Below are 576,716 nucleotides of genomic sequence, written 5' to 3' on the forward strand. Positions count from 1 at the left end.
TATAATATATGATGATTAAATCAAGCTAATTGGCATCTGTTGCCTGGCATAGTTGTAATGTTTGTGGTAATAGCATTTAAACTCCCTCAGCACTCTTCAAATTCATACTATAGTCATATCCACTCCACTCTCCATGTTAGGTAACAAGTATTAGAACTGAAATTCTTCCTGTCTGACTGAATGATTGCTTTGTTTGAACATCCTCTGTCTCTCTGCCTCTGCCTCTGCCTCTGCCTCTGCCTCTGCCTCTGCCTCTGCCTCTGCCTCTGCCTCTGCCTCTGCCTCTGCCTCTGCCTCTGCCTCTGCCTCTGCCTCTGCCTCTGCCTCTGCCTCTGCCTCTGCCTCTGCCTCTGCCTCTGCCTCTGCCTCTGCCTCTGCCTCTGCGTCTCTTTCTCTCCCATTTCCCCCTCCAGCCTGTGGTAGCATCACCATCTTTTTGTCTGTGGTGGTATGTTTTAGACTCCATGTAGACATGAGATCAGTGCCTGGCTTATTTGACAGAACAGAATATCCTCTATGTTCATTTTTTTGAAGGCCAAATAATATTTCAGTGTGTGTGTATGCGTGTGTGTGTGTGTGTGTGTGTGTGTGTGTGTGTGTGTGTGTATGCATGTGTACAAAACCATTTCTTTATCCTTGTGTCCATGGGTGGACACATGAATCTATACTGCCCGTTGACTACTGTGACTATGCACTGAGCATGAGTGTAGACATCTTATCCACGTACAGATATTAATTCCTTTAAGAGCAGTGGTTCTTAACCTTCCTGATGCTCCAGATTTTCAATGTAGTTTCCTCATGTTGTGGTGACCCCCAATTATGACATTGCTTTGTTGCTACTATATAACTGTAATTTGGCTACTCTTATGAATCATAATGTGAATATGTGATATGCAAACACTGTGAAAGGATCTCTTGACCCCCAAGGGGGTCATAGCCCATAGGTTGAGACCTACTCCTTTAGAGACTTGATCAGTAGTGGGGCTGTAGGATCATAAGGCGTTCTAATTGAAAACTCTCGAGAAATTTACATTCCCACATGATAATAAGTCATACTTTCGGGGACCCATTTGGCCTCTTCAGCTCAGACCTCACAATTTCCTCTACCTAAGTAAGAAGACAACTCTACCAGTTTATCATGAAGACACAGGACAGGAGTTATGACTGATGGTGGTTTGAGTTCCCTTCAGTTCTTATTTAACACTAGGAAAAGGTGAGTCTGGTCACTTAGGACAGCATGCAGAGCAGCAGTGGCCATGCGCAGTGTTGTTCTCCCCCTGTGGCACAGTTCTACTCATTAAACAATACTGTGCTAACATTTGTAATGAGCTGGTTTGCCTAGAGTCTGCCTTCTGGTCCCTAATCTATTTTCTCATAATCTCCTCTGAGAGATAAAATGCCCTGTGGGTTTCCATAGGTTAAAGTCAAATCAGGCTTTTTTGGACAACTGTCAGAATACCAGCTGGCTGCCTCGGAGGGTGATTGGAACAAGTGCACACTGTATCTTCGAAGGAAACTTCAAGAACTTTTCTCTTTACTCTCCAGTCTCTTTCAGACCATGAGTCTCATGAGTATCAGTTTATGACACTAGCATTGAGTTCATCTTCCTAAGAGTTCAGACTGTGTTTTGGGGTAGAGGTGGTAGTATTTGGGTGACACAGAACAAAGTAATTGGCTTACGATCATAACAGCTACACCAGGGAGTCAGGATATGGTTGAGTTGTGTCACAGGAGCTGGGTAGATGATAGTGTCAGGGTCCTTAGATTAAGAAATAACGGGGACTGGCATTTGGGGTATCTGTCAGTGTTGAAGCCATAGGTATCTTACAGGCTAGAGAATGGAAAAATAGATTAGGGACCAAAACCAAAAGTCAATATCTCTTGGACTAGATATTTAGCGTGATGGAAAGATTGGGGCTGAGGAAGCAGATGTGTGATTGTAGAGTAAGCACAGGTGGGAGAGGGCAAGGATGTGTGTGAGGTTGCCTGTGCAAAGTTTCAGGCATGGATTAGAGCATTCCATCCAGAGTTAGCCAGATAAGATGGGAGACACGCATTAGTCAAGGCTGCTGCTGCTGCTGCTGTGTGTGTGTGTGTGTGTGTGTGTGTGTGTGTGTGTGTGTGTGTAGTGTCTTAGTATTCTATTGCTGTGAAGAGCAACTAGCATGATAACTTTTATAAAGAGGCTGACTTATAGTTTCAGAGGCTTAGTCCAATATCATGGCAGGAAGCATGACAGCTTGCAGGCAGACATGACACAGGAGAAATAGCCAAGGTTTCTACATTTGGACCTGTAGGCAGCAGGAAAAGAGAGATGCTGAGCCTGGCTTGGGCTTTTGAAACCTCAAAGCCCACCTCAGTGACACACTTCCTTGAAAGGCCAAACGTATTCTAACAAGGCCAAACCTCCTAATCCTTTCAAATGGTATCAGTCCCTAAGCATTCAAATATATAAGCCTATGGGAGCCATTTTTATTCAAACTACCACAATAGATATGCAAGAGAGCTCCTTACACAATGATTGCATCAAAAGCATGTGAATTTGGATGCTGCTTTAGAATGCTATGGGAATGAGAGAAGAAACCTCTCCATTTTCATCACTTGTAGTATAGACAATCACCCATCAGCAAGCAACAACAGTGAGTAACAAAACTGCTATCTAGGTTAGGAGACATCTACTGATGTTAACGGGAGGCAATGTGCTAGAGTTGACAAATATCTGGGTCTGGACTGGCCATGTACACACAACATGGTGCACTTTGTAAGAGCATGAGGCACTGTTTTGTTAATGTGTCTGCAGTTCGCTCACTGTTATACAGCCTTCCATCCTGAACCAAGGACCACAGGAGAAAAGAGTCTCTTATATGAACAACTCAAAAACATCATTTCCTCTGGAATCCTGATGGGATATATTTATCAGACACTGAAAGAAGTGACTGTAGAGACAGTAATAAAGGGGTGTTTAAAGAAGTCCAGGGTAGAGTCAAGAAAAGCAAGACCTGATGAGGAAGAAGCACTCAAGAACTTTCACCTCTGGCATTGTGTTGTAGAGATAGTTCTAGAAGCAAAATCTTGAGGGAGCATGTCTGGTGTTGGGCATGGTCCCAAGGTAGAGCAGAGCACATGGCAAGAAACTGGTGTGTGTGTGTGTGTGTGTGTGTGTGTGTGTGTGTGTGTGTGTGTGTGTGTCTGTCTGTCTAGGGACCTTTTCTTCTTATTAGGAAACCACCAGGATTCTATCATGGGACTGTGCCCCATGACCTTTTTCAACATTAATCACCTTTCCAAGCTCTCACTTGTAAACACCACAGTTGGATTGGATTATGTTTCCACCCTCTTAATATTTCAAAATCAGGATTAAGTTTCAACATATGAACGTTGGTGGGGCACACCTAAGCTGTCTCTAAACAACAACAGTGGTGTCCCAAGCATGTTACCATAGCATGAGGCATGAAAAGAGGCTTTCCTGGTCTGATGAGGGAAGAACTGGGAGCAAGTATCTCTCTCTCGGTTCCTCCCCAGTTCTTCTGTCCAAGGTGCTTCCTGTGGCCAAGCAAGCATCCTGTGGCAAGATGGGGTCTACAGAGGTCAGTGGAGGGCAGGATATGGGGTGTACAGAGGTCAAGCAAGTCTAGGATATGGGGTCCAAACTGGCCAAACATGTTCATAGATGGAGTTCGTAGAGAGAGGACTTTTAGGACATGGTCAAAACAGAGAAGCATGGAGTGAAGATCTGGAGAAATAAATGAAGAATTACAGGCATCATAACATTTTTAAAGATTTTTAAAAATTTTTTATGTATATGAGTATATTGTCGCTGTCTTCAGACACACCACAAGAGGGTATTGGATCCCATTACAGATGGTTGTGAGATTCCATGTGGTTCTGGGAACTGAACTCAGGACCTCTTGAAGAGCAGCCAGTGCTCTTAACCTCTGGGGCATCTCTCCAGCCCCAACGACCATATTCTTACTTGGCTGTACCTGAAGGAAAAGTGATGTATACAGATAAATGTATCTAGTGCCTTCTTAAAGGAACTGTACCCCTCCAAACTACATGCTCCTGGTGATGTAATTTCACTTACAGTGCTAGAAAAATACTCAGGCTTGATGACTTGATACTAAATAAATGCCAGCAACTTTGATGAACATCCTTTTTTATTACACCATTATTTATTTTATTTGTTTGTGTTTGTGTGCAATGGTGACTATCGAGGGCAAAGGACCATCTGTCTTTGTTGGTTCTCTCCTTTTGTCATATGCATCTTGGGGTTGGATTGAAGTCCTCAGGATTGTCAGTAGGCCCCTTTATTTACTGACCTATCTCTCCAGCCCTGATAGGCTACTTTCAAAGTTATAGGTGAAACAGGAGAATCCTTTAAAGAGGATTAAACTTTAGATGAACACTAATAAATTATCTTGTTTCTTAGCATTATGTAAAACTATCTGAATTGCAGCATACTCTCCCTGTCAGTAGTGTGTGCTCAAAAGATTAAATACATGTCCAGAGAGCATTTTCTATTTGCATTGGAAAAATAGGTCTAATGTTTTCTGACTTGCAATAGGAAGAGAAGTCTTAACTGTGCTGAGCTGGCAAGCCTGTCCATCCCACACTAGATGCCATGTAATGTCTATATTTAATGATTGTCATGCATGCCGACAGGTGGAATGTCTGTTCTGTTAAGATGGTGCTTAAGGGTGACCATGACGACTCACGGTAGTGTTGTGATGATATGCAATCAGGAAGCCATCATTTGAATGACTAACTCAACTTAAACCACCAGGCATGAACTTAATTACTAGAATATATTATAAATAAAATAAGTGTAGTCTATTCAAGTGGTGGTTCAAACCTCCACTAATACCTAAAAGCTCAACTGCTCAAGCCCCTTGCATAAATCGCAGCATTTTCCTATCTCTTATGCACTGATTCTCATAAGCTTCGGCTCATGCCTCAATTCCTCGTAATAGCTAACATGATGGGAATATCATGCAAGTAGCTGTTATGCTGTATGCTTTTACGGAATAATGAAGAAAAATAGTCTGTAGTGTTCACTACTGACAATTTCTCCTAATATATATCAGTCTGTAGCTAGTTGAAGCTATAGATATAGAAGCCAATGGTTTGGAGGTGAGCTATGTCTTAGTAAGATTATGACTCTAAATAATGCATTACCTAGGTCACATAGTTTAGGTTAACAGAACAGTTGATTTTGTTGTTGTTGTTTGGAGCACTTGACTTGCAAAGCTGAGACTAACCACTTGGCTCATTATTTTTCTTTTTGCTGTGGCAAAAAAAATCCCAGACAGGGAAAGGTTGTGGGAGGAAAGGCTTATTTCAGCTCATAGTTTGTAGGGTGCAGCACAGACTCTTCTCTCATCGGGATGAGACGCTGCGATCAAAGCAACTTACTGCATGAGGACTTTATTTTGGCTTAAGATTCCAGAAGAATGAGTCTATTCTGTTAGGGAGGCATGGTAGCCAGAACAGGGGGAGGAAAGCTACAGGCAGAAGGTAGAAGGAGCAAACTGGAAACAGGGCAAGAAGAGAAACTTTTCAAGTCCCCAGAGATGAACTTCCTCCAGCAAGGCTTCACCCTCTAACTGTCTCCCCCACAAAACAGGGCTATGAATTTGGAATCACGTATTCAAATATCACAGCCTACTGGGGAGATAATCCCCAGTTATATCCACCAGAGAGGCAAAGGTCCAGCATCAGAAGTGTAAGGTAGCTGGCCACATTCATTGTACCAGCATCCAGGAAATATACAGCAGACAAGAAGTTGAGTAGAGATATCAAGCCTCAAGACCTGCCTCCAGTGACTCAGAGAGGGACCACCTCCTGAAGGCTTCACAACCTTCCAAAATAACACTACTCGTTAGGGACCAGGAGTTCAAACACACAAGCCTCTTAGGGTCATTTCACATTTGAATCACAGTGACAGTGTTTCAGAGAGGTCACTTCTACTGACAGAGAAAGCAAAGCCTTGGGTAGTATACACACCTCTGTGAGCAATTCTGTATGTGTTGTAGAAAAGTAATCTGTGGTTTAAAAAAACAAACAAGAGTTTCCCATCTCCTCCTCCCTACACACACCATCAATTCTGCCTACTCTGGGTGTTATGACTTAGATGGTGTTTCGTTTTCTGTTTATCCAAATGACAAAGCTCTGGAGGAGCCTTTGTGAGGTTGTGATGTGTAAGGGTTAATGAATGACCATTAGTAATTACACAGTTATCATCTTTGATGATAACAGCAGTAGCCATGGCAACATAAAGCAGTTATCGTGGGCATCTGTGACGGTGCAATAATAGTATTTCTTGTGCCAGGACACTGTGGCCCAGTGTTGGATGTGTTAGCATGCTCTTCTGAGAGGACAGAGGAGCCTTCTGGGAAGATTCGGGGCTAGGAAATGTAATGTTTAGTTTGTTCTGTCGAAAAACAAAACAAACAAAGAAACAAAAAACAAAACAAAAAAAACCCCCCAAACCCCCAAAACCAACCAACCAAACAAAAAAACCAGACCTGAGACATTCATATTCGCATACAATTCTTAAAAACATGGCACAAAATTTAGAAACTGGCAGTAATAAAATCACACAAGTGGGACTGGCAAGATGGCTCAGCGGCTAACGGCATGACCTAGAGAGGATGAGTTTGGTACCCAGCATCTATGTGAGCTGTCCCTCAACAACCTGTGACTCCAGTTCCAGTGGATCAGGTGCCCCCTGTTTTTGGTTTTAGTGGGTACCAGCACGCATTTGCTCGTTCCTCGTCATGCACACACATAAGTTAAAAATAAATCATTGGGGGAAAAAAAAAAAGCACACAAACATCTTCTGCACACCCCAAGCTCCTGTCTCTGAGTTTGAGTGGTCCTTTGCTGAAAGGTTTCTCATTTCTCAAGCTTTTGGCTTTTCAAATAATGAGATGTCTTGGGTGGGGGGGAGGGAAAGCCTGAACTTGGAATTCATGTCTGTGACACATACAACATCTACACATGGCTCGAAGGAAATTTTAGACATTTTAAATAAGTTTGCATGTGAAGCAACTTTTACGGTGTGGAACCTGACATCAGGGTGAAAGAAGATTTGTAGTCTGGATCATTGCAGATTTTGTCATTTGTTGCTTAGAAAAACCTCAGAGTGAGTGTTGCCCTAGATTCTCTGGCAGTCATTGGGCACACACAGCCTTCTAATCACATCCCCCCTCCACCCCCAATTAGATACGTATACTTAAAAAAAAAAAGTAGAACCTAAGGAAAGGAGTTTCTGCACAATCTCCATTGGAGTATCCTAAGTTGTGTCTATAAAATGTCCATGTCACAGCATTTTGTTGTCAAGGACCCTTTATCCCAGAATGAGACATAAGCTTCAAGGAAAAGACCTCAGTGAGCCCATGCTTGCAAGAATGCAGTTTGATAAAAGGCTGTTCTTAGTTTAGGTACCAGAATTTTGTGACTTTGGACAAATTCTTTACTATAGGACATGTGAAAAGTTCTGTCTTGTTATCAAGTTGCCAGGTCATTGAAAACCAATCGATGTGGCTTTTACCCACCACCCACCACACACCCACACCCACACCCACACACAAACACAAACCCTCATGCAAACAGCTCATAACTAAGTCTTTGCAGATATTTGCCTCTTGAGGTTGTGAACCTAGGGCCTCACATCGGCTCAGCACACTCTACTGCTGAGTTGCACAGCCAAACCAAGCATAACCATTTCACAATGCATCTAGGCCACACTGATATCGCTCTTCATTGCGTTGTCACTAAACTGGAGGCTTGTACAAATTGCTGATGCTCACAAGACAAAGGCTTGTGATTTGGAGGCCTCCCACGGCCCAAGTGGCCACCAGAGAGCTATCACTAAACCCTGGTAGATGTCTCTTTTGGACCAAGTGAAGATGACTCCTACGCTTATCTGCTTTCTGGGGGCTGTTATGAGGATTAATTAATGCTTCTGAGGAGCTATAATCACCATGGATGAAAGGCAGGTAGAGGACTAATGATACTTCAGAACAACGCGGCACCTTTCATCTGCAGATCTCCAAGCACTTCACAAGTCTGAATTAATTACATCAAGGTAATTGCAAGGTATAATGGCAATCACAGCAATGGTGGTAATTACCTTGCGAGTTAGCCTCAAGAATCTGATTTGAAATCAATTTCTGAACCAGCCTTCGAGTGGTATGGTTGCCCACCCCCTTCCTCTTGGTGGCTTGCACCATCGATGCCTTGCCACTACACTTCCCTGTCCACTTGAGGCCTCCTCCTCAGCAGCACTCATGGCTTCTGCCCACGCCATGGAAGGAATATACAGACTTTATCTAAAAGGGAGTTTAACTTTCTGGGTTGGTGCTTGTATTAGTGCTGGGTTTTGGAACTAGAAGGTATGTGTTAGAGAAGGAAAGATTCGTGTACCCAGTGACTGTGTTTGGGCAAATGCATCCTTATCTGTTACTAATGTAGCTTCTGCTCCTATAACTTAGAAGACGGTGGGCACTAAGTACTTGTTGCTATGTGGTAACTTACTTGAGTTTCCAAATGTTTTGTGTGTGGGGTGCTGTTATCATTATTATCTCTACTTCATAGATGGGGAAACTGAGGCATTGAACAAGTCAGTAACTTACACAGGTCACAGAGTTTGTCCTAGTCAGATCATAGAGCTGGTGAGTGGCAGAGCTTGACGTTTGTCTGGAGTAGTCTTATTCTGGGAATTGTACATGGAATCTGCAGTCTTTATTACCTCTATCTAAAGGAATCAGAAGAAGTGCTTTGCTGTTGTTATTATTTTCCTTTTGGAGACAGGGTCTTATTGTATCATCTACGATAACTATATCACCTAAGACTGACCTATCAAACTTATGATAGTGCCTCAGATTAGAGGTGCATACACCAACATGCCGGGCAAGAACAGCTAAACGGAAGAAAAGGAACAGTTCGTGTGTGTGTGTGTGTGTGTGTGTGTATGTGTGTGTGTATGTGTGTGTGTACATGTATGTGCTCATACATATAGAAGACAGATGTTCATATTCAGTACCTTCCTCAGTCCCTCTCCACTGTTTATTCTTCTCAGCAGTGACCATGGCCCATGGCTTCTCCTACCACAGTAGAAGGAGTGTTGGCTTTGCAATGGGAAACTGAATTCAGTGTTTGTATTAATGATGAGTTTTAGAACTGGAAAGAGTTCTCAGGCTCTCTCACTGAACCTGAAGCTTACCAGTTCTGCTAGACTGGCTGATTAGCAAGCCCCAAGGATTCTCCTCTCTCTGCCTCTAGTGCTGGGATTCCATGCACTTGGAGCTATGCCTGACTTTCATGTGTATTGGGTGTTGAACTCAGGTCTTCATGTTCGTGTGGCAAGTGCTTTTCTGACTGAGCCACATTCCCAGCCTCCAGTTCTATTCTTACAGAATACTTCTGCACTTTCCTTTAGTGTGGGTAAAATGTGGTTTTGGAGTAGATCAACAGGACTGGTGATGCCTTATTCCATATAAGGTGCTCATACTCAAGTATGGTATACAATGCACAATCCAAAGACGAGAGCTGCTAAAGTTTGAATGTGGTTTGTCTTCCAAAGGTCTGTGCATTGGTCCTCAGTGTAATGACATTGAGAGTCAGTAGCATGTTTGAGAAATGGAGTCTAATAGAGATGAGCCTCCCCTTCCAACAGGAATGGATCAATGCTGTTCCTGTGGACTGAGCTGGGTTTCAAGAACTGAACGAACTAGTTCTCCAGATAACAGGAAGTTATGAGAGAGCAGGCTCAGCTCCCACCTCAGCTTTCTGCAACCCTCGCTGCTTCCCTAGCCTCTTGGTCCTTCTCACTACATGTCCTCCCTCAGATGCTGCCTGGCAGCAGGTCTTCACTGGAAGTAGACATCAGTGCTACATTTCTCTCCATCCAGAACCAAGACCTATATAGGTATCATATTACTAACCTGAGAGGCTGAGGCAGGATTCTTGTGATGTTAAAGATGGACAGCTTCAAGGCCAGCCTGGGATACATAACAAAACCTATATCAAACAACAGGCATAATAATAGAATTAAAAAAAAAAACATTCTGCATCAGATCTTTTGTTATTCTTATTTTTGTTACTGTTATTTTGCAAAACAAAAGGGGGAAGGCATTTTACTCCTTGACAGTTAGCAGGAAGTTTAAAAGGTGAATGTCTAAGAACATCTACAATGTCATGGTTAACATTAAGGTATAAGCATAGAGGTCAGGTGGTTGTGGCACATGCCTTTAATCCCAGCTCTCAGGAAATAGAGGCAGGCAGATTTCTGAGCTCAAGGCCAGCCTGGTCTACAGTGTGAGTTCCAGGAAAGCCAGGGCTACACAGAGAAACTCAGAAGAAGAAGAAAAAGAAGAAGAAGAAGAAGGAGTAGGAAGAGGAGGAGGAGGAGGAGGAGGAGGAGGAGGAGGAGGAGGAAGATGTGGAAGAAAAAGATGAAGAAATTGTTCAGGCTTGTGGAGTCTCATGGACAAAAAAAGTTCTCCCAAGATCTCAATGGTCCACTCTGTGATGAAAAAGAGAGCCTGGAAATCTCTCTGCTCTTAGTGGGCATAGCCACCCTCATAGTGGGTGGAGCTTCACACCTAGTGTCTCTCTCACCAGTGATCTACAGTGAGTTTAGAATCATGTGACCCACTTATTGCCGTTTCCCTTACTATTCCTACTCCATAGAAACTATTTGGGGTTGATTCTGTTGCTAGTTTATTGCTTTTCCCTACACTTGCATATTTTGGGGTTATAGTTGGGTTTTTTCCTAATGCTTTTGAGAAATCTCCCACCAAGTCACATCTACGACACCCAATTGCAATGTCTAGACAGGTTCTATGGAAAAGCAGAGAGAGAAAGTCTGATGCTCCAGGGCTGGCTGACAGAACAACTGACATAGAGGGATCCCTCATTTCTCAAAGAAGGCTTGAGTGTATCCTCTGCTTTTTTGTCCTGAGGGCAACATGAGCTCAGCTTGACACTGTTCAGATTCTCCTGTGACCCATTCCTTCTGACCACAGGGTGACTTTAAGGTGTCTCATATTTCAGTAAATCAAGTTACCTGCCTGATCTGTTCCAGAATTACCCCAATGGGTAATTACCCTCATAGGGTGCTGTGTTAGAAGTTAGAGGTCTTAAATAGAAGAAATAATGCCCACCCAAATCCCTGACTATCTGATCGGGAACCAATTTATTCTTTGCCACAATGCACGACGTTTTTTAGTACCCGTTTAATCTTGACACTCTACTGAGGCCTCACCACTAGCAGTAAGCTCTCTGGGCAGGACCAGTGTTTATGTGAACCAGTTCTGTTCTTGGGCTCATAGCATTTGTTTGCTTATTCTTGAATTAGTTACATATTATAGATGAGTTATCAGAGATAACAAGGTACAATAAAACCAGGCACATATTCTCATATGAAGACTGGACAAGGCAATCCAGCAGGAAGAAAAGGATCCTAAAGGCAAGAAGAGTCAGAGACAACACCCCCACTCCCACCGCTAAAAATCCTACAAGAACATCAAGATACACAACTAAACGTATATTCAGAGAGCTTACGTCAGACCCATCCAGGCTCTCTGATCTCTGTGAGCCTGCTGAAGTCCTGATCAGCTGACTCTGCGGTCTGTGTTCTTACGGTATCCTTGGCCTCTCTGGCTCCTTCAATCCTTCCTCCCCTCTCTCAGCACTCCTCAAGCTCTGCCCAATATTCGGCTGTGGGACTCTGCCTCTGCTCCCATCAGTAGTTAGATGAAGTCTCTCTGGTCTCTCTGATGACAATTATGCTCAGATCCAGGGCCACAGCACATCCTGCAGCCGTGACAAAGCGTAAGTCAGAGGATTTGGGGCTGGGTTAGTGTCCCAACGCCTCCTCTTGAGGCCCCATCTAGTTACAGAGGTTGGCTAGTTCAGGCTCTGTGTCTTTGCAAAGTGGCTTCCCACCACTTATTGTGCCTATCAGCTTTAATGGAAAGACAACACTGAGTGGTTGGACTTTCTCAGCTTAGCCTAAATGCAGCTCTCCAGTGAGCTGTTCACTCCAGCTCACGAACCATCTGAGGCTACATCCTAAATTAGCAACTGCTGATGGGAAAACCCCTTGAGGTGGCTAGGCTGGGAGACCCTGTGCCTGGGACATTTTCATACTTTACAAAGTGGGCCAGGCTAACATAGTGCTAATCAGAATTTAACAGCTTGTAGCTGAATTATCTTCTGCTTTATCCATGGCATTTGCAGATGATTTAGAAATTGCCTTAGTAATTCCTCTTGGGGATGTCTTGGGCAAAATCCACTTGTCTTGGGAAGTTTCATTTCACATTCTCAGGATGGGTCTTTCTCTCCTATCATGTCTCACCCTGAACTTTGTTGGTGCTGTTTATGAAAGTAATACATGGTGAACCTTTCAGAATCAACCAAGACTTCTTATTACAGTCATTCTCAGGCTTCCGCCCTTGGCTGTTAGGATTGGTAGTAGCACCTCAGCCTTAGGAACAGAATTGGTTAATTGTCACACTGCTGGACTCTATGGAAGTGGACCAACCCTAAATCCAATTATCCTTTTAACCAATTGTTGGGCATAACTGCATCAGCCATTTGTTGTTTCTTTAGCTTCTTTATTACTTTTTTCTACATTTACTTGTTTGTTTTATTTACATGTGGGTGTGCCTCACAGTGGAAATCAGAGGACAGCTTGTGAGAGTCTGTTCTCTTCCTCCACTACGTGAGTTCTGAAGGTCTTGGCTTGGTGGCCAAGTGGCTCTACCTGCTTAGCCATTTCACTGGCTCGGAATGCAGCTTCTTGTCCCGTGAGTAACAGTAAAACTGTTCTGTTTGCTAACTCCACTCCAGATCTTTTAAGGTAACTCAGCTCTTCTCATTGAGTTCTGTGCTCTGTAGAACTGGATATAGAACCCAGAGAAGCATGTCATAGATGCTACACAAATGCTCTCTCATTGACCTCTGTCCTCAGTGGTGGCTCAATTCTGCAGTCTGCCATGATTGATATATCAGGGTTCTGTACTAGACATTTTCAGCTAATGCTCAGTTAGGCCAGGGACTCAAGAATGTCCCAAGAGAAGCAAAAAAAGTAAAGTTCTTGCCAGGTCTGTTAAAACCTGGAAAGATGGTACTGGACAGATGGCTCTCATCTGTTAAGAATGCTGGCTGCTCTTCCAGAAGGCTCAAGTTTGTTTCCCAACACCCTTATTGGAGCTCACAGCTATCTATAATTCCAGTCTTAAGGGATCCAATGCTATTTTCTGATCTCTACAGACATTCTCTGCACAGCGCACTTGTACACAGAAATACACGCAGACAACACACCCACACACCCACCCACACACACACACACCCACCCCCCTCCCCCCCACATATATATATATTAAAAGTAAGGGCTAAAACACCACCACCATCATCATCATCACCATCACAATCATCAGCACCACCACCACCACCAAAACTGGAAAAAACATGTAGTACCTTCTTCTCCTCTGCCTCTTCCCCTTTCTCATCCTTCTCTCTGTTATCATCACTTCTCCCCTGCCTTTCCCTTTCACTCTTCTCTCTCCTTGCTTGGAAAGTCAATGGCAATAAAATAAGAAAAATACCTTCTGGTCCTTATACACACATTAACAAGAAAGGAGAGAATTGCCTTTCTCTTTTTTCCTGTGTAATTGACTCACAACAGGCATTTTTTCCTTCCTCCACAAAGAAAAAAGTTTGTTTTCCCAAAAGCAGACAGCAGAGCAGACAAGAAGATGGAAAATGTCTTCTCGTGTAACATTGTAAAACCCAAGATGAGAACATCTCATTTTCTCCAAAAAAATGTATTCATATGTTTTGTCTGTATGAGTGTCATATGTATACATGAGCACGGTATGCATTCCTGTTTACCTCAAATTCATTCTGTAGATCAGGCTGGCCTCGAACTCACAGAGATCCACCTGCCTCTGACTCTCAAGTTCTTGTATCAAAGGAGTATGCTACTACCACCTGGCCAGTCTCTTGTTCTTTAACATGTTTCATTTTGCTCTGTGCCTGGGCAAACTGTGTCTCAGAGATAGTTTGCTCTGCTAAGTGTGATTTGGGCCCCTTTGCCCTGCAGGAGTGACCCAACTTCCCAGTGTCCCGTTGCCTTGAGCTCCCAGTCTAGAAGTAATGTGTCTGTTGATATGCATTGTCAAAGAGCAGTCATGGCACAGCCATGAGAGAACCGGAGTTCACTTGAGACATTCCTGAGGAGGAGTTCAAGGCCGATAAAGGCAAGGTGTGTGTGGAATAGACCTCTGTGCCCATGCAGGCGTGCCGTCCCTCCTACTGTCCACGTTCCTCTCCACAAGACACGAGGAACCTGGCAGGGAGGAGAAAGGTCAAATTCCAGATGTGTGCATGTGTGCTTCACCATTATCAGGCAGTATTCATGCGTCCACATGTAGCTGGAAGGCAGAGGTGATTTTTTTTAAGCTGAGAGAAAGGTAGGAAGTAGGGAATAGAAGAGAAATTTCGTGCATGAATTTGTAAATTCTATTTTATTTTTTAAACTGAGGCTTTGTCCGTGGTAGGCAGGTAATCTACCACTATGCCATATCTCTAGCTCTCTTCTTTTTTTAACATTGATACAGGGTTTCAGGTTTGATACAGGGTTGCCTAGGCTGGCCTTGAACTTGTACCTGCTGCCTCTGATTCCTGAGCTGCTGCAATTACCAGCCCTTGTCAGCTGTACGTTTTCAAAAGAGAGCGGGTTGAGCGTGTAGCTCAGTAGTAGAGTGACTTCCTGCCATGTGTGAGGCCCTGGGTTCTATCCTTCCACCAAAGGGGACAGGGTAGAAAAGAGAAAACACTGTATATACTATTGAAGGAAAACAAATGTTAGAACCCTTTGGAGATTAGGTTTAAGAGGGAGGTTTTTCTCACCCCATAGCTGTGAATATCAGTTACTTCTCTAAGTGACTCTGAAAGGGGAAACCCCAATTTCAAAGCACAGACAGGTGTTGTAGTAAGCTTATAATGTATTCTAGACAGGGATCTTCTCTCTCTCTCTCTCTCTCTCTCTCTCTCTCTCTCTCTCTCTCTTGAAACTTGGCGGGTGATGGTGACTAGCTATGGGTGGTGACTCATCCCAGAATAAATATACAATCCTGACCCACAGAGCTGGGTGTACCTCACTCACAGCACGGACCCAGCTAATCAGAGCCAACATCGAAGCCACCTAAACGCAAGGTGCCCTGGACTTGTTTGCTCAAAACAACTCTAAAAATTTAAAGATAACAAAACCATACAAAGTGGAGTTGTTATGTCTCTCTATGGCAAGGCTTGGCTTAGCAAATAAATAATGAAAGAAAGAAAGAGACAGAGATGGATTGGCAGTAGATGACAGAGAACTGAACACGGTACCAGACACTGGTACTTTAATAAGGGTGTGTCACCCCATTTAGCTTCCACCGCAGTTGATTAATTCTAAGGCCCAAGGTACAGGTGTGACCTGGCACAGGACATTGTACGTTGACAAGAGAAGCCAGGAAAAACTGGAGAACTTTCAATGTAAAGAAAAAACTTACCAGCTGGAATCAAGGGAGCTAGGTCTGAGTCTTCCCCTATTTACGAAGGCTTAGCTAGGAGAGCATCAGCTGACAAAGATAACAACAACAAACCAAAACCTGTCATCTTACAGCCCTGAAGAGGTGCACACATATGTATACACATGTGCACACACACACACACACACACACACACACCCCTTTGAAAGAGCTTTGAAGTGGACAAAACTTGAAGAAAAGCAAAACACCTTTAAGCATATCTTAAAATGATCTAGGAACAGTCCCTCGTTCCTTCAAGTTTCTCAAGATTGAAAAGCCAGATGGCAGTGGGCCCTGAAGGTCCCAATACAGGTACAGTCAGAACCCCTCCAGGAGGGAATCCTGAGGCAGACCATAGCAGGAGATCACAGTTTTTCTCCCTGGGCAGGATGTGGGTTTCTATGTGGAAAGGCTCCCAGTTCCCAACCACGAGGGAGCCGGCCACAGTTCCTGCACGGCATGACAACACATGCTTCCCAGCTACATAAAAGCAAATCCGAGTTTGCAAAGAAAAGGCAACTCTGTGCAGAGGGCGCAGCGTGGGAAACTCGCTTGTCTGGTTTCGCCTGGGCTCAATCTTTTGTGAGCAATTTTCTTTTCTTTTCTTTTCTTTTTTTTTTTTTCATTTTATTTTATTTACATTTAAGATGTCATCCCCTTTCCCCATTTCCCCTCCCTAGAAAACCCCTGTCCCATGCCCCCCTTTCCTTTTTGCTTTTATACAATTTTTTAAAAATGTTAATCAAAGGATTTATAAGTTTGGTAATGCTCAATCAGAAGGGTAATCCAATACCCAACCTAGATATAAAGACTATCTTTGACTGGTGGAGACCTGTGAACATCTGCCTCCATGCCCCCTTGTGAGCAATTTTCAATGTCAGCTGTACACCAAGTAATATTACACTAACCATCATCCTAACATAGGTTTCTGGTTTGGTGTAACACACACACACACACACACACACACACACACACACACACACACACATTCACATTACTTACTGAAAAACTTAAATTGACATAGTTTCTCAGATGGTCAAAGGACTTCAAGGAATTAGAGAAACATCAAATAATATTGCTTGTGTCACTCGTGTTTGAAAGTGCTATAGTCATATTTAAATAACTGGTGGTTTTTGTTTGTTTGTTTGTTTGTTTTTGAGTGTGCAGTAAAGAAAGCAAAGCGAGCTTCAACCGACTGGAAAAGTACGATCCCTGCCTTGCTGTTGGTTTTGTCTTTGTCTCTGCGTTTTTTTGTCCACCCTGAAGGCAGGTGCAGTCTGGTTTCTTTAGTTCAGGGCGCAGGGCAGAGGCTGAGGCTGTCAGACTTGAAGCCTGCAGCATTTCTGCCTCCTCGGGAAAACTGGGCCATGGGGATGTCAGCAGCCTTCCGCTGTCCTGTGCTGAGCGCACACAGGCTTCTGCACACCTTGTCAGTAGAGCTGTTTCTGGAGGTCTGCCAACTGCAGGGGCCAAGGTCAAGCAACCACCATGACTATCCACAACAAGCAAAGCCTTGGGGGACCAAGGAGGTGACAGCGGGTGGAGAGGCAGTTAGTGAGTTCCGCAGGGCTGCCGGCTGGGCTGGCTGCTGTGGCTTCCACCAAGGCAGTAAGTAGCTAGGCTGAGTGCCGGGAAGGTTTTATCTACTGATCAACACAGTGTGCCAGAGGGCTGATGGGACAGCCCATGTTGGCAAAGGCTTTCCGTGGTAGCTTGTAACTAAACGGCAGAAGAAACAAGGGGCATGGGGGTGGGGAGGGATCTAGTAACAAAGCATCAGGATCAGTTGTTCAGAGGATGAATGTTAAGCCTAGGTCTCCCCTGCACCCTACCTCGCTCTTGCTCTCGCATCGTGGCTGCTCGTGTGCATCCATCACCTCTTTCTCCCACAATGCATTTCTGCTGAGCTACTTTTAAAGTTTGGAGGGCAGGAGCAGGGTGGCTTGGGTTGAAAGCAATTAGCAAACAGGTTATGAAAATCTGACAGACTTTTTTTTTTTTAAACCAGGTACTTACTCTAAGAGTTTCTGTAAGTCGTAAAACACTTTGAGCAGGTTTTTGTGGTAAGTGTGTACGTAATTCTGAGAGTTTGTGCACCCACGCAAGCACAGATGGAGACCAGAGCCTGATGTCAATTTATCTTCCCCTACCCCTCCCTCTCTACTGCAATGCTTTGAGGTAGGTCTTTCCATGATCCTGAAGCTCACAGGTTCGGGTAGGCTGGGTGTCCAGTGAGCTCTCAGCATCTTCTCATCTCTGCCCCACAATGCTTGAGGTGCAGGCACACATAATCATGCCATGTTTTTTGTTTTTTTAAATGAGGATGCTGGGAATTTAAACCCAGACCCGTATGCTTCCAGAAAAAGTGCTCTTAGCCAATGAGCCATCTCCCCAGCTCTTGAGTATGTCTTCTAACTACCTCTCCAGTCGTTTTATTGTGAGATTGAAATAATTTATTACAACATATTTATCAGAGTGCTAAACCAGAAGAATTGAAAAGGTAAAGGCTTCAACAGATGTCTCTGCTATTGTTTGCGTGTGTATGCGAAGGATGTTTTAGCTTTTTGTGAATGCAATTAATTTGTTCTCAGTTTTTATTTTCACTTTGGATTTTCCTACCACTCCAGTAACACTTGTGTCGTTACAGTTTTAGAAGTGTTGTGATGACTAATCTCGGTTGTCAACTTGACACACCTGGGAGGAGGGAACCTCAACTGAGGGATTGCCTCAACCAGACTGGCCTGTGGGCACGTCTGTGGGGCATTGTATTCAACGATGATTGATGTGTCGAGGGCCCAGCCCACTGTGGGTGGTTCCATCCTTAGGCAGGTTTGCTTGGGCTATAAAAGTAGGTTAGATGAATGTCAGCCTAGGAGCAAGCCTGGGAGAAGCCTTCTTTCAGGGTCTCTGCTTCATTTCTTGCCTGCAGGTTTCTTCCTTGGTGTTGCTATATGAGGGTGGGGGCTGTGATCCTAAGATCAAATCAACCCTTTTCTCCCCATGATGCTTTTGGTCATTGTTTTATGACAGCAGAAGAAAGGAAACTAGTGCAGATATATTACCAGTTCCTTTTTGATATAAATGGTTATGGCTTTTCCATTATATCTTAAAAGTAGGTACTCTGTACATGTTGCCTTAACAGAAATGCTGAATGAAGAATAGATTCCTTCCTAGAGTTCAAATCAGGTAACTGTGGAAGAAAGGCCTAGATTTGACACCAAGATTCTCCAAGTGAATAATATCCTACCCATTGCTTCGTAAATGAGTTCTCCATAGGATAATGGCTTCCTTGACAGCATTCAACATAACTTGATTTGAATGAAGCTTTCCAGGAACCTAATAAGATAAAGTAGGAGAATGCCCCTTGGGTTATTGTGGGTGATAGTGTCACCCAGGGAATAGCTGTGTTTTACTGTCATTTAAAGCAGCGGTAAATTCATATTGATTGAAATAGATGCACACATGTAGCCTGCTCTTCAGTGTGTGAGTGAGCTACATCGCAGTAGAGCCTTAGAGCACTGTTGACACTCAAGCTAAGGACAGGGTTGGGATGTGACCCTGTTGGTAGAGTGCTCACCTAGTTAGCGTATTAGTCACTTGTAGCTGCTGTGACAAAACATCATGACCAAAGGCAACTTAAGGAAAAGAGAGTTTATTTTGGCTTCACATTCCAGAGGGATGAGTCCATCTTGGCAGTGTGGAGTCATGGTAACATGTGGCAGGCATGGTGATGGAGCAGGAACCTGGAAGGTGACATATTCAGATTCTAACACAAAGCAGAGAGAGTGAACTGGAAATCGGGTGACTACAAATTTCCAAAGCCCATCTCCAGTGAGACACCTTCCCACAAAGCACCACTCAGTGGGGACAAGTATTCAAAAGCCTGAGCCCATGGGAGAATGAGTTTATCATTCAAGCCACTGCATTTAGCATACAAGAAGCCTTGGGTTTGATCCCCAGTGCTGCCTAAGCCTGGTATGGTTGCTCAGACTCATAATCCCAGCACTCAAAGTGAACATAGTATGTTCGGGGCTAGCCTGGGCTACATACATAAAATGTTGCCACAGACAAACCGAGTTAAAGGCAGTAACACCTGGCAACACTATATCCCAATTTTCCTTTTTGTGCAAACCACTGAATAGAAATGACCAGGCATGGAATTCCAATTAAAATGACCAGCAGTAAAATATGATCTTTAACCTGATGAAGGTCAGTGGACCTGGAAGGTTTTTTCTCATTGACTGTTTTCCTGGTGATACTGACTTCTCATTTCATTAAAGGACCAGAAACAAAGCCCACAGGGTCATATCTCCCTCTATCCCCCTTCCTTCTGCATTTCTTTCTTTTCTGAAGACAAAGCCTCTTGAAGATTAGTCTAGCCTCAAACTCACTGTATAGTAGAGGCTAACCTTGAACTCCTGATGCTTCCATCCTTCACCTCTTAACTGCTGGGATTACAGGGGTGTGCTACTATACCCAACCACAAGCGCATATTCAGACCATTTAGTTAAATTGTCTAGCTATAAGACTGTCGTGAAAGTTGTAATGCAGATGATACAGCACGTGAAACATTAAGCCTGGTCTCAATCAAATGGTTAAGTGGGTGTGTCACAAATTTGTCATGGACCAGCAGAGTCATATTTTACTAGTGGATTGTTACTGGAGAAAGTTTGGCTCTTTGGGAAATACGTTGTCCCTTTACAGGGGATGGCTTCTGAGAAGAAGGTAAGAATAAGGAACTCAGGACCTGCCTGGGCACTGTGGCTGACACATGCTGGGACTTGAGTTTCCTGCCTTCCTCAGCTTCCATTCCCCTCTGCAGCACGTTCCTGAGCAGAGCTACTCCCTTTAGGTATAAAAGCCCATGAGTCTACATAAGCAAATTCGAACAGAGGAACCATTTGCATGTGACCAACAGGCTGCCGAGTTCACCAGAGAGATGGGTGGACAGTGCAAAAGTTAGGTTTGGGGTCTGGATTGTGCATCTATGTTGTGCTCTGAATATATGCTATTTTCCATTCTAATGGGAAGCATTCTAATGTGTAATTTACCAGGCCGTGGAAGCAAATATAAAAACAAAATAATTCCTAATACCTTTAGATTTCTTTTGTTTTGGGAAAAAACAAACTATTTTTTTTCATGTACATTATGCAAACATGACCCATAGGTTTGGGTCCTACGGGGTACCAAATATTGTAGTTGTCTGCCTCCAAAACGCATCCAATCTCATTTAGTTGCTTTGCTTCTTAAAGCGTGGTAGTCTTAAAACTTTGAACTTAATGAAAACAACACCTTAAAATCGAGTCTTGGTCTCTGCAAGGCACGTGAGCAAACTTGCAATCAGAAGAACGTGATTGTTTTCTCTTGTTTTAGATAACTAGGAAACAAGAATACTGATGGAAGTACAGCCAGGAATAGAATCCACCGTTAGTATAAAACCATTTAGTCAGATTCATTTCCATGTTTCCATTTGTGTGTTGACATTATTAAAAAAAAAAAAAAAAGCGACTCTTCAGCTAAATGTACAAGCGGGAATGGACACACAGAGCACCCAGGCATTTGGAAGGCATCTGGTTTCTCATGGCCTTCATTTGCAGGATCCCAGTTGATCTCAGGAGTGTTCCTGGGCTAATCTCTCCCAACAAAATGGGCAAGAACCAAATCCAGAGCAATAGACGGACTGAGACAAGGATCTCGCATGGCAAGTGCGGACGATAAGGCAGAAAGTCCCTTTCGTAAATCCAACAGGTAGAGAAGGTCAGGCCAGTTCTGGGGTCACCTGTGTGTCTCCTAAGATGGAGGTGTGAGCTCCCTGTGCTGGTCGCTGTTGCTGTGGTAAACATGCTGGCAGAGAGGTTTGCTTTGCAGCTGGTGTGCTCCTCTGCTCCCCTCTCCTCAGCTTCCTTGATTGGCCTCCCTTGTCCTCTATCAGTTGCCATGTCACCGAGGCAGACTGCTACACCCCTCCGCGCACAGGAGTTACTATTCTTAAAATTGCCAGTTTTTGTCTGTATTCTGATCATGCAGGGGACTCCTCCCCAAATCTGCAAAATCACCTTCATTTTTTTTTTCTTATGCATCCTTAGGAAACTAAGAAGAAATATAATCTTCATTCTTTCCTATCCAGGATTGTTCTTTATACATCAAATAATATCTGGTATCAAATGCTACCCAGCTCCAGTGAGGTCTTAAAGGGTCAACTTGTATGTACCTAGCCAGATCTTTAAGGTCCTCATCTTTGTAACCTAGTCTTTTAGGGACACCTGTCATGCCTCTAGGTTACATGTACTTTCTTTTGGAGGGAGTTTTGAGATAATTTCACCATGTGGTTCTAGCTGGCCTTGACTACACATCTTCCACTCCTGCCCAGCTGGCTCCCCCTCCCCCTTCCCCAGGGAGTGCTGAGGTTATAAGCATTTGCTACCATGCCCGGAATGACAACTGCGTGTTCTTAAAGAAGACCTGTCAGTAATTCACCTTCTCAGGTGCACCATGCTTTGGAAAAGTGGAGATGTTGAACACTTCCTTCCTCTCCCTTAAAGCAATGGTCCACTTGACCAAGTTAACTAAAGCTGTTCATGGCACTCTCAATTTACTCGCCTGTCAATTACTTATCATATTTCAGCAGTCTCCTAGAGGCAGAGTGTAAGCAGAGGTAACGGTGGGATCACTCCATTAAAAAGTGTGGTTCCAAGGCTCTGAGCATTCTCTTGTATCAACAGATAGTGGTTGGATTAGGAAGCCCAAGAGTTCAAATTACTGTTGTCTTTGTGCTGGAAATTCCACCACTGAAATTAATTTGCCTAGTATTAAACAGGGTACTAATTGCAGGCTTGGTAGGCACAATACATTTTAGTAGCACAAACTATATTATTGTGTAATTATCGTTTGCTTGTAATACATCAATTATCATTTGCTTGTAATATCATCCTATCAATTTGCCAGAATTTGGTTTTCCTTGCAATTGTTTTTTTTTTCCTATTGCTAATCAGTAACAGGCTAGCAGCTAAAAAGTAAGGCAAGCAGTGATGAAGACAGACGTACCTTCTGTGTATCAATAGCAAGGGTCGTGATCGAGAGGGGAACAGAAGTAGCAACTACGAAAAGACCACTTGTAGAACTATAACTTCAGGGTTTTGGAGAGTGATGGCTCGCAGGTCTTGCCTGAAGGAGTTGGAAGTGCAGTGCTCTGGAATTAGATCTTATGATCCAGCATGATGAGACTGGCAAGCTCCAGGGCTTTTGTCCTCTAAGCAAGTATCCCATAGCTTTGCCTGGAGTGATGGTCTTCCCTGGGGATGTGGCTGCCAATAAAGAATGCAGAGGGAAGGCAGCTCACACTGCAGGGAGGAAAGCAGCACCCAGGTGTGCTTCTCAGTGTGCTTGTTTTCAACACAAAGCAGATGTGGAAGGCGGAAAAGGCTACTGATCAAACTTTGGTTTGTTGGAGGCTTCGGAGTGTTTTTCTAACCTCATGTGAATGCAAATATACACTGGTGTCAGTAGGCCTTGGGGACTTAGCCTGAAGCAAGCAATGTCAGAAGGGACTGAAATACAGATTTTGAAACAAGTGCCTCAGCACTGTTCAATGGCATAACTGGTTGAAATATTCTGAACCCCTTGCAGGGTGTTAGATTCTCCTCCTGATGTTTTGTGTGTATTGACTCAAAAGAAAACAGTGTTTTCCTATAAAGGACTCAAGTTTTTCAGTCTTGAAAGTGATAAGTAGTAGTGGTTTTTTAAAATGTTTGATCTCTGTGGGAGGCGGTTAGAACTGGAAAGGACAGTCAAGTCAGTGTCTTATTGGGCATTTCTGGAATTAGATGCTACTTATTCTATTACTATTATCAAATGGCTTTTTAGTCATAAAGTTCTCAGAATAAATAGTTTTACTTGGGAAAATAAATAGGTAGAGAGAAAAAAATATGTAAGATTTTTTTTTCCTGCTTGCACAACCTTGTCTACCTACCTACTTACCTACCTACCTACCTACCTACCTGTCTACTGGTTGGATGCCAAAATACTTTTCGCCTTTGTTTTTAACATTTCAGAAATAATATTTATTAGGTGAGAGGGCATCACAACCACAGGATCTGTGACTGGAACGTGAACGGAAGACAATTTAAAAAGATCTGTGGCAACTGGAAAGATGGCCCAGTGGTTAGTAGCACTCACTCCTCTTCCAGAGGACCCAGGCACAGTTCTTGGCAGCCACGTGGTAGCTCACAGGCATTTGAAAGTTTGTTTCCAGAGGAGCAGATCCCCTCTTCTGGTCTCCAAAGGCACCAGGCACATCCACGGTGCATGGATTTAGACATAGGCAAAATAGCTGTGCACATAAAATGAAAGCTCACTTTAAAATATTAAAAAAATCATTGATACATCATCGTAGAATCATCAGGATGGGTCCATAGAGGGAAGGAGAAGCTTCCCTTTCAAAACCCAGAGAGGACCTTCATTAAAGAGTATAAGAGAGATCACTTCCATAGGGAGTATGAGAAGAGAGGGGCCTCAGTCTTCACTTTCCGGTGTGGATCACCAGCCACTTCTCAACAAGGGTTCCTACCCACTTCTCTATTTCCTGATGTCTAACACCACAGGGAAGCATTCAACCCAACAGCAAGGAGCTCAGCCTGGCAAAGCTGCCTAGAGAGACTCAGGCCGTCACAGATGAATGTAGAATGCCATTTTTGGTCGATGGAATGAAGAAAGAAAAAAAAGCAAAGCCAACCAACCAACCAATGAAACACTCACTTGAAAAATGAGCATCTATTTATTTAATACCCACATTTAATCAATACTTTTTTATTCTACCTATAAGATTTTTACAGATACATACATTACACCCAGACACATGTGTAAGCAAAGTGGAGGTAGTTTCATTTAGCGTCTCAAGAGTCCACCCCTGCCTTCTTTTTAAACAGCAAGGTACATATTGTCTGAATTGCCCCAATGATTCATCGTTCTTAACCAAACCCGAGAATCAAATCATCGAAGCCTCACTGAGCTCAGCCTGAGAACTGCAGCTTTAAAGATGCGGTCTCAATCCGAGGAGATGAAACAGGTGATCTCAGAGAGAAGGATCTTCCTCAGGAAGCCAAATATTGTGAGTCAAGTTGGAAAACCACTTACAGTGCTTTGGAAAGGTGCAGTCCATACACCCACCAAGAACCTTCTGGGAAGTGTCTAGCTGACTGTGACAGTGAAATGCCACAGGTCAGAAGGTACAGTTGCCCATCAAGAGAAGAATAATGATCTCTCTCTCTGTCTCTGTCTCTGTCTCTCTCTCTCTCTCTCTCTCTCTCTCTCTCTCTCTCTCTCTCTCTCTCACACACACACACACACACACACATATTCAACCCTTTATTTGTTTATCTGCATTTAGCCTCAGGACCCAAGGATCTCATACTGAAAGGATGAAATCAATGAAGGTTGTAAGTTTTGGGTGTTTTCTTCAATGAAAAATTAAGTGTTTTTATTGTTTACAATTATGTGTGTGTGTGTGTGTGTGTGTGTGTTGTGTTGTGTGTAGGGGGCATGAATGTTCAGTGGCTGCAGAGCCTAGAAGAGGACTTTGATTCCCCTGGAACTGGAGTTCAAAGTGGTTCTGAGTAGCCTGATGTAGGTGTCAGGAACTGAATCCAGGTCTACCGCAGAAATCCGCACTCTTAATGACTGAGTCATTTCTTAAGTTTTAAAGTTGGAAGTGTATTTTCTTCTTGAAAAAACTTAAAACTTTACTCAACTTTGAAGGGAAGAGAGGGAAAATGTATTTTATGACGCTTGCTAATTTATTGTTATAGTAACTAGTTTTATAATAAATTTATTAACAGGCTTTTTTATTCCAATAAGGAAATTACTGATATTCTAGTTTTTCCTTCAAATGTACAGCTGTGATGAATGTATTTGCATGTATCTTTTGCCTAGCTACTTTGACACATTAGGAAAGACAGTGAGTAGCATACAGCTTGAGAAACTTCTTTGGAATAAATATGTCGAGAAATTTTAATCAAGATGTAAGCAGCATAGTTAACCAATGCTTTTTAGTGAAGACAAGTAGAGCTGTAAACATCTTGAAGTCATGCTCATGCACGTGCTTGCTCGAGTGTGAGCGCATGCGCATGCATACCCCCCCCCCAAGTATGCTCACAGGTGCTCACGCTGATGAATTGATCTTTGCTATTGTTATATATTTTCTCTTCTCCCCACCCAAGAATACGTTTTGGAAGCTTACTTCATCAGACCTCTCCTTGTTTAATCCTCTTTCATTCCAAAGTTACCTAACTCCATTGTGTATGTGAGGTGAAAAATACCAGATACCCAACATCTGCCGTCCTGGGGAGTAGGAGTGAAAGGGGTGGGTGGAAGGAGGGGCCATGATTTCCTCATGAACTGTCTCCTACATCCTCAGAGATCCTTGTCCCTTTGTTACCATAGTTATCTCTGTCCATCTTGTATTGAGTTATTTATGTGTTGTTTCTTCATCCGGCAGCGTTCTGTTGAAATGAACTGCAATAGCTCTGGCCGCTCCTGTAATGGTTTGGATCTTAAACATACCCTAAAGGACATTTAGAGGTTTGATCACCGGCCTATGGCACATATGAGATGTAATGGAATCTTTAAAGAGACATGGCCAAAAGGAAGGAGGTTAGGTAATCAGGGGTGAGCCCTTGAGGGGGATGTGGGCACTCAGGCCTCTTTTTCTCCTCCTTGTTGTCAGCCCACTATGGGATGATCAGTTTTATTCTACCATGTATGTTCTACTGTGTTGCATCCACTCAACACAGGTAAGCCCTGAAGGAGTCAACCAAACAACACTGGACTAAAACCCCTGAAAGAGTAAGTCAAAATAAGCTACCCCCCTGTTCGATTTCCCATTCCTAATCCAGGGACTCTGTGCAGCATTGGCAAGCTGGATACCCTGTCTTCTGCTGTTCACCTTCTTCACAGCTGCTCCTATGTTTGTGGGCACCTTGTGCTCTTCTTGTCTTCTCCAGAACAACTTTGAGCATCCAAGTCACCTCTTGAAAGTGACAACGACTCACCCCATTATTAAATCTTAGTGGCGAATGCGTGAGCTCCTGACAATAGCATCCAAGAGGAAGGAGGCAGTCCCCTGGGGGAAAGGATTCTGCTTTCATTCTTAATGCATTGGCATCAGGATTAGACCATTGCTCTTTCTGTATATACCATCCATCACGAACTCCGTCCCTGTAGGCATCCAGTCTCATCCGGATTTCTCAAACCTAGTTTAGATCAGGGTGTGAGTAGGTGAGAGCATTCGAAAGAGGAAGCCCCAGGGACTTCTAGCAACCCTCTCTTCCTTGGATGCCATCTTGGTGTTCTCTGGCCTGAGACAAGTCTGGCTGACTGTTCCCATGGAATGATAGATTGGACAGCCTCAAATTACAGATCAGCACTGACCAGTGGGTAACCTATTTGTCTAACATCTCTGCTTCAGTTTCCTCATCTGATATGTGGCCTTAATAACATGACTTATGTCATAGGAGTGTGATGAGCAAATATATGTCAAAATGACAATATACACTTGGGAAACTGGGGGGGGGGGTTGTGTGCATGTGTCTGTACAGGCAGTCATATGTGGGTACACATCTGTGGGGTGTGTGTGTGTGTGTAAAGCTCAGGCCAATTAGCCCTGGCTGGCTTGCCAGTGAGCCCCAGATGTCTGTTAGTCTCTACTGCCCCTGTTCTGGGATTATAAACATGGCCCACAACACCCAGCATTTTACATGGGTTCTGGTAATCAAACGTGGATCCTTACGTTAGCTAGCATGGGCAGCTCACCTGCCCTGTGGTTTCCATCAATGGGCACTTATTACTGAATGACTTATTTGCCTTCAACATTTTTGACTTCTTTTCCCTAGAACTCTTAAGGGAGTAATCCAATGTTGTTAATGATGTGTGTTCTCTTGCTTCCCAGGGGAGACTGTATCTATCCATCAAGGATGGAGAAAAGTTGTGTCCTTGGGGACTTCTGGGACTGATGAGCTGATACCTAAGTCTTGCCCCTGTCTTTTTTCAAGTACTGTAAGAGGCAAAGACAACCAAGTTTCTACCTTTTCCACCCCACAGGCTTTTATTTGCCATCACTCTCCTGAAGAGCTGGATTCAGAAGAAGCCAAAACTCTATAGGCTGCTCTGAGGAAGTTATCAGAATTAAGAATTAAGTCAAATTGCACCAGGAAGAGACCAGCCCTGGAGATCTCTTCAGGCATCTTTCTCAGTGGGGTGGCTTATTTGTTTTTGTCACGCTTAGGCTCAAATCTAAGACTGTGAACATGTTAGGCAAGTACTTGCGTTTCATCCCATTCCCAAGTGGATTATTTAAATAGAGTATGCACACACATATGCCCCAACGAGGCGATTGGAAGACATTACAAAAATATACTGCGATCCCAAGCACAGGTGAGCCACCTATGTTGACATGCCTGTTAACATGCCATATAGTTGTGATCTATTTGAGCAGAGGAAGGCGTGACTTTTCTCCTTTGATCATTTACCAACACATACTTTTCTGCTATGAATTCCAAAGGAGAGCTGTAGTTCTGAGTACTTGTTTAGTATGAACAAGGTCTACTATGCTCCACCCCTAACACAGCCAACAGAAGACACAACTAAAACAAACAAAAGAACAAACAAACCCCGAAGAGAAATCTCTCTGAAGATCCCAGGGGCATTTCCTTAACAGGCTTGCTTTCAGGGAAGTTTTTTAGGAGGAGAAGCCCCTGAAGGCCGAGGTCAAGGACAGCAGTCATTCCTCCTGGGATCAGAGCCTTAAATATGTGTGAGGTGACTATGTGGCCTTGAGTCATCCAATATCTCTCTGTGCCTCAGTTTATCTCACATAAAATGAAGGCTTTGGGTTAAATGATCTCAGGGGAGGGAAGGAGGGGAGGGGAGAATCCTATTGTGGTCTAACCTACTGTGCCCTTTTCTGACACATGCTTGTTTATCATCACTGTTGACCATTTCCTGACTCTGAGAGATTTATCAGTCAAAGGCAAGAATGGTTGACTGATGCAAGCTACTTTTACTTTGCTCCAGAGGGCAGCTGTTGGACAGTTCTTAACAGGTGACGGTGGCTATCTTACTGATCAGTTATTCGTGTGTTTCCTTTCTTCAGCCATGTTAGTTTTTTCTTAGTTAACAATGGGAAGTGTAGAACCGCTCAGAGTCAAGTTGTATGCAGCCTTGTTTATAGTATGGATGTTGTGAAAAGTACTAAAAATGAATGAGATAGTGTTTTATTTAGTCAGTTATTCAGTGTGTGTGTGTGCTGTGTGTATGTGTGTTGTGTGTATGTTTATGGTGTCTGTGGTATATATGTGGTTTGTGTGGTGTATGTGTGGTATATATGTGGTCTATGTGGTGTGGTGTGTGTGTGTGTGTGTGTGTGTGTGCTGTGTGTATGTGTGTTGTGTGTATGTTTATGGTGTCTGTGGTATATATGTGGTTTGTGTGGTGTATGTGTGGTATATATGTGGTCTATGTGGTGGTGTGTGTGTGTGTGTGTGTGTGTGTGTGTGTGTGCTGTCTGTATGTATATGGTGTGTGTGTGGTTTGCATGGTGTATTGTGTGTGTATATGTGTGATGTGTATGGTGTGTGTGGTATATATGGTCTGTGTGGTATGGTATGGTATAGCGTGTGTGTGTGTGTGTGTGTGTGTGTGTGTATGCATGCATACAGCAATACTTTCATGGAGTCAGATGTTGCTGTCAGGTGTCTTCCTCTGTAGGTCTCCATGTTTTTGAGATATAGTCTCTCACTGAACCTGGAGTTTACTGATTTGGCTAGACTGGCTGCTAAAGGTTCCAAGGTCCATGGGCCCCGGCCTCCCCAATGTTGGGATTTTACGTACACCACACCAACATTTTCAGATTTTTACATGCAGTCATGGGATCCAAACTCAGGCCCTCATACATTTCAGCCACTGAGCCATTTCCCCAACCCCGAGGCTTTATTTTCCGCCGAAGTTGTTCAAATACCTAAGGGGTGTGAGGGATTGCCTACGGTATTTTCTGAACTCTTCTGCTCTCCTCAGTCAAAGTCTAGGGGATGAGCTCCCCAGCTGTCACTCACAAACTGAAAGGCAAGTTGAAGGCTGGAGAGGTCAGTAAATGGTAAATAATTGAGTCACGATGACACCGGGCTTCTGGGTTCTTAATGGCTGCTGTTGTTGCATATGGGGCTCATTACTTCCTAGGTGTGGTTTCCTCACCAGAGCCAGATCAGTTTATCGGAGAACTAATGGGCACATGAGATTTAATTGGTGCCGTGTGATGAGCGAGGCAACCTACTCTCCCCATTTAAAAGAAAACGACTCACTTTTGCTTGGCAGCCACACCTTCTAATTACCCCGAAATGCTTAAGACTCATTATCTTCAAAGTTTGGAGAAAGGCAGGAGAAAAAGGAGGATAAAAACAATCACCTAGAGTGGAAAACTCCCAAGGATCAAGGTCTGGTCAGCCAGCCTGGTGCTGGGCTCCATCACGGCAAGGGTAAGTTGAATTGCCACCAGGCGATCCAGGTGGCCGGTGAGCAGGAGGTGACTTTTGCTCACTCCCCGCTCCTCTTTTGAAGCAGGTATTGAGCAAGAGTAGGTGGTGAGGCTGGTGGTGGTGTGTGGGAGGTTTGACTGGGGCTGTGTAAGCACAGAAGTGGTTAAATACTGCCACCTTTCTTCCCCTGGGCAGTCTCTGTGCCAGTTCACCTCTGTGTAGGGTTGAAAGGACCTTCTGTATCTGTACACCTTGGCCTTGGGTAGCAAGCCTGCTAGGGAGTTTTATTGCTGCTGCTGGCAAGGTACCCAGCGCCATCTCTACCTTCTCCTACGGAGCTTTTCTACTTTCTCTCCGTGGACTGGTTAGCCTGGGAGGGGCAAAGCAGGGCTTTGAAAAGAGGTGGAGAGTCATGCCAGGAAACCCTTTAATCATAACCTCGGTAGCTTCCACCCTGCCCTCCCTACATGACATCAGAATTTTGGTGAGAGGTGCAGGTGATGTCACGTTTGGAGGAACTGGTCAGGCTTGCCCTCGACGGTCTTTCTCACATGCACTGTTAAGCTATTTCTTCTGGTTCCTGCATCTTGAAAAGTTGTTGTATTAGTGCTGTTTTCATTGCTGGGACAAAAATACCTGGGAGAAGTTATCTAAAAGAGGGAAAGAGTTATTTTGACTCATAGTCCTGGAGGGCTCAGTCCAGAGTCAGTTGATTTCACTGTTTGGGTCTTCACTAAGGAGCTGTAGTGTAGGGCACAGTAGAGTGGTTACTATTTCACTAGAGGGTGAGAAATGGAGATAGAAGAAGAAACTGGTATTCTAATATCCCCTGCAAGGGCAAACCTCCAATGACCTAACTTCCTCTCCTGAGAGTTCACCTTCTAATCCTTCTACTACCTTTCAATAGCAACATAGCACCCAGCCTTCATCCATGGACCTTTGAGAGAGCATTTGAGATGGAAACCATTGCAGCTATGTGTGGAGTCTTTTAAAAATAGATCAATTTCTTTATTTGTATTTGATGTGTCTGAGTGTTTTGCTCACATGCACATACCACCTGTGTGCACAGGGTCCACAAGGCTGAGAAGAGGGTATTGAACCCAAGAGACTGGAGGTATAGACAGTTGTGAGAAGCTGTGTGGGTACTGGAAAGCTGATCCAGGCCTTCTAGCAATTATGCTTACAATGGAGACACCTCTCCAGCTCCAACAGGTTTGTTCTTAAGGAGGGACATCCCATACCCTTGCACACATGTGTATTAATGAGTAGACAGCCATTTTTCCCATTACTGAATTCTGCCCTACGTGTACATCTTGAAAGCCACTGAAAAATCTATTTGAGCAAAGAGACGACCTCAAGAAAATCCTCTTGACTGCATTGTCTCGTTAACTATGGAAGTGCTTCAGCAAGTTTTAAGCACCTATTAAGAGAACCTAAGATGAAGAAAGCCAGATTCTGGTCTGGAATGAATTCACAAATCCAAGGTTTCTTTGTTTCTTTTCCCTCCTTCTCTCTCCCGGCACAGCATCCCTGCCCCCTCAGATCCGCCTCCTCTCATCCTCTCTAATTTCTTCCTCTTAGTGCTACCAACAGCATTTATTTCTTGCCACTTGTAAACTAACCAGGGAGATATTTTCTGTCTTTCAGGTAAATTTGGTTATTCTTTCTTCTTTTTTTTTTTTTTATGCCTTCTATGGAGAATAACAGAACCGAGGACAACTCTGGATTCATTTAGAGAAATATGCTCCAGAAACAGTGTCTCACTGGGACACTGGGGTCTCGGGATGTCTCATCCCAGCTACCATGCCACCACTTATTGTTCCAGTCAGCCATTCCAAGGTTTTTATTAGAGGATGCTCTGGTTAACCAAACAGGGCCTCTTGGCCTTTGAATTTTTATGCTACTTTAAAGCCTTTAAAAGGGAATGGATTTCTAAACTTCTTCTCTGTTAAAGTTAAAAAACCATTTTTAGTATCTGCTAAATGTTCATGTTGTGCTCAGCACTTAACCAATGCTGTAAATGTTACTCTAGATGGGAACCATATGACAGGGACTCCCTCCTGGAGGCTTGGGCATATGACAGGCAAACAAGGGACACTCAGCTTTTGTGTGCATGTTTAGGGTGGAGTGTGTGTGTATGTGTGTGTGTTTCAAATGCATATATATATATATATATATATATATATATATATATATATATATGCTCACATGCACATCCCCCCCAAGGCAGGATCCCACCTGAGACAGGCTAGTCTCCAATTCACTGTGCAGCCATGGATGACCTTGAAGTTCTGATCTTCCTGCCTCTAACTCTTGAGGGCTAGGGTTATAGACATGAGCCTCCATACCCAGTTTATGTGGCACTGAAGACTGAATGCAGGGCTTTGTGCATGCTAGAGAAGTAGTTTATCAACTGAGACACATCATACACACACACACACACACACACACACACACACACACACACACGTCCTTCCTTAATCTGAAGTCTTAGATCCTAAGAAAAATTTATCTGACAGAGTGAAGTACCATGAGTTTCAGTGACTTAAAACAGCAAAGAGCAGTGTCAAATCAATATTTATTGTTTTTTTACCATCTTTTACTCGCCAAATAGATAGTTCTAGCAAGTCTTTAAAAAATCTTGCTGTTATTTGACAATTTCATATATGTATCAAATATAGTTTGATCATTTCAGACCCCCTCCCATTACCCTCTCTTATTTCCACCTTCTCATAGAAATCTCTTCTTAAAAAGTTCTTAGTGGGTTCAATTAGGGTGGGACTTGGGATTAATTTATGGAGAGTCAGAAGTTTAAGGATGATTACACCTCTGAAGAAAAAGATTTGTCCTTCCCAAGGGATCACTAGTTGATTGGCTGGTTTTAAAATTTGAGGAGCGGTCTTGTCCTGTAGTCATTGGCCTTAGTGTTGTCGCCCTGCCTCAGCCTCCTGAGCATAGAGAATACAGGCTTGCCCCCACCCTTTATTGATTGATTAAATAATTGCATGAGGTGTGTGGTTTATGACCTTACTGAAGTCAATGTGGTGAGCTTTGTCTGGCCCTCTGTCCAAATATTTCTTGCATTCCTGATTTGATACCCCAGAATGTCTTTTAGGGACAACCGAGGCCTACCCTCTTTTAAGTTTCCAGTTTCTTCTGTACTGACTGAGGAAAAGACAGATGTGCAGTGCCAGGGCCTTGCCTCAGTTTCCCCACTATCTTCTGCAAGATGTCATTGCAAAACCCAACATCTCTACTGTGCCCTCAAAATCACGTCCTTCTGTTTCTGTAATTTGCTCTTTTAGTTTACGTGTTTCAGGTTTGATAGGGCTGATGCTGGCTTCGTTTAGGACACAGAGGGGCAAATCCGAAGCAGAATGACAGAATGCTTGCCTACCATGTGCAAGGTCCTGGGTTCCAGCTCCCGTACCACAACATGACAACGAACAACCTAGGATTTACCCATACACCTGTAATTTATATGAAAGGATCATTACTGTCAACATTGGGAAGTTACATGGGTGCCTACATGCTGGTTGGGAGCTCACACAACATGTAAGAGAATTATGTTACAGTTTCATATCATTTAGTCATTTAACAACATTTATTGAGACCAGGTATGTGATAAATGCAATATCAGACACTGAACATGTTAAGGGGAAGACAAATGGGGTGACCATAAAAATAAGAAGTAATCAAAAGAAGCAGGTTGTGTCCTTAACACTGCTGAGCTCTGTGTTAGGTGTTGCAATCAGTGTGGGACGCTCTCTCTCTTGTTTCCTTAATAGCTTTATGAGAGAACTCTGTCTAATGAATGATGGATGCTCTGGGGTGAATGCTTAGTCTCCCCAAATTCATACTTTGAATCTTAATCTCTCTAACATGGTCATATTAAGAGGTGGGGGTCTTTGGGTGGTGGTTAGGTCACTAGAGTTCTACTCTTACGAATGGGATTATTGTTGTTACAAAAGAGGTCTAAGAGCCAAGGAGATGGCTCAGCAGGTAAGCTTGGCCACCCATGTGATAGAAGGAGAGAACTGACTTATTCAGGTTGTCCTCTGCCACAGATACACTATGGCATGTACACACACACACACACACACACACACACAGAGATACACAAACATGTCATGCCATACATATGAATACACACACCGACACACATATATACATGGACACATGCAGACATTCATATATTTGTACACACACATGCACACAAACAGATATACACAAACACATCATGCAAACACACAGAGATATATACATACACACATGTAGACATACATATACATACATATACTTGTACACACACATGCACACATACACACATATACACACACAGACATACACGGACCTACAATGCACTACATAAGTATAAAAAAATAAATTAATATAAGAGGACTATGGGAGGACACCCTCCCTTTCCACCCCGTGAAGACACACAAATTTGCATTCTATGAGAACCAGGCTCTTGCCAGATACTGTCTGCTGGTGTCTTGGTCTCCCTTGCATCCATATGAAGCTTCTGTCAAGGCAGTGCCTGTAGACTAAGTCTAAAGTTTGTACTAAGTGAGCTGTTTCCAAAAGGAATTTCTCCAAATACAGAGCATCTGCGGATCTCTGTAGAGGCTGGGGCTCGAAACTAAATGAAGCAAAAAACCTGCATTGACTTGGTTGGGACATTAAGAATGTTTCTGAAGAGGGTGCAGAGGAGGAAACTGTAGAGCAAGCCATCTTGGTGATGATCTAAGTGGGTGGAGCTGAACGATGGTAGAGATACAGGAAAAGGCAGTTCTATTGGTTCACAATAGTTTTATTGGAATTAAAAATGTGAAAAACATCTTTTTTTTTTTTTTTTTTTTTGCAGAGGGATGTGGCTACGACGCTCGGGAGAACTTGTATGAAGTAGGTTTGTGCTCTAGTGTTTCTTAGATGGTACGGCTTGTGGGTGATAATACTGGCTCTTTAGGAGAAGGGATATATCTAAGTGGAACATTGAGAATACAGCATGGCTTCTCTTGGCTGCTTACAGAAGAGATTAAAGGAGGGAAGTGAGTCAGAGGTGAGTTTAAAATCAAAAGGGAAGCAGAGCTTAAAGACTTGGAAACTATTCAGCCTGGATGTATTATCACAGATGAGATGGACATTGGGAGGTAAGTCCCAGGAGTGGACACGAGGGTCCTCGTGGATGGCTCTAGGCTGTCTGCCAAGAGAATGGAAAGGTAACTTGGAAAGTATCCAGGATAGCTTCCAGGTTGCCTTTCCAGTCTCTGGCCCTAAGTGTCAGATCCTCAAACACGAAAATCTCATTGTATCCTTGCAACCCCAAAGCTCTCTGAACTATCAACTTGTATTCCAGGCCCAGTACACATTTGTCCTCCGATGGAGGACATAGGGATAACTTTGCATGGCACCAAGTCTTTAGGAGCTGGGCTTCTTCCACCCAGATGTCAACGAATACCAGGAAGGATTCATAACGGAAGCAGAGAGATGGCGCAGGGGTGGATCATTATGGAGAGCCCTTCAACCCCTGGAAACACCCTCCCATCTATAAAAATCTGTTCAAATCCTCAGATCTGTAAAGCCATCAGCATGTAATTGTTGTCTGGGAGTAAAGATTTGTCTTTATCCAAAGGTAAAGATCATCACTTGGTTGTGCTTTCTAAGTGATGGGGCAGATTTACCTGGAGGTTTGATAGTTCAACTCCTACCCAGCCAATTTCCCCAAGTTGGGACTTGGATTCACAGCTTTAAAGTTCAACATGGTTTGTCCTATTAAGTTTGTATTCTGTTTTCCTTTTTGGGGTGGGGAATGCGTGTCGTGTTCTAGTCTTATCATTGCAGTTGAGAGCGTGCAACATGATTAGTTTCGCAGACTCTCAGCTGGAGGGCATTGCCTCAGGGTGAGCTGTACCTCCGGTTTCAGCTGTAAATGCCTTCAGCCAAATTTGGATGACATTTCAAATGTCAGTTTCTCAGTGGATGCTGGAGCATGTTAAGAAATCGAGACAAAAGCCATCATATTTTATAAATAAGAAACATGTAAGTTTGGGAGGTCAAGGCTGGGATGCTATGGTCTAAATGGCTTTGTTTTTTTGGAAGCCCCATGTAGAAAGACAGGTAGATGGAAGTATCTACCAATAGGTCCTCCCCAGATACAGGATCAGCTAGTAATTTTGTGCTAGACTTTCCCTTCTCCAGAATGGTGAGTAACAATCACACATATTTATAATACTACTTTCATACTGTTACACTCTGGGCCTCGGACTCCTGAGAAGGAGATACAGGCGAGAGTTCAAGATAAACATGGAATAGCAGATGTTGGATTTTTTTCTATATGATACAAGTTCATTCTCTCTCTCTCTCTCTCTCTCTCTCTCTCTCTCTCTCTCTCTCTCTCTCTCTCTCCTGAGACAGGGTCTCACTCTGAAGCCCAGGCTAGCCTCAGACTTAGAGTAATCCTCCTGTTTCATTCTCTGAAATGCTGGGATTATGGGTGTAAGACATTACACCTAGCCAACATCCTGTCTGAAAGAATCCTCCGGCCCTCTGCTGTGGCTCTGTTATACAGACATGCTCTTGTGTGAGCAGCAAGGAGCACGTGGTCACTGTTGATTAGAGTCATTTTATCCTCCAGTGTGCATTTCTAGGTCATGAAGCAAAATGGAAGAGAAAATACCTAGGGGGAAAAAAAAACCCTCTACAGCTGAGCAGAAATGAATGTACGTGAATAACAATAACAAATTTAGTCAGTTTTATAGTACTGATGTGTAGACTGTTCACACCTTGTTTTTTTGGTATCATATTTATTTATCATTATTCTTGATGTATTGACTGACTGAAACAGAACTTTGTTGTGCGGTTTAATGTTGGGTTTGAACTCACCCTTCTCCTGCCTCAGTGCCTCGGGTACTGAAATTACAGATGTATCCCTCCAGTTGTGTTTGATGTAAAATGAAGGGCTCAGGCTGAAGCAGTAAACTGTTAATCCACTTTTTACTTCCTGACTGGGGTAGCGTGATTCACTTGCCCCAATGCTCTGGAGTCTCCAAATAAAAGACATAAATGTGCAGTGTTATTTTTTTAGTATGCTTTAACTAGCTCAATGGTTGGACAACTCCTAAACCTCCGAGTGGCTAGCACACACTCCCCTCTGTTATTCCTGAGTTAACACTTTCTAAAATCTATACTTTATTTCTGATACTCCAGACTCAATCAGGGGAGTAGCCCCTGGGGCCGCTTTCCCCTGATTCTTACCTGGTTGGTTCTCTGTCTTCCACAGGTCTCATGTTTGTATCCTCTTCCTTTCTTCTACCCTGGCGATTCTCCTTCTTCTTGTCCCACATTTCTTCTCTGATAATCCTCAAAGTCCCACCTTTGTCCCCCTTCCCAACCATTGGCTGCTGGCTCTTTATTGACCAGTCAAAAAAACAACTGTTGGCAGGGCCCCACAACACGTGTGAAATCCCATGTAAGCACAAATCAAATGCCCAATACCAGGTTAATGCTTTTGTATGGATACTGCCTTTGCAGCTATGAATTACACAGCATTAACACAGATATCAACTCCATCGTCAGAGGCATAGGTTCCCTAATAAAAACCTTTCAGAATTAGTTATCTCCCAATAGGCTCCTTCCAGTAGGTGTAGGCCTCCAATGAGCTTCTTTCAGGAGCTTTTTGAGTGTACCAGCCCCTAGGTCCAGAATGTCTGTATAAATGACAAGCCTTAGCTATGGCTTGGTTGCCCAGTCCACCTTCATTTCTGTCACCATATCCTTGAAAAACAATAAACAAAACAAACAATATTTCTTTCTGGTATTTCATCTTTCATTTCCATGACTCTGTGCCTGTTCCAGTTTTTCCCCCACAAAGATTACACTGCTGACCCATTGGAAGAGGATTTTATAAATCATCTCTCTCACTAAATTGTCAAGTAAAGAGCAAAGAAAAACCAAAACAAACAAACAAAAAAACTCTTACTTGTTTACTTGAAGGAATCTCTGAGGTTTCTTCTAAAAGAAAACCATGATCTAGCTTTTCTTCAATGTATGTATATTTATGTTTTTTCCTATTCCAATGATATGCAGGCATCAAAATAGCAGTTTCAAAGCTCATTCAGCAAACAGTTACTGACCACGTACTGCAGTCTAAAATTACCTAAAATTAAAGCTCTTTCAAGAATCTGTTCAGCATGGGAAAAATAAAAACCTGCAGATAAAATGACAAACAGGAGACTTTAAAGAAAACCTTCTGCCTCTAACCAGCCTCCCCTTTTGCCTGCCATCACATGGAGGAAAAAAATTAAATAATATCTATACCAATCAAATCACTATCCTAATGGATTCATGTACCAAAGACATTACATTAAACTCAACAAAGTCCAAATAGCAGCTGAGCTCAGAGGTTTCGTGCAGTCCAAGAGATTTCTGTGCAGTGTGCAGGAAGCCCGAGTATAAAATCAAGCATCACAAAGATGTGGCTCTTGTGTCTGTCCATCAGATCTTCCTGGATTTGTCTGTCTTTCCTCTTCTTACTCATGGGCACACGAAGACACACTTTTCTAAATTATGATGTATCTTCACAGGGCAAATGGATTTCTTTTTCCAAATCTCTCTAACTGGTTGTAGTTCATTCATCCACAACTAGAGAAATGGTCAACACAGCTTCATCTCTGCGAGGACACCAATTAATGGACACAGCATGGTGCTTGTTTTGTTTGCAATGGAGTAAGCATGTGGGTGAGCTATCCTTAACACCCTCGGCCATGCCAACTTATCAATGGGGAAGGTAAAGACGATGCTCACAGGACAAATTCCTTTTTCCTTAAACACGACTTCTTTTAAAAACATGCAGTTGAACGCACCCTACAGTTAGCAATGACTTTTTTTTATATGAATATGATTGCCTGACATTCACAGCATCTAGTCACAGAGAGAAGTTTGCTCAGAGGTGAAGAGAAGAGCCATTCTCCAAAGGACCCCCTTCCATCTTGCACACCAGAGAGCTGTCCTGTTTGGTCTGCTCCTCTCTGATGAGCAGACCAGCTCGGAGTTCATTCTGCTGAATGGCATTTAGGTTTAGGCATTAAATAGTCTATGTCAGCACCTGAGGGTTCCAATCATTTTCAATAAATCATAAGAATTGAACATCGATGTGAGATTATACTACCACTAAGAAAATGCATGTTTATGTGTGTGTGTGTATAGACATAGAGACACCTCCCACTGACACCAGAGTAGTCACTGCCTGATGATTTTGATGATTAGGATTGACTCAGACTCCAAACAAACAAGAGGACAAAATGTGTGGCCCTCCAAACACACACACACACACACAAACACACACACACACACACACACACCACACCACACCAGAAAAATACATTGTCAGTCTCAGAAAGTGGTCCAAAACAGCTTCAAACAGAGTTTCATCATCAAAATCATAACAGAAATCTATATCCTTCAATAAGATGAAATACTTCAAGCTTTTAAAACTTAAACTTAGGTCCAGCAAGATTTCTGTATCTGTAGGTGCAACCAAGCTTATGTGTGAGGTTACCATCATCCATGGCAGCAAAGTCATAAAAAAAGTCGGACCCTGCTCGGGACTAAGGAGCCCAGTTTTCTACAACACAATTTTTTTTTTACACAATAACAATTTGCAAATGGAATAAGAGATCCCTGAAATTCTACTCTTCTTGACTCAGATATCCTTCTTAGCCTGGACACATCATAAAATGCTAATGTCCACAGGCTTCGAGGAAGGTTAGTGAGGCAAAAACATGTCAGGAATCACAGGATAAGTCAGGACACTCTGGTACAACCCAGAAATATTTCAGTTATATAATGACAAGACAATACTCTCTCCTTAAATTTGCCTCATTCACATTCAGGATGCTTTACACTCGATAAATAATAAACTTCCATAACCCACAACTGACATTTCTAAGTCCCTCCCTCGCAAGTACAAAATTTTGAAGAATCAGATCTTGTCATAACTAAAAATCATGTATTCTGGGAGCTAGTTCTGAATTGAGTACAGACATAAAAAGATAAATGGTAAAACGCATCTGCTCACTTTCTGCTAAGGGCTGAATTGTGTTCACCTCTCCACTCACAAACTCTCGGGCTGAAGCTCTAACTGGTGTTGTGGGATAAAAAGGTAATTAAGGCAATCCTACAGAACTAATGTCCTAAAAGGAGGAGGAACAAACAACTCCTTCTCTGTCATGTGAGGCACAGAGCAAAGGTTCCGTGTGTAGAGTAGAAGAAGGACTCTCACTAAAGCCATGCCTTAATCGTAGACTTCCCAGTCTACGCTTGGAACAACAAGACATTAGTGCTGTCTACACATCTAGTCTGATTTTATTATTGTTACTTATTTTTGAATAAGGGTCAGACAGACTTCTAGCAAGATTCTTTTGTTTTTTCAAAGGCATCCACTCAAATCATCTAATTGTCTTTGTTAGTAATTCCAGAACTCTCCCAGACTGTATGTTCAACCATTAAGGATTTGCCTAAGAGAGTAGTAGAGAGCGTGGAGAAGTTCCTTTAAGGTTAGAGTCTCACAGAAGCTTCTGGACATGGAAAGTGGTGGTGGCTGGATAGAGCTTGCCTGTCCAGAGGTGGTGCTGTGTATGCGTATGTGTGTGTGTGTGTGTGTGTGTGTGTGTGTGTGTTGGGGATAAGATTCTTATGATTCTTTTGGGATACTGAGGCATAAAGGCCAATGTGTGTATGTATATATGTGTCTGTGTCTGTGTCTTGTCTGTGTCTGTGCTGTGTCTGTGTCTGTGTCTGTGTCTGTGTCTGTGTCTGTGTCTGTGCTGTGTCTGTGCTGTGTCTGTGTCTGTGTCTGTGTCTGTGTCTGTGTCTGTGTCTGTGTCTGTGTCTGTGCTGTGTCTGTGCTGTGTCTGTGTCTGTGTCTGTGTCTGTGTCTGTGTCTGTGTCTGTGCTGTGTCTGTGCTGTGTCTGTGTCTGTGTCTGTGTCTGTGTCTGTGTCTGTGTCTGTATCTGTGCTGTGTTTGTGTCTGTGTCTGTGCTGTGTCTGTGTCTGTGCTGTGTCTGTGTCTGTGCTGTGTCTGTGCTGTGTCTGTGTCTGTGCTGTGTCTGTGTCTGTGCTGTGTCTGTGTCTGTGCTGTGTCTGTGTCTGTGCTGTGTCTGTGTCTGTGCTGTGTCTGTGCTGTGTCTGTGTCTGTGCTGTGTCTGTGCTGTGTCTGTGTCTGTGTTTGTGCTGTGTCTGTGTCTGTGCTGTGTCTGTGTCTGTGTCTGTGTCTGTGCTGTGTCTGTGTCTGTGCTGTGTCTGTGTCTATATGTGCCCATGTGTGTTGGTCACACAGAAATTCACTGTAGCTTATATAGATCTTGAGCTATAAAATGATACATATACTGCCATCTGTGGATCTCTTTTAGGTCCCAGCCCCACGTTTTCACTTTAAGCAATGAAGTATGTCCTACAGAGGCAGAAATTCCAAGCTGGACCATTTTGGACAAATGGGAGATTTATTTATACAGCAGAGACATCTTAGGGATCTCGACCAAAGCAGGAAGATCCACATGTCAAAGATGCTGTCACAATTATTTTTGGAGTTGACTAGTGTTCCTTTCAGCTAGCTGCTACCCTGGGTCACCCTGACCACCTAGCAGAATTATACCCTTCCTGGTTAGAGAACCAGGACCTAATGGTGCTTGACAGCAGAGCCACCCCCTCTGAGCAGCCTAGTAGATTCATGTCCTTTGCCACTGGGATGGGCCCTAATTGCTGCGATCATAGTGAACAGATTCGAACAGAAATGTATTTCTCAGCAAACCTAACGTCTGATGATATTAGGGACGCATAATTGTCTTTCCTGCAGTTTCTAAGAAGTCTGGTTAGGACATTACTCATCTTTGAGCACTACTGTAGCTAACCTCTACTCTGTGAAACTTAGTACTTCCTAAGAGAGTTTAGCAGATCTCTTATGATAACAATTTCTTACTCCCAGTTTCTCTTACGTCAGGTACGTGACACGTGTGGATGCGTCCATGCCTGTGGACCAGAAGACAATCATGGGTTGTTGTTCCTCAGAAGCTAGCCATATTGCTTTTAGAGACAGGGTCTTTTACTGTCCTAGGCTCTCTGGTTAGACTGGGCTGATTTTTTCACTGTCCCTGGGCATTCCCCTGTCTCCACCTCCCTAGTACTGGGATTTCAAGTGTACATCACCATGCCTGGCTTTTCCTGGTCACTTCTTAGGCTCCAGTTCAGACTCTCATGCTTCCAAGGCAGACTCTTTGCCTACTGAGCAAACTCTCAGAGTCAGGAAAGATATTTAAGAAGCACCCACTCACCTAATTGCATTAGTATAAGGATTTTTATAGTGCTAGGAAAGGGGGGATTTCCTTATGTTATCTTTCTCTGTTGTGTCCAGCAGTAGCCCGTATCAGGTCGTCATCTACCTCTCCCTTTCCTGCCTTTCTAAACACAGCTCCTGGGTATAACTAAATCTTCTGATGCTGTGTGAGCAGCAGCAGCACAAGATGAGCCTTGAAGAGTTTTGTACAATACAAGAAGGTTGTGCATCTGTTTGTGAACGGAATCAGACAGCTTTTTGTTCTGGCAAGTTTGTTTTGTTTTGTTTTTTGTTTTTGTCTCCATCATTTTGTTTTGGCTTTGGTCTTATCCATGTAGGCAATAGGTTTGGAAAATTCCAAGCACTTTCTTTGTCTTAATTAGATGGCACCGTGATGCTCACTGTAATAGGTAATAGTTGATGTTAATCAAGACAAGCAACTTTCTAATTGAATTGATAAACCAATCAGTCCCCTAAGGCGTTTTATTGCAAACTATGTAGAGTAAGAAGAATCACATGTATTTGTACAATATGGTGAAAATTAAAAGTAAAAAAAATATGATTTGTAACTGTAATTTAAAACATTGGACTTTTTTTTATCAACAGTAATTATCATCAGTGCTTCTCTGGGGAAATTGCTTGTAAAATTTATTTTGGTGGCGCATAAGCCTAAAATTAAACAAGAAAACACATATCTATATTTTTGAAGGAACCCTCTATACATTGGGTTATTAGTTTAAATGGAATTGTCTTTGTTCATATGGTTATTTTGGTCTGTAAGAAATCTATACTGCCCTCAAATGCTTGGATATTAATCTAATCAATCCTGTTATGCTTATTTTTTTTTTTTTTTAATGTTTGGGTGTGAACAGAGAGTTTTAAGCAAGTTCTAGTGAGGAGAGGAGGGAGGGTGTATTCAAGGAGATGGCCTTGGATGGGGGCTCTTGGAGCCTGGATGGTGTTGAGCGGGCGGGAACTGGGTCAGGGGACAGGGTTGGGGGTGGGGGCAGGGGCAGGTGTCTCATTGAGTTCTCTGTGTGCTATGAAGCTCTACAGTACAGAGATTCTAAACCCAAACCCCTCCACACTGGCTTCACTAAAGCCTAGACCATTCACTGGCTTAAGGTTTTGTGCAGGTCCAGGAAGGACGGATAACTTGCCAAGTTAACAGGTTTTTGCGGCTTGGGTGGTGGCGAATAAAGATTGTTAACATGATAGGATTTAGAGTAACCCTGGAAACAAATCTCTGGGCATGTCTGTGAAGGATTTTCCAGATTATGCTAATTGATGTGGGAAGACCTTCTCTAGAAGTGGGTGGTACCATTTTGTGTGCTGTGTGTAGCTGCTCCGCAAACCAATAAAAAGAAGGTGCGTTAAGACACCCAAGCTCCTGACTCCACCCAGGAGCAATGCATGCCACTAGGGTCAACCAATATGTGATAGAATTCGGGGAAAGATGGGGTATGTGATGGAGAAAGAGAAGCGAAGCGGTTCACGTGTTCATGTGCTGTGGAGAGAGATGGAGCAGGAGAGTCAGCAGTGACGAGGAACTGGCTGATATGGAGAGTCTCCGCAACGACCTGAGGCCATGGTGATGTCCAGCCCAGGCTGCTTCCAAGGGCCATGTCTGGGTCTGTGGCCCTACCTCAGCCTGGAGTCTGTGTTGACATCTGTGACTCGTATTTGTGATCGAGGGATGTCCTGATGCTTGTGGTCTGGGCTGCAAATAAAGTGTATCTGGAGAACGAGAGAAGGCCGAGGTTGATAGGCGAGCAGGTCGTTCCCAAAGCGGTTGCTAAGATCTTTTTTCTTATTTAAATTTTTATTTTTATTTTATTTTACTTTATTTTATTTTGGTGGAGGAGGTTACAAGGGTGGAAGGAGGATACAGATAGACTGGAAAATGAGTGGGATTGGTGTGCATGGTGTGAAATTCCTAAAGAATCAATTAAAAATTATGTTAAAAAAGAGGAGAAAGAGAGCTGAATCATCTCCGTCTTCTCTCTCTTCCTCCTGACGGAGATATGATGCGAGCAGCTCCCTTATGTTGGCACCGCCTTCCTGGCTGTAGATCCCCTTGTTCTAATTAGGCTTACCATTTCTATGATGAAACACTGTGACCAAAAAGCAACGTGAGGAGGAAAGGGTTTATTTGGCTTACACTGCTACATGTTTGTCCAACATTGAAGGAAGTCAGAACAGGAACTCAAACAGGGCAGGAAACTGGATGATGCAGAAGCCGTGGAGGTGGTACTGGTTACTAGCTTGCTCAACATGGCAACATGGCTGGCTTGCTTATTCTTTCTTATAGGACCCAGGACCACCAGATAGGGTGATACCTCCATTGACTGAAAGGGTCTACCTGGAGGTAACAAAGCTGTCTCACAAATAAGAAAGATTGGTAGTTGTTAGCTTACTTTAAAAAGCCAATTAGTACAAGGTAAATCACCATGAGCGTTCACAGGCTCCTATCCCCTAATAAGCCACAGCAATGCTGAGAAGAATCTCAGAACGAACAAGCAAACCACTGTGTCTTTGATATCCAGTGAAGAGGCAACAGTGTGACATGCGCAGACTGACTTCCGCCTGTCAGGAGCAGCCTCCCGGGTACCATGGGGTTACACCTCCCTTCCCTTTCACTCCCTTTCACAATCTCCCCTTGTTTAGTTTTGAAGCCTCTCCAGAGGTGGCTTATCTCAACATAGCTGACATTTAAATGTTTACATTATGTCCACTGATCTTCCTCTTTTAAAAAAGTATTTCGAGTGAAAAACTGTGTTGGAGACGAACTTTCCATGACACGGGACAGAGCTCAACTTCATGTAGAAACAAGCTGTGAACCATGTGAATGGACCTGGTGGGTTAGCATCCTGTCAGCTACAGAATGGGACTCAAAACCAAGGATGCAGGGAGACAGCTTAAGACTAAAGATTCAAGCAGTGTATTGTTTTGGAAGTACCGTGTCACGGTACTGCAGAGGGGAGACAGCATGGGGGTGGGTATCCAGGCCTTTGTCAGGCAGGTAAAATCTTGGAAGGGCCCCACCCTATTGGTCAGCACAATAGGCTGGGCTTCCAATTCTCATATAAATTAATCTATTGCATTCCATAATGCCCCATAATAAAGTCTTTAAACTATCCAGTGCAGTTATTTTTTGATTTAAAAGAAGTGAACGTGATGGTCAATTTCTCTAACAATGGTTTGCCAGACACAGAAGTGTGGTTCATTTCACTGCACTTAGAGGATGCAAACCCCACCTCCCCATTGACTCCAGCCAAGCCTGAGTGGCTTCCTTGCCCATAAATGAGAGGTAAGAAGGGAATCCTGTCAAGAGAACAAAAGAGTAGACACAAATCACTTGGCAAGGCATCAATGCCCCAGAGTGTGGGTTCCTTCCTTATGTGCAGAGATTTCAGAGGAACTGGAATAAAACTCCAACAATGGATGGTACTGCAGTTGCATTTGTGAAAGAAGTACTTCAGCTTCAGCACTGTTTTTGAATTTCTGAAAATCATCTATCCATCGGAATGCCATGAATATTGTTATATATTCCTGTAGGATGGAGCAATGGCTTCGTAGTTAAGAACACGTACTGCTCTTCCAAAGAACTGGAGTTTAGTTTCTAGTACCCCCGTTAAGCTGCTCACAAATAACTGTAATTCCAGCTTAGGGGGATTCGATACCCTCTTCTGGTCTCTGTGCACCCACTTGAATGTGTGCTTATGTAAGTATACATACACACACACAAATGCATACACGTACATACACACACATAGACACACACACTCACCACATAAATAAGAGATAAAAGAAATCACATAGATAAATAAATAAATAGGTTAATATATCCTTTTCACAAATATTGCAAATGTAATAGATTCTGAATAAAATAAACAGGAGGTAGGTGTAGGTCTGGTGCTTTGTGGTCTGGGGTATTATCCCTTGTCTGAAGTTGATGGGGCGGAGTGTTAGTCTTTCGAGTTGGGGATAGCCTCCAGGGGTGTCTGTACACTTGGATGTTCGGGGAAATGGATTAGTTACCACCTGTAAGTTGCTTACCTTATGGTTTTTGCTGAGTGTTGGGCTGTATACTTTACCTCTGTTAGGCAGTACAGTTTGACTAATGGATGGGTAACAGGAAAGAGTGTAAGGGGAAGTCACTGTTAATGTGCCCCCTACCGCTTTTATTACAGTGGCACCACAGTAGTTAAGGTTGAACAGCTGTTTCCGTTATGAACTCCTATTCTAGGGGTTTATAACTAAGCTGTAAAAACTTGCTCCAGGCTAAAACTCTGCTTATCGGGTCTTAGCCTGGGAGAATTTTTTTCCTCTATGTTTTTATTCTTTAAAAAGAAGAAATCATTTCATCCATGTAAAATAATCTAAAACTATAAACTATTTTTTTTAAAAAAAAAGGTCTGATTTTTATCATCTTAATTTGCAGATGTTGTATTATGTGACAATAACATTTCTTCTGTTTCAGAATTAGGCTTTCCAAAGATATTTATCAAACATCCTATATGGATTATACAGTACTTTCCTAAGAACATTTTTTTTTAGGTCATAAAATAAATCACCATGCATTAAAATATCAATGTTGGGTTTATTTTAAGACTAATTAATTTGCTCATTGAACAGGCTATCAATTGAGAATTGGTATTTCTACAACTGGTGAGATCACTTTGCTGTTTTTAGCAGATCAGCAAATTGACACATTGAGGTGACAATCCGTTATTAAGTCAATGAGCACATGGTAATCCATGTACCCAGAAGTCCTTTAGCAGAAACACAGAGGCTTGTTTACCTAGTGTCTTAGTTTGCTTCCTGTTGCTGTGATTAGCACCGTGACCGAAAGCAACCTGGGGAAGAAAAGGGTTATTTTCTCTTGCAACTTTCAGTCACAGTCCAACAGTGAGGAAGGTCAGGGCAGAGAAACTCAAGCAGAAACCTGGAGGACAGGCCTGCAGCAGATGCCATGAAGGAATGCTGCTTACTGACTTGCCATCCATGGTTTTTTTCTTTGTTATACAACCTAGGGTCACCTGACCTAGCCTACAGTGGCTGGACCATCCCAATACCAATCATTAATCAAGAAAATACCCCATATACTTGCCTATAGTCCAATTTGATGGATGCAATCCCTCAGTTGACATTTTTTTTTCTTTCTAGATGATGCTAGCTTGTGTCAAATAGACAAACATTAGCCAGTACAATTGACTCCTTGTCAACTAGACACACACACACACACACACACACACACACACACACATCACTACTGAAATATAACCTTTCTTGTCTTGTTTGTCCCTATGATCTTATGTTGATATCACAATGTTAAGTCCAGTTTTAAAAAACCCCACAGTCTTTTAGAATTTCAACATTTTTAAAGTCTAAGATCTCTTTAAAAATCTAAAGTCTCTTAATTGTGCATATCTAGAAAAAAATTACTTTCTTATAGTGAGAAGGAAGAACTAGAGCCCAGTTGTTATTAAATCAAAGGAAAACCCTAGTCCAGAGTGTGACTAGTCCAGTGTCTAATATCTGGGACTCAGACTCTTCTGGGCTCCAAAGAACCTGGGCAGGTCCACCGTTTCATCTCTGCCCCCCACCACCTGTCTTTGTAGGCTTAAGCCAGCTCCACTCCACAGCTGCTGCTGTCCTTGGTGGTCTTGGTGTCTACCACAGTAGTAGATATCAAACAAATTACAATAGGAGTCTCAGTGTACTTAAGAAAAAAAAGCCACAATTAACATCTCAGGAAGTTTCTGATATAACTTTTAAACCAAGCATGGTGCTGCACACGTATAATCCTACCACTTGAGAGGCTGAGGTAGGAGGATCACCTGTTCCAGGCTGGTTTGGGTCATGTGAGACTCTCATTTAAAAAAAAAAAAAAGAATTCTAGGTTTGAGGAGACTAAGGGAGCAGGAGATGTCAGTCATTAAACAGGTGTTTGTTCGAAACCACAGAGAAAGGAGCACATCACCCCTTTGTGGTCCTGTGTGTAGGTACAAGGGGAGATCAGAAGGCAGACAAAGAGGATACAGCTGTGGCCGAGGCACATGGGAAGGACCGATGGAGTAAAGAACCAGGCTGGCGTGGACGATTTTAGTGGCCTGTAAGCACAGTTACTCCTTCATCAAGGGTGTTAGATTTCAGAGCTGCAGGGCATTCAAACTCAAAGGCATGGTTGCAACTTCTAGATGCTTCACTGTGAGGTGGAGCACTGAGTCCTGGGCTGGAATGCATCTGCCTCTCAGTTTCTACCTTGCTGTAAAAGGGATAATGGGATAATGGCTACTGTGTTTTCCTCCCCATTGCAGCCTACACTTAGCTTCCTAATCTCTGTGTGACCCTGGAGGAGTTACTAATCCTCTCTGAGCTTCTCCATTCTCTTGGTTTTTTTTCTCTCCTTCTTCCTCTTCCTTTTCTCTTTTCCTCTTGTTCTTTTTCCAACCTTCTCCTTCACTTCCTCCTCCTTCTGGTAAGATGAAAGTGGTCTCCATCACAATATTTCTGTGTGAAGTAAATGAAAGCCTCCATGGAAAGCAAGCAGCTCCAGCTGGCACATAGCCAACACCGCACAAATAGTTGATATTTCTAAAACCTAAATTTCCTGTTCACCAGAATGGCCATTGCAAGAGTCTGTAGATCTGGATTACTGTGAATATGAAAAAAAAAGGCCCTAAATCTGGTTGTACAGGGAGCTGTGTTCCCACTTCTGTAGGAGTCATGGGCAGTTATTAACACCGTTTGGTCTGTTACCCTGAACACACTACATAATAGGAAGATTGCCTCACCAAGTCCTGGCCCAATAGCAAGATACCCAAAGGAGGGGCTACCAGACAGGCTACTGTCCTTCCAACTGTGCTTCTCCTTTATCCACTCATTTTAGCTCTGGAAGTCACTTACGGTAGGATAAAATTTTTCCTGGACCTGACTACCCTGGAACCACGACAATAAATGCACACTCTGTGTATCTGAACAGTGTAGAGGTTTTTGTTTTTCTTTTTAAGCAAGGTGTCCAAAACATTTCTAAGAAACATTGTTTCAGCGGCCAGCATTCTTGAGGTTGACCAGCATCCTCCCTGCTCCTCTGAATGCACCCCTAAATCTCCAGGACAGGTGAGCACAACCTGGCCAGGGACAGAGTTGTTTCCTGCCCTCCGCACGCTCTCTTTAGTCACCCTGGGACCTGCCAAATGCGTTTCCCAGGAGGAAACAGTTACTGTCGATGCAGAGTCTGTTTCCATGCAATATACAAAGAGTGTGTCGGTGGCCCTGCTCTCCACTTCTCACCTTATCTGGAGTTATGTGCTTGGATAAATGTTTAAAAATTATACACTGGGCTGGGCAGTGGTGGCACACGCCTTTAATCCCAGCACTTGGGAGGCAGAGTCAGGCAGATTTCTGAGTTTGAGGCCAGCCTGGACTACAGAGTGAGTTCCAGGACAGCCAGGGCTACACAGAGAAACCCTGTCTTGAAAAAAAAAATTATATACCGGCTTCCCCAGCTATAATGAGGTAGTTTGAAATCAAGGGAGGAAGTGGGTGTTTTCTTCTGGGTGAGGGAGTCGACATTCTTCCAATAGTTTAACACACCTGACAGGAGTGCTCAGGCAGATGTCAAGAGACTGATGGGCTTCAAAGCCCCACTATGGCAAGGTATGTCAGAAGTCTTGGAACCACAGCTTCCGGCTCCAGGCAGACGTCCCCACTGGACAGTGGTCATAGCTGATAAGTGTGTATTCTGGGCACCAGAGCCATTATGCTTTCTCTTAGACATCTTCCATCCTCCGAGCCCCAAGTAAAAGGGCTCCAGACTGGAAGGGAAGTCAGAGATTTAGGGGAAGTAGGAGAAAGTTCAAAGGCAAGAAGGAAGAGAGGTGAAATGAGAAGTAGAAAGAATAAGTCCTACGCAGGTTAGTGTGGGGAGACCAGATCACAGGTTTGTAAAAAGGAGCTCACGAATTCCGTACTGATCTTAGAAGAATTGTGTTAACAGCAAGGGGCACAAAGGGACTAAACACATAGACATCAGGAGTTTGGGAAGCGCTGTAGTGAACTAAGAAGATCTTACAGGAGAACCGGGTTCAGCAGAGAGGGCAAAGAGGCTCCAAACAATTAGAGCCCCACTATCAACTTCAGCAAAGCTTTCTTGGATCATGGAAATGTATGCACAAGATTCTCCCTTCAGATTTCAGCCAGGGCAAAGAGCAAATATTCCTGAATTCTTTTTTTTTTTTTAAGTTGTTTTCTATCAAGTGACTCAGAGCCCAAATTATTTGTGTGTGTTCATATGCATGTGTATGTGTGGTATATACATGTATTTGTGGATTATGCAGTACGTACATGTGTGTGGTATATGCATGGGTGTATATTGCATGTGTGACAGACATATACATTTGTGTATGTGCATGTATGTGCACGGTTCTTGTCTATGCAAGCTTGCATGGAGGGCAGAGGGCAAAGTCGGTGACATCGGTGTCTTCCTCTATCATTATTCACACACACACACACACACACACACACACACACACACACACACACACACTTCATAGAGTTAGGTTCTCTCACTGAGCCTAGAGCTTACTGATTATCTAGGTTGAATGGCCCACAAGATCCCTGGGATCCACTTGTTTCTGCCCACCCCCAGCAGTAGAGTAATAAAAGCACGCCATGCCCAGCTTTGAAATGGGTGCTAGAGATTGGAACTCATGTCTACACCATTCAGTAGTAAGTAGTTTACCCACTGAGGCATCTCTCTAGCATCTTTGTGTGCTTTTTAATGAGTTGTTTAAAAATTAAATACATCACCTCAAGATGTGATGCTAACTGTACATCCTTGCATGCTCTGGAACATTCTCAAGGAGAGTCAGAGGGATGAAGACTTTAGATGGTATAAGACCAAGCGAAGAAGTGTGAGAGGACAAAAGTCTTCTAGAAACATGTGACTTCTTATATGACAAATTTTCCAGGAGTTCGGACAATAAGAGAGAGAGAGAGAGAGAGAGAGAGAGAGAGAGAGAGAGAGAGAGAGAGAGAGAGCATTCTAGTCCCCAGTCTATTCCACAGCTGACTGGCACATACATAGACCAGACCCATCAGCTGGCAGAAAGCAAAGAAAATATTCTCAGTGGTCACAGTGAGTCTAAGGACACCGTGAGGCAGGGGAGAGATCGCTATCTTTGGGAAGGGGTGTATTACAAATGGCAAGAGCCAATCCACATCCACAATCCAAAGGGATGATTTTCTTCTATTGATCTGATCTTGGGCATGGAAAGGTAGAACGATTTTCTTCTCTATTTTCAACAGTCCTTTCCCGGCTGAGATCTCCAAGAGATGGCCTATCAAGTCTTACCTTCTTTCTCCCTTACTTTATTTTCAGTGGCTCCCGGCCTTGTCTGTAGGCTGTGAAGTAAGTTGAATGTCTCAGTTACTCCATGCTGAGCACCAGAGATCTAGGAGCAGATGGGTGCTATCACCTGTTCTATGCATCAAATGGGTCACTGCCAATTCTTATATACCAGGGATAAGCAAGGGAAAAATGCACAGTGTTACTTGGCATGGAGCCTTCTGCACCAATACCCAGGGACCTGGGAGACCTGCCTACTGTTTCAATGCTTGGAATTATGATCAGTTGGCACCTGGACTGGGCAACGTGGGAGGAGCTAATAGTTTAAGGACTTGGAACTCTCTCCAGGGACCATCTGTTCAGGTTTTCCTTGGTCTTGTTGTGACATTCCTCTCTCCTGGGTACAGGACAGGACCTCTTCTGGGATAAGAGCTTTATGACCCTCTGTCTTTCACAAGTTAGAGATATCCCTTATGGCCAACTCTTCCACAAGGAAAAAAATAGGTAGAGGGTGTTGGAATAGTTTTTCTGCGTTTCATGGCTGGTTTGTGGAGATGGCTATTATGGTTTCTAGACTCGAGGAAAGGAATTTTAATTTGGCCTATGATGTGGAAAAAAGAGTGTCAGGAGAAAGAAGGTGGCAGAAGGTCAGAGAAAGACTTGGCTAGGAAGGCCTCCTCTGTCCTTCTGTCTGAAGAACTTAGCATACCACTTTGGGGTATGAGTTTTTTCACTCCTAATGACTTATGGGTTTTGTATTTTCGACGTACCAGGGGCCCCCGGGACTGGTGAGGCCGGTGGTATTTCCTTTCATCTTGGTTCACTCTTGTGAGTGCGGCAAGTTCACAACACGCCCCTTCCTTTCCCTCCCAACAAAGCATGCTGGAAGGCAATCAGTGAAACTGATCTTAATGAAAGGGATCATTTGCATATAAACAAGTTTAATTACTTAGAATTTTTTTATTAATAGTGGGTTATGACTAGTAGTGATCATGTCGGTGTTCTGCAACACTGGATTAGAGTGAGAAAAAATAAACAAAGACAAAGACCTACTGAATATCTGAACATGTTATAGAACAAGTCGAGAAGCTTGTGAAGCAGGTTTTTTTTTTTTTTTTTTTTTTTCTATTAAAAAGGATGCATAATTTTGTGGGAAATTCTGGGAATTTTTGGATAAATTTGATTATAGGAAAAGGAAGGTTGTAAATTTTATAGGATATAGGAATTTACCCTTTATTAGGTAGTCATTCTACCTAGTATGCACGTCTACTCTAAAATTAACATTCCGATGGAGGAAGGTACAGGAATAATGAAATAAAGCCTTTTAGGGTCTAATTTAAAAAAGATTCTTGATTAAATTGTGTTATAAAAAAATACTTTGTATTAGTGGTTAATGAAAGGCCAGGCCCTGCACTTGCTGGCTTTTGTGTAGTGGTTCTCAACCTGTGGGTTGTGACCCTTTTAGAGGGGCACCTAAGACAATTGAAAATGCAGGTATTTACATTTCAATTCTAAAAAGTAGCAAAATTACAGTTATGATGTAGCAGTGAAAATAATGCTATGGTAGGGAGGTTGCCACAACCTGAGGAATTTTGTTAAAGGGTCACAGCATTAGGAAGGTTGAGAACCACTGCTTTAGTGTGATGTCTGAAATGTACCTCCCATTCTGTGTTAAAACCCTCTGTATCTACTACAGCACCCTCACAGATTACGTAGTTGTCGGGAGTTCTAAATCTCTATTAGCCAGCTATCTGCTTTACATGGTATCTCAAGACCATGACAGTTCAGCATGAGTAAAAAGACTATTCAGTGACTAAGGGAATTGACCACTCTTCCAGAGGAACTGGGTTCATTTCCTCACACCTATTTGGTGGCTCATAAGAGTCTCTAACTCCAGTTCCAGGGGATTGTCCTCTGAGCTCCTTGGGCACCAGCCATCGATGTGGTGCACAGATATACAATGAAGCAAAACACTCGTGCACATAAAACTTCCCCCAAAACAAATAACAAAAACCAGTAACAACTCTACCCCCAGCATGATTATAGTTAAAGACAGGAGATGCATTCTTCCTCCTCCAATACCTATTTTGTCTCCGCCCCTTGTTTCTGTGGATCGTCCACCCAGGTCTGAGCCACAGTTTCATTGTTTGCTGCTTCCATGTTCATTGTCTAGTGCCAAGTCTCTATCACTTCTCACCTGGGCCATACCTCTGCCTTTGTCCCTGCTCCCACAGGTAGTCTGATCATTAATTTAGTTTTCAGTCTTTTCTTCATATCCCAGAGAGATTGGCCAATTGATTATACATTCTTCCTCTGGTATCTGTATCTTAAGATTGTATACACATGTGTGCACACAAACATACACACACCCCTACTTTCTCTTATGCACATACTTACATGTGTAGGGGTGATATTTAGAAAATGTCATGGCATGGGCCAGTTATCTAATCTGTGGGCCATGGGGTGGCTCTGCTTAGCTCTGGCCACCATGTTCCACACTAGAGTCGGCCAGAAGCCATGCACACCACAGCTAGAAGTGGGCAGAAGCCAGGTGTGCCACAACTAGACCCATGAGATGCCAGTATGGGCTATGGCTCTGCCAATCCCCCATGTTGCATCCACAAATCTAGGCTGAACCCCAGGCAAAATCTGCCATCTTCTCAGTATCCAGTAGAATGAAGACTCTTAATGCTAAATAATTATCTAAAAGATTTATATATTTAGAAATTCTCAAATAATAAGGTATCAACACAATTAGAGTTGTTACCCAATATATAACCTTTTGATAAAAGTTGCTACCCAGGACAGCTTTCGATCCATCCATGGTTCTCCATGGCTGCTAGCCTCTTTCTTTTCCTCCTCTTCCTCTCTTCCCCCCTCCTCTTTCTTTTTTCTCCCTTCCCCTTTCTCTTTTCTTCTCCAAGCTCCACCTCCTCATCTACTGCCTAATCACTGAGCTCCACTGCGAATACAGTGTAGCAGAATAAATATCCTGCTACAACATGGTGTACACAGACACACATTTATTCATGTGCACACCAATGGCTTGAATGAGAAATGCTTTTCTTATGCTCATAGATTTGAACACTTGGTCCCCAGCTGGTGGTGGTGTTTGGGTAGATTCCCAAACCTTTAGGAATTGGAGCCTTGATGGAGGAAGTACCTATCTGGGCTGGGCTTTGATGGTATATACCCTCACCCCATTTCCTGTCCTTTTTCTCTGATTTTTATGAGTGGATAGAAATGTGGCCAGCCTCTCCTCTCCTCCTGTCATCTGCTCTTATCTTTTCCCTTCCTTATGAATGCTCCTTTTAGAACCATATCCCCAAAGAAACCATTCTATAAGTCACTTTGGGTCAAAGTAGCTTATCACAGCAACAGAAAAATAACCAGCATCATACATCCGTACGCAAAACACTTCATTGGCTCTCTCACATTCTAAGATGAAAGATTGGAGTCCTAAATGCAAATATATAGGCTAGGCTATGATTTAGCTCAGTAAAGAATTTGCCCAGCATATATAGGGCCTTACGTCTTCCTCAACCTCAACACATTTTTTTGTTTGTTTGTTTTTGGTTTTGGTTTTTCGAGACAGGGTTTCTTTGTGTAGCCCTGGCTGTCCTGGAACTCACTCTGTAGACCAGGCTGGCCTCGAACTCAGAAATCCACCTGCCCCTGCCTCCCAAGTGCTGGGATTAAAGGTGTGCGCCACCACTGCCCAGCTTCAACATCTTTTAATTTTTTTTTTTTTATAAAAAATAACACTTATCTAAATAAAATATAAGGTCTTGACTGCCTTGCCTACTGACTCAAATCCCAGACTCTTATTGTTTGTCATGTTATGTCAGTTCTTTGTGGAGTGCACCATGACCCGGTTGGCTTGCCTTTCACAGCTACTTTGTTCCCAATGTTCATTGTCCCTATATGTTTGTCTCTGGGCTTCTCCCTTGGTTTAACCACTTTCTTTCTTTTTTTTTTTTTTTTTTTTTTTTTTTTTTTTTTTTTTTTTTTTTTTTTTTTTTTGGTTTTTCGAGACAGGGTTTCTCTGTGTTTCAAGCTAGGGTTTCCTTGGCTGTCCTGGAACTCACTCTGTAGACCAGGCTGGCCTCGAACTCAGAAATCCACCTGCCTCTGCCTCCCAAGTGCTGGGTTTAACCACTTTCCTAGCTTACTTCTACTGACCTATGAGAATGGAAGATGTCAAGATCATCCACATCTTGACCAAGTCTCTTCAGACTCCATGTTATTCTTTCTGTACTATATTCTCAGATCATACTGTGTGAGACTCACTTTTTTTTTTGGTGCATATTTGATGACTGTGTCTTCCACATTGGATCCTCCAATCTGGGGAGGCAAGAAACTTGTATTTTTACACACCCTTTTATTGATCATGATCACATCATTCAATAGGATACGGCCATATTTAAACACAGGTGTTCTGAGGCTAAGAACTTTCCCTTTAATTCCACTTGCTCAACTAAATATATTTAGTCTTGGAGGGTCTTGGAGTTTAGACAATGAGCACACCTTTGGTAGTGGTACAGTAGAGCACTGTAGAAAAGACAGTCTGCTTCTAGCTGCCTTTGGAACAAGATTTAGAACTTCCAGCTTCCCCAGCACCATGTCTGCCTGGATGCTTCCATGCTTCCTGCCATGATGATAATGAACTGAATTTCTGAAATTGTATGCCAGCCCCAATTAAATGTTGTCACTTATAAGAGTTGCCTTGGTCATGGTATTATTTCACAGCAATGGAAGTTAATACCCAAGGATTTTTTTTTGTTTCTTTGTGTGTATGTATGTGTATGTTCACATGTGTGGGTGCATATTTGTCTGTGTGATTGTATACAGAGACTCAAAGTCGATGTCAGATGCCTTTTTGATCAGTCTTTTCTTATCGAGGCAAGATTTGTTGAGCCGGAGCCTGGTAATTTCTGCTAATCTAGCTAGCTTGCTTGTCTCAGGAATCTTCTGTCTCTGTCTCCATAGGAGCTGGGATTATAGGTAGACATTGTGCCTGACCCACTTTTACATAGGTTTTGTGATGGGGTCTGAACTCTGCTCTTCATGCTTGTGGGACAAGCACTTTACCCGCTGACCTATCTTGCCATACTCCTCCTCCCCCAGGAACTTTAATTAGGTAGCTACTGTTTTTGCTGTGTTGAGAACAAACGTCTCTATAGTGTATCCTGGATTGGAGCACAACTCTGGCTATAAATTCATTGTTGTACAATGATGTGTTCCTTCCACTGCCCAGGTAGAAAAAGTAGGACTTGACGTCTCACACCAGTGAGCAGCAACACACAATGACAGTGGAATTCTTCTTTCCTTTGTAGCTGCTAATGTGCTCTGACAGCCAGCTCTGTGCCCTCATGGACTCTTTCTCAGCTTAGCCAGTGATGGAAATTAGACAGCAAGCTTTTCCTGGCTGCCTCTCATCCAGCCTCACCCAGGCTTCCTAACACAAACAGCACTGGAGAGCATCCCATTTTTCAGGGTGAGATTTTTCTAACATTATAATCTCTCCTACAGGCTCTAGATGCCAGGTTAGCCTGTAACCTTTGCATGAATCCATTCCAGGCTGCTCAAAATCACATTATTTAATAATAATAATAATAATAATAATAATAATAATAATAATAATAATAAATGCCTGCATTCTAATAAGAGAACAAAAGGGTATGGATTTGAGTTGGTGACAAAATGAGGAAGCTCTAGGAGGAGTTGGGGGAGGTAAAACTATAATCATAATATATGACATGAGAAATCTATTTTCAACGAAAAAATTTAAAAAAATGTGAAAAATCTAAACCAAACCAAACCAAACCAAACCAACCAACCAACCAAACAAACAAACAAACTATCCAAAAACCCCAAAAACCAAAACCACAAACCAAAACACCCCACAGTATCTAAGACAGGGTTACTATTGCTATGATAAAACACAATGTTCCCTCCCTCTTTAAAAAAAAGTTGGGGAAAAAATATTTATTTAGCTTAAGCTTCCAATTCACAGTTATCACTGAGTGGTCAGGGTAGGACCTCAAACACATCAGGACCCTGGAGGCAGGAGCTGATGCAGAACTCATGGAGGGGTGCTGCTTACTGGCTTGCTCCGCATGTCTTGCTCAGCTTGCTTTCTTATAGAACTCAGGACCATCAGCCCAGGGATGGGACCACCCACGATGGGCTATACCTTTCACCAACAATTACTGATTAAGAAAATAGCCTACTGACTTGCTTATGACCCTATCTTACAGGACATTTTCTTCTTTTTCATTGGATAATTTATTTACATTTCAGATGTTATCCCTTATCCCATTCCTTCCCCCACCCAGGAACCCACTATCCCATCCCCCTCCTGCTTCTATGAGGATGTGCCCCCACCTACCCTCCCACTTTCACCTCCTCACCCTCGAATTCCCCCACACTCAGCCTCCAGCCTTCATGAGACCAAGGACCTCTTCTCCCTATGCCTGACAAGGCCATCCTCCTCTACATATACAGCTGGAGCCATGGGTCCCTCCCTATGTGCTCCCAGGCTGGTGGTTTGCACCCTGGAAGCTCTGGTTGGATGGGATTGTTGCTCTCCTCATGGGGCCACAAACCCCTTCAGCTCTTTCACTCTTCTTCTAACTCCTCCATTGGGAACCCCTTGATCAGTTCAATGGTTAGTTGTGAGCATCTGCCTCTGAATATATCAGACTCTGGCAGACCTCTAAGGAGACAGCTATATGAGGCTCCTGTCAGCATGCACTTCCTAACATCCACATCAGCGTCTACCTTTGGTGACTTCACAAGGGATAGATACCCAGGTGGAGCAGTCTCCAGACGGCCCCTCCTTCAGTTTCTATCCCATACTTTGTCTCCATATTTGCTCCCTTGAGTATTTTGTCAAATGATTGTTTCCTTTTTTATATGAAGCAGATGTGCATAGGAAGGTAGGGTAGAGATGCTATAGTCAAGGTTAAATCTTAACCACAAAGGTGCTTAAAGAAAGATTTGGGGTGATTTTCCTATGCAGAGTCTAACAAAAACCACAGCAGTAAAATACTGTCCCGACCAACGCTGGAGATGCCCAGGTTCATTTTTATTGCTCTGAGGTGGGTAGCCAGTGAGTTATGTGGAAGTCGGCAGTAAGAATGGAGCTTGCCCTGAGAGACAAAACCGTAAGTTAGGTCAGGATCTTACCATTACTTCAAATGTAATTATTGCGCTCACTGGTTAGTTGTGATCAGAGGTCAAAGTCCTGACATTCTGAATGTATCTGGTCATGAATTGTTTCATGAAATGGGCAAGGCAAACCTGTGAGGATGGCTTTTTAAATTTACTCATATACCGAAAAAATATTTACTCACAACCCCCCCCCCAAAAAAAACAAAAACAAAACCCGAACCTTGGTAACAGAGTCACAGTGAACCGTGTAATAAAATGATGCCATAAAAATAAACTTTTTAGACCAAAAGAACTTAAGTGATTTGTGAAGATTTTATCAAATCAGGTTTTTAAAAGATTTACTTATTTATTATTTATTTTATGGGTATGAAGGTTTTGCCTGCTGTGTGTATATATACCATGTCCATTCATCGTGACCTCAGAGGCCAGAAGTGACCTTGAAGATGGTTGTGAGCTATTATGTGGGTGTTGGGAATTGGACCCAGGTCCTCTGGGAAAATGTTCTTTATTACCCCGATCCACCCTAGCCACCTTCTTAAAACATTTTTAATGTTCATTTCATGGCTATCTAAATTAGTAGCACATATTTTAGATTTTCATATATTTGATACTTCGGATTTGGAGGAAAAAAAAGAGAAAGATATTTGGATGACTTTTATATCTCTTCCTCCCTTTTCTCTTTCTCCTAAAAACAGTACATTTTCATTGTAGAACACACTTTAAAGCCAAGGATTGTTTACATCAGAGGCAGCAGCGTGATGGATCCTGAGAAATGCAGAGTCCCGGCCTCACTGAAGACTCACTGCGACATCTCTCCTGTCTCTCAGATCTTGAAGTCTGAATATTTCACCAGCTCCTTGCGTGATTCTTACACCCAAGAGCAGCTTTTATAAAACATGGTTTAAAAAAATAGTACGAAAACGACTAGAATCTTGGTGACCATCTTATTTCCACTAACTCTCCCATCTCCTTTAAAATAATTGAAAAAGACCCTCTCATGAAAAATTTTCATGGGCTGTTGAGACGGCTCAGGAGATAAACTCATTCACTGCAAGCCAGAGGATGGAAGTTTCATCCCTGAGACCTATACTGTTAGTGGAAGGAGAGAACTGACTCCCACAGTTTTCCCCTGACCCCCTCAATAATTAAAATATTTGTAAAAGTCCATTTAAATCATAATTTTTCTAATTCCATAACCATTAGAACTGTGTGCTTCTGGTTCTACTGAGTATGTGGGTCCTTGTTGAAGCAGAGAAAGAGGTGGAGGATTATAGTAGAGGGAGAGGTGGAAAATTCTGGAAGGAGCCCTGTCCTGATTTTCCTTTATTTTTCTCTTCTGTCTCTCCGACCCCTCTTTTCTCCTCTTCCCCTTTTCCTTTCCTTTCTTCTCTCTTTTTTCCTCGAGCGGTCGGTTTCCTTAGGCATTTCATGCCTTCTAAGCATTAGGAACTTCCTCCCCGTACCTCCATGTTTGGTCCCTTTTTGCCTTGTGCTTATGTCTCTTGGCTCTATTTTTATCCTTAAGTCTGAGAGAATTTAGAAGGAGAGAATGAGGAACTCCTCACCGATGACCATGCGTGAATAAGAAATACAGCAATTAAGGCAATGGGGCCAACAAGAAAGACCATCCTGGGAGAGGAGCTGCCTGGGAGAGGAGCATGAGGAGCGTTTACTAGTGAACCAAAGGGCACAGGCCAACGAAAATGGTTTCTGATGGAGAGAAGATGATTTATCTTGGACTCCACTTGACCGACTCACAGAATGTGTCCACCTCCGCCCCTGCCACCCCCGTATCGAGAGAAGTTTTTATAAACCTCTCAGTGGGTAAGAAAACACAGAGGACATTATTTTGCAGGCATTTGAGGAGGACGTTAGCAAGCAGCTGCATTAATACAGAACAAGGAGCTAGGATGAGGGAGAACAGACTTTCAGTTGGAAGCTCAAGTCTGTGTATTTTTAAAACGACATTTTCAACAATCATGCCCTAGGAGAACTGAGATCAGTACGATTGTATTTTTACTTACTTACTTACTTTATTTATTTATTGGCTAACCATTTTATTTAGCCATCAATCTACTATTTTAATCATGTCTTTGGTTCTGGGGATTAAACTCCTGACCTTAAGCACACTTACGCTGAGCTGTGCCACGTGCTGGAACACTTCAGTTCCAATTCAATGGGAATTCAGATATCCACAAGGATAGCTATGGGAACAGAAAGTAGTTGGGGCGGGGGAGAAATTGATTAAAGAAGAGGAGGAATCAGAACAAATTAGAGATCATTTCCTTGTCATTCCTTTTGAAGGGACTCATCCAATATTTCTTTCCCGTAACTGAAATCACAGAGTCACAGACACACGGCCTGACCATGAAGGACCTTAGCAACGGTACCCCTGCTTTCTAACTGTGTACCCGCAAGGCACGGGCTCCGATCTCAATGTGACAAGTCTTGCTTTATTCATTAACGCATTAGAAGAGCCCTTCAGGCAGGGTCACGGCTTGAGTGGCTAAGAGATCCTCACGCAGGCGCTGTTCAGAACAGAACAGTAGGTAAGAAATTAAGACCCTGCCGAACTGTGTCTGAGGAAGAAGGACTCTGATTGGCTGCTCACCCCAGGTGCCTCCTGTAAAATGATACACAGTTGGAAGAGAAGACAGTGGTTGTCTCTGATCTGCTTTACATGGAGGAAGACTTTTCTTGTCTCCAAGCTTCCATATTTTACTGCTCATGATCAGGAGAAGATTTTGAACAGTGGGGTTAAACCAAGAGCATCTCTCGGGTCTCTTTGCAGTCTTAAGATTCTTTTGAGCATGTTCACTTTCGTGGGTGCTGTATGATACTCCTCCTTTCTAGTTCTTGCCTTAGACTTTTGATGGAGTCCCAAGGTGCCTAATAGCAGCTCTTACTCCTCTCCCTCCTCCTCCTCTTCTCCCTCTTCCTCCTCCTCCTTTCCCTCCTTCTCTTCCTCCTCCTCTTCCTCCCCTCCTCCCTCTCTCCTTCCACTCTTTCTTTTCCTACTCCTTCTTGTGGGTGCATGTATGCACATAGGTGCACACGAGTGTAGAGAATGAGAACTCAGAAGTCCGCTTCTAATGTCCCCTAGGCATGTCCTTTTTGCTTCTGAGATAGGGTCTCTTATTCAAACCTAGGGTGGCCAATGAGGTTACGCTGGCTGGCCAAGGTCTCCCTGGAATTTATCTGTGTCTGCCTTTCTAGTGCTGGGTTGACAGGTGCATGCCACCATGCCCAGCTTTTTCACAGGGGGACTGCACTGGGGATCGGGTCCTCAAGCTTAGGGTGCAAACACTTAACAAACTGCCCCGCATCCCCTGTCTGCAACCCCGTCTTCTTTTCTTGCCCTGTCGGCCTCTTTTAACTCTGCTTGTTTGCACCTGGTCATGGCCAAGGAGGGGCTGGAATTCATTGCCTCGATAGCAGCATGTTCGCCACCAGACTGGAGCTACTATAAATCATTTTACTGGGTTCTATTTCCTGAACACTTCTTTTAGGGGCAGGGGGAGGGGGAGGGGGAGGAGGGGCCCAAGAACTGGAAACAGATTTGCTGAAAGGCCTCAGCAGAAATTTTGCAGGATGACCCAGCTGCTGCTGTTTCCATACCACAGTAAGGGAGACTTGGGGGGGGGGGGCGGGGAGATTAATAATTAGTTTCACTCGTAGGTGAGGGATGGTCTTTGAGGATGTCTGGTATTCATTAGAACAGTGGTCACTACTGCCTTTTCCAAATCCTGCTTTTTAAAACCAGGCCCTGCCAATCTGGACAGGGCTTCAGGGCTTCTCCTTAGGAAGAAGAGAGCCTTCATTGCACGAAGGTGACAGGGTCTGTGTTGGATACTGTGGGCAAGGCTCAAAAGCACAGCATGCCCTCCTCCCCTTTGGAACACACATTCTTGAGGGCAGAATTGCAGGTCCATTGCTTCTGTGTGACGGGGACTTGCCTTTAATCTTAAGAAATGGACCAGTTCTGCAAAGGGGAACAATTGTTTCTCAACTCGCCCTTCCGTGTAGCTCCAACCCAAGTTTTACTTACCCATTTTCTTACTGCTCTGTGGGTTCCATGTTCTCAAACAGCAAACAATGTTAATTTCATATCGTTTGGACAATGACTGGAACGTGTACTCATGTTTTGAGGGATTGAAAAAATAAACATAGAGGCTCTACTGTGTGACAACCCTGAAGGCTGTTACCTACTTGGCTCCAGGAAGCCATGATCCACTTTATCTCTTGAGTTTAAGCTTCTCTGCACGTCTTCATGTCACACAAGGCTCCAGTGTCTGTGACAGCCTGAACCTAGCCTTTTGATGTATTAAAATTTGTCTGTTTCTAAGAATATGTTTAGATGTACGCAGTGTGTTATCAATAGACACCTGGACCCCAAATTACTTGGTTTCAATAGTTCAAAAGGAGTAATATCTCAGGAACCTGAGAGTGGCCATGGGGTTCTTTCAACTTGGGTCTCTGGAAGTGGTGGGCAGGATGATGATTCCATGCAGCATCGAGGAACCCCCAGGGTTCCCAGAGGGCCTCTCTCATGGCTCTGTGATTCAGGTAGGTTCAGTTCACATGAGGGCTGTCTATGAGACTGCCCAAAGGTCACCTTCTCTCGGTGAATAGTTCCAGAAAATTCTCAAGTCAGATCAGAGGTGCAGTCCTGGCTTCCATGGTAGTAGCTGTCTCTAAATGCAGCCAGCTGTCAAGAACAGGTACTAGGTTCTACCTCTTGAAGGGAGGTACATCCTTTCAAACTACCATATTTGAACAACTGAGAAGGGACTTCATGTTGAGTCACCTCGCCATCCCTCAGGAGTGTGTTTCTTTGACATCTGTGGCATAAGGGAACATTCTACATAGAATAAATCAGTCAAAACAGGTTCCGTCCAGATGTTTTAGGTATTACTTATATGAACTTGGACCCTAGCTAGCACTTCAGTTTCCTGATGTAAAAAATGGAGACAACAGCCTGAGGTGGGTGTGGTTTATTCCCTCAAAGTTCATGAGCAGGAAGCTTGGTGCTCACTTTGGTATATTGAAATGATGGACGAGGTTGGATCAAGCAGCAGGCAATTAGATTATTGGCTGACCATCCCAGTGGATGGCTGAATGGTGTCCTGCAGGAGTCGGACTGAATTAATTCCTTCAAGAATAGGTTGTTGTAAGGAAGGCTGGCAGCTCTCTTGGAATCTTTTCCACACATGCACCAACCAGGATGATGCTGTCCTCCACAACACTGTCCTCAAAGCCAAGCAGGTATCAACACAGCAGCGTAACGCTCTTAGATCTCCCAAACCATGATCGATAAGAAACCTCTTTCCTTATGAAGACATCCGGCCTTGGGAGTTTCATTGTAGCAACATGAAAAGTGGCTAACACATGGCCTTTCCATTGTTGTGTGGATTAGCATCTCCGATTTGTGTGGAAGACCTTTAGAAAGTGCTTTAGAAGGCATAGTTCAGTGATTAATAATCTAAAATTCAACAGTGTGGTTATGGCCATCGAATATGATTATATGGAATAAGATTATGGAAATAAATTTAGAGCCAGGAAAAGATATATGTATGTATGTATGTATGTATGTATGTATATATATATGTGTGTGTGTATAATTTTCATATTTTTCTTAATTTAGCAGATGTTTGTTTTTTTGGGGGGGAGGGGAATCACCAAATCCATTTTGTTATAAATCTGAATCATGGGAAACAGCAGGAGGGAAATGACGTAGTTGAGTAGATGACCGAGCACTCATTTCTCTGCATGTCTTTGTGCCATGCCAGGCTCCAGCATCAAGACACAAACAAGCAAGTACAATCAGAAAAATAAACAGGCAGACCAGGAAGCGTAGCCGAGTCCTTGAACATTAGGAAGGCAAGATAAGTGTTAATGAATTATGAAACTCACACAGTTTTAAAGATAATTTGACGACACCTATTTCTCGTTCAAGGTCATTGTCGTCAACAGTCTCCATCACTGGATACTAATAAAACCTCTCCCTGTTCTCTTTTACAAAGTAAACTCAACAGCAAAAAGAAAGAAAGAAAGAAAAAAGAGATTGTGATTGTAAGAATTTTATTTGAAATTGCAACACAGTGAAATTTGCATAAATTCTAATAAAGCAAAATTAAAATCCATTAACACTTGTCTCTGGTAATTAACGTAAGCTTGCTGCTTCAAATGACTATTTCAGACATATGGAGGGAAAGTAAGAATGGGAAACTGCCGAGCCAGGGAAAAATATGAAGATTATAAACCAAGAATGATGTTACCCAGAAAGCCCCTAATTTTAGAAAGGAAATAAAAGTTATTTAGGCTTTTAGGAATCATTGAAAAATGCTTTCTAGTTTACAATGTATGGATTCACTCATGGTTTTTAACCAGATGTTTATTTTAGAAGATACACAGGACACTTACCACTCCATACATTAATGACAACTTATTACTGGGTTCTAATTGCAACCCTCTGGAAAGAACAGAAATGTTAACAAATATCGATTATCTAACACAAACCACAGAAAACTGATAGTTTCTGATTAAAAAAAGATAAGATAATTTTTAAACTTTTAATAGGTTTTTTTTTTTTTTTTTTAATACTCACAGGAAATGAGGCTGGGGATTCAGTCTTTGGATTTAGCGGTGTGGTGCCACGTATTCCGGCTTAATGATGTCAAACAAAATATGTTCTATTAAAGAGGAAAGAAAATAAGTCTCTGTGGAAATAAGACTAAAGGATAAAGATTTCTATTTTAAATATCCAAGAGTTCTTTTATTGCAGACACACCCACATTAGAAGTAAAAACTGGAAAATCAAAATGGACTAACAAAAAAGATGATGATGATATGATGATGGTGATGAAGACGATGATGATGATGCTTTCGAAGCATCTGCTAGGTGCCACGTGCTATGTTAATGTATATTACTCCCCGCCTTTAAAACCCCTGCGCATGTGTGTGTGGATTCACACAATGGCATGTCTGTGAAGGTCACATTGTTTGAGGCACGATCCTTGGCTTTGCTCTGCGGCGTATGTCGGTGTCGCTGGCCTATGAGCTTCTGAGGATCCTCTCATCTCCACATGCTGGGTGACCATAGGAATGCTGGGATTGCAGACATGCATCGCTGCATCTTCCTTTGCACGGGCCTGAGATTCCAGACCCAGGTCCATGCCCTTGCATGACGAGGGCTTTTTCATCGAACGTCTCCTCAGACTGATTATCTTCTTTTCATTTTAAACCATATTACTTATTTAGTCCTTGAAAAAAAAATCCTACACCTATCCAATGTAATTTAGTCATATCTACCCTCCATTTCCTCCATCTCCCTCCTCTTAGTGAGCTTGATTATTTTATATTTTTAACATTTAGTTATACAAATCATGATTGCTGTAATTCATTTAATATCTACTAAGACCAATGTTTGGGTGTTGTTTAAGTGGCCTTGCCATTCTCTGAAATAAATTTTTTTTTTCATTAAAAAAAAAAAAAAACAACTCTTGGTAAGATACACACAACACGGAGTTTGCCATCAGAATCGATCTTAAGGATTCTAGGGGGTTAAGTGCATGCACACTGTTACATAATCGTATAATCATATCTATTTGCCCCCAAACTGCTTTCAACGTCCCTAATTAAAACTATATTGCCAAAGTTTTTCATCCCCCCTCCTAAGACCCTGACAACCACGGTTTTCGTTCTTTATGAATGTGACTATGGCGGTTCCTCAGACGTGGAATGACAGAGCATCTGTATTTTTGTGCACGGCTTATTTCATGTACAGGGTCTCAAGCTAGTGTCACCCCGTAATTTATGCTGTATCAGAATCACCTTCCTGCCCAAGGCTGAGCTGTGTTTCCTTGCGTGTATAAGTGATGTTTAGTTTGCACATATAGTGATAGATACTTGCGTTTCTTTTGACCTTTGGCTGTTGTGAACAGAAATAACCAAGTATCTTTTCATGATCCCACCTTGTGTTTGCATGGAGGCCAGAAGAGGGCACCTCTAGAGTGTATGCCTTTGAGGCAGGGGCTCTTTCTGATCTGAGGGCTTGCTTTTTCTTGGCTGGGCTGGAAGCTCACAATCCTGTCTCTGTCTCAATAATCCTGTCCCTGTCTTATTCAGAGCTGAGATTACAGGCATGCTCAGGATCCAGGTTTGTTACCTGAGTGCCAGCATCTGAACTGTAGTCCTTAAGACTGTATAACAAGTGTTTTTAATCACTGAGCAGTCTTTCCAGCCCCGAAGGAGGAGGTTTGGTTGGTTTGTTTGTTTGTTTTTGTTTTTTGTTTTATGTTTTTTTGTTTTTGTTTTTTTTTGTTTTGGTTTTTTGATGGTTGTTTGTTAACAGTGCTGTGGTATCTTATGCCCCTCAGCAATAGTGCAGGAGAATTCCATTTTTTTAGGGCACTCATCAACGTTTGCTGTTTTCTGGTTTGTTACTGGGGCCATTCTACTGGCTGTAAGCCACTCTGACAAGGTTCTGCTTTGCCTTTTTTCAAAGGGTAAGTGATGTTAAATATCCTCTCATGTTTTCTGGCCATCCATAGTATCTTTTACTAAGCAATTTCTATTGAAGTCTGCTCACTTTGAACTGTGATTCTTGGGTGTGTATGTGTAGAATGGGATGTTTCTGTTTTTTTTTGTTGTTGTTGTTGTTTGTTTGTTTTTTAGATGTTATTAGTCTTTGTAGGCATGTGATTGACAAACATTTTCTTCATTATATTGCTTGTCCTTTCTCTCTGCTAATATTCTCCATTGATGTCCACATTTTTAAAAATTTCCTGATGTCCACACTGTCTATATTTTAAACTTTTGGTCTATACTTCTGGTGTAATATATAAGAACACCCCTGCCCCCATGCCACACACCAGGGTGAAAGATTTTTACCCTGAAAATTTAAAAGAGTTTTATAGTTTCATTTTATATGTGTAACTCTTTAAGTCACTTTAAGTTTATTTTTCTGTATGATGTTAGGTATCATAGGTTTTTTTGTTTATTTTATTTATTTTATTTTGTCAACTTGACACAAACTTAGACATACCCAGGAAGAAGGAATCTCAATTAAGGTATTACTTCCATTGGGATGGCTTATGGACATGTCAATTTTTCTTAATGCTAATTGATACAGAAGTGCCTAGTCCACTGTGGGTGGTTCCATTCCTAAGCAGATAGACCTGTATTGTATAAGTAGCTGAGGAAACCAATGAGAAGCAAGCCAGTAAGAGCCACTTGTTCTTCTGTGGTCTCTTCTTTAGGTCCTTCCCCCAGGTACCTGCCTTAGGTTCCCTGGATGAGAAAGACTATAAAGTATAAAATAAAATTGCTCGCCTGGGCTCCTTTGGATCAGTGTTTATAGCAGCTATAGAAAACAATTTGGAAATTAGGAAAGAGTATGTAAAACCTCATTTTTAACATTCAAATGTTCAGTCTCCTTGGTTCCATCTGTGGAAGAGTCTTTTCCCTATTGGGAGGTGTCGCCACCTTTATTAACAACCATCATTCTACTGTATGTGTGAGGAATGTTTTCCTCCCAGACCTCTATGACCTTGGCCTGTATTTATCTCTATGTCAATATCATAGCCTCTTGATTACTGTGGACTGCATAGTAAATTTTAGACTAAGGAAATGTGAATCTCCCTACTTTTTAAGAAAAGAGTGTTGTTCTTGTTGTTTAGCACACATCAGAGTTAACTGTGAACTTTAGGACTGAATTTTCTGTTATTACAAAAAAAATGAGATTTTGATAGAAATGACAAGACAATTTGCTTTGGGTATGATTGCAATCTTAATGATACAAGCCCTTCCCACTTATGAACAGGATTGTATTTCCATTTCCACTAGTCCTTCAGGATTTCTTTTATCAGTATGTTTGGTGTCGGTGGTACATGTCCCTCATGTCCTTGCATACATGGTTTCTTATGTATTGTGATTAGAGTAGTTTTCTCAATTTCCTTCTTAGGTTGCTTATTGCGAGTGTATAATATTACCCTTGGTTTGTGTATGTTGATTCTGTATCCTAAAATGTGGTTAATTTCATTACTAGTTCTAGTTTTTATTTAACATTGGAATCTTTATTTTTCTATTAAGAGATAACGTCATATAACCTACGACAGAATGATTTTACCCTCTTCTTTTCAGCTTGGATGTCTTTTTATTTAATTACTTTTTCTTGTTTAAGTGCTGTAGCCAGTGCTCTACTCAGTAGCTCTGGCAGATGGAAACTCCCTTGCTCCATTTCCCATCTTGAAGGAAAAGTCTCGTCCTTTCACCATTGAATGCAAGGTGAGGAAAGTAGTTTCACATATGAGATTAATTTCGAAGATTACATTTATTTATCCCAGAGAGTATAGACATAAGAAGAGAAGCTTCCATGGTATCTACTTTCTAAAACTAATTCATTAGACAGGTAAAGAACTAGACAAAGTTTTCTTATTAGCTTTTATAATTGGCCATGTATTACCTCTATATGGTACTTGTTTCTTATCTACAATTTTCTTTCATGTTAATGTGAAAAGATTCTTGCAGTGGTTATTATTTACTTATTAGTTTTTGTACAGTATATCTAGGAGTAATTTTGAGAAACCTGCAAATCCTCCTACAGAGGAGAGCTTGAGTGTGAAGAGAGTGTGAAGACAGAGGATGGCTACAGGGGATGAATGGCCTCTCTTTGATTTCAAGGCCATTTCTCTGGGGGGTGTGTGTGTGTGTTTCAACAGTTTGACTGTTACTTGACTTGTGTAGTTCTCTGCATTCCTGGAATTTTCTAGACTTCTTGGCTGATAATAGTCATGTCTTTATATCAAGTTTGGGAAGATTTTAGTCATTATTTCTTGAAGAAATTACTTTGTTCTACTCTCTCATTCTTCCGTTTTCAGGATTCTTTCATTACTGGTCAGTTTTGTGACAGACCTATGAGGCAATGCGGTTTTTCTCTAATTGCTTTTCTTTCTGATTATCAGCCTTGGTAAAAGCAACTGATTGTCAAGTTCATGGATTCTCCTGTCTTCTTAAATTTGCCTTTAAAATCTTTAGAAAAATGTCATCTTAGTTACTGTGTTTTCTGTTCTACATTGTCTTGTCTTATTTTTATTAAAATATCTTCATTGCTATTTCCACTTGCATGTTCATGTAACATTGTCTAGAATGTCTAGACATTCTCCGTTTCATCCTTTTTTTTTTTTTTTGCATAAGCAGCTGTTTTAAAGTCTTTGTCTAGTAAATCTGCAACTTAGTCTCTTTCATGAGACGTCTGTTATTTGGTGATCCACAATTTCTGTTCCTTTGCATGCCTTGTTATTTCATCTTGAGAACTGGACATTTGATCATGTGTAAACAGTGGAAATCAGACCCCTTCTTCCTTCTTCCCCTTTTCCCTCCTGGCCTCTTTCCTTCCTGTTCCAGCTACGGTAAACGTGGGGCTTTCTCAACCTTTCTCTTAGCCCACACCTTTTTCTAGATATGTGTAATAATTTTTCTAAATCCCATTTTAATAATGATTGCTTTGGAAAGTCCTAGTGTCTAAATGTCTCACTTCTGAAGGACAGAAACAGAAAATTAAAATGAAGAGGGGAAGATTTAAAGATGCCCTTTAAATCTCCTGGAACTAATTTATCAGGAGGACTAAGGCATGGTTTCATGGCTACTCTCTGACTATAACGATGAACAGCAACCCCAAGCAATCAGTGGTAAGAGTGATCCATGATATTTAGATGACAAGGACTTTACTGCCAACTGTACCCCCCCACACACACAGAGCTGTGTATATGAGGTTCCATAAACACAAATACATAGCACTTGCCACCGGTAGAAGGTAGAGGTAGTAGCTGTTACAGGGGTGAGAATGGACTTTGATAAAAAATGAACCACAGTTTGTGCTTCAAGCCAATGCGTACCAAAATGTGAGCCCTGGAGTATATATCCCAGGTTTCCAAACAAGAGATAGACCACCTTCTAACTGGGAAGGTTACCCCTTGTGCCTCGTACTCTTCTTTTAGACTAGCTCTCATTTCTCATTTACAGGACACAGAGATGACAGCTTGCTTATACACACAGGAGATGGCTACACAATACAGGGGAAGGGTCATCCATGTGGGTCCTTAGCTGGAAGTTAGAGACCCATAGATTCTTGATGGAAGAGGATTATATTGCCAGATTAGTGTGTGTGTGTGTGTGTGTGTGTGTGTGGTACTAGAGTCATTCACAAGCCACATTTGGACCTTGGTTCACAGGGTCTCGAAGGTGCTGATATTTAGATGCACCTATGTCTTCATCATTCATGTCTCATTCTGGAGGCTGAAAAGAAATCAGAAGTTGTGTCTAGGTCGTGAGTCTAAAGTCTTACCAGCAGAAGCGCCCTCCATTAATCTTTCTGTTGCTGTCCTGTAACCTGGGCTTATTGAGCCGACAATGGGGTTATTCTACAGAATGTCCCACTGTGCATTGACAGATGCTTCTCTCTGCATCTTGACCAAGTTAGAATTCTATTTACGATTTGTAGGTGCCCAGGAAATTGGCTACCAGTGTAAAATTTCTTTCCATCAACTCTACAGATTCTCTTTCTCATTTGGCAGCACTAGGGCGACTGAATCTAGGGTGTTGTGCATGTGAGGGAACCACTCTACAATTAAGCTACAGCCCCAGCCCACTAATTGTCTGTTGAATTAGTAATGGCATTAGACGAAGCATATTTCTTTTCCCATTCCAACGCCAGAGCCTTCTAAGGGTCATGTGAATGCAGAGGAACATCCCAATTTTCCAGAAGCCATCTCATTTTTGAAATGTGATCTCTAGCTATACAAAGCAGCTCACTGTACACTGAATACCCTCGGGGGCACCATCAAAAATATGCTGTCTTCTTTAGTGAACCACACCATCTATTTAAGGAAATTGCTCTAAATAAATTAGGGAGGGCTCTTACTATTGTTTCAAGAGTGTTTTGTTTGTTACAGTTCTAGGGAGATGACTGTCCCCTCGGGCCAGATTTGTAAAAGACATAATTTCAAAACCGGGAAGAGCAAATAATGAATGAGCAGGCTTCAGGAGCTACGATTCAGGGCTTCAGATCCTTCCTCTGATCTGCCTGTGGGTGTTGACTGGAGCTTTTAGGAACCCTTTAGCTCAGTTTATCCTTCAAGGCGTCATGGCTGGTGATACTCACTCCTGTTTCACTGTAAGGCAATGCACGTCCCACATTTAGCCATGCTCAGATAGAAATGGATACTTGTATGTCTCCCACCTGGAGAGATGGCTCAGCAGTCAAGAACATTTACTGCTCTTTGAAAGGAACCCAGGTTTGTTTCCCAGCACCCACAGGGAGGCTCATAACAGTCTTTAACTTTGGTCCCAGGGGATGTGAGACCTTTTTCTGGCTTCTGTTGCCACTAGACATACATGTGGTATACACACATACATGCAAGCAAAACATGCATACAAGAACTGGATACCATGTGTCTCTTTATTTGAGTCCTTAACATGTGCAAAGCTGCTACTGGTAGCCTGTCTGCTGAGAGTAGTGGGGTATTCTTACTAAAGGGCACCCCTTTTGTGAGTAGGTAGCTGGGCTACCTACTGAGTTTGCTGACTTTTTGGAAAGCAGGAGAATGGCAATGTTTGGAGTAATGGAATACAGAGCCTTCGCTGGCCGTGGTGTGAGGGGCAGGTAGGTGTCAGTGTTTCCGTGAAGCTCATCTGTCTCTCTCCAGTACATGGAGTTTTATAGCAAAATGGGTTTGAACCTGGTCTCTGAGACTTAAACAAGCCCATGCCATCTAGTAACTAGGGGTCATGCTGTACACATGATCCACGTCATCCCCACCTGGGAGAGGGGTACTGCATTTGGCACAAGCATAAAGATGCTTTGAAAATGGCAGCGGTAGGGAAGCATGGTTTATTATTCTGCTGAAAATGGCAAGTTCTTTAGGAAAGCTTCTCCGAGCCCTGTCAATCAGTTTGATCAGACTCCTCATCTGGATACTGTTGCTGTAAAAGTCAGAGGCAAAACACCATGGATGGGACACTGTCTTGGCACTGTTGATCTTACATAGCACACTGTATTTGAAGATTTCTGGTGCGTGTGTGTGTGTGTGTGTGTGTGTGTGTGTGTGTGTGTGTGAGAGAGAGAGAGAGAGAGAGAGAGAGAGAGAGAGAGAGAGAGAGACATAGGCAGACACAGAAAGTGTGTCGTATGAATGAGAGTGTGAGTGTGTATGTTTGAAAGTGTATGTGTGAATATGTGTGTTTGAAAGTGTCAGTGTGGTGTGGTGTGTGTGTGTATGTGTGTGTGTGTGTGTGGCCTGCTACTCTGAGATTACTGAAGAACACGCAGAAACAGGTCTCCATCTCATACAATGTTAGTGTGTTCTTAAGTCTAATACAAAGACAGTGACTTAGAATATAATGAAGAATCAATATAGAGCTTCAAATGAGGCCTTTTTAAAGACTTTACCTTGTCAAAAACAAATATCCGGCCTTGCATTAAAGTCTGCCTGAGAGTCGTCTCCATAAATACCGTATCCCTTTACCCGCAGAAGTTCACAGATGAAAACTTTTGACATTAATCCCTGATATTTGTTTTTTTCTTTTCAACAGGCTATGATTTAATATTTGCTGATCTGTGCAGTGTGTACACTGCTCTCTGTGATGACTTGCACACTTTTGTTTGTGGAATTAAGAAGCGCACATTGGAGGGGCCCTTTAAGCCAGTGCTTTTTTGACCGGTGCATCCTGCATGGATACTGGTTGCTGAGAGAACTGCAATAGGCATTCTTTAAGAAAACTCCCAAAGGATGAAAAGAAGTTTATGGAGAGCTCTCTCTCCTTCTAGTCATAGCTTTTCTTCTTGCTGCTGTTCTCCCTCATTAGCTTCTTCAGAAATGTATTTTCAGTTTTTGCAATTGTTCTAATAAAATACAGAAAGCCCGAGGTTCTGTACTGGTGTGTGTGCCTCCCCCACCCCCCATCCCATGGCCCCAGCCAGCTATGGAATGCAGAGCTGACCACGTATTGTCCTCTGTAGCGGGGCAGGCCAGGCTTTCTTCTAGCTGTCATACCTGGCAGGTGAGGGTTATTCAAGTGTCATGGTCTGTAAGTCTTTCAGCTTGCATTGTATCTCTTATGACATAGAAGACAGAATAAGAGGGGGAAGACGAAGGCATGTTTCTCTTAGAGTCTGTGTTGAGATTACCTCTGTAAGGGCATTCATCAGCGCACACAGCTGCACGCCCCTTTCCCTGGCAGGGGAAGTCAGAATCCAGAATCCGGATTTGTTCTTTGTTCCGAGTTTGTCCAGATAAGAAAGCTCTTTTTCTTTTCCTTTTCTTTCATTTTGGACATAAAGTTTCTTCTACTCAGTTTCTATTTTTTAATTTTATTTATTTATTTATTTTAGCAAACCATACATTTTATATTTATGGCCTTTAATATGTATTTCTTTAAAATGCATTGAGTGCAAAAAAAAATGTCTACATTTTGTTTTTCTAGTGTTTTACATCTTTCCTTGGTGATATTTTCTCTTACACTTAAACTAAGGTTTGCCCAGAGGCTCACTTTGTTGGAAATGGATACAGCTCATCTTTCATTGAATATATTTCCCCTTGCATACATATTTAGCTTAACAAATACTTAAATGAGATTACCTAAATCTACATATAACACAGGAACAGGATAAAAAGTGCCGTTTCTTCCCTTTGAAGCTTACGTTCATAACTGATTTGGTAGAAAAGGCTAGACAAGTGCGCAGGCTCACTCCTTCTTCTCTTCCTTAGTTAATTTTCTTATGGCTGTGACCAAACACTAGACAGGGGGGACTCAACAGGGGAAAGGTTTAGTTTGGTTCATGGCTCCCATCCAATGGGACAGGGAAGACGTGATTGAGAAGCTCCCAGATGTAGTAGCCAGTATGTGGCAGCTGGAGGGACAGATACAAATCAGAAAGGTGACTGGAGTCAGGGCCAGGCATCACTCTTCAGCATTCCACTACATCCTCCAGGTACGTCCTATTTCCTCATAGTTTCATGGTCTCTCACAATGATGCCATCGCTGAGGGACTAAGCGTTCAAAGATGTGTAGATGGGCAACTCTCCATGTCCAAAGCTTTCTTTGCACACATTGACATGGAAACATGACTGGAAAGCATTGATTTCCATCAAATCTCAGATGAAAATGCATCAGGGAAGCTTCTCCAACCTAGCCAGGATGCTGTAAAGAACCTGTTGAAATTCTATCTGTTAAAATGACTTACTTAGGGTGTTAGTTTTTATGTTCACTACAAAAGCATTTCAAATTTAGCACTAGCAAATGAACTAAAATAAAATATACAAACCAGCTAATAATAAAGCATGCTTACCTGAAATAAATTAGCAGGAACAAAAATAAGAAAAAAAAAATGGAGAGAGTGAGGGTGCAGCGGCCATGGTGGTGGGGCTTTTATTTGAAAAACAAAACAAAACGAGACTTTAAAAAACAGTTTACAGTTAACAGGAGCTACAGCATCTTGCAAGGGTCTCCAGTGGATGAGACCTTTACCCAAGTAAAGACTAAATTCCTGGCATCACATAGGTGACCCATCTTCCGGTGTCCTAGTCATTGTGTATACAAATTATCTGTCAAGCCACACAATGTTCTAATTTTTTGTCTACTGATGATAAATATTCAGTAGCCAATGTCTTGTCTACTGTTGAAAAATGTTCAGTAGCCACTGGTAACTGAAGATTGCGCCCCCCCCCCCATCCTGATTCTGATTATAGAAAAGATGTTCTTGTTTCATAAAACCACACAACAGGTCTTTTCTTACCTCAAAGCCATCTATTGCTTTGAAAATCAGTAGCTGCCTCTTTATACACAACAGTGGAAACAAAACAGAGGGAGTCTTGCGTGGTGGCTAAAAAGAGGCTGTTGAAGCTTAATCTTAGGGTCACACAGTGTTTTCATTAAGCCAATTATCCCAGTGTGTGTGTTTGTGTGTACGTGTACATGTGTGTGTGGTGTAAGTGCATGTGTGTATGCATGCACATGTGTGTACGTGTGTGTATTCATGTGTGTGTGTTTGTGTGTGTTTGCAGATTCAGATATTAACTGCTCACTGTTTTAGCCCAATTGTTTCCTTGGTGATTTAATTTAGTTATTTGTGTGTGTGTGTGTGGTGGGGGGTCCTGGGAGTTGAACCCACAGACTTGAACATTCTAGAGAACTGCTCTACCACTGAGGACCACACCCTAGACTGGCAGTTTTCATTTTCACTAAACTGTCCATGGCCTTTTACAAAGTAAGTGATAGCACTGGAGTTTCACATTTGCATTCTGGAGCCCCAAACTGCCCATGTGTTCTCATTTCATGTTACAATGAGGATTAAACCATGAAGACTTTACACTGAGTGACACGGACAGTCACAGTGGACACATACTGTGTGTCAACTGAAAGGAAGCCTGTAGTGCAGCTGAAGTCATACATAGAATGTTAGAAAGATGTTTTCCAGGGACTAGGAGGATCCATGGGGTGACAAGCACATAATTCATAAGCACAGTGCTTAGTTAGAGAATGCCAAAGAATTCTGGAGCTCAATGGTTGATGGTTTTCTTGGGAATACACCAATGGGTGAATGGTTTACTCCAGATAGTCCACTTACAACAGAGCAAAGAAGAGACCACATCTAGGTCTGGCTTAAGGAGCCAGTGAGTTTATTGGAGTTACTTACAGGAGCATGGGGATTCAAAGGCAGTTGCTTCATTGAAATCCCACCACAACCTGATGACCCACAGAAGCTGCATCTCTGCAACTTTCTGCATGATTTGTCTGGAGAGTTTCCTCAGACCAACAACTGGTACTATTTATAGAACCTTGTGGATCTTACAGCTTCCTGGGCCTTGTAGCTTTTCTGAACATCCTAAGCCTTGTTAATTTCCTTTACCTCTGGAGTCCTGTGGGCTTCCTTCTTTTGTGCCTCTTCCAGGAAGGAACAATTCAATCAGGAGGAAAGAGCTACAGAACAAGATAATATCATTAAGGTTGTCAAAAGTGGAAAATATTTTAATTACTAATTTTATTTTTTATTTATTTCTATATTCACTTTACATCCTGATTGCAGACTTTTCCATCTCCTTCCAGTCTTCCATGATGAATCTCTCCCCAGTTACCCCCTCCCTTTCTCCTCAGAGAAAGGGAAGACCCCCTTGGGTACCATCCCACTCTGGGGCATCTAGTCCCAGCAAGACTAGGTGCATTCTATCCTGCTGAGACCTAACCAGGCAGTCCAGGTAGGGGAAGGGGATCCAATGGCAGGCAACAGAGTCAGAAGCAGTCCCTGCTCTGATTGTTAAGGCTCCCACCAAGCTGCACATTTGCTACAAATGTGTAGGGGGCCTAGGTCCAACCCATGTGTCTTAGTTAGGGTTTTACTGCTGTGAACAGACACCATGACCAAGACAAGTCTCATTTAAAACAACATTTAATTGGGGCTGGCTTACAAGTTCAGAGGTTCAGTCCAGTATCATTAAAGTGGGATCATGGCAGCGTCCAGGCAGGCATGGTACAGGAGGAGCTGAGAGTTCTACATCTTCATCTGAAGGCTACTAGCAGAATATTTGCTTCCAGGCAGTTATGAGTAGGGTCTTAAAGCTCTCACACACAGTGACACACCTACTCCAACAGAGCCTCACCTTCTAATCCTGCCATTCTTTGGGCTGAGCGTATATACAAACCATCACACCATTCATGCTCTTTGTTTGGTGGTTCAGTCACTGTAAGCCCTCATGAGCCCAGGTTAGTTGACTCTGTAGGTCATCTTATACTGTCTCTGACACCCCTGCCTCACTCAATTCTATCCCCCACTCTTCCAGAAGACTTCAGAGCTCCATCTGACGTTTGGCTGTGGGTCTCTGCATCTGTTTCCATCTGCTGCTGAATTAAGCCTCTCAGGAGATAGTTGTGATAGGTTTCTGTCTCCAATCATAGAAGATTATTATTAATAGTGTCAAGGGTTGGGTCTTAAGTTGGGCCAGTCACTGGTTGCCTGTTCCTCCAGTCTCTGCTCCATCTTTCTTCCTGTGTATCTTGTAGGCAGGACAAATTTTGGGTTGAATGTTTTGTGGAGGGTTGCTGTCTCTCTCCCTCCACTGGAAGTCCTGTCTGGCTAGAGGAGGAGTGAGGATGTGGAGCAAGGGGAACACGCCTCCATTGCTGGTAGGGGTGCAAACTTATATAATCACTTTGGAAATTGTTTTGTCTGTTCTCCAGAAAGTTGGGAATAGTTCTATCCCAGGACCTAGCTATACCACTCCTGGGCATATACCCAAAAGATACTCCACTATACTACTGGGACACTTGCTCAACTATGTTCATAGCAGCTTTATTCATAATAGCCAGAAACTGGATGTTCCTCAACTGAAGAATGGATAAAGAAAATGTGGTACATCTACACAATGGAATACACTATTCAGCTATTAAAAACCAAGATATCATGAAATTCGCAGGCAAATTGAGGGAACTTGAGAGTATCATCCTGAGTGAGGTCACCTAGACCCAGACAGACATGTATGATATGAACTCACTTATAAGTGGATATTAGTCATAAAGTGCTGAGTAACAATGCTACAATCCACAGACCCAAAGAAACTGGGTAATAAGGAGGGCACAAAGAAGGATGTGTGAATCTCCCTTAGAAAGGTGGATGTAGAGAGGGAACTGGGTGGGAGAGAAGATGAGGAGGGGATGGTGGTGGTAATCAGGTGTAGGGTGAGGGGGCAGGAGAGGGCTGGGAGTGAGAATAGAAACTGGTGGGGGACATATCTGTGACTAGCTGGAGGTCTGGGACTGGGGATGCTACAGGGAGTCTATGGGGTGACCCTAGCTGAGATTCCTACCCAGCAGGGGATATAGAGACTAATTTTATTGTCTAAGACACATTTATTATGTAACCTAAGATGGCCTTGGACTCCTGTTACTCTGGCCTTGGCTTCCCTAGTACTGGAATTAGAGTTGTGTGCTACCATGTCTGGCAAAATTATACATGTTATGCTATATAAATTTAACCATAAATTATAAAAAATGATCTTAAAAAACCCATACAATTTCTAGTTTAGCAGAGCACAACTCTTATTTGAACTCCTTTTAATTTGCTTCAAATTTAATAACATGTGCTTGATCCTTGCTACTGTGTGTGTGGTGCTGAGAGTTGAGACAAGGGCTTTTAGAGACTAACTTTTAAATGATCACCATAAGCTCATGACTATTGCCATACTTTTACAGAATAGATAGTTGGGTCAGAGTTAAAATGTCTGTGGAAACAGATGAGTGCCTTAACACCCCAGCTGCTGGAGTTCAAGAGAATACAGAAGGGGAGGGGGAAAGAGAGAAGGAGAGGAAGAGGGAAAGGGGAAAGAGAAGAGAAGGATAGAGGCAGAAGGAGAGGAAGAAGAGAGAGACAGAGAAAGAGGCAGAAAGAAAGTCAAAAGTGAGGGAGAGAGAAGGAGAGGCAGAAGAAGAGACACAAGAAAGAGAAAAAAGGGAAGAGGAAGAGGAGAGAGAAAGAAAAGAGAGGGAGGGGAGGGGAGAGGGAAAAAATAGGGAGAGAAGAAGAAGAAGGAGGAAGAGGCAGAGGAGGAGGAGGAGAGGAGGAGGAAGAGGAGGAAGAAGAGGAGAGGAAGAGGAAGAGGAAGAGGAAGAGGAAGAAGAAGAAGAAGAAGAAGAAGAAGAAGAAGAAGAAGAAGAAGAAGAAGAAGAAGAAGAAGAAGAAGAAGAAGAAGCACAGAGCAGAGACAGGGAGAGGGAGCAGGGCAACTTTGCCAACCTAAGTGTCAAATTCAGACCATGACCACTTGGCATGCACCTTCCTGTCATGTTAAGGCATATCCCATGTAGCTACAGATGCTGTGTGGGGGAGGGGTGGTGGTGAAGAGCTAAAGAACAAAGGCACAAACTGTTCTGAGCAGATAACCTTGGGATGATCCTGTCGATTTTGATATTTTAGTACGACCTCATTGTAAAAATCTCTATAACATTGGTTCTCAACCTGTGGGTCATGACCCTCTGGGGTGTGGTCAAATGACCCTTTCACAGGGCTTGCCTAAGACCATTGGAAAGCGCAGATATTTACATTTTATAAGAATAGCAGAATTACAGTTATGAAATAGCAACAAGAATAAATTTATGATTGGGGGTCACCACACAATGAGGAACTAACTGTATTAGAGGGTCACAGTGTTAGGAAGGTTAAGAAGCACTGCTCTGTAGGCTGTGTTAGGATCTACAGCACCAGGCTGGAGAGTTTATTATGTTTTGTGTTAAACTTTTAAGTCAGTAACCAGGAAACTGTTTTCCTTCTCTATATCACCAAACCCAGTCTAATCTTGCCTCTAATTCATTCTTTTTGTTACTGACTCTGTTCCTGTCTCTATCTGACTCTGTCTGTTTGTTTCTGTCTCTTTCTCTGTCTTTGTCTGTCTGTCTGTCTGTCTGTCTGTCTGTCTGTCTCTCTCTCTCTCTCTCTCTCTCTCTCTCTCTCTCTATATATATATATATATATATATATATATATATATATATATCCTTGTTTTTTCTCTATCTTTCTCTGTCTTTTACACACACACACACACACACACACACACACACACACACACACACACCTTTAAATAGATAATAAAACCAAAGAAACATCAAAACAGGTAACACAGAGCCACCCACTTCTGTGGTTGGCTGGATTGTCCCCTATTATATATGGTGTCTTTTTACTGCACTGTGAGCGCCTTGGTGGGTGGTATGCTGTCCCTTTGGGTCAACTCCCCTGTGGCTTCAGTGGCTCACTATGGTAAGCAAGTACTTATTAAACATAGCTTGACTGACTGATATGACAAGTAGTTTTGCTAGAAGAAATGTGAGCTTTAAAACTCTGAATTCCTTAACTTACATGAGCGGGGTCCAGTGAGCTGGACTTGCTCCCAGGAGTTAGTAATGTGATACTGAATCTTTCTTTTCTTTGTGTGATCTGTTACAATCTGGCCTCCCTTTACCTTAATGGAGAGCTATCACACATCTATAGGTCTCCCAAGCCTGGTGCTTGCAGGAAGAGAGACATGCAGATGCTGCTGATGTCATGGCAGGTGGCAAATTCACTTAAAAATTTGCCTGTATCTGTTAGGCATCCTAGCTCTGTGGGTGTGCACTGTGATAGGCTACCTACTGGATCAGGTGATGAAGGACTCATTATCTAAGGTAAATGGCAAAAATTTTAAGCCTACCTTTCATTAATGTTATAAAAAAGTGTTTTTCCATTGAACACCCTTACAGTAGGAAATGATCTGGAAGGAGAATCCAAGCTGAATGGTTCACAGGCTGAAGAAGGGATGGGCCCTTGGGATCCATGTCTTATATGAAAGGCCTTAAAATAGATTTTAGAAACCCCACTAATCTTTTCAGTCACAAATTATATCAACTAAGAGATGTTTTACATGCCCAAAATAAGGAAAAGTGAAAATGCATGTTCCTGGGTACGTAGTAAACACCAGAGAAGTGATTTTACTTAAGTGAACATTACATTGTCATGGGGAAAAAAATGACCTGAGATTCGAACTGACTTTACACACTAATTCTCCTATGCTCAAGCTATGAAGTCTTGTTCTCTGTAAAGGACACAGTAATGTATGCTTTAATAGGTAGTTGGCTCCAGAAATTATTTGAATGATAGATATATAGGTACACCTGTACCTCTTCTTGCCTTGTACAGCTTCAGAAGTTAAAGCTTACCTCTAAAACCAGGGCTTAGCAAAATGACTTGCTTCCAATGCATAAATTAAAGAAGAAATTAAGGTTTTGAAATGCAGAAAACAGTTCAACTTCACTTTGACTAAATGATTCAGGGCAATATCGTGGGCTATAGCAGTTCTGATGTTATCCCTGACATGACATAATGAACTGGGATTTTTGCTTCTGTAGTGTTCCTCTTCCCAAAACGTAGCCCCCGGGGAAATCATGAGTGGGCACCAGATAAACACAACCAAGGAATAGTATGTTAAATACTGGCTCTACACTCTAGTCATGGAGAATTAGGGAAGATTCTGAGAATACCACCTACCAGGGAAGACTCAGACTGAACTAAGCCAAGGTGGTGTCTTAGATGACAAAAGAAGGGAATGAGGGACATTAAGTACCGTTGCTGAGACCTGAAGGTACTGTAGTAGATAGTATTGAACCATGCTGATAGTTTTCTTGTGTATCTATGTGTATGCCTGTTCATATACATACAGGTACCAATATGTGTGTGTATGTGTGTGTGTGTAGGTCAACCTTAGCCATCATTCTTCAATAGCCATTCCTCAAATAGCCATTCACTTTGTCTTTTGAAACAGAGTCTCTCATTGGTTTCCCGACTAGGTTCTTTTTCTGACCAGTGAGTCCCAGAGATGTATCTCTACTTCATCAGTACTGGGATTACAGGAATGTCCCACCATGCTCAGCTTTTTACATGGAGGTTAGGGATCAAATTCAGTTCTTCACGCTTGTGTGGCAAGCACTTGACCAACTGGACTCTTTTCCCAGCCACTGTTTTTTTTTTTTTTATTTTTTGACGATCAGATCACATAGTGATTATTTATGCAATACTTCACAGGAGGTGGCAGCTAACTTATCAGCATATGGTACCTCTGTGTATCATCTTGGTAGCTTTTCCACAAATCCAAAGTTCTTTCAAAATAAAAGGAAAACAAAGAAAAAATGTTCATGACAATCAAGATAGCATACCTAACAAGACTTTGCAGACCCATAACAAGATATCACCCATAACAAGTCTTTGTGGACACATGGGACAATAACAATATAGGTAACATTATTTTTCCAGAGTGTCTGCTCTTTGACTTAAAAAAGAAATAACAAACAAAACAAAACTCAGTGCGCCCCAAGAGCCTCTGTGAAACATTCATAATCAGCTGGGAAACATTAATAATTTTCTCTTTTTTTTTGTCTCTTTAATCTACCAATTAAATTATGATGAGAATGTCAAAGAGTCCAATTATATAGTATCCATGAGTTCTGTTCTTAGGCAACTCTGACCACTGTGTGTACACTAGCAATCAAGCAACAGAGTGTTCGTGAACACGCAACAAATTTCCTTTGTAGAAACTTGGAAGATATTGGGCCGTAAATTATGAATTCAAAATTCAGAAGATGTCTATAAAGATTAGCATAATTTTCCATTTTCTTTAAGGCTGGCAGCACTAGCTAAAGCAAGATCAATAGTAATTAAGAACCCCAGAGAAAAGAATAATAAATGATTGAGACATCTGAAAGAACTTGGGAGATTAACCTGAAATCCAGACTTAACTGAATTATATGGAAATCCAGAGTTCGAGATCATTGGCTTCAGTCTTCCTATTTGGAGAAGAATATTTGCTGGTCACATAAGGACCTAATAAAGACACAGGTCTCCTGTCTCAATCACATCCTTCCAAGGCAGGGAACTCCTTTGGGGACATAAGTTTCGGGAATCTTGGGGCATCTGAAATCCTGTGGAGAAACTTAATTGTATGCATTTAAGAAGGTCCATAGCAGTTTCCAACACATCCATTAAATGGGCTAAATGCTCAAAAGAGTGAGAAGATCTGGTCCAGAAATGAAAGATAAATTCTTTCTTGTACCTGTCTGTGTACATTCTTAGAATTATTTCAATACATCTGAATCATGTATTGGGATTTGATTGGGAAATTGATAGCTCAGGTCTAGTTGGATCTTTGAAGTTATTATAAGGTTGGAGGAAATCAGTGAAGTTTTATCTCAACGTCTTACCCTTGGCTTAGAACAGAGTAGTTTTCTCTATGCCCTATGTGTATTTCCAAGACAGAAAGTTGAAGCTTACTGGATGATAGAATAGGCTTACAAAGTGGAAAGGTGGCTTTGGGATGATTAAGACAGAGCATGGAGCCCTCATGGGTCATATTAGAGTCACTGAAGGGTTTGGAGAGTTGGCATTGGTTTCTTCTGTTCCTTCTGCTCTGTGCTGACACAGCATGCGTTCCTCCTGAGGCCACTGCAACAAGTACCATGCTAGGTGTAGCATTGGACTTCAAACCTGGGAGAAATCAAGTTGTTTTTCCTTAAAGATTGTACTGTATGTGGGATGATTCTCCAGAGGAGCATAACCAATAGAATGTACATGTGTGTATTAAATATAATTATATATATATATATATATATATATATATATATATATATGTATATATAGATATAGATAGATATATATGGATATAATGGCCGGAGACTTATAGGGTTAGCTTATTGATAGGGGAGAGGGCAACTCAGCAGTGGCTGTCTACAAGCTGGAGACGTGGAAAATTAGGCTCTCTGCTTAGAAAGTGAGACACCTTGTTAGCCCTAAGTCAGCAGTGGGAGTCTGGAAGTTCCTGCAGAGTCAGTAGTGATTCAGCATCAGAAAACTGAAAAGGCCAGAGCTTCAAGTTGGCAGGTGCCACAATGGGAGTTAAAGGTCTGCACAAAAAGAAAGGGCTTGCAGGTTTGTTACCTCCTTTGACTTCCCTTTGCATCCCACAAGTCTGTTGAAAGGTGCCACCCACAATCAGGATAGGTCCTTACTGTCCTACATGTCAAGCCTTCTCAGACAGACTTCCAAAGAAACACAAGTAGTTCATCAACCCTAAATACCTATTAACCTAGTCAAGTTAAGAGAGAAGACCCCATCACACCAAGTCTATGTGCTTTGCTGAAACGGCACAGATGGGCTGTGACATTTTCTATGAAGAAGACACATAGAGCATCCAATATGTGCCAACATTTGTTCTAGTTCTAGTAGGGACAAATATCTTATTTTACAAAGCAGGAAACTGAAGTCTAGATGGATTGGATGGTTTGTCACAGCTGTGCAAAGCTGGCAGATGACACAGCTGTAATTGTTGAAGGCAAGGTTGGCTCTATCACTATGACAACATGGTGGGCTTTCTTTGTCCAGACACATTACCCTTCTCGTAAGTGTGGAAGCCACAGAGGAATGTGAGTGTGGGTTTGGTATTTGAGGTTCTAGAACTGTGAGTGATTTGGTCTTCCCTAGAACAGACTTTTCAGTCCTTTTAATCTTATCTGTAAAATGGGGTAATGATAGTGTTTACCTCATAAGGATGCTCTGGGGACAAAATGAGATCATGACCTTAGGGCTGTACATATGGAGCAGCCTGTTGCCCAGTGCAGATGAGGATACTCACTCCCATTAACTTTCATATGCTTCTTATAGGAAAAAAGAGAATTCCTGAATAACTCTGAATAACTTTGATGTAGGGGAGTGCATGTACTAAGATTTAAGTGTATGCGATTTCTTACATTTTCTTTGGTGTTTGTTTGTTTGGAGACAGGGTCAAATATATATAGATTGGGCTGTCCTCAGACTCAAAGATCCACCGGTCTCTGCTTCCCATGTGCTAGAAGTAAAAGTATACCTTACCAAGCTCTGCTAAACTTTACACATTCCTAAACTGCAATTAAATGTTACCCTAATTCATACCAAACCGGCAGGTCCTACCTGGCATTTTATTGCTCGAAAGAGATGAGTCAGATGTTTAATTGCCATTTTTTGGGCCTCTCTCTCTTTCTTTCTCTCTCTGTCTCTGTTTCTCTCTGTCTCTCTGCCTCTCTCTCTCTCTCTCTCTCTCTCTCTCTCTCTCTCTCTCTGTGTGTGTGTGTGTGTGTGTGTGTGTGTATGCATGCATGCACGTATATGTTTGGGCATATGTGCTATGCATGTATGTGGAAGTCAGAGGACAATCTCAGGTGTCCATCTTGTTTGAGGCTGTGTCTCTTTGTCACTATTGGTCCCTGTCTCGAGCTGGCTGGCTCCTTTATTTCCAGAGCTCCTCATGCCGTGTATCCACCTCACAAGATTGAACACGTGGATTACTGACTCATACTTTATATAAGTTCTGGGAATCCTCATACAGCTCCTCATATGTCTATGGCAAGTGCTTTACCTACTGGAGTCCTCTCACCAGTCTCCAGGAAGAGGTCATTTTTGATGTATTACTATATTTTATTGTATTCATCCTGTGTCCCGAATGTTCATATTACAGGCATCACAAAATGGGATGCAATCCACATTGAAAAATAAGGATATCAACACCTAACAATTAGATGAATGATTTGTGGTACACATTTTAGGTATCAAACGCTAAGCTATGGTAATGGCATTGCCTGTTCTCACAGGATGCCCTGTGAAGTCTTTGGTTTGCATGGAAGTTCTGATTTGTAAAACATAGTCCCCCAGGCTCCTCTCCACTCATTTTCCTTCCCCTTTCAGGTTCCTAGGAAACTTTGCACAGGATCAAAGCCGTGTTCACGCAGAGTATCGGTATAGGTCGGTGGCTCGAGTTTATGAATGTTCAGAATAATGGCATCCTGTTTAAAAACAAAAAAGGCATGACCTCCAGGAACACGTCAGAAAAGCCTTAGAATTAACTGTCAGTCTTTCCTGCATCTGATCATATTTTGCAGAGAGAAAATTCTCTTACAGCTTTAGTGTCTTGACTAGCTGCAGGGGTGCTGAGTGATCCTGTCTCCAGAATGCAAAGAAAACAGACAGGATGCCTTTACAGAAACAGTGCAAATTCCCTTTCAGGCATTTAGCTCTCATGTACACCTTTGAGAGGAGACACCTGTCCAGGCTGAGAGGCTGAACACCTGAGAGATCTGAGTGTTCCTTCTAGAAGAGGTTGCTTGATTAAATAGACCATTCTAAGTTTAGCTGGACCTCTCGCCTCATTGCCAAAACACAAGCAAGAAATGTAGGTTCTAGGAGAGACTGTAAAATTTACAAGGCAATTAGACTAACCCTCATTGTTCTAGACATGTCCATTCTTTTAAAACATTATTTACTTCTTTAGTGTGAGTATGTGTGAGTATGTGTGTGTGTGTGTGTGTGTGTGTGTGTGTAATGCATGCACATGAGAATGTAGAAGCCATAAATCAACATCATATGTCTTCCTGAGTTACTCTCTACCTTATTATTTTGAAATAGGATCTCTCACCGAACCAAGCCTACCAGTTCCACCAGACGGGGTTTTGCACGGCTTCTGGGCATGCGACTCACATTCTTCAGTTTGCCTAGCAGACACTTGGCCACTGATCCCTGTCCCTAGGCTCTCATCCCCATCCTTTACAAACCTGTGGTCCAAGACTACACGGTGTGACCTCTTGCTTTTGCTTTAATCTTAATGCTGTAGAGTTAAGGCAGAAAGGTTTAAATTAGAAGCCAGCTTGGGCTACATAACAACGTTCTGCCTCAAGACCCATAAAAAACGAAATCCTAAATCAAACCAAAGCCCAATATTCTATTATTGAATCAATGACTGTAGGTTAAGTTATAGCTTTATGATCGGTGTTATTACATTTTTTGTTTTCACTTAGACAGTTATTAAGGGCCAGATTTTCCTTGAGCAAGGGAGGTATTACAAAGATGCAAAATGTTCTCTGATAGAAATGCCAGACTAGCCTTAAACCGCCAGATTGAGGGGCTGGTCTCCAGAGGAATCAAGGCTGTGGAGGAAGCTGTGGGAGCCACCGTCCGAGGGAAATTGCTGCCTCTTTCCCAGTTTTAGAAGCTGTTTGAATGATGGTAAGAAGAAAGGGGCAGGGGGCACAGTGGGACCAAGCAGGTGCAAGGGACAGCTGTGGAGAGAGGCTGTGGAGAAAGCAGAAGTCTGAGAAAACTGGATTCGTGCGAGGGATGGTGTGGTACATACATGTAACCCCAGAAGTGGAGACAGGAGGATTGGGACTTCAAGGCTCTGTCTCAAAACAAAACATCGCCACCTCCAACAACAAAACCAAACCAAAAATGTAATTAAAAAAATTCAGAGAAAGAACAAAGGAATGGCTGTAGTTTTCCAGAAGAGAAGCAGCATGGGGCATTCCTCCTGTAGGAGAATCTTCTCCATCTAAAACATCTTCAATGTAACCCTCCATGAAAGAACCCCAAGGAGCAGATTCTCTCTGCTCTAAAATGACTGCGTGACCCTCAAAGCAATCTTGGGGGTGCTTCAGAACTAGTGGGGAGTTGCACAAAACACAGATGATCCACTCTTGACCAGGACCTGCAGGAAAAACCAGCAAACATTCATCCAAGTGCCGTTACTCTGCTAGAGAACAGAGAACAAATGAACCAGACTTCTTGTCCCTTAGTGCGTGGGACACACCAGTGACAAAGCTAACAGTGGGCCTCATCTACATGTAGGCACACACAGTGGAGGAAGCAGAGACACCAGGAAAAATGACATCTGGAGGGAGCTTTCAGCCCATCCTTGAAGGACAGGTGTCAGTTATCTACAAAGGAATGAAATAAAGAAAAGGCATATCTGAGGAGTCGGTACTGGGGAGTTTACATAGTGGGTAAGATGTTTGCCATCAAGCACAGGGATCTGAGTTTAGATCCCCAGTATGCAGATAAAAAAAAAAGGAGTTCAGAAGACAAGAGCTTTTTATAGTCCCAGCATTGGAACTACAATGGGAGGCTCTGTGGGGGCTTGCTAGCCAGCCAGTCTTCCAGAATTAGTGAGCTGCAGAGTCAGTGAGAAACCCTATCTCAAAAAATCAGCTGATGAAGAGACTGAGGAAGATGCTCAGATGTTGACCTTTGACCTCCACCTATATACCCCCAAGACATGCTCGCACACATACGTATGTACATGGACATACATAAACACGTTCCATTTTAAGAGAGGCATCATTTATATTTAGGGTATAGCAAACACGGGGCTGTCAAAACAGGAAGCAGGCACATCTAAAAATGGAGCCTTCAAGGCTTCCAGGCTGCAGTCTCGTGACCCAGGGCAGAGTGCAGAAGTGGACTGCAGATGAAAGGCCCACGATGGAAGTTGTAGTTTTGATAACTCCTAAAGCCAGAGGGCTCATCACCGAGCGTCAGATACTGATGGAGTAATGGCTAATGGTTACTATTGTCTTACAGCGTTTGAATCTAACTTAAAAGGGAAGAGCGATTAAAGCTAAATCTGAAAGCTCTTCACAGCCATAGGAGATGAAAACAGCAACGTGCTCGCCCGTTGAAGGCCGAGGATAACAGAGAGCAGAGAAGAGTGCTCATTAGAGGAGACGGGGAGACAGGGAGACAGCTCTGTGTATGTCTGTGGGCGGGGACTGGGGGGCGGTGGACTGAACGAAGTGGAAACCTCTCAGAGGCCATGCTTAAGTAGGTAGATGAGAGACATTACCTTCGATTTCTGCTCTGGAGATTAAACACTAGAATTCTCCCATGAGGCCAAGTGTCACCTCTTCCTTATTAATTTCTGCTACTGCATACTTCTTAACGAGGGTCTACCCATATTCCTCTTTGGTTTAATCTACTGCTCTGGGAGCACGCCTTAGGGGTTATCTTCATAGCCAGAAGTTTCTGGAGCTGTTTTCAAATTCCTTTCGATGTGGAAACGAGCTTGGAAATACCAGCGTGTTTTAGTATAAAACAAAATGCCCAGGTAGTAAAACAAAGCCATCAGCCGCTGTGATCTGAGTGTGGAACGGGGCACACAGGGTTGTGTGTTTGAACACTTGTGGAACCCATGGGCAGAGGGGTTTGTCAGAGGAAGCGGGGGGTGGGGGGTGGGGTGGGGTGGGGTGGGGGGGGTGGGGTGGTCACTGGGAACAGGCTGGGAGGTTTCTCTCACCTCTTTGCTTGCTGACCAAGCAGAGTATGCGCAGCTGCCTGACATTCCGGCCTTAATGAAGTGAGCTTTTCTGCTTTGAGTTGCTTTTGTCTGATGCTGCATCACAACTAGAAAAGTTAGCGATACATTAGCTTTGACTAAATTTTATCACGGTGCGAGGCATGAATGCTGGTTATTCCACATACAGATGACAGAAAAACAAACAAACAAACAAACAAACAAACATGTGGAGCCCTCTGAAGTTCAGTTCCATCTCCCTGCGTGTCTAGATCTTCTAGAATACTCCAAGAGGGATAACTGGTGCGTACCACTGGCTTTCTCAACTCCTTAATTAGGTCTGACAAAAGAAAACCTTCACATTCTCGAGGTAGTGGGAGCCATGGAGAGTTATGCTAATATCTACAAAGAAACAACCACGCCTTGGGAAAAAAAACCAAACTAAAACCAAAACCCAAAAATAAAACAACAAACAATCAAAAACAGCTTATTGCATGCACTGAGAGGGGCAACAGGCTGATTGGTAACAAGGACTCTGACCTGCAGCCCTGGTTAATATTTTTATTGTGGTTCTTGTGGGAGAGGGTACTTCATTTCCCCACGGAACTCACTTTCTGAAGTTATTGTTTCTAAACCTTTTACTTGCCCCTTTCTTAATGTGTCTATCATGGAATACAATTTACATTATACACATTGCTTAACGACAAGAACGAATGCTTCCCTTGTGTGTATACATTATGACGACACCTGGAATCTCCATGATTTTTAAACTGCTAATGTGAATTTCCCTGTCATCTTTGTTCATAGCCCTCGACACAACACATTTTTGAAGTTCTAGAAACTCCATTTATTTGTTTATTTATTTATTTATTTATCTATTTCCCCACGTGTCTGTAGAGGTCAGAAGACAACTCACTGAAGTCAGATCTCTCTTCTCCCTGCATGAGTTCTGGGCATCAAAGTCAGCTTGACAGGTGCACCTTCTGAGACATCTAGCTGGCCTCTTAGACATGGTTTGACATGGGTATAATCTTAATGTAATTTGACCTGTGTGTGAGAACTCAGGGATGTGATGCTATAGAAACACATGAGCACATTAACAGACCAAGGGGGCTGAATGACCGTCACACAGGTGAACATTTCACTGTGTGCCTGTTTGTTCATCACGGTGCCACAGTGTAGCAGACTGTTGACACGAATGAGATGAAGTGACTAAGGAACTTGCTCAGCCCCACTTAGTGACAAGGCACCGAGGGTGCTGAGGTCTCTTAAGGCTTCTTATTGTCATTAGCCAATGACAGATTTTTCCCACAGTGTGGCTGTGGGGACCACCCACTGTTAAGCTTTATGTGTGAAGTGTGCTCTACAGAGGCTCACGTGGTGCTCATGGTTAGTCAATGCATGAAACCTGAATGGGCTCTCTGAAGGTGGTTGTAGGAGGTAGTGTAGGGACTGAGGTGCATGTTCAGAGTACATATGTTGTCCCCAGAGTCTTCATGCTCTACCTGCTTCATGAAGAGCATCTGCAGCAGACTTATTACATGGCCTAATGTTTTGATAATGTGGTATAATGTTTTTCTCTTACCCTGAGCGAACAACAGTGATCCAAACCTTAGAAGCCACCAACCAATTGCTTCTTTCCTTCTGTAAGTCGACTAGAACTGTAGTTTTGTCACAGTAAGGCTTAAAAGGCTAAAATTTATCATTAAACGTTAAAAAACGTTATCGGGCGAGAAAACGGCAGTTACTACTACATACACTGGCTCCCTCGTGTGCTTATGAACCAACCACACTTTAGGATTTGTGTAAACTGGTGATCTTCTGAGTGTTTTCCGTCACAGTATCTCTGGGACAGCAGGTGCATGCCCCTGTGGAGCTGGGTCAGGTTGTCTGCCTTTGTTCATGCTCCATGGTTCAAGTTCACGATAAAAATGAGATGAATGTGGGCTGATCCCAGTCCTGTGGTCTGATAGGCCTGTGGCTGAAAGAGTCGCATGTTTAGCAAGGAATGAAAGGAGGGGAGGGAGAGAGAAGAGGCGAAGAGGGAGAGAGAGGGGTGTATTTAGAAAAGGACAGGGAGGGAGAGGAACAGAGAGAGAAGAAGGGTAGAGAGAGGGGGAGGAAGAGTGAGATGAAAGGGGAGGAGATGGGGAGAGGCAGGGGAGAGAGAAAAGAGGAGGAGAGAAGAAACAGAGGGAGAAGGGGGAGAAAAAGTGGAGGAAGGAGAGAGAGAAAGGGAGGGAGGGAGAGACAGAGAGACAGAGACAGAGACAGAGACAGAGACGGAGAGAATTTGTGATCGTTTAATTCTGTGTTCTGTTATAAGGCTATGGGCTCAGGTTTGATCTTTTTGGCCGAGCCTGGGAGCTTGAGAAATGCACTTAGAGTGATCAGTAGGCTAGCCCCTTGTTCCTCCATATAGGTAAACCCACTGTGCTTAGCACTCAAGATTGAGTCTCTATGTGGCCAGCCTTTCAACTTTGCTTTGAGGACTCACTAATCTTTGACAACTGGTTGATGGTAGAGGTGTCTTTTACACCAGCACCTGCTCCTCTAGGACAGCAGGGTAAACGAGCTGAAGGTACTAGGGGCAGGTGATGTCAGGAGTCACCAACTCCAGCCTCCAAAATTACTGCAAACCAGTATCTGTTTTGTTCTTTAAATGAAAGAGAAGTTATGGGAGGAGCTGTGCCTTCATGTGGCAAATCAGTTAATTGGGGAAGCTGCCCAGGCTCCAGGCAACAACCCCTGGTTCTTGATCATGCAATAACCCTAACTAAAGTTAGTGGGTCACAAAAACAAACAAACAAACAAACAAACAAGCAAAAGAAGACATGAAAGTCAGAGGAGTTTTCTGGGAAGAAAGGGAGTTCAACAGGTGTTCGGGGGCGGGGGGGGGTGGGGTGGGGAGTAGAAACAGTGATGGGAGAGGTGACAGTGACCAAAACACATTATAAATATATGTGTAAGAAATTGCCAGGGCATTAGAAAAAGAGACACAACGCAGAGGAAAGACTTTGACCCACAGAAGGAAGGAAAGTATGTAAACAAAATAAGATAAAAGTCAGGGAGTGGCAGGACTTAAATGCACCCCAGGCTGCCAGAGAGGGCCAGAGTGACTAGGGAGGTGACAATTCTTGCAACAGCTCCCTCCTTCCCCACCCTCATCTCTCTTCTCCAACTTGGCCTTTCTACCCTTTACCCCTGCCCTGTCATTATCTGCAGATGGTATCTGCCCAGCAGATGTTGTAACCTGTGAGATCCTAAGACTTGTTCCCACCCTCACGGGTTCCCTTCCCCCACTCCCCTGCCCTGGATTTAAGGTTCCTCAAAAGAAAGCTGAGGCAGAGGAGCAGAGGAGACCCCCAAAGGAAGGGCAGAACCCTAAACGCATGGCAGCCAGAAACCCAGGAGAGCTCTTCTGACACAGTTTAAAAAGTGAATATTTATTTCTTGGGTCTTAATTATTTGACTCCATACAGCGGACTGTAGGTGAATTTTTGTTTTGGTCTAAAAGGTGCCTTTCAAAACACCCTCCTTTTATCCCTCAGGGCTAACAGTTTGCTGGTTACTGAAGTGACAGCTTCCTCGCTCACTGATCTTGTAGAAGAATGAAGCTTTGTGGGCCAAAAAGTTAGGGAACTTCATCTAACTATACCATGAAAGTAAATGTCTGTGTTTGCACCCAGTAAGAAACTATTCCAGCCAGTGGGACAAAAAAACCAACTGTTTAACCCAAATATGAAGGTGAAGGCTTATAATTTAGCCCAGGGAACATGGTCGTGAAATATCTCAGTTGTAAAGGGAAGCCTGCAAGTTATGGCAGGCAAGAGGGGGAAGTCGGCCAGTGTGCCGGAGTGTGAGCCTGTCTCTGAGAAGAAGATTCTGATGTGTTTTAGTGAAGATCCTTTATCTAAAACTCCTCAATTTGCCCCACTAGAGTTGGTAATTAATTTTGATTGCTTTTGTTTTCCAGAATATAGACGAAAGAAAATTGTTATATATCGTTATATATAAACAAGGTAAACTTAAAAAAAAAAAAAACACACAACCGCCCACAACATGCAATTACCACATGTGCCTGATTTAGCCTCTCCTGCTTGCTTAAGATCGTTTCTGTGTGGAAGAGCAGGTGTCACTTACTCTCTGGAGGAATAGCTCTGTCACCCTATGCCACCCTCCACAGTGACAGCGACTTTTTCCAACCTCTCTGCCTTTTACCTTCTTTCTGTTTTCACAAGACGATGTGCAAAGGACACTGGAACTAAGGCAGACTTGTGCTTCCAGAAACAGCCAACCAGGACAGCCACAGGGTCTGTAATCTGTTGCAAGGCAGTCTAAAATAAAGGAATCTAAAATACATCTTCTCTGTCCTCCATAAAGGAGAGAGAGAGAGACTGGTTTGTGCCTTCTTCCCTTTGATGAAACAGAATTGTCCACAGACATCAGAAAAAGATTTCTACCAGATGCCTCTTCGATGATAAGATCAGAAGTGTTAAGTAACGTGGTGACTTTTAACAGGTTGACAATTGCAGCTTAAATTTCATAAGATCTCCGGGGAACCTCAGTGACCCCGAGCAGAGCCCTTGGGGTTTGTTTTCGCACACCTCTAAACAATAAGCCCCGTTAGTGATTGTCTAGGGCAGCCTCAGAGACCTTGCTATCGGCAAGGGGTGATCAATTTTATGAAAACACACACTATCCATTAAATTGAGATTTCCCTTTGGGAAGTATTTTTTTAATAAACATTTATATTTTCTTAGCTCTCTTATCATAATATCATGGAGGACCATTCACTGGGAAAGGAAATGAGGAAAGAACCAATGGTGGGGTTGGGTTTAAGCCTACACTTAACTGGGACTTTTTAACGTCTGTCTGCAGAGGGAAGAGCCGGATGGTGGGAAGTACTGTTCTTCAGAGGTTACTTTTTTTATGTCTCCTCTTTGTCTTGGTTTATTCTTCTGGAATTAGCTTCTTCATCTTCCCAGCTGCATCTAACTACTGCTGCTAAGGCGAACACTTAGCTTAATGTCTCAGGGATGAATTTTCCTGAGACAAAGAGCATGGTAGAAACTGTACGGGGGGGGCGGGGAGGGGTACGTGAAGATTCTTTTCTGATCTCAAAAGCCTCCAGATCCGGGCCCCTTAGTAGGTGCCCATCTGTTTGCGGGCAGCAGTATAAGCGTCGCCACCTATAGGCAGAAAAAAAAACTACAGAAGAAAAAACCAAAAAGTCATCCCTAGGTAAAGAGCACCAAGAAAAAGAGTAAGAATTCATTTTGGCCTTGCAGATTCCAAACGCCAGCCTATTCGTTTCCTTCTTTCATACCACGCTCTGGTTCTACAGTGCAGTACGTAGGCAGCGTTAGTTTCCTTATGCATATTTAAGGGACCCGATGGATTGATCTCAAGATGGAATCCATCACTTGGCATGTCTGAAGCCCTCCATTTCTCTCATGTTACACTCTTAACAGAAGTTCAAGATCGGCACATAGGGGGAAACGATGAAACCAAGCCACGGGAAAGAAAGTTTTTTTTTTTTTTTTTTTGAAAAGGAAACGATACAAGTGTTAAAAGACAGTAACTAAACCAAATCCCAGAGTCAACTTTTCCTGCTTACAGCTAAGGGGAAAAAAAAATCTTCCTTCAAAACAGAACAATTAGAAGGAAGAAAGAAAAAAAAGGAACTTTGATAAATTAGAGACCCATCTACGAGTTAAACTGACACTCCATATGCAGAGGCCCCAATTTCCATGCATGTTATAAAAAATGTGTTAAATCAACTAACATTGATATAACTTCAAGCAATTAGGAGGATGCTAATAACGATATGAGTCTTCAGCTGTAAATAATTGCGCTGCCCCAAGGCTATGCTTTAATTCTTGGCTTGCTGTATCTATAAACAATAATCACACTGCAAAGCAAGTTGTGTTGTTTTTGTTCACAGTTTGTGAAATGATTTTTATACCCTACAGTGATGCTGATGGCTACTTTGACCTTCAAGAACTCCGGCCTGTGAGGCTAAGAGCTAATGTGTGCTTTCATCGATCCGAGTTGGAGGCACACAGCGGGTTACAGTGCCTGTTTTACCACCAGCACAAAAGCTCCATCGTCAATCAGAGAGCGATGTGAAAGGGGGCTTGCCGCTGTGACTCAATAAATGGGGACATTAGGAGGAAATGTTATAATTGCTGCTACCCACATCTTGTTAATGAGTAATGTACACTCAGACACCATGCGACTGCGGCTAAACTGTTTATACAATTTATTCTTATGTTGCAACTAACATTTAACATAATGAAGTATCATAATTGCGGCCATTAAAGTCAAGATTAAGATTTGTTTAATTAGAATTAAGAAAATGTAAAATAGAAAACTCTTTTCCAATGGTGAGTGTACAGGATGGATTCGGTGGTGTGCAGGGGAAAAAAACACTTGGATGGAGCTGACGGCAGATATTGTGTACATAAAATTGCTCGTTGGAGGTCTCGTCTTTGAATATTTCCCCCCAATGCTCTAGTCAAAAGTACAGAGAACACAAAATAGAAAGGACATTAAGTTGGCTCTGGATAAATACAGCGTGTTATTATACAGATCGTTAGAGTTGTAGCTTATACAGTTTAGGATTTACATTACCCCTAGGCTAAACAAATAATATCTTAAAACACACAACTCATATTACCATCCAGGCAAGTTATCAAATGAATTAAGAGAGGAAATAAGCCCTTGACTTTGTATAGGAAATGTCATAACTTTGCAGAGCCAAATGGTCATTAAACCTCTATTTTAATTATCTGCATGTCCAAACGCAGGCACTTATATAAGACGATATTTTTACATAAGCCAAGGGACAAAACACGGCTAATGAAATGCTTGGAGGAAATGCAGCCTGTCCAGATTCATTAGGTGAACCCATCTCATCCGGGTCAACCATGTTTTCCTTGCCTTCCTATATTGTTAAGTGCTTGAAAGTCCCCAAGTGCTGTCAGTAATGGAACTATTAGGGTTTGCTCTTTCTGCGGTGGGGTTTTTACCCTGTCAAAAGAGGGTAAGCAACTCAGTTTGTCCTCTCCTGACCCCCATGTGAAAAAAAAAAATTCTTCTTAACTTTTAAAAGTTTCTGATGGGAATTTTTTTTTTTTTAAAAAAAAATTCTTTTACTTTTGAAGTTATGACATCATTTTTTCTTGTCTTTTTCCTCCTCCACACTCTCCCATATACCACTTCTTACTCTCTTTCAAATCTATAGCCTCCTTTTTCATTAATTTTTGTTACAAGAAGATATATGTCTCCTTCTCTCTCATATATCTTATTATATAAGATATCAAATTATAATTTAATTATTATTTATATTAATAATAGATTATTAATATTATCTACATATACATGTACACACACACACACACACACACACACACACACACACACACATATATATATATATATATATATATATATATTTGGCCTGATCAATCTGTATACTGTTGTTACTTGTATGTACGTTTTCAGGGTTGACCCTCTGGTATTGGATAACCAAATGATAGCTCTTCTTTGGATGATACTATGTCTCTTAGTTTTAGCATCTCTTAGTTTCCTGTGGTTCTTTATTTAGGTTTGAGCCCTATTGGTCTTTTTCCTGTCCACTGTGGCATGTCTTTTGTTGTCCTTGGTTAGCTCATGTTTAAGCAGTCATGTGGGTGAGACTTTAGGGGTGTGTCTTCTGACACTACTAGGAGACATAGTTCACAGCAAACTCTGGAATCCTCTGTGTCTTACAATCTATCTGTCCCCCTTTCTGCCATGTAAACTGAGCCTTAGGTGTAAGAATGTTTCATCATTGTATCCACTGGGCTAGGATCCTTAACTCTGAATTTTGATTGGTTCTGGTTTTCTGTACTGGCCTTCATCTGTTGCAAAGAGAGGTTTCTTTGACTAGGAGTGAGGACTGAACTTATCTGTGCTTATAAGGACACATATTTAGAATGTAGTTAGGGATTATGTTGATTTAGTGATGTGGTGGTTGTAGATTCTCCTCCAAGATTCATGACTTCTATAGCCCTGGCTAGTTGGCTAGGTTTCCGGGAACAGGCATGATTTTTGTCTTGTTGACTGGGTCTTCAGACCAATTAGAGAGTTGTTGGTTGCTGCCAAGTTATATGTGCCACTACTTCACCCTTAGGGATATTGTGTCATGCTAGTCATTGTGGTTCATAGGCATCATATCTTGATAGAACTGTTGGTTGCCTTCTTTCTTTGGAAGCTTACATGGTGCTTTCTGGTACTGTTGAAAGCTAGTCCTCTGGAAGGAGACCTTCAGGTCAGCTCCAAATCAGGGACCTCTAGTCTCTGTGTCTGAAGTGTGTGACATCTTCAACAATAAGGACTTGCTGTCCCTCCTAAGGAGGACAAACAAGGGCAATACCAATAGTCTGCAGTGTTTTAGGAGATTTGGACAACCCTGAACATTAACTCAAAAGAGGGATTCTCATGTCTTATGTTAGGCTTTTTGTTTGGTGTTCTTTGGCTTTTGGAGGTATCAATGCCAGCCCAGACAATATCATTTATAGTATATATGTATATTTATGCCCAGACTTATGTATATTACAATTTTTCACTAGGTAACTCATTAAAAGTATGATTTCTTATGATCTTTGACCTTTTTAGACGTCTTTACTGTTATTTTATCCTCCTCCCATTGGGAGTTTCTTATTCTTGTTCTAGAAGACTCCATCAATACAACACTTTGTTATAAATAGAGTTGAAGGGAAGATGGGTTAAGTTCACAGGAAGACATTCAAATTCTTTAAGTCTCCATCCCCTTGGTTCCATGGTGCGACCTGGTCATCTGACATTTGCCTTTGTTTCTCTATCTGTTTTCGCTCCATGTCCATAATAACAGCTTTTAGAGGATCTAAGGTCCTCAAAAAGTCAGATGATGCTGAAGATTTACTTAGTGATCAAAGTGAGATGTCTTAGGACTCAACTCAACTTGAGATGACATCATGATGTCATTGGTTATAGATGATGCCTTAAATTGTGCATTACTAAAACAAGGTGGTGCTTTATCAGTCCTCACTCTTTCTTTCTTGCGTCTTACATCCGCCATGTTGTGGAGGTTCTCATGTACGAATAAAATCACCAGCTGGATAAAATGCTATCAAATCTTCATTTTAAAGTGTCAATCCAAATTTAAATACTCCTACTTACTAGAAAAAACAAACCAAGACACAAAACAAACAAATGAAAAAAAAAAAAAAAAAAAAAAAAAAAAACAAAAAAAAAAAAACAAAAAAAAAACAAACCAGAGGTCAGGAAACTCTTCTCATGTCTTCTTCAACAAAGCCATAAAAAAAAAAAAAAAAAAAAAAAAAAACCTCTGATAAATGTAAAAAAGCAAGTGATGATTTGATTTTTATATCAATAAATAGCTCAAGATAATGGTGTTTGAGAATGTTATCTGATTGGCCTGCAGTCATGATGTGGTATGTAAGAGTTGATATCAGATTTCTTTGCTTACTCTAAAATTTATTTTTACAGTCTTTTTTCCTCCACTATAAATTAAGAATGACAGGTTGATTTTTGTTTGTACTTAAAACATTGGGTAAATTTAAAGTTTATCAACTTGTACAAATACTTAGGAATTTCAACCAGCAAATGTAAGTAAAGGCATTTATTTAATTCATTTATTTATTGAGGGTCTTGATGTGCAGCGGCCACTGTACTGGGTAGAGAAGAGCATGGATTAAGTCCCAGTGGCTTTCTTAGGGCTCTAAAATATACACTTTCAATTTTTCAGTGGAAAAATGGGCAAGTTCAATATGCTGCTACTATGAATTATCCCTTCCTGTTTTATGAAACATTTGAAAATTGTTGACAATTATTTTAAATTCTAGCTGTTTCTCCCTATCCCACTTCCAGGCCTGCACTAAATTAGTGTCTGAGTAAAGACATTTGTTTTTGCCTAACTACTCTTAATGGCTAAAGCTAAGAACTTAACCTTCCTCTCTTCTTTGTCTTTCCAGCTGCACTTCTCTCACCAAATTGTCTCTCACTGGTACCTCTTTAGCACATTTTGGAGAGATCAAGCTTCTAGGATTGAAGAACAGCTAAATATTTTTACACCTTGTTTATGTGTGGCACAATTTACATATTTAAAACAATTGCACTCATGAAATTTTATTCTTGCCAACACAGTGTTATTGTCAGGCAATACTACCTTTCTTGATTGCTGAAACTGTATAGGATGCTGCTGCTGTAACCAGGTGAGCACTTGGGACACAAGAGCTGTGGAGACATAGCAATGGTCACCAAGCCACTCAGAGTCCTTGGATTCCCTCAGTTCATGTTACTCTTCCTACGGAACATGTTACTTCACTTAGGTAACATGATCATTCACTTATTTGAATGTTTTATGAGGATGGTGCAGCTTACAATGATAATGACCTAAAACAAATAGCTGGTGGTCACATGAATATACTTGATATTTTGGTCATTGTATATACTTTACTGTCAATAAAATAAAGTATGCACGTGTGCGTAAGTTTCAGACAAGAGCATTGGGTGCAGAATCGAATGTGGAAACTGTGATTTAGTTCATGCAATTATTTCTATTGTTTAATTTGGAAGCTAGCTGTAGGACAGGGACAATAAATAAGACTCAAGATTAGAAGATACTTAACAGACTCACTGAGTGTGACAATTGAGATGGCTGCCCTGAACCACTCAGAAGAGTTTGTTCATTTTCTGTAGAAATACAAAATTGACAGCACAAAGAGACATTTTGAGAAAACGCATAGTAATTTGATAAGAGGTTTGCTTCCTAACAGCCAAATGACATCAAAGGAATTTGGTACCCGAGTCAGAATCAAATGTCCCAAAGAACAGTTTCAAAGCAGTTCCTACAAGTATCTGAGTTTCTCACACTGACCAGCTATATAACCCAGCTTGTGTTTTACAAATACATTTTATTTTGAATAAGTTTTATTAGAAAATTATACATATGTAAAACATACATACACAGACACACATATATACAGTATATATGAACAAATACATATATGTACACACATCTATACATGAACACATCTATGCGCACACACATACACACACACACACACACACACACACACACACATTTGCTATGCTGGGGATCAAATCTAGGGCTGCCCACATGCTAGACAAATGTTCTATCATTGAACTATGCTCTTCGGGCTCAGAATTATTTTCAAGTGTGGACTACTTGAATGATATAAAGGATACCACTTCCCTGCCAAGGCCCAGTGAACAACATGGAAAAAGGGGAGGAAAGAATGTAAGAAGAACCAGAGGATGCAGAGATGGTCACATGTACAGCAAAACATGTCTTTTGGACATGACACAGCTGTTGCCTTCGCAAACTTAATGCAGCTGTGATTATCTACACAAAACTGCATGAGATCGGGCCCTTTCATCCTGGGTGGTGGAAGGAGCTAGGAAGTTCTACTCCTCCCTCAGAGACAACTGGCAGTTAATGGCTGTTGAAGGGGAAGGTATCATTTTCCTCAGCCACGTAAGCAGTGTAGCTTAGACTACGCAAGAGATGGCAGTCTAGCTTGGCTTACATAGCAAGATTTTTATCTCTAAATTAATTAATGAATGAATAATTTGAGAATCCATATATGTTGCTACTCGTTGACAGTGTGTAGGAGTGCTGGAAGAAATAAATACAGATAGAAGGGGAAGCGTTTATTCAAACTGTGTTCTTTTCCAGTGCTCATCAGTGGAGTTGGTAAAGAGTTTCATAGAGACTCAACTACACTCTGCACTTAACCCAGAGCAACACTCTGTGTATAGAACTCAGTATGCAATAACCCAAAGCAAAAATGACAGCATGGTTGCTATTTTCACACCAAAATGCACAGAATGTGAATGATCCAAATTTGAGTCTTTAAACAAAGGAAAGAAATTATTAATAATCTCAGGAGGCAGGTATAAGAATTTAGGCTAAGATCAATGACAATGATCAATAATACTGAACTTATACATTTTTCCTAACAGGAATCAATATACAGAATATTTGAGCTATGATTTAACTGCATTGTGCAGATTGACTGAGAAGCTAAAAAGAAATGAGGGATTTGTTGATGTTGACAAGTTTAGAGTTGCTTTTCAGTTTATGCAAACTCTTTTTGATTTCAGTGTCAATACTGAGTTGACACAAGTTAGTGGGTCCACTCGGTTTAGACAGACACAATTCTGAAATTTGAATATACTTTTGATTCAGTTAAAATAAGTTCTTTCCAGAGGGATGAATTGGCCTTGTTAATGGAATGCTGAGTTGTAAGACAATGATTTGTAAAATGTAAAATTATGATTGGGAAAATGTGATGATATGAATTTGTTTGTTCTTTTCTCTCTCTCTCTCTCTCTCTCTCTCTCTCTCTCTCTCTCTCTCTCTCTCTCTCTCTGTGTGTGTTTGTGTATTGACCTTATAGACCAATGATGACCTTAAACTGTTTGAACATTTTGTTTCTCCTTTGAAGTTACAGATATGTGCTATCACACTTGGCTTTGAATTTGTATATTGAATGGTAAATTTTATAAAGCCAAAGTACAGTTCCTTTAAATGTTGAGTCAAATGGAGACATCCCTGCACAAGCCTTTTATTCTTAAATGAATATTTTCTGAAGACCTAATGAACAGGATAGCGACTGTAAGTAATAATTGTTTATTTGAAATATGCTCAGAAAATAGATCCTGCTTGTCCTCATCCCCCTACACACTAAGAATAATAAAGAATACCATAATAGTGTTAATTTAGTTGTGAGAATCACAATGTGTATACATATCAAGCCATCATGCTGTAAATTTGAGGTATAGAATTTTTGTTTGTCAGTAATTTCTCAAGATAGGGCAAACATAATATATAATTGTCTTTTGATGGAAACTACTATGTAGTATGAAAATAAAACACCCAACTGAAGATTATGTGCAAATTGTTTAGTTTCCGACCCTGGGACAAGGGACCAAGATGCATATTTTACATACCAAAGCACACCTGGCCTCCATGTTCTCCCAGCATCCCTCAGTCCCTACTTGGCATACTCTGCACCCAACCCTGAATTTTCGAGCCTGGGGGCTGGGCTGCATTTCTCCCAGAGCCTCTTCCCTAGAGAATTCATTGTTCAAGCATGCACCCTTTGTTTCTCTCCTCCCTCTCCTCCCTCTCCTCCCTCTCCTCTCTCTCCTTTCCCATGGTAACTTCCCTGGCCTCCTTCCTTGGGTCCAGTGAACTCACCTGAGAGCAGCTTCCCAACAAACTTGGGTTTATAAATACATTTTAATCTGTCTTGAATTGGTTCATTTCACTGGTGGAGAAATAACTTATCACAAACTAAAAATGCTAAATAGCTCAATGATGATTTTTCATGTTGGTTGATTCATATTTCTTATAATGCTTTGAATATGTTAGGGAAAGTTTTTAGAATGTTTAGATAAAACAAATTATATTATTACAATGTTGCCACCCATTACTTTGCTTTGAGTATTTCATGACATGTTGTGGCCCAGGCTTTGTGTCTCTTAGATTGTGCTGTCCTTCGTCCTTTGCCTGCAAATAGATGGTTGTCTAGAATTGGACTCATGGAAATTTATTCTTCCTCTCATATTGAGGCAGACTTCTCAGTGATCCTACAAAAATCACCATGGCCATCCCAAATATATTGAGCTTACATGTTGCAATCAACAATTGTCTTATTAACTCAAACATTCAAGTGTTAGCTCTCATATGTACTGTCTGGTGATTTTACATACATGAAAATATGTACATTCTCCAATATTATTTTTGCATTTGAACACCAAAATGAAACAGAGAGCTACATGACATTGGTGAGTGAATCTCACTGCACTGAGCAAAGACTTACTATATAATTCATTTTTTTCTCCCTCTACTGACTTAAGCTCATGGATTTGAATATACAGCTGTAATTTCTCTCTGTCACAATGCGGAAAGGTTGAGATTTGAACTCAGTTTCACCTTGATGGTCTTTGATTTCTAGGTTTACCACATAATTCTCAGCCACTTTGCTTGCTGATAGCTAAGGCTTGGTTTTAGAATCTGGGACCAATAACTGCAAGACCCTTTGTATATCTCTGAGGACTGCATCACAGGATTTGGGTTGCTGTGGGAGATAATTGGTCTGTGATTGGCTTTTCTTCAAGTTCAAGCACAGGCCCCTGTCATCAATATCTGACTCTAAGTAAACATACTTTGGTGTCCCTGCTAGGGGAAGAATGGATCTTGATACACAGCTGAAGGAAATTTTGTGAATAAATTTTTCCATTATTTTTTTGTCTTGTTTGTCAACTGGCCAGTTACTCTGTAACCTAGACACCTAGAAATTTCTAATAATCATTTTGCTACAGAGACTATGCATAGTGACTATACATCTCTATGAGAGGAAGGCCCCTGGACTCAATATGCAAGTTAGGTCCACGTTGGCAGAGAGAGTTTGCCAGTCATCAAGTGGGTGGAGCCATCTGAAGGAGGGAAGGAGACGGCACAAGACAACTAGTATATCTGTTGTGTATCAAGGTGAGGCTTCTACGGAGTTAGCTGTGTTACAAGTGAGAGCGTGGTGCTGTTGGCTATTATTGACAACTGCTGAGAAGCAGAAGAAAATAGAAGTCTGAAGCAACAACCTAAACCTAGGATAGAGTTAGTCACAACTTTTGAGATTCCCATGACTCATTTATACCTACATAATCTCCGTGAGAACACACAATAAAGAGAGGGCGAGAATGGTAATTCCTTTAGACCTCTTAAGGATGCCCCTAAATTGATGACCGTCAGCTCTCTTTGTCACTGAGTTGCTTCTGTGAACCTTAGGATATGTATGGCCAGAGAGCTTGTTTCATTGTAATCTCATTCACTTTCATTCATTCATTCATTCATTCAGCCCATATTTCTTACACACTCAGTATATGATACCAGGTAAGAGAATCAAGTTTGCAGAAGGGAGACATGAGACCCCATATATAATCATATTGCTGAGTAAAGGCAGCAAGGGTGAGGCATAGGGAAAGATGCTTCAGAAGGACTGAGGAAGTCAAGTGTGTTCAGAATATATAGGAAGAGCAATGGGAGACGTCCATAAAAGGTCACAAGAGGTCCAGAGCCTGCATGTGGAAAGCCAGAGCCTGCACTCGCAGCAAGAGTTGGGGAAAGCATCTGCAGAGGCTGACAGGTCGTAAGCCATTCAGGAGACGAGCAACTGTCCATTCTTTAACTGGAGGGATGCCTTGATCACATTTGGGCTTTAGAAGACTCATTTCTGGACAAATTGGAAGAGTACTCAGGGAGAAGTCCAAGTAGGAGAGCAGATTACAAATGGACCATTAGGTTAGACCAGGTATCACATCGGCACAGACGTCATGGTGGAATAGACACTTAGGTCACTCTGCCAGGGAAAAGGAACAATCTCATTCTGTAGCATTTAAAACATTTTATGACGTAACTTATTTTCATGGATAGTTTATCTCCTCCTTTCCTCTCCTTTCCTTTCCCTCCCCTCCTGTCCACTCCTGTCCCTTCCCCTTTGCTTCTCTCCCCTCCCTTTCTCCCCATTATGCTGAGGGTGAACCCCAGGGCATTGTCTTCCAAACTAGGCAGACAATCTACCACTGAGCCACATCTTAGTCACCACACTCCATTTCAAGCCACACAGTTGCATAGTACTTGACAGAAACCATCCTAACAGCACAAATAATAGCAAAACTAGTATAGTTGGGCAGTCATGCAATTAAACCACGGACTGCTTTTGCTTTGGATTTAATTGGAAAGTTCAATAATTTAATTTTTTCAAATCACAAGTCATCATTAAACTTGTTCTTTAACAAGCTTATATACTTATGTAGTGGATTTTATCACATATCATATAACTTTTAGTATTGGCTATACATGGTGAAAACAGCCTACTATTTCATGAAAATTTAACAAATAGTTTCGGTGACAAAAAAAATCTAACAAATCATTGATGAGGAGGAAGAAATAAAAAATAGCCTTGCTTGTGATCGAGAATCTAAGTTTATTAATAAAACTTTCTGAGCAAGACTTAAGTTACGAGGAAACAATCAACAAGTAGACTCCATCCAGTTGAAAAGCTTCAGTACAGCAAAGAAAACAGTTAATTGCAGGAAGAGAATAGGAGAAAATCCTTGCCAGCTGTACAGCTGATAAATGATTAATATCTAGGACAAATAAAGAACTCAAAAAAAAAAAAAAAAAAAAAACCAAGCAGAAATCAAACAAGTCAATAAATAAATGGGCCAATGCAGTGAGCAGACAGTTCTCAGAGGAGGAAACACAAACTGCCAATAAACATGGAAAAATGCTCCACCAGCTGTCAGAAAACTGCAAATCAAACCTATGTTATGATTCCCTTTCTTCCCCACAGGAATGGCAGTCTTTTAGGAAACAAATTACAAAAAACTAAAGATACTGGTGAAGAGGTAGGGTGAGTGTAACTAGTCCAGGCACTTGGGCAGTCAAGATGGTGAATTGTTGTAACATGACCCAGTTATAGTACTCCAGAGTATCTGCCCAAAGGGCACTAAGTTGGCACATCCCAGAGATGCCTGCATATCAGTGCCTATTACAATTCTCAATACCAAGTTATGGGACCAACCTAGGCTTCTAGCAACAAATGAATAGATAAAGAAAACATGACATAGCTACACAATGGGGTTTTTTCAGCCAGAAACAAACAAACAAGGAATATGTCATATGTAGGAAAATGGATTGAACTGGAGAGAATCATATTAACGAAGTCAAGCCATTCTCAGAAGGTAAATATTATATGCTTTCTCTCACTTGTGGTCCCTAGATCTTATCTGGATGTAAAAATCATGTATGTATAGAAGATATTGAAGTGGAAACTTCTAGTTTCTTTGGAAAGTCAGTTAAATTGAAGGATGTTTTACTGAAGTGGACATAGGTGAAAGGATGTTTTGCTAAAGCAAGCACATGAAAGGACACGTGATGAAGGATTCTTTGCTAATGACACGCATGTATTGGTTCGCCTTACATTTCATAGCTGAGCTATGTTTGTTGTAATTCTATGTTTGTTGTATGGTAGTGGGGGAAAAAAGGCTATTAGGACACAGGGGGAAGTGGACTCATTTAGAAATTGTTCTTTGGAGCAAATCCAATCTTCATTGTCAGGAAACCAGATGTTTAGAGAGAAAAGTACTGAAAAACTTCTTGTGAGGTTTCTGTGGCATCTTGCAGCTTCCTCTGACTTGGGCCGAATGGCAGAGTGATGCCAGCTGATACAGACTCATGTGGAGTTTTGTTACGACTCTTGTGCTGAGGCAAGACCCATGGAGGACACGTGATGTTTGGAGGAAGTATAAATAGGACTCAATGAACAGTGATGGGGGCTTGCCTAGCTATCTCTGCAACATTTCCTAGTCTTGCATCTTTGCTGAGATGCAAGCCTAGGCACAGCCAAGAACTTCTCTGGGCATCCCTACCTATCTTGGTCATTCCTGCCGATTCCTGCCGATTTGGCTGAGGCCTGGTTGTTTCTGCTAGGTCATGACACCACTACTGATCCCTGTTTGCTATCCCAACACTACTGAACTGGACTGCTGGTGTATCCATGAAGTGGATTGAGCTGCTACTGTTAACCTGTGAACTGAACTTCTGGTTTCCTGACAATGAAGATTGGATTTGCTCCAAAGAACAATTTCTAAATGAGTCCACTTCCCCCTGTGTCCTAATAACCTTTTTTTTCCCCCACTACCATTCATGGTAGGTGATAATGTATAAAGGAGGTTAAAACTTTTTAAAAAAAACATTATTAAAATTAGAGTTGAGAAAAATTTAAGCTTACAAGATATGAAAGTGGGAATGAAGTTGTCAAGGAGGACAAAGGGACCCGTGGGAAAGCACAACAGAAGGGAATATAGAGGGTATAGGGCCTGTTGTGCCTCTAATACTTGTAAGATAAATAACTAGATAGATAGATAGATAGATAGATAGATAGATAGATAGATAGCATAACATTAAAGAAAGAACATGTGTACAGAAGGGGGTGTGGTAAGGAAATAAGAAGTACATTCGTACATGGGTTTTAGACAAGGTTTACTATGCAGATCAAGGTGACACCCTGCCTCCTCCTCCACCATGCTGGGATTATAGGCGTGTGACACCACAGCAGTCTCCATTTGGCAGGTGTTTAGGAAGAACTACATATTTGAAGAACTTTCTTAGGTTTGAACAACAAATGGCCAACAATGGAAGAAAGTCCTTTCCAGCCAGAAGGTTCTAGATGAATGAATGGATCTTTATAAACATTACCTAAAAGAATAGGTATAGGATGAAACTGAAACTTGGGCTTGAGAGTGGGTGGTGTCAGAGCACTGGCCAAGGGAAGTGACAGTAAGGTGTGACTAAAGGGCAAGCAACCTGGGTTACAATGAGGAGTACTCTAAGCAGAACAATGTAGACAGGAACCCAGGGCAGCCAAGAAACTGACAGACATTCACCAAGACCGTCAGCCGGATATCAAGGGGGCAGTTGAAGGTGGACATGGAGAGATAGTGACCACCATATAGTATAAATCAAAGGATGGACGAAATCAGGGTTTTTCCCTTAAGTGGATCAGAGAGCCATAATCAATATTTTAAATGCAGGAGTAACATGTATGCCACAGGCAAGAATCCTTCTATGGTAGAGAGTGTGATGGGAGTGGTTAAGGGGCTGCTAATTTAGACAGGAAGTTCTGGGAGAGCTGTTTAGTGTTGACCAAGGAGAATGAACAAAGGATTTGACAGAGTTAAAAGAAGAGGCAAGGGATGGTGATGGATCAGTTTTAAAGACGGGTGAAAAGGGTTTTGCAATGTTATTATACATTTCAATGGACATTTTCTAGAACGTGTCTGGAATAGCCCAGACAAGTCTTTTCTGCAAATAAAGGTATCAGAGTCACCCACACAGAGATGTGTCTGAAGCCAGACTGTGCACTCTCTCACGGGAAGTATAGAGAACAAAAGCGCAAAGCCCAAGGGGATATTGTCCCCAGTTTCTTTTCCTGAGACTGTGATAAAATATTCGGACAAATGAAATGTAAAGACTTATTCCAGATCACAGTTCACGGGTATAGTGGCTCCTTGGTGGGGAGTCAGTGAGGCAGGAGCTTAAGGTTAGCTAGTGGTATCACATCTGTAATCAGAAAGCAGAGATGGATGGATGCATGCCTGTGTTTAGCTCCTGTTCTCTGTTTCCACAATCCAGGAGTGCAGCCAGGGAATCCTACTGGACTCCCTTAATGACTGGGTCTTCCTAAAAGCCCATCTAGATTCTGTGATTCAAGATTCTGTCCAGTTGACAACACTACCCTATCACAGAGAGCCAACAAGCTTGGGAAAGGATATTAGATTGGTCTTACATAGGGAAAATCAAGTTAAAACAACACTGAAGTTTTATTGCTAATACTTTACTGCTGACTTCTCTCTCCTCATTCTGATCCACATATAGGATATGGATTCAAATAGCCAAAGTCATACCTGGGGTGGTCTTAATCATTTTGAAGACCAACAATGCCCTAAGTTGGCATATAGGCATGTATGGCATGTATGTGGTGTGTGTGTGTGTGTATGTGTGTGTGTGTGTGTGTGTGTGTGTGTAGCCCAGGCTGGACCCTCCCATATCAATCATCAATAAAGAAAAAAGCTCCACAGAGATACCCACAGGCCAGTCTGATGGAGGCAGCTTCTCAATTCAATTTTCCCAGGCATGTCAAGTTGACAATCAAGGCTAGCCATTACAAGTCTCCTTACCCAATGGGAATTGCTCCTCATTCCTTTTATTTATAAGGATGCTACAAATATTGAACTATATTTGTTTCTAAGAGGGGACTCCTTATGAAAATTGCTGCTTCTAGAGAATGTTTCTTTATATTATATGTACAGCTGGATGATTTCTTTCCTTGAATTTTAGGCAAGAGGAAGACACAGGTGAGGAGAAGAACCCAGAGACAATCCCATTATTGTCCAGGCCAGCTGGACAATCAAGTGGGACCCTTAGACCCCGTGGAGAGGACTGAGATGCGAGAGAAAATAAGGAGGCACAGCAAGTCAAGAAGTCTGATCAAGCTGGCAAAATTTTTATTGTTCACACCAGTTATATATTCTGAAAACAGGATATGGGGAGGGGTAGGAAAGGAAAGAGGGCTTTGCAGGTGGAGGAAGCTAGCTGCAGCAGTGAGGTCTAACTAAGTTATTCTCACAAAGCCTTGCCATTACCAGGAGTTCTAAAATCTATCTATCTAGCAGGATGTTGACTAAATCTAGAGATCAGGAGGAGGGGTTACTAAGGTGGGTTGCTATGAGGCCTTGTTTGAAGTTCGGAGAACTGACAAGTGAATCATGGAAGGTAAGCAGAAAGAAGAATAGTAGATAGGAGAGCCAAGGGTGAGTGTTTGCCAAGAGTAAGGCCTTGCCATGGCTTTCCACACATTACAGTGACTCTATCTTTTACCTTAGCATGCCATGTGACCCCTTGTGAGGGACTGATGGGTGACCAGAGACAGAGTGACAGGGCTACGGAGGTGCCTCAATATGTAAAGTGCTTGCTGTATAAAGATGATGGCCTGAGTTCGAGTTTCCAGCATCTTTATAAAAGCCTGGTGTGGTTGTGCATGGCTAACTCCAGCACAGCAGGGTGGAGACAGCCAGCCATATCCCTGGAGCTTGATACTAGGTGGTCTGTTCAGATCAGTCTAAGCTCCAGGTTCAATGAGGGAGTCTGTCTTAAAGGCTAAGCTGAAGAGTTTCAGGGGAAGACATCTGATGCTGACCTTTGGCCTCCACAAATACCTATGTGCACAAGCCCCGTGCATATACTTGCACACACAAATATGGACATACATACAAAACATTTAAAAAAGAAATACAAGGAAGGTAATGATGGTGCCTGGTTACGTGCCCCAAACACATCTGGAACCCGTGTTAGAATGCTTTGAACACCTAAGTGATACTAAGTATCCTCACTCCTTCCCACAGATCCTTGAAAAAGCCTGCTTGTTAGTCAAGTCATCTAACCTTGCTCCCATTTTACAGATGAGTCAGTAGGTTCAACGTGACTGCTACATGCAAATGAGTCATGCAAATGAGTAATGGACAGATTAGAACCTGCCTTGCCCCACCTCCTTTTTCTGCCTAGAGAAAACTTAAATTCAGGGGGGATGAGGGAAGTGGACTCCTATTTTAATATAAATTTTGTTTGTTTCTGGGTTCACGGCTTTAAGTGCACAGGCAGTGGAATTATAATTGTACGGGCAACAGTGACTCCATGAATTTTTAAAATGTAGACATCGGGGTCTTCCTGAATGTCCTATCTTGCTGTGTGTATCTAAGGAATGGGACCGGATGGGAAAGACAAAAACCAAAGCACAATGACCTGAAATATTCAGCCAGGGCTACATAAACAATGTGTGCGGTAGAACATTTTTTTGTTTGTTTGTTTGTTTGTTTTTTTTGTTTTTTGTTTTTTTAATTCCACAGAGCAGGTGACAACTGACTCCTGCGATTGTTTAACACTAACGAAGCGATTTCTTTCTTAATAGTCTCCTTCCAAGGCAGAGTCCCCGTGGCTGTGGAACCTTACACTAGTCCACAGCAATCAATATCAGTCCTCTGCCAAATGTTATTAAATATCTCCTTGATACCTATTTACAACTAAGAAAATAATTTCACTGCCGAGGGATTGTAAATGTGTGAGAGGCGCCCCTGACAGCTTTACTTCACTCACTGTCTGTGGTCCGGGGCCTGCTGCTCGGGCTGCCAGACTAAGATGAAGGACATAATTAAGGAAACATATGAAGGCTAGCACAGGCCTGGAGATTAATTAGCTGTGCGTCAATAATCTCATCAATATCCGATTAACAAATGACACATGGCCCAATGAAACATATTGATTCATGCCCGCTCCTCACTGTTAATAAATTGAAGCTGCTTTGCTAAATGAGAAAGCTGACAAAATGCTAGGCCGCTAATACCGCCCCACTCTTGTGATAAAAAACAGAAAATTAGCCTGAAGTATAAGGTGTTTAATTTAGGAGGGCTGCCACCCCGCTCCTGAAGCTTGTTAATAACGAACGTGAAGAGGGCAAGGGATTTTTGTGGAGAACTCACTCGAAAGAACCAGGAGAAATTTCCCTAGGGCTGGCGGTGGGAAGGAGACATCACATAGCGATGGTCTGAGCCATACCACTCTATTGTGGATGTGTGTGGAGAAAGCTTTGTTTTGCCTTTTAGGGGCGGGATTCTAGTAATAAGGAAATCATTTCATATTTTGGAAGAACTAGTTTGTATATCTTTTTTGTGTGTTTTTTTTTTTTTCCTTTTGGTAATGGCGGGTCACTGGTCTTTGAGAAGACTTATACCTTCTTATGTGTAAGTGTGTATGCACATGCATTGTTGGACCAGTTATTAACATTTACCTGGCATCCACACCTTGGTTCTTATCTAAAATTCAAGCCAACATGGACACTTGCTTTCTCTGTGAGTTCATCCTCTGAGGTAGGCCGTCTCCCCATCAGCCTTGCTTTGGGAAGGTTATAATTCAGTTTTCTCGTTAGCCCGTGAGAGAGAGAGAGGTGGTAATAGGGTTAGGCAGGAGGGAACAAGGTGATAATAGCAAAGGCTTGATATCTGTTGGGGCCCCAACTGAGACTGTGGTTGGGAAACGTGACAAACCCCCGCTGACCAAAAAGAGAAGGCTCTGCTAATGATGGCCTGGCCCACCCCACAGTTCTCAAGCTAAAAATCTGGCCCTGGACCATCTGGAACATTCCCTGGGAGTTCAGGTGTTGAGTATCTCTTCTGAGGCAAACATCTGCTTGTGGAAAATAGTCTCCCATGTTGTACACAGTCCAGGGAAAGGGAGCCAGGAAAGTCATCGGGAGCACGGTGACACAGAGGAGACTCTTATGGGTCCCACATCATTATGGTAGCACACAGCTGAAATGAGGAGGGGCTTGGAAAACCGACTTCACGAAGTGGAGAAGGAGCCAAACAAGAGGCTACAAAGACTTACCTAAGTGTTCTCACTGTGAGCCTGTTTGGTTTGCCATGCCTGCCATGAACTGCAGGAGGTTCAGGTATTTTCAGACTCAGGGGTCTTTAAAAAAAAAAAATCAAAATAGGCACTTACCACAAGGGACACCAGAAAACTTGAGCTAAAACTTGCCGCTTTGGTCTGAAGCAGTCACGTGAGACTGAACATTCTGTATGCCTATTTCTTTACCTAGAAAGGAGATATCTAAGTGTTCTCTGAGTTTCCTATAATGCCAAGAGTTATTAGCTTTCTAACAATATCTAGGGCACAGCTGGGTACATGATATGGTAGACAGGTCTTCAGAATTACAATTACCAAGATTACAATTAGATAGGCTGGAGAATTCTTGGGCCCCTGGTGCTTGTGGGTTTGTTTGTTTGTTTGTTTTTTGTGGGTTTTGTGTGTGTGTGTGTGTGTGTGTTTGGAGGTGACTGATCTGTCCCCTCCATGGACCCTCTTCTCTCTCCTAGGAGCAAAGGCAGATTCCGTGAGCATCTTGAACTTGCTAAGTAGTTCTGAGGAAAGTTGGGACATTAAGATGCATTAACGCTGCATATCGATCAGGAGGGAATACAAATCAATACTTTTCATCAATCCCGAGAGGTCTGTTGAAGCCTATTTCCTCAAAGTTACTGTGCTCAAGAACAAAATTTCTTCAGTAGGTCTCTGAGGTGGAAATGATCTGATTTCTTTATCTGAGGTTCACAGGAGAGAGGTTTACATGCTGGGACAAATTATTAAGGAATGAAATTCTTTCAGTGCACGGATGGGGTCTTGCTAATCCTGAAGTTTCCGTTGGAGGGTTAGGGCGGGAGAGCTTGGTTTTGGCCCATTGTGCACTTGTTTGTGGCAGTCTTTATGGGAGACATACATGTCAGCGGTATTAGCTTGTGTTATTGAGTCTTCTCTGCATGCGTTCACAGCAATTGCTTGTGTTAAAAACATACAGAGCTTCAGATGAGAAAGCCGGCAGTCAGAGAGGCTAAGTAACTTAGCCCCTCTCACCGACTAGAGCTGTTTGCTCTGCCCTCATCCCAGACTGTCTTAGGCCAAAACCTGGGATTTTCGGCTCAGGCAGGGGTGTTTTAATCATTTGACATGGCGATATGACATTGTCATTTCTAAATGTGTTGGGCTGCACTCCTGGCTCTCCTGGGACACATGTCCTGTGGGCTACAGGTTGGACTTAGCTACTTGGGATATTCTTTAATAATTTATGCTTGCCCAGAACCTGGCAGGGACCTGATGATAGTCACTAGCATTTGGAGGTGGTTCAACATAACACCAGTTCTCAACTCTGCAATGGACTACTATCTCTCAAACCCATGTTTTTTTGTTTTTTTGTTTTTTTTAAATAGATCTTTCTCTTTGATCTCTAATGGGGTAAATTTCTGTATAAAAAATAACTTCACAACACAAATAGCTTTTCTATCACCAAGTTAAAAAAATAATAAAAAAAATTAGGACCTTTGTACTGTTTCTGGCTGATTAGAAGCCATAGGACGAATGGAATAAGCCAGTGCGATACATCGATTACGTATGAGGAGACCGGGTGAGCTGAATCCCTCGTAGCATCTGACAGGTGAGCAGGGCTGCATGCTTCAGCCTACACCAACTCCAGTCACCGGATGGGAGTTATTTAAGGGGTTTCACAGGCAGCTGTTCTGTTGGCCAGCTCCACTGTAACTTGTGCTGGTGAGTCAGATTTCATGCCCAATTAGGATACAAGGGGAAGCCTCCCTTGTGGAAAGGACACAGCTGTTCTGGAATTGCAGCCTGAAGATACTCAAGGTTTGCAGAAATCTGGTGTCCTTGCCCCTAATGCAGGCACAGAGAGTGAAGTAAGGAAACCCTCTACCCTTGGACTTGAGTCACAGTGTTTAACAGTCACACTGAAATATGTACACTATATAAAGATAAATACAAATACAACGACATATATTAGTTTCTATAGTATGTGTCTTTGTAGATATATGTATCTATATGGTGTGTATATTTCTTTTTCTGTCTATATGACCATGATTGTCTTTAGTTTTACACACGCAAAACTTACCTACACAGCACCCCCTCCACACACACACACACACACACACACACACACACACACACACACACACATAACTTAGACATTTATATGTTACTGGAGAAAAGGAATAAATCATGCTTCTAAATCTACCATGAAGATAAAAATGTATAGACTCATATTCATACCATACCTCTACACCTAGCATGTAGTAGTCTGTTTGCTATGTCTGTTTACACAGTGCACATGTATATGTATGTACACTCAGGTGTATGCATGCAATGACACCAAATCCACTCCCAAGGGACTGGTACAGAAAGAACCACAGTAAAGACCACTTGTCTGTTGCACGATGTGCTTGATGTATTTAATTTTCAATGTTGCTCATCCTCAGAATCCAGCAGTACCCTATGTGTTGAAGCCTCCCTCAGGCCCACAGGATGTACTTGAGGCTCCTAAGCCCCTTTGTAGCTGCTTTTCTGGTGCCGCCCAGGGCCCAGTCTCCTCTCTCCTCCTCCACAAGAGCCTGTTCTTGTCATTGCTAAGAAGTCCACATATTAATTTGTGCACAATGCCCTGACCTCCCTAGTCCATCATGTGACATTCTCATCATCTTTAAGAATCATCTGTGAGACAACCTGTCTCTGAAGTCATCGTCGTTTACGCCACTCAGAGCCTGGTAACTTACATCTGTGTTCTTTTTTTTTTTTTTTTTTTTTTTTTTTGTTATAGTCATGTTGCAATATTTGCATTTCACAACAGAAAAATGGTTTCGAATATCATGGTTTTGCATTTTTGTTGAATGCTACCATGTAAACATTACAGATATTTTTCTTCAGGAACTTGTATTTTTCTTTTTTTTTAGAAAATGTCCATGGTCTAATATTAAATGATGAGAAATGAAGAGAGCATCCGATGTAGAGAAAGATGTCACCGTGTTGAGCAGGTATGTCCTCAGATGCACTGTGTGGGCGTGGTCATGTACACCCTGCAGCAGGAAGACTAGTTTTATCTAGCTACTGCAATTAATGATTTGCATATTGTCCTGTAATAGGTTTTTCTCCCTCAGTTTTTAAATGAACAGCTATGGAAGTAGAGTAAGGTAGAAAAGACCAATTATTAGATATTGATTTCGTGATTTATTTAGCGATTTACATAAAGCACTGCCTGTGCTGCCTATTTGCCAAGTGGGACTTCACTTCCTGCCTGAAACAGAATGACCTGGAGGAATAGAAAACCCTGGGTCGCTGCCTGTAACAACTTGCTGACTGCCACTCACACATCTATAAAATCTTGCTTGCTTGTCCAGCAAACCTTGCAGTTTTTGAGTATCTGATGGTAGTACAGACCAGAGTGGGCATCATAGCCTTTCAGGAGCATCCTGGCTTAGTCAACCAGTGACATCTTCTCTCTTCCACACCACTCTAACATATGCACCCTGTAACCCTCAGGTAGAGTTGCATTTGTGCTTCAGTGGAGTGAGCTATGTGGCCTTGGTTCCAGCTGCTCTTCCTGAAGGAGGCCAGTGCTTCTGGAGGTTGATTCAGATGGTAAGTTTTATAACAGAGAGGCTTCAGTATTATCACAGTGTGTGTGTGTGTGTGTGTGTGTGTGTGTGTATGTGTGTGTGTGTCTGTATATAGTATGTGTGTGTCTGTGTGCATGTCTGTGTCTGTGTGTATGTGAGAGAGAAAGAGGATGTGTGTGTCTGTCTCTGTCTCTGTCTCTCTCTGTGTGTGTGTGTGTGTGTGTGAGAGAGAGAGAGAGAGAGAGAGAGAGAGAGAGAATGAGAATGTGTGTATGTTTGTCTGTGTCTGGGTGAGAGTACATTTCTGTGTTTCTTTGTATGTTCCTATCTGTGTGTAGTACTTTTTATAAACATATATATGTATTTATGTATTCATACACACACACACACACACACACACACACACACACACACACACACACTTTGGTTGTGGAACCAGAAAAGGGCATCTGATTCTCTGGGATTGGCATCACGGGCAGTTGGGAGCTTCCATGTGGGTACTGAGCTTTGCACCTGGGTCCTCTAGAAAAGCAGCCAGTGCTCTTAACTGCTGAGCCATCTCTCCAGTCTACATTCTACTTTCCAAGACTGGTATGAAGTTCGAAAAAACGAGTCTACTCTATTCTTTAGTTCTTGGCTCCATAGCTCCTCAGGATGCTCACACATTTTTTTTACAGTACCGCCCTGTGTGTATTGCTCTCTTCTTTGGATGCTTGGGAACGTAGGAGAATTCTAGAAGCAGACAGTAGTGAAGTAGAAGGTAGAGAACGCAGTCTTTCTCTTACCACATTACCTTCCCTGCATCTCCATCTACCACCCAAGGAACCTGGTATACTGTTGAACACAGTAGATAATCAGTAGACCAAATGATTGAATTTAAAAATTACTCTGTGAGTAGTGGAGCTTAAATAAAATAGGCCAATAGTTAAAATAATTATTTCTAGTCACCTGTTTTTAAAACTTGCTTATTTCCGTGCCCTAAGAGGACTCTGCTCAAACCATTAGTCTGATTGTTAGAGGGATCAAAGGTAAATAATTTATGGAAGTGCCATTTTCCTAAATTGTGAAATTGGAAACAAATCAATCCCCTAGTTATTGAGGCCCATGAGAAGTTTAATTCTGGGTAATTGCTCAAGAAACCTGACGCTCCCCATGCTGCAACAAAGTCACTGGGCAAACTCATTGTTCAGATACACGTGAGCCAGATGCAGAGGCTGGATGCCTGTGAACAATGGAAAGAGAATATCGAAGGAGCAGTTTAGACATGTGTTTCCAAAAGCAAGTCGTGTGCCTTGTGCTTTGCAAATGCCAGTGTGGAAACACCCCAGTCATAGGCTCACTTGATAAAATGCCAACTTGCCTCTTTACAAAAGCTTGTTTCAAAATTAGTTTTCATTGACAAATTAACACTGCATATACTTTTGATATTACTATAATCTGGACGTGGAGTTTCCCCTAAAGGACTATGGATGACAGCCATGGTCCCCAGCCTGCAGTAGTACTGGAAGGTGGAACTGGTAGAACCTTTAAGAAACAGGACTTAATGGAAGACATTTGGTTCCTGTGGGAGTGCTCTGGGTCCAAGCTTCCTTCTTTTTTCTCCTCTTGAGGTGACTGCTGCCAGTGGGGTAGGCTGCTTTGTTTTGCCATGCACTCCCTATCACAGACACATATTCCTTTGTCAATGTTCTAGAAGCAGTGAATACAATGGCGTATGGACCAGGACCTTTCAAACCGTGAGCCCAAACAAACCTTTTGTCTTTATAAGTTTACCATCTCAGGTACTTTGTCACAATAAGGGAAAGCTGTGTAGCACAAGTATAGAGCATGTTTACAAACACGTAACTATGATACATTTGCATCTGTAGCTAAATCATATGCGATTTGCCTCATATGTCTATTTGTGATAAGAAAATCTACTTGCTCAGCAATTTTCATTATAACAGGACAGGACATTTTAACTAGTAGTGTGTCACATTTCACAACTTACTTCTCTCCATAAATTCTATCCGCTGACCAAACTTTTTGCCCTGCCTTATCTCTCTAGCTTGGCTATTGAAGGCTGAATATATATACTTGTCAGAGGACTGCTTTAAGAATGTGCTACGTGAGACTTAAACTAAGTTTTGTGGCAGAGATTACTAGAAGGTGTGGTGTCTGAGACAACAGGAAATTCACTCACTCACCTTTAAGTTACTACAAAATGTGAATCTGGAATGAACCGAAGTCAAATTGTATCTAAAGCCAAATCTCACTGTGGCATCTATAGCTTGCTCTTCATGGATGAAACGTTGCCCTTGTCCAATGAAACAAGACAAACAAGTTTCTAAAGAGTCAAAATTAGAATCTATATTGGTTTAGAAAAAGAACAGGAATAAATTCTCTAAGGTCTAAGACCTCTCCAGCCACAGGTACTAGGCTAGGTTTAGAGTACCAGACACGAGTATCCACCTATTAAGAGGAGATTAAATTTAATTAGACAACTGTTAGTTACCCTCAAGATGAAAGTACCACTATTGCACCTTTGGGAATATCTCGCCATCGTTGTGGTTCATATGCTTTACAGCTGGGTCAGACTATTGACTGTTTTTCTCCCTTGGCAGTTTGCATAACACCTTCTGATACAATGAGAGCTAGTCCTCAGGAAGGAGGCTACCAGCTTAGTTCCAGCTCCCTTCCTCCAAGTCCTGTATCTAAACTGTGTGGTGTCTTCAGCAATATGGTCTTGCCTTCAAATCCTGGGAGGCAGCCAAGAGGAATGGCAGCAGTCAACATTGTTTTGGGACTATTTTGAACCCTCATGACCAACAACTTGAAAGGAAGATTCCCCAAAGGTTGGAGCTGGAATTTTTTTTTGCTAGATGTCCATGGCTCTTAAGGTGAGCATTTTCATCTTGTATGGTGTAATTACATTTAAAGTATACACAAACACACACACACACACACACACACACACACACACACTCGCACACACACATCCGCACAAACACTGTTACATAAGCTAATACAATGTGTTTCCCTATGGCTTTTAAAAACATCTTTAGTGTGATTTGTCCCTCCTTCCTCTTTCCTCCCTCTGTATACTCTTCCCAACCCTTCTCTGTTCAAGTCCCTGCACCCCATTTTTCCCTTTTCCTGTTCACAGTACCTGTGCCTGTGCCCTACTCTCTCGCTCCCTACATTGGCTCCCAACTACCCCCATGGCCCCTATCTACTTTCCTCAGTACTACAGCTTAGTCCCCCACGGAAAATAAAGTCCTAGAAAATGCTTGGGTGTCCCCTTGGATGATCAGAGTGGTTCCAGAAAGAGGCTGGCTTGAACCCCTCAGCAGACACCTGCTCTGATGCCTGCAGTGACCAGACACTAGAAGGCAGAGCCCATGCAGGAGGCAGAGGCACCAAAGCCCCCAAGGCTAGTAAGGTTCTGTCTGGTTGCAGCCTGGCCTATGTAAAAAACAGCATAGTGTAGCTGGTCCCTCTGTGTACTCTAGATCTTCAAAGATGCCATCTTCTCAGCCCGGTTTCAAGCTTTTTGGAGGGAATGAGTGTGGCTGTAGGATAAAGTGACCCTCTGGACAAGGGTTTTCAGTCAGGGTTCTGTCCCACTGAAAAGATTTGAAACACTTACCTGGTTTACTACGTGATGTTTTCATTTTGGAGTTTGGAGGCCATGAGAGCAGCACCTAATCAGACCCCAGACATAGGACTGAAAGTGAACCTCCTTGGGAAACATTGGGTCAGACCCCATCAGATTCCCTACATAGGAGTTACTGACCACAACTCCTAGCCAATCAGGTTCCTTGTGATGTCAAGATTTTGAGTTGGTGAAATGCTTTCTTGCCTTTCGAGCATGAGGAACTGATTCTATTCACCAGGATCCATGTGTTCTAGTGGGGCTTCATTGTCAACTGGACAGAGCATGCAGTCATCAGAGAGGAGAAACCTCAGTTGAGAAATTGTCTAGATCTAGTTGGTCTGTTGATACATTTGTGAGGGACTGGTTATCATCGGTTGACGTAGAAGGCCCATCTCACCGTAACAGCAGCATTCAAAAGTATGAGCTGGAGAATGAGCCAGCAAGTACCAGTTCCTCTGTGGTTTCTGCTTCAAGTTCCTTCTTGAGTTCTTGACCAGCTCCTTTCAGTGGTGGGCCACGGTGTACGTGTGAGTCAAATCAACTCTTTCCTCCCCAACTTGCTTTAGGTTACCATGGTGTTTTATCACAGCAAAGGATGAAACGAGGAAATCAAATAAGAAAGCCAGGCATGGTGGCATAGACTTGTAATCCCAGCTCTGGAGAGGTGGTAACAGATGGGATTTCTAGGCTGGCTAGTCAGCCAGCATAGCCCATTTTTGCCAGCTACAGGCCAAATAGGAATCTGTGTGAACAGTGTTCAAAGTGCAATACCTGAGACTGTGTTCCAGCCTTCACATTTATGTGCCACTCCTATGCAGATATGCACTCCCAAACTTGTGTTCATCCCTCAAAACATGTATACCCATAAGGTTCACACACATACACGTGCACACACGCATGCATGCACATGCATATGCACACACACACACATACGCACACACACATGCACACACAGGCACACACAGAACAGCATGCAATGAGATGGGAACCTTGTCCTCTCAGGTGGTCTATGAGAACTCAGGGTCACTCGAGCACAGCATGAAGAGTGAGAATGGCTTGGGAATTGGCTTGTGTCCAATTCTGGCTTCTCATTTGTCAACGCAAGGGACATAGCTCGTTTGTCTCCATGCTCCATGTTGGAAGTGGAGTTAACACTCTTTAGATTTCCCTTTTTTTCCCCTCTCATCCTGCACCTCTGCCTCTCTGAGGCTTTGAGTCAGTGTGGCCTGTGGTTTCTCTACTTCTACAGCCCTTTTCTTATAGAAAGCGTGAACTCTTTCTTAATGTTTGTTAAAGCTGCTCCAGTTTCCCATGTTGGGACTCTGTCTCCTGATCTGTTCCTGTAGGGGATTTAACAAATACCGGGTAGTAGTAGGCCAGTCATTGTTTTAAGTACTTACAAGCTTGTGCATTTAGCTTAAGCTGCACAGTCTCCACAGGATCCATGCGAAATAAGTACTGTTGTTCTTCTTGTACATAGATGGGGAAACCGAGGCAGAGAAATTTAAGCAACTTGCCTAACGTCACTGAGATGCTGAATGAGTCAGGACACCACAGCATTCACCTCCAGCCACATGGTCCTCACATATAGTAACTGCAGGTGTGGCCCTTGGATTACTGATAAGGAAACATTTAATTGAGATAACATATAACTATCTCTGGTTTATATATATATGAATTTGCTGGTATCAGCTTAGGGTCGTTGTACACTTCTGCTAGCCCTCTTTGTGCCTTGACTCTTTATCATTACCAGTACATACAAAATCTCAAAATATCTTTCCACTTGGAAAAAAATACACCTAAAAAATATTGTCCTTTCAAAATGTAAACTTGAATTTTTGAGTTTAGGGTAGGATGCTTCTGGAATGTCTAGTGTTTATGAGCACATCTTAAAGAACCTGAGCTGTGTGTGACAAAGGCCATAATTTACCTATTTTAAGACCTGACATTAGGGAATGATATGGCTGCAATTTTCCCAACAAAAGATGAGAGGAAGGCTTTGTTTACATCTTCTTCCTCTGTGGCCTTTGCAAAAAGAAGTGGAATGCAATAGGTGCTGAGATGGGGTGGAGGAGTGGGGGTGGGGGTGAAGGGGGTAAGAGTGGGGGTGGTGCGATGGGGTGAGGGGGTGCATTTGAGAGCAGGTAGAGGAAGACTCTCTTGGTCTGAGAAGCAAGCACAAAGGACTGTGGCTTTTAAAAGGCTATTAGATATTTTATCACAGATAAGATGAAGAGGTTGTTGTCTTCTTTTGGTGGATTGAATGTTGAAATAACCATACAGGTTGACTTTGCAATACACGGATTCTGAAGGGATGCAAGGCTTTCTACACCAAAATGAGCTTAACTTGTCCTGTGTTGTTTATGACTGCTTTCAATGTTTTCATCAAAGTAAACTCATCCATGGCTACCTTCTCTACTATATCTTCCTTTAAAAATGAAAATTAAATGTGTGTATGTTTATGGTTATACATGTGACATGGTATCCTAGTGAAGGTCAAAGTGCAGTGTAGGTCCTGTGGGCTGAACTCAGATTGTCAGCCTTGGCAGCAAGCGCCGTTCCCCTCTGGGCCATCTTGACAGCCTCTTTTTATATCTCTCTTCTATTTCCTATTTTCTTCTCCCCTTCTCTTTTTCTTTGTTTATTTTTATTGTTGTTTTGTTTTTGAGAAAGGGTTCTCTGTGTAGCTTTGGCTGTCCTGGAACTTGCTCTATAGATCAGGCTGGTTTCAAACTCAGAAATCCATCTGCCTTTGCCTCTCTAGTGATGGAATTAAAGGCATGTGCCTCTACTACCTGGCTATATACCCTTCTTAAAAATGGTTTTCCGTTCATGTCAGCTTGCTCTCAGAGTACTTTTGCTTTCAGATATGTTACTCGTGTAATTCTCTCCTAGATATTATGTAAATATAACGAAAATGTAAATAAAACCCAATCAGTCAGAATGGTTTGTTGAGCATTTAGAGAGATTTCTTTTTCCAGTGCTAGGGATAAAACCCAGTGTCTTCATGTGCAGGGTGGGGCTGTATCCCAAGCCATATAGTGATTTTAGACCTTATTTTGACTTGCTAAAGCAGTGGTTTTCAACCTTCCTAATGCTGCAACCCTTTAATACTGTTCCTCATGTTGTGGTGGCCCCTTAACCATAAAACTATTTTGTTGCTACCATATAACTTTAGTTTTGATACTGTTCTAAATTATAATATAAATATCTTATTTCCAATGCTCTTAGGAAACCACTGAAAGGTCTCTTCAATCCTGAGATGGGTCATAACCGGTAAGTTGAGAACTGCTGTGCTAAAGGGACCCTATCTCTCTTGAGCACCTGAAAGGATGCTTTGCAATATTGTCCTGATTCTTTTGACCAGAAACATTGTGTGAAAAAGCTCACAATCGAGGTAAAAGCACCTCCCTTAAAAAATTTTCCCTTAAGCCTAATGCATTAAAAATGAGAAATCTACTTTTGTTAATGATTAAACACTACACGAATCCGTATTTGTGTTTAAATACTAAGGTAAAACTTCAAATTTGTTTGATTTCAAATGTATCATAATTAGTGCACTAAATTGATATCAATGATACTTTAATTAATTTAGATGTATCAGTCTTCATAACTTATCTTTTAGTCCTTCACATGTATGAATTAATTTGAACATCTCACACCCCTATGATGCAATAAACTATTACAATCCTCAATTTACTGCTGGTAGTTCATATGGTTAAGTCAAGGCTAGACCGTGGAAAGAAGAGTCAGTGCCTGAACTGATACAGTTTGGAACCAGAGTTTGTGCTTTTAAGTACCATGCTGTTTTGTTTGCTTGAGAAAAAAAGTGCTTTGTTTTTATGGAACCACAGAAAGAAAGGGCCTTCCGGCTGATTTCACCTGAGTAGGTTTCTTGTTTGAAGGTAGGCAACTCAGTAGGTATTGAATTCCAACAAGGGCCAGAGATTTCTAAAATTTGAGTGTTTTTAATCAGTATTGGTTATGTTAGAGACTTCTGACAATTATTCATTGATTTGCTTCCTTCCCTACGTTAGGCTATCATCCCTGCAGACCATGCTTTATATGTAACATCAGATCCTGGCAACGAACCTTCTAGAGACTCAATGTCACTGTTTCCTGATGAGCAAACAGACTCCAAGAGGCTGAGCATCCCCAAATGAAGTATTTGTCATAGAAAGCTTTTCACAGGACCTATTCCAAGACGCTGAGAGGGGTGGTTGTCACTAAGAGCATCTTTAGAAATCTATAATGGCACCCAAGATCTGGTGAGCAAGCCCTGTTGAATTGTAATTATTGACGTGACCCAGTGGTCTCAACTATAACTTGATGTGGAGAACTAAAGCAGGTTACCCATTCTTCAGATTTAGCTGTTAGGATAATTCATAGCCTGTAGGGTTGGTAGCATTCAGACTTGGTTTTTATTGTTATTAAATGGGTATGAGGTAGAGCTCACATTTCCAAGGAAGGCCCAATTGGTGCTGACATTGCTGGTCCAGGGACCCCAGTTTGAGAACCACCATATTTGGCAAAGTGTACTGTGGTAGGCATGACTAAGGTATCATTAGTTGGTGTCATCTCCTTATCTTTCTCTCTTCTTTTGCTCTCTTAATTTCTTTTTAAAATTACATTTGCAGATGGCATTTGAATCATTTTAGTATCATTTTCAATTCCATTGGTCTGGCCTTTGTTGAATTTATTTTTAAGGATATATGCCCCTCTTAAACATTTAAACACCCATTCTTTGAGCTCTAAGACACAAAGACACAACTGACTCTTATCACTGCTTTACTCAGGGTAAGACGTGAGGGAAGGAACTGTTGGGGCATCTGACAACTTAGGAAAAAAAGAGAAAGAGAGAGAGAGAGAGAGAGAGAGAGAGAGAGAGAGAGAGAGAGAAAGAAGAAGAAGGAGGAGGAAGAAGAGGAGGAGGAGGAGGAAGAAGAAGAGGAGGAGGAGGAGGGGGGAAGGAAGGGAGGAAGGAAGAGACAAAGAAAGAGAGATTGAACTTCAAATTAAAAGGAACACAATTTACAGGTACACCATCCATATTTTCTAGCTATCACTGGTACCCTCCCTCCTCATCCCCCCATCACCATCACTGGACTGTTACTCAAGCACGAAGCCAGGTCCAATAAAATGCTTCAGCTTAGGTGTGTGTAGCAATGACTCTGTGAGCTGCTGAAGTCCTGCTCCCAGAGAAAGCCAGCTGGTATAATTTTGCTCCAAGGTCTCTACAACAGAGCATCTGTTTTTTTGATAACACTTTACCTATTAATTTTTAATGGTCTATGTGTTGGAATTGAGAATAAAAGTTTTTTCCTTAATGTCTGTCTCTGCCAATGCCACATACAGATATCATGGACACTTCCTTAACGCATATTCTTTTCCACAAATGACCATTTACTTCCTTAAAAATTTTCTTTGCATGATTATATACTTATTAAGGTATCTTCCAGCCTCATAATGGAATGCAGAATTCTAAGATCTGACATCTGTAATTATGTATGGTTGACATTAAAATGTATAGAGTTTTGGATACAACATAAATAAAAGACATTAGAAACACATACCTACTTTTTTACTCTTTGGAGAATGATGTTATCCCTCCCATTTAAAGATATGTAAATTATTTCCCTTGTAAATCGTAGTGGTTTTTATTCCTAGGATGATAGAATTGGAAATATTATTTTCAGTGAGACTTCTTGTCTGGCACTAGATTCTTAGACCAGTGGGAACCCGAGTTACTTCAGCTTCTGTTGAATGCAACCAAAAGCCTTGGGCCATGATGAAATCAAGACCTAGTGGTCACCATAGGAACCACAGTGGGGAGAGAGATAGAATTTCGAAAGGGAATTGTTGCCTGGGACAGAGAAACAGGTAGGGTTTTCTGGAATTCTTTGGTCATAAATTAAACTTTGTAGTTATTAGGAATCTATATGAGTAGTTTGGAACCTGCCTAGGGAGAAGAAAAATAAAGCGTTGACACCTATCAGAGTTGTTTACACTACTTAGTGGCCTTAGGGTTTGCAGAGTTATTCTGTGTAGAAGCGTGCTGAAGCCACCAAGATGAGAAAGCAAAACCAACTTTGCCTTAGAGTCCAAAGATGCTATTTCTGCACTTTGGAGAAGAAAGAATCTCTCGCCCAATTACCATGCTTGTTGGTTTTGAAAGGTCAGATGGTTCAGTGTTGAAGTAGTTAGTACTAGAGGGTGCTGTGTCTGCTTGCTCTATTAACACTTTACTTTGCTTTTATCTTCTTTCCAGTAACTTTTACTTTAAAAGCATTGGTGGTGAGATTGGGAGGCTAAGTGACTTCACATCTTCTTGCCTTAAACAATTTTATTTATTATTATTATTATTATTATTATTATTATTATTATTAATTATTCTGTGTGTGTGAGTGTGGGTCCCGTGGCGACCACCTTGGGGAGTCAATTCTCTCCTTCTACTGTAGGCTCTCAGGATTGAACTCACATAACCAGGCTTTGCAGTGTTTCTCCAAGCTAAGCCATCCTGTAGCTCTCTTATTTGTGCTTTTAAAATTATGTAAGAGATTTACTTTATTTTTTATTGTTTATGTGTGTGTGTGTGTGTGTGTGTGTGTGTATGTGTTTGTGTGGGGTTTGTGCATGTGAACGGAGGTACCAGAGGAGGCCATAAGGAAAAGTCAACATCCCTGGGCCTGGAGATACAGGGGTTTGTGAGTTCTTGATGTGGCTACTGGGAACTGAGCTTGAGTCACCTGCCAGAGCATCAAGAGCTCTTTTGATTTGCTAATGCTTTTGAGCTTGTTTATTTAGTTGTTGGGGACAGTCAAGACAGTTGCCCACATTCACCGTCTTTGTCTTCCTGAACTAAAAAAATGTATGCCTGAACTGTTGAATGGCTTAAGGAAAGAAAAATAAGGATAAAGTGTAAACACTGAATTCACTCTACTCACACACAGCCTGCTGGGTTCTCAACTCAGAAGTCAGTAACTGTGCCTGGGCTTGATCTTAATCACAGTACTGGAGCAGCCTAAAGGTGTGACTGTGTATGTACAAGGGCAGGGAAGCAGTTTACCAAAAGGTTCTCTGGCTTATCTTTTCTTCTCTTCCTTCTTTCCCTCCCTTATTCAGAGTTCAAACAGAAGACAGGTAATTTACATACTTTTGATGCCCCCAAAGAATTTTGACTTCAAACAATTTCCCATGTCTTGTGCTAGAGTAAATAGTTGATTGATGTATTCATTGAAACTAAATGGGCAAAGGAATTATTAATGATTAGTGAGTTATTGTGGAGGCTTGCCTCGGGCTAGAGAGTATGCCATCACAGAGACCCCGTCCCTCCCTTCTCTCCCTGCTTCTGATGAAAGCAGCACAGCATTGTTGACTATTTATAGCCTTGGGGGGGGGGGCATGCTATTCATGCATTTTATTACTAAAAGAAATTGGAAATAGCACAATTTGAAATAAATGGAATTTTAGCCTGGAAGAGCCTTGAGCACTGCATTCCAGGGTTAATTTTATTGGCGTTAAGTCAGATTTTGCACAAGACCCCACTTCTTAGATGCATGATACCCGAAGATCTAATCCTACCTTGATGTCCTGGAGCTTGCCACCTTTTCACTGCTTATGACTGACTGTCAATTACAACCTCCACAACTGGAAAGTCTGGCTTCCCGTAAATGCTTCCTAGAGAGATGAGACTAGTAGTGTTTCTAATTTGGGGTCCAGTTGCTTCTTTGAACATTTATGGAATTTAAAATGATTTGGTGGCTGTTGAAAATAAGGAGGGGTCAGAACCAGTAGCTATGTGAAAGAAAACCTCGCTAGGGTTTTCAAAAGCTGAGCTGTCTGCTGAATAGCAAGACTCTGGTTTGTTTTGTCAGATGATTTCTTGGCTAGAAAAGGTTTCCTTTTAGTTAACACCCTATCTAACTACGAAAGGAGTGTTATTTCCCCTGAATATTCTCACACATGTGGGATATGAAGAATAATCACATTTGTGGGTCACCGGCATTCACCTGACGTCAGCAAGGCACACCTCATAGGTGTTTGGGAGTTTCAATAACTGTATGGTGTCAAAAAACAAATTTGTGAATTAACAATTCACCCAATAGACATTAAAAGTAAGAAACAGGTTTAAAAGAAACCAGTTCCTCCAGATATCTTTAGACCAATGAGTCTTGTATTAGGATCATACAGGAAATTGTGATGACTAATTAACCATCTTCAAGAGAACGCTTGGAATTGCTTAGCTATCAAAATAACAAATTGATGAGTCTCAAGATAATGATTCTATTACAAAGGGTTCAATGGAGTATTTGCTTCAGTGTGAAGGGACATTCAGACACATTTGCACTTTGCCGCCTTGGTGACTTAACATTCTCCTTTGTAGGTATTCAAGTTTAAGTTGAAAGATACTTCTTTAGTGTAGTAATTACCTGGTATTGCTTGATGCCAGCAGCTGCCAATGCAGCCCTTCCTTCTCCCAGGAACTTCAGGCAAAGTCTCTGACCCATGGCTTTGTAGAATGAGAGAACAAATGTGTGTGTGTGTGTGTGTGTGTGTGTGTGTGTGTGTGTGTGTGTCTGGTGAGAATGAGTGAACACAGACTCCCGTTGGTAATCCTGCTCCTGGCTCAGGTGACACACTTTAGGTTGGTGAAGCCAAGCTTCTTTTCAAACCCAATCTCACGGAGACTTCTGAACTTCTTTCTCCTTCCTCTTCCTCTTCCCCTTCCCCTTCCCCTTCCCCTTCCCCTTCCCCTTCCCCTTCCCCTTCCTCTTCCTCTTCCAGGAGCTGTCCTTGACAGTGAGTTCTGCAATCCTAGCAGCATGTGTCTTTTCTCTGGGTACCTTCCTCATCATCTGGGAGCACTCTGCATTTCTCAGATGCTCTGGGTTTTGAAGGAATGAGACAATGCCACACTGTAGAGTACTATTATTTAATGTGACTGTGGCTTCTCTAAAATAACCCACTCATTTTATTATTTATAGATTTTTTGTTGTTGTTGGTCTTCCTTCCTTCCTTCCTTCCTTCCTTCCTTCCTTCCTTCTTTCCCCCTCTCTCTTTCTTTCATCATGCTGAACATTTTAAGTGAGGAAGTGTAGACACATTTTCTTCCCTTTATTGTAAATAGATTTTCACATAATGCATCCAGATTATGGTTTCCCCTTCCTCTACTCTTCCCAGTACCTCTCTACTTCCCCTCCCATATAAATCCATTCTCTTCCTGTCTCCTATTTGGGAAAAAAAAAGGGCTTCTAAGGGATAATAATAAAATATAACAAAATAAATTATAATAAGATAAAACAAAAACCTGTCACATCAGAATTGAACAAGACAAACAGAAAAAAAAAAAAAAAAAAAAAAAGAGAGAGCCAAAGAGAAGGCACAAGAATCTGTGACCTACTCTTTGGCACACTCAGGAATCCCATAAAAATACTAACCTGGAGGCTATGCTATCTGAGCAGAAGACCTGAGGGAGATCTGGGTAACTCCTGTTCTTGCTGCTTCACTCTCTATGAATATTGAGCTTCCACCATTAATTTAGAGAGGCTGGTGTGTGTGTGTGTGTGTGTGTGTGTGTGTGTGTGTGTGTGATCTTCTGTCTCCTCTGGTTCATACATTCTTTTTTACCTTCTCTTTTGTGGGATTCTGTGGTCTCTGGGAATGGGGGTGGATTTGATGGAGACATCCCATTAGGGCCCAGTGTTTCAAAGTCTCTCATTCGCTGTATAACATCTGTCTGTGGGTCTCTGTATTTGTTCCCCTCTGCTGCAGGAGGAAGCTTCTCTGATGATGGCTGAGCAAGGCACTGATCTACGAGTACAGCAGAATGTCATTATGAGAAATTTCATCACTACACTTGTTATTGCTGTTGTTGTTTGTTTTTAGACAAGCAGTATTTTGCTTTATTCTAAGACCCTGGGCTATCTAGTCTCCGGTTATTGGTCACCTAAGCAGTGTTCAAGTATGGGTTCCATCTTGTAGTGTGGGCTTTAAACCAAATCAGATATTGGTTGGTTGCCCCACAAGCTTTGTGCCATCATTGCTTATAAGCAATGGTCATTGTTTCCCTTGCAGGCAGGACATCAGACAGAAAGGACGGTGGCTACCCGGTGCTTATGCTTCTTTTTTGATAGTGTACAGAGTACATTCCCATACCAAAGGAGCTATAAAATAGGGGTACAGGAGTAAACACAACTTTGTTGACAGCTACTTAGTCAAACAATCATGATGACGTAACGCTTGAAGGAAGACCTGGTAATCAGGATTCTAATTTTCCGAGTTAAGCTCCAAATTAACTCAGTTGATCTTAACTTTAGTGGGCATGAAACAATTAAACCAGAGTTAAGAAAGCAAATTAACTCAGTTGATCTTAGTTTAGTGTCCACGAGACACTCAAGACACATATGCAAATCAAGCATGCATAAAATATTAGGGAACCTGCACCAACCCTAACAACCGTAACGGATTGCATAAGTTTTCATGAAAAGAATCAAAAGTGGTGGAAAACATGAAGGAAAATGCTTTTCTCTTTTCAACATGCCATTAATTAAATTATTATACAAAGGAGAGCCTTGGGAGTCTCCCATCTTGTTTTTGTTTCTTCTTCAAACAACTGCTGCCTTTATTATCTGAAGGTGTCTGGAAATTGTTTGCTTTGGAATTTGATTTATATCTCTGTCATAATTATAACAGAGAAAACATACTATGATTCTGAAGACATGCATGGTAGTTGACTAAAAACTATCTGGGGACGGGGGCAATGGGTTGTATTTAATTAGTCCTGGCCTTGCAGTTGGAAGAATAGCCCTAGGGACTTGTCTTTGAGTTCTATTTTTTCTTGACTTACTGTCTTTTTTTTTTTTTTTTTTTTAATGGAGTGAGTGATTGAGCCCAAAGTCTTGTTTATGCTAAACACATGCTTTACCCAGGCTCATATACCTTTCTGTCTGTAAAACAAATGATGTCAGCTAAGATGAACTGATTTCCCTCATCTAAATATGGTCAAAAGCACATAGTCCCAGGCATACATGGTGGGCATTCTTTAAATACCATTGCTTTAAAAGAGAGCTATGAATACTTTTCACATGTAAGGTTCTGTCAATTCTAAGAACCACATGTATAATTTCAAATTTTCAGGTAGTCACATGTTTTAACTTCAATTGCATATTACACACAACCTCATTGTCAAGGCTTATATATTCTTGGCCCAGGGAATGGCGCTATTAGAATTTGTGGCCTTGTTGAAGTAGGTGTGTCACTGTGGGAGTAGCACTATTAGTAGGTGTGGCCTTGCTTGAGTAGGTGTGTCACTGTGGGTGTGGCTTTAAGACCCTCATCCTAGCTGCCTGGAAGTCAGACTTCCACTATCAGTCTTCAGATGAAGATGTAGAACTCTCAGCTCCTCCTGCACCATGCCTGCCTGGATGCTGCCATGTTCCCGCTTTGATGATAATGCACTGACCCTCTGAACCTCAATTAAATGTTGTCCTTTATAAGAGTTGCCTTAGTCATGGTGTCTGTTCACAGCAGTAAAACCCTAACTAAGACACTTATCTACCCAGAATATTTTATTATATTTCACCATCTAATCAGCATTGATATATACTATTTGTTTTTCTTATGTATGTATATATAGTTTACATGTGTGAATACATGTTTTCATGTCCATAAGCATACCTGTGTGTGTGCACATGTGACTCCAAAATTGGCCTCCTTTTCAGATGTTCTTTTCTATTGGTCTACTTTATTGAGGTAGGGGTTCTCTGTGACTATAGAGATCACCAATTCTAGTTAATCTAGCTAACCAGTTTACCCCAGGCATCCCCACCCCTGCTTCTGAGTGCTGAGATTACAAGGGGCTGACACACTTGCCAAAATTTTAGGTGAGTTTTAGGGATTTGAACTCCTGTCCTCCTGCTTGCAAGGTTAAGTGATTTATCCCCAGTCTGATGCTAATCTTTTAATGTGATGTTTTACTTTTTATCATTATAAAGCCTTTGAAGTTTTGTTCTTGTTCCCCACTTCTAGAAGATCTCTGTTCAGAATATTGTCATTTAAATTGCTCAGTTATTTCACATTGCTGATGGCTTCCTTTCTGGGACACCCAATTTGAAAACCAGGTTTTGTTTGCCATACATATTGATTCCACATAGCCACAGGGTTTACCACGGAATTCATGGGTTTGTAATAATGGTTCTTAACTTGGGATGCTTTGCTTCTCAGGAAACATTTAGCAATGTGTGGAATGGTTTTGGTTATCATAATTGGGGAAAAGTTATGCTACCATCATGTAGAGCCCAAGGACACAGCTAGATGACTTATAACACAAAGAACAAACTCCTCTCTCCAGGCAAGAATCCTGTTGAGATATCATGTTTGATATCACTTGTTGGACAGTGGATATAGGATACTGGCTGCTATAGAGACATTTTATCTTCCTCGTTGAATGATCTTTGAATCTATAATGTTTGTGATAGTTTGGGCTGTAGACATCTGAACAAAGAGGTATGAAATTTTTTTTCAGTATTTATAATGCTTGGTAGATACTACAATCTTTAGAATGATAAACATTATCAAGGTATAAGCAGAATCCAAGTGGCATATGGATCAGAATCAGAAGTTGGAGAAATAGCTACAGTACTTTGACTCATATAATAGGGAAACCAAATCACAAATTGGTAGTTTTCTTGTTAAGCAAGAGGATTCTGAGAGGGCCCACATGATGTCATAAATAGATTAATCTGAATGAAACCAGGAGAAATAAACACATTTTACATGTTAAAGACAGCACTTACATTTTCTATTGTTACATAACAAATGGTGGCACTCATGGTTTAAAGAAACATGAGTGACTATCTCACCTTGGCTGTAGGTCAGGGGTCCCGGTGTAGTTTAGCTGGGTTCTCTACTGAGAATCTTGGCAGAAAGAGGTCCACTCCTCTGGGGCTGACTTCCTTTTCTCACTCACAGATCATTGCAGAATCCTATTCCTTGTGTTTGCAGGATTGTGACCCTCTGCTATCATAGGCCACTAACTCATAGGCCTCCCTCCATATTTGCTATTTCAGCAGGAAGCAAATGCTTCTTCAGGCCTCTCTGGGGTCTCCAACCTCTGATCACACAACTCTATTAATGTCACCTGACTAGGTCTTTATTTGATTTGCATAAAGTTGATGGATTAGGGACTTGAAAGCATCTGCAAAAACCATTGCTTTATAACTCAACATATTTGTAAGAGTGATAGCTTACAGATTTATCCTGTGATCTTGGTCAAGCCATGTACCTTTGCCCTGTTTCAGAGACTCCCATTCAGTAACAAAAAGAGCTCATCACAGGATAAGAAAGCTGACTGTCTGTGGCAGAGAGAGAAAGGTCTTTATTTTACCTGCCATTGCTTTCATTTGAAAAACTACTCAGGATGAGCTCCCTTGTACTTGAGTCTCTTTCCTTGACACTCATGCTCCTGACTCTATGGAATCTACTTGTACCTGGATCGGTTGCTTCATTGTTGTAGGACACAGGATCTTGCCGTATAGCTATGGCTGCTCATGAGCTTGAGATAAAGTCCAGGTTAGCTCCAAACTTCAGTCTTTCCCCAGTGCTGAGATTACATGTTCTACCATACCTGGTTTGCATGCTTTTTGAAGTATTTTTTGATATTATAATATCGAGCATCATTCTTCTCTTTACTCTTGCCAAGCCCTTTCATGAATCCCCTCATCTTGTTTTCTTTTAAGTTACTGTCCTCTTTTTAAAAATTGTCGTTATATACACAGATATAGCTATATTTCTATATCTCTCTGTATGCGTATGTGTGTATATTCCTAAATACATAAATACAACTTGTTCAGTCTGTGTAATGTTATAGCATATATATGTATATGTATTCATATATAAGTATGTGTATATGTGTAAGTGTATATGTGTATATGTATATATATATATGTATGTATATGTGTATGTGTATGTGTATATGTATATGTATGTACGTATATCTATGACTGACCAATGGTATTGGGTAGCAGTTGATGTTCTCTTCCCTGGGAGCAGACCATTACCGCTCATCCTCAGCACTCTTGACCTTAGAGTTTTGTTTGGTTCACCTTGGTTCTTATTTGTTTCTATCATAGGTTGCTTATTTTCCTTTATTCTAACTTTTTAAAAAATTTCTTTAGCTTCATTTCTGTTATGCTTTACTCTATACTGCACCATCATATGATATCCCAATATCATATCGAGATATGATATTGCGATAGAAGGAGGCCAACTGTCTTTGAAAAAGTTGATTTCACACATTCTTCTATTTCTGCTGAAGAAGCCTGATCTGCTCAGAATTGGTCAGCTCCTCTCAAAACCACATGAAGTCTGATAGACACATCAGATACAAGGCCACCACAAATGAGTGTGTATGAGAGCTGTGGTCCTCTGTTTCTTACTTAGGAACCTCAGTCCTATAGGTTTTGTTTTCTTTTCAGGTAAAGCAAAGATGTCTCAAGTTACCCAATAAGAGACTGAGTTATCTATTGAGACTGTTGTTATCTATTATTATTATTACATAGTTTTCACTGTGACTTAAGAAACATTGTATGTATTTCTTGTTTGAGTTAGCTTAGAGTAGTGGCCCTGGACCCCAGTGTTGCTACTGTAAGTTCACCCCATTTCCAACACTAGCTTAACAACAGTTTGTACCAGTTTTGGGCTCTCTGTTCATAAAATATCAGAGTTCAGAAATAGTGCATTCCCAAACTTTCTAAATGCTTGTAGCATGTGGAATTGGTTGAAGAGTTAATGTAAAGACCAACTCAAAGAGCTCATGGTGTAAAAGCATATAATTTTCTTTAAAGATAAGATTAACTAGGTTCCAACCAAAATTGTAAATAAAGTCAAAAGTCATAGGATAACAGAATGCAACAGTGCTGAGCGTGGTTTTGCTTAGAATGGGTTGTGTACTCAATGGTCTGTGAGCATGGAGGCATATGTGTGTGGTCTTACGTCCTGTTCTGAATGTCAAGATGCACTAGCTAGACCGGTTCCTAAACACAACTACGAGATGGGTTGGTGTCCACGCAACATATAACTTATGCAAATTGTCCCACATTATGGCCATTATGACATTACTTCGTAATAGCAAGGCTTGGGAGGTGGACCGTAGCTTCTCTTGATTTCTAAGAGGAAGATTACAATTTTCTTTTCATAAGACCTGCTCTTTCTTATTTGGTTGGCTTATAACTGACCTAAGAAAAGACGGCATGTATTTTAAGTTTACAAACATACACTCTTTTTTTCCTTTTGGTGTGGTTGTGTAAGGAATTGAACCTGGGCCTTGCAGATGCCAGGCAAGTGCTCTACCACTAAACTGCAACTACAGCTACTGATAGGCAACATCAAGTCAAGAGAGCAAATATTTTTGTCAGATGCTAATTTCCTCATGCCTCTTGGAAATACACGTCAACTTAGTCACCACTGAGTATACAGCTTCCCACTCTGTGCATGCTGGATCTTACTTACCTTTTAGAGTTTTTTCATAAGTCGCTTCACTTAGTATGTATTACCATTTGACTAGCCTCTTTCACTGATTCATCCACATTATTACATACATTAATAATTCATTTCTCTGTGTTGTGGACCATTACATGGATATGTTTTCTCTCATTTGTTTATGACTAGAAACAGAGGCACTATGAATGCTCTCATCTTGAATGATGTCACACCATTGATTGTTCTTTCATGCGTCAGGGGCTGGTACCAGTATGGAGGGATTGTATCCACATGGGTTCCTAAGATTTGAATGTAAAATGTCACCCACAGACTGTCACACGTAGATATGTCTTTCTGAGCTATGATGCTGGTTTGAAAAGTTGTGGACCCTCTGGGAGGTGGGGATTGGCTGAAGAAAAAAAAAGGCACAAATGATGTCTGAGGGTTGGCTCTTGAGGTTTCCAGGCTACCCTGTCTTCCTGTCCTGCCTTGTCCATACTTCCTGTTGCCCAGAGATGTGAGGAGGTGAGGTAGCTGCATACTCCCACCACCATGGAGCTGTCTGCCGTTATGCTTTTTCTATTGTGATGGATGATATCTCTTCCAATTGTGAAACAAAACAAGTCTTTCTTTGATTAAACTGATGTTGTGAGGTATTCTATAGCAGCACGAAAAATAAACAATACAGTTGCATTTCGAGCAATGGTTGAGTTGTGATCCAAAGTGTCCATCCCATCTACGTTCTCACAGACATTGTGTTGGAGCTTTTTGTTTCTCTATCGCCTTGCCAGCTCTGGTTTTTAGCTAATCCCAATGCATGCACACTGTCATCCTGTGGTCTCACTTGTGTTTGTTTGGCAGGCAGTGAAATTACACATCTTTTCATGTACTTACCAGTTGTATTAGTTAGTTTGTGTTGCTCTGATAAAACACCATGACCAAAACCAACTTATGAAAGAGTTTATTTTGGCTTACATTGTAGTTAGTAAGCAATCTCTGTACTTCTAAAGGATTTTTCCTAGTATAAGAAATCTGGAATGGTTGGCTTTTCTTTAGATACTTGAATTAATTTTGTTCTTGAAATGTAACCACATACCATAGCAGCTGATGTGGTCTGGGAAGGCCACTAAGAACAAAGAGTTTGGACTTGAGGTTGATGGTCCTCTCATCATTCTCTCTGAGCTCACCTGTGATGCCCTTCCAGCTCCCCCTCAGCTAATTCGAAGACCATGATGAACCAGAATAGAATAGTTTAACTAGCAACCCTCACCTAATATGGTTTTTTTAATCTACTATTTATCATCACATTTGTTGCACATCCAGTTGCAACAGCAACTGGAGAATCTCATGAACCAACTATGGTGAGCTGCCACAAGGCTGCAAGGTACATTTTCATGTAAATATGAGGAGTATCATCAACAGATGCTAAAGGTACCAACACCCGAGGATGTAAAGAGAGCAGCTTCCTCAATGTTGCACTCAGGATGACTAGTTAGTGTTCTAGGGATTGAGCATCAGAGCCATAGTTTACTGGGACTGGGGGCTGGAGGATTGGAGATCTGAAAGACTATAGGAGGACATTTTGAGGTGAGTATGTATCATTTGTGATTCCCACTTTTCCAACCATAGACACAAAGCTCGTGAGTAAGGAAACAGAATTCTCTCAGATAGTCCTAGGGGGCAGTGTGCAGGCACCCTCAGGTTTCTTTTGACTTTATCTTCCTTTCAGCTTGGTTGTGGATTATTTTTTGTTCATTTTCTTCATTTCAGTAAATCATCTCTGAAGAACACAACACAACATTAAGAAGTAAAATGACACAAAAGTGTTTTAAATTGAAATTAAAGTATAAATATATCATTTCCCCTCTTCCTTTTCTTCCTTCTAAGCCCCTCCCACATATCCTTCCCTGTTTCATTTCAAATTCATGACATCTTTTTATTTAATTATTGTTATATATGTATGTATATATATATATATATATATATATATATATATATATATATATATACATAGTTTCTTAGCTACATAAATATAGCTGGCTCAGTCAGTATAATATTAACTCATCTGGATATGATTTCAGTGATGATCTGATTTTTTATTGTAGTTTACTTTAATCATCTCTCAAGATACTATTGCATGTTTATCATTGAATATATACTTGTTTAAATCCCATAGCTGAATTGTAAGCTTGTTCTTAATGGCTTGTCACACCACTGTAGCATGTCAGAAATTTTTAATCTAGGAGGTCAGCTGTGTCTGAGTGTGTGTCTTGTGTGTGTGTGTGTATGTGTGTGTATGTGTGAGACAATGTAAATACTATGTGCATGTGAATGAGAGAGTATTTGCAAGTGATCACATAACAATATACATGTAAGAATGCAATCATGTATGATTGTGTTTGTGCTTGTGTGTATATAAAATCAAGGAAGACTGTGAGAACCAGACCATGGAGAGAACCCTGAGATTGGAAACAAAGGTCTAATTTCCTAGCTGTGTGTGATGGTTTGAACAGGTATGGCCCCCTTAGATTCATGTGTGTAGATTCTTGGCCATAGGAAGTGGGCATTATTAGGAGGTGTGGGCTTATTGCAGAAAGTCTGGCCTTGTTGGAGGAAGGGCATCATCATAAAGGTAGGACTTTGAGGTCTTAAATGTTTAAGCTATGGTCAGTGTGAAAGATATTCAGTTTCTTTCAGATGCTTGTGCATCAAGATGTAGAACTCTTGTTTTTTCCAGAATCCTGCCTGCACACTGCCATGCTCCCTGCCATGATCACAATAGACTAAGCCTCTGAAACTGTAAGCCAGCTCCAATTAAATGTTTTCTTTTGTAAAAGTTGCCATGGTCACGATGGCCCTTCACAGCAATAGAATCCGAACAATATACCCTGTAAATTTGAAAATACCATTGAGTTGTGGTATCTTCATCAAAAATAGAAACGTACTCACAATATTATGGACTCCCTTTAGTCTGCCAAGTGTGAGCTGACAGGGTCATTGTGCTTTGGGATACCATCACATTATTGAAACTGAGATGTAGTGTATCAGCAAGCTTAGTTATCCTAATGGTATTTTCTGAGGGTCATGGTTATGTGGTTCGTGTGAAGAGTGAGGGGAATCAAGGACCGCTGCATTCAGGATGCTCCCCGATGCCTGTGTACGCTACTCTGGGTTCACTGTTCCTGTGATAAAATACCATGACTGAAAGCAACCAGAAAACAGACAATTTACATTTGGACAGGTTCCCATTGTTGAAAGAAGATAGGACAGAAGCTCAAGTCAAGAATCCGGAGGCAGGACTGGCAATCTGAATTCTTGCTTAGGCTGCAAGGCTAAGCACTGTAAGGGAATATAAATAAAAGTTAAAAATATCTTTCTGGGTTCCCTGAGGGATAAGCCTGACTGCATAGGGGTTGATGTCAAAAGTATTCCCTCTCCAGGAAAAAGACATCAGGATGGGTATGGCCCTCATGCCTCACTGGATAACGACAGGAGGACCAGAGAGCCATTACAAGGTCCCCTTTAATTACTGGAGGTCAGGCCTCTATCCCCGCCTTGACAGGATTAGAATCGCCACGGCCCTTCTATACTTGGAGATGGAAGGAGATGTCAGGCAGGGGCAGCCCTGCTTATACACCGAAGGCCTAAAATCAGCCATAAGCCTAAAATCAGCAATAGGCCTGACATACATGCCTGCCAACACAAAGTCTTGGGTCTCTGAGGAAAAACACTGAAACAGATGGCTATAAGCTATTGTAAACAGGCAGCTTTTGTGGAAATTTACCAGCTTGAGTAGTCATAGACCTTGTAAATAGGCAGCCTAGGTGGATAAGATAGATAAGGACAAGTGAATCATAGGCAGAGTCATAGTGACCTGACCCCTGAACCCTTACTCAGCTGATACCCTGTTCTGAAAGATATCCGTACTCGCCCTGAACACCTATGCTCCTGTGTCATCCCCTTCCCCACATCCTGCATTTTTCTGTTTATAACCTCTGTGTTAAAAAGTAAAAATTATGATTTGATAACAATAAAAAAAAGGAAAAATTAAAAAAAAAAAAAGAATCTGGAGGCAGAAAGAGAGGTGGCGACCAAGGAGAAACAGTGCCTATTGGCTCACTTCTCCTGACATGCTCAGCTACACAAACACACACACACACACATACACACACACACACACACACACACACACACACACACACACACGTATGTATATGTGTATATGTGTATATGTCTATATGATGTTTATATGTCTATATGATGTCTATATGTCTAATGTGTATATGTATATATGATGTATATATGTATATATGATATATATATATATATATATATATATATATATATATGTCCTATATGATGCATTATATGTATATATATGTATGCCAGGTCCACCTGCCCAGGGATGGCACCACCCACATCAGGCTGGACACCTCTACATCAATTAACAGTTAATAAAGTGTTCTAAAGACTTGCCCACAGGCCAGTCTGACAGCAACAGTTCCTCTGTAGAGCTCTTCCTAGGTGTGTCTAGGTTTGTGTTGTGTTGTCAGAAAGTAACCAGCATAGTACTGCAGCTTTTTAGTGTGGCTGTGTAAATATGATTGGAGAGGAACCCCAGTTGCTGTGGTCCTTTGGAAAAGTTAATGAGAAATGATGTTATGGACAGATGAGAGCTGATCTCAGTGTGCAGAATGGCTAGGCTTTGGATTAGCAAAGACTGGGCTAGAGAGAATATTGGTCTCCTTGACTCTCTCTGGCAAGTAGGATTCATATTCTCTGGAAACCTAATTGCTTATTGATTCAATGGAGACTGGTGCTGTAACTCTCATGGTGATTTTATTCTACTTAAACCTTTTTATTTCTCTTCAGGTTGGTTTTCCATTTTTCCTTCAGTGACATCATGATTTTGCTAGGAAGGCTTCACTGCATTGTGAAGTGGAACCAGGGCCTGCTTGCTCAGCACTTCCTGGCTTCATATCAACCTTTGATTATTTCTAAAACCATTTTCGGGGCCTGTAACACATCCCTGCCACTTGTCTGCAGAGAGTTTGAAAGTAGTAAACTAGATCTAAACATTTTGGTGAACCACTGAGCAGTAAGCATGGCTTCAAGCCTGCAGCAGCTGTCTATGTCTCTGCCTTACATCTGGTGTTTTAACTGGGGCCCTTTATGTCAGAACATAATCTACTTAAAAAGTTTCTGTTTATGTCATGAATAATAAGCCTGGTGGTTCTTTACAACACCCAATCTCCTTAAACTGCCTTTTCAGACAATAGCCTTCTTTTCCCAGTGAAGGAATGAAAAGCAAAACCCTTTATGCTTCTTGTAGAATACTCACGTGTGTGTGTGTGTGTTAAAAATGTAATTGGCAAGTTGTGTCTCAACCATAATCACAGCATGCACACAATGACATTAAGAATAAAAGAAAGTGATATGATACATCCTGTATCTCAGACTTAAAATATGCATGTCATGTATATAAAATTGATTCTAAGTTACACATACATGTAATCCATGAGAACACAGAGTTCTCTAATAATGTCCATGCCTGATTGTTTTCAATTTGATGGCCTCAGCGTAAATTTTTTGATCCCAAGACACTGGGACTGAGTCAATATTCTATCATCTCACCTCCATTATTTCTCATTCTTCTTCCTCCTTCACTGTATTCATCTTCCCCTAATTTACAGCAACATCTTCAAGCAACTATGTTTACGTAGCCTAGACTAAAAAGACTAGGTTGTTTTCCTTTTAGCATTGGCTAGATTTAAGACAGTCTTATTTATTGTCTGCTTACAAGCAAAAGCAGGACCAAAAGAACCACAGACCATCCTAACACACTGGGTAGGATCAGTCCCACTGAGTGTTATCATCTAAGACAACAGACCTTCTATCAGTATGGATTGATGCATATTGCCCTTGAACTATTTGACCATAACACAAAGAGGATGCCCACCTGGTCCTACTGCTCCAGGGTCAACTATGGAATTTGGCAAAGTCAACATATCCTTCTTTTAATTTTAGACTAATTTGGGTTATAACAAACAATAAACCCCTAAAAAGAAAATGTCTACTTGTTGCAATGACAAATTAAGAATAATTTGGCCACAATTAGATACTGATAAAGAGGGGACTGGTAAAGTAGAAAAATAAATATGAAGAAGTATAGACCACAGACTACAGATCACAAAGAGATTGACAATAGACACTAGAATATAAGGTACATTTGAGTCCTAGGAGACAGCAGGATAATGAAGAGACTTGATTATACATTTTGAGTTGTTAGAGCTGGGAAGTACAACTTAGTTTTCAAAAGAAGACTGACTGAAATTTATATTTTATTAAATTTCTATTTATATTCACTATCATATTAATATTTATAGTAGTGACACTAAGGGTAACAAGGCAAAACAAGGTAGAACTGAAATGTTGAATGATAATATCTGAGAAGTTTGGAGGTGAATGACAAGGGTTAAAATATGTAACGGTTTCTACTTTGACTGACCAGAGTGTTTGATAGGAAGGAATGCTAAATTTCCAGGAACCGAGAGAAAGTAATTCAATTAAAGCTGAAGGAACACAGTGATAACAAGATAGGTTAGGAGGAAAATTAAGAAGCAGAACAAAATGGGTGAAATAGAATAAGACATTGGATGAGAGAAATAGGAACGAATCAAAATTAGTAGCTACACTAATTGTAAATGGCCCATTTTTTACCAGGAGTAAGGCTGATTGTCAAACTGTCTGTGGCTGCTTACAAGGGACAAACCTAAATCAAGAAATTTTGTGTACACGAACCAAGAGACACATCCACAAATGTCTTCACAAGTATTGGTTTTTACACAAAAAACCCAAGAAAACTTTTTTGTTGTTAGTAATGAATTTGGTGCACTGCATATCAATTTTATCCATGCTAGGAAGGTGGCCTTAAATCAGGATATGGGAGTGAAATGATCATGTTTCTTTGACTCAGATGAGCTTCAATTTGAATCTTGCTATGTAATGTTTTTAGTCAGTGGCCTTTTAAAAAAAATAAATTTATCTATTTATTCACTATATGACCCAACATCAAGCCTTCTTGTCTTTCCAGTACCCCCTCCCACAAGTTCTCTGCCATTCCCCTTAGAAAGGGAAGTCCCCCTTTGGGTGTCAACTTCTCCACATCAGTTTGCTAAGGCACTAGGCCTAGTGCCCACAAGTTCTCTTCCATTATAGGGTGTGGGATCCACAGGTAGGCAGGTAAGCAACAGGCTCAGGGACCACCCCTACTTCAGCTGTTTGTGGGACCTGCATGAAGATCAAGCTGTTCATCTGCTACATATTTGCAGGGGGCTAGGTCTAGCCTATGCTCACTCTTTGCTGAGGTGTTTATCACATGCACTTTGCTGCAAGAGTTCTCTGGTAGAATTTTTGGCGTCACATATCATCTGTAAATAGTAGTACTCTGATGTCTTCCTTTCTAATTTGTATCCCCTTGATCTCCTGTAGTTGTTTCATGGCTCTAGCTAGAACTTCAAGTAATATACTGAGGTATGTTGAGAGTAGACAGCCTTGTCTTGTTCCAGATGTTAGTGGAAATACTTGAAGTTACTCTCCATTCAATTTGATGTTGGCTATTGGCTTGCTGTATACTGCCTTTATTGTGTTTAGGTAGGCCCTTGTATCACTGCTCTCTCCAAGACTTTTATCATGAAAGGGTGTTAGATTTTGTCAAATACTTTTTTGACACCCAGTGAGATGATATTTTTGTTGTTGTTGTTTTAGTTTGTTTACATGGTGGATTATGTTGGTTGATTTTTTATATATATATATATATATATATATTGAACCACCCCTGCATCCCTGGGATGAAGCCTACTATAGAGGATAATGTTTTTGATGCGTTTTTGGATTCTGTTTGCAAGTATTTTATTGTGTATTTTTGCATCAGTGTTCATATGGGAAATTGATCTGAAATTCTCTTTCTTTGTTGGGTCATGTGGTTTGGGTGGCAGGTGACCGTGGCCTCATAGAATGAATTTGGCAGTGTTTCTTCTGTTTCTATGTTGTGGACTAGCTTAAGGAGTGTTATTAGTGTTAGCATTAGTATGGCAGACTCTTTGAAAGTCTGGTAGAACTTTGCACTAAACCCATCAGGTCCAGGACTCTTTTGGTTGGTAGATTTTTAATGACTGCCTCTATTTCCTCAGGTATTATAAGACTATTCAGATAATTTACCTCATCTTGATTTAACTCTGATAATTGGCATCTCTCTAGAAAATCATCCATTTCATTTAGATTTTCCAATTTTGTCGAGTTCAGGCTTTTGAAATAAGACCTAGTGATTCTTTGAATTTCCTCAGTGTCTGTTTTTTGTTTGTTTGTTTGTTTGTTTGTTTTGTTTTGTTTTGTTTTGTTTCTCCCCTTCTCCCTTTACATTTCTGATTTTGTTAATTTGGATGTTCTCTCTCTGCCTTTCAGTTAGTTCGGCTAAGGGTTTATCTATCTTGCTGATTTTCTAAAGAACTAGCTCTTGTTTTCTTTGATTCTTTACATTGTTTTGTTTCTAATTGATTGATTTCAGCCATGAATTTGATTACTTCCTGTAGTCTACTCCTTCTGGGTGTGTTTGCTTCTTTTTTTTCTAGAGTCTTTAGATATACACTTAGTTGTTAGTATGAGAACTCTCCACCTTCTTTATGAGAGCACTTAGTGCTATGAGCTTTCCTCTTACCACTGCTTTCATAGTGTCCCATTAAGACTGAGTATGCTGTGCCCTCATGTTCATTGAATTCTAGAAAGTCTTTAATTTCTTTATCTCTTCCCTAAAGCAGTGATCATTGAGTAGAGAGTTGTTCAGTTTCCATGAGTATGTAGGCTTTCTGTTGTTTCTGCTGTTCTTGAAGTCCAGCTTTAATCCATAGTGATCTCCTAAAATGCATGGGGTTATTTCAATATTCTTGTATTTGTTGAGGTTTGCTTTGTGATTGTTTGGTCAATTAATGGAGAAGGTTTTGTGAGGTGCTGAGAAAATGGTATTTTTTTGTGTGTCTGGGTGAAATGTTTTATAATATTCGTTAGGCCCATTTGAATCATAACCTCTATTAGTTTCATTATTTCTCTGTTTAGTTTCTGTCTCACTGTCTATTGGTGAGAGTTGGGTGTTGAGGTCTCCCACTATTAATGTGTGGGGTTTGATGTATGATTTAAGCTTTAGTAATGTTTCTTTTATGAATGTGAGTACCCTTGCATTTGAGGCACAGATGTTCAGAATTGAGATGTCCTCTTGGTGGGTTTTTCCTCTAATGAGTATGAAGCATCCTTCCCTGTCTCTTAATTACTTTCTGATCAAAGGTCTATTTGACTAAATATTAGAATGGCTACTCCAGCTTGTTTCTTGTGTTCATTTGCTTGAAAAACCTTTTTCCAGTATTTTATACTGAGATAATGTCTATATTTATTGCTGAGATGTTTTTCTTGTATATAGCAGAATGATGTATTCTATTATAACAGAATGCATCCATTCTGTTATTCTATGTCTTTTTTATTGGAGACTTGAGTCCATTGATGTTGAGAGGTAATAATGACCAATAATTTGTAATTCCTGTTATTTTGATGTTGGTGGAGGTTGAGTCTCTCTCTCTCTCTCTCTCTCTCTCTCTCTCTCTCTCTCTCTCTCTCTCTCTGCTTGTATGTGTGTGCACATACATACAGGTATGTGCATGGGCATTTCTCTTCTATATTTCTCTTCTATGGGTTTTTATGGGCCCCCCGAAGGTTTCCACAGGGACATTCTTGGGGTCCAGCAGGGCTCCTTTGAACCAAGGAGCAAGGCCAGATCTAGACAGTGGCATTCAGAAGACTGCACTCTGTGCCACTCACCTCTGCAGGCTGTCCCAGGCAGACCAGCTCCAGTGGCCTTCTTTGATAAATGTGTACTTATATCACTTGCAGAAATGATGACGGCATTACATAAGATGACATGCCGACACTTCCATATCTTTTTTAGATGGTGTCATACAGATGCCAGAGGGTATTGTTATTAGTAGTTTTATTAACCTTTCCTATTTCCCCAGTGAATTTCATGTCTACTGCAGGCATAGAAGGAGTCAGTGCTTTCAGGAAACAGTTCAAGGCCACTGGTTTAAACTGAAGGCCTTTTAAAGTCAATATGTTCAGGAACTGCCCTGGCTGGGGAACATGGTCTCTTTTCATGTTGTTTGGGTTTTAATGGCGTTTTGTGGGTGGTCTGCCAGCCGAGTGCCTGTCTTCTTTCCTTAAGAAGACTATGTATAATTCTTGAAGTGGGTATTTTGCCAATTTTCACATGCTTTGTTTTCTCTTCTCAAATCAACATGTCGATGTATTTATACAATTCATGTTCAAAAAGCATTCATTAGCCTGCTGTCACTGTACATAAAGACAATCAAAACGTATTATGCCCAAATCTAAAACAAGATCCAACTAAGTGAACAGATGTGTGGCGTGAGCTGAAACCTCTCCATGTTGTTTCTATTTATCCCTCATGTTTGGAGGGCGTGCCTAGCGCTGTAAGGTAGTAGATTAAAGCTCTTGCCAATCCCACTTACTTAATGAATCATTTATGCACACTTTATTCACTGATTCTTGTTGTATGCCCTTTGGGTGACAGAATAGTTTGAAGGGGTTTAGTTAAACTTGTCAAGGCTTTGAGATTGCTTCAAATCTGTTTTATGGTTTCAAAATTAATTGCATTTATTTCAGAAAATAAGACATGCTTTCTTGATTTGGGGGCTAAGATAATAAGCTTTCAAAGTGCAGGTAGGTTAGCCAGGAAGATTCTATCCAGCTTTCAAAACTTTGCACTGTGCCTTTCTAATTTCCTTGTGGTTATTTCTTTTCCCGTGTGTACCTTTAGCATAGAAATGGGAAAACACAAGTGTGCACCAAGGGAAAATAGAATCAGAATCTCTCTCACATGGAAGACTCAAAACTAAAGATAGAACTGTCATATGCTCCAGCTAGCCTAATACTGTTTGCATAGCCAACAGACACATCAATAAATTAAAGGGATAGCTACAGTCTCTTGATTATCATAGCATCATAACAATAGTCAAGATCATGACATCAAAAAAGGTGTCTTAAAGCAGACGAATGGGAAAAGACAATATACACAATAGAATATCACTCAGCCACAATGGAATGAAATTCTATCATTTATAATGACATGGGTAGAACTAGAGACCATTGAGGGATATAAACCAGGTTTGGAAAGACAAATATCACGTGATCTTACTCATATGTAGAAGTTGATTTTATAAAGATAGAGGATAGAATGGTGGTCAATGATGGGGATGATGGAGAAGGCAGAGGCAAGTTAATAATAGGTACCCACTCATATCTAGAGAGGATGGATGGTGTCTAATATGCTAGAGAACATTATAGCAGCTTTAGTTCATAACAATTTATTGTGTGTTTTATGAAGAATTACAAGGGAGGATTTGGGAACTTTCTTATGCAAATAAATGATAAACTGGTAAACAATGGAAATGCTTCTTACTTGGGTTGGATTCTTAGATATTGTACACATGTATGAGGTCATCAGTGTGCACTCTATGTAGGGACAATTTATATACATCATGGAAGTGGGACTGAAAGAATTAGAGGCTTGTCGGTAGGTAGCATTTCTCCTCAGGTCGACTCCATTATCTGTGCTCCTCGAGAGCTGAGGAGACTGCCCTCCAATCAGCTTTAAGGAAAACATGTTTGTCACTGCTGCTGACTAGTGTTTCCAAGGTGAGCACTGGGATTTTATTTTTTCAACAGTATCTCCTGTAGCCTAGGCTGTCCTTGAATCCCTTCCTTCCTCTTCAAAGTGCTGAGATTGCAGGTGTCTACCACCACACCCAGCGTGCCCTGGTATCTTGAAGAGAAACATCAATTTGACCTACTTGGTTTAGGTATCGGCATAGCTCTTCATTAATGCTTGCCACAGGCAAGAAGATTAGCTGAAAATTATTGGGATTTCAGGATGAAATGAAGCACAAGTCCTCCATCCTCCCAGCTATTTTTACAACAGTGTTCTCTCTGTTAGACTGGACTTAATTAGGAGCTCAGTATAAGCCCCTTGGTCCCACCCTCACATACAAACAACCCTCCCCACCTGCTCACTGCCACCTCCCCTTTTATTGTTTAACTCCCAGGTGTTACCTGAGCCCACCTTCTTGTTCTGATGGCAATAGACAAGGAAGTCAACCTCTGCTGACTCCTGTTCCTTCACTTATGTAAATGAGGATATTATTGAACACCCTCATCAAAGGCCAGACCGAGTTTTAGAATAATAGCAAAAGTACGCTGCTTTCTGTGCTCTGAGACTTGCTCAACTTTCTAGCTAACCTTCTGATGCAATGTGAGTTTCAGAGGGTGATGAGGCAGACAACAGGCTTTGGGTGTTTCCTTTGAAGTTCCTGTAAACACAGCCTTAGTCACTCTGCCTTCTAATTCTCTGCCAAAGCCACAATTCTTCCTTTCTTGGGCCGAAAACGAAGTCCCTGTATGGCTAACCAGTGCTAATGGTGACTGTAGGTGATGCAGTGACCTGACCTACAGTGTGCAGTCAAGTTCCACAGGGAGAGAACTTACTGTGTCCCATCAGAGATATCCAAACACAATTCTTACATCATCAGAAACATTAGCAGAGGTGACAGCCTATCCAACCTTGTTTTCTTGATGTAGACAACCGCGGGGCAGATTTTCATTTTTCCTCTTATCTTAGTTCCTCAATTGAACATTACAAAGCAACTACTTTCATAATTTCTAGAAAAATAAGCTTTAGGCAAGAGATTCTATAGTGTGACTCCTCCCCCCACCCCCCGCACCCCAATTTGGCATACTGTAGCTTTTGGAAATAGGACTGCCTGAGCTCTACTTGCTTTAAAAGGTCCGGCTCACCAACCCGCAATCTTTTGAAACCAATGCATGTGTGATAAGATCAGATTGCTGATAGAAAATGCTGTGTTGACTGTTATGTGAAATGGCATATTCCCAGCATGTGAGGGGTGGGGTGGGGGAGGCTTGGTCCCAGGTTCGTCAATGTAAACAGTGATCTGACTCCCTCACCAACCACCAATTGGAACTGCCATTTAATATGAAAAGTAATGGCTTCTCACCTCCCAATTCAGTCTTCAGGAAACAAAGATTATTCAAATATTATTCATGTAACAATAATCAGTTCTCCATCAACCTTCTCCTTCACTTATCTTTGCCTCTGTCATAACGGGCAGACAGCAAGCATTATGCTTACATCTGCCCAGACTCCTTGCTTATATTATTGGGGAGAGAAAAATTTAAACTCCATTTGGTTTGGGGAGAAAAAAGATAAACCCCACAGAACTTAGTTTAAAAATAACATGAGTACAGTCCCCTCTTTCTAAGATTCTGGCATCTACAGATTGTTTCTTCTTCACCCATGCATGCCTCCTGCTTGAGGCTTCTCTATTTGTTTCCTCTGACTTCTATGTGAGCACACGTTAATTATGTGTGTCTTGTCTCCAGTCTCAACACAATGAAGGACAAGAAATGTTTAATTTGGTGAGGAACATCCAAGACAACATCATTCTGGGGCATGCTTCCTCTACAAACAAATACTAGTTTATAGACTTCCTTTCAATACCAGACTTTCCCAATAAAGTGATTAAAGCCAATGTTTTAGCTACAAAGTGAGTTGACGTAACATGTGTAGCACAGCGCTCAGAGTTTTAGGTGATGTGTTGCTTGGACTGAAATGACTGGATTGGCTTCTCACTAATTTCAAAAGGCTGTGGTTGTTTTTAAAATTCTTTTAATTTAAAAAAATTTCTGGTGTGTGTGTGTGTGTTTCCCAAATGCCAGACTCTTCTCAGTTTGTGTTAGAAAAACCCCATCTAGTTATTTCAGAGACTTAGACTGGAGACATGATGTTTCCACAGGTAGTCAAAGTTAGAACTACATCATCACAAACCTGCTGACACCACTGGGAATCTGGCCAGAATATAGCTGCAAGACGTTGGTGTGTCATTCATGGGTCACTAGGCTGTAAAAAAAACCAAGTTACTTACATAAAAATAAAATCGACTCTAGCTTTATTTCCAAAACTAAAATAAAGACCCTCAGTGTGGTTGTATTAGCTAGTTGTTTCTTCTTCTCCCCCTCCCCCTCCCCCTCCCTCTCCCCCTCCCTCCCCTTCCCCTTCCCCTCCCTTTCCCCTCCCCCTTCCCCTCCCCCTCCCCCTCCCTCTCTACCGCTTTCTCTTCCTCCTCCTCCTCCTCTTCTTCTTCTTCATCATCATCATCATCATGGAAATTTCTGAGAGGACAATGTACAAGAGAAAGGATTTCTTATGTCTCATAGTTTCAGAGGGTTTGGCCAATGGTTGGGGTATAATATGTTTAGTTCAGATATATGTATGGCAGCTTATGGCTAAGGAGCTCCTTCACTGTGGACAACACACACACACACACACACACACACACACACACAGAGGGGGAGGGAAGAGGGGGAAGGGGAGGGGAAGGAGAGGGAGAGGGAGGAAGAAAGAATAAGAGGTAGAGAAACAGAAAGACATATAGGGGTGGGGTCAGCATGAGAGTTGCGTAGGAAGGGGCCAAGGCAAGATACACTCCTAAGAGCATGACTTTAGTGATCTACTTGTTCCTATAAGTCCCTGGCTCCTGTTTTTTTTTTTAACCACCTTTCAATAATGCCACCATACTCTTAAGTCTTCAAATGGTGTGTGTGTGTGTGTGTAATATATTACATATATATATCATAGGCACACCCCAAGTGAATTTTACTATTTTTTAATAACTAGTTCTTTCTTTTATAGTATTTATTAATTGTTAAAAATATACTTTTGCATACACTATTGTCTGATTACAGGTTCCCCTCTTGTAACTCCTCCCAAGTCCTTCCCACTTCTCACCTTACTCTTAACCAACACCTTTTATTTCCCTCATTAGAAAACAAACAGGCATCCATCCATAAGCCTGAAGGTATCTCCAATTGATAACTGCAGGTAAAGGAAAAATTAGATTTCTCCTTCTGACTCTCACTGGGTAGACAAACTACACTTAACAGCAGACTTCCACGCCCAACAGTAGACGGCCAACACAGAACAAACTAAGTGGTGATTTTGAGGATTTTTCTCACAATGCTTTGTTGAGGCATTTTCCCCCTTGTAGATCTTTTGCTTATGTATTATGGTTTCTGACCTTGTTTTTAATGGGTTCTCTGTGTGTCTGAATGTGTGTGCGTCTCAGCATCCATATATGTTTCTTGTGCTTTTACTCTGGCTTTCCCATGTTTGTTTGTTTTGATCCTACCTAAGCATTTCTTATTTCAATCAAAGTTAACCACCACACCGACTGATGGCATACTTGTAAAAAAATACTATCTTGAAAGCAAGTGATTAGTTAAATGAAATGGGCATCAATGACTGTTTGAAATAACTGATCAAATTCTTTAGATCAGATTAAATAGAACTTTGTACAAAAATGAACAGAAGATTGCTCTAAATTCCTATTGGTTAGTATGGTGACAAAAGCCTGCATCCATAAACGGATGTGGTGATCTCCACAAAAGGACTCAGAGTCCTTTGGTCATGCACCCAGGAGTGACATAGTTGGATCACATGGTACTCCAAGTCTAAGTTGGAGAAACCTGCACACTGATTTCCACAATGGCTGAATGAAGTGTATTAGACTCTAAAAACCATTCATTTGTACTTCTTCTGAGACTTGTCTATTCAGTTCATTAACCAATTTTGTCTATTAAATGTTTTTTGTTGTTGTTGTTATTTAGTTTTCACAGCTGGTTTTGTATTGTAGATATTGATCCCATGTGTGATTTATGGTTGGCAACAATTTTCATTTTTGTAAGCCATGTCTTCACTACGGAAATTGTTTTCTTTGTGGTGTAGTAGAGTGTAACGCTATTTATGGTGTAATAGTGTAATTGTGCAATACCATTTGTCAGTTCTTGCCACATATCCTATGGTGTCAGAATCCTTTTTCGAACGTCCGTATCTGTGACTAGACTACACCTCTATGTCTTGTTTGGTGCCATTAAAACATGGTTTTTGTTACTATAGTTCTGTAAGATAATTTGAGGTCAGACATTTGACATCTATAGCATCGTTCTTTCTACTTAAGATTGATTTTAACTATTATTAAGGTTATTTTCTAAATTTTTTGTAAAGAAAATCATTGGGATTTAATGGATATTGTATTGTGTTTAAAAGTCCTTTGAATAAGACATTGGTTTTTTATCATTCTATAAACACTGAAAGTTTTTCCTTTTTTTCTAGTTCTTACATTTGTTTAATTTAGTGACTTAACATTTTCCTTGTAAAGCCTGTCGCCTCCTCAGATCATTTTATTCCTAGGTACTTTTTTTGCTTTTTTTTTTTTTTTGAAGCTATAATGGATGGTATTGTTCCTCTTATTTCTTTTTTGACAAGTTGCTTATTGTTATATAAAAATTACTGTTTTTAAAGGTTCATTTCACATCCTACCACTTGACCATATTAGTCGTTGTTTCTCTTGCTGTAATAATGTCCTATGACCAAAAGCAATGTGGGAAGAAATGGGTTTATTTCATTTTACATCTTGAAGTTCATCATCCAGGAAAGTCTGGAACTCAAAGTAGGAACTGATAAAGAGGCACCAGGGGAGTGGTGCTTACTGGATTTTTCTTCATGTCTTCTTTTTTCAACATTCTTTCTAAAGCATCCAGGACTACCAGCCAAGTGGTGGTATTGCCCACAGTGAGCTGAGTCCTTCCATATAAATCACCAATCAAGAAAATGCCTCACAGGCTTGCATACAGTCAAGTCTGGTGCGTGTTGCGGTGGTGGGGCTTTTCTAAATTGAGGTTCCCTCATCCCAAATGACTCTTTAAATTTGTATCAAGCTGACATGAAACTAGCCAACATACTTACTTAAAGCATTTCATTAGATTCAAGAGTTTTCTTTGGTGGCTTTAGGATATTTCATGTATTGCATTATTTCATCTGAAAATGGAGGTAATCTGACTTTTTGCTTTTGTATTTATTTCCCATTTATTACTTTCTCTTGTCTTACTGCTTTATCTGAAACTTTTAATTCAGTACTATATTGAATGGAAGAAAGCAATCTCCTTGTCTCATAGATTCTAAAGGAAATGTTCTCAGTCCCCCGCACCCCCCCCCCCCATTTAACACAGTGTTGGCGATAGGTTTGTCATACAGCGTCTACTATATTGAGATATGATTTTTTTTCTACTCCAATTTTTTCAGGACTTGTATCATGAAGAGATCCTAAATTTGTTAAATGTCTCTTCTGTTGAGAGGACCAGGGGATTTTCATTTCTAAATATGTCATTATGTTGTGTTGCACTTTAAAATTTATCTTGAACCATCCTTACTGTGCTAGGATAAAACTTGCCTGATTTTGACATACAAACTAATGTTCTTGAATTTCTTCTACAAGTATTTTGTTGAGAAATTTTGCATCTCTGCTCATTAGAGAAATTGGTTTATAGTTTTCTCTTAAATCATTTCTTTGAGATTTTTCCAGGTCTTTAGATTATGAATTTTGAAAATATCTCCTAATAATTCCTGGATCTCACCAGAGTCTGTAGTAGCACCTTCATCTTCATCTGTACATGTGTTAATTTGAGTCTTCTCTGCATTTCTCTTGATTAGTTTGGCTAAGTGTCTGTCAGTATTGTTTATCTCTTCAAAGAACTACCTCTTTAATTTATTCTATATATAGTCTTTCTAATCTCAATTTCATTAATTTCTGTCCTAGTCTCTACTATTTCTTGCTGTCTACTGTATTTGAGTTTGATTTTTTTTTCTTTCTATACTCTGAGGCATATAATTAGGTTATTTGTTTGAAATTGTTCTAAATTTTTTAAAATGTAAGTGCATTTATCTATAAGTGTTCCTCTTAGAAATGTCTTAGTTGTGCCCCCCGGGGTTTTAGCAGGCTGTGCTATCTTTTAAAATCAATCTAGAAATTTAAAATATTTCTTTTCCCATTTCTTCAAAGGTCCACTCTTCGCTCAAAGTGAAGGCTTACGTTTCCCGCACATTATTGTTTTATTAGGTCCTACTTGAACTTTCAAATATATATATTTTTAATGTAATCAGGAACTTCAACCATTGATGACTAAGTATTTGTATTTGTTTTATCTTCTCAATGAATTGTTCTCTTCATTGACTCAGTGGTGCTCTTAGTGTTTTGTAAGTAGTTTGGTTTTAAAGTCTATTCTATTTGATATCAGTATAGCAATTTGGCTTCTGAGTTGATTTAAACTTACCGACGCTGTTCATGGCTCTGCCAATGGTGTGAGTTTCTTGGAGGCAACAGATAGTTTTTGTTTTCTAATGCAATCAGCATGTCTGAGCCTTTTAAATAGGGAACTGAGGCTGTTCACTTTAAGGTCTTTGTTGCTATTTTCTTTGAGGTTGGTTGCTGGTGTTCTGATTGTTTAAGTCATTATTTGTCATTTTCTTTCTCCACTGTAAGCATTAGGAGTTTGTTGGTTTATTTTCTTGAATATAGTGGAGTTTAGAGAGCAACCTTAGTTTGTTCTTTTCTTTATTACACACACACACACACACACACACACACAAAGTGAGTTTTCTGTATATAGAAATTCCAGCAGGCACTTATGTGCTTTCAGGGCTAGACAGTCATTAGTCTAGGCTCTTGTGGATTTTATGGTTGCTGTTGGGAGACATGAGAATAATAGAGATATGGTATTCTAATTTGTTTGATCCTGTAAATGAGTTGACCCTTTTCTTTTGTAACTTTTAATTTTTTAAAATTTTTCTTCTATACTTCTGACCTTTTGATCACATCTGCTTGGGTTTCTAAATACGTCTTAAATTATTTGCGTTCCCTAATAAATTTTACTGTACTTATTATTGTGTCTGTGTGACATATGTGTGTGAGTATGGACAGGAGTGTACCTGTGAATGTCAGAGAATCACTTCGAGGGGTTGATTCTTTTCTTCCACCGTTAGTTCTAGGAATTAAAGTCAGCGTCTTAGGCATGCACGGCAAGTGCTTTAATCTGTTTTAGAAAAATTTCTGCTTTAATTTCATAGGAAAAAGTCTATGTCTTTTGACTGGAACTCAGATCCTTCTACTACATATATTCTTAGATTTGGTCTCTCAAATGTAACCCAGAGTTCTTGGAAATTTTAGTCATATTCATTCATATATATATATATATATATATATATAGTCATATTCATTCATATATATATGAATATGACTAAATATATATATTTAAATTATATGTTTATATATTTATAACTAGTGTATACACATACACACACACACACACACACACACACATACACACATACACATATATATATATGAATTTATTATTGTCTTAGCCCTCTCCATCTTAAAAGCCATTCTTTTGCTTGGTACTGTCTGTTTGTGACACTTCTACCATATTTAATGATTCCATCATCATTGTCATCATCATCATCATCGTCATCATCATTAAAACCACCATCATCATCAATTGGCTCTTTTATTCCTCTTCTATTTGATTTGTTGCTAATGCCAGTTTCCTTGTTGATACCCCACATCTTTAAAGTTTCCTCTATACCAGAGACTATTTCAGACATCTTCCTAACTTTCCTGTCTAGGCCCTTACCTCCTTCATCTCTTACCTCTTTCTCTGGCATACCAGCAATCTCTATTTTGGGTTCTGGAACTGAGTTGTGAGCTTTTGGATGTGTCAGAGTGGATATTTTCTCCTATTTTTTGTGCTTCTTTTTTGTGTTTTGAGCATCTGTTGGGATAGGTGTGTCTTTTCATTTTGATTTTCCCCTGTTCCTGCCTTTGGTTTATCTTATAAAAGCCTTCATGAAGAGTTGTCTTCACTTGGATTTATGTCTTCTGTTATTTAGTGAGAGAAGCTAACTGCAGTAAAATGATGTTTCTGTGGTGTTCCTGTCATCTTGCTGTAGAATACACTTGTGTCTCCAGTAATATCCATAGTGGCACCAGGATATGAATCATAATAATATAGTTTCTAAATTTTTAAGACTATTTTTACTAAGGCTACTGATAGTTAAGTAGTAAAATGTGCATGATATGGCAAAGTGGAAAATGAGGATTAAGGATGAACAAAACGGAAAGTAAAGTCTATGTCTTAGAAGCATGAGAACCAAGAGAGAAGCTACTGAAGAGTGGGCACAGAGAAAAAAAGAACATTCATAAAAGTCTTCCAGGTAAGGGTCCAGTTAAAGCATAATGAGTAAACAAACAATAAAGTACAAATGTATAAAATAAAAATAAAATGAAGTAGAATAAATTATAACATCAGTCAGTGTTTCTTTCTGGTGGGGACAACTGTTGTTTCCCCTTGTCCCTGGTCTGTCTTCTGTAGCAATCTCTGCAGGTTGCGGAGGGCTGCTCATTTCACTAATTCAAAGAAATTAAATCAATATGTCCTCTCTACTGAAAGCAATCTCTGTGTGGGACCACTGTCTCTTCCAGAATGCCCCAGTTTGAGAATCCCGTGGTGTCTGCCAACCACAACTTCTCTGGTTCTGAGAATCACTGTTTCCAAGCAGGGATTTCTGGGCCTGAGGTTCTGTGTGTGTGTGTGTGTGTGTGTGTGTGTGTGTGTGTGTGTGTGTGTAAAAGGTCTTGCCATCTGTGTTTACTGCAGTTGCTGGGCGTTTTCTTTCTGGCTACTGATTTTCTTCTGCTGATTAGCAAGACTTTAAGCACATTGCTTACCTTCCATGCTCCTGCATGCCCAGACAGTGACCCGGGTGTTTTCTTTTCAGAATACTCTTCTCTGGTGCAATGGTTGGGACTTGGTTAGCCTCCCTTTGTAGGACTTCTGACTCCATCTTCCCAGCCTGCCTTGCTCTCATCCATCTCTCCCTAGGGTGGACCTAGACCCTGCTTGTGTCTCCACAACCCGGCTAGTCTCTGCAGCTCACTGATTTTGTGATGCCAGTATCAGGAGGAGAAGGATCTTTTTGAAAGCTACAGCTGAATCTGGCTCAGCTCAAGAATCATAGCAATGTAGCTGGGTGCCAGCTGGCGGCCACTGCTGGCTGCTTCTCTGTGGAGGAGATTTTACCTAGGGTGATTTCGATTTTCTTTAGCTTGTTCTCTCATAAGAACACTCCTTTGCCTAATGTCTTGTCTCTGCTCTTTCGCTGTGTCACATAGAAGAAACTTCTAATCAGCCATCTTGCCTGGATATCCAAGAGTTAATTTTTAGTATAAAAATTAATAAATACATTTATTTCATTAATTGCTATGCAAAGTTGTTTTCATCTTTAACAAATGAATTATATATATAGCAGAGAACATTTTATAAATCTTGTTATGATTGATTTTTGATGATGTTGGATTTGTATTCATCTATCATCTATCTATCTATCACCATCTATCTATCTATTGGTTCATCACCTATGTACCTACCTACCTTCCTATCTGTATATGTCTGGGTTTGCATAAAAGTCTCTTGGATAACAATGTGTCATATTGGAAGGAACTCAAGAAGCTTAGTTGTAACTTAGCCATATAGTATATTGTTCTGGTACTTACACTTTGAAGATCATCCAGCCATATGATTCAAGCAGTGGATGCAGTTGTCTATGTTGTCACCAGAGTTGTTTTCTGGAGAATATTTGTATCAACGATCTCAGCTATAGTAGTATACTAGCATCAACAGGAAACCTTTGGAATGAGAGCATGGCCCATACCTACCTATAGATTCTGAGAAGACACCTAGATTTGTTATAACAATTTCCCATATAATTTTTCAAAGTCCCACTATTATATAGAAGTTGCTTCCTGTCTGTTGTCTGGACATATCTCATTCAATAATTTCCCATTCTAACTCAACCATGGTGTAGAAATGGTGGGAGCATTTTTAAGCTATAGGGGATGCTTTAAAACTGAGATGAGAATACAACTGAGCTGACACTCTGAGCCAGAGAACTGGCTGGGAAAATATCCTTGTTATAGCCATCGCAAGAATATAAAGAAATCAAGATATTAGAGTCTAGCAGCTAGCGAGTTGGTAATGTGTGGAAAGGCAGCACAGACACATGATCCTCTATTCACAAATTTTTATGGAGTGCTCATCTTTGTGTACCTGGTGTAAGATTAAGCAGAAAAATGTCTGTGATCAATTTTCTGATGCTATGACAAAACACCTGGGACGAGGTTATTTATAAATGTCCTAGGGTTTTACTGCTGTAAACAGACACATGACCAAGGCAACTCTTATAAAGCACAGCATTTAACTGAGGCTGGCTTACAGGTTCAGAGGTTCAGTGCATTATCATCAAGTTGGGAGCATGGCAGTGTCCAGGCAGATATGGGGCTGGAAGAACTGAAGTTCCACTTCTTCTGAAGGTAGCTAGGACAAGAGTACTAAAGCCCATGCCCACAGTGACACACCTACTCCAGCAAGGCCACACCTCCTAATAGTGCCATTCTTTGGGTAAAGCATATATAAGCCATCACAATAAGGAACAATATTTCATTGAGCTTATGATTCTTGAGACTGGAAGGTTCACGATCATAGTGCCATCTGGTGAGAACTTTTTTTCCACAAGATGGAGGACATCAGATGATGAAACAGAGCAAACTAACCAGAAGGACATTAATGTTTATAAAAGCCACCTCCATAATAATACTTCAATACATAAATTCACAGATGAATTGATCCATTCAAAGGGCAGTGATCTGCTGGCACCATGAACCCCAGCCCTCCCAAAGGTTCTACCTTTCAACACTGCTACACTGGAGACCAAATTTCAAACACATGAAGTCTGGGACACACTGAGACCATAGCAAAGAGGATGGAATATGTTTAGACTAAAGTGAAAATATTTAAACAGATACAGTGATACATATTTAAACAGATACAAATGTAAGATGGTGCCTCAGTGGTTTAAGGAAAGATGTGAATAAGGTAGGGGGCAGGGCAGGCTCCATCAGAAGAGGAAATCAGGTGGGGTGCAGCCTCCTGGAAGTAAGCCCAGAGTTTGTATGAAATCTCCACTTACAAGGAAATTATGGGCTAGGAAAGAAAGGCAGATAGAATTTCTATGGACCTGAGTTGAGACCCTGTAATAGTTACCAAAATCACTGCTTGCCAGGACAATAAGATGTCTGATAGTCAACAATATACAATGAAATATAGCACGAGAAAGATATCAAATAATTTAGAAAAGGTGTCCCTAGATATTTGGATTCCAGAAAATGAGTCTGAATTAAGAGATCACCTGGGGAATATTCACATCAATGATCTCAGCTGTAGTAGTATACTAACATCAACAGGAAACCTTTGGAATGAGAACATGGCCCATACCTACCTATAGATTCTGGGAAGACACCTAGATTTGTTATAACAATTTCCCCTGTGATTTTAATGTGAAATCAGGTAGACTAGGTCACTGATTTAGATTTGTCAGAATCATGAAAAGAGAACAAGGAAGGTTCCACAATATGTGACCGAGGTACCTGATTTTCAAATTTGAGCATAGAACAGCATCGCCTGGTGTGCCCTTCTCCCAGGCCTGAGCAGGCCTCCAAAGTCATTTACCACAATAGACCAAGCAACAGTAGGACCTAGGAGATGCATTGCATTACCAGCCTTGGCGCATTGGAGCCTTCTACCTGAGCTAAGAAGAAAGGACTGCCTGCTGAGCTAGCCTTGACTACTTCTGGACTGCTATCTCCTTGCCCAGCCCCTGGGCTGAACCGAGAAGAGACTCTGTGGGGTGGGGCTTCCCCTTTATATGTGAAAGCAAATTATTAAACTTCAAGCCTTGATCAGAGAACTTTGTCTTGGCTCCATCTCTTCCTGCCTGTTTCCCTATTCTCAGCCTGTCTTACAGGTGAACTCGGTTCAACACTGTTGCTGCTGTCGGCAACAGCCTGGCTGTTTAAACAGTTTGCTTATATCCCATGAAATGAGTTTCTGATTAATCAGATATAGGGTGTGGTCCCAAGACTTGCATTTTTCTCTGGCTTCTGGGTAGTAGACACTGACCAGGTAGTTCCAGGAATTTTAGGTGTCACTTGGCCAGGAAACCCTGAAGGAGTGAGGATTTTTGCCACCACGGTAGTCTTCAGTTCCTAGCACAAGGTTCTCCTAGATCCCAGATGAAGCAATAGTGGTGCTGAGGTTATTTGCAGTGAGCCCATCCAGGAATCTATGGAAGCTGCATGCAAGGCTTGGAGAGATGTTTGGTTAGAGAACTCACCCTGTTACAGTGTAACTGTGATCTCATGTAAAAGCTCCAGGGAGAGGAAGCAATAGATAGGTACATTATCCTTTCCTTTGCCTATCGGACTGTCACTTGCAAAATTAGCATGCTTGAAGCTTGCTAAATCAATGAGGTGACACAGGAGTGCTACACAGTTAGCCAATCCCAGGGAAAGCAAGCACCTGGAGAAAAGAATTCTATCGGTGAAGAGTGGCATGGGATCCCACATCTCACAAAACCGCCAAGGTGCTCAAAGTGGGGGATCTTAATATCCCATTTTTCTTAGTCCAGGGCTTGAGTAAAAACCACCTCTGTAACAACAGAAAACCAAACAATAACACAGAGAGAGTGGAGGCAATGTACATCTCAGATCCTCCTCTCCAGAAAACAAAACCAAAATCAATCGATCAATCAACCAATCAATCAATCAATCCAACAACAACAAAAAAAAAAAAACAGTTAACCTGTCTCATGACTGAAGTTGCCCTGCTTTACCCTTTGTCTTATTGTTTGCCAATAAAATTTAGGGTGGTTACATGCAATGGTGAAGGGAAAATTAGACTTCTTTCTCCTCGTAATTTGGACAAACTCTCTAAGTAAATCCATTTTTTCTACTCTAATTTATATAGAACACAGGGAAACTGAGGCAGCGGGTTTATGGAGCAAAGTGTGGGTATCAGCAGGATGGTGGTATATCCCATCTCCATGGAAACCGAGCCATCTATACTTGGGACTATTCTGAGCTTTGCAGTCTATACTTCTTTGTTGAGATCTTTGTTCAAATCCTTTATAACAAGCCGGTAGTAGTGAGTGAATAGTAAAAAAGGGCAAGAAGAAGAGACCATTGGATCTCTGGGGTCCTCGGATCAGCATTGCACTGACTTGTACATCTGCTACTTGTGAAGAATGAAGAACATCAGAGCTGAGGAGGTGACTTGGTGGCAAGAGTTTATACTTTATGGAAGTATGAGGTCTTGAGTCTGAACTCAGCTTCTAGGTAAAAGCCAGGCTTGGCTCTGCACACCTGCAACTACAGCACTGGGGGGTGGGGGGCAGGTACTAGTGGATCTTGAGTGCTTATAAAGTAGTCAGCACAGATGGAACAGGAATGCTCAGGTTCAATGAGACCCTGTTTCAAGCCAACAAGATTGAGAGTGATAGGAGAGACATTTGACACTCTGCTCTGGTCTCTGCAGTCATGTACAAGGGCATCTGCATTCTCACACTCACCTCCATACATTCATAATGCATGCATGCATGTGTGTGCACATGCACACACACACACACACACACACACACACACAGAGAGAGAGAGAGAGAGAGAGAGAGAGAGAGAGAGAGAGAGAGAGAGAGTAAAACTCAAGGCCCTACCATGAACCAGAATCCTCACACATCAGCTTGCTTCCTAAAGTTACAGGATCACATCTGTAGACTTTGATCTTCATTTCATACTACAACCAGTATCCCCAAGCAAATGAGGCCCTCCAGAAGTAAAATGTAGTGTCTGTGTGAGGTCTTTGGTGGATCTTTCTGAGAGCAGTTACATTTGATAATCACTGATCTTCAATTTCACAGAAGTACTATAGTGAGGTCCCTTTCCTGATTTGTCTTACTTTGACTTACGGGACTCAGAAGCAGAAGAGGCCAGGAGTGCGTGCAGGGAGGAGGTGGAGGAGAGGATAGATGTGGGGAAATGACACACAGCCAAGAGTATAAATAAAAACGGGCATTACTAGGTTGAACAATTCAGCCAATGGGGCAACATGAAAAGAAATTCTCTGCCTCTTCTTGGAAACTGTCTATCACTCCAATCCTTAGATTAAACTCCTGATACAAACATCTCCAATCTATAACTCTCTCAGCATCTCCTATGTTAAACTGTATCTCACCCTTCTTAGCTTCCCTCCACTCAGTAGACCATGGACTCACTGCATGTAGAGAAAAGTATGGCTACCGCATCTGATTTTATGTGGGTCCAGGAATCCCAACTCCAGCCTCCATGCTTCCGGGGTAAACACTTAGATACTGAGCTCCTGCCCACCAAAGCTGTTTTATTATACAGGGAGTGCCATTAGTTTGGTAGAATTATTCAGATGCTTCATGTATGTTTATTTATTTAAATCTGAACATCTATATCCATCTACGTTTTTAAAAGCTCGGCATAACTTTGAAAATTAGTTCTGCTTTTTAAAACATTTTCATTTGGTTCTCATTCTTCACGAGTCTAAAGTGGCACCGCAGTGGTGCGGCACATAATTGACGCTATCTATGTAGCTTGCTTTCCCAGGAAGCTGATTCATTACCAGGCCCGAAAAAAAAAAAAAAAAAAAAAAAAAAAAGTTGTAGAGAATTTCTCTTTTCCAAACTCAAAAGGCATTCCTGTTTTGTAAGTTTTGTTTAAGCCATTTTCTTTGTGAGCAGTTAGAATATTTGGACATGGAATATTTGTAACTATTTATGAAGTTTCTAATAAGGACTGTACTGTCTTACTCCGTTAAAGTAGAGGATTTTCCCCCCTTTTTATTTCCATGCAGCAGGAAGTGCAAACTCCTCAAAATGAACGATAACTGCATTTGTACTTTCCTTTATTTTACTGGGAAAGGTTTTCTTCGAGTGCTTGGTAGTTCAATGTGATAGAGATTCCAACATTAGCCTCTGAAAAAGCAACCGGTGCAGTCCCCTAAATAGTAAACTGTGGTCCACAGAGTCATGGCATCCTTTTGGAAAAGATATAAAAGTTTCTCTGTGGGAATATGTGGCCAAGATGTAATACAAATGGTCCCTCCATATCTGAGGAAAATTAGATCTCAATCATGACAAAGGTAGTAGCCAAAGAAATAGTTTCATCTGAACACAAATAAATGTGAGTGGGAAATGAGGGTGAGAAAATTCTTTCAATACTTCACGTCATAGAATTTTCAGCAACTATTTTCAGTGCCTGTTTACAGTTTCTATACTTGTTTACTTTGAGATTAACTGACAGCTTTTACTTGGGGACTTAGGTTCATCTTAGTCAAGATTCACTTCTGGAATCCATGTAAGAGACCTTCAGCTGCCTCATGTAGAATGAGCAGCATTTCCGGTCATCCGGAAACTTCTGTTTGCTTTCCCGGAAGTGACAGGGCAGCTGAGCTACGAGCCCAGTCTTGAAGTATCACGCATGTTCGTCAGGACATACATGTTCGATCAGGTCCTGATCGCAAAGTCTCATTGACTGCATGTTTCAGGTCCTTCTCCACTGCTTTAATGTCCTTATGTGAAAAGCGGAGATGACACAGCTTACCCAGCGTGCTGCAGTGAGGGTGGGCCGCAAACAAACTCTCGGAGGAAAGCAATACTGCTCAGCAGTCGGCCTACGTTAATACGTAAGCTTTCCAGGAATATGGTGCCTTTACTTAACGTATGATTTCAAGGAATACGGTGCCTTTTCTTTTTCCTGCTTCTGAGGACTTTAGGCTTTGGTCAGTGGTTAACCAGTCTTTCTGTGATTGCTTTGATCTCATCTTGGAAGCTTTCTCATTGCTCCCACAAGTGCTAGCTTTTCTCCTAGTCCTGGAAAATGGGACAGAGAACATTTTCCTTCATTGTGCTAAGGATAGTTAAATAAGCGTGGGTCTTGGAGAGAAAAGACAAGGTTACCCCAGCCACTGGTTTGATGATGAAGAATGTTTTCACTTAGACAAAAATCCAGGTCTTGGGTGCATTGGTGAGGTAATGGTGTTCTTTAAAAAAAAAAATCACTCTGGAAGATTATTCTCCCTTCAATTTGATCCAGCCAATGTCTTATTCTTTAGTTACCTGACAAAAGGCTGGGAACCTACCCTGTTGTGTGTCCTGCTATGTATAGCTGGTGTCAAGTTGCATATGAAGGAAAAATGAAGGGAAGAAATGTGACCATATAAACAAATAGCCCCTGTTGCTTCTCATGAACCGGTATGTGACACTAATCCAGACATGCATGCCAGGGGCAGTTGAAATATGCTTTGAATTACTTGCAGGGATGCTTCCGGGACCACTCATATGGCATGATTTATGTCCCAATGTTTTCAATCAGATTCCAGGGATCGATGAATCACACCATCAGTAAGGAAGGAACAGGTGTGTTTTCGAAAGCCATGTGCTTGCCAAGGGCGATCTCTTTCCCCCTATTGGAGCCAACTTATAAATGCTGGTTGGCGTTTTCTCTCTCCTTTTCTTCTCTTTTCCTTTCTTTTCTTTTCCTTTCTTTTTTCTGGTGCTAGGGAACAAAAAGTGAAATGCTTGCTTAAAGAAAGCAGGTATGGGTTTCCAATGCAGAGACTATAAGTCTACCACTTAGGACACGCTGCCTCTTAGAACACTGTGAATTAAACATCTGAATCAGAAACGGGAAGGAAAAGCTGGGCGCTGCTGAGCTCACTCAGGGAGATTCTTTGTTTTGCTGCTTGGAGTGACGGTGAGCGATACATTTAGATTACTTCACAGAAATGACCATAAGATCTTCCTTTGAATTTTTGGTTTTAAGATCATCTTTCTTTCTTTCTTTCTTTCTTTCTTTCTTTCTTTCTTTCTTTCTTTCTTTTTCTTTCTTTCTTTCCCCTCTCTCTTGAATTTTCATTCAGAGTTTACAAAGTGTGTGTAACGGGAGGGGAGGAAGTGTGGATGAGAGAGCATGATAAATTTATGGAAAATGAAACACAGTTGAATAAGCATTGGGTGATGAAGGAGAATAAGAATGATAGCCTTAGGGAGGTGGGGGTGGAGTGGGTGGGGCATCCTCAGCGGGATGGCAGAGTTCACAAGCTGAGCAGAGCTCAGCTGTAAACGAAGGCTCCAGTGTTTAGTTGAAAGCTGAAGGTAAGTTTACTATGGTAGACATGCCTGTTATTCCAGCCCTCAAAAGGCTGAGGCAGGAGGATCATAAGTTCCAAACAAGTCTAGGATACACACACACACACACACATACACACACACACACACACACACACACACACACAACGTCTAGGATATATATCTCACCAATATTTTCCTACACACACACACAGACAATAAACACCAATATTTTTCTGCACACATATACAGGGTTTAGTTTTCTATATAAAATGATACAAAGTTCTTCAAGCCATTAGCTTTAAAGCAATGAATTTTGGAATTTGTGTGTTTGATCAGGTCTTTTCTTTCTGAAACGGATCTATTTTAGAATGCAGTGACTGGTTTTCTTCTTCCTTCTGTTTGGTGGTAACTCTTGAAATTGACATATCTGCCTGCTATCCCCAAATATGCAAAATCATTACTGTTGGTTTTACAACAGTAGCCTAGAAGTCCACTTTAAAGTTTTTAAAAAATGTTTACCATGTAAGGTGCTTTAATAGTATATCTTTTCTTCCTCCTCCAACTCTTCCCAAGTTTTTTCTACCTACTTAATTTTATGTTCTTTCCCCCTGCAAAATAAACCAAACCAAACCAAACCAAAAAACAAACAACAACAAACCCTGTGCATACACACACGCAAGCATGTATGCACAGAGTCCATTTTGTGTTAGCTAAGTACTCCTGAACATAGGGCCTACCCTGGAATGTGACTGATGTATTCAATGTCACTCCGCTGAAGAAAACTGACTTTACATTTCTCAGGAGTTATCAGTTTCAAATGGCTTCTTGGTTAGGGGTGGGAATTTATATTCACTCCCTGTTCTTGGTGCTGGAATTTGTCTGTTTCAGACTTATGCAGTCTTGTGCGTTCTCTAGATGCTTGTCTGTTCACGGTCTCCATATGCTTGTCATCCCCGACATCTCGGAAAGATGCTGTTCTCTTGAAACTGTCTTCTTCCTCCAGGTCTTTACAGTCTTCCCACCTCCTCCTCCTCTGCCACATAGATCTTGAGGGGAAGGAACAGGTAAAGACATCCCATTTAGGGCTGAGTACACCAAAGTCTCTCGTTCTCTGCACATTGTTCTGTTAGGAATCTCTGTGTTGATTGCCATCTACTCCAAGAAGAAGCTTTCTTGTTGAGGATCCTGATAAGATTGATAATAACTTATTTTATTCAGTAGCCTAGAAGGCTATAGGAGCCTAGAAGATTTAAATTGAGATGCTAGCTTGGTTGCTTCCTTATAAGTGTTGTGAAGGGCAGTGGGTACTGTTTCTCTCCCTAGCTTCCAAAGCCAATCTTTGGCTTATAAGAGCATGCCTTCAGCTTCCTCCTTCTTGTACACTTGTGTTTTTACCATATACATGTACCATATACATGTCTCTAGCTGTGCTCAAAGTTCTACTTGAACTGAAAAAAAATTCAATTAGACCTCCATCTTTGTGATCTCATCTTGCTTTCAGTAGATGTGAAGATTTTCTAAGGTCTTCTTTGTAGGTACTGGGCTTTATATGTCCACTTTCAGGGAACTCTTTCAACTTAAAACACATTGCACAATCATTAAAGACAAAAGAAAAGCTGGGGGAATGGCTAAAGTAAAGTATTTGTCACACAAACTAGACGACTTGAGTTCAGGTGTCAGGAACCCACATAAATCCAGCAGGATAGCAGGTACCTGCAAGTTTGTAGACTGGTTAAACTGGCTTATGCAATTACCAACAACAAAGAAACACAGTCTCATGCAAGGTAAGGTAAGAAACATCACCCAGGATTGGCCTCTGACCTCCAGTTGCATGCTGAGGCATGTGCATGCTTGCATGTGCGTGCTCACAGGCACACACACACACACACACATACATACACACAAATGCACGTACACACACGAAGTCACGAAGCAAAGAAAACATCATAAGAGATATTTTAAAACATAAGAAATTACAATTTAATTTCATTCCTTTTTATTATTTCAATATAATATATGAATATGCCATCAATGATAAGATATATATAATTACATTAATTACAGTAATGAACCTAACTAACATATGACACAAAAACTGAAATAGATTAAACTCTTTCTCCTTTATCAGTCACAGATTGGGATAGATAAATCTTGGAGAACAGACATGAATGAACTCTTTTGTTGTATTTTATTGGTTGATACATTAATTCATTTGATAGAAACTGGTAAAATTAGAGTCTACTCTTTTATGAGAGTCCTAGTCTGTGTTTGACTGCAGTGAAGAGACACCATAACTGAGGAAATACGTATAAGAGAAAGCATTTAATTAGATCTTGCTTACACATTTTAGAGGTTTTAGTCTATTATTATCATGGTGGGGAGCAAAGCAGGGAGCATGGTGGCACACAGGCAGAATGGTGCTGGAGAAGTAGCTGAGAGTTCTACATCTGGATATGTGGGCAATAGGAGAGAGAGAGCCACCGGGCTTGGTTTGGGCTTTTGAAACGCAACCCACCCTCAAGTAACACACTTCCTCCAACAAGGCTACACCCACCCCAGCAAGGCTAAACCTCCTAATCCTTCTCAAGTAGTTTCACTTTCTGATCCAGCATTCAGATATATGAGGTGGGCCATTCTTATTCAAACTACCATAATGAACAATCAATTTGTATGTATTATATATTAATTTTTCTGTTTCCATTTAATTAGTATTTTTGGCTTGCATACAGAGAAGCAAATTTCACTGGGTCATATTTCTGTCATCTATCTGTCATCAGTCTGTCTATTTATCTACCTACCTACCTACCTATCATTTATTTATATTTTGTTCACACTTTTCCATTTCCATGTCCTTCCTTCCTCTCCTGCTGGTTTGTTTCTTCCCCCAAATACTCCCTCTGTTCTGCTTTCAGGACATGTATATTCTGTTAATCTCTTTTGTAGGCTTGTCTTATTAAGGTATAATTAATATGCAATATAATTAACATGATTTTGATAAATGTACTACACTTATGTAACCACAACCAAGACATGGAAACCTCATCAACCCCTCCACCACATCTTCTGCATTCCTTTGCAGCCAACTCCTCTCTCCATCTTAGACATAGCAACTCCTATCTATAGTTTTATCTTTAAGAATAATGTACTGTTCGGGATTTGAGTCTATATTCTTTTCTTAGCAATCACGTTTTAGATTTATTTAGCCCTTTTTATGGATGTACCTTAGCTGTGTATTAAACCATGTGTTGGTTGGGGGTCATTTGGACTTTTATGCTTTCTAGCAATGAAAATCCACTGTAAACATTAACATATGAATTTTTGTGTACACAAAAGTATAAGTCTTGTTTTAAGAGATTCATGGAAGGGGCATTGGTCCCTGAAGTGAACATCTTATGCATTTGTTAACTATTTATATATTGTCTTTTGTAATTTGTTTTTATATTTGAATAGGAAATGTCCCCCATTCATGTATAGAATATTTGGTCCTTAGTTGGTGATGTAATTTTTGAAAGTGGTGAAGACTTTGGGAGGGGAGGACCCATTAAAGGATGTAGGTTACTATGGTATAGTATACTCTTAAAGGTTTAGCTGCTATCTGGTCCCTGGCTCTCTGCTTCCTATCTAATGAGAGGTATATACTTAGCTGCAGGATCCTATCATCAAGATGCTCAACTGGCATTGAGTCAACACAGCCTAGGACTGAAATCTCTGATAATTACAGAAAAAAATAAACCTTTCTTCCTTTATTTTGTTTATGTCAGATATTAAAGGACAGTGAAGAAGCTGAATAACATGGATGTCTGTCCATCCATGTTGTTTACTCCTGGGTTGCTTGCCAAGTTAGTTTCTTGTTTGTACTTAATTTGTTTTGTTCCTGTTTTTCAGGATAAGGACTTAATTCGGAGCTCTGGCTATCCTGCAACCCACCATGTGTACCAGGCTATCTTCAAACTCAACAAAGATCTACCTTCCTCTGCTTCCCAAGTGCTAGGATTAAAGGCATGTATACTATATCCAGTGCCAATTTACTTTTCAATTACATATACTGTTTTTAAATTCTGGATAACAGTTATTAGATATAAAACTTAAAAACATCTCCTAACCTGTAGTTTTGTTTGTTTGTCTGTTTCCATTTTCATCTGTTTCACTGAGCAGAACTTTTAATGTCCCTCAAGTTCTAAGTCCCATAAGTTTCTAGTCCCTAGATATTCTTATAAATCTAGGCACTACTGGGAAGGAGATTTGGGCAAATTGGAAACCCTCATCACCTGGTCTAAAGAGGCAGATTCTCCAGGCCAGACAGGTTTTATCATGTTGACTCTTGCAAATGCTACCAGAAGAGCATGGGAAAGCATTCTGTGCTTCTGGGGACAGTGTAGCCAACCTGATTTCACTCTGAGCTAAGTCAGTCATGGCACATCACATTTGAAATATGGAGCTGTAGGTATTTTAGGGTCTTAGTTTTCTTATCATGTGTTTTGCAGCAATAGAAAATTAGTGTGATTTTAAAAAAATCTTTTAAAAGATTTAAAAATATTTTAAAGATGAAGCTTTCTAAATTTGAAAAGTCAATATATTATTTTCTCATTTTCCGTTGATGGTTATTTTGGTGTTGTATCTAAACTATGAAAGACTAGTAAGGCTATAAAAATGTTTCTCCTAAAATTCAAATAGTTTCACCTCTAATGGTTATTTCTTCAGTACAGTCTTAAAAGAGGATACTTTTTTTTTTTTTTTTTTTTTTTTGGAGTGGGGTGGGACTCTTAGTTTTAAAAATATCCTTTTTTCTTTCTATACTTTAAATTTTCTTCTTCTATTTTCTTTTAACTTTTCAAGCTGTGTTTCTTCCATTTGTTCATCAGCAAGATGGTGACTTTGGTGAACAAAACCTTACCGGCTTGGCTCAGGGTTAATTCCTATTGACAGCTTCCTCACCAGAATATAGGTCACACTTATTTTTCTGTCTTTGTCTTGTAAATGTTTGCTGAAAATGGGACATCTTAGCCAACACACCGTAACAAATAGGATTCTGGATGTTTTCCTTGAAGGCTTGTTTATTCTCTTTTGTTTGTGTTATTGTCTGGCTTGTTTTAATTTTAATAAAGTGTTGCACCTGTTAAGTCTGTCTTCCCTGTGATGTGTGGCTACTGATGTTAAAATTTCAATTCATTTTTGTCAAAAATAAATAATTAAGTTGTAGTTGTTGCTATTACTAATTCTCTCTCTCTCTCTCTCTCTCTCTCTCTCTCTCTCTCTCTCTCTCTCTGTGTGTGTGTGTGTGTATGTGTGTGTGTAGGCATCATATGCCACAGTGTGCATGTGGAGTCGGAGAATAACATTTGAAGGTTGGTTTTTTCCATTTATCATGGGTTCTAGTCTTCAAACGTAGATCATCAGACTGTGTGGTAAGAGCGTTTACCACCTGAGCCATCAATGGATTCTGCAGAAGTTCCTTCATTCATTCTTTCTTTCCTTCCTTTCCCTCCCCTTCCCTTCCTCCTCCTTCCCTCCATCCCTCCCTCCCGTTCTTCTGGCTCTGTTCCTTTCTTTCTTTCTTTGGTGATGCTGAGAATTGAACCCAGGACCTCTTGTATGCAAGTATTATACTGCTGTACTGCTGAGCTTTATGGCCAGCCCTAGCACTGTTTTCAGTGCGTGACAATTAGCATTTATACAGCTCTTCCATGTCTACACAGCTTGTATAGCTTGGTGCTCACCCGGTGTTCATCCTCAAACGTTAGCAGGTATGATGCTTCCTCTGCTATCAGGTCTGTGTGAGGGATTTGGAACACTTTCAAAACTCAAGTTTCAGACGTTCACAGCTGACTTTCTTCCAGGCTCTCCTATCCTGTTTGGTGTGCTTTGCATATTTGCACAGCATCTGAGTCGACGGGTGGTGGAGGGAGGTGGTGGTGGTGGTGGTGGTGGTGGAGGTGGTGGTGATGGTGGTGTGGTGGTGGTGGTGGTAGTGGAGGTGGTGGTGGTGGTGGTGGTGGTGGAGGTGGTAAAGGTGGTGGTGGTGGAGGTGTTGATGATGGTGGTGGTGGTGGTGGTGGAGGTGGTAAAGGTGGTGGTGGTGGAGGTGGTGGTGATGGTGGTGGTGGTGGTGGGTGGTGGTGTAGGAGCTCAGGCCCTCTGAGCCTTCCCTGCAGTGTTATCATACAGGATCCATTGGTGTATTCAGCTCAGTCTCCTTTGGCTCACTCCCAGGTTCTCCCTGCCAGATTTCTGGCTGGCCCAAGGCCTCTCACTGAGCTCAAGAGGGTCAAGTACTTTCTGCTCTGAGTGGCAGGTCTTCTTTTCCTCTCTTTTCTTCCTGTACTCAGTTGATAGGTATGTAAGACTGTTTGATAGCCAGTGGCTTTATAGTCTGTCATGTTGAGGTTTTGGATGGCATCTTGGATGCTGTGAAGCCATTCCTCCTATTGTTATTTAATTTTTATACTGTCTTAGTCAGGGCTTCTATTCCTGCACAAAAAAAAAAAAAAAAAAAAAAAAAAAAAAAAAAAAAAATTATGACCAAGAATCAAGTTGGGAAGGAAAGAGTTTATTCAGTTTACACTTCCATGTTGCTGTTCCACACCAAAGGAAGTCAGAACTGGAACTTAAGCAGGTCAGGAAGCAGGAGCTGATGCAGAAGCCATGGATGTTACTTAGTGGTTTGCTTCCCCTGGTTTGCTCAGCTTGCTTTCTTGTAGAACCCAGGACTACTAGCCCAGGGATGGCACCACCCAAAATGGGCCCTCTCACCCTTGATCACTAATGAGAAAATGCCTTACAGCTGGATCTCATGGAGGCATTTCCTCAAGGGAGGCTCCTTTCTCTGTGATAACTCCAGCTTGTGTCAAGTTGATACACAAAAACCAGTCAGTACATATACCTAATATATTTTTCCCAAAGGTCCTCATTTATTCATGTATATTTCCCACTTTTTAATATAGAGAGCATTTCATACCTTATATTAAATTATCCACTAGTTCTAGTATCTGTGTAACAATGGATTCTGTTCATACATTCATTTGGTTATTTACTTACTGACTTGGTTCTTTATTTTTGTTAGTTTTTTAAGGATTGGTACTCAAAAAAATCTGTCCCATTTTGTCATTCTCTGACATTTATGTAATTATACTTTGATGCTCATCTCTTCTGCATGGCTCTGGTTTACTCTCCCTTCCACGTGCTTTCTGATCCCTTTTTCCCTCTTCAATAGTCCCCTGTGATCTTGTGTCACATGTATTCCGTTATTATTTCTCCCCGCCTTTAAGATCTCTTTTTTTTCTCTGTCATGGTACTTTGCAAAAGGAGAATCTATATATCTCAGGGTGTTTAATGACTTTCTGATCTCTAATGACCACATAAAATAGGATCACCTGAGCTGTGGCAGTATAAATACGTCTGGACGTTGCCAACTTTGGTAGCAAACTGCTCCTTGTTTAGAGCTACTTCTTTGACTCATCTCACCTCATCATTCTTCCAAGGATCCGTGGAGCCAGTGTAGGAAAGCCAGGGTGTGAGAGTGAATCCCACTTGGGTTTGAAGATCCCGTTGGCTCTTATTCTCACATTAGGCCATTGTGCTAATCAGTGCACACTGTAACGGAACGCCTGAGAGAGCAAAGTTAAAAGAAGGAAAAATTTACTCTGGTTCACATTATCAGAGGCCTCAGCCTGTGGTCCATAGTGTGGTTGACTAGGTGTGTGGTGACGTGGTATATCATTGGAGAGAATGTGATATTTGTGGCAGCTGAAAGGCAGGGAGGAGAGAAGGATGGAAGGGCAAGAGAGAAGGGGACAGAAAATCATGGCTGTCAAATTCAGATTTTGAAAACCCGTTAATAGAGTTTCAGTTGATCTCTTCTTCCTGGCTTATGAAGGGTTTGTGCATGAGCCTGATAAAGGCGGTTGGTGTTACTTCTTATAGGAAATTGAATTATCTCTAGATTTTGTGTTAACTGGTCACTTTGTGTCCTGAGTTCTTCTTGTCTTCACGCCCTTCCAAGGTCTGTTTTATAGGATTCTTTTTACTTACTCCTCAATATAGACTTAGATGGTAGAAAACAGTTGGGTGGAAGGAACGTGAGAGGTCCATCATTGTGCTATGAGCCTAGGCTCATCGCTCCTTAAGAGTTTCAAATTTCGTGCCTGTGGGGTTCTGAAAAGAAGATGAATGAGCAGAACCAGCTCAGTCTATTTGCTTGTATTTTACCTGACTTGTGTCTACTTTTAGTGCCAGGTACAGAGATAAATAATTTGTGAGCACTCTCTCTGCCTAAGGATCTAGAGAATTTATTTGGCCTGTCTGAATATAAATGGTATGTGTCTTATGATAGTTTTGCACATATTCTATTGTCTTAAAGTTACTCTTTAAAGGGACCTATTTACTCTTAGAACATTTTATTTATATTAACTATGTATCAAGCTCCCAGTACTTTTCTGGCCCTGCCCTAGGCTCTGAGGATACAGCAGTGAATACAACAAACCCTGTTTGTTCTTAAGGTTCTCTACTTCCGTGTGTGGGCAGTGATAGGGAGGGGAAGGGACTATCAGCCTGGAGTGTATTGCTGGTTCAGTTTGCCTACCCCCAGCCCCTCAACTGCCAACTGTTCACCCTTCGTCAGGAAGCTTTGTGTATTGCCAGAGGATCAAAACACTGGAATTTTAATTGCAATCTTCTCAGTTTCGAACAAGTTCTCGATATTTTAAAAACCATTGTGCATCGTTAAACAAAACACGTTTGTAGGCAGGCTCTGGTGTGTGACCTCTGTCTAACTCCATCTTTGTCCTTGCTGGTCTGCTTGAGAAGAGAAATGTAGTGGAGTGACAGCAGTCCCTATGCTCATCCCTCTCTGAAAGCAACGAGCCAGTCGGCAGAGATTTGGCTCTGCCAAGGCTTGATTTGCAGCACGAGTTAACAATTCTACTTGGAGAACCATCCTTAAAACAAACAAAAAAGTGACCATACAAATTAGCTGTGATTATTCAACCTAGACTTCATAGGGTACAGTGAGCAGGCGACTTCTCAGTCAGAGCCACTGCTATGAATCTGATAGTCACATTCGAAACTGGCTTTGAAAGAAAAAAAAAAGAGATTTTCAACATAGGAACCACGATGGACTCCAAATCTGTGTGTGTCATAGAATGGGCTTATTAGTTATTGAGGTAAGAGTTCCCCATAATGTCCATACTGAGGCAGGGGGTTGTCCTATAAATTATAGTTTGTTACATTGTATCTGTTTTCATTTCACAAAGCAAAGATAGTTTGGATAGAGTCAATTTTCTAGATGGATTAGCAAATGCAACATTTTCTGAATGGCTGCTTATCTAGGTGAGCATTCAGTGGCCAGGGTTTGTGGAAAGCGTGGTGGCTGTGTATTCACCTCTGAGTCACTGACTTTATTACTGACTGGCAAGTCCTGCCCACCATCTTGTCAACTTGCCACTCATTCAATCTCCTTTCATGATTGCTGCTTTTAAATGACATAATGCTTGATGTCGCATTTCAAATTCATGTATATATGAATCATGTGTATATATATTCTATGAAGTAATGAGTGATGCTATTTCAAAGTTATACACATACTGTGCTGAGGTTCTATCTGGATATGTGTGTAGGCAGGTGACTAAAGTAACCTTCAAAAAAAAAAAAAAAAAAAAAAGAAAGAAAAAAGGCAAAAGCAAGTTGAGATCACCTTGAGTCAATGTTTTGTGACCATTCTATGGATATTAACAGAGGTGACATGACTATGTTCTTTGGGAGAATCCACTTCCATTTATGTATCTGCAAAGCATGTTTATGAAGACAATGAAATCAACAACTTTGCATGTCAAAAATATTTCAAAAGATAAACATTAAGACAAAAATTCAAGAAACACAATTTTTTTTTTTTTTTTTTTTTGTACACATTCCACAATGGTTCTGCGAAATACGCACTGTTCAATCATATATCACTTGGTCTGTGTTCAGTGCTAGGTAGTGACAGCCATTTCAGAAGGGCCAATTCTAAGGCTAAAAGGTGTCTTTGCTAAATTTTCTAACAATTTAATAAATGCTGAGGTCATTGTTCATTTGTTAAGATTTTACATTTATTATAATCATTTGGGCTCCAGGACTATTTGAGGGCAATATTTTTGTCAACTGAAATAACTCAAGTAGAGGAGGTTGGAGTTGCTAACTTATTAGCGACTTATTATTAGTCATTTATTGCATGACCCCAAGGAGGTTTAAGAGTGTTAAAATCCTATTTCCCCTCATTAAAATTTTAATAATCTGTATCTTTGCTGGATATTTGCAGAGATATCTGTTTGGCTCAAAACACATGTTTATTATTGACTTTATCAGATTTTTTTGTATTTATGGTAGTTGCAAAAACTAGATTAAAAAAAAAAAAAGATAAACACTCCAGCATCCTAAGGTGAGACAAGTTTACACTGGGTCTTGAATGAAGAGTGAAATTTTCGCCTTTAGGCCGGAGATAGGAATTTTGGTTCTCTGAATCGAGTCTGAAATTTTTTTCCTAGAGCTTATTTTTGTTAAATGTTTTATGAGTGTATACTGCTTCAAGGTTTTAGGAGTCTGACTGAAAGAGGAAATTTCCACAAGAAGATACCAGATTAGATCCCGATGACGTTATAATTAGAATTCTTGAAACTATTAGGTGACATCATGACTCCAAAATTTCTCCATGTATCTTTTGATCAGGTCAATTTATTCCGGCTTTTTCTCCCCTCAGGAACTTGATTTAAATCTGTGTATCACCAGGGGCAGAGAGCAGACAACATGGATAGAGAGGTGAGATTCGTGTTAACAGTAGTCTCCTTTTTGATATTTCCCCTTTAAAGCAGCCCTTTTAGCTTGATTTTTCATAATATCCATGCCCGGAAAGTACAGGACGGAGCAGAACTCCAGCATCCTTTGTAGCGCTCATGAGTAAAGAGAGTGATTAACGAGTTGGGCAAAGAGCACGGTGGCAAAGAGTCTATAGACGTTAAACAAAAGTGCCTTCAGAATTTCAGGATTCCCATGATCCATAAGAGGACCTCACTGCGCCTGTCCACTGTTTCTATTTTTGATTAGATTTATAAACACAGCGCCACATATTTTCATGTGGCTTATCGCCCCGGGGCAGAATTAGATTGACTGCGCTGAAGCTGGGAGGCTGGAGAGTTTTGGGCCAGGGCTGAAGTGAAATAAGTAGTGTAATTGTTTCTGTGGAACGAACGTGGGACCTCTTCTGCTCTGAATTACACATGGCTCAGCCCTTTGACCTAAGCAGGCTCAGCCATGGCTGGCGCAGCTCCTAAAGTTGCACGGAAGGGTCATCGCCTAGTGAGCTGGAGCGTCATTTGTCAGGCGAGATGCCAGCCAAGGACTCTATTCAATTACGTCCCTTCCTGGTGACACACATTTTGCTACCACCTCAGCTTCATTTAACCCTCTGTCATATCCGTTATTATTGCACCAGGAAGTGCCAATGAGGGGCCTTGGTGGATCGGCAGGTCCCCTGCGCTTGGCTTTTAGCTTACTAAACTTCAGATCGTCTTTGGGGATGTGCCAAAGTATTCAAATGTCAATATGACTGTGTCGTTGAACCAATAAGGTTTTGAAAAATGTTAATAAGCTATGCTTGCGAATTTTTTTCCTTAGTGAACTTAATTGAAACTCTTTCAAAACAGGTGGTAATTCAGACACAGCCCTTGAAATAATCACGGCTAAAGGGGGACGGGACTTTGAGAGAAATGCTACCTGCTGTCCATTTTGCAGTGGCAGAGAATTCACATTCCTCAAATTTTACAGTGAGTTGGATAAGTCCATTGACCTGTACCTAGGTGAAATTCCGTAGTCAAACACTTGTATTTTATTTTTCTCAGTAAACCAGAGTGCCCAGGGTTCCCATTAAGACATTTGTCGTTATTTCCAAAATTAGTTCTGCCTCTGGAACAAGTTTAAAAAAAATTTAAAGTTACTTTCTTTCATTGCTAATTTTATAAGCAACAACATCTTCATAACTCGTTACTAGGTCTGATAACTTGGAAATCGTTCAGCTAAGCCTCAGTTCTAAGTTATATGAGATGGAAATGTTTCCTTAAAGACTGCACAATGTCACTTTTTAAAACGTGTATTAACTTAATCTAAGGACTCTGACACAAGAAAATGGAGAGGCCGTTATCAGATCAGTCACAACAGAATTAAAACCATAAGCTCCTCTCCCTCATAGCCCGGGAAACTCCCCCACCCCCCAAATGATAGTCTCATTAGCTCACACTTCTGTTGTTCCCCACCTGATCTGACACAGAATGCTCAGAGCAGACAGGTGCAAATTGCAAGCTTTTCACTGTGGCTGTTTTTCTTTAAATTGACAAAGTAATAGAGCCCGGGGAACAAAACAGGTTCAAGGAGGGAAGTCTAAACTGGGACAGGCCAGCTGGCTAGGGGGGGTTCAATAGAGTGACCTGCTAAATCGCACCTCCAACCACTTGCCAGGGAAGGGACCTCCAGTGTCCTTCCCCTCTGCCTTTTTTCCTTACTGGGGGGGGGGGGGGGAGGAGGGGGGAGGTCCTGCTGAACCTGGCTCTGGCTCTGATATCTTGTAAAAGCCAAGGTGGATGAGACCAGAATCCAATATACCTTTGATCTTTGTCGTCAGCATGGTTAGCTTCCAGGAGCTGGACCAGATTGATAATGCTTCTATCCTTCCTTCTATCCAGGTCTTTTGTGTGTGTGTGTGTGTGTGTGTGTGTGTGTGTGTCTGATTCACATGAAACCCCAAGCAGTGAAACAACAGAGTGCTTAGCCTCATCCCCACCCCCAGCTCCCCAGCTCCCAACCAGATGAATCTGCTGAGCTTGTCAGTCGAAAAACAACACTCGTTCTACTAGGAATACTCAAGTTCATTTCATAGAAGAGACACACCACGCCAGCCTCTGTAGGAATCAAAAGCACACATTTTGAAAAGGGACTGGGGACCCTGTCATCCCGAAGTGGCTACTCTTTGTGACTACCCTCTGTGCCCTAGAACTGTTGCATGCAGGAAGCCGTTGGAGCTCTGAGGCCTCTGACTTCCTCTGACTGTGGGATCTGCCCATGTGGATAAGGGCAGCGAGACAACTTGTTTACAGCTGGACAGAAAACAGCCAGACACAAATGAGGGCTGACGGTTTCATAGAGCACGCTGGCTGATCCCAGATGCAATGTGACTGCCCTGAACTGAGCGATGATCCGTACAGTATGCAGAATTCTCTCTCTGGCTGGTCTGTGCCCACCAGCCTTGAAAAGTCCTCCTCGCACTCTACAGCCTCGGCTCAGTGCAACCAGAGCTGAGCAGCAGCACCCCGGGATGGATTCACCCCGGGACGGATTCCTTCCGACAACGATCACATTCTTTTACAAACTTATGGATTTGGGTTGTCACTGGTTATAAATGAGTTTGTTGTTGCTCAAGTTGGCTTACTCGATGAGAGATTTCCTTTCCAGTTGAGAGTGCAGGCATCAAAACGTATTTGGTGCTTTTTAGTGAAAAGAAAGAAGATATCATGGGAAACGTCACTTTTTTAAATTTTCAGATGGTGTTCCTTTTTTTTTTTTCTTTGTACAGATCAAAGATCATTGTTTTCTTCCACAGTGTGTACCCTATTTCTAAAATGAAAGAAAAATCAAATTTTTAAAAGAATATACATGACAGAAATATGTTAGAAGATGAATGTTTTGGAGATCTATAAGACATTGTGCTTATGGTTTACCCTACAGTATGTAACACCACACACATCATGTGTGTAACACCACAGTTTGTATGCAACACTGCAATTTGTATGTTACACCACAGGATGTATGTAACACCATAGTATGTATGCAACAACACAGGATGTGTGTAACAGCACAGGATATAACACTATCACAGTATGAATGTAACATCACCGTATGTATGCCACACCACAGTATGTATGTAACAACACAGGATGTATGTAACACCATTACAGTATGTATGTGACACCATAGGATGTAATACCATCATAGTCTGTAAATTACACCACAGTATGTATGTAACAGCACAGGATGTATGTAACAGCACAGGATGTATGTAACACCACAGGATGTATGTAACACCACAGGATGTATGTAACAGCACAGGATGTATGTAACAGCACAGGATGTAATACCATCATAGCCTGTATGTTACACCACAGTATGTATGTAACAACACAGCATGTATGTAACACCATTACAGTATGTATGTGACACCATAGGATGTAATACCATCATAGTCTGTATGTTACACCACAGTATGTATGTAACAGCACAGGATGTATGTAACAGCACAGGATGTATGTAATACCACAGGATGTATGTAACACCACAGGATGTATGTAACACCACAGGATATAACACCATCACAGTCTGTATGCTACACCACAGTATGTAACAGCACAGTATGTACATAGCACCACGCTATTTAAACATTTAAGAAGACTAGTCTCGTGCTCTCTTTTCACACCTCAATTAAAAAGGTTTAAAATAAAAGATGGAAAACTGTTCATCCTGATTTGACATTGAAATCCACTTTGCATTTCAGCACCAATTGAACAGAACGTAGGTAGGCCAGCCTGGGCTATAGTCACTGCAGATTTAGATTTCTAGAGGATTTTGTTTATCTTCAAAACTTAATTGTTATCAGAGAGAAGCAGGAAGATGATGGTAACTGTATCTTGTTCCTTTAATTTATTTGAGTTCTGAAATACGCTACAGATTATTTAGATGGTTTAAGAGAATCTATTTAAAATGATACCATTTCCTGAAATGGTAATGGATGGGAGGATGACGAGAGAAGGCTGGTGTTCTTGGAGGTACAGAGATGGAGATCTCACCAGGATGGAGGTCTGAATTGAGAAAGGGTGTAGACAAATGCAGTTCACACCACGTAGAGGTGCCCATGTGTAAAGGAGAGAAAAGTCAGGAAGTTGGTGGAGAGAAGTCAGAAATCACTCTTCATTTCCTTTTAAACATGTGTTAGCAGCTAAGAGGTCACGGAATACAAAATGTCACTTGGTAACCCTCCCAGGGGACCCGTCTGGGGGATACGGGTGGGGTGCAACCAGACATTGAATCTTTTTACAACACGTGAACTTGACAGAAGCTCTTTGAGACCTTTCTAACGTTCGAGAGCAAGCCTGTGATTTCATGTGAAGTTCTTCAGAAGGAAACGAGGTCTATCCACAGGGCCACTTCCTTCTATTTAAAAGCGCGTTTAACTCAATTGGAAAAGACTGAAGTGCCAAATTTACTGAACCATGTCAAGAAAACTAGTACCTGCTGCTATCTCGGAAGGAGGCTGTGAAAAAGAAATCACACTTCAACCTTGTTCTTAGCAAAATGTCAGAACATGTTGCGAACTACATGTTTCTAGGAGTTTACCTAGTTTTAAGTGAGTATGATCTACTGCTTTATAATTAAAACAGAAATGGTGTCAATTGTGTAACTTACATCACATTGTAATCTCTAGAATGTTACCTTTATTGTTTATTATTATTGTTGTTGTTATTATTAGTGTGTGTGTGTATGTGTGTTTACCAGGGTACATGTGTGAAAGTCAGAAGGGGACTTTGCGAAGTTATTTCTCTCCTTCCCCCTTTATGCATATTCTTGGGATCACATTCGGGTCACCAGGCTAGCATGGCCTGTGTCTTTACCTGCTGAGCCATCTCAACAGTCCAAGCCTGTGTTAATTGATACCCAACCAGTTCCATTCATCTAAACAATTTGAAGGATCTGTACAGATTCCATGACAACGCTTTGATGCTGGTCACATCTTCTAAACAGAGCAACGATGCCCAGATGCTCCACATACTCTATGGACGTAGAGAAGAAATATTAGGAATTCAGAATTCTTTTAAGAAAGGTTTCCCTTCATTTTAAATCATGTGTGTGTGTGTGTGTGTGTGTGTGTGTGTGTGTGTGTGTGTGTTAGGTGCCCAAGGAGTCTAGAGCATTGAATCCTCTGGAATGGAAGTTTCAGGAGGTTTAGCCATCTGACATAGTGTTAGGAGCTGGACTTGGATCCTTTGGAAGAACAAACCGTTTTCTTAAACGCAGAGTCATGTTTCTAGCCCTGGGAAATTCAGAATTTTTAAACTGGGAGAAAAAGAAAACCTTAAAAATTACTGAACATTACACAATATATGCCCTGATTTCTTTTTAAGGAATAAATTGACATAGCTGTCTTGAAGATGTTTGACAGAGTCTTGATAAGTGTTCCAAGCTTATCTGGAACCCACTAGGTAGCTTCAGTTTGGTCTCAAACTTGACATCCCCCTGTCTTAACCTTCTGAGTACTGGGATTACTGATGTACACCACAATAGCTTTTAACTCTTCCTTTATACTAGGTTTTACTTTCTTTGAACTTGTAGACCATTCTCCTGCCTCAGCCCCTTTCCCTCAAGTGCTGGGATTTTAAGACTGTGTTAACATGCCCAGCTTCTAAATATCTTTTGAGTAGACTTATCTTCATCTTCAGTTTAATTTCTAGTACATGAAATAACAGTAACATGTTGCATAGTAAACATGGTTTTTAAAAGAAGACTCTTAGAAAACAAGGCCTTTCCTTTTAGTTGACTTAAGACATACCAATTTAAAAACTTTTTAGGCCAGGCAGTGGTGGCGCACGCCTTTAATCCCAGCACTTGGGAGGCAGAGGCAGGTGGATTTCTGAGTTTGAGGCCAGCCTGGTCTACAGAGTGAGTTCCCGGGACAACCAGGGCTACACAGAGAAACCCTGTCTCAAAAAACAAAAACCAACCAACCAAACAAACAATCCCCCAAAAACAAAAACAAAAAACAAAAACAAAAAACTAAAAAAAAAAAAACCAAAACCTTTTTTGTTGTTTTTTGTTTGTTTGTTTGTTTGTGGCATGTTATATGATAATTTAATTGCTCTGCAATGCTGTAAGACTGGTAGAAGTATTTTTGAAAGGAGTCAGACTTACTGTAAACATTTTAACAAAAATTGGAATGCTAGACTCTGTCCTACTTCACCAGGGCCCCAGAGTAGACAAGGTTTTGTTTGTCATTTTGAATATCTTCCTCAGACACATGGTCACGGGCTGTCTAAGCTGTAGTATCTTTTGCTTGGTGAGAAGATGTCTGAGAAGGAGCATCCGTTCCATCACGGTGGACTGTCTGAGGTGGAGCATCCTTTCCAGAGCATCCGTTCCATCACGATGGACTGTCTGAGAAGGAGCATCGTTTCCAGCATTTGCTGTTCCTGCAGACTTCATCTTTTGTGCTGTTTTACTTCCTATTAATTCGAGTTTTATCATTTGTCTGAATTTGGGTATTTCTATCACAGATTGTTTAAAATTGACTTTGACAGTTACCCAGGATTCATCTGGAACTCATATACGTATAGAAGTTCTAATCACATTTCTGGCTACACATTTTCATTTTTGACCACTCATTATGCATACGAATATTAATGGGCTTTTCAGACATATAATGAATTTTAGTTTTCTCTGGTGTGGCCCCTTATGAAATCTTTGTGTCTCCTATAGAATATGACTTTCTTGGTATTTTGCAGCATCTGGCCTGCTACTGATATTTACCAAGGTTGGATTGTACACCTTCATGATAGTATCTAAATCAATAATTACTTTACATATTGGACTCCAGCAGTTTAAAACAAATGTGGATGCAACCAAGAACAAACAGGCAACACGTGCAAGCTGTCATGTGTGTGTGTGTGTTTATTTGTGTGTGTGTGTATGAGAGAGAGGGGGGGGAGAGAGAGAGAGAGAAAGAGGGAGAGAGAGATGTGTAACTATTCATGTGTATCTGTGTGGGTATATGTGTACCATGGCATGTGTGTGGATATCAGAAATGTAGACTCTCTTCCCACCTTGGGATATTGGGTCTTTTGTTGCTTGTTACTGCATATGCCAAGGTAGCTAGCCCAGGCCCTTTGGGGATTCTCCTTTCTCTGTCTCCCATGTTACTGTAGTATATTATACACATATATCAAAGACATGTAGTACATTATATATGTTCTTTTTAAAAATTGGATATTTTATTTTACATTTCAAATGTTATCCCCTTTCTCAGTTTTTCCTCAGCAAACCTCCTATCCCATCCCCCCTTACCCTGCTTCTATGAGGGTGCTCCCCCCCACCCACTCCTGCCTCTCTGCCCTAGCATTCCTCTACACTGGGGCATCAAGCCTTCACAGGACCAAGGGCCTCCCCTCCCATTGATGCCAGAAAAGGCCCCTTCAACTCCTTCAGTCCTTCCCTAACTCCTTCTTTGGGGTCTGTGTACTCAGTCTGATGGTTGTCCACGAGCATCCTCAATCTGTATTGGTGAGGATCTGTCAGAGCCTCCTAGGAGACAGCTGTATTAGGCACCTGTCAGCAAGCACTTCATGGCATCCACAATAGTGTTTGGGTTTAGTGTTTGCATGTGGGATGGGTCCCCAGGTGAGTCAGTCTCTGGATGGCACTTTCTTCAGTCTCTGCTCTACTCTTTATCTCTGTGTTTCCATGTGTGTTCTTTTGTGATATTCTAAGGATCCAAATGCAGGTCCTCATGTGTGCTGGGCAAGCACTCTAACCACTGAGCAATCTTCCCAGCCTACTTGCAGATTTTCTACAAGATAATTTCATTCTACCAAAATGAGATTGTATCTAAGCCCAGTTTGAACAAATGCAAATTGAACTGTGCAAGTTTCCCAGTGTTCTTAATTTGTTGAGGGCTCTTTGTATTAATTAAAAATGATGAAAACAAAGTATTTTAATGTGACCTTCATTTGGCATTTGTATTAACTTTTCTTATCCTATTTTATTTAATTCTTCCACTTCTGATGTTCAATTAGTGTTTGACCCCTTTAGGAGAGATGTAAATTAAATGACATTTCAATGCCATCCGCCATCCCATATTTAAAATACTGTGTTAGTTGTGGATCATAAATGATGATCTTCATTCTTTAGCTAATTTATTCATTTAACAATTTCCCTCCAGAAGTTTCAGCAGAAGGCTGTGAAGCAAACTAAGCAGAAGAAATCCACGTCGGCTGAATTTCTGATGGGTGAGCCTTACTTGATGAGTTATTGCTCATAATTTGTGTAAGGATTAATTAACTAATTACAGACAAATGGCTGAGGGCGAAATTTTGCTCTAGCTTGTCAGGGTGCAATTTGTAATTATTTTAATCATTTATTCTTTTTTTTAAGAGTTAATTTTAACCTAATTCTGTTTTGGTGACATTTGAGGACGATACACTTGAGTCTTTCTGCACAAGAATTACTGAGAGTAATTTTCTGCTTAGCCCTGGAATCCATCAGCCTATTGTGTGATCTTCTGACCTCCTTGGTTTGCTCTAGTTAAAGAACACACAGATGCCACAGAAGGTGCTGGGAATCCAGGTTTTAACATGAGCAGCCCAGGACTCTCAGCACATCGGGCTCCAAAAGAGAAAGTTATTAAACATGACATGCTGGATCACACCCTTGCAGCTCATCAACAAAAATCCAGGCAGCCAGCCTCAGCAGGACCCAAAGGTGTGACTTCAGTCCTGATTACGCTCACACTTGGTGACACTTGTTACTCTTCTCATCTGACCTGGGCATCCTGAACAGGAACCTGACATTCTATTGAAGCATGCCTGTACAGTTTCTTAGGAAGATTTACTTGGGGAAAGGGGGAGGCAGTGATACAGGATCTGTGCAGCCACTGGGTCCAGGTGATACACAGCTTTGTAGGTCAAGGATATAAAGGAATGAATTTACTCTTCTTTGGGCGGTTGAGATGAACAAGCCCTGTGATGCCAGAATGCAAAGACCCTTGGCTATGTTGCAGACGGGGGCTTGAAGGTTGACATTGTTGCTTATAGAATGTCACCAGGCTAATATGGTCGAGAAATAGATTGATATGTTATTTTGGGCTTCAGACCGTAGCTGTTCTACCCTTTAGATTAGAATCATATTTTCTGTATAGGTTCTAGAAACCCACGAAAGAATTTACGAATAAATGAAGAAATGATATTTTAATATTTAGAGTCCGCTTGTAGTAATTTACTTGCAAAGAAAAGCTCTTTACTCTTTGGTTGAGGGGGTCTCACTGATCATCGATCCCATCACTGCCTATGAAAGAAACTCTTCTCTCATTATAATCTCTCTGGCAATACCTATGGCTATTCTTCCTGTCCTGGGAGCTACATTTCTTCTAAGCTCCGATGAGTCTCTACCTACAGAGGAAGAAGTCATTAAAACTTGCTGTCGCTGCTCTCATCTTCACCCCAAACAAGCCGGAAGACATCAGAATTTAATGACCAAATAGCTTTTTGAAGGGAAACTCTGAAGTAATGAAGCATGAGCTGGCGCAGATGTGCTCTCTGCTGGTCCCACTTAGCAGGCTCATCATGATTCCCACCTGTACAGAGCAGGCCCTCCATATCCCAGTAGGTTAGCTTGTGATTTTTAACTCCCGAGATTCAGGGGAAATTCTGCCAGCTTAGCAGTTGCTACCCTCTGCAATCACATCATATCATCTAAGTTCACATCAGACAGATTTAGTTCAGCTCTTCCTTGCGTTGCACAGTGTATACAAGTGTTTTTCTTGGAAGTCCATAGCCCAGTGAGAGGATGGGTGGCTAGCAACAGTGCACATCCATGAGTATCTATGATATATTAGTTATACATTGGCCACTTTGTGCACAGCACATTCTTTAGTGTCACAAAACTCAGGAGTTGTGTAACAGACAAGAAATTCAACAGTGCAACTGAGGCAACCCTAACAGTGATCAAGACCCTTTAAGTCCTAAGCTGTTGTTTTTACTTAACATCTCAAAGTCATTCAATAGCATCTCTATGTTGCAAGCATTAAAAGAAGAGGCTGAGGACAGGTAGTTAGACAGGATATTTCTGTTCTTAGGTCTTTTTTTGTGGAAATTAGTTCACTGGCCACAGGTAGATATAAGAGTGTCTAGGAGATGTTGTCATTAGCAAGGAGTCAAGTGTCATACTGAAATTGGAACTCTGCTGCTAAAGGAGGTATTGCATACTGGAGTCAACTGGCAGATCTTCTCCTAGGTCCATCTGGCTATTATCTTTATTTCATAAATAAGAGAGGAAGGTACATTTTGGCTTATGATAACAAAGATTTATATCCATGGTTATGACTTTGTTGCCTTGAGCCTGGGCCAGCATAGTACATCATTGTGAGAGAATGTGGCACAGACTCAGTGTGTCAGAGAAGCAAATAAAGGGAATGAAGGAATAGGAGGAGAAGGAGGAAGAGGAAGAGAGAGATGAGATGAGATGAGATAGATAGATAGAAAAAATGTTTGATCACCACAGATAAGGTACCCACAACTTACCAAAGCAATGCCAACACTAAAATCCTACTTGGTAAAGCATATTTCTTGAGGTTATATACAGGCATATGAGTGAGGAGTTACAGGAGCATAGATAACTCAAAGCTATCTGCCTCTCTGAAAAGCCCAGACCAACATGGATGACAAGTCGTGAAAATTCCATCTCTGGAGCTCCTGGTAGTATGTGCAGGCAGCTTCACAGGATGGAGATCCTCCTCCAGGGAGCTCTGCTCAGTAGGGTGCCTCTTCTCTCCAGTAATTATTTATTGTTCTTGTAGCCTTAGGCTGGGACATTGTGATTACTGTCAGTTTCAGGAACTTCCTGAGACTTGAGAGATGCTTATTTCCCAAGTCTCATTGGCCTCCTTTCTCCCTCCAGGAGGGAATATTTTAATTTAGAAGAAATTGCTCCCCAATTCAGAAATAGGTAAATATGTACTTCAGGTAAAAGTACATATTACCAGCAAGCATTAGCCAAAAGAAAAAAATATATAGACCATATAACATGAGTCACTATAGTACTTTTAAATTTCTAAGAGCTATCTTTATAAAATTATTTAACTTTAAAAATATCACCAAAATAGTATACTATCAACCCACAATCAATGTAAAATGTCCAGTATTTTGTGTCCCCCCCTTTGGTAAAAAGTATGTATATAATTTTAGATCTCAAAACTAGCAAGTCCCCATTTCAATTCTCTGGGAATTGTCCATGGACTGAGTATCTCTCTCAGTGAGATAGAATGGGCATGGGAAGTAGTAAGTTTCATGAGTGATAGTTGGCCTGATTCTGGAAAACAGAGAAAAGCTATAACCCAAAGTAAAGCCAGGTGGAAGCAACCAAAGATGAAAAGAGTTTTATAGGGAAATCCAGGAAATGTTTAGCATCTGCACCAATCTAGTCAGACAGTGAAATAGAGAGGGGTTTACCATGTCTGTCCTGGAACACAGCCAACTTAGAAAAAGTACATTTGATGCATCTCTCCCCCACTTGGGGGAGAGCCTCTAAAAATCCAATTGCAAATGAGATGTGCGATTTTATGGTCTGTGAACAAGGAGGAATATTTTAAATATGTGAATTTAGAAATTGCCAGATAGCATAGAACACAATGTTTCTTTTTAAACAACTTTAAGAACATTTAGACCGTCTGCCAATACGATTACTTAGACAGGGAGAAGAGCCTACATTCCCACCATGATACGGTAGTAATTAGCACAAATTATCATCATATCAGCACACTTACCCCTTAAAGATGCATTTTAAAGGAAATCATTGTAAATGACAGCAGAATTCCAATGCTACTTATTTACATGGGCTTTCTCAAGAGTAAATAAAATTATTAGATTAAAAATAGTGTCTGAGAGAGAAAGTCTAGAAGAGGGTTTTTCTAAAAATAAGCTTTATATTAAAAGATCTTAAATTTATTATGGCTTGAACCCAGAAGCAGAGTAAAAAAAGCCATGAGTAAGTACACACTTGCTGCAGTAGTTTGAATGAGAATGTCCCCCAGAGGTTCATATGTTAAAATACTTGATGCCTGATTGATGGAACTGTTTGAAAGGGATTAGGAGGTGTGGCCTTCTTGGAGAAGTTATGTCACTGTGGTTGGGCTTTGGGGTTTCAAAAGCCCATCCCATTCCCAGTTAGCTCACTCTGCTTCATGGTCTAGTCTCATGATGTAAGCTCTCAGCTCCTGCTCCAGTGCCATGCCTGCCTGCTTCCATGCTCCCACTATGATGGTCATGGACTCTAACTCTCTGGAACCATAACTCCCAAATTAAATGCTTTCTTTTATAAGTTGTCTTGGTCATGGTGTTTTGTCATAGCTATAGCAAAGTCGCTAAGGTATCTGCTTTTAGAAACAGATGGAATGGACAGCTCCTGGATAGTCCACTAGGATTTTAAAAAGAGTTTTGATGTCTGCCTTTTGTATTTGTGCGTCCCATTGTGAAGACATCCTCATAAGCTTCCTACTGAGATCTTCTCAAGGAAAGCTACTGTGTGTTGTGAAATATGTCCTAGGTTTGTATTAGGCATTTTGTTGTGGTGTGAATGGTAAGTAATCAGGGGAGAAAGTGCCACTCAGACCCTCCTGCCTGCTCTTGCTGCCCCTGGAGCTGCTCTGTCTTTGCATATTGACTTTCTGTGAAAGCTGATTGCATATTCTTTCAGTGACTAGTGGACTTTCCTTTATAGGCAGTTAGTAAATGTATTAGTCTACCATTAGGTTTCCAGAGAAATACACACGTGTCCTTTGGGATTGCCTGTCTTCAGCATTGCCTGTGTACACTGCTGTTCAGGTCCCAGCATCCTTGTCCATCATCTTCTTTGTTCACTGCTGGTGATGTGCCAGCCTGGTGACAACTAGAGGCTGAGGAAGAGAGGTTGAGAAATTCCAGATGTTGAAAAAGGAGAGAGGTAGAGAAGCCACAGCTGCTTATAATTTTAAAGAGTGCAAGGTATTGGCACAGGTTCCTAAGCCAGTGAAACCCGAGGCTGGGTAGATAGAAAGGACATCTTTATCATTATGAATATATAAAATGGGGACACCAAAAGAGCAATTAATGACCATTCTAAATGGCAGGAAAATGAAATCTGGGCAGGTACAAGAAAGAGTCATGGAAAGGGGAAGAATAAGAAGTGAGAGAGTAGATGGCAGGCAGTTCAGTCAATGTGAATTGTAAATGGGAAGTTTTATTTATTTTTCCCATTTCTTTTAATACTTTGCTTTCACCTAGACTCTTGAAAGAGGAAGAGAGGAAAAGAAACAACTAAAATTACTTTGGTGTATAAACAGACAGATTAAACTATTCTATTTGTTAAAGTGCAGCTACTAGGATGCCTAGAACACCCTTCCCATTCTGTTCTCTCTCCCAGACATCCAGGATGACAGTGTTCCCATGATCCTCTGCTGTACATCTCAGGATGGCATCTCCCTCAGAAGCAGTTTAGCTGTCAGAGTACTCAAGTAAGCATGTTATACCAAGATGATGAACAACACCAGTGATTCCCGACTGATTTAGACGGAGGGATTTCATGAGCTCAGAGAACTGACAGTGTCATTGGACAGAAACCAACCTGCCTGCAGGGTTAGGAAGTCTGAAGTACAGAGACTGTCATGGTGGCACAGTCATGTTCCGATAGAGCCTTCCCCACTGTGATGAGTGATCATGTTTGTTCTCTCCACACTCTAGGGGAGAGCACTCCATTGGTCTTGCCTAGGCTATATTCCTGCATCCTGGATTTATGACAGAGGGTGGGGGTAGGTTCTTTTAAGCCCTCCTAGCTTCTGCAATGGTATACAGGCCTCTGGAGTTATTGACCCATCATGCCTACACAAGACAGGGGCCTGGAAAGATGCCTCAGAAGAAGTCAAGAACAGCACCTGTTTTTCTGGAGAAGGTGGCTTCACATGGTGAAACACCACATGGTGACTTACATATTTTTGTAACTACAGTTCCAGAGGATTTAATGGCCTCTTATAGCTTCCATAGGCACAGCATGCAGGTAGTGTATGCATGCAAAACACCCATACATATGAAAGGAAAACCAAAACTATGTACAATGGGAACAAGAAATTATAATGTAATTGGTGACAGGAAGCCAAAGCAAGACAAAGAAAAAATAAATGAATTAATCAAGAATTTACTTAGTATCTACTGTAGTTCATAGGCCAGAATTATTTGTTGAACACATCTTACTATTGACATGGTATAGGCCTAATTATTTGGACATTACTTCTGTACTGCTTTGTTTAAAATTATGGATATTTCCTTATTTATCTCTTACTAATTTTCCTTATGTATTTCTTTATTTTGATCTCATTCATTGAAGAGAAAATTTATTGAATATTTTCTAGTCTCCAGGCATTATTCCATGTGTAGGAACAGATGTGAGGAAGTAGACTTATAGGACCTCCATGATCCCCAGACATACTCCAGCAGCAAGATCAGACTGTGGGAATGGTGTAGTTTAGAACTGGCTAATTCCAGCTAATTGAACACTTTCCAAAAGCAAAGGCTGTGTTTTCTTACATAAGGTTTTATAAGTATTTTATGAATAATGGTACTTGAATTGGGCACTCTAGAAGTATGAGACAAACAAGAAAATGTGTGTGTGTGTGCACATGCATGTGTGTGTGCCTGTATGTGTGCATGTGTATGTGTGTGTGTTCATCATAAAGTATAATATTGAGAACACCTAATCTGAATATGATGTGTTGTTGTCAAAAATATATACTTTATAAAAGTATTACATGAAATTATAATCAAGGGATGGAGAGACACATCATTGAGCAAAGCTGCTTGTTGGCACATGTGGTAATCTAAGATCTATTCCTGAGATCCATATGGTGAAAGGAGAGAACTGACCTTCTCAATCAAAATATTCAAATAAGATGCAAAATAAAATTTTAATGGAGCTATACAATAAAGAACATAAAATAACCTCATGTTTAGATTAGGGCCGCATTCTCAATATATTTTATAAAATATATGTACATAGTCTAAAATATGAGAAAATCTGAAAACTAAAACATGTTTATTTTATGTTTTGGGGACTGAACCTACAATCAATCGATCATATGCTGAGCGATTGCTGTACCACTGAGTTGGGCCCCAACCCAAGCACTTTGTGGATTAAAGTGACACAGTTGGTACAACTGATCTCAGGCGAGTTGATTAAGTTAAACCATGAGTTAAGACTGAGTATGTCTGAATATCTGTTGGCTAGAGTGACCTACTATGGACAGAGACTTCAAATGGAAGAATAAAAGAGCTAGAAAAATAGGTTTTCATAAATCAATGACATGATTTGGCATCTTAGCAATTAGAAAAGAATTGCTTTTTTTTTTTTTTTTTTTTTTTTTTTTTTTTTTTTTAAAGAGAAACAGATATTGGGTGAATTCCTAGGAAATATTTCTTGGCCACTGGAGTAAAAAGTTGCCAGTCATGATGGAATTCTACATTGAATTCGGCCTTTTCTTTTAGGGAACAACATTATGTTCCCAGGGAAAGAGTGCTAAGAGAAGGGTCAGGCATATGACATGATCTTGTGTTAGTGTCTCAGGGCCAGAGACAAGAGGGTTTTAGGATTATAGTTCTGTGATTTCCATTCATTTATAATGCTGTCTACTGCTCAGGCATTATAGTCTCATCTCAGGCATTCCTTCCTGAGGTTTAGGGAAAGATCCTTGACCAGATTGTAGGCTGTAGGGCCGTGAAAGGGGTCTTGCTTTTGGCTGAAGAGCTGGCTGGAAAGCCCAGAGACCCAACAGGTGTCCATTGCCTGTAAGGGACGGGCATCTACCACACTCTCAGAATCCAGGCTCCTAACACGTGTAGAGGAACTCTATTGACCTGCATTGTTCAGTCATGTTCAGGGCAATGCAGCTCCACCCAAAGAGCACAGGTAGAGGGCATGACTACAGGCCTCATGCCCTAGAGAGATTTACATACTAATGAGATGCCTGAAGGCCAGATATTTAACTCAGGTTTGCCCTGAGTTTTGGGGTGGGGGTGGGGGGGCACATCCAGACTCAACCACCATCCATCATGCCAATAAAAGCCAATAAAGGTTTTAGAAACACAAGGTCTTTCTCATGTCATTGGGGCCATTATGAACCATGGAGAAGGCCTTTAATGAGCCTCTATAGCCACAGCCTCCATGCCTAACTTCCTGCCTGGAGGGAAACCCTGTGTTTCAGCCACGCTACCCCACAGTAGGCAGCATCCTTGTCAGCCCTCACTGACCTAGAAGAGAGTCACATCTCTTCCTTTGACACTATTATGGAACATGCATGGGAAAGGCAGGAGTTCAAGACTTGACCAAACCAAAGGAAATACTAGACAGAACATGGCTTGACCCAGAAAGTGTATCAGCTGGCATCAGTATTGGAAGTCACAGATGTCCTGAGAGCTAGCATGGCTAGAGAAATAGCAGGAAGTGTTTCTTTCCATGTGTTTGTTCATTTATATTTCATGTGCATAGGTGTTTTATCTGAATGTAAGTTGGTATAATGGTCTAAGATCTCATGAAACAAGAGTAAAAGACAGTTGTGAGCTGCCATGTGGGTGCCTGGAATTGAACCTGGGTCCTCTGGAAGACAAGCAAGTATTCCCAACCACTGAGCCATCGCTCCAGCCCCTCTTTTATGTGGCTTTATAAAGATGTTTCATGATGTGATTTCATGATGGATGTGTGATCATTTGATTTGGAGAGGTTTATTATGTGTGTAGGATCTCAACAGTAGGCAGAAAGGCAGAGGCCACATGGTAAGGACAGAAAATGATAGGCGTTACACAGAAAGTGAACACAGTGTATACTGGGTATCTGTTGCTGAAGATTTTTCCAGGAAAAGTAAGGGGGTCTCTTGAATGAAGGACAGGGGATATGCAATGGTGACTGTTAGGTACAGAATCATGGGTTAGTTTTAGGATTGTCATCCTCAATTTGCCTTCATTACACATGAATATGAATGTCTGTGATTCAAATAGCATGCAGATACCTGTGTTCAGTAACCAGCTTGAATGGAGAGCACACACAAGAACCATTTCCCCTGTAGTGCACATAACCTGTGTGATTTCAGAAGTGATTTTGTATAAAACAGTTTACATTGTTCTCATTTAGAGCTGTTTTTCCCTATAGATGGAGAACAGATATTGTATAAAATTTATAAAACGTGTAAAAATATATAATTTTTTTTTTTGCTTCAGGACATTTCAACTCTTATTAAGAAAAAGGAAATATGATAGGAAAATCATTTGCTTTAGGTTTATTGAACTGACCTGAATTTGTGTCTTTAGACACAATTTGGTTCCTAAGTGATTTTAATCTTTTTCATTGATTTAGAGAACTAAAAATAAACACTCAGGAAAGTACCCTTCTCACTGAAACATAGAAACATTTTACATAGATATTTGACGGGCAGGATGACATATTCTAATGCTTTAGACAAATCAAGTTTTTACAGAGATAATATTTACATAAATATCTGATTAGTTTATATAAACAATTTAAGTGTCCTTTTCCTATTTTGGGTGGTTTTCAAAAAGTGAATCACAGAATTCTTGAAAAGTTTTCAATTGGAAAGACTATTTTAGTCAAGTATTGGAAGTTTGAGAATGTCAATAAAATAGCAAAACTTTAATTTATTTTCTTCTCAAAAGACACTGCTTATCTATACAGACTCACACAGAGTTGCCCAAGAAACAAACAAAGGGTCCATTGTTATTTTGTGTGTGTGTATTGAGAGCCTTGTATGTCTGTGTACAGCTGCACTTGCCTCTGTATACAATTGTGAGGGTCAGAAGGAGAGGTTTGCTCTCTTCATCAATCTCACTCCTCTTTAGCTTCTAGGAAAAAGTCAGTCACTAACCCGAGGGCCCCCAGGATCTGCTTGTCTCTGTCCTCCCATTGAAGGGGTTCACAGACACATGTTAGTGTCAAAGAGCTGAACTCAAGCACTTCCATTTTAACAGCAAGCGGTTTCCTCACTCAGCCCCCTTTCCTGCTCTTTTTCTATTTCTTTTTTTCAGATTTATTCATATATTTGAGTGCTCTCTTTTAATGTAGGCCAGGAGAGGGAATCATATCCCATTACAACAGTTGTGAGCCACCATGTGGTTGCTAAGAGTTGAATTCAGGCCCTCTGGGAGAGCAGCCAGTGTTCTTAACTGCTGAGCCATCTTTCCAGCCCCTCTTTTTCAACTTCTTTAGGTGTGACACTTGAAGCCCACCTGTCAAGCAAGGGTCACCTCTATACCTTCTCTTCAAGTTCATGTTAGGGAAACACCAAGATGTAAGGTTGAAACTATTGTATAAAATCTGTCAGATACTGTTGGCTAAAGATAGGATATTGTAAGACTTAGTTCCTGGTCAGGTACGTACTATACTACTCAGTTCAGTGGTGACAGATGAATTTACTGACTTATGTGCCAGTGAAATTTATGTCTCCTTACTACAAAAATGTGAACCTAAGAATCAGTCCACAGGATGGTGAAAAAGATGCTTAGGAATTTTCACAAACACAGAGATTCCGGAATATAGACCATAGAGCTGTTCACGGAGATCCAGGGATTTGTCTAAGACAAGATCAGCTGTGTGGCATAAACAGAACCAGAAAAATGTCATTTTTTTTCTAACATACTAGTGATGTAATAGCAAACCTCTTAGGAGTGGGACAGGTTGCCAAGTACATTAGCTACATTCCCTGAAATATTTGATGTAAAATTTAAAATGTTTGTTTGTTCAACCAGATACAAATTATTTTATGCCAACGCAGTTCTGTATGTATCTTTATTAGGTCTGAGCTTTAACTTAAATTCAATAGCTATACTTCCATCTTAGGAATACGTTTAATACAAACAGGTTCTATAACCTTAGTTTCACCAGAAATTATGAATTAGTCTTCAAACAATTTCATTGAGAATTACTTTGGGCTATGTTTTATTACATGTTAAAAGGAATTTAACAGAAAAAAACATTTCTTAGGCTTCATGTGATGATTGATCAGAAGTCCTATAAAAGGTAGAAAGTCCCAATCATTTTACTTCATCAGAAGTATGCTTACCCATGAGTTTCCAGATTTGTTAGCAATGAATTTTTTTTATTTTTAAAAGATTTCTTTTTAAAATTTATTTATTTATTTTATGTATATGTGTATACTGTTGATGTCTTCAGACACACCAGAAGATGACACGGATCCCATTACAGATGGTTGTGAGCCACCATGTGGTTGCTGGGAATTGAACTCAGGACCTCTGGAGGAGCAGCCAGTTCTCTTAGCTGCTGAGCCATTTCTCCAGCACCAAATTATTAATTTTGACTAAACTAAATTTAGTAATTCATTACATAAATTGTTTTTATATTGAAGTAAGCTTCCATTGATTAAAAAAAAAAAGAATCCCAATGAAGACTTAAGTGTATTCCATAAACATAAGTATTCCTAGAGCTCTGGGATGGACAGAAAGTAAAATTAATGAACATGTAACCAGAAGGGGGAGGGACTAGAGGATTTTAGAATCTGAGGAGCAATATGCCATAGGAGAATGTTACTAAGCCTCAAACTTTGTAGAAAGAATATTTTCTCTGGTATGACTTCCGAAGGTCTTTTATATGTGTGGGAATAAGGTATACTTAAACTTAACCTTTGAATCACCACAGTTACTTACACACAGGAAGCTCCGTCCTGTTTTGGCATTAGGAACTTAGGGACACGCTTCAGTTCTATGGAGGACTGCAGGTCCAGCAAGCACAGGATTCTTTCCTGCCTTGGGGGACTAAGAAGAGAGCCCCCGCAGCAATTATGCACTTCATGGCACTCTAGTGGTTTACCCGTTAGAGAGGGCCTCCGGGGGAAGGAAGAATATGGCTCAATTAATTAGAACCTGTTAGCAAACTCCAACTATTACCCTATTTAGCTTTTCAAATCACTGATAGATGAAATACCCACAAGGTTTGGAAAGGAAGTAAGACTGAACAGTCAAGTAAGATGATTTGTCTAACAGGACACTAGCTCTTGTGTGCATTCTCAGACTCTGAAATGCTAGCTGTCATTAGGCTTTAACCACAGACCTCACCCTCTGGTTATCACCTCATTAATTGAATAGTTTTCTCTTACCCAAAGCTCTTGCAATGAATGCTGCATGAATTACATTTAAGGCTTCATTAGGGTAAATTTTTTTCATCAATGGACATGTAATTTAATATAGAAACAATGTACAGAATGAACATTTTCATAATTTTAGCTTGTTCAGAAGGAAGAAAGAGGAAAACTCGTCTTACTTTTGTAGTCTCTGAAGAAGGTTAATAATCATGATGTCTGTAGAAGAATTGATATAAAACACTGATATTTATGAATCAATTATGAAGGCTATGTGGAACTATGATTGCAGATGCTGCTTCCCTGGCTGTTCGTCACAGTCCTGAACACTGTAGAGTTGGTATCTGTAACAGTGAATGGCTCTTGTTAATTATCTAGGCATCGATACATTATTCAAGTAATATTTTCTTGTTCTAACGGCATTTTTGAATTCTACAATGTTCTCATGGAACAGAATCATACTGTATTCAAATTATAAATATACAACATAAACTTCTCAGTAACTTTATCTCAGATATTCCTTTGTGCTTGGTTAGTTTTATGTCAACTTGATGCAAGCAAAAGTCATCCAGGAGGAGGGAGCCTCAACTGAGAAAACTTGTAGGACATTTTCTTAATTAGTGACTGATGGGAGGGGGTGGCAGACTATGGTAGGTGGTGCCATCTACCCTGGTATCTTTAAGAAAGCAGACCGAGCAAGCCATGATGAGCAAGCCAGTAAGCAGCACCCATGGCCTCTGCACCAGCTCCTGTCTTCAGGTTCCTGCCCAGTTTCAGTTCCTGCGCCGAATTCTTTCAATAATGGACAATGACATGAAAGTATAAGCCAAATAAACCCTCTCCCCTCCAAAGTGCTCTGGTCATGGTGTTTTGTCCTAGTAATAGTAACCCTAAGATGCCCTTATATTCACCTTAACTACTTTCACGAAGGTAAGGGTGTTGGGTAGCCACCTTAGTGGCTCATGTTTGTTATTACCTTTGTATCTGTTTCCTGGAGTTGTTGTCGTTTTGTTTGACATGTAGTGTGGTCAAGACTTGACTTGAAAAGCTCTATTTTCAGTTGACTGAGTCATAGTCTTTTGAGTGGTGAGGTGGGTCAAGGCAGAGTACTGAACTAAGGTGTGTGAGGCCCTGCGGTTCATTCCCTGTGTTAAAAAGAAAAAAGGAAGGAAGGCAGAAAGGAAGGAGAGAGAGATGATCAAAGGAGGAACAGAAGATAAAGAGCCTCTTAACATGAGTTACCTTTCATTTAAAAAGCTTTGCACACTGGCCTTATGAAGACCATGAGTGGGTTTATCATAATAGAATTTGACAGACCTCCCGTGAGCCTATATTGTTCTGTTGTCTCCTAACTTTCAGTTGTATTTCATAGATATAGTTAGCCTGTCCAGCCCCATCAAAAATTTAGAGCTAAGATCTTTATATGAGATTTTCAAAAATGAGGAATGACGACGCAAAAATATGATCTCAAATATTTTTAGAAAGCCCAGAGGAGGCAAATTAAACTTTGGTTTTCTAGGCCTCATTCCTTTAACATTTAAGAGAGTGCTCTAATTTGTAAAATGTTGCTATGTGGCTATAATCACAGAACATAAAGTCTTTAGTTACATAGTCACAAACGACCTTGTTTATATTGAGTTTATGTTGTATTGTAGAAAATAGAGTGGTTGGTGGTAAGAATCGAGTTGAAGCAGGTGGATTTATGGGCAAAGCATCAGAGTAAAGCCAATAACTAACCCCCGCTGACACTCACATGCACACACAGACGCAGACACGTGCACACACACAGTAGTAGCAGAGACTTGCTTCTGAGTTTCCTTTCTTTGCAACTCATGCAGCTGATGAGAGAGGAACTGACTGCATCACTGCATCAAGGCACAAACCATCCTCTTCTGGGTAATTTCACTCTCGTTCTTCCAGCTCCTGAGGAACTGCTTGGGTGCACACAGAATGGCTTCCTGAGCAAAGTTCACGTGTGGTGTAGTTTGAGAGCTCTGATTTTGCTCTGTGATACTCTGAGCTAAATAATAGGAAAACTCAATACGAGAGGAAGGGAAGAAGGCAAGCGTGAACGCTTTCCTCCCCTAGTTCAGAAAAACAACAACATCGAGCTGATGCTGCTTCTCAATCCCAAACAGCTACCATTATGAAACTGGAAGAGATGCTGGGATGCAGAGTGCTACACAACCACTTTACCAATGTGTAATTTTACATGTCATATCCAGTTGCCTCAATATATATGAGTGTGCCAACACATACGGGGTGCTTGTTATCTCCTTCGTCTGGGTATCACAGAGAGTTAACTACCAGCCACATAAAAACCTATTGTATTTGTATTGCTAAGTGGCCTACTTTGAATTTCTCAGTGGGTCTCTTAATTTCCCTGTGAGATGATTTAGTTATATCCAAAAGCATATTGTGAATGATGAGGACGTGTCGAGGAATAATTCATCTTATTAGTGACCTAGCTCCTGGAAATAGCGACCTGATCCTAAAACTGCCCCCCACTTGATTAAATTCTGATGTTGTCCAGTGAAACACTAGCAATGGGTGCTAGAGCTGAGACAAAACTTTAAGATACCATGAGCCACATCTTTCACTCCCTATACCACATTAAAATTTTTGACTTGCTAGGTAAACAAAGGGTAGTCAATGGCAGAGAGTGACCATTTAAATACTGGACAGTTCATTCTTATTTGATTTGGAGATTGGCTTAAATCACAGAAAAGAGCTGGTAAGTATTCAATAGGCATTGGAGGTGTGAGGAATTGGCTAGACATCACATATGAAAACAGATAGATGTCACACAGCATGACGAAGTTTGGCTTCCATGGATTACTCTGCTAAATTAAAATTCTAGGTACCTCAGGAATACCGAGGTTACTAAGAAAATGTGCTTACCGTACATGTATGCTTTTGTACTGTTTGTTTTTGACCAGGCTTCCCTTTCCTCATGGTCTTGACATGGCTGTTCCTAATCATAAACTTCCTTCAGGTGGCTGTTCTCCAGTAAGCCCAGCTCTACCAGTGGGCTGTGTTCTGCAGACAAGACCCATAGGGTTTTTATCTTAAAGACAATATCTCAATATCATACAAAAGCATACGAAGGGGACCAATTCTAAGCTTGTAAGAAAGACCTCTTAGTATGGGCAAGACAGTTCATATGTCTTTACTTCCACGAGGTTACATGTGATATTCCACAATGGGAACTACTAAGGGAATTACTGATCATAATTCACGTGTTTACCCACCCTCCTGGGACACAGCAGGGGCGATCCATGTAGACAGAAAGGTGATTCTCTCCCAATCATGTAAGCGATCCTCAAGTGGGAAGGAAGCATCTTGACACCCCGTAAGTACAGGCTTCCCTCATGCACAGCTGGACAGAGCCATCATCACACACAGGAGGAAGGTGGAGGTGGCTGGAGGGCTGGAAGCCTCAGTGCCCATGCACCCGTTTCATGACTGCTGAGGGAGTTTGTCGGAACTTCCCAGATTACATCCAAAGATGCTCAAGCCTTGGATCCAAAACACCATCATGCTTCCATGTGAACCTTTACCATCCTTCTGTAGGCATTCAAATCTTCTCTAGAGTAGTTATTATATCTTATATAATTTAGACACTTCCATAAATGATTGCTATAGTTTATTATTCGGTAGGAAGAAAAAGAAAAAGGGGAAAAAAGAAGGCCTGGGTGTGTTGAGTGTGGATGCACTTATTTTTCAGATTCCTTCCTTCCTCATTTCCCTCCTTCCCTCCCTCCCTCTCTCCCTCCCTCCCTTTATCTCTCCCTCTCTCCCTTCCTCCCTTCCTCTCTCCCTCTCTCCCTCTCTCCCTCCCTCTTTTCTTCCTTCCTTCTTTCCTTCCTTCTTTCCTTCCTTCCTTCCTTCCTTCCTTCCTTCCTTCCTTCCTTCCTTCCTTCTGTCCTTCTTTCTTTCCTTTAATATTTTCATTGAATATGCAGTTGTATAAGCCACAGACACAGACACTGTCTGGACACTCTTACAGACCATTGGTTGAAAATGATACAATTTTGTTTGATTTACAAAGGCCTTGAATAACTTGCGATTGTAAACTCACTCACTGCTTGTGTTCATAGGCTAAGAGCTTCAGTTCTGTGAAGTAGGGGAAGAATTTATGCAATGGGTCTCAGTAGATGGCTCTGCTGGGGTGACAATATAGAATAGAACATGCCACTAACTTTGCTTCAGGAGAGCTGAGTTGTTTTGATGGCATTTTGAAGAAGTTTCCCAGTGCTCTCTGGGTTGAGAAAAACAAGTGAATGAACAAAATAACCAACAAATCTGCCATACCAAATGAAGAATGACAAGAGAGAGGCCCAGGAACAAATCTCCAAGCTTTATCCTAGCTAGTAGTTGTTGATGGATAAATTAACAAAATTGGAGTACATTAATTATCCATCTTTATTGAGACCACATAGTAAAGCAAAGTTTTCTGTTCTTTTACTTATAAAAATGAAAAGAGCAGAGACTGATGGTTAAAAACCAAGCAAGCAAGCAAGCAAGCAAGCAAGCAAGCAGGCAGGCAGGCAGGCAGGCAGGCAGGCAGGCAGGCAGGCAGGCAAGCAAGCAAGCAAGCAAGCAAGCAAGCAAAGTGCTACTTTAGAAACAGAGATGCAATTGGGGTCCACATCAGAACTTCCTTTACCCTTGGGAATAGGAGCAAATGCACCATGGTGTGTTCCAGCATGCCTGGTGTATATTCTTTCTCTCTAAGTCATACTGTCAGTGCTGGGGTTTCCATCCTACGATGCCTATGACTTTTGCTGTGTTGCAGGCATCTTGAATTCTCCTCAGGGCTACTGAGTGCCAACTACTAGCAGCAGACATGTGTGTAGCAAGTATGAGACTAGATCTGGAAACGTGGCAATCCGTCCTTCTCTGTATTACAGTCAAGGCTGATGCTACAGTGAATATTGGGGACTGAGTAAGTGGAGAGCAGACTGAGAAATTTGGAGGCATGGTGCTAAACTTATTGATGTTTGCCGAATAAAATTTCTGGATAAATTATTTTTACCCCCTTTCACATCACTCGAATTGACATAAAATATATGCATGCAAGCCTCTATTTCCTCCCTTCCACCATCCCTCCCTCCCTTCCTTTATCTCTCCTTTCTTCCTCCTTTCCTTCCTTCCATCTTCATTCCTTTCCTCCTCTGTGATGTATGTATACCCATGTGCATGTATGGGCTTGCACTGGTTGGTATGCATGTACGTGTACACATACGAACACAGAGGTCACGGACTGATTTTGGGTGTGTCTTCTTAAGTTGTTCAGTTCACTACTTTAGTTTTCCTAAGACAGTTTCTCACTGACCCTGAAGCTCAACACTGATTTGCCAGCAAGCCGGAAGGCTCCTCCCATTTCCACTTCCCATGCTGAGAAGTACAGCTTGCATGTGGCTGTTGGGATCCACACTCTGCTCCTCATGTTTGTGGAGCAGCTGCTTCGTTGACCAGGCCACCTCCCCAGAACCCACTTTTTCTTTTGTTTCTTCTTCTTCCCTTCCTTTCTCTTTCTCTTCTTCCTTCTTTTAATTTCTACCTTTCTCTTTCTACATGGAACTTGGACTAGTTCTCATAATTAAAACAAGGCTAAGTGTGTCTTAAACATCTGTACAAAACATCATATGTTTAATAAGACACAAGCCCATAAACAAAATCATTCCTCTCCAGTTATGCCCTTTTCTTGGGTACATATGTAACCTGGGTTAGCTTGATTTTTCCCACTCTTTTAAATTATTGCTGTCTAAGCTTCCATTTGATAATTTTCTCATTAACTTTTTAGCAACAGAAAGTCAGCAGGAACTTATTTCTTGAATTACTTTTTCTGACCTTCTACAAAATGATAATTACAAAAAAGAGAGAGAGAAGGGCCTAGAAAACTTGTTAAAATTTTAAGCTTGTAAAGTAGCTAAAGCAATCCCTTCATGCTGGTGTTGATTTCAAAATTAACATTTGGTTCATGTGCTTCTAAAATAATCACTGACCCTTACCTTGTGGACTTTCCACAGGAAATGAATACAGCAGAAATTACTTTGACCCACTGGAGGAGGAGGAAATAAACTCAAGGCAGTACCGGATGGAGGTCAGCAGACGGGGTGAGCTAGAATTAAGTATGTAATTTTTGTGTCAGAATATTCTCTTCCATTCATGAAAATGAGGTGGCAAAGATCACGCGTGCGGTTCCAGTTTCGTTTCACAGCTTACAATTTAAATGGTAGGTTTCAGTTGCGCATGCAGTATGATGGGCGGAAGATGAGGAGGTGAGCTCTCAAGGACAGCTAGCCTGTGGGATGAAAGATGCAGGATCGGATTTCCTCTGCTGCTTTGTGCCTGGCTTGGTGCTATTGGTGCTGAGACTGTTGCGATGTGTCCCAGGGACAGCGGCACTTTGCAAATACTTCTCTGCTCTTGGAATTTAAAAGGAGCGGTCTGCAGTCAAGCATGGCCAGCCAGTAGCACATTGTCTGTCCTCTTCAGGTTCCTTAGCCAGTGCAGGAAATGATCACTGAGCTGGCAACCATGAAAGCACAGAGACATGGCAACAACTCCTTATGCTGTGGAGTTTTTCAAGATTAATTTCTTAATGTAACAAATAACGGAGTTTTATTTTATATTCATTTTATTTCAGCATCCCTCCTCAACTTGTGTTCATCCTTTCCCATTCCCAAATAGTGTGAAATATGTGATATTTTGTCTTTTTCTTTGCTATCTTATTTTGTTCTCCCCTTTAGAATTGCTTGGCTTTCATCATAGTCTCCTTCTGCCTTTTGTCTGCCCCCTCTGTGTGTGTTCATGTGTCTGTATGAGTATGTGTGTGTATATGTGTGTGTGTGTGTCTATGTGTGTCTCTGTGTGTATGTATGTGTGTATGAGTGTGTGTATACATGTGTGTATGTATGTGTGTGCATGTGTGTGTCTTTGTGTGTCTGTCTGTATATGTGTATATGTGTGTGTGCATGTGTGTGTTTGTGTGTATATGTGTGCATGTGTGTATATGTGTGTATATGTGTGTGTCTATATGTATATGTATGTATATGTCTATGTGTTTTTCTGTATATGTGTGTGTATATGTGTGTGTGTATATGTGTGTAGGCATATGTGTGTAGGTATGTGTGTATGAGTGCTTTCATTGTGCTGATAGTTTTTTGTCAGCTTGACACAATCTAGTCACCTGGAGAAGGAATATCAGCTGAGAATTTGCCTCTATCAAATTGGCCTGTAGGCATTTCTATGGAGACATTTTTGGATTAATAATTGATGGAAGAGGATCCAGTCCACAGTGGGCAGTGTCACCCTTGGACAGGGAGGACTTTTTGGAACACAAGCTGGATAAACCATGGGAACAGGCCAGTAAGCAGGGTTCTTCCATGGCCTCTGCTTCAGTTTGTGCTCCAGGTTCTGGTTTTGATTTTTCGCAAAGATGGATGGTGATGTGGAAATGTAAGCCAGGTAACCCTTTCCCTCTCAAGTTGACTTTGGTCAATGATTTATCACAGCAGCAGAAAGCAAATCATCACCTTCACCAGCCAGACACAAACGTATAGATTCAGTGGAAGAGAGGTAGAGTGTGATATATGTCTTTTAGAGGCTGGCTTATTTTGCTTATCACAATAATCTTTAATTCCATACATTTTTGTAAGTTTGAATCTGGTTGTGGTTATATAAAATAAAAATAATATAAATGTAAAATTGTTCCCTAGGTCCTTACTGCCAGGAAGATGGTTTACAAAACACTCAGGGTTTATGAGGGGTCATATGGGGATAATGACAGTCACTTCTATTCCTTAGAGTCCGGCTCAATCCAGAGGGCATAAGCTACAACTGTGTACTGGATATCAAGTGTGTATGTCTTAGTGGAAGTCTGGGCTAAATTCTTACAGATCACAAGGTTCAAATTCAAAGCAAAGATTATTTGACAAAATAGTTCTCAGTGAAGTGGATTTGTCTTTCATGATGCAAAGACATCACTGATGCCATCAAAATGCACAATGTCAAGACGAGGGCTGAGAATTGGGAATCAGAGACAGCTTTTCACCTGTTGTTCAAGAGTCAGTGGGGTGAGCTAGAAGAATGTACAACAGTTCATCTCATTGAAAATGTCACAATGAAAGCACGTACAAAAAAAAAAAAAAAAGAATAAAACACCATCAGGCTAAACTATAAAATCTCAACCTGTTAATTTCCTAAATACACCTGAGAGATTAGGGTACACCCCAGTGACCACTAGGGAGACAAGTGAACTGAGTCATTAGTTTAAGCTTGTCTTTCATCCCTTAGAGAGCATAATATAAACCTTGCGAGTGTTAGGATCCTTTGGTTAGGAACTATGTCTCCATATGCTATGGTAGATGAACAGACTGTAGACAGGTAAGTTCTGAAAAGCAAGATGTTAGCCAAGCATCCCTTATGAGAGTGCTTAGCTCCAGAAGGGTTTCATATTTTTGATCATTTTTCAGATTATGGAATATTTGCATATGTGTTATAGAATATTCTGGGAATGAAACCCAAGTTTAAGCCATCATTTTTTCTGTATACATCTCCTAATATCTGGGAGGTAACTTCTATAATGATTTCGTGCATGGGCTTCATGCCCAGGACTTCTGTACTTGTATTATTGTGTCAACAATTGACAGTCCTAATTTTTAGTACATTTGGGGATTCACTTGTTCAGGTTAGGGATGTTCAACCTGAATCACACCCTTCTCTTTATGGCTAATATTGTATTAGCCTTTTTGGCTGTTCTGGAGTCTGTATCTTAGAGCAGACAGGCCATTCTGTATCTACCATATGAATTGCTTTGCTCATTGCTGTGATAGAAGCAACTAAGGAAGGCTTTGTTATGCTCACAGTTTGAGGGTCCAGTCAATGATGACGAGGAAGTTGCAGCATTGCCTGAGTGCTGCCGCTACTGCTCCTACTGTCAGGATGCACCAAAAGATAAATGTCCTTCACTGCCTAGCTTTTTTCCTCCTTATATTAAGTCTGGACCCTTAAGCCAATGGAAAGGTGCCTTCCACAGTTTGGGTGGGACTTCCTGCCAAAATCAGACCAATCAAGAAAAACCTGTTATCAACCATACCCAGAAGTTTGTCTCCTAGGTCATTTTAGACCACAGTAGCTCAAAGGTAATGATTACAGGGTCACCTTGCTCTACTGTTCCGTCCCCATTTTGAACTCATGGGTCACATTATCTCACTTCTTAGTCACTTAACTTTGTTCAATGTGATTGACCATGGGCAATTGTTCATATACCATGAACATCACAGTCCTAATCCTAAATTTTGTAGCTCATATGACATCAATTAGGGAAATATTCCTGGAGGCTCTGTCTCCAGGGCAAAGTCTCAGTGTCTTGTGTGGTTGGTGCATCTTTACCATCTTTGTCTCAACCTAAAAGTTATGTGATCTGTATTTGCTGTAAGAGTCAATGAGCAATATGTAAACATGAACTGACTGCATTTGTATGCATATGATAGTGTGTGTGTGTGTGTGTGTGTGTGTGTGTGTGTGAAACAGTGGAGAGAGGAAACTGTGGAGGGCAATGTACTCAATTGTAGAAGCTTGCAATTATTTGTAGTGTGGGCTGACAGGTTGTAAACACGGATGAGCATTTCTCCTAAGTTCAGGTAGGAGATGATGTCACGGTCAAAATCTGCCTTTGCAGAGCAGCAGGCTGGAATCTGAAGGATTGATTTCTGTGTTGGTGTTACAGAGAACATTCCCTGGAGAAAGCTCAGCCTGTTCCATGAAGGTTTTCACCTAATTGGTCCACCATATTTTGATGAGCCATTTCATTTTCTTAGAGTTTAAACGTTAGCCTCTCATCAAAGTGAACTGTTAAGTATCCAAGTTAAAAATAGCTTCACAGAAACCAGTCTGGCTAAGGAACTGCATACCAGAGTCAAGCTGACACTTAAAATGAACCGTCACAGGTTGCATGCAATCATCCCATTGCAATGACACCTCATAAGGTGCTGAAATCTGTACATTTGACATACTTAATGTCAGACCTTGGCACCTATTTTCATTTCCTTGGTTTTTGGTCATTATCTAAGTTATTAGATGCACATTGGTTGCCATAATTATTTGTTTCGTGGCTTTCTTTTCCACTAGCCCTTAGGTGACCTTAGGATCTGGCATCATACTTGATTCACAGGTGATGCTCAATGTCTATTTAGTGACATGAAATATATCTTTATGAAAGTAAAGATTAATGAAAGCTCACATACTCTGTCCCCTCAGCACACCCACTGCATGTCAGAGAGTTACTAAGCACAGAACAAGTCAAACAACTAAAAAGAAAGAATCCTCTGCTGAGTGTGTCCTGCAAAGCTAGCAGGATACTTGGTTACCATGTTACTCTCACAAAATTCCTTCTTCATGGGTAAGGGTATTGAGTTGTTGAATTTTGTGTAAGAAGCTGCTCCCCAAATGTGCAGAGCTACAAAGAGGCAGTGCTGGGGTTTAGATATAGAAATTCCTCTTACCAAGCCTGTGCCATGCTGTGTGCCTTCTGAAGATAAAGAACCTATAGTAATCTCAATGGGGTACTAAGTACATTGGCATGGAATTCCTCATCTCTGTGTCGAATAGAGCTCACTGTTAACTTTCACATAAGATTTTTTATGAGCTATATATAAGCTTTATACATTTTGTTACTGTCCCACTAAGAGTTATAAAGCATCAGGCAATACTTGTCTGAAGGCATGCTTCCCTAACATGCAATCTACAAAGTAGACTGTCTCCCTCAGCTGTGGTCTGTGCTAGCTCATGGCAAAGAAAGAAAATTTGTAGGTCATCTGATACTTGATCAAGCCATCTGGAGTGTGTAAGGGGCAGGAGCTGCTAACTCCATAGGTTTTTCTATGTCATTCTCTCAAACATTTCAGCAACTCTGGCTATCTCAGAATCCCAAGTCCCCTGTCATAGTTTACACTGGATGCTTTTCTAGCCCTGGTCTGCAGAGTCACAGGTATAGACAGAAAGGGAATGTCTAGAAATAGCATGGAGAGTGAGAATCCAGAAGAGTCTTCTAGAATAAGTCATTTCAGAATTGCCCCACTCATGGACAGGGGATTGATAAGTAATCGAATCAGAAGGGTCAAATTAAAAACATCACAATAAAATTTCCACATAGTTCGTCCTTAGAAGAAGAACGCTGTGATTGACACACTGACTATGTGTGTGACTTTCTAGTTTTGTAACAAGAAGAATGACGTCAATCTAGGTGACATTTTAATCTCTCTTTAAGATTTTTAATGTCCCAAATCTATCTGAACATTTAACTAGCACGCACTACCTATGGGTTTTCCTTTGTAATGCTTATAGGTATGCAGTACATTATAGTCACTTTGGCCACACTGTGGTTACCTTAGTCCAAACTTAAATGTGACTATATCTATATGTATGTATGTATACATGAATATATATGTATATACATGTATACATATATATACATATATATATATAAGCAATGGCATATATATATATATATATATATATATATATATATCTTACACTTTTTATACTTTCTAGTTTTTTTCTAAGATTTGAAGATGGAAGTGTATTTTCTGTTTTAGTGTGTATCAAGCTAGCTGGATTAAGTATGCTGTAGAGAATCCTGTTTTCAGATGGCCTAGACCTAAAGTGTGAGTACTATTTACACCAATGGGGACATTTCTGTGCAAGCAAGGTGGGTGCAATAAAGTGCCTCTGTGAGTGCAGAGATCAGGTTTTGTCTCAGAGACCTGAAATGGTGAAAGTGAACCAAGGTCCCTTTGCCTCTCCTACCTGCAGTCACATCCCAAGCTGGATTAGCACCAGATCCAGTGCAAAGCAAGATGCTCAAGACAGCCTACAACATTTAACACATGGACAAAACCCATATGACTGTCTCAGGTTATGCTTAGGTAAGAGGGAAGACAGCAAACAATGCTTTGTCACTTTCAAGGATCATAGGAAGAACAATGGTGGTTTAATGTTTAAACTGTAAGACTTCTGTTTTCACAGTATATTATGTAAAAAATAAGTTATTGGATTGTGGATAATAAAACCCTCTTAGTCCATATAAGAAGGAAATGAAGTCTTAGTTTCCTATACCTAATCAATGCCAAACAATGAAGGTAAATGAAGTTCCACATATTTTTGTGGTCAACAGGTGGAAAGTCAAAAGAGGAGACACTGGATCAGGAATCACTCAGGTGTTCCAGTGAGAACCTGGATACTGGCAAAGACAGTGAGGAAGCTGATCCTGTGTACGCTGAGGAGTCTGAGAGGCAAGCTCAGAGAGGCACCATTCTGCTTGCAGGTTCTCCATCAGGACAGGTGAGCAATGAAACCGTTTCTAAAGCATTTGATGATCTGCTATTAAAATGGCAAGGTCAACTCTCAGCCCTACATAATGTCCACTGGCCTTGCTTCCCAGCACACTTTACCAGAATGTGAGTCTCTGAGACTTGGTCCCTATCTTTCCACACATATTTGACCAGGCAGAAGTTACAACAGTCACCAGTGCTGCCCTGGCCTTTGCCAAATTTAGTTATACTTCATCTGGTTTGAGTTTGTCTTGAAGTGGTCGCTTCTAGCAGAGCTGGAAATAACTGTAACAGAAGCTTACCTGGGGTAAACTTATTTGGATGCAGCAACAACAACAACAACAACAAAAAACTACTTGGAAAAGTTTGTACAACACAGCATTAAGACTTGAATGTCCTAGGATCTGTGAGGTTGCCATGCTGGGATTTAAGTTGAACATTCTAATTTCTGTAACTTCAGAGACACCTGCTCTGCTTTCCATGTCTATCCTTTTATAGATGAATAATGGTATTTCATGGCAGGCTTTTGTCCATGAAGGAGAAGAGAATGTTGCTTCTATTTAGTCTCTTTATCAATCTCAAACAAAGGCACAAGAGTCCCATATGTGTCGCATGCACGCGTGTGTGTGTAAAACATATAATGATTCAAACATTTCATCAGGTGAGACAGATTTTTCTCAATAATGTCTTTTTATAATAATAGTGAATGAGTTGAAATATCATTGACTTTAAAAGTCAAAGGCATATCTTAGTTGGAGTGGGCAGGTGGCATTCTCTAATCAGGAGTGTGGCAATTCCATAATGGTGTCTAATTTATTCCTTTGTGCCACTTAGAGCTGAACATGCTGGGTCCATTAAGGATATGTCTATTTTGAGCCTTCTCATGTCAGTGACCTGAATTAACAAGTACATCCAGAGCCTCCTAAGAGTCTAGTAGTGGGTTGAATTGTGTCCTCTAAGAGTATATTCAAATCCTGCCCTCCAGTACCTGCACGTGTGATCTAATGCAAAGCAGACATACAGGATTTAAGGTAGGTTCTTAACCCAATGACTAAGGGAAAGAGAAAGGATTTGAGACATAAACACACACACAGGGGAAGCTCTGGAGTGATATGCTTATCAGCAAAGGAAGGTGTGGTGGTTTGAATAGGAATAACCCCCAAAGACTGGTGTTTGAATGCCTCATCCAAAAAGAGTGGTATTATTAGAGAGTGTGGCCTTGTTGGACGAAGTACATCACTAGTAGGTGGGCTTTGAGGTCTCAGAAGCTCAAGCGCAGACTCAGTGGCTCACGTTTACAAGAAGAACTGCTACCTGTAGATCCAGATGTAGAACTCTCCGTTCCTTCTCCAGTAACCATGTCTGCCTGTGATGGTAATGGACTAAGTCTCTGAATCTCTAAGCTGGTCCCAATTAAATGTTTTTCTTTATGAGGTTGCCATGGTCATGGTATTTTTCCTCTGTAATAGAAATCAAACTAAGACAGAAAGCTATGAATGGCCATCAATTACCAGAAGTTACAAGATGTGGGGAAATTTTTCTCCAGTAGTCTTAAGAAGGAAGCTATTACAATCCCTCGATTTTAAATCTCTTGCTGCCTTAACTGTGAGACAATAAATTCCTGTCATTTAAAACCAAAGAGTTTGTGATGATTTGTGAGTACACAGGTGTGCCCATCTTGTTATGTGTGCGTGGTGTGTGCACCTATAAACTTGGAGGCTTGAAGTCTATCCTTTATGTCTTTCTTCAATTACTCTTTACTTTTAATTTTTGAAACAAGGTCGCTCACTGAACCCAAAGTTCATCAATTTGTCTAGCCAACGAAATTCAAGGGATTTGTCTGTTACAGACATGCATAACCTCATGTAGATTTTTACATAGATTCTAGAGATTTGGACACAGGTCTCTGAGATTGCGTGGCAGACACATTACTGACTCAGCCAAGAAAGTCTTGAAAAGAAGCAATAAGATAGCCCATGTTCTAAGCTGACAGATTCCATGAAGGAAACTGCCTCTTCAGTGATTTATAACAGTGGCACATGTCTTTATAAATTAGGATATAAAGTAGTTGTTCTCAACCTGTGGGTATACAATTCCTTTAGGGGTTAAATGACTTTTTCATAGTGGTCACATCTGCTCTCTATCTATCTATCTATCTATATATATATATATATATATATATATATATATATAGAGAGAGAGAGAGAGAGAGAGAGAGAGAGGAGATTCATAACAGGAGCAAAGTTAACAGTCATGAAATAGAAACAAAATAATTTTATGGTTGGGGATCACCACAACATGAGAAACTGTATTAAGGGGTTTCAGCATTAGGAAAGTTGAGAACCACTGGTAAAGGAGCAGTGAGGTGAAAGGGGACATAAAAATTTCCATTGTGTATGACACTTGTTTAACATGGTGTTTTTGGAGATGCACATTGTGTTAGGTCAAAAGCTCACATTTCAGCTTTATTTTTGTAGCATGTAGTACCAATTCATGTGAGTCAAAGTACTTCTGGCTCTCAAGATGGCAAGCTTGGTCCTTTAAGATGTCATTTATGTGTATAAACTGGGAGAGGTAAACTGAGGATCACAGTGCCCATGTGCAAGCTTGTTGCAAGACTTTTATACTAAGTGCCAACATATGGCAGGGCTTGTAGGAACAAAACTGAAGCTTGAGTGGTTTCCACCTGTCTATAGTGAGAAGACATAAACACATTCATGAGGAACAGAATGTGTCATAAATATGGCTCTTTCCTGAACCCTCTACTAATATATCCTATGATCCTTTCCTAATCTATGGGCCTTAAGGTTTGCATGAAAGAGTTAGGTGTGTTGGCACATACTGAAATCCCAGCACTTGGAAAGTAGAGGGAAAGAGGGTCACAGGTTGTATAGTGTGTCTGAGGCTACCCTTGGCCACAGGAGATGCCTATCTCAAAAACAACATAATTTCCGTGTAAGTTGGTCTAAGGTGATTGATTAAATAACTGTGGAGGAAATAACGTTGTTATAAAATCTTAGCCGGAGTCGTGTTGGCAAAAGATGCCGACTTTGCAGTCAGAACTCTTGTAGAGACATAGCCAGGCCACTTATAGGGTGTTGGCTTGTGGGTGAGTCACTTGATTTTGCTGGTCTCAGTAATTTCATCTGGAACTTGAGGACTTGATAGTTTATATATGAGGAATGTCAATTTTAAAGAATCTCACAAAGCAGGTTCTGATTAAATGGCAGGGGACAGTACAGAGAATCGTTTCTGGGGCCTGCTCTGAGCCCAATTTATGCACTGTTCTCAGGTTCATTGCATCAAGAGCCCTGTGGATGTGGAAGGATGTATTACATAAAGGAAGAAATCTGCAATTGGGTTACATCTTTAGTTCTAATGGTCCATGTGGTCATTGTGGGTAGGGGTGTTAGATGTTCAAGTGTCTGGAATTGACATCTGCCATTTTACACCTTTGTTGAAGGCAGGAAGTAGTCGTACCTTTTTAGGCATTTGATGGAGCTCGGGAGTAGAATGAGTCCCAGCTGAGGTGGGGACTGTGTGGGCTCCTTCTCTTGCATCTCTACCTGTAACTGCTGACTCCTATTATGGCTAGTGTGATTTATTCTTATTTCTCATCACAGAAGGCTGTAGTGGGAGGTGTGAAGCGACTATGAAAAAAAAAGGGATGGGATTCTTTACTAAGGTGACTAGGGATGGAGAGGCTGGGTATTGTCTGATACAAAAATTCCTACTTCAAAGCCCATTAGAGCTATAGAACCAGGCCATTGAGCATCATGGAGAAGCAAGTTGAAAGATGCATTGCATATCCTGAAAAACATTTATCTAATCAAGCACTGCTCTGTAGAATCCCTAAAACATTTCCAGTCAGAGTAGAGTGTAGAGGGGGAAGAGTTTTCCTTCTCACTTTGAAGAATCATCCTGTGTGTGTGTGTATACATGTGTGTGCGTGCTTGTATGTATGCATGTGTGTGTCGTATATGTATATGTCTTTTGTGTATGAGTATGGGGTATATATGTATGTGTGGTATATATGTGGTGTATGAATGTGTGTAGTATATGTGGTATGTAGGTATGTGGTGTATGTGTGTGGTGTGTGTGGTATATGTGTGTTTTGTATATATTCTGTAGCCCTGTACTCTGAGGTAATGTCTATCTTTGTTGCTGACATGTGTTTCTTGTATACAGCAGAATGATGAATTCTGTTTACACATCCATTCTATTAGCCTATGTCTTTTTTCTGGGGACTTGAGAATTGAGTCCAGTGGTGATACTGAGATATAGTAATAAGCAAAGATAATTAATTCCTGTTATTTTGACATTGGTGGAGGTAGTGTGTGTTTCTTTGTGTTTGTATGCATGTGTATTTAAATCTATAGATTTTAATTGATTGAAATTATTTATTTCTTGTGTTTTCTTAAGTGTAGCTAGACTCATTGGATTCAAGTTTTCCTTCTAGTATCCTCTGTAGGACTACATTATTGGAAAGATATTGTTTAAATTTGGGTTTGTCATGAATATGTTGGTTACTCCATCTATGATGATTGAAAGTTTTGCTGAATATAGTAGTCTGGGCTGACATCTGTGGTCTCTTAGGGTCTGCAAGACATCTGCCTAGGCTCTTCTAGCTTTCAGTGTCTCTGTTAAGAAGCCAGGTATAGTTCTGATAGGTCTGCCTTTATATGTTGCTTGGCCTTTTTTCCTTGCAGCTTTTAATATTCTTTCTTTGTCCTGTACACTTAGTGTTTTGATTATTATGTGACAAGATGATTTTCTTTTCTGGTCCAATCAGCTTGGTGTTCTATAAGCTTCTTACATTTGTAAGCATCTCATCGATGTTAGAGAAATTTTCTTCAATGATTTTGTTGAAGATGTTTTCTGGGACTTTTAGCTGCAAGTCTTCTCCTTTGTCTATTCCTATTACTCTTAGATTTAGCCATTTCATAGTGTCTGAAATTTCCTAGACATCTTGTGTCTTAAACTTTTCAGACTTTGCATTTTCTTTGACTGCTGTACTAATTTCTTCTATCGTATCTTCTATGCCTGAGATACTGTCTTCCATCTCTTATATTCTGTTGGTGATGTTTATGTTTGTGGTTCCTGTTCTCTTTCCTTGGTTTTCTATCTCCATGATTGCCTCAGCTTGTGTTTTCTTTTTTGTTTCTACTTATATTTTGAGGCTTTGGACAGTTTTATTGATATCCTTCACCTGCTTGATTGTATTTTCCTGTATTTCTTTATATGTATTTGTTTCTTCTTTTAATGCTTCTACCTGTTTGAATGTATTTTCTTATATTTCTTTAAGGGATTTACTCATTTCCTTTTTAAAGGTCTCTATCATCTTTATAGGATTGGATTTAAGATCATCTTCTTGTGCTTCAGATATCCAGGGCTTCCTGTAGCAGGATAGTTGGGCTCTTGTGGTGCCATATTTCCCTGGCTCTTGTTGATTTTGTTCTTAAACTGCCTTTTAGGCATCTGACTTTCCCTGGTGTTATCTGAATGATCCTGCTGACAGAAGGAATTCTTGGGAATGGAGGGTGAGTTGTGGGTCAGAAAATGAAGGTTAGGAGACCTGACCCGGCTGGTTATGTCTCTGGCGGATCTCACTAGCAAGGGATTGGTGAGGAAATATTCCAAACTGGTACTTCTTGGGGCCCCTATGGGCTTCTCTCCCGGCTATGCTCCAGATAATCCAGACTGGGAGAGGATTAGTGGGGTGGCTTTCCAAGTTGGGTATTCTTAGCACCTCACAGGTTTTCACAGAGAAATAGATGTTTAATATTTTTGTATTAATTTTCTCCAATCGAGTTGAGGTGTCATTATGTAGAGGGTTATGATGTGGTCTGATACTTCGTGTGTATTATTTAAACTAGCATAAAATTAAACCTTTTAATAAAGCAATGGTGTACATTAATCCACTGACACAATTCTAAGCAATGTGTGTAATTCAGCCACAGGGCCATCTGAATGGGGAGTCTTCTAGTCTCCATCTTGCAGACCAGCAATCAAAGACAGAGACAGGTTGAGTAACTTGAGAATGGTTTTAGAGCTAATACGTTGTTGAGCTAAGATGTAAACCTAGATAATTTTACCCACCCCAATACATTGCTAATATTATATTCTATAAGCTAATAATAGCATATAGCATTTTAATCACAACTTCATAGAAAACCTCTTCTTTCTTTCATCTAGCACTTTATATTTCAAAGGAAGTGATATGCAAGGCTAAAGGAGTGTTATTGCCACCCTTTAAATTGTTCTGCAGTGGAATATAGACGAAGACAGTCTATGAGACAAATGATCACAGCAGTTTAGATTATATTTGATGATACATACCTGGGTTCTCCAGAGAAATAGAACAGGTCATACAGGCACGTGCACATATATGCCTACACACAAGAAACATAAACACACATGAAGACCTACAGTGAGAACTGGCTCACAAAGTCATGGACACAGAGGTATCTGCAGGTTGCATTGCATCGGCTGATGTTGTCAATCCCAAATCTCATTCAAAGGCTTGAAAGCCAGGGGTGATGGGGAGGGGCAGTGGTATACATTGATGTTCAAAGTGCAAACAGGAGTTCTCATGGCTGATAGCACTATGAATGTCTTAGCTTTAATAGAGAGTGAAATTGGTCTCTCTTTCCTTATGTTGTGCTTTCGCCCTCAGTAGATTAGACGGTATCAGCCTACCCTCATGAGCTCAGAGACTTCCTGCTTGGCTCCAATTTCGATGTGAAGCTTTTCTGCAAATACCATCACAGATCTTTCTAGACAATTCTTCCTCCTTCCTTGGGCATCCCATAACCCAGTTACCCCGCCAAGTAAAACTTATTACTGCAGACCAAGGAAAACAAAACTTAAGACATGCCTATAAAAGGTCAAAGATCCAGTGGCATTTCTAGCAGCTAAGCTATAAAAGAAATGGTCAAGAAAAAAAATTATTATTTTTGAAACTTTAAAAAATCATATTATTTTGAATTGACCACAGTTGTGTACATTTTTGAGAGGAATGTGATGTTTTTCCATATGTGTGTACTGTATGTATGATTAAATCAAATTAATTATCTTGATTTTCTCCTGCTTACTTACATCTTCTTTATGATGATGCGTTTGGAATTTATTCTTAGGATAGCCAACGACCTATTATTAATTATAGTTGCTTTGCTGCACAGTATATTGTGTTACTCTAGCCCCCGGCCTCTCAGGACCGTCCTTGAGAGTAGAAGGTAAGAAGGCATAAGATCCACAGCACAGACTCTGGGAGCCAGGTGAGAAGTGGAAGCAAACTTATTTACTGTAATAGTGGGGAGCGTCTTTCCATCCTCTGCCCCTTGGTCTGGTTTCCTTCACTTACTCTAACCTTCTTCATGTTGTCACAAGCAGATCTTCCCATTCTTAGATTGGGTGGCTGTTTACTTGTGTATATTGTGGCACACTCTCTTCATCCATTTGACTACTCATGGACATGTTGACTATTTTCATGTTTTAGTTATTGGGAATGGGGCTACAGGACATTGGGTCATATAGAAGTTTCATTATTTCAGCTCCTTCCCTGCCCCTCCCTCCTTTCCCCATCTCTCCTCCCTCCCTCCCTCCCTCTCCTAGTACATCCTCATCTATGGTGTAGCTGCAGTTTTTCAACATTTGTTGCCTTTCATCCTTATAAATGGAAGCCTCCCAGAAGGGCAACAGCTTGTTGATTTAGTGATACTGAGTGTTTCCTGTACACACACACACACACACACACACACACACACACACACACACAGAGAGAGTCTTTCTTTGATAAATGTCTTTTGAGATTCCCTTACTTATTTTTAGACTGGATCACTTGCTTTTACAGTCTTAAGGTATTAAGTGAATTTGGACATTTTGAATATTAACCCTTTGTCAAGTGTGTGGTTTACAAATGATTTCTTTAATTCTGTAAGTTGCGTCTTCCATTCATTGTTTCTTTTTTTTTTTTTTTTTATGCAGAGGATTTTAAGCTGCATGAAATCTTCATCAACTTTGCCTTTGGTGTTTATACTTTTAAAGTCACATGGAGGAAAATCAGTGCTGAGACTAGTAAAACAGATTTTCCTTAAGATGCTTTCTTCTGGAATTAATTTTTTATTAATTAGTTTATTGATTTACTTTACATCAGCTTCTCCTCCCTCCTCTCTTCCCAGTCCTTCTCTTTCACCTCCTGCCCCATCCAGCTCTCCTCTCTTTCTTCTCAGAAAAGAAGGCCTCCCAGGAACATCAACCAGCCTTGGCATGTTGAGTTGCAGTAAGACTAGGTTCATCTCCTATTGAGGTTAAGATCAACAACACAAGTGACAGCTCATGCTGGCGAATATGTGGAGCAAGGGGACACTTCTCTACTGCTGGAGGAAGAGCTACTTTGTATATCAATTTAGTGGTTTCTCAAAAAGTTGGTAGTATATCTACCTCAAGACCCAGCCACACCACTCCTGGCTACCAAAAGATGCTCCACCATAGCACAAAGACACATTTATAGCAGCTTTATTTGTAATAGCCAGAAACTTGAAACAACTTAGATGTCCCTCAACCAAAGAATGGATTTTTAAAATGTGGTATATTTACAGCATGGACTACTCAGCTATTAAAACAAAGACATCATGAAATGTGCAGGCAAATGGTTGGAACTAGAACAGATCATCCTTAGTGAGGTAACAAAGACCCAGAAAGACAATGGTATATACTCACCTATAAGTAGATATTAGCCATAAAGCACAGGATAACCATGCTACAATCCATACACCCAAAGAAGCTAAGTAACAAGAGGGACCCAGGGGTCACTTGAATCTCCTGGAATTTTTACTTTCATTTCTTTCATTAAGTATTGATTCATTTGGGATTGATTTTCAGATATGGTATCAGGTAATGATAGAATTTCGTGCTTTTGAATATGGTTATCCCATTTCCCAAGACCACTGACTTAAGAGATATCCTCACCCTCTGCGTTGCCTGGTACTTTTGCCATACTATGGGTTACAAATGCATGGTTACTTCTTGGATTCATAGCTCATTCCCCTGGCCAATGCATTAGTTTTATTAGATTGTGTCAGGAGTATGATCCTTCTATCCTGGGACTTGAAACCAGAAACCATGGTGACTAAATTGGTTCTTTGTGCTCAAAGTTAGTTTGGTCATTTATACACAAGCGTTAGAATTTTCCATTTCTGTGGAAAACAGCAATGGAATTTTGTTTGAGATCACATGAATCTATGGACTTCTTTGAGAAGTATTGATGATTTCACAATGATAGTTATTCCAGTGCATTGGCATGGTCTAACTTTGATTATTTTTTTTTTAATTCTTAGCACTTTAGAGTGTTTAGAATGCAGAACTTTTTAAAAAAAAAGTTTACCCTCAACTATTTCTATGCCATTATAAATGATGCTATTTTTTCCTAATTTGTTTATTAGGCTGTCTTTTGTTAGCATGTAGAAATACCACTGGTTTTCATATATTGCTTCTGTATTGGGAAATTTCATTAAAATAAGCTATAATTTCTACAAGTTTTGGCCAGCTTTTATTATTTTCTATGTAGGAGAAAGTCTTCATCAAATAGAAATACTCTTTCCACTAGTCCATATTTCTCTGTATCTGGCTAGGATTGCCAGTTGAAATTCTAAGTAGAGTCACAAGAATTCTAAGAGTCACAAGAACTTATTACTTATTATCTTGTCCTTAATGTTAACTAGGAGGTTGTCATATATGACCTTTATGGTATTTAAAATGTGGAGAGCTTTTTGTCGTGAAACAGTTTAGGCTTCTTAAGGATGACTTTTGGGAGTATCTATTGAGATGGTTATAAAATTGTATTCTATATTTTTTTACAAACAGAATAGTAAACATTGCTTTGTCTATGTTGACACATGCTTGCATCACAGGAATCAGTCTTAATTGATCACGGTAAAAGACTCTTTTCATATGTTCTTCAGTTGCATTTGTGATATTGTATTGAGGAAATTTGTATTGATATTATTTTATAATTTTCTTTCCTTATAATTTCTTTGGCTTTGTTACCAGAGAGCACCTCCTAAAGTGAAATTGAAATTTTCCCCTCCTTTTTCAGAATTTTTGAAGGAGTTTGAGTAGTGGGCAGAGTTATATCATAGTCTTGCCAGACCCAACATTTTCTGTGGGACGACAGGAATGAGGCCCTTTGTAGAGGCCCTGGGAAGATGGGGAACCTTAAAAATTGTCTCCAACCTTTGTTTTCCCACTGTAGAAACCGTGACTCTGAGGCAATTCTCTGCCAAACTGGGGAGGACAGCATCAAGAGCACAGCCCTCTATCTGTCCAATCATATATGTTCTCATACTTCGTGCTATGTGGGTGACTCAATCTCGCCACCGATTTTAGGAGTATTCATATTGTTGCTTTTGCCTATGAATCACTGCTAGCTGGATATGTGTGAGGTGGAGGCGAGGCATACAGCTGGAAAACTTTCATTCCTCCATCACACTCATACAATCCCTTTATTAATTAAGGAAAACATTCATTTAACAAACTTAAGTAGCCCCCCTTTACTTAGCTTACACGCGTTCTCCCATTCTAGAAAAAAAAAAACCTACTATTCTCAAAATAGATACCACATTAAAATAATACAAAACAAACCCCACATTCCCTCTTCTCAGCGCCCGAGTCCTTAAGTCCTTTTCTGCTGGAAATTCAATCTCAGATGATTCTTTTCTGAAATCTTGTCTAAGTTTCTCTGTCAAACCTCCTTTTCATGCTGTGTTTTCCTTGACATTAAAACTTTAATTTGTTTCTGCGAGTGTGTCTAGTTTTCTCCAACAACAACCTAGAATTCAATAACTAATTCTTGGATATGTATTGAGTAAGTGCTTGGCACACACCATACTGAAAAAAAAACAAAAAAAAAAAACCCAATAAGCTACAAGGTCATGAATCCAGTTAGACTTTTCTTTGTCAAGTTTAAATAGAGTCTCCCACTGGTCTTTCTTTTGTCGTTATAGTTGTTGTCAGAATTGCTTTTCTTAAGTATCAACATGGGCCATAGTAACAAAAATTCCATAGCTCAGAGGGCTCCAAATACAGTTCTGGAGGTTGCAAGTTTGAGATCAGGGTGCCAATGTGGGCGGTTTCTGTAAGGGTCTCTTCCTGGTGAGTAGACAGCTCCTTCCACTCTGTGCTCTCCTATGATGGGCAGAGAAACAGAGACCCGGTCCTCTGGTTCCTCTTCCCATAAAGCCATTAATTCTATCCAAAGGATTCAGCCTCATGGCTTCATCCAAACCTAATAATCTGGCAAAAGCGCCATCTTCAACAAATGAATTATGCGAGTGCCCAGGTCAGTCCGTAACATCCTTTGTTGAAAATACTACATTTTCATGCAACTTTTCTACATAGATCTTAGGTCATGAAAAATTCATTTACCTTGAGTACTGGGAAGTGTACTTATTTTACAAGTGTTTTAGCTCAAGTGCTTCTCGTGGCTGAGTGCTTCGTTTATTTTAGGCTAAAGCTTTGGACAGGACAGAGGCCTGGGGCTGAGGAGCTGCTGAGAAGTGGGGGCGTGGCTAGGCCCTGAGAGCTTGTCCTTTTTGCTCTCAGAGGCAACAAAGTGCTTCTCTGTCTTCCTGGGAGATTTTGACACGCACTTTTGAGGAGAAACAAAGTAAAATAAAACTCCTCATTTTATTGCTAAATATTTATAAACCCCTCTCCTGTCGTTTGTTCCCTGCTTATCCTGTGCCATTGATCAATTTGGAAGAAGTGGTGTCTTTCCAAACACTTACTGAATGTGAACCTTTGTGGGTATTTAGATGGCGCACTTTGAGTCTGTAATGTGTCAGACATTCTCCAATGGAGCAAAAGACAGGAGTTTGAAATGAGATCAAGAATAAACTCAGATTCAATGTTGTAAAGCTCCAGCAACATGGATGATCTGTCTTTCAGCTTCTTTAGAGAAAAAATTTCGATTCCCTCAGTCCCAGAGCCCAGTGAGATGAAATTTACATGCATACCTATATGCAAGAGCAGGTAGTGAAACTCCTCCACGTGAACTACCAAACCAAAAAAAAAAAAAAAAAAAAAAAGAAAAGAAGGTTTGGCAAACATTATCTTAAATGTCCACATTTTGGCTGTGTGACCAATTCGCTGAGAGTGCTGCCATATGAATTTCATTTACAGTATATGACCTCAAGGAAAATTCTCAGTATACAGGAACCTTTAGACACAGGACATTGAAATTATGTGCAAAGGGGTCTCCTCCACGCAGTACTCTTATTCCAGAAAGCCTGGTTTCCACAAAGTCTGTATAACATTAATTAATATTAACAAGAATTATTTCTGAATACAGAGGAAGACAGCTTTCTTCCCATCTCCCTCCTGGTTTGTTGTGGTTTTGCCTTTCCTCTTGAGTGAGTTATTGCAGAGCACGGTGCTCATTAGTGGCACAATAAAAGTGTGCCGTTAGTAAATAAAAATATCTCTTTGTAGTCCCATCATGATTTTGATCAGTAGAGCTCAGAGCTTTCACGGCTCATAAAGTTTTGAAAGACCTCGGCAAAATATAAAGGTGTCAAGAATGACTACTCTCATTTGACGAACAGAGAAACTGAGGTATTTTCAAGAAACTATGCCAAGGTCACTCAGGGTTAGGCAGAATCAGGGTTATGACACATTAACCAGATAATTAGAGTAAAGATAAGCTGTGCTCAGCAGAAACCAACAGCTTCTGAGATGCTGGCGAGGAGCTGTGAGCAGCATCACTTGGAAATAAATGATCTTCATTTAGCTCTTATGCTGAATTATTTGCCCTATTTCATGTTGGAGAGCTATATTCAACTCCCCATGAAGACTGTTTAAAAATGGGCAAGGTGATTCAATCTCTAAAGTGCTTGTCCTATAAAACATGGGGAACTGAGTATGGATTCTCAGGATGCACTACAAAACAGACAAAAACAAACAAACAAACAAACAAATAAACAGAAGGATGGGCCCAGCAGTGTGCGGGTGTAACCTCAGTTCCGGGGAGGCAGAGTCAGGCAGACCTCTGCTGATTACTGCTCAGGCAGTCTACCCACGTCAGTGGTCACCATGCTCAGTGAGAGATCTTGTCTCAAAAACTACAGTGGAAAGCAACAGAGGAAGAAGACATTGAAATGGACCCAGGGTGTCCACCTGCATGTATATATGCACACATCCTCACAGGGACACATGTATATATCACACACACACACACACACACACACAAATACACCCCAAAATTTTAAAAAAGATGCAATAAATAATATAAATAATTAAGAATTGTGTATATTATATGTTATATAATTATATATAACTACATATTTATAATATACAAAATATATAATATATTACATATAAATATATAATATAATAATATATAACAATGTATCATTATATAATACATAAATATATGATATGTAATATATATAAATAATGTGTGTGTGTGTGTATAATTTGTTTAGTCTTCTAGGTGTAAGCACTCCACTATCCACTGATTTTAAAGGATATGATACACTTGACTCCAGTTTTTATATGACTGGAGGTTAGGAACATAAACTCTTAATTTTTTTTCAAAGTCCAACTTATTTCCAATGAAGTGATACATAGGACACAATAAATCATGGGTTATTGTTTCTAAGTAGTTAAGTAGGAAGACTTAGCATGCTCTCATGCAAAGACATGATGAATGTTTGGGGTGATAGAAATCTTACGGACTCGAGGTGAGCATCACTCAATGCAAGCAACTGCAGATCCAGAGCACCATGCTCCACCAGCAATGCATTGGCTCAAAACTTTGAAGGAGACAGCAGATCACATCTGTCTGCCAAATGAGTCTGCAAAGAAGCAACTCATGAATTACTGGCACAACGTTTTTTTCTTCACATCATTACTCTACATGACTTCTCTGTGTTATGGGCACTTAAAATTTCAAAGGCTTAAGCCTTGGGGGCTCCTGTGGAGGGGAACGAGAACAGGGATTACCTACTTTGTGTGAACACAGGCAAGGGTGCACACACACACACACACACACACAAATCTCAGACACACAGCCCTCATATACATGCATATATCATACACACACATTCATACATCTACACATACACGGAGCTACATACCCCACACACATGCACCCCCACAGAATACACACATACACCCCACTCACACACCACCCACATACATCACACACACACATTCACCCCACACACCTACAGACACACAAACAAGGAAATTGACATTTTGTATCTGTGTCTCCACTTCCCAGTTCTTAATGTGTAACCGTTTTCTTCGTAGCCGCCCTTCAAGACTGACTCCCTTGTTCTCTGACTGGCTGTTTACCTCCTTCATAATGTCTATTTTGTTTTCTAGTACATCATGCTTCTCATATCATTATCTCTGGGACTCCTCAGATGAAATCCAACATTGCTGCTCTTTTCAAATATGGCTCGTCACCCTCTCTTGGGACACCTGAGGTGCTAATTAAAGTGTATACTCCTGAGTACAAATACAGACAACATCTCATAATCACTGCGATGAGAACCTTAAAGTGTATAATTTAATGCAAACCCTCTAGGAAATTTATGTACACATTAAACTCAAGACCTTTTCCTGTCTCGTAATCATAGCTTACATTCTGTCGCCCTTACTGAGCCCCGGATATTAAGTACTTCATGCATAATAACTTCTCCAGTGTTCACAGAAACCTTTGACGTGTTATGGCATAAAAAGGTTATGTTCATGTTGTTCGTGCAAAAATCTCCCCATGGATATATATATGGATATATACATATATGTGTATATATCCATATATATATATATGTGTGTGTATATATGTGTATATGTATATATATATGTATGTATATATATATACACACACACACACATATTTGTGTGTGTGTGTGTATGTGTGCGTATGGATGTATGTATGTCACAATTGACCATTTCCTAATCCAGAAGCAGCTAGCTGTATTCCTAATTCCAAACCTCAGAAGCAATTAAGATGTTCCTCAAGAGGTGCATGATACACCCTGGTACATTCAGACAATGGAACATTTTTTAGCACTAAAAAGAAATGAGGTTTTCAAAACCACCTGATCCCATGAAGACCCCAGCATGCTTCTTATTAAGTGAGAAATACATATCAATCAGGAAAAGTACAACATTGTAATTCTAACTGTTTGGCCTTCTAGAAAACAGTATCTATGGGGCTGGTGGAAAGATCAATGACCGTCAGTGTTTGAGGTCAGGGAGCAGGGAATAAGGGAGCAGAGAGGACTGTTTAAGGCTACGAAAGTACGCCGTATGGCATTCTATTGTCAGATGCATTGGTTCAATCCTGCAGACTCTACAACATCCAGAGTAAACTTCATGTAAGCAGTGGCCTTGGCATCATGCCTCCATGTCTGTGTGAGGTCATCACTTCTTACTAATGTGTGACACTGCTTGCAGGTGTTGACAGCAGAGGAAGCTGGGTGTGTGGCCCCTGGGACAGGGCCAGCGTGGACTATGTGGGAATGTTTTTTATGAACCTTTATTTTCTGCTCAGTTTCTGTCAACCTGAAATTGCTATAAAAACAGTCACCATGTAGCTGGGTGTGGTGACTAATCTCAACTCCTGGGAGGCAGAGAAAGAAGTCAACAGTTCAATGATATTTTTGGCTTCATAGTGAGTTCAAGGCCAGCCTGAAGTACATGAGAACTCATCTGGAAAAAAAAAAGCCCCTCTGAAAGTGAAAAGCAAACAAACAAAACCAAAACCCCAAACAGTAAGTTTGTTTAAAAAAAAAAAGTCAAAGTGTGGAGCAGAGACTGAAGGAAAGGCCATCCAGAGACTGCCCCACCTGCGGATCCATCCCATATACAGTCACCAAACCAAGACACTATTGCTGATGCCAAGAAGTGCTTGCTGACTGGTTCCTGGTAGAGTTGTCCCCTGAGAGACTGTGCCAGTACCTGGCAAAAACAGAGAAGGATGCTAACAGCCAACCATCCAACTGAGCACATGGACCCCAATGGACGAGTTAGGGAAAGAACTGAAGGAGCTGAAGGGGTTTGCAACCCCATAGGAAGAACAAAAATATCAACTAACCAGACCCCCAGAGCTCCCAGAGACTAAACCACCAACCAAAGAGTACATATGGAGGGACCCATGGCTCCAGCTGCATATGTAGCAGAGAATGGCTGTATCTGCCATCATTGGGAGGAGAGGCCCTTGGTCCTATGAAGGATTGATGTTCCAATGTAGGGGAATGTCAGGGTGGTGGGTGAGGTGGGAGGAGATGGGTAGGTGGGGAAACAACCTCATAGAAGGGGGGGTGGGGAGGGATGGGATAGGGGGTTTGCAGAGGGGAAACTGGGAAGGGGAATAACATTTGAAATGTAAATAAAACATTCAATAAAAAATAACTATAAAAAAGTCAATACCAATTTTTGTAGAGTGATAATGATTTTTGAATCATGAAGAAAATGTCTTTTTGAGAGATAAACACTGAACTAATTAAGAGTGAAATGTCAAATGTCTGTGGGTTAAGCTTCTCAGCCTTGCATTTATACATGTATAAGTGTGTAAATTACAAATATAAATGTATATGAATATTTATATAGTAATAGCTAGCCATTAATAAAGTTAGACAGTAGCTATATAGTAATTTAATTTTACAATCATTTTCTTTCATATATTTTCACATATTAATTCTTTTTGTTTGTGTTTCTGAGCTGAGGAGACTCTTGCCATTTCATCTTACCTCAGGCTCCCTGATGCTGAGACCCCAGCCCTGCACCATCATGGTCTGTCAGTTTAGACCACTCACACCAGGGCTTCTCACAGGGCAGAACAATCTGGTGTGAAATGAAACAGTCCAGGGGAGGGGAGGGGAAGTGGGTTTGGGCACCCATATTTTTAAAAGAAGCATCAATACACACACATACACACACACACACACACACACACACACACACACACACACACTAGGAGATGGCTCAGTGTAAAGGGGCTTGCCTCTGAGCCAGATAACTTGAATCTGATTTCCAGAACCCACATAGCAGAAGGAGAGAACCCATCCCTTCAAATTGTCTTCCCTACACATACTATGGCATCTGTAGTCCCCCTCCTACCGCCCTCACCCTCGTGTGCACAGAGATGATTTAATGAATGAATTTTATTGTTGCCTATAAATACAGAAATATAACTATTAGCCATTTTCTAAATATAGAGAAAGTCGATCCATAGAGGTGCTGTCTTCCCAAGGCCAGAGACTCCTAGTCACTCCCTACTACCCCCTACCAGGCTGGTATAACTGCTTGCTAGCTAGCTAGACCAGAGATCAAGTATACTAGAGTTCCAGTGTATTGAGCATGAAGCCTGTGTCTAGCATCAGGTTAGAATTTTTCAAGTTTCCTCTCACTTTTATAAACACACACAAGGTAGGCATGAGGTGACTATAATTCAGATGAAGGAATGGAAGTTAAGATGTTCTTTTATTTTCTCCTCACCAAGAATCCCTAGGTATCCCTTCCACCTCACCTCCTGAGGGGCCCCTGTGCCCACTCCTTGACGTACATGCATGCTATCGGCTCATCTCTAGGAGGTCACACATGGGTGCTTGCCTTCTATTCTCCGTGGCTTCGTTCCTTGCTCATTGCTTTCCAATAGCACTATTAAAACTCAAGTCTCATAATTGAGCGAACAGACTAAAAAAATATATTTAAACAACACACCATTCAAATTATTTTTTAAAAAAGCAATTTTCTACTGTAGATTTAGAAACCGACAGATCTATTTTAGCCCGCATAATTTCTGATTAACTAATTTAATCTCTCAGAAATTACATAAGCAAACCTGGAACAAGCCACCATCAATTTCTTGCCTTTGGTTGTAACATAATATTTTCAAAAATGAACCAAATAGAGTAATTAGCCCCCAGGCAGAGCAAATGACTCTAATAGCAATCTCCTAGAACACTTTTTTTTTTTTTTTTTTTTTGGTGGGAAGACTATACAGGAAAATGAAGTTGTGGCAGATCAGGAGTTAAAGCCTTGTTTGTACCCTATTAAGCAAAGCCTTGGTAAGCTAATGCCTAACCTAATGCCTTATAGGAGGAGCTAAGAAAGGAGAGAAAAGCAGCAGGAATCCTACTTCTGTGGAACCAAATCAGCATCAGCAGTGCGCAGCCACTCCATACCTAACTACATGCTATAGACAGAGATTGTACTTTGAAGTTCTGTAGTGAATTCAGTTCTGGTTTCTTTGAATTCTAATTTTTTTTTTTTTAAGCAGGATAAGATCACAAACAAATATCCCAACTGTAATGGGTAGAGATCTTCATATTTGGGACAGGAAGGATGGTGATCTATAGACTGAAAACCCTGTGTGCAAAGGGTAAGAAAGCTGAATTTAGGGTCTGAAAGGTGGAGCAGCTCCAGATTAAAGGGAGAACACTTGCAAGCAAGCAAACTGGACCTCGGTAAGAACATTCTCACAGAAAGCTGGGTTGGCTGGCCACACAAGGCTCTGTTCCATTAGGAAGTCTAATGGCCCTTTTTACTAAAATACAGTTTTAAAAGATAGCAACCTTATTTATACTAGCCAGAAGCTGGAAAGAATACAGATGTCCCTCAACAGAGGAATGGATACAAAAAATGTGGTACATTTACACAATGGGGTACTTACTCAGCTATTAAAAACAATGAATTCGAGAAATTCTTAGGTAAATGGATGGAACTAGAAAATATCATCCTGAGTGAAGTAACCCAATCACAAAAGAACACACATGGTATGCACTCACTGATAATTGGATATTAGCCCAAAAGCTCACAATATTTAAGATACAACTCACAGACCACATGAAGCTCATGAACAAGGAAGACCAAGGTGTGGGTGCTTTGGCTCTTCTTAGAAGGGGTAACAAAATACTCATGGGAGCAAATATGGAGACAAAGGGTGGGACAGAAACTGAAGGAAGGGCTGTCCAGAGACTACTCCACCTGGGTATCCATCTCTTGTGCAGTCGCCAAAGGTAGACGCTGATGTGGATGTCAGGAAGTGCATGCTGATAGGAGCCTGGTATAGCTGTCTCCTTAGAGGCCTGCCAGAGTCTGAAATATACAGAGGTGGATGCTCACAGCTAGCCATTGAGCTGATCATGGGGTTCCCAATGGAGGAGTGAGAGAGAAGACTGAAGGAGCTGAAAGGGTTTGTGGCCTCATGAGGAGAGCAACAATACCAACCAACCAGAGCTCCCAGGGTCTAAACCACCAGCCTGGGAGCACATAGGGAGGGACCCATGGCCCCAACTGTATATGTAGGGGAGGATGACAGTGTCAGGTATAGGGAGATGAGGAAGTCCTTGGTCCAGTGAAGGTTGGATGCCACAGTGTAGGGGAAATCATGGTAGAGAGGTGGGAGTTGGAGGGTGAGTGGGGACATATCTTCATAGAAGCAAGAGGAGGGGGTATGGGATAGGGGATTCCTGGGTGGGTGGGTGGGAATGGGGAAAGGAAATTACATTTGAAATGTAAATAAAATACCCAATTTAAAAGAATATATATTTTTTTAAGCCTGCATAAAAGTCTAAGGAGATGAGACTAGACCCCGGTAAATTCCCCAGTTTTGAAGGTTGTGCTGAAAATTTGGTCCCTGTTTGGAGTAAATACACAGTAAGGTATTTTGGAAAATAGATGTGGTCTTGGTTATACTTTATTGATATGATAAGACACCATGACCAAGGCAACTTCCAGAAGAAAGGTTTAATTGGGGTTTATAGTTTCTGAAGGTGACTTTATGGTGATCATGGTGAAGATCATGGCAGTAGGCAGGCAGGCAGTCATGGTTCTGGGGCAGTAGCTGAGAGCTTTCAATTCTTATCCACGAGTAAGAGAGAGGCAGAGAGTGCTATCTTGAGATGGTGTGGACTTTTGAAATTTCAAAGCCCATCACACAATAGTCACAAATAATATAAAATACCTTGGTGTGAATATAACCAAGCAAGTGAAAGATCTATATGATAAGAACTTCATGTCTCTGAAGAAAGAAATCGAAGATCTCAGAAGATGGAAAGATCTTCCATGCTCATGGATCAGCAGGATTAATATAATAAAAATGGCCATCTTGCCGAAAGCAATCTACAGATTCAATGCAATCCACATTAAAATCCCAACTCAGTTCTTCACAGAGATAGAAAGAGAAATTTGAAAATTCATTTGGAATAACAAAAAACCCAGAATAGCAAAAACTATTCTGAACAATAAAAGAACTTCTGGAGGAGTCACCATCTCTGACCTCAAGCTGTACTACAGGGCAATAGTGATAAAAACTGAATGGTATTGATACAGAGACAGGCAGAAAGATCAATGGAATAGAACTGAAGACCCAGAAATGAACCCACACACCTATGGTCACTTGATCTTTGACAAAGGAGCTAAAACCATCCAGTGGAAAAAGGACAGCATTTTCAACAAATGGTGCTGGTTCAACTGGAGGTCAACATGTACAAGAAAGCAAATCCATCCATTCTTATCTCCTTGTACAAAGTTCAAGTCCAAGTGGATAAAGGACCTTCACATAAAACCAGATACACTGAAACTAATAGAAGAAAAGGTGGAGAAGAACCTTGAACACTTGGGCACAGGGGGAAAGTTCCTGAACAGAACACCAATGGCAAAAGTAAATAAATAAATAAATAAATAAATAAATAAATAAATAACTAGCATGGAACCCTCCAGTTTATGACACAGCCAGTGGAATTGGTGAAAATTTTCTTCTTGAGTTAAGTATACTTTTTGGAAGGTACTACTGAAGGTTTAAAGCATTGTAATACCTGAAACACTACACCGTGGCTGGGCAGGGTGTGTAGGCTTCGATTGGTTTGAAATGAGAGCAGGAATTTACACTTCAAATAAGCCCGTCCTTCTAAGATCATTTGGATGCAAACTGTCTCCAACTGGGTCTTTGAGGAACTGTTTAATTCCTGTTGAGAAGGAGCTTCAATTTTCTGTCTTTCAGAGTCACCAGAAAGCAGACTACTGGGTTGTAAAAGCCTACACCAACCACCTGTTTGAAGTTTAATCCGCTCTGTCAGATATTAAATATTGGGACACTTAATCTGACTATGGTGTCTATGAGTGGGACCTTAGGGAAGGAATTCAGGTTTAAGGAGGCCAAAAGGGTGAGGCCTTGATTCAAAGGGATCATGCACATGTGGGTGCTCACACCAAAGCTTAGTATGTGGAGGCAAGCAATGACATCAGGTGTCTTACTATACAAAACTTCACTTTAGTGCTTGAGACAAAGTCTCTCATTAAATCTGGAGTGCAATACTTTGTCTAGACTATCTATCTAGCAAGATTTGGGACTCCTGTCTCCGCTAGTCTCTACCTGCCAGTATTGAGATTATAGACGTGAGCTGCCATGCCTGTTTTTTTGTTTGTTTGTTTGTTTGTTTTTGTTTTTAACGTGGGTGTTGGGATCTGAAATTAGGTCCTGATGCTTATATAGCAAGCACTTGAAGCATCGACAAGACTGTGGGTTTGTAGGAAGAGCAGAGGTGTAGTATAGGAGATATTTTGTCTCACCGAATAATGTCCTGTGCTACAGGGACTCTGCATCCCCACCACAAAGAACCAGCTCATCAGATGCAGCTACCTAACCTTGAATTTCCAAAACTGCAGAATCACAAACCAGATTCACCTTTGATCTTCATAAATCATTCAGTCTGAGGTATTCAGTCACAGTGATGGTAAACAGATACAACATAGATCCTTGTACATCGTGCACCCCAGCCCTGCTCATCTCCCCATCCCCTCATATCCACCATTCCCTTTTGTAACCCCCCCCCAATAAAATTACACAAGCAAACAGACAGACAAAAACCAAAGCATAGACAACATCTCATGGTGGAAGCTGCAGTGTGTCACAGTGTGTCCTATAGTATACTCCTCTGTCCACATATCTTCACTTGCAATTATTCATTGCAGTGGGTCATTGGTTTGCTTTGAGATCTTTGGCTTATGTGATACCATCAACATTAGGTCCTTATCAAGACTCCTCCAGTATCCTGTTGTTGCCCTGTGTCATGGAAATCCATCAGCTTTGGATCAGCAGGACTGGCCCTTGCATGTGTCCCAGACATTTGAAGATGTTACAGGTTTTAGGGTGTGCCAACTCAGAACCCAGGATCTATAAGCCTGGGTAGTAGCTGAGCTATTCAGCCCAGTGGCTCTCCATTATCTGTACCACCAGGGCAAATTCTCCAGCACTGGTCCAGCTAGACAACTCAATTTCACCATTGGCAGGAGGTAGGTTCAGCTTCCCTGCTCTCATGCCCTGGGGCAGCTCACCCATATTCATGCCTCCAGAGCCTGCTCAACTGTGCTGCCCAGTCAAGGCAAGGCATGGGGCCCACTCTCCAAGGGCTGTGGCCTGTGAGAGACTGGGCCAGCTTTCAGGCTCTCACACTCTCAGGGCTGGCTCACTTGGGACATCAGGGCCAGCTCCACTGGGCTGCCCAGGTGAGGTGCAGAGCCAGCTTTGCTCTTCCAAGTGCTACAGCCAGTGAGGGGCAGGGCTAGTTCTCCTAGCCTCATGCTCTTGGGGCTAGCTTTTCTGACTACTGCAGGTGGCAAGGGGGAGGGGGAGGGCTAGCACACTGATGTCTCTGCCAACAGAGCCAGCTCTACTGTGCTGCAACTGGAGAGGGCCAGTGACTCTTGTCCTGCTTGCATGACCCTGGGATCAGCTCTCCTAAGCACTGCAGATAGTGAGGGGTGAGAGGGGAAGGCATTACTCTGCCCCCATGCCACCTCAAGGAAGATGAGTGTCAGGGCCAGCTCTTCCTTGCCCTCGCTCTTGCCCTTGGCACTGGCTTACCTGAACAAATCCCCACCACCAGGGTCAGCTCTGCTGTGCTGATTAGTCGAGGTACAATGGTCTGTTTTCCCCAAGTGCTGCAGCTGGTGAGGGGCAGGGCTAGCTCTCCTGTGCTCATGACCCTGTAGACAGCTTTCCCAAGTGCCTGAGATGGCGGAAGTGGGAGGGTGGGGGGATGGGAAACTGGAGGAGACATCACCTCTGCACAGGTGCCACCCCATGGCAGATGAGTGGCAGGGTCAGTTCTCCCACACTCACACTGTTAGGAACGGCTCACCCACACCCTTTCCATCAGAGGTCAGCTCCACTGTGCTGCCTGTGTGAGGCACAGGGCCTGCTCTCTGCAATTCTGCCACCAGGAAGAGGTGGGGCTAGGTCTCCGAAGCCCCACAACCATTGGAGGCGGGTGGTGCGGTGGGGGACAGTTCTGTACAGCCCCTGAACATCCATGTGGTCCCTCAACAGCTATCCTACCAGGGATGTCCCCATGTTCTCTAATGTAAATATGAGCCACTGACATCAACATTCACCCCTGCTGCTGCATAGCCACAGACTCAGACATGGCCCTCAATGGCAGCTCAAGCTGGGACCTTACCATGGCCCAGGTTACAGGGCTGGCCACTCAGAACACATTACTCCTCTCCAGTCTCCAGTTCCATCTCTCTTCATCATGCTCAAGCGCCTCCTCTTTCTCCCCCACCTGACCCACCACATACTCACGCATTGAAGTGGCTCTCACTGAAAGCTGGCCACACAGCTGGCAGGCCCATGGTGACATCTTTGGTCCATGCATGGCAATCTGTCTTCCTCCTCCCGTGCTACACTGCCTGGAGTTGATTTGATGAGTCTCAGCCATAAAACAGTTTTGGCCACCAAGCCAGGCATCAAGCTAGGATGAAGAGAGGACTGCCATCTGCTCTGCCTCTGACTGATGTGAGAGCAACACCACCAACAAGGTGATTCTTTGTCCACTGCCAGGGGTGGCACTTATGCCTTTTACTTCAGAATGCTCTGTCCTAAATGGGATATCACATTCCCGCTTCCAAGGCTCAGGGATCATTCAGCAGTTTTTGTTTTGTTTTGTCATTTGTTTGTTTGTTTTGTTTTGACTTTGGTTTTGTGTTTTTTTTTTTAATGAAGTATATAATCACATGAATCAATGTTAGTTTCTGTGTGCTTCATTTTCCTGGATGAGTGTGAACACTCCATTTTTCTCCATCCTCTGTGTACCATAATGTGGCAAAGCAGGCATGACTAGGCTTGATTTTTGAAGGGGAAGGACTTATATTTAGGAAATGACTCTCAAATTTGTACCCCTATTAAAAATGTTTAGCCAGAAAACAAAACAAAACAAAACAAAACCCCAGAAAAGCTTATGGGAGTCAGTTTGTGTTTTATCCTTAGGTTAAACTACTAAAGTCAGTTCACTTTATTGTTTTAAGAAATACATGCAAGACAGAAGAGCTCTCTGCCACACAATAAAAATAGAACAATTATATTTACCAAGTTATAAACTAGTGCTCTTTCATGGGAATCTTAGTACATCAAGTTTCAATTGTGTATCCCTGGTTAAGATTAACTTCTCTCTGGCTCCATGTTTGTATAGAAGAGGAAGCAGAACCTGCATTTGCTCACAGTGGCCAGGAATACGAGTTTGGTGAGCCATCAAGGGTTTTAAGTAATTTGAAGAGTTATATAAAAGTAAGTTATTTTTGATATTTCCATAATTAAACCCTCACTTTGGGTTGTACTCACTTGTCCCCTGTGGGAGCTATTAGGATGTTTGAAGTGTCACATACAGGAGAGTACACTGACTCTGGGGACTGAGAGAACTTGGACTCCAGTTGCTCTGTTGTGTGATGAGGGAGAAGCTAATTTCTCTTAAATCTGTAACTAGGGTTGGTGAGATGTTCAAATTAAAACAAAATAATCAGAGAAATAACTCAAAAGTAAAGGCTCCAAGGAGTCTTATATCATTATAAGTACATGGTGAAGGTCATTCTGGGAATCAAAATATAGATATAGATGATATAGATTAGATACAGATTAGATAGAAATATATAGAGAGATAGAGATAGAGATAAAAATAGAGCTAGAGATAGAGATATATCTGTCTGTCTGTCTTACTACTCATAAAAAGAACCCACCCTGTTACACGAGTAGGTGAGCTGGCCCTACACCTCAGCAGCAGCAGCAGCCAAGAGACTGGTCTCTGCACCTTGCCTGGGCAGCAGTCAGAAGGACAAGATCATGGAAGAGCTGGCCAGTTCCCTTGAAGGCTGCAGCACTTGGGAGAGCGAGGCCAGCATGCTGATTGGGCAGCACATTGAAACTCACTCTGGATGCATGGGTGCAGGTGAGCCGCCCCAGGGCAGGAGAGATACAGAAGGCTAAAGCTTCAGAGTTGAGAAATGGCTGCCTCATAGACATCAGGTTATTCCCTTATGAACACATGTCCCTGCTACCACTGATTACTCCATTCCCACAAAGCCAGGAGAGATCCAAAATGGAACCATGACACACTTCCTTGGGGCCACCTCTCATCTCTTTATTTTGAGTTTATATTTCAAATTTCTCAACACCCAGTGCCCCGCCAAACAGATAGATACTAGATTCCTAAATGAGTGGGTAACAAATATTTTTAGATTATTAAAACCCACATGTGATATTTTTGGATTCCCTTTTAACTGCTTGTGCTTCTACCTGGTTAATATCATGGCTTAGGTGTTCTAGACCGAATTCCAATCTGGGAAACAACTTGAGAACGTTCTGGTTTTCTCATTCCCAGCTGTTGGGGGTGGGGCAACTCAGGCCTTTAGGCACAAAGATTAGTGGGGGAGGGATGGTCTCCTAAAAAAAATGTGTTTAGATATGAAGTATCAAAGCTAATATCCCCACACACATAATTTTGAGTGTGCACATTTCTTGCCTTTTCTTCCTTTGTCTTTGACAATGTCACTTTAGTTTTCCTTTTAGCACGCCTCACTATTCTGACTTCCCATGACAGTTGCTCAACTTGGGCCACTACCACTTTGCTCAGACAGCATTTCTGGTTCTCTGCTGTGAGTTGAGGTTGCTGTGTTTTGATTGTCAGGACTGTGATGCTTAAACTGTTACATCCATAGTATGATTTGAGGTGAAGCGTCTGCAGTGTTGCTCTTTCTGCCTAGGATTTCTTGGCTACTCCAAGTCTTTTGGACTCTTCCATGTGAATTTTAAAGGCTTTTTTTTTTCTAGATCTGTGAAGAATGTCAGTGGAGTTTTTATGGGGAATGTGGTGAATTCATAGATGGCTTTCAGAAATATGGCCGAGTTTACAGTATCAGGTTTGTTAAGTCTCTGAACTTGAAAAGTCTCTCCATGTTCTAGGTCTTTAATCTCTCCCTTTCTACAGCTCGTAAATCTTTGATTACATAGGTTGTGCATCTTCTTGGTTATGTTTATTCCTAAACTTTATTGTTTGTTTTGGTTTGGTTTTCTTTTTTGGTTTAGTTTATTGTGAATGAGCTTGTTTTCCTGATTTCTTCTCCACATCTTTGCATTTAGATGTGGAAAAGCTACTGATTTTCTTTTTGCTTCGAATGCGTATTCTGTCATGCTGCTGATAGTATTTGTTATATTTAATAGTTTTCTGGTAGACTTCAGAGGGTTTGTTATTTACTTAATTATTAAAATCACTTGATTTTTACTTAATGTATGTTCTGTATCTGTGGAGACCAGATGAGGTTATGGGATCCCTGGAGTTGGAGTTACAGTGTGAGCTGACTGATATGGGTGCTGGGATTTAAACTCCGTAAAAACAGCAAATCACCTCTCCAGCCCCACATTTGTAGAACATTTCAATAAAAAAAAAACCCATATTATAGAAGGGGATATGTTGACTCTTCCCACTTTTACCCCTTTTCTTACTTGCTCTTGCCCCCATCACCTATAGGTTTCAGAGGCTGTAATGTTTTAAGAATTGCCACTTGTAGGTACCAGACCTCATTCTTGGTTTTGAGGGGGGGAAGATCTCATTTTCCCCATTGAGTGTAATACTGGCTCAGATTGTATCATGTACAACTGTGATGCATGTAATACGTACAAACATGTTACACTGAGATGTTCTTCTTGTATTCTTAGGATCTTCAGTATCATGAGAAAAAAAAAAAAGAAGCTTCTCTAAAACCTTCTCCATCCATTTACAATCACTCTGTGATTTCTAACGCTGAGGTTAAGTGTTGTGTTAAATTTCTCAGTTGTCATCTGTGAAATGACCTTTGTGTTCCTGGTGATTGCGCGTGATCGTCTAAATGTGTTGTTCAATTCTCTTTACAGGTCCCCTATGCTCACCATAGAAAGCAGACTAGAGGTTTTTTGTTGTGTCTTTGGTTTTGGCATCAGGATAGTACTGGCATTACAGACTCGACTTCCTACTATTCTCTCCCTCTCTGTTGTAGAATAACCTGAGAGCATTTGTGTGCATTCTTTGAAAGTGTCATGGAATCCAGCAGGCTTTCTGTCCCAGCTTGACCTTTGCTTTCTTGTGAGACTGTCACTGCTTCAACCTTGGGGTGTGCTATGCATCTTCTAAAAATTATTTGCATCCTACTGAATTAACTTTGTAGCTTATACATGTCTCAGAGTTTATCTTTATCTTTGAGATTTTCCAGTTCAGTGGATCATGGGTTTTTAGAATACTTCCTAATGATCCTCTAGATTTCATTTGTATCCATTCTCGTATTTAGTTTCATTGTTTTGTGTCTTTTCTCATTGGTTAATGTAGTAAAGGGTTTATCTCTTTTTGTTTTAGAGGGAGTCTCCCCTTGTTCCCTGATTCTTCACATTGCTCTTCTATTCCCCACTTCACTGATTTCCGCTCCACTCCTCCTTGTCCACTTCTCATCTACTGACTTTGACTTTTGCTTTTTCTTATTTTTCTAAGACCATTAGGTACATAATTAGCTGAGATTAACTATCTCAAGGGTTTTTGATTTTTGATTAATCATCTGAGATTTTCTGTTGTTTATATGTTTGCACTGATAGCTTGAAACTTTCATCTTATAGGCATCTTTGCTGTGTACCATTCCAATGCTCCGATCACCTGTGATTTCCTTTTCTTTTTATTCTAGGTATTTTTTTTTTTTTTTTTTTTTTTTTTGGTGTTTCCTCTCTGTTTTCTTCAATGACCCAATGTTCATGAAGGGTTTATTCAGCTCCCAGGCCTTTATGTGGTTTGATATTTTCCTTGCTATTGATTTCTCATTTTATTCCACGGTAACATGAGAGTTATTCTGATTCTTTTGTAGATGCTAAGACTTGCCTTCTGGTTGTAAAGTTGTTGTCTTTTGGGGAGCATTTCTTGGGCTGCTGAGAAGGATGCTTGCTCACGGCTGTTGAATAGAACACTCAGCAGAGTGTAGGTGTTTAAGATGTCCTCTTGAGCTGTGCTGCTATTGCTGTGTGACGTTTCTTTGTTGAATTTTTATCTGTATGATTCCTCTCTTAATGAGAGAGTGGGGGTGAAGCCACCGCTTATTTATGTGGCCCCTTCTTTTCCTTTAGGTCCAGTAAGTACTTGTTTTGTGAAATTGGGAGCCCTAATATTCAGTGCACAATAGTCATAATTTTTATACTTTCTGGATAGATTGTTTCCTCTAGTTGTGTATAGTAGTCTTTTTTTAAAAAATCACTTCTGGCTAATTCTAGCTTGAAGTCTGTTTTGTCAGATATATGTGTAACTTGTTTGGGGCCTTCATTTGCTCCCTCCTTCCTTCCTTCCTTCCTTCCTTCCTTCCTTCCTTCCTTCCTTCCTTCCTTCCTTCTGTCCTTCCTTTCATCCTTCCTTTCATTCTTCTTTCCTGCCTTCCTTCTTCCCTCCCTCTCTCCCTCCCCTCCTCCTTCCTCCCCTTTCTCCCTTCTTTCCTTCCTTTCTTTTTTGTCTGTTTTTTCTTCCTTTCTTAAAATAAAATCAAATCTATCTCCCATTTCTTCTCCTTCAATCCCTCTCTCATCATCCCCCTACCATTTCCTCCCAACTTCATGTGTTGTTTTGTTTAAACCCACTGGGGCTCCGCATCACTAGTATCATAAGTGAGTAGTATCATCGTTTCTCCGCATCACTAGTATACGCATAAGTGAGGGTCTACTGGAGCATGGATAGCCACTCAGGGGCCATGTTCTTAAAGACAAACAACTCTCTCCCAGTGGCTATCCACTGCCAATAACTCCTCATTTAGGGTGGGACCGTGTGCCCATTTTCCAGCTCTGTTCTAGGAATTTGTTCAGATTAATCTTGTGAATGCTGTTATAACCTCTGAGTTCATGAGTGCAATTGCCCTGTCCAGAAAACACTCTTTAATTGTAGTCCTTCACCCTTCTGACTTTTCCAATCTTTCTGCTGCCTCTGCTCAGGGATCCCTGAAGGCTTGTGATGTACACAACACATTCAGGGCTAATTCTCAGCAGTCTCTTACTCTCTTCATGCACCCCAGTCGTGGGTTTCTGTGTCAACTTCCATCTAAGGGTTAAAAGAAGTTATTTTAATGAAGACTGAGAGATGCACTAACCTAAGAGTAAAATAATATGTCACCAAGAGTCAGCTTAATCCTATGCCTATTTAATAGATTAAGGATAGTAGGTTCTGCCCTAGAGCCTATGACCCATCTAGTCACAGGTTGGTGACTCTAGTGGCATGCCATGAGTTCTGCTATGAAAAGTAGGCTCCAAACCCATTCATAATGTGTTTGCTATTCTCTTTGCATTAGTGTTATGGTTGTGCCAGTAGGTGTACCCTGCCAGGCTGGTACTCTCATAACTTTTCTTCTTTCCTGTGGCCTTGTTATTGAGACTCTTTACCTCCTGTGTGTATAGGATTTTTTTTTTAATCTTTTCTTTATTTTCTTTTGTAATAATGACTTGTGGTCCTGAATCATTTTGGATTGTACTTGTTATAAAGTGTCTTATGTTTCCATTGCTTTATGTAAAAGGTCTATTTATTGGATATAACTTTTGATTGGCAGTCTTTTCTGCCTATGGCTTGAAATAGATAATTTTACTTTTTCCTGGATTTTAGGGTTTCTTTCAGTAGACTGATGTCCCTTGGATATGTTTGTCTTTGCAAACAAGCTGCATTTCCTATACAGCTAGTGTGTACGTGCGTGTGGGATGTACATGTTCCAAGGCACCTGTGTGTATGTAGAGGACAACTTGTGGGAGTCACTTTTCACGTTTTGCCATGAAGGTTCTTGAATGGAACTAGACTGTCAGGCTTTGTGGCCAGTGTTTTACCTACTTAGCCTACTGGGCCACTTTGACTGCTGTTTCCAGGGAGCTTTTAATAGATTGTAATTTGGTCACTTTCTCCTACAGTGTGATGTGGAGAAGTTCCTGTTTGGTCTTGCTATTTGGAGTTTTACATTCTTTGTGCTCACATGTCCATCCCTCACTTGCCACCCCAATTTGTCATTTCCCCCTACATTTTTATTAAATAGGATTTTTCTATATCTTCATCTTTTTATTTGAACTCCTATCCCATTCATTCAGTCCTCCTCCTCCTCCTCCTCCTCCTCCTCCTCCTCCTCCTCCTCCTCCTCCTCTTCCTCCTCCTCTCCTCCTCCTCTTCTTCTTCTCCTCCTCCTCCTCCTCCTCTTCTTCTTCTCCTCCTCCTCCTCCTCTTCTTCTTCTTTTTCTTCTTCTTCTTCTCCTCCTCCTCCTTCTCCTTCATCTCCCTCTCCTCCTTCTCCTTCTTCCTCTTCTTCCTCCTCATCTTTCTCTTCCTCATCATTTCTTAATAATGTCCTAGAGTTTTTGGAAGCTGTAGCTGTGGTTAAGTATTTTTCTTTATTGATATATAAATATTAAATATAAAAATAGGTTCTGAATATAGCCAATGTTCACTATGCAAATGTTAACAAGGCATCTCTCACAGGTAACACACATTAGATTTAAGTTACTTATGAATATTATCCATGCTTCTTCATTCGGGTTTCTCTTAACTTCAATCCATTACTTATTTGATTTCTCAATTACATCTTCCATCAGTTCATTTCATAATCAAAACTTGAAATATTTTATGAAATCTGTGTTTAAAAGTATATATTCAAGAAAACCATGGCAATGTATGCTTATAATCCTGACAATGTGGAAATAAAGCAGAAGTTATCACAGAATACAATGAGGCAGCCTTTCTCAAACCAAAATGAAACAGAAAGAAACATATACAGTATTCCAAATGCACAAATGGGTTCTGAGCTATAGGGTGTTCCTTTGGTGGAGGGGTGGGGTGTGGTAGGTGGGCAGGGGCAAGTGAGAGAATCGATGTAGTACAGCCTCGTTGAAGAAATACACACAGGAGAGCAATATGAGTGGAACTGCAGGGTGAGGATCAAGATGATAAAGCTATGTGACATCCTGACTGAATGTGACACGCCGAAATACTCTACCTTATTTCTAAAAATATATTCCAAAAAGTTGTTAGAAATAACTATATTCTTCTGCCTGGTTTCCATTTCCTCTAACTGGGTCTATTGCTGGCCTGTGAAGAAGGTCCCTGTAGCTGCTTAATAAGAAACTTCTGGATTTTTTTCAAAGGATAAGGAGGAGAAGGACGAGGAGGAGGAGAAGGAGGAGGAGGAGGAGGAGGAGGAGGAGGAAGAGGAGGAGGAGTTAATGACTGCCTGTTAGTTTTATAAAAACACATGCAGAATACATCCAAAAGCTTATACTTTGTTATGTAGAAGAACCTAATCCAAGTAACAACACATGTTTAGTAAAATTCATAGTCATTTTATGTAATATTCCGTTTATGCTCAGACTTCACCAATTGTCCCTTAAATATGCTTTAGCACAGGTTTGTCTCGTAGGGCCCAATCAGAAGCAGGTAGTGCAGCTGTAGCGAGCCTGACATACCGATTGGATTAGCTGTGCCACAGACATCCTATAGACACACTTGTCTACTGCTTCCTCCTGGAAGCAATTATTCATCATTGAATATTTCGTTTTGTTTTCCCTGATACCGTGTCTATAAAAAAGACAGGATATGTGGAGAAACAGTTCAGATGACATTAGGTCATTGGTAGTTACATTATTTAGTTGAAAGGCAGAAAGCGTGACTTTATGTTTAACATTAGAAACATATTTTCTCCCTTTGGGCCCTAAGGTATGTCCCATAAAGCAGTTGTTTTTTTTTTTTTTTTTTTTTTAAATAGCTTAAAGATTTAATAAATCTGGGCAATCTGCCAGGAATCCAGTTTTTCATGAACTTATAATGTAATGTGCTCATCAATCCTTAGGTTTCACACCTCTCTGTGCCACCTCAAGTTATTATTTTTGCATCTGATTTTACATTTCTGAGAATTGTATTACAAATTATGTATTTTCCTGATCTATGTCGTATTGCATATTCCCGCATGTACTGATAGATCATTGTTGTGATTAGAATGTTATTTGACTGAGATCCCAAACATTTATGTGCAGAGTGCTGGGTCCTCAGGGTCTGAGTGATATCAAAATCACTGAGATAGGAAACTGTTTAGGAGGCAACTGGAACATGGGTACCACCCAAAGATGGGTTAACGTTGTCCACTGGGGTTGTAGTTCTCCTGGGACTAGGGTGGAACTGAAAGAGTGAGTTTTTAGAAAGCCAACCTGCCCTACTATCATGGATATTTCTGCATGTGGACACCACTCTTTCCCACTTTTCTGCCATGCAATAGAGCTAATAGAAGCCTTGCCAGAGGCTAAAGAGATTTCAGACTTCAAAATTACAAAAGTGTGAGTGAAACTAAATCTTTCTTTATAAGCATAACACATTTTGTAACAGCAGCACAAACCAGCAATAAAAAGAGCATTTCTTGATTAGAGGATAGGACCTTCATTAGTTACAAGGAGAATGAAGTATGGTATGAAAAAAGTGAATTAAAGATAACTTGCATGGTATGAACTTGCAAATAATATTTCTTTATACATTATAGTTAATTAATTTGGAATTATATGAGTTTCTGGTTTTTTAAGGATAATCAAAATCAATACTAGGAAATAGAATTATAATACTAGGAAATAGCATTGGCAATGCCTGTCATAATATAAGTCCCTCATGGAGGGCTTGTGTTTATGATTTATTTGTTTGTTCATCCATACTATCACATATTTTTAAAAATGATATTTGATCCTATAAGGTTAATTCTTCAATCTAAATTATTTTCTATGTGCTGTTAATTGTATGGCACAAAACATATATGCAATAATTAGTCTTTCCTGTCAAAATAGTTGGATCGAGAAATGCCCAGAAGATGATAAGTAAAGCACATCTCTGGGCATAGCTGTGAGGACATTTCTAGAGAAGACTAAGAGAACAAGACACGTCTTGAATGGGAGTGGCACCATCCTATAGACTGGAAGTCTGGTTGGGATCCAAGAGAAAAGAGGAAAATGCCAGTTAATTCAAACAAATGCACTCCCCCTCTCTGCTTCCTGGATGCTATAAAGTGAGCTGCTCTGGGCTGACACAGTATCCCAGCCATAAACACAAAGTCAAAATAAGTGTTTCTCCATAATATGCATATGCTATGTTGTCACAGTGACAGAAAGTTTAATTAGCCAAGAAAATTAGTACCAAAAGTGTCGTTATTGTTCTGAGTATTCCTGAAAACAATTCAAAAAGACTTATAAGTAGTTTGTGCAAGAAATCTGGAAAGTTTGGGGATGCAGGATAGGAAAGCTGGAGATGGCTACAGTTTAAAGGCTTAATGAATAATTATGGTGGGAGCTCAGAAGACTAGAATGCTAATATGACTGGATGCTAAAACTGTGGTCTACGGGTCTCAGATGGAGACGGGGGATTGTCTGGGAACTGTAACAAAGATCACTTGTATTAAATTATAGCAAATAACTTATTTGTATTTTGTTCGTGTCTTGACACTTTCCAGGATGCTGTTGATCGATCTTGGATCGAATAAACAATGAGAAAGCAGTCAGCACAAGCAGAGCATCCCTGCTCTGTCTGTTTTCTGGCTTCCAGGATGGCAACTGCTCTGCTTTGCCCCACTCTGTCACTATGTACTGGAACCTCTTGAAGAGTGAGGCAAAATAAAACTGCCTGTCTTCACTCATTACTTTACAAAACGTTATTTCACAGTGATGGAAAAAAAATCTAACACATTTAAGGTTTTTTTTTTTTTTTATCATTTTACTTTATTTTCCCTTTTATTGGAAATAGATTACCTCATACAATATATGCTGATTACAGTCTCCCCTCCCTTGACTTCTCCTAGTCTCCCCCACCCACTTCCCCTCCTATCCAGATCCATTCCTTTTCTATCATCACAAAAGAATGGGCTTCCAAGAGACAACAAATATAACAAAATAAAATATAAAAAAATACAGCCACAAACATCACATCAAAGTGGGGTAAAGCAACCCAACAGAAGGAAAAAGAGCCCAAGAGAAGACACATGAATCAGAGACCCACTTGTTTACACTTAGGAGTCCCATGAAAATACTAAACTGAAAGCCGTAATATATTTGCAGAGGACCTGGTACTGATGATCCCTGCCTGCCCTTTGCTTGTTGCTTCAATCTCTGTGAGTTCATACGAATTTTTCTCAGTTGATTTACAGGGGCTTGTTCTGGTGTTCTCTATCCTCTCTGGCTCATACACTCTTTCTGCCTCCTCTTCTCCAGAGTTCTTTGGACTCTGAGGGCAAGGATTTGATGTAGATGATGCATTTAGAGCTGAGTGTTACAAGATGTTTTCATCTTTCTGAGTAATGTGTAACTGTGTGTCTCTGTCTTTGTTCTCATCTGGTTCAGAAGGAAGCTTCTCTGATGATGGCTAAAGAAGCTACTGATCTATGAGTGTAGCAGAATAACATTAGGAGTCATTTTATCACTATATATTTTTTTTTAGGACCAATAGTATTTGGTTTTACTGTAGGTTTATGGGCTATCTAGTGTCTGGCTCTTGGTCACCCATGCGGCATTGGGTAAGGATTCCATCTCATGGAATGAGCCTCAAGACAAATCAGTTATTGATTGGTTACTCCCACAAGATTTGTGCCACCATAACCCTAGCATATTTTGTAGTTAGTACCCAGTGGTGGATAAATGTTTGTGGCTGACTTAGTGTTTACCTTTCTCTTCTGATAGTATGCAGAGTATGTTCCTGTAATGAAGACACTCTCATACTGGTATAAAAGCTCTATGTAGACACCAGCTCAATATCTCCATGCTTAATGAGTTGTGTGGTTATTGTATTCAGCAACAAGGCCTTGATGTCAGTTTGTGAAGAACAGCCTATTGTTTTGGCAATTGCCTGGAATGTTTGGGGATTTCCATAGATGCTCTTTGGCCAACAACTCAATGGGATGTAACCTAGTCCCAGTAATAGAAATTTCATTTGGTGTCAAGAGATGCCCATTTGGGACTTCTCTCCCATTATTTGGAGACTTCATTAGGATCATCTTCATATATTTTAGGAAATTTCCACTTCACTAGGTTGCTGTAACACCTGTTAGATGCCCTCAATTTTGTCTGTCTCTCTCTGCATTTCTTCTATCAACTCTATCTCCCCTTCTCCTCCTCACTTGATTTTTCTGTTCTGTCTCCTTGCCCCAAGACCAACTATAAAATGTATTCTATTTTCCACTCCCAGGAAGATCCACGTGTCTACTCTAGACCCTTCCTCTGTACCCAGTCTTTCTGTGCCTCTGAATTGTAGTTTGGTTATCATTTACATATTGCCTAATATCCACATAAAAGTCAATACATACCATATTTATCTTTGTGGGTTTGGATTACCTCACTCAGGATGATGTTTTCTTCTTCCATCCATCTACCCGACAAGTTCATGATGTCATTTTTTTAAACAACCAAGTAATATGCCACTACATATAACACATTTTTCTAATCCATTCTTCCATTGGGAAACTCTAGGTTATTTCTAAATTCTGGCTAGTATTATTAGAGCAGCAATAACATGGTTGAAGAAGTGAACTTGTAGGATACAGAATCATTTGGGTATATGCCCAAGACTGGTATAGCTGGATCTTGAGGTAGTTAGATTGTCATCTTTCTGAAGAATTGCTACAATGATTATCATAGTGGCTATACAAGTTTGCACTCTACCAGCAATAGATGAGTGTTTCTTTATTCCACATCCTCACTACCATGAGATGTCACTTGTGTTGTTGATCTTAGACATTCTGACAAGTGTAAGATAGACTCTTATTTTTTTCTTAGTAAGGTTATAGCCTTCAAATATAATCTAGAAAGCTAAAACCGAACAAAATGTAGAGTTGTGGAGCTCAGTCTCAATGGATCCATCTACAATACAACTTCTGTTTCTAAGGCTCAGGGATTATTGTTGAAGAGGAGGCAGAAAAATTGTGAGAGCCAGAGGAACAGATACTTTACCATGAGATCATGTCTCCTCAGAATGTCGAAAGCTGCACTCATGAAGTCTTACCAGCATGCATGCCTAAATATAGTGGAATGGGGATAATACCAATAAACATACTATTGTGGATGAGAAAGTCCAGGAGGCTTCAGTCCTACATAAAGAAGTACAAGGAACTAAGAAATGCTGAGAGCAGGAGAAATAGTCTTATCCAGGAGACCACACAAATTGCTTATCTAATACCAAGTATTAGCCATGTAAACATAATAGAGGTTGCATTGTATATACTGAGCAGGTTGTACTCATATATTTAAGAAAAAATATATATGTATATATTTAAGAATATACATATATGTAACAATAGTTAATTAAAAAGGAGGCCAGGAATTAGAAAGCAAGTCAGGAAGGTATGTGAGAAAGTCTAGAAGGAGGGAAGAGAAGGGGAAAATGATGTAATTATATTATAATCTCAAAACAAAATTTAGAGAGTGATATTTTTATTATTTTTCATTATTTAAAACTTTAACTGTACTTTAATTCAGTGCCATTTATTTCAATGATAAGAGTACAGTTATTAATTATATCACACATACACATATAGACTTGGCATGTGCAAGAATAATATTTAATAATTTAATTTTGTTACTGAGAATTTACAAATTTGATATATGGAATTTTAATGAGACATTTGTTTTAAAGACTTTGAATTTATATGGATACATATGGACACACATGTGTATATATACAATATATATATGTATACACACATATATACACACATATCTATACATATATATACATATATACATATATATGTATATATATACATACATATATATATGATAGAAGAAGTTTCTTTTAACAATTTATAAACTTCTGAATTTCTTATCCTTTTTTAAATGGATGTGTGTGTACCCTTCTGAGTTTTGTTAACATTTGAAGTACTTATATGAAATAATGGGTTCTATCATGACCTTTCTACAGACATCTTTGGATGTGTATCATCCACAGTTTCATCTCCCATGCAGTTTGTATGGGTGAAAATCTGTGTATAAGATTCCCTTCAGTGTCTAGTCTTAGGCAGCCTTGGTGGGGGGGGTGTCTTAGACAACATCATGTTTGGATTTCAGACAATGACTCTAATCAGGTGTTGGTTCTAACACTGGAACATGGTTTATCACAAACCCCAAATCTTATGGGACCTTGAAGATGCACAGTAAACTTTAAGGAGAACCTGAATGAAGGTTTGAATCATCTCAAGAAAAATGTGACAAGAATCCTCATGGTCTTTCAGACATGGGGTGAAGCCTTTCTCTGTGAGAAGCAGAACAAAATCTCATTGCAGAATGGGGAAAATAAAATCCTTCTGAGGGTTTTCCAGAGAGATTAGCAGCCAGCTGCCTGCTGCGATTCTCAGGAAAATAGAGACTGTAGCTAGCAAACGGACAGTAGAGATAAGAAAATTCCAAGCTTGAGGCCTGTTCATGATGCCTGGTAGATTGCTGTTGCTTCTGGTAGAAAAATGTGCTGAAAGAGAGAGATAAACTAGAAGCAGGAGTCAAACGATCAAGTCTTAAAGGCTGTGACACTCTTAGCCTCTCATACAGCAAGCAACACCAAAATGGCTCCTGGATGAAGACTGTGGCTCAGGAAGTCAAGAGAGTCACCACTGAAGCTTTTGTTAGGACTACGGAAGTAGCAGAAGCAAAGCCCCAGAGTACTGTTTGTGGAGAGGGAAAGACACTCTGAAGCGATGAAAGGGTGCCCAGCTCTTCTCAATCAAACAATTCCTGGAGAGTTGAGCATTCTCACACTTCCTGTCATGGAAGTCTGAGACACTCAATGTCTCACTTTTGCCAAAGAAAGCAATTGTCAATAAAACCCACAGGAACCTCACAAAGCCAAGAAACCTCTGCTTCAACTAAAAGGACCAAAGAAACCATCAGATGAGGATATATCTCAAACTTCTTAGATTCACTAGCAGGAAGCAGGATGAGGGACCAAATGGCAGAGACATGAGATGTCCAAACCAACAACAATGACAAAATAACCAAATCGAAATAATATCAAATGGAAGCTCATTAACACAAGCAATTAATATGTTTACTGGGCAGATGCACAGAGCCATTGGGACCCATTTTCAGTCTTCAGTCTTCATCAAAGAGCATGCAAGACCTGCTGGTCTGGATTTCACAGCCACATGAACTTGTAATCCCAGCCAACAGCTCACCCCTGTGTCTAGCACTCCCTCCTCTATAGAGTAAGCCCATGTGAATTACTATTATTATATCTATACAAATATTAATAGATTTATTGCTCAGTGTAATTATTTCTCCTTTTACTTTGGAAATGGGTACATGACTGAAATACTATAGTATCTCTTGTGCTCTATACATTTAGTCATATGTTCATATACATGCTGGAAAACCACATAATATTATGTTAGGGGAGAGTGCAAGGTGTGGAAGAAAGACAGAGAGAGAGACAGAGAGAGAGAGAGAGAGAGAGAGAGAGAGAGAGAGAGAGAGAGAGAGAGAGAGAGGAAAATGGAAGAGAGAGGAGGGAAGGGAATATATACATGGAGTATGATTGGATTGAGATTGGGATGGGGCTTGGTTAGTAAGAACTAGAAATAGACACAGGAATCTGTGTTATCATCATCCACTGTTTGTCTTCTTTGGCGATGTCATTCTTGGTGTCTGTATCTTCCTGGGCAGTAGTTATGTGAGTAAGGAAAGTCAGGTTTCATGAAACTGCAGCCACACTAGGTAGAATTCCATTGTTCTTCTTTGTCTTGGGGAATCATAACTTTGGGGGCTTGGCATGTTCTGGTTTTAGAGCATCCAATTGCTCCAAAGATGAACGTCGTGTGTGCTGAATAAATTTTATACATTTTGCTTTCATCTTTCTCTTCTTCCATGCAGGATTTGAAATTTGAAGGAAAAGGACTCAGCCAGGACATTCCCATGTCATGTTTAAAGAAGGAAAAAGCATTCAAGAAGTATGTTCCTTAATGTTAAGAATGTGCATTGTAGTGTATTTGTGTGTTTGTTTGTGCATGTGTGTGTTCGTGTGTGTGTGTGTGTGTGTGTGTGTGTGTGTGTGGTCTTCCTATGAATTAAGAATGAATGGATTTCAGGTAATGGGCACTCCTAGGTAGATTTAATTAGGAGGCCAGACTTTAGGGAACTGTGGCCCTATATTATCCTGGGATAGATAGTGTTCTTCATCTCTGAGATGTTGCTGATGGGTCTGCTAGCCTTGCTGGTATAACTGGGAGCTGTGTTTGACTGACCTCTATGAGAACATTCAGTTTGTTGGACCAGTACAGAAACTTCCAAGGCTTGGGCAAAGCAGTCACTTCACACTTGCATGCCCAGAGCTGGCGTGTGTGTGGAGTCAGTTTTCAGCTGGGATAGTCTCATCTGGAGCATTAGCATTTACCCATCCTGTCTGTCCTTGAACAAGGCTGTGAGCATATTTCAGCAGCAGCTGCCTGTCAGTGAGGCAGGACTGATAACACCTGTTGGATATCCTGGGGGTTGGACGAGGTAAGAAGTAAAGTATGTCCGAAAGAGTTTCTCTAAGATTGCTTAAAACTCAATGCTACATCATGCTAAGAACATCGGCAGTTCTCAGCAAGGATTAGCGTCATCCCCAGGGAACATTTGGTAACATCTAGTGACATTTTGATTATGGAAGCTGGCGTTAGATAAGTCGTCTGAGAGTACTCGATGAGCAGAGGGCAGGATTCATTAAATTGTCTTGCAGGGCACTGAGCAGCCTCCACAATGAAGCGTTACCTGGTTAAAAAGGTCAATGGTGCTGAAGCTGAGAAGACTGCTATGCATAGGTGCTTTCTCTTTGTTGCCACTTCCCTTAGCTTGTGTTCCAACTGCAAATGGGGTAAACATTAGAGTGCAGCCTGTCTCCCTGTGAAGACCACGTAGTGTCTGAGACGCTAGCTGTGCACTTAGGATTATATATCATTAAGGTGTCATTTCTATGTTCAACTAGAGACCAGTAGAACATAGAATAGCATCCCTTCCATGCCCAATGTTTCTAATGATAGGACTTTGTATTATGGAAATTGTCAGGGAAGCCTGTAAGACTTTACACGTGAGAGAGCTAATTCCAGGCTAACTTGCAACAGCCAAAACAGGAACTAACCTAAATAGCCAACAATAAGGGACCATTTAAATAAGTTGCAGTAGATAGAATTAAACACTAGAGGTACCTAAAAATTTAAACATGGTGAATAAAAAAAAATATGCCTATGAGGAACAAAGTAGAAAATAGAAGTTAGAAAAATATTTATAGCATCAGTTTCACTTTGTATTAAAGATGGAGAATTTAGCTATCAAGTCATGGAGAAGCCAGTACTTTGCAGAGGTTCTATCTAGTCTGTAGGCTGTGGGAGGGGTTTTGATGATGCACAATGGAGCACATGTACAACCGGACTTTTGTAACCATGGTGTTCACCTTGTCACAGTCTCAGGCAGCCTTAGACAGAAAGTATTTATACGAGCTGGAATGATAGCTCAGTTAAAGAGCAAATATGACTCCTTCAGAGAAAGCTTAGCTTTAGTCCCCGTCAACCATATTGGGTGGCTCAAAATCATCTGTAGCTCAAGCTTTATGTCAGTGGTTCTCAACCTTCTCAATGCTGCAACCCTTTAATGTAGTTCTTCATGTTATGGTGACCCCCAACTATAAACTTATCTTTATTGGTATTTCATAACTATAATTTTGCTACTGTTATGAATCATAAGGTAAATACCTGATATCCAAGGTTCCCCCACAGAATCGGAACCCATGGGTTGAGAACTACTGCTTTAGGTGATCGGATATCCTCTTTGGACCTCTTGGGATACAGTTCAAGTATGTCTTCACATGTACATACTCACACATACACACATATGTACTCATAATTTAAAAATGAAATAAATCTTAACCAAAAAGTATTTGTTAAAAAATAAACAGACACAACATATACACTAAAGACAGACCGTCTTCCTCCCACCCCTTGTTACTTACTCTTCTAAACAACCCAGCACAGAAGCTATTTGCATAGAATTTGCACTTTATTCAGTGTTGTAAATCAGGTTGGTAGAAATGACTTCACCTATAAGGAAGCTTGCATGTATAAGCGCCATGCAATACCACACCATTATAGATAACGTTCTTGAGCATCGCTGCGTTTCAGCCTCTGGGAGTGGGGGATGGGTGTCTTAGAACATACCTTCCAGTGTTTATGGAAGATAGCTGTACCTCCATCAACATAAAGTTATTGCTTGATCTGCAAGTGAGACAGAAATGATGATCTACTTTCTGACCGGTCATAGGTTCTTATTGCTGTGAAGACACACCCTAACCATAGCAACTCCTTTAAAGGAAACCATTTAATTGGGGCTGGCTTACAGTTTCAGAGGTTTAGTCCATGAGTCCCCTGGTGGGAAGCATGGCACAATGCAGATAGACCTGGTACTAGTGGAGGAGCTGAAGGTTTTACATCCAGATTCAGAGGCAACAGGAAGGAATGCCACTGGGCCCGATTTGGGCTTCAGAAACCCTAAAGCCCACCTTTAGTGACACACTTCCTCCAACAAGGCCACACCTCCCAACAGTGCCACTTCCTATGAGTCTATGGAGGCCATTTTCAATGCAGACAGGATCTCATGCCTGCTCCTGGCCTCTGACCGCGACAACAACTGCTTTACAGGAGTTCAAGTCAACAATGTCTCTGGGTACCTGTTTTCTTGTATTCACTCTTTTTTAATTTATTAAAAAATTAATTGGGTATTTTATTTATTAACATTTCAAATGTTGTCCCCCTTCCCAGTATTCCCTCCACAACCCCCATTCTATCCCCCATCCCCTTTGCCTCTAAGAGGGTGCTCTCCCACCCACTCCCACCTCACCCCTCTAGCCTCCCCCTACGCTGGGTCAACAAGCTTCCACAGGACCAAGGGCCTCCCCTCTCATTGATGCCAGATAAGGCTATCCTCTACTACTTGTGCAGCTGGAGCCATGGGTCCCTCCATGTGTACTCTTTGGTTGGTGGTTTAGTCGATAGGAGTTCTGGAGGATCAGGTTAGTTGATATAGTTGTTCTTCCTAAAGGATCGCAATCCCCTTCAGCTCCTTCAGTCCTTCCCTTAACTCTTCCATTGAAGTCCCCAGGCTCAGTCCGATCATTGACTGTGAGTACCTGCAACTGTCTTAGTTAGGTGCTGGCAGAGCATCTCAGAGGACAGCCATACCAGGCTCCTGTCTGTAAGTACTTCTTGGCATCAGCAATAGTGTCAGGGTTTGGTGTCTGCAGATGGGATGAATCCAAAATAAGGTGGTCTCTGGATGGCCTTTCCTTCCGTCTCTGTTCCATTTTTTTGTCCCTGCATATCCTTTAGACAGGAACAATGCTGGGTTAAAAATTTTGAGATGGGTGGTGGTCCCTTACTTTTTTGATTTGCAGAAAGTAAGTTTTAAAAAAAGAGCGGGCTTGTTACCAGGGGCCATATTTTCTTTTAGCTCGCTCTTTGTTTTCTTTCTTTCTTTCTTTCTTTCTTTCTTTCTTTCTTTCTTTCTTTCTTTCTTTCTTTTTCATAATAAAGAATGCAACATCTTAGTACTCAGATTAAAATTTTAGGACATTTCTGAGCACCTTGTAATTTTTACCAAGAGAACAAAGATAAAAACTGAGAGGAACCATCTTACTGTGGTTAACATAAGATGTTTGATGTTTACTAATGAAATCTGTTTACCTTCATAACTGTATAATAGGGCCATTAAAGACAATAGATACAGTAGTTTAAAAGTAATAAAATTTACAACAAAGTGTATTTAATTTGAAATTGAATTGCCAGCAAATGGGTGTCCTAATGAACCCCTGTGTCAATGCAGCTCCAACCACATTAAGGGAGATAATTTGTATCATAGAAACTGAATCAGCAGTGAGACCCCAAAAGGCTATTCCTCTGGTGGGGGTACAGTCATTGTCACAGATGGCCCTGCTGATGGAATTAAGCTTAAGTCAGGAGAAGTGGGAGACACAATTCTTCGTAATTCAAATGCGCTTGGGAAAGCAGACAGATGATGTCAGGGTTTGAGAAGCAAACAAAGAAAAAAAAATCAACAATGAAGAAGAGTCTTGAATAAAGGTAGTGCATATTCATAAGAGGACAGGAGCCCAGGAGCATTTTAAGGAGAGAAATGGTGCTTTATCTCTGGCTCTTGCATTAAAGATAGAAAATGATTACATCATTTCAGCCAAGCGGCTATTTTAAATAAATGCCTTTTCTCAAGGTTTCATGAACAATTTGTAGGCTCGAAGAAGAGTGGGTAGAAAAAAAAATGAAACAACAAGAAATCTTATCAAATATAGATGGCCCTCTATATCTGTGGCTTCTGCATCTATGCGTTCAACCACTGGTGGATGAAAAATATAGTTCGATCTATGATGGTTTTAGCCACAGTGAGCATGTTTCCTCTGTTGGTATGTGGCATAGCAGCTATTTATATAATTTTTACATTTATTAAGCATACTAATAAACCAGCCAGAGGAGTAATTCTCAACCTGTGGGTCTCCACCTCTTTGGAGATCAAATGACCTTGTCATAGGACTTGCCTAAGAGTATCAGAAAACACAGATGTTTATATCACGATTCATAACAATAGCAAACTTACAGGTATGAAATAACAAAGAATTTTATGGTTGGAGGGTCAACAAAACATGAGAAACTACATTAAAGGTTCACAGCATTAGGGAGGATGAGAACCACTGTTCTAGAGATTATTTAAAATATATGGTAAAAAAAATGGGGCTGGAAAGATGGCCCAGGGGTTTAGAAGACTCGCATGTCTTGGAGATAACCAGAGTTTGCTTCCCAGCACCCATGTGGGGTGACTCACAGTTACCTGTAACTCTGGCTCCAGGGGATTTGATGCTCTCTTCTGACCTCAGTAGTCACAGGCCTATATTTGCACAGGCATATTTGCACACAACAACATTAAAATAAAGTATTGAAAAAATAAAGTATATGTGCATAGAATTTATGTATATACGATGATGTGTTACAATAAGGGACAGAAGCCTTTGTGGATTCTGGTATTCATGAAGGGTCCCTGAGCCCATTCTTTTCAGATAAAGGATGACAACTGTATTTGATTTCCTGGTTATTTCTGAAACAATTGACATTTTAATTGTTGGGAGCTCAGTACCTTATATAGCATGTCATATATTTTCTGGGGCTGTACTTCAAAAAACAAGCTTTAATCATATGCATCACCTACAATGTGCTGTTTATTTAATGCCTAGGTAATCAAAAAAAAAAAAAAGACATCAGACTGTATTGAGGATCTGAAAGCAAGGCTTTTTCTTCATGCTTCATTTTCAATATCTTTCTTTTTTAACTTCCTTTTTATACCTGCTGCAGAGCTCTAAGTCAGCCGTGCACTGCAGATGACAATCCTTCAACAAGACGTAGTGGCACTGAGCAGTGTTCTTTTCCAGAAGTGACTAAAGAATCCAGAAGAGCAGAAGGAAGTTGCTGGAAGGTGAGCACTTTCAACTGGCTTCTCCCACTGCAAAATGTCAGATGAATACGTCCATTGTGTGGCTGCCATTACCTGTTCTTTTCCTCCTGAGGGTTTCTTGAGATAAAGCAGGGCTTACTAAACGCGTTTGATGCTAATACCATACACAGGCCAGATGCTGTTCATGGAATGTCAGTGGCATTCCTCAGCACAGGGTGCCAGGATGACCAGGCTCAGTCTCTGCCATCCATGGAGGTAGGCTTGCCAACATGCAAATGACACAGGCATGAGATTTGATGAATCTTCGTTCCTCTTCTCCCACGTTGCCTGCATGTGCACGACAGAGGTTGTAAATGCAAGAGAGATTGTGGTATAATTCCTCAGACTGGCACATCTGCCCCCTAGTCACCATTCGATTATCTTCCAAATTGCTGTGTTTCAGAGAGATAAAGATTCTTTATGGCTTGCTGACTTGAAACAACCACAAGAGCCTGCACAGAGATGGCTAGGCGACCATGCATAGTAATTCTATTGGTAAATGACAAAGTCTTTGTTTGTATGACATTTCCAAAAAAAAAAAAAAAAAATTACTATAGAAGATGAATCTAAAACAGAAAATGTCACATTTGGCATGCAAAACTATCACAATGTATTTCAGTATAAAATTCATAGAGGCGTTTAATTTAGAATGTGTTTAATAACTCAGTCTGCCTGCTTCAGTAATCCTGCCTTGAGGTCTAAAAAGATTGTCTTATTTATTCAGATGGTGTTAATTTTCAAAAAATATTTTTGGAAACCAAAATATTAAGGTTAAATCTTTGTTGTTAATTAAGAGTTTCTAATTAAACCAAAAATAATTGTTATTCTGATTACTTTTTAAGGATGATTTGAATGGGAAACAAAAGAAATTGAACAACTTTCTTTGTTTATTTAATTCTAGAAGCATTATCTATATGGAAATATGCATTAGCTCAATAAATTCTTGGCAGGATTAAGAAGTCTCTCTCCTGTCAACTGTAGATTAACCTGGTGGTATCCATATCCTGGGTGGAAGAGTAATGTGTCCTTAAACATGACATTATTTGTGATTGAAGGATAAAGGACCAGTGAATTTTTCAGGGTTGAATTACTCAGGGACTTGTGAGTGAGTCCAGACATAAAATTTAATGATTTCTGAATTCTCAACAATCTTGCTTTAGTGTTTACTTAATCTGAAACAATAGCTCACTGAAATCATTAATTTGTATTAACTTCTTGGCAGTAACTGAACATGGAAATGGCCTGCCCCAGTCAACTGTGAACGAGCAAGGAAACCTGAGTGTTCCATAAAACGTTCAGTCCTGTCTCAGTTACATGCCATGGACCGAGACTCAGACCTTGATATTTCCCTCTCTTGTTGTGGGACAGGCTCTCATTGGAAGCCTGTGGGGCAAGCTGACATGCTGAGAGCATGTTGGATCAGGCTAGGTGTAAGTTTTACATGTTTTGCAGGTCACTTACCAATGTGGCGTTATTATCTGTGATTAGTATTGTTTATGATCTCCGCCTTTCTCATGCCATGTGTGAGGCTCACTGCTGGGGTTTCCCATTCCCCAATATCTTAGCAGGCCTGCTGTGTGGTTTTCAGACGTGTTGGATTCCAGCTAATTCCATCTTACTATAATAGATTAATGGTTTCTGATGGCATAGCTTATTAACATACCATGCTTAAACACCAGTTAAACTTTCCCTCCCATCACCGGGGAGTTTGCTTTTTGACCTCTTAATTATACATTGTGGGTCCTTGTCTGTTATCATTGCTAATACCTAACAATTATAGGTTGAGTAAAAATAATTGTCTACCTTTCTTACCCTCTGAAAAGCCCATTGTTGCTAATTGCTTGATTTTACTCAGTTCCTGTGTAATTCAAGAACTTCTCCTTTTATGTAGGGTGAGCAGCCTCAGTTGCCTCGTCTACAAATACAGATCAGATGTATCAGGGGCCTGAAGGACAAGGCTCCCCAAGGCTCCTACCTCCTCAGAGTGTCTCTGCTCAATCGGCTGGGTAGCTGCGTCTCCCAGTGGTGTCAAACTGAGCAGCTGAAGACAAGAACATGCCCAGTTCAGCATGGTGGCAACTTTTATGACGTGGGGCTGTATTTCCACGAAAGCCTCTCTGTGGTAAGCTGACCTTCTGTGCACACATATCACTTTGAGTTTAATTAGACTCTGCTATCACTATCTGCTCACCATCCCTCTTTGTCCAGAATCAACCTACTGTCCTCAATACAAAGGATTGTATTTATATAATCTTCTATAACCAAATTTACTTACTTGATAAGTGTTCAATAAACACCTATTGGTCTGTTTGTCTCTGTCTTTGCCTTTCTCTCTTTCTCTATCTCTGTCTGTTTGTCTGTCTGTCTATTTTCTTTCTTTCCTTCTTTCTTTCTATCATCATCTATGTATCTAACATCATCATCTCTCTATCTATCTTCTGTTATCTATCTATCATCTAGCTCTTTTCTGTTTATTATATTATTATCTATCATCCCTTTATATTATTTATCTAGTATCTATCTATCTATCTATCTATCTATCTATCTATCTATCTATCTGTCATCTATTGGTACAAACCTTATTGTAGGTAAAAAGATATTTAGTTCTGTGTTCTTTAGTTGTTAAGAGTGTAGTATGGATTATTGATCTTTCTGTCTTTAGCTTTTTTTTAGTAAATAGTGCTAACACATGTACTGTGCGTGACACATGCATATGTGTGTAGGCAGCCAGGAATTGAAGGAATTGTATGTATAGTAAGCAATAGGTCATACTGACTGTTCAAATGCATTCTGGAAAGGAGGCTGCTGGGAGAAAACACAGTGGATGGGGTTAGAAGTGATCTTGGAGAAAAGGAGGACATCAAGTTCAGAGAGAAGCTGTCCAATAGGAGCAGTGAAGCTAGGTTCAACTTCTCCTGGAGCATCTGCGCTGGACAGACGGTGTCTTTCTGGGTAGGTAAAGGACAAAGAGAAAGGAAAATTGATTAGTCCTAGAAGCCCAGGTTGCACTGCTGTACTGGGGGCATGGCATTGACTGTTCACAGCAGAACTGCCTTTTATCTTATTAATTTGAATTATAAAAATCATCAGAATTGACACAGGTTCTGAAGGATAAGGTTCAAGGAGAAAAAATTTTTTCCCTACCTGGAAACAGAGTTTCACATTGTGCTTGTTACTAACAGATGTATTAATATAACCACTCCCTCCTTTTTCTCTGTAACTAAGAAACAACTCCATAGCAAATTGTGACTATGGAAACCCAATAGCATCGATCAAAACCATTAGACAATGTGATCACTCTGTATCATGCAGAAGGAGATAGGTAGGGGTTACAAAAACCAAAGACAAGCATGACCCATCGATGGAAGGTGTGCACTAAATAATAGTAATACCTGTGTGCATGTATGACCAACTTTAAACATGTTACTCACTGAGGTAATAGCCATGACATCAAAAGCTGCTTTGAAACAGGAATGTTAAGAATTCATTGTATGGAAATGTTTAGTAGAAAAGGGACCTTGACTAGCAAGATCAAATGGAGGGAATAGCCGACCCTCTATGATGGGCCTACTTGGAAGATATAGGCATATTGATGCTGTTCTACCATAGGTATGTGCAGAAAGGTGCCTTGCAAGTGCATAGCAGAAGTCCAATAATCCCCTTTATTGAAATATTGTAAATATTATAAAACTATAAAAATTATAAAATTTTACCATTGGACTTTCCTTTTAATTAACATAATAGGTGCTTATAGTTCAGATAACTTTCAAGTTAACCTTTGGTTAAGAACAATGTAGGTTAACATACTTTTTATTTTTCCTTCACTTCATGTTCCCTATACTCTACAATTATACTCTTTTGGTCCATTTCAAACTGTCCTGTTTTTAAATGTTTTATATTGCAGAGTGATATAGTTTGTCTTTATTACTGGCTTTTGTTTAACTGTCCATTCTCTCTCAAGTCCCTGGGTAAAAATATGAACTCTGGATGCAGGAGCCTCATCTATTCTTGTTGGCTTTGTAGAAGATATTTTATATGAGCTGTTGAATCATTGTAACGGTCCCATGTGTGGAGCTGTGTCCTTTGGAGTTTAAGAACCTTGATCCACAGAGTTGAACTATTAAACTTTTTAGATGGTGGGCCCTTTAGAGGTAGAATACAGTGGGAGTTCCTTCATCCATTGAGGTTCCATCTTTGAAGGAGACTGTGAACCCCACTCTCTTCTTCTATTTTTGTTTTCTGTTTCATGAGGTAAGTTATTCTAGTCATGTTCCACTCTGGCACGGTGATATGCTGCCTTGTCAGAGGCTGAAAGCAGTGGGTATCACTGAAGTTGGACCAGAACTTCCCAAATTCTGAGCCAAAGGCACTATGTAAGCTAATTGTCTTTGGTATTTCTTTACAGTGCTGATGTGCTGACTTGTACACAGGGTAGGCTCTGGGCAAGGTGCCAATAGGAGGAGTTGTACCACGCAGGTCAGGAAGGATGCTCACTGCAAGTTAAAAGAGTGAGGTTGCAAAGATTACCTAGAGTGTCAAAACTGCACTGAGTCTGTAGGACAGGATGGTGATTCCTGGGATGAGAAAAGCATGCCCTGCTCCTGCAATCAGAGAGGGAAGCATCTTGGAATGGTTAAAAGAATAGTCCTAAAATTTCTGCATGTGTCAGAAAAAAAATCAAAACATAATTACCTCCTGCCATAGACAGGAAAATGTACTCTTTAGCAGGCTGACAAAATAACAATGAATTCTATCTGTCTCTTAATATTCATGCTTAGCAGAATCTGGGAATCTTACCCCCCCCCCCCACCAAACAAACAAATAAAACCTCATTAGGCTACTTCACACTCAGTATATATATGAATAGCACAACACTCACAACAAAAAATAAAAACAGGAGGAGAGCCCGAGACAGCCATAATTTGTCAGGAAAGAGTCACCAAAGCGTTTCTACTTCCAGAATGTGAAAGGCTGCTTCTGGAGGAAGTCCCATTTGCTTTGTCAGAGTCACTCCAGTAACATCAAGTTTTCTCATTAAGCATGTAACTCTGCCTGCTGGTCTCACTGCTATCATTTGTAGGAGACTGACAGTTAAAACAATGTGTTTTCAAGCAACAAACTGTAATGTTATTTCATTTATTTACTTAAATTTTATTTATTTATTTATTTATTTATTTATAAAACAGAGACTCATGTGTCTCATGCTAGTCTCCACTCATTACATAGCAGTGGATGATAACTTTGAACTTTTGAGTCTCCTGTCTCCATCTCCAGAGGACTGAGATCACAGGCATGTTCCACAACACCTGGTCTTTGTGGTACTAGGGTGTGAAGGCAAAGATTCATTCCTATCAACTGAGCTATACCCTCAGTCATTGCATCATAGTTTCCTAATAGTAAAAATGCATTCAGAAAAAAACATAAGATCGTGCCTTAGGTTTATAATAAATATTGAGACACTTGAGACATCTACTTTATTCCATTTAAGAAATAAGTCAGAGAGGTCCATTTCTTTGCTTACTCCATGAATGGAAGCCATTAGCTTCCCTAATGCAGCTGGAGGGCACAGGGTACCATACATGTGCTAACTAGAGAGAGATGACCATGTATCTGTGGAAAATCAAAGATCAAAGAAGGCATCGTCTAAATGAAAGAATAAGGCCTAATTATAGGAGACACACTGAGTCTGAGGATGTACTTACGTCACATGTCTATAAGGTTATCTTACTGATTGACCTTTAGCAAGGGGAAAACAATGTTACAGAGTCACAGGTGGTATATCTTTGGCATCAGGCTGAGCTAGGAGGCCAACACTTGAAGTGCAACATCAGCTGCTTTATAGGTGTTGGAGAGGGTTTTGAAGGGAAGCAACAGATGTGCTGGTGATGATTGCTCCAGATATCCTTGGTACCAGTTCCATATCTAGTGTTTTGTTGTTGTTTTTGCCCTGCATATTAACATGGCTCTTGCTATATCATAAGATAGAGGTGGTCAAAGAAAATGAGTTAAGGGAAAAAATATGAGTCTCAGGCCTCTCAGATCACACAAACATTACCAAATACTTTACATCAGCATATTAGACCAAATTCATTTGTGGATTCCAAGCTTAGGCCTGACAATCTGAGTGCTTGCCTGAAGATTTTTTAGTAAGTCCTTGGTAGAAAAATCGGGAATCTGCTTGTCTTCTGCTGACACTTATCCTGGAAACATTTCAAACAGAGAGATTGCCATCTTTGTTTATAGTATTCATTAACAGCCTGCAGATGTAGATCTTTGGGAGGAAATGTGCTACATGATGTACATGACTTTTGACTTCTAGTTCTGGCAAGATGGTGGACTAGGTTAAATATTTAGGTTATCTTAGTCTATAATTCTGCTAGAATCAGGGGTTAAAAGGCATATTCATTTTCAGATTTTCATTCTATAAACATTTTGAGTTTACATACATGTGAGTAAAAGGCTTAGGAATGTATAAACCACTCAAGAACAAAATGGATAGCCTTGTGCATGAAAAACAAACAAACAAACAAAAAGCAAAAAAAGCAAAACAAAAATCAAAGAGAACAGTGAACAGTGGCAGATTAGACAGTGGTGATATGAGGAAGAGAAGAATGAATGGTCAGATTTAGCTATCTAAAGATTTGAATTGTAACACCCATTCATGGGACAAGGGTTTGTGATTATTTGATATAGAATTTCAAAAATTTTAGATGTTTCTATAAATAGTAACCAAAAAGGAGAGACAGAACCAAAAATTAAATGAAATTAATTAAATTAATTATTAAAAATTAACTGAAAAAAATCCATCAAGTAGAAATTATCTAAGAAACTAATATGTCATTTATATCATTATAAATAACAGGAGTTATTCCTTACACTTGTTTAAAGTTATGTTTCTCCTGATGCTACAATCTCCTATAATATGATTCTATAATAAAAAAATGACTAAAATGAAAAGTTCAAAAGGTACATTGAAGATTAGAACTCTTAAAGCAAGAGCAAAATGATCAAAAATCCAGGTGAGAAGCAGTTCTCTAGGCTACTGCATCTATAGGTAATACATATACATATACATATACGTATACACACACACACACACACACACACATATGGAAAATGTGAAAATATCTACACATACTTACTTACTTTTTGACAATTTCCAGAAGGAAAGAAGTGAATGTCACACAAAGGAATGGATGGTATTAATTTCCCCGACTCATTGCAAGCCACTCACAAACTCTGAGCAGATAGGATGAAATAAAATCAATCCACATGAGCACATTCTAGTGACAGAAGTAGAAGAGTCAGGTCAGCTAAGCAGCATGATTACAATTCTGAGACAAATGACATGCATGACAGTTCATATTGTCTACTTGATGGGATCCAGGATCACCTGGGAGATGGATCTCTAGATATGTCTGTGGGGGGCTATCTTAATTACCTTAAATGAGGTGGAAAGAACCATCCACAGTGTGTGGCATCATTCCCAGGCTGGAATTCTGAACTATATAGATGGAGAACCAGAGCTCAGGGCCAGCGTGTGTTTATCCTTCTCAGCTTCCTGATGTTGGATGAGAGGTGCTAGCTGCTTTGGGCTCTGTTTCTTACCATGAACTGCACCCCTGAACTTTGAGTCAGAATAACTCAAGTTAAAATAACAGAAGCAACTTTAGTTGCTTTTGTCAGTATTTTATCAAAAGATCAGGAAAAGAGACTGAGACAATATGGTTTATCTCACTCAGGCATTGGGCCAGTGGTACCACAAATGCATGAAACCTTTCCTTCCTAGAAAATATTGGATTTCTTTCCTAAGGCTGCCATCAAAAAGTTCACAAATTTTCAGACAAAAGTCAAGTTTAAAGCAGGCAGAGTTTGGCATGTTTCTCATGAATTATGGCAGACTTAATGGTTCTTCAGTTTGTAGATGTCCACTATGGTCCTCACCATGTCTTTGCTGTATGTAAGTCTGTCTGTTTCCATGCAAGTAACTCTTCCTCATAAAGACATTGCCATGTTGAGTCATAGCCACATTAAAGACACCATTATTATTTGGCTAAATAAAAAGATCCCATTTCCAAATATGGCTGTTTTCTGAGATACAGTATGTTAGAAATGTTAGAATGTTCAACATATTTCCTTAGGGGAGACTCAATTCACTCTACAATGAATACGTTCTTGTTAGAAGTTTGGTCAAAGAATTAAGAAAATAACATTCAAGATCAAGGAAGAATGCAAGAACACGTGATATTTTCAGTTTTTTCTTAGAAATATTTTCAAAATGTTGTCCAACTTTCACAAAGGAATGTTAGAGAGTGTGACTTTTCTATTAGAATTTAATAAAATATTGGATGATTTAAAGCATTTGAATTGTGAAAGAAAAATAAAGGATCACACAATGTAAATAAGTATAGGATTATAATTTTTTAATTAATTAGCCAATAAAAATTTAAAGTTAAGATCCCAGTGAGGATGCCTGCATCTCTATGGTTTTCCTAAGACAGACAGGACAGCCCAGGAGCCACTCTCTTTTGCCATTCACAAATGCACAAAAATAAATAAGTGCACCATGCTTACTGCTGTCATGATCCAAAGTTACAGTAGGCATTGATGAGAGCACCAAGAAGATGTAGGAAGACGGTAGCCATGGTTACAGAAGACATAGATGAGACCAAGACAATGTAGGAAAATTGTAGTGATCTTTCAGAAGTTTAGTGAAGGATATCCTCAGTTGTTTCTCTGCTTGGTTTCTAAGACATTAATGTTGAGAAGTAAATAGAGCATTCTTTGGGCTTTATAGAAGACCCAAAGAAAAAGAATATCAAAATTACTTTTAAGAACATAAAGTCAAATATAAATTAAGATTTTTGACCATTATTTTCTTGTCACATTAGGTTGCCTGATAATTCTTGTGGGTGACATTTTAAAATATCATTATTGACCTTTGGCAATGGTAACTGAAGAAACTTCTGTTAATTATTAGCTAGAACTGTTATGCTTGCAATTCTTAGTATCGTTGGGTATGGGGATCAGCCAACTTATAAAAAAAGAAAGGATACAAATAATAGGTTAAAGAAGCAAAAACAGCAAAACTCAGGCAAAGAACATTGATTAATGAATTTTTAAAAATTCTTAAAGGTCATGTGCTGAAGTTTGGCTGAGCCTCGGGCAGATCTAATGAACATGACCAAGCCCCTCTGTGTGCAGCAGGTAACCCGTGCTGACTTGGAATTTGCTGACATTACAGGGTTATTATTTCTGGAAGGATGCAGCATTCTGGAACAATTTCTCTAATGATTCCATTAAGACCATGGTTTCCTTCAATTTAGGGTAACATATTCCATTTTTTGCATTCCCCCAAACAAAACACAGAGAAGTGTGTCTAGGATGGAGGGTTTGTGTCAGCCAAAGGAAAGGAGAAAAAAAAAGTCACTTGATTTTGATGGTACTTAACCCCATTTTATATTTGATAAGCACATCTGTTTTGTGGATCACATGTCAGTGTGCAAGATTGTTTAAAGTCAAAAAAAATTATTTTGGTTTAAAAATTATTAACTTATGGAAATCTTGAGGATCCTTTAAAGTAGAAATAGGTGGCTGACATTGTGTGAGTGGTATTTTAATGCCCAGGCCAAGGCAAAGGGTCTATAGGACCAGGGTCTCAGAGAACAAAATGGGGACAAAGGTTTCCAGATGGGGAGTCAGAGAGCAGGCGTTTGGTAGTCATTTATTACGAAGGTCTGCTTTTTGCTGTGATCAGACAGGGCTTGCTGTAGAAATGCACTCCAGTTGCTAAATACATCATTTGGAGATGCTCTCGTAAGACATTTCTTAATTTATACTTTAAAGCAAAAAATAATTACAAGAGGCAAGGCTTGGAATCGTGTGCTAGGATATGCGCTCTAAAGCCCACATTCTGGCTTTCAGTGATAGGACTTGCCACAGTCATGATCTCCCTTCATCACTGTGTTGTCTACCGTGAGAGTCATCATCAGAAACCCTGTCTTCTTGAAGCCGTGTTACTAACAGAGCAGTGATCTGGAGTAAATGCTACAGTGGAGCCAAAGAACATGTTTTTTTTTTTTTTTTTTTTTTTTTTTTTTTTTTTTTTTTTTTTTTTTTAAAAAAAAACAAAAAACAAAAAACAAGCCTCAGCTTTAATAAGGAAACCCAACCCCAGAATAAACCTAAGTTCTGAGTCACTGCAGTTTATCTCCTTCCTTCCTTCCTTCCTTCCTTCCTTCCTTCCTTCCTTCCTTCCTTCCTTCCTGAGTCCACAATTCTTCTGTCATTTGAAAGAATACATGAGTATCTGTGAGCATCACTTATATTTGAATTTCTTAAATCTTTTGTGTGTTTCTAAACCACAGTGAAGAGTTACTTCCACTGATATCAGGAGACTTAGAGTTGAAGAAAATATTGGGGGCCAGTATTAACATTTGCAATTCACACATGAGAATCTTAATTTTGGGGAAGTTTGTCATGTTACTCGATGACACATAAATTCTTAGGGCAATGTTAAAAATGGGAATTTTACTCCATAATTATGGGCACTCAACTATGGCTCTCTAACTTTAGTAAGATATTCTAATTATCTAACATATAATTACCTAATATCTAATTATTGAAGAATACCTAGAGACAGTCTGAAGCAAAACAATCTTTCTGAGACATCATCTCACATTTTGGTTAAAACCATTGGTTGACTTCTGATGTCTGTTAGGACAAGTCAATCTTTCTGTACATTAATAGACCCTAGTCAGATGGCTTCCTCCTCTCTTCTCTGGTATTTCTCCACATTAGACAGAGGCACCCACCACTGTGCATTCAACTACACTTAGGTATAACTGTATGCAATTCAATATATTTTTCCAGTATCCAATTTCCCACCTGGAATTGGTCAAATGTGCAACTCCCACTTGCCTTTCAGATTTCAACTCATTCATTTTGCCTCTGTTTGTTTAATGAGCCCCAATAAGACTCCAAGGGTTTGAACACACGCACACACACACGCACACGCACACGCACACACAGGCACGCAAACATGGCTTTGTACTTCAGGGCACAGACCCCTTACAAGTAGCAGATAATAATAATAATAATAAACTGTTTCTAAAATGAGAGCAAAACATAATACGAAACTATTTAGAGAGACTAAACAAATTTAATAGAAATTTAGATTATAAAAATATGGATTATTTCTTAAGATCAGAAAGCAGAGGAAATGTTAAGGTAATGTCAAAAGACATTATCAGTAATTTTAAAAATAGGATACAATATATAGAGAAGAAACAAATCAATTCAGAGATGCTATTTTAGTATTTATAAATTAGTAATACATAAGAAAATAATAGAACCACTTGGTTTTACTGCTTCAGAGTGACTTGGTCACTTCTTTCCTTTTTAAGAAAGTAATATTTTGAGTAAAAGTTTTAAAAAAGTGAAATGAACCCATATACCCAGTTCCTTGAGGTATGGGCAAATTCAACTCAGTTCGTTCTCAAATGGAAAAAAAAAAAATTAGGCTTCAAGCTTGAGCCTAAAGGACTCATAACTTCTGTTTTCTGTTGGGTTGGAAATCTTCCTCTTGCCTCTTAAAGTCATCTTGTAAAATACCAATTCCACTGCTGGAGAGACCAGAAAGTGAGGCTGTGCCTATAGGAGAAAGAATGTCCAAATCTAAAATTTTAATTTGTCCCCGACAAAGATCAGGGTATAAATGATCTGAGACACCCCTTCCACCATTTCAGTCCTTCCATGAGCCCAAGAGCAGCTGTAAAAGATGAAAGCTTTCCACTGTCATTTGAGAATTTTCAATATGTGTAGATACATACAAGTCCCTCCCCTGTTATCTGCAACTTTGGTGTTTATAAAAAGCAAACAGAACCTTCTCTAAATCATGTTTGCTATTTTTAAGATATGATCACCGTTTTTGCCACGTTATAGGGAAAAAGTATAAATTGTCATTGAGAAAATGAGTCTAATCATGAAAAGTATTTCCCTGATAGCCTGTATTCCTATTCTGAAACTTCATTAGCTGTACACAAACTGCCCTTCCTTTTCTTGGTCATGACCATTAAGCCTAGACAGAATAAATTAGTCACTCACTATGTATCTTATTCAGTTCAAAATATTATGATAAAATACCATACTTAAACAATAAGCATTCATTACCCTCAGTATAAGAGTCTAGACAGAGATTATTAGCATTCTAGCATATCTGTTTCTTTGGTGACCACCTTTCTTCTGGCCCAGATAGTTTTTTATTAGTGCCTATCCAGGGCAGAAGACAAATGGGAGCTGTTGGCCTTCCTCTTATAAACCCACTAATTTTATCCTGACATTCCCATTCCTTCATCTAAACCTGAGTACCATACAGAGGGCCCACTTGTAATTTCCGTTGTGTGTGTGGGCTGAGTCTGAAACATATGGTTTGTAAGCATTTTGGTCACTCCTATGTGCACATGTGTAGTGAAGGTATTACGTAGGCAAGCATCCCTATGTTAAGAGCAACCAATACAGCAAGAAAGTCAAAGAGATATGCAGGGGTTTGGCGGAGAGATGACTCAGTTGTTAAGAGCATGTGCTTGACTTTCAGAGGACCAGAGTTAAACTCCAGCAGCCATGTCAGGTGGCTCACAACTGCTTGTGACTCTAGCTCCAGGCCAGAGCCTCTGCGGGCACCTGCATTCATGTGTGCACACACTTAGCCATAATTAAAAATAATAAAAGATAATTTAACAAAACGAAATGTGGAAACTTGGCAGCTAGCATTCTTTAATTATGAGAGGGTTTTTTTTTTTTTTTTTTTTGAATTATTGGAAATCTTTGATGTCTGACCCTAATTCAAATGGGAGGTTCTGAACTAGTCCAAGGTTATTATACTGTACACAGCCAAATAGATTAATTTTATTTGTCTTACTTTATTTTGTATTTTATTCATTAGTTTGTTGGCAATAATGTATTGAGTTAGATAAAGACAATTATAAAATCTTGGCTATTTCTCCACTGAAGGGTAAGGTCTGTATTTTCTCTCTTTAGCCTAAGAGGGCTCACTGACTATTAGCTAGAAGAATGTTATGGAAGTAATATTGTAGAGTTTTGGGTTCAATCTTATGTCTTAACTGACTGACAACTTCCTTTTCCTGTTGTATTCGAAATCCCTCTTGCATTTCTACCTCATCTTATAAAAGTACCATGTTTACTGCTTGAGAGACTGAAAGCGAGGCTATGCCTACAGGAGAGGGAAGGGAAACTCTACCCTAAACTTCTTGTTGTCCTTGACCAGGAGCAGGGTGTGGATGATCTTGGATGTTTTCATTTCAGCCTAGCAAGGAACTCACGAGCAGCTGAAAGTGGTATAATTCATGTCATGTAGAGTAGGTAAGCCATTCCACTGAATTATTCACACACATAACAGGGAAATTAGTTATACTAAACACATACCACATTTTTAAGCTACCATGTTTTTAAATAGTTATTAGCAATAATAGTAATTAATAATAGTAATAATAATAGCAATAATAAATAATAATAAATAATAATAGCAATAATCGTAATTAAGTAATAGTTATTACTTTTCATTCCTTCTATCCTAAGTGCTATATTGTGTTTTAGAGAAATAGTCATGGCCTTTCCCTTAAAGTGGTCATGGCCCCAGTAGCTTCTGTTGACATAACTTTGTATGCTTTAACAGAAAATTTAAAAGGACCTTATTTCTCTATTTAGTTTTAAATTTTCTAAAAAGGCATCTGCCTCTCCACTGAAATGGCTTAGCCTTCAGCTATACTATCTGAATATAGGAAAACAAATGTAGAAGATAGAAATAGGGGATTTTATAATCTGAACTATGTATCCCCCCAAAACTTATACATTAAAATATTGGTGCCTAACCTTGGGGCATAACCATAGGATCTTTACTGGGATAATTAAGTCAAAATGGGGTAGAACACCAAGGTGGGTGAGAGAGAAGGAAGGAAAATGGGTGAAAGAGAGGAGAGAGGGGAGAAATGAGAGGAGAAAGTGAAAGGAGAGAGGGAGAGAAGGGGAAAAGCCATGCAAAAGAGAAGCTGGGTACCTAGAAGCCAAGGAGAAGGTCCTCCAAACGAGCTAGCATGAATAACATCACTCCATGGAAATCTAAGTTCCAGATTGAGGAATAGACGTAATTGTTTAAGTGTCCCAGCCACATACTTTGGTATGCTTGTCTAAGTGCTTAACACAGGGATTGTAAAGAACCAGGCACACAATCCAGCAAGAGCCACAGCAGCACCAGGGACCTTCCAGGTACATCACATCTTTGGGAGGGCTTCACTCCTTGAGACTGCTCAGATAGCAGGGCTGTGCATTGTGTGAGAACATGACCAAGTGCTCCCTTGGACAGACACAGACTATGGGCAGTCTGCAGACAACTCAAACATTGAGCATTGTGACCAGCTAGTGGCATCACAGTCCGTGTTGGGAACCATGGGGGAGGAGGCTGTCTAGCATGGGCTCATACTCCCACATTCTGTAAAGCCACTTTCTGGGCCCTAGTTCCCAGGGTCCTATGACATCATGGAAAATCATGGGGAATTAGGAAAGCCAAAATCATGTGCTTAGCATGAGTGGCAATACCTGCAGAGGTGGGCAAGCCAGAGAGAACATTTTGGGGTACATGTAAGGCCAATGGTGTGTTTGAATGAACTGCAGGAGTGAAGCTTGATCTTTAACCCTCCATGTGTGTGGTGGATCTAGAAGAGTAGTCCAGCCAGAGCTTTTAATCCTGACACACGCAAGATCCAGTGACAGGTAGCCTTTTAAGATTAGCCAGGCAGAGGTTGGAGGGAATGCCCAGTGGTTATGAGTACAGGATGCTCTTCTAGAAGTTCCAAGTTCCATTTCCAGCACCCACATAGCCACAGTCATCTTTAAGTCTAGGTCTGGGAGGTCCCACATCATTATCCTGCCTCTGTGGGCTCTGTACATACATGATGTACAAACATGGATGTAGATAAAACATCCAAACACATAAAATAACAGGGTGAGGGCAAAAGCCTGTAGCCTGATATGGTGGCACACACCTTTAATCTCAGTGCCTGGAGGTAGAGGAAGGTGGATGAATATGAGTTTCAGGCCAGTCAGGGCTACACAGTGAAAGACCTTGTCAAACAAGTTGACAGCCTGGAAACTCATGCTGGGCTCCTGACTGTGACATCCTTGTACATATTCTCCTCCTATTTGAGTGTGATTAGACTGCGGGGTGTCTATACAATGTGTCTATACAATAGGTAGAAATGATGGGATATTATCTCTGCTTTTTTTTTTTTTTTTGGTTTTGTTTTTGTTTTTGTTTTTGTTTTTGTTTTTCGAGACAGGGTTTCTCTGTGTAGCCCTGGCTGTCCTGGAACTCACTCTGTAGACAAGGCTGGCCTCGAACTCAGAAATCCTCCTGCCTCAGCCTCCCAAGCTCTGGAATTAAAGGCATGTACCACCACTGCCCAGCTCATCTCTGCACTTCTATCAAAGAAAGGTTGACAGGTTTTGTTTCACTCTCTCCAATGAGACAGTTCCCAGGAAACTGAGGCCCTGAGTCCAACACCCTGCTTTAAGAATTAACGCTGACAAGACCACCTAAGTTGCCTTGGACTCTCTTGACTACAAACCTACAAAGGACCTGAAGTCGGGAATTCATAGTCAACACCTGGATTTATTACCCACAAAACCAAGAAGAATAAACATTTGTTGTTTGTAGGCTTAGATTTTTTACAACCTACTTTATAAGGGTTTTTAAACACTTCAACCTCCCTTGTAGCCTACCACCCATCAGAGGTAGTGGAAAAGAAAGGTTAATAGGAAATGAAGTTTGAGGACCTGCTTAGAAATAGTTCTTTGGGGGCTGTTCCAAAGTTCATTGTCAGCAGTCCAGTCCTCTAGCAAAACACCAATCAGCACCCCAATCCATTCAGCCATCACCACTCATAAATCTGCAATTGTAGTTTGATCAAGAAGAAACCATGAAGTGGCAGGAAGCCCCCAAAATGTCATAAATTCTTTGGTGAGTTTACAACAAGCAAGGATTAGCAATGTGATACAAGGTGAACCAATATAAGAGCATTGTTTTTGAAGACTAGCGAGGCAGAGCAAGGAGAGCCAATGCCAGGGCCTTCTCCCATTGGCTGTGGGGTCATATTTATATTCTTTCAAAGTATCACATGTCCTCTCATGAGTCTGATTCAGGAAAACCTCTTCTCACCTGTGTCTCCTTCAATAATTTGTCACATATCTGCTTTAGCAAAATGTCCTTTCACCTGTGTGCCTGAGTAAAACACCATATGACATTTCCAAATGACCCTGAGGATCTCATTTCCAATGTGACATCATATGAGCTTCTAAAGAAACCAGAAGTTTCCTCTTCAGTTGTTAAAGGGAACAAACAAAACAGAAAACTAGAGACAATAAATTATTTTTTTCCTGGTGGGGAAAGAACAAGAAAAGATTACACAATTGTTACATGTATCTTCCGTTATTAAACTAAGCTTATTTTGTGATAACAGTGTTCCTTTAGGGAGACCATGATTTTGGCAGGAGGTTTTGCCCTCTGGTAGGGTAAATATAGGAACTATAGATGCTGTAGAGAAAACTTTCTCTGAACTCACTGAGCAAGCAGACTACTTTGAGGGGGCATAGAATTTGAAAAAAAAAAAAAACTGTAACAGCCAGTTAATATTTATTTATCAGTGTGACAAGGTATCGTTTTTATAGTGGTAGATGGGCACCATTTTTGTTTTACTGGAGGGAAGTCCAATCTGAATAAAACAGTAACTTTTCACACATGACTTCTAATCCATGCATGTAAATCAAACTGGGGATCTATTATTCATTATTAAAAGAATGGCGTATTTTTATTACATTGAAAATGAAACACAAATACTGTGAAAAATTTAGTGCCCTTTCTAAAGTCTTAGTGTCTAGAAATTTTAAGACACTCATCATGTCATTATCTAGCTGGTGCTGGCTCTCATTTTTAAAATATATCCACAAAATTAATAAGTTTGAAGTTTTATGCTAGAAAAAGAGGGATGCTCTATTTCAATGAAATAGGCAAATTTATTTTTTATTTAAAGCTTCCTAAGTACTTAAGATGTTAAAGCATGCCAGTAGTGCTCAAATTCCAATATGTATACAAAGAATATAGTTCATATTCTTGTCATTATTCATCATGGCCACAGTGTTCTTCCCTCAAGTGCTTTCTGTAAATGGCATATATATCAGAAACTGATTAAAATGACCTGAAGTATTAATTCGTAAAATATGATGAACCCAACACTTTGCAAGAGGTTATTTTCTGTGTGATATTTAATATGTAAGAGTTGAAATGATTTTTAATAACTCACAGGAAGGAGTGGTCCTAGGGAATCCAGACCCTGAGCATGATTGCTTTTATTGATTATTAGTTATTACCATTAACAGTACAGAGCCCTCTCATATATTATATTTTGTGACTGTAGAGAGTTTCTCCTTATGTCAGTTGACAGAAGGCCTTTTTCTCAGCTCTGAAAAGGACAATGTTATCTTGTTGAAAGAACCAGGACTTACGGAAACTTTGGTGGCCACACCAGTGAGCTCTAGGTGTTCAATGTCATCAGTGATTTTTCCTGACTACATATAATTCTCTCAAATTAGATGAAGGGAATCTAGTTCTGTAACCCCCAATCCCTGACTCCTACCCAAATAAATTTTAGATACAAAGGATGCTTGTCACAAGTGCATCTCCAGGATGAGACTTAATGGAGTCCTGGGTTTGCTAGCATTCACTATCATGGCAATTATAAACTTCTTTGGCCCAGTCCTTGCTTTTAGGAAATGGTAATTGAACATGTAATTCAAAGCAATATCATAAGCCTCAAATGCGTTGTGCAAACAGATTACCATAGTTTCAAGTAAGGAATGGTAATTTTTTTTCTTTCTTTCATTTTTTTTTATCACGTATTGGTAATTCTTTGTCTGGAGTGTTTCTGACTTTCCTCTATAGTTTATATTTTCCTGGCCCTTGGAAATTTTCCTTCAAGAAGTATGGTTAATCTTTTCCCTCTTATAAAAATACTCACTTCATGCTCTTTTGTTGCTATTGTGTCTCCATTTCTTGCTTCTAGGTGGCATGAAAAGTTTGTAAGTCCATCAGTACACAGTGCCACCGCAATACATCCATCCATCTCCAATCATTCTAGCAAATCCTTGAGACCATCATTATTTCTTGCTGTTTGGGTCCTGTGGTGGCACAGCACACATGGCAGGAGCATGTGCTGGTGCTAAACTTCTTGATTCACAGCAGGTGAAAGACAGAGGAAGAGACTGTGGTTATATAGCCCCTTCAGCATGTGTTTCCAGCGTCCCAGTTGTGTCTTTCTCTAGATCCAACTTCTTAAAGGCTCCATCTCCTGACAGAGCCAAACTAGAGAATAAGTCATTAACATGAAAGACTTCAGGAGAAATTTCAAGTCAATATGAATTTTTACTCCTCGGATGTGATGAGTTGAGTAATAATCCATCATTGCCCACTCTTTTTCAGTTACATCACTATACACCCAAGAGACATCATTAAGAGGAACGTGAGAACCGAATTCCTTGTTAAGCCCATTTTACAGATGAGATACATGGGGGTAGGACTTTCCAAGATGATTAAAATGAGCTTCAAAACTAGTGTGGATCGTTCCACTAGGTGCTCAGCCTGCTCTGAAAGAAGCAGAAGAATTGAAAATTTTCTTTTCTTTATCTTTTATTTTCTTTTTTTCTATATTGGATAATCATTCTCCTGTTCCTATAATTTTTCTTTGATTTATTTTTTAGAGACTGGATTCTATTTCTAAAATCAAATTTATCTCTTTTCATCCTTTTCCTGTCTGTCTCTGAAGAAGCAAGCTCTGTATCATTTAGTAAAGCTGCCCTTTGAACACGGATGCTCTACTGCCCCTTGCCAAAAGGTAGATGTTTAACCTCAGGCATAAGGTTTCTGAAAGTGGAGACTTCACATCTCCATGCACATTCTCTAGCAGAACAGAACCAGTAGAATGTAAGTGGAGCTATAAGAAGAGATTTATGTGATTGATTCCTCTGGTCAGAGAAAGGACAGTCTCACAATGGTCATACGCATCACATACTCACCCATGACTTCTCACTTCCTCTGCTTCCTACATCCCTACATGCCAATCATCTCTGGAAGCACCCTCACAGACACACCCAAATATGAGTCAGCCTGACAAGCAAGAATTATCCCCATAAGCCCTCTTTGTTTCCTGCTGAATTGCTGACATCTAGAAATATAGCCAGCTCCATGTGGATTACCAAAGTTAGACAACAGATTTGAGAATTTCAGAGCCCCATCAACACCTTCAAAGAGACTAGTAAGCTCCTTTTGCTTTCTTTTGCTTTTTTTTTTTTTTTTTTTTTTTTTTTTTTTTTGCTAGAGATTGAATCCAAGAGCTTGAGACAGCTAAGCACCTGCCGCACCAATAGGCTATGGTTTCAAGACAACCTGAATTATCTTCTTTAAAAAAAAAATGGTGTTTCATGTAAATGTGCCCACTTAATTTTACTGAGAATTTTGCATTTTTATTTTTGTCCTTTGTGTCTGGTCAGGTGCACTGTATGTAGAGTTCAGAACATCCTCGTTACAAAATAGCAATTCTTGTTCACTTCCTGTGCAATTCAACAATCAAATCATTTTGAATTCTCTACAGAGGAGGATCTTGTTTCTGTTTGAACTCACTCACATTCCCAGGGAATATGTTTCAATATTTCAACATCCATACAAAATGCTTTACAATTCCTTTTAAGGTATTAATTTTCATATGAACACCATGTGAAGTCACAAAGGACTGAGAAGGGCAAAGAATTTCTCCAAGGTTACCTAGCCTGTTAATTGCAAAGGACCAGCTTGGCTATCTTTCCAAATCCCCACCTGATTCCCACATATACTAACCAGAAGTGAATGACTTTGAGTTGATGAAATTTCTAAAGTTTAGGGAGGGGGCAGGAACAGGATTCACATTCACCACCACCACCCCGAAACATTACCAAACTCAAGGGCCAATAAAGATCAATGAATAAAGCAAATCAAAACCTGTCATATCTGTGCTGGCTGGTTTTACCCAACTTGATACAAGCCAAAGTCATCTGAGAGGAGGAGACCTCAATTAAGAAAATGCCTCCATAAGATCGTGTTGTAGGCAAGCCTGTAAGGTATTTTCTTAATTAGTGATTGATGGAAGATGGCCCAGCCCATTGTGGGTGGTATCATCTCTGGGCTGGTGGTCCTGGATTCTGAGGGAAAGCAGGATTAGCAAGTCCGTGGGAGAAAGCCAGTAAGCACCACATTCCAGGGCCTAGGGCCTATCAGCTCCTGTGTCAGATCCTGCCCTGTTTGAGTTCCTGTCTTGACTTTCTTCATTGATGATCATCGATCTGGAAGTATAAGCTGAATAAACCCTTTCTTCACAAGTTCCTTGGTCATGGTGTTTTATCACAGCAATAGTAATCTTTTTTTTTGTTTTGTTTTGTTTTTTGTTTTTTGTTTTTTGTTTTGTTTTGTTTTTTGAGACAGGGTTTCTCTGTGTAGTCCTGGCTGTCCTGGAATTCACTCTGTAGACCAGGCTGGCCTTGAACTCAGAAATCCACCTGCCTCTGCCTCCCAAGTGCTGGGATTAAAGGCGTGCGCCACCACCGCCCGGCAGCAATAGTAATCTTAACTACGACAATATCCCTGCCTTAGGATCTTCACTGCACTTAGAATAAATCCAGATCATTTACTTGGGCCTGTAGGACATGTTTTGTTCTTTATTTCACTTTCTGATTTTATCCCATGTTGGTTGCCTGCTTCTGTGTTCATTCCCGTCGCCATTTTCTTTTCTGACTGTATCAAACTCTTCCTTCCCACAAGACCACTAAACTCAGTGATTTTTCATTCAACGCCCCCCCCCAAACATTACCAAACTCAAGAACCAATAAAGATCAATAAAAAAGCAAAACAAATCACGTCACATCTGTGCTGAGTAGTTGTATGTCAACTTTCCATAAGCTAAAGTCAAAGACACAAAGATACACAGAAGACCCTGCTGAATCATGTCTTCTTAAACTCTGACATAGCAGAAGGTCTCAGTGCTAACGGTTTCTGCCTTAAGCAAAAGTTTCTGAACAGAACACACACCTATCATATTTTGGTACCTTATAATTTATGATTTCAGTATCCATTGAGGTAGGCCAAGCCTTTATTACTATTGATAAAATCATATTAGTGAATTTTCTATCGCCTTTCCACCAGTTTAGAGCTAATGGAAGTTTATTACCCACGTGCCAATGTTGGGCTTCAGATACAATAATTGACATTTAATGAATGTAAGTGAATAAATTATGCGAAGGAATCAAAAACATCAGATACAATTGTTGATAGGAGTTAAATTAATAGTTTTGTAGCTGAGGAAATCCTATCTTTTTATTGGCCTGTGAAGTGGGCCGATGGCAAGCCCATGGGAGGCCTGAGGTACACACCAAATGCTATAGTATGCATGCAAGAGCTTTGGGAAATACAGAGCGTCTCACTGACGCGTCTTCATCATTACATGTTGTTGGTGTGATGCGGGCTGCCCAAAGGGAAAACGTTGATTAGTAGTTATTGCCCAAAGTTTTCTACTTTCTGAATGATATATCTGCCTGCTCTTGTAAAGCCATTTGCGGCTAATTTGTTGGTCTTTGGTCTAATCAGACTGCAGATGTTCAGAAGCATCATCTTTTTGTGCACTAAGGCTCACTCACTGGGGTTTGGAAAAGTAATGGGCTGTGCCCAATTTTCCCCCAATGTGTTCAACTCTCAGGGATAAGGAAGGGAAAGATCTGTCTTTTGCCTAACAAGGAGAAAAATGGGGGAAAAAAAGCCAACACAACCTTTTATTTCTCAATTTAAAAAAAAAAAAAAAAAAGAATGAGAAAGGAAACAGATGAGGAAACAGAGAAAAGACAGTTAATCCCAGAACTGAATTTTCCAAATTAAAATATTCAATTAAAGTTCTTCCATATCTCCAGAGTGAAACGTTCTTAGTCACACATTTGAGTAGCATGTGAAGAGATGAGTTACAACAGGCTGAGGTTGAGCTCAGGTAAAGGCATCGCATAGCATTGTGTAATGAGATGATATTTCACGAATTTCCTCTCTATCTCCGACATGTCTCATGGAGCCTTGTGGGAAGGTCATGTGATAAACCCCATAATTATTTAAATAGGACTCAGTCCAATTTTAGATGGAAATAGCATTGTCCTAATTAATCAGGGGGATTGACTAGAGTTCTTCAAAGATACACAGATCTGTCTTGCTTGTCTTTGCATCAGCATGGGGTAATGAGTCAAAAATGTCAGCTGAAGAACCTAAGGCCAGCTGATTCATTATTCAAAGTGTGATGCCATCTGCAGACACCAAACCCCAACATTATTGCTGATGCCAAGAAGTGTTTACTGACAGGAGCTTGGTATGGCTGTTTCCTGAGAGGTTCTTCCAGCACCTGACCAATACAGATGCAGATACTCACACCCAACTGAGCCCAGGGACCCCAACAGAAGAGCTAGGGGAAGGACTGAAGGATCTGATGGGTATTGCAACCCAATAGAAAAAACAGTGTTGGCTGACCAGACCACCTAGACCTCCTAGAAACTAAACCACCAACCAAAGAGTACACATGGAGGGATCCGTGGCTCCAGATACATATGTAGCAGAAGATGGCCTTATGGACATCAATGGGAGGGGAGGCTCATAGTCCAGAGGAGGCTTGATGCCCCAGCGTAGGGGGATGCTACAGCCATGAAGTGGGAGTAGATGAGTGGTAGATGAGTATAGAGGCAAAGGGGAGGGAGGAAAGGGGAGATGGGATGGGGAGATTTGTGGAGTCGTAACTGAGAAGGTGGATATCATTTGAAATGTAAACAAACAAAATGATTAATAAAACAAACAAACAAACAAACAAACAAACAAACAAAGTATGGTTCCCCAATTCACTTCTACCCCTCATGCTGGTTAAAAGGTAAGAACAAATCAAATAGTAACCAACATTTAAAATAAATACCCTATGTAAAACAAATATGGGGGCAAATGTTGCTCTAAAGCCTTCAGACATTTTTAGATTGTTAGAGACTTTTGAATGGTTAAATTAATCATGGTAAAATTGTACAATTAGATGCAGGGGCTTTAGGTTTGAGATCACAAGACCCTTTATTTGGGGAAGATTTCTATTTAGAATTAGTAGCCTATAAAGTAGAAGGTAAATTCAGTCTTTCAGAAGGTTTTTTTTTGTTTTTTTTTTTTTGTTTGTTTGTTTTTTGTTTTTTGTTTTTCTTAAGGACACTCAATTTTATTGGAACAAAGATGTTTTTACTCAGTACATTCTAGATACAATGTAGATGCCTGAACCCAAAATGACAAGCATGTGGAAGAAGAGGCCACAAGGCTCACTTTGCAGAAGTGATGAAGAGAAGCTGGTGGAACAGAGCAGAATGACCTTGAGGACTCGTCATGGACCCAAGGGTGGCATTTTGCATTGCTTCCTCCTGTTTGCAGGAAGCATAGCTGAAATAGCTCCAAGACCTAAACTCAGGTTCTCAGCTCTACCTCATACCTTTTTGGGGGATATCAGTGAATCCAGCTTCTCTACACCTAGTCCAGGAGTTTATAAAATTGGGTCCATAATAGAATATATTTTCTTGGATTATTGTGACTATTAAGCTGATGATGATGGAGTGGTTTTGAAAGAAATTCCTTGGGTTTAGCAAATAATTATTGGCTGTTGATATTATAACAACATTTGGGATTAGGGGCTTGAAATAATATTCTAACTCATAGACTTTGAACTCTTGTATTCAGGGGTGCAGAGAGTGAGAACCTCTTTTCTATTCAGAAGCTGTGTAGTTGTATTTCTATGGGCTTCTGTCCTTTTTACCTAGGTCAGAATAAATTTCCAAGAACAATCACTTTTTTAAACCATATAACAGATAGACGGGGATTAGAGCTAATTTGTCTATATTTTAAATTCATGACTGTGAAAACTGGAGGAAAAAGAGAATAGCACTATAAAACTCTGTCTGATAATCTAGATGACCCTGGGCTCCATATCAATTCCCAAGCACTTTTCTGAGCTGTCTGCTTCTAAAGGAACGTTTTGTTATCTCTAATGCAAATTAAGCACTGATTTACTTCCTTGCCTCCCTGTGGTATTCTCAGCAGAGTTTAGCTCGGGAGGACACCATTTAGTTTTTTTCCATTCTGTTTATTTGTCATCATTGCTTCTTTCCTCGATCTTTATAGATAGTGACATCAAGATCTGAAACTGCTATGTAGGTTATTTATTCTGGGATAAGGTGGAATCTATTCGCATCTTTATCTGATGCCAATGAAAATGCTTCCAACTGCCAGGATCTACAGCACCCCCTTTAAATGAGAGAAATAATTACACAGAGCAGAATAAACTATTTGGATTCAAGTATCCTATATAGTGTATGTAAAGTCTGCTGAATCATTTATGGTATATTTGGAAGAGTCATAGCCATGGCCTGATGTCCCATCAGCAACTTGCGAATTTCCCAGTCTTCAGTCTACCAGCTGAAGTACAGATTACAAGAATATCTACATGTTTATTCACTCTTAGCTTCATGTTGACCAAGAACCACTAGTTCCTCAAATCCAGTGACTTAGTGTCTTATATCTTGGCACATTAGCAGAAAGTTGAAGATCAGAAAGCCATGCATCATAAGCTTAGTTATCCTGTGTTTACACAGAAGCCAGCATCTCATGGTGTCTCAGAGCAGAAGCCCAATTTTCAATTCTTGTACCCCACTTCTTACACATGTAGTCCAGGACAGAAGGAGGCTTTCCTCACTGCTCTCACCCTAAGCCATAGACAGCTTGAAGAAACATCTTCTGGAATGTTCCTTGTCTTCCAGGGTAGTGAAATAAAGACAACTCTGGTGGATTTATAGGCAACCATGAATTTTCTACTTGAAATCGATGGAAGTGACTTGGTTCACCCATAGATGTTTGTGTATAACTAACCAGAGAGCGAACATGAAGTACAATCCTACCTCGGGCTTGGAGTATTAGGAAGAAGAACTAATTGCTAAGTAGAATTCATGGCACAGTGGCTACTCAGCTGGGATAGTCACTTCCCAACACCTGGAACTGTTCACATGTGAACTGCTTTACATTTTGCATTGTCTAGTCTTCTAACCAAGTTACACGTAGCAAGTGAAGAACAATAATACATTATGAAAAGTTTCTAAGGAGCCAGAACCTGAATCTAACAGTTTCTAAAACTTGGCGGTATATGTAGCATAAGGATCTTTAGTAGCTAATTTCTAAAACATTTTAAAATGTCATTTTTCCAATTGCATCAAATGTATGACTATTGACATTGTTGTTATTGAATATAAATTTTAAGGACTTGCATGACCCCTACTTTATGCTCAGATCCCACTAGTACCTGTACCAATGTATCTGCTTGAAAAGCTGTGAGTGGAAAATGTTTTCCTAATGGGGACAGTGGCATGACAAAATAGTAAACTGGGTCTCTGTGTGTGCATACACATAGGCATTTCAGAGAATAAGTTCAACCACAATCATTTTGACCCCGTTTGCTGTGTGTATGTATCTGGGATGTCTAATTTTGGTTTTCAACTTGACATACATGGGAAGAAGGAACCTTAGTTGAATTGCCTTGAGAAATTGTGTTTATCAGCCTGGCCTATGAGCATGTCTGTGGGCATTTTCTTCATTGCCGATTGATGTAGGAGGACTCATGTCACTGTGGGTGATGCCATCTCTGGGTAGATGGGTTTGGACTGTGTACCTAAGGCAAGTGAGCAAGCCATGGTAAACAAGTCAGTAAGCAGCATTTTCCCATGGTTTTTGTTGTAAGTACCTGTTTTGAGTTCCTGCCTTGGCATCCCTTTATGTTGGACTATAACCTATAAGCATAAATAAATTCTTCCCTTTTGGTCAATGTTCTATCATAGCAACAGAGGAGAAAACTGTGAGAGTATTACATTCATTAATATGTATTTGATTTACTAGGACATACAGCTATAAAGTGATATTATGTGGTGGCTAGGTTTATATCTTAAACACAGTGCTAAGGCATTCCAATGTATGTAGTAAACACAGGATGTTATACAAATTCAGTTAGGCAAGAAATAGCCTATGAAGTAACTAAAGGCAGATTTAGAATAAGCCAGTGATTCTTTTAGTTCTGTAGGCAGAGGAATGTCACATGACCGGAGTACAAATCAGAGGAACAAGAAAATGCATCTTAAATTTTCCTCATGGTATGTAATATTTTATGTTAAATAAGAAATTCTGAGATTAGAAAATATTGATAATGTTCGAGAATAGCCCTTAGGCTGTTCCAAGTGGACTTTTCAGTTAGATATTAGCAGCAATTTTTCATTTTAAAGATTCTATCTCTGTCTTGATTTCCGCTGGTGAATTCAAGACTTATAGATATTGTTTCTATACTTTCTGTGTGGAATTTTCTGAACTGATTTTTGTGGACTAATATGTTCCATTGATTTTATCCATTTATCTCTTCAAATGATTTCAGTGCCATTTTCTCTTTTTGTCCTCTAAGGACCTCAGGTTCACATGTGCTGGAATATTCTAGAAAGTTTTCATGTTATTATCTTGTTCTTGTTATCTACGTGTATGTTTTTTATCCTTTCATTATTTTTCTCTTTTTGCTTTAGTTGGGATGAGTTCACTGTCAGTCTGATCACCACATTCATTATGCATTTTCTCTTATGTCCATTTATACTTTTAATCACATGTCATAATTGTGCCATGGAAAATACATTCTTTCTGCTCTAAAACACTTTTACATTCTCTCCTGATATATGACGTTCTTTCTTCTGATTGTGATGCTAATAAATATAAAACCTTTGTTATTTCCAGATTCTGATCATGCAGATCATGCATCAGTCTGTATTCATTGACTAGTTTTCAGTGGCCCCTACTTCACATCTTCTTCCTGCTACAGACATCTCATAGTTGCCTGCCATGTGGTGGACATTGTGTGTAAACAAACGGTAAAGAACGAAATAGAAAATATCGATTCCCTCATCAAGATCTGACATCTATGCTCACACCAGGAACTGAGTTTAACTGGAGCTGAATTCCAACGTTAGGTAGTTGGAATGCCCCACTGAGTTCCATAGATTTAAGTTATAAAAGGCTCTGACTTCCATTTGGGCTGGGTATCCAATTGCCATTCAACTTTGTGATTATGTTCTTCTCCCCAGTACTGTCACAGGATTTCTGAAACACCAAGAATCTCTCCCTTTATACCTAGACCCAACTGCCCACATGCTACTGAGTACGTTTGAAGATCCTAGGGCTAGAAATTGTTCCACAGGAATGACTTGGTCTATGTCTGGGTTCATGTGTTAAATAACTCCTTTCTCCTTTTTCCTGCAATGCATGACATCAGATCTGTCTGCACTTTCATCTGATCCAAGGATTTAGTTTACTTAAAATTTGTCTCTCCAGCTCTCAGACAGTTGTGCATTCATATAATTTTATAACGTGTCTTTTTCCCCCTTAATTCTGTTTTCTCTCCTCCTCTCCCTTTGTTATTGTTGATGAAGCCAGAGAGAATACACTAGAACTCTTCTGAGCTCTCTCCTCAGCCCTTTTCCTTATCATAATGTAAGTATTGGGTTTTGTAACTATCTCTGTTATATCAAAAGAACAAGATTTGGAGGCAGGGTGCTTTTTAAACTGTTTTATTACTGTTTCTCTTATCATGAAAACTGTTGTATGATGCTGGAGAGATGACTCAGTGCGTAAGGGTGATAGCTACTCTTCCAGAGGACCTGGATTCAGCACCCAGCACCCACATGGTAGCTCAAAGCAACTCCAGTTCCAAGAGAACTGACACCCTCTTCTTGCCTTTGAGGCATTGGTTGTGTGTGTGGTACACAGACATATATGCAGGCAAAACATCAATAAGCATAAAAAAGTAATATTAATACTAAAAAATAAATGTGACCCAGACGATCACACTTATAAACATTTCAGAAAGTGCAGAAGCAGGAAGCATCCTATGACATAGCTTTTCATCATTGTTCTTATTTTCTTTCTTGTTGCTGTGATAAAACCATGATTTAAAAAAAAGCATCTTCCTTCAGGTAACATATTCATCACTGAGGGAAGTCAGGGCAGGGATTCAAGCAGAAGCAGAGGCAGTATATATGGGGGAAAGTCTCTTTCTAGCTTGCTTTCGTTGACTTGCTCAGCTACCTTTTTTATGCATTGAAACCCAACCTGCTTAGAACTAGTATAACCCACAGTAGAGTGTGTCCACCTGCAACAATCAGTTAAGATTGATGCACAGAAATGGTCATGGGCCAACCTCTGGGCAGTAGTTCAATTGAAGTGTTCTCTTTGCAGGTGACCCTAGGTTTGTGTCAAATTGACAGATAAAGCTAACTATGGCAGGCATATTGGGGCATCATTCACTTCAGGCTAACCATTTCCTATGTACCTGGTTTCCAATGGACATAACATTTCTCATTGCCATTCCTCCACTCAACGTTTACCTCCAAACCCTCATTTGCTTCTTAGGTGCCACATCCTTCCTTTCCTTCCATGTGTATCATCCTTCTTCTATGTGGAAGACCAAGAACTTCACCACTGCAATATGTAGTGAAGTTTGTCTCTATAAGATCTCTCCACTTCGTGGAATTATTCATGGGGGTCAGAAAATAATGAAGCTCCTCCCAGGACATCCTGACCTCCAGCTAACCAGCATTCTGAGGATGACATGGTACCGGCATCAGCAAAACTGAGCACCTCTTTATTTTCATGTAGATTTCTAAAACCCAAAGCCAATGAAACATGCCCACAAAGGTGTCATTTCATAAGCTAGCTATGGAAGTAGTCATACTCCTGGCAAAGGCCCCCAGAGACAGGGAAACAAGAAAACTTAGTAATGTTTCTTGCCAAAGCGTAAGCAGGAGGTCTCAAGGTACACATTACAAGGTTGAGAAGCTTTTGTACAACAAGCAGTAATGAAAAGAAACTCAAGGCATGCATTCTGAAAAGGCAACTGTTGTCAGAGAGAGTAGATTGCTTTCTTTCATGATCTAGAACAACTTTGGGGCTAGAGAGATGACTCAGTGGTTAAGAGCACTTTCAGAGGACCTAGGTTCAATTTCTAGCACCCACATGCTGACCCACAGCCATTTGTAATTCCAGCTTTAGGGAATCTGACATCTTTGGGCACTGGGCATGTGTTTGGTACACGTACATGCAAGCAAAACAGTCATACACCTTAAGCAAAAAAATAATTAATTAATTATGAAAGAATCTGTAGCTCTCATCTAGTGTTTTACTCAGAATCAATGGAAAGGTTTTGCCCTGTTCCTCTACTTTTTAATTTCAGGAACTGCCAGCGTAACTGCACATGGCCACTCTCTGTTACAGAATAGATTTACACTAAGTTCCTATCTGTACTGCAGCAGGGGATACAGTACTGCTTGTTGTTCACACACCATGCCTGGTAACTCCGATGGATACGTCATTTAATAAAAGAATGCTAGCATTTGGCAAGGTTACTGACACATTCTGATATCAAATATCTTCTTTTTGTTACATGTCATCCAGGAAGTGGTTGGGATAAGTCATAAATGGGAATGTAAGACTAATGCATAATTCATATGTTCCTGGGCATTGTTAACTTGGTATAAATATGCCACCTCTAGGAAGAATGTAATACATCACTGTGGTTTGGGGGTTTATTTTAATTTTAGATTTTTGATTGGTGCCCTTTGAGGTTAGACCCAGGGCCCAGGTAAGTACTTATTCACTTAGCTACATGCACAGTCCTTTCTACGATTTTTTAGAAAACTCAAGTATGCGTAAACTTACGTGTAAAAGGAGAAGCAACTTACATAAACTCACCACAAATGTCATCACATCACGGGTATGTCACTCTTGTCAGATTCTTTATCCCAGCTCCTTCAAATGCACTTTTGAAAAACACTGGTTAGTACAAGTTGGGTTGTAGCTTTCGTTGCTAAATCCAATGATAGTACAAAAGCACTGTCTGACAGCGTGGGCCCAGCTTTAGGTTAAATCATGGGTCTAACCAGGGTTCTGACTCCGCCTCTCTTCCTCCATTTAGCTCTTGTTCTTTTGCTAGAAACCGTACTCATGGACAGCTAGCCAAATGAAAAGTACAGCTTGATTAAGGATCTCTTCTGTCAGTAATTTGTGCCTAATGTCGTTAGCTTTCCCATGGGCTGTTGTAGAAAATGGTAAATCTGGTTTAAATGAAAACTGATCCTGTTAATGGCTTAATAGCAGCTGCCACAGGGTTATGGTGTTTTCAACAGATGTCTCTGTTACATTTTGTTCCTAAACTTAAGTCTTGAGCTGTCTGTATGAATCATAGAAATATAACTGTATGTTTGGATAAATGTTTTGCAAGATAGTCTATAACAAGATACTTTTCTGTCCACTTAAATTTATTCACATAGAATTTTGCAAAGAAAATTGGATATATAATATTTTTTAATAAAAAAATTTGTCTTACAGTTTTCTAGTTGCTTTAAGCTGAGAAATGGGCTTCATCTCTACACCTAAGACAATGATTTGGTCAATGTGACCAATTGATTTATCATTGCCTACTGATATTTGTTTAGCTCTGTTAGTGATGTGAATTGTAGTGTCACTTCAGATAAACAGTAGTCACAACCCTACAAGGTCTTTTTCTTTCTGATAATCATAATTGTAATTATCATCATGAATAGGGTTAGTTTTTCTGGAGTGTGATGATTTATTCAACTATTTTTATAGACGGTATTTCTTCTATGTAAAGTTCTTGAGCCAGGTATATGAATGATCCAGAAGACACAAACCAGGGACGTGACATCATAGTTGTGATGGTAGATAGAAATAGTCATGCGATCAGTCTGTTTCTGTGCTATGAATACTTTCAGACATGATAATTTAAAAAAAATAGTTTAGTGGGTTTGTGGTTGTGTAGGCTGGAAAATTCTGTAGGCTGGTGATATCTGGTGTGGGCCTTCTTACTGTGTCACGTCATGATGGAGGGTGCTGTGAAAAGGAGCAAGCAACTAATTTAAGCCTAAGACCCATTATTCCTTTCTTACAAAGCCCCTGATGTCATTTTGAAGGCCCCAATTTCAGGACCACATCTAATACTATCTCCACAAACTGCATCTCTAAACACCGTCAACATATGAATTAATTGATGAGGTTTACAGCCCAGGAACTGTAATGGACACATGCAAACCATAACAGCAGCAGACAAACCAGCTCAAGTCAACAGGAACAAGAAATGTGGAGTAGCATGTTAATTGCAATGCTGCAAACTTGATTCCTGAAGCTTATGAACATAGAGTCTCTGAAAAATGTCACTTTTTCAGGGTTGTACGACTAGTAAATTACCTAAAGCTAAAAGGCTTATTTGTAAATTCATCCAAGAGTAAGTATTTGAAGGCAACGGGAAGAACAGAAAAGTTGTTTGTACTTACCTTTAAACTGTCTGTGGGTATCTCTGAGTAACTAATAGCAGCCTCTTGTTGTTCTCCTGTCTTAATATTTTTACTAGGTACTTCCTCAAAAGGAAGCTGTGAAGCCTGGCTTGTCTTTCTTGTTTGAACTCTTCCTTCTCCATGGAACATATGCTTACAACGGCCTGATCATGGGCTGGTCAGTCTTTCCTGTGTGTGATAACAACTTCCATATCGTAGAGGGAAAATTCAAGTGTCCCCTTCTCCGAGGACCTTATGACCAAAAACTGGACAGCTTCAGAAAAATAGAAAATTTGATTTGCCAAGACTTGGACCAATGGCTGTGCAATCTATATTTTAAGGTTTGTAATATGATGGTTTTATTTATTAAGTTCCTGAGGCTGGACTTGGCCCTGTAGCACAGGTTATCCTCAAACTCTTGATCCTCCTGTCTGAGACTTTGGACTGCTACCTAGCTAGGATTACAGGTTTGAAATGTGAGTTTGTAACTGGAATATAATTTTAAGTATTTTCCAAAGCATCTTCTTTCTAGTTATTAACTTTTTTTTCTTGTAGTTATAAAATTTACTAAACTTTCTTTTAAAAAGTAAAAGTAATTATATCAGATAACTGATTTTTGAAAACCCACATGGAATAATATTTAGATTAATATTATATTGTAAGTTCATGGGAAAAAATCAAAGTAAATTAAATACACTCTTGTATATTGAATGCATTAGAATTGCTACCCAAGCCCCGCCCCCAGTTCTCTGTGGTTTGCAATCGGTAAGGTCATCCCATTATCCCAAGAATTAATGCATTATTTCCTTTCCAAAAGTATTGACCAAGCTTCCCTTGTGTGTTGAGAGTTGCCTGTGACGATATATAGAAGAGATGAGGTCAGACTTCTGCCTTCTGAACGCTCATCTCTGACAAGGCAGACATCACAAGAGGGTCATTCCACAGAAGGAGAGTGGCCATGAGAAATGTCTCCCTCAGTCACTCCATTCTGAGCACACTTTTTGTCAAACTTAAATATGTAAAGCAAATAAACTTGGACATACATATTTGTTTATGTTTATCTTTCTGTGTACTGCTGAACCCAGCCTTGTAGCAAACATGACAGTACAAAAATTCACTGTAGGAAGACATAATGAGGTCCAGAGAAGAAAATGGTTGCATATAAGAATAAAGTGTCCCACCTGTTTGTAGTCTATTTTGATCTTTGTTTCTAAATTTGTTATTCTTAATTATAGTATTTTCCCAGATTGACTATATCATAAAGTGCCATGAAGTTTTATTCTTTGCCTACACAATTGATTATGTGCTCTATCTATCTATCTATCTATCTATCTATCCATTTATTTATTATTTACCTATTATCTATCTATCTATTTGCCTACTTATCTACCTAATTGATGGAACTGACAAAGAATATTTCCAGAAAATGTATAATTGTTTTAGAGTTTCCTATCAATCTTGTAGGATTGTTTTTCTGATACCTTTTAATTTGGGGTAAAATTATCTGGTATTTTATTTTTAGTGTTTCCATCATAGTGTTATGCTGAAATTCCTTGTTGGGGTTATCTAGAGAACCATTAAGAAAATAGTTCTTACCTGGAACTGTGCCTTCCTAGTAACTGTGGAAACAATGCTATCCTGAGCTAACTCTTACTGCCCTTTAGACTCACCAAGAGAGACAAGCTCACAGGTGCTGTTCACAGGCTCTATGCTCTGAAAATTTGTACCAATTCTTTTGTGGTGCTGCTTCAAGTATAAGAGCCATTTATAGCTCTTAAGACTCAGAAATGTTGATATAAACAAGCTTGAATGAAAGAATGATACAGGAAGGTAAATAACTCTAACAGCCCCCATAACAAAACAGTTTTAAAACTGTAGGCTAAATGTTATTCCATGAATCAAAATAAACTGAAAATTAAAATATAGTTACAAAAGAAAGTTCATTTTATTATAGTTAATATAAAAGGCATCAGTAAGTGTGTGTATGTGTGTGTGTGTCTGTCAGTGTGTGTCTCTGTGTATATGTCCCAAGGCACATGCGTGTACATTTGAGTTTGGGTATTTCCTAGATTACTCTCTTATTTTACATGGTGTAAAATCCAGAGCTTACTAGTTTTAGCTAGACTGGCTGGTCAGTGAGCCCTTAGGAGCCACTGGTTTCTGTCTCCTTCTCCATATGACCCATTGCTAGGTATACAGGCATGGCTGCTCTACTTGGCTTTCTTTGTGGGATCTGCAGATCTGAACCCAGGTCCTTATACACCACAGCAAGCATGTCACTCACTGGGCAAGCATGTCACTCACTGATCCATCTCCTCACCCATGGCATGTGTGACTTTTAACCCTTTTCTTTATTTTCTTCTTCTTTTTTCTCTCTTTTGCATCTCACTGTCCATGCTTGAGGTGGAACACAAGGTCTCACATCTGCTAGGCAGCCCGACTACTACTTAGGTGTAGCCCCAGCCTTTAATGCTCACACTAACTGGTACATATAGCTCAGGATTCTGTAAATAATGGCTTGGAAAGTTGGTACTAAATTCATAAAGGACAATTTAAGTAGTTCTGGTATTAATTATGAAGTTTATATACATTGAGGTTAAGTCAAGACTTAAAAATACAAGATTAAAAAGTTGATTATTAAACAATATTAAAATAATTTGGCTGGATTGCAATCTTCTTGGACTTAAAGACAAAATCTTTCACTTTTTTAGTTAAGTAAAACATAATGAGAATAAAAACTAATGCTTTGATTTGCCCATACAGCATGTCTGGCTACTATGTATCAAACATAGATATAATTAATCTCCAGTTCTGTTATTTATTAGACAATAATAGGAACTGTTGCCATCTGCACTGATGGAGAGGAAAAACAAGTGAGGATAAATATACTTCTTCATAAAGATGAAAACAAAAAATTCTTACACAAAACTCTGTTTTTATGTAAATTTCTATAATATATGAATTTTCCCAATCAGTTTTCTCAACAGCAAAATGTTATGATTAGGGTTGGGGATATGGTTCAGGTGGTGCTTGCCCCACAAACATAAGGACCTGAGTTTGGATTTCTTGCAGAAAACCAAACTGTATCAATAAAACAACTCCCTCCCCAACCCACCCTCCAAAAATGACTGCACAGGGTAGCATATGTGTTTAACTCCAACACGGGGGAGGTGGGGTCAAAGACAGGGAATCCCTTCAGCTCACTGGCCTGTGAACCCCAGGTTCATAGAGACCCTGCTTAAAAACTTAAGTAGAGAGTGATTGAGGAAAACGCACAAAGTCAATCTCTGACTTCCATAAGCAGGAACACACACACACACACACACACACACACACACACACATACATCAACCATATGGAACTTTCTGATCAAGTACCTGTTGGAAATACAAAAGAAATAAAATAAGAAAATATCAAATGAAAGAAAAGGGCAAAACAGATGGTGGAACAGAAAAAAAAAATGGTTTTGCAGTTAAAGCTTAGAGATTAAAGAATCCAGGGGAGCTCTCACTTCCTTTTCCTTGCAGGATCAGTGGTTGGGAGGGGGAACACTATGAAGTGGACCCACAGAGTGAGAGTTCATTGCTTCCCACTGACCTCTATTGTCCCATGCCATTAGGGGCAGTGACAGAAGCTCTGGGGAGGAGGGTGGAATACAGCACTAATTCAGCCCCAGGGTTTGTGGGTAAGGAGTGAAGAGGGAAGATGCTGCCAGCAGGGAAGACTGACAGTCCTTGCTGAGGAAGTTCTCCTTTCAGATCCCCATCTTTCTCGGTATTTCGCTGTTCTCCTCAAACACTTAGCTACTTTAAACATGTGTGGAAAAGTGTGCACTGAACAGCCACCAGTTCACTTACCACTGTGTTCTAACATCTTGTTATTTAGTTTTGGTTTTTGTTCCTTGGAGAAAAAAAAAAAAACCCTACAAATAAATATTTGCTAGTTTCACACAAATAGTTCAGTAATTACGGTGTTTTCTTATAAGACATTAAAAATAATAAGTCAAACATGCAAAGTGCAGGACAATATTTAAAGTGATTATGGAGATCACTATTATAACTTAACCAGACAAACTCCTTCAGAATTTGGAAACTTGTTGTCTTTTTAGAGATCTCAAAATCCCCCCACTGTTCTAGAGAAAATTTAACTACATAGGTAATATTCGAAACAGTTTCTGTTAACTGATTTATCTCTTAATAGGTAATTAAAACTTCTTTTCATTTGGATGATCAAAAAAGCCATGTGAGCCACATGCAGCTTTCTCCCGAACGTCCTGTGTGTTTAATGGTGGAAGCAGAGAACACAGAATTTAATCTGGATAATGCAGCAGGCCCTTCAAAGAAAGAACCGCCAGGAAACATTCATGCTGTAATGGGTGGCGCCATCCACTCTTCTCAAGGTTGGTTGCCCATCTACTCTTCTCAGGGTTGGTTTACCCATTTTCTTCGGCATTCCAACACAGTGTTGAGGACTGTGTCATATTGAATGAAGCTAATTAAGAAGTACTTATTTTCTAAGAATGCGTTTTCCAAACTGTGGCATGGAGATAGAATAAAACTATTAACAAGAATATTAGTTTTTACATCACATTGTCTATCATGGAAATAAGTATAAAATTACTCCCTTGTAATGCATATTTTTCTCCATGACTGACCCCACCGTTTGTAGACTAATGTTTTCACTACTTTTGGGTGGTGTAGGGTTATATGACTTCTTTTTGGGGTCTTCTGTTTAAATTTTCAATTTTCTTGTATGTTTTTTGAGAGTAGTAGCTAAAAGTATAAGTATATAAACTATTCTCAGCACAAAGTTCTCAGGTAGTAGAGTTTATGCTGTAGGGCTTTATTTTTGAAGATCGGTTTTATCAAACACGAGACAAATCAAGTTTTTCAAAAATTCAATTTTTCAGAAAAGCCACATCTGAAATTATCTTTTGTAGTAAAAGCTTATTACCTTTACCAAAGGTTTTAGTCATGGGTTTCTGAGAATTGATAGATTCTCAAACAGTAAATAATATTAGCCTGCCTAACAGGATGGGATGGATTGTCAGCTATTGCTGGACTAGTAGTCACAGTCTCATGACAAGGAGTGGCACTTATACTAATTACCAATGGCAAACCCTGTAGTAAGCATTTTCTTTGAAATTACCAAACAATTAAATTATATGGTATGGAAAATAACATGTACCGATACTCCATCCTCTACTTTGGCAATTCTATTTTGCTATATTTTCTTTACATCATTTCTTTTTATTTCACCTTCCTCTTCTCCTACCTCCTCCTTGTTCCTTTGTGTGTGTGTGTGTGTGTGTGTGTGTGTGTGTGTGTTGTATGTGTGTGTGTATGTAAGTGTATACATGGGTATGTATGCAGGTATATATGTCTCTGTTTATGCATGCATGTACATGTGTGGGGGTATGCATGTGTGTATATGTCTGTATGCATACATGTGCAAGAGAGGGGTATGCATGTATATGTGTGTATGCCATAGAGGCCAGAGATCAACAGTGAGGGTATCCTCACTGATGTCTCTCCACCTTATTTTTTGAGTCAGGATCTCTCCTTGATTCCACTGGCTGGTTATCAGTGAGCTCCAGAGATATCTCTCACTCACTCAGCCTCCCTCAGCACTGAGATGATAGATACCTGCCACCACATCTGTCTTTATTTTCCAATGCAGATCCTGGGGGATCAAATTAAGATCCTCATGATTCTATGGCAACTAGTTTTCCATTACTAAAAAAGATAGGAAGTCCATAAGAGAGATAAGATATGAGGAGGAAAAACAGATTCCAGATCAAATTGTTAAATGATTAGATTCAACTAAGAAGGGTGTGTAGAGACAAAACAAAGCAGGGCTGAGGTTCTGTATCTGGGAAACATCTATGATTCTGGAACAGGATACTGGCACTCCATTTTGGTCAGACTGGCCACATAATTCTACTTTCTGGATCACCTCTGCCTTTTTGTTGTTGTTGTTTTGATTTTTGTTGGTTTCTTTTTTTTTTCCTTTCTGTCCATTGATTAACTGTCAACCACAAACTTCTGACTAAGTGCTAAACACTTGTTAAATCATGTTTGGTACTTTTTAGTTCCTTCAGAGTGATACCATATTGGGCTAAGCAGAACCTCAGTTGCTAGGTTCAAGTCATGAATGTTCGCTTTTCTAAAAGATTGGTCTAGCACGAACCTTGGGCTTTCTTATTCCTGTCTGACCTGTGTGGTCACTTGTGACTCAGCCAAAGACTTCAGCTAAGGACTATGAAGGTACCACGCTCTCTGGAATCATGTATACCTGAAAATGTTGTGTTAAGATTTTACACACAGAATACATAAATGTCAAATTATATGAGACTGGCCTTAAATAAATCTTGTTGAAGATAAATTAGGACCCAGATATATGTTGAAGCCGAGTAAAGCATTCTATAGTTATAAACTATTTTAAACTAAGAGTATTATGGTTCACATCCTTCTGAACTTGCACTTCTTTTACTTGTAGCAGGAGAGAGCAGGTGACTGCATCCTGCTCTGCTTTGGGGAAAGAAGGAGACTTGGTTATCCTCAAAATGCACTTGTAAGCTGAGTGCAGGAACTTTGTGTTGGGATGTAAAGGATTTAAATCTCTAATTTTTTTTTTACTTTAAATGCAAACACCTGGGGTGTTTAACAATACATTTGTAGTGTAAATAAGAAAAAGTAGAAGATGGGGTTTATAAATAAGAGAAAGACCTTGATGGTTGAAAAAGAACAGTTGATGCTATAAAGGGGCTCTAAACCAGAGGCCAGCAATGCCACAAGTGACCTCATTCCAAATGTCTTTGTGGGGAAACTCCAAAGAAATGGTGCTGTAGTCAGGTCGGTTTTCTCATCAAGATAATTGCTTTTATATTGGGTCTTTGTTGGATCTAATTGACTAGACATTTCAGCTTGAACATCTGAGTTATCTCTGCTCTAAGGGGAAGAAGAGTAACATTAACATTGCATATATGTGTAGCCTGGGTACTGCAGGTTTATTATGTCCTTTAAGAGCTTATATTTTGGAAACTTGGTTCCCAAGTGAAGCAGCACTGAAAGATGAATTTTGTTTTGTCTTCTGTTTGTTTGTTTGTTTGTTTGTTTGCTTTGCTTTGCTTTGCTTTGCTTTTAAAGGGGGTGATTGGATCTTGGTGGTTCTGCCCTTAAGAATGCATTAATAGAGATCAGTTACTGAGAAAGTACATTTGTCAAGATAAAACAACTCTAATCTTCCAGGATTTAATCCTAAGACTGCTAGAGTCTCTGCAGAGTCCCAAACAACCTGAAGACCCTCACTAGACATAGCCTTTTGAATCACCTACCCCCAGAGCTGGAAGAAACAAAGCCTTCCCTTCACAGATGACCCAGCCCTGGCAATTTTAATGGAGCCACAGGAAATGCACTAAGACACTGGAAATCTGAGATGTAGAAAAGACAGACAGTGTCAAAGCCTCTTCTGATGATCCAAGATCATCCTAAGAAAAATAAAGCGAGAAGCAAAAAGGGAATAATTGTCACTTCATGGGATGAAAAGAAGAGAAAGCATGCCATTGATTTTGCTTAAATATCAAGTTCAAAGGTCAACTCTGAAGTCACTGAACAGTGTTAAATATGTGTGCTTGCAAAGGGTATTTCTTTTAAAAAATGTTTCAGTATAACACAGTCTTATTTTAGAATTCTTGACTTTTAACAGAATGGGTTCTGACTTAACTAATGATATTTAATGCCACTGATACTTTTTATCTAGTTTTAGCATACTGAGTGGAAGATGAGAAGCAATTATTCTTGGACTAGTTTCACCATATCCCTTTTGCTTTTTTAGCTTTTCTGGGGCAATTTGGCTACATGCCCTAGATGAACCACACTATGCTATAAACCTGGCTTTTAGAGTGATGCTGTTGCCCCAGGATCTCCACAAAGAGGACAGGTAGCACTCTGGAGAAGAGGAATGCCATCACATTCAGTGTGCACATACAGTATGCACCAAGAGGGAGACTTTCTTGAGCTTTAAAGTAACCTGATTATTATTTTTGCTTTGCTATAAGCCCAGAGACTAATGTAAGCGTCACATCCAAAGACAGCAGAGGGGCTGTTTTCTCCTGTTGTGAACAGATTGATACAAAACCAGAAAACAAAACTTTCTTCCAGTACATGCCTTCTCTATTGCTTACTTTTATTTTTCTTGGATGCTCCTAAGCTTATTATTAGTAATTAATATTTCCCATGGGCCTCTTTTCTCATTTATCAGGGCTGTGATACAGTGTGCAGTTTCTGCCACTAATGTGTTGCTAAGAAATTGAATAATGGGTAAACATACTCAACATGTAGTAATTCATTTCAAATTAAAAGTTTATTAAACTCCGGCTTGATGATTTTTTTTTTTTTTTTGGCTATTTACATGTAAAGGAAGGAAACACGAGGCAGGGACCATGTGGTGTGTTCATGGCTGCAAAGTTTCTCTCTGAAAACTGTATTTATGATCTTCCACAAGCTGTTCTACATCAGTAGGCTCCATATGTAATCTGTCAGATTTACTATACTGTCCCCAAATCACACACACACACACACACACACACACACACACACACACACACGGCTTTCATGTTCCATTGTAAGTGTGCCTTCGTACACACTCTCTCCTAAGGGGGATTTGGACTTAGTCCATGGTTGATGTTGATGATCAACATTGTTACTACGAGTTATGCCTGGGAACAGAAAATATTTATAAAAGGCTGGAAGGAAAAAAATCTATGGTGTAACTTGTGATTTCATCTTTCAAGGTTTTTTTTTTTTTTTTTTTTTTTTTTTCATTTTAGGGTAACCACTAGGGAAGCGGTGATTGCACTTGAAAATTTTGTTTTGTATATGGATATCTTGCAAGAACAATAGTTCTTGGAAAACTTTATGGCTGCTTGATGATCCCGAATTCAAGAGAATTTTATTGTGTGCTCACAGCAAACGACCACACTGCTAAATGCTGTGGGGTTGTAAGCCAAAAGTACCTCCAGAGGTTTACTTGAGTCTGTCTGCTTCATTATGATCACACACATGTATATGTGCCCAGTAGGATGGGTGGGTTTTTTGAGTAGCCTTTCCAGCAAGGTCAGAAAACTATTTGGGGGTCAGGGGGATCCAGACTTGGGAAGAAGCAAGAGCAACCAACTAAATAGCTATTTAGTTGGAAGTTGAGGGAACAAGTGTGAGAAATGCATGTTGTCAACGAGTTATATTTGTACTATGTCTCAGTTGGCTCCAGCCCTTGAGTACATTGTGCAAGAAAACTAGTTTTAGGGGTATAGATACTAGATGAGGTCTCTCTCTCTCTCTCTCTCTCTCTCTCTCTCTCTCTCTCTCTCTTTCTCTTGCTCTCTCTCCTCTCTTCCTCCCTCTGCTTCCCTGTCTTATAAATGATACCCACTGGAAGAGAAAACAAAGAACAATTGATTATAACAATAAAGTCTTTGACCTCTAAAGAACAGAATTAGGATTTTTACAGCTTACAATGGTAGAGAAACCATATGCATTCAGTAGAAATTATCTGTCCAGCACTGGATTAGAATATTTTCCCAGGCTCATGGTAGACAGCATAGTTCTCTTTCATGATAGTGGGTACCAGGGCAGTAGTTGGTCAGTCATGTGGTCATGAGGCGACACACCAGCACTCTAGGTCCTTAAAATTCACTTGTTAGAGGATATTTTTCACTTTGGCTGGATTTCTCAGTTCATAACCCCATCATCAGTCCTGAAAGATGTGTATTCCACTGTGTACCACACATTGTGCATGATGGGCAACTGATAGGATGTAGGCTTTCAGTATCAAGACAGACCACTCAACCTGGATGGGATAGGAGGGTTGTCACAGTCAAAAGCAGCCCCAACGACATTAAATCATGTAAAAACTTATTTTATGCCAAGTAGGCATTTGCCTTCAAGTACAGTTTAATAAACTTAATGAAACAGTTAATTGTGTTTACATATTAATCTTTTGTGGAGCTGTTAATGCATATTAACACCTGGACTCTGCTCAGGTTCAGTCACTACCATTCTCTGGGGTCAGGTCCTTGACATTGTTAGTGTTAAAATAATGCTCATGGGTTCCAAGTTGAGAAAGAAGGAAGGTTTCTGGGCATGGTAGCACATACTTATAATCCCAGATACTGTAAGAGAAAGAGACAAGAGGATCAGGAACTCAAAGCCAGCCTTGGTTACATAGTAATGTTGAGGCCAGCCTGAGTTACATGAAACCCATCTCAAAAAGAAAACCAAAACCAAACTGTACTGGCTGGTTTTGTGTGTTAACACAAGCTAGAGTCATCAGAAAGGAAGAAGCCTTAGTTGAGGAAACGCTTCCATGACATTCAGCTGTAAAGTATTTAGTGATAAATGGGGGAGGGCCCAGCCCATGCTGGGTGATGCTATCTCTAGGCTTATGGTCCTGGGTTCTTTAAGAAAGCAGGCTGAGCAGGCTATGCAAAGGAAGATACTAAGCAGTGTCCTCCTCCTCCATGGCCTCTGCATCAGCTCCAAGCCACAAACTAACCAGATGCCTGAAGTGATACTATTGGTACTTCTGAGTTTCTTTAGTTCCTTGAAACAGGTATGATGTTTTGTTTTTTTTTTTTTTTTTTTTTTTTTTTTTTTTTTTTTTCCCTCTGGATATTTTTTAATTTTATTGTTTCATAAAATGTCTTCACTAACTAGCATAAAATTTCCTTCTTAAAGAACCCCTACTCAACGCTGATTGGCCCTAGTGTTCGTTCTCTTCATTGTGGGTATGTGTTCATTTGCATGCTTGGACGACCAGACTCATGACTATTGACTATGTCTATGGAGTCTAATCTGTGGCTGGCACAAAGCATTTGCCCAATTAAAGACCTGCTAAATTAATAAATGAATTAATCCATTCTGAAGTATGTAATACTAATTTTCATTACAATTACACTCTGGAAGTAGACAAGGCAATATGGAGTCAGAATCAAAAAATGTGTTGAAAGTCTCAGTTTGCTACTGATTACAGTAGAATCATTGTTAAATAGCAAGACTATTTAACTCTGTAAGAAAACCCCTTTCTTCCAGAATGACCATACTGTCTGTTCTGCATGTCTACCAGCTCTATGGGACCACCAATTTTTCACAAGTTTTCTAGAATTCATTCTAACTTGTGTAACATATCATCTTGTGATTTCTAATTTTTTTGATTTCTTGAATGCTAACACCCTTAATCATCTCCCTGTGTACTTGTTCAGAGATACCTCTTTCCAGTCTTTGTTTGCTTGTTTATTTGTTTGGAAACAGAGTATTGTAGGTGGCTCTTGAACTCACTATGTAGTTGAAGATGACCTTCAACTTCGGATTCTCCTATTTCACCTTCTGAGTACAAGGAGTCTGTATTTAAATGGTGGCCCTGACTGAATTTAAAGCTCCCTGTTTGCTAGACAAAGAATTAACCAGTTTTGTCCATAACCACTTTCAAAGAATGAGCACTTCCACAAATTACAGGCATAATTTGAAGAATTTTGAATGACTACTTAAGAATCACCATTTGTTGAAACTCTGAGGCAAGTGTTAGACTCTGTGCCATTTGGTCTCTAGGATTTTTTTTTTTTTTTTTTCCAGATAGATCCGAATCCTTCATCTGAGCATAAAGCTAAGCTGCAGGGAACCACAGAATGTTTCAAAATGATTAATCTGCATAAAGAGCTAATTACTTGCATTTTAAATGCCTTTACCAAAGATATGGAAATTCATAAAATATTATAAGTCACAGAAAAGCTTCAACATTATTTAATTGATACCTTTGTAAAAAAAAAAAAAAAAAGAATTTGAAATTTTTTCCTCCTATCTTCCCTACATCTTCTAGCTCCTGTTTCTTTCCCTTCATCTTACTTTCCTTTAAGCCCTGAGGTTGTCATCTTTTAGCTTTATTTACAAGCAGAATAAGCCTCCTGGTACCTGTAGCACTAAAATTCCTAAACAGGCTTAGCTGAGAAAATTTTTCTCACTGTTAATGGATGCCAGTTAACTCTCTGACTATTAGTAGATTTTGTCAGATAGGAAAGCACAGTAATTTGTTTTCATCTTGGGCTTATTTTCTGGGGTGCTACACCATCCCTAAGAATCAATTACAACATTTCATTTTTGTTTGATCCACTTCTATCTCAAAGTCATGTCTGAAACCCGCAAGAACTGAGAAAGCTTTAAACAGCCATGCAGGTCTGTAGATTGGTTTTGACAGGACTGTGATGCAGAGTCCCGCCTGGGCCCACAGTGATGCTAGCTGACAGCCCCTCGCTGCTCCTGGGAGGAGGGAACATGTGGAAGGAATTGCTCTTTTCCTTTTCACAGTTTGTCATTTCCTCTGCAGGGCAGCCTCTGACCCCTCTTGAGATCCTGACACCCATAAGGGAAGTGTTCCCACTGATGTAAAGGAAGTGGAGAAGCAGTTAATGCCAAGAAAGAAGGAATGAGGAGTGTCAAAATGATGTGGGTGACAGAGAGATGGGCTTAAAATGCTTCCAGCAGCTTAGACTCTGCTGTACTCTTTCCTTTGGAGAGCAATGCCCACTGATCTGTTGCTGTTCAAGGAGCCAAAGCATTGTAGGAAGCTACCTAAGAAACTGCTCCCCATCGTCTGCCCCCTCCCTCTCCCTCCTTCCATCCCTCCCTCCCTCTCTCTTTCTTCCTCTCTCCCTCTCTCTCCCTCCTCTCTTTCTTTCTCTGTATGTATGCATTTCAGTGATTTTTAAAAGTAGAGGTGGAAATAAAAACAGATGTGTCACAAGCAAATTGTCAAAAATAAGTTTGAAGTAAAAGACTCAAATCGATGTTTGCTAGCCTACTTCAGGACAAGAGTGTGTGGTATGTTTGCAGTTACAGTTTGTGGGTTAGAGCCTTGCTACACTAGAGCTTGAGATTTCAGACCCATGCTTACGCTCAGTGTTTTGTGTGGCCTGATGAATCCTCCATGTTTATCAAACAGTCCAGTAAAGTAACACAAGGGCTGAGGGCAAGGTGGTCAACCACACTGCTATGATATTCTTTTCTTGTGCATGGCCGTAGACCACTCCAAAACACACAAGATTGTCAGTATTTCAGGAGTGAGGAAGGGATTCAGTTTTAAAAGCACAGCTGTGCGTCATTTAACAACAGGGTTATGGTCTACGAGATAACTTGAGAGGCAATTCTGTCACTGTTAAAATGGCGGAGCATATTCACAGGAGCCAAGGTGGTGGAACCTCCAACACACATGGGTAGAGGGGAGAGCTAGCGTCACTTACTGTGCCTGCCGCCTACTGAAGGCTTCTCATGTGGCACATTTTTAAATACTTGGAAACATTTTGCAAGATGTATATTTTTCTAAGAACATTCTTTTAAAAAGGGACAATACTTCTAAGTCTGCTCTCTGATTCTGTTTTATGGGTATGTGTGTGGTATATATGTTCCTTAATCTTTTCAGCTGGACTGCTCACTGAGCAAGGAAGGTATGCATATAATAAATGCGTAATATATTATATGTAAACATATACTCAATCATTATTCATAAATATATACTCTCCTGAAAATAATATTATTTGTCATTGGTCAGTTTCTCTCATTTAGTCCGTGCTTCAGAATTAGATAAATGTCTAAAATGGTAAACACACAAGTGGGTATTGACAAGGAATTATATGGCAGTGGTTCTTGGCTAACTATGAGCCACTTTGATTGACCTATCAGGATAAGAAAATGAGAGCACTCTGAAATAGCCTTGGGAACCGTAGTTTAGGCAGTGTTACCGTGACACTTTGATGGGACCCACTTGTCTTTGTCCTCACTATTTAATCTGAGGATCTCAGGAGAACTGATAGCCGAACCAGATGAAAGTTGAAAGATGGAAATGTAGGGATAAAAAATACTTTCTGCCTACTTTTACTAACATATGAGTCATGATGAACGAAACCAGGACTGGCTGAGGAGGATCTGCCTTTGAGTCATGACAGAGTGGCTGGCAGTCTAACGTGAATCCCAGCTGCTACACTTTGGGTCACGGGCTTTAATTTCAGGCCCATGCTGCAAGCCCCAGAAGGTGGCATCTCCTTTGGCCAGTTCTATTTTTCCCCAAAATATAAATGAGACTAGGAGACTTCATATGAGCAAGGAGATCATTAATTTTTTTATTTATTTACTTAAATCTGTCTTATGTCTCTGTGTATGAATGTTGGCTTATGGAGGCCAGAGAACAACCTCAGGTATTGTCCTTGCTTTCTGCCTTATTTCAGAGAGAGTCTCTTGCTTCCTGCTGTCAATGACAGGCTAGCAAGCCCCACAGCTTCGGTTATTCCCCTGTTACCATCTTCCATTCATCATAGGATTTAAAAATTAACAATTTATCAGTTTCTCCTTTTATGGATCCTATTTTGGGTGTCAAGTCGAATATGATTTGGCTAGCCCTAGATCTTGAGAACTTTCTATCTTTTAAGTGCAAGTATATTTTAAGGGCTTTATATATATGGAGTGATACTTAGCTCAGTTCTTTCACCACAAAAATATCAGATTACCCCAATGTCATTAGTTCAAAATCACCTTTCTTTCCATCAAATTGGTCTGTACCTGTTTTAAATATTAGCAATTGGGCACATTTCTGCACACTTACTTCTCTTTTACTCACTGACCTCATGACCTGCCTCTCACTCTGCTAACTCCTCAGTCTTGATTGCCACAGCTGAGTCATAGAGCTGGATCCTGGGGACAGTGATTTCTCCCATTTATTTTTCTTTCTTGAGATTTTGTCAAGCTCTATGCTTTCTTTAAGTTCGGTATGATGTGTTTAAATAAAGGAATTAACATTTTGTAATTTTGAGGCCAAAAATTCTGTGCATGTTTTGTGAAGCTCATATCTAAGTACTTTATTTTCTGTGTCATAACTGAAAATGGTTCTTCTTTTGAATTTTGGTTTTAACAGGTGCATTGCTAACACACAGAAATGTGACTCCATTTGTGTTATTTTTTCATACAATTTTATGGATGTTCACTGAAAACTTTTTTCCCCATTATGTTTATATGTAACTATTACTGTACATAAATACAGGTGCCCTCAAGAGCCGGAAAAAGGTGTCTAGTCCCCTGGATCTAGAGTGAATCTAGGTGAATGGGTGGCTGGTTGTAAGTTGCACAGTATAGGTGCTGGGAATTATACTCCTCCACAAGGGAATCACGATTCCTTACCTACTAAGACATCTCTCCAGCCTGATAACTTGAAATTTTATGTTAAATACCATGTTTTCTTGTAATATAGTAACTTTCACTTTTTTCTAGTACACACTATATGCCTATACCCTCATGTCACTGTAAAGTACTCATTATTGCCAGAGGTCCCAGCATTTCATTAACAGCAGCAGTGAGAAAATATGTCTTTGTTGTGTCTGTGTACCTATATGTGCATGCAGTACATATGCATGTACTTGCACACACATGTGTTTACCTGTGCATATTGCATAAGAAGGCCAGTGGTCAAAGTTGGGTACCTTCTTGTCTGGATCTATTGCTCCCCACCCTGTTTTCTGAGACTGGATCTCTCATTGGAATGAGAGCTCACCATTTCAGCTCTACTGGCTTTCTGAGATCCTCCCTCATTCCCTGTCTGTCTCCCCCAGGCCAGGGGTGACAGACATAAGCCACCACGCCCAGATTTTCACACAGGTGCTAGGGATGAATGGTCCCCAGGCTCTCAAACTTTCACAGAAAAAGTTTACCCATAAGACCTCCTCTCCAATCCTCTTTGCTGTTTTTTTTCTTCCCTTTTTAAGCAAGGGAAGCATTCAGTTTTTTCCTGGTTATGCAGAAAATATCTGTTAGTTTCTGATAAAAAAAAATATTGTAGTTTTTAATCAAGAGGAAGCATTTTCTGGTACCACAAATAGGTTTTCAATTCTATAGAATTTGAAATTGTTTACTAAATACAATAATATGATTTGTGTAAGTGAGACCACTAGGATGGAGGATTTAAACATCTGAATGCACATTGCATATGTAAAATAAACTCCAGTTTCCTCATTCATATCTTTTTTACACGATGTTGATTTAAATTTTCTCAGATTCAGTCTTCAGAGGGCTTCTTCCTGCTAGTCTTACTTAAAGATACTGATCCGCTGTCTTTTAGTATGTCTTATCTTTGTCTGCTTTTGATGTTGAGATTATAGTAGCTACATAAAACGAATTAGTAAATGTGTTTCCCTCAACTTTCCAAAACAGATTATGTAGTTTAAATATTAAGTGTCTCTCACTGGCTCACATGCTGACTCTTTAGCCTTCAGTTGGTGACTCTATGGGGAGGCAGTGGAACTTAGAAACTCGGCCATAGATGGGGGTGGCAATTGGAAGCAGGCATGCCTTGTACCTTTAAGGTGATTCCTGCTCTGGTTTTATCTCTGCTTCCATGTGAGCACGGAGGTGAAGCTGCTCCTCTGATAAACAGTCTGTCTGCCATGATTCTTCCAGAGTCCGTGGTGCCAAATGACTAAGCGCCAAAACCTCGGAAACCGTGAGCAAAGGTGAACCCTCTATGTCTAAGTTGTTTAGGCCAGCTTTGTCACAGCCACTAAAATTGACTGACTTTTGTGAGATTCAGGATATTTAGAATTTCCAGGGAATCAGATGAGCCTGAAGTTCTGTATCATGAATTTAACCTTTTTAAAATGGCTACAGGTCTGTTCAAAATACCTGTTTATTCTAGGCCTGCTTGATTTACATAGCAAGTCCCAGGACAGTCAAAACTACATAGAGATACCTAACCTCAAAAAAAACAACCAAGCAAATAACTGTCATGACCAAATGCCACCATGTGTAATACATGGGAATTGGTCCATATTTCCTTAATCATTGAAGGCAAGACACTGTTAGAAAGGTCTCTTTAATTTCTTTTCAGTGGTATCCTTTCCTTCCTGGTATTGGGGGCCTGTATCTTGTCTCATCTTCCTTGTTAGTCTTCCTAGTTTGTCAACTTTATTGTTTTTAAATAACCAGCTTTTGTTCTATTGTTTATGAATTTCCCTTGATTTTATATACATTGATTTATACTTATATTACAATCATATTCTTCCATCCATTGCTTTGGATTTTTTGTTGCTGTTCATCACGTGGGACCTTAGATAACTGATTTTTCTTCTTTTCCAATGTAAGTATTTAATTCGATAAAATTTCTTCTTCTCAGCATGGCTTCGTCTCATGATCAGATTAATGTGAATTTTTTTCTTGAATTTTTATTAAGACTTTCTCTATAAACTATAGGTTATTTAGAATTGTGCTGTTCAGCTGCTAGCTGCTCTCATTTTTTCTTCTTATCTTTCTATTTTTGATCACTAGTTCAGCTTCACTCTAACCATGGAACATGTTCTGTATGATTCCAGTTCTTCTAAATGTGATAAAGCTTACTTCATGGTCCAAGGTGTATATCCATGGGCATTTGGTAGGGACTGATTTACATATGTGTGTCTTTGCATAGATTCTGGTTTTTTGGCTGTGTTTGTCAGATTAACTATATCTTTCTTGTAGTTTGATTATTCTGTAATTCTATCATCTGGGGTAAGGGAGTGTTAAATTCCTTAACTATATTTGATAATTCATTCTCTCTTCAGCCCGATGTTTGCATAGTGATTGTTGAATTTCTACTGTTTGTCCATAAACTCTTGAGACTGTAACATCTTATTGGTACACTGACAAATGGGTTATTATATAATGTTCTTCACATGCAATGGTCTTTTTTCCTCTGAACTCTTTTTTATCTTATATTAATATAGTCAATCCTGACTTTTTTAATATTAGTGACTAAATGATTCATTCTTTTTCAATTTTTTTACTTTGATTTATTCCAATAAATAATCACTATTATGTTATAGTAACTATTACATAATCAGGACATTTTTCAAAAGCTCATTTTCTATCTTTTAATTGAAGTAGTCAGACCCTACATTTAAGATAATTATTAGTATAATAGAGACTAAGTCTGGCATTTTAAATTTTGGTTTCTTATTACTGCTTCTGATGTGTTCTCTTCCACTGGTTTCTTTGTATATAGACTATTGAACACTCACTAGGATTCCATCCTGGTGTGCTTATAGTTTTTGGGTGTGTTTCTTTGTTTGGTCTTCCTTTTGGTTGCACTGGGGGTAAAGATTCAGTCATGTGCTGTGTAACGAGCTGATTATTTGGCAGTGGTCCCATATGACTGTATCTGCTCTTAGTTCCTGCAACCATATTCCATGATGCTTGTATAATACTTGTACAAGCCATTTTCTGTCATCAGCATTCACATGATGATGTGCACATGTGATATCACTTTTGCCTGTCTGTGTTTTACCATTTTGAATCAGTTGTGTATGCCTTTCTTCCACTCCAGGTCTCATACTCTTCCTCTCTTGAAAATATCATTTTCTTGAAAACATGTAACTTATAAAGACTGTATTGATCAATAAATATGATTTCTGAAGCTCATAAGAGGAAGTAGTGCATTGTGCATATGCTAATGCCTTAATCCCCTTCCTCCTCCTCCTCCTCCTCCTCCTTCTTTTCCCCTTTCCAGTTACCTCATGGTTCCATCACCTTGCTTTAATCATTCTCTGAGGGAAGATGTTCTAGTGATATTTGTCTTTCAGTTTTCCTTCATCTGAGCATGGATTTTCTCCTTCATTCTTTAATGATAATTGTTGGGTTTTAGCGTACGTGGATCAGTTGTTGGGTTGAATTGTGGGTCCTGTGTCTACCCGACCCCCCACCCCAGGGGGCTAGGGCTGAGGCTCAGAGGGACAGAGGCGTGGGACTTTGACTGTGTTCACTCCATGCTGGCGCCAGGTGGATGTCGGGCTATGTGAAGTCGAAGAACTCCGCTCAAGGTGGAAGAACACAGTCTAAGGTCCTGCATGGGGCCAGAGTTCTTGGATTGGGGATACCCCGGCCAAAAGGCAGCCAAGAACTGGATGGTTCTCAGGCCCTTGGGCTCTCAGGTGCTGCTGGGAGGCCTCAAAAGGGCCGACTGAAATGGGGGCATACGGGCTAGATAAGCCCACAGCCAAAGAGGAGAGGGAGAAGGATGAGCTCTGGTTATGTCCTACAGGAATGAGAGTTCTGTTCGCAATGACTCGCTAGGCTGGATCACAGCTGGCTCGCTAGTTTGCTAGGGTTTCTGGGCCTCCATGGCTGGAAATGTAGAGATGTCATCAGCGGGAGATTAGACAGCGGCTCGGTAGTTGAATACCTTCTCCATGCTTCCCCACAGCAGGTCTCAAAGAAGAGAAATAGGCTATGATCTTAAGATATTTATTGTCATAGTGGAAAATGGATGAAACTATACCCCGGTATTCTCAGGGTAGGCTTGAGGTTAAGTAGCATTTGCAAGGAGGAGGGTCTGGGAAGGAATGTTTAATTGGCTACGTCCTCTGGCCTATAGGTATCTCATTAATATGGAGATCTATCTTGAGGCTCTGTGGCCTGTAGTCATGCCCTCTACCTGTGGAGGGGATAGTAAGGGCGTTGTCCTATGTGCCTTTCAGGCATGGATTGATGGAGGTCTTCAACCTTGTTTCAGGAGCCTGGAGTCTGGGAGCATGGTGAAATGCATGCCTTCCCTTGCAGGGAAGCCTGTGAGGTCTCCAACCTGCAGGGTCTCCAGTGATTTCCAGCTGGTGCTCGACCAGAAACTATGCTGTTCTTTCATAGTCCTACAGATAATTTTCACATAAAATTTGTGACTGGGAACATTTTGTAGTTAGAACTTGAATGATACTGAATTATTTCAGTGTGCATGACTCAGTTTGCTTCTTGGCTTCCCATTGAGTAACTTTTGTGAATTCTTAAGAGGATGAAGAACTTCTACAGATGAGCTCACCTGGTGTATATGACAGGGGAGGTGTTATCTGGACTCATGCTAAGAGTTACTTGCGTTAGACACGTGTAGTGGGATCCTTTGTGGTTGTTCTCTGAGAGAAATGTCTCAAATAGCAGGAAAGGAGAGTATCAGACTGGATCCTGGGTAATCCTTCCAAGAACTCAGGGCAACTTTTGAATGAGGAAGTAGATAAGTATTCTTGAAAACTTTCTCTTCGATTTACAGATTATTTCTAAGAGTGTTTAATTGATGATGGCCTAACAACTTTCCTTCTGTCTTTCCATTTTGATTGCTAATTCAAATTTGTTGTGATTATACAAGTTCATCTGTTGGACACATGAGGTTGCCTGTTAACAGGTGGTTATAAAGTTACCTCTTGTTACTTAGCAGATTTCTATAATACCCGATACATACTTCATTATATGAAGACCTTGCTGAACTGGGGTATCAGTCTAAGACATCATCAATTCATCTCTCAGATTTTCTAGTATGAATGTTAACTTACGTAGGTTAAAAAAACAATCATTATTTCAGGTAGCTTTGACTGCTCTGAGCTCAGTGGATGCATTAATTGATGATAACCAGGAAAAGCTCACAAACAGAACACTGAAATTTGTGGATTCTCTCATCGTCTGTAAAATGAGGAGTTTAATATTTTTAAAGCTAAGGAGAAAAAAAGAAACCGATTTTCATAAAAGGATAGAATCTTATATATGACAGAATTTAGAAACGTTTAAAGGCTATTTTTAAAGAGAAAAGCAAGGTATACCCATTTCTTATAGTATGCTAATATTTTATCAGGAAAGGCAAGCAAGCATAAATATTGTATAGTCTTATGGATGAAAATGATTCAAATATCAGTAATGTATTGGTAGACATTCTCTGCTGGCTACGGGGTTCATAAACAACTTGAGGTAAGTAAATAACATGTGCACGTGTCTTCACAAATGAAAATGTATTGTGTAGGTGTGTGTTCTTCTTAACTGACTGACTGTAGATGTTCATGAGTCACTCAAGTATCCGTTGGTGTGCCCATCCACATGAGTCTGATGTGGGTTTGCTGGTTCAGACAGGTTGAACTTAAGGATGATTTCATTGTATTCTTGCTTCCAGTTACATTAAAAAATTCTTAAATATTAAATTATTGAGCCTTTCCGTATTTCTAGGAAAACAATTAATAAAATATTAGCTACATTATATTATTCACTAAACACTTTGGGTGTTAGGGAGAATAATGCAGTTAAACATTCAATATTTTTGTCAACTGTAACATTTAAATTTAGTTTTACTTTAAAGATTTTGTGTGTGTGTGTGTGTGTGTGTGTGTGTGTGTATTGGAGGGTGTGCCCACAGAAGAGTGTAGATATTAGCAGAGACCAGAAGAAGGCATTAGATCACCTGGAGATGGAGTTATAGGTGGTTGTGAGCCTCATGACAGTGGGTGCTGACAACTGAACCTGGGTTCTCTGCAAGAGCAGGAATTCCTCTTAACTCCTGAATCACTTGTCCAGCTCCAACTGTTAATCCTAATTTCCACCTGAAAAAAAAAAAACAAGAAAAGTTTGTTTGTTTGTTTGTTTGTTTGTTTCCTAACATCATGGCACATGCTGACATATTAATATTTGAAGCATCTTGGCAGGTCCCAATCTTACTGGATCGAATTGTACTAATAGCACAGAATGCTGTCAACTTTTATTTGTGTTTAGGTAGATGCTAATTTGTTTGGTGTGCAAAATTAGTTAAATGTTTGACTGTAGTTTTGAGTTGGGTTAACCAGGTTTGTTGTATTAACCAGCACATGTTCAGAATTTGGAGTCAGTACTTTTGAAGCCAACAAACACATTAGTACTAGGATTTGGGCCTATGGCTACAGCCATGGTCATTGCAGCACACTGCTAAGAATTTGTAGTTTGTTGCTTATTTTTGGCCTTTAAACTGTTCATTTGTCCTGTGAACTAGATTATGTGCTTCTGACTGTCAGTTAGCTGAATGCATTTCAAGTCAATTTACTAAAATAGTCACTGTTAAGCGGTATATTTGGACAGAGTTGACACCTTTGACATTTTCTAAAATGGCAAAAACGGCTGTGTTTAAGGCTGTGATTTATGAATGTTGTGTGCCTCCAGAACCCCCATCACATTCTGGACTTTAGCTTAGCTTCTGTAACTCCTTCTGCACACTGCTGAAAGGGCACTTAATTAGTGCTGCGTCATCAGATAGTTCATGACGCGTGGACAGACATTCATATAAAAACAAAACCATAGTATTGATTCAAAGACAACGACCTCATTGCTCGGTACAACTGTCTTGTGTCACAAAAGTAGAACTGGGGGAACACAGAGGAAGCAACAGAGAGAGTGAAGGAGGAGGAGGATCGACGGGTTGGCTGTGCCCTCATGAAACATGCATCGCTTGGCATACATAGGAGACTTAACTTGCTATGATTGAAAAACGAAAGCATTTCGAACCTTCGCTTGTCTCCTAGATTGCTGGCCTCTATTAAAAACTTCTTAAAATAATAGATAGGTTTAATTCCTCAAGCAAAAGAAAAATTATGTCATCGTAAGGATTTTCCTTATTTATTATATAGATGAGGCTTGACTGTGGCCAGAAAAGGAGGCAGATCTCATGTATTGCAAGTTTTAAATGTACCCAGCTAAGGTTTACTTAATTGGAACCTCCAGGCAATAAAGGAGCCCTTTTTAAAATTCTGTGATTCTTAATATGCTAAATAATGCAAAGCTTCCTTCTTGAAGCATGGGACACACATCTGGCAGCTTAACATTTAAATTACAGGGGGAAAACTGCCTCGCTTCAGCCGTAATTTTCTCTAAGAAAAGAATAGGAAATGGAATACAACTGAGTTTAATTTCTGCTTAGATTTCCATCTTGTCTAATCGCAGGCATTTTTTTTCTCTTGCTTCTTTGTATTTATATTTTTATACACATTTTCTGTACGTTTTATTAATCTTTGATTTGAGACACTTCTCGGCGTCAGAGTGCTCGGGAAAAACATGGTGCGTTTTACTTAGTGAATTGTTTTAAAAAATCTGTCAGATTTCAAGCAATAAAAACAATAGGATAGAAAATAAAGAGAAAATGGAATGTCAGAGACCCATAAAAATGTTTCTGACAAAAAGCAAGTGTTTTTCAGTGGGCTTCCCTTTCAAGGTTTAATTTTTTTTTTTCTCCAGTATTAATGTTTCCTCTGTTTTGTCATTCTCTGGCTGTTTTTCATGCAAAAGTTATTATGAGAGGCATTTTTTCTTTGTATTTCTCCAAAGGACAGTGTCAGATCCTTGATTAATTTTGCAAAGGTCATTTGGAAAAACCATTAAAAAACATGCCAAGTAAAAAGATTAGCATACAGGGAGAAAATACACTTTCATAAACATATGCATTTATATACAGAGAGAGTACCATAATATTATACAATTTTGACAAGTGTTTTCCTTGTGTTTCTCATGTATTATTAAAAATATGACTGTTTCATTTATTTTGTCTGGGTGATACCAGCTGACAGACTCCAAAGGCATCTGCGGGTTAGTGTGACTTGTAAACATTTTATCTTTTTCTCAATGTAAGAGGACATGATCATTAAATAGAATGTCTTTCCATAAAATAACAGGGACTTTCAAAATAATTAACCTACATTTGTATTATTAACACATAAAATGGACCATAGATAGCCCAGATAAGGACATGTATTCATTTCCATTTTTTAATTAAGATATTAAACAATTTTTCCATTTCTGGTTTTAATTATTATAGGATAGCTGGTACTATACTAGATTCTCTAATATAATTCACTAGCAAAACTAGAGAGAAAAACTGAAGCTACTGCCAAGGATTCTGGTATCAAGAAACATGATCATGTCATTTGAGAGCAGATATATTTGTTTGTGAGTCCTCACAGGTGATTTGAGTCCCCCTACCCAGACACACATTCCAGCTGTCAAATGCTGACATGCCATCACAGCAGAGGCGTTCTGGTGAGTTGAAGAGACAGAGGTCATCTTTCGGTGAAGATCACAACACTGAAGTCTCAGAGCAGAGCTGGCAGCAAGGAGGTGCCACTGGATTGAGAGGTGAATAGGACACAGTCAGACTTAGGCTAATGTAGGCATTGCTGAGGGGCTGCGTTCTATGGCTATTGTAGACCGAAAGTGGAACCATAGCTATTCTAGACAGCGGGCAGTCAAGCCCAGTGGGAGAAGTTATGCTAATTACTCATTATGAATTTGATAGCAATTTCAAATCAAGGTACCCAAAGTCTTCATGTGTGAATAAAGGGCCACATCCTGGAGAGCTTACTCCAGGTTGTCCCTAGATCACCTTACCATTACCTAGACTGCCTGTGGACCATTGGCAGACACAGACATGTTGCTCTTTGGGACTGTTAGGCAAGGCTGTGTAAGCTCATGAGTTTTTCAGAGACAACTATAATAAGATATAAATTGAAGACTACAAGTTTAAACATAGAGGTAAGTAAATGAACTGCTTACTTAAAAAAAAAATAAAAATAAAAAAACCTAAAACTTTTCAGAGGAAGATAACAGAACCCAGCATCATTTGCTCTATCTATAATAGAAATTGTAGTTAACAGACATGTAAAGAAATGGAAAAATATAAACTATACTTATAAGAAAATGAACTGTGAATAAAGACAACTCCAATATGACTCTTACTAAATTTATTAGAGAAAATTATTTAAGAAGACAATCTAGATATATTCACAAATTTAAAGAAAAAGCAAAAAGAAATTAGTTTTTTTTCCATAGACAGGAAGTCATCAAAAACAAAACAAAACAAAACAAAGCAAGTCATTAAACACAAAACTGAGATTTCAAGGCTACAATAATAAAGTTTAATAGTAGGTTAGAATGGCAAAAGGAAGAGACTGTGGACTTGGATACAGAATGATAGAAACCAACCAATCTAAGATGTAGGAGAGATTGGGGGAAACTGAGTACTTCAGGCAAAGTCCCCAGTCAGCTGCCTGAATGGAAAAAGACTTAGGAGGAAAAGAACAGTAAAAAGGAAAAACAATGTACTTCAAAGGAGCCTCAGATTAGACTCTATGATATTAGATTAAAGAAGAGGGTGGGGGGAAGGGTTTGGATCTGAGAGGAATTGAAGGAAGGAATGGGAAGTTAATCTAATAAAAACACATGGTATGAAATTATCAAAGATTTGATCATTAACATTTTAAAAAGCAATTATTGAAAATTTTCTCAAAATTGAAAAAAAAAAGTCAACTCACAGGATTGAACATCCTCAGTTAAGCTGAACACCAAACACACAAAGTAGAGCCATGGTTTCGAAACCTCGTGGCTGCCCTGCTGAATCACTAGGGTGAGAGTGAAAATCCTGACAGAAAGAAGAGGGAGACTCAACATATTCTACAATACAAACAATGCTCTTGACCACCAAATGGCGGACATAAACTCACAGGGGTTGGGACAGCACAGTATCTCAGCAATAGCCATAGGATTATTGGCAGTTGTTAGCTTCTGGAACATGGAGAGATGGTTTTCCCAAACAGTAGGGAGACCCTCCTAACTACACTCCAGTGAAAGACTACATACCCAAGAATATTTGGACAATGCAAGTTGAAGGTTTAATTCATAAAAGATACAAATTTGGGTGGGTAGAGAATGGGGTGAAGATGGAGTCAATCCTAAATGGGATCTCTTCATTAAAACCTCCCCTCTGGGTTCGGAGAACCCAGGGCTAAGAGGAGGTAGGAAGATTGTAAGAGCCAGAGGGGACTGAGGATGACAGGAAACAGTGCTTTCCAGACATTTACAGGACTGACACATTATGAACTCATAGAGACCATGGAAGCATGCACAAGGCTTGCACAGGTTCACACCAGATGCAGTCTCTGTGCTGAGTGGGGAAAATGGATACAGACCCCCATCCCTAACCCAGACCCCCATCTTCAATAGATTGCAAATAACTTGCCAAGGAAAAATTTGTTTTCCCCAATGGAGTCTCACTGGAGGTACATTTGAAGGCAGAGCCTGTACCCAGCAGAAGATGGTCAGCACCAAATGAACTCAGTGGTATTCTGCAGACTTTTGTTCATATCACTTTGTTTGGGCTTTGAAGGGGGGGGGTCATCTTACCAGTCTTTTGCTTATATATTATGTTTCTGATTTTATGGTTTTATTGGTGTGTGAGAGAGAGAGAGAGAGAGAGAGAGAGAGACAGAGACAGAGAGACAGAGAGACAGAGAGACAGAGAGACAGAGACAGAGACAGAGACAGAGATAGAAAGAGCCAGAGATCCAGAGAGGGTTTCTTGTGCTCCCTCTCCCTTCCTCTCTCTCTCTCTCTCCCTCCCTCTCTCTCCCTCCCACTCTTCTCTCTCTCTCTCTCCCTCTCTGCTCTCTCTCTCTCTCTCTCTCTCTCTCTCTCTCTCTCTCTCTCTCTTCCTCTCTCTCCCTTTCTCTTCTGGTTTGTTGTCTCTTTCTGCTTATCTATTTGTTTTTTATTTTAAGAAAGAGAAAGAAGTTGTAGATTTAGGTGGGTGGCGAGGTGGAGAGGATTTGGGAAGAGTTGAAGAATGTGAAACTGATCAGAATATATTGTCTGAAAAAAATGGTGCTATGATGCTATACTACATGAAAATACAGTGAGACTTCAATTCCTGTTTTAAAAGGAATTCAGTCAGATACTGTTGAGTGACAAAGACTATAGGAAGAGTCATAATCTTTTGTGTCTTTTATTAATACCTATGTGAATGCCTTCATGTATATGTGTGCCTAGAGTATGAAATGCAAGATGACAAGCATACCATGGCTTACATGAGCAAGTGGAGATAGGAAATAAAAAAGTAGTATAGCTACATTAATACCTACTATTAGGAATCTATATGTAGACTTTAAGCTAAAGACAAAACAAACATACAAAAAAAAAAACCCCAACATGCAAAAGATGGCAGAAATTGAAGACTCATGTGGGAAAAATGTTCATAAATCACTGTTAGGACTATAACAAGTGATAAATATTTTGCCAGGCTTGAAGGGTTTCTTAATTAAGTGAACATTTATCAAATAATAAAAACAATGTTACTCTTTTTTATATTTCCCCCAAATTATATATATATACACACACACACATATATATATATATGTGTGTGTGTGTGTGTGTATGTATATATATATATATATATATATATATATATATATATATATATATTTGTCCATAAGAAGACATGGTTGTATCTTGTCTTAGAAATTTTCTGTGTGCATCTTTGTGTGTGTACATGATAAAGAAATGCTTTATGTTTCACTTGTGGGGTGGATCCATAGGAATTTACATTTTTTAAAACCCTGAGCTAAACATAAAATATATATATGCAGTTTATAGTCTTTAAATTGTAAGTTCATAATTTGAACTTCAAAGTACTAATTAGATTGAACTATTCTCAAGTTAGCCGGGCATAATTCAGACACTAAGTTGCCTGTGCCTCTCATCCAAATTATTGAAGCTACAAGGAAAGAGGTAACCTCATCTTTGCCTTTCACCCTAAACATAGCATAGGGATGGAGTGCAGAGTTGTACACATACATTGAGGAGTTTGTGATGAATCATAGCACCCACCTTGGGTCTTAAGCTATCCATTTATGTTTGATCCACACTGACAATGATGAGAGACATTTTCAACAGAGCTAGGGCCCTTGTTCTGCTCACACTTTTCTTTAAACTGGTCCTAAAAGGTGTGGATGGACCACAGTGGACTTTATTTCTGACTCTTCTTGTGTCTTTTCTGTATCTTAACAGTCATCACTGATGCCATCATGGGCTGGAGTATGCAAGGATGAGAAGGAGAACCCCGCTGTGTCTTGTGTTAGTGTGGTCACTGAAGATGCTGGGCTTTCTCAAGCTGACTCCTCTCCAGTGGGAACAATTGTAAACTCTTTTAGACATTGGCTTCCATATCCTCTAACTTCCCAGGGCTTTGACCTCTCTCAACACTCTCTCCACAGAGCCAGGAGCCCACCAGTCCACATCTAAGTTTGGTCCCCTTGTATATGATTTTTACATGGTAAAAGAAAATACCAATGTTGAATTGAGACACATAACAGAACACAGACCTTAAGAAGAGAGTTCAAAAGAGAAAAACAGATCTCAATTCAGTCCAACCAGCGATACAGAGAATTGGAATAAATGCAGTAGAAAAGCAAACTAAATAAATAAAGAAAATAGTGATTTATAACATTGGAAAATCTTTCCAGTATAAACTGCATTATCAAAGAATTAGTAAGAAAATTCTGATTACACAGAGTATACAGTACATGTTCAAGAGAATGATTTAAAAAAAAAAGTTGCACACCTGTGGATTAATCAAGAAATAACAGGAAAGCAGACTAAAAGTAAATCTGAAGAGACAGTGCCAGTGCTAGAAACCTAACATTGAAGATTTTAAAAGGTCTAATTCTTTTAAGAAGTGCATTTCAATAATGAAATGTATACTTTATTGCAAATATGAAATAACATTATGACCTACTTGCAGAAAAATTCTGCAATACAAAAAAAATACAAAAAAAAAATTCTGACAAGGATTCTATATGCAAGAGGACAAGAGGAGTCTATAAAAGTTCAGTATTAAATGTCTCTATCTATAACACTAATTAGTAATTCAGTAATGATCTTTTTTGGCAAGGATTTGGGAAAATGGATTTTATTATATAGAGCTTGCATACATACATACATATATATAACATTAATATGTGTGTGTGTGTGTGTGTGTGTGTGTGTGTGTGTGTGTGTGATATAGATCGATGGATGCATGTTATAGAGGTAATGTGGGGACAATTTCTTGATGGTTCCCTCATCTTATTCTTTTAGTTGGAATCTCTCAATTGGGCCAAAAACTCTCTGATGCAACTAGTCTACATAGTGAGCTTACTCCCAATAGTCCTTTGTCTCTGTTGTGATGACAGTAGACAAACAAGCCCACCTACCATTTGTACAGTTCTGGACATCTGAAATGCAGTGTTCTCACTAGCACAGCAAGTGGTTTGTCCACCTCCTGGGGCCCAATATATACTCTGAAAAATCAACCTCCTGATGGTTACTATAGTTTCTACCTGTTATTCCAACATTTGAAACCCTCTTAGGCAGGATGATAATGAACAAGAAGTCATCCTAAACTACATAGTGAGGCTGTTAAAACTGACAAGAAAAGATACCTGCCATCATTTATTAATATTTAAAACAGACACTATCTTTGTACCAGCAGTCCTACAAAAGAAGCACACCACTGAGATGATTTTATTGTCTTGATCTCCTGGGTAGAAATAAATAAAAATAAACAAGGAATAAATAAGTGAGTGTTCACTGGAAGAGAATTGTACATTGAGTTACTTTTCCATGGTGCTATGATGCTATACTACATGAAAATACAGTGGGACTTCAATTCCTGTTTTAAAAGGAATTCAGTCAGATACTGTTGAGTGAGAAAGACTATAGGAAGAGTCATAATCTTTTGTATCTTTTATTAATACCTATGTGAATGCCTTCATATATATGTGTGCCTGGAGTATGAAATGCAAGATGACAAGCATACCATGGCTTACATGAGCAAGTGGAGATAGGAAAACCTTGGCTATGATAGAAAACTTGGCTACGATGTGACAGAGACCAAGGGGAAACAATTCAGCTTAAGGGAACTTCCATATCTTAGAAAGATGACTAATTTTTCATTAAATTAAAAATAGAAGTTTGTGTAAAAGTATATGCTGTGATTGTATTTAAGCTAAAGTACCTATTACCATCTATCTGTCTGTCTGTCTGTCTGTCTGTCTATTATATCTTTTCTATCTATTATCTATCATCTATCTGCCTATCTATCTATCCATCTATTTCTTTTTGGTTTTTCGAGACAGGGTTTCTCTGTGTAACTCTGGCTGTCCTGGAGCTCACTCTGTAGACCAGGCTGGCCTCGAACTCAGAAATCCGCCTGCCTCTGCCTCCCAAGTGCTGGGATTAAAGGCGTGCGCCACCACCGCCCGGCTTATCCATCCATTTCTATCTATCTATCTATCTATCTATCTATCTATCTATCTATCTATCTATCCATTCATCCATCTATCTACCTATTGTCTGTCTACCTACTTTGCATTATAGGAAAGATAATTTCTGTGTGAGAGCCAAGAAAATGTTAGAATTTGAGGATTCTAACTCTTTGATAAGTACTTTACGTCCTTAGTATGCACACTTTTTATATTTTCTAAAATACTAATTTTATTATTTATGGTCTGTGAGTATGTGTGTATATGTACACATGTATATCCAAGTGCCCATGGAGGCCAGAAGAGGGTAATAAATCCCATGGTGATTGTGGGCTTCCTGATATGTGTTGGAAGCAAAGCTGCAGTTCTCTGAAAGAGCGAAGGACTTTAACCAGTAACCTCCAGCCCCAATATTACATTTTAATTTAAGAAACCCAGAAATCATTCTAGGTAGGCAGAGCTTCTAAGACTTTGGCCAAAAGACGCCCCATATCTGTTCTTTACAACTGTTATGTGTTAAAATAGAGATTATCTGGGTGAATACAACCTAAAAAGAACTAGGAAGCTATCTTAGACTCTTGATAGGCAAAGCATTGGTAATTCAAAGCAAGAAAAGACATAACTTGAGTCTGCAATGATGGATTGGGGTTAAGACCACCTGGACAGAAGTTTGTTTCCAAGTACCCCCAAGTAGATCCTCATGACCACCTGTAACTTCACCTCTGCAGAATCAGATGCTCTTTTCTGGCCTCTGTTGGTGACTGCATTCATTCACATATGTATGTGTGTGTGTGCACACATGTGCATGTACAGATACACACACACACACACACACACACACACACACACGATATATCTTTATCTACCCACACCAGCAAGCCTACATGGGTCCCTATAGAATCACAGCCCTGTCTATTGAATTCATATTAGACTTGTGAAGCTTGCAGCAAGGAAATCAACAGAGCCAAGCTATGCCCAGACATTCAAGTCACACTCCTTAGTATGCATATGAGAATGCACACACTCTGATATAATATATACATGCCATTTTAAGTCACAAATGTTTGGTCATTGTTTCCATCAGCAAATAATGTGTCTGATGTTTTAAAATGTTATATGTAAGTAGAAAATACAGAGCAGTTTCTCAGGTAAGATACAACAGAAGGATTAAATATATGGGTTTTGAGGTAAAATGGAATTGGGGATGAAATTTTAGATTTTTGACTGGTTTGCATTTTGACTCAAAGGAAATTCTTTGATCTAAATCTCAATTCGTGAATCTGTAGAATGCTGTAATGGTAATAGTTTAAAGGTTTGGTGTGTGTGTGTTTGTGTGTTTGGAGAGAGAGAGAGAGAGAGAGAGAGAGAGAGAGAGAGAGAGAGAGAGAGCAATAGTTACCAACACAAGACAAGTGGGGTTCTTAGGAAATACTAAAAAATAAAAATGTCTTCTATTAAGTTTGTTTCTCATGCAACTATACAATGAGAATACGAATCATGAATATTAAGAAAAGTCATAATTAAAGCTAAATAAACACATGGCTTCTGACATCTCTCTCCTCTCTTCCCTTTCTGGTTTGATTTTGACCATATCAACTTCACTGCTAAGAAACTTGGTTTTGGGCTACCACTAAAGAAGCTTGTCCAAGGGTTTAGATGATCTCATTTCCATAGACTGAAGTGTCCAGTATCCAAGGAACAAGTCACTAGTGGATTTCAACTTTCTTGGTGTCTGTCTGTCCCTGGGCATAGTCTGATTCAAGATAGGGTCTAAAATGTCGTAAAACACTGTGCTCCCCTATGATGAGCCACAATCAAGGCAAGGGAGGAGCAAGGGACAGGCTGGATCGCTCTTGGTTCCTAAAGCATGTAGCCATAGCCTAAAAATTTGATACTATTGATTCTATTTTTAAAACACTGGCCAGGGAAACCTCAAACAGCAAGTGATGGCAGAATTTAACTCCTGGACAGAAAGAGTAGGGGAGTAGGGTGAAAATTAAGACTCAGGTCTTTGTACCTGTCTCTGTGAATGCAGCTGTAAACCACACTCCTCAAAAGGCCACTGCTTTTCCAAGGTACCTGAAGCTCTAGATGTTTGTAGAATAGTATTTGTTTTTTATGAGATCCTGAAGTCAGGTATTGGCACATGTGTTCACTGAAGTGAGGTATCCAGTTGATGGTGTGGGTGGTATAAATTGCTTTGAGAATAGTTTTATTATTTCTTTATAATTCCTTCTTTTTCTCTTAAAATACTGCTAGGCACTATCCTAAAAACAAAGATGAACTAAACACAGTGTCTCTAAGGGTTTTGTGGCGTAGAACAGTGCTCTTGACTGGACATGCTTTGTCCTTTAGGAGGGACATTTGGCAATGTCTTGGGTATCTTTGGTTGTTGCATCTAAAAGGGATGGGCTAGAAATGTAGAGAACACTTCTGGAGTTCAGCGGGCAGAAGCTAAAGATGCTACTAACAAAGTTTAAAGACAGACCACAGTAAAGCCTTATGCAGTCTCCCTCATATCCATAGTATTGAGGCTCAGAGACTTTCACAATGAGTGTGTCATTCCAGATGTGAGAAAACCGGGTCAGGGAGGATGCCCTGGGTGCAGGAAGACAATGGCCAGCTCAAGATTTCATGATAGACTTTTAATATAAGAGGTACAGAGGGGTTGATTTAGAAGTGAGATCCGGGGAGGTACCTAATGGTGGAGCATCCTTCCTTGAAGAGGGCGGGGGAGCAGCCCGGAGAAAGCTGTACAAGTAAAGTAACTCCACATTGTGTGGCATATGGACCAGTTCCACGTGAAACTCATACAGTGACTGACTTGAAGCAGGGGGACACGGGTCAGAATGGAACCTCCTTCTTTGAACAGAGTCTTTTAGCCCTCACTTGCCAGGCCTTGTATACGCTCTTATCTGTCAATGTTATGAGATTACATCGATGGTAAAGTGAAAATCTCCATAATCTATTTTTGTCACCCTTTTGTTTTTCAATCTAGGTAATATTTGTAATACAACTGACCCCTGCCCTAAGGGATGTGAGCTGTGCCTCTTCAAAGGAGCCCATGACTTAGATGCTAAGGTAAGAGGAAGGCTGGTCCTAGGAAGACCATGAAAACAGTCATCACTGCTTATTAGCTCTGATTTCTTAAAGGGTATTTCCAGGCTGAGGGTAATTTGTTCTTCGAAGCAGGTTTTGAAGTGCGGGATATGCTAAAGCGGCTAATGTCTGACAAATCTTCAGAGCCAATAAAGTTTTATTACATTCCATTTAGACTTCTGTATGCTATTGGGAAGTTTAGTTTAAATTAATCTGTCTGGCTAACTTTCCATCTTAAGAGGACAATTAGAAAAATGTGTTAATCGTGCTGTGTTTCTAGAACAATAGACAATATTTAAGCCAGTCTAGAACCAGTTTATATGGGTTTTTCAATTATGCTTAGGAAAAATGATGCAGATACATATTTTCTCCTTCTCCAGCTTTGAGTGATCTTAACAAAGGGCAACTGTCAAGGAGAAAAATATCTATGGAGCTGATAGGACATCAGCCTTTTAAAGTCTTCCTCGAGGTTCTAATACTTACTGTTAACAATAAACTTTGCAACTAAAAGAAAGTAGGAAAGATGGACATGAATAAAATCATTATAAAAATGAAAAATATCTGTTTTATGAGTTTGCACATTTGATTAAGCACTTTCCTTCCTTCTTTTCTTCTTTCTTTTTTCCCTCTCTCCTTCCCTTTCTTTCTTCTTTCCTTTCTTTTTAATTCCTTCCTTCCCTTTCCTCTTCTCTCTCTCTCCTCTCTCCCTTCCTCCTTGTTCCTTCTGTCTTTTCATGGTAAGAAATGAAAGCCTTGCTCCCAGCAGGCATGCACTGTGCCATTCAGCTCACTGCTGTTCATCTCTACGAACAATCCTTTTTCACACTTCGTTTTGAGACAAGGTCTCACTAAGTTACCCAGATAGGCTTCAAATTTGCAGTCCTCCTGCTTCAACCCTCTTCACAATGAAGTGTCATTTGGACATACCAGGCCTGCATTTTCACAGGACATCTGAAACCACAACTGATATTTATTGAGTAGCTATGGAGGAATGCAGCTTATTCTGAACTTTGGAAGAGAAGCATTGGTTCTTCAAACATCAAAAGTCAAAGAACCATTTGAATTTGTGGTTCTGAAAGGGTGGGAGTGCTGGCTATCCTATGCTAGGCAGAAAGAGAAGCCCAATGGGGTTGGTTACTGGATGGAGTTTGACAAGTTTAACCTGAACTATGAAGCCAGATATCCTTTATCTCTCCTGTATCAGTCTTTGGTCAACATATTGATTGGTGTGGATTTCAAAAGGAGAAGCAGTGTTCATGTTGTATTGTTTTAAATTTAGGCTGGCAATTTGAAGCTGCAAAACACACACACACACACACACACACACACACATATATATATGCAGCAACAATTTGAAGCTGCATTACACACACAAACACACACACACACACATATATATGCAGCAACAATTTGAAGCTGCATTACACACACAAACACACACACACACACACACACACACACGAATGGTGTTAACAGAAGCAAGGACATGTCATGTTAATTTGCTTTGATTCCTGTGTGCACCTGGCATTTTTTGTTGTTCACAGCTTGCAATTCTGTGATCTTATTAACACAGGCCTCAGCCTCAAATCTTATCCTGCTTGTTGTCAAAAAAAAAAAAACACCACACCGCTGAGCTGAGTGTTGCTCTCACTGGCACTGTGGCACTCTTGTTTCCCTAGCTCTCCTCTGATTTTCCCAGGCCAGTTCAAAAGCATTTGTAATCCTCAGGATTCAGTCTTCAGACACTGTTTCCTCTCTCCCGGGGCCTCCTCCTTTGATGAGAACAATCCCTTGCTCATCATCTGGCCAGATGGGCAGGTGAGCATCTTCCCTTACAGATCATGCTCAAAGCCCTGCAAGGTGTCTGGGATGTAGGACTGCTACTGACTGGGGCCTCGCTGTGCCAACACAGTAAGGCTTCTCTACAGAGCTGTGTCCCTGGCCTCTGAAATGGCAGCTATCTCTCCATTGGATCCCCATGTCCTCACCCCTGGCCTTGAGCCCAGGGGTTTAGGAAACTATGGTGAGAGGGCAAAAACATCTGAACAAGATTCCAGGAATTCTGGACTTTGTTTTTTAATGGAGATGCAAATAGAGCTAAAGGTTGTGAGCTCAGATGACCTTTGTCTTTTCTACACAGCTTCCTAAATGGCTGCCATAGATGCACCAGAGAGGGCGTTACTGCCATAGATGCACCAGAGAGGGTGTTACTGCCATAGATGCACCAGAGAGGGTGTTACTGCCATAGATGCACCAGAGAGGGCGTTACTGCCATAGATGCACCAGACAGGGCGTTACACACCCACTTGATCACTTAGGCCACACCATCCTGTGCAAATTTACTTAGCTATTAATATTTTAAAACATTCGAGGGCTTGAGAGATAGCTCAAGGGTTAAGAGCATGTATGCTTGCAAAAGATCTAAGTTCCATTCCCGGATCAGATGGTTTACAACTGTCGGTAACTCAAGCTCCAGGGAATCCAAGAACTCCCTCCCTCATGTACACCTGCATTCAAATGTGCACATACTCATATTCAGAGACACACTTAGATAGAATTAAAATAGAATGAATTAAAAACTAAAACATTTAAGGGCCAGTTCATCACTCCTAAGAATAACTATATAAATATAAAATTATATTATAAATATATTATAATATTATATATAATAAATATATGATACAATATTGTTTTTAAAATGTAAATATATAGTATTATAAATAATATTTATAATATATTTATCATTTTTATATATACATGTCTATAATTTCTGTTCATAAAAAATATAATTATAAGTATATGTAAGTCTGAGTTGACTTTTATTAAACCAAGATCTGATCTGTATAAGACAACAAGTGTCTTTATTTCTAAGACTAAGCCTTTGGTCCACGGGCCATGTCCACCTGTACTCAGTAAGTGTGGGACGGACATGCATGTCCATCTTCTGTTGGTAGTCTGTTTAGCTTCTCACTATAGCATGGGCACTATGCCTTTAAGTTTCCAAAACCTCTCAAGACACATTTTTGAAATATATTTAGTATATAGACTCAAATATTTATTCTTTAAAGAAAAATATAAAGGATTAGGAGACTTTCTTACGTTTCGGAATTTGCCCGTATTTTTCTTTATGAGTTAGCAGTTGGAGGTGACATTCCTTATTGCTAATTGTAATGTGGGTGAAATGACCTAATAATAACTTCTTGAGCATCTAGCATGGTCTTACTTATTATCATGCTAGGTGATGTGAAAGACCCAATGAGATAAACTGAATCCTACCTTTGTCAGGTTTTGTTGAAAAACAGGATAGATACCCATAGACTAACCAAATAGAAATAGAAAGAATAAACCACCTGCATTTTCATGGGTCAAGGTGGTCAGTGTGTAAACCTAATCAATACACTAGGTATTGGCATCCATTTCAGTTTTTGTTTATTTTTATGTATTAAATTTATGTATATGAGCGTTTCTTGCATGTATGTATGTCTTTGCACTATGTGCATGCCTGGTACCCTCAGGCTCCCTTAGGACTAGGGTCACACACTAATGCTTGTCAGCTGCCAAGGGACTGCTGGGAATCAAACCCAGGTCTTCTGGAAGAGCAGCTAGTGCTCTTAGCCACTGAGTTTTCTCTCCAGGTACTGTCTCAGCTTTCTATCAAAGAAGATAGACTAAATCAAGAAGCCCACAAAGAAGTGGAATCAACTCATAATTTAAATGGCTACAAAGACATATGGGGCGATTCAAAGATCTCATCTTCTCCCCAAGAATGTTGACACTCTTCAACTCCCGTAGCAATGAGGTAATTAAGAACACCAGTGTGAATAATCTGATCAGAATGATTTTTATTGTTTGAAAGGCTCTACAGTCTAAGAAAGATAAAAAAGACCACAATAAAAAGTATTTCAAATTCATGGCTGTCATAACCGGATTTTGTTCTTAAAGTAATCAAACCAATCAATTCCATATAAAAGAAATAAGCCTCCTGGGGTTCACTGGGGATTTGATGACATATTGGCTCCACCTGGGTTTCTATGGTCTTCCTGGTTACTGCAACCTGCCAACTCAAAGCTGAAATTTGCAGTTGCAAAATAAACTCTGAATTGCGCTGAAACTTGGATCAGCACAGATCAAGGGATTTCAAACAACTGGCCCCTAACAAATGACAACGGAAAGCATGAAGAAGAGAAAGGGTTTTAAGGCAGCTGTTATAAATTCAACACCCAGTGTTCTACTGTTCTGGGCTCATGGCCTTCAAACTTCTTTTTCTAACTAGCCTCTGTACTAAAATCTTCTGGGAGATGCCCATACATGAAACAGGTAAAACTTGAATTGTTATGGTGGAAACGGAAGAGAGGACTCTGCTGGGTTAACAGCTTTTTCTCCCTCACTCTCTACCACAGCAGGACTCCTAAATCTCCTAGGTTGGATGACAGGTCTCTATGGACAGCATCACGTTGCGTGATTCTTTCAAATGCTAATAAATTAGCTTCACAGACACTGTACAAGTACCGAGCTTAAGGTTATGCTGAAGAAAGTCCTAGGTTAGGGACTCAGAGGTTATTGGTGACAAAGCTAGTATGCAATGGCCTTTTATAGCATGAAGCAGAAGTGGACAAAGTCTTAAGAACTCATCAAATCCTTATGTCCTGATTTTGGAACTCAACTACCTCCTTCTTCTCTATAGACTGGCTGTTAAAGCCTCCTTTCAAATGTCTTTTGCAAAGAACTGATGTAAGGTGCAATCCTTTTTTTAACTGGGAGCCCAAATCCTAATTGAGTGACATAGCATAATCATGGTTACATTTGCTGTTTAGTTGCAAGAACAGTTACAGACACCAGTTAGTGTGCTTTAACACCATGAATACCCCCATGCTCTTGTCCTTGTGCGGTGAAGAGTTTGAGAGAATACCAAGTAGGAAGCAATTCAAGAAATATCACCAACTTATTTTGTGATCGGTGATTTCATAGGTCATCCGGGAGAAAACACACTTGAATGTAGGTGAACATTTCATTTGCTATTAATAAAATACTTCATGTTTTTCATTGATTAATTCTCCTAACAAGGGTGATAGTTTGGCTGCTCACTCTGTGAAGGAAAGATCTACTATGTGGAGGCCTGGAGATCCTGAAGATTATTCAGGGAATATGTCTTACCTAGAGGAACTGGAAAAACATCGTTTTTCAGTTTGGTGAGTGACTGTGTTCTGCATTTTAATTTTCTAATTTAAACTCCTTGACTCCAACAAATCTTTGCCATATTCTCTTTTTATTTATTTAGTCCACAAAAAATAATTACATACTAATTGTGCACTATAGTACACCTACCTTGTCCTGGAGATGTTCACAGTTCATGATAGATGTGGATGTGTATAGTGTGTTATGGATAGTTAAAAAAAAATATTTTCACAAACCACCAAATAGAAAAGATAATGATCAAATTGACTAAAGAACAAAGACAAGGTCCTTGAGAAAGTTGGAGCCAAGTCTTTTTTTTTTTTTTTTTTTTTTTTTTTTAACTAATCATTCCATTTGTGTACATCTCAAATGATATCCTGCTTCCAGGTTACTCTTCCACAACCACCACATCTTCCTCCCCTCTGCCTCTATAAGGGTGCTCCTCCACCCACTCACACACTCCCCCCCTCACTGCTCTAGCATCCCCCTACGCTGGAGCATCAAACCTCCAAAGGACCAAGGGCCTCCCCTCCCACTGATGTCAGATATACCATCCTCTGCTACATATGTAACTGGAGCCATGGATCCCTCCTTGTACACTAAACCCCTTGGTTAGTGGGCTAGTCCCTGGGAGCCCTGGGTGGTCAGGCCAGCCGACATTATTCTTCCTATGGGGTTTCAATCCCCCTCAGAGGATCTACGTCTCAAAGAGGGGCCTGTGATACCAAAAGAGTGGGGCAGTGCGGTGGAGACAGAAATGGAACGGCGGAGGCAAAAACTGAAGACTCAACTGGATGTTACTGGTTGCGCACGCTGAAAGCTTGCGTTCAGATATCATCCAGAAAGACCTTAACTGTCTATTACTCTCCTCATGAGGTTGTAGTTGTACAAACACACGAAACAAGGTGGAGAGAGTGTTAGGAGTGGAGGCTCTCCGAAGGAGGAAACACATCACATTCTAGTAACGTCTTCATCTAAGAACCTCTGTCCGAGACAGAGGCAGTAAGCATGCTAAGGAGAAGAAAGAGACAGCAGAGCCAGCTCAGGTCACGTGTTTCTATCACCGCTTCTCTGCCCACCCCCAAGGTCTTTTCCTTGAATGGCTTCCTGTTGGGCAATTTATCTGCCTGTGGTTTATTTTTCAACATTTACACTCACTCTTCCAGCCAGAGCTACTGACTTGAGGTTGTGACATTGACTCTAATTGCATCATTGAATCACATGTTCTGTAATGCCTGCTCGCATTCACTTGACTTTCGAGCCCTAAACACATTTACCTGTGCTTTCTAAAAGCAGCAGGACTATGGTTTCCAGGCTCACGAGTACACTGTTTTCTCTATGAAGATGCTGATTCCCATTTTAGTACCTGTGCTGCAAAAGTGAAACCTGGGCTTCACCCCTGTGGATTCACAGCCCGTTTGTTGCTATTTTCTCTTTTCTCAAGCACATCTGATAACTCATCCCATCCCCACTCTTTTAGTGACTTTGAGGGTAGAACGATAATATACATGAAGACTGGCGACTGGTGCATTCAGAGTTTTAATGAAGGAAGCTATTGTCAGGAGTATTTTCCAGAAAGGCTCTACCTGAAAGTTAAAATTGAGGACTGTTAATGCCAAAAGCTTGGTCACTCGCTAGTGGGACTCTAAAGATGGGATAGTAGAGTCTCAGGAGATGAGCCCAGTGGAAGAGAGTTAGGTCACTAGATGCATACCATTAAAGGGAAGGTTGGGATTAAGGCTCATTCTTGTCCCTGTCTGTGGATTCCAGCCATCATGATGTCAGCAGCTTTTACCCGATGATCTGTTCTGTCATGATATACTGCACAGATGCAGGCCCCGAACAGGCCCACACAACTGTGAACTGTAAGCTTTGAAGCCACAAGCCCAAGCAACCTTTTTGCTCTTTGAAAATACGTAACTCAGGCAATTTGTCACAGTGACCAAACGCTGCCTAACACAAGGGTGGTGGAGGTTATTCAACACAACTTGTCCCTGTCCACAGATATCTTTTTTTTTTTTTTTTGTTTCCCAGGCACACTAAGCAGTGGATGACATGAAGGCTTTTGTGCTCCATGTCTTCTTTATCTGGAATGTTCACCTACTTCCTAGAGCTATGGTTAGTTAGGACGTATGGCAGAACTCACCATCAGTGGTTTCATTTTCTAGGACAGGCTATGCCTGACAATGAGTCAAAAAAGCAGAGTCTCCTTCTGCTCTGGTTATTTTCCTTATTATCCCTTTACATATTTACTATAAAACAATATGTTCAGTGTAGCTGCTCATTTCTGCTCTCTCACCTACAGCAAGGCTGCAGATAGAAGCACCTCTGAGCTGCTTACAGCTGAATCTTCAGGCCCAACACCAACATTACTTGCTCTAGAACTTGATCTCATAAGTTCGTGTGTGTGTGTGTGTGTGTGTGTGTGTGTGTGAGAGAGAGAGAGAGAGAGAGAGAGAGAGAGAGAGAGAGAGAGAAATCTAATGAGTGAACTTTTTTTTCTCTCTCACCTTCTTACCCTATTGGCTGTTAGGTCAATAAATTGATTTCTTCTCTTGATACTTCTGCCATTTTTATGAAGGAGATATGGAAGGATTTGCACATTTTGTTTTTAACCAGGGATTTGGGGGTTGCTGCACCTCTACAAACTTCTGTTTCCACTGTCTGAGTTACCATTTGAACAGTTTCTGTAATTTATTTTTTTATTAGAGACAGTAAGTCATGGGCTAGTTGCAGCCCCTGCCTAAATCCTCTCCAAATCCTCATACGATGTACTTAGTATAGAACACTGAGCTACCAGGCTTCAAAGCTGAATATGATACTAAGTGAATAGTGTATGCTCACTCCAGCAAGTTGAGATGATGCTTTCCCCTTGTGTGTCTTGGTGCTCTGTCTTAGGCTCTGACTCATGGTGGTGTCTCCTTTGTAGCTACCAATTTTGGAAAATTGGTAGATTAGTAGATTTCTGAAATCCTCATTTTTTTTTTTCAAAAAAAATTTCTTTTTAAAAATCCTCTTTATTTTTCTCCAACACATGGACACTTTAGGTAGTCAAATGCAAATTCCATTCTTAGCAGCCAGTCATTCCCATGCAATTTTAAGACTGTCAGGGCTTTTCTCTCCCAGCCAACAAGATATTCAACTAATGTGCTTGTGAATGTAGAAGACAATACTGTGACTGTTTGTCCCCTCAGATGGTCAGAAGAGTCCTGGAAAGGCAAGCGCAAATCCTTGGGGACACTCCCAGAAGTACTGTACCTCACTGTCTTCCAGTGCACAGAACCTGTGTTACATTACGTTTGCAGTGTTCTCCTTCATGTACATACTCCTGTGATAGCTTGGCCATCTTGTGCTTGTACTTTAGATACTATAAGACTGCCAAAAGATTACTGATACCTTTGTAAACTGCAAGTATTCAATAAATACTTCTAGAACTGACATATGAACAATAATCAAAAAAATGCTGGTGTTTCCAGAGGAAAATTGTATACACTTGAAAGTCTCTTTCCTAGTTGTTTATCAAAAGGCTGAGAATTGTCAGGGACTATTTGTTCCTACTGGCCATCTTTCCCTCTAAGGATTGTCCCCATCTTCTGATAACAGACCTCTCCATCCTCATACCTACATAACCAAGGCTTGGTTGACATGTACAATGTTCCTGTGACCACATTATCAGTTGAGTGATTGGCAGACCGTCTGAAGAAGTCTTCCACACTATGGCCCAAGGATTTGTTTTGTTACTTAGACACCCCTCCTCCTTCTCAAGGTATTGAGCTGGCAACCCCTTCAGTGGCCACCCTCTCCTTTTTGTTCATAGTTATCATTATAAATAGCTTGAAACTAAAGGGCATATGTCTTTCATCAATTGTTATGCATCTTCAGTCTAGGTGACATACTTAATATAAGGATAAAAAAAGGCTAACGACAGAGTGGGTGGTAGAAGGTACATGATAGCTATGGGCTCACAGCATGAAATGATACAAATCACAGAAAACCATACAGCCCCATTCCCAATCTTTCTTGTTGCCCTTGATGTTTGCAGTTCCACGCAGGAAGTGATGGTCAAAAATATTAAATGCAAGTTTCTATAAATAGAAAATGCATATGTTCTTAATTGTATGCAATTCAGAGTAGCATGATGTAATCTTGCACCATCTCTGTGTGTCCAGCCCCAGCTATGAATCATTACTTGGACTGTCATATCCATGTTAACAGTACCACCCTTTCTTAGTTACTTTGCAAGCTCAGTCATCAGACTGACTGTCACGGGATCACAGGGTAGCCTAAGAGTACATGCAGTGCCTGTCACCTCTGTTCATCTTGTCACATGGGCATTGTACTGTCTGACATTACCACCAGAAAAATGGGCTTACAGTTTTATAAGATATTAGAGAGGAAGGCCATTGCCGCGTATCTTTACTATAGTATCTTTCTATAATTGGTCTCCTTTGCTATTAGACAGTTTTTAATATCTTGCTGTTCTTACTATATGCATTTAACTTGATCATGAGTAAGTATACCCAGGAAAAACATAATATAAAAAGTTTGGTTCCACCCATGGCTTTCAGACAACTGCTGCTGCTGGTGGGCTGTCTTAAAAATATCCCCTACAGAAAAGGAGAAGTCTCGTTTTATTTTAGGTCAAAAAAGACATTGTCCACTGGAAAGCTTTAATTTAATTTTTTTTTTCCTGTGAAACCAGGGACTTTGGGGAGATAGCTTATAATGTCCATTTAGTTAATTACATAAATAACCACTCATTTGGCTGTTTAAACACAGTCATGGAATTCCATTGCCTGAGGAGCAAATTGGGTTCTGGGCTTTCTAATGCAGCACCTTAATCTTTGTGCAGTGATTTGCCTGAACAAGGAAGCCAGGGTCTGTGTTAAGTACCTCTGGAAGCTGCTCTAATAGGTGTGAGAAAGCAGCAGATACCACTCTAGTGGTTTAAAGAAGTTAACATAGTTTTCCAAGGTACCTAACTTCCAACTGGGGAGAAGGTTCCAGCCAGGAGCCAACCTTAAAAGGATCCCATTACTATTCAAATGCAACCAGGCGGTTAAGCAACAGGAGGCTCGCACACATTCAGAGCAGGAAGAGATCTGCGGGATGACTTAGTTCAGCCCTGTCAGGGACCTGCCAGAGTACAGTGACTTGCCTGAGGTCATAGAGCTGGCTAGTATTGGAAGTGAGCTGGATCCCACTTCCTTTTTCTATGTCAATCCATCTCAATTGTACGCCATAAGTTCTCTTGAGAACAATACTGCTCTTTTTCAGAGTTTCCTGTTTTCTCTTCATTGCATAAGGCTTTGATATTCATCAATGCATTGATAAGACCGTGCTGATTTTCAAGAAAGTCATTTAATGAATTAAGGCAAGTTTTCTTCTGTCAGGGAAAGGAGGGGCAGATGTTTGCAAAAGGCACACATTGCTGGCCCTGCACACTGAGATCTTTACTTGTACTCTTTAGGAGCTCATGTAGTTACCCTGCATGTTGCTTAGGGAAAGTGTGAGTGAACTCCGAGGGAAAGCTATTGTTAATACATGGGATACACTTTCTTTTTTATAACACACATGTGAATTGACACTGAAATAGAATGCAGATGCTTCTTTGATTGGCGTATTCCCCATTGTGCTTCCGTAAAACACCTTCACATATGGTCTGTCTCATTGCTGAGGAATGGCTTGTTTATGTCACACAGGCAGAGCAGATTGATTTTACAGTGAGCACAGAGGTTGATGAATTGTACGTTGGAGGGAAATCCTTGTCTGAGCAATCTAAACACTTGAAAATTAATGTTGCCTTTTGGAAAAATCTTTCTTGATATGCCCATGATCCTTTCTAGGGGTTAAATAGAGCCACACCTGTAATCTCGCTAGACAGAATTGTCTAGGTACTTATGATCACCTCAAAATAATTTTTTTTACTTTCTGCTGTTAAACATATCCTGAGAACTATCAGGTAAAAACTGGCAGTGTTGTACCCAAAGTACCAACCTCAGATGGTTCAACACATACCCGTACTGTAACTAGACTAATTCAGTCTAAAGTGGGTAGAGAATAATATTCTTTCCTTATTTTTCAAGGACAACTTAAATATACAATTCTTGTGCTAAGTAGCTTTCTCAAGGACTTTCTTTTTCTTTTAAAAAATTTGCTCTATGGTTCACTGAAAGGAACACTGTATTTTCACACCTGTGGCAATAGACTAATCACAACCACTCACGCGGAGTTTTACACATTGTAAATCTTTCTCATTCACCTCCCCCATTTGATGCTCATAACTTTTGTGTGATTGGTTTTAGCTTGGAATTTGAACTTAGGGGCTGATACAAAAATAGGAAAATGTTTTAACACAGAATCACAACTCCAGCCCACTTTTTTGTTTTCTATTTTGAGATCAGGCTTAACAAAGTTGCTCAGGCTGGACTTGAACTTGCTATCTCTTGCCCCAGATTCTCAGGTAGCCAGGATCACATATTATTGCTATGTATCAGAGTATAGAATACCTCCTAAGTGATTAGGTGATATGCCTATCAAAACTTACTGGATGCTGTTGTGCCCCTGTAATAATTTATACACTTTAGTTCGTCATCCCTTTCCTAGCCTCAGAGACACCAACAGCCCTCAGGTTCTTTATATTTGTGAAATACCCTCTATTCACACACTCCAGATTGCATTGATGGAATAAAGAGAAGCCACAAAGAACAGTTGTTTACCTATGCCAGATTTAGAATGGTTCAGCAGAACAAAATATCCATGGAGAGCTAGTCTTGGCAGCATAGGCCTGTTCTTGGTACTACTTGGGATACCAAGGCAGATAAATCTGAAGCTCAAGTTATAGAGTTCATTAACAATCAGTCTGGATAACTCAGTGAAACCCTATCTCAATGGAAAAGGCACAAAATAAAACCCTAAAGAGCAAGATCAATTGTGGAGCATGTGGCTTGCATACAAGGAGGGCCTACACTTGAGTCCCCAGCCACATTGTGGAAAAACCAAATACTACTATGGGGGCATATTCCTGGAAGTAATTGACCCATGAGCCACATGCAGGTAGGTATGTATTGTTTGATATCTTCATCTTATAAGATGTGTGTGAAGTGTGACTGTATATTTATCTAGAGGTATTGATCTTAGTGGTTAACTCTACAGACTCTAGGAGCATAATCTGTTAGCTCAAACTAATTTACTCTATGGGTTCAAGTAGGCAAGTCAAGAGTGTGCAGAACCATGAAGGTTCTCCAATTTGTTTTATTCCAATTTATTAGTAAAATGACAATAGTAGCACACATTTATTTTTTAAAGTAAACTCAAAAATGAATATTAAATAGAGAATAGTGGGGCTGGAGGTACAGCTCAGTAGCCCAGAAAAATGCTTGGCATATATACGAACCTGAGTTCCATCTTCCGCATCTAAAAGATGCTGAAGTAGATGGTGATGGTATGCAGTAAGTGCTCAATAAGTGCACTGAGCGCTAGCTATTTTTAGTAATTAGACTTCCTTCTTTCTCACTATGTTTCAGGATGCTTTCTTGCCTATATCTGAGCTATTGAAATAGGGTTTTTTTTTCAACTATTAAGCAAAATAGTTTGCTAGTAACCAGAAGATCTTCCATTGGCACATAGAATGTTGATAATGAAAGCTAGAAGGATAATCACAATACAATCTTTTTCTAGTGGTTCATTCAGCAGCATGACAGACACATTGCCTTAAGCCCCTCGCTTCTATGGGTGCAGTTACTAGACATAGCTCAGCTGGTGTCTAGCCAGGGTCTCTGAGAGGTGTGCTGGAGGTTTTAGCTCTGTGCTCAGTTGGAGGGTTGTGTGAGGAGGAATCCCCCTTCACCCTCAGTCAGACTATGAGCTGAATTTTATTATCTGCAGCTGTGTGGCAGGGAGCCCCAGTGTTTTGCTGGCTCTGACTGCCCACAGCTCCTGGCAGGCCAACTGCTCTTCCATGTGATGCAAATATCTTCTGTGCAATCAATTATTCAATGGGCTATGCAGGGGTGGCTCATCTCAGGTGGGTCCATTTTCTCAAATGCTAAGTCAGGAGAGCGATTTCCTGTGTTCCTTCTCAAAACAAGCAAAGAAACAACAAACAAACCACCAAACAACAGTAGCAGCAGCAGCAACAACAACAAGATCAACAACAAAACCCATAGACACCAAGAACCAAAATGATTTATCTCTTATAAAGAATACAGTGGACGGAGTAAAAGGACAATGGTGGTGCCCAGGTGCAGTATCAAGTCATAAAGGACATAGGATCAATTAGAAACTAATTATTTCTACAAGGTGCCTTCCCTTTACCACTTTCCAGTGACCAGAAGTCTGTAATAGATCCCACTCTCATTTCAGGGAGAGAATCCTATGAGGCAAGAGTCACGGGATCTTCTCTTGGTATCTTACGGGACCCATCCCTCCTAGGAACTCAGTGGGGACAGGCTACTGCTTTTACAGTTTCAGTGACTGTTTCTCTACCTGTTCTAGAATTGACCGGTCCACATGGAAGACTGGAGTCCTGTCTGTTGTTTCGTTCTGTGTCCAGACTTGAAGCTGAAATACCCCTGTTGGTCTCTGATGATTCACGTACATGATCCACGCACTCTCGACTTCCTCTGAGAATGCTCTTCAGCTTCCTCTTCTTTCTCAGTGACATGACTGTATGACCATAGTCGCATCTACCTACATCTGCTCCCTCTTTTTCTCTTTTGGGATTTTGATTCCACTTTTATGAATATCACTTCGTTCCTCTTTTGGAGCTAAGTTACATGCCTATTTTATGCCATGCTATTGAATTTTACGAAACTCATGGAAAAGATATTGCCTAACATGACCTCTCCGTGATCAGTATGCTTTGATATGCATAAAGCCAAAATGGCTCTGATAAGTAGTCTCACCTCTTAGACCTAGTCTACTAGACTGCTAGATTGATAAGAAAAATCACAGAACTTTTGACCTAATCTGCTTCCTTAGAAGTAGTATAATAACAGGAAACTGGCATCCTCTAGGACCCAAAGCTTTGGTCTCTCTGACCTTCTTCATGCTTAAAAGCAAGAGATTTATACTATATGTCGGTCCTCACCATGTACCTTATTTCCATATTCATTTATTTTGTTTGTGTCTTAGTTAAGGTTTTACTCCTGTGCACATACACCATGACCAAGGCAAGTCCTATAAAGGACAACATTTAATTGGGGCTGGCTTACAGATTCAGAGATTCAGTCCAGAATCGTCAAGTCAGGAACATGGCAACATCCAGGCAGGCATGGTGCAGGAGGAGCTGAGAGTTCTACATCTTTATCTGAAGGCTGCTAGCAGAATATTGACTTCCAGGCATTAAAAGAATTAAATTGGGTATTAAAGCCCAAGCCAACAGTGACACACCTACTCCAACAAGGACATACCTCCAAATAGTGTCACTACCTGGGCTAAGCATATACAAACCATCACAGTTTGTTTTCAGTATTTTCAAATTTATGTGTATGCATTTATATGGGTACCGATGTCATGGCACATGTATGGGTACCGATGTCATGGCACATGTACGAACGGGAGAGAAGAACCTGTAGGGGTCAGTTCTCTTTCCATCATGTGGGTTTGGGTTTGAAATCAGGTCTTTGGGCTGAGTAGGCCATCCCATCGACTTCTCTTTCATATTTCTTATCAGCGATGCTGTTTCCAGTGAAAGTGGTGGACAGGAATCTATCATCCAGTATGAATAGTCAGGTGTTTGGTTCTGCCACTGAGATATGAGGGAGGACCCGTGTATGTTTCCTCTTGGAAGAAAGAAGGAAGCTCCTTTTATCCCCTTCTCATTTCTTCACAATCAGGTCGCTGTGATAGGTTATGATACTGGGAGTTGCTAAGGGTGTCTTGTAACCAGAGAGGAAAAAAATGGGAGAGAGTCCAACCCAGCACCCTGTCATCCTAGGCTTGTGCTTCTCCACAGCTCTTGCCTAAAAGTTCTGAGACATAAGATAATGAAAAGAACGGTTGTTCAGAAATCTCAGATGAGCATTTACTTGCTAGAAGCTGGAAAGCATGTTGTTGTTGAGTCAATGAGCCTCTATAAATGTGTGTGTGTGTGTGTGTGTGTGTGTGTGCGCGCGCGCGTGCACGCGCGCTGTGTGTCCTTATGTATGGATGCTCACTCTTTCATTCAGCATTCAGCAGGTTTGAGGTGTAGCTCATCTTCTGGATACATAATACAGCAATGACTTTAGTTTTGTCCAGAACTCGCTAAAACACAATGTGTCAGTAGTGATCTTTTAGTTTAATATGTCTTGGAACATGAACACAGTGTGTGGAGGAGACTCTTCTCCATAGACACCACACCGATTCAGTCGGGAAGATGGAGAATGAGGTGAACAGAATTAATTTAGTCAACTGTCTGGAAACCTAACATGACATCAGTGATAAGACGTAAATGTCCAGGAACTTCAGCTTGCGGGTCCCTCTGAACTCAAGCTGCATGATTTAAATGAAGAAAGGGCAAAGCTGGGCACAAAGCAATGTAGGGATTTATTTGATGCAAAAACTCAAATGACCAGTAAAACAGATAATGCACTGTTGTAATAGTTTGCAAACAGCATCAAGAAAACAATTGAGTGGGTGTATTTGGAGCTTCAGGCATTGTAAATTCTTTCACTCTCATATACTTTATGCCTTCTTTAATAAACTGGAGAGTCTTGGGCCAGCTTCATCGGTGACGGTAGGTGGTCATTCATTTCACAATCCACTAATTTTCATGATTATTCAGTATTTTATGTTACCTAAACAGCTTTGGATTTTGTCTTACTCAAATTGTAATATGGCGGTAGCTTATATGATTTCGGAATCATTAATTCAATGGGTGTTTTCGGGACAAAGAAGTTATTCCTTCATCTCCCTAAAACAAGCACAAACTTAAGGATTTTTTAGTGCAACAATAATACACAAACACAGCAAAAATATACACCAGTGGTACGTTTACCTACTGAGTCACGGTGAAGAGTAGAAAGTGCATAGAAATCTCATTAGCTTCATGTTCTCTTTATGGGGACAAGTGTACAGCTACCTTAAATTCATCTATGGTTCACCAACTGAATCTTATATATTATGGGACACAAAATAAAGCCCAGGTTATTTCAGTTTTAGAAGCTTTTTATTCTAAATATTTTTGCATGACGTTTACAGGAAAATATCAGGGAGGTACCATAAGTATGTGTAATATTTTACTTGGCCTCTTTCTGTTCTTTTTACTATAGTACAAGGAGACTAAAGCTTGAGACCCATTGAAGGCCTCTGCTCAGTTGTCACAGAGTCTGTGTCACTGTGAACACCCTTGGGCTTGTCTCGCTTATTATGTTTTAGAACCCTCCAGTTCATCCTGAGAATTTTTTTTTTTTATGGTTGGAAGTTCTTAACATGAAAATTTATGATTTTAGTTTAATGTCAGTTTTGCTCACTAAAACCTCAGGGAAAAAAATAAACCAAACCATTTCTCTGTCATTAATTCTGTGTGTGCATATTTTATCTATGTGTCTACCCATCTTGGGATGTAACATTGTAAACACCAATTAGTCACTTGATTATTTCATTGAAATTCCAATTTCATCTTCCTGAGTCATCTTTTAGTGACTAGAAATTTAACAGTAGTGCTAAATGACTCTTTATTAGAAATGTAAACAAGAATGCATTGATTCACAACATTGAAACAACGATTGCCTAATTAAATGATTGGATTTTGAGGCTTTGTGATCTGTCTTTGACCATAATTTGTTAAAATGAATGAAGGGAGTCTGAAGTGTTGGGCATGATTGTAGTGTAGGGTTATGATTCGTGTGGTGAAACATCATGACCAAAACTACTTGGGGGAAGTATTTGGCTTACACATTATTTATTTGGCTTACATGTCCATATCACTGAAGGAAGTCAAGACAGGAATGCAAACAGGGCAGGAACTGATGCTGAGGACATGGGAAAGTGCTGCTTACTGGCTCGCTCCTCATGGCTTGCTCAGCCTGCTTTCATATGGAATCCAGGACCACCAGGCAAAAAATGGCACCATCCAGAATGGGGCTCCCACCATCAATCACTATAACTAATCACTAATTACTAAGGAAATATCCTATTGACTTCTCTACAGCCCCATGTTATGAAGGCATCTTCTCAATCAAGATTTTCTTTTCTCAGATAGCTCTAGCCTGTGCCAAGTTGACATAAAACTATTCAGCACAGACATATTCACAATTTGCCATCCTGGGTGTGACAATCCCACATGTGACTCTTCTCCCTTGTCCTAAGTCCTGAATCTCTCCATGCTTGAGAAGGATAGTCCATTCAGAGCCCCAGTTGCCCACTAATGTCCATTTTATAAGTATCAAACCCCAGATGTGATGTTACAGCCCCCTCATCACTACACGATACTCAGAAACGTTCTTAGGCAGGACATCTTTTTCACACCTTGGTTCAGATTTGGCTGAAATTGGTGCTGGAGGATGTCATCTTCTGAACCCTTGATAGGACTACCTTATTACTTCACTACAAACTCAGCTCCAAGGCCAAACACAGAGGTCAGCAAAGGAAGAATAGATACAGAGACTGTACCATGTACACACAGTGGCATTTTTAGTGGAAGAATGGAGCCTTACTGTTTGCAGGAAGACGGATGGAACTGGAGGAGGTGATACTAAGTGACTTAGCCAATCTTAGAAGGGCAGATGTTGCATTCTTTTCTCATTTCTGGTTCCTACGCTTTACACAGATCTTAAAAAAATCACACACACACACACACACACACAAACACAAATATCATATAAAATAGATGTAAAACTGGTTAGACACAGATTAGTGGGAGATGGCAGAGGGAGAAAAGATCGGGTAAGATGATATGAAGAAAATATGCCCAATATACAGTATATACATTTATGAAAGCTTAATAAAGTGCAGTAAAAATACAAGCACAAAAATGTGCTACTCTACATTGGTTGCTCATGTTAATAAAAACTGATTCTAATGCTTCTTCGTTTCCCACAATGCATTCATCTTACTAGCATTCAGTGCACTTGAATGCGGGTGCAGTGTTAACCTCCTGTCTATCTGACTGCAGTAAGGGTCCACTCTGTTAGCAACCCACTTCAGAAATCGCAAGAAACGTTCTTCTGCCCTTCCGTGTGGCTGCAACACATCAGTCAACGTTCGCCTTTATACTGTTTTACTTTTGAGATAGCCATAGGATCCTCAGTGTTCTAAGACATGTCCTTGTAACACCTTTACCAGACATCTTTCCTCCTCTCTTCTGGTTGCCACATTATTGTGATGACCCCGTTACGATTTTCAAATCCGGAAAAACGTCTAAACGACTTAATAGGCATTAATTTAAAGCATCTGGCACTCGCGGGGCGGGGGAGGTGCTCAGGGTAAGGGTGGGGCATAGTTTGTTAACAGGACCAGTGACCAGCGAACCATGGAGTACAAACCAGTGTACAAGCAAAGCTATGAATTATAGGAAGACCTCAGAAATGGGACGCCGCTGTCGCTGGAGCACAGGTGCAACTTTCCCTTTTCTCTTTTCCTTTGCTACTTGGGAGGATCATTTGTTGTTCCCCATGGACCCAACACAGGAGAATTGGACTCAATAAGAGTAAATCTTACATTTATTCTTATCTTGGGTCCCTTTCTGATTCGGGCTGATAGCAGATTGGAGCTAGGGGAGTAGCTGAAGAACCGCGAAACTCAGGATATCTTAAATTAAAGTCGTTCAGGGATTTATCAGGCTTCAGCAGCCTCCTCTAGACAATTCAGTTTATGGATTTGGGGACAGAGGTTTTTATTCTTATGTTAAATTTGATTTTTTTTCCACCTCTCTCCTTTCCCCCTCCCCCACCGAATCTGTCAACTTTAATTTTACCTCTAAGAAAATATCAGGCCAAAGGAATTTGAAACAAGGAGTCTGGCTTATTCTGGCATCCTTCCTTGAGATTTGGCTTGCTATCTATCCCTTTTGCTACTGCACCCCTACCTCCATTGCCTCCATCTCTCCTCACCCCTCCCTCCCTGGATGTCAATCAATAATTGTTCTTTATCTGCTTATTTCTTTCAGGCACATGACATTTCCCCCGCCCCATCTTGTAAAATTTTTAATATGTTGGTGTTATCATGTAATCACGACACATGGGTTCCATTGTCTTTCTGTTTTTTTAAATTTCTCTTCCTTCCCCTTACAATCTCATCTAGCAGCTGACATTCAAATTTAAACATCTCCTAAGTCCCAGGTTTAGGTAACTTCCAGTTCATTATTCAGGACTTAGAAATCAAAAGATACAGACCCTAAAGTTCCCAACCTCCCTCAGTACTCAAGGCTTTCCCCTGATCTGATAACCATGGCTTCTTTATACACACACACACACACACACACACACACACACACACTGTTATAGCATCCATTCAAGGCTTGGGATAATTTTTTGCATACTCTCTGTATTTATTTTCTGTATTTTATTATTGATTTATTCAAGATGCATTTATTAGTCATCTAGATCTCTGTTAGGTTCCAGAGATAGAAAGATGTATAAAACAGTTATTTCACCTTTGCAGTGCATTTGATGTGTGTCTTAAAAATCTATGTCACTATAGGTAACATGGTTTTTACTTCATATGGGGTTTCGTAAAGGATGTGAAGTTATAGACATCATTCTATTACTTGTGCCTTGTACTCAGCCCCGTGGCTTTACCTCTATCTTGTTGATGCATGAGAGTTTCTAATTAATAGCTAACATGATGCATGCTGTATGCCAATAGCTAGCACAATGTATGTGGCATTCTAATATCTGCATAATGCATATACTATTAAAAGAGCCAAAATGAAGTATATATTTTAGACCTGATAACTGGCACTGTTTTATAGTATCCATTTTTTTTTTTTCTGATGGGAAGTAGACTCCTTCCACCTGGACTGTCAAAAACAACATTAAAGGGAATTTATATCTTCATGGTGTTTTGTAAGAAGGTCTCTGAAATACATATTTATCCATGTAATTGCTAGACACTAGTGGTCAGCCGTGCTTTGCCCGCTTATTGACATGAGGTCTCACATGACTCAGGGTGACCTTAAATTTGCCATGTCACCAAGGATGACCTAAACCTCTTGATCCTACAGCTTCTACTCCCCCACTGGGGACTCACCCCATGCCTGACTGCACAACTGTTACTTCATTGAGGAGTTTTGGAAGAGCTGCTTGCGCCTTCTGCTTGTCAACTGTGCAGGAAGGCCCTGCTCTCAACAGACTCGCCATGCTCTACCATCTGGTCTTCCAATGTGATCCATCTCAAGTGGCATCCCACTGTTGCTTGCTTTCTTTCTTTCTTTCTTTCTTTCTTTCTTTCTTTCTTTCTTTCTTTCTTTCTTTCGTGTTTTCAAGACAGGGTCTCTCTATGCAGTCCTGGCTGTCCAGGACTGCACTCTGTAGACCAGGCTGTCTGCGAACTCACCGAGAGCTGCCTGTCTCTGACTTCAGAGTTCTGGGATTAAAGGCGTATGCCATTCTGCCCAGCCCTTTCATTATCACTTTAATTTGCATTGATGACAAGTTGGAGTGTTCTTGCTATTGTGAACCTGCTGGTGTTTGAACTTCTCTAAGGAGCTTGCTTCCTTAACTTTGTCATTTTATGTGGAATTTTTGGCACTAGTTTGTTAATGTGCAGAAATGTCTTATACACTTTCAGTATTTTTTTACCTTGTGTGAGATTTTGGTGTGTTTTTCTGATATATCATCTGTCCATTTAATACCTTTGCTCAACCATCTCTCTGCTATTTTTTTCCTGTGTTACTGTGTTAAATTGAAACCTTTAATTATAATGTTACCTAATCCCTTGTATCAAGTATGGTTTGTGCTTTTTTTTTTTTTTGAGTTATGTTAAAAAAAAAACTTTCCTGCACCTTCAATCATATTAGTATTCTCTTACATTTTCTTCCTTCCGGTTTAAAATTTATGATGTCTTTACTATATATGTATCTAATTAGAGTTCTCTTAACCTTACTTTGTGGATAACCCACATAGCAAACCAATTTCCCCCTTTCTGTCTCTTGGAGAATGCCTTTTATCTATAATGAAGATGAGGAAATTGGAGAAGTGTAAATTATTTGCCCTAAAACAATAGCAAGTAAGAGAGCTGTGCCTGACAGAGAGGTTTCCTCACCTTGGAATTCCTGAGTGTTCTTTCCTTTCTCATATAGATGTCCTCATTTGAATCCCAATTTCCTTGCAAGCTGAGGTCATGCGCTTGTCATGGTTTTGTACACCAGGACAATGACAACAGATACAGTAGTTCACTGAGTGTGTGCTGGAGTTTCAGGAGATGGCTCTCTCACTCTGTGTCCTTTTGCCCTCTGTAGATCACCATCGAGACTTCTGGAAAGTTCTGGAATTGCCTTTTCATCCATTTTGCCGACAGTCTCCTTTCCCAGTGTACTGCCATTTGATTAGATTGGCCTTAGCATCTGAGGGTTGGGTATGGTCCAGGGCTCATGGTTACAGATTGGACAGCATCATTCCACTTGGAGAGGGGGTGCTTCAGCAGCTCTCATGGATTAGGTCCAGTAACTAACAGGAACAGCTATGTAGGGTTTGAATCTGGGACACATTAAGGTAATTGTGTGGACATAACAGCTCTGGAGACGTGAATTTTCATGTCTGTCTTGAAGCTGCATCCTTGTCCTGTCCTGAGCAACAAGCTTCCTGATGATGTGCTCACAAAGTTAATGAGAACTGCTGTCTCCTTATCCAAATGTGCGTTGTTGGAATGAGTAGTATGGAGGAAATTCAAACTCCTAATGTTGGTTGTCTGCCACGGATGACAGTATTTGGATGCCTCTGTAAGTTTTCCAGGTGTTGGCCATGTCCGACCTAACTTTGTGCCAGCTCATAATACAATGTGGCTCCAGGAGGGAAACCATCAACGCATCTCTGAGTCAGTTTGCTCATGTACTTCAGCCAACCGTCAGCATTTGTCAGAAAGACTGCCTTGAGCTTTCAGTGATGCTTGACTATCTAATGGGGGAAAAAAAACAAAGCTGTGCATGAGAGCAGAGTTGAAGTTTTATGATGATGCCCTGAGCTTTGATTGAGTTACTAGTTGCGAGCAGAGCATGGAAAAAGAATCAAACAAACAAAAGCATCAGATCAAGTCCATATGACTTTGTATAATGATGGAATAGAGTTCCAAAGGCTTCCAGAAATGTTCAGCCTTAGATGTCAGAGCAGAAAGAGGAATAGGGGACTAACAAGTTTTGTCTGAGTAAGGAAGTCTGGAACTCGTTGGTGTTTCAAAGGGAAGGTCATTCTTTTACGTGTGGATTTGTCATACACTTACACGAGGAGAATGATATAGACTAGATGCTGAGAATACAAAATGCATCCAAGGCAGCCTCTGGCAGGTTACTCCAAGCCACTAAGTTCATTATTTACAGGTGCAACAAGGTTGTAGTTGTAATAACTAAAAGTCAGGGATGTTTACACATCTAATAACGATCAACTTTAGGAGTTAGTTCTGGGCCTTCTAATTCTATCACATGATCTTAGCACTAGGTTGTAGGACCAAGAGACTGAACCATAAAAAATTTAGAGGAATGTGTGATTACTTTCACTCACTAGGTATTGAGCTATGAAGGTACACTGATTCCATGAGGACACATAGGAGAATTTTGCTTAGTAAGACATAGCCCTAAGGAGCAGGAGAGGTGGTTCTGCAGTGAAGAGCCCTTGTTGCTCTTGTAGTAGAGCCAGATTCAGTTGCCAGCATCTACATGGTGGCTCCCAAGTATCTGTAACTCCAGTTCCAGGGAATCCAACACCCTTTTCTAACCTCTGTAGGCACCAGATACATATGTGGTGTGCATACATGCATGCAGGCAAAATGCTTATATACCTGAATAAAATAAATACATCTAAATTTTGAAGAAAAAAAAAAGGAACAGTTCTAAGTCTTTGAGGAAGGGAACGTATTATAGATATATTTATCTCCATTTATCTTGTAGAACATGACAAGACCATTACACTAATGAACTCATAATATCTGTGATTGCCTTCATGAGATATACACAAGATCAGACAAGTTGACATTCTATCATGGATGCAGGAAAAATAGTCACTCCAGCTAAGAAACTCCTGATAGTTAAGGATTGCTAAAAAATAGTCAGTTTTCTGTAGGGGCATGGTAGCTTGACCATGCTCCAAATGGGTGGCCCCACATCCTTGTGTATATGCTCATCACTAATTAGATTCAATGGGTTTGTGTACACACACACACACACACACACACACATCTATATACATAAATAAGAGGAATACATAAGAGGAATACATAAATATTAATGTATATACATATATGTATACATATATATGTATACATATACACATATACACACAAATATATATGTATACACACACACACACACACACACACACACACACATATATATATATATATATATATATATATATATATATATATGATGTAATGTTATGGGAGGAGGTATGGAGTAGATCCAACGTTATGGGAGGAGGTATGGGGTAGATCCTGGAGGATTTGGAGGGGTGAGTGGTATACATGTATGAAATTCTCAAAGAATAAATAAAATTGTATTAAAAAGGAAACACACAATGTACATGTATGAAAATGTCAGAATAGATCTCATTATTATGTATAGTTAATAGATGCTAATAAAACATTAAAAAAGAAATTCTTCTAGAAGGTAGAGGAGAGGAAAAAAGCTCAACAACACTCTTTATACCCAGCTTGGGCTTATCTTTGTTTGTTGCTTTGTGCTGTTGCAATCCCTGACTCCTGGAACAGAATCTGTAGTAGGGTTGGTCAAAGACCCTGTTGAGGAACTTGTAAGAATGTTTAGCTTTTAAGTTTAGAAAGCTAGGCTTAAAAAGCATTGAAGAAACTATATGCTTTTAATCCTTCATCTAGTATGTTTTGAAAAAGTATATTTTTGAATGACTTCCTCAAAGTATTTGGATTCAGATTTAGTAGAATAAATACAGTTATCACATCAATACACACTATTTCCTTTCAAGAACTAAAACCATCATCAAACCTCAGAGTTGAAAATGATACTTAAGCCAAACATTTGAAACCACACGGTGAACAAAACACATTATACTTCACGTAGACCAACTATAATTAACGAAAAACATAAGGTTTAACTCACAATTGCCATTGGTTTGAGGTGGTTTTATTCTTCCATACTTTTCTGGGATCTTGCTTAGAGATGCTTTAATCCAGAAATAAAATTTGGCTTTAGTGGTGAGGAATACAACCTATGTGATTTATGAGTTGGGTTCACATCTTGGCTTTATCATTTAATAGTGTACTTGAATGTGTTTGACCTCTCTTTGTCTCTGTTTCCTGAGGTATAGTGACGGTATCTCTGTCTTGGAGGTATGGTAATAATTAAATGAGTTTCTGTTAACACTGCATGTGGAGAGGTATCTGGCACAAAGTAAAGTCTAATTTCTATAGGTTAACTCAATTTATTTATCATATTTTCTCTAGTTCTGATAAGTACCAATAAAAATTAAAAAGTCAAAACCCAGCTCTTTCAAAACGTGCTGTTTTCCTAATGTGGCAGTTATGAACTTATGGATTATATTACTTTAGAGTGATTTTTAAATGTCTGGCCAGGGAACTCTTCCTGCTCATACCCAAGCTGAGATTAGTAACACCGCTCAGTACCTAGTTTTCTCATCTTTATTCTCAAGTTTAAGTAGCTCCACGTCCATGGTAGAATTATGTTCCATATATTTCTAAACTAATCCTAGAATTTAACCAACCAGGAATAAGTACCCATGGGAGCTTAGAGGCAGATATCTCCTGGGATCAATTCTGTCCTAATGATTACTCTTCTCAAGCAAGTTTATAATTATGAGCAAGAGGAAAGACTTCCAAGTTCTACCTATGTGTTACTAATCAACCTAATACGTTTCATATTAGGGAGTAGAGGGTGGTCCATGGGATAGGCTTGATTTCGGAGTGTGTGGACCTCTTTTTGGTTGGAGTAATGTGAGAAGGTCTTTGGGTGTCCTGATTAGTGTTGAGCTGCATGAGTTGCTTGGTCCATACAGTAGAGAGAGCAAGAAACTCACAGATCAGCTGTGCTTGCTATAACTGTTTTTTTTCATTCTGAGAGGTGAGGGTAGCGTCTTAGTACCACATGCAGCATATCTCAAAATAAGCATAGTGCTTCCTTAAGAGCTTCAGTTATTCACATTGGTTCATTACTTATGATGACTTAGATGCACAACTTGCTATCGATTTTGGTTTTAGTGGACACAATTCCAGTTTCTCAGGTTATTTGCACTTCCAGTTGAGCTCAAGATGGTACAATAGACTATACAGCTCCAGTAACTAATGCATTCCCCGAGAATAGAGGAACATGTGTCCAAGCACTATAGATAATATTGGATATTACTTCTTCAGTTTCTAGAAAGGTCCATTCTCCCTAGTGCTTTCATTTGTGATATGATATGTGTCTCTTCACTTTAGAACTTTTTAAAAGGTCTCCCCAGTCTTTGTAAACTTTTTCTCATGATCCAAGATAATGTCACTCCCTGGTTTTTATTCTTTGTAGAGTTTCTGCATATTAGAAAATACAGGAGTTATTTCTCCTGCTAGTTAATACACTTAGCAAATACTTACATCTCAATTGTGATGTAAGTATTACTATTACAGCACTCCAAACAACAGTGGAATGTCAATAAAGTCTCAGTTAATAGTAGCTGAATTAAGTTACATTAGGAAAAAAAATCCATCTTCCTTCTTCATATACTTTCAAATCTTTAAGTAAAATAAATTAACAATGTTTGCTTACTAATCTGAGAATTAGTAAATGGAAAAGTTCCTAGATAATTCCACTACAGATTGACTCTTGTCCTTCACCCCTTTTTTCTTCTCACCCCCAGTCTCAGATATTTACACATTTTGGGTTATATGCTATAGGTCCAATGACTTGATAAAAATTGCATTTTTTAAAAAAGGATTTTTATTAACTAGCTACTTTTCCCTTCTGTCCAACCATCCAAATAGAAGAGAGAAAAAAATAAAGTCAATGATTTAAGCATAACTATTTTTAGATGGAAAGCAGTTTATTCACAACTGTTAAAATAATGTATAAATTGCTAAATTTAATCTCCATTCAAAATATTCTCATTCCTTCTCAGTAAGAAGCTACTTATTCAAACAAAGTAAATAAAGGCAGAATTTACACAACCATTTGACTTACTATTTTCTACAAAAGTCCAAGGACTTGATACCCTATAGATGATTCTTTTTCCTGAATTTAGGGAGATAAAACTAGAAAGAAATGCCCCACTCCAATGTCAAGAGATATTGTAGTTCAGAGGTTATGACCTGCATTTGAACTCATTAAGAGCATCACATCATGTTTTCAACATCCAATCTAAACAGGAAGTTAATCTGGGAATGGGGTGCAGAGAAAATGATTTAGTTCTTTTTTTTTTTTTTTCAAGAAGGTCTTTTGTGAATCAACATTTCAGTGTCTCGGATGTTCTTAATTAATCCCATTATGTAAGGGTAGAGGGTAAGTTATTTTTACAGGGCTTTTAACTAGTTACTGATGTAATTTGTTATGCATTGTTTACTAGTTGGTCCCTACATTACCCATATCTTTGAAGTGTTCTTTAAATAATAGGAGGCACTTTGACCTTACACTGCAAATGGGACAACGGCCAAATGTGTTATTCGTTTACTTAATCTGCTATTTTCAATCCATATTTACTACATGCTATATAGAAGTAAAGTCTAAATATATAAAATATTCAAAAATAGATTTGCATTCAGGGTATTCTTTTCATTCTCGGAAGACAAGTGAGTTTATAATTTTAGTACAGTTTTCAAATGTGGAACCTAATTGCCAACTTTTTATATTCTTAGAATCCTCTTCGTATCCAGAAAACTTTTTTCAGTGTTTTTATAAATGATTATTAATTGATATTACAGAAGGGTTAAATTCATGGAGTTCATAATGATTATGGGGGTGTCCCTGAGAACAAGTGAGCCTTGTTTCTTTAATCTGTGTCATGACGTCATACTAATTGTTACCTTCTCTTCCACTTTGATTCCAGAGTTGGTACTGGGCCTCTGGTCAATTTTTTCACTACTGTAATGAGATACCTGAGAGCAACTGTTTTAAAGAGTCATATTAACTCATAGCTTTAAAGGCAAATGTCCAATGTCTGGCGTTGTCTTTTGTTTGACTTCTGCTGTGGCGGTGTGCAGTAGCACGCAAGGAAGCAGAAGATGGTATTGTAAGAGCTGGAGAGTAGATTGCAGGTTGGGTCTACTCTTATAAAACAGCTTGTTTCAATAGTGAGACTTCAAGGGCCCTGCAAGGACTCTCTCCATTCCTACTGAGGACATCTCTACCAATAACCCAACTTCCCCTATTAGGTTCTGATTCTGTTTTTTTTTTTAATTGGATATTTTCTTTATTACATTTCAAATATTCTTTCCTTTTCAGGTCTCCCTTCTGGAAACCCTCTATCCTATCCCTCCTCCCCCTGCCTCTATGATGGTGCTCCCCCACCTACCTACCCACCCCTGCTTAACCACTCAAAATTGTGACACTAGAGACCAAACCTCCAACAATTCACTTTAGGAGACATAAATCCTGTCCCGAATTTATCCCCTTTAGGAAGTAGCAATAATATATAGACTGCTTCCCATTTTTAATCACACCACCTAATGAGTAAGTAGGTTTCCATTCGAGTCACATTGATCAAGTCTAGATAACTTGGGGAAGTAGTGAAGAAATTTTGTAAAATCTAGGGTTTACCCAGGGATGCAGAGCCACAGAGTATGCTATGCATATGTGCACACATGTGTAAAAACTGGAGGACAGCAGGAATATTCAAGGACAGTTCACTAACAAGTTCCCTAGAAACATGAGCAGCTTTTCTTATACATTTTTCTAGAAATGGACTGCAATTGTTATGCCACACTATACCATACTTTTGAATCTCTAGAACCATGACATAAAGGGACATCTTTTTTGTTTTTGTTTTTTTTTTTTCTAAAGTAGCCTACTTGGTTATTTTGTTATAGTAATGATAAATGGACTATCAATATATTTGCTGGTTCTAGGTGGAGCACAGTGTATTGGTTCAGCAGCTGTTAGGAAGGAGAATCTGGCAAGAGGCAGGTAGGCTGAATTATGGAGTGGTATCTCTAGGAACCTATATAAGTCTCCACGTTAGTCCTTCTGTCCAGAGAAGTTAGACATTAAACAATAAATATTAAAAAAAATGCAACAGGTCAAAAGAGAATAGCTGCAAGCTCCCCCCCCCCCGCCAACCCCCCTAAAACAAAAAACAAAACCAAATTTTACAGTTAAGAGTTTTTAAGGGATATTTTTCCTTATGACTTGAGCAAAATGCCCCACATCCTCTTTGTCCTAAACCCTGCAAATTAAATCATTGGCACCAACCTTTCAATAGAAAAATCAGCCCTGTTCCTGGGTGATTCTATTTCAGAACTCAACAGGGAACAGATTGTCAGATGGACAGCATTCCTTACTCATGACGACATGGGGCACGGCATATATCACAGGCATTCTCAAAGAGGTGAGTCCTGGCCTTTTGAGCCCTGACAGCAGTGTACAATGAATGTAGACAGCGTTCTTGATTCTTCCACAGATACAGGGGCTTAGACACAGGTAGACATTTGAGCTATTTCCTTACTGAAATGGATTTCCATCCAGTTCCTCTGTAAGGTGTAACTTCCGGCCCCCCAAAACCTAAACATTGTCATAAGAACCTTTCATTGAAATTGCAATTTGACATTACTAGTTAGTGTCCCTGAGACAGGAGCATTTGTCTTTTTCTCTCAAATCTCAAACCTTTGTACCTCATTTTGGATCTGACAAGTCTGCTGCTTGTCACCAGGTGAACCACCCTGCCCTCAGAAACATATGTATCATTACGGCAGCTTTTATTCCTAACCTTTGCTTCAGTGAATTCCCAACAAGTCTATGCTTCTGAACTATTATTTGTTATATTATTATTGTGTGTATTGTTGTTTGATTTCAATTCTTGCTAGAAGGAGTGTATTGGAAATTAGACCCTTGTACTTCATTCCAGCTGATTTGTCAACCAGCCACTTTGTATGGCTCTATAGTGTTGCTACAGTGAGGCATCCTGGATGCCAGGTCCAGCCTTGAAGCAGTCTCTTTAGTAGCCTGGTGACCTGGATATGGTCACAGCAGCATTTGTGCCTGGTGGCACTTGGCTTCCTGCTCTTCACAAATGGGAGAGGACTAGAGACGAGAATGATTCTGGGACTTATTGATGAAAATAATCAAAATAGTTCCTAATTCCTTTTTTAAATAGAAGATTCAAATAGACCCTGGACATCCCCTTTGCATGGACTAATACTCCTTTGCTATTTATGAGTTTCATGTGATACTCTTGAGCCTTTCAGTAAACACTTAAGACTTCTTCAAAGTTGTGAAATTTTTAGAAAGATTAACAAACATGTATTTTCTTGAAATGCTCAAAGAGTCTCAAGACACTTTCAAAGCAATTCTTCGAAATACACCGCTTTGAGGAATATATCTGTATATATTTTATTGACCAAGAAGGTGCCCAGAACAGTGGTAATTAAATGAATCTTTATATACATTCAAAAATGCTAGCTTAAATTGAATAGAAATAGTATCTCAGGATTATCTCAGTTGCCCCAGTAATTACCCTAAATTTTGTTATCCAAAAACACTTAAAGGAATCCAAGCCTCATTTATAAATAAAAGCATTAATAATTCTGTCTTCCAAAATTATTAAACTCTGCAGCCATAGGGAAACCATTTTGGTTTGGGTTAAGTTTTCTCTAGTTTCCTACTAAAGAAGTAAAAATGGCAGACTTATTTGTAGATGTTTCTAGAGGTGACACTTGATGAAATTTTGAGATGGTTTTGCCAACATTTGATGTATCCTCCCCCTCATTTGGCAGATTACTTATCAAATTGTCCTAGATTAGACATTAGTTGAGCAACTGCCAATGGCCAGTGAGCAGGCGCGATCTGGAGCACCCACCACCTCTTCACTTCCCATGTATCTCACATCCATTGTCTTCTTCACTGAGAAGGCATCTATAAGTCAGTACCTCTCGTTCCCTGATTCCTCGTCTCCTGTAGACCAGTGGTTCTCAATCCTCTCAATGCTGTAACCCTTTAACACAGTTCCTCAGGTTGTAGTGACCCCCGCAGCCATAAAATTATCTCATTGCTACTTCATAACTGTAATTTTGCTACTGTTATGAAGCATAATGTAAATCTCTGTGTCTTGTTTTGTCTTTATGGTCTTAGGCGACCCCTGTGAAAAGGTTGTGGGACCTTCAGAGGGTTTGTGACCCACAGGTTGAGAACCACTGCTGTAGACAGTCAGTCCAGTTTATGGAGTGGGCAAGTGGTGATTCCATTTTCACTTCTCTAAGGACACCTCTTTGAGCCAGCTTAGCTCCTTTCCTCCCAGATTTCCCCTTTCCGGAAACGCTGTCATGTCTGACTTCCTCTTTTAGAAGTAGGTAAGATTGCAGTCTAGATAGAACAGTTTATCCTTAGCACATGGCTCCTCCCCAGAACTTGGCTGCTCTGCAGCACACAGCTGCTCCCCAGCAAACAGCTGCTCCCTAGCACATGGCTGTTCCCCCAACACACAGCTGCTCCCCAGCACACAGCTGCTCCCTATCACACAGCTGCTCCCCAGCACACAGCTGCTCCCCAGCACACAGCTGCTCCCTATCACACAGTTGCTCCATAGCAAATGGCTGCTCCCTCAGCACACAGCTGCTCCCCAACACACAGCTGCTCCCCAGCACACAGCTGCTCCCTATCACACAGCTGCTCCCCAGCACACAGCTGCTCCCCAGCACACAGCTGCTCCCTATCACACAGTTGCTCCATAGCAAATGGCTGCTCCCTCAGCACACAGCTGCTCCCCAGCACACAGCTGCTCCCCAGGACACAGCTGCTCCCTATCACACAGTTGCTCCATAGCAAATGGCTGCTCCCTCAGCACACAGCTGCTCCCCAGTACATGGCTGCTCCTCAGCACACAGCTGCTCCTCAGCACACAGCTGCTCCTCAGCACACAGCTGCTCCCCAGCACACAGTTGCTCCCCAGTACACTGCTGCTCCCCAGTACACAGCTGCTCCACAATACTCAGCTGCTCCGCAATACTCAGCTACTCTGTATAGATCTGATTGAAGCTAAAATCCACAGTCTTTCCACAGCTCAGGCAGAGAAGCCTTTGCAAAGGCCATCTGATTTATGGTTTCCATTTTCTCCCTATTTTAAAACATAGCACAAACAAGTTGTGGTCACATTAAATGGCACCCACGCAGCGGGTGGCACGTTACATATTTACGCTTCGCCACAATGTGCGAGTCATTATTTCAGGTTAGCCAAATGCTGTGTACGACGGCGCCACATGGCACCGTTTGCTCATTTGTGTGTGGCCCGGATTATGATTAAATGTACATAATACTTTCTGGATTCATTGTTTAGCGTGCCTGCTGGGATTTTTTTTTTTGATTATTTTTATTTGTTTATTATTAAATCAAACCTTTCCAGAAAATATTTCAACTTGAAAAGAAGATAGATTTCCCTTCAAGACTGTAAGTTTGGAATCCCTCAACTGTTAGCTTTCTCGCTAACATTCCGGGAAAGAAATACAGGAATAATTTGATCCAATATAAAATAAATAAGATTCTTTTTAGTTGTATAGAGATATATATTCTAGATTTATAGATAAGAGCTTAAGATGGAAGGAGAAGGAGCAGAGCTCTGTGGGGCAGGAAGAGTTGTGGAGATAAGGAACAATATGATTTTTTAAGATTAGACAGTCTAACTCCCTCTCCTTTCAGAAGTATGTAATTCAAGATATTAACAATCCGGCCCTTATAGGTCTTTGAAAAATTAACCTAATGTTTAAAGTCTCTTTGGAGGAGATATCATTTCTTCTATGAGAAAAAAAAAAAAAAAAAACAAAGCAAAATAACATTAAAAAAAAAAAAGGAAGACATCTGGGATGTTTGGTTATGTTACCTGGACTGCCCGACTTTTTGACAAAAACACTTGATATTGTCATCAACGCATTTGCTGGGCCACAGTCATCACTGTCATGGGTCGTGCGCCTGCTGCAGGATGGACATAGTTAAAACCACTTCCTTCTTTTGCGTTTCTTTTTCTACTGTCGTAATAGTCAAATCGTGAGTTACTCTTTTGCCAGCCAAAATCCTACCATTGAGAAATATCTTCTTTGACCATTAATAAATTTTTAATCAAAATTGAAATATCCCACTTTCCCATTCCCGTCTTTCCCTTCTGGCCCCTCTCATATCCCTGCCTCACTCCCTCTCAAATTAGTACCCTTTTATTACTATTGTAACACATATGTATGTGCATCAGCATATAAATAAACCTGCTAAGTCTACTTTGTGCATGTACAGATCTCATTTCAAGGCTGACCACTTGGTGTTAGATTCACAGTTAAGGTTATCATTCTTGAGAAAGTCCAATTCCGCCTCTCTCAGCAGTCTTCACTACCCTAAACTTCTTTGCTTAGAGGTGGGACCTCGGGAGATGTTCCTCTCTAAGTTAGTATATCAGTGGATGTTGTTATTGTTCAGGTCTTGTTTAAGCAGCCATATTGTTAGGGTATTTTGGATGTAGCTTCCCTGTCATTTCCAGGAGATACTATGTCACAGCAGAAAGAACCATTATTTATTTATTTATTCATTTATTGTCATTTCAACTTGAAAAGAAGATGAATTTTTCTTCAAGACTGTAAGTTTGGAATCACTCAACCATTAGCTTTCACACTGTATAAATTCCGAGAAAGAAATACCAGAATAATTTGTAGATGATAGTCAAAGATGTATCTCTAGAACCCTTGTAGATGTCAAAATCCCTGTTTATTTAAAGTATATAAAATAGCATTTGTATGTGTCTGGGGGCCCTCTGCTAAGATCTTTGTCGTAATCTCTAGGTGGCTTATATTATTACATGGTAGGACTTGATCCTGTGAACCAGTTACAGTGCTGTTTGAAAATAAAGGCGGAAGAGCTTGCACATGCTCAGTGTAAACATCAGAAACTTCATGATAAGCATTTTCCACCCACAAGGGATCAAATCCACAGACACTGGAGATCTGGCTGTTCACCTCTGCCCCATTGCTTTCTATGCCTACCAGGGTTTTGGTTGAGTTATACATGATGAACAAAAGAATACTCTATATATCCAATTGATTTCTGACTTGAAAAGAGAAGAAGGGTCCCTTCTCACCATTTGGCAGGTAGACATAGCATCATCCACAGAAGTACTAAGCTCCAAATGCCATGGCTTCTAGGATGGAAGAGCTGCCACAGTTGAGTCATGGGAGATGAAGCTCCTGCTTGGGGACTTAGGAATTCTAAAGAAAGAACCTACAAGGAGAAATGCTACCGGCTGCCAGCGGCAGCGTAATCAAACAATACTTGTTGTCTGTTAATCCTGTACAATTAACACTAATGAAGGGGGAAAGGCAGTTTGCAGAACTCCAGTGTGATCATAACATATCCCAGGAAATCATGTCGGATTTAACCGCAGGTGTGAAATTAACCAATGCTATTTTCATAAACGCTATAATTAACCCAGATTTCCAGTAAGAGGTCTTTAAGGTTCTAGAGAATTCTCTGTAGTCATCTTTCCTTATGTATTTACTTCTGAAAAGGTGGGCATACTCATGAACACATTTTTTCCCTCTCAATCCTGACCTATTCCTTGTTCTAATCAAAGTAGTACACACCAGATCCATGTTTGCTTAACTGCAGCCAATCCCCTTTTGTTCCTGTGATTCAAAAATGTGTGTTGCAGGTTTTTGTTAATGTTTAATTTTGCTTCCAGGAAAAAAAACCCATCTATATTTGGCTTTCTTGTATTTGCCACTTAAGAATGCAGAATTTATTATTATGTGCTTAAAGCAATCATTTAACACTGACATTTTAAGTATGACAATAATCCAAGTAATTGTCACCCATTCAGTTAACTGAAAACATCTTCACTTCCTGAGAAGGGTAATTATAATGCAGTGTTACTGTCTTTTAATTGTAGACATGTTTGTTTTTGTGTTTATTTTGGTTTAGGCTGTCTTCAAGGACACTGCTAGTCTCAGGCTTGGCAATCTGCCCTCTCTTGTTCTCTGATTCTTTCTGGAAAATAAATGAAAACTTGGTGGCAACAATTCTGAAGAAAAAAAAAAGATGAATATTATAGGCTTTGTTAGTGCCTAAAATAGGATTCTAGAATATGAAACGTTTGGATTATTGCTCTATTACTGTTACAATTATTGAAATCCATTGTTAAGTTATTTATTTCACATGTGTGCATTTGTGGGTATACATGGCAGGCCATAGTGTATTTGTAGAGGTCAGAGGACAACTTTGTTCATGTTCTTACCTTCTATCTTGGTTGAGACAGGGTCTCTTGTTCACGACTGCAAATACTGACTAGTCCATGAGTTTCTGGAGATTCTCCTTTCTCTACCTCCTGTCTTCCCTTAGCAGCTCTGGAATTACACACATGCATGCTACTGTGTCTAACTTTTACATGGGTTCATTGGATCTGAGTTCAAGTCATTAGTTTTGCATGGTAGCACTTTATCTAAATAGTCACCTCTTCAGCACCTCCCTTTTTGAGATAGAATACTGTGAGACCATGAAAGGATAGCTTGGTTTCTGGTTAAGCACTGGCTAGAGATGACTGGAGATCCAACAGGTATCACTGCAAGGGACGGCATGCATTTCACCATGCTCCCAGACTCCAGGCTCCTGACAGGAGGCCAAAGACCTCCATTGATCCCTGCCTTTCAGTCACATAGAGCAACGCCCCTACCAGCCCCTTCACAGGTAGAGGGCATGACTACAGGCCACAGAGCCTCAAGAGATCTCCATATTAATGAGATACCTAAAGGCCAATTAAGCATTCCTTCTCAGACCCTCCTCTTTCCAAACCGTATTTAACCTCAGGCCCTAAGGACTCGGGATACAGCTACATCTACTTTTCGTTATGACAATAAACCTTTTAAAATCATGGACTTCCTCTCATCTTTGGGGCCTGTCAGGGGCTTTCGACTACCAAGCCACTGCCTGGAGGACTTCTCTGCGTTCCCACCACAGAGGCCTGCCAACTCAAGCAAGCTATCAGAACCAGCCAAGACCCAGCCAAGCCCAAGAGTCTCTACCCACAGCATCTGAGAGCCCAAGGACAGAGACCAGCTGGTCACCATCTAGCCAATTCGGCCCAGAGACACCCAGCCCAGGAGCTCTGCTCATGTGGGGACTTCAGGCTGAGACCTTTCCATGCCCAGGCGGAGCCTCACGGCTTCTCATAGCCCAGCGTCCCTCTCACCCCCATGTGGAGTGTACTCAGTCAAATTCCTGCGTTCCTGCCCTCTGAGCCATGGTTCAGCTGCCTGGGGTGGCAGACTCATGGGAACCACAAATCAGCCCAACAGGACCCACACACACGCACGAGCTGCAGACCCACAGAATACCATGCAGCCCAGCCTGGTCTTGAACCCTCTATGTAGCTAAGAATGACTTTGGAATTTTGACCTCCTTGCCTCCAATTTGCAAGTGCTGGGGTTGCAGGTCTATGGCACTGCACTCACCTTGGTTATGAACTATTTTAAAAACAACGAGATAAGGATTGGAGAGAGGGTTAAACAGTATACAATACATACTACTCTTCTAGTGGACCAGAGTTAAGTTCCCAAAACCCATATTGGTTGATTCATAACATCTTTAGTTCCAGGGGCTCCAACATCTTCTTGACTCTGTAAGCACCTGTACTTTCATGTACAAAAACTGCATGTGCATGTGCGCTCTCTCTCTCTCTCTCTCTCTCTCTCTCTCTCTCTCTCTCTCTCTCACACACACACACACACACACACACAATTAAAAATACAGTAAATCTCTCAAATGTAATAAATTACTATATAAATAAGAGTTAAATAAGTATTGATTTCAGATGTACTCTAAGATACTAAAAGATGGGTTTTTAGATATCTCAGGTTCTATTCTTATCATATCTCTCACTTATGGTGAAAGATGGTGTTGATCTCTTGGTTTTGTAAGACTTGTGTTCCAGTGTCCAGGGTGAGATTTAACCCTAAGTTTCAATTTGATTGTGGTTTACTTTGCATGAGGATTATACAAAGTGCCCCATCATTTTGAAAAATCTTCATTCAAAACATTTTTCATTTTCCAATTTAGCACCATATGTCTTCCTTCAGAGCTCATTTGTAAGGTATCTAGTTTTTCATATTTTATACCCTTATTTTCCCTTAATATGCTATGCTCCTAAGTTGCACACTGAGAGATCTGTGCACGTTATCACATTTTGTATTGTTTTCATTGTGTTGGATTTTGTCATTAATGTTTTAAGAAGCAGAACAAGAAATGAACATTTCTCATAATGACAGATATATACTATGATTCTACGTGCGTGTGCATGTGTATTGTCCATAATTACACTCTCCCCTGTCATGTGTGGCTGTGTTGTGCTATGACTTGCTTACAAGCACATACAGACATGCATACACATGTTCACACAAGCATCATGAGTCCCTATGCAAACCTACTTCAGCTTTTTTGAGATGATGATTTTGGTGGGAAATTTCCCAGTTACCTCTCTAAGCAACATGTACTATTTATGATACGCATACCATCTACTTAATAATTATCTTGTCTCCTATAGGTCACATAGCACCAACCCCAATATTTAAATCAGCCAGTGTTTCAATATTCTTTCACCTCTGAATTCTAATGAGATTACAGGCATCTCTGCCATGCCCTGCTGAAAGATGCTTTTGGCACACTCTATCTCTTTGTGTTCTTTAGAAAATTTCGTGTGAGTGTGCGTGTGTGTATGTGTAGTATAGTGTAGTGCAATCTCTTTAATGTCACTCCCACTTCTCTTACCTCCCTTCCACCCTAGTTGCTCACCTCCACAAGTGATCCCAGATCTATGCCCTTTCACATTTTTTTTTTTTTTTGATCAAATGAGTTTGCCCTGAGCTGTCTGTATGGCCCTGGGTTTGCTACTCTTTACTGGAGCATGCTGAATGCATCTGTGGAGACACGTTAAACACCATGTCTGACCTTTCTCTGCTCTCTTCATCTCACATGGAAATGTAGCTCGTCTATCTTATCCAGATCGCATCAGATACTGCCTTGTCTGAGAAGCGCCTCCCAGACGCACACGGCAGCCCATAGCTACCTCAATCGCTTGTTAATACCTCAAACATTTTTATAACACTTAGTTTCCTGACATCATCTTATTTCACATTATGTTTTACTAACACAAAATGACACCCAAACCATCTGCACTTAGTGAATATAATCTGATGGGCTGGACACCTGCATGTTCCCATGATAAAGTACTAGGAAACCATATCTTATTTGTTTTCTTTCTTTCTTTCTTCCTTCCTTTCTTTCTTTCTTTCTTTCTTTCTTTCTTTCTTTCTTTCTTTTGGAAGATGGTCTTCATTTTCTTAAAGTAGGTTGCATGAACACATAAGTAAGAGCCCCTGCCATTTAGCACGGGTGGTCCTGCATCTTTCTCTGGGCTTATACTTATGTCAGCACAGGGGAGAAGGGCCTTTCTGAGCAGCTTGTGGAAGAGAAAAAGTGCAGAAGCCCAGATGATTGGAGCCCAGCAGGACGCTGTCCTTTCCATGGGTACAACTAGGCATTGTGTTTCAGTTGAGGATAGGTGGCCAGGAACCATGTCATAGGGACTCATGGTACATACAAACAGCCTGGCAGACTCAGTTTGGGGCCAGAAAAGCAAAAGATGCAGCATAAGGAATTTGGAACGTAGATTTACTTTGGGGGGAATTCAAAGTGTAAACAGGTTTGTAAAAACAGCTTCTTTATCTACCAAAGAAATATCTTGAGACACTTAGTGGATCCTTGAAACCCCAGACATTGCAATATTGATAAAATAGAAGAATAAGAACCATATACTGCAATAAAGCCACCAACAGCACTACTGTTGTACTTTGGGGCCATTATTTGATAAATCAAGGACACGTGAACACAAGCACAGTGAGCGTAAGGGTCTGGTAATTGAGACAGTTCCTGAATGAGTAACAAAAGGTAGCTTATGTAGTATGGATACACTGGATGCAGGCATGATATTCACCCTTTGGGAGCAGCAACGTGAAGGAGTTCTTCACGTTACTCATTGTGACACACAATTTAGAACTTATGAGTGGTTGGTTTCTGAAGTTTTCCACGTAATAATTTTAAACATGATAGATAGACTGTGGATAAGTGAAACTGTCATGGAAGATTGTAGATAAAAGGGAACTGCTATGTTGCCTGAAAAAAAAAAGAAGAGAAGAGAAGAGAAGAGAAGAGAAGAGAAGAGAAGAGAAGAGAAGAGAAGAGAAGAGAAGAGAAAAGAAAAGGAAACAGTGTCCAGAGGCAGCCTGGAGAGAGGCACTAAAAAACCAAGTTGACAAAGTAATTATTTAACAGAAACCACTCCCTGTCACTAGAGCTAGCTATGTGGCCCCCAAAGATCAAATAGCTCCATGGTCATAGGTGGGGATCTTGCTCAAGCTTAACTCTACAGACTACCATTCATTAACATCTGTATTAAATACCACTGCCAAATGTCTCACCCATCACCCAATGACAGAACTTCTGTCCCAGACTAGCATACCTCAAGACTTGCCAGAGCCCTGCTTCACTACACTAGACCTGCACATCCCCCCATTCCCCTAGGAAAAAAGCAACAGTTCAGTTTGACTAGGCTCAACATATTCCAGGTACAGCTTTGTATTTAATATCAACACAACCATGGTCAGGGGCATTCTAGGAACATTTACAGTGTTTGATCCATTGACTCACGAGCTGTGCAACAGGGACTCAAAGTAGAGAGCTCTCATTGTATCAGAAAGAAAATACAGCTGTGGATAGCAAATCCACCAGTCCTGACATATTTCCTACATCAAGAAGCTTCTACCCAAGACACTGACAGGACAAGCTCTTAGAAAGGCAACTGAGAGGACCAGCTTGATGTGTGACCCCAGAGTGATGAGGAACACCTAAATATTCAACCACAGGAAGAGGAAAAACGGCTATACCAGTACACAGTCTCCTAGTGACCTATTTAGGACTCCTCATGCAATAACTAGATATGTAATTACACAATCCCAAATCTGTATAATTCCTGGGGCCCTTGTTTCCAGAAGAGAAACAATCTCCCTCTAAGAACCCCAGACTCGGGGCATCAAACTTTAAGACACAGTCACTTTGGATCACATCAGGCTTCTGGGCCAACACTTATTTTTACAATACTTCCACAGTTGTGATTTTAAAATTTCTTTTTGCAGTGCTGGAGACTGAAGTCAGAGTCTACTTGGCATATGCTTCGCCACTGAGCTACATCTTTAGCTGTATCAACTTTTATGAAATTTTATTTCATAAAAATATGCAGCAAAGTCTTTTGTAAAAGTGCAGTACTTTGATGTAAATTTAATATTTTATAGGGATGTATGTTTTGACTGATGAAAGTAAAACTTCCCAAAATCCTCCCAGGGAAGATTTTCAGGAAAGGGATTTCTGATCACATAGCTTTACCATCTTTATCCTCACTTCTGACATTCTCTCACAGGTCTGGGGGATGCACAGTCTGTGGTTCCTCGGTGGCTTAACAATTGGGTTTGTTGTTTCAGGCTAACGGGTTGATCCAAGTCCTAGGAAGTCATGACATGTCCAGCAAAACAAGGCTGTCTGATTGCATGCCTCTGTATGTAGTTATTGACACAGAGACTCAAAAATCACTCAGAACAAATTTAATTAGCTCTTTAATTTCTAGATTTCCTCAGACCCATCAACACAAATTACTTTTTATAATAGGCAACTAAATAAAACAACTCAGGATTACATCAGAAAGAAAAAGAGTTAATATTTTATTTTCTGTGTTTGTTAAACTGAATTAGGAAGGGTATTTTTCCTCCAGTTTAGGTCCTTATTTGAGAATTTAAAAGAGAGAGTCAAATTAATAGCTGTTAAAAACTTCTCTTGACATATTAGGAAAGATTTAGATATTTCTGTAGAAAGGCACTTCTCTGTACGCAGAGACAAGAGCGCAATTTGAGTTATTTGTTCTACTATTTGATGAGGAAATACCATGGTTATTATTTACAAAAAAAGCTGATAAAATAATTCTATTGGCTAATATTGTTTGAACAGTTAATATGAGATATTCATTATTAATAGCTTTATATGTATCTGATTTTTAGTTTCTCCATCCAGTGTCTACTGAAATAATACCGTCTTACAGGCTTATTTTCCAGATATTGAAGATGTTACTCAGGTGTACAGAACTTGTCTATGATGGACTTGAAGCTCAAAACAACTCCATCTGTCTTAAAATTCACCTTTAAAATTATGGTAGAGATTTTCCATATGGTGCTGGGTTTAGATATCAAACAAATCTGCATGTATTCTTTGTATAAGTAAGTAAGGCTCGTCCCTGATGCATTTTTAATTCACATCATCTGAATTCATTGATTGGAACTTGCTTTACTGAGCAGATCTCTCAGTGACCCCCTTGATTCTGACATTAATAGGATAAAAAGGTCATATCCCAGACTTCTTAACATCGAGTCTAACATGAGCTATATCTGTGCTAGACATCTTTGTTGATCTGGAGGCGCATGAGATCCAGTATATTTGACGTGTACCTACATTTTGGGAGCTAATTAAACCAGATCCTTCAAATTTGACTGTTATGGTACACTCTGCATGCTTGAAGCCTGGTGACATGGATCAGTAGACATCTGTGTCCAAGCCTGAGGCTTTAAGCTTGATCCCCTCTCCCCACATGGTGGGAGAGGAGATCTGACTCCCATAGGTTGTCCTCTGACCTCCACATCCATGTTGATGTGCACACAGGTTGATCAAACATCCATATGAAAATAGTTTGCAGATTTTTATTTGAACTCATTATGCACAGTGAGAGTCTATTTGGCCCTGTCTCCTCTCCCACTTTCAAAATATCTGGTGATTCCTGTGATTTAGGCCACTTTTACATGTTTGGATTCTTAAGAGTGCAATACTTGATCATCCAATACACGTGACTCGACCTTTGTTTCTAGGAAAGATTCAGAAGAAAATACAACTTTCTGCTGTTTCCTTTTCAGTGCGAATGTCTGAGTATTTCTGCTACATCTGTGATGCCTAGCCAGAGAACTCAAATCTGACCTTGGAGCTTGGAAGTATATCCCCTATCTAGTCAGTGCTACCTATGATTATATCAGGAATGATCCTTCTTTCAAAATGGTACATCCCTTCCTACGACTCTAACGCATTCTCTTCCTTGGTCCTCATAACTTTATGAGATGAGCCATGTAATTGCCTATTTTGGATTTTGGGAAGGAAGCATCTGGGATTCACAGACTAAATAGATCACAAAACAGTTCAAAACTTTTGAACTATCATGGGAAGATCCAGGTTTAGATTGGGTCCCCGCCTTTCAGCCATAAAGGGACTCTGTCTCCTCCATCCTTAGCTTCTGAGTCTTGCACGTCCTGGGAAGACCCCTCTGTGCTCTGCATGGGAGCTCTGCTCTCTTTTGTTTTCCCTGTACTGCTTTGCCAGTGCATCATCGTGCTGCCTACCAGCAGAATTGTTTTAGGAGCTAACAGCTTTTATATCATCGCTCAAATTATTAATAAAACTTCTATTATGCATGAAGCATTTAGCCAGCTTCTCTTATGAAGTACTTTGTAAACACTGTATCTAATTAGGCCAGGAAAAGAGCAGGAAGGTAAATGCTCCTTTTCTACTCACAGGCGGCAACAACACTAAGTGACTTTCTAGCACCGAGAGGTAAAGTTATGGTAGTAACTGCAAAGCCCATAGCTTTTGTTTCCACCTTGGGGGTCACAGTCTAGGCAGGAATAACCACTGTCCACGGTTCCCAGACATTTTAGTTGTCTTGAAGCACTGGATCTACCCATCTTTGCCTCTGGGAAAATTCTTCATGGAGAAATAGATGACTCCTGATATTGCAACTGTATTGATTATTGCAAAGTGCTGAAGAAAATATTAGCTGTGGATGCAAAAATTAACATTCTAAATCAGAATCCCAGTGTATTGAACAAAAGTTGATTATTTGCAGAGATGCAAAACAGGTTTTGGTCACCTTGGCTCTAACTCTGACTTTGTTTTAGAGTTGGATCTCAATTTTCTTTTCATGCCTCTGTCCCTGTCTCCAAAGCTTCCTACTCACATTCAGAGACTGTCATTGGAAATAACAGCCTAAAGAGTTTGGAGGTCTCCTTGGACTCTTTCGATAGACTTCAATTCCTGTTTTCTCATTAGAACATTCATACTTTTGTGCCTCAGTGGGAAAGATCAATTATTTCAATGTCAGTGGTGGTAATATTACCCCTAAGATTTAGCAATTTTCAAAGATCTTTTAACTTAATTAGAAGCATTTGTTGTAAATTGAATTAAACCTGTTAAAAGTGCAGTGTGTTACATTAAATGCATAATATCCAAATTGGCCAAGGAGGCATAATTTTAAGGAGAATGTTCCAGTTTAAAAATGGTCACATTACAATAAACAGGAAATTGTTCCTCCGTCGGCCTTCTGAAACTTGAAAAAGTACTTTAGGGTTTTAGCCCAGGTAAATATGTATGTACAGACAGACAACTTTGTATAAAATATACACATTTCATACAAATGCTTAAAACATGAAAGATAAAGCAGAGAAGACACACCATTTTAATAGGTTAAAAATAAAGCCAATGCCATAGCTAATTAATATATTAACACTAATACAATGTCACGTACATAATTGTAAGGAATTAATTTTTGATGAATGCCTCCTCTTTCCAAAGACAAACCTTCTAATCCTCACATATTTTCCCACATTCTCTTGAACATGTGATCACCATGAACTCACCCAGAGAATGCCAACAGGTCAAAATGGTTAATGACACTCGGCTGTGGGTTCACTAGGTTTTCCTTAACTGACCTTTAGAAAATTCTCAGGGTAGTTTTCAAATGTCTTAGGCACCAGGAAAAGATGAGGAGAGGGGATGGGCTATTTGAATATTGAAAAGGGTATATTAAAGAATATGCCAGCTAATGGAGCTTTATGTGGGCTGGAAAACCATTTGATTTTAAAAAGGTGCTCAGGTGATTTGGGGAAGGGGTAGCCCAGAATCTTCTGAGGGCATATGGCCCTGATGGTACTTTCATGTCGGGCTTTTAAAATTTCAAAACTGTGAAAGAATAAAGATTTTGGACATTCTAGGTGGCTTGGGTCCCAACTTCCCACAGACAGTAAAGCCCTCAAGTGCTCAGGTCCCTAAGAGAGTCCATCTTGCTGAGTGTGTAGAACCTACCGACGTCCTAACAGCCTTTGGCATGATTACATCCTAGGAATGAGTGACCAGGAAAAGGGTTTCACAGGCTCAAGACAAATAGGAGGTTTAAGAAGGTTTGACTGGGGAGGGGGACATTCATATATGAGAACTGTATTTCCATGATTTCCAGCCTTATTTCTCTCTCTTCCAACTCCTTCTGGGTCACCTCTTCAACTCCCTCTCCAATTCATAGCCTCTTCTTTAATTTTACCAATTAATACATGTCCTCTTATCTATGCCCAGTATCCTTCTATCTTGGAGCAGGTATAGTACCTTCCAACACTGTGAAAGCTTGTCCATAATGAGGAGGCTTCCAGGACAGTTCCAGTTTGACTCCTCCAAGTTCTGTGTTCAAAATGTGTGGTGTCCTCAATACTAGGGCCTTGACTTCAAGTTCTGGAAGACAATAAAAACCAACAACATTAGCTTATCTTGCTTGGGAATTTTCTTGATCTCTGCTGACTAAACTGGATGTTTCCCATACCCGGTACTGGGGTTTCTGTTAGATAGTCTGTGAGTCTTGGAGAGAGCATTATCACTCAATGTGATGTAATTATTGGTTATATATATATATATATATATATATATATATATATATATGCATATGATGCATATGTATGTATGTATGCATGCATGCATTCATGCATGCATGTATTTTAACCTTCTGAGTCCATTTTACATTGCATATATATATATACTGGAGCCTTATCCTTGGGGAAAACAGATTTTTCTCTTTCAGCAACCATTAACTATGGATAGCTCTTATCTAGGCTTGTGAAGTTTACTATTCATATTGGCATGTAAGCTGGTGGTGTCATTATGCAGCTCTTTTTTATGCAGCCATATCATTGTGATTCAAGGGTTTAATTTCCTTGTCATGTCTAGAAGATAATATATCTTAGCTGGTGCTCTCATACTCTCCCAACAGCTAATGCCGTTGCCTTTGCTTGCCTCTCAGAACTTGATAGTAATAGCCTATTCCTAATGACACCATACACTTTGGACATAGCTCTTGGAAGAGTCAAACTGGAACTCATCATGAAGCCTCATGTCTGAGGTCTAACTCTCATAGTATAGGAAGGTGCTATAAAAGCTGCCAAGAAAGGGGAGCAAGTGATAGTCCCACTCATTGGTAAAGCCCAAGAAACACAACAATGACAGATGTTGCAAGATATCCCCAATGGAGAGGCAGTGGTACTTTTATCTTGGGGGTAGCCAACAGCTGTCTAATTAGACTTTTGGCCTGCTCCATAGCCATACCTGGTACTGTAAATGTAGCTGACTACCCATAACTCTCCAGTCATGGGCCATAGACCCTAGAGAAGATCCCACTACTGCGAGGTTCCTATGTAAATATTATTCCTCACTGTGTACTACTTATCTTTATAAGTCACAGATGACTGAATCTCTCACCCATTATCAGATGCAATATTAGAATTTTTTTTCACTTGGTACTAAGGAGACGACTTAATGTGTAAGGTGTTTATTATGCTAGCACGAGGCTCTGAGTCTCAACCACCCACATAAAAACAGAAGTGAAGGGTCCCTATAACTCCAGATTGAGGGATGCCAGGACAGTTGGATTTCCCAGGCTCAATGGCCATTCAATTCAGCCTAGACAAAAAGATGTGTTCCGGGTTCTGTGAGAGGCTCTCCTATCCAAAAATAAGACGATGGGTCAGTGAGATAGCTTAGTGGGTAAAGGCACCATCCATAAAAGGCTGGTGGCCTGAGTCAAATTCCCAGTCATGTAAAGATGGAAGGAGAAAGTAAGTTTTATAAAGTTGTTATATGAGCCCTATATACATGTTGTGACATACGTGTGCACACATGCATGCACACACACACACAGATACAGATACGCACACACATATATACACATGTAATAATAAGCTTTTACACACACATGTTATAATAAGCTGTCATACACACATGCATACACATGTGTGCTTGTGTACACACGTGCATGTGAGCGCATGTGTGTGCGCGCGCGCACACACACACACACACACACACACACAAATAGCCTGTTCACACGAAATAAGGTAAACTGAATGTATTGTCAGTTAAAAAGAATAGACTTTAATCTTCTGAGAACTGTAGATGGGGTGAGGTGTGCTGTGCCTTGTTCTTATTCTGCATCCACTACTACTTTCATAATTTTTCTTCATTTTTGAGAACTCGGAGAAGTTCTCTCTGACCCATATTGAGATGGGAATTTGCCCTGTTTCCTCATAACACCGGATGTACCATCAAAGCACAGATACAGTGGCTCAGCCCATGTGTTGGTGCTTTGCACTTGTCTGTGGCTGTTAACAGATCAAAAGTTCAATGAGTAGATGACAAGGCCTGTCACCCATGTGCACCTTGAAACTACCTTTATATTCCATTGCTGCTGGTACGAATCATGTATGCCTATGACTTAGAGCAACAAGAGTTCTAAGTTTGCACTTCTGTAGGTCAGAAGTCTGAAATATGCTTCTGGTAGAAATGAAGAGTTTTTCTAGAGGTGCCAAGGGGCACTGCTTCTGTGTTTTTTCCCCACTCTATAATTAGTGTTAATTATATTAGTTGCTTGTTCATCTATGTTTTCATAGGCTACAAATTTAGATCAAGGTTTTGCATGCTACCCTCTTCCTGGCTGTTCCTCTGGTTCTCTCTCTCTCTCTCTCTCTCTCTCTCTCTCTCTCTCTCTCTCTTCTTGGCTGTCATCTTCTAATCTTTGAAGACCCTTGTAATTACAGTGGGCTCATTTCAAATAATTTATACTAGTTTTATTTTAAGCTGCAATTAAAATTTCTTCTGCTGTTTAATTCACCACTGCCATGTAATTTTAAATAATCACAGATTCTGGGGGTTAAGGCAGGTGATATTTTCTGGGTTTCTATATTTCTAATACCACTATCACAGGGCATAGCATATCATACGCATTCAGTGATGATCTAGGGGTAACGAGAATTCTACAAAGGAAGCAACCCTCTTTTCAGGTTACAGGACAAGCTGCTGTCGGTCTACTGGTATATCTTGATCTTGACGTTTTCCTGTAAACTCATTCAGTAGGTGATGGGGAAAAGTCCTGATGGAAAGACGGGAACATACAAAGAAGATTCTTGGTTACGGGCCATGTTACCTTGAGCAAATCATGTTACTGACTTGGGCTTTAGTTCTGTTTCTGAATCACTGGAGACACTTAGATGTGTCTTCTGCATGTTTTTTCTGTCTTCATTTTATTTATTTTAATTTGTCATTTTAAAATACCTTCCTTTTGATGGCTCTTGAAATACTGAATAATAAGTCTCAGAAAGACTCAGAATTATTGAGCATATCTGATTTTTTTTAAAAAAAATGATAACTGGACTAGAGGAATCACTCAGTTGACAAAGAACTTGCCTCCTCAGTGTACGAACCTTCGTTTGGATCCTCAGAAGTCATATAAAGCCGGGTTCAGTCTCATGCATCTGTAATCTCAGCATACCCAGGATGAGATAGGAGATAGACACAGTGGAACCTGGAAGCTCACAGTTAGAGTGGTGTACACAGGGTTGAACATTAAGATGTCCTGTCTTAAACAAGGTGGAAGGTGAGAACTGACACTCAGGAGTAGCCCGTGACCCCCATATACCCCACATTCAAACACAAACACATAGAGACACATACGCACAAATAGAAAGGCAATCACCTGATCAATAGTGAAAACATTTAAAATGATCCAGCGAAATAAATATTTTATCTGTAATCATTAAATTTTTTTAAATGTCATGTGTGGATTTTATTTGGTTATTTCAGATAGGACTGTGGAAATTTTAGTGCCATCTATTGGTACTGGTTTTAAAATAAAGACTATCATGGCTAGCTGATGAATCTTCAGAGGACACAAACTCCTTAGGGTTTATGCTCACTACAGAAGAGAGTTTAAGAACACATTTCATGATTTTCCCCTCCAAGCAAATTGGTCTTTTTTATGTTATTATTATGATGATGATGATGATGATGATGATGATGATGATGATGATGATGATGAATTGTAGAAATCATGCTTCATTTTAGGCCTCTATAAAGATTAGGCATACAAATTAGGGGGACATATGGGAGTCAAAAGAAATGTGGCAAAATTCAGAGACATGGGTTTCATTTAAGAGCTGAAACCTGGTTGGCCTCCTTATTCCTCTCTTCCTCTGGCAGCTCACCCCTGAGCCATGGAAGCACAATCTGCATGGAGCAAGGAGGGGCTGCTGGCCTCAGTGTGATGTTCCAGGGATCTGTGTGCACCTTGGCTTCCTTCATCACCAATAAATCAATTCCCACTCTACATATTACATACCCCAGTGATGCCACTCATTATCCTCTGGATGGTCAGACTTTTTGTACATAACTGAGAAGAATCATGGACATGTGGATGGGAATAGTCTACAAGTATAGGGCATCCTGTAACGTGCATTACATGTTCAGAGGCCCAACAAAGAGTCTCTCTCTGGCAAGGCAATTGCGAATTGGTCTATGGAGAGACAATGGTAGATGTAATTCTATCTAACTCTACATTGAGACTCTGGTGCAAACTCTACATGATTATAAGGCATGAGCTGCTGTATACTGTAATAGGGCATCCGTTATATGACTATGCCTCACTAACTTCTCTAATAAATTTTAATTCCTATTTTATTTAAAATCACCTAGCACCATCAGCTCTCTCATTAATATCAAATTTCTAGGCATATAAAATAATGTTAAACATCAAATTATTAACTTTTCCTAAATTCTTTGAACCCACATGTGGGTTTACCACCATTAAACAAATGGAGACTAATATTGATTTGCATTAATTCAGAACAAACATTTATTTTGAGTGACATATGAATGTAGTTATGGTAAACTGGGTTGTCTTTTTTTCTAAATCAGATGGATGACATGCAAAGATTTGTTTCTAAGTGGAGGTGGGAGTAGTTAATTTATGAAACTAACTGCGAGTCTGGCTTTGGGGCAGTTTCTGTGTACAAGGACTCAAACTGCTTAGTCATTAACATCAATGGATGTGAAAAGAACAATGGGAATTTTCACTCATCACATTAAGTTTGCATCCTTTTTGTTTTGCACCATTTGGGGTTTTTCAGCTTTCTGCAAACAACACAACAGGAAGCCTGCATCTGATTTCTTCTTTCTTTGAAGGAGCAAAACAGTGATGGAGAAATTAGTGGAAGAGATCATGAACAGGATATTTTTGCTTGAGTGGTGTAGCAAGGTCTGTGTTTCATTTCCCATGATGGAAAAGGAGTAAGGTATTCTGGGGTTCTCTCATAAGAGACTTTAACCCTGACAGTATCTCTCTGTGTAACCAAGGCCCCATGAAGGGCGTGTGCATGCGTGCATGCGCATGTGTGTGTGTGTGTGTGTGTGTGTGTGTGTGTCTGTTTCTTACTTTACTGTTTTTCATTTGTGTGATTGAAAGACTTGCTCAGTACAAAAGTGGGTGGCAGTCCACTTCTCCATGCAAAACACACCGGGAACTGTCAGTGTCATTGTTGATGCCTTGTTACTCTCTGAAGACCAAGAGGTCACCGCCGCATCCCTATTTGTTGATATTCTGTTGTCAAACTTGTGTTTCCATGACTTATCTTCTTTGCCCATGGCATGCTTGTCATTGAATCTGACAGTCTTCAGACAGCGGTGAGCTTTGTTACATAAAATCTTTCGAATGTGTCCATGAATTCTACACTGTTCTGTTAAATAATAAATTCTTTATTTTGAATTCTTATTTGTGTATACTAGTGATATATGAAATTAATGATATTTTAATGTTATATAAATGAAGTAGTTCATTTTAAATAACAGATAAACATAATTTTTATAAGGTTTGATGTGTGTGCATATATATATATATATATGTGTGTGTGTGTGTGTGTGTGTGTGTGTGTGGTGGTGGTCAAAACACAGTTTGAGAGTCAACTCTTTTGTTCTACCATGTGGGTTTGTTTCAGGGACAAAACTCAAGTTGTTAAGTTTGCTATCAAACTCCCTTACCCACCAAGCTATCTCACTGGTACCAATAAAAAACCTGCTCTTAAGAATATTAAATTAAATTAAATTAAATTTTTAATTAAATTAAAGGTGTGTGCCGGGCGATGGTGGCACACACCTTTAATTTCAGCACTTGGGAGGCAGAGACAGGCGGATTTAGAGGCCAGCCTGGTCTACAGAGTGAGTTCTAGGACAGCCAGGACTACACAGAGAAACCCTGTCTCAGAAAACAAAACAAAACAACAACAAAAAGAATATATAATACCGTGGGCAGGAGAGATAAGCCAGAATATGCTTTAAATTTTCAACTTGTTCCAGAAAAATTAAATTTACTGAGTATAAAAATTTCTTCCTCTACTTCACTACATAAGTGTGTAGCTTAGTGATGCCTGTATTCACGTTGCTGGTCATCTGATCTCAGGAATGTTTCAGTTTGCAAAGCCTAAACTGACCCATTCTACAGCAGAAAAGGATTGTGTTTTTTGGACACCCTTCAAAATTTGGTTCTCCTGACTTTAATTGCAATAGAAAGGTCATGTAGCAGAATCCTGTAGTTTCTGTTCTTTTGTAACTCGATTATTTCATGTTAATTGTTCCCAAGGCTTATTCACATTGTAGCATGTGTCAGAGGTCCCTTATTTACTTAATGTTGGACAATCTTTTATTTTGTATTATCAGATCTGTTTCAGTTATTCCTTCAGCAGTGGGCATGTGTTTTCCTTTCGTGTCTTGGCTGCTGAAGATGCTGCTAGCATGCAGGGATGTGGATCTCACATCTCTGCTCTGCTCTCAATCCCTCTGGGTAGAATTCATAATGGGGATTGGTGAGCCAGATGGTAATTACAGTTTTTAATTTTTTGGTATTACATACACCATACTGTTTTCCATAGTAGTTTACAGTTTTTATGTTCCAGTCAGGGCTCAAGAATTCTAATTTTAATGCCTGAGATTTTTTTTGTTTTTGCTGTCTTGTCGGTCTTGTTGTTTTAGTAGGCCTTGGGAAGAGAATGGATTCATATTTCATGGCTACATTTACAGCACCCTACCTCGCATTTACCCATGTTGACTTCAGTCATCCACTGTAACCAAAAAGAACACAAATGTGTTTGACTTCCAAATGTTTAGAAATCATTTCATTTAAATCTGTTCTTTTGGGGAGTATATTATAGGTCCTGAATTTACCCATGATTCTTTGCTTGCAGCTGCCCTTCAGGAGTAGATGGCTGTGGATCTGAAAGGTTGTCCAAGCACTTCCACTTCGCATTGATGTCTTTATTTTCAGAACTTGAATTAGCTCAATGGCAAAGCCAGAGCTTCTGGTACATCCTTCTGATGATGGCTTCTCTCTGGTTCCTGAGACTCTACTTGCATTACCTGGGCCAGTGGCTTTTCCTCTGGGCCCTTTCAACTCCAGTTACAAAGTAAGTGCTTTCCCCTGTAAGACGTGGGGATGTATTTCATCTTGCTAGGGCAAAGAAAATTACATGATACCTTTCCCTGTTAACTTATTGGAAGACCTAAAATGTAGGCCTGATTTGAAGGGATAGAAAAATTATTTAGCTGAGAACAGGGGCTTTTTACCATATTTGCAGTTTCAGGCTGTGGGTGGCTCTTCATATACAAATACTTAACTCATGCATCAGTATTTATTTAAAATTCAGCACATTCAAATATGTCCTCATACCTGAGCAAGACCCAAGAAGAAACTTGGCAAATATGTGTTTGTTCTATTTTGATTTTATAAGAGTGACACGGGCTGAAGCTATTTCAGAAGTAATGTGAGTCTGTCTGATTTATCATACTCAGAAAAGCAAAGATTGCCTGCCTCTTCTACAAAATGATTGAATTCAAACACTTACCAAACTCAACCCCAACACCTTTCTGGGCCATTATCTTCCTGGGGGAAATGATATTTTAAATGTTGTCTCTCCATAAACAGGATTCCATAGACATGCAAGATAGACATAGATAACAATTCAAGTAAAATTCATTTTTTTTAATGTAAATGGTACATATAGAAGCATAGACATGTGTATATTTTACATTAAGATGATCATGAACAAAATGTAAGACTTTGTGTAAAGAAATACCTATGTGTATGTATGCACACAGAGTGTTTGATTCTCTTATGAAATGGAATAACTGAGATTGGGATATATTGTCAGTGTGAAATTTACATGTGTCAAATAACTGCATTTGCATGAAGGAAGTCTTGTGTGAGTATTTTTCTCTGTCTGTCTATTTCTATATCTAACCAGCTACCTATACATCTATTATCTATCTATCTATTGGTCTATTTATATTTATCTCTCTGTATCTGTCTCATATAAATGATATATATATATCTGTAATGTATATATATATGAGTATTCATACATATAGATATATATACATGTATACATATATATGTATGTATATATGTGTGTGTTATACACACACACACACACACACACATATCCTTAGTTTCCAACGTAGAAAATATCAGTGTGCTAGCCTGAGCTAATTACTCACACTTTTACCCTTCATTAGTAAAGAAAGTCTAGGTTCTGTTTGTTTTTAACTCCATAAGATGGCACAGAATATTGTGACCGTTCATTTTAGTCAGTTTCTTAAGCAAGGGAGTTGAACTAACACACCATTTGGGGGCCTGTTGCGTAGATCCAGTCCTGCCTCACACAGGACATCTCAGCCATGGGCTATAGCAATAACAACACCAATAATGAGCTCTGACTTTGCCTTCACTCTGTCAGGTCCTATGCTAAGAAATCGATATTGTTCTACTTCATATCCATGACAACACAAGAACAAAGCCTCAACCTTTCTTTGAAGAAGTAGTCAAGGAGTGGATTAAACCTCTCTCCAGTGGAGTTCAGTTCACAATAAGGGTGAACTGAGTCCCACGCAGTTTTACACAGGCCAAATTGGAGAGAGATCTTCGCACTAGCACAATTCTTACATGGCAGGGACTGATGATGTCAACGCCACACTGGAGGCGGCCTAAGTTCCTGGCTTGAGCTGTATTTAACCCACAGGGCTGAGACTTATGATGTTAGCCCCTAGCTATGAAATTTCAGTTGTTAGTGATGACTGTGTTTTTGATGTTGGAAGTTGGAAGTCACTCCAGAAAAGCCAGAAGCAAAATCAATAAGCTTCAGCCAAATTCTGAAGGCTCATGAGATCTATGCCTATCTCTCAGGTTTTACAAGGCTTTGACTCATTAGAAAATTCACTAGTGTATTTTGCATTTAAAATTGACCACTAAATATGTCTTGTGTACTACAGAGAAGTTCCTGTTTTTCAGATAGCTCTACTGAGATCTCTACTGAGTGGCTCAAACATGCTCAATATCTTATTTATTTATTTATTTATTTATAGAACAATGAATGGGGTAACTTGCATTTCTGTCGTTGTGAAATATCCTAGTAGTGTTTAAGAACAATAGAAGATTTCTAACACTCAATTTCAGGTGCCATTTTGGGTCAAATATTTTTTCTTTTTATTCTCTCCCCCCAACCCCTGTCTTGTTAATCAAGAAAGCAAAGCACATGCACCTGTCGATCATTTGGGATACTTGGCCTGCATGTAATTCTTATTGGATGCCTCTGCTTTGCCCCTACAGATTCCAGTTTCATTCCTACACTGTTGAGCTCTGCTACCCGACTTCTTCAGTTCATGTCGGAGAAGAGCTGGCTGTGATTGTATTGGGGCCCTTAGCTCTAAACACAATCACGTTCCCCTTGCTTCTGATCAGATGGGGCTGTCAGCTACTGTTTTCCTCCTGCCCGGATGCCTTGTCAAAGTTAATCATCGCAATGGGACTATGGACAGTTCTAGACCCATTGGCAGTGTTTCTAGTGGATGCTTTCCTGGGGGTAAGTCAAATAAAATAACCAAGATATGAATCCCTGGCATGCCATTCAGCTTAGTGCATAACTTGGTTGACGCGGAATGTTTCGATGATGATGTCGTTCAGTATTCATCCAGAATTGAAGTTATTAAGCTGGGCCACATAAGAAAAAAAAAATCATGGATGTCTCATATATTTGATTCAAATTTTATTTTAACCATTACAAATAAATATTTTTAAAATAAGTAGGGAAATTACCGAGAAGATAAAATGTAAACTAGCTCTCACATTTTCAAAATTATCCCTGAAGTCCTTTGTTTTTTTTACATAAAAATAAAAACTTTTGGTAGCTTAAAAAAACCTAATGATTTTTTTTTTTACAGAAAGACTTCCCAGAATAGTACTTCTCCCATAGTTCTTTCAGTGCAACTGGCTGCCTATCTGCGTTCTGAGGGGACAGCCTTATGTAACAAATATAAAGGCGAGAGATGAGAGCTGCCGTAACATTTTGAAGTCATAACTTTTCAAAAGTCACCCCTCAGGCGTTTGTTCCAACTTTTGTGATGGCTATGAAGTGACAAGCACATTTCACCTTAAAATACAGCCTTAGCTCTCTGAACGATTCCCAGGGATGTGCAAAGGTGCCTGAGGAAGGCATAGGACCGAGTTCTAGGGATAGGAAAAGAGTTTGCTCCTTTACTCGTTGTACAATTTCTTCGTTACATATGTGTGACACTGAGTCAGTGAGGTAAGTAGTCCTCTATGTTACAGTTGAAAAAGATAGTTACATAGGATTTGATCGCTGATCTGAGGTGCCACATGTCACTCATGCTGTGTTACAACTAGGACCCAGATTTCTGAATTCTGAGGCTATTTCTTCCATTGCATCAAAATCTCATCTGAAAACTTTGAGTTTGTAAAGTATGCAGTTTCTTGGCTTATACTACTGATCATTTTTCCCATACTGGGGGTCAAACCCAAGGCTGTACACAGGGTAGACAATCACTCACCTACTGAATTATATCAACGGTGTCTGAAGTAGGTAGTTCCTAATCTTTTTTTTTTTTTTTTTTTTTTATTGGAACCTATTCCAGACCTTAGTGAAAACAAAGCTTTCTGGACCCTGTGTCACAGTTTCTCTCTTAGATGGCTACGGAGTGGGGAACAGAGTTTTGCTTCTACCAAATTCCGAGATGATGTGAACCATGTTAGTCATGGACCACTGTTTAAGAAACTGGGGTTTTAGGTGCACAGGACACCTTGAGGGGCATACTGGAAGGACCCAGGAACACACACACACACACACACACACACACACACACACACAATTTGGAAGACAAAAGGCCAGCATACAGATTGCTCAATGGCATATTCTTCACTTTTCTATCCATTATCTAGGACTCTAACCAAAGATAAAGTCCAGCATCTTTACCTGAGTTTCTTTTAAGTTGCCCAAAGTTTTATATTTGATTATCAACACACAATTGAAGACAGTGGCCAAAAAATGTGATAATTCAACCCAAAACACACTTTAACCAGGAGGCAATAACATTTTAAGCCATTTAAAATTTTTTTTAAAAAATGAAATTTTAAATTAAACATTTTGTATCTATACCTGGTGATAACATAAAGCTCCAAGCAAGGGCAGGTGGCGGTTCTAAATTAATTTAATGTGATACTTACTCATAAGATAGTCTGAAGTCAAGCACTGATGTTCTACATACGATGTGTACATGGAAAGGATAGAACGAGTTTAGTCTATATCACTAAACTAAGAAGATGTTAGTGTTTTGGGGGTACTATACTGTTAATTATGTCCAAGATGACTGCTCTCAATCACATAAAATTAAAACTAAAGGGAAAGTGCAGTCTACTATGCACTCCTAGGAACACTGTGCACCTCAGGTGTCAGAGCAGGCAGCTCAGGACAGAAGAGCCTGTTATTCCACTTCTATTTCTCCCAGGCTACCATATGCTACTCCTCTGCCTCTTACACTTGAATGTCTATGAGCCTCAGGATTGTCATTGTGGCTTCTCAGGAAAGGCCCATAATTCTGTATGGGCTTATGTGATGTCGGTGATGCTAGTTCTCTGGACCACTTCCTAGGTCAGATGCTACTAAATACCTTCTCTACCACTGCTGTTTTCTATGCTGAACCTTTGCTCCCTGTGGATTGCCAGGACTAGGGTCCTCGAGGCTCTGAATCCACTGGTATATTATGAGAATTTTGAGTACTTAAATGACCTCTGCTAGGCAAGCTTAGAAGTGGTGGTATGCAATTATAGAATCACACCGTGGCAGTCATTTAACATTATTAAAATGAACTTCAAAGTGCACATGTATTAGCCCATGAGTGTGTTCAGGTCATCTTGCTGCTACGGAAGCATGTGTATTTAACATGTATTTTGCATGTATTTAACATGCAATACATACACATAAATTCTTCTGTTTGTGTGTGCCAGATGTGACAGCTTTCTGAATGCTCAATGCCATTATCCACCTTGCTGACATGGTACAAGAGGGGACTATTTGAACCAGTAGTGTACTTCGTCTCTAGTTGCTTTCAGCATGGCAGGCGCCCTCATTGTGAGTCTAAGCGGAACTTGTGATTTTGAGTGGACAGAGATAGATACAGCTGGAATCTGTTCACAGTCTTACATAGGGGTCTCCAGACAGGCAAGGAAAAGACGGTACTGTTAAGCCTGGTTGAACAGGAAATGTAAAGATGCCATCTGCATTATGGGAAAACCATATTCTGAGGTATCTCACAATTTCTCCCAAGGGCCTGATTGGCATATCCAGCAGGCATAGTCCCCATGCTGAGCTTACTTCAATGCCACAGGGGAAGTCAACTGAGGAGGATAAGCAGCTGTCCTTGATTGTCTTCTGAGACCTTCTCAGAATGAATGTCTGTGGCCCATAGGGAATGGCCTTCCTTATTCCAGTCAGCTCCCTTAGGCAGAAGAAAAGCCAACCAGACCACTGTATGCAAGGCAGCCGATGAAGAGAGCATACCTAATTGACTCTGATGTCTCCGATGAAATCTATAGGAAGGCAGCCTCCAGTGTGACCATCTCAGAATGGCCTTACCCTGAAGAAGCTGACAGTAATGCTACAGGATGAATCTAGTGTATTTTTCCAGTAGCAAAGAAAAAAGTTATGTTTATCCCATTTCTACAAATCAATTCTCCAGCTAGTGTCTTTCAGCTTTCATAACTTTTCATCTACTTCTGTTACTTTTCCTCAGGATGTAAATACCTCCCAATAGACCCCATGTCCCAACAGTGTTTCCTTGGGGAGTGTATTTCCAACTCATAATTTTTGGGGGACCAGTCAAATTATAATGCTTCCATAGAAATGTATGGAGTGGTGGAGGAAAAAAAAATCACAGAGTTGAAGGCATGGGGAGCTGTTCTCTGGTCTCCAGACTGCTATTTGTGATGTATATAACACTTTCAATTTACACATGAGCTCCATGTATAAGTGAGAATGCATAACAACAAAATCACTGCATTTATCTGCCACTATTGCTGGATGAAACAAGTGAGATTCTAAGTGGGAATAAAACTTGGTGAATTCACACATTTCCCAAATGAATAATGACGCAAAGGGCATAGTGAGGTGATGAGTCTCTGCTAGGAGCAAAACACACAACGCAAGAACATTGTTCTGTTGGTTCAGACAAGAACTCATGCTCTATATAGGGAATCAAAAGCCCACAGACACTGCATGCATGTTGAGTGGTAAAGGATGCCATTTTATATCCATGGCTTTCTTTTTTAATCACTTAGATCTTTGTTAAAGAAGTGGCACCTTTGACAGAGATATTGAAAACACACTTGACCCTCCCACTACAGTTCAGATTCTGAGTGTTCCTCGTTGGCTCACATTTTGAAAGCATGGCTTTCCAGTCTGTGTGCTAGCAGGAGGGGATGGAACCTTTGGGAAGTGGAAGAGAGTTAGAACATTTGAAGACATGCTTTTGGAAAGGGTAAGCGGGGGCCCTGATTCCTTCTCTCTAACTTTCTCCTGGTCTCCATGAATTCAGCAAGTTTGGTCCAGCATGTGCTTCCTGTCATGACATGCTCCCTCATCTCAGGCCTCACAGCCTGCTGACTGTGGGCAGAAGCCCTGAAATTATGTGCCAGAATAATACTTCTTCCTTTCCAAGTGTATGGCACTTGGTATGTTTGTTTTTTGTAACAGCGCCAGTAGGCGATGGTACCTCTGCTGCTTGGTTTTGTTTTGTTTTCTTTTGAATTTCTTGTAATGTTTCTTCACCATATGCTATTTAAACTTCCCTGGAATTTTCTTTTTTGCCCTGCAGTGCGGAGGACTGACAAGGTCTTGAGCGAGCCAGAGCAAGTGCTCCATGGCTGAGCTACATCCTACCTTCTTGTGCCTTTCCCTTTTTGAGATGAAGGGCTTATGAAGTGGTCCAGATTGACACTGTGCTCACTTTGTAATGTGATCAGACTCTGAACTTGCCATGCCTCTCCTGAGTACCTGGGATGTAGACCTGCAACACAAGCTTGTCTGGATTATCCAGTATAATATACATGCTTACTACCAGGCCCATTGACTTAAAAGAGAAACACAAGAGCCTAGTGTCTTACATAACTTTACTTTCTTTTATTTGGGCAGAAGAGCAATGAACAGGCACTCAATGGGTGAGAATCAAATTAATGATTGGCATCTGCTATTCCGATTATTTTATTGAATTCAAGCATATACTGTGCTTACTTGTTGTTTCCCTGACTCAGCCTTTTATCTATTTCTTTTTTTCTTTTTCCTTCTTTCTTTTTTCTTTCTTTCTTTTTTTTTTTTTTTTTTTAGATTTTCGAGACAGGGTTTCTCTCTGTAGCCCTTGGCTGTCCTGGAACTCACTCTGTAGACCAGGCTGGCCTCAAACTCAAAAATCCGCCTGCCTCTGCCTCCCAGGTGCTGGGATTAAAGGCGTGCGCCACCACCACCCGGCCCTATTTCTTGATTATTAAGAAACCGGACAGAGAACCAGGAGAGGAGTTACGCTCGGCAGCTGTGACCCACCTGCTACTCAGAGTGCTAGCACTGGTCCATTCTTTGCCAAATAGAATGATTAACAAACACAGAGTATAAAATAGAAGCTCTGATGGGGTGAAGAAACAGATAGTTGATAGGTGGGACTTCTGAATTCTAGTCATTGCCCAATTACCAAAAGATATTTTGGTGCAGGGAAAATACAAATTAACCTGCCTAGTCTTCAGTTTCCTTCTCACATATGTGATTTGGATTAACTTCTTTTAAAAGTGCCTCTTCGAACTATATTTGCATAATTGCCAGTTTAAGCACTAAAGAAATGGTTCTCTCTCTCAGCTTGAAGAAGAGATTTCTACTTTAGAGTACTCATCACTTCTACCTGATATCAGGAGAATCACATCTAAGGGACATTCATGATCCATACAATTCTGAGGTCAATGGTGTCATATGATGACACTGTTTATACTTTACAATACATAATTGTCTTTAAAAACTCCATTAATTTGCATTTATTTATAATCCAGTATGGAATATGTATTTCCTCCTCTCAAATCAGAGCATGTTTTTAAATTATCCTAATGTAGACTTTAGTTTTCAAGCTCACATGAAATAGCCTGGGAACTTTCTGTTATAAGTTTCTAAAATAAGCCATCCCTTTTATGCATAGCACAAATTAAATTCCTATCAAATCTGCTTCAGAAATAAAGGAATCTTTCCACCATCACATTTAATTTCTTTATATCTTGTGCTCATTAAATTCACGAGTTAATAGCACATAAATAAAACATGCCTTTTGCTTCATGATTTGCACGTCAAGTGCATGCACTTCCAAGCCTTGCAATGGAAAATGAGAAAAATCTGCTAAACCAAGCACGCAAAACCCACCCTATTTTCTCTTCCTTTGTGCAATTTTCAGTACTTACAAGATTTAATTTAGAAACAAATTATAGTACCTTTAAGTTTCATGTCCTTAAATTAATCTGACATGATGATGTCTCCATCCTTATTTTAATCTATGCTTCCCTTTCTCAGCGCCTTGCACATAATGGGGAGACTCCTATTGCAGATGCAGCTAAACTCTACTGGATGTTCCTGAGAACCAATCAACCAGCCATCCTAGGTGCTCTGATCACAGTGGTAGCTTACACTTTGCTGTTTGTCATCTCTTCCTTGATTTTATACTTGTATTGCCTCAGGTAAGGTGCTTCTATTGCTATGTTCTTCAGCATCTAGTCTTGAAGTTGAGCTGTAATGGAAGGGAGGCAGGAGGGAGGGAGGGAGGGAGGGAAAGAGAAGAGATTAGAAGCATCTAACTCTTCGAGCAGAATTTCCCCTAGTTACGTACAATTCTTTACATAATAAAAAAGCAAAAAATAAAATAAAATAAAATAAAAAATAAACTGACTTGACTTTGGGAGAAAAGGTCTAATTTTGCTGAGGATTATTGTTCTCATTTTTCCAGAGTAACAGAAACAAAGAGTAATTCCTTGACATACAAAGATATTCTAGGAAAGTCACTGATGATTCTTTTTCCCCTTCCATTTTTCTTTCTTTTCCTACTTCTCATCTGCTCACAAATCACTGTGAGTAGAATAATCATCTAGCTTTCGTCATGAGTATTCAGATGATCTAGTTGTGCTAGTTTGACAATTAAGCAAGCAAAGTGTGTGTGTGTGCGTGTGTACACATACATGTGTGAAAACACCATAAAACCAATACATACAAAGAAGAAAAAAATGCTAGGAAAATGAATCTGACAGCTGTTTCCCATGCTGTGAAGATGCTCTTCAGCTGAACAACTTGCTCTAAAGCTCCTTTCAAGGCCATATGACATGTTTATTTGACTTCTGGAATCAATTCAAATCTATGAAGTTATTGCTCTGATGAACCTCATGAAGTTACCCCTTTGGCTTTTTTCTATTTTTACAGATTTAGTTATAAAAAATATCCATTTTTCATGGATATTTGTGCATGGTATAAAAATGTAGGTCTATTTACCTGCTTTGCTATTGAGTATCCAGCCAATCCACCATTCTATAATAAAGAAGCCTATCTTTCCCTGATACATTGTATCCAATGTTGGAAAGCTAAACACTGTGTAGTTATCACTGAATCCTCCTGTCTCCTGTAGTGGTCAGGGCTTGCGTTTATACTGATGCTCTAGATGTTACTATAGCTTTGTCATATAGTCCAAACTCACTTTTGGGTATAAATCCAAAAGAACTGAAATTATTAGAGCATTGTTCATACTAAGATGTGAAAAGCACCTAGAAGTCTCTCAGGAGAGAAATAGATGATGAAGCATAAATATGTACAATGATTTGCCACAAAAAGTGAACAGAACATTGTGATGTACAATAATATGGATGAGAATTGAGAACATTGTGTGAGAAGTAAAAAAAGCCAATCATGATAAAACAGAACAAAACAAAACCAGAAACAAATACCTCATTATTTACTATGGTGAGATGTCTAAAACCATCCAAGCCAGAGAATCAGAGTAGAATGGTGGTTTTCAGGGATTTATGGAAAGGAAAGCAGATGATTGCCATTTGACAGTTCTATAATGTCAAATGCTTAAGTGGTAGAAATATGTTGCACAACAATGTGTGTATAATTTATGATAAGGTGCTGTGCACATTGGAGGGTAGATCTCACATTAAGTATTCTTACTAAGATTTAATTTAAAAATGCAGTAAGAAATCAAGACAATATTTTTGGGAAGTAGAGGGAAGATAAGAAACCAGTGTAAGTCCAAAGAAGGCTAGTGTAAGAGCTGAAAACTTCAATGGGAGTCGTCGGAGGTGATCATTGATATTTTAATGTGATTTTGGCCAGAAAAAAAACAAAGGCATGCATGGCATCAGGCAAAAGAAGAAGTAAAAAAGTCACACAGTTTTGATGAAGTATGAAACATTCTTTGTGGAGTCAAAATATTGCAACATGGCAAGAGAACACAGATGAGATTAGGTTGATAATGTGCTCATAGACCATATGTCTAGAGGATTTTTTTTTTGATCCATGCTACAGAGTTTGTATTCTTCTGTGTAAAAATGAAGGGAGTATGAGGGACTTTAAACAATTTTTATTTTAGGGAGATCATTCCAGTAGTAGAAATGGGGTTGGATTTAGTGGGTGGTGGATGGAAAACAGGAAAAGCTCAGCAGAAAGCCACTGTAATTATGTGAACAAAGTATAACCAAACCTTAACCAAAGTGAATGGCAATGGAATGGAAGGTGGAGGTGCACTTATGAGATGCTAAGGATCAGAACAGAATTGGGGTGGGGGAGCTAAGTTGAGGGTAGAGAGTGATGGAGAGGATGTTATTTCACGTAAATTCAGCCTTTAGATTTGAGCAGATGGGGGTTGGCTATAGCAGTCCACAGGCAGAGATTATTAATAAATAAGAAATAAATCATTAGGGGAGTTAAAATATGAGTTGAATTTTCATTCTGATTAAATGTTTTTGAAGGAATTTCTTTCTCTCTCCCTCCTTCTCTCTCTCTCTCTCTCTCTCTCTCTGTGTGTGTGTGTGTGTGTGTGTGTGTGTGTGTGTGTGTTTGTGTGTTAATGTGTTGTAGGTACTTCTAAAGGCCAGAAGAGTATGTCTGATCCCCTTGATCAGGAGTTATAGGCCATTGTGAGGTGGCTAAGGTTGGTGCTGGGAAATGAACTTTCTGCATGAGCAGCAATTGTTCTTAACCATTAAATGATCTCTCCAACCTCCACCTTGAGATATTTTGATGTTTCTAAGGGAATGTATCCTATAAGAACTTATGCAGATAAAGGGCAAAGAAAGCATCTTTGACTAATAATTTGCCTTATTGAAGCCTTGAGTTTTAATACATGGCAGGAAGTACATTATACTGCAGGAGATGCACTGAACACAGAATGGTATTACATGGCCAATATTTGCTTACTTTTCGTTTTCTTACAAAACTGCACACAAGTGAAATGTAGTTAGAAAAAGAAGCCCTTTATGTGTGGATAAAATTTGAATCTATTTCTATGTAGAAATCAAATTTCCACAAGGAAGATCACTTTTGAGAACACCCAAGCAAAGCAGATGACTAAAGTCTCTGAAGACACAGCTATAGCACAGGTGCAGACAACTTTGCATGTTGTAGACAGATGTTGGCTCATGTTGTGCAGAAGAGTGGAGCCCTGGTGAATTGCAGATGCTTGGAACAGGGAACAGAGGGGATTCTCATATGATAGTCATGGCTGGAGGAGTGGAGTCCCTGCTTGAGTTTCCTTTCAGTGGACAGAACATCACATTCAGTGGCTGTTACATCGCTAACATAGCTTGAATAGAAGTCCCAATCATTTAGAAAGAATTGTATTGTTTTGACCCGGGGCTGGTTTGCATTTTGACATGTCATAAGGGGTATTTGTCATTTTTTAGGGGACTTACTTTCCTTGGCAAAGGAAGAAGCCTTTCCTGATAATTCAGTTTACATTTGAACACCCACTTGTAGTGTGGCCCCAAGCAAAGCTGTTCACATACTAGATGATCAGAGTTTTTCTTGTATAACATGGTGAAATATAACACACAAGCATCGATTTTGTAAGATGACACACATGAACAGTCACTGGATTCTTTAAAATGAGTAGTTTCCAAAAAGGTTAAAGAAATAAGAGCGTAGGTCATGAAATTGATACATCTGTGATTTGAAAAATTACAAGAGACTATTATATATCATTTCTTCCAGCATCAATGACTCTCTTCTCAGCTAAAATGTTTAGAGCTATATTCTTCACTTGATATCTACAATGTAATAATATAGATTATTTGTGAAGTATGAAAAAGTGAGCAGAGAATTTATCCACCATAAGTAGAATTTGTTTTGATATCAAAGGACAAAAGGCATCCAAAGCCCTGTAGAGAAGTAAACATCAGAGCAAAGGAAAGCTCAGTAACAGGTAGAAATGGATCAAGAGGGAGGGTAAGATGGATGGGTTATATGCACATCATAGATAATTAACCCAAAAAAATCAGCTTCATGAACTAGTGTATTTCCTTAGGCTTAGTTTTTATTGGCCTCTATGCCTGACCTAGCCTGCTAGAACTAGGCATGCTCAGAAATCCCAATCAGGGCTCTACTTATATTTTAGAAGCTAATGTTTTAGAACAAAAAAGTCAACTCAATGCATCACCTAAACAATCTCTCTTTGAACCATTTCAAAATATCTTTCTCTGAGATGGCATGGTGCTGGGTAGACCAGTTCTCTGAAGGAAGCACTGCCTACAGCAGATACATACAGTGAATAAAGTGGAGAGGGTTTTGTTGTTGTTGTTGTTTGTTTTGCTTTGTTTTCTTGCATGGATTTAGTAAATAGATGCAGAACTCATAAGAGCTTATCTTAGTGAAAAACGCCAATGAAGATTTCTGCATGCTATCTGATGGGGGTTGACATCTAGTCAATACATACAGGCAATGATCTTTGTACAGGATAATCAACACAATGCAAGAATGAATGGACCTGCAAGAATACAAAGGAGACAGAGGCGGTGATGCTGGCTGTTAGCAGAGAATTTGGTTTAGCTCTGGGCATTGGAAACTCATCGTTATGGGAACTGGACCCTGCTGAGATTGGCTGAGTAGCTCTCATTGCTCCAGGAGTCTGGCTAATTTGTTACTGAAGGATTTCAGTGCTAAGAGAATTTCTGTTCCCCATGGTTCTGATGAGAGAGTTCACTGAACAAAGATTTTGACTCTGCACAGACTCTTAAGAATAAGTATACTTATTTGGGCTCAGTTTTACAATTTTTTTTAAAAAGGCATTTGTAGTTTTTTATGTTTCTTTCCTTATTATTGAAAGAATCACTGCTATGTAGAAAATGTTAAAAAGAATTAAAAAGTAAATAAAGACCATAATAGTTTAATCATCTAGACAAAGAAAGTACTGGTAAACTTTGAAATAGTTACTTCCTTCTCTGATATCCTGTGTATTTAATTTTACAAAGTTGTATGTACACCATAAGAACAGATTAGGTATCGTTTCCCCTTAAAGTATGATAAAAAATTTTACTTTCTTTACTCAGTTTTTAAACATTTAATGTCCATACATTTTACATAGCATGCTGTATGTGAAGTATAAAGTATATAAATGTATTTATTGTCGGCCAACAGATATCTTCACATTTTTCTGCATCTTATAAATAATTCTGATAGATCACTGAAATCACAGAACCTTACTCACATTTAAATTATTCTTTGAATAGGATCCTGGAAATGCACACACAGGGGTTGAGAAGAAAACAGTTGTACATTTTTTCATGAAGAATTATTTTTAGATTTTGAACTACTTGAGTAGGTGATAACATTTGTGGAAAAATGTAGGAGGTAGAAGATTATTATAATGGGATGGTGATCTAGGGACTTTTCATAGGCGTGTGTTTCCATAGCAAATGAAAAGAGGTAGGAGAGGTTGATCATAATGTGTCACACAATGCTAACGGAAGGACCAGAACCCCGTTGTTTTTCTAAGTGCACATTTTGTTATTTACTACATAATCTTGATGTGCTTATTACTGATCTGTCTCATTCATCTCTTTTTTGTGAATTGCTCTTTAAACCTTCCCTTTGTCTTTCCTCTAGAGATCATTCCAGTACTTTTTTTCACTCAGTTATGACTCCCATGTATAATAACAGTGTTAACTCCTTAGAGTTTCAACAGTTTCTTCACTTCCTAATTGCCTTACAATTTGCATTTGACTTAAAATGAAGATATTTAGCAGAGTGTAGTCACTCCTACCTGTAAGTCCATCACTAGAGAGGTTGAGGCAGGAGTTAATTGCCATTAGTTCAAGGCCAGCTTAATCTACATAGTATCTGGGCAGCCTAAAGTAAAAAGCCAGACCCTGTCTAAAAAGAGTAAGGTAAAACAAAATGGTAAGGTGTTTAAAATTCACCACCAGAAAAGCATTTTTTCCCCACAAGTGTTATAACATACTCAGGTAGCTCAAATTTTAAAAATAATTCTTCATGAAAAAATTTACAACTGTTTTCTTCCCTCTTATACAGTTTGATATTTTAAAATTAAATTTCTATTGTAGGCCACACACACCTCATTTTGTGTGGATAATCAATAGCTAAGCAGAATGTCTTTTTATCTTTTTATCATCCTGGCCTGTTAATTGATATAATACGAAAATATGAGTTATTTTGTCATTCAGTCTTCTTGGATTTGTAAAGTGATTTAAATCCCTCATTTTGTGATTTCATTGTGCTACAGAATGAGCTTCCCTTTTCTGTAGCCTCTTTTATAAAATTTATCTTTTTATTAAACTTTTATAGTCAGTCCCTATCTCAGTATTTAGCCTTGCAGCAAGCAAATGAAGTCTCTGCAGACATTGTTTGCATAGTTTAATTGTAAAACCTTTATCCGAATAATATCAAAGATCTGCAGGCCACTTATATGTTTGTTAATATTATACAGAGAATTAGAGACCACGATTTAAATGTAAGATTCATTTAAGAGTTTAGATTCCTGGAAGCTGTACACAAATGTAAAACACTGGTAATTAAGTTAATTAATTTGGGGGTGAGGTTGTATCTTCTTCATTGTTGAGTCAACAGTTCCAAATAGCATTATAAGTTTTAGCTGCTGCTTTGGAAACTTAATTTAGATAAAAAATAATTTAAGGTCCAGTTTCAATGAAAATATCATGAGCATATTACTGTCTGGGAGATGCATGTGAAATAATCAAAGATTTTTCTCTCTTATAAATCATTTTTTGCTTACAGTGATTTTGTGTGTGTGTGTGTGTAAAAAATTTTATTTAACATCTTGATAAAAAAAATTATAAAGTTTTTGCAGATAACCTAACCCCAGCAGTGTTGCCTGGTTCATAATTGTTCTCTACCTGGATTTACAGAGACTGCATGGGAATAAACATAGCTCTGGTATTTGGGTCCTACACTGTTCTTCTAAGTCAGTGGTTCTCAGCCTTCCTGATGTGGTGGACCTTTAATACATTTTCTCATGTTGTGGTGACCCCCCCAAGCATAAAAGGATTTTTGATTTTCACTGAAACTTCACAACTCTAATTTTGCTACAGCTAGGAATCATAATGTAAATATCTGTGTTTTCTGATGGTTTTAAGTGACTCCTATGAAAGGGTCCTTTGAACCCTGCCACCCACAGGTTGGGAACCCCTGCTTTAATTAGTATGAATGTCATCAGAATTGCTCAGTGCTGTGGGAACATACACTTAAATCCTTTCTGCCTCTATTTGTTAGAGCCCTATAGTTTTTGGTATGAACAAAGTACTTATTGTCCTCCTGTCTTGCCTCAGCAGATTTCATCCTCCCAGATGGATAGGATGAGCTAGGGCAGTATAAACTGAATATCCCTCCAAGGGGCGTTTTCTTTTTTTTCTTTCTTTTAGAAAAGATGTAGTAAGAACTGGGTGATATGATATGTGTCCACTTATAACCTCAGAATTTAGGAGGTTAAAGGAGGGACCTCACCGCAAGCTTGGAACAGTCTAGGCTACATATTCAAATCCATCCCAGTGCTTTATATTGAGAGCTTATTTCAAAAACAAAGTAGAAAATATCAAGAAAATATAACTTTTATAAACCTTATCACTAAAACAACTGAAGCCTACAAGTTAGTCGGTTAAGAGGAAATGACTAATTGGTAAATCTGCCTCTTGGTGAAGTGACTTCTGGTAAATCAGTCTTCTTCTAATGCCTCTGGGATAGAAGAAACTAAAGCAATAGGCTAGGGTTTGTCCTTTCATACCATGCATAGAAGACCCAGGACATGTGAGTTTGGCTGGTGGCTGTCAGAAAGGTGTGTCGAGTAGGATTGAAACTGGCAAAGACTGCCTGATATAGGCCAGTCTCTGACTTGAGCTGTTTTGGGGTCACTTGGCATGAGGAGCTTCCATAAGTACTTTCACAGAAGCATTTGCCTCTGATAGCATCATTATCAAGGGACAATGTCAGTCTCCCTGTCTTCAAATACTTTTTCTGTAAAGACTTTTCCTAAAAAACATTCAGTAACCATATCATTAAGCAGTTGAAGGGCTAAACAAACACAAGCATCTTCATTTTCAACTAAGAACTAAGGATAGTTCTTTGTGCATTAAAACAAAACTAAACAGTATGTTCGGGTCACTCTACCATTTATTTTAATGTCACATGATTACTCAAGGTCATATGTTACAGACCAAGTAACAGAACATTTTTGTACTGAGTTGCAAGGTGTTTGACTATTCTTTTTGTGCTGAAAAAGAAGTGCCTAGAATATAAAAACATTGTTGAATTTGAAATTTCATAAATAAATAACCACGTTTATTTATAGGGTGAAGATACATCTTTCCTTTCATATGAAATATAACTGTCAAATTACTTATTCCAGTGGAGGGTTTTATGTTTGTAAAGCTCTTGATCCTCCTCCCAGCATATGATGATGTGTTCAACACACGTCACAGCTCTCTTGTGAGTTCAGTCACCTTAGCAATGTCAGAAGAATCGGATTGAAGTTTGAATTTTCTGCCTTATACCCTTAAAAAATACAGCATAATATGTTTGCAATGGGGGTAATGCAAAAATGTAAAAAAGTATAAAAATGCAAACAGGCAAGGCAAATGATAACTAACTCACAGAGGCCCTACATTCACTAACTCTCCCCCTGACAGCTCTCTACTCTAACATGGTATTTCTAAGTCTCAATTCAACAATCCGAGCCCTCTGCTCTGCCTCCCTGCCCAAGTGATGTTTTCCCACTAATGATCTGTTAAGTGGGTTAATATGAGCCATGCTCACATGCTAAACACTTCAGATGGGTTCCTCGTGATGCTGATGTTGGTCACACTTGCTAGGGAACTGTGCTTCATGGTGGCAGACAGTGTCTCAGTCTTGGGGGTGGGTCTGACACTCTGATACTCTGACACGCTGACAGTCTTCTTGGTCATTGGCATTGGTCATAACACCAGCACTGTGATCAGCAGTGTGCTCTCCTGGTGGCTAAATTTACGAAAGTGAGTTTAATTGCAGAAAGTGCTGCCACTGTTTTGGTTGCCTTTGCAGAGTGAGTTTCTCTGGAACAGATCTTAAATCAGGTCTATCTGCATAATGCGAAGCCTCAGTGTCCTCAGAGAAATGTCAGTCACTGTGAGCTCACACTAACAGAGCTGATTCTTCATGTCTGGCCCTTAGAAAGAGCAGAATCTGAAGCCTAACCATGATATGGCCAGCTCTCAAAATATACTCAGAATTCCCAAGTACAGAATTTTTTTAAAAATCACATTCCATTTGGGTTGGCTTATGACAATGACATGGCTACCTCTCACACTGCATGGCATTGCTCTTGGCAGTGAGCCCCTAAGTATGACAAGAGAGGCACAGGTAATGAAATCCAAAGACAGCAAATTATATTCCATAAAAATTGCAGGTTTGTACTTATCCTACGGAACAATAAATTATAAGAATACAAAATATAAGAAAATAACAAAAGGCTTTTTATCGAATATCCTGGTTGAACAAGAAATACCTGAAATGCCATAATGAAAAGGTAAGTAACATTACTCAAAGACTGGAGGAGACCTTTGTTAAAGATATATCAAAATGGCCAGTAAGCATGAGCTGATTACTAATTAATTGAAAAATGAAGATCAAAACCACCATGAGTAATGACACTACACACAGAAAGTCTATTACTAGCAAGAGTGTTGAAAAAGGTCTGAAGGGGTTAGAACTCTTGTACACTGCTGGGAAAAATACAAACCAATCCTGCTTTTATACCAAACAGTGTGGGTGGCAGGTCCTTAAATAACTAAATCTATAATTTCCGTTTAACCTACCATCCTATTTCTGCATGCATAACCCAGAGAATTAAAGCTGGATAGCTAAGAGATGAATGCTCCACTTCTGTGCTGCCTTATTCACAATTAGCCAGACAGAAGAAACCTAAATGTCCACCAGTAGATGAATAGTCGGGTAATGTGAACTATGTGTACCCTCAAATAGTATTTCTCTCCATCATACAGTACAACCTCAGTCAGCCTCTGCCTTGCCTATATTCAGGCTGGTGTGATTTCTGGGCTCTCCAGTCCTGTACCTTCCCCTAGCCTGGAATCCTAAACGTGTCCTACCTTTGTTGACTGTACATCTGTCAATCTATGTACTCCCAGCATGGAGCATGTAAGCCATAAGTGTTAACTGAGTGAAATAATTAAGGAGTGTAAAGAGAGGGTGATTGTTCCCGTATACTGTGAGATGACACAGGTGTTAAAAGTGTTCACCCCGATATATAGGTCCCTCTGACGGCTCTCTCTGGAAACAGAGTCAGGAGAACATAACGACTGTGTATCCCACTGTGGAGACCTTTTAGTTTTGTTAATTTGTTTCTTTTTCTGAAATTCTGTTTCCCCTCTTATTTCTTCTGTGTTCTTTCTGAGATTTTTTTTTTGTTTTCTTCCATTTATGACTAAAAATCAGACTCAGAGGCATTCCATTTACTATTAAACATAGTGGTGCCTACTCAGTGGTTTCTAGAAGCATGAACCAATCTTCGTGTATAACAATATTTGGCTGTGGTGTGGGTGTGCCTCATTTAAGGTTTTTGACAATCACACTGAGGACCATGTGTATTTCAACATGTAGTAACAATAAGAATGGATTTTAGCCAACTGACTATATTCTGTCTATTCAGAACCTTCTCTAATGTACTGGTACCAGGAAGTACTCACACCAGAGAAACTGACAAATGACACCTTTTTGATGTAAAGCCTGTGTTTATACACATTTGCATTTAAAACAGTTAAAAGTTGCAGATTCCATTTTTTTTTCCTCAAAACCCTTAAAATAATCCAGTACCTGCTCACACTTGTCCTTTTTAGCTTTGAAAGAAATGTCACATATTGGGTTTCTGGAAATGACCCACATTCCAATATGAACAAACATAGCATCTTCTGCCACTCAGCAAGCATGAATTGCTGCATATGTAGGGCAGAGGGCAGAGGGCTTGGCAAATTGCTTGGTTTCATTGGCCGTCATCAGCACCTGTGGCAGAGTATGTGACCTATTTCCACAAACAACAATGCCCAAGGCATCGCAGACAGGTGGACTGCAGTTCCCTTTTTAATTACATTTTGAAGAAATAACTTAAAATACAAAAAAAAAAAAATCATGCATTTTGAAAAGTCCTGTTGTTAAAGGAAATCCAGGTTTGCAATGATCACCAATAATGCTGTAATTTTATTTTATTTAATTGATGTCAGAAAATATTAGCTTCCTCTTAAACACCTCAAATCTGCAAAACTACTATAAAAATTATGTATACCTCTCTTAGGTTCACTAGTTGGTATTTGTATGGTTGCTTTTGCTCTCCCTGTCTCTTGCTCAGTTGGGAGCCAGTGTCTTTCATTGATATCATTTTATCTGACACATATACACATTTAAAATGGAGCATACAAAATACTCTTTTATCTTGCTAATCAATGTCACCAATACACAATTTTAGAACAAAACTAGAACTTTCTTTTTTTCTTTTTGAAATGCACCTAACATCAGCTTTTTCAGGACAACATGAAAAATAAACATTCAAAAAAAAAAAAAAAACCAACATCAAAGAATAGAAGGCCTCATATCAAAAAGAATAAAATCATGTTTGGATATGTGTTGTATTGCATAAGAAATTATATAATAAATCTGTATAACCAGGAATTTTCTCTTTATTTATTTTTATCTACATATACAACCACAAAGTATCTTTTCCTTGTTTGTGTAAACTCGCTTTATAGAGCTGTAAAATATGCAGAAAACTAATAAAGGTTTGTAAATTGACTCATTAACAACACACCATGGAGCTTTACATTGGAAAATGCCACCCAAAATGGCAACAAAAAATTAAATATGACTAAAATGCAATTAATCTTTGCACAGCTTTCCATATTCCAATGTGCCATTTTGTTCTCTGTCAAAACATTTGTTAACTGTCCTGCAGTTCCAAGCTTTGATGTTTACATAATTATTTTTTCACATGGAATAAAAGAGAAATAAAAAGAAGACAGACATTTTCTGGGCAAAAGGAACAGAAGCCAGCAGAAACAGGACTGCGAGTCCTAATTAATTCAAAGTTAATTGCATTGTTGATAATCCTTAAATCTTCATATAGAAACTGTTTACAACACCAAGTTGACAGCAATTTAACTGCGCTAAATCACCATGGCAACAGAAAGATGTACCTTATATTGAACAAACAGAAGAGAATGGTCAAGAGTAGTTCTTGCTTAATAAGCCAACTAGCAAGGTATTCAGATGGCTGAGCCAGAATCTCAAAGCAGAGCACAACAGTGGAAGCATTCCAAGATGGTGTCAAGCTGGCTGGGGATGCAGGTATGGGATGCAGGATAAGCATTTGTGTTTGTGCCGCATATGCGAAATCTTGGGTTTGATTCCCATCAGATGTAGATAGATAATCCCATTAGCTATCAGGTTACATAGCTACTCCTGTGATGAATTCAAAGTCATTGAAAAGGAATACAGATGCATAGATTTTATTCAGAAATGCAATATATATATATTTTTAAAGGCACGGGTACTATTTTAGAAGAATCCAGCTAGAGGTAGTTAAATGAAGCTGTTAGTTATATGTGTTTCTTTGTTTGAGACAGGGTTTCATTGTATAACCTGGCTGGCCTGGAACTTGCTTTGTAAAGCAGGCTGGCCTTGAACTCACAAGCAATCCACCAGCTTCTGCCTCCTGATTGCTGGAATGAAAAGTGTGTGTATTATCACACCTGGAAATATGTGATAAAACTTGAGTCAACAAGAAAAAGTAAAAGAAACTTTGGACCTAATTCTTTTCCATTCTATTTTTGTTATGTTTTTAAGAATAAGCCTAATTTTTTAAAAATTGTAGACTATTAACATATAATGTTAGGATTAAATTAAGTTTTGGATAGCACAATATAGTGAAAGTGACTACCATTATAATGAACAGTCAATAAACTCTATTATGAATTGTCTGAATTAATTAGAAGAAAATATCATTATTCTGATCAGAGAAGTAAAATGCTTCCAGTTTTCTAACTGGTATGTTCAAAAGATAATTTCTGTACCATGGCTAAGTATATTTTTCTTGAGAATGTTATATATGAGTATTGTATTCACATACCCCGCAACTCCTCTTGCATATTCCCTCACATGATAGCCTCTTCATTAATTATAACTATTACATACACACTTGTATATGGATTTACACACACACACACACAGACAGAGAGAGCGAGAGAGAGAGAAACCTCTAACTCCATTTAGTGTCATTCATATGTACATAAGTTTAGTGTTGATCACTTGGGGTAGAATAAACTCAAAGGGGCTTATCCCTGAAGAAGATCAATCCTGTCTCTCCCAGCAGTCATTAATTGCCTGTAGCTTTTTATTTAGGAGTAGAGCCCTGTGAGCTATCTCCCACTCACACTGGTGTATCAACTGTGGTTGTCATTGTGTTGATCTTGTCTAGGCAACCATACTGAGATACCATGGGTGTGGCCACCCCGACATATATAGAAGACACTATCTTGTAGCAGACACCTTGGTTCTCTGGCTCTTACAATCCTTTTGCCCCCCCCCCCCCCCTATAATGTTCCCTGATCCTTAGGCATGCAGTTGTAGATAAAAGTCTTGTGTATTCTACAGTCAGAAGCTCTTTATTTTTTTTATTTTATTTTTGTAGCAGATGGAGACCATCTACTGTCTCAGAAATAAATAAGTGGCTCAAATGCAGAGGACAACTGTCTAAAAGTCTTTAGAGTTCAATACATACCATAGTTAATTTTGAAACTTCTGGGTAGCATATTGACACTGATCTATGAGGGTCCTTGGTCTAGCCCTGAGTTTACCACCTCTATTGAAACTAGGTCTGGGTATGTAAGGAGAGCCAAAATTACAAAAAGGAGAAGGATAAACAGGCTCTTTCTTTCATAGTTTCACTGTTACTTTGGGATTTAACAAGTAAATTAAAATAAACACACGTGTATTATGGATAGCATCTACATGAGATCTTAATGGAAGATGTTCTTAAACACTGACTTACTTAATGTCTAAAATATACCTACAGATGTTACTTACCAGTGTCAAGGAATTTACAGGGCATGAGGAAGGTGGGTACAGAATGGAGAGGGGGGAGGTATTCTAAAATCAACTTAATGGAAGAAGAATGAATCAAAATTTAATTTTCTTCAGAAAAATTACAAATATTTACCTAATTTGGATGTCCAATTAAAATTTGTGGCCAGATATTCCTCAATTTTCTGCAGTCTGTTGGGCATCACAAACTAGTTAGTAGGAAATAATAGTATAACACCCAGATTACATTTGTTGGATTAGAATATGCAGCTGAGAAAAAGCTTTAAGCCATTTCTGGAAACTTAATCATCAAATAATTTCTGAAGAAAAAGAATGAGATGGATGAGCTGAATGAATAGATGTTGACAAGAGAAAATTTCAACTTGTTCAATACTTGAGAAGAAAAAAAAAAAAAGAGCATTTGGAAAAATGAACCCAGCTAAGAAATCCTCTTTTCTTAGGTTGTGCAATGACTCTTGGATATTAGATGCATTTCAGAGAATCCACAGTGAAGAAGGCAAGTTCTTCATCCCACATGATTTGGAAATCTCCAATCAGGAGCTGAGTCACATTGTGAAAAGGTCTGAGCAGTGGAGAGGAATCCATGGTGAGAGAAGGAAGGTAAGTGGGAGTGAAGCTGTCCTGACTGTGCAAAAGAACTCCCCTGCCCCCAACCCCCTACCCTCCACCCCCAACAACCCCACCTTCTGACTCCATCCCTCCCTTCCCCCTCTCCCCCACATCAGAAAGCTGTGCCTTCTCTCATGCTGTTCTGGAAATGGTTCAGGATCTTGCTTGGTACCACATTATGAATTTGGGGATTTGATACTATACTTGTTTCAGTTTATTAGTCAAAACGAGGTGGTTCTTAGTGTAGACTTTATTATTTTCACACACATGCATGCACACACACATACACACACACCACACACACACACACACACACACACACACACACACACACACACAGGGATAGAATTCAATGGAGTTTTGAATAGGCAGAAGGAAGGAAATAAATTTCCCCCTGTAGTCTCTTATTGCCTTTCTTAGTGAGTCCTTAGAGTCTTTTTCTCACGTAGGTTTTCAGAACAGCCATTAAATAAGTGATTTTAATCTTTTCAGTAGCACTGGACATTTTCTTCTGTGGCTTTGTCTCTGTCATCAGAGTCTGTGTACCTGTTTTCCTTGCTTGTTTTTACTCTACACACTGCTTTGATCAACTCCTTTCAAAGTATTGTCCACCCTGTTAAAGGCTGTCACATATACATATGTGGCCACACCTCCCTCTTGAGTCCCAAAATATATGCCACTAGCTTATTTTGATATTTTCAGATGCATAGCTCAAAGATAAACTACTGCAGTTCAACCCAAATCAATCCCAGACTTGTTTTTTCCTTAAAACATGCCCTCCACTTGGATCAGGACACCAAAGGAATTATACTCAGATGGTGGTTGAACATAGAATTTTCATCTATTCTAAAGTGCAAAGGACCAGAATGCAGAGTTGTTGTTTTTTTTTTTTCTCCAAATCTGCCCTCATCCTGTTGACTTTTATTTGAGCAAATCCCAATGAATTTACTGAGATTTTCTTCTCTAATCTGTTTTCCTTTACAACATAGATGCAGGCCCTTGGTGCCCACTGAGACAGAGCTGCAGGACCTGGAGAACAGCAATGTCTATTTGTAATTTCACCCTGCTGCTGCCCCATTTTCGCACTGTGGATTCCTTCTCTGCTCTGGTTATCACGATTTTTCTAACATGTAAATGCAACTCTGCTTTTCTTCCCGTTCACTGTTTCTTGCCGACTTGTTTGAGTCACATCTCCTGCATCTTTACCCCTCTCACCTCTTTCCAATCAGCGTGCATCTTTTAAACAATGCAAATAATTCATAAAGGTATGAACAGTTTCATAAACATATGTGTTCAAGGTCACATGCACTCCCTTTTAAGGGAGATTCACTAGCTTGTATGCATGGTAAGACGAGTGCCACGTTCCAAGTCTTAAATCCAAGGGCCTTCTCTGTAGATTTAATCCAGATATGACTGTTTTCTTTCGGTTACGACTTCTTGTCCCTACCTGACTGTCCAGTGTTTCTGACAACCCGAGAATGCTCATGGGTCCCTCTCCTTGTAGATTTAGAATGATTTCTTCCTCTTTATATCATCTGTGTCTTTTAGTACATACGTATTAAATATGTTTTAATATGTTCGTGAACTATTGGCATATTAGTTGTTTATTGTGATAAAATACCATGACCGAAGACAACTCAAGTGTTCCTTTGGACTTATGATTCCAGAAGGCTAAATGCCCATGATGGTAAAGATGGCATTGGACTAGGAACAATAATTTGAGAAGCACATCTCAACCACACACAGAAGGTTGGTTGAAAGTAAAGTGGGAATGGCAATGACTGTATCCCCTCAAAGATCATGTCTAGTGACACATTTTTTTTTTCAGTGAGGCTCCATTTCCTATAGATTCCATAACCACCCACAAACAGAACCCCAACTGGAGACCAAGTGTTCGAATGCATGAACCTATGGGAGCACTTTTTATTTAATTCACCATAGATGAACATACTTACGTTGCCCATGGAATGGACATAGATAATGAACCTTATCCTTTTAGCTACTTAATAGAGATTTAAACATTACCTTAGGAAACTGCAGGATGTTTTCCTTCACTAAGGTGTATGTGTCTTTACTTCTGCTTTATAGTTAACCTAACAGGGGAACTGACTTTTCTCAGATCACTGTCCTTGTCCTGAAGCGAAACAGATTTAAGTCTACTGTGTATTCATCCTAGGTTCTCGATGACTTACAAAACATGTGTAAAGGTCCAAAACAATTGAAATTAATTATTCAAGACTACTTCCTCTCTGTGATAATTTCACAGTGCCTAGGGTCTCTATAAAGAGCATTTTATTTCATTATTAAGTTTCACAACATGGAAGTTTAGAAACTTGGAAGCTATCCAAAGTTGAGTACCAGAATGATCTGATATGAGCAGCAGTAATTAAAAAAAAAACCAAGAAGACAGAAGTAAACATAATTATTGTGATAGATATTGGCTCTGTTTAGCAAAGGTGTGATAAAACTGATACTTTAATGCTAGAAGGAATATTGAAGAAAGTCACAAAATCACTAATGTTTATGTTGTCTCTTACAAAATTACTTAGCTGATTAATATTGGAGGAAAAGTAGAACTTGGGAGGAGACTTTAAACTTTGAGGGGCAGTAACTTTTTGCATTCACATTCAAATGGAGCAGGGAAAAACCAAGTAGACTAAATGTAATTAAAGTAAGCAATTTAATCAAAATGATGGTAGAATAGGTTTTGATTTAGATGCAGTTGGGCCATATGGCTATATAAATATCTATTATTCTCTTGACAATGCATATTGACTCAGCTTCCATTAGGGTAAGAAATATGAGTATGCTTCACAAATAGCTTGAAATACCACAGAATACCTGTTACTCTATACTGAGAGCATTATGTTTATTAATAACACAGAGACACTTTCAAGAGATGCCTCAGAGAATAAAATTTCTTGCTCGTAAGGCTGACAGCCTGGGTTTGTTCCCTGGTACCCATGCTATAAAAGCAGAGAACCAACTCCCACAAGTTGTTCTCTGATATGCACATACATGCTATGGAACACACACACAAAAAAACCCATGCATACAAATGTATGTACATATAAATGCACACATGAATAAAATGTAATTTTTTAATTAAAAAAAAAAAAAGGCCTGAAAAGGATCAGTGGGTTGTAGTGTTCTTCCTAGGGATTCCAGTTTGATTCCTTGCACCCAAATCTGTTGGCTCACAACCTCCTACAACTCTAGCTCTGGGTGGGATCTGACACCTCTACTGCTGAAGTCACCTTCACTCATGTTACGTAACCTCACAGAGGCACGCACACACACATAACTGAGAATAACAAAAAATACACATTTAAACATTTTAAAATAAATTCATAGACTTATCTTTGACTTGTTTGTTAGGTCTCTTGGGTCCTGAATATTTGTGTTTTGATGCCTTACAATTCACTTTTCATGTGACCCTTCTTATGTTGTCTCATGTGTGCTTGGTTAGTCTCTTTCAGCAAGGAACAATTGACATGCTAATCTCAAGATACAATACCAGTTTAACTGAGAACAAGTATTTATAACCTGAAATACCAAATTAAGAATGAAAGATGGGTTTTAATATAAAAACATTTCAAATGTGTAAACAAGAATTCTTTTTGACATTCATTCATTTATTCATTCATGTATTCACTAATTGTGTGCATACATATCTAAATCACAGTTTACATGTACAAGTCAGAGTATAACTTACAAGAGTTGATTCTTTAAGTTCATCATGTGGGCCCTGTGGAGGTTAAATTCATGGCTTGAGGCTTGGTAGCAAGTGCCTTTACCCATGGATCCATTTCACTGTGGCCTAGAATTCTTGCACTCTCATATTTGATTGAGAATTTTGTCATAATTCCATTAAGAATACAAGTCTCCTTTTTTATGTGCTGGAAAAATTGCACCATAAATGGACAGTTTATAATATGCTTAATTTTCTTTTATTAAATTGATAAGTGCAAAATCACAAAGTGTGACACTATGCTATGAGCCTAACATTGTTGACTTTTATAATTTTCACATTTTCATTCATATAATTTTTCATTTGTGCATTGACAGCCAAGAAGATAATTTCAAAGTATTTTAGCCATCGTTATTTTTTTATAAGGAAAGGTCACTTTCAGTAGTCAGAAAAGACATCATTCTATTAAACTAATTTGCCTACATGCAAATTTTGTCATTTTTACCTCATTAACTATTTATCATGGAGTCAAAAGTATATATATTCATGAAGGGGCAGCTTGCAGCCTGATGGAGCTGGAACTAATATTTTGCAACTCTAATGACTTTTTTGCATCCTTAATTAGATAGCATAAGGTTGATATGATTAGGTCAGGATGTAGTGTTTTTCATTAAAATACATTTTAGAAGCTGTATTCATAATCTGCCCTTGCAATTAAATAATGAGCCTATGAATTTAATATTATCGACCCAATTATTATCCTATGCAAACGTATACGTTTAATAAATTTGTGCCGTAGGACCTTCATTAGCAGCAGAAAGAATGATATTTCTAGGTCTGTAGATTGAATAGCTATGGTTAAACTTATGTAATGATCTTAAATGTTTCAGGAAGGAAAGCGCCAATACCTAGGCATTCAATTCCAAATGTGCCTTACTATTTGCGGAGGACTCATTTATATTGTAATTATTTTCATAAAGAAACTACCACTTTAACATAGGCTACTGGAGCACATTAAAATAAGAAGTAAGATATTAGGTGGAAAGGAAGGTGAGAGGGAGCTGTACTTTATGGGACAATGATGTGCAAAATTTAAAGATCTCATCAAGACCAATTGGAAAACATACAATCTAAAATGTCCATTTCTCAGTGTCTGTATTAGTCACACACAGCCACAGGCAGTTGATGAAGATGATTATTTTGGTTGCTTAATGTTAGTGTCCTTGTTTGAAGATGATTGTGTGGAAGCATAAAAGGTCTTCTAAGAAGGAATCTCACTTTCTGCTCAGATTGCTCAGATGAATGTGTACAGGGAAACATGAATGCAACAAACCCATTCACTCACTCGTTCAGTAGCTGTTACTGGCCTACTACTTCTATGCACCAGAGCAATAAAAACAATTGGTTAATACCTTTAGTTTATTCTTTCAGAAAGTTAAATATAAAAAATGTTTTAATAAAATGAAATAAGAAGTAAACCACATGCTTATTTAGTAATGAAGTGCATAGAAGAGCCAATCAACAGTGATTATAAATAAACTGCACATACATGTAAGCAGACTTAGGGCACATGTATAGAGGCAGCACGCATCTCTAGCTAGAATCTGAAGTCAAGATGAGCAGAACACTTTGGTCTGTGATGCTCTGCCTGGCAATGTTAAAGACAAGATAGCACTCATGGTAGGGGAGTTGTGGATGAGTACCAGGAGTGGGGATGAGTACCAGAAGTAGGGATGAGTACCAGGAGTGGGGATGCTAAAGCTTTTCTTTATAAAAGAGAACAAATAAAATGATGGAATAGTAACAGGAAGGCAAATTTGAACACTGGAAGGTTTTTTTTTTTTTTTCTCCAAACGCTACAACAATGGAAAGAAGGGTGTAAAATACCAGACTAAGATCATAAAACTGCCTAATTGTGGGGTCTGTATTTTTCCCACAGGCTCAATGAATTAATTCATTGAGAGTGCTAATGCAAAGACCTAAGTCACATATATAGGGCTCTGGGATATGTTTTCACTGACTTCTTTAAATTGCTTAACTAAAGGACATATTATTTTTACATCACTGAAATAAATTAGTTTAATGTTGTTTGTTCAGTGTTTCACCACTAGGATATCTAAATTACTCATACTTTCTAAATACCCAGTTCACCAGATCACACAATTATAGTTTGAGTTGTTTTACATGCCGTTGAGTGGCCCTTGTGGAGACCTGAAGCAGATAGATTCACCTTTGAGCATTTCAGTAGCTTGACAGGGACTTGAAAATGAATGAGGAGAAGTAAAAAGTCAAAAATGAAAGCAGGAAATTTGAATCAGGGAGAAGCTGGAAATGGAAGCCTAGTATCAGACTGAATTCAAAAGAGAAGCAGGAAGAATAATGCCTACAAAATACAGAAGATTGACTTTTTAATATAAACATCTTATTGGAGCATATTCATTATATGAAAGGACGGTTTCACAAAGAATGTTTGTACAAGTGTCCCACATACTTGGGCCACATTTATCTCTGACTCTCTTTTTTCTTCCTTCAACTTGTAATTCAGCATCAGACCCCAGGACAATCTCGTTTGTACTTTTATGCCCCATATGTGTATATGGTCACACAGACACACAGACGCAGATGCAGACGCACATGCACACGCACACGCGCACACACACACACACTTAGGATCATAAATAGAAAAACATGCAATGTGTGTCTTTCTTGGAATATTTAACTTTAGTATTCTGATCTCCAGTTGTATTCATTTTCAGTGATATAATATTGTTCTTCCTGTGGCTGAAAACTCATGTATGTGCTTGTGCATGAGTTCATATGTATCACATTGTCATTGTCTACTTTCCTGATGGTGAGCATCTACTCTTATCCCATAACTTGCCTATTATCAGCAAACATAACAATACAACTTTCTTCTATCGTAGTATTTAGAATTCTTTGGGGATATACTAAGGAGGGATGTAGCTACCTCTTATGGTAATTTCATATGGTAGTTCCACTCAAATTTCTATAGTAACAACCCAGAATGACTAGGGAGATGGTTGGTAGCTACAAGCACTTCCTGATTTTCCAAAAGACCTGACTTTGGTTCTTATAACTCTTGAGCAACTACCTGTGACTTCAGATTTAGAGACCTGAATGATGTTTTCTTCTGAAATCTGAGGAAGTCACCACTCACATGAGCATATAACTCCTCACTTCTAAACCCATAATTAAAAAATGAGTATATAGTAAAAATAAAAATGACATACAAATAAATAATAAAGAGACCCCTGACTCTTCCTGATTGATGCATAAATAGGTTGTTGGGTCTATACAAAGTGGGTTTCAGGAATGTACCTCTTTTAGAATTAAACATTATAAAGGTTAAGGTGGCCAAACAACACATGAGTTGTTTACAATCATAGATTTAAACCTAGACATTATAATGGTGGCCCTCTAATGGGAGTTCCAATGCGACTCTTTAGGACTTTCATGCAAGTATGTCCTTCAGCTTGTCAAAAGGCTGTTGCTCCACCAGTCACTGAATTATTCCAATAGAGAACACGTTGTCTTGGGCACAGCTTAAGAATATTCCCAAAAGATCTCAGCCACAATCATTTCTGTTGAGGAATTCAATATGCATTCTGAATCCTGTCTATATGTTGAGTTGTCCATTCTTTCTAATTTTATATCACCATCATTGTGTCTATCAAATATTTTATATGAATGCAGACTATGATTCAAATGCAAAAATTTACATTTTTCTACAGTTAAAGGGGTTGTCAGTAACCCAACTAATTGGAAAATCCAAGTTTTTAGCAACATTTTTTAGAATAAACAGGAAAATTGTTTTTAAGAAGATGTGTGGCAACAGCAATTTTACTTGTATATTTTCAAAGTCATAGCAAAGAAACAGCAGAGGAGAATATCCTCTCGGTTGGGTGGTCTTGGATAATTGAAACACCTTTCTTTTTATCTCTAAAAGTCCAGGATGTTTGTTTATAAGCTAACCAATACATTGTTAAGCTTTTGAAAGGCTATTTAGCCATAGAGAGATTGATCTCTTCTATAAAATGGAAATGATAAATAACAACCAAAGAAAGGAATAAGTAGAACTTTCTGAAGACACCTCAAATGTTTGGGTTTTAAAATTGACAAAGATCTATTGCATTCCGCTAAGTACTTTCTCCCTTAATTCTAAAATGATTTCTATTTGAAGTGAAGTCCAATCCATATGTTTTTGATTCATTAACACTTAGTTTGCTAGCATCCCTTTACTGGAGTCATGTATACCAGTCTTTTCATCTTTTTTTTTATAAGCTTATGCTCCTCAGACACAGGAAATCAAGTTTTTCTAAGAGTAAACAAACTTGAACTCAGAGAGACACAGGGTTGTGGGGCCTCTGTGTGTAGACAGCACCTATTAGCTTTGAACTACTTCTCTGATTCACTATGCAAATTTTTTCTTACAGTGCCCTAGAATGAGATATATTGCTAATTAGCTGAGACATAAGATTCAGCTTTATATTTTATTATTTACTGAATTTTTCTCCTACATTAATTCTTCACGATCAAACAGCCAACTACTAGCATATTAATGAACAAGTCATTAATAATGGTTATTTAATTGTCATTTCTTTATTTATTCTCATCAATAATACAGGGGCTACTTATCTTTTAATAATTATGTGGTGGCAAATGAAATTTGCTATTTAGCACCAAGATATAATCCTGTCTTTTATTTTCTTTGAGAGACAGTGTTCTTTAACAGAAAGGATCAAAAGCACTTTTTCATGTCTTACTGACACCAGAGAAACACAGGCCCTTCACATGGCTTAAAAGCATATAGATTTTAAAGGCTGAAATACAATGTTATCAGTTTGTCACTCCTATGACCTTAGTTCACATTGTCTTATCTAATTCTCATGGTTAGGTGCTCTGAGCAATTTTTTTTTTTTTTTTTTTTTTTTTTTTTTTTTTTTTTTTTTTTTTAGCAGTGACAAAACTTGGAAAATTCAGTACTGGAAAACACCATCAGAATATCTGTACCTGCTAAGAGAAATTGTTTTAAGTGATGTTTTCTCTTTGAAATTTAGGTCAAGGGCCAAAGGAAAGTTAATAATACATCTCTACAACCACTGTGCAAGAACTACGGAAGCACTTTGTAGTCCGTTTATATGTTGATTCATTTAATTATTAAAGCAAATACATGTGTGTCACTTTACAGATAAAATCCTGAGACCCACAGACATTAATGTTTTTCTTTTCAACTCTGCATTCATTTATCCAACATGTGTTTATTGACCATTTTTTAATAACCTAAGCAATTTTGTTCTATATGAAGGCAAGTCAGACAAGACAACCTCATGTTCTAATGGGGATATCAAGTAGACGATAAAGTCACAACAGTTCACCAGGAGCTTAGTGGTCTGTTGACAACATGAACAAAGACAGTGTTAACTCTTCTTAAGGGGTCAACATAAGATGTTTAGGAACAATGTATAAGACCTACATAGTCTCAGGAAAAAAAATGGTACCAAAAGGAAGGGATTTGAAGCAAAGAAATGAAATACGGTATTTCTGAAAACAGAAAATATTTATGATTGAAACTTAACTGCTATAGTCACTATAGGCCTAAGTCTGGTAGGAAGGTCAGAAATGCCTATGAGCAAAGTGTATGCACCTAGTTGGACCACATGACATAGTTTACTGGTCTGCCACAGGGGTCAGTACATTTGGTTACCCACAGGGTTAGTATAATTTGCTACTACGCAAAGATCTTTGGTCAACCTCAGCTCATGTCTTTACAGTCAAAACCAGTCCCTTGTCTACCACTCATATCCTAAACAACTTCCTTTGTGTCACCAGTTCCCCATTCAATGACAAGATCTTGTAATTAACTGGAGAAATAAATGGTTTTGTCTTCACATTTATTTTCTTATAACTTTGCTTGTAAAATATTTAGTGTTCCTGTTTTATATTTTTGAAAAATGAGCACAGGACTTCAGACCATGATATAATGACAATACTGGCATCCATCATTTCTCTGAAATATTTTTAAAAATAAGATACACAAAGGGTGACTTGTAAGAAATGAATGAGTGAAGGAATGAATGATAAACCAGCATTTGACACTAGAGGGACTAAGTGAGTGAATGATCATTCAGCTTTAACATAATTTCTACAATATACAGAAACAAAATCCACTATGCCCATTCATCTTTGACCTTCAAAAAAGTATAACTGAGCAAAGTTTGGAAAGTTAAGGTTTTAGCTGCTACCTTTCCCTTCACCACAAGGACACTTGTGTGCCCATAAGTTCTCAAGATCTGTCTGCAGTTCCATGGGATTGCAGAACAGACTTGACAAATGTCCAGGACTATTCATTCTAACCACCTTGTGAGCATCTTATTTTCTGTGTCTATTCTCAAACAAGTTCCCAGTACAAGAGGTGAAACAGTACACACATGTCCCATGACACACTGTAAAATGAAGAGGGGCGGGGGAGGTAATAAGTTAATGATGGGAAATTAATCATAGAATTTGTAAAAAAGGTGAAGATGAGAAATTATTAGCATAGGCTAAAATTAGTCATTAAGTATCAAATAATTAGTGGAAAATGTCAACAACAAACATGTTTACATGATTGTTAGGTTGCATAATTACAACGCAGTGACCCAATATAGAATTAGAAGACATTGTGAATTCAATTGCTATACTGATTTTACATATAACCTTTAATCTGTAACATTTCTACATTATTTTCAAATTCTCCAAAGAGTCATTTTCAGATAATACTACAGCATCAAAGATTACAATTTATGAGTATCATTAAATATTAGGTTCACAAGTGTTTTGTTAGTGTTAAATGTTTACTTTTAAGAGATTTTAATACCTAAATGTATTCAGTAGGTAAGTAGTAGAGAGGTAGAAATTCAGGTTGACTTCTGAACTTCTTATTGTGGCCTACAAGCTTGAAAAAGGTGGAACGGTATTACAGAGTTTTTGAGAAAAAAAATAACTCTAGATTCAGCCCAATAACTACATGTAAAAAAGTTTAAAAATTGAGGAAGTCTTCTGTTCCAAATGATAACTCACTGGCAAAAGAAAATTAAGTTTTCTTTTTTCTTCTTTTTTTATAATTAATTTTTATTGGATATTATATTCACATTTCAGATTTTATCTTCTAACTCCCTTCCCCCAACCACCCAGGGACCTCCTATCCCATTCCCCCTCCTCATGCTTCTATGAGGATGTGCCACCCCACTCCTACCTCCCCACCCTCGAATTTTCCCCACTCTGTGTTTATCCTTCATGGGACCAAGAATCTCCTCTCCTACCTATGCCCAACAAGGCCATCCTCCCTTTCATGTACAGGCGGAGTCATGGGTCCTTCCCTATGTGCTCCCAGGCTGGTGGTTTAGACCTTGGGGAGCTCTGGTTGGTTGGTATTGATGCTCTCCTCATGGGGCCACAAACCCTTTCTGTTCCTTCAGTCTTCTCTCTAACTTCTCCATTGGGAAACCCTTGATCAGATCAGTGGTTAGCTGTGAGCATCAGCCTCTGAATGTGTCAGCCTTTGGCAGACCTCTAAGGAGACAGTTATATCAGGCTCCAGTCAGCATGCACTTCCTGCCATCCACATCAGTGTCTACATTTGGTGACTGTACCTAGAATGGATACCCAGGTGGAATGGTCTCCAGGTGGCTCCTCCTTCAGTTTCTGTCCCACACTTTGTTTCCATATTTGCTCCCTTGTGTATTTTTGTTACTCCTTCTAAGTAGTACTGAAGCATCCACACTTGGTCTTCCTTCTTCATGAGCTTCATGTGGTCTGTGAGTTGAGTCTTGGCTATTCCAAGCTTTTGGGCTAACATCCACTTATCAGTGAGTAAATACCATGTGTGTTCTTTTGTGATTGGGTTAACTCACTCAGGATGATAATTTCTAGTTCCATACATTTACCTAAGAATTTCTCGAATTCATTATTTTTAATAGCTGAGTAGTACTCCATTGTGTAAATGTACCACATTCTTTGTATCCATTCCTCTGTTGAAGGACATCTTGGTTCTTTCCAGCTTCTGGCTATTATAAATAAGGCTGCTATAAACATAGTGGAGCATATGTCCTTGTTATATGTTGGAGCATCTTCTGGGTACATGCCCAGGAGTGGTATAGCTGGATCCTCAGGTAATGCTATGTCCAATTTTCTGAGGGACCGCCAGACTGATTTCCAGAGTGGTTGTACCAGCTTGCAATCTCACCAACAATGGAGGAGTGTTCCTCTTTCTCCACATCCTCGCCAGTATCTACTATCACCTAATTTTTTGATCTTAGCCATTCTGACTGGTGTGAGGTGGTATCTCAGGGTTGTTTTGATTTGTATTTCCCTGATGACTAAGGATGTTGAATATTTCTTGTGGTGCTTCTCGGCCATTCGAGTTTCCTCAGTTGAGAATTCTTTGTTTAACTCTGTACCCCATTTTTTAATAGGGTTATTTGGTTGTCTGGAGTCTAATTTCTTGAGTTCTTTATATATATTGGATATTAGCCCTCTATTGGATGTAGGATTGGTAAAGATCTTTTCCCAATCTGATGGTTGCCGTTTTGTTTTATTGACAATGTCCTTTGCCTTGCAGAAGCTTTGCAATTTTATGAGGTCCCATTTGTCAATTCTTGATCTTAGAGCATAAGCCATTGGAGTTCTATTCAGGAACTTTTCCCCTGTGCCCAAGTATTTGAGGATCTTCCCCACCTTCTCTTCTTTTAGTTTCGGTGTATCTGGTTTTATGTGAAGGTCCTTTATCCACTTGGATTTGAGCTTTGTACAAGAGGATAAGAATGGATTAATTTGCATCATTCTACATGCTGACCTCCAGTTGAACCAGTACCATTTGCTAAAAATACTGTCCTTTTTCCACTGGATGGTTTTAGCTCCTTTGTCAAACATCAAGTGATCATAGGTGTGTGGGTTCATTTCTGGATCTTCTTTGAAATGCTATTTTTACAAGTAGGTATGTGAGCCATGAGAATCTGTTACAGACTGGCTTGTCATATCTGTCTTCAGCAGGGATGGCAGAAAATCACACAAAACTCCTGTGTTGTAAGAATGGTTGGCCAACATGTTTGTAGCGGGTCTTATCCGTACTGATGGTTATCGTATAAGGTTTGATGACATACAAGTCTTGCTTAAGTTGGTACTAGAACCCAGTCAGATTGTATCAGAGTGAGATGTGCTTGGTTGCTTTCTTGCTGTCCTTGTTTTCTTCCTTCCCATTGTCCCCTGCCGATGCAGATTCCCATTGTCCACTGCAACAGCACCTGCTGTGGTTCATGCCACAATTAGGTCCTGAAGCACAGCTAAACTGTTGTGACACTCTCTGCTGTATACTTGGCAGCAAAATCACCATGCTGGGTTCCTAGGGACAAATAACTCCACTTCTACTTCCCACCTGCCTGCTAGTTCCTTGGACCATTCTCAGGCTGTTGCAAAAGTTCTAACTTTCACACTATGGCCTGCTATTACCAGGTCACACCCATTACTCACCTGTCCCATGGGTTTAAATACCTGCTCAAGGGTTTTTGCTTTTTTTTTAATATTAAAAAATATGTTTTATGAGGCCTGTGGGTATATGCTTCATGATTTATAAAAATATATTCTCATTTATTAGAAGGAATGACCTTCACATATTTGATTTTATTCTTTCCCCTGATATTTCTTTCCCAAATCTCTTCTAATTGTCTCATTCACACACAAAATTTAAAAACTATGAGTTACAATTTTATGGTTTGTCATAATGATAAAAAGGCCATGTTGATAAGTTACTGTTGTTCAACCAAAAATAGCAGCATTCCAAACTTTTAAACATCTTTAATATTTATATGATGAATTTAGGTACTGCCAAACCCAAGAAATAATTCAAGAACATTTAAGTACCAGTAATTGAGTAATGTTGATCCAGTTGTAGATTTCAAATTCTGCACAGTGTTACACAGGGAAAAAAAACAAAAACAATTAATCAAGAATGGAGATGGTATAGCTGGAGAAAGGATAGCTCAGTGGATCAAGTGCCTGCCACACAAGCATGAGGACCTGAAGTCTCCAGCACCTACATAACAGCTGCACAAGACTAGCAGCTGTAACTCTGGTGCTGGGAAGGGGGAGGGCACAGGCATCCCATAAGCTCATTGGTCAGCTTAGCTAATTGATGAGCTTCAGGTTTAGTAAGTGACCTTATCTAGGATCTATGGTTCAACATCCTTTTTCAGAAGGTCCAAGTTTAGCTCCCAGGACCTAGTTTGGTGGGATCTGGCACCCTCCACTGGTCACCTGGACCTGTGTCCTATATACACACAGACACATAAATAATAATAACCATTTAGAATAGGGACACTTTTTTGAACAAGTAAGAAACAAATAAAATAAAGAAGTGTCTGTGGAAGACACTAGAGTTTGACCTAAGCGAACACCTGTACACATTGTCTTAACCTCCCTAAAATAACAAGAACGAAGAAGCTGATGTCTGCCATCTATATTCTGAGTTTGAATTATAACATTTTTGATATCATGTATTGCAATAAATAAAGGAATGTTGAATTAAAATTTTCTGGTTACCATAGGACAAATTAAAAGCCCACGAGTTTCAATGTCTGTATTCTACTTTTGATATTTATCTTTTCATTTCTTAACCTCTTCCATATGCCTGCCTGTTTTAAGAACAAGCTAAATATCTCTTAAAACAGGAATTACTTAGACTATAGCTAAGAAGCTCATAATCAGATCATCAAAAGACACACATTAAGTAATAAAAGTTATTTTATTTTTTCAAATATATATTCCTTTTTTAAAATGAGTAAAATAAACTTCAATAGTCAAGATATAATATTTCTGCTACAAATCTATTTAAATCACCCAGTTCAATGAATTTTTTTATCATGTTTACAGAGTTCAGCAAACATCACCATAATCTCATTTGAGGACATTTTCATCATCCCAAGAATTACAAAGAAATAGAAATTTTTATAGAAAGTCATAGAACATGAGCTTGCTGAGAAAGCATTTTTAAAATCCAGTTTAAGAATCAATGTTTCAGACACTACAGGGGCTCAGGACAGACCTGGCCTCATTCTAAATAGTTTAATAATGTAAACCACTTCTCATTACCCAAAGATAGTGCCAATCCATACCCTCTCCCTGACCACCATAGTGTCATCTGCCCCTCCCCCATGCCTAAGGACTTATTTACCGCAATGTAGACTGTACTATACTTTCCTATCAGGCTTTACAAATTGCAAAGCAGCAGATTTCCTTCTGGTAAGTTATCTTTCTGAGGCATTGTTTTGTCTTTCATAAATCCAGATTCATAGTAAATAATAGAAACTCTAGGTTTTACTTAAAATAACAACACATTGTGAGAGCATTTTGGGGTATATTGAATTATAATTGTCACCCTGGAAGGAAGATGTTATTTTATTCAACTTTTCCGCAGATCAATGGTTCCTCCTGAGTTGACACATTCCAGAAAGAGCAGGACACTTTAACTAAACTCTCATATCATCACACCTAATTGTCACAAAATTAACCATGTGTGATCGCCCACCATATAATTTACGACAGTGCTCAGCACACAGTACACTTGTGTGCCTTCTGTCCTTCTCAGCTCCAGGATGATGAGTTCATAGGTGTACTGCTAGTTGGTAGACTGATTCATATCTAATGTCATGTTTAGTTAGTAGGTTGAACTTATGGAAAATACAACCACCTACTCTTTGAATGAATAGTATTAGAGAAATATTTCAACTTCTGTATTACAACTTCATCTCTGTATCTTTTTATTCTTCTTTTCCCCCTTTGAGATAGGGTTTCTCTATGTCTCCCTGGCTCTCCTGGAACTTGCTCTGTAGATAATACTGGCCTCTAACCCAGATGTACTTGACTCTGACCCCAAGTGCTGAGATTAAAGGCATGTGCCTTCAGACTTAGCTAAATTTATAGCTTTATAAAAATCAACTTTGCGGTTTAGATAGGGATAAGCCATACCTTCTTCTTAATCTGCCTCTGTTCTTATATCCCATCCTTTCTTCCTTTTTTGCCTTTCTTTCTTTCTCTGAGTAGCAATTCCTTACGCTGGAGAAAAATCAAATATATAATTCATAATTCTTATGTCCCAGGACTTTATTAGCTACTTCACTGATCATGTCTACTCTAGTGATGTCTACTCATGCTTTGAAATGATTGTCTCTTTCCACTATTTCTCATTCTCAGCTTCCAGAAGAGTTGCTACTACTGAATTTTTTTAACTTTCATTTATCATTTATTTATTGTGTGTGTGCATGCACATATGTGCACGTGCATGTGTGCACACTTATGAATGCAATAGTTTATATGTAGAGGTTCCATGTACAAATTGGTTCTTTTTTAATGTATATAGGTCCTAGGTCCTAAACTATGATCTCCTCAGACTTGGTGGCAAATACTGAGTCACCCTTCCTGTCCTTATTAGTGTATTTTTGAGAGAAATATACCAAATTTGTAGCATGGTGATAAAAGTAACTGATTTGAAGCACTTTTTGAGAGCTGTGTTCTAGTTGAGCACGACTGGGTACACCTGTATTCCAGCACATAGAAGGTAGAGTCCCAGATTAGTGAGTTTAAGGCAAACCTTGATTGTGAATTTTAGGCCAGCCTATGCCACTTGGATCTTGCCTCAAAAACAACAAAAGATTGTGTGTTTTAATATCTAAATCTAGCTAGCATTGACATTTCTGAAAGTGTACTGCAATGGTGGTAGATTTGTCTGTCTAACTCTGTTTCCTCTCAGACTGATGCATTAATGATTTTTTAGATCAATGAGTTTACGGTCAGCTGACTGCAAATAGACAAGCTATTTTTGTTCATAGACACATCAAAGGGGGTATTAATAATATTGTTTCAGAAGGGTTACGTTTGCTGTGATGAAACATGACCAAAAGCATCTTGGCAAGAAAAATGTTCATCTGGTTTATGCTTCCACATCTCTGTTCAGCACTGAAGGAAGTTGGGGTGAGAACTCAAACAGGGCAGGAACCTGGAGGTAGAAGCTGATGCAGAAGCCATGTTGCTGCTTACTGGCTTGATCCCCATGGCTTGCTCAGTCTGCTTTCTTATTTCCGGACAACGAATCCAGAGGTAGTGCCACCTACAATGAACTGGGTCCTTCTAAATCAGACACTAGTTAAGAAAATGTTCTACAGTCTTGGAATCCAATCCTATGCAAATATTTTTTTTCAACTGAGGTTCCGGCTTCTCTGATGACTATTGCTTGTGTCAAGTTGAAATAAAACTAGCCAGCACAAATATATGTTTCTGATGTTAAAACCACCCACATAGTTTTGCCATATATGCATGAGGCAAATAGCCATTACACAAAATTATAAAAAAAGCTCATCAAAATTCTTTATATAATTCTGCTGTTTCTGAAGAAAGATGACCCCCCTCTAAGTGAATGTGTATTGCTTCCCAAAGGATTATGACATTCAAAAAGTTATGCAGTAGTGGTTGATAACTTTTAAACACATGTAGAATTCTGGGGAAGAATCAGCTTGTGGTGTGGCAGTAGTCTATCCACACCAAGGAGAGACCACAGAAGACATGGGTGCTGAAGATGATGACAGGGAACATTTTGTAGAAGTCCCTTCCTGCCCTGTCTCTCCTCCTAGCTTAATTAAAAATGACTGCCTTTCCATCATTTGATGCCTTTCATAGAATATGGAAGCATAGTCAGTTTGTACATTTGCACATAAAACAGTGACATGCTTAGCAGTATGTGTCATCAGTGTCACACAGTGGAGTCTGTGCAACAGTACATTGCTACGTTATATTGTTTTGTTTTGTCCCCTCAATACCCCTGACTTAAACCTTATGGTATGGGGTCATGCATGTCACAATTAGAAAGTTAGTCTTTAGAAAGCTGTTCACCCTTCTTTATAAATGTCTCAACTCTTGGACAGTTTCAGTCCTGACTGCCATAATGCCTAAGAAAGAAGTGAAAAATCTCCCAAGTTACACATTCACATTGAATGGGACAGCTTATATCAGAAACAGCAGAATTGCATGTAGAACTTTTGATGAGCTTTTCTTGTAATTACATGTTTATGAGTATTTGACTCATATATGGATGTATGTATACCAAATGCATGTACCACATGCAGTGTGAGCCCTGTCCTTTATTTTATAGATTTTAGTGAATAATATATAAATAGTTTACATTGCATGTTGTCTTCACCATGAAATCTAAAGAAATGAACAGTGATACTGATGGCCCACTGGTTAGAAAGAGGTCCCAGTGGGTAGCAGTGCTTCACATGCAGCCATAAGAACTAGAGCTTTGATCTTCTGTACCCAGGTAATAGGCTGGACATGGTTTAATGAGCCTGTAACTCACAACTGTGGATGGTGGAGACAGGAGGATTGCTGGGTCTCTCCAGTAAGAAACCTTGTCTCGAAAAATAATAGAGCAGGGCACCTAAAATCCTCTGACAGTCTTCACATGTGTTCATTGATACATGTATCCACACATGTGTGGGCCATACATACACATACACAAACATACTCAAACCTGAACATTTAAAATAATAATGCCCCACATCAGATATTGAACTAGAAGTCTCCTCTTATTTGGTCAGACAACATTAGCCAAGTGACTAAGCATTTTATATTTTTAAAATTCTACATCAGTTTAGAAATGCAATATTGTTCCAGTGAAATGTCATGCATGAGTAATGTTTGACCATCTGGTAAGATCTATTGTCAAAATGTTCGGAAAACCTTGATGGGTCTGCAAACAGATTGCCATTTTCAGACCATAGAAGACCACATAAGGAGTCAGAGTGGCATAGTGTCCCTAATCTCATAACTGTGATGCAGGAAGTTTCAAAGCCTTATGTGTTAGTACATGTGGGTAGGCAGATTCTAAAGTTATCCTCCCAACACAAGAAGTATGGAGACAGAAGAGCATATTGCTTTGTTCACAGAGGGCCAACAAGACTGAGATTTGGCACTAAGAGAATGTGGCTAACCCTCAAAAAAAAAAAAAAAAAAAAAAAGCCATCAATGCAACTCTTTCATTCCTCCCTTGTAATTCAGACAGAGCCAATCTGTAATGAAAATGAAGACATCTCACCTGAAGGACGTGTGACTCTGGGCAGTAGAGGCACACTTTCTCCCTTTTCCTTTATTCTCAATACTGTTTGTTCCTTGGTGTTGATGGACAGAAATGCCGTGTGTGACAAGCTAATGATGGTTTACTGGTTTCAAGGCTTGAGGACAAACAACTGGTCTCTAGCCCACTTGTTTGCAGCTTTTTCACCTTTAAATCTAGAAGCACCTTTAATTAAACATCATTAAAAAAAAAAGGATGCTGAAAAGTTTGGGGCCCTCTCTGAGAATCCTCATCTCTAGACACCTGTAATAAACACAGTGTAGAAAATAAATGCCTGCAGAATTAAAACAAGTACCTTAGCCCACCTCCTCCATCATAGCCTGTCCAGTCACTACTAACTTCCCTCCTGTACATATTAAAAAGCCGGAGTTGCTACTGCTGTACTTGCCTGTTGCCCCACATGACAGGAAGATCAATGCATTTGCATATACCACAGGTGACATACAGGGACAAGGGATCCCCAAAGTCCAGCAGATGTCTATTCTGAGTGGTTTGAGCTTTGCTCAGCATATTCTTTTCTTCTTTGTCCTCATTTTGATCCGTCTCTCTCCTTTTATTTGTACTATATTTCTTTGAGGCAGGGTATCACTATGTATCCCAGGTTAGCTTCATACTTTTAATCCTTTCTCAGCATCCAAAATTCTGGGGTTATAGGCCCGTATTGCATCCAGTTTTCTCAGTTCATCTGCTGTTTTCCACTCTTTTTTTCATGATATATAACTATGTAATGAAAATACATATGTACATGCACCAGGGGTGGCAAGGGACAAAGACTGGGAATGGGTATTAGTTCCTCTTTATCTCTTCTTTTTTTTTTTTTTTTTTCATTTTCTTGGCTCCACTCTGTATAAATCACTGCATATGCTCCAGGTTTGAAGACCTGGGAGTTTAATATGTTGCTAGTAAGCACAGGTTTATAGACTTGTTATTTCCGTTACAGCTTTGATAAGCAGCAGTGCTGAAAGCCATGGGTTAAGCAAAAGAGCACGGAAGGTCCTACTTGTGTTTCTGTTTGGCCCAATGACGTTGAAAAACACTTATGACTTTGTAAGGAAAGCAGTCAAGTTGACTATGTCTACCTGCTTTCCACATAGAACCATAGCTTACATCAGGGAAGTGATGCTGGACATGTATTTCAGGGCCCATGCTTTCTGAGTCTTGAACAACAGGCTAGGACCCTGTCACTGTCTGTCATGTAGGATGACCCTATGGAAGGAGAAAGCACAAAGCTAGCTTTCCTTTATGGCTTTGTTTTGCTTTTAACCTCAATACTTAGATGCCTTGTTTATTAGCCTCATCAAATTGTTTGTGTGCTTTCCTTTAATAAATGGCATTGCTCTCTGAGATAAATAATGAAATTACTTGACTTTAGACTGATGTTATTGGCCATTTAATCTTCTCCTGTCTCTCCTGTTCTACTTCAGACCAAACCTAGCCACCATCACATGGGTATTTTCCTTGGTCTATATGATGCAAATGGTTATATGAATATTATAGTGAACTTCTTAAGACACACATATGACTGAGTAAATTTTTAGTTCTAGAAACTGCAGTGTTTAACTTGGAAGGCTTTCATAGTGTCCTGTTTTTATAAAAAAAAAAAAAAAAAGTGTTTCTAGCTCAATTTTCAAAAGTGCTTTTCTAGAGCTGTATGTAATTAGCAACATGAGGTTTGGTTTTCTTCCTTTGACTACTTGTAAATAATTCAATAAAGCCATTGCCCATCCATGGTTTCAATGAATCACCCCAGTGTTACAATAAAGACTCCATTGTCCCATTTAATAATTAAAGGGTCTTAGAAGAGGCACTAAGATAGCACAAAGGTGCTAGGAGGCCCAACCCAGACAAAAGCTTAGTTCTCCTAAATTTAGCACTCATGTTCCATATTTTCCCATAGCTATTAGAATTGATTAATACTTGATTAGGTATTAATCAAGCATTATGATTAGGTGTGGTTCACATAAGAATTAAGGACAAGATGCAAAAAAAAATTGAATGATAGGATGAACTAAAAAAATCTATTAGGTTTCTTTAAAAAGAAAAGTTTTACCTTTTTAAGTCAAGATTATAGGGATGACAAGATGACTCAGTGGGTCAAGATGCCTGTACCCTTGTATCCAAAGCCAAATGGGCTGATGTCAGTCCCCAGGACCTACATGGTGGAAAAAAGAACCTTCTATCACAAGTTGTCTTGTGTACACACACACACACACACACACACACACACACACACACACACACACAGAGAGAGAGAGAGAGAGAGAGAGAGAGAGAGAGAGAGAGAGAGAGAGAGAGAGAGAGAATAGATAAATATAATTTAGAATCTAGATTATAATCAACCTAAAAATGTTAAAATGTGGGAGGGGGAAGATGTGGGAGGGGGAAGAGGAAGAGGGAGAGAGTAAATAGATAAATATAATTTAGAAATCTAGATTATAATCAACCTAAAAATGTTAAAAAATGTTTGTGTACTAGAGGGAGAGACCTCATTATGTCATAATCCCTTTGATAAAACATGTCACACACCTAGCAAAGACCATGCAATCCTATCAGAAGAGACTAATGTAAACATTATAAACCAGGAAATAACCTGAGAAAACCGTTTCTGTGGCAGTGTACCCTGCAGGACTTGTATATTTAGGAGCTCATAGGAAAGAAATTTGAAAGCACACAAAACCCGAGTTAGACTTGAGCTTTGACATGGTCATCTCCAGACACAGAAGGACTGAACTGACCTGGGACCTGTGAAGAGCCCTCTATGTCTCCTTCTCTTTTTATGGCCTTTCACATAAAACAGACACTGCTACTGCTGGTTTAAACACACTTGCATTCCATGCTTAAATGGATATTCTTAGAGCTAAAGAGAGAGTTCTTGGTTCTTGGATATTTTAACAGAGCCCGAACTTACAAAAGAATTTGTTAAATATTTAGAACTAGGAAACATTGAAAACATGAAGACTTTTGAGCTCACAAAGATGTTTATGGTCCCACCACGGCTAATTGACTCAGTTGCAAATCCCTGCCCTATTAAACAGCACTTTGTAGACATGACCGCCACACCTCCTCTTCTCAGCCCGTATAAATTTTTAGGGACTTCCTACTTCCTTGCTTTTTAACTCCCAGTTTGCTTCTAAGCAAAGGAAACTCTTTACAACCCATGGGATTGAAAATGATCTCCTAGGGTACTTGATGGTGGCAAATGAGGATCTTTATGGAGTTCATTTTCTGGTCTGAGAGACACATTTTCCCCCAGGTGGTTCACAAAACTATGGCAACTGATGGGATGCATCTCTGACTTCAAGAGGGAATAGGGGGCTTTTCTTTCTGAAAGCATAATTATCCCATAACAAACTCAGTGTTAGGAACAGGGAAGCATAAGCAAATCTGATATTTGCATCATAAGAATTACATATTTGTCTTCCTGGGAAACAGAAACTGATGGAGTTAGCATATTTTTATATCATAGTGTGGAAATAATTTGATAAACATAATGATTATTTAATGCATCCTAAAATGATAAAATATTTGATAACTTAATATGGCATCTTGAGCCTGTTAGACTTCCTAAAATCCAATGGTATTTTTTCAAGGATAAGAAACATGCATACATACCTTTAATCACCAAACTTCTTAACTTGAAGGATTCGAAGAGGAAAGAGAAGAGTGTGGGAAGGCTTATGCCCAAGTCAACCCCCGTACCAAGAGTTCCCATGTTGCTTACAACTTCAATAAACTTGCTTCTGTAAAAGAATTTCTTCTGCAGGCAGCAAATAAAGTTTTATTTTTCCCCAACATAAAATGGATGCCAGACAGACCACCAGCCTGTAGTTGTAAACTCCTCTTCCCAACCAAGAACCTCAGGGTTTATTTGATGTTACAGGTCAGAATATTAAAAAAAAAAAAAAAAAAAAAAAAAAAAAAAAAAAAAAAAAAAAAAAAAGTCAGGTAGAAATAAGATTATAAGGGCGTCAACTTGCATTTATGAACCTAATCACAGAAAGGCAAGTCCGTGCCTTCTCATTTTTTGGCTTCATGCTTTAGAAAGCTCTGAAGACATGAGCTGGCATTTGAAAAGAAACCAATGACAGTGTAGGGTTTTTTAACAAAACCCCTCTGAAAGATCCAATGATTAGTTCAGGCAGGAATCTAAATCTTAGGCTAGAACAAAGAAGTAATTTCAGTCAGGAATCTAAATTTTAGGCTAAAACAAGGAAGTAAGCTTCAGACATGAGAATGACTTTGGACTAGGACAGGGAAGTAGGCTCAGATATTTTGGTCATTCTGATAAGCCCTTAGAAACAGTGATCATGGGAGTGTTCATGGAATTGTGTTTATTGTCTTGCTTGTTCCTTGACTATTTGCATCTATTGTATTGCTAGTTCCTCAACCTAGAACTGACCTTAATACTTACATGTAATTAAAATGATATAAAAGCAAAAAGGAGGAGGGGGGATGGGATAGGGGTTTTCTAGGGAGGGGAAATGGAGAAAGGGGGTGGCATCTGAAATGTAAATAAATAAAATAGCTAAGAAAAAAAGAAAAATAAGAAAGAAAGAAAAAGAAACACAAGCAAGGCTTTGGAAAAAGAAATATAAATGACCATGGAAGGGAATTCACATCAAATCCTCTTCTGTCTCTGTGACTAAATTACATGTTACTGACAATTTAAACGGGGAAGAATATAGTTCACCTCACAATTTCAGGAGGTTAAGTTCATCAGAGTTGAGAATCATGGTGGAGGTAATCCATTCATGTTTTGGCAGGCCAAGAACCACCGATAATAACAGTACATAGCCTGAGTAATACATGCTCCATGATCCATCCCTTATTGACATGTTTCTTTCAGTCACATCTATCCTCCCAAACTTTGTAACATCTCTAAAGAGTGGCACCTTTTACGGACATAGTAGTTAAAGCTGAGTGCCGATCCTATTTTTAATGTATAAATTTTATAACAAAAATCTAATATATACTGTAGATTATTTGGGAGAGAAAAAAAAAAGACTTCAACCCGTTCACAATCAGTGGGTATTTGCTGAATTCCTTCCAGGTTTTCAGAAAACAGTATTAGTACCATCTAAATGAGTGTTTATTTCATGTCATGCCATACTATTGTACCTCATAGGGATTGTTATTTATTTCTCTTTAACTGTGTGAGGTCAGGACCATTGCAAATAAGGATTTTAAAGCACAAAACAGTTTGAAAATTTGCTTAAGATGACACAGTGTGTAGGCATGGAATTGGAAATGAACTCAGGATATATGAAACTAGGAATATACTTAAAGTTTGTGTCTTGGATTTATCCTGCAACCAAGATGGTCAGCCCCTGGATATCTTAATAGGAAAACAAAAATATATATGTAGATCTCTACATTGCTATAGATAACATCTACAAAGAATTCAAATAATCGTTACCTGGGGAGTAGTCAAATAATTCATACAATGGGATATTATTCATCAATAAAAATAAATAAGTTATGATATAAAATACAATGCAGAATAACCTCAAAGATCTGCTAAGTGAAAGAAGTCAAATGTGCTATGTTACCAGGACAAAATAAATTCTGAGAGACTCCTTCAGATTATATGTCCTGGTGTGGATACCCTGGCTCACTTCTACCCTTGTGTTTAGAAGACTGGTAAGTACTGAGGATGGTCCTTCCTGTCGTTAGGTTAGACTGCATGCAAAGGATAAGATGATTCTGTACATGTAATTATGTTAACCATTAGGTTAAAACCTTGGGATTATTGTGGATGGACTGAGCTTAATCAGTTAAAGATTGTAAAGGGAATCCAGATCTTTCACTTGAAAAGCCAGAGTGAACATGAGAGATTCCTTTATATTGTCTTTAAAGAGATACATTATGAATTCCTATGGAAGAAGTTCTCTGCCACAGATCTGAGGATCTGAGGGGCTCAGCAGGTTTCTAAACAGCAGCCACTAAGAAGGCAGATGAGTCAATTCTACAGCCCAGAGAACAATCTGCTGAAACTCTGAATGACTCTGGAAGTTCCTTAATCCAGCTGCTAGTAAGAGCCCAGCATGGTTGACCCCATAACTGAAGTTTGCTAAGGCAGAGTACAGAGATTCCCATTAACCTGGACTTGTTTCGCACAGAAACTATGAAGTCAAAGAGATCATTTTTTCATCATTAAGTTCCTAGCACCTTGTTACACAGTAATAAAAAAATTAATTTGGCAATGTCGAGCCATTATGTGTATATACAATGTCTGAAAGATGTTCCTAAAACCCTGAGGGAAGCAGCTGTAGCTCTGGATATAAGAGCCTAGCTGATCAAGAACATGTATGTGCATGAGAGTATGAATGTGTATGTATTTATATATGTGTTGTGTGTGTGCATGCCTATGTGTATGTGTTTGTGTGCATTTGAGTGTATGTATATGTGTATGTGCATGTGCTGTATGTATGTGTGTGTGTTTGTGTGTGTGTGTGTGTCTGTGTGTGTATGTGTAGGTATGCATGTATAGCAGGGGAGATGTTGTGTGTGAATTAGCAAGATTCAGCCTGCGAAGCTGTGCATGTACAGAACAGATGCAAAGTAGCCATCAATAATGTTGGTAAATAAACTATAGTAAAAACAAAAATCTTTGACCCACTTCTGAGTGGCTTGAGCACATAAGATTGAGACACCTTGCAATGTCTTCTTCAGATTGAACTTTTGCAGGAACCACCTATAGGAGAAAGAGTAAATCTCCTTGTGTTGACTACCTACAAACAGAAATCAAAGGGATAATAGTTTCTTATATGATAGAAGTGTCTAGAATGTTAAGGGCACGAGCTGAGGTGACTCTATAGACAGAACTGAGCAAAGATGACACAGTTTTCAGGAGGAAAAAAATGATCAAATAGACGCTGTCCTTGAGATAACCTGGAAGTTGAAGAGACTACAACACCGGATGTTGATTACATTCTTAATGAAGTAAAGGGAGATCCTTTGAAATCAATGGAAAGAGATATTTTTAACAGAGAAACAGGCACAGGGAAGATCTAAATGTAAATTCTAGAAATTAGGAAGAAAGAAAATACAAGGTTTTTGAGTTACTTAATAGGCCTGAAATGACAGAAGGAACAGCAGATGCTTTAAAAGCAGCTTCATCTGAGAGTCCAGAGGCCGGATGAAGGTCATGGCAAGAACCCAGAATATTAACACAGCCTGTGTGAAAGCTGATGGTTGACTGAGTGACTGAGCCATCTTGGCTCAATCCTGGACCTTGTCCAAATAGAAACCTAGCTCAACAGGACAAGCAGTGACCAGGAAGTAAAGGAGATTGACCTAGTTAATGATAAAGAGATTTCAATAGCCACAAAGAGTGATTGGTTATACCCTCAGTGGTGTCACCAACACTATACTGTTTTGTAGCATCCTGTGAAGTATTATTCCTGAATCAAGCAGAAAGAAGCCGAGAATATATTAAAAAACAACAACAACAACAACACACCCCCCCCCAAAAAAAAACCAAAGAATTCTACAATTGAGAATCCCAACCCCTACCACTGCAAGGAAGGTTTCTGCAAACTAGCTTTGATACACTGGATGAAAAGACTGTGAAAAAAAAGGAATAAGACACATAAAGCAGAGACTTCCCCACCCCCAAAGGTTTCTGTGATTTAACTTTGAAAGGCTAGAGGAAAGAAAACATGAAGAAAGGCATAAGAAGTAGTAACCAGGTTGAAGGTTTCAGCACTCATGGACTCATGGAGGGCTGGAGCCATTGACTGTGATCAAAAAGAACCAAGGAACTTCCTCTTCAATGGTGGAAGCCAAGTTCTATCACAGCCAACTTAAATGTGAAACAGCTAAGATGCATCTCTTTTAAAGATGTCCAGGAGAGAGTTAAATATAGAGTCTGTAGGTAGGGGGAGAAGTTCTAGGAAAATGGCTTAAACTGTAGTCATTTCAACAGAGCTGTGTTTAAATTCAAGAAGAGACTATCAAGGGAAGGTTGAGAGTTGAGTTAGTCCTGTGGAAAATGCTAAGAAGTCATCTAAAGGAAAAGGACAAAGGGATCTCTTGCTGCTATTAAGAGACTACCTGTGAAAAACTTAAGATATTTAAGACATTTATTTATCACCATCAGGTGAAAGTACACAGATTCTATTCAGATGAACATCCATGGGATTGAGAAAAATGGGTGACTTAGGCAGGATTTCTGGCATTTAAGATGGAATAAATAATGTGGCCCTTAGTAGCTTGGCAGTGCTTCAGAAGATGGCACCACATTTACGATTATGGGGGCAACACAATCTTCATTCAGTGGGTGATTAAAAACAAATCAAAACTGATAGAGGTCATGAGACTGGGAAAGAATATGGTTAAGAGTGGATCCAGGAAGAATTAGGGAGGTGAGCGAAATCTAATCAAACTACCTTGCATACATGTTTTAAATTCTCAAAGAGTTGATAAAAATGCATTTTTAAAAGGAAATTATAGAAAGAGAAGAATACAGAAGTCAAAATAAAAGCACAAAAAAAAAAAAAAAAAAAAAAAAAAAAAACCCAGGAAAAAAAGAACAGAGGGAGTAAGTCAGAGACACAGGCTCAGGCAAACTGTTCATTTCCATCAGAGCTGGAGCCCTGGACCAAAGCTCCCACTCTGATCGCTGGAATCCCCATGCCCTGTGAAAGCAGGCCTCCTGTGGTTTTGTAGTCCATGTACCAATAAGTTTTAGAGACTTAAAATGAGAAAAAGTAGGGAAGACAAAGCCGTGTAGTTCTGTGTGAGATGATAGATGCTAAATGTAATTGTCTGTATGATTTTTGTTGGACTTGGAGAGACAGCTGGCTCTCTGTGGTTTTCATGAGAAGATATCTACCACACTAGGCCAGATCAGCGAGAAGGATGTTAACAGCATAAATGAAGATAGATCATTTGCCCAGACCCACTGCTTGTCTTTGTAGGGCTTTTTTTTTTTCCTCCAGATTATACAGATGGATGGTTTTATAGCCACTGAATATAGCACAGCTGCAGTTATGCTCTGTAATAGAACAGGATCTTATCTAGAAATGGAAGGGATTGTAGAAATATTATATTCAGAAGCTGTTTGTGTGTGGATCACCCTACCCCACAGAGCTCAAACCCATCCTATAGGTTAGATAACCCTGCAGTCACCTTTCAACTATAGAAATATTCTCAGAATTGTATGTTTTCTCTCTTTTCTTTTTTTAATGTCGATTTCTGCCAGATGCAAGAAATAATGATAATGTTGACCTCAACCCGTATCATTTTCTATAGCTCCTTTCCCTGAACCGGAGGCCTATTTAGCATGCTGCGATGTGCGGGCACACTCCCAATATTCCTGTCGACAGCAGCAGAGTCCTCTAAGACACGATTTTCCTTGTGATCCACTAATTTTGAAAATGATGGAATTTTACAGTCATTCATAAGGGGACCCCAGGAGCCTGAAACAATATTGAAATTAAGCTTAGTGTGTAGAAGCATTATGTGCTTTCTCGCCCACCCCTCTGCCTTTATGTCTGTTCTCCGAATGATAACACAACCATAAAAGCTCACAGCCACACTGGAGTATGTCCCTCTGCCTGCACCTAGGGGTGGGAGGCCCCTGTAAATCTTAGCTCTGCTGTTGCTCGGAGATGATTAAAGTGCTCTGGCTTGCTCGGGTACTTCTGTGCCTTCCTGTGCTTCCACTGCTCTTGCCAAGTACCAGCAGTCACCAACAGGGCTCCCTGGTTGGCCTCTGCCAAGTGAAATGTTTTGAAATTAAAAATCTGAAGGAATGGTGCTTGATCAGGTGGTGTCCCTTCAGGAAGCTGCTTAACGGGAGGCCAAGGGGACTCAGCACCCCCTCCCAGTGGTGGCTCTGACACAGAACTTGAATTTAAAGAAACAGGATCCCTTTCCTAAGTTAGACCGATATACTCACTACGGCCTCAAAAGAGACAGACCTTTTGTCTTGAGATATACATTTTGAAGGGCAGAACAAATTTCTAGCTGTACTACATGCTACTCTGAGAAAATCTGGAGATGCTCACAAAAAGGAGAAAGGAAAAAACAGTCCAAAGCTCACTAAAAGTCAGATATATAGATATGAATATAAATGTATAGAAAAATAATATAAATAATAAATACATTGTCTATGGTTCGATGTGATTAGAATATTTTATAGAATTTGTTTGAATGTCTATGACACTGTGTTAACATTTATGTTTAAGTCTATTACATGGAAGTACTAATTTACAGACTATTGTTGGTATTTAAATACTTTACACAATTAGCTCTCCTTTCTTTCTTTCTTTCTTTCTTTCTTTCTTTTTTCTTGGTTTATTTTTTTGGTTTTGTTTTTAGGGTTGTTTGTTTGGGTGGGTGGGTTTTTTTTTTTTTTGTCTGTGTTCAAACTTAGATTTCATACATGCTGTGAGCTCTCTACCATCAAGTAACATTCCACACCCTTCAATGTGCATTTTTTTTTCACATAAATCTTGGTCTGTGTGTGATCTGGTAAATAAGGGATAGTTTTCTTATATTTATTTTCTAGAAATTTAGTTATCAAGCTGAAAGATAATATTTATTTATTACCTATCTATTTATTTATTTTTGAGATATAGTTTTTCTTGTTATGTAGACTGGGTTGGCCTTCAACTCACAGCAGTCTCCTTGCTTGGGAATCTCAAATCCTAGAAGGACAAGCATCAGCCATCACATCTAGCTAACCCAAAGTATCTGTAAAGACCCACTAGAACACACTGTGGACATGCTGGAGTTCACCTTGTCCCCGTGGAGTAAGGAGTTCACATTCAGCCTCATCATATCCTGTACTGAGGACCCTCTCATTTCCAGATTTGTTAATTTTAGCTGGGTCGTCATTATCTGTGATTTTTTTAAATTGATGATGGATTTGAGTTCATACCACATATATAGTACCTATTTTCATTTCTTCCCAATTATTCATTTTCATCAATGGATAATTTTTCTAATGTAAGTGACTGCTTTTCTTTAGAGTATGTTACTACAGCAATATTATATTTATTTTCCTATAATTTTATTACAAGCATATTTCTAGTTGTCACTAGCCTTTGAGTAATTTTTATAATTCCGAGTTCTCAAGAACTATGAATGCTTGCACCAGGGCTGCACAGAAATGGTCCATCTACAGCTGGGCCAGGATGGAGGAGAGACTTAGAGAGACTTTCCCTTCACTGCTGGACTATTACCTACAAACAAATTCAGAGAAAGGGGCAATGATCACTGCCTTCTGTTGTGTCCCTACTTGAAGGAATCTAGCAGTCACACAGGTGACTCCAGTTACATCATGGGTGACAAAATGAAACCCAGGGAAAGATACAAATGGGAGGGGTAGGGGATATTAGGAGAGAAAGAGAGGTTAAAGCGGGCAAAAAGAGAGTGACCCAAATGTGTCAAACACACAAAGTTGTCATTATTAAGAAGTCAGCATAATCATAAAAACCAAAAAATAGAGAGAAAATAAATAATAGCTTAACGTTAAAACATACTTTTCTAAGATACATTTTTAGTTTCAACTATGTGTATTACTCATCTGAGTTCATGTATGTGCATATGAGTGCAAGGGAATGTCAAAAAGAGAAGGCATGGGATCTCCTGGGCTGGACTTACAGGTTGCTGTGACACTCTCTATGTGGCTTCTGGAAATGGAACTCAGTTCCTCTGAGTTCCAAGCAACATAACCTCTTAACTGAGGAGCTATCTCTCTAGCCCTACCACTCAAATCATGACCCAGGCATCTGGAATCAGGTTTTATTGTTAAGTTCCATTAGACAAAGAAAATGTTATGCAAAAAAAATAGATAAAAATGATTTGTTTTTTTTGGGGGGGGTGGGATTACACAATTTGCAGTAGCCATTAAATCGAAACACAAGTAATCATCTCTTCCAGGTCTAGGCAACGATCATTGTCCCACAGAGAAAGCTGAGAGGAGGATTTCTGGGGAAATCCAGGCTCAGTTATCTCAAGGAACAGCTGTATCTCAGCAATGTTCATCAATAAGTGGATAGAAATCCAGATGTGATCTTTAGCAACCAATAAAGTTTCCACTCCTGTCTTTCTCCACATGCCCTTTCCTGATATCACTGCAGCAACTGTGACTTCTTCAAGGTTACATTGATCCCACAGTTGATCTTGCTGGGAGCTGTGTTTTGAATGTGCAATTTTGGCTCATTAATGAAGATGTTTCTGTAGGTCATGGAAAGGGGCCAATGAAGCTACAGTACCACTAATAAGACATCACAGAACTATGAACCTGCTTGACTCTTGAAAAATCATTGGAAGTACGAAATATCCTTGAGAGCGAATCTAGCTAATGGAAACAGTGTTCTGTCTGCCTGTGCAGTAAATACCTCAGAGGATAGAGAGAAATATAAAGTATGCAGTAAAGGAGCTTACTATTGGAGTGTCAGACAAAAATTAAATGCATAAAACAATCACAGAGCAAAGAATAACCATTATAATTAACTGTGATGATTTCCTATGGTTCCGAAGTAAAGATATAACAGTCAAGAAAATATGCATGCCCATATGGAATGGGACATTTCTATTTATCACAAAGTGCAGGGGGTAACCTCACTTCTCAAGACTTTCTCTATATCAGAGGATGTATTTACTTCCAAATGAATCAGTTTTATTGTCACCCAAGGAACTTCTGGAAGCAAACGGTCCTTAGAATTGAGCCCAATAAAGAGTGCACTGATAAATTCTTCTGGCCCGTTGGCACCATGGCTGCGGGTATCATTATGGGATCAATGAGTCTCATAAGACTGTGCTCCATATTGTTTTCCTCTGCACTGAAACATGCACACCCTGGCCACGAGGGGATGGATACCTGCTTTCCACAGCATCAGACATCTAGACATCATGGTGATCTCTGAACACATACTCTTCTCTGTTTTCCTCCATCCTACCTTCTGTCTCTATTCCCCACCTTCTTCCCTCCCTGTTTGTCCATCTGTCTGTCTGGGAACCAACTCCAACGTTCTACTACTGAAGTAAAATCTCAGAATTTTGTTTTTTAGACACTGTCTTACTGAAGCTGACCTTGAGTTCACTCTGTAGTCAAGACAAGTTCAACTCTAGAAGTTTCTGACTCAGACTCTGAATTAGCAGGCATGGTAGGCTGTGCCACCAGGTCTACAAAAATGTACATTTTCAACTGTTGTCCAAATGAATGGTGATCTTAACAAAACTACAAAAGTAGTTATTATCAAACATGGAAATTTGGTCTTTATAAAGACGTTACAATAAAGAAAATTGGCCATGAAGCAATATTAACATCATGAGTTTAAAGGTGTTGAATCCCAAACTTTAAATCAAAATGGCATACAGGGCTATATCAGCTCATCATTTAATTGCTAACTCCCCTAGAGATGTACTTACATCTCTTACTGGTTAGGGGTATAGGCTGTGCAGGAGAGAAATCAACAATGAGTTAAAGAAGAAAGGAGCCTGCAACTGGTCTCATGCTTGAAAGTTGGCTTGAAAGTATAGCCTCAGGCTTCATCTACCTACCTTTCTGGCAGGCCTGTGGCAACTGTGTGGAGCTTGTGCTGAGCGTACCAATCTGCGGGAATCTACCCTCTACCCTGGAGCTCCAGCAAATATACCCAATTGAGTAAACTTAATTTTAGTAAAAAGCATGATGTCTAGAAAGCTGTTACAATTCTTAATCATTTTCAACTTTTAAGCTTTTTGTTTTTAACATATCCAGTAGCAAAAGGAAATGTATGAATTTTTGCTCTGTTAAACATTCATCAAGATAGCGATTACTAAACAGGTAACATTGGTGATTTGGAGAGAAACAGAGGACTCTGGCATATTTCTTGTTTTAAGGTAGCTGTATAAAGAGGGAGTGAATTTTGAACCCTTTGTCTATTAGCCTCGGTGGCTCTGTGGTAGGTTGATACAAATGCAGGCCAATCAACTACCATGAGCCCTTACTTTGGTACACAGAAAAATTCCTTCCCATTGAACATATATAATTTGGGGTGTGAAGACAAGAGGAGATATTTCAGAAGGGAGACAGAGTATTTCCCTGGGAAACAGGGTGTCAGGGCATGTCTCAGACAACCCTTTGAACAGTGACATGTCTAGTCCTTGGATAGCTTATGTGTGGTTTGACCGAATTAGTATTTACAGGCTAACTCACTGCCATTCCTTGTTTGAATGTTAAAAGGCAGATAAAAATTAAGTCTATCAAGAGCAGAAGTCAAGCAACTCCTATTCTTGACTCTAAATGAACTCCAAATGAATTGACCTTCAAGTAATCAGATTTCGGGTCACTGGGAAATATATATATTAGATCCTGGAATATATATGAGGCCAGCTGGGCCATTCTGGGTGGAAGAACAAGGTGGACTGAAACACTAAGCAGTGGGCTCTGAAACACAGAGTGCTGAACTGTCAGGTTGGTGATTTTTTTTTTTTTGTTTTTGTTTTTTTTTTTTAGATTCTGTAGCTCAGGCACCCGCCAAGCTGGAGATTTGCGATGAATAGCGCCCATATTGATTTTTCCATAATGGAGTGTAAAAGAAAAATGGCTAGATTTTGTTGCAGGTATTTTCATGGGGTGCTAAATTGGAGGATTAGTTGCAAACAGCAGTACTGATAAAGTCTGCTGTCCATCTTGACGGTTGGGTCTTTCTATTAAAATGGCACATAAATAACCTATTAGATCCCCCACCCATGGTAATTCAAATGCACCTGTCAACTTGATAAAGTACTTGCCTGGAGGGAAGCGCTGTTTACATTTTCACTCCATTCTTCAGAAAAAGTGAGATTCTAATTATTTCTCCCACTGTAAATTAACGCTGACTATGATGGTTAGCATATCTCCATATTGTTCCATCTTTGGGAAAGTTAAATAATAGAACTGATTCATCATCTATTATGCAACGTGTGTTTTTATGACAGGCTTCCCTGTGCTCCTTCCATCTCCTCTCGCTCTAAATGTTCATTCATTCTCTGGCTCGTGTGCTGTCTGCAACTTTCTGGGTTTTTTTTTTTTTTTTTTTTTTTTTTTTTTTTTTTTTTAGCCTTTGAGAAGTCCCTGTGGATGTTCAACTAGTCCCCAAACTTTGAGCCAGCTCTCAGACCTGCCTTGCTTCTTTCCTTCCTTTCCGGGCATGCGTCCATTGTTCAGCTGGCCATTACCTATTCTCAATGACCACACGTTACTATGTAATTCTTAGTTTCCTCCTGGGAGACTTTCCTCATTACATATTTCATGTGTGGAGGTAGATAATTTTGTCCTATTTAGAATTTCAACCTTTTTAGATACCCAGTTAATTTTCTTTAGAGTAATTCATTTTTTTGTTTTATTTTTATGGTTATCTCTTGGTTAATATCTTGCTTTCTTGGTTACTAGATAATACAATAATTATGTTAAATTATATTTCTTATACTAAGCTCTTAAGACTTCTTCAAGAAATCCTTTTGGATCCTCTCACATATAATCTAATTATCACCAAAGGTTGGTGGTTCTTCATGGGGAAGAAAAACCATATGTAGGAACATACAGTCCTTATGAATTCTTGTAGCAGCCTGATAGGTCACCTTAGGTAAACTTGACTATAATAGTACTTTGTAACCCCAATTTTCTATCGTTTCCTGTACACAGATAGTCATGTATTTGTCCACTGAAACTGGTTGACTCTGGAACTAAAAGATACTTAGAAGACAAAGAATGAAAAAATAAAATTACAGCCATCAAAGTGACCAAAATTTTGAGACCGCTGCAGGCTGCTTCATCTCCTGTGTTTTGTGCAGACTTTGCAGCTGTTCTCTTAAGGAGTCTCCAGGAAGTAAATTGGTTGCCCAGCTATTTGTCTCCCCAAGTTTGCAGGTCTCCAGGCAGTCTCCACATTACCTCATCTATAATGCCCATTTTCTCCAACAAGTAAGTTCCTGCCATAGTTCCAGCTAGCACTGGTCAAGATACTGTTATCAAGAACATTGGCCAACTGAACTGGAGGTTTTCAACATTTACATTTAATATACATATAACTACTCTTCTGCTGAGCTAATTTAGCTAAAGTTGAATTAATGACAATACCTTTTAGCTATAAAGACAATGATTTCATTATTTTTAACTCATTAGTTTGGAAATCAATTTTTAATAATGGAATCATGTCTTTCAAGGCTCTAATTTGCTCATCAATCAATCAAAGGCTATTACTGCATGTTAAAGTTTCCACTTAATTTGTAAACCTTTGGTTCGGTCTCAAAATTATATTTGTGCCATTGAACACAAGCTTTATCTCCTTTCTGCCTTTATTCTTGTCAAGGAAGGAGACACATTTTGATATTTGTAGATTTAAGAACAAAATGGAATTGACATCTCAAAACTGGACAATAAGCTGTGTGTGTGTGTGAGAGAGAGAGAGAGAGAGAGAGAGAGAGAGAGAGAGAGAGAGAGAGAGAGAAAGGGAGAGAGACAGACAGACAGAGACAGAGACACAGAGACACAGAGACACAGAGAGACAGAGAAGTGGGCATGGAGGGAGAGGGAGACTGGTGCTTTTTGTTCTTATCTAAATAGTGTCATGTCAACTAATCAAGAGAATGAGCACCATCCTCTACTGCCCAGTATAAACAGTTCATAGAGGTGGGGGATTCTCTCTCTCTCTCTCTCTTTCTCCTTCCTTTCTTCTCTTTCTCTCTCTCCTTCCTTCCTTCCTTCCTTCCTTTCTTTCTTTCTTTCTTTCTTTCTTTCTTTCTTTCTTTCTTTCTTTCTTTCTTTTTTCCTTCCTTCCTTCCTTCCTTCCTTCCTTCCTGCCTGCCTGCCTGCCTGCCTTCCTTCCTTCCTTCCTCTCTCTCTCTCTCTTTCTCTCTCTCTCTCTTTCTTTCTTTTTCTTCCTGGTATTTACTTCTTTTGTTTTATGTGTCTGAGTGTTTTGCCTGCATGAACATACATGTACCACAAACAGGCCTGGTCCCCATGGAGGTCAGAAGAAGTCAGTGGATCCATTGGAATAGAGCAAGGTTGGTAGTGAGCCACCATGTGAGTGTTGGGAACCGAACCCTGGTCCTCTGTAAGAGCAGCGAGTGCTCTTAACTGCTGAGCGTATCTTCAACCTCTCCTTTTCTTTAGATAGAGAATATTCACTTTCTTCAGTATGTGTACATTGTCCAGAGTGGAAGAACCAAATACCAGGTGAGTTTCATGCTAGTAAATATCTTAGAAACATTTTAAAACAGTTTTATTTACTCTAGGCATCAAGTGAGCAACGTTTACTAGTCGTGGTCTATTGCTTGAGTCTTAATTTTATGGGTCTGTAGACGGGGAGAGTGATGATTTGCATTTATTTATTTTGGCATCTTACTTTTTCAAACTGAAACAAAGGTAAGGGGGCGTGGCTTACCACACCTTTTTGACCAACAAGAATATAAAGTGAAACTTCTATCTCCTGTGCTGTTTGTTATGTCACCAATCTGAGATATTTTCATGCGTTTCTATTATAGTGCAAATACACCCTAATGCATATTTATAAAATGGAAAACTCATAAAAATCCTAGAGTTAGATATCTCATTTATGCCTGGTCTTCAAATGATAGAAATCTATTCAGGGCAACTGGAGAGATAGCTCAGTGGTTAAGGGCACTTGCTGTGCTTCCAGAGGACAACCACCTGTAACTCCAGCTCCAGGAGATCTGACACCCTTTACAGCTCGCCACAGACACTGCATGCATGCACAAACCCAGAACACGGATATATACATGATTGAAGATAAAAATTTGGAAATCATTTTCAAGTCTAGACCTAGAACTTTGCTGAAGAAGACTGTGTTCAGAGATAAGGAAGCGTAGTAAACTGAAAACATAAGTTATTGTGTGATTGGCTCATTTCTTATGTAATGTGTTTGTTACAGGCTTTTTTGTAACACCATGTACAGTCAAAGAAGCCATGAGTACGTTGTAACCACCACGAGCAGCTCAGCCTCCTGGATGATCTGTTCCATTGTTACCTAGCCTATGTTTCTTGGTTTTGGCATTGTGTCTGGAGAAGATTCAGACCACTTTTCTCTAAATAATATGTCTTTTATTCCCTGGTTGCCTTACAGGTTTTTTTATGGGGTGGGGTGGGGTTTCTGGGTAGTTAGACTGGGACATGTCTAAATAATGTCTGTACTTTTACTCTACCTGGACTCTTTGGGCTTTGTTCAAGAGTGCTCCCACTTATTGAAAGATTTCCTACCATTGCTTATTAACATGAGTCTGTGGTTGTGATCCTGTCCACTTCTTTTGGAGTTGTGTTTCTGTGAGTGTTGGGATGTTCCAGATGTGCCTCTATTCTGGATCATACTTTGTGGCTTTCTTGTTCTTCAGATTTGTTGTTTCATTTTTAAAATTACATTTATATTTTTAAGGCAGGAAGTATGTGAATATGGACACAACATGTCTGTTGGAGTTGAGAATCCATTCTCTCCATCAAACTTGAGTTGTCAAGCTTGGCACCAAGTTCCTCTACCCACTGAGAACTTACATGAACCCACTTCTCCATCTGTTTTTTCTATTTTTCTATTCTTCAGATTGGATAATTAATTTTTATTTATTCAGAGCTGTTGTTTCTTTCTTCTGGTATGTATAATTTATTTCTCACCCTAATGAAATTGCCATTTCAGTTACTGTACATTTTATTTATAGGATTTCTGCTTGGATATATTTTGTAGTATCCATTTTCTGATAATGTTCTTTGTTCTTCACATTAGGGACATTTATCACTTATTTGGATTACATTTTTAAATTTAAATATAATAAGTATTGTAAAACCTTTAAAATAGAATTTCAGTTCAACATTCTGGAAATTTTATTTTTAATGAATTAATTAATTATTAGTTAATTAATTATTCTGTATATGAGGAGGTCAGAGAACAATGCTGTAGAATCAGCACTATCCTTCCACCTTCAGAGAGTTTCAAGACAAAACTGATGTCACCAGGGTTGTACTTCGAGTGACTTTAGCTTCTGAAATATCTCAACAGCCCCTGTATAACTTCTGTTCCCTGACTCCAGTCGCACATCATCTAAGAATATTTATTCATTGTCTTTTTTCTTGATGCCATATTTTCCTGTTTCATTTTTTTCAACGTGCATCCATTGTACTTTCTTTAGATAAGGAAATAACAAAAGATGAAGAAAAAATTATCATTATATATGATATATATATATATATATATATATATATATATATATATAACACTGTGCGATAAAATATTAACATTCAGAAAAAGATAGCAACTTTATATGGGAACTATCGTGGAGAGAAATCACAAAAGCCAACTCATTGGCCATGGCATTTCTAGAAAATATATAGGAATTTGTTCACTCAAGGAGATGAAAGACACATTGGCTAAACTATTAAGTAATGGCGAAACAAATAGAAGATGAAAATAATACCAATGTGAACCATAACTAAACTTTACAGACAAGGCAATCTTTGGATTCAGTGTAATTACTACACATAATGGGAGTCTTCACAGAAATAGAAAATACTAAATCTATATGAATCCTCAGATACCTCCTAATAGGCAAACACTAGAGCAAAATCAACCAAGTCAGAGGCATCACATTGTCTGATTTAAAAATATAAAGCAAAGCTATACTGACCAAAAGGGCATGGTACTATCATATAAACAGACACAGGACAATGGGAGAGATAGAAACCACAAAAAATAAATGGGAACATTTGTGGTCTTCAACACAATGGCAAGAATATATGTCATGGCATGATGCAGCTCTTCAATAACTACTGTTGCAAACTGAAAACTCAAATCTAAAAGAAGGAAATTAGACCTAGGCTTGATAGCATACTCAAAAAAACAACTCAGAGTGAATTAAGCACCTAAACATTATATGATGCAGTGTCGTTGTTGCCATTTTACACTGAATATTTGTGTGTTATATGTTATGTATCATAGGCACACACAATTTTAATTTGTTAGTTAGATTTCAATAAAGCTGAGTGAGTTTCCTTCAAAAATTAAAAATTTAAATTACAAATAAAAAAGAACAGCAAAACAAGACCCAAAGTTTTATAGGATTTCCCCCCATTTTTCTGAAGTTTCATGGTAGTCCAAACAATGCTGTTGAGAGAAATTCTGAATCCTCTTTAGTTCCGACAGGCGGTTGTGGACAGATGTGCGATTGGTGGCAGGCACTAATAAACCTAACAAAAAATTTTCTAGGGAGCTCAATTGCCATGATTTTGTTGAATGTATGTATATATACGTATATATATACGTATATATACGTATATATATACGTATATATACGTATATATATACGCGTATATATACGTATATATATACGTATATATATACGTATATACATATATACATATATATACATATATATACATATATACATATATACATATATACATATATACATATATACATATATACATATATACATATATACATATATACATATATATACATACATTCAACAAAATCATGGCAATTGAGCTCCATATATATATATATATATATATATGTATATATATATATACATACACATATATACATACACATAAACATATGCACACATATATGTATATCCCCCAACATATCTTTTAGACCAGGAAGATGTCATAGAAATTATTTAACCTAAGAAGTCTCTTTGTTCTGTTTAAATAAGGACTTCAGGAGCATTTTTCTATTCTACAATTTAGTTTTAAAATGTCTTTTAAAAGGAGAACTGAGACCCTTTAGAAGCTTAGGTCCCGAGGGTCAGAGAGTCCAGCTGTTACATTTTGACTCCACTGTCAGCTATCTTTAATTATAGTTTCAGGTGATCCAACACCTTGTTCTGGTTCTGTGGATTTCAGGCATTTACATGGTGCACATACATACATACATACATACATACATGCAGACAAACCACTCATATGCATTAAGATATAAAATAAATGACTCTTTAAAATCAAGATAGTCTTTCCTTACTTGTAGAGTTGTGTAACAATTGTTTCAGAATGTACTGTGGTGTCAGAAGTAGATGTTTTATGTGCGTGTGAAGGGCTATTATTTCAGAAGAGTTAGACCATAGCAGTCTCTGACTTGTGGATGGTGTGGGTGGGGTGAGGTGATGAAAGAGTGGCTGAGAAGAGCTCCCTGGATTAGGAAACAGGAGTTCAGGCTTGCTCTGTAGGACATTGATATAAAGTTCACTTCACTGGCACTGTTAGAGAAAGGAAAACACTGATATCAATATATACATTAATATACTAATATATATCAGTTTCAAAAATATAGGAATTTGTAGTTGGAAAAAATAAAATAGACTTCAGGAGCTTCAAAAAAAGGCATGATAACTACCAAAGAATACAAAGCAAAAACAAACAAACAAACAAACAAACAGAACAGAACAGAACAGGTGTCCTCCATATATTGGATCCTTTGAAATAGCTATATTCACTTATTTACTCCTTTAAGAAATAAATATTTAGTGCATCTCAGCAGCCAAGCCTCATGGATTTGCCTTTTGAAGCTTGCATTTGTACACAGAAGGGGAGAAAAGAACAAGCAGAGAAAGAAATACCTAGAATGTTTGATGGCAATACTTCTATGCCAGTGTGACTCCAATCACAGAGCAGAGGGTATGGCTGATGGGCTACAGTCTCTCCCTTCGGGTGGTGGACCTCATTATAGATGACATTTGTAACAATAGTGACTGAAGAGGGCCACAAGCCAACTACATGTCTAGGGAGAACTCACCAACACCTATTGCAAAGCTCATGTTGGAGCATGCTCAATGGGAGATAGGAGCACAATGGTTGCCAGTTCTCCCTAGATAGGCAGCCAATTTGTACCACCTGACTTGGATTCAAAATAAGATTAGACAGAGTATAAACATTCTATTCTTCACCTGTTTTCGCTTATTTCAGATGATTCAAAAACAAATTGAGACATACTTTATCTTGAAAGCAAAAATAAAATGTACACACATAGGCTCACAATCTCTTAGCATGTGATATCTTGTTTTTTTTTTTTTTCCACTACAGAGAAATCAATTCAAAGAATGGGCTAAGAATTGAGTGTTAGCTATAAGCATTGACAACAGGCCACCCTTTGAGATAGAAACTTCTCATATAGAAAGAAAAGATTTCCTATTTCAGTGTCATGCACATCAAAGCAGCAGGGAAAATATCAGCTTTAAGCTTTTCAGCTCTCTGACTTAGGGTCTCATGTTGCCCAAGCTGGCTTTGCACTGCTAATCTCAGCAGGGAGATCTTCCTGCCTCTGGATGTACATTCTACATACCATATATAATATACAATATTATATAATATAATATATATATAATATATATATTATATATATAATATATATAATACCATGTATAATGTACATTCTACATACCATAGATAATATAGATTTGCATTATCCTATTTTCTTGAACTCTATTTTAAAGTTGAAAGAGTTAATGTTCTTCATATAAGTTAATAGCTTAAGATATTTTCTGTCAAGGATGTAGTGACATAGTTATGAATTTGAGTCAACTTTAGCCAGGACCATGGGATCACATTTCAAGTTTAACAACAAAAAATAAAATTAATAGGTTGGCCAATTTTGTTTCCTTCACATCCCAAGACTTTCACGATTGAGTGTCTAAAGTAAACTAGTTTAATTACTAATCCCCTAGTTCCTGTCATAGCATAAAGTAAAAAATTAGATCAAATAGATAACAATCTTTAAATTTCTTTCTCTTTTACTTTTAGCATTCAAAGAAAGAAAAGTAGGCTCTAAATTTGAAGGACTGGGTATTTTGTCTCATTTTCAAAAACAATCTTGGTTTGGCAGTCTGACTTTGAAGTTTTCCTTCCTATAACTCTCCAGTAGAGTGTAGGTGTGGGAAACAGGGCTGGCCACATCATTTAGGACTACTTTGCATTTAAACAATGCCTTCACCATCTGTAGGATTTATCTAAAAATCATAGTGGGTGGCTAGAGCAAATGCATGGGTTTTTTTCCTTACCTTTTTTCTCCCTGTCTGTTTTCAATCCCACATCCATGGCCCCCAAATCCTCTCCCAACCTAGGATTCCAGGACTGGAGGTGCTCTCTCTCTTTTAACTACTGTTGGCATGAGCAGAAAACTGGAAGGGGGGGGGTTATACTAAGCTGACATTGGCTTTGAGATTAATCTGTAAGATGGTTAAATATGGCCACAGCGCTACCATTATGAACATTTGCATACATATCCAGAGGCAAAAACCATGGGACTACTGCCAAGACCTGTGATTTTTATCCTTTAATAAAATAGCACCCAACTTTTTCCCTTGTGTTTATTGCTGTTGCTCAGAGTTTTGAATAAGGGCTTAATCAGAAGTGAAATTCTTAGAGATTTCCTTGTATAGCAGTGTTTGAAGACAAACAGCCTGTTTCCACAAACAGTTAAATGATGAGAAATTGGTGGTCAGGAAAATTGGAGATTTTCAATAACAAATCTTAAAGCAGAGTTTGTTCACAGAAGCACACGGAGGTGTGCTAACCTTATTCCAGTGACACAATTAACCCCTTTCTCAGTTGAGCAGAGATAATTTTATTATATATATATATCTTGCTGGCCATTCCACAGTCTATTACTTTTCCTTAAATTGGTTCAAATTTACTTAAGTACTCCTTTTCTGATAGCTCTGTTAAAGAAAGAAGCATACTTTGGGGTAATCTATTAATGTCTTTTGTTGTCAAGAAATATACAAAATGCATGAAAAAGTGTTGCAAAACTACTGATAAACATAGACTACACAGAAGTCAAGAGGGTAAGATGAAAAGCCCAACCATCAAATGAGAAAGTTCTACTAAGGTGCTGTGTGTGTGCCAGGTTTTAAATGTTTAAATCAGGCCATGGTTTCGATTCTCATATGAGCCAGCTTTGAGTTTGAACTCCAGAACAATTCTGCATGAGTCAAGGGAGGCCATTCATCATCATCGCGTGAAAAACCTAACCTCCTGTCATATCTTCTGCTTTTTATGAACTGGAGTTGACATTTTATATAAGACACAATCCTTGAATTTTTGAGATTTTTGCCTACCTTAGACAATTGATTTGCATCCTTTTGATTCTCAAAAGAATGTTGTGGTTTAAATGCCACCCTCCTAGCCCTAAAAATATTCATGCACTGGCAACTTAATCACCATTGCCTCGTAGTGAGTAGGTCAAAAAGCCTCTGCCTTCTTGACTGGACCAGAGCCATTGCTGTGGGAACTAGCTAGTTATCGCCAACTGCATCTGTCATAGCACCCATTCCTTCCTTCCACTGTTTGCCCTCTGTTTTTCTTGTGTCTTCTGCAGTTCTTTGATGAACCACAAAAGCCCTCCCCCTTTTCTATCTCCCCAGTTGCTGAAACTATGAGCTTAATGAACTTAATGAACTTTTGTTCGATATAAATTACCCAGTCTCAGGTATTTTGTTACAGCAGCAGAAAACAGAGGAACGGATGGCTTTGTAAGACAAAACAAAGCAAGCACTACTGTAAAAGTGAACCTTTTATTAAGACCTTCTGGGGTGTTTTTATTATTATTATTATTGTATTTTTGTTTTGTTTTTTAACCAAATGGTCTAATTCTAAATAAATGGTTAAGAAAATCACCACCATCAGGCACAACTGATTTGGAGCTCTAACATCAAATCCACAGGAGACCTACTGCATCATCCAGGTTGACCTAATTTCCTGACCCTGACTCCTTCTGCTTGGTTTGCCATACTTAGAAACTGAACGTAAATACAAGCGAGAAAAGAAATCAATCCAAAAGCTATTAGAAAAAAAAATATATCTATGCCGTAAATCTATGTACCACTGCATAATTATAATAACATAAGCAACTCCAGTATAAGGACGTTCACATCAGACCTAATTTCATGCTGAACTATTATAATGCAATTAACAGCCTCATAGTCCTGTGTTAATTAAGCTCTGTTGTGAAATTTGCAGTATTTGAACCTGTTCCGGCCTGTTTCATCTACTATTGAACCAGAGCCCTGAACTTGCTCTCCTGTTGAAGGATGGATTTCATTTAAGTTACAGTATGTGGAGCTGGTGTTTTGTGGTTTCGCTTTATATTATGTTTTTATGCTTCCAGATCGAGGTCAGCTTCAGCTCCCCAGATATGTTCTATATGTGTAGTCTCTCCATCCGCTTGTCTCAGTAGATTTGTTAACTCACTCTGGGCTTCCCCAGCAATGCTAGACATGTTTGATTGGTTTGATGAAAGAGATTTTAGATGACAGGAGAGGGATGGATGCAGCCTGCCTCAGATTATGTGTGACACTAGGATAGAGTAACATAGCATAGTCTGACCCTATGCATTTATAAAAATAGAGTGGACTCCAGTTTCTCATGGAAGTCACTTATCTTGGCAAGTAGTTAAGCCCTTATTCATCATAAAAATGAAAAGCAAAATCGTGTATAGCAAATGCTGGTTAGAGAAAAATTATATTCTGTTTCCTTCTTTATCTTTCTTTTTGTCCCTCACCTGTTCTGGATAAGACTGTCTACATCCTGTGCCATTTGCCTTAGCAGCTCTTCCTGTCCTCTATTTAGAGTGCCTTTGTGGCCTGAAATAAAATTTAATGGGAGATATTTGCATGTAGGCTTTTGACTTGGATAGCAGATATCATGCGGGTCACTTTGCCACACAGTTTGTTTCTCAGCAACTAGATTTAAGGGCACAGATTTAATAGACAAGAGACTATTGTATTCATGTACAAATTGTACAGGAAAGAACCACAGGATCTAAGGGGGAAATGATGACTTCTTCATCTCTCTCTCCTCCTCTGTATCCACCTCTGATCAGCTGCTCTTCCCGTTTTTTTCCTCTGTTATAAAACATTTTTTTCCTACCTTGCCCTACTTTCTTAACCCTGGGGAGATTTTACGAAGTCTTAAAGCCAAGCATCCCTCATTGCTGGAGGCTGTTCTTTGGTTTAAGTTAGAAGATGTAGCAATGACCCGCAGGGTAGGGTGTTTTCAGAGTGCCTGTGAAAAAGCTTAACACTTCAGCAGGTAACTGACATACTCTTTTCTGTGGGGGAAAGTCTGTCTCAGTTTATTTAACTATTCCCGAAAGGTGCAGTGGACTCTCCCCCTTGGTGGCTGTCACCTTTTCAGAAGGTGAGGTGATTCTATGACTCTATTTGTTCCTCTGGCTGCCTCTAGTATCCTGAGTCTCCCAAGATTTGCCAGCTGGAAGCTCTCGGGAAGAGCACAGTTACTTTGGTAGGCATCTACAGCCCTAATGCGCAGAGAACTGTGGCCTCATTTCTTTCCTAGATCGTCTTCAAAGAACCTCGAGAATCATGGTCATTGGTCATTTAAATATGACATTTAAGTTAGGATGTTCCCACCAAGACCCAGGATGGAAAACTCGGAATCATCCAGATAAGCACTGAGCTGAAAGGAAAAACCCAACCTCTACAGTCATGTCCAAACATGTCCCCAACCTGTGGCTGCACATTAAAGAGAAAACACAACAGTATGTCCATAAGTTTGACCAAACTTTGAATCATAGTGTAGTCACAAGTTCATGCATGGGCTTTAGAGTCAGAGCCTACTTGACCTCAAATATAGTCTAACTCTTTATGGTCAGGGTCTCAGGGGCCTGGTTTAGAATATAGTATAGTTGTCCAGGACAGCTGGACAATCAAGAGGGACCCTTAGACCCTGTGGAGAGGACTGAGACGTGGGAGAAAATAAGGAGGCACGGCAAGTCGAGAAGTCTGATCAAGTTGGCAAAATTTTTATTGTGCACACAGGTTATATACTCTGAAAACAGGATATGGGGAGGGGTAGGAAAGGAAAGAGGGCTTTGCAGGTGGAGGAAGCTAGCTGCAGCTGTGGGGTCTAACTAACTTATTCTCACAAAACCTTGCCATTACCAGGGGTTCTAAAAACATCTATCTAGCAGGATGTTGTCTAAATCTAGAGATCAGGAGGAAGGGTTACTAAGGTGGGTTGCTATGAGGCCTTGTTTGAAGTTCTGAGAACTGACAAGTGGATCGTGGAAGGTAAGCAGAAAGAAGAATAGTAGATAGGAGAGCCGAGAGTGGGTGTTTGTCAAGAGTAAGGCCTTGCCATGGCTTCCCACATCTAGTGTATTGTATTGTATAGTATAGTATAGTATATCCTAGGAACTGTGTGAGAAAGCTAAAATTTATCCATAGAAAGTAGGGCAAAGGAAATAAAAGTTTCTGCCTTTTTATAGAGAGTTCTGTGGAAGATGGAGAGTATTTTGTTACTTGGCAAAAAAGAGACATTCAGTAGACATCAGGAACACAGGCTGCAGGGTTACTCTTGCTAAACCAGATATGGGTAGGTAGAGGTGTTGGGGTTCTAGGAACAGCCTGGCTCCGAAAATATGAAAATGAGCATAAGACTCTTCTGCTTCTCCAAGTGTCATCATCATGCCATGTGAGAAGTAGAGACACTTTGTGCCTCTTCACACAATGCCAGAAGTTATTAAAAATGATAAGCTCACAGGGATGAGTAATGGCAGAGGTTTGTCATGTGATCCCATCTACCTGAGAAGTTGGCCAAGATGAGTGCAGTTTCTTTTCCCAAATCATTATTACTAATATCGACTCTCATATCACACAGTGCATGGCAAACGTGTGGGGAGCCGACAGAAGGCGGCTATCATCCTTGCAGCCATCTTGAGCCATATACCCTGATCAGAGACTTGATTGCATTAGCCTACAACAGCTGAGCACACTCTGATAACATCTTGCTTTAGATACCCATGATTTTCCCTTGGGTGTGTGAGACTTAAAGGTGTGTGACTTAAGGGCATGACTTGGAGATCAGATTTAGAGACAAGGCCTAAGGGCATGACTTAAAGGCGTGACTTAGAGGCGTAGCTTAGAAGTGAGACATATAAAAGGCAAGAGGCAGACAGAAGAGTTCAGTAAAAATTGCAGTACAATTAAGAGTACAACTTGCAGTACAGCTTGGAGTACAACTTGGAACTAAGAATTAGGTTAGAGAGTACAACTTGGAGTACAACTTGGAGTAGGCACTTGAGACTCGAGACAGGCAATTATTATTAGGTAGTAGGCACTTAGCACTTGGAAAAAGAACTTGGAACTTGGAGGCACTAGGGACTAGGAACTAGGAACTAGGAACTAGGAACTAGGAACTAGGGACTAGGAACTCAAGACTTGGGACTTGGAGAGAAGAAGAGAGACTGAAGAATAAACGGGATTGAATCACAGTCTGTCTGGTCTCCATTCTTCCAGTCCATCCTCACTCTCTCTGTTGCTGAACCCTGACCTGCAGACTGGAGCAGCTTGGGGCAGTACGGGCTAACAAGTTAGTCCCCAAGGCTTTTGGCAGTGTGGATCCCAACATTGACAGAATGGTCCGAGACATTTTGGCTCCCAAACGTGGGGTAGTGCAGTTTTCAACATTTCTGGCCCCCAAGCGTGGGGCAGCTTGGGCCGCAACACAAACGTATGTCTCTATCTATATGTATCTATAGAGTTTTCAGAAAGATTACAAGTTGAAGAGGTGACAGTAGAGTTCAAGCTTGCAGAAATGGGTTGACAGGCTATACTGAGGAGATAAGGAGTCAGAACAGTGCTGGAAGGGAGCTGCAGGAGTCAGGATTTGAGAATGAGGCTATAGAGTCCAGCTGTGAGGTGAAATGCTGAACTGGACTCTGAGAATAGCGATGGTAGGTTCAAGTCTTGAGTAGGTAGGTTGTTGAATAGACTATGTCAAAAGTGGGGGACAGAGCTGATCTGGTCCTCTGCCTGCCGTCATGCACACACACACACACACACACACACACACACACACACACACACCAGCTATTAGACGAAAGGACAGTATAATGCCATGTCAGCATGGTTTGTGTCCATCACTTTTATGTAGTCTGGTTAAAGCAGCTACATCCATTCCTCAGTTGGTCTGATGTGTCTGATAAATACTAGTTTGGTTTCTCTTATGTGATTTGAGGACACCCATGTTCCCTTAAGGTCTCGATTCTCCATCTTAAATTAATAGGGTGGCTCCCACAAACAATCACTTATCAAGGAACACTGCATGGGTGGCTCCAGGCAGACAATGTTGTTTCTGGACTCAGTCGTCTTTCTTCCTCAAAGTCAAGCCAAAAGCTTCTTGTCAAATGGAGTCTCTTATGGCAAAGCACAGCTTCCGAAGCCAGTTTTATCCAATACAGAGAAACTCAGAGTAAGACATAGGCTGATCTCAACATTCAGTTGGTTTCACCAGAGAGAGAGGATGAAAAGCTTGGAGATTGGAATAAGAAGCACAAAGAAGTAGGAGGTGCAGCCTGAATATGGGTAATGCCTCAGCAAACCATCCCATATCTAAGCCTTTGAGTAAATTACTTAACATTTCTCAGTTGCTTTGACTATGAAATGGCTATAGTTGTATCAACTATACAGCCTTGTACATGTTAAGTTAAATATATGTATATGCATATACATATTATATAATGTGATTTTTATGTAAATATATGTATTTATTGTATAGCCTAGTACATGTTAAATTATATATATATATAATATTTATGCATATACATATATATGTAGTATGTCTGTGTGTATCTCTCTGTGTGTGTAATGTTAGTCACTAGGTAATGTTGACTTATATTTCAACCTGTTTCTCATTACCTACTTTCTTAGACATACTTCACTGTCAGCCTAAGTTGCTTCTTCCCTCTCATACCTCAGATTCCTGTGATTGAAGAAGAAAAGAAGGAAGGAAAACAAACTGATATGAAAAGGATGTGTGTGGGGGGGTTGTGTGTGTGTGTGTGTGTGTGTGTGTGTATTCAACATAGTAAATGTAGAGTTTGGAAGACGTCAGCTTTTCAAATGAGAGTAACTGCTACAGTATTCCCATGTTCTTGATAATAACAGTAATATCCAAGGGAGGAGTGTAGCTTGTTTAATATTTAGTGTTGCATTGCCAAAACACAGAGGCTCCACTTTCAAAGTCACAGGTGCTGCCCAATAACTTTTCTCTCATCAATATTTTGTGGTAGGTATGGTAATTCTATAACACATCAGAACATGTCAAAACCTGCTTTTATCCTTCTTGTTTTCTGCATGGGTTTGGAATGAAATGTTTTACATCCAGATTCTGGGAACCATCAGAAATGGGTTAATTCTAAAGGGGAGGAGAGACTCGTAGAGAGCCTGGACCGGAACTGGGTCAGCACAGGATGGACAGCCCAGACGGTCTCAGAGCTGATGCAGCCTCTGTGCCCAGACTCTGCAAGTAAACAAGAACTCCACAAGTTACCTAACAGGAAACGTGGCAGGGTGATCTCATCACCATGCTATCAGCAGATTTAGAACTAATTGTACATGACAGTATGTGTTGCCATAATTGTGGCCACAGTTCTGATATAGTTTAACAAATTTCTCCTTTAAATGTGCCCAGTGATTTGATTTTTGTGCTTCCCCATATCTGTCCTGACTGCTTGTTACAAACCTTATTTCAATGTCTAGCTAACATCCTACTTTTCCAGACTACATCAGAGATGCAAAGCTCTGTGTATCTAATCTGCCACTTGTCCTTCCCCATACCGTCCTAATTGCTTTTTAGAAACCTCATTCCCATATCTAGTTAACATCCTACTTCTCCAGACTCTACGTCAGAGATGAAAAGATATGTCTATCCAATCTGCCACTCTTCCTATGTAGTGCCACGTGTCCCCTTTGGGTCCAACGAATGCAAGCCTCTTTTCCTTCTAGTCGGTCCCATGTGCTGCCTATCCTTTTATGATTTTACCACGTTAGTTAAGTAGTTCAGCTTTATGATCTGTAACCTTGGTTACCACTGGGTGGGGTGGACAACTTTACAATTAATCCCTGTAGTAAGATAGAACTTACGGCTCAGGCTGAACTTGTTCAGACACATCCCTGTTCAGCCTTTTAAATTTGTGGTCCATGACCTTGAGCTAAGCATGCTCATAAATATGTCTACCATCTTTCTTTCCTAAATGGTGTTCTTAGACCAGGCATACTCAGTGAAATGGTTCTCTACATGAATACATGCATATGTATGTATGTATGTATGTATGCATGCATGTATGTGTGTATGTATGTATGTATGCATCTACTTTCCAATTTTCAGATTTCCTTTGTTGGCAAAGGATATTAATCTTTTTACCTGTGGTGGTTAATAAGGTTTTCTTGGCTAAGTGTGTTAGCATCACATCCTCTGAGGTGTGAGCCTATTGCGCTTGGCTTTGCTTCTGTCAGTACAGTCTGTTTATGGCTGACTTTCAAGCTGTCTTAACCCAGTTTCTGGAGTCTTTACTACACCTAATGTTCTTCTGGCCACACACCTCCCTATAACAACATCACAGAACCCTTTCCTGTGCACTTTTGCCTCTCAGTGTTTTTAATCAGTTCTAGACCAGTACTGGAAGCACCTGCACAGTGTCTGTGCACAAGACAATCCCACCAAGACTGTTTTGTTGGCCTACATAAATAGAAGCATAGTGACCACACATATTTAGGAGTGAACATTACCTAGTGTTTCAAAATACATAGATATTATGTTATTGTCAAATCAGGATACTTAGCTGATCAGTCATTTCAAACACTTATCATTTTCCCTAGTTTAAGATATTCATGATATTAAAACTAGTTTCGCCCTACTGAGCATTGATTTTCACTAGCATTTCTGCTAACTCTTCACTGGTTGATCAGCTCATGTGGTAACCAGGAGTCTTCTTTCTACAGCTATGACGTCAGCCTTTCTTAGATGCCATGCATCTGCTGGCTCATCTCATTTACCGTCTTCCATGGTCCATGTTGATTAAAAAAAGAAAAGGAATTTTATCATTTTATAGCTTCATACTATTTAATGTAGCCTGTATAGCACATTTCTTTCACCCTTTCAACTGACAATTACATTTATTGCTTATAAAAAAAAAGGAAGAAAAGAAAACTTGGGCTTTATCTGGAAGAAAAGTCCATTGTACGTACTTGTCACAGTCAAACTTTGTGTGTTCCTGCAAATCCCTGGGAAACTGGGTTTCTTGAGTATTACTTATATTGACTCAAAACCTCTGTTTTTAATCCCTTAAGATGCTTGTCTCTTCAGTTCTTCAAATACTTTCACAAAATTTATGATCTTGTCTTCTGCCCATCTATATTTTAATTATACTCTTTTACCCCAAAGGAAAAATATTTCTCCCTGGCTAAAATTTTACGAGTTTATTGTCAGTTTCAGACTTGCATTAACTAGTCACTGAGCAGAATTTTTTTCATATTATTATATCTTTCCATGTTCTTGGATATTTGCGGTACTCTTAAAGAGTTGTTTCAGAGGAGTTAGCATTTGCGTTGTGTTTGAAATGAGCCTTATGGTTCACAAGATGAATATTTTCTGTATCTGCAAAAAAAAAAAAAAAATGCTAGTGCAGAAAGGATCCATAGAAAACTCTTCTAAGTCTAAAAATATGGACATCTTGGAAAATGTAAATGGGGAATTGTACAGAGTGTCAGTATAGCTCAGGAATTGAAGAGAAAGACAAAAAACAAAACAAATTCAGTTAACTTAATTGAACTCTAATATAATACACAGGGTGTGTCACATTAGACAATGAAATTGTCACCCGAGGAGACTTATTAAAAATAAAATTCAGTAAGTCCAAAGTTCCAGCATTATCAGTTAGAAACTTAGTAGTCAGTGTGTACCCCATACAAAAGCTACCCTGTGTACTGCAGGGAATGTCTGTGGACAAGTTGGCCTGTTGACTTAGTGATCTGAGAAGTCTGACATGTAGACATTGTGGCACAAACAAGTGGAAAGAGAAAGCCTTCCTTTCGGGTGAGAAAGCAAGCACACCCATTCGTAAAACCATTTGTAAACATTTTTGATTTCCAACCTACACCATCATTCTCCCAGCCTGCTTGATCTTCCTGCCTTGGGTTAATATGGAAGCCAATTACAGCTTCATCTGTGTAGAATTAACTTTGTGGAGCACACACTGGGGATTTGACTGTCTTTGCTATTTAGATATATGTCAGGAAAACGCACATGATGCGTGGAGCGGAGTGCAGGCACTGCAGACAGCAGAATTTCAGATTTATTGTAAATTTGTGTAAAATTGGCTATGTTTTTGACAAATCTTAATTACCTTTTTTGTTTTTCCCCCCTCTGGGTATGGGGAATTTGGGGGACTCTTGGGGTCTCACTAGGTGGCAGTGCACGATTACAACTGCAAAAGCCATGACACTGAGTCCAATGTCTCCAGCTGTGACCCCTACCACCAGGATGAAAGTTTTGAGTCTGCAGTTGGTTCAAGAAGAGTTATTTCCCACATATCAGTATACACTGTTTATCCCAATGGGTTTCAAGAGTTGTATCGCCATTTTCTCAGGCTCCCGGATGGCGCCATCATTGAGGTATGTATTACAAAAGTACTTGGAGTCAAATGTTCTGTATGTTATAGTTTATTAACACACACACACACACACACACACACACACACATACACACATATGCATGCTTAAATGTGTAGATTAAACTTGATGTCAAACATGTCAGCATCGCCAGGTGTACAGATGGTAACTTCTATTTGTAATACTGTAACAGGTTTAAAGGTGCATTTTAATCTTTGCCTACTAGTCTTTGCCTACACAAGGACACGATATAAAGATAATGAAAGTTTCTGTTTATAATCCCATAAGGTGAGACACACCAGGAAAAATAAAAGGGAATAATTAAGAATTCTACCTGCAACAGATTTAGTTAGGTAATACTTACAAACATCAGTAGGCTGGGGAAAGAACCCCGTGAGTCCGTACTTCAGATGTGAACAATCCTTCACTCAAATGAATCCACAAAATGAAAGAGATACTGCTGTTTCATTGCTCTCCGAAGGAAAGTTATACAAATCCAGAAAAGCACCCCGTCTCTAAGTCTTGAGGAATAGTTTGAAAACATTACTGGGGAATGAGCTCAAAGTCATGTTTTCTCCTGAAAATGTGTTAATTTTTTCCAGAAGACTGATTTTGAATTTAAGAACTCACGTTATGTCAGATTCGTAGAATCCAAGTTCACAGTGATTTCAATTCTAGGGTGCACTGCATTCACATAGGTATTAAGGGGTGTCTGAGGAGATGGCAGGATGGAAATGAAAGCAAGAGAGGAAAAGCCTGCAGCCACCCAGCCTGCACATCACTGAATCTGTCTGTCCCACACCCTTGAATCAGACCAAGACTCTTTTTGCTTTAAAACTGATGGGGAAAAAAAACAAACAATCAAACAAACAAGAAAAATAATAACCTATCACTATGTCTTAGAAGAATTTCAAATTGTTCAAAGCCCAGTCTTGCTGACAAGATCTAGTAAAGTACGAACTTCAGGAACCTCATAGGCACACTTCGGAGAGAAGCAGAGCAAAGCTCTCTGGGAAGCCAGGCCTCTTCCCTCCCTGGCCATGACGGCAGAGAAGGTCATGAGTGAATGGCAGTAAGGCAGCAGCTGAGCTGGTACCCACCGGATCTGATGTGTCCAATGTGATCTTTAGAGACTGACTGGTTCTGGCTGCTGTTAGCTCTTCTCCTGCATGGTCTGTCTCGGCTTCTAAGACATTACTGTGAAAGTTTTTTTTAACAGTATGAACTGATGTGACTTCACTTTTCAAATTTGCAGAAGTGTGTTTAAATCTGTGCTTGCTATGTGCCCCGAAGTGGCATGAACTGGGGGGATGCAAAGGTAGATTTTTCTGATCTACTGTGTTAAGCTTCTCCTGGTTGGAGAGCCAGGCGGGAGATGTCCTGGTCCCCTGAGCACAGCCACCATCAGGGTCCTCTTTTCCCTCTCTCATTCATTTGCTCCATAACCTTGGCTTAGTCATTTCTCACTACGCTGCCTATTTCCTGATCTGTAAAACTGGGTTATGCATACTTATGTTACCTGGCTCATGGGGATTTGGCGTAGATTAATGAGATAACATCTGCAAAGTACTTTTAGCTCTTTTTCAAACGGTACAGTCAGGATTGCAAAGTATTACGGGTCTTATACAATTAAATGCATTCACCCTTGTGAGCACAAATATTGATAATATTACACTAAAAACAAACTAAGCGAGTTTCCAGGACTGGGAGGTGGGGCAGTCGGCACCAAAGCCATCTGACTCTTCTTCATTTTGTTCTCATAGCCTACCTATTACAATGAGAAGTGGTGGGCACACAGGTGGGTAATTGGTAGGTTTTTTGCAAATGAAACCCCAACAACTAGAGCCCCTCCCCCACTGTTTATTCAGGCCACAGAATGTGCACTGGGCCCTGCCCTCTCTTAGGTGTGCACTCGACCTGCCCAGTCAGGCTTTCCTTCATCAGTGTCCTCTGCCATTTTTTCCAGCAAGAAACGTCTGTCCTCCGTGTGTTTTTTTTTTTCTGATGCTTTCAGTGAGTGTTGGGTTTCATTCTCTATCTTTTGCATAAATCCCGGGATGAGTTTGGAAGCTCTGGATGATAGAATCCTAAGGATTCTAACTGAGAATAGCTAACTGAGGAGTAGGCACACTTCGTTGCAGTACCTGGCCAGCTCTTCACAGCTTTATGTCTCTTTATAGCTCTTCTGACCTCACAAGGAATATAATGCTGCCTATTATGAGACCCTCCCTCCCTCCCTCCTTCCCTCCCTCCCTCCCTCCTTCCCTCCCTCCCTCCCTCCCTCTCTCCCTCCCTCCCTCCTTCTCACTTTCTCCTTTTTTTTCCTCCTCCTTCATTTCCCCTCTCTCTTTCCCTCCCTGCCTCCTCTCTCTCTCTCTCTCTCTCTCTCTCTCTCTCTCTCTCTCTCTCTCTCTCCCCCCCATTCCCATCTCTCTTACTTTCTTTTCCTTCTTCTATCCTTTCCAGACATACACTAGCCTACAGCTCCAACCCTGCTAGCTCTGCTACTGAGCTCAAGATTGAAAGGGATTTGAACCTGCTCTTCCAGAGTCATAAACAAGGGACATAATTTATGTTTTTAAAAATATAAAAAAAAATAATTTCAAATATCAGCAAACAGGTAGGTAGGTTACAGTTCAGGCTTAAAAAAAAAAAAATTCTCTTAAGTTTTTAAGGGCGTGGTTCCTGAACAGCCAGAGACTTGTCCTGAGTTGTGGTCTCTGTGTTAGATACTGAATTGGTACTCAAGTATATATACATGTATACACACTGTGTGTGTGTGTGTGTGTGTGTGTGTGTGTGTGTGTGATATATCTCATAAGTTTTACTGAATCTAAGTTGCCACTGATGGGCCTCCCATTCTGTGGGGGTTCTTATCATTGTAGCCCTTTGGGAAGCCTGAACCAAGATAGGAAGTAGTCCTACTTACACATATGGGTAAATTTAGGCCATACTCTGGTCAGATATTCTGTATGTTGAAAGAATCAGTCTACAGAGTCTGCGGCTAATCATTTACAAACCAGACATGACACTTAGTTCAAAATGAAAAGGTGAAATTTCATCTCTCCCCGACCTGGACAACTTGAACTTCAGCCTTTAAGGTTTTATGGTGGATTTTTGAAGGAAGGTCTCTAGTGGCCCAGGTCCTCTTTGTATTGACACAGCTATTATTGGTGTAGTAGTGAGACTCTGAGTCTTTCCTAAATCTGATAAGAAGTACAAGCCAGATATTAATCTTTTTCCACTTTAAAAATAATCCCAATTAAGCCGTAGTCTCTTGGCATGGAAACAGTTAACCTTCTGGTCTATTTACATGGGAAAATATCCTTTTTGAAAAGAACAAGTTTTGCACAAAAGAGGTCAGAAATGGACTTTCTACTGAAAACTTGGTTGTAGCTCCCCCCTCCCCCATGCTCGTGCGATAGAATGACAGTCGCTGGCTCTCCTGTGTGCTTTGCTTTGTGCATCTTCTCACTATCCTATTTTTACCAACCTTTCTGGACTAGGTGTATTTTATCGTGTTTCTACCGAGTAACGTTTCATCTCTTTGTTCCAGAAGTAGTGTGTTCTTCAGATACAGTCAGTACAAAGTTACTGTAAAGTTTTTTAGTTCCGCAAAACCTAGAAACCCAGGCAAGCCTGGTGGAGATTCATCAAGTTACAAATAAGCTTCCTGTTCCCAGGGTAGCAGTCGCAATTAAGAAAGTCCTTGGAGCATTGGTTGGGGTGGAATGGGAAAATGGATTTTTGTCATTAGAGGCGGTGTCGCCTGGTGGTCTGAGTGGAGAACTGGGAGCCAGGAACTCGGCGATCTAAGGAGGCCCAGCTCAGCCCTCCTGGAGGCTTCCGGCAAGCAGCTTAGGTCTCCGGAGGCCAACCTCACCTACTTTGAATCTCCCATCTGAAGAGCTCCTTACCCAGGGCCAGGGGATACGCAGCAGGAAGCCTGATTCCTTGCCTGCAAAATGAGAATATTAATACTTGCCTAAATAACAGATTAACCAATTAGTATTAGCATTCTGCTGATAGAAAACAGCAGGAGAAGGAAAGAGGGAAGAAAACCCAAACTCAATTTTATGATTAGATGGGTTTTACTCAGCTGTGAGTGTTTTGATGAGCAGGAAACCCAGGGCCCACAGTGCCAAAAGCCATGTACAGAGAGGGCAGGAGCAGACAGCAGAAGGGAGGCCTGGACTGAAGGGCTGCAGGAAGTCTGTCCTTGAATCTAATAAATTGTAGAATCAAGGTCTCAAGTCATTAGTTTTTCTTTTTGAATTATATGACTTTAATTTCTTCCAGGTATGATAATCCAGATTATTTACCATTTTTCATGTCTATGTTCTACAAATAACAACCTGTCCGCCGCACCCTGTTGGGGCGCAGGGAGGTTGGGGGAGGGGACTTGCATGACAGAGAGGTGAAAATGGCTTTAATGAGAAGTAATCACTAAAAAAAAAAATTCAGGAATGTGGGGCTCTGTAGACAACATTCCTAAAGCTGAAGAAAATTGTTGGTGTTTTGTATTTTCAGGAAGAAAATTGCCCCATTAGCTTCTCTTTTTGTTGAAAGACATTGCTAGGGAAAGTGGGTGGCTGGTGGGGGAGGGGAGCTGCTCTTGTGTTTCCTAGTCTGCACAGCTTTAGGTGGCCCTGAAGATTATTATACTACAATAAACTCACACAAAAGTAGAAGAAAGAAGCATTTTTCCACCCCTCAAATTTAGAGCCTTTGACCTTTTGTGTGCAACACCTGTACAGGAAGACACAGCCTGTCTTTTGAGCAGGTAGTGCTTTGGCGACAATACCGACAATACATGCTGAAAGAAAACCTTGGCAGCAGATGGTAGTAGCTTTGAATAAAACGTTGCTACGATGTCAACAATACTAATAACCTGTATTGCTGGCTTTCAGATTCAAGCTTAATAATTGAGATTTCTATTGATTTTTTTTTAAAAAAGGTCCTTAATGTATATTTGCTTTTTCCTTTCAAAAAGACAGATATCTACTTTAAATAAGCTGTAAAGCGCTGTCATTCGTTTCTATCTAAAACTTACGCACCCTTATGAGGAAGACATTAAGGAATAGTGTATAAGAACTAAATAGAATGCAATTACCAGTAAGTATTAGAATATAATGTTTTTCATGAGGTCTTGTCCTGATAGACATGAATGAAAAGTCTTAGGCAGATATATTTACCAATTATTTAGATAGATATGAATTTAACGTTCCTTAGAATTGTACCTGGGAAACATGCTACCTGCATATACCTATCAAAATAGTGCTTTTGTTTCTCTTCAATAACTGAGTCAGGATAAGTTGCTGTGCTTGCCTTGTCTTCCACAAGACCCCAAGACAGCCCTCACTTCAGATTTTGCTCACCCTTTCTGGTATGCTTTTTTAATATGTGTTGGTAACACTGGGAAAACTATACAGGTTTATTTTTGTGCAAGATTTAAAGGCATCCCTTAGCTTGCAGACACCTTTCAAGTAATGCAGCTGTTTATTTTAAAAAGCTGTTTCAATTATCAGGTAAAAAGCCTTCTATGGGCCAGGTTGTTTTTACTACAGCTATGAATACATTCCTTAGAAAAACATGAAGATTGTTTTGATTCCATTTATTGTATATGAACTTGGACTTGTGTCTAGAATGATTTTTAATACGTTGCTGATTTTTCACAATCCTATATTGTGTCTCTGCTTTGTTGGTATTCTTATTTTTTGAGTAATCAGTCTTCAGTAATTCCTGTAATTTATCAATTCTATATTTTAATTTATGCATGTAAGAGAAAAAAATAATTTGAACTTTCTAAAAATACTCTTGAATACGTAATAAACACAATAAGCTCTTGAATTTCAAAGTCATCCAAAATTATAAAATCTACAGTAAATAATTGTTCTATTATTGTATTCATGTCTGCCAAAATATAGATGTATGCTTATTATTTTGAAAAGGAAAGCTTATATGGATTCTAAATGATAAGAATTATTTTAAAAGGCATATTAAAACTGTTTTAAAATAGTCCAAAAGTAGCTTTAATATAAGAATTAAAATATATAGTTAAATGTTAATATAAACACTATATAGGTGGGAAACTGAATATGTAGCACACAAGTTAAAAATATTAAATGTCTTAAATTGATTAAAGCATACTCTTTAAAAATCTGTTTTTTTTCCATACTGAACTGGATCTTGAAAAAGATATTCAGGATAAGAAAAGAAAAATGTATACACTTCTAGTAAATTACTAATCTTAATTTATTAAACTACTAGAGAAATCTTTGTGATGTAATATTATAAGTAAGCTTGAAATTCATAAATAAGAAGCTTACTGTTAAAAAATAAGTGTCTTTAGAATGTGCAGTTTTTCGTCTTACTCCATTTGACAAGCTTGCCTGATACAAATTTTTTGAAGGCTCAAGATTCGCTCCCGAATAAAGGCAAAAAGACAGCCTCAAATATAATTATATCTTCTTCTATTTGTACGTAGAGATATTATCCAAGATTTTTATGCATTTTGCAATTGTGCCAATATTAAACTAAGAACTAGCTACAGACATATCATTTTTCTTCAAGGATTAATAAATATTAGTTCCTTGATCTTTCCTGACAGAACAGATTTTTCCATAATTGTCTGAAATAATTATTTAATGACAATATAAAACTACATAAAAAGCCTTCTATGAAAAAATCTCTTGCTTTGCCTCAGTTAGCTTTATGAAGGTATCTTCTGAATTATATTTAGCATTACTTACGGCTCCCAAACAGTGATATAAAATCATATAAGTTTATTTTATGCGCAAAATCACATCCGGTATGCCGAGTGACACGTAAATGGAATGAAATAGTCACAGTGGCTTATTTTCTGAAACAATCTTGACACTAATGCTGAATTACAACGTGGAAACATCTAGCAGTTTTACCTTTATGAGAAAAGGCTTTTTACATATTTAACATAATCATGAGGAAAATAAACTGGAATTATGTATAAAGATATGTACAGTGTAACCAAGGGGCATTTATATTCCCCTGTAGAATACTTACAATGATTTTATTGCTATTTTGTGTCATTTTCTAAAGAATTTAAATACAGCCAGTAAACAAACTAGACTTTAGATTTAAAGTGACAGCTGCTCCTTCAGAAGCAATATTCAGATATTTAATCTTAAGAACCTCGAATATTTCACAACCAAGGAGAGTGTACTTTTGCAAAAATGACAGGACTGTGGCTTTTAATTTTGGCAGCTGTGATGGTTGACCCACCCACCTTTACCACGAGCCACCTCTGATCACCGCAGAGAGTGAGGGGCAAGTGTGTGTCCTTGGCTTGGTCACTTGAGTGCTTTACTTCGCCCCAATGCAAACCTTCTTCAAAAGTAATGCTGATTCTACCTGTAACATAGAGAGTATCATATTATTTCCAGGTTTTCAGATTGATGATTTAGCCTAATTTGAACATACTCTTTGAACTACTGTACTGCAAGTAGCTACTGAATTCCAGCTTCTAGAACCATCATCAAAATTTACCTGGGCCTCCAAACACTGTCATTTTCCTATACACAGTGAACTGAGTTTGAGAATACAGAAGTCCCGTATTCAGTGGAAAAATGAAATCTAAATCCACGTGCAGAATAAAAACACCTTTTCTATTTAATTCTCACTTCTTGCCTATGATCATAAAGTCTTCTGAAGCTTCATCAGTATCACATACTTTGGGCAATTTTTAAATAATCTATCCCAAGAACTTCATTATAAATAATATCATTATTGTCTTTCCAGTTCGAATTTGGGGATATGACTACTTCTATTAGCAAGCACTTAGCTATCTCCTCCAAAAGACTGCTTAGTCAGTAATTCCTTAAGACATGTGGACACTTTTATACCAAGGAGGACCAGTCCTGCTTTGAGCATAAGACAGGAGCTTGTCATGATGTCCCCATTGAACAAACAACAGTTCTATGTGTCCACAAGAGCCCCCAGACACTGCCTGGTGGTCCTGAGGGGGTATCTGTGACTGGATTTTATTAGTCCACAATCAGAAACATTAACACCAGACTGCAGAAATTCAAGTCAGTGTCCCCAAGGCGTTACCGTAGGTGGGAACAAGATTTCCTCTGGAAAGGTTGATTCTGAAATATTTTGCAATATTTTGTGTCTGTCACTTTTATGGGTGAGTAGAATTTAGGGTTCTGTTCTTTCTTATTTTCACTAGTGACCCATAGTATTTTTTAAAAGTGCATCCTAAATGTAGATTTACTGGGTCAAAGAATATGAAATGAATAGATATTTGTATGTGTGTGATGTAAATGCAGATATATGCATACCTACCTAACAGAAATATGCGCACACCTATAATCCAAATTACAGAGGAGAAAATAGCCACCTAGTATTTTGGTCCTCTTGGTGATTTGTTTTGTTTTGTTTTATACAGCCAAAGAAAGTATACTTTCTGCAACTCAATCAGATTACACTGTTTGAAATACAAGCTATTATGGTATCACATTCCACTGGCCACCCCATTTTGCCTTTAAAAGATGCTACCTGATTTGATGGAGCTTGCTGGGTTTCTTTTCTCCTAATTTTTTAAAGTGTTATTTATAATGTGTTTTGTTTTCTGCAGACATTCTTTTCCCCCTATTAGGCAACAGAATCCCTAAAGGAATGCATGCAACTATAGCATTTGTTGCATCTTTTTGGTCAGGATAATTGTTTGAAATAATTAACTGTAGCAACCAATACAAATCAAAAGCAGCCTAAGATCTCTCTGTGGTCACATTGCAGCTAATGGAAAACAAAGTATATTTAGGCTGAGCCAGTCCTGAAATGACACCAAAATGTTTCTTGAGCAGGTGTGGTCCTGGCTAGTTACATGTTTATTCTGTCTTCCTTACAACTGGCAGCTAACTATCTCACATGTGCTGTCCAGCACTTTATATAAGTGTATTTTGGTCCTTTATCTGGCAGCTGTAACAAGGGCTATCAGAGCATTTGTGGTTGTCAGAGCCAATTAGAAGAATATAGATAACTAAAAACCTACAGTTGCTGGTCTATGACCCCAAGTAAGAATCCAGATAGGAGCAAGGGTTCTTAAACCTGCAGCAAACACTATCACTACCATCGTCACTTCCTTTTAACCTTTTGTGCTGTGACCCCATGTATGTGGGTACATGTGCTAGGAGACCAGAGTTGAAGTAAGGTGTCTTCTCTAGTTTCTCTTCTTATATATTGAAGAAAGTCCTCTCAGTTGAACCCAGAGCTTGCCAAATTTAGCTAGTTTAGATAGTCACCTTGCTCCAGGGAGCACCTATCTTTGTCTACCAAGTGCTGGGATTACAGACAGACACATATGCACATCACACACATAGGTACATATAATTAAAAAAAAAAAACTGTCCTTTACTCTGTGAGGTAAGAGCTGTAATTTATATCATAGGATAAAAAACTTGTGGGTGCTAGCCAGTGGTGACATATTCCTTTAATCCAGGCACTTGGGAGGCAGAGGCAAGTGGATCTATGAGTTCAAGATTAGCTTGGTCTACAGAGTAAGTTCTAGGACAGCCAGGACTACATAGAGAGACCCTGTTTTAGAAAAAGCAAATAAATAAATAGTTGGATGGATGGATGGATAGATAGATAGATAGATAGATAGATAGATAGATAGATAGATAGATAGATTGATTGATAGATAGATTGATAGACAGACAAGATAGATAAGATAGGTGGAAAGTGAAGGGAGAGGGTTTAATTTTAGGAGGCTGTAGGATACTTACACTCAGAGTGGGCTGAACAAGAGAGATTACATGAAACAGAAAAATTTCAGAGAGGGCCAAACATCCAATCTATATCCTCTTAGTCATGAAAAAAAATGTATTAAGTCAAATAAAAGTGGAACTGCCATAGCCATTTGATGGGTTGGCTGGATTTGGATGCCAAAGTCAAATCCCTTCTCCTTTTAATCTTCTCTGGCTGAAAATGTTTTCTCCGTGTGCTACACCATCCCATCTTTTCTCCTTCCTAAGGTTCACTCTAAGAAGTAAAATTTCTCTTCCTGATATGTCAGTCATCCTCCCTCCCATTTGTCTACCCTGGAAAGAGGCATTATGACTATCTAGCTGCATAATTCATGAGCTCATTAGAGGATGGAAGAGTTATTCTAGAGGGAGAAAATAGTTCCTGCTACCAAAGAAGAGCCCATCTGATAAGCAGTTATCCTTTTTGCTACCCAGAGAAATTCATTCAGTTCGCCAAGTTGATCTATAGTTGTGGTTCCCTGCCTTGCTGCAGTAGACCAGCTTTTCATAAAGAGGTCAACTTCAGGGGAATACAAGCCTTCAGCATAATGCTTGAGTGTATAAGATACACTCAAAATACAGGACACATATGAAGTCAGGGACCTTGGTGATTATGATAGGCAGTCAAGGAATAAACTCCAACTGTGTGTCTGGGAATTCTACTGAAGGATCAGTCAGACTTGTGTCTACAAAAATGTCTCCAAGAACAACTTCCCTCTCAGAAGAATATTAAACCTCTGCTCCTTAAACAGAGATTTTCCCTATACATTTTACCAAAGCAAATGCTGATTTTTTTTAAAAAAAAATTATTGTTCCTTGATTTATCTTTTCTGAGCATGATCTTGCTGTGTAGACCAGGCACTTCTCCAACTCCCAACATCCTGGTCCTGAGTGCTGGACTATGTGCCATAATACTATCTTTAGAAAAGGTATTAAAGGACAAAGGTAGGAGCTTAGGTTTGTGTGTGTGTGTGTGTGTGTGTGTGTGTGTGTGTGTGTGTGTGTGTGTGTGCACGTGCGCGCCTCTATAAACACTGTGTGCATGCAATGCCCATGAATGCCAAGAGAGGCATCAGATCCCCTGGAACTACATTCACTGTTGTAAGCCAATATGTCATTCATTACATGTGGGTACTTGAAATAGAACCTGGATTTTTCTGCAAGGAAAAGTACTCTTAACCATTGAGCTAATTCTACAGCCATCAAGACTGTTTTTGTTTTCAGGAAATTCACTCTCTATATGTATTCTACCTGTTTTCTCTTTCTCTGTATTCCTAGTAGGGCAGTTATAAAATTGTTGCAAAGGTTAATGGACTAGCCCATGAAATGTAAACCATGAGCTTCTGGTTAGGACAACAATGTCCGTTTAGGGTTTTCCATGCTACAGCTTCCCTTCCTCCAGGATACAATGGAAGAAGTAGATAGTGCCTTTACCATTCCACTGAAGAATTTGTTCATCTTATCAACACTCTTTAGGTGTTTGGTGACATCAGTGCCTTAAGGTTTGTCCCCAGTGAAGTGACCACTGCTGTTGAGGAGCACATAAGAGAAATGGACACTGTGTGGAGAGAAATCTTTGCTTCTGCTCAAGAGAAAGAAGAAGTCTCTGTGAACAGAAAAGGTATTTTTCTCTATTGATTGAGCATTGGGTCATCACTATCTGTGATTTTACTCACCCAGAAGGAACCCAAAGTCAGGTTCTTATTTCCACAGTTTCCCAGTGAGAGGGTGGAAGTCAACTTTCTCTCCCATACCAGTACCTTATGGTGCACACTCCGTAAGAGTAGGCCATGGATGGTGGTTACTGACCCAGAAGGAGGTGCTGGTTTTTCAGCTTTGAGGAGAGATGGGATGACATTGATAGCATACTTGGAAACAGCTTTTGTTTTTCTTGGTGTTTCTGTTTGATTGTTTTTCCTGTAGATGAAATAAGGGAAATGTCTACAGGATGTTGATTAAATATGCCCAAAAATTTCCTCTCCCTGAATTTTTTCACTGAAAAAAAATTTTTTCAGCTGAAAATTTTCACACTTTTTTATGGAAAAAAAAGTAACTTTAAGGGGGGAAAAAATAAATACCAACAACAAATATTCCAAGTCTCACAAGTTAGTTGACTTGAAGAGTTTATATTTTATATTGTAGGATGATAGCAACCATGGCCCATCTGGGTGACTTGGATTAGGCCTTTTGAAATTTACTCCAATTCTCCAAACTGATCAAACAGCATCCTTCCTTGTGATTCCTTGTACAATCTCTTTTCTTCTTCCTGTATTTTTTCTTACTTTCAGTTTCAACTGAAGATTTGGACTGGAGTTTATTATCACATGGATAGTGATCTACCCAAAGGTTTATAGATCATAATAAACTTGTACTATTAAGAATCTATGACCTCATCATACAGTAATGAGTGCAGTGGGGATCTAGCCACATGCCGTTCCTTGGCATCTCTAAGGAGGGGTGATAAATTAAAAGTACAACTTCCAAATAGAAGACAATGCATTTACAAAGAGCAAGATTGATACTTATAATGAGAAAACACGTGTATGGATCTGATTCTGCTGGCTTTTTTTCAGTCCCTGTACCAGTTATTGCCTAACTAGCATGTTAACATTCTCACATAGGAAATTTACAGTAAGAACTACACACAGCACTCTCTCTGTTGTCAGGCCCATAGACTCTGTAATTCTTAGTCTCAATGGTTATGACTGAAGGCCAGCAAACATACATTCATACCTCTGTCAATATATCTCCACTATGTAGAAACTAGGAGATATTCTTAGTACTGCACAGAAACTAATAAACACTCACTTAAATGTTGTTTAAGTCATTGCATCTGCTTTTTGTAGGCAAGTGGGGTCTTCTTGCAGATACTTACATATCTCTCCCTGTCATTGACCTCCTCATTCTCTTCTGCTACTAACACTATCCCTACTGATATCCCTGACTAGCCAGATGTCCATGCCCACAGTGACATGACAGCTGGTACATGTAGAGGTTTGCATCTGCAGCTGTATTTCATTTCATTATTAGGTCAAGGTGATGAGTCAAACTCAGTTGAAAAGACACTACAGCATCTTTACACTGAGCATCCATTGGCTTACCTGGATTAAAATGTTGGCCTGACACTTCTATTTGTTTGACAAAATCTCACTAAAATTTAAACCCAGTGGGGGCAAGGATAATTCTCTGCTTTATTTGTTGTTACACTCAGTTAGTAACAGGGCATCTTACTGGATGAAAAAAACAAGTGGCTGCTTCAAACTTCACTTAAATGTATTCCTGATGAGCTTTAAGACAGAATATTCCTAAATGAATAGAAGATATAAGCAACCAATCGATCATTACATTTTTCTTTTCTGTTTCTTTTAGGAGATCATTAATCAAACTGAAAAGAATAATCATAATTAAGGACCACAGTTTCTGTCCTCCGACGGGCACAGGAAACATACCTCTCCTTAAGCTATAGCATCAGCTAATGCATTGTTGAAAAGTTTGGTTTTTGTTATTTTCAAATGGTAGTCTATAGAACAGTTTGCTTCTGATGTGTTTTTGTTTGTTTGTTTGTTTTGCTTTCCTTACCTTTACACGAATGTTACTGAACATTAAGGAGTAGATAATATGTTCAGACTTTGTGTTTGTCTAAAGCTTTGTTAATGCTGTGTTTATATAGGTCTGTGGTAAAGATTCACGCAAATGCTTCTCTCGAGTTCTCCCCTCTTATTAAAAACAACCTTTCTGATGCTCACATGCGCTGTGTCATGTAACCATGTAACGGAGTAATGAAATAGGAATCTGATACCTTCAACATCACAGCTAAGCAGTACATTTGCATGGATATTGGAAGAATCTACTTAATTTTTTTTACTTGCTGGGGGTGTTGGTGTTTGGTCAGGTTCACAAGGAAAAGAGAGGAAAAGAATGGGAGCCTTTATCCAGATGCCTCTCTCTTTTGTGGTCCTTTATGAACTATAGTTAATGAGTCTGTGGCTATAGAGAGACAAGACTTGTATTTGCAAACAGATGCTCTGCAGAGCGGAGCTCAATGCGGCAGACACAGTGCCCTTAGGAAAGAGTACATATTTATATACAGTTCAAAGGACTATTTCAAAATTAAAGATAGGTTTCTAGGGGACTATATATCTGTAAATTGAGTCATCAGGGTGTCTTTTTTTTTTTCTTCTTTAGCCTACTGAGGATAATTTATGATGCTAATAATTAATTTTTCAAGACTGTATTAGCAAAATAGTATCTATAAGTTATGCATATATTTTCTGTGATTTCCCTAGAATCTCTCTTTTGTAGAGACATGTACCAATTGTTATTTAATTTTTGTCATACTACAGGTTGAATTATGATTAGAAACTATAAATAAAAAATCTTTTATTGGCAAAATTTTGCTATCACCAATGTGCTCTTATTGCTTGAGCAGATTATTTGGAACTTAGTTCTGTAAAGGAATAAAAATATGAATAAAAGTGACAACATTATATGCTCTTTGTGTTGAGTCCAGTAACAATAGATAGATCACAAAACATGTCAGTTAAGGAAGAAGATGAAAAATGACTGATTCTCTTCCTTTATTTAAACACGGTGCTAAGTGTTAAGCATTAAAATCAAATTACTTCCCACTTCAATGATCACAGCATGAACACTTGTGATCTGAAAAGCTGTGTTCTCACTCTTCCTTGGTCCTCAGTTTTATTAGATAAATCAGCTAATAGAACTTGGAAAAATAGAAGGAACGGCTTTGATGCTACTGTGGCATCTCTGTTTTGTGAATGTTTGGTCAAGATGTCTTCTGAATAGCATTTCCTAAATATTTAAGTCATAATGGGTTCTCACACTCCGAGGTTCACACATAAAGCATGAGCAGCTGTGACATCATTTCCAGCTGCTCAACTTGCTTAACTTCAGATTCTTCTGGAGAGAGGAAAGGTGACTATTTCCAAAGGTAACTTTTATAAAATTCTTCCAATGGTTTTGAAATGACTTTGATTGGTTTTCAGGACCTCGGGAGAGCTGCTGACAACACGGAGAAGCCCTGTGGCAGTGGGGAAACCACTGGACTCAGGAGCCACAGACAGGAACAGGAAGCAGGCTCGATTGCTTGTTTTTTTTTTTTTTTTTTAATCTAAAATATTTGCTTTTAATACAGCATAATTCACATAGATTTTTTTCTTTCTGTGATAGACATGGAGTTGACATGGGTAAGGCCAGGTACATACATGGTTGAAGAAAGTGACACTGACTACTGGCATACAGTGAACAAAATACTTTCTTATGAAAAAGTTAAAAAGATCTCGCTATAAATGCTCTTGATCTTACATAATAAAAAAAAATCACAGCTCACCTATTTGTCTTTATTTTGTTTTATAATAACTATTTATTGACTTTAGCAAAATCATTGACAGTACTCCACATTGCTAAATTATGCCAAGATTATGAGTTGTTTAATTGTTTATTGTTGTAGAGTTTTTCTGTTATCTTAGCATGATGTCTTAAATTACCAACCATTTCCCTGCCATTTTTCAAATGCCGCTTCTGTTACATAAGAAGCACAATTAGTGTATCTTTCCTCCCTAGAAAATGGTGTGTTTCATTCATGACAGTTTTGAGTCTTCTCATGTTTGTATCGATTCCTTCAGTCCATGATGTTCACTGATGAATCAGGGCTATCTGGTCATTAAATGAATGCCAGTCAGGATGATTTGCTGACAGCATGGGTACAAACAAAATTGAGCACATCAGGAAGATAAATACTGAACCTAGTTACAGATGTCTGAAGGATCATCACACACTGTTTTTCTACTTTTTAGACTCTACATAAGTTTTCATAGCAATAAAAGGAACAGTCAGTGGAAAAGATATATGGAGCAAAATAAATGTAATATTAGGTACCCAGTGAAGTCATATGTTCAGCTAGTAAATAGTAATGTGAAGAAATATTTGGTAAATTAGTATATAAAACACCTTGTGGGACAGATATACTTTGATTCCTTTCATAAAAATACGTTTTCTGTAGGAAGAATCAAAAGGCCCCACAGATATACTAAGATTAGCTACTTGGTATTGACATAGTAGGATTGGTAATATTGTTTGTAATACCACCTCATATTTTCTATATGTTTCAGGATTAGGTCATGATGCTTTTATAATCCTCATTGAGACAAGAGTTTCACATATGAAAACCACCGAAGAGAGAAGGAAACTCTTTTGCTATCACCTGTAAAATTAAAAGTTGCACTGTACTTTTGAATACCATCTGTCCAAGAGGGATGCTCAAAATGTCACTCTAGAACATCTAGAAAAGTCTCCTGTGAGCTTGAAGTAGAAATCTATAAACAACAGATAAGGCCTGTGAGCAAGCAGCAGGATGATGAACCAGAAGGGAAATCAGAAGGAGGAAAAATTCCCAAAAGTGGAAAACACATTAGAAAGCCAACTGTAGCACATTTAAGAGGACAGAATTGCTGCTGTAGATGGATAGATAGATAGATAGATAGATAGATAGATAGATGATAGACAGATAATAGACATATAGACAGATAGATGATAGATAATAGATAGACAGACAGATAATTGATAGAGATGAAAATAGATATGCCAGTTGATCAATAAAAGTATATACATAGATAAATGATAGATATAGATGATAGATAGATTGACATATATAGATGACAGATATATAAATAGATAATTGACAGAGATAAACATATATACATCTATTGATCAATCATAATTAAAATAGGTACATATAAATGATAGAAAATAGATAATTGATAGAGATGAAAATAGATACATCAATTGATCAATAGCGATAGATAAATAGATGATAGATATAGATGATAGATAGACTTTAAATATATAGATGATAGACAGACTGACAGACAGAATCTCGTTGTTTCTAAGCATTTCACCCACTGTCTTCCATGTCTCATCTTCTCAGCCCACATCCTCCCCACTCATAGGCTGCTTCCCTTTCTCCCTCTTAGCCGTTTTGTGTCCTCTCTCTCACTCAGCTTCATTCCTGTGGTGGCCCACTGCCTTCCCTTCCTGCTTCCATGGCTCCTGTTTCTCTCACCACTCATTTCCTCTTATCACTTGAAGAAACCACAGCCCTTCTCGAGCCACCTGGGCCTAATTTGTGCCCACTCCCATGCAATTAAATGCAGCTGTAGAAAAATGGACATTGGCATGAATTTGACTTTAAAATCCTGACTGGAGCTCTCAAGGGACCTTTGGGGCTTTCAGGTAGTCACATCCTGTCTTCTTATTTCATTTAGCCTGCAAGGACACTATGATTGGATCATATTTAGCCATCTCTTCCCAAGCCTGCAATACTTTTCCACAGCTTCATATACCAGTAATGAATGGGCAGTGTACTTCCCTGGGAAAGTCGGGGCAATTACCATGACTAATGCCTGTTGAACATACTACTTCCTACATCTGGCATGCTGCTGTGCAGAGAAAGGCTAGTTTCATTGCTTGTGCATAGGAGTGAGGCAGGTGACCTTTGGATCTTCTTGGTTAGAATGAAGCAAGATACTCACTATCTGCCCGTGACTAGTATACACTCCAGAACTGTGGGAAATTAATTATTATTCTTTACAAATTATCCAGGCTAGGGTGATCTGTGATAGTAGCAAAAGACACGAGTAAAACATAATTACTGGAATTTATGTTTCTCGCCATGACAATTATTGAAAACATTTAGATACAATTTTCAGTTGTCACACAGATATCACCACAGGAACAAACATTTCAATTAAAACAAGGACAACTCAACAAACAAATTTCCTCTCTAAATTTTTTTCTACACATTCTCATGCAACCCATTGATGGGCAATCAATTTTCCATTTGCTCAAGTCAGAGTTTTGGTATTATCTTATGTCAACCTGGATGGGGTAGATGACAGGGTAGTGACAAGCACCACCTGAAGTTCAGTGCCTTGCAGTAGCAAAGATTCTGCCATGGTGCCTCCTCATCAAGGAGACAGCTTTCCTCTGTGTCACTGTCACCCTCCTAGATCTAGGCTAAAGAATGCATCATATGGAGAATTAATTTGACCTTAAACTTTCATCTGCATATTATACATATTAAGATATGATAATTATATATTGCAATGTGTTTCATTATAACATTTTTATGTGAATATATTTCATTCACATTCACATCGTTACACTCTCTTGTCTCAGTTTAATTCAGCTAATATTTGTCCAAGCAGGTTGGCTGACTCCAGCTTCAACTGAGTAGGTAAGTTTGAACAGGCCATCCTCCCACAAGAAAACCAGAGTAGCTGTGAACTACTAATGACTGTAAGAGTTGGTCACTGTACTTGTCAGCTTTCTGTTACCATATCAAATATCTAAGCTAGTCAACTTATAAGGAGAAAAGGTCTGTTCTGTTTCTGCCCATAGTCTCGGGGCCTTCTTGCTTTTGGGTCCATGACAAAGCAACATATCATGGTGCAGAATTCCCAGGAGAGCAAACTTGTTCACCTCATGACCAGGCCAAAAAAAAAAAAAAAAAAAATAGGATTAGTGTTCCAATATCTTTTCAGAACCCATCTCTAATAACAAAAAGACCTTCCACTTTGTGAGATTCTTTTTTATTGCTTATTTTGGAAAATTAGTCAACATACACAGTATTTAATCTTACTATAGCATTTTTCTAACAGAATTTATTTTGTTGATTCTCTTTCATGTTCTCTTCCATTCCTCTGAAGAATATTGTATTAGCCCACCCCAGCCTCCTTCAAACTTTAATGTCATATTCCTTTACCACTCTTTCTTTAATACCACCTTATCTCCTCTAGTAGTCTACATATTTGTTTCATATCCTATATATAGTCATTTCTGCACATATATATTACACACATATGTGCATGAATACATACATAATATGCTCACACATATAATAAGCTAGAGTGCATGCATTAGAAGAGAAGATGTGAATTTTTTCTTTGTGAGTCTGAATCATTTACAATAATACTCAATGGATCCATCAGTCTTTCTCAAAATTTCATGATTTCATTCTTTACAGTTGTATAAAATTCCATTATGTATGTATATCACATTTTCATTGTTCTTTCTCTTGTTGGCGGACAGTTTGGTGGTCCTGTCTGTTGTAAATGATATGACAGTAAACATAGATGAGCAAATATGTCTGTAGTAGGATATAGAGGATTCTGGGTATTTAACCTTGAGCTGGATCACAGACAATCCTATAGAAGCTTCTACCATCACATCCCAATAGTGCCAAGCTAAAGACAAAGTACATGATCCTCTGGGTGTATGATGTGACACTGTTCCTGTAGAGATGTCAACAAATATTTATGCACCATAGATCAAGAATTAAAGGTAGACCAAAGTATAGATATCCCAAAAGTCCATTTTGATGAATCAATAAGTTTTATTAGGATTACATAGAGGAATATGAGTGAGAGATTACTTACAAGATCAGAAATGACACAAAGACAGCTGTATCACTAAAGCCCACCCCAGAGTGGGTGACATTTGAGGAAAGCTGAAACCCTAGATAGCACTACAGGACTTGAAAGCAATTTTGAAGGTTGGTGGGGGTTAGGGGTGTCATCTATCCCAGAAGGTTCAGGTGGTTTGAATATCTTCTAAGCAGCTCTGTTTGTCCATGAGTTTTCTAGACAGAATAGTTTTTTACCTTTTGTCACCTTGACACAAACATGAGTTGCCTGGAAAAAGCCCCCCCACCCCCATTGAAGACTGGCCTCCATCAGATTGTTCTATTGGCCTGCCTGTGCATATTCTCATCATTAATAATTGATGTGGGAGGAGCCAGACCACTGTAGGTATTACTGCCTCTAGGCAGGTGGTCATGCACTGTGTGAGAGAAAGGTAAGTGAGAAAGCCACAGGGAACCAGTTTCAGTCTCTGCTTCAGTTACTGCCTCTAGATTCCTGGTTTGAGCTCTTGCCTAGGCTTGCTAGATGATGGGCCATATCCTATAAGCTAGCCTAAGCCCTGTCCTGTGCAAGGTACTTTGGATCAGTGTGTTATCACAGCAATAAAAAACAAATTGGAACTGCTTCCTTGGAGCCTGTGAAATCCCATCAACCTGCTTCTCCATCTACTGTGCCTCTCCTCAATAGGTCACTGTCCAGACTCTATGAATTTAGGTTCAGAGCTATCTTTGGCAGTGAAATTGTGATAATCTGAATGTTCTTCTCCCCTCCACCTCCTCTGCTTTTCCTAAGTCTTCCTCTTTTTCCTTAACATCGTCTTCCTCCTTTTTGTTTACCAGGCTAGTCTGGAACTCACTATATAGCCCTGGCTGACCTCAAATTAATAATTCTGCTTCTGGCTCCAAATGCTAGCTAGGATTGCAAGTGGTATACTCCATGCCCTGACAATTTTTTTTTAAATTCATCTGTTTTTAATATAGATGAAGCTCAGATAGTAGTATATAAAATATGCTAGTAGCAGTATTTCATCTTTACCGTGTTTTAGGTAGAAGAATATGATTTTATTAGATATATTGTGCACTCTCCCATGTTATGACAAGTAGCAGTTGCTAGTTTAAAATGTTTAATGTGTTTTAAGTTCTCAGTATGGCTATCCTCCATTGTTGGGCCCCATTTTGGCCCTGGTTTCGGCCTTGTAGACAAACCCAAGCCTGGCTCGAGTTTGAGGCTTGTCTTAGTCACTTCCATTCTGGGCTGATTCAATAGGACCTGTTTGGCCCTGCCTCTGCCCGGCAGTTGCTGGTGTAAAGCTTTGCCATTGGCCCTGTCAGTCACCCCATACCTTCCATCACACTTCCCTGTTTCCTATGTTATCTCACCTTGCCAAAATTCCTCCTCCCTATGCCCCGAGTTTATATAAGCAAGAGGCTAATACATTAAAGTTGAGTTCCTGCTTTGACATGACGCCCAGTGGGTGTGTTTCTTTTGGGCTGTTGACACTCACCATCCCGCAGAGACCCAGCGGGACCAGGATCTCTCTTTTCTTGCCTGGAACTGCCAGCAAGGAGCCAACACTCCACACCTCCTGGAATTCTACGTAGTATAGCTGTTGATTTAGTAAGTACTTTCTGTAATTTCATCATATGTGTTTTTTTTTTCAAAGATTTTATGTGTTGTATCTATGTGAGTATACTGATGTCTCAGACACAACAGAAGAAGGCTTCAGATCCCATTACAGATAGTTGGGAGCCACCATGTGGTTGCTGGCCATTGAACTCAGGACCTTTGGAAGAGCAGTCAGTGCTCTTAACCACTGAGCCATCTCTCCAACACCTCATCATATGTGTTTTAACACAGGCTTTCATATAGAAGTAAGTACTCCATCCGATGACCAGAACTTAAGTCACATGTACATAAAAGGTAGGTGCTTAGGGAAGAGGGGCTGGAACAGACTTCAGCAACTGTACTGACTCAGAAGCTCCTCTCTGTTGCCTCAGTTTACAGTCCAGAAACTATGCAGGTGTGCAGTGAAAACTGCAAAATCTGACTGTGTGTCAACACATTCTCTAAGCCCCCGTGTGAGAGGCTCATTACTCATGGAGTTCCGCAGAGGGCTCCCTCCTGTTTAATTTGCTCTACTGTAAGCACATTAACTAATATTCTCCTCTTAATGTAAGTTGTGGGACTCTTGGTCCAGCTCCCACTTTAGAGAAGATCATGATGTGAAGTCCTCAGAGGGAAGTCAGTCACAGCCTGCCCAACAAACATCACCTCTTCTGCTGGCTGTCCCAAATTCTTAGGCTCGCTCATTCCTGCTTCTTTCTGGTTCTCAAATGTCCTTGTTCTTTTTTTGCTTAAAAGTCTGTGCTGGGCTCCTGGTTACAGCTAACACCTGCAAAGCTATATTCCCCCCACAGGTCCACTTGGCTAACATGTTCATCTCACATGCATTTGTTCAAATGGACCCTTCTCTTGGGATGTTAACATTCATTCCTGTATTTAAAAATTGCATCTCGTTCCACCTGCCCTGTCCATAGAGAGCCCACTAAATCTGATTAAGTTTTTCTTTTTAAAGTCCATGGCTCCTAAAACTGTATTACATTAAACCCATAGGCATATGGGTTTAACTCCTTTCAATTATGACTAGCTTATACAGCCACTGAAGAGACGAGAAGAGAATCCATACATTAACTTTATGAAACAAACAAACAAGCAAGCAAACCGCATCAAGAGAAGCTGCCAATCTCTTTGTAAGAATTACTGGGAAGCTGTTAGTAAACCTTGATTAGCTTGAGTCAGGAAAGCATAGGCAGCTTGGCAAATCTGTTCAAAAGCATCAGATGGAGTTTTAACAAACTTCTAGGCATTCACTGATGTAGACATCAAGATTGTGCACTGAACCAGAACACTCTAAACCAGAGGAATTTACACAGAGAAGGTTAACGTCTTATAGAATCAACAACAAAACCAAAAGTCTTATTTTCTGATGTCACCTCTGCATTTACTATGACTCTTCCACACACTGAGGATCCTGTTCAACTCAGAAAACCCGAACCCGTAAAGCTGAGCACATAGCACAAGTTATGCAGTAGACACTCAGGTAGTGATGGATACAAATAATAAAGGAAGAACATAAGTTCATATAAAAAGAACAAATAGAAAGATTTTTTTTTAATTACTAGTGGGCCAAGGAGGAAACAAACATTTGCAGTGCTAAGCTATTCATAAGGTGCTGATAATGAAGTAATTAAAGCAGTGTTTGCGAAGCCTTATGAGATGCGAAAATTGCATTGAGATGGCTGTGCTGTTAGTTTTCAAATGCATGAGAAAACTGGGAAAATATGGAAAGAGCAAAATCTCAAAGCCATTCATAAAATGTTAGAATAGAAGCTAACTAATTAGAATATTAGTTAAAATTAATAGTTTTTTAGATGTGTTGAAGCTCAGCATGTTTCTTATTCTAGTAAGTTTGACAAAAGAAAAAAAAAACTAAAGACACTTTAGGGACTGGAAGGTATGATTACACATAATGAAGTTATAACATAAAATGCAGTATACATGGTGTTTGGTGGATAATACAAATGTATTAACAACCCAGATAATTTTCAAAGGAAGGAATAAACTTTTATGGAAGCTATTTAAATTCCTGAATTAAATAATTTTGGAATATGTTCTTAAAGGGAAATAGAAAGGATCTTTAAATATCATGAGATAATAAGCTTATGGTTGATTTAAATAAAACTATCCAAAACCAAATAAATTCTATACCATTTAAATAATTCAAATAACAAAATATAAATTGCTAGAAATTTAAAGTATATGTGTATCTATCTGTCTGGTGGTGTCCCCAGCGATCTCTCTCTGTCTCTGTCTCTCTCTTTCACACACACACACACACACACACACACACACACACACAAAGAACTTTACAAAAATACTATAAATATTTGTTTAATAATACTTTCTGAAAAGCATCCTGCTCACAGGCGAGATTTCCACACTCACTGAGCACCGTTGCCAAGTCCACTAGTGAAGCACATTACATTAGCTAAGGAAAAGAGAGATGAGCTGGCCTCTCATTGGAAGAATTTATCTTTCATTCAGAAATTTCAGTAAGAAAAAAATGATTCAATAAATATCAGTGAGACATTTGGCCAGTCATTTAGTATAAGGAAAAGCTTAAAATCCCAAACCAACTTTTACCTGATAAACAGAAATTTAAGTCTCACAGCCTAACATTTCATTTTTTAAAGTAGGCTTTGAAGACATATGTGTGTGTGTGTGTGTGTGTATATATTTTTATATATATATATATATATATATATATATATATATATATATGCACACACAGTGTCCATATATACATAATGTATATATACATATAATTTTGGTATAAATAATGTACATATATATAATATATGTATATATATATCACATATTTTCACATTCTGTTATTTATTGTTATATATTATAAACAAAATATATGCTATTCATCACCATAAGATTAGTGACATAAATTCTATCTCTTTCTTGCAGTAAGATTCTTTACTGTCTTGAAGGAAGCAGATTAATCCTAGTTGTCAATATCTAACCCAAAGGAATGTATCTTACTCATTTGGAGCACATCACAATATCTTTATTTTATCAGAGATCACCAAACAGTTAGGCCAGAACTACTCACACTCATGTTCCCAGGTCAATGTATGGAAGTAACAGTATCTGGTTTACACAGGTTTCCTTGGACAGCATTACATGTTCTGAAAAGTTCTGAAAGCAGGAGCAGCGTGACTCTAGGAAATGCTTTAGAATAGGAGCAGGAGGTGACTCTGTGACAACCTTGCATTTCACAAACTACACCATTCTTTTACCCTCTCAGCATCCTTGCTATAACACAAAACCACCCAGGGATAATATTCGAAAGGGTTGGAAGTAACTGTACTCTGGTGAGATGTGTTGAACCTGAGTTTGCTGACCCCTGAGTGAGTGAGAATCACACAGACTCTTACCACAATGTAGGAACTGACTCAGAAATACAGCTATTATAGCTTAAAAAAGTAGATACATTATAGCTTAAATTCAAAGAGTATTTTATCTACCCATTTCTTTACATATGCAAATAATAGGTATTTGTTTGCATGGTGATAGTGGAAATACATATACCACATTGTTAACTCTGGCAATCTATTGGTATTTTCAGTGCATTGTACAATTTCTAATATTCTTACAATAACCATGTGATACCTAACCATAAGGAGACAGAGAAGAGAGAGAGAGAGAGAGAGAGAGAGAGAGAGAGAAAGAGAGAGAGAGAAGAAACCCTGGATAAACAAAATTTGAAATGTATAGAAACCTTGAATTGCCACACTAGTTTGTGGTCATAAATATGAGTAAACAAATTAGTTGAATGAAATAGGAAGCCAAAAAGGATGTTCGGGACAAGTCAAAGAACTTCCTATTCAGAAAAGAATTTTTGTTGGGATAAATATATTTGTGAGTTATTTACTATAACAAAATACCTGAGTTAAGTCATTTGTAAAGTTGAAAGGTTTATTTTAAGCATGGTCCTGAGTGGTTTAAAATCATTGTGCTACCATTGAGGGGCCAGAAGAAGGGCAAAACAATGGGCTAGAGCACTTGTATCATTAGTTAACACACACATATACATGTAGAGACAGATACACAAAGACAGAGAGAGACACAGACAAAGGGAGAAATAAACAAAATCATAAATATATGGATTTTTTGAGATATACTGTCTCAACTATGAGCATATACAGTAACACAGATATTATGAGTATATGTGGTATTTCATATTTGAAAATTTCCTATACAAAATTATTCAATATTCAATGAGTAAATTGATATACTGATTATATTAATTAATTCAAATATTTTTGCTATGCTATATTTCATTTGAAAATTTAAATGTAGGGTATTTATGTTTTGTTTGGAGTCTTTTTCTTATTTACCAAGTCAAGTAGATCAGATTTCTCATATTTTTATCTTCCCTTTATTGAAAATACTTATCCATGGAATTATACTCTTTCCTCGCTTTCCTAGCCATTTGTGTTTTATAATTAATACTTTAACTTCTGGAGAATTTACATTATTGAAGAAAGACTCAGTCTTGTTTTCTTTTCATTTGCCCAATTTTTCCCAGACCATTAATTACTTAATACATCCTTTACCAAGTAAAGTGAAAGGACAGGAAATTTAGTCTTGCCTCCAACTACCAGACCAACTGCCAGGACTGCCCTCTATGGATTCATGTCAATAACAACTCTAACCCCTCAGGTCACATAATCAGATGTATGATAATTAACCATATGAGTAATGACTGTGTTTTGCAAATAAACAATGCAGAAGAGTCATTTCATTATAGAAACACCATGAGGTCATTAGGTTTTGATCTCTGTCCTCATCTTTTGGGAAAAAAAGACGTTCTGTAAACTGTTCTTCTGAACTGGTAATAAAGCATCAGCCACAGGTTCACATTAAGGTGGGCAATGCAGAGTGCTTGATTTGTATTGAGTATGTGTCTCTTGGTTGAGACCTGCTATAATAAGCTAACCCACAAATCACAGCTTAATAGGACTCTACTTTTACATATTGCTTAATTAAAAGTTGTGAGCTTATTAACATGTATCTTTGGCACTGAGATTTGGGCATGCAATCTCTGTGAAAATAAGACTAGGCTGTAAAAGTTTTATAGATTTTGACTATGATATTATAGGCCATACCTGAATAACCCATCTTTTCCCCCAAAGATTTTTTTCATCTTTTACCTTCTTGTCAAGCCTTGTTTTTTTCCTTTTCAACAAATAAGGCTTACTGCATCAAACAGCAAAAGAGAGTGTTGTATCTTAAATATTTTATCTGTACATGCTTTTATCATTTAATGTTATTAGCAAAGCTATCTGAAGGTGAGACACAGGGCCCTTTTCATTAGATGGGCTCTGGGTAGTGTGAATCTATTAGATATAGGTTCCTAGAATTTCCATTATAAATCTCTATTTTCAGGGATTTATAATTCAGCTATAAAAATTTTGCCTTAGGCTTCAACTTGGAATGCAAGTCTTAGCCAGAGAGAGGACATTGTTACCAGGTGATGAAGTTAAAAAAAAAAATGTTGTTTTCATCTTACCAAAGCAAAAAGTGATATCCAGTAAATGCCTTCAGATGCTTCTGTATGTCATAGTAAGAAGGTGCATGGGAGAATGTTTATTTTGGTTGTTTTTATGTAACATTGTACAATGGCTTGTTGGTAATTTTTGACACAGGAATTTGATGGCTTTTTTTTTTTTTTAAAGGGAAGATACTTTTTTCTCTGGTTGTTGCACTGGACAGTGCTCATCTTCTTGAGTGGAAATTTGATGTAAAGCATTTCTGAAGTCCTTGAATATAGATCTGCTTGATCACGCCCATCATTAGTGTCAGGAGGATGCAATCATTTGTTAGGCAGAACTTAAGTATTACTACTTTGAGGAATCAGTATGCCTGTTTTAATTAGAAATTGAGATATATATCCTAAGATATAAAATATCACAAAGCACTGACCAAAAGAAGCAGCTATGAGAGAGGATCCCAGCCCCAACTCTGTTAAGTGGCTGCATGACTTGGTGAGATTTATTTGAGTAACCTGAATCTCTTTCAATAGCCATTAATTTTTTTTTTTTTTTGAAGACGAAAACAATTGCAGTTTTCTTTCAGGACTTGAAAGTGACATCTTTCTGTTCTTTTACTCCTTTTTTGTTATTTGTTTTCTTGTATCTAGGGGAAGGGGAGATACATGCATATGTGCATGTATGTACCAGAGGTTGACCTGAGACTTCCTGATCAATTTCTTCTCCACTTTACTGTTGAGTCAGGATCTCTTACTGAACCTGTTACTTACTCCCTGTTTCTACTAAAATGGCTGCCAAGCAAGTCTTCAGGAAAGCCTTGTCTCTCCCAGCATTGAGGTTAACGATGCATGCCACTACACCCAGCTTGGTATGGATGGTGGGAATTCTCTTGCAAGCCCTTCGCCCACTGACTCATCTTCTTAGTTTTTTTTTTTCTGATAACTGATAATTACATATAGCTTGCAAATTCACCATTGAGTTTCTACTACCAAATTTAATGGACGTATTTTTTTATCTTATACTTAATCACTCAGAGCATTTAAAACAGAACTGCATCTACAATGTATTGACATTTCTAAATACCTTGATCTCTAAGTGTCTGTGGCTCCTGTCTCCCTTCCCTGTGCCTCCTGCTGTTTTGTTTCCCCTCTCAATCAGGCATTAAATATTGAACTTCAGAAAACTCCATTTGATGGACTCTTTCAGCTAATTATTCAAAGTCCTTGGCTTCATTCCAGTATCATCTCTTTTTCTCCGAACCACCAAGGATCAGTCAAATTTTCAACTGTCTAAATGATTTGCTTAATCTGTCATGTCACTTCCTTAGTTCAATCCAGTAATATCTTATTTGGTAGCTGCCAAACCCAGGCTTTTCTTTCTGCTTCTGTCTTCTCCCTTGCCCTATGGACTGCAATTTTCAATGCATTTCCAGGGTGATGACACATTAAAATAAATGGATACCATCATCCTCCTCTCACCAGACCTTTAGTTAACCACCATTTAATAGTTGTGCATTCGTTTACACTGTGAACTTATTTCCCCCTACGAATGTGTCTGAGCATTCACAATCCTGCTCTCCAGCTTCATCCTGAACACATCAGTTACTGTCTCCATTCTTGGTCTCCTTAGTTCCTTTTGTTTCCTTGGGACATCTGTGTCTTTCTTCCTTGGGTTCTTGTATACCATGACATCCACCCAGAGAGCCCCCTATGTCTCTAGCTGTTTTTTTTTTTTAAATCCTCACATTCTAGTTCATGAAGCAGAGAGAAAGTAGACCATAGCTGTGCTTTGTAAGATGGCTTTCTCTAGACTCTCCACTTCAGTATTCTTTCCATGTTTCAGAAATCTTTGCGATTCCCCTAGATGTCCAGCATATAATAGTGAAGAATGAAACTAGACTCTCCAATAACAGTGTAAGGATTGAAGTCCAACAAAAGATAGCAGCTGTGTGTAGCTCAAAACAGTGTCTTTCTATGGTCCTGGGAGCTACACATTCCACTTCCTAACATCTGCAACTGTTGTGCCACAACATGTTGAAGAATGTTAAGTGCAGTTAAATGAGTAAGAAAGCTGCTGACATCATGAACGTTGATTTATGATGACCAATAGACAAGATTAAGATCAGCTCAAGAATATCATGGAGACCAGTCTAGCCCTCCAGACACAGAGAACTGTTTTTCTGCTCTTAGTCTTCATGTGAACCTTTTGGCTGGGAATAGGAACCTAATTAATACAAAAGTATTTAGCAGAAGCATAATTCTATGAAGTTTGCACTCATGGGAATCTATGCTCTGTAGCCCAAGCTTGTCTCAAAGTCACAGCAATCTTCCATCCTCAGCCTCTCAAGAATTAGATCCAGGCAAGCACCACCACGTGTGGCTTAGAAAACGCATTCAATTTTAATAGAAAGTCCAAGAAAAGAAATGTCACCCAATCTGTTCACAGACCATTGGCAACTGTTAGTGTGTTGTATGCCATCTTCATGTCTTAGAAGAAAATTGTTCTTGAACTGAAGGCTTCTTTCAAACCTACTAGAAATGTTGAATAGTTTACTTTGTATTATATAAATTTCACTTGACATTTCTGGTCTAAGTCTGTTAGGAATTTCTAAAGGCTCATGGTCACCTGATTGTGGTTATTTTTGTCAACCATTTAAACTCAAAAGGTCCAGCCACTCTGTTGTAAGATAACAAATACTTGTATAATGTGGAGAGCTTTTGGGGCTGCTTAACAGGAATCTGACATTGGCCAAGAACAAGAAAATGGGCTTTAGGCAGGAATCTGACATTGGGCCGTGACAAGGAAGTTCAGACAAGAATCTAATTTTAGGCTAAAACAGAGAAGTAAGTTCAGTCAGGAATCTAAATCTTAGGCTAGAACAAAGAAGTAGGCCTCAGGCATGAATATGACTGTGGGCTAGCACAGGGAAGTAGGCTCAGATATTTTTGTCATCCTGATGAGCCCTTAGAAACAGTGATCTCGGGACTTTGTCTATTGCCTTGTTTGTTCCTTGACTATTTATATCTATTGTGTTGCTGGTTCCTCAGCCTAGAACTGACCCAAATACTTACATGTAATTAAAATAGTTTAAAAGAAAAGTGGGAAAAAAATAAACCCGCCTCAGCCTTCAGTCTCAGAACTGGCTGGGATCATGTTGCGATGTTGTCTAATTGTCTTTTGTCTTTTTAATCCTCACTCCTACACTGGTGAACCTGTTGACAGACTGAGCTGGCTTGGTTAATATAAGATAAAACTAGGACAATGGAATCTCCAGGAATCTATGAGGGTGACCTTAGCTAAGACTCCTAGCAATGAGGGTATGAAGCCTGAATGGGCCACCTCCTATCACCAGGCAAGACTTCCAATGAAAGAATTGGGACAATGACTGGCACAGCTTGAAACCCATGACACCCCTTGAAACCAGGGATCCCACCCCTGACACTATTATTGATATTCTGCTATACTTGCAGACAGGAGCCTGGCTAGCATAACTGTCATCAGAGAAGCTTCACCCATCAGCTGATGGAGACAGATGAGGAGACTGTCAAACAGTGTACAGAGTTTAGGAAATCCTGTGGAAGAGAGTAAGGAGCGATTGAAGAAGCTAGAGGGGTCAAGGACACAACAAGAAAACCTACACAATCAACTATACTGGACTCATAGGGGCTCTGAGACTGATCTGTCAACTAGAGAGAATGCATTGAAGAGACCTAGGCCCTCTGTACATATCTAACAGCTTTGTGGGACTCCTAAACCAGGAGCAGGGGCTGTCTCTGACTACAGTGTTTGCATCTGAATCTCTTTTTCCTAATTGGACTGCCTGGTCTAGCCTCAGTAAAAGATGTGCCCAATCTTACTGCAACTTGATGTGTCAAAGCTGGTTGAAATACATGGGAGGCCTTGCCTCTTCTGGGGCAAAGGGGAGGAGGGGTGAAAGTGGGGGATGGGGAGATGGAGGGACTGGGAAGAGTGTACGAAGCAAAAGCTGTGACAGGGATGTAAAGTAAATAAATAACTTAATTAATAAAAAAGTAAATGTAAAAAGATTCCTTTCCTATGGGTAGTGATTAGGAAGCTAAAGGTGGGGAGAGGCTGTCTTAGATATTTTACCAGCTGTTCTGAGAAAATATTCCGACAGAAGTAATTTAAGAAGCCATTTCTTCTGTCTCACAGTTGAAAGGCACACTGCATCATGACGCGGTAGTCCTGGGAACAAGAACATGAAGCAGTTGGTCATGCTGCATCCATGAACACCTGTGTTCATCACACTTCCTTGTTTTCATATGGTCCAGGATCTCAGCCAGAGAATGATCCCACCCACATGTGCACACACTCCCTCCTTTCCACCCTAGTAATGCCACAGGCTTGCCCAGGAGATCATCTCTAAGGTGATTGCACATCTCATCAAGTCAATCGAGATTAAGCACCACTGTGCCAATTAGAGGAGTAGAAATGGTAAGTGGGCGTCTCGTAAGGAGCATTGAAGATAAGTGATGTGAAACCAAAGGGATGAATGCTGAGGCTAGCCGTCCAAGGGTGAGTGAGTGCTGAGGCTAGCTATCCAAAGGATGAGTGCTGAGGCTAGCCATTCACAAACTGGGTAGGAGCCAGGAGATTGGGCAGAAATGAGTAGGAAAGTAAATCAACAAAATACCTCAGTAGAGTTATGTTGTGTGCTAGTAATACAAAACTTCATTTAAAAAAACATTTCTACCTTACAGTAATTATAATTGTTCTAAAGAGCCACCTGCTTGAAAAACATAATATACACATACGACAAGGAGAGCTTATAAATTGTAAAAGCTGATTTCCAATGGTTATCATTTAACTGGTAAAACATACATGTAAATATTTTATGTGGGTATCACAAACAAGAAAGGACGTAGTATAATTACCCAGTATGTTTAATGTTCGTGAAAAATACCAAGATCTGCCAAATAGTACTAACTTCTCTTCTTTTTCTCCAACCATCACACCATGACCAAGCTCAGGCCAGTTTGAGGGAGATTCAACTATGTATCCAATGTTGGCTGTTGGCGAGGCAGATTTCCGCCACACGGTGAAGAGTTAAACTGTTTACTTTGTAAAGAAGAGAGAAGAATCCAGCAGTTTAGAGAACCGGAGGGTAGAGAGCATGGTGTTGGGCAGAGGACCACTGCAGAGCCATGAGCACTATGACTAAGATGCCTGACTTAGGGTTGTAGCGATGATAATGAGCCATCAATTAAATTACACAAATCCAGCTGACCGCCTGCCTCTCATTACCACATGGAGAATTCTGTGAATGTATAATAAAAATTAGTTCTGAAAACATTCCTTAAGACCTCGCTAGTAATGAATGCTCTTGGTGAACCATGTAAGCCATAATGTGTTCAGAGTGCTCATTAAGCTGGGGCCTCTGTAGCCTATCAATATTCATGCTGGACCCTGGTTTTTTGGGTTTTTCTTTTTTTTTTTTTTTTCTTTTTTTTCTTTGCATTTTTCTTTCACTTTTGTACATTCTATGCTTTGCTAAAATACTTTAAAAAAATATTAAGAAGTACTTTTCCATTTAAGCTTGAGGACTAGAGTTCAAGTCCCTGACATTCAGGGACCTGGGAGGACGTAGCAGCCTAACTGTGTTTAGGAAGCAGAGACAGAGATCTGCAGGGACAGCTAGCTAACTAGATCATAGTCCACAGTAGCTGTGGGTTCAGTGAGAGATGCTGCATTAATAAATAAAGTGGAGAGTGATAAAGAAAGTCACACACACCTACACATTTGTGGTGTGCACACACATAGCTAAAATAGATTATGAAATATGCCAACATCTCACTCATTTTAGAATGTACATATTCACCTATAGATGAGTATGCTGGAGGGTGTAATTAAGACTGCTGTCAGGGCATAAACTCACAGGATGGACTAGTAGACCTTACGTTTGCCTACTGGGTTGCTGTGCGATGTGTAGCATTGACGTTAATTCATCTCATTTTAAAAATACACATGGTGGCATAAGCTTTTAAGTCTAGTTTGAGATCTCATACAAATAAAATTTTTTGATTAATTGATATTCTTATGAAATTCTTCTATTTTAATGGAGTCTATAGTTCTTTCAGGGAGAAATCAGCATTTTGTGTGAAATTAGGTGTATATTGCTTAATCAAGGCTTTTTCAATTTAATTTACTCACAATAAGTATTCATGGGGGGTTCACTTTCCAGAAAGCCTTTATTTCATTCTAGCTAATAATTTTTGATGCAGTTATAGCTAATTCTCAAAGAAAAACTAAAGAGGCTTTTCATGGAGGCTAGACTGGCTTCTGTTTTTTAAAATAAATAGTCTTCTTGCTATATTTTTCACAAAATATCATAAATATTCAATATATTTCTAATATTAAATATAATTTTAATTTTTAATTTTTAAAAATTACCTATATCTTTGAAAAAGTAACCTCCAAGCTCTCTTTGATCTCATTTCTGACTACTGGCATTTTACCTATATGCAGTACATTTTTTTCTGTAAAATATGCAATGGAAAGACTATAAATATTAGTTTTGATGCTTTTACTTTAAGCAGTAATGAGTTTTCTGTGTCGATCATAAGTGACAATTTACCCTAGAGTCCCCTAGACTAACACTTGAGTATGTAGCGACTTCTCCAGAATGCTTTTTAAACAGATGGTAAGCGTTAACAACCACATTTACTTTTTAAATTTGCACTTTATCCCCACTTGCTGAAGGCCTTTGCTTGGTTCAGGATGGTATTTGTCCAGGGGAACTACAGAGTTGTTACGCATATAAGGAGCAAACACACAATTTCTTTTTAGTTTCTCAATTTTCATTAGATAGAATCTCACTATATATCCTGAGCTAGTGTCGAACTTTCTGGGTAACCCACACAGACTTCAAATTCATAAACCTTCTGCTTCAGCCTCTGCTGGGATCAGCAGCACAAACCTCTATACCCATAGAAGTGAAACATTTAGTTCTAGCTTCATTTTAGATGATATCTTGTCATATAAAAATTCATTTTGGAATTTCATGTTAAACTATTTTTTGGGGGCTTTTTTGATCTAAAATAATACCCCATGTGACATCATAATCGATGTTTTTCCTGAACACGTAGAGATGATCAGTTAAGTGCAAAATATGATGTGTTTCATACTTAAGGCAATATCAGCCATTTAGAGAGAACATTGTGGGTCAGATACATTTTCATCACTATGGATCACAGTTTTCTTAGAGGAAAGGTGCATGGGTGTTGACAAACACTTTCAGAAGGATTTTTGATCCATACTGGCAGAGGAAACATGAGAATGAAACAGAAAATACAGTGGGAACCAGGGGCTGGATATGACCTTCAAAGGCCCAACCTTGCTTTATACTTCTCACAGACTCACTCTCTGTCTCCGAAAGATTCCACCGCTTCCCAAAAGATCACCACCTGTTTGGAAACAGACATCTGAAGTATGAGCCTCTGGGGGACATTGAAGGGTCAAACCTCAGTACATAAGTAGCTATCTTCCAGCTCCCAATTTTCATTATTGTAAAAAATAATATTAACTCATTTTCCCCAAGTGGAAGAGAATTATATCATAATGAAACACAAAGCACATTATAAATTTCCACACATAAATCAAACTTCTAAAAATTTCAATCTAGACTGTTAGAAATTGTTAACGGTGGGGACATGGGTCATTATTTTCCATGGTCTGAGTTTAGTAAGGAAGATTTTGAAATTGGGTTCCAGGTGGTGGTAACGCTCAATTCTCTCAGATTTATAGCAACCTCACCAGTCATTCAACCATGACAGAGAGTAATGTTTGACTGGCAGTGGAGATCTTAGTTATTCCTCCTCAAAAAAGTCACCTGATTAAACATTTCAAATGTTTTGCCACCAGATCCACTTGGAGCCTGCTGTGATTCTTGCCAAATGTTTGTCTCAAGCAGTTGTTCAACATAATTCCTTCTGCAAGAACCAAAACCAGAGTGCCCCACTCACAGCAGTGTAAGAATTTCCTCAACATCTTTCAAAATAATTTGATGACTGTTAAAAGTGTATGCATGTTAATAACCTTGCAATTAACATAACTTACATTATTTTAAAGACTGTATTACTAATACATTCTACTACATTTTACTAATAACTAATATTCCCTAAATGTCCTTATAAAGAACCTTTCCGAAACAAGTGCAGACTTTGATATTTTCACGGCCATGCTATTGTTTTTGGCTCCATGAACAGAAACTTGCACTGCTTTATGCCATGTGGACTCAGCTGAGATGTGTACTCCATTGATAACTAATTACGTTTTGGGGTTTCTGGGGTCTTCTTCTCCAAGGTGAACAAACAATTTTCTTAAAAGTTAAAAATTTTAAAGTTTTTCTTACATATTAAGGCAAAGCAAAATACGATGACCTCAACTAGTTTAAAATGCTCTCTTCCTTTGTTCTTGTCTGCTAAGTACTTAAATCCTTTTTATGTAAATTATTTGTGATAGAATAATAATTAAGATGTTAAGGGATGGGTATGGAAGCACAGCCACTTGCATAGGTAACAGTGCTTGCTGACAACAGGACATTGTATATAGTAGAGTGGAGGACAAGGCAGGAACCTTCTACCAAAACCTGGCTCCCAGGGCAGATACTAAAACTGGATCAGACCCATGTTGGATTTTTTTTTCTTTACCTCTTATGAGTGTTCAAGGCCATAGCAAAATAAAACTGGGACTTCTTGTTAGCACTCTGCAGGGCAAGCCATCAATGAACATGGAAGCATTACTACTGCCCATGGAACAAGGGTCAGGTGAGTCACCACACAAAGAACCTTGATGCTACTCTGCATGAGTCTGGACGGCATATTATACGTGTCAAAAAACAAGTGACCCTTGATGTTGCTACCATGTACTATGATTTGGAGCTAGGACACTATCAACTCTACAGCAATATTGATTTAGTATAGTTTAAGTTTCCACTCAAAGAACAGAGTAGAGACGCACTATTCTTTTGTGAGAGCTCTGTGATTTCTCATGAACATGTCAGAGATGGCACAGATTTTTCTATGTGTGGATGTGACTTTGGTAACTAGTCCCATGCATGTGAAAAGATATCACCTTCCTCATGAAGAGGACTTTATCTGAGGAATGAGATGAAATGACTTTTGAGAAATGAGGTGCTTCCATGAATAGATTTAAAGTAGTAACAAAATAAAATTAGTGTTTATATTTAAAGTAAGCGGGTCAAATGTGGTGGTACACCTCTATAACACCAGCACTCTGGAGGCTGAGACAGGAGGGTTGAAAATTTGAGTGTATAGGCAACATAGCGAGTTTAAGAACAGCCTGGGATGTATCAGTAATAAAAAAACAAACTATGATTTAAAAAAAAAACCTATGATTTAAAAAATTCCAGATGATTATAAAATTAGACAACCTTAAAGTGTAGACATCAAATCCTATTTAAAGAGTTTTATGAGTTGACTGGATATAATGAATGGATGGACTGGGTTCATCTTAGAGAGCAGGATAGACTGTAACTGATAGGACTCGTGGACCATTTCAACATCTCAGTCTTACCTGTTATTCAACCATAGAAGAGATGGCTAGTTCTAGAAAAGCATCTTCCTGCTATATGGAGGAACAAAAGCCAGAGACTCATCAGCTAAGCATAGTATGCCTTTTATTCTGTTCTTACATATTCGTGTGTGTTTGTGTGTGCGTGCACACACACATACTGTGGCAGCATCTTTGGCAATCACTGAGGCTCTTTTTTTATGCATGTGAAACCTACAGCCATAGAGAGGTGTTTCTTTTCCCATGTAAGCACTAACCCGGTCCAGTCCTGCCTAACTTATAAAATCAAATGAGAGTAAACATGTTCAGAGTGGTATGGTTGTAGATAAAAGTTGTTTTCTAAAAACTGCACTTGAACTCAGCAGATGAGTGAATCAGTGTGTGTCAGGTTCTGAGTTCAATACCCCACACTCATTCTCACAAATAAAAAGCCCTTTTGGTTGTGACTGTAGTTCAATAGGTGGGCAGTTAACTAGTACACATAAGTGCTTGGGTCTGACACAAAACATTGCCTGTAATCAGAGCATTTAGGAAGTAGAGGCAGAAGATTACAAGTTCTAGACCAGACAGGGCAAGACCACAGAGACAAACCAAACCAAATGTGATAGAAAATTCAGTCTGGCGTATTTCTCAACATTTGGAAAGAACACTTTTAAATTCTCAAACTAAAAATTAATATAATCCTCATTGATAGGAATCCAGAAACATCAAATTAAAACATGGACATCCATAGAGCATCATATTTTTGTGATGCGGGGTCTGGTAACATTGAAAAGTAACACCAAAACGTTTCTTTGTATGTGCCAAGAGTTTCAAGACAAGTTCAGATGGTAAAAGACATTTATAGAAAATACAAAACATACACCCAAGATACCAAAGCAAGCATGTTATACAAACCTCTAATAATTACCACCACACTGTTAATGCCTAGAACAAGCAACACTATTTAGTGTTCAAAACAAAAAAATTTTACTTAAAATTATTTTGGAGCAATAAAATGAAAAGGAAAATGGCAAGGCCCATGTCTGGAAAATATCAAAACAAACACCAAAAGATTCTGAATCAGAAATAAAATAATAAGTCATCAGGTCACTAAAGACATCAAAATTTGCTCTGTGGTGGCACAAGCTTGTTTGTAATCTCAAATCCTGTACGGAGGCTGGAGCATTGCAAATTAGAGGTGAGGTTTGGGTATGCACTAAGAACTCGTAGCTAGAAGGCTAACCTGAGAGGGAAGAAAGACTTAGAAAAACACCTTTACCTAACCTTTATTTTCCCTCAAAATGTTGTTAGCATCTTCTGGGGAATGAGGACAAGCGTTGCTGGGTGTGAGGGGACCTCTGCCCTCATGAGCTCACAGCAGCTGTTGTTGCCTCCACAACCCTACACAAGATCAAGGCACTGAACACTCCATGTGGAGTGAGAAGGAGCATCTAAGCCCCACATCTTAGCTGAATAGCTGTTGACATTTGATAGCTTATAGAAAAGGAAGAGTCATTCTTCTTTAAGGCTATGACCCCTAATAGGGTGTGGATGGCCCGACATCCTACACAAAATTGGAGGAGGTGGTGCACGAGTAAGATCTGGGAGGGATTAAGGAGGCAGATATTATAAGAATATATTCTATGAAATTTTCAAAGAGTGAATTAGAATATGCTAAAATACCTGATTGCATTTGTGAAACGTGAGACTTCAAAAAATTCAGATTCATTTATGAAGTCAAACTATTATCTATTGTCAAGGATTTCTGAATTATGGGAACAGCAGCATTTTATTTAACTCTTAGAATCAAACAGAAATCGGTAGAGTTAATGAGAGCAGGTTAACCTTGGGATATTGGTAGCATGTGTGCAGGCCTACAGCAAATGCACATGTATATACTAATATGAGTTCCTATTCCCTAAGTCACAAGTGAGTATGGTTTCGATGTAGGAGGCTGCGAGAGGCAATTTACTGGGGGCAGACAGAGAGAGAGCCATGGGATTTCCAAGCCCAGACGAAGGGGTGTGGGAAAAGGTGTCAGGCTTCCCTGAACCATCCAGGAAGTCTTTGTGAGGCAGACAACTTAAGGGATATTAAAATGTCTACAGATGTGTAAACCTACTCATTTCAAGCATATATTTATCCCCGAAATTGAACCCATGTGTGTCGAGTCACTGACTATTTATTTCAAAGGGAAGCAGGCCTGAACCATTCTGCTCCATCCAGGTCTCTTTGTAGCAGCCGCTGCTCTGCGTTCAAGATAAGGACTTCTTTACCCGGGCAGATGCAGCAGTCATCAGAAGCTAATTTGCTGGGATATTCACATATGCAAATCATGTCACAATGCTGAACCGCAACCACGTAATGACTGGAAAATGTTACCCTCATAAATCATAGCACGGTGATCATCAAAATTTCCACTCAGTCAGGACAAATTCAACAGCATTTATGTCTTTCCAGCTTTTAGCCCATAAAAAAACTCGGTGTTTTTTTTGGAAAGTGTGTTACACTGGTGATCTTGAAACTCCCTAGTCTGGTATAATGAGTCCTCAAGTGCGTTATAACTTACCAGTAATTACATTTCAACGTATCGGCTTTCAGCAGTTAGTGTTTTATTCATAAACATTTAAACATCGAATTAGGCATAAAATAAGAATGTTGGCAACAACCCGCCTTAATTTCATTAACTATTAGGTAAACTTAGTATTTCTTCTTCAAATAATTCTTGGTTTTGAATGCTAAAGATGTAATGAACTTCATGGTTCATAGCATCTGACATTGCTTAATTAATGGGTGCATTTATAGTACATAGGCCTTGGTAATTGATTTATATGCATGATTTGCACATACAGCTGTTAGTTCCTGTAGGAAAGTCATAATTCAAATGTGTGCACACTTTGCAGATATTGAAGAAAGGAAAAAAAAATTTGAACTTGACAACTTCCCCCAAAAACATGATAGCAAATTAATAGCTTAGAAACAGACCTTCGGGGTGAGGCATTAAAGTTATATAGTTTGGAATTTTAACAACACATACATTTCAAGAAATATTGAGAAAAAGCTTTGGTTTCTCTTAGAATCTTTACCTGCATAAGAAATATTCTGTTTGCATACTCCTCCTTCTAGCCTGTATACTGGGAGAAAAGGACGGTGACATTATGCATTGACAGAGTTGATTTCATTTGTACTCATCAAAATCACAATAAAATTACCTTACATAAAATCACTCTTCCCTTCGCGTAGGTCAGATGATTATAGAAGCACTTATATGTACTATTTCCTTCGTCTGAAAGGCCTACTCATTCATAACATTTCGGATATGAGAACCCCTCCCTAGAAGGAGTGATAGATTGTCACTTGCATTTTTCTAGCTAATTTCCTGAGTGGTCAATACTGCTAACTTAGGACTAAGACACCCTTAAATGAGTGCTTGAAAGGCTAAACATAGAGAAACTCATGGACCCTTGAGTGGAAGTGGCCACCCCTTCAGTAGGAATGCATATGGAGACACTGTGAACACTGATTCTCTGTTTCTTCCCTGGTACCCAGGACGCAGCCCTGTGTCTGTGTTTAGGGTCTTGGCACAAGTATTCTTCATGGAGGACACATCTTTGATGGGCAGGCATGAGAATTCTGTTTTTCTATCTTGAACAATGGATCAACTGTGAGATCTACCAATGTGAAGGACAGGATAGAAACGGAAGAACAACAGCTTAAGGAGCAAATGACTTCTATAGCATTAAACACTGAGGCAAAGACAGGCAGAAATTTCAGGTATGTTCTGGGGTGTAGCCCTACACTGCACCTGGCCTGTTTCTCCCACTTACTGTGCTGTTTGCCAGAGTTATTTAGAGCCTTCCCAATGTCATTGATGACCCCTCTCCCCATCTGTTAGTTGATAGAGGTATTCAGTGAAGCTTTCTGGGAACACACTGGCAAACATTTAAGGCAGCTATCAAAGTGCTTGATTGACATGGAGCCATTCACAAGCCACCTTGATGCCTTCCACCCTGCTGGTTGTCTTCCTTCGTTCATCAGAGGATGGACAGGTGTAAACTTTTTCATTGCCTGACCCACACATGTTCCCGTGTGTGTGTGTGTGTGTGTGTGTGTGTGTGTGTGTGTATGAGCACGCGCACCACAGGCACTCACTTGAAAGGCATTTGCAACCATGTCTTTACTGGTCTAGGAAGATAGTCGCGAAAATGCAAATTTATCGGACTTGGATATTTGTTGATGTTACTTTCCATCTTTCTAAGGTTACATGATAATTTACTCTTTGCATATCTAGAAATAATAACACATTTTCATGGATTAATTGCTTTAATGCAATAAGGCACTCCATTTTAGAGATGCGTGCTCTTGTAATCCATGGTCTTCTCTCTCTCTCTCTCTCTCTCTCTCTCTCTCTCTCTCTCTCTCTCTCTCTCTGTGTGTGTGTGTGTGTACTAAGTGCATGCATGTGAATACATGTGTATGTGACAGTATGCTTGCCTATGTATACTTCTGTGAAGGCCATAGGTAATCATCCATTGTCCTCCTATATTGCTCTTCTTTGACTTTTTTTTACAACAGGTATCTTGCTTCACCTGTAGCTCATTGATAGGCCAGTGAGCCCCCAGCATCTGCAAAACCCAACACTGTAGTTACCAGCATATGCTGCCATATCTTGTTTGTATGAGGACGTTCAAGATCCAAACATGGGTCCTCATGCTTCGGCAGCAAGCAATTAACCCACTGAGCCTTCTCAGCAGCCCCTCCACATACTATTCAATAGTCATGTTCTATCATGCAAGGGAAGAGAGACGAGGTGGCTTCATCTGATTGTCTTCAGAACACTGGTGTCCACAGATACTTTCCATCCATGAGACAATCCACTCTTCCTCACTGACTTCTGTGTCTCCAATCCCACACCATCAGACCTGCAGATAAACAGTGATCATGAAATCCACCTATGTTTTCTTTGGAAGGCACACTGTTCTCCCACCCTCTGAATGCTTTTCTATCCTTAGTAATAATGTGTACAAGGAGCTTAGTAATAATAGTATACACTCAGAGGTGAGGGGTACGATGAATGTAAAAGACCAGAAATGTGAGATTTTTAAGTTCTGTTATAGAATAATACAAAAATTTAACACCAGGTCAATGTTCCAGGACCCATTAGCTGACAATTATTTATGCAGGTCAGCCACAGACAAGGTTAATCTTTGCACATAGCCCAAGGTTATTATTGGGTGTGCTGGGAAAATATGAAGAACAACCGTTTTTCTTCATCTGTAAGGAAAATCCCACTTTAATCTCATTTGAGGCTCAAAAATTTTTTCTCATTACCCAGGGTAAACATATTGGTGTTTTCCCTTTTCTGTCATAATTAAAGTAAAAGGAATAAAGTCAATAGGGTGGGGACATATATTTAGACCCTTTATTTTCAAATTTATGGCTTTTCCCTATACTATCCTTACATCACAAATCATACTGCTAAGAAGGCTTTCACCACAGATATATGTAAAAGTTCATCTTTATCTGATTAATATAGAATTTACAATTCTCTTTTTTATTAACTAATATAAAATTGGAGGTATCACTGTGATTCTAAATTATCCCATGATTCTATGAACTGAGATTTAAAAACTCATAAAGTAGAGTACCTATGGTCTTTATATACATGCAAACAAATGCTCAGCCCAATCATTCAGCCATGAATTCATTTTTCCTTTCTTACTTTAAATATGTTAATTGAATACTTACACTATAGAATCCAGAATCTGTCACTTAGAAGAAAGAATAATGCAGACATCTTGAGATAGCTCTACTGAAACTTCCCTCAAGATAGTAAGTAATTAAAGATTCATCAGAAATCTGGGAGAAATCAGAGAGGGGACATATTAGACAGATATTGCCCATTCTATAACTCCAACAAGTTATTACATTGGATTTCTCTAAGTTGGGCATTATAACTGCCAACATGCCTAAACATCATGCCTGTTTCTTAATAAGTGTTGACTTAGGTATTAAATGAATCACTTGTAGAAATTTGGGAGCTAAAAGCAAGCATGCAATATAAAGCCCCAAGGCAAGCCATGAAGATTCTACGAGTTAAAGATTTTCTAAGGCAAAAAATTATATTGTGTTTTTTAAAACTTTCAAATACCTCAAATAAAGTAGCTTTTGAAATTCGGCACAAAGATGACAAAGAGAGAGCAGACAATTTTTTGAGTCCTCCATATGTTCTAAGACCCGTGTTGGCTTCTTCATTGTGAAAGTACTTCAGTACCACAACGCCCTGTAGCTTTTCTACTCAAAGCCTCACAGTACTGGCTGTGATGGTGGACTCACAAGCATGATTACCACCAACTGTTCCATATGTGTTCGTGTTCTGCCTTCTCTCTCTACACTTTGCTTCCATCTGACAATTTTGGGTCCCTCTGTTCCCTGAATATATATACTGTTCTCTCCCCTTTACTCAGCCTTTTCTTTCTCCATCCTTCCTTCCGTTATTACTATCCATCCTTCCTTCTTTCAACAAGTATTTACTGTAGCCGCTGTGTAGAAGATGTTATCTATTTGTTCCCTGGATGTGTCCTACAGCAGTGGTCCTTACCTTTCCTTTTGCTAGTAACCATTAGTAATACAGTCCCTGGTGTTATGGTCACCCTAACCATAAAATTATTTTGTTACTACTTCATAACTGTAATTTTGCCACTTCAAGGAAATGTAATGTAAACATAGGATATGCAGGATATTTGATATGCTACCCCCAAAGGGGTCATGACCCACAGATTGAGAACCACTCTCCTAGAAAGAACCAACTGTTCATGTATCATATTTTCATTTGAGATATATTTGAAGTGGGCTACTAGAAGCACGGTAGAATGCTGTGAGTGTTCTGATAAAAATAAACCAGGATGAGTGCACAGAGATACTGCTTCTGTTCAGCTTGTGTGTCTCCTGTCTGTCTAGCAATGAGAACTGCCTCTCCTTTGTTTACTGGAACCCTAACCCTGCCTCCCGACTCCACACCAGCCTGCTCAACATCTGGGGTCCATATGCTTGTCTTTTTAAGTTTTCTGAACTCATCTTTGGCACCTATTGTTAGCACCTGAGTATTTAGAACAAATTTCATTCTATACTTGTTTTGTTAAATTGTAGCCTAGTGGACTCTGCTTGATTTACATACCCTTTAAGAGCAGAGAGCATGAGTTCTTTTGCATTTAAATATCTCAGTACCTTGCTCAGAAGCAAAAGCAGATTGCATGTTCCACTAGTACTCATAAAAGGGTGCATTAATGTACTTTATAGAAACATGAGAATATTTATGAAAAAATATAGGTAACATAACAAGTTTTAATGAAACCCCAATATCATCAAAGTTATGTGGGGTTGAGAGAGGACTTTTTCCACTGTAAGACTAGAACACCCCATTGTTATACATTTCTATATAACTTGGAAAAAGCTTGTTGACTGATTTTGATAATAATCAGGTGAAGCCCAAGGATCCATCTTCAGAATAACATTTTATTTTTAAAATACAAAATAAGATACAAAGAAGTACTCAGATATTAGTTGTGTTGAAGCTCTCAAAATACAAGTATTTGTCAATTTATTAAACAGCAACACCAAGTTACTGATATTACAGGTGTTTTTATGTTGGCTGGGACTGATGACTCAAGCATGTGAGCTTAGGTACTTGGGACAAGTTCAAGACCTACCAGCTTGGGCAACTTTATGAGACTTACCCTCAGGAGCAAATCTAAAAAAGGCCTGGCAGTGTAATTCTGTCATAGAGTGTTTGCCTGGTCAACTGGGCATTTAGTTCAACCCTCTGCACCCCCAAAATGAGCAAATGAATAAATATGACAGCATTGGTCTAAGTGATGAACAGACATCAAAGTCCAGGAAGCCTTAAATGCTATCATAAAACAAATATGTACTACAATTACTACTGTTTACCAATTTGTAATGATGGTTCATATTGCTATATTCTTTTCTATATATTTCAAAGGAAACACTAAAATTGTCCACCAAATAAAAATAAAAACAACCAAGAAATTTTTTCCAGTCAGCTTCATTTTTTCATTTTCTTTTTTCCTTGTTCCTTTCCTTTTCTTTTTCTTGTTTTTGAATTGTCTTGAAGGCATCTAAATGTGTGGCTGTATTGGACTGAGTCTCAGGTAAAGAGTCCCGCTGTTAGTTGGAAGGTCTTCAGGATTCAAATTGAATAACAGTGAGTTGTTAGTGAGGAATCTTAAGTTTCCATTAATCCACAGTACAATATGTAAAGCATAAATGACTTAGAACAGTTTGATGTACTGGAGAAAAACAGAATTAATCATAGAAATGTATACTGAAATTAAGCACAGCAGGTAGAAGCAGACCCTGTGTGGATTTCAGATAACACACATCAGGGCGCTCACACACATGCCGTCTTTCTATTTCTGCTGCAAAGAGGTCTTATTGGAAACAATTAAATATGCAAATGAGAAATGGAAGATGGAGTCTGAGGATTTACAGATGGTGTAGTCACTTGCTATTTTATAAATTCCATCTCAGCTTTGACTCCCTAACTACTGGACCACCCAGATTTAGATTCCTTGATGTCAGTGGCTAAAGAGAACACAGTGATTACATTTGATCAATTGTCTTTTTTTTTTTTTTTTCAGAAGGATAGAAGTCATTCCTTTTGGAGATTTCTCTAGTTATGCTTTGAGTCAATGGCCAAATGGTTGTCTTGCTGGTTTAATGCAATCTTGGGCTCACATGGAAACCTGCAGGTTGGGAGAGTGCTGGACAGGAAGAAAACCACAAAACAATCCCAAATAACACTTCTTGTAACTTATTCTTTTCGGGCAACATCCTTGCCTCAGGGACACTGAAGGCCGCACTGCATTAATTTAATCCTAGAACATTTGATTTTCATCGCATAATGGCATTATAGCAAGACATGCCTTTGGGTGCGAAAAAGAACTCTTTCTTCATCTGAATTCTTCTCTTCAAAGCATACCGACTAGAAAACAAAATAAGGAATACTTACTGTATTAGTTAGCTTTCCATCACTATGAAAAATCAAGATAAATCAACTTGCAAAATGGAATGGATTATTTGGGATTACAGATTTGGCGATTTCAGTTCATGGTTTCTTGGCCAAGTTGTGCCTGAGTCGATGGTTAGAAAGAGCATCAGTGTGGATTACGAGGGAAGCAGCACATTCAGTACATAAAATACAGAAAACAGAGCATGGGAGAGAGGAAAAAAATCCAATGCCAGGATCCCACCCATGGGTATCCAGTAACTTCCATTAGGCTCCACCTCTTCACAGTTACACTGCTTCTCATACAAAAGTGGGAAACAACCCTTTAAGTAATGTTTGCCTTAGCAGCATGTTCAAGATACAAACTCTAGTGCTTATGGTAACACTGTAGCTGCGCCCCAGATCCTGTGTAACCCTAGATATGCCCAGGAAGAAGAGGCGTTTGAGCCAACCACGTCTTCACGTGAACACATGCATAAAATTTAAAAATTAAAAGGAGCCTGGGCCAGGTAGATCAATCTACAAATACTCAAACCTAAGACATGAGCCTAATCTACTTTTTAAAAATTACTATGTCAATTAATTAAATGAATCCTATAACTGCTAAAATAGTACCATAAGAAATAATTTATAACAATTTAAATAATTTAAAATTATGTTTAATGAAAGACCTTTAAAGTTGAATCAACATCACTGTAAGCATCCATGAAAGTGATCTCTCATATACTTATTCTGCTTTCTACCAATGAAAAGACAATTTTAAATAGGTTTGAAGTCTGCTGGGTATTTAACAAATGGTGTCTTTTGTTATTTAAATGTCAAATCTGCTTTATTTGGGGCTTTCCCCCCAAAATAAAAAGTCATATTCCATTGTCCAGACAGAAAGAATAGGTGTCATGATTAATTTGGTTTCTAAAACTCAATGCAACTAATTTCCTTTTATGATCCCATATTAGATTTTTGTCATTATAAGCAGCTTCTTTTATGTCTCTGGACTATATCTTCCTTATTTTAAAGTCATTGTATAAATGGATGTTGTCAAAATTCAATGTGCCAGTACTCGTAAAGCATGGTGCTTACATTTAGTAAGTCCAAAAAAAAAAAAAAAAAAAAAAAAAAGCTCCTGATTTGGGGAAATGTCTAAAGGAGGCACTTTAGAAGAAGGCATTTAGTCACACTGGGATTTAGTTATAGATATATTAGTCTCTGATACATTGCATTCAAACATGGTGTTTCTGCACCATCAGGAGCCCTCTGGACCCTGCCAGAAACACTGTTAGAAAAGTTTTCTTAAACATTAGTTTATGAAACTGACCCCAAGTGGAGATTATTAAAGCATGTTAGTCTACTGCCAGGAAACACAAACATGGCTACTCAGATAGCTCACTAGGCTGACCATTTGCCTCTGCCCCATGAAAGATACCCAGTATCATTATAAATTCCTGATGATTGAGTCTAAAACTCCGAGGGCCTGACTCATTGACCGTGGCCACAACGAAGTCAGCACTGGTTGGCTGTGCTTCCTCTGCCACCCTCCCCTCTGTCTCCATCTACCTCCTCTGTCTTCTAGATACTTACTGGACACACTTCCCATTGCTTAAACAAGCTCTGCTTCTGCATGTCCCCTGATATTCCTTAACTCCATTCAGAGAGATACTTTAGTGCTGTGGTTTTGATATTTACTTGCGAGTCTTTTGTTGAAACCATGTTTCCTGAAATAGACTGAGAAGTGTGAGAGGTGACCCATCTCAGGTGGGTTATGGGTGGCAGAGACCTCATGAGTGTATTCATGCTTTTCTCATGGAGTGATGAGCTATCATAGAGGCTCCTCACCCATGTCTCTGTGTACACTCGTTCCTCTTCTATGTTTTACCATCAACTTCAGTACCATTAGACTATGACCAACAATTGAGCCAATGGCAGAACTTGGCTCTTGAACTCTCTAGTTTCTAAAACCACAAGCCAGTGTATTCCATTGTTTTTTTTTTGTTTGTTTTTTTTTTTATAAAACCCTCAGTTTCAAGTATTCTGTTATAGCAACAGGGACACAACTAAGGTACCTATGCTTTCTTAATGAGCAAAGCTGAGCAGAAAGAAAGACATTGGCCCAATAAAACAAGACTTTGTTCCTGGATCATGGTGGGATGGATAATTTATTGTTCTTATTTTATTAAGTCTTTCATTTTATTTTATTTTGTTTTATTTTATTTGCATCTTCTCAGACATAGTGTGATGGTTTGAATAATGGCCTGCATAGGCCTATAGGGTTGAATGCTTAGTCACCAGGGAGTAGAACTGAAAGATGAGAAGGATTAGGAGGTGTGGTATTGTTGAAACAGGTGTAGACTTGATGGAGGAAGGCCATCATTAAGGGAAGCTTTGAGGTTTCAAAACCCACATCAGGCCCAGTGTCTCCCTTTCTCTCTGCCTGCTGCCTGGAGATCTGGCTGTACAATTCTCAGCTACTTCTCCAGCACCATGTTTACCAGCATGCCACCATGCTCTTCCTTCATGTTGATAATGGACTAAGCCTCTGAAACTGTAAATAAATGCCCAGTTAAATGCTTTCTTTTGTCTTGTCTTAGTTATGGCGTCTCTTCAGAGCAATCAATAGTGATTAAAACATACAGTAAAATAAGGCATTTCAATATTCTTTCTCCCTTACCTCACAGGGTTCCTAAACTCAATACTCCATTCTCAGATAAGATTAGTGACTGTCTAGGTTTTGCATAATGTACCTAGAAAATAATCTAGATGCTGTATAGGATCTGCTGCTTAGAACTTCATTCCAAATACTTGGCCCATATTCATTTGAAATGTGAAATGAAGAGATGGTGTATTTGTATAGGGTGTGGTTGTGCATAGTGAACAGTACTTGCTCATCTGTAAGTGTCAAATGCCTTATTTTTTTATCCCTAAAAAATTGTTATCATTTCATTCAAAATTATAATGAGTTCAAGTCCGTGATTAAAAATAAGATTAAACAGGTGTGTGTGTGTTGGGTGTGTGTGTGTGTGTGTTGGGTGTGCACAATCTCACAGCCATGTGAAAGGATTATAATTCTCAACATAGTGCTCTTTAAAAGTATTATGAGACAGTAATTTTTGCAGTTCTACAGATGATTAAAAAGCCATTTTCTAAAATATTCTCACTGGAGGTTTTTTTTTTTTTTTTAAGAAAACATTTAATTGCTCCAATCAAGCATAACTACTTTGTGCTTCTGTTATAATTTGTATACTCTGATCACACGGTATGTGGCGATTTGTCATAATTCTCTAAGTGTATATTCCCCACTGTAGGGATTGGCTATCATTAATTGAGAGTAATTCCCTGCTTGTTAAAGCCCTGCAAGAAGAGGAAAAGCAGAGCCCAGCAAACAAGAGGTGATGGAGAAGCCTAGTCCAGAGTCCTCATCATACAAGCAGAGTGCTTCAACAGACTTAATAAAGTATGCATATCTAGATGTCACTTGAAAATAATAGAAGCCATTGAAAAAAAAAAGGAAGCTTTGCAAGATTTCTTGGAGAAAATAGAAAGCAGCCAGCTCAGTGCAGTCTTGATTGTGATAGCAATTCACTTTAATGCAACAAAAGGAGGTTTGCTTTTTAAATATCCAAACCTGCTACAACCCTTCTCATCCCAGCCTAGGTTAAACCATACTGACAGGAAACAGGAAACTGCACATAGGTTGTCCCAAAGGGGCTGTTTCAGACTACAGTAATCCCATTACCTAGTTAAGAAACATCAAATGCCCTTGCTGTACAAAGGGCCCAGGTGATGTAAGATCTAGGAGAAACACTTATTCGTGGAGCCGAGTAAGCCACTCAGAATAAGTTCTATGATGGTAATGAGATCTAAAACAACACAGGTTTTAGAGTAGAGCAGACTCCACGACGAGAACAGAGGCCGATAATCACAAACATCTGTACTCAGCGGACTGTGATACTGTACTTTCTTGGTTTAATAAGAAGATATGGAATTTTAACTTTACACAGTACATACAGCCTATTCCCCACAGTCTTCATTTCCTTAGGTGAGATCTTTGGCCTCCTTCCCCTTCTCTGACCACTGTGTTGCTATGTATAGAATACATTCCCATTCTGAAAACTTTCCCCCACTCAGTATTCAAGGCGTTCTGGAATTCCCAATGCGTTCTGCAGTAAGTCCTTAGGATATCAACTCAGATGAGCTCACAGGATATCAGTTACACTTCCTGAAGAAGTGATTTGGACATCATTATCAATATGGTAGACACTTGCTGTAATTGTAGCAGAGAAAGAAACTAAGTTCCTGTAAATTATGTCAACGGATCTGATTTATGTTATCATGTTCGAGGAATCATAGTTTCTTCTATGTCAACATGTGTGTGTGTGTGCATGTGTGTGTGTGCATGTGTGTGTATACCTGCATACTTACCACTTACTGATGATGCTTTTTCTCCAAATAAAGCAGTTTCCTCTAAATAAACTGCCAGCACCCCAACTGTAGGCATTCAGTTTTCTTGATTTTCTCCTTCAGTCTTACCTCTGCATACCACCATTCTTGTGTTGCTATAGTTACTTGATTTGGTACTTCTTATTATTGGCTTCATATGCCCTCTTTTCAGTGGACAAACATGATTTTTCTCTCTGGATTTAACTTTATTTATCCTTGATCAGAGTTGATAGATATATAGTCTGGTTCAATATCTCCCTGTTCTTTTCATGAATTGCATAGCCTTGTCTGTTCTTAGCTCTTAGCATTCTCAGAATTAGGTGTGAATCCATCATATTTTGAAAATAATTAACCTGAAGAGAACGATATTTTCCACCAAGTTGATGTTATGTTATAACAATAAAAAACTGATACTATTTACATTACAATAGAGTTATGCTAAGAAGATTTTTCTCATCAATTAATTTGTCATATATATTTACTCAGATAAACATTCCAACAGCAAGATTCACATCCATACATGAAATAAAAAGTATTCAAATGTGCCTGCAATCTGAGATGCTAAGGAGGCTGAGGCAGAAGGCATGAGTTACAGAGCAAGCTCAAGAGCAACCTGGAAACATTCATGAAACTTCATCTAAAAATAGAGAAGTGAGAGGTTGAAGGTGAATCTAGGGGAAATTGGGGGAGACAAGTAGGAGATGAGTATGATCAAAACACCTTGTGTGCACATATGAAATTATCAAAAATTAATGAAAATATTATATTTAAATATGCATCTGAGAGACAGAATGAGACAAAGAGAGTTATAAACAAAAATGATGTAGTTTGGGGGCAAAGTACTTGCTTAGATGTGCGAGGCCTTGGGCTCCATCTCCATTCAGATGAGAAAAAAAAGGATATATCATTATATGTGACTATCTCATTTATATAAATGACTTGAAATATTTACAACTACTTAAAGAAGAAATTCTGCTGAACTTCTAAATTCTTCAACTCAAAAGCTTTTAAAGAGGAGAGTTAGTTATATACCAACAAAAAGGAGGTAAAAATAATTCACAAGATGTTGTGATAGAGAGAATCATTACAGCATCCTAATAGCAAAATCAGGAAGAACACTGTCAAAACTAAATAGGGGATAGTATTCTTTAATTTGTAACAAACTTGAGTGAACATGTGAATTAATGTAGTCTAGTTTGCTTCCTTGTTGCTATAATAAACACCATGACTAAGAAAAACTGGGTAGAAAGGGACTTAGTTCCCTTTTACTTTCATGTCGCAGTCCATCATCAAGGGAAGCTGGGGCAGGAGCTCATGGCAGGAACCTGGAGGCAGGAGATAATGTAGAGAACACGGAAGAGCTCTGCTTACTGGCTTGCTCCCCATGGCTTGCTCAGTTCTTTTCTCATACAGCCTATAACCACCTGCCCAGGGGCATCCCTGCATATAGTGGGCTGGGCCCTCACACCTCATTCCTTAATCAATAAATGTCCCATAGACTTGCCCCAATGACTAACGTGTGTTGAATTAGCAAAAACCAACCAGCACATCATAGAAGCTATTTCTAAGCTGAAAACTACTGTAAAAATAAATTCCTGAATCATTTGCATAATTTAAACATTAATTAAAAGACACATAAAGGAACTCTTTTCTGGATTCCAAAACTTATTGTAATGCCAGCATGAGAAGAGACAAAGACAAGAGATTAAGTGGTTACACCAAGTTCACATTAATTCTTCTAAATAATACTGGAATGAGTTCCTATCCTCAAGTATTTGAATATTGATAAGGGAGGATGGAATAAAGTAAACCTGCCTTGTCTATATGTTATGCAGAATATTAAATAAAACGCCACAAATATAAAGTATGCTAACTGCAATGTACACCGACTGTGTAAAAAGGGTTTCTGCTCTCTAGGTTATGGCCAGAGCCTTTTTCTAAAGATGAACATCTTTGGTTGAACTGTTTGGAAGTCAAAGAGTTAGTCTAGTCTTTACAGTGGTTCTTGTACAGAGACGTTGACTCTTGAGGTTCATGAACAGTCATCTTGGACAAAGTTCTCAAGTTCATAGCTGAAAGCCCAGTGCTGTTATGTCTTTGGAGTGAGTGTTCTCAGTAAAAATTGTAAGAAGCAAATCTACTGCGTCTCTTTCTGCTCACCTTGCTCTCATCATTGCACATGAACTGGTGGCCTTGTTACATGATTGATTTTGGATGCAATCTATGATTGAAGCTTCAAGTCATTAGAATCAAATTTTAGTATTGTAGAGAGTAAAATAAATAGTAGACAAAGCATGCACACCAAAATAAGAACACAAACAAACAAACAACCCCAGGAATCACCTTTTAGGTGTATTTAATATCTTGTTTTAAATAAGTTAGTATTTTAAAAACTATGTTTTGGAGGTGGTGTGAATGACAATGGCCCCATTAGCTCATGTATTTGAACGCATGGTTCTTAGTTTGTAAACTGTTTGGGAAGGATTGGCCTAGTTGGAGAAGGTGTGATACTGGGAAAGACTTTGAGGTTTCAAAAGTCCACAATGTTCACCCCCTCTCTTTTTCCCTTTTTCTTCCTCCCTTCCTCCCTCCATATCCCGCCCTCCCTCCCCTCTACCTACTTCCTTTCCTCCCTCCCTCTCTCTCCCCTCTCTCTTTTTCTCTTTCTCTCTGCTTACAACTGTGGATAAGATGCCAGCTGTCACCTCCTGCTTTAGGACCATGCCTGTGTGGCTGCTGCCATGCTTTCTGTCATGGTGGTCATAGACTAACCCTCTGAAACTTTAAGCAAGTCCTCAATTAATTGTCTTCTTCCTTTTTAAGATGCCTTGGTCATGGTGTCTATTCATAGCAATAGAACACTAACTCAGACAATTTTCACCTGTATGTTTTCTATAGATGTACAGTTAATAATGTATATATTAATGAAATTAAACCTCATAGTATCAGACAAAATGTAAGTGCAAGAGGGCAAAGAGAAGCACTTTATGGGCAAACATCCCCCTTCCCCCCCCCCACACACACACATCAACCTTATGCTATGCTAATCTTCTTGCAATAGGTAAACATTGAGTGCGAAGTTTAGCAACTAAACAAGGTGTGGTTGGTCTTCTTCCTCTTCAAGTCCAATGTCATTTTCTGTACTCTTGGCCCCTAAACTTATTTTATACCTAACTGCCCAAGCTGGTTAAAAACGCCAATTTTAGAAGGACAGGTGTGTTCTACTCCATCCATAAATCAAAGCTCTAACTGTAGCTCTCCCACCAAGAATGGAGAGGCAACTCTTCTTTATAGACTGAGTTGACTTGTTTATATTAGGGATACTACCTTCAAACTTTTGCCCAGCTGTCTTGCTCTTTAGCATGTTCAGGCTGCATCATGACTCATGCTAAGAGAACAAACCAGCTCACAAACATCACTGTCCAATGGCCTTGGGCTCCTCTCTAACACTGTCCTTCTCCACCTTCTCTTTCCTCTAAACTCTCCAACGAAGACAACAAAGAGAAAGTACTTAAGGTCCCTTGCTCTTTGCATTCTGTTTCTCAGTGAACAGAATGGTGTTTCTCAGGTCACTACATCTCATGAGGCTGTGAGGTGGAGTCGTCAGACTGAACAAGCAACTGTGTCTCATCTCACTCGATCTGTGTGTCCATTCCATGGTGTTGGTTAAACGTCCTTAGGAAAATGCCCTTGATTTTACAGTGAACAGGGCACCTCCCTTTATTCTCTCCATTACTCCTACATGCATTTCTTCTCTTTTTCATGTGGTTTAGAAATAAGGCATTTCTTCAGCCCAGTTAACTTCTATCCTACCTTTAACCAGGATAAACTCCTAGCTTTGACTATTACATCTATGTAGATGAAAACCTTACTTAGACCATCAGACAGATTCACTCTATGAGCTGCATATCTTCACATCCAGGTATCTTCCTGATATAATCGTTTAAAGGGTTCAAAAGTGCTTTAAGTCTGTAAAAACACAATGAGATAACTTCTGATGTGTTTTCTGTTGTAGTTGGTGGGTCTTATAGGGTCAAGCAAATATGAAATCTTGAGAGAAAGTCTCGACTCATATCTTCATTAGCTCTGTGAATTGATGAATATATTTTGCAATTTTTAAAATGATTTCACTTTCCATCAGAAGACATAAAATCTAGTTCATTTTATATTCTTTCTTAAAAGTATACAGTACCCTGCTAATGGATCTATCTTTGTATTTATTCTTAGTCTATTTTAATCTGCATTTCATGATCTTCACAAAATAACAGTGCTGGAGTTAATATCAACTCTCCCATATTCCTGCCAATAGCTTGTTGGGGCATTGGTATAGCAAGCTAGCTTTTCAGAATGTCATGATAATCGTCTTCAGTGTGGTTGTGCCTATGACTGACATCAGGCTCTATGTTTTACCTGCTGAGCCATTTATAGGAACATTCACATGCTTTTAGCTTGACTTTGTTTTAGCATGTTCTTCGTACCTGGATACATTGCTCCAGTCTATTCTTTCAATTTACACTAAGCTGGTTCTTAGCCATGCTTTCAACACCAGACTCTGAGGTTTTTACACCACAAACGTTACTCCAGTCCTCTGCTCTACATCAGGTATGGGCACACATACTCTCTCTGTGCACTCCATCAGTTCTTTCTCTGTGTGCTTCCAAACCAGTCCTAGCTGGACGTTCCACAATACACACACATATGTGTATAAGCAGGAGTATGTTGAATCTCTTCTGATGTATCCTAGGAATTGTGCTTTTTCTTGACAACAGCACCAAAAGTTATATTAAGAAAAAAGCTATGAGCCGAGCAGTGGTGGCACACGCCTTTAGTCCCAGCACTTGGGAGGCAGAGGCAGGTAGATTTCTGAGTTCGAGGCCAGCCTGGTCTACAGAGTGAGTTCCAGGACAGCCAGGGATACACACAGAAACCCTGTCTTGAAAACAACAACAACAACAAAAGAAAGAAAGAAAGAAAGAAAGAAAGAAAGAAAGAAAGAAAGAAAGAAAGAAGCTATGCCATAGGTATCATAGATGTTTTTCTCATAAATGATCAATGTAAACCTTTTGGTTGGTATAAACAATTAAATGGTCAAAAGTAAAAAGTTTTGATAAAGATTTCACTACATAGAGAGTTGTATTTAATTTTTCTGCTCTGTCCAGCAAGAGAATTATGTAAAATAATAGTGTCACGGGGCTGAAGGGACCTGAACTGTATACCTCCAATGATTAGAAATATTGGAATGTCAAGAACCAAAACAAAGGAAAATCAGCTCACAAATTATTTATTTATTGTAGTGGGAAAATTTCCCCGCAAGTTGGGAGAAGCACAAGTGGAAAAGGAGAAGGAAGGGGAGGAGCTAAGGAGGCAGAGATGGAGAAGCCATGGATGGCCACACTTATATTGAGAGCAGTCCAGGGTAACAACTTATATCAAGGTTAGATATTGGGACATACCTCTAATTATGTGAGCATTTTGTTAATTGAGCATTATCAAACATATAAAGCCTTTGGTTAATCTTTAAGCATTAGAGTCTCATTTCTACCGATTACCGCGTGGATGGTGGGATGGTCTGGGCACAGCCCAACCTTGTGGAAACAGTGTGGAAGATTGGCAGAGCCATATCCCACGCTGGTGTCTTGTGGGTGGCAGGGCCAGTGTCTCTGGCCACCTAGCCTAGTTGGGAACATGGTGGCTCTGGGAACAAAAGACAGATCAGGTGTCACTGATTTAAAATATTACTACAACAATTTATGTTTACTTTTTAAATTAATTTTTAGTTATAATACAAAATAGTGAGTTACATCATCATCACCATCATCATCCCCCCCCTCTCTCTCTCTCTCTCTCACACACACACACACACACACACACACACACACACACACTATACTTTTTTCTTATTTGCCTTCAGGTACTCTACTCTATCCACTTACAGTGACAAAAATTTATATAGTTTTTGTGAGCAAAAAAAAGAACAGAAGTTAATCACAATCACAGAATTATGGGTAAATATTATCTTTCATTTTTTATGTTTTTTCTAAAACATAAAACAAAACCTGTGACATCTACGATCACACTGAACACGTGCTAATAAGTATGAGATTATTCCAGTGCCAAACTCTGCTAATGTCTAACAAACCAAATGAACTATGTGTCTCCTCAATCAGATATCATGCAGAGGGTAAATATTGGATGTACAACTTAATGTCATGGTTTTCATTCAAGCATTATACAGCATCACAGAATTTTAAAGATAAACAAAAGACAGCATGATGCTCTTTTTAGGAGACAACATCATTTCCCTCTTCTGCTCCAGCCCAGTCATCCAAGCATACTTTTAAATAGTGTTTCTTGTACTTGAAAAGTTATTGAGTAATCAAGCTGTGACCTTTAGTGCTCCACCAAGAAATGCAATTCAGTTTTGTACGGTATCCAAACTAATCAATATCCCATTATGATCACAGATGGAAATTTTACAAGAAAGACAAAGCAGTGAAGGTATCAAACAACTCTTTGGTTTTGTTTATTTGTTTGTTTGTTTGTTTGGTTGGTTTTTGTTGTTACTATTTTTTTTTCTGGAAATAATAGGTAGTGTTCCATAGGAAGCCATATCAAGTAAGAATATCTGGATGTTTGTCTCTTTGAATAAGAAATGAAACCTTAGGGTCTAATTATATCATCAGATCAGAAAAATAAGATCATTAACTCATGTTGACTCACTATTATAAACAAGGAACATAGATAAATCAACTGTCCTCCTGCATGTCTATTAGATATGCAGCTATACAGATGGCATAGGCCAGGCCATCCGTGGTTCAGTCCTCTGAAATGTCTTGAGACACTATACTCATATACAGCTGAACTGATCATTAGGCTACATCATCTAATTACCTATGATACTATGAGCCTATTTGTTAATTACTAATGATCAAATAAGCCTTACACTTCCATTCAAATAGACTGAACATTCTTACAAGGTGCTTGAATGTCTGGCCTTTTTAGAAGTAGAACCCAAGCAGAGGGCCCGCTGTTGGTTTCTGCTTGACTGGGCTTGCACAGAACAGTGACATCTATCAGAGGTGATGGTGCAGACTATCAGTTAACTTACTGATAAACTCCTACTGCTGTTTAAGTGAATATTTCAAATAAATAAGCTCAAATAAATATGTAACCAGGTATTTCCAAAGGATAGAATCTCACCAATACTCTAACATATATGGTAAGCTGCTAAGGACATCTTTCTCTAGACTTTTTATTCCTTAAATATTTATTTGTAGGACTCGATAACCAAAGATCTGGTTAATTTTCTACAGTGTTGTTCACTGTATTAAACTGTAATGATGTTTTGACAATTCAAACTTAGAACAAGCATTTTAGAATATTACTAAAATGACTCCTTAGACGCAGTGTAGATAAATGCTTATCATTGATCTCAATAAATTAACATATATATGAGGGGAGAATAGATTGAGAATCACTCTCCCCAATAACAAGATGGCTACCTTGGGAAGATTCTCATGCTACTATCTAAATGAAGAATTAATTCATTCTACAAAGACATGGCCATGAGTCCAAGAAACAAATGATGAATTTCAAATGATCATGAAAATTCTAAGGGAAAAATCTTAAGGAGTTTCACTGAATCTAGTACCTTGCTTCTCAAATTTCTGTTGCTGGAGAAGCTTGTCTGACAAAATCAAAGAAAGGAGAGGTTTAATCAGTCTCTTGGGTGCTCAGGTCTCAGCCCATAATTGGATGTCTCCACTGCTTTTGTGTCTGGAGCAGGGGGATTCTGTGAGAGAATAATGCAGATCATGTCATGGTGATGAGGAAGAGAAGAGCTGATGGGAAGATACCTGGGGGCCAACATCTCCTTCCAAGTCACATCCCTAATGACTAATATCTCATCAACTCCTGCAGATGAAACTGCAGATTAGGGGACATTTTTAACATCTGGACCTCCATATCCAATCTATCACAAATCTTTCTGTATTGTAGGTCTATATGTCTTCTCTCTATTTGGGTGTGGTGTGGTGGTGGCAGTGGTGTGGTGTGTGTGTGTGTGTGTGTGTGTGTGTGTGTGTGTGTGGTGTTTCTATAGCCTTTCAGAGCAATCACCTCTAGATGTTTGGAAGAAGGGAATTACTTCCTAAGAATGACCAAGGAAACAAGCTACAAAGTCATGCCACTTAGATGTTCTCTCGCAGACTCCTAGCCTTTGTGCACTCCCCTGTTGCAGGCACAAAAGCAGTGGGGACATCCAAGACTTAGAAAGGATTATACTTCTTTGAAAGTGTCTTGAGTCAACATCTCTCCTTAAGGCTGAGTCACATGTTTCTCAGAGAGTTCACGAAAGCCTTGCTTATTTGAATCATTGGGATTAAGAAAGAGAACTTAGGGACAGATAAGAAGCTTTCTTTGGGAGTGTATTGTGTTAAAAAAAAGGAAGAAAATAATAGCAGTAGCTGATACTTTTTGCAAACCTGCTATAGGCATTCTTTGTTCTAACTTCTTCCTATGGATGGAAAGTATTTTAATCTCACTGCCATGCACACTCTTCATATTATTATTGTACCCATATTATAGATGAGGAAAGCGGGGCAGACACTGACTCTACGTGACATTTCTAGGAGGAGGGAGGTTCTTGTTAGTATAGGTGAGTCAGCTTCCTAGACTGCCAGAGTGCTCAGCTCTCCTTCAGTCTGGGAAAACCTAGCAAAACAGCTCATGCTCTCTTCTTGTAGTAATTGGTACTCGCAGACAGGGCTTGTTTTCCTTCCTAGTGACTGAAGGGAAGATTTTAATAGCACTAAGTAGGCCTAAGTTCTGAGGCTTGTTCATTGGCAGGCATGTGATCTAGTGCCCTCTAGAGGGGAAAAAAAAGATGGTGAACCAAGTCAGTATTTTAAATGAGTAAATGCGGAAAAGATTGCATTAAGAAAACAGACATGCCAGGATTTGCAAAGTCTGCACTTAGTGATACATTATCTCTGTGATTTTATGGCATATTTTTGTTTAGGGTTAGTTGGAAAGGGTAAAAGTTCTAGATGCTTCACCAATGAATGAGAGGCAGGGTATACCTTTCAAATATGGAGCATTACTGACCACAGACATAATTATTGCCATATACGGTATTCAGAGGTGTATGGTTTGATTAAATCAACAATTCTTTAAACATATTCTAAAGACAGAAATGATAATTAATGAAAACTTTTTGTTCTTTTGCAGAGAGTCTTGGTATTACTACACAAAACAACACAACACAACACAAACAAACAAACAAACAAACAAAAACCAATAGATCATCAGTATCTTACATGAATATACTCTCAAGCACCCAATACCCAGCCTGATTTACAACCAGTCTGATCTCTACAAACCAGGGCTTTGCAGATGATGAAAATAAAGGCCTCTTCTTTTTCTTTTCCTGCTAAGACAGAAGAAAATATACCACTAATATTTTAGATAATTGGTACTCATTAACTGCTTGATAAATTAGTGAATAAATTCTGGTTCTAGTTACACTAGAAAGGTCAAATACTCTCCAGTTCTTCTTTATGTATTGTCTAAGTTCTTGCCCATCTTTGTTGTACTAATGAAATGGCGATATCTATCATGATGTAACTGAGCTGGGGCTCTAAATTACCTTCATCTGGCACCATTCCAATATACTATAAATGAGGTAATTGTCCTTGACTATAAAATTTGCATTTTCAAGACTTAATTGCTATCATTACATCTTTTTGTAATTCTATTAATTTAACTGAATGGAGCGTTTGGTTTTTATGGTTAAAAATTTGCATTAAAACGTTGTACATCTAAATAGAATTTTAATATTTTGATCAAAAGTTCCATACGCTGGTCCCAAAGGAGATTAAATAATTTCTCAAGAAAAAGTGGGGAGCTGTCACCTCAGAGGTTTTACCTTCAGTGATCATTAATGGACCTTTAAGTCACCAGCCGAGGCTTCATTCGGGGACATGAAAAATCACGGAGGACCTGCACTTCATGGATTCTTCCCACTTAATCATTAACAGGAAGTCGGTTAACCAGAGCCATGCTATGGGTGGCTGCCCTTTGTCAGGCTCCTCTGGGTGTCTGAGATGCTTCCCTGTGTGCTTCGTATGTCTGTAAGATTAGGTTAGGGTTAGGGGTAGAGTTAGGACTTTCTACGTGTGCAAGTGTCTCCATTTGATGGGAACCTTATATGTCCCTACTGTGTGTTCTATTCCTGAGCAAGACCAACTTTACCCTTTCATGGCACAGACTGTTAGTGAAACCACATATCCCTTACTCTTATTGGAGGGCTCAAACGAATCCTAGACTCTCATTGGAGGGTTAAAACTGAAAGTGCTTCCTACCTCTACCATTAGAATCCTCACCATTGTTGTACAACCATGCATACTTTTTTTTTTAAAGCAAATATAGCATCTTTATGGTCCAGTAACAAACATTTAAGTAGAGTGACATAGAATTCTGGTTAACGAATTAGCCGGGCAGTGGTGGCGCACGCCTTTAGTCCCAGCACTTGGGAGGCAGAGGCAGGTAGATTTCTGAGTTCGAGGCCAGCCTGGTCTACAGAGTGAGTTCCAGGACAGCCAGGGCTACACAGAGAAACCTTGTCCCTTGTCTGGAAAAACAAAAAAAAAAAAAAAAAAAAAAAAGACCAATTTTTTACTCAGTAATTTTTCAACCTTTTAGATCTTTGAAAGCTGCAGACATTTTAGTTATTAACACAGCTATGATTAGTTTCACGCACATTGGAAAAAGTGTAAGAACCTGGAGGAAGCCACTGTTTTCAGAGATTCAGGAGTAACAGTGGGTTTTCATGGATCTTCTGGTATCATTTACATATGGAAAAGATGAAAAATATTAGCAGAGGGTAGGCCAGAAAATGTCTTTAGGAATATCAAAGGCCAAGGCATGCTTTATTTCTAGCTCATTCAAAAGATGCAGAACAGACACATAGCCAAAACTTTTCATGTAAAACCATGGTACGGATAGATGGAGAAGCCAACAGTCTTGATTCCAGGCCATTCTTTTAGGCCTCATGTCATACTTTCCTCTCTAGTGCTGAAAGATCTTCACAGCTTCACCACAGACCACATGGGAGTCCGTGGGAGGAAGCAGATACCACCCTGGATGCCAGGCTCCATTCTTCATGCACTGTATCATGTTTCATGAACTTCCTCTATATATTTACAGACCCACTCCTGAAAGCTCAACAAAGTAAAGGGTGTGTTCTAGTCAACCAAGAAGCCCTTGTGTGCCATCTTTGCTTCTTTGTTCACCAAGCAGACACGCCCACAGATTCTGTTGCTGAGATCACTTGCAGTTCATTCAGGAGCATCATATTAAAAGTATGCTTCAAAACACAGTCAGAGTATAATCACCACAAATGAAGAGAGATACCACATTACCATATGACAGAACATGCTGTAATGTATCTACTTGGTGATGACATTAGCTGTTAACAACAGGTGAAAAGGAAAATATTGTGGATTAATTAACATATCAAAACATTAAAGCTGTGCTCATCAAAGGACACAATAAGTGACTTTTTGACTAAATGGAATCCATCATTTCAATTGCAGATATACTTACCAAAGCTAAAAGAATCAGCCAACAGATTAATATTTGCTAGAGTATTCCTAGTTCATATAGAAAATGAATTTGTTTTTGTCTTTTCTCCCCATCTTGTTGATGCATGATCTAGTTAACCAAAGTTTAGAGAGAACTTTTGTGGCATTCCTACATAATATCAATTCAACTTCCCTCATTGGGAGAACGTCACAAAGATTATCATAAACACATTGACACCATGGGCTAAGACAAAGAAAAATTCTCACAGTCTTGACTGTGCCTTCCCTACTCACATTTCTACAGTTTTTTTTTTTTTTTTCTCTCTCAGAGAAAATCAAGTCAATGTAATAAACATTTACTGAGTTTCTGGTACGCACTGAAAACTCAGAAGTCAGTAAAGCATGGCCTTTGACCTAAGTGATGTATTTTCTTGTATGGAAAGCTGTTACCCCTGGTCTAATCCTTGCATGTTAATTGAAATAACACACACACACACACACACACACACACACACACATACACACACACACATTCATATTGAAGCTTAGAACCTGTGCTTGAGGGGCTGGAAATATGGCTCTGTTAGTAAAGTATCTGCCACACAATCATGAGGACCCAAGTCCTAAACCTATCACACACATAAAAAACATTTTGATAAGTATCTGCAACTTAGCATGAGTCTAGAAAGCACTGCATGACTAATTCTAGTGCATATCTGTGGCTGTGATGTTCAAGAGGGTTTGCTTGGTCTAAGTCCTAATTTGCAACTCTTCCCCCCATGTCCTACCAAGCAATTATCCAAAGGTGAGTAAATAATAACAGAATCATAATAATGGCTATTATTTATTGTGTCTTTATGATACAGTTTCCATTACCTTAGGTTATGTAGAGGCATCATAACTAAACTTTCTCTTGTCAACTAATGTATGGAGAAAATGAGATTGAAAGAGCTGGATGACTATTAAAGTGCAAAGGTGAATGGACGAGGCTGCAAATGTACACTGAGTAGAAATCTGCAGCATAGGCTCAGTGAAATAAGCACATGCTATCACATATTCACATGTATACACACACATGCACATATACACACACATACACATCCACACACATATACACATACACACATATATACACACATGCACATACACATACACAAACATACACATACACACACATATACACATACACACATATATACACACATATACACACATACACACATATACACATACACACACATACACACATACACACACATACACACATACACACACATATACACACATATATACACACATGCACACACATATACACACACACATACACACACACACATATATATATATTGAAGAAATGGCTTTGTGGGCAGGGGTAATACTGCTTGCTCTTGGAGAGGAACTAGGCTGGGAATTCACAACAGCCTTTAATTCCTGCTCCAAGGGATCTGATACTGTCTTCTGACCTCAGGGGGTACTGCCTTCACATGCATAAATTAACCCACCAACCAAGCCCAGACACATATAAACATAATTTAAAATTAAAATTAAATCTCTTAAAATGAATAAGTATTGCTGCTATCTGCGCCCTTAGGAAGTGCTAGTTTAGTTTGAAGACACACACAGAGAACAAGCCAGAAAGTTATAGTTTTACAAATGCTACCATGGTGATAACAGGAGATTCTGAAGTCCTCTGTGCACAGGAGAGGCCTCTGACCCAGTCTTCTGTGGACACACTGTTGTAGATAAAAGGGAAGTTGTTGGCAATAATTTTTCCTTTTAAGATGGACTGATCAGAGTCTGATAACACCTTTGAAGCCAAAAGGGTTCTCAGAAAGCATATCTGCTCTGTTCTGACCCTTGAAAACTATTATGTGAATGACATGACGTCATGATAAGGTACAGGGCCCTATACATTCATTCATTATTCCCTGTAGGAGCTGAGAGGAGAAACAGGAGCCCTGGATAGGAGCACAGATATACCAAGACTGAGTTCTTGAATGAACATTTGACTCTGTGTTAGAAACCCATGTCTCCCAAGGACCAGGTTTTAATCTTATGTCCATTTGCTTCCAAAATACTTGACTCAACCACCCTGCTTCCATTTTGGAACTCTGTTCCGTAGTTATTTTTGAGTTCCAGAGTTGAGGTTGAAGCATCAGTCTCCTGCACCATATGTGTCATACTGAAGCCATCAGTGTTGACAAGAGGCAGAGGCTCAAAGCTGGTAAACTCTCACCGTGCAAGCATCTACTTTTGAAGATGGTTATGTACTGCTGTGCCCTGCTAATAGTCTACCATATCCTGAGGTACCATGAGAAGGGGAGAATGTTCTAATGTCTGAAGGCATGGTGGGGTGGCTACAGCTAACAATTTATTTTGTATTTTATAAGACCTGGAATCCAAGTTTCACACTGCAATATTCCTATGCAACTAGGAACGCTAATTGCCCTGGCATGATTGCAACACAGTCTATATTCATGTCGAGTTATCAAATTGTGATCTATAAAGATGTACAATTTTATATGTCACTAAAAACCATATTGTACATACTTTTGCTGATGTGAAATGCCATTGCATTTTAGAAGACACTTGATCCCCTGGTATTTAAAACTGCTTCCTCTGGGGCTGGATGCCTTGGGTTTTAGACTTATATCTGTAATTTACTGGTTCTAACCTTTGCTATGATTTCCTCAACTGTAAAATGGGATAACAGCATTTACATCATGGACTTCTTGGAATGAATAAACTCATATAAAACTGTCAGAACAATGTGTCGCACATAATAAATGTTCAATAAATGCTAGCTGTTATTATATCCAGCACTGGCATCATGATGGGTTACCTTGTTGACACTCAATGAAATTTGTGATTGAAAGAAGTGATTGACAAATAATGAGCAGCCAATCCTGCCATAACACTTTCTGTAAGTTTGTTTTAATAAATTTACCCCAGAAAGTCATGCAAGCAATCAAGCACAGGCATAAATAGAAATTAAGTGGACTGTATAAGATTTCAATATTCAACGGCAAATGTTATTTAACTGTTCAAAACGAGGGTGGGGTGTCTTCTGTCTGAGGGCTTTTGCAACAAGAGTGTGTAGTACCTTGTCTGTTCCAGGGAGAAACTGTCACAAAGGGGAAACTTCAAAGTGTCAGAGAGCGTTTCCAGCATTGACTCATGAGAGCCACTTCTGCAAGAACAATACCTTCTGCTGTTTTCCACTCTGTACTCAGAATATCAAAGAAAGCGGTGATGATGAAATTTATTATTTTAATCGAGCTTCTACATTCAAATCCCGCCCCTCATCACTCTGGCCAAATGTCACAGCAGGAGTGATTTTGATCCTTTGCCACCATGCATGTTGAAAGAGTCTGGTGTAAAACTTGGCCCTGGCAAACAAAGGTCTGTATATTTGGAAACAATCAACTGGCGAGCTGACTCAGTGGCTTCCAGGGTGTTATCTGATGCGGATCTGTCTGACTGACTGGCAGATCCAGCACCTCCACCGGCCCTGCAGGGTGTGTGCCCTGCCAAGGCCAGGTGCTAAAGAAAGAAGCAGAGCCTGAAACGGACTCCAGTAAAGCCACAGAAGCAGCATTTCTGTTTTGAAACCATTGCTCTTGTTCTGGGTCGCTGTCTGGACCACTCTGCTGTCAATAATGACTAGCATTATTCTTGTACTACAAACTTTCAGCTCACTGGGATGAGTGTCTCCTTCTACCAGTAGTACATGTGACCCCCATGTTTACCGTCACTCTTTGTTCTTTTTTAACCCTGGAATTTCTATAAATTAGCGTGAAGACAGAGGCGTTCTCCTTTAAATCCCTTGAGAATTCTTTTATGGTCCCTGAAATTGGTGTTCTCATGCATCTGTGATCCTTCTATTTCTCCTTCTTAGGAATTGCCTGTTGTATGTTTTTTCCTCATTTTTGGGACAGTGGGGCAATGAGAGAGAGGTAGGGGGCTCACCATGAAATGTAGGCTGCCCTAGAGCATGGCACATTTCTTTTGTCTCAAGTTCTCAAATGTTGGGTTTCCAAATGTGTGAGCCTCACTTGGCTTTATGCCGTAAAATACTTTTATTTAGAAATGATTTCAAAGGTAGGAATGATTCAAAAATAAAAAATAGAAGTTAGGCATGATGACCACCAAGCAGCTAGTCTAAATAATTCTAGGATAGCCTGGGCTACAGAGCATGATCCTGTCTCAAAATAAACCTACCTACCCAAATAAGGATTAGGAGTAGAGCGAACACATCTGCTCAATTCACTCAGATTTATTTGTGATTATCTGTGTGTATAATTATGTAATTGTTTTATGTATATGTAGACATGGTGTTTTGATATACCAAACAACCTCAATTTTAATGTAGTAAATTTTTTCAGCTTTCCTCCTTGTGGCCTTTTCTTTGAGAGTTTCAGAAATTATTCCTCAACTCCTAAAGCATTTAGACTTTTCACCCCCAGTTCCTTCCAGAAATATAATGCTCTCTTTTACGTTCAGTATAAAAAACTCCACACGTTCTGTGCATAGGATGAGGACAAGATCTATTTCTGTTTTCCCCGAGAGATCAAAACACTTCACTCCACTCTTAAGTGAATCAGCCATTCTTCTACGCTGGTCTATAATTAGATTTCTGTTGTGAGAGAATCAGAGCTAGGATCTCTTAGTTAGAGATGCGTTCTGGAAAATGCATGTCTAGGCAGTCCTGCTAATTTACAGACAGAGCCAAGCGAACATACACACACCTGTGGGTTAGTCTAACCCACATAACGTGTGCGTTAGTCTAAAGCACATGAAGGCAAATAGTGCATCCAGGAGTGCAGGGCATCTCTGTACTGAGCCACTGCTGAATAATGCCGAATGTTTCTGAGTATAAACACTGTTAAATATAGAAAAAGCAAGATAAAAACAAGAGTAGGGCTAGAAGCCTCTGAGTCTCTCTTGAGTGTCTGGTGAAGAGTAGAGGCATGCTTCAGTGTGCTAGACTTCATGAATACAGCCAGCCAGGCTACATTACAGTTGTTAGAAAAATTTCTTACTTCTTAATAAATCTATTTTGGCTTACCATAACTTCATGTTTCATATGTTATGAAATTTAAATTTTTAACATGGTGATTTATTATAACATTTAGCTTAAAATACAAACACATTGAAACAACTAGAAGTTTTGGAGTTTATAAGTCTTGAGTTCACTGCTGTATATAACATTATATAATATGGACCACACATGTGAACGTATGTTTATGCAGGTATGTAATATGTATGCCCATATACATGTACATATATACACATATATGTGTGGTAATGAACATACTAGGACAGAGAAGAAATGATCACAAATACATATAGATGCATGTTTACTATATACAATATAACGTAAAATACATATTTAATTTTATATTGACAAGTGTTCATTCAAAAATATGTTGTGTAAATGTGCATACTAACATAATAGAATATGTATAGAGTATTACTATCCATATGCTATAGACATGTAGTAAATATATATACATATCTATTTTTTATTAATTCCAGTGGACTCTGTGTAATAGTTTAGCTTACAGACAGTATGATGTTTCAAACAGAGCCCTGTAAAGTATACCATACATGTCTTCATAAATCTCTCCATGTGTCTGTTCATCAATGGTATCCTGGTGTGGGGGCTTCTTTCTTTGCCTGTTACCAAACTTTCATGTAAAGGTTGGTTGGAAAATTATAAATTGTTTTCTAATATTCCTTTACCGTATATTATTAGAATGGTATATTCATGAGGCTACTTCACTGTCATTCAGTATTACTCTCAACTTTTTCCCATGGCCATTTTCAATGTGTCTTTGTTGAATTTATTCTGGTAGACTTTTACTTGATTGTTTTTGTTTTCTCCTTGAGAATGACATGTATTTTTTAAGTTCCCTTTGCAAGTGTGTTTTTTTTTTTTTCAATAGTCTGTTTTTAACTTTGTAATTGTTTCAGTCACTTGATTAACTTTTTTTACTATTTTTTTTTTATTTCTATGTATGTCTAAAGGTATGGGAAGGATAAATAAGAAGATTCTGCTTGTGTACAGCGTGCTTGTGGAAGGTAAAGGGTGACCTACATTCTGGAGTCAATTTTCTCTCTGTACTGTTGGTTCTAGGGATTGAACTCAGGCTGTCAGGACTGTGAGCAAACACCCCCATCCCCTTCAGTGTTTCTCTAGCCATTTTACTAGTTAAAAGTATCTGTATGAATATTCTCTGGGATTTATACAATAAAATATAGTAATTACCGGTAAATAATTTTACATGGTGTTTTCTATCAGTTAGTAACCCCAAAAATGTGAAAAACATCTATATTCTAGGTCCTTCCTTTAGATCATGATTATTTTTTTCTCCCCTACTAATATTCATTCTTTAATAAAGATATGAGACTGTGGTCATTTCTCTCAGCCCTCTAATATAAAAACATTGAATATTCTATATGACTAAAAGCTTAGTCACTAATGACAAATTGAGCTCAGAAGTATATCCATATTCACTGGGTTATGACACTGGAAATTTATTTTGTTGTTGCCTTGGTATAAAATGTAAAAACTGTCATGAAAATTTATACACACACACACATATGTGTGGGTGGGGGTGTGGTATATGAAACATACAATGAGTGTTTGAGCTAACTCTCATTGCTTCATTTTCATTTCATGTACTTGTTAAAATTATACAAAACCTTAAATTTTTATAAAAAATTATCAAAGTCAAACACCAAAGATACCTTTTCAGTAAAATTCAGAACATATTGCCAAACTACAATAGCATTTTAGTGCTAACTTTTATAAACAGACATATTTAATGACCATAATGCCAGCAGTAATTCAGAAAATTGACACTTTTATAGGTATTTAAACCTTAAACCCTCTTCAGGTTCTCTTCAAATATTCTTTATGGATAAAAATCCAAATAATAATCAGATGAATTGCTGACTCTTACTCTAAGTAATTTCATCTGGAAACGGCCTCCATCTCTTCTTCTCAGTTGTGTGTTGCCATGGTTTTTAAATCTTATAAACCATTTTCTCAAGAGTGTTCATTTGAGTTTGTGTGGCCTTTCCTCATGAATAGGACTATGACAGGACAGATTTTGTTCTTGCAGCCACCTCATCAGGAGTGTGTAATATCAGAATATCCATTACCTCTCTATTGTTCATGACCTTCACTGCACAAAAGTGGCATCTGCTAGTAATGCCATAGGTAGCGTTGGCTTTTCCTTCTGTGACAGAGGTGACCTTGCACGGTTGTGCATTAGCTAAATTTGAACCTAGGTTTCCTGTGCAGTTCTGAGTGAAGACTGGCCACCAGATTACCTGAAGCAAGGTCCAGACGGCAGGAATAACATAGCAGCCATGGTTGTGGTCCAAGGATCAGTGTGCTCTTAGATGCTGCCATAGCCAATGAATGTTCTCAAGAATCTGCTTTCTCATTTGGTTGACCTGAACTAGTGTGTCAAGAACTAGCCTTGGCTTAGAGAGGGCTTCTGAGAGAAGGAATGTCTGGGAGCAGTGAAAACAAACGACTTAGAAGTCAAACCGTGGGTCCAAACCGTGGGAGGCCTATGTCCTGCTCAAGACAGTTTTCCAGATTGCTTTCTGTGTTCTGCTTTCTCTGGAGATTGCCAGACAGCTTTCTGTTTTCTGCTCAAGACAGTTCTCAAAGCAATTCTGTCTTGCATTTCTTAAAAAATACTCTGGATAACTCATCTCTGGCAGATCATAAGCCCAGTCTTTTATTTTATATACTAATCCAGTCATTGACTCCAGGTTCCCTTTTGATTATTCATAGAATCAGCATCCCGTGACCCCAGCCCTTTGATTTTTAGGAAACAGCAAGTACATTTGTTTTGTTTGTTTGTTTGTTTTCGTTTGTTTTTGTTGTTGTTTTAACATTTCAAAGGAGATCTGTCTGCCTCCATTAAACACAAACGCTGAGATAGCTGGGTGGGATTCCATTCCACCCTGAAATTACCATTTCCACCATGCCGGGGCTAGACCTAAATACCCTCAGTTCCAGGCTGACCTTGAACTCAGGAATGTTTGCCTTTGCAAGCAAAAAAAAAAAAAAAAAAAAAAAAAAAAAAAAAAAAAAAAAAAAACAACAACAAACCCAAAAAGCCAAAACAACAACAACAAAACTTATCTGAGTGGGATCTCCTGTGATCACCACTCCCTAAATAGTTGATTCATAGTATCATTGCCTTTGTTCCTTTAGCTCCAAGAAGCCCCTCATATAATTCATATTGCATCCTTATGTTTTGCATAGTAGAGAAATTATATATTTTCTAATTCACGTTTTTGGTGTCCTTTTTCACAGCCTTAAGGGATGTCCTGAAGGTCAGAGCATTTACCATTTTGTTGAGAAATTATCCATACCTTTGCCTCCTGGACTCACGCTATCTCTGATAATCATGGAGTCATTAACAGGGAGGACATTTCTTGAAGGAAGAACATAAAACTATGTACAGTACAAAGCAGCCTTACACCCACAGCAGCCATGGACACTCGTGGAGGCACACGTCTGCTGGCCCCATCCCAGGGGCAGGAACCACATCATTCTACCCCTACCAAGGCCATGCCAGACTCTGCATTAGCATCAAGATTTCAAACTCTTTTCCTTCTAGGCCTGGTGCATACCTGGCCTTCTCATGGAAGTTTTGACTTCTGAAGGTCCTCTTGTGAACACTGGACACAATGAGACATGATCCCAGGCTTCCTATCACTTACCATCTGGGTACACTTCTATTGCATTCTACTCTCTTCCAGTCCTTAGGATCAGCCTGAAAATTCTGTCCTCCAAACAAATGCATTGAGGCATCAAGTCTTCAATCTACAAATTCCAACCTGTCTGATTTTAAAACAAACAAGAGTTTAATTTTACTTGTTTGTTTAATTTCAAAGATATTGTGGTTTAATAATTAAAGTTTAATTCATGGTTTCTCCCATTCCTGATTTAAAAAAAAAAAAGAGCTAAATTAATTCTAACTGTCCACCATAGTAGAGAAAGAACATTTTTCTGCTTGATTGCCTTAGAATATTAATCTATTTCTCTGTTCCATGTGCTTGACTGTTTACCTACAGCATCATATTCATCTAAGGATGTTCAGGTTTATTTTCTGATGAGTAATTACAAGGAACATTTGTTTTAAAGGCATTTTGTATTTATTAAGTACTAAAACCGTGAGCAGGGATGGAAACTTTCTCAATAAACTTGCAAGCTGAATTCAACAATACATTAAAAAGATCCTAAGCTAGGATCAAGTTGGTTTCATTTTAGGAATGCAAGGATTGTTCAGAGACATAATATATTAGCAGGAATACATCATATAAATAGAATTAAAGGGTGAGGGAATCATAAAGTTGTTACAGTAAAGCCTTGGGCAAAATTCAACATTCTTTCATGAGAAAGCCAGAGGGCAGGGTGTGTGTAACTAGTAGCATAAGAATAATCATACCTCATATACAGTCTATACATGGCAAATCTATATTCTACCTTATTCTGGTTGTGGAGAAATGGAAATTATATCTTCTAAAATCAGGAATTATACAAGGTTGTCTAATATGACTATTCTTATTCACTGCAGTGTTTGAAATCTCAACTAAAGCAGTTGGTGAAAAGAAAAAAATGAACAGGATACAAAATGGAGCAGAAAATCCAAGTATGTCTGTGAATGATACAATCGTATGTATAAAGAAGTCTAAATAGGCAACCAGAAGACTCACAATCTGACAAAGATTTCTAGCAGTGCTGTAGGATGCCAGATCAATACACAAATTACATTAACCAACAACCAATTTGATAAGAAAGAAACCAGAAAATCAATTCCATTGACAATAATGTTACCATCCCAATAAAATAACCGAAGAATAAAGCTAATGAATACGTGAACAACATATGATATTATGTTAGTCATGCTAACTTATGATAGTCAAGGACCTCTAAGACAACAGACGGGATGACATATTGGCTAACACATATGGGCTGAGTAGTGGGCTCTCTTCACCCTACAGAGACCAAGAGACTTCAGTTCTTCAGTTCTTAATGCATATGCCTCACAAGTCCAGGCTACTGATTGATGGTGGCTTGCACAGCCTTTGGTCTACGGTCCACCTTAGAAGGGCAAAGTATATGGCTTCTAACATCAGCAAGGAATGTTGTGATCAAGCACTATCAACAGCAGCCAGCTGCGAGATGACAACAGGGAAGATGAACTTATCAGCAGAACATAAATTAAAGCAGGCAAAAATTTCTTTTCTTGAATTTCTTCTCTTTTGTTATTTTGTAATTACATTTTAATTTTTTTGAGAAATTTATATATGCCTATGTATTTTTAAGAGCTGTACCTCTCTTACCTACCTCCAAATCCTCCCTTATCTACCCTCCCACTGTTCTCTGCCAATTCCATGTTTTTGTTTTGTTTTTAATCCCATTGAATCTACTTAGTGCTACTGGTATGTGTCTGGGTATAGGACCATCTACGGAATCATAGTCTCTCAGGTCCTCTGACTTCTGCACAGGTACATGTATCAACCAATGCATTCATGTACACATGCACACACACACACACACTCACACACACACACACACACTCAATGTGAGAGTATAAAAAGTTTAAAGAATTAAATTATACAATTTATAGGATAATGGTTAAAACTCGGGATTACCATGCTAAGTAAAATAAGCTATACTCAGACATGTTACATTTTTTATTTTCTCTCTTCTGTATAAAACAACAGAAAAAAGTTGTAAAAGTAAGAGGGGGCCTATTAAAGGATAGTAAGGGAGAAGTGGAAAGGAAAAGAATGGTAAGTTTGAGTCATAGGGGTGAACACAACCACACAGTGTTAGAGACGTTTCTATGCACGCATGTCTATGCATATAAAAATATCACAGCAAACCTTCTATTCTGTGCAATTAATCTGCATAGTATAAACATTTAAATATCAATCAGGATTTTCAAATATTGAATGTTCCACCATTTTGTATACTTTCACTTCTAATCAAGCTATTTGCAATTAATAACTTCCGGCAAAGGGAAAATCGGTTTTCTCCAGTGATGTATTTCAGCCACAATCCAGGGCTCATGCCAAGAAGTAGCTGGCCAATGCAAAACAAACTCCATGTTGTGTGTGTGTCCAGGGTGAGGGTGGGGTGAGATTTTGTTTTGCGTTGTTCTACTTTAGAATTTTTTGTTATTTCAAATTTCAGCATGACAAATGCTGAAGCTCTCAAATTAAATTGTGAGCATTATTTTCACTTCATTTTTCATTGCTTTTGGCTCTTTTACTTTCTTGTAAGACGAGCACTATTCTATGATTCAAAGACATCTCTTCTCTCTGTAACGTCAATCCCATCAAGTTTCTGAAAAGTGGTTATTTTTTGTTTGTTTGTTTGTTTGTTTTTTTGTTGTTCCCCAGTGGTCTATGACATTTAGAGACAGAATCGTCTTCAGGTTGTTTGACTTTGGATCAGGTACTTCACCACTGTATTTAAATTTTATCTCCATATTGAAAATTACAATAATATATAAATGTGGGGGTTATGATAATAAATGAATACATGCAAAGATCTTAGAATAGCTACTGGTAGAAAGTTCGCCTCTTCTGTCAGCAATTATCACTGTTGGAAACTTTTGTCTATGCCAGTATTATATCTACTTGTTCTTGAATCATTTATGCATATTTTTATTTTAGATATCAATATTGTTCTCAGATTCAGTTACAAAATTAATCTATACCTTTCATTACAATAGTACACTAATACAGTCATTGACGTTTTCTTTCACCTGTTCTTAGATTATCTACATCTCTTTGGTTTATTTGCTAGTGTGACAGTGTTGGCCTCGTTCGTCTACTTTATGGCAACTCCACCGATTTAGTAACTTTCTTATTTTACCCACCTTTATGATCTGGAATCAGGCCAAGTGACAAAATCAGATTCTCTCAGTCACTGTGACACCCAAAAGGTCATATGCCCTGTTACCAAGCTAAACAGTCAGCTTTTCTTAGGCCCAGAAAGGCTGCACTTCAAGGCTGGATAGGTGACTCAGCAGTTAGGAGCACTGGCTGGTCTGGTAAGAGAACATGGGTTCTGTTTCCAGCACCCACCTAGCAGCTCACAATCTTCTGAAACTCCATTTCCAGGGGACCTAGGGGCCTCTCCTAGTTCCCTCTTTTGGGGATGCATGTGGTCCACAGACATACATGCAGACAAAATATTCATACACATTAAATAATAATAATAATAATAATAATAATAAATAACAGTAATTACTTTTAAAAAGTAAACTACATTTGGTCCCTTGACTTAGGATTTCTTGAAAGTCAAAGCTACAGAGAGACTAATCTTACCTTTTCTGCCTACATTTTTGTTTTCAATGTGTGAAGAAAATTTCTCTTTTTATGTATACTTGGAGAGTATTTTCTCTCCTTTTCCTTTACATCTTCCTCCTCTTCTTTCTTCTTTTATATTTATTTGTGAACTGATTTCTGGGTGGCCATGCTATTGCACAGAGGTGAACACTGAAAGACAATCAGTTCTGGGGATCAGACACAGGTCATCAGGCTTGGTTACCACCTTTACTCACTGAGCCATTTGCCACCCTTAGTCTCCACCTTCTTTCAGGGAACAAAACCCTCAGTTGCCACTATCTCTATTAAACAGCACTTCACTCCTAGCATTTTCTTTCTTGTCTCTCTTACCTAGATATATTCTTTTCTCTTTTCTCTTGGGCGTGCCCTAGTAGTTCCCCTGACATTATGTTTCCATCTACCATTGGTTGTGCTCAAAGGCACAGAGGCATCTGACGCTTGACCTTCCTGACTTAATTTAGTTTTGCTTCTTTTGTATGCAGTCAGCATTCTGTATCTGTCATTTATTCTTTTTTAAATTGAAACCAAATGTGGATTTAAAGTATTCAAAAATAAAAAAAAATCTGTCTCTATTAAGCATCTGCCAATTTTTATTGCTATTATTTCCTAAACAATAGAGTATAACAACCTTATTATTTTACTTTATATTACTATTTAATAACTACTGACACAGCCTCCACTGTATCAAGTATTACAAGGAATCTAGTGAAGACACTGAGTATAAAACACATTCCTGTGAATGCTACATAAACCCCAATCAATTTATACGAAGCCCAAGCCCACAATTTCATTAACATCATGGACTTTCTTACCCACAAAACGTCCTGGAACTCACCCATTTTGGGGATTGTAAAGGGAAAAAGTAATTTGATTGTGTTGTCCATGTTGAAATGACCAGTATTTATTTTGCTTTTTTTTTTTTTTTTTTTTTTGATGTGACAAATAGGCATGTGTGCCAAAGCTTACACATGCACACACTGTGTGCACATAGCCCTGAACATTGAGTGGCCTCTCTAGCCTCAAACCAGCAAACGTCACAGGATGTAAATGCAAAACTAACAAATCATGCCTATATTGCCCTATAGGGTTGAAATCCTACGACAGTTGGTCTTTGTGTACAGGTGCCACATAGAAGTGCATGTAACAAGTGCCGTATAGAAGTGCATGCATAGTTTTATAAAATACTTTCTTTGTAAGGCGAATTCACATCTGAGATGACAATCAGCTCATTGGTGGGACCCTCATCAATAGTCTACGGTTCTTCATTTTGTGGATCCTAGCTTCCACATATTTTGACCATAATTTGCTATTAATATGAACTAGCTTGTTTTCAAACTTTTAAAGATTCAACATGTTACACTATTATTTTTGAGAAGTGGCCAAACAGCAGTGCTTTCAAGTGAGTGAACTGGGTTTGAAAACCACAGTTCCTGCTGTTAGACAAAAGCTAGAAAATGCACTGTGACTTCTGAAAAGACCGAACCTTTAATGTTTGCATGGTGTTTGAACAATAACAGAATCCTAAAAGAGAACAGTGGTATTGGAGTCTAGTCAGTAAGGATGCATACCAAAGCAAAAATTGTAGAGAAATTGTACTTGCATGATTTTCTGATTATTTATCTCTGTGATAGAAAAGAGGTTGGCAATTTTGGGTTGTGTCTTGGGTCCCACAAGAATTGATCCTTCTCCTAAGAGTGACAAATCATCAATCATCTAGGACACCTAGTTCAGAGTTGTCTTAGATCTCACTAGAGAGTTCTTTTGAAGGAATAAGACAGTAGACAAAATGACCAGAATGTGATTCCTTTTGTGGAATATATGAGAACACAGAAGAGTTCTCTGACATAGGCTCTTAGGAACACTGTGGAGTTTCCTACTGAGCACAGCATTTCAAGTTCAATCTTGAAGGACAAAGAAGCAGATGATGGGGTATATGACAAGAACAAAAGTCTCATGTGCAGGGGAAGTAGTCTCGTCATGCTGGGAAAGAGGATGCACTCTTTGTTCATAAGGACAAATGTGAGAATGGAATCCTTACCAATATAGGAGGAAAGGGAGAGAGAGAGAAAGAGAGAGAGGGAGAGAGAGAGAGAGAGAGAGAGAGAGAGAGAGAGAGAGAGAGAGAGGAAATAATCTGTCAGAATCTCTGTTTCTGTCTGTCTCTGTCTCTCTCCATCTCTCTGTCTCTCTACTTCTCTGCCCCCCCCACACACACACACTAACACACACACACAGAGTGAGGGAGGAGTAAGAAGGGGCTAATGGCCATCTTATTATACAGACCTAGGTTGGAAAAGCACGAGAAAATTTAAAAAATTCCTCAGTGACTGAAATTTTAATCATTAACTCAGGTTAAACACATAGCACAGCCTAATTTTTATCAGTCATTTGTAATCAATCAATAAAACAAACAAAAACCCAGAGCCATAACTTCATCTATGGATGGAGAAAATATCCTCCCTGTGAAAAGATGCAAAGGGCCAAAATACAATTTTACAAGATTATAATCTAAAAGTTCCATGTCTTTTGAAGCAGCATTTGTACAGTACAGTGGGGTTAATGAGGACATTGTTCCATAAAGTGGCTGTAGAATCCAGAGAGTATGCATCAAAACACTTGACTTCATTAGAATACTCACTGTTAAGTCAGACTGAATGTATCCATTGTTAAATTACTTCAGTATTTTTTCCTGACCTAACTTTTTTTTTTGCATGACTCAATTTTAGACCTGAAGAGGAAACTAAAATATTGAGATGATACAGAAATAGAACATTACAATGATTCATTCATTATCTCCAATGAGATATGCCAATAAGGTAAGGGCAGCCTGCAGTAACTATGCAGGCACCTTACTCAATGACAGTGAGAAGCCAACTTGTTAGTCCTCAGGATGGAAATATCACCACAAAAGCCACCATCCTGGACCTAAGAAACCAGTTTATCTCCTCAGCCTTCTGTTTAACTATTCAGTTTAAAAAAAAATCTTGATTTGGTTTTTTATTTAAATTTTTTTATTTAAATTTCTAAGTGAGTATCAGAACCAGTATATATATATATATATATATATATATATATATATATATATATATATGTTAGAAAAAAATCACTGTGTCCAGTTAAAATAATTTTCTCTCAGAGTGACAATCTTTCTGATGATTTTTTATGGATATGTGTTTTCTAGAATTATGACTACTACTCTTATAAACACCAAGGCTTTTTATATGAAGTTAAAGGGTGGAATATATGCAGATCACTAATGATATATTACTGCAAAAGCAACCTAACATCATCACATCAGGACTTCTGTTTACAAGCATTGCTATTCTGAGTTTGATGTGCCTAGGCTTTATAAGAGACCTGAAAATGTTAAGACAATCACCACGATGCTCTGACCTGTCTTGTTCCACAATATCCCATCAACTCACTTCACATCAGTGTTTGTCTCTTACATTCATAAATTGTCTAGTCAGCTGAATTGTTTTGAACTGTTAAGATGTTCAGATTCCAGTTGGGTGTAAGCAAGCTCCTGCCATTTCATTAGATTTTAATCTAGCTAATTAAAACAGTATCTTCTCCTTCAATGTAAACATGGATGGATGGTTCATTCTTTAGACAATAGTGATGTTGGGTAGATTTTGGTCTGGTGATGCACTTGATCACTCCTTCAGTGTTTGCCAAGAGATTAGTGAACTCTTTATGCAAGTGAGTTATCCCAGCATTCCCCACTGGGTAACAAACATCTACATGTTCAGTCACGAATTTATGTTCATTCTTCTTCTATATTATTTTCCATCCATCTGTTTTTATTGAGGTTAATGGTGAGGGCTATGAGATTATTTTAGACTTTTGTTGAGAAAAATACATCACAAAGCAGTCATGGTTTGAAACATGTATCCAGGTTGCTTTGGTCAATGTTTAAAGAATCCAATTCTTATGCAGGAGAAGCTAATCGTGTGTAGAAGAATTTAGAGCTGGTAAAGACAGTGTCCTCTGAGTGTGTTATATGCCTGCTAGATGGAAGAAGTGGGCAGTTTATACTTCTAGGTCATTGAACAGCAACAGAAATGTGGCTACTAATTGGAAAATTAAATTTCTGTTACACACACACACACACACACACACACACACACCCTAGATCAGCAAGGAGTTTGCATCTCAGCATTTTCCTTAAAATAGCTAACAGTGTGGATGTTTAGTGTATTCATACCAGTGTTAGAACTAGCTGCACAGAAAAAGAACAGCTATTAAGAATCCATTCTTGCTTACATTTAGGGGATGCAGTTGACTTACTCAAGTGCTTAAGCTTTGTTCTACCCAGGAAATAACCTAGTGAGCCATCGACGAGTATCACAACGCATATCTATCTTTAATTTCAGATTTATAGCCATATTATCAAAATATTTACTTTAGAAAATGAAATTTTCATTTTACCATGGGGCTAAACAATCTGTAAGAAAACAGAGCATCTAATGCCGAAAAAAGACAGAAGTTATGAACCTGCCTCTTGAATACACAGGTGTTGTTTAAGCCTAAATTTATGTACATATATCTGAAACTGTTATGTATGGGGAAACAGTTTTGTGTGTCTGGTAAAACTGAGTACACTGTTTGGTTCTATGAACCTAGTATGTAGAGGAGTTCTCAATAGCAAATGGATCACTCAACATTTCTTTATTCTTTGATTTTCTTCTTATTACTCTAACCCCTTTTAAGCTTAAGCTTTTATTTTTCATTGACACTAAATTATATATATATACATATATACATATATATATATACATATATATATGTACATATACATATATTATATATATATGATGCAAAATATGCTGCTAACTCATATCATATACTATATATAGTCATCCTTTGTGGGATAACAAAATCAAGTTTATTGACATTCTTAGCATATCCTCACACCCTAATTTAACATTCCTTTTGGAACGGAACTCTTAAATTCTAACTTTAAAGAAAAGCTTTATTCTTATTTATGTGTATGTGTCTGTATGTATATTGAACATGTGAGTGCAGGCACTCATGAAGGCCAGAAGAGGGCATCAGATCTTGAGTTACAAGTAATTATGAGCCACTCAAAGTCAGTGCCAGGAATCAAACTCAAGATTCTTTGCACAAGCAATATGCACTGCTAAATGCCAAGCCATTTCTCATCCTCTATTACCCATTTTTATGGGGATTGTTATGGGTGTTTATTAACTATAGTCACTACCTTGTGTGCTAGCTCTCCATAAATCTTTGTGCCATTTGATCATCTGTCCAAGTCTCATACTCCTAGCTCCTGGCAACCACTGTCCCCTTCTGTGTTTCTGTGTTCCATTCTTTCCTTTCATGTGTGAGTGAGATTGTCCTCAGCTCCTTAGTGAAGTCACAAGTCTTATTTTAGATAGCAGCCTCCACTGGCAGGAGGCTGACTGAAGCCGAAGTGAAACTGCACTATGCTGGGCTTTACAAAGTAGCTGACAGGGGCAAGCAGTCTATTCCAGGGGAAACGCCAGTCATTGTCATTTTTATATGTGGTCATCCTTCATTATTCAAATGGAAGCACTCTGAAAGCTCAGATAATTTCAACAATTCCAGTTGGACCTACTCTGATCTAAAAGGATCATGCTGAATGCACCTCCAAAACTTGACTGCTACATTTAATCCCCGTGATTCATCTTCCTGCTGTCTGGCACCTGTTTGGTGATCAGCGAATCCTTCCCTTGAGCAAGTTGAAACATTAAAAGTCTGGGCGGAGTATCTGAACACACCCAAGCTACGAAGTGTTTCTGCTGACTCATGTTCTCAAGTGTGTGGGGTGGGGGTATGCTTTATTTTACTACACTATTTAGAGGAAATAGAGACTACAAATAAATGTAAGTTAAATAGATTGTAAAGCAAGATAGATAATACGAATGCCCCAGATAAGCCAGACAAATTCTTTCAAATACGAGTTTCTGGACGCCTAGATGCCTAGAGGGACCATTATTCTGAGCAAGTCTTTAGATTTTGTTCTCTGCAATTGCATCCTTGCACCATAGATCTGAGCTGTTTCTAATGACAGCAAGGTTCTTATTCTCAATGCCTGCTACTGCCTGATCTAGAAAAACATATTTCTGTTTCACCTCTAATTATAGTCAGAACAAGCCACACACAGGACAGTTGTGGGTTTTTTGTTTGTTTTTGTTTTGTTTTGTTTTTTTGTCTGTGTTTCGTAATAGAGATTGGATCTCAGAAATACATGCTCTACAAGCACCTGGCTATCTAGCTATGTTTTTCACTTTTTCTTTTGAGGCAGGATCTTACTAAGTTGTGTAGGCTGTCTTTGAACTCATAACTCATACTCATACTGTAGGCCAGGAAACTCCTGATGTTGCCTCAGTCTAAAGGGTAGATAGCTGAGCTTTCAGGCCCAATAGGATGACTTAGTGTCAAAACCTATCTCCTTACATTATTCTATCCAGAAACAGATGGTTCTTAACTTACAATGATTGGATCTAGAATTTTTAAAAAAACATTATGGCTATGTAAAAATGATGCATTTTCATTAGACCTTCTACCTGAAAATCTGATTTACCCCCCATAGGCTGGAGACAGCTGCTACATCCTGTCCATCCTGTCCTGAGGCTATTACTCCAGTGCTAGCTCCAGCCACACAGCCATGAAGGGCACAGGCACCAATGTGAACTATCAAGCAGAAAGTTTATAATATTTACCAGTCACATCAAAATTCAAATTTAAGATTCAGATGGGTGGTGATAGTGGTGTGTATCTTTAATCCCAGAACTCAGGAAGCAGAAGCAGGTGGACCTCTATGAGTTCAGGGCCTGGTCTACAGAGAAAGTTCCAGGACAGCCAGGTCTACACAAAGAAACCCTTTTTAAAAAAAAAAAAAAAAAAAAAAAAAAAACAAACAAAAATTCAAAATTAAGAGTCAATAGAGAGTGATGGGAATTCATTTACTCAAGTGCAACCCTATTTGCTCATTCGTTCTCTCATTCACGGATTACCAACTTAGAGCTGGGCACAGTGATTATAGCCAGACCACATATGCATCCTTCAGGTACAATGATGGTTGACAACATGAAGGTCACTACAGTTTGATTGGTATATAAAAACAGAGAAGATAAAAACAAAAAACAAGTGAGGATTCTTCAGCTGACTTTCTAGGCTTAGTAATTTAAGGCCTGTTCTGGCTAGTCTAGAATGGCAGCATTGACCAAAAAGGTCCACACTTCTACTGTAGGGACTTGGAAAACAAATGCAAGAGGCAAGTAGCTCAGTTCTCGTTTGCAGGAGTGAAGGACACAAAGGGGAGGAAGAAAAGAGGGAGAGATGATGTAGCCAAGTGTTTGAGTTTACACACCCAGATTCCTTGGGTCAGGAGCTGATCACAACAGATCAAAGATTACCAGATAGAGTGAAACCCACTTCCCCTTTTGGGTACTTTATCTCTTAGGAATTCTGACCTACAGAAGAAAGAACACAAGGAGGAGACAATACACCATCCTGCAAACACAGCTTACAAGGCATAGATATTGGGTTCCCATGTGCCCATACAAGATCTGTTGGCCAACAGGAGCCCCAGTTGTGGCCAAAGTCTCTATTGGTAACAAAGGATGAAGCCATTCTCCCATCAATCTTGTTTGTGTGGCGTTGGTCTCTAGTTTAAGCTACACTGTCTATGTCACATCTCTAACACTATAAGCCATATGTCTCTAATTTTGAACAGAAGACTGCTTATAATAGCCATTGACAACTGTATGCTGTTTTAATTAGCCAACATGGGCAGGACTGCAGGGATGGACCACATTGCTTTAAAGATGTGAGAATGTGAATCCTACGGAGTATCATTTTAATTGCTACTGATTTCATATTGTAAAGCAAAGAACCCCTAGCACAAGGCATGAGGAATGGTCCAAAGTAACTGAAGGATCACCAGGGTAAGTAAAGTTATAAATAGTTCTCATGCTCGAGCAGAAGGACAGTTTATTTGTTTCAAATGTCAATGTGCATTGAGTAGCCTGGCTTTTGGTTTTGCTGCAGTTTGGGCTACTAAGGGCTGCGGATCTCAGATAGAGCTCTCTGAGATATGAAAGCCAAAAGCCAGCCTTGCGCTAATGTGCAGTGGTGAGGGCCTAGGGAGAGTGTAGCAAGAACACAGGCTACAGGGAGAGGGGGAGCTAGAAAAAAAAATGCCATTATTTTGTTCTAATCTTGTAATAATATCTTAGACATAGCTTACTAAATATGACAGTGTTAAATTAATTTTACCTGGGTTTTTGTCTTTTATTCATGTATTTTTTTATACTGTAGTTATCTGGAGCTTTACACTATATGTTGACCCATGGTTGTGGTTCACATTTCATTTCTCATAAATAATACTGAGCTAGACTAGAAGGAAGGAGAAAGTCTCTGTCAACAAAAAAAGTTCATTGAAGATTTCTTTTTTATCACTATGGGTTTTGTGACAAATGACGGTTAGTCCCATAAACCTGTGAGGCTATACATATGCATGTGAATAGTCACAGATAGTTCAGATCCAAAGTCTTTACATGGGCTGAATATTCCTAATCCCAAATTATGAAAGCCACCACCCTCCACCACCAGAAACTCCTTAGGCACTGACTTGATACCAAAGGGAAAATTTCACCTCCATTAAAGTTCATGTTGAAGCTTATTTAAAAGGCTGAATGTAATTACCCAAAGGCTATATCTTTAAGATACACATGAAGACGAAACCTACATAAACTCATGCTTGGATTTATACTTCCGAATATCTCATTAGGTGTATGCAAACATTCCAGCATCTGGAAGAGACGATAAGAACTAAATGAACAACAGCAACAATCACAACAATAGTAAACAAAATAAAACACCCAGCAGACAAGGAACTGGTGATTTCATGTAAAAGAGCTGGACATACATTAAACATCCTTACAATTTTGTCTTTGGATAACACGGTCCATTCTTTAACATGTAGCTTTCTTCTAGGCACCAGGTTTACAGATATCATTCATACACATGCAATACATTACCCAAATTAGTGTGCATGCAAATATATCATCAACGCCACCTTCTCAGATAGGAATTTCTCCTTTGAACCCTCAGGTTTGCCCTCTCCAATGCATAGTTAAGCATCTAGGACTAATAAGGACCCTTAGACCTCTAAAGGTTGACCTGAAATGAATTTCTTCATCAAGTCCAAAGAGACCTACGATCATCAGTGGGAAAATCACTAGTTTATAAGATTAAGGGTAAGAGAAAAATTAAAAAAAAAAATGGTCTCAAGGTCACAAGGTCTTCTTACACATGAATGTTTGGAAGTTTGGGAAAAGTTAGAGTGGAAAAGAAGAAACCTAGGGTGCAGACAAATTCCAGAGTCAGGGAACTGGGGTGCTAAGAACTCCTCCTACCTTCTCCACAGCCACACCTCTGCCACATCAAGTTGCAGCTTGTTGTAAACGTTCCTTGTGTGAAGAGCTTGGGAACGTGTTGTGAAGGCGCTACACAATCCCCCAGAAAGTCTAGAAAACACGTGCCTGGGCTTTCCTCTACACTGTTGGGTTTATGATTTCCAATACATTATAAGTTCAACCGTGCCCTTTCATCCTCTCTGGTATATGTACTTGTCAACTGCCCTGCCCCCTTTATGTAAGATCAGAGCAAAGTATTGGAAGAGAAGCAAAATTTCCTTCCTCCTTCCAGGGGATGAGAAAAGTTATTCATGGGCCTAATTTTAACACAGTATTTAAAGATATTTTGCATAAAGCCTTGGCATTTGAACTTCCCTGTCAGCATTTCCAAGAAACCTTTCATAGTCACAGCTTTTAAAAGGCAGATTTCCTAATTCAGTCAATCCCACCTATCCTCTAGGTGTGGCTCTGGGTGGGGAGACAGAAGACACACCCCGTTGCATCCACAGTGAGCAGTTTACAACTGCCTGTAACTCCAGCTTCAGGAGCTCCAATGTTCTTCCTCCAAACACACATAGCATCTGCATGCATGGCATGGACGTGCACTCTTAAATGCCCCCTTACACACACACACACACACACACACAGAGTTTAAAATAAATCTTTGAGAAAATTTTATTGAACAGATACTACATGCCAAGCATTGTACTAAGCACAGTATATCTAATTTAACTCTCTTCACTGGCCTAAGGGATAGCATAATACCATTTTATGAATTAGGTAGTGGTGTGATTGAGCCCTGAAACTGTCAGACTCTGATTATATTTGACTTCGTTCATTTTGCACTTTCTTCCATGAACATTTTCATTCAGAATATATAAGCGAGAATCATGTGATCCAGAAATAACACCATCCAAAATCGTAGCAGAGCGAAAACTAATGCCCCTTCCCAACTTTTAAAGCTTCTTTTAAGGGATCTTTCTTTGTTCTGATAAGTGAGCGTGTGTGTGTGTGTGTGTGTGTGTGTGTGTGTGTGTGTGTGTGTGCATGAGTGTGTGCTGGAGGGTGTTTCTATATCAGAAATGCAGAAACATTCAACTGAAGAGGAAAGGGGTGGCTGACAGGTTCATCAGGTTTGTTCATGGTCTTGATCTGTTGTCAATGAGTGGATTCTGTGCAGCCAGCTACAGGTCACGTGCACAGTGAGTCCTGAGATGGGGCTATCCCTAAATGAGATGGATGAGCGTGTAAGTAAAATAAGCAACGGAGGTTAAGTGAACACTGAGTTTCCTCAGGTACATTTTTCATATAAAGTGGGGGTTGAAGGTGTGAGCACGTGGATGTACTCAGTTAAAAAGAACATTATTAAAATTAATTGAATTGAATTGCTTTCTCTCTACTCCATGTTTTAGCGTAGGCTCCAGGAAGATTTGTGAGGTTCAGTTCTTTTTCCCATTGGCTAGTGCTGGTATAGTCCAACATGACAATCAGACGGTTGGGACAGAAAGCAAAGCCAGACGAATATCTTAAACTCACAAAACAAGTGTTTATTTTCTCCTATGTGGAAAGCACTCTGTGAAACATAGGAACAGAAGGGGGGGAAGGGGGGAAGTCATCAAAGGGAACCAGCCATACAAGTCATGGGGCAGAAGTGATGAGCCAGGAGGGTGGAAGCATTGAAACCAAGGAGTTGGCAGCCTTCCCCTCCCCTTGGAAGTTGTTACATTTAAATCTTAGTTAGAGTGACTAGCAGCACAGTTCAGTCAGCCCACACTATGCTAGCTGCCAGACACAGGGTGAAGTGAACCGGAGATTCCCAAACACGCCTGACTGTGATGCTGCTCAGACCAAAGTTTTGAGTGTATCGGTAAACTGAACTTAAGTGCTTGTTTCAATAAAAAGCAGTGTTTGGACAGTTCTTCCCAGTTCGGGGCTCACTAATACCTTAGAACTTTCTATAGTAGATGACAGAGAATTTCTCTGCCGTGAAGGGAACCAGCTTTTGACCTCAGACCTACTTTTCTTTCCTTTCCTTTCCTTTCCTCTCCTCTCCTCTCCTCTCCTCTCCTCTCCTCTCCTCTCCTCTCCTCTCCTTTCCTTTCCTCTCCTCTCCTCTCCTCTCCTCTCCTCTCCTTTCCTTTTCTTTTCTTTCTTTTTTGGAAAGTGGAGTAATGGAGCACGGGAGCAGTTTGGTATTTGACCGAATCCTTCCCAATTATCATGCATGTGTATATAATAAAATTAATTCTGTGTGTCTGCATCAGGGCCTGGGGCAAGAAGCGTACAATCAGCTTTGTATGTATAATACATCACAGCGTTGTTCATGAATAATACAAATGCATCGAGCAGATACTAGTGAGAGAGGATGTTTGTCTTTGCATGGAATCGAAGTGAACATGTAATATTGTGATAATATATATTTGATGAATTCAGGTCTGACTTGTCTTTGCCATACTCTGCTAATTCCCCGACAAGGCTTGCCTCAATAATTGAGTTTCCAATAACATTATGATTATTTCCACATGATAATTTAATTGTGGGTATTTTTTAATATTGTAATATTGTAGATTTGTGATTATTATGCATTTGCATGCAGATTTTCATGGTGACTTGGAGCACATCCCTACATTTATAACTTAATTTTATATATTATTGCATATATATTTGGGGATGAACTCATTAATGCAAATAAAAAAATGGAGGTCTGTTTAGTCGTTCAGCTTTCATTATAAATGGCTGAGAGCCTTGCTCATTTTTTATAACAGTCCTAACAATACTGTGAATAAACCAAACAGAACCTTAATTCAAGAATGGATTCATTAAAAAGAATGGTAATAGCTATGATAATTACAAAGTGTAACATATTTGTTCTACCTAATTGCTATATAAGACACTATATATTATTCTTTACAGAATGCAAAAGTTTCATGTGTGGGTTCCATTGACTGTGTCCTCCAAACTGTTTGCTCTGAAGGAGTTGGAGATGGTGACTCAGAAATGCATTCCTGACAAGTAACAGAATAGTTAAGGAAGACAACTTTTTAGTGAGGTTCATATCCTGCATCCTGAGAACTGGAAGTGCACACCCAGATAAAGGATCTGAGTCCCTCCAAAAGCTCACATTAGAGTTTAAGGTAGAAAAATCAAAGATAGTTTTTTTTTTAAGAGTGTTATTACAGAAGTGTACTGTAAAATAATTTGAAAAACAAAAGTCTCCTCAAATTTGATTTTAAAGACAACTATCTAAAATCAATGAATATGAAATAATGATGTGGTAATCATTTAAAAGAATGGAACTAGCATCAGTTTAGAAGACTTTCATAACTTGAAAGATGGAAGACTGAAGTCATGTGAGCATCTCAAGCAACATAGAAAAGAGACACTGACAGCAGACACAAAGAATTATGGACAATAAATCTTTCTTTTACATAGTATTAATTTTAAACATCAAGAGAAGCAGAGATTGCTTTCAGTGGAAATAAATTTACCTTTATTCCATTTTACCTACCCATGCACTTAAATTAAGAAAAGGAAATTTAAACTATCATTGACACAATGGCAGAATCAGAATTGACTAAGTCACCCATGGAAGGACCAGGATATATTATTTAGTGTAATTTAGGATTTTTCATTGTAATATTTATTTTATCCCAACTTATCAAAATCCAAATGGTGAATGGCAGCACTATGTAAAGTTTGACATTCCTTTATTTTAATCATTATTGGGTGCTCAAATTCTTTAGGCATTTGAAAATTGATGCTAAGCGGAATCATGACCTAATCACTGTTGGTGATCCAAGGTTTCCAAGAAAGCACCCATCAGAAGGATACTCAATGCTGAATGAAGGCAGGTTGTAGGGTAGAGGTTGGCAGGATACACCAAGGGATAAGCCAGGAATTCTCCAAAGCTAGGAATCTCAGTTGAGGAATCTCAGTTGGGGTTGGAAACAGCTCAATGTCAAGGTTCTTGTCTAGCAAACACAAGTCTCTGGGCTTGGAGCCCAACAGCATAGGAAAAAGGCTAAAATCCTGTTGAATATTCTTCTAGTGTACAGTTATGGGGATAAAGAAGCAAGGAGATAATGTGTTCGCAGATTAACAAGGCCACCATGATCAATGAAAAGAAGACATCTTTAAAACCAAATAAGTCAGATACAGTTTAAATTTCTATAAGATTTCTATCTTGGTTTCCTTTCCAGTTGCTCTGATAAAATACCCTGGCAAAGTGAGCTTGAAGAGAGAAAGGATTTATAAGGCTCATAATCAAAGATCACAGCCCATTGTTGTGAGGAAATCACGGCAGCGACTGGTCACACCTACAGTCGAGAATGGGTAGAGAAGAAATGATGTCAGCTTACCACTCAGCTCACTTTCTGTATCCTTATATGGTCCACAACTCAAACTCGGCTACCGTAGCTTCCCACAGTGAACTGAACCTCCCCAAATTAGTTAATCTAACCTAAACCTTCCCCTACAAAAATGCCCACAGACAATACTTTTTTAAGGGAATGCCTCCTTAACCTCACAGAGAGTCTCTTCCCAGGGGATTCAAGATGATGTCAAAGTGACAATAAAAGCCAGCTATCTCACAGTCCTCCCATTAAACTGGGCACAAAATAGCTTGCAGAATTACGGTAAGAATCAGTGCTAAGAATTCTGATAGCAAAATGGTTCAAGGTTTGGCATCTGAAGGACAATATAACTATATAAAAAATAATGGCTAACTGAATGCCTGCAAAGGTACTAGACCCTGTTTCTGAGTAGGAACATCCTCATCTTTTAAGGATAAATGAGAAAGCTCCAGTACACAGTAGTGAGTACATGTATGTTCTAGGTCCTGCAGATCTTTGGACATAGAGGTGGGGTTCCAGACTCAGAGCCAGATACTTGTCTCTGCAGCTCTCTAAATGAGACAAATTGTAGTATTAACTTGTATGGTAGAACTGCCTCTACCCTGCCATCAGAGAGAAGTAATGTACATCCCTAGGTTCTACTGTGTTGATCATGAGTTTGACTTAAGACAGCCAAAGCTTGGAATTTACAATAAAAGTTAGGGATTTGGCTGAATTATTCTCGGTGAATAGTTCTCCAAGGATAATATTGGAACCATTGGGATCACTTGGGAACTTGTTAGAAATGTATGGTTTTAGGGATCCTCACAGACCTAGCGACTTGAGAACTGTAAAGTCCAAGCCAAACCATCTTGATCTTAAGGCTGTGCTGAGTAATAAGGAATGAATCCTGTGGCACAGCAAGACCTATATTTTAGGGAGGTCACTTGTTGCACATGTAGGCCAGGAAGGGTGCTTGAACGTGAAGATGAGAAATCCTAGGTGGATCCAGGACATCTTCGCAAGTATGTCAATGCAGAAAACATAAATGACATTGAGAATTAAGATGCTGTAGTCAGACGTTTGTGCATTGTCCTTGTCCCAGTGTACTATCTGCTGGAATTGGTAGCTGAAAGCATTGGGAGTCAACAGGGACACAGGGGTACAGCTGAGCCCTACTGACCTGGACTGGACCCTCCAGAGAAGGGCTATGACTCTACTACCAGGTGAAGACCCAGTAAAAGTTGCCATTCATGGACCTGGAAACATGCCTTCACCAAACAATGAAGCCTTCAGTGCCTTTGTCTCAGTAGTCTCAGCCACTGATTCCAGTTCAAAACCACCCTGCCGGTAATATTTTGTTACAGCTTTCTACTTGAGCTTAAAACCATGGCAACTAGCTGAGGATGGAAAGTGTCAGAGAGGCACCAATGAAGAAGACAAAAACATCACTCTCTTGGAAGTTAGGTGGAAATGGATCCTTTGAGCAAAAGCAAAAGAAAAGAAAGAAGCAGAGACCATGGCCAACCCTTTAGCCATAGATGGAGCAGTTGCTCAGTTCTTCTCAACTTGTTTGTCCATTATGAGTTTATTATTTTTGTCTCATACAACCTTTACAAGAGACAACTCTGAATTTTATTTCGAAACTTGAAGGGTTTTGATCTTTTTAAAGTGTTATTCAAATTCCCCCTTCCTCTACCTTTGTGGTAAGATGTAGAGTTTGAAGGGAGTCTGTAGAAACTTGTGTCCTGTGTTACTATCTTGCTGAAGGCCAAAGAAAGCTTGATCTAGGGAGATTGCAGGGAAAGAGCTTGGCTTGCTTGTGTTCTCTATCTTTTACTAGATTGGAAGCTGGAGACTGAGGTTTTCAGTTCTTCTCTGTTCCTTTTCATTAAAGTGGAGATGAGAATACTCCGAGTGGTTAAGGAAACCTGTTTGTTGCTCTTGCAGAAGACCTAAGCTTAGTTCTCAGCACCAGCATCTGGTATCTTATAACTGCCTGCAACTCTAGCACAAAAAGAGTCCATGATGCCCTCTTCTGGATCCCATGGCCACATACACACATGTAGCATACATATGCAAGTACATACACATACACATAAAATGAATATGTAAACCCTAGAGCACTAGAGAGATGACTCAGCAATTAAAAGCACTCGATACTCTTTCAGAAGTCCTAGAAAGTCCATTACCAAAACCCACTGGGTGGCTCACAACCACCTGTAACTCCCGTTCCAGAAGATGAGATCCTGTCTTCTGGTTTCTAAAGGCATCAGGACACACGTGGTGTACACACACATATATTCACACATACACATTAAAAAACATAAAAAGTGTTAGTTCTAGCAACAGTATATGGAAACTAACCAGCATATAACCTCACCTCTCTTAGCCATTACTCTTAATAGTGTGTATCTTCGTAGACAGCCTTGTGTCCAAATCTAAATGCTTTCTTCAAAAAGGAAACATTTTAATGCAAGAACATTTATAATGTTTGAGGAAAATCACAGATTCCAAAATGAAATCTTCTATATCTCACTCTTTTATCTTAGATACTGTCAACATCCAAATATTTATTCCATTAGTCTAACACAGGATGTCAATATGGATTCTTTAGCCTGCAGTGAATACACGTGAAAAATTACATAAAATACCAGTAGTTCCACTAGTAAAAAATTATCTAACTAGAAAAACTAAATAGTGTAATTATCGCTTAGAAATACCAGTCCTTAATTCCTATGTCTAATGTCATTTTACCTAGCATAAAATATCCTCATTAAAATTCATACTTAGTTTTTAATGGAAATTAACATTGTTCTTTTCCTATGCCTGTATTTTGATGAGTCAAAAATTTGCATGCACATATTCTAGGTGATAATTGATGTCCACCAGGGACTAGATAGTCAAGAAAGAGTAGCATGACACCCTTGTTTCCCTAGATACCCTCTACCAACTAGTAAAGCAGAAGGTACTGGTTTTGTGGTTGCTATAACACCACTCTGAATAAAGCACTGGGATTATAGTTTCTTCCAAATTCTTTAAGTTTCTTAATAAAGAGTTTATGCAAAAAAATTATATTTAACTTCTGATTACATAATTCTGCTTCTTACCCTGATTTCTTTTATTTCCCTTTTGTTTTCTAATCCTGTGGTAAGATTTGTGTCTTTGTAGTGGGTCCTCAGAAGAGCAACCTTTCGTTCACACTTTAGTCCATCCATCCGTGACAGAGAAATGTTTTGTGAATAATGACTGGATAAACTTTGTTCCGATCAAAGTAGCTAGTGATTAATCCCAATGAAATGCCCTAACAACTTATAGTTGATTTTCAAAGCTGAGGGAAAATAAGTAAAAGCATCCCATGTTTTGTTTATGGAAACCAAGGTTCCATTTGTTCTTATTAGTGGGAACAATGATACCCTCCCATGGTGCACTGGTGATGCATGCTTCTTGCCACTCCAGTTCCTTTATGCAGAGCAAGTGCAAGAGGAAGTGAACAGAACTGCAGGGACCTCCCATGGGGGTTCAACAGGCAAGGGAGTTTTTCACATCTCTCTGGGTAGCAAATCCTTAAGGCTGGAATGTGTGAGGAATGATTCCCTGTACCTTGGCCAATCAGATTTCCTGAATAATTGCTCGGCATTCCATTTGCCTTACTACCGTGTGTATCATTTTAATTTCCTCCAGGTAATTATATGATGGATCTCTAATGCGCACCCAAGCACTCATTTTTTCCCCCTTCTGTGCAACAGCTATAAACAAAGACTGTGTACTTCAAGAGGAAAAAACAAAAATATAGGACCCAAAGCCTATGAAACAAGTTTAATTCAATTGAATGTATTTCCTATTGGGAAGTGATGCATTCTGTCTGCAGAAATCACAAACTGGAGATAAAAAGGAAGACATCCCCACTGGAAGGTCACATTCCAATTATATTTTTACCCATTGATTTCTTATGTGTGGCTTTTGCCAGATGAAAGACCCGCTTTGTGTGCATTTATATTTTAAGGGCCATGTGATGGCAGAGCCATCCTGAAGGTTACTTTTTTTTTTCCCCAAAGAATTTGCTTCTTGCCCAAATTCCATGAAGTCTGACAATCAGAGAGTCACGATGTCTGTAGAATGCCAGTTACACTTCTTAACACATAATTTTTCCCATGAGTTTTTTTCTTTTGAGCATAAAAGGATTTGTTAAAGGATCTTTGTTTGATAACAGAGAGGATTTCTTCCATTTGGAAGAATTGGCAATAACTGTCTAAGCACGGGGAAAGTCATGGAATAATAAGAAGGGCAACTGCTGTATGGCTCCTGTGAGGCCATTATCATGGCCAGCACAGCAAACAGCATCCAGGCATGTGCTATTTGTCTACACATATTACATGGACTTAGGTCAGGCTAGTTTCCTCAATCCTGTCTTTCAATTCTACTATTTACCGAGAGGCAATGAGACTATATTTCCTCCATGACTCCCACCCAAAGGATAAAAACCCTGCTGGTATGTTTTCCCTTTCACTAAAGAATATCCCAGTTAAAGCTAGTTACAAGACACTTATATCATCTTTGCACAATGTAAACTGTCATTTTAAAAATTCAGAAAATATCATGAGAAGTCCATTAAAAATAAGACAATATTGAGAGATATTTGCTGGAGATCTACCTTCTTCTGAGTTCAAAATTTTGGGGTAACAGTTGGATTCTTACCCGGGTTCTGTTGCATACCATTCTATGGGATAAATAATCACCTTAATTAAGTCCCCTTTATCATCTAAAAAGTCAAATGACACCAGCTCTGAGTCTTCCTTTGGGCTGTAGGCCAGTTTGAAAGTATGAACAGAGAAGACACAACAAACACAGAAAATGCACTTCTCCATATTGCTGTGGAAATATGCACTCTCACCCTTTGCTTTTTCTTATGCATATGTATTTTTTGTTTGTTGTTAGTTACATATAATTTGGAATCTGAATGATGTCCATATTTCCTATTAGATGTTTTTGCTGTATTTCTAAAATCCTTATAACAATAGTTTTCAAAGTCCTAATTTTTGACCATGTTACAGTTTGGCTTCCAACAATGAGCTTATTCATCTGAGCATTCAAAATTGCCTGATTCCTCAGGGGTGAGTAGCAGGAAGGTAGGAGCTGGTGTTGGCTACCAAGCATTTTTACTTTTATCAGTTTTGAGGTTCATCACTGGAGAATTTATTTCTTTATTTCTGTTTATCTTCAGTAAAATACATTCATAATTCACATACAACCTATGATTGTCAAATTGAATTGAGTCACCATAGTCTGGAGAAAGGTTATAACCACTTTCATATAACTCTTAACATCAAAAGCAAAGTGGACAAATAGAGTGGCCTCAAATGGAGATGCTCTGGAAAGAAAGCAATTAATTCGCAGAAAGAAGACAGGATCCATGCAAAGGGGAAAATGTGTTTTATTAACGAATTTGATAAGGAACATGAAAACAGCAAATGCAGAGATGCTTTTCAGCATCACCAATAATCAGGAAAATAACTGAAAAACCATAACAAAATATCATCTCACTTTGGAGCAGCCATAAAAAGGAGGGAAAAAATGATGCACATGTTGGAGGTGTGGAAAGGGACAGATTATTACATACTCTTCCTGGGAGTGGAAACAAATTTAACTGTGGTGCTAAACTGGCGACTCCTTAAATTCTAGAAACAGAACTTTAATGCAACTTAGAAAGCCAGCACTCACTGGATATCTAAAAACACCAAGGATGTCAGCATGTGGATGAGGTCTACCTCACCACTGCATCACATTCATAGAAGCTGAGATCGTGAATCAACCTAAGGATGTGTCCACCTGTAGATAAAGAACATGTGACCTATACAACAGAATAGTATTTAGCTATTAAAAAATAAGATTCCGTCCTTTCCCATAGCATGGGTAGAAGTGGAGCTTGTTATGTTATATGAAATAAGCCAGGTAGAGAAAAGCAAATATGATTTATTTTCACTCACATATAGATGCTTAATGTATATGTATATGATGTATATGTTATCACAGAATAGAAAACAAAATGGTGATTCCAGAGACCAGGAAGGGTGTGAAGAGGAGAGAGGCAATAATCACACATTAGTAACTCTCTTCTTAAAATTTTGATGAGTCCAGATGGGATCATGGTTTAGAGCTGTGTGTGTGTGTGTGTGTGTGTGTGTGTGTGTGTGTGTGTGTCTAAGCATATATGTATCTACATATGTCTGTACATGTGTGTGTACATATGTGTGTATACATATATGTGTGTGTATATGTATATGTGTCTACACTACTGGAGGCCAGAGGCTAATTAAACTCAGGTGTCATTCATTCCATAATGACTGCCTATCTTTGATATTCTTGGACAGAGTCTGTCACTGGTCTGGTAATCACTAAGTAGAAGCTGGCTGGTCAGCTAGTCCCAGGAATCTTCACATCTCTACCTCCGACCATCACCATACCTGGCTTTCTTGCCTAGGTTGTTGGAATGGAACTCGGTACCTCAATCTTGCCAAACAACATTACTACCTGAGCCATGTCCCCTTGAGAGAGAGAGAGAGAGTCACTTTGCAATGTAGAGTTTCTAGTTAAATCTCTTGTTAGTTCCATGTGTACAGGGGATGAACATTGCTTAGGGGGACACAAGTATTTTGTTAATGGTGAATTATCCTGGAATAAACATTTGCTCTTGTTTATCCAGAAGGACATATGCTCTCAGAATACACAGGAGAGCGACCATAGAGACCTCCCCCTATCCCTTAGAATGTTCAGGACCAGGACCCCAGCTGAACAGTTAGTCATTGTCAGGAAGATAGAAGAGATAGAAGCATGGAGGTGTAGGCGTGTAGGACACAGCTGTCACTGTAGAATGTGGCTCAGTCTTCCCATAAGAGCACTTATGCAAATTCATGCCTGGGAAACAAAATCTGAGCCCACAAACTCACTTCAGTAACATCTGATAAACAAAACATTTAAAAAACATTTTAGGTTTTTTAAATTATAAATTTCATATGTGGCACTCCCTAACTCCCTCTATGTACAACATGTCTCCTCCCCCAACTTTTTCATTTCCTCCTTCTGTCCCTTTCTTTTATATAACCCCTTGAGTCCAAATAGCACTAACGGTATGCACATAGATATGAGGCTGACCACTAGGAATAGGCGCCTTATCCTAGGACACACCTCTGAGAAACTGACAACACCTACAGCCATTAATTGTTGGCTCTTCAGCTAGAGAATCCTTTTTGTTGCAACCATTTTGGTTTTTGCTCAGTTTTAAAATCCATTTCATTTTTCAGGTACACAACTGTCTCCCATACTAAGAAGAAAGGCCGCTTTTTTTTTTTTTTCTGACCTGGAAAGCTATCAGAATTTGGTCAGAATTAAAAAAAAAAAAAAAAAAAAATCACACCTCACTCTTTGGATCAGACTCCTCACTGTCCTGATATAAGAAGACTTCTTCTGTCCCATGCCACAAAGTTAGCAGAAGCATTCAGAGAGCTTTGCTTTCAAACACCTGACTTTTGTGTTTGATTTACTAGAATTGTTGTGTCAGAGCATTTACAGAATAAAAAGCAGATGTTTATGCTGGAAAATATTTCCTTTTCCTTGTTTACAGTATTTTTAATTCCTTAGTTCTTATATTTGAAGGAGTAAATTATCAGGTCTACCTTCCCAGTTGCTTTCTTCTTATTCCTTCTGCACCCCCACTCAGTTTTCCCTTCTAACTTCATGTCTTCACACGCTTCTCTCTCTTTCTTTCTCAGCCTCCCTCCCCCCAGTCCACTTAGCACTGCCAGAATGTACACGGATGTAGGACCATCTATTAGAGCATAGGTAGATTCTCCAGAGCTGAATTTGTGAAGAAAACAAACTCCCTGTCTCCCAGTAGCCATCAATCAAAAACTAACTCCCTCTCCCAGTAGCCATCAATTGACAATGGCTTCTTGCTAGGACTGGGACCTGTGGCTCCCACTCTCATCCAGTCTTGGACTTTGTCTGGCTTGATCTTGCCCAGGGCTTCCCCATGCAGTCACAGCTGCTGTGAGTACCTGTGGGCAGCGTCCCTTTTAGGTTCAAAACCCACAATTTTGCTATTGTCACCTACTATCTCTGGTTCTTATAACCATTCCACCCCTTGTCTTGCAGTGATTCCCGAGCCTTTTGAGAAAGGATTATGGTCCAGATGTTATATTTAGGGTTGAATACTTCTTGTTCTCTGCAGATTAACTGGTTGCAGGTTTCTGTATTAATAGCCATCTACAGCAAATAGAAGATGATCTAATGAGGATTGAGAGATGCAGTAATCTATGAAAATAAAGATCAATATTTATAGATTCTATTCCTCCAAGTTTCCATTTCAGGATAGTAAAGCCAGAAAAACATGTCAATGGTTAAATAGAGTGTTGAGTCAGAAGGAGCTGAGAACTTCTAGTAGAATGATCTAGAACACAGACACTTGAATGAGTAGCACTCCTGTGTGCTAATTCCTTCCTGCCACTCTCTGGCTATGTGTCTTTATCAAAGACCCTTAACACATAGAAATTAGAACGACATCACATACATAACAAGATAAAGAACCTGCCATTAACAGCTGAGAGGATTGTAAGAGTTAGTTCAAGAAAGGACCTATATGTCTGTCATAAGGATGCGATGATGATTAACTACAAGTATCCTTAGCCATGGACATGCTTGCTCATTGTGTACTGCTGCAGTCTAGCTCTTCCCAAGTTCATGTAGAAAGACATGGTTTCATTGAGGCTCTACCACACAGTGGAAACGTCAGGAGGTGGGGCCCAGTGGGAGGAGGTTGTGTTACAAATGGCATGCTGTTAGAGGGTTTAGTAAAGACCCTGGCTTCTTCTCTCTTTCTTCACTTTCTGGCCAGGTGGTACAGGAATAAGTACTTCCCAGAATTCATTTGCTCCTCCTCTTGGTACAAGAATTATTTATACTTACATACTATTGGCTATCTTTGTTTTGTAAGCATCAGGATATCCCTTAATTACTATAAGGAATCAAGGAAAACATCTCTTTAAGCTACAGGGGACAAGGAGAGTCTATATTGAGAGTATACTTAAGATTTAGAGGAGCCTGAAGAGGGCATTTGGCTTCATTAATAGGAGATCAAGCATAATGGCCCATCTGGAACTCTTTGTTAGAGACGCTCTCTGTTATGGTCTACACATACATATTCTAGAAGAACCAAGGGACATAATCTGACAATATTTAAGAATTTACACGTGAATATTTAGGTAAAGCAGGAGCGACTCAGGGCTTAACAAGTTACATCTGTCAAGAAACAAGTTACATCTGAGATTTTAACAAGGTCAGTCTGGTAAACAAAGACTTCATGTAAAGGTAAAGTTTGTAGTTAGGGATTGTAACTTGTGCTCAATAATATGAAAAGAAGTCAGTAAATACCCTATAGAAAAGGATAGATGTTAAAGACATGTAGGAACGGTTAATAGTAGACTAAAATAGATGGTACAGGTAGATAGCACCCAGAACAAACATGTATAGACAAATGATAGTTTGAGAAGCCAACACAGCTCAATGCAGGAGGACAAGTTAGAGGGTGAGGCTGTGTTGAATGACAGGGACATTTAATAGTAGGCATGTTGAGGTTGGGAAGACGTTGAACCTTAAATACTCTACTGGTCTTGGGTTCAGGAGAAAGATCTGATTTAGTGACCAACCTTTAGGAGTGTGCAGGAAGACAGTGTGTGAAAGTGATGACTCATGATTTAACGGTGTGGACATAACAAAGTTCCGAGAGTGACAGCTGAGGTCACCATGGTGGGTTTCAGTGTCACCGAGGGGCAAAGCCTGAGTACAGAGAAGTAAGTGCAGAGAAGGCTATGCCTTCAGGCTCCTTATTGATCATCTCAGAGGATAATTATCAGGGTGCAAGTCTGATTGCCTACTATATTGTTCTGAGCAGCTGGGACCATCTTCCCAAACCCTGGCTTTGAGGAATGGCTTTCCCTATCACTAGAGGCACCGTGAGAACTGCAGAATGGGAAACAAGGGATTGAAAGCCAGATTCACTCACATCCCCCTACACACACACACACACACACAGAGAGAGAGAGAGAGAGAGAGAGAGAGAGAGAGAGAGAGAGAGAGAGAGAGAGAGAGAGAGAGAGAAAGAGAGAGAGAGAGAGAGAGAGAGAGGAGAGAGAAAGAGAGAGAGAGAGAGAGAGAGAGAGAGAGAGAGAGAGAGAGAGAGAGACTAGACTATTTTAATAGTATTTTCGCAGGGAAATGATTAACTCCAGTTCTGGAAGTGTGCCCTTAAAGGTTTATTTACATAATATTACATAATTATTTATATAATAGTTTCATTTGTGTTCTCTTTCTTTCTCCCTCCCCCCCCTCTCTGTTCTCTCTCTCATTTTTTTTCTTTCCTTGAGTTTGCCTTATTCCAGCATGGACTTGTGTACCAGCTTGGTTTGGGAAGACCAGCTCTCATGCCCTGCCTAATGTAAGGAAAAGCATCTCCATCTTTACTCTGATTGTGTGAGACAAATTCTAAAATTACCATGTGGGTTTAAATGTTTGGTATTATGTGAGAAATCTGTCTCCTAGTTAGTAATTAAACTAGGTGCACTGTGGTTTGTGGATTCCTTTTCTCTTTTAAGTTTGGGCCTGGTGTTACACATCTCCTTTGTAGTTTTCTGGGTAGTGTCTGAGAATCTGCATGTGAGCGTCACTTAGCTTCAGCAAGGGTGGGCGAAGTTTCTGTGGGGCTCTTCACTGAGCTCAAGGGGAAAAGTGTGTAGCAGGCACACTGTGAACATAGGATCATGCATCTTTAAAGAAAAACTGTAAGGAACTCTAACCCCTCTTGATTTACATATGGTGACATTTTGCAGAAATACGGAAACATTAGCGGTGACATAATGAAATTCTGCCTATCAGCCATGGATAGAAAAATGTGACTGTTAAGGTAGCTTGTCCACAGTTTGTTATCAAGAAAATGTTCTTGCAAGCAAAATATATTTAGTGAAGCATGATATGGAGGGAGCACCCCTCCCTTCTCCTCTCCCAGGCTATCCATCTTCCCCACAGATTTACTGTATGAACACTCCCTTTACATGCTAATTACACACAGGTCTGGTGAATTTGTTAGTGGTGACACTTCTGGGACCCAGTGGGACCACAACTCATTATGTGGCAATGTCCAGATATATCAGATATTATTAGCTGTCATTAATCTGCTGTGGAAACACTGAGTGGGAAGGCAGGAGAGAGGAAGGTGGTCTGTGCACATGGAGCCTCGGTAACAGCCCAGGCCCCAAAAGGTCAAGAGGAAAATCAGCCACGGAGAGAAGCATAGCCTGCACAGGATACATTGGCTCCAGGTTTTTACCCCAGCAGTTAGCAGGGAAGAAAGAGGGAACCAGGAAGCATTATTGGGTCCTTTGTTATGGCCCTTGTGACCATTTCATGAGCATGAACCTTTTACTGTAACTATGTCCACTTACACGCATCATCTTTATTCTCTTCATAGACTCAGAGAAACACCAGTGACCAAAGGTAGACATTGGATCAAATTTCACCTACAATTCTACACAATAGTTACTACGGTAAAAAATTCTGAAGCACAAAGCTGCTGCTTCTTAGTTTTTGAGATGAAAGTTCTCTCTATGTAGCCCTAGCTGGCCAGAAAATCACTAGGTTGATCAGGCTGACCCTTGATTGTGAAGAACTCCTTCTGCTTCTGCTTCCAGAGTCCTAGGAGTAGAGAAATGTATAGCCAGCAGCCTCTAGTCACTGTTTTCTCATGGGGCATCTTCACTGGTCTCCATCTGAGCTTTTTTCTCCACATTGAACTGTTAGTTTGCATGTATTCCCTGACCTCTCCCCTTTCTGTTCTATTAGCTATTATTAAACAACATCCTAATAGTTGTTTAAGACTTACCTTAAACTCCCTCTTCATGAAGACCTACATGAAGTTTCACGGGCTCTCACAAGCTTCTGAAATGCTAGACAACCTTTAACAACATCTAATTTTATAGCTTATATATTCCATACCATCCACCTATATTTTGGGTATAATTTTTCTTCCTGTTGTTGGGCTAATATTCTGACAAAAAAATACTTAAAGAAGAAAGGGCTCATTCTGGCTTTTCAAGCTACAGTTATTCCATCATGATGGGCAAGTCAGTTGCAGGAGCTTAAAAGAGCTGGTCCGCTCATTTCTACAGTCAAAAATCAGAGAGCCTCTAGTGTCTGACGCTGCTAAGTTAATTGGAAGCAACACTTAAGATGTTTTGTGACCCCAAAGCAGGCCACACAGTAATGATGTTCTGGAATTACTTGCTCATTGACAGGATGACAGCAAATATTCTGTACTAGAGATACTTAGGGCCAAGAAAATCCCTGTGTCCCCATTTAGCCCTTCCATTGTACTAGAATAATATAGCTTAAGTGGTTCATTACTCTTCTTATATAGAAAAAATGGAAAGTTAATCAAAGTAGCCACAGGACTCAAATAACATGATCTAAGGGACAAAAGAGAGCATATAGGACTCACTGAAGGTATCAACAACTGAAGAACAAATATAAGTCAATGGCGTATACTCCACCCCAAGTGGGACTCCTATATAATGTCTCCAAGGCTTTGAGAATAGCACAGAAGGAGGTGAGTAAAGAAGGTAAGACAGAGAGGAGGCTGGGAGCTTCTGTGGAGTGAGATATGGACATTGCACACTCGAACTCATTGCACCTGTGATAATCAGTACTAAATCTGTACAGGATTGGTCTTCAAAGACCTTCCCTCTACCTGAGGATTTATACACAGTTAATAATTAAAGGGAAAGAAAGAAACTTTTTTTAAAAAAAAATTAAAGTTGTTGAAGTAAATATTTAAATTGGCCTTGGGTCAAGCCAACTATCTAAGCTGCAGTGGCTCTGGCTAGCTCAGCCACTATGTTCTGTGGCCAGAGGCCATGTGCGCACTGCAGCTAGAAACAGCCAGCCAGAAACACCAGCCCTGCCACCCACAAGATGCCAGCGTGGAAGATGGCTCTGCCAATCTTCCATGCTGTCTCTGCAAGGCTGAGCATTGCCCAGACCATCCTGCCAACCACACAGGCTCAATACAGATGAGACTCTAATGCTTAGATTATCCAAAGGCTTTATGTATTTAGTAATGCTCAATATGCCCATACAAAGAGAGTTGTTTCCTAATTAGCTAACCTAAATAAAAGTTGTTACCCACGACTGCTCTCCATACCTGCATGGCTCTCCATCGCTCCTACATCACTGCTCTCCCTAGCTCCTCCTCTTCCTTCTCCTCTTCCTCTCCTTACTCCTCCCACCTTAGCTCTTCCTACATAAAGTGAATTGTGAAATTTCATTTATTTATTATGATGATGGTAGTGATGGGGTGTGTGTGTGTGTGTGTGTGTGTGTGTGTGTGTGTGTGGTGTGTTGGGGTAAGGGTGCACACAAGCCTGCAAGACTCAGTTCTCTTCTTCTTCACTATATGGGGTTTTGATAGAATTCAGATATTTAGGCTTGGGGCAAGTGCTTTAACCTTCTGAACTATCTTCTAGGCCCTAGAGAAACATAGTCTTTGGTGGTGTAACTAGTGTTAAAGTTGCCCAAAGTCTTGTAAACAACTCCTCATTTATACTCCCATAATCAGCCTTTATCTGGGTCATCCAAAACAGAGGCTGGGAAAAGAGAAAGCAGAATAGTAAGGAGACTAGTTGAAAAGACAAAGGGAATCAGTAGAATTGGGAGGAGAAAGAAAGGGTAATAGGTGGTGATATAAAAAAGGTCAAAATATACTATATATATGTGTGTGTCAACATGTCATAATGAAACCCATTATTATGTATAATTAATATACAGTAATAAAATACATAAATAGGATATAAGTCTGTGTGAATGGATGTGTTACTACTATTTCATAATTTTAGTAATGGGATTTAGGATGCTGGCAAGATTTCTGAATCCATCTTCACTTGCTGATGAAGTGGCCACTTAGAGCATTAGAAATAATCTCAGTTTGTTGTTAGTGAGGCAGTCAACTTTCTATCACTTCGACAAATACCTAAGGTGATCAGGTCATGCCACAAGAAAAGATGATTTTTACGACTTTCCCATCCATGATCTGTTAGTTCTGTTGCTCTGGGCTGATAGGGTAGGAGGATGTAAGTGCACTTATGACCAAAAAATAAAGGAAAGCAAGCAGGGGGCCACGCTCTTTGACATAGGCCAAAGCTCTCCCATAGACCTCACCACTTAAAATTTCCACCACTTCCCAATACCACCATCAAAGTGAGCTGGGCCTTTAGCACATGCATATTTGGGGGATACTTGGAAGGAAGTAGAAGCTTAGTAAGGTATCATAGTATGACCTTCATTGTATAAGAAAGGACACACTGTCTAGTGGCTTAAACATCATATGACCCCAGTGGTGTCCTCCTTTACAGACCCTAGTTGATATTTAAGGTGTTACTTCAGAGCTCAAATCCACTGACTCAGTAAAAAGATAAAGTTATGCATCATTACTTTCTTAGGAAATATATAGTATAATACATGTCCTATACATGTGCTTGCTTTTCATACCATACGTATCTACAAATCTGAACTATCTCCTTAACATGATTTTTATTACCTGCATAAAACTCTTTAAAGTTCATCACATCGACCCTAGTATTCTACTTTTTAGATTTAAATTGCATAATTTTTCTTACATTAAATGTGATATGAAGGACAATTTTATCACAGGTGTTTTCATGCTTTAAAAATAACTTTCTCGGAGTAAGTTCCAAAACATAGCACCACTTATTCAAATGATGCATTTCTAGGGCTTTTAGAACATTTTGTAAATTACGTTAGAAAGTCTGGAGAGATTTCTATTAGAAAGCACCACATGGGTGAATTCTTAGTGACGTTGCAGAGTCAGGAAGTTCAGGGGAAGCCCAGGTTCCATTTCCTAGGGGCCCCATCATTGCTTTCTCTTTAGAGTATCCAGCTTCTCTCTCTCTGTTTCTTCTGAAGCTACAAAGTAAATCTTTATGACCCACAGACACAGTTCTGCCTGTTATTAACACTCGAAGTTCTGATTCCTCTCATATAATTGGGCTTAGGTAGTCATTATCTGATCTCTCTTTTTTCCCTCCCCCAAATCCTGTCCAGCTGCTAAGATTCACATTCTACGTTCTGACCAACTCTGTTTTAGCAGCTGTCCACATCCCTGGTCTTCCTGGTCTTATTTTGCATAATACTCCTCCATTTCCAACCACATTCAGACAAACGACAGAATGCCATTTTGTGTGAATGAATAGCATTCCATTGTGATACACTATTTCTACAACCCATTGCTGTGGGACAACAGCACATTACTGTCAATAGTGCAGCCATCACCATGAACATACAGGTGACATTTTGATGTGCTGGTCTCAATTCTATAGACATGTACCTAGAACTGAGGTGCTAGGATCATAATGTGGACGTGTTTCTAGTTTTTGAAGTGCCTCCCTAATACTCTCTGTAGTGGCTATAAAAGAGTTAGGGGATGTAGATTTTAACTCCTTGTCTCTGTCTATAGTCAGACTGGGTAGACACAGATGCTGGGTGTCAACTATTACACCCATGGCAACGATCTCCAATAAGACATGGCCGTGCCTTTCTTTACTTACCTCCTTTCTGTGACCAAGTGAGCTGCAGCTGAAGCTGCCCTCATCTGAACCAAGCTCTGCTGGGAAGACAGCGCATCCTGTCCACAAGCTCAGCCCACTCCTTTCTGCTATCCATTCACCATTGCTGACTGACTCATGCTACTTTGTGCGGGAATCAAGACAAAAGCCTTCCAGAATAGCTTAAGCATGACCAGCGCTGTGTCAGGAATGCAGAGCTTTCAGCCTGTGCCAAATGTCGTTCTTCCTCGGAGGATACGCACTTAGCCCTCTTTTGTTAACAATCAATCAGGGAAAACAGATGCAAACCAGCAAAGCCCCTCCTCCCTCACACTACAATTGTCCATTTAATACCAAATGTTTGATGTCCAGTTGAAGTCCGCTGAAGAGTATGGTGTAAGACGGAGGATCATTTTCTCAGCCACGCAGGCCACTTCTGCGGTGCGCTGTAGAGAGGCTTCAACCAAGTAGCCTATCACTCGGTGCTCTTCAGCGTAGCGGTTTCAATGTCCAAGTGTGAGCTCTGCTAGTGCCCTCAAAAAGAAAAAAAAAAAAATTCCTCAATGAACTTGCTTGCCTAGACAGGCTAGAGGGATCATTGACAAAGTCCAACTATGTGAAGCTTGAGTATGTTTGAAATTCTTTTTTAAAAATCTTATTTTCTTTGTAGTTCATGCATATCCCTTTCCTTATAAAAACTGACACTTTGTATACGCGATTATGCTTCTTGTTGAAACGTATTGTGTGCACTTCAGTTGAGAACAATAAGGGCATTGCGTGTGGATATGTGGGCAAAGTATGAACAAGAAAAACAGAAACACAAGAGTATCTAGGGTGATGCTTGCTGTGTGTTAGTAATGGGGATTGAGGATCTGTGGGATGCTTGGACACGTAACCACTGAAGAGAAGACTGCGCCTAACAAAACCCCGAAGGATGCTGAGCCGCCAGGTGTTTCTTTTGCTCACAACCTAGACTAGCAGTAAGCCTAAAGCACCAGCTGAAAAGCCAGAAGCTCCCGGAGAGTGGACTGCAGGGATGGGTGTGGAGCAGGTGACATGGGAACTGTTAGTTGGTATTCAGACTCAGTACTGAGGATTTGCAAGGGCTGCTGGGGACTGGAGTGTTCCAGACAGCTGCCATTGTGGTTGTGACAGGGGCATAGGAGTTAGGAGGATGGGGGTAGGACAGAGGGGAATGGGGTGGGGAGCATGACACTCAGGAAACCAAAATCATAATTTCCACAACCGATTGTTCATGAGAAGCCTAAAACTTGGAATTCTGTGTGAAATTCTCTATTTTTCATTTGTGCTGATTAATGCAGTTATAAACAATATCAGCACAATGGGTCAATGCGCCTGTGCTGATCTACCCCAGGAATATCAGATTTGTCCTAAGTCTTGCTGGATAACAGGGAACACTTGTCTCATGGGGACTCTTATCTAGAAATAAGAGTTGAGACATGGTGTCTAGGGCATTTTTGTCCCACATTCATTCCCTGGCTGTCTCCATCAAATCTTTCTTTTTCTAACCCTTCCCATGTCTCCTACCTCAGTTTATGCAAGACACTCCTTTATTTCTAAGTGACCTTGACATCTATGATTAAAATCCTTATCGCACTTGGTGCTGCTATTTGCCCAGCTGTTTGTATCCTTGGTCTGGTTAAGAGCTTATTATGTAGCACCCTGGATTATTCTGCTGAGAAGTGTGTTCCCATCCTTTGAACAGTTTAGCACATAGCAGAGAAAAGAGGAAGAAACAACCTATATACAAATAATTTTAAAAAGAAAATGAAGTTACTTTCTTGTATTGATAAACATACCGGGCGTATAAAGCTTAGAATATAGAAGAAGGTGACTGTGATGTACGAAGCACAGGACTTATTTCACATGGCCCTGACGTACAATAGCTGGACTGGAAGGGTTTTGACATTACAATCATGTAGTCAGTGTGGACACAGTAGAAGCCACTGTTGGGGTTTGGCATTCAAGTTGTTGTTGTTCTAGAACATCATTTATGTTTTGTGTTGCTATGACTAAAATACCCAACAGCATGACTTAAGAGAGGAAGGATTTATATCGGCTCCTGTTGTTAGAAGACTCAGCCCACATTTGAACCCCATGCATTTGGGCAGAACAATGTGTTGGTAAGAGTGTCTGGCAGAAGAGAGATGTTCTCTTCCCTGCTGGCTAAGAAAAAAAGTACAACTCGGGATGTAGCCAAGGATATGGTCCCCAACAGATTCTCCCTCAGTGGTCTGCCTCCTGCATGCCACTTTGAACCGTTCAAAGATTCTACAACCTTCCAAAATAGACCCACGTGAGCTGATGAGAGGCATTCAGGTACAATTCCCATGTTGGCAGTTTGTGTCAAATTTTGAGATCCTAGCCAGAGGCAGCAAGCAGTAGATCCCAGCCATCCATGTTAATGCCAAGCAAAAGAGTGGTCCCTGTCATAGGGATCTGGTGTTCATTACGGAAGGTTCTTTATAGGCATTTTAAATTATGACCTGTTCATTAGGACATGGCCAGTAATTTGATGAAAAGGAATAAACACACACACACACATTTGGAGGACTTATCAAATTCATTTGATTTGGATTTATAGTACAATTATCTAACACATATACTGAGTCTTACCTTATGTATTTGTGGGAACACGAGATCAATTATGTCCCTTGTCTTCACTAGTCAGTGTAGTTTTACATTTAGTTAATTTTTTCTCGGCTCATTGAATGCTAACTGTACTTCATCAGCCAAATGAGAATTTGGAGACAATTCAGGGCCTTTCTTCTTTCTTGAAGGTGCAGAATGAGCTGGGTTCATCCATATCTATTCACTTCAGTGACATGATTCATTCTTAAGTTCTGTTCCCAGGTTTCGCATGGCAATCATCATATTCAGTACTAGAAATAATCTGTGTCGCCAAACTCTTGTGAGCTCCAGACCCTTCAACTGGCATCCTACTATCTAGTTTCATTTGTATCTTACAGTGCAGCTCACGGGCAGAGCTGCACTAAAGTTTACCCAGATCGCTTCTGAGAAAACAGTTTTGAAATCATTGCAACAGCTTCCCATGTTTTCCAAATCAAATTAATTGAAAACAAAACAAAACAAAAGCAAACAAAACAAAAATGTCTGTGTTTTGGTCATTTTCCCTTAGGGTTAGGTTCGGAAGCAGTGTATCAAGGCAAATGGAGCCTTCGGTTATTCAGTTATTTTTATTTTTTTTAGTCATTTTTCCCCCTTGAGTGAAAAAAAGAAAGGAACTAAGAGGCTGCTGACACCATTAGGATTTTGAAGACCACATGTAATGAAATGATATGTTACATATACCGTGAAAGTGATCCTTAATGAGGAATGACACAGGTGAAGTGCAAGTGGCCTGGGTTGTCTAAGGAGTGAGCACATCACCGAAGCGGGGAAGGAGATGTGGTTCTCTATAATTCTGGGTCTAAAATGAATGGTTCAAGAGAATAATAATAATAATAATAATAATAATAATAATAATAATAATATTGACTATGTTGTTCAGATTATTTTCCTGGCTGCTCTGATGTACCCTGTTGAGTATGGTAATCATTTAGGATTTTGGTTTCTATCCCCTAAAATGGAGACAATGTTTCTACTCCACTAGATATGGACCTTTTCTCTAGTTATGTAGTTTACCCAAAATCCTCTCTGCTGCCATCAGCAGTGTGCTGTGCAGTGGGCAGTGGCAGCTCATGGTCTCATTTGGTAACTTCTAATAAATATGGCTTTATTTTTCTTTGTTTAAGGAAACAATGTCCAGGAAAAAGCATATGCATATTATAAAAAAATACTGAGACTGAATTTCCAAGCTGTACCACATTAATGGATAGCACACTTTTGTTCCTGAACTAAAGCTGCCAGCCTGCATAGCCACTATTACTGTCCTAAACTAAGCAGATAAGTAATGCGTTAGCACTCAATGATTCTTTTGTTGGCTGGCAACTTTAAGTTGCCCACTTGGACTTAAGACAATCGATCTGATTGTTTTTGGTTATCCTCATCATGAAGAAAATGTTGGGGGTAAATCGAGTGAAAGTTTGGTCCTGTTGAGGTTTGAGAGTCTTTTAAAATACAGTATGTGTCATATCTAAATAGTCCTTTTCCAGGAATCTCATAAAGCATAAGAAAGACTAGCTAGAAAATGCACTACAGGTCATTATGAAAATAGCTACGTGATATTTCAGGAATGAGCCAGCAAGCAATGAAAACAGTCACAGCTGTGTCCTGCTGTCACTCAACAGAAAATCCTTATCTTTTGCATTTGGAACAAAACAAAATGATGCAATTACAACAGGTATTTTATTATAGCACATGTGGCCCAATGGGGAAGCTAAGGACACACCAAATAAATTTGCTTTATGATCATTGTGATTTATAACAAAGCATACTAAAGCCAGGGTAACTCCAATTAACCCCTCTTATCTGCCTCAGTTCCTCAAGGCCATAGGTAAGCTGAGTGTAGTTGACATTTCACGATAGAGCAAGAGAAGAAGCACAATGGCACAGGTCTGTCACAGGATCTCATTCACATAGCTTCTTTTACAGGACATCGTTACCGCCATTTCGTTTTTCTCAGTTCACGTTGTTGTTAATCTCTTACATCTATCATTTCATCATAAGCAGTTAAAGACAGGAAAAGACATGTTTGCTCAGGCTTGGATCCTACCTGCAGTTTCAGGTGCTCCGTGGGGATCCTGGAACACTCTACTATGGATGAGGGCAGCATGGTGGCACAAAGGATGGCCACGGTGGCTAAATTTTAGAGTGAAATTATAATTGCTTTAGGAAAAATAGTGGAGGCTATCTGAGGCAAATGGAGACAGTCCAGAAAAAATTAAAATGGTCTTCCAACTGAAGACACCACTCCCTCTCTTTCTTTCAAGAAGTCTTGTTTGGGATCACAGCCTCACACGATTTCCAGTGTGACAACCTGGTCTTACTACAGCATTCACTTAGAATAATTGATTCTGTGCTGTCTCTTATGGCTTGTATGGTAGATATCAACAGTTACTAAGAAGAATGAGGATTTGCCTGTAGACTGTGATGGTGTGAATGCCATGTCCCTTTCTCGGCATTCATGTTCAGACTCATTATCAGTTGCAACAGACTCCACTCAATGGAGCTAGCTAGCTGTTCATCTGAACAACGCTCATTCTACTATTTTCCCATACTTTATGGTGGTGGTTTTATAAACACAGTTGTCATAGTAAATTCAAACTATAAAAGGAGACCTACAAAGACCTTGCTTGTGTACTGAGCAAGAGCCAAGATGTCTACAAGCTTTGTTTTGCTTTTCTGGAAGCTGTGTTACCACAGAAGAGATCTTTGTGCAAAGACTTCCACAGGGTCCTGAATCCCAAATGTGAGTGAGTCACTCTGAACAACACAAGGTGGTGTTTATGCTCTGGCCTCTTTGTTGTTTCTTGTAGGCTGACAGAAATCAGGCCAACTGAGTAATTGCCGTAACATGCTCCCTCTCCTTAATATCTGCACTAAGTCTTCTTTGCTTGGCACTTCAGCTTGCCTTCCTGTAACCGTCCATGCCAAATCTGGTGCTTACTTCAGGTCCCTGAACTACAGGCATAATTATCTTGCAAGCAGCCACTGGGGACTCTTGAAAGGAAGAGGGAAGATGGAGAGATAAGAGTACTCAATGAAAAGTAACAGGGTTTCTTCTGTAATGAAGTGTAGAGGGAGTGACACTGAAGATGCTCACTGATGAAGTACTTAGTTAAGGCACATAGCTAAGACCAAAATATAATTTGGACACTGTTGACCAAAAATATAGTCTAGCATTTAAAAGTCACCTAGGTGACATAAAAAGTCACGTAAAAAGTTACATAGGTAAACTTTCATGATGCATGGCATAGAAAGTGTTGCTATTCACAGAGATATATGTCTTTGGGTTTATTTGAGTCATAATCAGGCTGTCAGTCATATATTGGGATGCTGATTTGCTATCTACATACCCTCAAAGGTTCCTAACCATGCCAATGATGAACCCTGTATTGATCCATTAAAATGGCTGCTTGTCCTGTGAGACTGCATCACTGAGCTAAACTGCATCACTGAGCAGTTTCTGTGGCCACAGAGACATGAGGGAGAGAGCAAACCAGAACACTTCGTGCACAGCAAACTGCAGCGGAGATGAAGAAAAGAAACATATCACCAGAAAAACAAATAAATAAATGATGAGATGTTAGGTCACCACGATTTCATGATTGTTGCAGAGAAGTAAACAGAAATCCTTTGACTATTTACATTTCTGGCTCGTTTCAGTAATGTGTCATCTATTACCGGTTCTGTTTATAGAAAACAGTGCCTTTGTAAAAACATGCTCTCAATGAAAGAATAAAATCCACAGGAAAGGATTTCATTACTAAATAAACTTGTAGATTCATGACCCTGGGAAGCATTCTTAGTAATAGCCTCATGTTGCCCTTAGACAAAACTGTGGTGAATCTTTAAAAGAAAAAAAAAAACCTTTTTATTCTTTTTCAACACATCGCTTAGTGTATTTATCTTCTAAGGAACATGAGGAAATGTGAGCTAGATCATAGTCTCTTAATACAGGATAATAGATGACTGTACTGTGCATTATCCAACTTTCCCAATAAAATTAAAAGTCGGGCTGTCTCTCAGATGTGGACATGTGTGATCAAGCTAATAATGAGAGATGTGCAGTCTGGATTCTGAAGTAAGTTACTGCAATTTACAGTACAGTCTAGATAGCAAACACACAGAACCATGTGATTACGGGGTGACAGCATAGGGCTTCACATTAAAATGTACAATGCATCCATAAAGGCTTCTTTTCAGAAATGTAATTAGCTTTCTCATGGACTGGTAAATATAGTATGTAGAAAACCCAGGGGGTTTCTGTATAGACACATGCATTCCCACAGATCTTTGAGAATCATAAATGGTTGTCTTCCTCTGAAATGGATTAGGTGGAATTATATTACGACATGATTGTGAATCTAATTAAGGTGGAACAGTTGGGTTTTCTCACCCCTCTGGGATGACCATGTGTTTATATAACAACTAGGCGACAAAAATGCCTCTGGCAAGATGATTCAAAGGCAAGGTTTTGTATGCACATATAAAAGAATGTTTATGATAATTCCAAAAAATTGATCTGTACCTTTAATTTCTGTCTCCAGCCTAGAAAAACCTGCTCTGGAATATAAAGCATTACAGATACTAATTTAGAATTTCTGCAAAATCTTGTTAAAGAAGAATTCAGCTGCATGATTTCTTCTTGGAGAGGAGAACAGGGTTCCACAGTAAACGAGGTGACAAATAGAAGTAAATCTTCCAAGCAAGAAGATCTCTTTCCCCTACTTTGTAAAGAGCAGATCACCCATGGACAATGCATGAAATGTCTAGTACAAAACATAAACAGCAGACAAACATTTGATACTGCTAGAGCCTAGAAATGGGAGTAAGGAGAAGCGTTGGATAATGCACAAGATAGTAAGATGCCATAGCGCAGACAGAAAATGAAAACGGGTTGGTAATTGAAATAAGACAGTACACTAAAAGCTAAGACACACAAGCCCATAGTTCTATAAAGAAGATACGAAGCAATAACAGAAATATGAAGACACAAAGCTGCTAAATTTTACAAATTTAAAAGGATAGAACATAGAACTGAAGTGAGAACAGGAGGGCGTGAAGTCTTATCAGTAGATAAGGAGTGGTTAAATACTCACACTAATGGTGAGATAACAAAGAAATGTGGACCCCTGGTAATGACCCAGAATCCTGGAATTTAAAATAATTGAAATTTATATGAGCTATTTGAAGTTACTGATTTTAAAATGGTTTCATATGAAATGAGTGTATATGTGACTTGCTCTGTAGATGAGGCTGGCTTCGAACTCAGAGATCTATCTGCCTGCCTCTCTGCCTCCAGAGTACTGGGATGAAAGCCATGCTGGGATATTTCATTATTGGTGGTCTTTATGTTTAATGTTGGTTAGTAGCCTTCCTTCATGTCTATGTACTAATTTAATATGGGGAACTGGCAAGAATCCCCAGGAATAGGATTTAGGCGCTCCCGGAAGTAAAACTGCAAGCAGCTCTGTTAATGAATCAACACACTAATGTCCTGTCATTCACTAAGTTAAGAACTAACACTTGGAACAGGGACTATCTGAGACCCATCTTGTTTCTCTAGCTCTAGTTTGTTCATTCTGAATGGTTACTAACAATATAATGCTGATAATATTTATTCATAACTATAAATACTCTTTTGCCTACTCCTAACACACTTTTTCTCCTACTGGGTTGCCTTGTGCAGTCTGAGTATGAGGGCTTTTGCCTTGTCTTACTGTATCTCGTTCTGTCTTGTCATCACAGAGGCTTCCTAAGGCAGCAGAGGACCTGATACAGCCCCACGCAGGCACTATGCTTGGTGTTTCAGTTTCTGTGAGTCCATTTGAGCCTTAGTTGATTAGGTAAGTCATGTTCTCCTAGTGTCCTCCATCTCCTCTAATTCCTACAGTCAGTCTTTATTACACATTTTCTATGGGGTTCAGAGTCAGGGAAACACCTGCTTCTCTCATAGTAATCCGAACAACCAACCACACACTCCGAATCATCAGTCCTGTATGGCTGTAAACCCTGCAACAGTGACACACCTGACAAAATATACTCACTGAGTATATAATTACTTTCTGGTTAGATTTAAGGCCCATTTCACAATAGGAATTCATGCCTGGCCAATGAAACATGCATAGGTGTCAGATATTTATCTTGCCCGTAAATATGTATATTGAGATGTATGTATATATATATTCATTATGTTCGAGTCATTAATGATAATATTGATAATAATTTTAATCTTACAATGATACACCTATTATATATACCTATAGTAAGTAGGACATTCAAGTTTATTCATGCAATTGATCATAAAATATCTATAAAATTAACATATATTAATTATACCTTTTCATAGACTGGAATATATTTTAAGGTAAGATTTACGTTTAATATTTTTATTTTTGTTGTAACTTTCGTGGTATCTAGAGTGTTATTCTAATAATTAACATTATTTCATCAGTATATTCTATAACACTAGTGTTACCTTTACTAATTGGTGTGTTTATAAAAAGATAAGGTAAGAGAGACTATGTTTTGGTGGGGGTGTGGTCAGGTGTGTGGAAGGGGGCACCTCAGTGGGGCCATGTTGAGGCATCTCTTCCTCCTGAGAGACCAGCCACATGATGGTACAGTATAGAATAGAGTTTATTCAGGACATGGGGAGGGGAGTTAAGAGAGTAGTAGAGGCAGAGAAAGGCAGAGAAAGAGAGTAGAGGGAAAAAAGTAGAGACAGAGAGGGGAAGGGAATGGGTAGAGAGGGCAGAAGGGGCAAGAGGACAGAGGGAAGCAAGAAGGCAAGAAGGAGAGGAGGAGGCAAGCAGCCCCTTTTATAGTGAGTCAGGCACACCTGGCTGTTGCCATGTAACTGTGGAGTGGTGCTTAGACAAAAATACTAACACTGATAATGGAAACTAATAATTTACAATGTTGGTGTCTTATAAAAACGTCAGGATTAATGCTACATGATTTTGGGTTTTAAGACCTCTATTGTAAGGTATCATTATTTCGTGAGCTTTTATGTGACTAAAGTTCTAATAAATACAGCCAGGATGGGAAATCCAATCTGAAAAGTGTTAATAGAAGTAGAGTAAGTCTTTCAAAAGACTATCTTTGGATTATTTTGACAACTCAGATTTAGTAATGGTCAGTATCAATATCTGGGTTTAATTTATAATTTCATAATATAATATAAATCTTAATCAAGCAAAGCTAGCTAAAATATACCTGTGCCCTTTCAAGAATGGCTGTGTTAAGTAGAGTGAAGTTGCTGCTTGTCTAGTGTTTCTTCAATCTCCAGAATCAATTTCCCTTATTATAGTTAATTTTTGTTGATGTACAAAACAATGGATTCTGCTATGATACATATATGTCATTATATTTTGCTCATGATTTTACCTCCAAGATCCCACCCCGCCTGAATTTCCCAAGCACTACCTTTCCTCAAAAAATTACTCTTCAAAGTCTAGTATGTCTCTCAACCTCGAGGGTGGACAAGTACTGAATCAGTTCTAATCTCATAGAACTTGCTAGATATTCCTAAGGAGCAGTGTTCTTTGTCTGCTGTGGCAGTGAGTAGGTACATCTGCCTATAGGAGAGAAGCTTCTAGTACAAGACAAAGCCAACATGGCCATGGAAATAAAAGGTAAATTTCTTCTCATGTCCATAGAGCACTCAAACCTTGTCATGTCTGGATTTACAATTGAGTCTTCACCAATCTGTTATCCACCATCAATAATCAGAAGACGGGCAAGATGGGTGGACAAGGGGGTAGAGTGCCAATCATCAGGGAGTGTGGGCAGCAGGGGACTTCCATCTGGCAGGTGCTTGTGATTTGCATAACTTTAAAGGGCTCTTTATTCCAAGGTCCTAGTGCCCCCTATAGCTCAAATCAGAGGACTACAGTGAGGAAGATTACAAATGTGAACACTTGAGCCCTGTAGGAGGCAATCTGACAATTCTCAGCCGGTTGACAGATACAACTAAGACTCCTTCAGTGTTTGTCTCGATATTTTGTCCTGTTTTCTTCCTCGTGGCCTTACAAATATGAATCACCAATGAGCATCTCACATGCCAGACTCTCAGTTTCTACTTGCAGAGAACCGACTGCAGTAATGACTAGATACCTATTACACACGAAGGCTCAGTAACAACACAGCAAAGCTAGATTGTACTTTTCAGTTAGAACTCAACATTCAGGAGTATTTTTCTGACTGAGATGTTGATGGAAACAAGAAAGCAGAATAAACAACAGTAGGCATAGTAGGCTGCTCAGTTACTTTCCGATGTATTTTCATCATTGGGCGCTGAATAAGATTGTTTGAAAATGGCTTTCTGGGGACCAGTGAAATACTCAGCAGACAAGAGCATTGGCTGTTCTTCCAAAGGACCTGAATCCAATTCCTAGCACCCACATAGAGGCTCACAACCATCTTCAACTCCAGTTCCAAGGGATCAATCTGATGTCCTCTTCTTATCCTTATGGGCACCAGGCACATAAATGATACATAGAGAAATATGCAGGCAAAACAGACATATAAAAATAAATAAATGGGAAATAAGTAAATAAATAAATAGGCTTTCTGAAGATTTTTATATATTATTTGTTTAAAGTAAGAGCTGGTAAGGAACATGCAAGATTTCACGTCCTCTATTTCAAAACTTCAAAGAAGCTTTTTGAAGTCTTTTTTTTTTTTATTAGATCTTTTATTTACACTTCAGATACCATCCCGTTTCCCCATTCCCCCCCACTTAGAAAACCCCTATCCCATGCCCCCTTTTCCTTTTTGCATTTATACATTTTTTTAAGAAATGTTAATCATAGGCTTTATAAGTTTGGTATTGTTCAATCAGAGGTGTAACCCACTACCCAACCTAGATATATCAACTATCTTTGACTGGTGGAGATACATAAACATCTGCTTCCCTGTCTCCCCCCTCTATCTCTCTTTCATCACCTAGCTTCTCCTCTCCTTCTTCTTCTCCTCTTCTTACTCCTTTTCTTCCTCTCAGTACTCCTCCCACCTTAGCTCCTCCTACACATCACCCTTCCTGTTAAAAGGCTTTTTGAAGTCTTAATGTATGAAATATAGTTGGACAATTTACTTTATAAACATGTCACTCATGATTTGACCTGTGATGCGTGAGGTTCACATAGGTCGATGATAAGTTTAGTGATTACAGAAAACATCATCTGGATAAAATTTCCTATGAGTAAATAAAAACTATATAAAAGGGAATTAATGAGACACGCACAAAGACATTAGAGAAAAAAATAAGTCAGTGTTAAAAGCAAAGTCAGGCCACCATGTTGGCTGGCCTAAGGGTTTCTGCAGCACGTTCCTGAGATCTTCCTCTGTTAAGAAAAAACAGAAAGGTGGTACACAGACCAAGGTAGCAAGCACACGGCCCACAAGGGTCTGCACAAGGTTCTCTGTGTGTATATTGTCATGGATCTCAGTTTAGTATTGTATGAGCCTCCTGAGGGTTTGAACGAATGGTCTCTGCTTCTCTTGGGGATATTTCCCTTCTGATGATTTGCCTTATCCAAGTTTGATGTGATGGGTATTGCTTTCTCTTATTATATTTTATTTTGTTATGTTTTGTTGTTACCTCTTGGAAGCTGTTCTTTTCTAATGAGAGAGAGAAAGGGAGTGTTTCTGGATTGGAAGGGGTGGGGTGGGGGAGGGACTGGAAAGAGTAGATGTAGGGTAAACTGTAATCAGGATATATTTATTATATGAGAAAAGAATCTATGCTTAATGAAAGAAAAACTATAGAATAACAGGTGTTCTATGAGTTTACATCATTTTCAGGATGATGGACAGTGTTGTAGATCAGAATATTACATGAAATAAGACAGATTCAGGAGAGCAAAAGTTGAAGTTTTCTCTTCTGTGGAACCAAAGCACGAAAGTGGAAAGTGGATTATTTGGGAAGAGGAAGAGGATGTTAGTGGATAGAAAATGGGAGGTCAGTATGGTCAAAGGACGTCATGCACTTCAGAGACAATGGCATCATGAAACCCATTGCACTGTGTGAGGAATGCGAACTAAGGCTGTTTAAATGAAGAAAAGTAGAGATAGATGCTGGTTTTATAACACACCTTATAAACCCATCTAATTACTAAACTATGTGCACATGTCCTTTGATCAAAGTATGAGCAGACCATTTAAGAAGGCCATTATAGCTACTGTATTTTTAATGTGGTTCTCCAATAGTTCTGCTTTTCTGTATAGACATGAAAATATAAAGTTGCAGAGTTCTTTTAGTAAAACCAGGGTTTGGGGGCTTACAGTCTCATGCAAACATCAACACTGTCCTTCTCATTCTATTTCAGACATTATTATGTTTTTTCTGAAGAGATTTTTTTTTCTCTCTCATTAGCTAATGGTATTTGCATGAATGATACTTTGCTTTTTAAAATATATTTCTTAAAGTAGGTTGGGTATTATTTTTTTTTTGTCAGATAGAGATGTTGAACACAGTTGGCATATTTCTCAAACTTGGAAGTTTATCAGAAGAACGGGATAAATAAGAATTTCACTGAGAGTGGTGGCTCTTACCTGTATTTCCAATATCCAGGAAGCAGAAACAGTGGGATTAATGTTGAGTTTAAAGGCCAACAGGGCTGTAGAATGAGCTCATTCCTTAAAACTAAATCAAAACTAAACTAAGACCAAAGTAAAGACAAACAAGAAAGGATGCTTTATGAGAAACATTAAGTGTTCAGTCCAGAGAATGTATGTATTGAAAGTATTGATTTAATATGGACACTGAATACATAGTCATTATGGCCTCCAGCATATAAAGAGGTATCCACTGCAGCGAGGACTGAATCCTTTATATCTTTATTCACTTACGCCAGGACCACTTTTTGGAGGCTGAAGATGAATACCAATGATTATGAAAAACTCGAACATGTGAATTTTCCCTTTCGCTGATAAAATAATTGCCTTTTGGCCTGGGGAAAATTGCTAAGGTATTAACAATTATCTTTGTAAGAGTTATCTTTGTACGATTGTCAAAAGTGTAAGCAAATGAAACAAAAACTTTGGCTTTGGCAATTAAAATAGTTATTAAAATTAAAATTACTTCACATTTAGAGAATTCCTAAGGCAAATAGGCCATCTCAAAAACTGTATTGCAATGTACTATAGTTTTTTATTACAGAGTAATTTAATTGCATTGTTTAATCTACTTTAGACAGAAGGAGAGCTCTTTTCTTTTTGTGATGTTTTTCTTAAAACTTTTATTCAAGTCTGTCAATCATTTTATAACTGATTTTTACATGCAAACAGCCTTGTGTCGGTCCTGACTGATCTTCCTGAAGTTGCAGAATTTCAATTTCATGCCACTGAAGTTTACAGAGAAAAATGCAAACACAGGAATCCCAGCCAGCTAGCAAGATGTGGAACATAATCAAAACTCAGGACTCTGAGTTAGTAGAATTGAAAGTTGCAGGCCAACCTGGGCTACACAGACAACAACATACACATCCAAATGGTATTCTTCACATAACTAGGAAATAAACTCATAAAATTTGTATGGATGAACAAGGGACCAAGTCAATCCAAGTCAATCCAAGTAAATCCTAATTCATGCTATTTGTTTCTGATCTGAAATATACTGAAGAACCAGAGCAACAAGAATTTTATAGTCCTGACACAGAAACAAATATGTAGAGCAACAAAACAGAAGAGTGGGCCCAAACCCTGGTCTTCAACAATTCCCAAAAACATCGTCTGTAAAACAGATAGCCTCTTTAGTTGAAATATCAATGTGTTTTCAAAATAAATCTTTTTATATTTGAAAAATGTGTTTATTTATCTTAGATTCTAAAGTCATATATGCACAATTTAGCCTATATATAAAATACTGTATAATATTTCTGATTCTAATGCGCTTTGGTAGTGAGTATCACTATGTTGACAAATTTTCTAAAGATGTCTCTGGGCTGTGGCTTCAAAGCAGAAGTACAGCATGTGCGTGTACAGTGAGAATCTGCCTAGGTGAGTTGGTTAGAGATCAGAAATTACAAATTAAATAGATTGCTTAATCTACTTGACATTTCTGTATGCTCAAATACATTTTTAAGTGTATGTTTTATGCTTTTATGTTTCTCTAATTTTATAATGTTTATATTTTTCCAATCTAAAATAGAGAGAGAGAATAGTCTCATTGGATGTACTGAGCATGTTGGATTCCAGTCTTAATTGACTGTGAATTTATAGAAGTTTATAAATATAATGGTCAAGCTGATGTGATGCTACATTTCAGAAAAAATATTGTCAAGGTTTGATCTATATGAAGCTTTTCATCAGATTGTAGAAATTCTCTCTCTCTCTCTCTCTCTCTCTCTCTCTGTCTGTCTCTCTCTCTCCTCTTCTTCTTCCTCCTCCTCCTCTTTCTCTATTCTTCCCACTCTCTAACATTTAAGTAATGGCAGTTCATGTAAACCTCCCAATACTATTTTTCAAAAAAGAACATACACACTCAGTAAGAAGGAGAAAAGCCATTTCAAAATGTTATGCTTTCTTAAAGATCTCAGTAGCTGTGTTGGGGAGTCAGATTTCACTATTAGATCTATACACAGGGAATGCTCCTTAGCATTCAGGAATTGCTTCGCTAGTTTGTGTGTCGCTGTGACACCAAGTATGTAATGACTCCAAGTCTCAATCCATTGGCCATGATGTGGAAAATACAGAAATAAATGGAGAGTGATTTCTCAAGCCATTTTGTCATGGCAGTTCCTTTGGTATGATTTAGGAAACTACAGTGGGTAGAAAAGCTTCCCTTTTAAATGTCAAATACAAGATTCATTTCTGTACTGCTTTAATCCAAATGTCAGAATTCTGAGTGGAGCCATCAATCTTTCCAGAAATTTCTGAGCTTTATGCATCAAAACTGCTGTCCTTTAAGAGACAGAGATCCCGATTTCAAGGAATACCTAATATCCAATTTTCATAATGCTGCAAGAGATATCCATGATGGAGAAGAAAGTACACTATCCCATGTCACTTCTGGAGAGCAGTCTAACATCAGGAGAATGACCAATCTAAATTAAGATCACCTCCCTCTAGAATAGAAAGAGAATCTGCTTCTAAAGTTTTCTCTCTTCTTTTCCTTACTTTTCAATCTCCTTTTAAAAAAATATAAAACCCACTTATTTTCTTACCTACTTTTAAAAATATAGTCTTTTTTTTTCTTTCCAGAAAGCACTTGCATTTGTCAGGATAAAGTATCCATTACTTGGTCTTCCTATTTTAACATCCCCTGGAGTTCACTGTGGAATCCAAAAGGCTTGGGGGATTCCAGTCCTCACATCCACAGTGAAGCAATGAGTTCTGCATTCCACTACCATAGGCCAGAAAACAAACGCTCTAAATAGAAGAATAAATGGATACCAAGAAAGTCAACTTTTAAAGTAAACAAACATATCTAAAGATTAGGCAATAGTAGTTAATAAATTTTCTTTCAAATGTGCTCTGTAAATTCAATTTGACTTTGGAAATGTGTTCAGGTAAAAACTGTCTTTGGGTGTAAAGAGACCAGACTGTACTACTTGGTCTTCACATTAGCTCTTCCACTCTTTCAGAAGAACACACAACTTAGATCTATTCAGATTGGCTGAGATATAGTTAGCAACTGCAGACAGCAAGGGGACAAGCACATTATAAAAGGGTTTTCACTTATCAAAGGATGATGGTGTCACCCTAGGGACATGGATATTTTTCTGAGTGTGTGATTCTTAAGAGTGTTTGTTTGCTAATTGGTGTATTTGCTTGTTGGGCATATATGTGCTAAGAACAATTGTGTGCGTGTGTGTGTGTGTGTGTAAATTTCCACCACAAAAAATGCAAATGTATTGTATATATGGTAAAAATAGGTCTGAGCCTGGGCATATGGAACAGTTTAACATGAATTATTAAATTTGGAGAGAAATAAGCTTTGCACTTCAGACCCACTGTATGAAGTAAGTACTTAGAAGATTAGGATTATGTTTGTATTTCTTGACACTAACAGTGGACATTAAGGATACTGTTCAAATTCAACAGAGTTCTTTAAAAAAAAAAATCTGTTCTCCTGAAGCTTCCCATTGCCCAGTAAAAAGAAGTTTCCTCTTGACAAATGGGTAGGGTAGACAGAAGACTAATAAACCAGCAGACCATGCTCTGCTGCTGTCCTCGTTCTCCCTGTAAGCATCAACATGGATGCTAGCTAGCTCTTTGGGCACTGAAGAATTGGTATAGGACTGGGTGGAGAACTGAAAGTCACTTTGTTCCACAAATGCTAAAAGAATGTTCCGTACCAAAATGGCTCTGGAAGGATGATGCTAGTAGATTGGTAAAAGATTTAGGAATTCATGGTCACCTAAGTCACAAAGTAGAGACACATGCTTTGATAGACTATTTACCCTACTCATTGGGCTCTAAGCTTTTGTGAAATGGATGGGTTCCTCTTTCCTGCCCGTTAAAGTATCCCTGTCACACACAACAGTCATCAACATGCATTTGTTTGAATTAGTTGTGTAGTCATAGATCTTGGAACACACTTCTCCAAATATACTCCTAAGTAAATCCATTGTCTAGTCCTGATGTTTGGTGGAAGCCATATGTAATGGTGGTTTTCTCTTACTTTTTCGTTATAATGAGAATGAAAATATGTTAACAAAGTAACTCTAAAGAGGATGAAACTCTGCTGCATTGCCCTCCTGTAAGAAATGTGCAGAATGCTCTGGAATAATGAAGGCAAGAGCCCCCTGAGGTTCCTATCATCATCACCACCATCACCATCACCACCACCATCATCATTATTGGTATTTTGAGACAGGGTTTCTCTGTGTAGCCCTGGCTTGTCCTGGAACTCACTCTGTAGACCAGGCTGGCCTCGAACTCAGAAATCCACCTGCCTCTGCCTCCCAAGTGCTGGGATTAAAGGCGTGCGCCACCACTGAGGTTCCCATTATTAAAGATGACTAGCAATAGCTAACAGTAACTTAGTAATGGAGCCCACTGATCTGCAGAAGGTACTTAAGAACTTGTGGTCTAGATAAAAACCTGACTTACAAAAGAAAGCAAACTGGATCACTCTACCTCAGAAAATAATCCAGGAGGGAATCAGCAGCAAGACACACTTGCAAAACCAGCAAGTGGTGACAGATGACTGTGTTTGGCCATCTTTCGGTTTGGTACAAATTTACCAGCACAGTTGAACCTGCTTAGTACTGGGATATTTTTGCTACCACTTGAAGGAATTGAACTACGAACATTATAGGCATCATTGTATTGTACAGTGTCGTATGGTGACTTTAGAACCATTGGTGTTTAATGACCATTTACCTGTTTTGGGGTAAATACAACATTGATGGTTGGCTTTGTCTGTATATTTCTCACTCTTTAACTCAATAATACCCTTGTTCATGGGTTCATGTATCCAACCATTCAAACAAATTTCAATTTAAAAGTTTTGAAAAATTACATCTATGTTAAAACCATACTAATTTTTTTGAAAAAAGAACTATCCACAAATAAATATAGTATAATGATTAATTATTAGCAAATAATTAGCAAATTAAGCAGCTAGAGATTGCTTAAACTAGTAAGGGTTATGCGAGTAATATATAAATATTCCACTGTTTTATGTATGAGTCATTGGTATCTATAGATTTTACTGAGTTGGTTCTAGAAAGAACCTTTGTATATCAAGGGCAGCTACACTTTCAAGAAATTTCTGAATGAAAATTCATCCTTTTCCCTTTTTATCATATTGCATGTTGAACTATGAGCTTTAAATATCTTCTGTACAATACTGTGTTTGCAATGATAATACTTTGCATATTCATTATAGAGGAATGTACTAGCTGGATTTGTGTGTCAACTTGACACAAGCTGGAGTTATCACAGAGAAAGGAGCCTTCCTTGAGGAAAAGCCTCCATGAGATCCAGCTGTAAGGTATTTCTCAATTAGTGATCAGGGTGGGAGGGTCCATTGTGGGTGGTGCCATCCCTGGACTGGTAGTTCTGGGTTCTATAAGAAAGCAAGCTGAGCAAGGCAGAGGGAGCAATCTAGTAAGCAGCACCCCTCTATGGCCTCTGCATAGCTCTGGCCTCTAAGTTCCCGCCCTGTGTAAGTTTCTCTGGTGATGAACAGAGTGTAAGCTGTTGGTCATGATGTTTTATGCAGGAATAGAAACCCTGATTAAGACAGGAAAATACGTTTTTCCAGTTTATTCAAAAATTGGAGGCATGCAACTTCATATCCAAGTTCCTAGTCTATTATGTTAGCAGCTGATCAGAAAGCCTAACTAACCATTATTTTTCTAGTGCTTATATTTTTCTAAGTTTAGGAAGGCAGCATCACTATTTTATTTTTTTCTGATCTCTGCAAGGCAGGTGACAAGACCATAATGTTCATAGAAATAACAAATGCAACCATTTGATACTCCACATTATATTGTATTGTTATAGAATACAAATGTTTGTGAAAATATGTATCTGTAGCTTGCTTTGGGATACTTGCAAAGACATCTGGTCAGGCAATAACTGAGTATGGTCTATAGCATAGACTATTAGACTATGAATATTGTTCTTGTGATACTGACTAGTCCCTTAGGGTCCAAAGAGGCAATATATTTTACCTTCCCATGATTCTTGAAAGTTCTGGGCACAGTTTTGAATATTGATAAGTGGTAAATGAATATTTGTTGAGTGGGATTGAATGTCTTGAGTAATAGACAAACTAGGGCCTGTAAGAGTTTCGAAGTATAATCCCCACCCCACTCTTCATTATTTAGGAACTAATTATAATGGTATTCAATACCTTGTATTTTCTATGTTGGGTTTCTTTTCTTGCTCATTAGCACCTCCAGCACACCAGAAGGTAGACAGGAGTTAACAGCGTGATTAGAATAGATCCTATGCAAATAAACCTTGCTGGTTTGTTGGGCAAGTATATTGCAATCCTTGATTAGCAAAAGGCTTTAGCATCTCCCTGGATTTTCACTGTCATACACACCCCACCCCACTGGTGACATGCAAAGTCAAGAACATGTATTAGGTCTACAGGTCTTCTCAATAAAATGCCCATTACCACTAGATATTCCTCCATTCTGAGCCATGGTATGTGCTGCACACACACACACACACACACACACACACTAAAAGAAAAGCTATTCAGAAGAGTAGGGTGGGATTGAACAACTTGGTGCAAAATCTGTCATCTGATTGCAGAGTTGCTGAATGAAGCTAGCATGGATGTCTGTGTGTTTTCTCCATGACACTGCAACAGAAGTCTAGCACCAGCATGCCACAGAGCTGCAGTCTGTCAACTGTGCAAGCAAGAGGACAACCCAAAGGGTTGTTACTATAATTTTAACAGAGAGGAGATTCTAAGAAAGCTCCTCTTTTCTAAGAAAAGAAGAAGGTGAGGGTGAGTGAGCAACATGTGTTGTATGTCACAGTGATGGTAGAAACACATTAGAAACAGGTTGATAGAAATGTCACTGATAGCCCAGGTCCTCTAGGAGTTCCAATAGCAGATGAAGCCAATAAAACAGAAGAACAGAACCCAGTCACCAGGACTTTCTTAGGCATGAGTACCTAAGTCTGTCTCCTCTGTACCCAGATAAGTGTACCTGTAATTCCAGAGCTATGAAGGCAGAAGGAGGCAGCTCTGGAGCTCTATGGCTAGCTGTGATTGACAAATTCATGCCCTCTAGGTTCAGTGAGACACACTGTCTCCAAAAAAAAAAAAAAAAAAAAAAAAAAAAAGGACAGAGAAAAGTTGAAGAAAACATCTGGTAGTGAGCTCTGGTATTCACATGCATGTGTGAATATATCTGTTCACATGCATATGAACACACACACAGAGTTCCTCCAATTTCTCTTGAATTATTCTCACCTCCTTTTCCCAAAAGACTTTTTGTTCTTTCTCTCAGAAAAACCCCAAAACAAAAAACAAAATAGACAAACTTTTAAAAAAAAAAAAAAAAAGAAAAGAAAATCAATAATACAAATGTACCAAGACAAAAGAAACACACAAGCACAGCCACAACCATGGAGTTTGTTTCATATGGGCCATCTCTTCCTGGTCAGAAGGCCTGCCTTGGAGTAGAAATATTGGATTTTAAAGCTGTCTGTCAGTCAGGATCTACATAAGTATGCAGACTATAGTGCATTTATAACCACAGTGACACTACTTTCTGTGAATAGATCAGTCTTGAAAGGAAATTGTTTGTGTGTAGACTCAGCGACAAGATTTTTCTTCTTCAATATTTGTGGAATACATCTAACATAAAAGCCCTGTGTTACAACCCAAGATCAAAAACCATTAGTGTACAAAGTAGAGACTATCAGACTAATAGGTGTTTGCTCAGACAATTAGTTCTCTTGTAGCCAAGCACATATGGATGTCACAAGTTTAATCAGTGGGCATAAAAGCAAGGGATAAAATTATAAAGTCATGTCAGAATGTCACTTGGCTTCAGTTTTCAAAAATCCACCTCACCTTGATTTCACTGATGAACGGGAAGGAATGGGTCAGTTTCTGAAGGATTCTCAGGCTCCTCTTGACAGACATGTTGAGCAAAGCCATTAAGTTCTCTGATAATTTCCTACTCATTTAAATGTCAGCTTCTTTTAGTCAAGGCCCGCCAAAGGTTGTACTATGCCTCATTATTCCATTCCTTCTATACTCAAATGATAATCCTGTATATGATGGAGTTCATTGCTTAACCAACCATCAAGCAGTGGATGTTTGGGTTGCCTGTAGCTTTTGAACATTCTGAACTCTGTGAATTCTATTGTGTAATTCTATGTGTATTCTAGTGTAATAAGAGAACAATATTTACTTTGTGAGAAAGGATTTAATGGCTTTCAAAAGTGGCTTTGACATTTTCCATTCACACATGCAACACATGAGCATTGGTGATGGTGTATCTGTAGGAATCTAGCATTGGTGACGGTGTGTTGATTGTAGCAGGCCTTCTGGATATAAAGAGATGGATAGCTCATCTTAGTTGGGGTTTGACATTTCCCACATGGCTAATGATGTTTAGCATCTTTTCTATGCTAGTCGATCTATGTGTGTTTTCTTTGGGAAATATTTATTCAGGTCAGTTGTACAGCAACTGCCAAGCATCCCCAGGGTTCTGAGTTCAGCCTCCAGCATCACAAACTGAAAACGTCTATTCAAATATGTTCCCACATTGAGAAGAATCATATATTCCTATTTCTCATTAGTAAGAAAAAGTAGTTATATATTCTATGTATCTTGATATTTTCTCCAAGGCTTTAGATTATGTTTAACCTCTATTAAATTTCCTTGATTTAGATTTCTCTGGCACTAGAGGTTTGAATTTTAACAAAATTCAAGTAAAATATTTTTGCTGCTCAGATTTGGTGCCATATCTAATATTTATCTAACCTAAGATCATGGACATTTTCTGTTTTTATTTTCTCTAAAAGTCTTAACACTCAATTTTTGGTTCATTTTAAGTATCTCTTTTGCAATATTTTGAATTAAAGGTAATAATTTAATTTTGGGTATGAATATCCAATTACTTCAGCACTAATTCTTGACAAGATTATTTTTCCTTCCTTGAATGGTCTTGGCACTGTGTTGAAAATAAACTGAAGTGAAAGTATGGGCTTATTTCAACACACACACACAAACACACACACACATACAGCTCACACATACATACACACACACCACACACACATACACCACACATACTTACAAACACATATGCACAAACCACACATACACACCACACATACACTGCGCACACACTATACACACAACCCACACATACATACACACACAACATACACACAACACACATATACACACACAACACACAACACACATACATACATACATATACACACACCACACACACATACATATACCACACACACATACACACACCACACATACATACACACTACACACATACCCACATAAATGCATACACCACACATACACACACATACCACATATACATACACACACCCCTCACAAATACATACACACACCATACACACACACATGCACACACCACACATACATACACACATATACACACACAGCATCATGCACTGTCATGATGACCATAGCTTTCTTTTGAAACTGAAAATACTAAGCTTCCCAATTTTATTATTTTATCCAAGATTATTTTGGCTAATTTGTCAGTGCATTTATATTTGAACTTTGGAATTATTCTTGTCAATAATTTTGGAAAGTGAGTGACTGTTGGTAGGCAGGTTGCATATAATCTGTGGAGAACTTCAGCGAGAATTGCTATGTTAACAATATGATGTTTTCCAACCTCGATAAAATCTTCCCATTCATATTTAAATAGTATTTTTATTTATTTACTTATTTGTATTTAAATTTCCTTCCATAACCTTTGTGCTTTTAGCATGTATGTTTGGCATTAAATGGAGCCTTCAGTGTTCATTCATGCAATGCTCTTGGGAACTGAACAGCTTTTGGTTTGCTGCTTAAAATTTTTAAATTCTTTCCCTTTTTTGAGATTATAATTACATAATTTCCTCTTTTTTTTTCTTTCCCCACTTCCTCTCCTCCCATGTGCCTCCCTTCACTTGCTTTTAAATTTATGGCTTCTCTTTACATTGATAGCTGCAATTTTGATTTTGTTGAATTTGAATTTTGGATCTAGTTTTTGTTTCCAACAACCTTATTGGATGCGTTTATCAGTTCTACCAATTGTAGTAAATTTTCTCTTTATTATCTCTATATAGAAGACTCTGACTGGATATGGTAGTCCATGCCTTTAGTCCCAGCACTCAGTGGCTAAGAAAGGCAGATTTCTGAGATTGAGGGCAGCCAGGTCTATAGAACAGGTTCTGGGACAGCCAGAGCTAAGCAGTGAGATCACATGTCAAATTAATACAAAATAATCAAGTAAGTGACAGATGGGGATGGCACCAGACTTTCCATTTAAATACAGCTAGCTGCTTTATCTTTCTCTGTCTTCACAACTTGCCTGGAGTCAAACCTCCAGTATCAGGTGCTGTAAGAGTAAGCAAGGATGTCCCTGCCTGTTACCACCCTTAAGAGAAAAGATCTAATTTCTTCACCACCTCATATGAAGTTAGCCAGGGAGTGCTTAGGGGCTCATTTAATGCTTTGTATGTGGTAGTTTGTCAACTTTCACATCAACAATGAGTAAACTGTTATCAGCATTTTGACTTAAAGGTCAGAACAGTGACAGTGCACTTGGCCACTTAGCAAGTGTTTCTCCTGGAGTTGAAATGTGTAGACGGGAAACGGACCGGAGTCTACTCTAATACCACTTCCATATTTGACTAAACAATTATTGAATACATTGATCAGCTGGAACTATAATTCGTATTTTTAAAGCAAAATTGTCAATTTTACTTAGTGGCACATAATGCTTTATAACTTAAGAACTTACTGATTGTAAGCAATAACCAAGTATCTGGATTTCCTGTGTTTCACAACCTTGCACGTGTCATGACAAACACTCTAATAACAATGATAGTAAAAAAGGAAGGCAGAAAGAGCTTAAGCACTGTTAACAAACTAAAAATTATGTATCTTAATTTTTTATATTTTGTATATATATACACATATATAATCTTTATTTTTATATATGTGTATATATGCATACACACACATATACACATACACATATGTATATACATACACACACACACATACACACACACATATATATATATATATATATATATATATATATATAAATAAAACCTAAAGTATTAATCTGATTCTAATGCTTCTTCCAACTTTAACTTCCGATTCTGTACATTTGACTGCAAGAAGCCAGGCGTGGCAGCTTGTGCCTGTATACCCAGCTACACAGGAAGCTGAGACAAGAACACTTACTTGTACCTGAGAGTACAGGTAGTGAGAACTACCTGTGGAAAGACAAAAACAAAACAAAACCAGAAAGAAACAAAAGGATTTAAAAATGCATTCAGATACATTGGCTCCTGTTGAGCGTTTTGTTCTGTACTGATTGAATTCTTTACAATCAAGAGATTCTAATATTTCAAGGTTCTGTGGTTGTTCTGAGAACAAGCCCAGCTTTCTTCCTTGATCTTGTCTAGTGGCTATGGTTCCCCACTGGCTAGGCTCCTTTTTTGAAAGTGAATAAAGCATGGAAATTCAAAAGTTAAGATTGCACAGCTTCACTATTTTGCAAATGATGGTATTTAGTTCTTGATGGGGGCAGGGGGTGGGGGGAAGAGGAAGCCAGTAAAGCAGAATCTGCCAATCAGACCAGTTTGTTTTAATCCAAATTCGGCCACTGTCGAGGGCTTTACCTTGTTAAACACTGAAAGGTTAGGCTTTGCTTTTGGTTTTCAGCTGTGGTCAACATAGTGACCAAGGCCTCAAAACAAAACTAAATAAAATAAAACAAAACAAAGCAACAGCAGTAACAACAGAACAAAAACAGAAAAAAAAAATAGATGAGATGACCAAACAAAAACAAACAACAACAACAAACCCCAAAACAACCAAAAAAAAAAAAAAAAAAAAAACAAATCGGAGAAAACCAATAATCACTTAATTGTGATGGATTTTATTCTATAAGCAAAACTTGCAGGAATTTTAAACCCTTGTAGTGTAAACAGATGATTCAGAGTATAGATTAATGTCTGTGTCCCAGTTTGGGCTTAGGCATAAGGGAAATAGTAGATTCCAATAATTTCAATTATAATATTCCTCAGATAATAAAGAAATATGATAGCCACCATCTTTTAGTAAAACCTTATTCACACACTGATAGTGTGGCCCCTTCCCAAAACTTCACCTACCCTTTTTAAAATGAGAGAATAAAATAAGTAGGAAAAAAATATTTCCAATTCATAGCTCAACTGAAACTGGGAGGAAAAAAAAATCTCATGGCCAAAACTAGATTTTCTTGAAAAGATTTTAACAGAATTTTTGGAATACAGTTTAACAAAACTTTCATTTGCAAAATAAAGATCCCCGTTGAGTCTTTGGCAATAAACACAGGTAAAGAGAACAGAAAAGTCACAGTAGACAGAAAATCAGAGTAAGAAAGGGAAGTGGCAGATGACCAGGTCCAAGCGCTAACTCTTGTTTCCCTCCGCTAACAGCAGGCTAATCAGTTGTAATTAAGAGGCAAAGTAGCAGTCTAATAAACAGCACTTGTCACCAGTTGTCATCTTGGTGATCAGTTCACACCTCCGTCACAATGACAGGGACCCCTCAAACTCTCTAATAACCTGACTCCTAGGACCAAAGGAGGATTAGGCGCTGGGTAATGGATTGCTGAGACTCTAATGAAGTCGAGGGTCAGGAGATGAACCCTCAGCTGTGAGGCAGGAGGCGAGGGAGGATGCTGGCAAGAGTGAACTTTAATTAAGCTTTCCTGAGCTTTAGTCCCCTGATTTTGAGTCACGTTAATTTAAGAGGTTTGGGGATTTTGATAGTATCCTCTGACACACTGTTGCTGTTGTTGTCTGGCATTCAGAGATACATTTTTTAAATCAATCTTTACTTTGTACTTTTTTTCCCTCTTTGGTATATTTCAGTTAAAAGCACACCTTTCTATTCAGTTCTCTCACTTGCCATTTAGGTATGTTTTCTCATAAACGCTTAGAGAACTAAGAAGACTGAAAATCAAGCTTCCTTCTCCATCACCTAACATAGTCTTGCACATGAATTCTAAATAACAATAACAGTTGTGCCTTATACACAACAAATGTGCTGACTATAACACACCACAAAGCCTTACCTCAGCAAGAGAAAGCCCAAATCTATTTTTTATTTTTATTTTAAAAAACGTGGGTTTATAGCTTTAACTAGGAAAAATGGCTGATGCTTCTGCTCGCTATGGTTAATTGTTAGATGACCCACAGGACTGTGCTTTCTGACATCTGAAGCCAGTTACTTCCCAATAATGATAAGTAAAAAGGACTTTCTAGAACAATGCTTTAGTGTGCACTTGTCCAGGTCCACATGTGTGGATAGCTTCTATTCTATTTCATAGCTAACATGGTGGGTGTCTGTGCTGTGATAGACTCCAGCTACTAGGAATGAGTTGGGTTAGTCAACCTCGCCCCCCCCCCTTCAGGATGCATTATGTCAGTATAGTCTTGAACCAGGCAAACCATACATCATTTCAGAAATAAATGTCATTGTCTCTTTTTACCACATACTCTGCTAGTCTGTAATTCTCAACTTTCATTGGTTTGGGAACGGACCTTACTCATCTGTATTTAGTTCTAACTTTGTGTATCATCATTGTAGCTGAATGTACTTGTTTAGAAGGATCTAACCCACTGCTGTTGTAAATACCAACTCATTAAACCTCTGATTTTTGCTTGTTGCTCTAAGTAGAAGCACACTTCGATCACAAGTTTACTTCAGAATCTTTGCCATGTGAGCTAGCCCTTGTAGCCAGAGGACCTCTGATACATCACAGTTCAGCAAAGACTCCTGAACCCTGAGACTGGTAATCTCACAATATTTGGCAGTGAAGAGATAAATCTCCATGTTTACCTTCAAAAGTTCATCTTAATCATCCAAATAACAGTGAGATTATCCAACCATGTGAAAAAGAGTAATAACACAACTTTCTGACTCAGCATCTTGTTGAAGTGACTGGCTAACAATAAATCCATTTGTCCAAACTTGAAGGCAGAAGTAGTGAGATACCAGATTTCAGGTCTTTTAAAACTGCAACCAAACATTAGATAGATAGATAGATAGATAGACAGATAGATAGATAGATAGATAAAAGAATGAATAAAAAAACATTCCAGTCTGTACTTCAGAATCCCAAAGTCCATTCTCAAAAAAAGTAGTTCATCCTGTGGGGTGTGGACAAACCCAGAAATCCAGTATCTATCAAATTAGGACTAATGAGACTTCCTCACTTCTAAATTCAAATCCAAGGGCTAGTGAGTAGTGTATTGATGAAATTACTGTTTCAGCTCAGATGTCCTTAAACTTTTGTCTTAGTAAGTAGCTGTTTATTTCCCACCACCCTGACATCTCTTTGTTTTCTCACAGTGCTGGTTTAAGGAGCATCATATGCAGATGCTATTAAAAAAAAACCAGTCCAACACTTCACCTGCTTTTATTTATTTATTTTCCTTTTGTACTCAGCAGATTGTTGAGTTCACAACGGACAACTTGAGGACCAGGAGTCCTGCCTCCTCTTAAGAATGTCTTGATGTGAAATATTAGAAGAGCAAAAGGCTAATCTATGCATCCGTCAGCCAGGGGTGGGAGCTATTTCAGTCCCATTTCACACGAAGTAATCAATTCATTGACTGAAAAAAAAAGAGAGAGAGAAAAGAAAGAAGCCTGCCTTTTTCTTGTCCAGCTGCAGTAGGCAGGAGCTGGAACATATGCCCGTCTGAAAGAGGAGGAGGGAGCAAAGGTTTCTGGGGAGCAGGCACACAAAGAAAGCCAATCTTCTCCACAAAGCGTGGAATGACTTAAACACTCTATTGTATTACATATGAATGAGCCCTCATTGTGGCGCGCAGTGTGTGGGGATCCGCAGAGTCCTCCCATTAGCCACACGATTAACCAGATTACACGGGAAGCCGCTAAGGTAAATAAGGCCAGCCTTCTGTCACTCCCTCCCCCAGGCCTGACCAACAAGGGGCCCAAGAACTAGCCCCTTTGTAATCAACTGGGTGGAAAGAAGAAATAACCATGAATGTCATGCCTGGTAATTAAAAAAAGAGAGACAGACCGACAGACAGAGGAGGAGAGAAAAAGCAAGTTGTCCCCAGGGACCATCTAAGAGAAACAGTGTGAAAACATCTTTCTGATCAAGTAACATGTCAGCATTGTTTCCTTTGACCATGTAGGACTAATCTAACCCTCTCCTAACAGGGTCCTGTAGTCCCTTTTGTGGTGCGGGAGACAAAAAGCCCACAACACATGAATTAAAGCTGCCGGATTCTGCTCATTATGGGCGAGAATGGGTGGGTCTGTGTCTACAAATCTGTCTGCCTGTTAACCCAACTCCCCTTCCATCTCTATGTGGGTGCCTCTTCACCCACCTCTACAGTCCTGCTCATTCTGGCAAACAGATAAACACCCATAGTTAATTGGTTTATGGAAACTGCACCAAAGTTACAAGACCCATCGCAGCTTGAGTTGTGACCAACAAAAGTAAACGGAAACTGCTTCCAATGGTCCTGAAAAGCCCATTTTCCTGGAAATTCAGATATCGGACACGGAAAATATTCTTGTAAAAAACTGTCTTAGCTTATCGATGTAATAGAAAAGTAGACAAGTGTTCGTCACCTGTATATTAAGAACACTTTTTCTCTGGATATTATTAGTTGTGTAATGACAAATAAAATAATGAGCAAAAAGTGTTTCTGTGTAAAAAAACCACTATGTATAGCTACTGAAAATAATGTATTTTGGTAAATGCTAGCATCATGAATGAAAAATAAAGGCTATTTTGACAATCAGAAACTTAAAATGAAGGTGTATTTTTAAAAAGTAGGGATGCTACATATTCATTATTAGCAAGCAAAGATCCATTTACAAAAATGTTTAAATATTGCCAGACCTTATGTATATCTTCATATGTATTATTTACATATATTCTAGCATAGTTTTTAATCACTGAAGATAAGGATTTTTCCAACATTTGTTTATTAGTATTCATTCTTCTCTAAAACTTTTTCTAACACCTGAAGTCCATATAATATCAAAACCAAGCATTGTTTTCAAATTCTATTTAAGAGTAAATGAACCATACTTCTAACTGACCTGCTCTAGACAGGCTGTGGATGTGTACGAATCCTTACCTGTATCAATCTTGCTTATGAGATATGGTCATTCTTTATTTCACCATGCCTTTTTGCCTAGCCATAAAGATGTGGGAGCGAGAGGAGGGAGGAAGGAAGGGAGGGAGAGGAGGACGGAGGGAGAGAGGGAGAGAGAGAGAAAAAGTAAGAGAGGGAGAGGGAGAGAGAGAGAGAGAGAGAGAGAGAGAGAGAGAGAGAGAGAGAGAGAGAGAGAATATCCAAATGATGGAGCAAAAACCTACCTTCAGAAAGAATCACCAATATTCGACAGCTCAGGTAAATGTTAAACTGATAACTAATATAAAAATAAACACATCAAGTTATAGAACTTCTGCCATTAACTGAATAATTAATTCATCAGGACATTTTGCAAGTGTAACAGTTCTAATCCCACCCTTCTCCCTTTTCCACAAGCAAAACTGTTTGCCAAGAGTGGTGGCTTTAAAAGCTTCAAGAAATACAGAAGATGTTATTTGTGATAAAGAATTTTCCTGGGATATTTAACATTTAGTTTCTTTTTAGAACACTGCTGTGTTTTATGAAAACATGTATGAATGATCCCATTACTTAATTTTTTCCCCCTTGTCAAAGTAAAACGATCACAACTTAAAATGCCTTTGGCTCAAGAGCAGCCAGTGTGTCTTCACTGTCCTGGAGTCTTGCCTGCCTGGCCAAAGTGCTGTGGCCATTCATGGGGGGTTGCGATCTCTCCTCCTCTGTCAGTTAGCCAGGTCTCACCAACCATGCTGTGGGGCATCCCCACACCCTGACTAAGGATGTCTCTTTCTCTCTGACACGCCCATTGTGAACCCCTCATTTGCTCTTTTTCTTTTTGG

General features: G+C 39.5%; 1 protein-coding gene and 1 non-coding gene across 2 annotated transcripts; one reads left to right on the forward strand and one right to left on the reverse strand.

The window, feature by feature from the left end:
* The first annotated feature begins 162,916 nt into the window (after nt 1–162,916).
* LOC117714091 (uncharacterized) lies at nt 162,917–443,881 on the forward strand. The gene is made up of 21 exons (XM_076939837.1): nt 162,917–163,004; nt 165,348–165,523; nt 175,921–176,014; nt 176,132–176,251; nt 183,446–183,523; nt 183,819–183,995; nt 201,447–201,533; nt 207,596–207,762; nt 246,931–247,007; nt 252,441–252,561; nt 254,471–254,701; nt 284,217–284,480; nt 288,340–288,538; nt 317,034–317,116; nt 322,199–322,323; nt 368,030–368,248; nt 370,447–370,699; nt 376,727–376,890; nt 391,246–391,405; nt 443,479–443,685; nt 443,876–443,881. The coding sequence occupies exons 1-21, from the start codon at nt 162,917–162,919 to the stop codon at nt 443,879–443,881; spliced, it is 3,096 nt and encodes a 1,031-aa protein (XP_076795952.1).
* On the reverse strand, nt 231,471–231,614 carry LOC117714433 (small nucleolar RNA SNORA48). The gene has a single exon (XR_004607519.1). It is a non-coding gene; the product is annotated as a small nucleolar RNA SNORA48 (small nucleolar RNA).
* Nucleotides 443,882–576,716: the final 132,835 nt, after the last annotated feature.

Source organism: Arvicanthis niloticus, chromosome 8 (genome assembly GCF_011762505.2).
Source record: "Arvicanthis niloticus isolate mArvNil1 chromosome 8, mArvNil1.pat.X, whole genome shotgun sequence".
Taxonomy (NCBI): domain Eukaryota; kingdom Metazoa; phylum Chordata; class Mammalia; order Rodentia; family Muridae; genus Arvicanthis; species Arvicanthis niloticus.

Bases quoted from the DNA above. Each gene is read 5' to 3' on its own strand.
- LOC117714091 (XM_076939837.1), top strand. From the start codon at position 162,917: ATGACACAGCTTACCCAGCGTGCTGCAGTGAGGGTGGGCCGCAAACAA. The intron at 163,005-165,347 runs GTTAATACGTAA...TGTCTGTTTCAG, and splicing joins CTGCTCAGCAGTCGGCCTAC to ACTTATGCAGTCTTGTGCGT. The intron at 370,700-376,726 runs GTAAGTCAAATA...TCCCTTTCTCAG, and splicing joins TAGTGGATGCTTTCCTGGGG to CGCCTTGCACATAATGGGGA.